At 39.7% G+C, this 548237-nt stretch overlaps 14 protein-coding genes and 2 long non-coding RNA genes across 41 annotated transcripts; 6 read left to right on the top strand and 10 right to left on the bottom strand.

The window, feature by feature from the left end:
* Positions 1-20047: 20047 nt before the first annotated feature.
* Positions 20048-24636, bottom strand: CHRNA9 (cholinergic receptor nicotinic alpha 9 subunit; the record flags this gene model as incomplete). The annotated part of the gene is made up of 4 exons (XM_061445189.1): positions 20048-20731; positions 22379-22911; positions 23569-23723; positions 24478-24636. Coding segments are annotated over 4 exons (1407 nt in total), but the record flags the coding sequence as incomplete, so codon positions are not given.
* Positions 24637-35810: 11174 nt separating this feature from the next.
* On the bottom strand, positions 35811-37802 carry LOC133275173 (uncharacterized). The gene is made up of 2 exons (XM_061465036.1): positions 37554-37802; positions 35811-36976 (listed from the first exon to the last, which is right to left on the bottom strand). The coding sequence occupies exons 1-2, from the start codon at positions 37774-37776 to the stop codon at positions 36060-36062; spliced, it is 1140 nt and encodes a 379-aa protein (XP_061321020.1). The 5' UTR covers positions 37777-37802; the 3' UTR covers positions 35811-36059.
* Positions 37803-38878: 1076 nt separating this feature from the next.
* Positions 38879-40780, top strand: LOC133275168 (uncharacterized). Its single transcript, XR_009745422.1, has 2 exons — positions 38879-39134; positions 39596-40780. It is a non-coding gene; the product is annotated as an uncharacterized LOC133275168 (long non-coding RNA).
* Positions 40781-59801: 19021 nt separating this feature from the next.
* On the bottom strand, positions 59802-78075 carry RHOH (ras homolog family member H). 4 transcript variants are annotated; one of them, XM_061471366.1, is made up of 2 exons: positions 75643-77198; positions 59802-61134 (listed from the first exon to the last, which is right to left on the bottom strand). In XM_061471366.1, exon 2 carries the CDS (start codon positions 60910-60912, stop codon positions 60337-60339), a length of 576 nt encoding a protein of 191 aa, XP_061327350.1. In that variant the 5' UTR covers positions 60913-61134; positions 75643-77198; the 3' UTR covers positions 59802-60336. The 4 variants fall into 4 exon arrangements, 3 of the variants coding, with proteins under 3 accessions (XP_061327350.1, XP_061327369.1, XP_061327360.1); XM_061471385.1 differs by lacking the exon at positions 75643-77198 and adding an exon at positions 65468-66030; XM_061471376.1 differs by lacking the exon at positions 75643-77198 and adding an exon at positions 62440-62798.
* A 10624-nt stretch (positions 78076-88699) lies between these two features.
* N4BP2 (NEDD4 binding protein 2) lies at positions 88700-129074 on the bottom strand. 2 transcript variants are annotated; one of them, XM_061471347.1, is made up of 18 exons: positions 122151-122744; positions 121678-121850; positions 115727-116063; positions 112744-113854; positions 111787-111911; positions 110509-110597; positions 109162-109238; positions 107213-107368; positions 102544-104864; positions 101052-101137; positions 100295-100337; positions 98860-99104; positions 97260-97378; positions 95777-95915; positions 95463-95648; positions 92893-93061; positions 91127-91250; positions 88700-90313 (listed from the first exon to the last, which is right to left on the bottom strand). In XM_061471347.1, the coding sequence occupies exons 3-18, from the start codon at positions 115938-115940 to the stop codon at positions 90268-90270; spliced, it is 5250 nt and encodes a 1749-aa protein (XP_061327331.1). In that variant the 5' UTR covers positions 115941-116063; positions 121678-121850; positions 122151-122744; the 3' UTR covers positions 88700-90267. The 2 variants fall into 2 exon arrangements, with proteins under 2 accessions (XP_061327331.1, XP_061327340.1); XM_061471356.1 differs by lacking the exons at positions 121678-121850; positions 122151-122744 and adding an exon at positions 128923-129074.
* Positions 129075-130654: 1580 nt separating this feature from the next.
* Positions 130655-141449, bottom strand: LOC133278499 (uncharacterized). The gene is made up of 4 exons (XR_009746574.1): positions 140587-141449; positions 139756-139927; positions 139287-139376; positions 130655-130790 (listed from the first exon to the last, which is right to left on the bottom strand). It is a non-coding gene; the product is annotated as an uncharacterized LOC133278499 (long non-coding RNA).
* A 5507-nt stretch (positions 141450-146956) lies between these two features.
* Positions 146957-227372, top strand: PDS5A (PDS5 cohesin associated factor A). 2 transcript variants are annotated; one of them, XM_061471258.1, is made up of 34 exons: positions 146957-147338; positions 148153-148323; positions 176736-176939; positions 177332-177418; positions 178220-178317; positions 178813-178939; positions 183215-183295; positions 184684-184824; positions 185798-185913; positions 186702-186796; positions 187655-187800; positions 193835-193986; positions 197504-197617; positions 198261-198342; positions 199136-199184; positions 199306-199445; positions 200626-200741; positions 201489-201594; positions 203056-203216; positions 205875-205998; positions 207211-207369; positions 207612-207680; positions 208347-208483; positions 209186-209309; positions 209582-209786; positions 210299-210413; positions 213432-213564; positions 214207-214326; positions 214961-215023; positions 220280-220425; positions 221666-221771; positions 224003-224355; positions 225441-225591; positions 226171-227372. In XM_061471258.1, exons 1-34 carry the CDS (start codon positions 147312-147314, stop codon positions 226204-226206), a joined length of 4254 nt encoding a protein of 1417 aa, XP_061327242.1. In that variant the 5' UTR covers positions 146957-147311; the 3' UTR covers positions 226207-227372. The 2 variants fall into 2 exon arrangements, with proteins under 2 accessions (XP_061327242.1, XP_061327250.1); XM_061471266.1 differs by lacking the exon at positions 225441-225591.
* Positions 227373-235091: 7719 nt separating this feature from the next.
* UBE2K (ubiquitin conjugating enzyme E2 K) lies at positions 235092-278984 on the bottom strand. Of its 4 annotated transcripts, none has more exons than XM_061471278.1 (7): positions 278749-278948; positions 261581-261674; positions 256423-256481; positions 253987-254069; positions 244159-244258; positions 240600-240728; positions 235092-240257 (listed from the first exon to the last, which is right to left on the bottom strand). In XM_061471278.1, the coding sequence occupies exons 1-7, from the start codon at positions 278809-278811 to the stop codon at positions 240183-240185; spliced, it is 603 nt and encodes a 200-aa protein (XP_061327262.1). In that variant the 5' UTR covers positions 278812-278948; the 3' UTR covers positions 235092-240182. The 4 variants fall into 4 exon arrangements, with proteins under 4 accessions (XP_061327262.1, XP_061327279.1, XP_061327288.1 ...); XM_061471295.1 differs by lacking the exons at positions 261581-261674; positions 278749-278948 and adding exons at positions 259665-259771; positions 260259-260498; XM_061471304.1 differs by lacking the exon at positions 261581-261674 and having other exon boundaries at positions 278749-278984.
* Positions 278985-279084: 100 nt separating this feature from the next.
* On the top strand, positions 279085-337526 carry SMIM14 (small integral membrane protein 14). 2 transcript variants are annotated; one of them, XM_061471326.1, is made up of 6 exons: positions 279085-279187; positions 279876-279968; positions 307908-308018; positions 323833-323881; positions 333625-333773; positions 334361-337526. In XM_061471326.1, the coding sequence occupies exons 3-6, from the start codon at positions 307944-307946 to the stop codon at positions 334391-334393; spliced, it is 306 nt and encodes a 101-aa protein (XP_061327310.1). In that variant the 5' UTR covers positions 279085-279187; positions 279876-279968; positions 307908-307943; the 3' UTR covers positions 334394-337526. The 2 variants fall into 2 exon arrangements, with proteins under 2 accessions (XP_061327310.1, XP_061327302.1); XM_061471318.1 differs by lacking the exons at positions 279085-279187; positions 279876-279968 and adding an exon at positions 292827-293009.
* A 7977-nt stretch (positions 337527-345503) lies between these two features.
* Positions 345504-359848, top strand: UGDH (UDP-glucose 6-dehydrogenase). Its single transcript, XM_061471246.1, has 12 exons — positions 345504-345718; positions 346436-346604; positions 348933-349034; positions 350388-350588; positions 350666-350863; positions 351367-351514; positions 352692-352786; positions 354533-354663; positions 355388-355521; positions 356661-356752; positions 356842-356952; positions 359624-359848. Exons 2-12 carry the CDS (start codon positions 346443-346445, stop codon positions 359732-359734), a joined length of 1485 nt encoding a protein of 494 aa, XP_061327230.1. The 5' UTR covers positions 345504-345718; positions 346436-346442; the 3' UTR covers positions 359735-359848.
* Positions 359849-364833: 4985 nt separating this feature from the next.
* LIAS (lipoic acid synthetase) lies at positions 364834-375591 on the bottom strand. Of its 4 annotated transcripts, XM_061471192.1 has the most exons (11): positions 375353-375578; positions 374222-374394; positions 373413-373506; positions 372611-372691; positions 372245-372401; positions 371360-371417; positions 370127-370255; positions 369392-369537; positions 367580-367650; positions 366721-366832; positions 364834-365815 (listed from the first exon to the last, which is right to left on the bottom strand). In XM_061471192.1, the coding sequence occupies exons 1-11, from the start codon at positions 375431-375433 to the stop codon at positions 365763-365765; spliced, it is 1155 nt and encodes a 384-aa protein (XP_061327176.1). In that variant the 5' UTR covers positions 375434-375578; the 3' UTR covers positions 364834-365762. The 4 variants fall into 4 exon arrangements, with proteins under 4 accessions (XP_061327176.1, XP_061327187.1, XP_061327204.1 ...); XM_061471203.1 differs by lacking the exon at positions 366721-366832 and having other exon boundaries at positions 375353-375586; XM_061471220.1 differs by lacking the exon at positions 374222-374394 and having other exon boundaries at positions 375353-375478.
* Positions 375592-375850: 259 nt separating this feature from the next.
* On the top strand, positions 375851-381074 carry RPL9 (ribosomal protein L9). Its single transcript, XM_061471233.1, has 8 exons — positions 375851-375960; positions 376046-376092; positions 376169-376284; positions 377139-377234; positions 377556-377688; positions 379110-379190; positions 379639-379757; positions 380959-381074. Exons 2-7 carry the CDS (start codon positions 376047-376049, stop codon positions 379743-379745), a joined length of 579 nt encoding a protein of 192 aa, XP_061327217.1. The 5' UTR covers positions 375851-375960; position 376046; the 3' UTR covers positions 379746-379757; positions 380959-381074.
* A 2681-nt stretch (positions 381075-383755) lies between these two features.
* Positions 383756-398541, bottom strand: KLB (klotho beta). The gene is made up of 5 exons (XM_061471180.1): positions 397701-398541; positions 391296-391803; positions 388183-388451; positions 385865-387008; positions 383756-384105 (listed from the first exon to the last, which is right to left on the bottom strand). Exons 1-5 carry the CDS (start codon positions 398436-398438, stop codon positions 383756-383758), a joined length of 3009 nt encoding a protein of 1002 aa, XP_061327164.1. The 5' UTR covers positions 398439-398541.
* Positions 398542-407186: 8645 nt separating this feature from the next.
* RFC1 (replication factor C subunit 1) lies at positions 407187-445533 on the top strand. 3 transcript variants are annotated; one of them, XM_061471092.1, is made up of 25 exons: positions 407187-407311; positions 412433-412561; positions 414206-414284; positions 416019-416138; positions 428545-428777; positions 429509-429583; positions 431734-431811; positions 432650-432737; positions 432833-433119; positions 433460-433567; positions 434098-434277; positions 434608-434712; positions 435030-435426; positions 436216-436325; positions 437910-438024; positions 438487-438575; positions 439622-439759; positions 440226-440321; positions 440485-440583; positions 441019-441173; positions 441294-441411; positions 442330-442475; positions 442907-443120; positions 444187-444378; positions 444966-445533. In XM_061471092.1, exons 1-25 carry the CDS (start codon positions 407309-407311, stop codon positions 445062-445064), a joined length of 3453 nt encoding a protein of 1150 aa, XP_061327076.1. In that variant the 5' UTR covers positions 407187-407308; the 3' UTR covers positions 445065-445533. The 3 variants fall into 3 exon arrangements, with proteins under 3 accessions (XP_061327076.1, XP_061327066.1, XP_061327058.1); XM_061471082.1 differs by lacking the exon at positions 407187-407311 and adding an exon at positions 409909-410022; XM_061471074.1 differs by lacking the exon at positions 407187-407311 and adding an exon at positions 411507-411633.
* Positions 445534-445957: 424 nt separating this feature from the next.
* WDR19 (WD repeat domain 19) lies at positions 445958-489721 on the bottom strand. 5 transcript variants are annotated; one of them, XM_061471029.1, is made up of 37 exons: positions 489673-489699; positions 488101-488192; positions 487950-488015; positions 484995-485120; positions 482082-482197; positions 481375-481490; positions 480298-480378; positions 477805-477917; positions 476425-476598; positions 475231-475301; positions 474288-474460; positions 474080-474194; positions 473249-473355; positions 472715-472837; positions 471276-471425; positions 470603-470750; positions 469783-469987; positions 469045-469204; positions 468332-468442; positions 467968-468077; positions 466059-466116; positions 464897-465043; positions 464700-464782; positions 463847-463930; positions 462673-462819; positions 462141-462265; positions 460613-460725; positions 459649-459717; positions 459310-459387; positions 455061-455157; positions 452804-452928; positions 452032-452113; positions 451249-451399; positions 449244-449367; positions 447584-447660; positions 446852-446971; positions 445958-446071 (listed from the first exon to the last, which is right to left on the bottom strand). In XM_061471029.1, exons 1-36 carry the CDS (start codon positions 489676-489678, stop codon positions 446857-446859), a joined length of 4038 nt encoding a protein of 1345 aa, XP_061327013.1. In that variant the 5' UTR covers positions 489679-489699; the 3' UTR covers positions 445958-446071; positions 446852-446856. The 5 variants fall into 5 exon arrangements, 4 of the variants coding, with proteins under 4 accessions (XP_061327013.1, XP_061327021.1, XP_061327030.1 ...); XM_061471037.1 differs by lacking the exon at positions 472715-472837 and having other exon boundaries at positions 489673-489700; XM_061471046.1 differs by lacking the exons at positions 481375-481490; positions 487950-488015; positions 488101-488192; positions 489673-489699.
* Positions 489722-489893: 172 nt separating this feature from the next.
* On the bottom strand, positions 489894-547833 carry KLHL5 (kelch like family member 5). 8 transcript variants are annotated; one of them, XM_061471122.1, is made up of 12 exons: positions 544899-544990; positions 541082-541233; positions 518603-518788; positions 511145-511281; positions 510530-510726; positions 502716-502928; positions 498625-498811; positions 497115-497339; positions 496644-496806; positions 494260-494472; positions 493503-493674; positions 489894-491412 (listed from the first exon to the last, which is right to left on the bottom strand). In XM_061471122.1, exons 2-12 carry the CDS (start codon positions 541159-541161, stop codon positions 491356-491358), a joined length of 1830 nt encoding a protein of 609 aa, XP_061327106.1. In that variant the 5' UTR covers positions 541162-541233; positions 544899-544990; the 3' UTR covers positions 489894-491355. The 8 variants fall into 8 exon arrangements, with proteins under 8 accessions (XP_061327106.1, XP_061327114.1, XP_061327154.1 ...); XM_061471130.1 differs by having other exon boundaries at positions 518603-518785; XM_061471170.1 differs by lacking the exons at positions 541082-541233; positions 544899-544990 and adding an exon at positions 547717-547833.
* Between the last annotated feature and the right edge of the window lie 404 nt (positions 547834-548237).

Raw genomic sequence — 548237 nt, 5'->3', positions numbered from 1 at the left:
TTTTCATCTCAGTTTGCTCCACCCTTCAAGCATACAGAAAGCTAAGTGCATCTCTTGGCAGTAGCTGCAGTCCTCCAGAACCCTGGCTGTCTGTTTCCTAGGAGTAAATCCACCCAGAGAAAATCTGCTGCGAATAGCAAGTCTGGAGAGAAGAGCAGTGTGAGGAAGCACAGGTAAACTGAGGCAGAGCAGAGAGATCAGGCAGGTGCTGGCCACCGATGCAGGGACTAGCACTAGTGAATATCCAAAGAGAAGGAGATCAGTGCAAATATTGTATGAGCTTCTACATCCCTTATAAGAAAGTGTCTGCAACTTCCTACGTCTAGTATAATTTCTCATGTTGCGATTAGGACCACGGACTTTATGCCAACAGGGCTTGGGTTTCCCAAAGGACTCTAATCATGAGAGATTTCCCTAGCCCTTTTTTTTAGTGCAACAGAATGGAAAGAAAATACATTTTCAATTGTTTTTTGGTAGGAATTGCGGGTAGGGATAGAGAATAATTTTACCTGTTTTCCCTGTATAAACATTGCAGGTTTGCTTTAGGAGTCTGCGTGTCCCAAAAATCATCTCCACTACCAGGCCAATCTGTCTTATTCAGGGAATGGATCACCAACATGACGCCAAAAACAGCCTTGAAAGAGATGTAACCCCATTAGGACTTCACCTGTCAAATAAATCATCAAGTCGCACAAGAAGACTAACTCCCCTGCAATTCATTGCTGACCTTTCCACTCACTTGAGGTCTGCCTGTGTCCACTTGGATGAGACAGAAACCATCAGCAAACCATGGCTCTTTACAGGTGTTCAGACATGAGACATGCCATTCACAAAAACAGCATTTTCCGTTTGAGGTGAAGAACTGTGGCACACTGAAACTGTTTCTGGCTCTTTCCTCTTTCCCTTTATCCCAGCTACCCAAGATTAAAATGAAGCCATGCAGCTTTTTCTAGACACTTTACAAGATAATTCCTCTATTTTCCTAGATGGCTGGTTTCTGACTTCAGTTGTGTAAGAAAGATCTTAATTAATGATTAACCCATCATAAGGTAGAAATATGCAAGTCATTCTCAGGATATTAACATAAACAATGCCAGAGAAACGCAATTGTGCTTTCAAGATGACCTTGCTGCCTTGGGAATGTCAGGAGCTCTGCTGAGGCCTTGGGCACTGTGACAACTCAAAACGCTGCCAAGTCAATCCCATTCCCTTTCTGAAAGTCTTTCATGATGATCATGAGGAGCAGACATGCATTTCCCTGGCTGTTATGGACCTAAATCTCTAAAAATCAGCTTTAACTTTCTTCAGGAAACACCACCCATTAACACAACTATGATACAGCTACTATATAAACAGATTAACAAGAAATTCAAGTGGATTATCACCACTCTGATATTGTGTCACCTCATTTATATAACCACTAATGCTCAAAGTATATGCAAATGCATATTTGATATATCTGAAGAGTTATATGCGATACCCCATGTACTTCTCTGGGGCTGGTGTTACACCCCTAATGTCTCTCCTCTGGTTGGGCCCTGAGCACCTACTGAGCTCTTTGCTCCCTGCACGCCTATCAGCCACAAAACTGGCACATCATGCTGACCTGTAAAATAAATAAATCCCAGATCTGCCTTGTAACAAGAGAAACTACCTCTACTCTGCATCTGAAAGTGAGCAAAGGCAGGTTTTATGCTCCAGTGTGTCAATTAAATGATTAATCACACTTGACTGAGTTTCAGGGCCAGGTCCTGCCTGGCAACAAAATGGTCGGAGGGGTGTTGCAGGGAGAAGCTGCAAGTGAGGGAATAAATAAAGGCAGTTTTGTGACATCAAGTCCTTCCCTCCTGACACAAAGGCAGGCTGTGCCATGCAATGATGATTGTTCAAGATGCTAAACAGCAAAGAGACCATGGAAATATTTACAAGTTTGGTACTGTAGAAGTATTTCCATACCAAGTATTTCCTGTCAAGCTGATGAATTGGGTCAGATATTTTTTTCATCCAGCCAGAAGACCAGGACTGGGGTTCCCTGGTTTCCTAATCAAAGAGGACAGAAGCTCTGCCTCACATTGCTTGCTTGGGCAAAACTGTAGATCTTGCACGTGGGAGGTGAGAAGTCAAGGACCAAGTCTTCACCAGAAAACTGCATGGGGAAAAACGTTCTGGTGTGCTCACATTTGCCCCAGACATCCGTGTCTGCCCAGCATGGTGACAGATGTCACCATCTTAAACAGGCTAGGAGGGTCGATGCTCTGCCCCAGTGACAGGCCCTGAGGCTTTGCCTCCATCTGCCCAGGGCTCCCCATAACCACCTTTCCCTAAGGCATTTGGAGAGGCAAGACCACAAACTAGGGCTGTGGATTTGTGCCCACCCTGTGCAGGTCTGTTCTGCACTTCTGTGTGCAGTGAGTTTGCAGGGTGCTCGTCACGCTGAAGGAAGCTGTATTGCTTTTCATTGTCTGCTTGCCCATAATTGTACTTTTACTTTGAAGCAAGGTATGGTTTTGTTTATTGTTCATTACACACTGAAGCAAGGTATGGTTTTGTTTATTGTTCATTACACACACGTGTAATTTTTGCCAGCCAGGTTGCATTTTGAGCCTGGCCTTGTGCATTTTTACAGCGTCACCGAAGCTCAGTGTTAGCCTGTGACATGTGCATTGGTGGGAAGCAGGAAGCCACAGGTAAACCAGAAAATCTTCCTGAAGCATGAAAACACCCCTCTCCAAACAGCCTACACAAGCCACAGGACTGACCTCAAGCTAACCAGCAGAGAGAGAGATTCATCTAAATCGGGCAGAGGTAAACCAGCCTACACTTAGAGGAGTTCCTTTGTTCCACAGCTTTGAAGCAATAACTACAAAGAGCAATTCTCACTCCTGAAACAAACCTGTAGGATATGGATCAGGGTTTCTCGCAGTCACTCAACAGAGCATGTAATGACAAGGGACTACTTATTAAACTTGTTATTCATGCCCTGGCTCTACAAGGGGCATCCATAGTTTCTCTAGTCTTTGACTTTTCAGCTGCTATACCTCACAGGAAAGTCCATGTGGATAAGCTAAGGATTCCCTCAAGGCTTGGCTTTGCTCCAGGCAGACAGATCATTTGGCTCACCAGCCTTTGTGCAGGATGCAGAGGGGCTCATCCTAGTCAGCATCTGCAAGCTGGCATCCAAGCAGCACGGTGGAAGGCTCTTGTTGTCCTGCAGTCCTCCAAACAGCAATGGTGCAGCCGCCAAGAGCTTGGCAGAGCACTCAGGAGGGCCCTGGCAGGCAGAATGTTGGGGAGCACCAGCACCTTATCAATGTTCAGGTCACCGAGGATATATCCAAGCAAGAAAATGCTGGGTAAGTTCTTGCTACCACCCAAAACATTGCAGTACACTCTTTCAAAAGAAAGACTGTGCATCCACTGTGGAGTGCTACTGTCTGAGAGGGCTGTGGCACACACCATGCTCCTTGCAGACCCACCAGCTCCTGTGATGTGCTGACAATGCTTTTGGATACCCCCTGACCCCACAGTGCTGCATCAGGCCCTGGAGCACACCCAAGGTTCTCAAGTTACAGATGAGCCCCAGGAAGCATGAGGTGAAGTACATCAGGCTTGGCATGAATGTCAAAAATGAGAGGTGGGGAAGGGCACTATGTCTGACTCAGACTTTCAGCCTGAGTCATGGGGGGTTTGATGATTTATTGGTGGAGATGTACCTGGAGAAAGCACTGCAGGCATCATCCATACAGACTGGGAAATGGCAATGATGGGGTGGCATCCTGAGGCCCTGGCCTGTCAGAAATCTGGTCAGAGAGAACAGGCATCAGCCTGTGGCAAGGAAGAAGAGATTGGTTTGTGTCCCTGATTTGGACACGCACACACTGGCAACAACGACTTCAGCTGAGCAAGGTGTCAGCATGCCTTCAGCATTCACAAGCACTGCCACCGTCCAGAAGCTATGGAAAAGAACTCACTAGCTGCCAGGGCTCCTCCAGGCAGAGCTCAGAAGCAGTGAATTCTCAGGAGCTACTGCAAGCACGGCCAAGATGAGCTGGGCACACGTGAAAAACAGAAATCACGGAAATCTGCTGCAATTTGTATAAGTCCTGTTCAGCACTGTGCTGTGTGAGTCCCAGACTTCTTTATACCCATCAGCCCTCACTTGGAAGCCAAACTCACCAGCCTCCTCATTGCTCTGGTGGGCTTTTGCCAGGTTCAGCCACCTTACCTTTCCCTGAGCTCCCAGGCTATTTCCAAGGGGCACACTGATGTCCTAAAACCACAGGGAACTGCATTGCTACTTGCACTAGAGGTGACATACTGCACAAGGGCCTCCTTCCGAACTCACCCAGCATTAATTTCATTAGTGTGACTGAGATCCGTCCCCTGTCCCTGCAGCATGTGTGGGGGTTTGAGACTCTGTTTTAAGTGACTTTGTTCCACTTTTTGGTGTTTGCATGAGTTCTTCTCATCCCTTTTTGGGACTGGGACTAGGACAGCACTGAGGTTTTAAAGGATTAGATTAAAGAATAATAAATGCTGCTTTAATTTGATTTACAAAAATATCCACTCCCTGAGAAAGCAAACTTCCTTGTCTCTCTGTGGCATCTCTGTGAGCGACAAGAGGGCAGGGAGAATACGGAAATGTACAGCACTTGGCACCGGGTACACCTCAAACTCGTTTTTCAGCATTTTACAGCCAGCCCTGGCCATGTGACCTATGTGGAAAGATAAACTGAGACATTTAATCCCTTTTTTTTTTCTTACCACAAGGAAGTGAATTTTATGTGGTTGTGATCATTAAATTACAGTAAATGATTAGCCCACAGAGAAAAAAAAGAACACAACAGAGTGGTTTAATGTAGGAAAGGCTGGGACAGGGCAGCTGCTCATGACCAAATACCCTTCCCTAGCTTGAAAACTCTCAGTGAGCTTCACTTTCCGGCTCTAGCTGTGGCATTTAGGGATATGTCAACTCTTTGCAGGTGAGGATTGCCCACCATTTTGCTTTTGCACCCTGAGCATGAATAACACCTTTCCAAAAGCCAATTGTTTCCTGAGCTAAAGCAGCAATAATTGCCCACATACAAGTCGTTAAGAAGTTATTTAACACCAGGCTGGAAAGCAGCAAGCTTTACACCTTTTGCTTCACCCCCAGAATGCCATCAACTTTTGAAGTGGAAGCTGGGTGCTTGTTGAGCTGGGCACTCCAGTGTATTGGGATAGAGAAAGCCGGTTCAGCCTAAACAGTGGCACAGGTCTGCTGCCACCACCCTGGACCAGAACCATCCTCCCACCATTTTACAGGCAGCGTGAATCACATCCTTGGCATGGAGAGGCCAGGTGAACCTGGCACCTCCCTTCTGCCGGAGCATCCCTGGGGACCAGCCTGCATCCCCACAGTGACAAGGCCAGCCCACTCCTCTGAGCCTCTTTGGGCTAGGCTACGGGTGGGGGAGCATTCTTGGTGAGGTAACAGTTCGTCAGCATTGTCAGCCAAGATGAGGGCACAGGCTGGGAAAACATTAAAGGAAACAGAAAACGTGCAGGACACTATGCAGAGTGGGCCCATGGGTCACCCCTGGCATGGCCAGTCCTGCCCACGAGGGCATATACACTGCCATTCTCCTGTTAGCACAGAGAACCGCCCTGCGAACCACTGACGGGTGTGACAGGGGTTGTCAAGGTGCCAGCCACTGGAGATTGCTCTCTGCAGCACAGGGTGGCATGCTCACTGACTCCTGAGAACTGTGGGGTTTTGCTTTTGCTGTTTCTGCTTGGCTGCACTCCCACATGTTAACGTATAACAATACCTTCTTTAGCACACATTAGTCTTGACTATTTAAACAGCTTTTTCTTCAGTCTGCTCAATGCATGGAAACTATGCAAGATAACAGCTAAAGCTGAAACATACCTCTGTAAAGGTACTGCTGCTATTCCCCAGGACAGGCTAGCTGTGCAGCCGCACAGGTTAAGCAGGGGTTTTCACCTCAGGTTCTATGAGAGCAGGACATCCAGACTGGAGCTGGCACAGCTTTGAACAGCCCAGAGCAAAAAGCAAGCAAGCCACCCATCCCAAGCACCCACAGCAATGCCCGGAAAATCACTGCTGCCAGTCAGGATGGGCTGAAGTGGAGGAACAAGGATTTGTGTTTTACCAGGCTCAGATTCCTGGTACAGTCTGCCATGTCCCCACATGAACCATTGCACTGGCACAAGCAGGTGGCAGAGGGGAGAGCCCCTGCAGCCCAAGGGAGCTCCCCAGGAGCAGCCTGGCATCTGCACCAGTCTCAGCTTGCCCCCATCCACGGGGCAATGGCGAGGGCACAGTGGCAGGAGCAAATGAAAACACACGACTAGCAATGCCCTGGGCTGGTGAGTGTGGCTGAGCAATGTGAAAGCCCCACCCTTGGCACAGAAAACATCTTGTAGATGAAATTGGGCAATAGCACTTCTTAAAACTGTACTGTGAATCTTCCCATGGGGCTGCTCAGACCCAGTTTTCCTACTGCGAGTCATTTTTAACAACTGGCAGCTCTCCTACTCCTATTTATTCCTGTGAGTAGGTTTCTTCCAAAGCTAATTCCTGGCCACAGCATGGCCCCATGGTCCCTGCCAGCAGCCCAGCTGCGTTTCCCCTGGGGGCTGCTCCACCAGCCTCTGCTCAGCTGGTCTCCTGACTCTACCCTGCTGCTTGGCTAATGGCATTACACCGCTTAAGAGGTGCCATAGGGCCAGCAGCAAGCACCATCAGTGAGAGGAGGATTAAGCCATGGTTTTGGGATCCTACTGATGGCAGCGCTCCCACAGACACCACAGTAACCCCCTCACCTTTAAGAGGTTTGACTCCAGTTCGCTTGAGAAAGGGGTTTTCACACTGCAAACAGGGAAAGCTGCAGGGAGAGCTGCCCTGGCTGCTCTGATCCACAGAGTTTATATTGCCTTTGAATAAAGAACAGACACCAAAAAGAAAAGAAAACTGAAAGCTGAACAGGTTTCCTGTAGCATCACCTTTCTGCATGTCTGATCTGACTCAGACTGTGCAGTGTTTTCTTCTTTATTTTACCACAACCACAGAAAATTCCTACCAAGAAGCACTTCAAAATTTGACTTTGACAAAACTTAGGAACACCCTGAACTGGCCTGTATAAGGTGAGCATATAATAACTTTAAATACTGATGATCAATGACTGATAATCAATGACTTTGGATATTTCAAGGTAAGACTTCAAGAAGAAATTACTGAAACATCCTGACACCACACATTACGCTGCGGGGGAAAGGGAGGGGGAAAGAGAACATACCTGCCACAATGATATTTCAGAATAGCCTTCTGATAGTTCATTACAAACTTAAAAGCATTATTATAAATCATTCTTATCAAGCTTTCCCCGAGTCTGTCTGTATTCTCCTATCATTGATTCCAGTCTTACCAGAACAGTCTTTTTTCTTTTTCTATTTTTTAAAGTAAGTGTCTACTTATTAGTTAGGTCAATCCATAATCCCCGAGAGGTTTAAATCCCATTGTGAGTAGAAAGAGTGGGAGTATACTCATTATCTGACAAAATTGTATCTACGTGCACTTCCAGAATGTTTTTCCTTGGAGTCTGACGTTACAACCCTGGTGTGATGGGCAGGACAATGCCATGGGGTTGGATGGGGTTTAGAGGTCTCAAGTCTTGTTCCCTGTAAGTTTTCCACTTCTGTTGGGTTTGACATGAAAGCAGTACAAAAGGGTCAGCACATAAATGTGCAGGGGAATACACACCTCCTGAAACAGAGATGAAAGATACTCTTTGAATGAAACCAGAAGGGGGACAGAAAAAAAGTGGAAGTCAATGGGGGAAACAAAGGGCAGCTTTATGCAAGCAACTATTTCACTCCAAAAATGGCAGGGCTGGCTAAGGCACTGCTGCCCAGTGTTCTTAGTACAGAATTTCAGTGTAGTTAGGGCTTTGCTTGTACCAAGAAGATAATGGCACCCCAAAAGATAAGATTTAATAGCAGATGGGAGGATGGAGAGAGAGAACAGACAAGGAACAGGGCTCTCCTTCTCAAAAAGCAAAGGACTGGTAAGGAAAATGGAGGGGATTCTTTTAATTTTATCTTATCTTTCTGCTTTAATCATATAGAACAAAAGTTTTTGATGACTGTTCTAAGATCTATTGATCAAAACTGAGAGCCAGGTCCAAACGAGCCAATGTCCCTAATGGGAGGGTAAATAAAGCAGATTACAGATTTCCAGGAAGAAAGCAGCTTTTGGACAACTGGGGACTGGCATAAGAAAGCACTTTTCTTTTTTCCTTTTCCAAAACATGAAGCTCAAACTGATGAAAGCCAGAAATAGACATGTTGAAATAGACATAAAAGGATCGGTGTCAAGGATGAACTGATGCAGGAACAAGCAAATGATAAAGCTGGGCAGACCGTTAAGAGATTTCTGCCAAAAAGCTGTTCAGAGGCATCCATTTGAGCTGCTTCCCAAGCAGGACAAACACACACACATTGAGCGAGCAGCAGAGCACAGCACAGCTGCAGCGTCAGCCCCTGTACTGCAGCCCTGGCCCCTCACTCACTTCTGCTACTGCAGGATGGGACATGTGAGTTCACGCTGACAACACCTCCCCACTTGGTAGCAGACTTACCCTGGCAGTTGCTGGATGACAGCTTGCTTTCAGTCTGTTACCAAAGCAGCTGCTCACGTGAGATTCTGATTTTTGGTTGGACATTGCCACTCTAAGGAGCCTCATGTGATGGCTGTTCTGGTCTGACATAGGGGGGGGGGGGTGCCAGAAGACAGACAACTGTGCTTACTTTAAATTCTTTCATTTCCATGCTTGTACGGCCCAAGCTGCAAAGTAGCTTGAACTTATCAATTTTGCTTGCTACTACAAGGGATGCTAAGAGAGACAATAGTGTTTCAAATCAGCCCAAGATGAATGGTGTAGAAGCAGCAGAGAGACAACTTCTGTTTGCTTGCACACCATTTACAACCTAGCAGAGAATTCATTAATTCCCCAGGAAGATCTTTCCATCTTTTTTAACAGCTGCACAGTCAAAACTTACGGGCAGCTGTGTAGAGTCTGATGCAGGATCTATTCAGCCCAAGATTTAGTCTCCAGCAATGGCAGAAGTGAATAGCCTGGGAAGAAAAAGAACTGGGTAAGTTCATCTACTGCACCCAAGCACTTCTCCAGGCACTTCCAGCTCAAGGAATTTCTGCAGGTGAACATGTTTTCTGTTTATTTAGTAACTGTGAATGGACATCTGCAGCAAATACTCTCTCTCGCATCAAACTGAAGACAGCCCAGTCAGCCATCCTTCCTTTTCATTTTGCTTAGGTACTTTGCATATTCTCCTAATGTCACACAATTGCTTCCATTTAAACTATGCATTACTTTCCTGGGCCTGAAACGTAGGAGAATAATGTCTCATTGTGGGGAAGGTATGAAGGAGCATTCACCTTTGGGGACAGTGTGGCGGATGACCAGTGCTTCACTCCCAACATGCTGACCTGTCCAGCAGCACCTGCTCTGCAGTTCTAGAGATTTTAGAGCAATGAGACCCTGAAAACCTCATCTTGATCACTTTTGAAAATGTCAGGTTTTGTTGCCACTGATTTTAAGGAAGGAGTTATAAATGAAAGAGCTACTATCCACAGGGCAATTTGAGATTCACATATGGAGAAATAGCAGCCACGCTTAGCCCAAATGAACAATTAAAGCTTCCAACATACCCAATATTGCAGAAAGCTATTTGTATTGGCAGGTAGATAGTATCTTCAGTGCCAGGGGTTGCCATAGGTGTCCAGGCTTTTCAGATCATTCCTGAACACTAGTCCTGGTTTGGAATATAGCCTGACAGCTGGCAGAAATGGAGCAGATGCGATGGACATATTTGCCATAGTATTGCTCACGTATCCAGTATGTCCTGTGCACAAGGTGAAATGAAGGCTGGCTTCAACTGAGAGCCTTATCTATTTGAGATCAAATACTGCAGACATGCTGCAGAGGATTTCCAAGTCAGGAAATGATGAAGCAGAGCAGTTATGAAGTTGAGCTTTGGAAAATGATGTGCAGTAAGTGAATTAAAAAGGAGAACAGATGAAGATTGGATGCTCTGTAAATGGAAGGTAGGCAAATGCATTTTTTCTTAAGAATAATTTTGAATGTTGCCTTTAGATCTTGTCTGGAGACCCTTTTTTTTTTTTCTCCCTAAAGCTGCTCTAGTTTCCACCACATGCTGCCTAAAAAGCTACTTCAAGGCCCATTTGTCACTGCATTCATACTCTGTGTTAAAACAATCCAGCCAAGGGGCTGGAGAGAGCTGAAATCAGCTTTTCTGCAATACAACAGGACACAGGGTTACAACATATGTTCCTTCTCTGATACCTGCAGGCCTGGACTTGCAAAAGGAGAGCTGCCAGGGGCGTTCAGCCCTGGGCTTGAACACAAAGGGGAAGTAACTGACCCTTGTGCCTGGGCTGACTGCTGGTAGTGGTCTTCTCTGCTATAACTGCTCTGGAGAGCTTCCTAAACTCCAGTAAGCCTCCAGCACACTGCCACAGGCAGCAGTGCTGTAAGAGCTCCAGAAAAGCTGCAATGCCACCTTTGTGGTGCTGTCCAGTGGAGGGGTCACAGGGATGATCATGGGTCAGAAGCACCTCCCTTCTGAGGAGAGATTGCAGGAGCTGGGCCTGTTTAAAGTGGTAAAACACAGTAGGACCACCTCTGCAAAGAAGGGGACAGCATGCAGAAAAGACAGGGGCATCTGCTTCTGTACATCCTCCCGTAACACTGCTTGTAGCATCTCATACAAAGAGCCGATCTGCAGGATTTGGAATTAACTCAGCTCTACTTGCCATGCTGAACTCTGCCAGTGTGACTTCCAGAAAGAGCAGAGGAAATGGGCCCTACATTTCAGTGCAAGCGAGCAAATGATAACCAGCAATTCCTGATGGAAGGAGCAGGGCAATCCCCGGTTTCTAGGAAGATACCCTGGTGCCAGCTTGCTCCTCGTTCTCTCAAACTGGAACAGGTTGGTTTGGGGCACTGGACCCCTTACTTGTACACACGTGGGGCTTTGGAAAGTGAATCTGACTCTCTGAAACACACACCTTCATGAGCAAGTTGTCTGCAGGGACTAGCTACAGTGAACACTGAGTGCTGGCTGGTGCCACTTTGGCCACCAAAACATGGTTGTCTTATTCTCAGACTTTGTTCTGCTTTCATCAGCTTAGAGATGATGCAGAGTCAAAGACAGAAAGTTTAGAGGGAAAACAAAAGCAAAAGCATGTTTCCCAGTATCATGAGTTAGGGGAAGGCACCTATGCAACAGACAGCTCAGTATAAGGTTGGTCTGACAAAGCTGGTTCTACCATGATTGCACTCCAGTAAAATTAGAGGTTCCTAACCCAATTCTGAGATATCATGTAAAAATTGTGTGGAAGTGAACTACAAAGGCAAAACAGTCTTTCTTCATGATGAAACCTCAGAAGAGTAATTAATTTAATCAACAGACTTCAACACCGCCTTTCATAACCTGAGGTGTACCAAGAGGTTAAGCTACAGGGGCCGAGTTATCTTTGTGACCTTTATCACCAGGAAAATTTACAAACAGCAATTAGCAGATTCAGAGGCCGAAAAAATTAACCCAGATAGAAAGCATGTAATAAATCTCTGGCATTTAACTCTGTGAGGTTGTAGCAGAAAAGCCAAGACAGAAGCTAGGCTGTGCAACAGCCACTGACTGCAGTGAAAGGAATTAGCGTTGCTCTTCTCATGTGACATTTTGCAAACCTCCTCCCATAGTTGTTATATACTCAGGTCATAAAAGTAAAAACCCACTTATTTCATGCAGGATCTAGAGTTGTTGGACAGTATTTAAGGGAACAAGAGCAAATTACAAGTGACTGCATAGATCACTGATAAGATGCTTTTTCAACCCAGTTTTGCTGTGAACCTTGGAACTTCTAGCTTGGTACAACAGTGAAACCCTTTTCTCTCAATAGCATGCAATAAGGTTAATTATATGTTATAGATAAAGTTGCTCTTTGGAGGGATAATACTTACAGTGAGACAGCACAATCCATAGGAGTGATAAAAAGAGGGCAGGCTCACGTACCAGGTGAAGAGTAATGAAATTCTAACAGAGCTGGGTTTTTGTGGGCACACCCTCCCCCCCCCTCCACAGCTCTTCCTGGATTAAAGTAATTCTCCAGTCCCCTTCCCTGCGGATTTAATCCATTGTAAGAGAAATCTTTATCTCTGTAATACAAATTGCCTGTGTTTATTCAGCAGTAATGCTGAGTGCACCTGAAGGTTCAACATATGAGAACTGCAGAGCTGTAGGTAAGCCCAATACACCTTTGGGACAACTCCAAAGCAGTGGTCCTGCTCCCAGGGCACAAAACACCCACAGGTGCCAGCAGCCTAGGCGGGATCCAGAGCAGCTATTCTAGCACTATGCTTTATTTCTACAAATGCCATCTCTAAACTTGTCAAGGAATGCTTCATTTGGCGCAGAAAACAAAACCCAGCTGTAGTTGTTAAGTAGAATAGAGAAATCACTAGTGATATACACTGTCCTACCTAAGCACCCCCACTAACCATATCAGGCAATGAAAAAAAAGGGAGAATCGCTGTGTTCTGTCTTGTATTCACCTCCCTCTAGAGCAACTTATTCACATCACCTGCAAGAATGCCATAGGGTGCCTGCTGCTAGGCAAGCCACTACAAGGCCGCAGTCCCAGCAAGACCATGGCCCAGAGCTATAACAATATTCTGGTGCTTTACTTTTAACACATTAAAGCATCTCATTGAAACCAGATGTCAAACCACTGCAAGTCTGTCCCTTGGCTCTTTAAAGACTGTGATAAAGCCACATCATCCAGGTGCAAAACCTGCAATTTTAGGTCCCACTGTATCCCCGCAAGGCTTCTTTCTTTTACGTCACCACTTCCAGCTTTTCAGATGTTCTGTATGGACAGGAATTTCTGAAATGAGTAATAGTCCCATGCTCCTGTATGATAGGATGCATTAAATGCATTTAAACCAACAGTCATACAAATTTGGTTCATAATTACCTTCTTGTTCTGGCTGGTTTTTGTGTTTGTTGGTTTTTTTTAAGGAAAATACATGCTACAAAACAGCAATGTAAGAGTCACAGCTGCAGCACAGCAAGCAATGTTCACAGTGGAGCTCTAACATGTCTGGTACAGCAGGACTCAGTGGTGGTATCACTTTGTTCAGGCCACACTAATCTACTGTTAACCTCCACCCTCCATCAGACTTCTGTACTGGCCACATGGAACTATTAAAAGTAAGTCTTGCTGATCACTCCTTGGCTCTCCAGTTAATGAATCAGCTCATGGATGAGAGCCAGCAAGTCTTGGTTTGTGCAATATTGCCACTGGTGGACCATTTTGGTAGCAACTGGCACCTGCTGTTCTTCAACTCGCAGCAATCCCACAAGGAAGGGATCTTCCAAGAGGCCAGGCAAGGTAGACAGCTATTTGATCTTCTGTGTTCACAGTGGCTACACCAAAAACCCATCAGGACCCCTCTGGGTCTTTGAATTACCCTCCCCTGGAGTAGTCTATGCCAAGGATACAAGGGGCCTCCAGGCCAGTAACAATGGAGTGCTTTTCCCACTTGGCCCCCACTAAGCTCACCTCAGCCTCCAGACAATTCTTCTTCAGAAGCGTTACAAATTGCAGCTACCAATGTGTCCATCTTTTGAAGTGAAGGCCATCTGTGGAACTGCCTCAATGATTTCCCCTTCCTCAGTCTGGCTGGTAGTAGAGAGTCTCAGAGAGAGAGAGGACCCTCTTTCACTGTTGCAGTGAGCAGGTTATGATATTAGTTGTAAAGTCATAGTGAGAGCAAATATTCCTTCTTTCTTCCATGTCAGGGATGTTGCTCTATCCAGTCAATATCCATGGCTAGTGAACTCAAAGAGACATTTGTCAGGCACTGGGAGCAGTACCATCATGCTGAAGTTATTACTTATAGTGGGTATGGTCATAATCTAGGGCACAACACAAGTCTTCTACTCTCAGAAAAGAATATAAGGATTAGAGGAGTAAAGGGGACAAAGAACTCAGAAGAACAAGATCAATGGAAAAAAGAAGGTCTACACAAACCCTCTTTTTTCCAAATTACTTGAAGTTAGAACCTAAATAGCCGCATCTCTGCTGACCTGGCCTAGGGCTTAAGTTCCTCCTGCCATAGCACCAAATGCCTTCAGCAGGCATTTTCTCCTGTTCTCAGCAATATGCCAGACTGTTCTGATCAGATGGTAGGGCCAATCTCCACTGCTTATGAAGCCTTCAGTCTGCAGTAGTTGGAGGACTAACAGACTACCTCGATCAGTTGTGTTCATAAGACTGTTAGCCCCTGCATCACACTAAATTAAAGCATGGCTTCTAAATAAACCAGGAAACGACATTTCAGAACAGCAGTCTTTGCACTTGTTTGTAGGATGCCATTCTTCATTTACTTACACCTTAATAAAAGGTTAGCAGGAACAGCTCTGCTAACAGGCTACATGACTTGTTGCATCTTGGAGAAAACAGAGCATTGGGGGTTAAGTGCCGCGTTCTGGGGTTTGGATCGTTAAAAGTTGCATACAAGGAGGGCCCTGAAGCACCCCAGCAACCAGAGCAGCACTTGTATGACCCCTAGAGGCCTCAGGGTTCAGGTGAGGAGCGATCCCACAGGAGGAGCTTTGCAGAGTGCCGACTTTCACAGCAGAGACACCGCGGCCATGTACTCGCTCTCCCCACCCCTCCTCACCCTCTCCACCGCTGGGGGCAGAACCTCCAGGCTGGTTTGCTGCTGATGCCTCAGGAATCCAGGGTCCCAGTGAAATGCTCCCGGGGACACAGCACTTGCTGGCTGGAAGCACTCCTGAGAATTCATGCAGCTCAAGGGTGCTGTGCCAAACAAGCACTTGTCCAGCCCGCTCCACTTTGAACCATGGTGTTGAGAAACCCTCTTTGTTATGGCTCAAAAAACCTCTGCCGGGCAGTGAATGTGGCAATCAAACACAGAACTAAGGCAGCTCACCTGAAGGTGACTCAGTTTTGCCCATATCTGAACATAGCCCAGAGCTCACTTGCAGTACACTACTGGTTCAATGCAAGGGGGTGAGAAGCCAGTTTACCCTTGGCTTTGTGATCTCAGTATCAAGCTTTTATGAATAGCTCCCATCCTTAAGCTATGAGGAAAGAGTCTTATGATCATTATTCTGTTTCCAGTTTGCTGAAAACACTAGATAAAAGCAACACATTCACCTCAGATATCAGCAGTCACCTAGAATGCTGACATGCTAAACAAAAGTGCAGGACACAGGATACATTGAAATGCCTCTGAATCATGCCAGGCCTCCTGTGGAGGAAGCACATTTACCAACTTTGTGAGAAATCAGGTGAGCTGGACAGAAAATGAGTTGGATATGCATGGCTGCCAGAAGGAGCCTCAAGCTATGAAGTAGTCAGGAGGAAACATAAGAGTTCTGTGCAAAAACTGCATCTGAATTAGACCACATTCTCCACCCTACTACACTCCCCATCAACTGACATCCTCCCTCTGTTACTGTATTTTATTTCATCCCATTGCAAAGGTATCCCTGGCTTCCCCTTCGAAAACACAATGGCTAGAACTATGTTTGGAGGTGCAGCAGTGTCACAGCCAGCCAAAGCAACTCAGGACCCCACATGACCAAGAACAGGCATGACAGGTAACAAGGAGGCAGGCTGCAGCACCTAACCTTTGTGGCAAAGAGACCTGGGAGCACCTTGTGCTCCTGACAGCTCCCAGGAGCTAATACAGCTTGCAAGATTCAAAGGAGTACTAGCACAATAAACACTTTAATAAATTCATTGCCCCTCTTGCCCACCCGAGTGGCTGAACTGGACAGCTTGTGAGGTTGGTTGAGCTCCAAATATAGCTACATGGAGGATGGGTTAAACCAGTACAGCTTGACAGAACAATTGCAGCATATTCCTGGTAGCCCTTGCAGACCTTCAGTAGTCTGTGGCCTACAGAGTAGCAATTGAATGCACAAAAATATTTACAGAGGTAAGAATGAACCTGAGCTGGGTACTTGAAATTTCAGTTATTCCTTATGGCCAGTAATGTACAAACAGTATTGTTCACTGCCCCCTTACAGAATAGGGGTCTTAAAAGCTGTCTGGAGAATATAAAGCTCTAATTTGCACAGCACAAGCTAGATACAAACTCCTCTGCTCCCTTCCTGTCCCTTCCACTCAGCTGGACTTGTCTCTAACACAGATTTCTCTTTATTAGTGGACTTCAGAAACAGTGAAAACAGAGAAAAGACATTCATCTTGTTCTCTTCGTTTAATTGAGCTCTAGGTAACTCTGCCTGCAAGTACAAAGGAGGTTGTTGCATACAAACTTCATAGGCCACCTTTGAAACTTTATCCTGTCACTAATGAAAAAGATTTTAAGAAGAATCAATGTATTTTCTTCAACAAGTAACAAAAGTTTGTAAGACAAAATGGATTCTTCCCAGTTTTATAAACAGAATGAAAGGAATCCCCTCTCACCTCACACTCCTTTTCCCATCTCCTAAACAATTGCACTACAGTGGGGACACAGACACACCATCAGGAATTCTTGCCACACTCCTGAGCTGCTTGAGAAACAACTCTCAGACACTTGCCGTACTTCTGGCAGAGTCAGAGAACAAAGGTTTGTTAACCAGAGGATGAAACATGCAGATAGATTATCATGTAACATCTGAACTTCTGAAACATTGTGAAACCCGCTTCTCTATTTGAAGACATTATTTACTGTCCAAGATGATCCTTTTGGGTTTAGCTGGAATCTTCAGGCTGCAATTTCCAAAAGCAGGAACAGATTTCCTGTGATAGCTAAGGACATCTCCTACCTTTCTGCACCACTGGAAACTCAACACCCCAACATCTCATCACACCTCAGTTCTGTAATTCTGCTCATGAAAGAGAGCACAGTGAAGGCACCGCAGGAGGTAACTTATTATTTCTTCTAATTTTAAACACTGCAATGACTCAATACAAGAGGAGAGAGGTGGTACAACACCAAAAATAAATAAATCTGCCAGCTCATTCTTCACAGGCCTCTGCAGCACACAGATCTCAAACAGTATTTTTATAGCATTGTCGTCCTCAGTAAATCTGAAGTCATCCTATTGCCTTCATGTTAAGCCTGCAGAGTTATTTAGACAAGCTTATAAACAATTTTCTGTTACTGTAAGTATAGTCATTCATCATCTCTTGATTTAATCTTCACCAAAGATTACTGGATCTAAGCATGAGACGCCCAAAGAAAAGAGGAAGAGACCAGGACAGACAGAATTAAACATCCCTGTCTCTACCCAGCACCAGAGCTGTCATGTATAGCTCTGACTGGTAACACACTTGGTTGATCTAGAGCAGTTTTCTTACTGCTCTAAATACAGAGACATACAAACTGAACATCAAGACTTTGGGAAGAACACTTTAAAACTACAGCCCCTAAAGTTTAGTTAGAAACTCCTGAGTTAGCTTTAAACTAGGTACCTGATGGATGGCTGAAGGAGCATGGACCTTGGGTCAACTTTGTCACCAGAAGCATTACCATGCAGCATTACATTTTTTTTTACCCTGGAAAACTATCAAGTCGAAAGGTGTGATTCTGAGGATCCTAGCATGAGGGTTCACAATAACAGCTCAGGTACCAGCTTCTACTGACTCTCATCACCTACTGCTTGCATTCTTTATTGTAATTACATCTTTGTAAGGAAGAGAACTCTTCAGAACTAATCACATCTTTACATAAAACATGCTAAGGAAGTGCAAAGTGTGATTTCAACACCATTGAAGCATGCAGCACGCTGAAGAGCACCAGCATGACAGATGCCTGCGATGCACCTATGATTGCAAGCTTACATATGGGAAGCCTGCAGTTGCAGCAGTTTGTTTTGAACAGAATGGCATGGGCACAATCTGAACTGCTTAGAAAAATATTCTGAGTCAGACTAAAGGTCTGTCTAAACCTGGAAGCTGTCTCCAATGGGTGCCACTAGTGGGATGAAGAACACTGAAGAATACAGAGTCACGAATCCCTGACATATTGCTCCACCTTTCAACACTTCATGACTAGCTGGTAGTATGCTGACAGATTTGGCTTTCATGTTTATCTGCCAGCTGTTTAAATCCATACAACCTTTCATCATTCACAAATCCCAGTGCAAGGAGTTCCTCAGCCTTTGAACATTCGTAGACTCCGCCACTGATACACACTGTACATTTAATGTACCTAGATCCTATACTGGAAGAGGCAGTGAACAGTAACTCTGCTTTATGCCGCCCATAAAGTAGAAACAAGCCTTTGGTCGTCAATTCTCCATGCTAAAGACTCATGCTGAATATTTTACTCCCTTTCTGAATACTTTGCTCTCTCAACTTTTGGAACAGTATTTTTTTCCACAACAAAGAACAAATCAGTTTCCCCAAAAAGGCAGTATAAATGCCAGATCCTGAACTCCATTGTAAATGGGTGCAACCATTTTTCTGCACAGTGAAAGTGAACAGCTTGTATTCTAAAGGAGTTATTCAATTCAAAGTTACCCTGGTTGACTAGGAACTGATAATATACAGGGAACACATGAGACTTTCCACATGCTGAGTTTATTCTTGGCTAGCCACCCAGTTTAGCTTTACATTAAAACCCAGACTTTAAGGCTTGCATTATGTATGAGAATCCAGATAAGTTTACAGCATTAATTATTCCACACAAAAGAAAACCTGGTATTAACAATTCAATGCATCATTTACATAATAATTAGAAACACCTTACTTCCAAAGAATTTGGGCATAACTGCACCACTTTGCCATTTTGATTCCTTACTCATAAGTTACACCTTCACAGGCATGCTTCTATTAGTTGCAACAATTATGAAAGTGAATTTTATCACATGAACTTTTGACTGTGATCCATTACAGTGTCATTCTGCCCCTCCTACTGCATCTAGAATATCGTGGTTTCAAAGTTCAGGGTGCTTTGTAAAAGCAATTTATCTGCCATGGGCACACCTAGGGTACTAGCTTCTCACTTTACTAGATGAGGTATCTTCCAGAGTTCCAGTCTGAGGGGTTAACAGGAAAAAAAAACACAGGAGATGGAGTTTTGGCGTTGTCAGCAAACAAGTTCACATAAGTATTGAGGTGTTGAGCAAGAAGTGTTGATTACTACTTTAATGAGACTGTAAGATCATGCTTTTGTGCTAAGCAATGCACAGAACCTTTGCATTCCTGTAAGCACTTTAAAATTTAAGTATTAAAGAGGATGTAAGAGTGGACAAGGGACACATGGGGTGAACATTGATGAAGGTCAACAAAATGAGCAGAGACAAAAGTCACCACCTGATATTTAAGCAATCTCAAATAGCATTTAAAAGCCTATCTTGACAAATCTCATAGGGAATGAGACATTCAGGAAGGACAGAAGTCCCTCCTGCTTGGTGAGCAAGTTATCCTGGGAATCTGGCTTTCTGGAGCCCTAGTGACAATAGGGTAATATTCAGTAGCAGGAGGTGACAAAGACAATCAATTTATCTTTCATACTCAGTAAACTCAGTGGTATTAGAAGTGAAAGACACAGCAGATAGACATGTAGAGCCTATGAAACGATAGGACAATGATTAGAGAGCCATAAAAAAAGATGTTAGGAAGACAAGGTAAAAAGGAAAGAGGGAATGAAGACAGGATTTTCAAGAACTGCCACCATGTCATAAATTCACTTTGGCGGGGGAAGGGCTGGTGAAATTATAAGCTGCAGAAATGCAGACCTGTGAATGTAGTGCTCCCTGCAAAGCTGTCTGCTCCACCACTGCAATGCTCCACCCCATTTAGTTTGAAGTCATGGCTGACACCCATCAAGATGGAATGCAGAGTGCTTGCCCAGCAGCCTCAATCAGGGTTGCACTCCCCCACTAAAAGGCAGACAGTCAATAACAAAGCCCTCACTGAGCAATGGCTCAACACACCATCACAGCCTACAAAATCAATTTGTTTACTGTTACAGAATGCAAGACAAAGATTTCAAAATCAGCCCTGTCCCAGAGCTTCACCAAAACAAGCCAACCCAGTATATTCAGGTTTACAAAAGGAGTATGTTCATCTTCAGTTAAGCTGCTTTTCCAATGATCAGCACACTCATAAAAAACACCATAATAAAGAAAATCCACATGAAAAACCTGTCCATCACTTTTGCAACTTTTCTCCACTCAATTCCTTTGGCCCGGTTTGCTTTATGGTCTCGAATACAATTAGCAATATACTCAATATTTTTAATCAGCATTTTGTAACAGGAACAGCAATTAACAGTCTCCCTAACATTAATGTCACCATGAGCTCCATAGCTTTTATCAAAATTTCCATTGGGCTTCTCCTTGATATCGCAGTCATCATTCCTGCTGGGAAGGTGACTCCTTACCTCTGTGTGCCTAGTCTGACACCCTTCATCTCCCTCTAACTTCTGTTCTTCTTCTTTCTCTCTTCTTGGACTTGTGCAGTTTTCACCCACATCATAAACAAAAAAGATTTTTGACATGTAGTCCAAAATAACCACCCTGGCCCATTGTGGAACAGGCTTTGCTTCTGAACCACAGTGATGGAGATTCATTATAATGATTGTCAGCGCAGTGGAAGCTGTTATCATGGTCATAGTTGCTATGTAATACTTTCCTGGAACACAAAACAAAATCATATTGGAAATGCTACCCTAATAATTAAAAAAAAATATGCAGAAATAACAATATAACACAGTGCTAAGCAAATGCAAGTGAAACTAGTTTTAATCATCTTGATTCTCTCTACATAGATCACACTTAATTTACCATTTAAGAACAAAGATTAAAGTCATTAAAGCAGAACCTTATATGCCTCTCAGATAATTAAGTTTTTAGCATGGTAAATATTTGTAAGTCAAAACCTTCTGTTTTCTCAAGATAAACATTAAGCTGCTTTCTGAATGGGTGCATCAGGAGCCCTCCTCTTTCCCTGGTGTCTGCAAAATCCCAATGTCAATGGCTTCAGGTGGCACATAAGAAATCCCACTTCCCACTATTAACGAAAGTGATGATGCATTGTTGGAGCTACTGGCGCACCCCATACAAGCGGATGGATGCCTTCACACTCACACAGGCCAGGGAATATCCAGACCTTGCTGGTATCCATAACTAGCATAGTGACAGTTGAGAGGCCAGGCACAGAGCTAAAAGGTGGCTCCATTGCCTGTTGATATTTGCTAGCTGTATGTGCAAATTTTAGCATGGCTAGTCCAAATAAAAGCAAGGTTCACTCTGTCCAGGAATAGATAATAAACACAGCGAGTACGAACTGTGCCACTCAGCCACTGCTTTTCACAACTGCAGTACACAGCTCTCCAGATAACCTACTGTGGCTTCTGTTCTGTGCAAAGAGGCAGCTCCCAGTCCTGCTCAACTGTTGCACAGCCTCTGCAGGAAAAGCAAAGGCTAGCCACAGACAAGCATGATGTGATCCCAGTTTTCAAAGGGGTTGGAAAGGATGTTGAGTGAGAGTCAGGTAATGGAGAAAGCAAACTAAAGCTAGGTCTGCTATTCTAGGCAGGAATAGTTGCTGCTGGTGTGGGAAATGCATTCATTGACCAGTGTTTTGTCTCAGTTAAGCCATGTAGTTTTCTGTATACACATTAATAATGAAACTAAAAGTAATAGATCTGAATTCTGTTAATGAAGCTGGAAGCCAGTGGGGAGGCAACTGTGTTCCGAGGCAGACAGCCTCATTTCTGAGAGGGCAGATCAGCCCAGGGCAGGAGAAAGGTCCTGGCAAAAGGTTAACAGACAGTGCTGAACACCACCCTTCCACTACACATCAGCTCTTCTGAATTCTCAGACAAAAGTTAAAATCCAGCATAATGGATTGCAGGAATTACAATTCAATGTAATGATTGACAGATATTAAGTCAACTCTGAGCATCCCAGCCAGGCCATCCAACCATCTAGATTTGACAGAAACATGTCTTGAAGCAGTATGACCTTGTACTTATTTCTTGCTTACACTTCATACACTGATTCTAAAACTGATGTTTCCATCATTAGCTTTACTACAAGACATGATAAAATAACCCTAAATATCTAACTACATTTAATACAAAATAGATTATACATAATTTAAAATGAACACAAAAACTTAAAGAGCTGCAGCATATTTGTACAAATTCCACATGCATTGTAAGTATTTCACTGTGTTTTAAGAGTGTAGCATCTTTATCTTCCCAAAAGCCACAAATTACACATACAACTCTACTACTAATAAGCCATATTAAAAGACAAAGTGTATAAAGCTCACCTATCAAGGGTACATTTTCAGAGGGAGGCATGATCTCTGCAACCATCAGCTGGAACACAGTCAGAGCAAGAAGAACTGTAACACCCAGAGACACTTTTTCCCCAGAGTCTGCAGGGAGATAGAATCCCAGTGGAGCCAGGAAAGAGATCAAAATGCAAGGAAGCAACAAATTAAATATGTAGAAAGAAGACTTCCTTTTCAAAATCAGTGTGAAGGTCACATCTGGATAAGGCTCAGAGCAGCAGCCATAAGTGATGACATTCTTAACTGCTGGCATACCATGAATTTCCCATTCCACATCTTCTACAAAGTCAGAGAGGTCACCGCTATCAAGAGAATTGATGATGTCTACCTGATTACCATTATAGGTCCAGGACCCAAATGTAAGGTTGCACTGTTGGCTATCAAAAGGAAAATAAGATACATCCACTACACATGAGCTCTTTGTGATAGCAGGTGCGTCCCAAGTGATTTTTCCATCATATCTCAACACAACATTAGTGTTCACAGGCTCTGAAAAGTCATCATCAGCTCTAAAAGACAGAAAAATGACAGTCAGGATTGACAGGCAACAACTTCAAGTGTGGGATAGGGAAGAGGGGGCAAAGCAGAAGACCCTCACTTCACACCATTAAAACCACACTTGTGAAAACATATTTCTATTTCTACTGAACTTCAGTACAAACTTGTTATTAACTATTTTTTAACAGGTGCTAATGCCTGTTAATGCCAAACAACAGTGCTGCTAAATTTTGTTCTCTTTGTTGGCCACAGTGCCTTCAAACTTGACCTCAAACAGGATACAGTAGGATAAGAATCCATCCAAAGATGAAAATAATCTACTGGTCACTAGTGGCCTGGAAGAGCAGACAAGGAGTGCAGCCTTTTTGTGGACAACCTTCCAGAGCTCTTCAGCAGTCTCAGCAGATAGCACTCAGGCTGCCAGGGTATTCAAATCCCAGTGCAGAGAAACAGAGAACAGCTTTGCTGTGTACCATAATCAACTACCAAACCTTGCCTATGGTTTTATTGAAAAATATTTAAATTATCAGAAACAAACGTTAAGACAACACACACACACCTTGCAAAGGTCAGATACAGTTACAGAAGTTCAGACTCTGTGCCAGTTCCTCCCCCAAACCCCTCCCTCCCTCAGACATATTCAGCTGATTTTCAACAGCCACACTCACTTGTTATATAGGACAATATCTGGTCTCCAAACCAAACTGCTTGGAATCCTGATAGAATCCAGCCCATCATATTTATCTTTGTCCCATTTGAGGTATGCATCATACCAGCTTTGTCGAATCCATAAGTAAGCTGACAAAATTTGGTTCCTTTCATCCTGCATAAAAATGTAAAAGTATATCTAGCTGAAGGTGACAAAAATCACATCTTAGAAGCAGACAGCATTTGTTCTATAGCTTTAAAGTAGTGCTCGAAACAGGCCAGAACACTAACAGGCCACAAGAGTACTTCCCAGCCATATGCCCATACACTATACTGAGCTCACTTGTTGACTTTCTTTTGCCCAACTTTCTCCCCCCTGCATCCTCCCTAGCTTCAATCACAGTTGTCTAAAGCTCCTAGTATCTTAAGAATTTCCTTTTAAGAATACCAAGCAGCTGACAGATTCAGTCTAACAAGTTCTTAAAGCTTGGTGAGGCCTTGAAGTTGTAATTCAGAAGTCACAAGAGTGATTTTCCATTCTCCTTTCAGACACATTTTCTTTTGCCTTAAAAGTGTATCTGGCTCAACCAAATTTATAGAAAAGTTACTGAAGGCTAAAATAGGGCATTTATGTAGGAATTAACTGCAACTTAGAAAAAGCATTTGCTCTGTTTATTTAAAACTCAGCAAAAGTTGCCTGGAGGGTGTGACACCAACATCTAACTACAAGTTAACAATTCAGCAGCTTGAAGTTTGCAGACTTACAATGGAAGTCAGGTAGGAATCTACAAAGTACTGGGAGAACCGGACCCTCCTGAGGAAGCATTACTGAAGTTGTCACAAAAAAATACAAGTTGCTTTTCCTACTCCAAGCAAAAGGTTTACTGCTAGTACCTTTCTTGCAGATCTTTAGAAAACCTATTACTCACCATGTCTTTAATTTGGGATAATGTGATCTGAAGAGTGACATTCAGTACTTTATCTGTGTCTTCCACTGGTCTTAGAGCATTTGAGTAGTCTTCAAAGAGTTCATTAAACAGCATGTGAGCATATTTTCCTTTGGCTGATTCTACAGCTAGATAACAGATTTGTTCAGTATATCAGATTAAGCACTGGGTAGTATAACAAGACACCTTCATCCTACAGCTTTAAGTAGTATTCTCTACCTTAAAGTAGGAAAGTGGTATTTCCTATATTTGTCATTCATATACTGTAGAATATCATTTAGTTCAGAAACAGAAGTATACCTGATGAAGCTATTCAATACCTGATGACAGCATTCACCTGTAGTAAATGAATAGCTAACTTTAGTTTTTCACACTCAAAAAAAAAAGCTGCATATGGATATTCCTGCCTTTTTAAAGGTAAATATCATTACCATTATTTTACTGTTGTCTTTCATAGGTATATTTTTACAGATTACATATGTATATATATACACACTGATTATATAGATTATTTTCTTAAGTCACACATCTGCCAAGCTAAAATTAGAATCAAAGTCTGAAGTCAGACTTACTCCCAGGCTAATGACTTGCGATATCTCCCTGAATACAGCACTAATAGATTCATGCTACTTTCAGAAATATTTATGTATTTATTAGCTACCTGGAAAAACTCTGAGCTGCTTTTCTTCACAAATTGGCAATTGTACAATGTATAAACACATCCTTGCACTAACATGTATTTGGAGATCCTTCTTGCTAACCAGACTTGATCACTAAGAAAATGTCACTGAAACTTCAGGTTTTAAACAGCAGTTGTGCTGTTTCACAGTTCTGTACGTCATAGTTTCTCTAGGCAGTCTCTGTATTACCTTTAGACAGATTCACGCATTTCTGCAAGCAAAGGGTGAGGACAGTAACACTTGCACAAACGCCAGATGACACTACAGAGTAACCAAGTGCTTTGAAGTATATCACTCTGGTGACTCATAGTGACTTCCTGAACTAACCAGAGTTCAAAGCAAACCTTCCTGACTAAGAAGAAATCCTGACAAATAAAAGCTTCCCAGAAAGCATTTAAATTCTGGCTGTACATGGTCATTCATTTTGTCTGTATCATCAGTGAGACAAAGTAAAACAAAGCAGCTGAAAGCCTTCTGGAGTTCAACCACACAAGACACATCAAGACACCATCTCCCGAGTTAAGTAAACCTCAATGCAACATTTAGCTATCAAGCAGTATTCTCACCTTGAAGTATCACTGTTGTGAACAGCAACCACAGAGACACATTAAAGGAGGACAGGCTATTTCTCTTCATTTTTGGTTAATAAATAAAACCAATCTCCCAAGAACAAAAATGTTTATCACCATCCAAAACTAACAAAAAAAAAAAAATCAAATTTCACAGCACAAAGATGCTGAGGCACTGGTGAGCTGCTAGAAGCAGCTCAGTCCCCCCTCAGCCGCTGTCAGAGTCCTACAGCGATGGATGGTCTTTGTCTCTGCCCCTGCCTGAGGCCCAGTTGAGCCCTCCCTCTCTCCGTAACCTGAGCTGAGCTGCCTGTTCTCAAGCTAATGCTGGAGACGATGACAAACGGATTGGATATCAGCAGGAAAATCGTATTCCATTGCAATTTTTAGTACAAATGTAGTAGTTTTGTCCACTTTATGAAGAACCCCCTTACAGTTCTTTGTTCGGCCACATTTTCTTGCCCATGTGTTGAGCAATAGCCTGCTCAGAACCAGTTGTGCAGAACCTGTGGACCCTCACAAAAAAAAAGTTGCCTGCCTTAGTGCTTTATTTGATATAGTCACAGTGTACACCACACATCCAATATGTCACACGACAGAAAAAAAAGCCACAGCCTACATACTGCCATGCTAACAAAACAGGGTTTCACCACATGGAAGAGAAGGCAGCTACACCAAAGTCAAACAACGCAGGCAACATTTGCAGTAGCCCGGTATCACTGTGCAAACAAGAACTTCCACAGGTGTAGACAACTCCGACCAGAATTCAGTACAGTAAATCAGAAATAAAATTGGACTCCACAGATAAAATGTCATTTCCCAATACAGTACACTTTTTCCCAAGTGAACTTGACAAAACTTTACTAAGAATTACAGACTTACTGGAGAGCTCCTGCATTTAGCCAAAAGACTTACAGGAGAGAGAGATAAATATGAAACAACAGCACACCTGGCCTCCCATCTACCCCAATCGTCAGACCTTCATTAGCTCTCTCCATATTACTCATGTGGCCAAGTTATTTTCCAATACTGCGGGAATCTTCTTACAAATTTCTCAGAGACTAGGGAAGATTATTTCCTCCTTTCCATAGTCCAATCCATCCTTCCTGATATACTGAAATGTATTTTGCCATTCTTATAGAGCACATAACGAAACAGTCACTGAAATAGAAAGGTGAGAACATAGAATGAACTACCAGCAAAAAGAATTGGTCCAGAATAGCTCTAATCCACACAAAATATAAAAAACACTTTGCTTTACTCTTGTGTAGTCTTTTGGCTAAAAGGAATCTCACCCATCTGTACACAGTTTCTATATAGTAGCACTCCTGGTGCTCACTGGCTAACGGTTGTGCTTTCATGGTGTCTATATATCAGTGACATTTACAGCCAGGTTTAATAAGTAAGCAATAAAGAATTTCAATCAAAGCACCTGTAATGAAATTCATCTCCATCACTTCATTTGCTGAATTGTCAAAGGAAGTAAAAAAGGAATTGTTTAGAAGTCAAAAAGGTCAGAGCAGCCCATAGTCAGTATGTTGTAACATCCTTTTTCTGTGGGAGGAATGTATATGCTGCTAGAGACAACAAAAACCAGAGATGGACGATGAAAGATTTTTTGATAGAGTCAGATCAGTGCATCCTCAGAGGGTGCCTTTAGCCTGTAGTTCCTTGCCATTATGTCAGCAAGTAACTACTGCTTTGCTGTAGTCACCCGAGTGACCAGGGATACTGCTTTAAGTGTCCTGCTCTAAACACTACTGGAAACAAGACTAACCTTGCTTTGCCACTGGCTAGAGACAATCTTGTGATCTGTTACACCAGCACTGCCAAGCAGTGTAGACTGATGCACATTAAAAAACCTTTCACCTTTCCTGTAATGAAATCTTCTGGAAAGGAAACTGCAGGTTCTCAAAAGACAAATCCAAGAAGCATGCTTACATGTGTTGTTTACTCAGTTCAATCTTATACACACATATATTCCATGTTACTCACTGTAAACTTGCAAAGAGAGAGAGATCATAGCCTCAGTTATGATTTATCATATTGCTAGTCACCAAACATGGGACATACAGGCAAGCAAACATGAGCACACATACACAAATACAAATTTGTCGTTTAAGATGCAACATTGATTACACAGTGCTTGTGAAAATAAACCTAAAACATGTTCAAAAGGCTTTTCAGTGTTAAAGACAAGAAATGTAATGATATTAGTATGTCAGACCATTTGGCTTCTTCGTTTGCTCACAAGAAATCTGATCTGTAATTGTAATCAAAATGTCCCTAACACAGACATTTTGTGTGAAGAGTGAAGAGTAGCATTAATCGTTGTTCATTGATACTAAAGATTCATCTACAGAGCCATATGTCCTCAGAATAGCTTTAAATTATGGCATAACCTATGGCAATACTACTCACAGATCAAACATCCCATTTAACATGTGAATGGAGCTTAAATTTATAGTTAAGCAGCTCTCTTTCTACAATAATAAGTTCTGCTATGAAGCCAGAAATTAATATGAAGTAAGAAGCCGCTTACAAAGATAACTTAAAAAGAATCACGGGTGTTTGGAAGATAGAATCAAGCCATTAACCAGTCCCAGACTCTTTCCCATCAAAATTCAAAGTTATCTTGTCAGAGTACACCTGCCAGCAGATGGCCCTATTAGCCAGCCTACTGATGTACCCAGCTATTCAAGACGATTTTGTTTATCGCACAAAAATCACACTGCATTTTGATCTACTTCGATTAATTTCGCTGATTTTTGCCTTACACTTGATATAAAACAAGTAGAGGAAAGATGTTCTTTCAGAGAAAAGCTGATAAGCAGAAGGAACAAAACCATCAAGTGGCTGAATCCGGCTCCTCTGCCTGCTTACCATACATCAGACCAGTCATGAGAGGATTTCAGGGCAGGCAAATATAAATCATTGTCAACAACTGTACGATACAAAATCATATATAGAGCACAGGCCACTTCTTATGCAGAGAGCAGTTAAGGCCCATGGCACAATAACCAATCCTGCTTCCATATTTTGTTCTAACATTTATTTGACTTTGTGAGAATGCAAATGGGCTATTAATGGAGCAGAACATTGCTTCCATGCTTACACTCAGCAGGATAAAAATCTACGATGCATTGGTGTGCTGAGCTTGTATGACACTCACATGAGACATGTAACTTTTTGTTGTTCTAGACAACCACATGCTGTTAACGATATCAAAAAAACTGAATTCAGTGTACTGCCATGTAAGGGAAGTTTGAATTTGCATGCACTTTAAGGGCAGACTGAAGGGGAGATGACAGGGAAGGGATCTCTTCTCTATTAATACTTCCAACTTCAGACATTTATCTTAGCCAAATTATAAGCAAAGCAGGAAAGAAATGTAAATACGTTTAAAATTTTGTTCTTTCAAATAAACAAATCTGTCTTTCTGCCTGGAATAATTATTTGCTCCTATGGCTGAAGTTTTGACATGTAAGTTGGGAATGTTTTTTAATGGATTCCTACTCTTTTTCACATAAAAAGCATTCAGGTTTTAAGCCTCCAACTGGAAAAGCTAGACACTGTATTATCGCAGGCCTCAAGGCTGTCTGTACCATTTATAATCCATCCCTTCATCAGAGAACAATAAAGAAGAACAGATTGGTTTCTAAGCACAGTTTGTAAGAAGTGTCTCACAGTCTGCTTCTACTTGCCTGCTTGCCAATTTTTTTCTCAAGAAGCTGTTATATTCACATTCTTCACAGCATTTGCTACAGAATATTATCTTGTGATGAGGTCAAGCAGCATACTAACTCTTCAGAGTCAGACTTCTCTCCTTAGACCAACTGAAGTCTTAACAGCATGATAACAACCGCCCTTCTTGCCAGTAGAATAGCCTCAATGTGCCTGCTCTGGAGAAGAATACAGCACTTCGTTTAGATGCAGTATGTTTCTCTCCACCTCATTTCTTCTCACCCAACTACTGTCTCCTCTTTCTTTCTCTTTAAAAATCCCCTACCACCTGAAACCAGCATACTCATTCATATTTTCTTCCACCCTGTTGTACACATAGAAGACACGAAGCACATTAGGAAGCATTCACGATGTCAGGTAATGAGATAATGTAGAATGCTAGCCACATTTTCCGGATTAACACTAACATGTTGCATTTGTGAGTTTTGCTGAATATAAATTTTATTTGGGTCCACTCACGCAGGCAGCTCTGCTGACCAACTCCCAGCACCTTCCCAGTAGAAAAACCTTTTGCCCTTAGTAACCTTGTATTATTAAATTGATAAAAGTCAGCATGTTCAACCTTTTCACCAGGATGCTTGCAAGCTGACTAGTATAGACAGTGTAGATACTAACTCAAACCTCAAATTTGACTCCTCCAAAATTCGAAATGGGGTGGGAACATACCTTTAAAACATTACGAAAACTCATCATGAGCACAAGGGTATCTGCATAGAGGGTCTAGCATCCTCTGAGGATGTATGCTTTCCTGATAAGCTCACATCTACCTTGCAACACAGAATATGGTACATCTGAGCTTCCGTGTTCTTGTCAGAGTTCCCCAGAGCCTAAGAGCTCTCTATAAAGAGCCAAGACTAATGCTGTGCAGCTGGCTGAAAAGGCAGGATGCCAAAAGATGATGAAGACTAAAAAAAGAAAAATGCAGACCATAATGTCTCAACCTAAACTTTAACTGTGTTTTAAGTAATTCACAGAACTCCAATTGCAAGATGAATGCTGAAACAGTATTCAGACATGCTACTTTGTACAATGTTGTATACAATTGTTCTTGTAATACAAATCTCTTTGAAAAAAGACACAAAGCAAACATTTATACTGCAAAATTTGGCATTATCCAATTGTTCCTGCTCCATCACAATCACAAGCTACACAGGTGATTTCTCCATGCTCCCAGAATTAAGAGAAAGAAAACAAAACCACTTCTTTACGCAGAGCAAAATACCCACCTTGGCAAAACATTTCAAGAGTAAGGGCTTTTTTTCCTAAAGCAAATAAACTAGTTTCCCAAGTTCATGAACACTGCAGAGCTTCCCACTTTAAAAATATCAGAGCAACTACATGGGGGAGGATACAAATTACACAATGCATTTATGCCTGAACAAGCCTCCCTGTAGGATAAGGCAGGCAGCAGTTACTCATCTCTTTGAAGGAAAAGAACTTTCCATAAATCATGGGTTTAGCTACTGAAACATCTTATGGTACGTGGGTACTGACAGTCTTTAGAATATCCTAGCAAGAGCACAGCTACACTGTGCTATGGACTGAGCAGGAAAAAAAACTCCACTTGAGCAAAATATGATAGTAAACCTGCAGTTTTATTCACTCTGCAACTATGCTTGTTGTGGCACAACAGAATCATTTAGTTCTTGGGGATAAAGCACCACCACCATGTCAGCAAAGACAGCATCCCTTGTTTTAAGCATTTCTGAGCACAGTGGCTGCAGTAGGGAGGCAGTATTCATACCATAGGCTTTCATCTGCAAAATTTAAGCAGTTGCTCAACACCAAGATATTGGTTCCTTCTTTTCTGCCCACAACAAATACACTGAAATAAAAGCTTAGTACTTCCAAGGAAAAATATTCAAGTCTTAATACAGGGAGTCACTACTGAAGAACATCCTTTTCTTTGGTTAGCTGGGCTGAAAAAGCTTATTTTGCCCACAGAGGATTTGCCGTCTAAATGTGCTAGCCTACAATACTGAACTGAGTCTTCCAGGGTTAATAACTGCTGTTTTTCAGATTCTGTGGAAGGCGATATGAAGTATAAAAGCTCTTAAGACATTCTGAAACGGAACCAAGATGTTGGGGAAAAGGCAAGAGGGATTAATGCACAACTTATATCTACGGCAGAACTATGAAAAGACAAACTGTCATACAACCATTCTACAGTTACAGCTTTTGGGAAGCCAGTTCCTCAAACTAGTATAAAAGAGATAGTATTAAAACATTGTTAGAACTTGGAACAATTTTAGCATCAAATTTCGTATTGCCTTTACCCTGGGCTCTAACAAAAGCAGAATATTACATTGCCATTTCAAAGAGCTACTCCTAATCCAGCGGTCTCAATGACTCAGGAATGGTAAGGTCTGGACTCTTGACAGATATTTGGTGGGAAGCTATACATAAGGGAAAAAAGCACAGGATATGCGGTACATGTTGTTCTCTTTCCCTTCTGTCAGTACTTGAAGACAATGTAAGTAGCAAACTGGTGTGGTTAAGCAACATGTTACAGTGAATACACAGCCAGCCTCACAGAATGAGATGGCAACATTATGACATCTCACTGGAGGAGATGATTCAATGAGCCAGTAGCAATTGGTGCATTCTGCAATATACTAATGCTTCTAGCTAAACTTGCATCACAACACAAATCAGAATGTTCCTCACCTATCTCGACTGAAAAGCATTGCCTTTTCTTGAAATATCTAAAAAAAAAATGTACTTTCAATGCCTACACAGCTTCCAAGTTTGCAACATTAGCAATTACAAACTTCGTGATGGGGTATGACTTAAGAATATGAAATGAAACATCTTCAACAGAAATCCAGAGCAGGGTAAACAGAGCATGCTGCTATTATAGCTGCTACAGAATGTCAGTATTCTCCTTGCTATAGAGCAATCAAGTCTCTTCAATGTACAAGTAAACGTCACAACTGATACACGTATCTCTAAGCAGAAGGAAGAGGCCAAGGTGACAAAAAAGAAATTATACTTGTAGGTACCCAAGAGGTACTCGAAGGGGACGTTTAAGTAACAAATCAATGGAACCCCTCGATCTTTAAAGTCTACTTTTGCAGGTGCTGGTTGCAAACAAGAAACACAAGTATGCTATATGCACTTGCTTGCTCTTGCAGGTTTTCTCAAAGAAACTCCTCAGCACTGTTTATAGCACAAATAATTCTCTATTTAACCACTGGAAAAAAAAAAAAAAAACAAGAAGTTTAAAGGCAAAAGCTAATTTATTCTTAGCTTTTTGGATTTGGGCTTTTGTTATCAAAGGACACCGGATGCTGCTTAGTCAGAGTAGCAAGGGATGCTTTCATTCTACAAGCAAGAAGTACTCCTGGATCCTGTTGTAGAACCTGACAAGTATGTGATTTAGTTACCTACTTCATTTTCAGTAGATATGGAAGTCATTTCTTGCAAATTTCATCCATTTCAGGAACACACACTCTGAGGTATCATCTCAACAGTGAAAGTTTTAGCTGTGTAAGGACATATGCTTTATATTTGATTAATTAGTACTGTAGTAATTAATGGGCAATATTATTTCTGTCATTCTAAAGACTATGTATTTGACATAAGCATCACAATCAGAATAGAGTCAAAAGCATACCAGCCAGTTGTACAAAGAAAGTTTGGTGGTTTAAAAAAAACTAATCACTTTCTGTTTATTCTTGAAAATAGTCTAATGAGTTAAATTTAACAATTATATATTGTAGAAATTGTAAGCTTCCACATGAATAACAATTCGGCAAATTCACCATTCTCTTTACATAATACAGTGAATTCCCATAGCAGACAGTGATCAGTAATACAAGAGTAATTTAGCTCTTCCTGAAGTCAGTATGCTCAGCCTTTCACTTTAACATGATAAAAATGTGTGAAATAATTAACATTATAAGAAAGAATTGTGAGTTGAAGTAATTCCCCATTTTGCTTCTTAAAGTAAATACCTTATATCCTCTTCTGCTTCTATTCAGGATCATTGAAACAGCTAAATAGAAAGACTCTGCAAATATAAATTTGTTAAAGAGAACTATTTTACGATTCTGAGCTGATGAGACACTAAACTTCTAACATGCAGAAGACAGGTTTTATTTACTTACCAGCTGTCTCAGTTTAGTTTGCCATGTAAAAGGTGACCTATAGCTCCAACAAGAAATTACAGATTGAGCACTGCATCTATAACCCTGTTATCAAAAAATATGCCAGCCAGCCTATCAAAATAACGATTTTAAAAAAGCTGCTAACTTCAGTAATGGCTGTTCCTTAAAAACACATTTCTCTTCTTCCCAATGCTGAGATCAAAACTCAGTAAAGTTGATAACTATAGTTGATTCTTCATCCTCAATCCCTCCAGCTGCTTCCTAGACTGTACTTTCATTTAAATGGATACAAGACCAGAATCTCTAGCTACACCCACAGAATGCAGGTATAAATAAGAACAAAGGTTATTCTCTCTTGCTTCATATATCACAAAAACATAGAAATTACAGATAAGACAGACACACATTTTCCCAGTATTGTAGAACAATCATCACAGCATTTATTTGCCAAATACCAGGGTCCCCAGAAAGCAGACTTAAAGCATACCTCTAAGCTTTAAAAATAGCATGTATATTACACAATACAGCTGTTTTTGTCTTACTAGAACACCCATTTACACTATAAAAAATATTTGCAAGACTTTCTTGTGTCCCCATTTGGGAAGCACAGTTTATGGCTGAAAACAATTAAAAAATCCTAGCAAGAAGTTAAATGGTCAGGCACATCCACTGATCTGGTTTTGTACCCAGTTCATTTTGATACCTCCCAGGTCTGCCACAATGGTGCACCTACTTTGATCTACTTATATGAGGGCTAAAGATGGGGAGATCACTCAATTACTGTCACAAGCAAGACAGACTGAACCTGGGAAAAACTAATTTATTGCCAGTTAAAACAAAGCAAAACCATGCTACATATAGGCAATACATAGGTCTTTTCACAGCAAGGCAAAAGACGGTACTAGAAGTTGGCACGCCTGGGTACAAGCCCAAGCTAATGAGCAGACACATCGCACCCAAGGACAGCAAAAATCCATCAAGACTTCTGCAGAGCACAAAGCAATTCCTTACGCAGGTATGTTCCAAGTGTCTGTTCAGTCTAACCAACAGCTGGTGGGCACTTCAGGATAAGCCCCTGAGCAGATGCTACATTTGTACCACCTTAGCTCTAGCTACACGCAGATTTCATGCACAGAAGCAGAAGTGACTGTACAAACAAGCATATATAGTGAACAAAGCCACAAAAAGAAAAAAAGCTTTTAGCTGAAATGCAGTTAGAACAAAGATTTCAAATACAGTCATAGCCACAAGTCTTACTGCACCATAGTCAATTCCCCCATGGAACACAATGCCACTCTCAGCACAGAACAGCAGATTGGCACTGCCCTACATAGATAACGTTAATTTTTTCTAATCAAAAGTCTCAGAAATCACAGCTAATTAGCCACGTGGAGATCAAGCCAGTATTAGATTTCAGCTAGCTCCCACAATTCTGTGGTCCATAGCTTTGTTGGAAAAAGGGTATAGGTCAGAGCAAGACACAAAGTCAGCCCACTTAGCAACAATCATGGTCCAGGTTTGGATCAGTGATAGTAATAAGGGTGATAAAAATCTTGATCACCATAGTTCTCAGCTAGGTACTGTGATCCACCAACTCTCTCCCCAGCCCAGCCATATGGTGAAAAATATATTCCACCACATGCTATAAAAATATTACAAATGTTATAATTGCAAAATTGTAGAGTACTCAAAACATTGTACTTTATGATTGTGGTTAACAACTCCTCAATCTTAAGTAGCTTAAAATTTAAGAAAAAGAACAGGTTGAATTAGGAACAGTATCACATCCTAAGGAAATCATTAAGTGAACCATGTGCTATTTTGTTATTTAAAATGCTGATTAGGCTAATTATGCTCAGAGGGAATTTACCTAGAGGATTAAATGAAATATTTTTGGAGGCAGAGTTTGCTGAATATAAAGGCTGCTGTCCCCCATTTAAACAGTACCAGATATCACTTTGAACATCTTATGATTATCAATGTTTTAAAAAACTTATCCTTTGCTGTCTGCTATTGGGCTAATAATATAGCTTATATTTCTCTTTTAACCTCGGTGACATGTTAGCGTTAAAAAGTGCACAGCTACACAAAAACATACTGCAATTTAATTCCCTCCCATTTTAGAGTTTCTCTTCAGAGCCTGCTCATCATTCATTGCTCTCAAAGCAAATTTCTTCTGGGCAAAAAGCAATAATATTAGCAGGCAAAGACTATTTTTAAAAAGGTAACATTTATTAATTCACATTATACAAGATAAAACTGCCTGAAGACTTGTTCTGTCAAGACAGAGACAAGGTCCACGCACAGCACAAGCAGCCACTGTGAGCAAACTTCAGAGATCATCCTCCTGTGAGGTAGATGAGTTTGTTACAGGTGTTAATGCCAAAGACTAGAAACCATGCAGTTAACTCTAGAGAAAGAAGGTAATTCATTAGCTTCTGTTTTCTTGTCCATCTCCAAAGCTATGGTCTGTCTAGGACCATACAGGGCCATCTTGCCAGGCGAGTTACATCTTCCCATGGATACCCGCAGCATGCAGCAGTGACAGCAGTCCCCAGCCAGAAGGAATGCACACCATACTGCTCTGGGCACAGCCCCAGCAGCTGCAGGGCCCCTCGAAGGACAGTCAGGAAGTCTCTCTTTGTTACAGTTGTATTATCCAAGTGGATAAAGAGTGGCCCTTCCAGCTGTGAACGAACTATCATATAGTTCCGGACAGCCAGAACAGGGCACACCCACGGCTCTTCAGACAGCCCAAGGCTGATGACATGTCTCTCCTGACCCACAGGAGAGTTACGCAAATGAAACGCCACTCTCCTCTCCATCAGCTGGAGGTCACTCAGGTGCAGTAGCTCAGGCTGCAGTACACCACGGTGCTTTGCAACCATCTCTCCTATTCGAAGTGCCCCAAAAAAAGCTACAGTAAATAATGCACGAAACAGTAAACATTCATAATGAGTTATGCATACAGACTCCAGAGCACCCAAGAGAGATCGCAACACCTCAATTGTTACAGGCAAGTATTTATCTCTCAGGATGCCTGCTTGACGTTTCAGGCCTATCACCATGAAACGTATGATAGGATCTCCCAGAGGATCAGAGTTACCAGTCAATTTTGATAAATAAGCCAGTCCTGCCACATACACCAATGCCTTTGAGGGTGAATAAAGAGACTCCACAGTTAAAAATCCTCTAACTTGCTCCTTTGGAATTGGCCAGGCTGCAGGCATTCCCATACTTCTCCTATAGACAAGGAATTTCTTCAGTCCTTCGAGGCAGGCTTGCCAAAACCTACCATCCCCTGAACACTCCAACAATGACAAAGTCTTCAGAGGCCAAGGTCCCAACGAATGTTTCTGAGAGCAGCTGAATTCCCTCCCTGCAAGAGAGGGTCCACATTAGCACATGCTGACAAGCACGAGCATGACATTTAAAGCAGCAATAAACACAGTGTTCCTTAGACAATGCTCCCCTTGTTCATCTGATTAAAAACAATCCACACACAGCTACATCCAGAGCCGAGACATTTTGCAAACTGGAAACTAAAAACAACATACCAGGTCCATTCAGGCACTAGATCTGGTAACACTCTGGGAATTTACAACTTTGTAGAGCAGCAATAGAGAAGACAAGCAAAACACAAGTTTAAAACCAAGGCTTCTCAGTATGGCTTATAGAAGTCAACTGCAAAGGGAGCATACCACACTCCCGCCAAAAAGTGGCATGTCCCTCAGCCCAGGAAGGGAACTCCCTCGAAGCCTCCTTCTAAAAGCTCCAGCCCCGCACAAGAACTGTAGTAAACCCAAGGAAATGCAGCCTGGCGGAAGCCTCGGCCACCCCTCACTCCTCATCCAGAGCCACAAGCCAGCCCCTGGCTACAGGGGATGCGGCAGACACTGAGCGCCACCACTGCCACACATGCTGGCAGCCCCACGCTGAGGACAGCGCACACCTACCGATCCCCGCACTGCCGCGCTCCCCGTACTGCCGGGAGCCGCCTGGACGCACCACCGCCACTGTCCTGCGTGCTGCTCCTTGGCTGCCACGCGAGAAGGGGTCTGCTTGCCCAGCAAGGGCCCGCTCCAGCCATTCTATGCCCGGTTCCTGGGCCAGCAGCGCCAACATCTCCCAGAAAGGCCCAACAAGAGGCCCAGCAGCAGCGCCGCCGCTGTAGGACATCACAGGATGAGACGAAGCACCACAACCACACCGCTCACAGCTACACGAAGACTGCTACAGCCGCCGTCACGGGCCGTTTTATAGCCGCGGAGCCGCTCCAGTGCCCTCCTCCAGCCGGAGCGCTGCCATTGGCTGCCCGCCCCATGCAGTCCCTACCGGGCAGCAGGCGCGGAGCGGAGCGGGGCGGGTGTGAAGAGGCCGCTAACGACGGGTGGAACTGTGAGGAGCCGGGCTCGGCCAGCGAATTGAAAGGCTTGAAGCACAGGTATTTGTTGCATTATTCCTTATTAGAGTCTGAAATACGGATAGAATTACTGATAAGGTTAAAAGAAGAGAGAAGTACTTGTGTTTCTCGCCCATTGTTCTCCTGGGCTCTCCAAGATGTGGTTTTCTGCAGCTTCTTGTAGAACAGCTCAGGGCAGCTGATTGCTCTGAACTACTCATTCCTCGCTGTTAATTACAGATAGCATACCTAGATGTTTGTGCTCAGCTTAATGAGATAGCTACCCTCCCGTGGCAGCTATCCCTGATGATATCCAAGACAGAAAACAAAGTGAGCAGGCTCCACAGCCGACATCTTGAGCTTTTGACTTGGTATTCCCCTGTGCGTCCTCATCTACTTTAGGATGTTTTCATAGAGCCTTGCTCTGGTAGGCAGCCAGGAGGGTGGACCGGACACTGGCCCTGTCTCTCACCCGTTGAACACAGCAGGGCAGGGACCCCAGCAACCTCTGTCCCTGGGGGACCCCCTCCCTTAAGCTTTGAGCATTATTCCTGTCCCCCATCCAGTCCTGTACCGCGTTTGTACCTTCGCAGGTTGTCATTTCTGCAACAAATTGGCACAGAAGAACACAACCAGAGCTACGGAGGCTCAGACACACAGCGGAGACGCGCCGCGGGCGCGCGCTGTTACCTCTGCCTCCTTCCTTAGGCCCCGGATACGGCACAATGAAGGCAATAACGGGCCGGTGAAATACCACCCTCGCCGTGGCAGCCCCGGCGGCGGGGGAAGATAGTGACTGCGCCGCACCGTCCCTTAGGCACAGGCTGCTCCGCCATTGCTTAAGAAAGAGGCGAGGGCACACGGGGTCGTTCCGATCGGTTAGAAGTAAGGGCCAGACTGTAAAAGGGCAGCACGGCTGAGGGTTTGCTGCTTCGTGCTTGCTGCTGCGCCGGTGCCGTTTTGTTGGCGATGCAGAGAGCTGGGATCGAGCCGCGCGCTGCCCCTTCGCCCTTCTGGTCGCTGGTGGCACTATTGTGGTAGGAGCCCGGCATGAGCTGGCTGCCGCGGGGGCTGGGGGGCCGCGCTGGGCCGCAGGGTCCCGGTGGAGTGGAGGCGGGTAGCAGGGAAGGAGCTGGTGAGTGTGAGTGTGGCCTTGGGGTCAGCCGGCTGTGTGGTGGGAGGGATGATAGAGGCTTCCACCTGCTTCCATGGGGCCTGAATCTTGTGCTCGAAGACTTCTGGGATCAATGTGTGCTGCTGGGTTCATTGCTGGTTTGTGGTGGTTTTCTCACTTTCAGCCTATTTTGCCTATCGATGGAGATGTGAGGTTGCAGAAATCTTGCAGTACTGTGCTGGATCTGTCATCAGACTCGAGGTGTTGCTTTAGAGAGAAATTTCACAGTGGTTTTTGAGAGCTTAATCCTTCTGTGCTCTGGCTGTTGGAAGCTGTGCAGATGAAAGTCATAAGAATGCATGGGATAGTTTTTATTCCAGAGAAGTTCAAGAATAAAGTTGAAGCATGTTGAAGGGGAGGAAACTTTTACCATCTGTGAGGCCACCTTGTTTGCCCTTGCTAATGTGGTTTCCTTTCAACAGCTGAACTCAGCTGGGCTCATTGGAAGCATCCCTTGGGCCCTTGGCCCCTGGAAGCTCTGCTGTTACTGGAGGACTCGGGAGATAGCCACTTACGGCACATGTACTATAAGGGCCTGAAGAATTTCCTTACCTTTAGAGAAAGCATGCCTCTGTCTGGCCAATTCCAGTGGATCAAGTGAAAGAGTTCTTGATCAACATGGAGTCCCAGAATCTGCCTCCTGCAAAAATAATAATGTATATGGAAGGATTGTCCTTCATCTTCAGAATGGTAGATCATCCTGATCCTCTTCAAGATCCTGCTATCTGTCACAGGATATCGGGGTTAAAACATAGGACTGGCCCTTCAAATGATCAGTACTCTCCTGTAACTATTGAAGTGTTAAGGTCTCTGCTGGGGACTCTGGAATCTGTGTGTAGCTCTCCTTATGAGTGTATATTGTTCTGTGCCATGTTTACTGTGGCTTTTTTTGGGTGCACTCTGTATAGAAGAGATGATGCCAAATCACTGACATAGAGTGCAGCCAGAGCTCCTGTACTTGAGTGACCTCCAGCTGACTGCAGGCAATGCAAACCTTAGTTTGCATACATCCTATATGGGCCGACAGAGGAATTTGATCCAACTGAGATTCTATAAAGAGATGTGGGTATGTCCTGTTGAAGCTCTCCACATCTATGTGGCAGCACAGCCACAAGGAGAGGGCCCCCTCTTTGTGCACTTGGATAGTACGGCTGTGACAAAGAGGGAGTTCCTAACTGTCTTCCACTGTGCTCTTGACCTTGCTGGACTCCCTCCAAACCATTATGGTGTGCATTCCTTCCAGCTGGGGAACCGTGAGAGTGGTCTCTCATGGGTATTCTGATGAAGCTGTTAACAGCATGTTGGTGGTGAAGATCCTGAAGATGACATAGTTCCATCTGTCTGTTGGGCTTCCATAGTAAGGGGTATCTTCTGCAATGCAGAAATCATGTATCTTACACAGACTGAACTTCAAGTGCTCTGCAAAGTTACAGAGAAGGGAAGTAACTAGTACAAGGTGACTTTTCCCACCTGGAATTCTTTGAGAGTGGACCATCACAGTTTTAAAGCTGCTGTGACTTGTGGGTTAGTGTGCATGTTACTCAGCACGTCTGTTCTCATTGTAGTTTGATTTTTGTGTAATCTTCTATTAAACTGTTTTCTTTCAAGACCTTCTCTAGAATCTTTATGTTAGACCCTGCTCAAAGGCTACTCATTGCAGTGGTGACAAGATAACTCGATACAAGTATGCATCTTTTTTCATTGTCTAATGTAATGAGAAGTAAAGCTAGCTGACAGTAATTGGAAGCTGTGAGTGTGGAGGGAATTTAGCTGCTATGCGAGTGTGACACTAGCAGGAAAATTGACCCTGTTGTCCTAACTGCAGTTCTGTAGCAGCTGCATCAAACCTCAGATGCTGCTGCTGCAGTCTGTCTCGTTACCTATAGAAGCTTTCCCCTTGACAATTCTTAGATTCTTCACGGATCCCTCTTTAAAGCATGTACTTAAGTCTGATACAGACCAGAAGTAGCCTTTAACTGAAATGTGGCTAATACATCAAAGATGACCCTGCTTGGTTCAAAGGATCCACTGTAGCAGAGAACATAGAAGATGGCTTATTCTGTAACTGGAGCATTTATTAAAGAAAGATTCTTAATTGAATAACAAGTATCTGAGAAGCAGGATCATAAGAAGGTTGTCACTTTTCATAACAAGGGTGTGCAAAGTCATGACATGCCCCATAGTGCATCACATCAGTGTGTTCAGGAGCTGCCTAGGTGACAACTAGGCATACAGAATATGGCCGGCATGGTACTGCGCTTCTCAGTACCCAGTCTAATTTCCAAGAGGGTCTTTAGTTACAGAAAGCCCATGCTCTGCTCTCCATGCAGAGCGCACTGCAAAGACAGAGCTGTAATAGTAGACAGCAATCTGTTAATTCCCTAGCATGCAACACTTGGTAGCTCTCCTTCTACAGCTTTACTACAAGTTGTTGCAGAACTAGCACACTGTGATGTTGACATTAAGCCCCAGTCTTGCTTGTGTTCACAAAGCCGTGTGTCAGAGTGGCAAGCAGGGAAGAGCAGTGTGAGGAAGGAAAAAGCCACGCACCACAAAAATCAGCTGAATGCCACTGATGGTTCTTTATCAGCTCTGTAAGCATTTCCAAATGGCTATGGTCACTTTTCTCCCAACAGGGAAAAGAGGTCCTAAACTAATGCTTAAGGCTGTGCTGCACCTACAGGTTGGCAAGTGTTTTTTCAACAGCTGTACCAGCTTGCCCCAAGCCACCACTATAATTTCCCTCTCTGTGCTGGTACACTTTGCTTGACTAAACCTGAAGCAAATATAGACACAAATGTAGATTAAAAATAACCAGATTAACTTTATTGTGTATATCTACAAAAAGTTGTACTAACCCCACTGAAGTCAAGTAAAAAAATGGCATAGGTTGGTTCTCCTGCCAAAAAGTTCTCATCAAATTGTATCCTAAAAACACCTCTGTGAAGCAGTCTTCCTGGGGCATTATCTTCCTGCAGTGCAACCACCCATAGTTTTAATTGCTATATATCCTGAGGCCAAGTTACTGCAGCAACAACTCCCAGGTAACAAACCCAGGGAAGGGAAAGGAAATGACATTAATTTAACTGATGTACTGTTAAAACTTGCAAGGAGCTTTCCCTGCCAGGTTGCTAAGCGTTGTGCACATCACAGGCACGAAAATCCTGTAAACCATTGGGTACAACAGCGCTGAAATGCAGACACTTTCTAATGAAGGGGAATCAACTGACAAATTAGAGAGACAAATTTAACCTCACCTTACCCTAGCAATGTGAGCAGATAGATGCAGATAGGTATTATACTGAGAGATTCTTGTTCCTTTCTTTTACAGGCTCAAACTGTAGTGGAGTGGGGTGAAAGGACAGGTAAACAGGTCCTCAAAAAGCCAAGGTAAACCAATGTAAAGCCTGGATGCAGCACACAAATTCCTTAGGCACTATAATCTACAATGTTTGTATTTGGAGAGCTCAGATGTCAAAATTATTGAAGCTTTTTGTTTTATTTATAAGGAAAATCTGATACTCTTTAGCCACAAATTCCAGCAGTTTGCATAGGCTGAACCCCAATATCCAGTACAAACCACTCGTTTAGATTTACTCAGCTCTTTACTTCCTGTCATGTTGCCCTCATTCCTTCAGAAACCCAAATTTACTGTCAGAGTAGGTCAGGAACCACATCTTACATCTCAGCTTGGCTTTCATGACAGCACGCTGTAGCATTCGTTGCCTGGTCGCTTCATGGCACACCCTATCCTCTCATCTGCAGTTGCTGGACAACATGACCTCTCACACCCTCACACTACAGGCCCTTTGTACAGTTTGTTTACTACTAACGTTTGGAATGAAAGCATTTAGGGGGTTAAACAATAAAAATCACAGAACATTTTATTGAAAATGTACTGTTGTTGTTATACCTCATGTACAATGTCTTAGGGTTAATACATGAACTTCCACAAGTATGGGAAGAACAGAGATGATGTGTGCTGTCTGTGGAGCATCTTGTTCCTGTTGCAATATCTCCTCTAACTCTGAATATCTGGATGTGGCCATCTTTCTGCCACTGAGGTCCGCATTAGTGTCAGGGTATTTTCGGCTGGCTTTTTATTTTTAATAAAGATATTATTTATTCAATGGATATTTAAGCCTTCACCGTCAGGTGTTCCCTGGTCTTTTCATGCCTGGACATGAGATGATTGCCAAAGGCTAGTTCTTTCACAGGCGTTTCTGGCCCTCACCACATAGTTCACAAAGTGGGTTCTGCAAGTGCTGGGACTGCACCCTTTCGGCTCACTTGGGCAGCTTCACGGAAGCCCACTTACTGCAAGTCAAAATGCTAACAATGTTTAGGAGAAACATCCACCATGTCCCGAGAGCTGCTCTGCACTGCATGGTGCTCACAACAAGCAGCAGTGTGGGCTGTTTAGGTTACTGTAGCTCGGAAGCCGATGCCACTCTCCTGCCTCAAGTGCGCTCAGCACTCAGAGCCATCACTTAGGAAGTGATCACTCAGCAAGAGGTGCTAATTGCAGACACCCATACAGACACATGAAGAGAACCATTCTATGATTCATAATTCTATGATTCTATGTAAATGTACCAGATGCCGGCAGCTTGCCAAAGCTGTCCAGATCTTTGACATTTAAGTGTGCCCCAGCTTGGCAAGCCTCCGTTTTGTTGGAGAAGAAATGCTGACGAGGGGAGCACAAGCAATGAATCACGTACAGTGGATATCTGCAAAAGGAGGAAGAGGCAAAAAACGGTTAACTGCTTGTCCAATCACACTACAGGCTGCCCCTCTCTGCGGGATGCACTTCCCTAGGCAAGGGTTTGCCTGTCCCTGCTCTCTGGCTGTGACTTGCCCTGGGCTTTTGTCATGCAAACCACATGTGAAAGAGGTCAGAGGCGACAAAAGCCACCAACTGCTCCTCCTCATGTAGCACCACCAAGATTGCAGAAACACAAGGTCACCATTGTGGCCGAGGCTGTGGTACCCCTTTTCGGGACACAGAGGGTCCAGGCCACCCCAGGGCAGTGCTGCAGCAACTCTGCTCCTGGATGATGAGGGTGGGTGCAGACCCAGCACACACAATCCCCTCCACGGTGCTCAGGGAAGAGCTGCTCACCACATTGCACTGGTGTGGGCCAGTTGGACCACATGGTATAGCTCCATGCCGGAGCCAGCAGCTCCACAGCCAGTGCCTTGCAGTATAAATTGCAACAGTTGTTGTGTGGTTATTTCTTTTTGGCATTTTTTTTCCAGCCAGTAGGCAAAATGCACCTCCCAGTGAGCTGGCCATTGTGAGAACTGCCTTTCCCAGGAGCTTGCTGCCCGGTGCCCCTCTCTTTGCCATGCAGCTGGTGAAATGGCACAGTAAGCTGCCTTCAGTTCAAACCTGTGTGCTGATCATCACCCCCTGACCCACTGCTCTAGGGCTGGAAGTCTCATGTGGGGCTTTTCTTCGTACAGCCTGGGTGAGCACAGCCTTTCTGGCAGGTGTTTCCGGTGCAGAGAGAAAACAGGTTCCTGTGGTTAAGCCATGTAGTTTGCTTTAGCTCCCACACCAATCGGCTCTGAGCACAGGCAGCTCCCCCACCTTATCTGAGCCCTGAGAAAAAACTCCAGAATCAGGACAGTTTTTTAACACCCAGCGCCAACCTCAGTTCTTATTGCTACTGGGGGGCTAACCCAGAACCCTTTACTTGGTTTTCTGTGACAGTGGCTGCAAAAGCTGGGCTAGGGCAACGGTGGAGGTGGCGCTGCCAGCAGTTCCCATGCCCAGGAGAAGCTTCCCAGCTTCCCCTGGCCCCTTGCGCACATCCCCATCACTGGGACTTGGGGAACAAGTCCCAAGTGCACATCCCCTGCACTTGGGACTTGCTCATCCCAACCTGAATGGAAGTGTGGCTACCTGCCTCCTTTCGTCCAGGGAGACAGAGGAAAAGTAAAGCTCTGAAGAATCCTGAAGGAAAAATAAGCAGCAAAATTAAGCTGCAAAATTCAATGTTAGGATATCTGGTAATACTGCCATGGGGAGAACATGATTAAGCCCAGTGTTAGTGCAGGAAGCAAAGAAAGGCTTCCTGGGTCAAAGATTCAGGGGCATGCCCATCTCTACAACTCCAACCATACAATAAACACTGAAGCAAGTTCAGCTTTTTTTTTTTCTTCCACAAAATTTCTCCTCCTGGCCCTGCAGAAGCAATCTATGACCTTTTTTTTTTCTTGTTTTTCTTTTTGTGTCTACAGAACCTTGAAGAAAGGCTTTAGGTGCCTACCAACTCCAATTGGGATGTTGGCATCTGAGTTGGAGATGACACCTTGACCACTCCATCTTCTGTTTCTGCTAATGGTCCTTTCCCCAGTTCTCCAGGCAGACCCAGTGTGCTGCCTGTGAGTCATCCTGAGGTGGCCAAAACCACAGGGAAGACTGCAGGCACACAGTTTGTCGCCATAAGGTTTCTCAGCCACTTCATTTTCCTACTACATATGCACAGAAGCAGCTTTGTTTTGACAGAGCCCTCACACCTCTCCTCACCCACCATCCAGAAACAGGGTGTTCCTCTGTCTAAGAGCATGGGCACATGAAGGAATTAATTGATGGTGTGAATTTACAGCATGTCATTTATTCCTTGGTAACTACCCATGAGTACACACACCCACTCAGCAAAGCACAAGGTAAAGAGATGTAAATGACTTCACATTCATGCTTCATCAAAGAGCAAGAGCATTCACCCAGGGGTATTTTAACCAAGCAACTTACTCCACAGTAAGCTTTGCCTTACTTCTGGCTCATTCCAGTCCAGAGCGCTTCTCTTTGTTTCAGGCAATTAGCTCCTTGGCAAGGGAGTCCAGTAGCTAGGGCCCTGGGATTGTCATTAGTTGCTTCTTGGTATGGTTAACAAAGATGTCTAAATTAATATCATTTGTAGCTGCATACTGGACATACTTCACAATTAAAAGCATTCCCAAATCATAGCAGTGGCACAGCACAGTGACCTACATATGTGCACAGTAAGGGAGAGGGAGGTTTGTCTGATAGCTGAGAGCTTCTCCTTATTACATTGTTAAAAAAAAACACAGGAGTGTGCCCTAATCCCACCAAATGTTTTATATAACAAACGTTGTCAGGCACACAGGCAGCAGATGCCTCCTTATTTCACTGCGGTCTCCTTCAACTGTTTCTTATGTGTGTGGACCTCAGAGGATAAGCCATGGTCCTTTCTGCATGCACCTCCCTTTTCTCCTTCACGAAGTGGATGAAGAGAGTGGGTGGGAGAGCTCAGCTCATCCCTGAAGGCACTGACTGAATTATTGCTTGAACTGTGGGTTAGACACCCACTGAAGCAGCTTCAGCTCTCCTCCCCCAGAACCTCAAGTCAAATTACCAAGTGCTTCGCCAGGTGGAAGGAGTAACATTTCATCATGATAACTGAGCTGGCATACACTTCTGTAAGGAGACCACATCAAAAAGTGAAACTGCAGTCTCATGCAGTCGTTTGCAGAGCAGATGAGTCAGAGCCTCTCTCTTTCCGTACTGCAGCTCACTAAACCTGTGTTAAGTTTAATAATTTCCATTCCCTTCAAGAGAGAGGGCCACATTTGTGCTAAGTGATCCCCCCAAAACTCTGCACCATTTAGTGAAACATTTTAAGGTCTTAACACTAGTGTGTAATTGATGAACCATACCTCGTTTTAATTGTTAGATTTGACACACATCTGCTTTGGCAGACAACCTCATGGCTGAAAGTCCAAGGACAGAAACGATGCAGACCACATCCTTTTTGCTGTTAATCCACTGTTAAAATGAATTCTGCATTTCTCTCTGGATTTAATTCCAGCTGCAGAGTTGACAGCAAGCATGTTATGACTGAGGATAGCTGAAGAGGGAGGGCTTCACCCATTGCTTTAGCACCAGGCCATGCATTCAAGCTGCGCATCCCTCACACCCCATCAGTGTCCAACTCTGTCTCAGCAAATGCTGAGTCTTATCACATTAGATTGTCACAGCTGACTTTATACCCTGTCCAAGGAGAAGCCTCTGAAGTGGCTGCCATGAAATTAAATGCCTTAGATCCACAGGATAGAGTAAGTCTGTCTTGATCTTGATGCAGAGGTTGAACCTCAAACATTTAGGTCCATAAGGTTACTTTTTTCTCTAATTCCTCTGTGTTTTATTTGATTCCACGCCAAATATAGATGTTCATACCTTCATGAAGCTTTGCTCCACAAAGTCATTCCTGGAAGTTTCTACTTCAGCCTCTGGTGTGACAGGTAAGGGAAAAAACACCTTTAAAGTGCAATTAACTTTAGAAAGACAAACAATAGCTGTGACAAGTGCCTCTATCCTTCTTAATGGTGTTCTAATATAGAATAAGGTTTAAACACAAGTAGAAATCTCTTTTATTACATCTCTGCCCACAGTTTCAATAGCAGCATCTCGATCATGCACATGATGTAGCTGAATATGCTGTTTGTTTGGAAAGCTTTTTCCATAGGAATCAGACTAACCACAGAAATAAAGTGATCACTCTAGTCACTTGAATGCCTAAGAAAACATGGATTATGTGATTGCTCTCTGCTTGTCTCTTTTCTCTCCAACAACTTTTTCGTGCATTGGCAAATTTCAATTAAATTCAATGGGAGAGCAAAAACCTCAGAGATACTCAGTTCTTAAAAGTGTCATGGAAATATGCAAACAACTGGTGTGAAAATGCTGTGATCTGAGCTGAACTCATCCACCTCTGAGGCACAGATCCCTGGGAAAGACAGCTTCACTACTTTTGCTGCCACGAGCAGGCACCACAGGTGGTGACAACTGTGGCAGGACTCAGCAGGCCAGTAACAGAAAGGGTGCAGAAGCTGTGCTAACTGTGGTCTGTGCACGGGTGTCCAAGGCAAGGATGGAATCTATCTCCACATCTTCAGATGTCAGAGTATGGACACCTACAGCTGACTTGTCTAGACTTCCTTGACAGCTGAGAGTAAGAACCATACTTTTGTGGGGCTTGGTTCACCTTACCAATGCCTGGAACTAACCAAATGAGTTGGTTAACTCAGAAGTACTGATTTATCTCTGCTGTGTTTCTGGGCTTGCTTTTTGGGAGAGTGGGTGGGAGACAGAAGCAGACCCCTGCTCACTCCATTGCACATCTGCAAACAGCTGACGCCAATGGGGCCTGTGAGCACACTGTTGCAAGGTGAGGAGGGAAGAATACAGCTCATGACTGTTAACCTACAGGTGCCCATTACTAATCTGTTCAATTTTGTAGATACTTTTTTCCTAACAGTTCTTCTTCAGTGACATGCAGATGGGCACATGGACCTGAAACACTTAGAAATACCAGCTGTTGGGCCAGCAGCTCTGCTCTAAGCTGTGCTCAAAGTAGTTTCATTGCTCCAAAAGCAAACCCTGCCAAAACCCATGTGTATGTAGAGCTCACATACCAAGGGGACCATGTGTCATTGCGAGCCCCCGTGTCTCTCTAGCATCTGCAGGACTTTACAGTGGAGTGCTGGTCCCACAGCACATGATGTGAAGGCTTTCTGCGTCACTTCATCAAAGGCACAACATGATTTGTACCCTGACCTGGCAAATGAGGACGTTAGTGCAAAGTGCTGCATGCTTGGCCGGCTGTCTCACAGTGGTCTGCAGTAAAGCTGGGCCGGATCAGTGCCACAGCTTGAGTCCCAGTAGCAAAAAGCTCCCACCTCAGATGCAAAACCTGTTCAGAGTGAGGCTGTATCTTGGAAACCTTTGCTTTGGCAACTATGTCACCAAGCCTCGGACTTCCCTACCAGTTTCATAACGTTTGTGCTAAGTGTGCAGGCTCCAGAGCACAGAGGAAAATACCAGCAATTTCACTGCCACAGACACTACTGCACCCTGGCAGCTACCGCTTGGTGTCACTGGGTGTCATAGATCTGGTGCCTTCCCACGCCCCAGGCATTCACAGATGCTCTGTCCTCTCTCCTCAGACCTCCTGAAACAGCACCTCTGAAATAGCCACCCCACTCGCTTCTGAGCTCAGACTTTTTCCCATGGGCTCAGAACCAAGCTCTTGGCCCTGGACAGAGCAGGACTAGCCAATGGGCAGCTTCCCCATCTTCTGTGCCACAGTCACCGGAACCAGGGACATGCACCCTGAGCCCTGGGCAAGGTCTGTGAGAGGAGCAGGTGCAGGGAGGCAAGTGCAAGGCCATGCACGGTGTCATAGCCTGCTGCAGCGCAGGTAGAAAGCAGGTTTGCTTTTTGAAGGCAGCATATTACACTTTGCTTTTAACTCTGCCTGAGAGTGCTGGGTTGGGGGTGGCCCTGAAGACCCTCCTGTGCCTTCCTGCACCTTCCTGCATGGGAGAGACTGAACTCACAAGTGAGCCCTTTAATTTGACCACCAAATGCAGGTCACGTCTCATGTTGCACTTTGATCAATGAATTCCTGGTTTGGGATATCCCATTTGTTGCAGAAAAATCAGATTAAATTGTCCAAATACCCACTTGTGCTGCAAACCACACCGAGTGAACAGCTTTTGAAAACAGGAGAAGCTCCCTTCAGCCCTTGTCTCCTCTCAGACTTCTTCAGTTCTCAGTAACCTTTTTCACTCTTTATCTGTATCTGCTTTCACTACGCTTTAGCTCCTACAGCTTAAAGCAGCCCACCTCTCTCTACTCCTTCCCCCTCCTACCTACTTTCTTGAGAGTAAACCACATCCTTAAGTTCCTCTCATTGTTAGAGCCTCCACCACTGCTGCTGTTACTGCTCTTCACTACTTTTTGATCGAGTGGTCTAGCGCAGCTATGAACCTAAACTAAACTGCTCTTCAGACGTTCCCATCTGCAGGTGTGCAGACCATCCCCATAAGCTGTGTTTTAGATATGTTTGAACCAAGTTCTCCTTAATTACACCATATACAGCTCAAAACGGTAAATTATTCCTTGCAGTAAGTGCGAGTGCTCTGTCAGTGCATGTTTGTGATCCTGTAGAAACAGTTTCCTGAACAAACTTCAGGACACTTCAGGGACAGAAAGAAAGAAAAATTTATTCCTGTCTGTGCCATTTACAGTGGCTTAATTTTGTGGCTGTTAATGCTAGATCTGTGCCTTGCTGGCAAAACCTGTAGACAAGGCCCTTAGTGACATGGTTTGGTGATGGTCTTGGCAGTCCTGGGGTAATGCTTGGACTTGATGACCTTAAAGCTCTTTTGCAACTTAATTGAGTCTATGATTCTACAGTTCAGTAACTGACTCAGACTTGAGCTAAGTGAAGCACGGTACGTGACTGAATTCTCATTGCATCGCTGGCAGCATTCACACTTACCTGCAAAGAGCATGGAGCAGTGATCACAAAATCCACTTGGTGACAGCTCTTGCAGACTGCATCACCTCTATCCTTTGGCTTGCCAATATTTGTCATTCTATGACGGCAGCCCTCTTTGCACTGTAGAAATGTTTGGGTTTATATCTGTCTTAGGAGAGTTGTCTTGTTATGCGCTAGCAGCATCTCTGTCACATTCAAGTAGACTTCCAGCTTGGTGAACATTTGCTACATCAAGAGGGAGCTTTCTCATTGACCCTGGGACCATGCTGGAGGGAGGCAGACATTGTAGACCTGCTTCTTAATGATCTGTTCCATGTATGAACTCAGCCTGAGAAAGCAAAATGATTTTGTGGCGGTTGTACTGCCCACGTGGAAAGTCAACAGTGGAGGCTTCTGGACTGACAATACGGGAATCTGCCATGCTAAACTGGCCAGATGAAGAGCAATAAGAGAAATGTGGGCTATGGGTGTCCCTCAGAGGCCTGTCTTCTACATCTCTCATCCCCGTCCCAGCCAAGCCAGGGAATGATAAGAATTAGACTCAGCCTTGTCATCAGACATGGTCCTTCTACAGCCCCCAGGACACCCATGTGGCCTTGCAGACCCATCACTGCCTCCCTGGGTATCAACACAGCTCCTCTCTCTTGTTTCAGTTGTGGGTGAGCTTTCTCAGGTTTCTGCTTCTTGGAGTCCTTTTCAGCAAAATGGCTGATTCATCACCTCCTTCCCTCTGGGCTTCAGAGAAAGTGTGCCCATGAGGGCAACACCAGCACGGGGCCATGCTGTAGAGTCCCCATTGTCCAGGTTTCCCACGGGAAAAGCACAGCATCACTTCCAGTAAGCGGTAGCAGTTCTGTGAGCCCCGGGTCCAGTTAAAGGCTTTTATTTCCCCATCTTCTTGCACACCTGCAAGTCCTCAGAGGCCCTGCACAGCTTTCTTTCCACAGCCCAGAGATACTTTAAGTGTAACGCAGTTATCTGTATCACCACAGTTGCTGATATACCTCTGCCCTGTAAAGAAATGGATGTAATTTGCATTCAGGTTCATGCTAATTCTGCTCATCTGCTGCTGCAGCTTAGCCACTGCTCATGTGAAGAGCACCTCTGAGCTCCCAGGCCTTTGTCTTTTCCTCTTCTCACCTCAGGTGTCCTCCCCCTGTGCTTGCAGACTCCTGTGACACAATGCGCTCTGCCGCTGTTTCTGCATCTCACTCCTCATGCCTGGCATACTCTTAGCTTCTCCTGTTCACCACAGCACATGCAGCTCAGCACACTGATTGTGTGGAGTTATATGTAGGGTGTTTTCATGCCACTGTGCCTCAGGTTTCAGTTTTCTCACTGTTTTAGTTCTTCTGTCACATGCACAACATCAGAGCACTACCCTGCAGATATCTAAGCACTTCTGCTCAGTAAATGCGTTGTTAATTCTGGATAGTTCAATAGCATCCCTGAGTGATTTGTCCCAGATCCCAATCACAACTTAGCCTTTTCTTTTTTTCAGGAACCCAGTTAACCAACCCTTTCCGTCTTAGACCTTTCCAGAATACATCTCTGTTTCCATATGCTATTTTTACTCTCTGCTTAAAGCTGTGTCATTCATGTATTTAATACACAATACAGTGATATCCCTCCAGTATCTGCTGTGCGGTTTCACAGAGAATTAACTCTACCAGCACCGGCTGACACCTATTGCAAACACTGAGTCCACCAGAACTAGCTACTGGGGAAGAAGGCAACTTCCCAACCCATCTTCCTTTTGCTAAACAAGGCTCATAGGATTTCTTTCACTATAAATTAAAAGTTACATTCTGACATCTTTGTAGTGGGAGTCAAAAGCATGTGTCAGCTATGAAAGCAAGAGAGGAATTTCTTAGATAAAGATGCCTCATTTTCTTTAAATTAATCTGGATAGCCAGGGGAAAACAGCAAAGCTATGGTCCTGCATATTAGAGAGCCAAAAACTTGAGGATGCTCCAGAGCAAGGGCAGTACATCACTTTTCTTGGCAGTCAGATGGAAAGTTGTGGAAAATGTGGAGCAGAGTCAGAAGCTCCTCTGCTTGAGTTAATCTCCTTGAGTTATGTATTGTACTGTACTGGGAGCCTGAGACTCCATGTGGATACCTCTGACTGTTCCCAGTGCAGGAAAAGAATATCTTTCCCTTCACAAAGGAACAGTCTGGGAAGCATTGGTAATTTCTGCCCGGTATCTTATCATGGAAAGGTGAAATTGTAAGGGTGAAAAGACCATCGCTGCTTACTATGGGGGAGGGCTAAGTATGGAGGGACCTTCCCTCTGCTGTACCCTCCTGGCGTTCAGCGTAACTCCCTGATGCATCAGATGTTAGCTCAGCCCATACCCATGTGTTGTACAATTAAAAAGGGCATTACATTGATAGTTGTGATTACAATCTGATAAAATAGTAATTAACACATCATTATGTATTGTCCCTTCTTTTTCTGTCACTTATGCTTACCTACTCCCTGTGCCTTCAGTGGGTTGAAACGCTGGAAAGCTCCAGTCCCACAACACTGTGTTACAAATCCACTGAGAGCAAATTCTGCAGGCCAAGCCCATCAGCAGGAGCATTCCTCTAGGGCCTGGCAAACACAAAAGCTCTCACCAGCACCAAGATCTTTCATGACTGATCAAAAAGTACTTGAGACAAAGGTCCCTGCCATCTCCTCACTCCATGTGGGGGACAAGCAGAGCTGTGGCTCGTCTGGTGTCACCCAGCTGCTGCAGCAGGGCTGGGGGCAGCCAGGGTGTCTGTGCAGTTTCATATCTGCAGCTCATCCTTCTGCCATTCAGCAGCCAGCCACAGACAGCAAGCTCAGGCCAGGTGAATCCATTTGGGTCAAGCTGATACTGAGCAGGCTGATTACATCAGCACTCAGTTTAGAGTTGTTTATCCAAAAGCTACTGGTGCAGGCTTACAGTGGCCTGGTCCAGAGCATCGTTAAACTTAAAAGCTCCCCATTGACCTGACATGGCTTTGGTCAAGCTCTGCAGGATGGGGAAGGGGTTGAACAACAATGTTCATTGTCTAAGCCAATGCCCTGGTCATGAGCCAAGGCTGGTTTAGTTGGTCAATAATTCTATGATGGATCAGATACCAGCACAAATTCCGCATATCCGCATACTGTATAATAATTTAAAATACATGTATATGTGTCATGGTTTAGACCCAGCTGGTAACTATGCACCACACAGCCTCCCCAGGGTGAGATGGGGAGAACTGGAAGAATGTAAACCCCACACACTGAGATAAGAATAGTTTAATAACCAAAATACAGTAAAATATAGTGGTGATAGAAAGAATACCAATAATAATAATAATAGGAAACAATAAGAAAAGAAGTGAAAGCTCAGAAAAGACAAGTGATGCACAATACAATTTTTGATTACCCACTGACTGATACCCAGACTGCCCCTGAGCAGCAATTGGTCCCTTCCAGGAAACTACCACCAGTTTATACACTGAGCATGATGCTTTATGGTCTGGAACATCCTTTGGTTAGTTCAGGTCAGGTCTCTTGTCTCTGCTCCCTCATGGTTTCTCGTGCTCCTCCTCGCTGACAGAGCATGAGAGACTGAAAAGTTCTTGATTGGGGTGAGCATTACTTAGCAACAACTAAAACACTGGTGTGTTATCAGCATTGCTCTCAAGACTAAAGCCAAAACACAGCACTGCACCAGCTACTATGAAGAAAAATAACAGTTACAGCTGAACCCAGGACAGTGTGTCTTAATGCCCAAGATCCATTAGAAGTCCTAAACCAGTCTCTTACAAAATCCTGTGACCTTTAACCCTCACTCAGTTGCATACTGTTTTGAGCACAGCATCCTTCACAGCAGGATGGTGTTGGCACTAGCTTTTTGTCAGCAGATCAGGTGTTAGGGTGGCAGATAAATGCAATCATTTAGTCAAGGTAATATCCAGAAAGTCACTTAACATTTGATATATTAAAACCCCAAAGTTCTCTGAAAAAGAAAATTCAGCAGTTGCTTATGCGTTACAAGAGGTTTGGCACATAAGACACGTTAACTCTCCCTCCAGTTGCTTCGATGTACTTAAGAGTCGAGGAGTATGAGCCTCGGGTTCCTCTCCTTGTGCCCAGGGGCTGGCTGTGTGCCTTCAGGCACCACAGCCCTGCCTGTGGCTAGCAGACACACTCAGCCACATCCAGGGCAGCCGGCTTTCGCAAGGGATCTTGATTTCCAAAGCAAAGCCTGCTATGTTGAGAACCTCACCCTTTTGTGGTGCAATGGAGCATTTCCAGAGGGCAGCCCAGGTCTTGGGGTCAGAGCTGCCCTGGCTTAGCTTGAGTCCTCCAAGGCACTGCCAGGAGCTGCCTGGGCACCCACAGGAGTCAGTGCCCGTCAGGCTTCTTGGAAATGCCGTAGATGCGGGCGAACACCTCACACCATGTGGAGGCACCAGTTGTTACTTCCTTCCTCTTTTCCAGGGACAGAAACAGCCACCGTCACACAGGCCTGTGCCCTTCTGCTCCACCCCTGCATGAATCACACCAGCAGCTGCCCAAGGTGAGAGGAGTAATGACAGAAATCCCCCCATCCAGCCCTGTGTAGGGCGGTTATGAAGATCTCAGGCCGGCATGTCACTCATTCACTTCTCCATAACCAGAAAGGCAGTAATAGCTATTATTTTGTTTGCTAATAACTAATTCTTGGCTCATGCAAGGCTGGAGACCAGCTTCTTGCTCTCAGGAAGGGAAGGGATGTGCCACAGGGTTTCACTTGGTGCTTTGAGACTTCTCCCCACAGACACTGGAGCGTTGCAAAACTGAGACGAGCCCTCCAGCCCATGCTACCAGCAGGACAGCACCTGCAGACACCATCTCTCAGTGATGGCTGAGAGAGACGGCACACAAAATAAACCTGTCACTGCAAGGGCATCTGCGAGTGACAGCAACCTGACTGAGGAAGGGCCAGCCCTGTCTGCAGAGCGGGGCAGCTGCCTGTAATGTGTGTGCCTGTAATGGAAGGGGAGTCCTGAGGAGCATCTCCTCAATGCTCCTCCTCTGCTTCCTGAGCCACGCAGATCATGCAGGCACACAGCAGCTGCATGGTTATGCCACAATGGAGCAGGAGGTGCAGGGCAGTGGAAAGGCCACCATAGCTATAGTTAAGCAGTTGCAGCAATGCAAACATATGCACAAAGGTGGTTTTCTCCCTGAATTTTGTTTTGAACAGCTGGCCACTCACAGCACACCACGGAGGGCACACAGGTCAGCCGGGACAGGCACGCACTGATACCCAGTCAGGAGGTTTTGTGCTTACAGCTGTGAAGGAAATCTCTGAGACATAAAAGTTGTTTCCTCGCATCCAGAGATGAAAGTTCATTGCTGTTGTTTCGGAGCCAGGGAGTTTGGCTAACACAACTGTGCTCCTAGCTGGCTTCTTTTCAGGGGCTGAACTGACTTTTAGTGAAGTCAAGGTAGTTAACTTGCTCACAAAGGCAAGAGCACAGGCAAGCCGTTCTGATGTTCTGAAGTGAAGCCATTTATTCTTTGTATATTAACCTGAGCCCTGTGTAGCAGAGGCATTAGGAGAAAGTGCTAAAAGACTTGAATTGCCGCATTGATTTGAAATTGTTTAGTGGCTGTACTCATTTGAACGCAACAATAATACAGGAAAGGCTGAGATGTCAGAGTGCAGCAGGGGTTTTCAATTCATGTCTGACCCCTGTGGTGATTTATTGCATAGTGGTGCCACTTACAGAAAGGCTGTTTTAAATGCATTTTCTTTATCAAGACAAGCATTAGCTAATATGTGTTCACACACCTGAGCAATTGCAGAGTGCCCACAAAAACTGCATAAATATTTGTGAACTCTTAATTGCAAATATCAGGCAAAACAGTATCAATTATATCTAACAAGCTTGAATAAGGTCTCATATGAAAAACTGGGGGAGGGGGGGAGAAGATCTGAAACATTTCTTTGTTATTTATTCTTAGAAAATATTTATATTTTATGCTGCAGAACAAGGAAGTATAAAAAGGCTGGAAATCTGTATTTAATAATGTAATGTACTCATTACATTTTGCGGCTTAGTAGGGGAAAATACTTCTTTTCTCCTGCTAGAAGAATAATTCCCAATTTTAATCACAATTGCATATTTATTCAACTTTTAATCAGATTTGCAGAGTTCAGTAAAACGATTAGTGATCCAGAATTACTTTTGTTGTCGAAATGAGAAGTCGGATGCTGACAAAAAGAGCAGTGCTATTGCTGCCACTGCTGCTCTCTTTCTGAGTTCCATGTATTTTCTCTCTTATTTTTTTCTTTTTGTTTTTTAACCTATTTTACCAGCAAGCGAAAGTAAAATTAGCAGTGGAATAACAAACTGAAAGAGATTGGTTTGAGAAGACAGAAAAGGAACATTTGGGCAACAGCTTGACCCGACTGAGGCGAGGCTGCACGTTGTTTCTCTCTCCCCCAACCTGCTGTTTTTCAGAGCAAGACAAGTTGAAAATAACACGTGTGCCCAGCTGTCGTTTGAATGTGTTTTGAATATTAGAGCCCGATCTTTACCCCTGAGCCATACCTGGTGACCCTGTTGCTCAAGCAACATTAGCAACATCACCCTGGTAGGGCTCTGTGGCAGACCTCAGCAGTCCCGCGCAGCTGCAGTTGTGCGAGCCTCACCCCAATCAGCCATGTGGCCAAAATCTTGGGCCAAGTTCTGATCTATCCAGGTTCCACTCTCTGCGTCTGAGTTGCCACACTTTGTGCACACACTTTTTGTGCACACGTTTGTGCACTCACTTTTCCCCAAGTTCTACAGCTCAGGGAAACCTGCATAATTACAGACACTAAAATACTGCTCTTCACAGTTTGTTCCCAGTGAGAAGTGCCTCTTAGCTCTGAGAATCTGAAAATAACCAGGCTGTGAAAACTGATAGCCCTTTTTTCCACAGAGCACCAAACTAAAATCCCCTTATTACTTTATCCTCTCTCCAATTTGATTTTAAAAGTCAGCTGGCTTTCAGTGCCCTCATACTTTGCACTGGCTCTAGGATGCACAGTATCAAGCCACCCCTAAATTCCCTGTGCATCCCATGTCATCAGCTCAGGTGTCTCAGGGAATTATGTCCACTTTTCTTCACTGTATTGCAAGCAGACCTTGAGCTCTTCATTTTGTAAAACACCGTAAGAAGCCTTGTGAAGCAAACGCAGATAAAATGGGATTGTCAGTTATGGCGTGATTCTGGAATGCATCTTCATCTGTTTTAATCTGATACAAAAACCCTCTGGAGCTTCCTGGTTCCCAAACCTGGCAATACTGCGCCAAACGCCACAACACAGCATCCAGGCCTAGCAGTTACTGCTCTTCAACGCATAAAAACAGCAGCACGAACTGTTGTAGGCAAAGCTTAACTCACAGAGAAAAAAGACCATTTAACAAAACATGCTGGCAAAAATGTGTCTTGAAAAAGAGTTGAAACAAGGTATTAAATCCATTAGAGCAGTGGTGACTGTAACAAAAATGTCCACAATTGTAACAGATTTGAACACGCACAAGGTGACATTTTGCATGTGATCTTTAATGTTTAAACAGTAACAGTGGCTACTTTTAAATTAGGTTACAAAGAGCAAACCTTTCAGTGAAGAGGCACTGCAAGAGTTGAGATGTAGAAACATTTCTTCCAAAAGCCAAGGACAGCAAACACCTAGCCCCTCGTGTAACTCTGCAGTAGTACACCATTCAGGTTCTTTTACAAACATGTCAGTTTTAGTGTTTCAGGGGGCAAAGGATTTGCAATCAACAGTTGAACAGAAAGTAGGAAAGAGTACAGGAAAGATGGGTGGTGACGGGAACCCTCATGTTCTCAGGTGCAGAAGCTTGTAAAGATTTACAGCTGATATGAAAACCTCACATGAGACCAGTATGTTTTTGTGACCACAAGCCTCTCTTCCAATCAGGTTGATGACTGGTAAATGTTTACCAGCCTGGGAGCTGGCAGGACGATCACATCAAGCGTCCTGTGCATCACTGCCATTCAAGGTGCTTGTGATGCAGATATTTGCTCACCAACATCACAGGTGAGGTCATCTCTGGGATTCATAGGAGGGGAATGATTTCTTTCAGAATGTCTATAGAGAAGCTCAGAGGTAGAATAGAGTAGGAGAACACCCAACCAGATTTTCAGGGACAGACTATAGATAGATGAGATCTGAGCTATAGCTTATTTGCTTAGTAGGGTGACTCCTGAAGTCCCATCTTGGATTTGAATCAGACAAGCCACTTTATCCATTCCTGTTGGAACACATGAGTAAGGGCTCAGTCAAAACAGGCACAGGTCATTCTTCCTGAATCTGTACATGCCATCTTTTATGGTGCCATGTTATAAGCCCTTCAAAGGTCAGTTCTGAGCTAGCTGAAGGACAGGGAAAGGGAGAAAAAACTACGCTGCACTAAGAAATCCCCCAGGGGATTTCCTCTATAGAAACTTCTGGATGAGACAGATCTGCAAGACCTGACAGGTGCTGTGGGGCAGAGGGGACGGATAACCTTAGGAGGAGGGAACACTGCAACTCACGAGGAATGCACAGCATTGCATGTTGACCCCACTCCATCTTGTAGCAGAGTGCTCTTACACACCTGGAATTTCCAACTCCTTAGCCTATCTTTCTGTGCAGGAGGGTAAGTTGGCCTGAGCAGGTATGTCAGGATTTGAATCTTAGACTTGTCAGGCTCCCCAGGATGCAAAGCCTGTTTCAGTCTCAGTTTGATACAACCCAGGCAGCTATACTTAGTATAAAAATTTATTTAGCCATTCTAAATACTCACATTCAACATTGCCCTGTACTTAATTTTTTACTATGGTTGGTGACAGGTTTCATTGTTTCAGATGAAAGGTACTAAAAACACAGGAGAATTTTGGTGCTTATGAAAAAAACAAAACCCAACAAAACCCAAAACTGACCTTTCATCTCTGGAGACTGAAATCTTTTGCCTTCAGAATTATAGCAGGGACAACAGAGGAGATGATAGCACATATTCATCTCAGTCACCCCAACAATATGTCTAAACCAGTTCTGACTGCAAGCCAGCCCTTTTGGGGTTGTAACCAGATGAGGTCTAGGAAGAATCAGGTTAGTTTCCTCCTGGTTCACCCCATCTAAAACTCACGAAGCCACAGGACAGCTGTCAAATGTCACTAAGTTTTGATCACTCCTATGCTAGATGTACTTGATTTCATTACTGTTATGCAGTGACTTGGAGATGTCTGAGAAGTGCTAGGCTTGTCTGCAGGCCATTTGTTATACGGATAAGATGATTTACGTCTGTGGTTAGCTAAAGGAAGAACCTCCAAAACATGAGAACAGTCAGGATTTTACAACAATGTCTTTTAAATAGAATACAAAGTGGTCAGATTTTATAACACAAAGTTTTTAAAGTAAAAAAAAAACAAACAACAAAATAACTCCACATGGACTGACATGTCAAGAGGTAGGGGTTGATACAAGCAGATGTTTGTCATTAAACAAATGTAGACAAACCAGCAAGTGAGGAACATCAACAGAAACAACAACAAAATCAGCATAGCTAATACCTGTAGCTCTCCAGGCTAGGTCTGTTCCAGTCCAAGCTAGGGAAGTCCAAACAAAGGCTTGTGAATAAGGGTAAGTACCTGCACCTTCATTTTTTCAAGATAGTGCCCATGCATGGTCAGATAGAGTGCACATCTGTCTCAGTGGGGGCACCTGCACTGTGGTCCTGCCAGGAGTCCTCCTTTGATTCACCTCCCATGCTCTCTAGCGCAGTACCTTTGTGTGAAAACAGAAGGAATGAACGGGAGAACCCACTGCTGACGGTCCTCAAAAGATCTTGCACTCATTAACGGAGAAGAGCTTCCGCCTGTTCTGCCTTTTGGCCTGATTGACTGCTGTCCGCACGGCGTACTCAAACACCTGCTGCACCCCACGGTTGCTGAGGGCAGAGCACTCCAGATAGCCTTTGGCTCGTACTTCCTGGGCAAGCCGCTTCCCATCTATGGCGCTGATGCAGGAGGAACGGTAGGGCCCCACGTCCCGCTGGTCAGTCTGAGTGGCCACTACCAAAACAGGGATGCGGGGCAGATGGCTGCGGATCTCACCGATCCACTTGTTCCTCAGGTTCAGAAAGGAATTGTGGTTTGCCACCGAGTAGCACATTAATACCACGTCTGCCTGTTGGTATGAGAGGGGGCGAATGCTTTTGAAGGTGTCACTGCCAGATGTGTCCCAGAGACCTAGGCTGATCTGTACACCATCCATGAAGACATCTACTCCAGTATTTTCATACACAGTAGGTCTGTAGTCATCTGGAAAAGTCTCAGAGGTGAAACGTACCAACAGAGATGTTTTCCCCACTGCAGAGTCTCCCACTAGGACACACTTGACTGAATCCAGCATTTTATTAATGTTCAGGACCAAGAGAACTGTCTCCACACAGCAGAAGTGGAATGAAGAGATGCAGGGGTCTCAGAGGCTTTCTAGATAACTTCCATTTGGTGAGAAACCATCCAAGTCTCTTCTCAAAACCTGACTGTGTCACTTGAGTCTAAAAACCCCTTTTCTCCCACACAGACCTGTGGTGCTGTCAGCTTTAATTCTTCAGTGAGTCAAATGACATTTCTGGAAGAAGAAAAATAAAATGTAATGGTTATAACCCATAGAGAACAGAACATTCTTTATCAAGATAAAGATGCCTGGACATGTCTTTGGACAGCCATGGGGAGTACCCCACATTGAGGACGCTGAACCTTGCCATTCCCTCCCAGGTGGCTGCTTCTGAAACAGCCATTCACATAAATAACCCTCTTGGTGCTCCACAGGAGCTAACAGTCCTATCACCTCTGCCATTCTCCACTGACACCAATGATTTCTTTCCCTCCAATTGTCTAAAAAAAAATCAATAAAATCAACTTAACTTCAGTATAACTGGTACTAACCTGCTTTTAGTGAGACATTGACTGCCTTTGACTTTCACCAAGAGTGGCAGAATCCCGAGTCCCTCTTAACTGATCAGTTCAGGTTCCCTTTAATATGCACCCATGCTCTCTAAAGGTAGTCAAGAAAAAAAATCCTTTGCTAGCCAGTTTGGCTATTTAAGCAATCCTATAATGAGCAGAAATACAGAGCCATTTGTGACAATGAGGAAGCAAGGACTTGAGGTGTGAATCAAGATGAGCCTTAACGGATTTCAAAAGCAATGAAGGATCCACAGCAAAAATATCAAAAAGTTCAACATATTTTTTACAAATCACTTTCAACAAGCAAGAAGCACAAACCAAAGAAAGCCACACCAGCACTGCTTGCCCCGTCAAACCATTTCATTGGAAAGGGATACAGCTCCCCTGACATTTACTCTGTTGTAAAACTGAACTGAGAGTACCTCTTCAGAGTAGGTAATTACTTTTGAGCTCTTGCCAGCATTCAGTCAAATTTTCCTATTTTGAGAGTGTTTTTCTCTTCCCCACTAGCCGTGTGCAAGATTCAGTGCTCATCCACGGCGACAAACAAGATACTACAAAAAAATCACTCACTGCAAACTGAGGGGAAACTAGTTCTGCTCAACAGAAGTAATTTTGAAAAGTATCACACGTAACTTCAAAATGTCCTGTGTATGTTACACAAATAATGCATTTCTGTTTCCATACATGAAGATGGAAGTAACAGCTTCAGATTTTTTCATTTGCACAGAAATGAATAATGACCACAAAAGCATATACTTTACATTACCATTATACTCCCCAGTTTCACTACCCTAACACCCACCCCCACCCACCCACATTTCTAACACACTCAAAGCTTTGGCTTTACTCCACAAAGAGGAAAACAAAGGAAAAGTGCTAGATGAGCTTAGAGAGAACATTTTACAGGCACTGACAATTGCTACTGCCAACTCCCCTGCTTTTCTTCTGTAGTGCAGCACCCTACCTCCTCTCGTGCTCCCAGCACACCTGTATCTCTCCCAGTCTACTGGCCAAAAGATGTATCAGCAGCTTGGCCAGAGAATTGCGTTTTACAGAGGCAGCACCAAGCCTGCAGGGCAGTCCTCACGCGTACTTGAGTTACCGGTATCTAGAGGAGTCATTGCAACAGACAGTGCTTCCTGGTCTGCCAGCGCTCTCACCATCTCAGCTTGCTTCTAGGAAGTGGGATGGAGGCTGATGCCACTTCACGGCATTCCTGGCTGCTGGGAAACAAGGTGCTCCATGAAGTTAAGTTTTGGTGGCAGCCACTGGAAATTTGCTTGTAAAACTTCAATAGGTCTAACTCCACTGTCCCACCTTCCCCATTCCCCAGACAAGCTCTCAGCAGAATTGAACAAGACATTTACAAACTATGTCTATGAAAAATTTGAAAAGTATATGCAGGATACACAGTCCAATTACTTAAATGCATAATCATGTTTCCTTCAGGGTATTCTACTTCAAAATTGTGTGAGCAGTACAGTTTGAGAACACCACAATTCACCACAAGCCAGTAGCATATGATTCAGACAAGGCTGCATGCTCCCAGGGGAAGTCATCCTGTAGAATCATAGAATCATACAACAGCTAGGGTTGGAAAGGATCTGAAGATCATCAGGTTCCAGTCCCCTGTCACAGACAGGGACACACTAAACCATGTCACCCAAGGTTCTGTCCAACCTGGCCTTGAACACCACCAGGGATGGAGCATTTATCACTTCTCTGGGCAACCCATCCCAGTGCCTCACCACCCTCGCAGTAAAGAACTTCTTCCTTACATCTAACCTGAACTTCCCCTGTTTAAGTTTAAACCCATCACCCCTTGTCCTATCACTACAGTCCCTGATGAAGAGCTCCTCTCTGACATCCTTTCAGAACAAACCTTTCTTTGGTGCAAGTAGTTCTTAAAACTTTCAGGCTCATTATTTTATGTGTGTTTGGATGTGGGGGAAAATAAGGATGTTCAGAGCATGATTTTTGCTATTTCATAAATGCCAGAATGGAGAAAGACAGGTAAAAGGATTGTTCTGGTACACAGCTTGTTGATTGCCAGGTCTGATTATGCTGGCTATTTTGAAAGAAAGTGTACAAATGATTAGAGCCTGAAATAGATACTAAAGACTAATGAACGTGGCTACTCTACACACAAATAACAAAAGCTGCAATATTCACCATGGCAGTGCAAAATTGTTTTCACAGCAAATTATATTGTTCTACAATCTATTGATGATTAAAAATGTACAAGTATATAACAAGGTCCATACTCTGATCCTGGGGACAGCCCGCTGTCAGTGGCCCTGATCCTCCTTTTGTTCACAGCCATTTGGAGTTCATGTGCCTGTGTATATAGTTGGGACTACATATGTGCATACTGAAGGTATCTTTTTAATTATGCACATAGCTTGTCCTTGACAAGCCTCAGGGTAAGAGCAGTATTAGTGTATTAAACCAATTACACAAGTTCAGCCCAATTGATGGAAAACTCTTCAGATTAAACATCAGCAGAAACCAATGTACTTTAAAACACAGGCCAGTACTGGGCACTTCTGTACTCCAGTATACATCCACTTGTGTAAATACTTGCAAAAGCTTGGGTTTTTTTTTGTACATTTTTGATTATGGTCTTGGTCTGACACTACAGTATGACATAGCCACTAAAAGACTGTACAAAATCTTCTGATCACATCTGGTTGAGTCTAGGCTGCTGATGGATTATTTCTTTTTTTCCCCAACAATTTACTTTTCCAAATTTCACTAACTTTATCAAGTCCATTTTAGATCTGGAATTCCAGATATAAACCTGTATCTTCTTTTACACTACTTTGATTTATGCTTTCATCACTCGTAACAATAGAAGATTTTATTTTAATAATAAAATGAGAGCTTTTAAAATATTATTAAAAATATATGTTTAATTCTAATGTAGTCATTCTAAGTAGTGACCTTTAATAAAATTCAAGATTAACCTCAAAGAAAACTCTTGCACAGTTTTAGATAGAGCACTGTTTTTTCAACTGTATTATACTATCTATGCAACTAATGCGACTTTTTTGTTTTGCTTTCCTATTTTTGTTCCCTCTGTCTTTGGAATGTAGAACCATGGCACTGGTGTGTGCTCACAGAGCCCTCAGACTTCACTGATGACATGCACGCGAGAAGGCATACAAGAGCTGCTCTCTGGTCACTGCTTGTCCTGCTCCTCAGCAATCTCATCCAAGTAAATTCCTCACACTTGATCATGGCTGAATATGATATGGAGAAGGTGAATTGTGTTATCAGCCTGTAATACGACAGGATGGGAAGAAGATCACAGCAGCACCAAGCTCTTTGTAGGTGGAGGATTCACATGAATATACATCCCATGAAAAGATAATCTCATATTTGTTGAAACAATTCTACCAGCAAAGGAAAGCAAGGACTTCTTTTATCAGAAGTGGTGAGTTTATAAACTGAACCAAATGTGATTTTCATTCTCTGGCATCTACTGTAAGATCATTGTGAGCATGTCCTGCATCTTTTTAGATCAGGCAGTCATAAAATTCTTCAGAGAGTTAAAGCAATTAACATGCTAACCATTATTGTCATTATCCGGTCTCTACCACAATTAGGTCTCAGCGCAGTTTCTGCTGATATCAGGATAAGAGTAGGCTAATTTTTCGGTTTGAGCACTGTGTATACTAGCTGTTGAAGAGACCTGACATTGTGAGGAAATAAAAATATTTATACGACTAAAAAAAGCTGAAAAACACTGAAGAGACTTCCACTTGCCATGTGATGCTTGAATGCAGGTATTCTCTTTGCCTGCCTACATTACTCCTGCAAATCTCACCTCATGCAGAAGGGGGTCTGCAAAACTGCCAACAATTCCCCTCTATTATGTTGATTGTAATTGCTGCTCTTTCTAACTGCAATGCAGGTACCTAAAAACTCTCCTTGCATATCTTAGAGGCTTTCAAGGAAAGGAAAGTGATATAGAGAGTAACTTCACCAACCAGAAATAACAGTGTGCAGCTTTACACCTTCACTTCTGTGGGTGCAGTGGGCACTGCAGGGCAAGGACAGTGCCTCAGAAAATTCCTGCAAAGCAGAAGGACAGAGAGAGAGGAGGAGGAAGGCTGGCAGGAAATCGAGACAGGGCAGAAATGCTGTTTCCTGGTTAGGGCAGCACTCAGAAGATGCAGTAGGGAGACAACTGGCCACTGTGACAGAGACACCGCATCTGCTGTAGATCCAATCTGGATGCTCAGATAGATGACCAAGTTGCCCAGGTCATGCTACCTTGTTTTCAACTCTGTGCATAAGTTGTACTTGCTCTATTCAGATACAAACCTGCAGACTGCTGCACAGACCTTTGCTGCCACAGCACAGGGCTACTAAAAACTAATACATCAGCTGCACAAAGTCTGGAGACTGCAGCTGGTCTGCAAGCAAATGGCCCCATACTGTGAAGTTTCCTGTCATGCATTAAGCTGATGCTCTAACGTTTGCTTTAGCTGCCTCCTGGTTTTTAAACTCATTTTAAGACAATTTTGATCTATAGCACAAAGTGGCCCTGTCTTGACAGTTTACTGAACAGCCTCCCGTCGCCTCAGACAGGGTCAGAGTTTCAGTCCATAGTGGCATTCAGTGGTGGTACCACTGCCATGAAGGAGAACTTCTCACAGCCTGTACCTTTGCAAGGTGCTACATCTTTGCCCCAAACTACTCCAACCAAAGAATCTGTATTCAACTCTTTCTCTTTACAAGCAAGTGTATTAATAATACTGATGGATTAGTGGCCAGACTATCTCTCAATCTGTTTTGATATTCTGAAGAATGGAGAGGATGCCTAGAAGCTTGGATGAAAGCTTTTATACAGCTACTTTATCCTCAAGTACAATCATACCTGCAATGCCTTTCTAAAGTTAGAAGAGCAAGCAATGTATAGTGAACCCATATTTTCAAAGCCAGCATGCCTTGTCATCTCAAAAACAATCTTCTTCCAGCATTTAAAAAATATTGCAGACATAAAAATTTAGACATTTTTCTTTCACTCCTTTATTCACAAAACTGGAATTCTGTTCCAGTTTTCAAATTTCAGTGCTTTGTTTAAAAAAAAAAAAACAACAAACCTTTTTTTATGTATATGTAATTTCTAATTTATGAAATTTGAAGAAAATGGACAACCACTTTCTTAGGACCCTTTACTAAAAATCACCTCTGGATCAAGACAACACCTGAAAATTTAAACCTCAGTTTCTTTCTTCGGAAGTTTTAACAACTGAAACTGAAGAAAAGGATTTATGATGAAATATTCAGTCATCTTGACAACTTTATTATTAGCAAGGGAACGCAAGTCATTAGATTTAAAAGAAACTCTCTCATATAAGACTGGGGAATCTTGCTATAAAATAGTGACAAATACAGACCAATGTTATTTACAAGATTAAATAAGAGGTGAAGTCTTAATGAAAGGACAACAGCTTCCCTTATGGGAAAATGTACATATTTACACACACGCTTACACACTGCACATACATAAAGAACTGTATAATGAGATATTTTATATTAAAAAATCATCTTTCGTTTCTTTAGTAATAGTACCTATAATGAATATATATAAAAGAAATGGATAATGCCTGTCTAAAGATCTATTCAATTTACCATAGTCCCTGAGAAAAACTATTTAGCTCTCCTTTTAATTACCCAATTAGACCAAAGAAAGATTTATTTTATCTCAGGAGCCCTTTAACTGTGATAATCACACCTTGATTCAGCTACTTAAAAAATAAACATGAAAACAAATGATTGCACTTGAAAAATTAACAAAAAACTCGAAAAATTAACAAAAAGCCTGTAAGACTCTCATGTATTAATCCAAGATCTGAAATTCAATAGAAATCAAGCAGATCTGGCCGTGCTAAATTCCTGCTCCAAAATTCAAGGCATGAGTCTGAAGTAATTTCTTTCCACATGTTTATGGCATGATGTGGTAAGTTACAGACTCTGTGGTATTCATGGCATTACACAGCATTCAGTAGTGACCCAGTTTCAGCAGAAGTGTTCCATCCTCTCCAAATTAAAATATGGGTAAATGGAGTGCAGGAAAGTAACCCCTTCACAGAGAACCACCAGTTCATGTGCCATTTTCAGTCTGCTGCCTTCCAAAGTCAGCAGAAATGGAGCACTTGTCGTGCCCAAAGCATGGCACATGCCCTTGCATTTACTGACTGTTTCTCTTCCTCAAGAACATGGGTATATCACCTTTTTTTCCCACCCTTCCCTATGATTATTTTTCTCCTCTGCTCTTAAACAGAGAAGAAATTCTTCTTGAGCCTCACCACAGATAAAGTTGTACATGGAGCAGCTGGTGTGCAAATGTCACATGTGTGTACGTTCAAACACAGAAGTTCACCAACCATCTGTCTATCAGCGTTCCCTCATAGTCTGTTTTTGTACACACACACATACATATATATGTGTGTGTGTGTATGTATACGTATTCCTTACTGACATAGAACTGCTTTTGGGTCCAGATGGGGATACAGATACACTTGCAGATGAACATGGATAAAGTGCTGTGCATCGACTGTAGCACTATCACACGTACCTATGAAAAGCTACTCTATCAGAATGGACTCACATAAAATTTCCACTCAAGTCTAAGTGCACTGTAGTCAAACTGAAGGACTGATTATATAAAATGCATAATATTTGAGTAATTTACTTCAATGAGACTACTGTGTGTACAGAATTACTCGCATGTGGAAATGTTTGCAGCTTTGGGCCTCAAACCACTTCAAATTTTTCATGCCACATCCTTTTTTAACACAGTTCACCTTTCTTGAAGTTTAAGACAAATCAAAAAGGCACAACTTATTTTTGTAAATTTTTTTTTACAAGTTTAACTCTTCAAAATTTCCCCAGTTTGTTTTTGTTTTTATTTACTGACAAAATGTGAAATACTCTTTTATTTACAACCTTCAACAATAATTGTGTTTTATTTCCAGAAAGCCTAGCCCTTTCCCTATTTCTATTTTTGGTTTGGGGGCATTTTTTTACCATCTAGAGATACAAGCAATATCATCATGAAGTATCCATTTCCCTTTCACGCACAACTAATAGGTTTTAGTTTTAAATAACCATTTGTCATTTCTTGCAGAATGATGCATCATTTGCTAGACTGATTGCATAGAAGAGTATATGCATATATATACATACACAAAAATGTTGGAAATAAAGCAGTGTATATTTAAAAACATAACTGTTTCAATAATGAATCTATACATCCATGTACAAAAATATGACATCCATATGTGCAAGCATGTGTGTTTATATGTCTATATATATGTATATAGACATGTATATAGATATGCACACATTGATATTCATCCATTTGAAAAGACTACATGACAGATTGCTGTACAATACAGATGCATATTCAAGGCAAGATATTTTACTGTCGTTTGAAAACCTGCATATATATTTTCCATGAAAGAATGGAAGCATTATTGAAACGACCATGGTCTTTACATTACGCCGTTTCTACGTATAGGTACACATTTGCACACATTGACAGAAATGACTGCTGTGATAAATCTGGATTTGCAGTAACCTAGGTTTGTAACTAACAGATAATAGTCATACACTTACACACAGATTACATGGTCACACATTGTAAACAATTAGATTTTTACTGTGTATGCAGCCATTAAATTTTCTAGACACATCTTTACAATATGCTACAATTATTTATTGTTAAAGAGATGTATGGATTTATATTAAATCATGCAGATATGTAACATGGCAAAATGTTAAATCTAACAGCCTAGCAACTCCGTGTATGTACTTGCATTTGCAGGCAGAAAGGCTTCCTCACTTTCAGAGCCTGTGTTAAGTGCAGCGGTGAGGGCTGGCTCCTGCATGTTTTGACTCTAACCTGGAGAGGACTTTCCCTTGTTTGCACTGTACCTGATCTTCTTGACTGGGTCTTTTAAACACTACCAAGTAATCAATATTAACAGTATAGCTAAAAGTTAATATATGAATGATACAGGTGATGTAACACCCTCCTTAATGTTAAGAAGTATTTTAAGAAGTATTTCCCCACAGCCCTCCATGTGATCCCTCACCAGATCTCCAAGGTTACTTTCAGAGGTCTGTTCAGGTTTAACTTTGATCTGGTTTTATAAAATGCCTGCCACAAAATGAGGAGGCTCTCAAGCCCAGATCTTTTGCTCCTAACCTCAGGGGGAGGAGCAGGAGGTTCTCCATGTTCATTAAATTATACATATGCATAGGTTTGATTTCATTGTGAGATAAAGGTGAAGGAGGGAAATGATAGTTAGAACTGAATTAGCCAATTTGATGGAAGATTATTTTTTGCACATTTTGTGATAAGAATAAAATGTGTTGAACACATAGGTGTTTTGAGCAGCAAATAACGATGCTTCAGTTGATCAAACAATTCACAATAATGACTCCTTGCTAAAACATATTGTTTTCTTTTTTTTTATTTGGGAAGAACACATATTTGCTGCATATCATTTCAGTTTTACTGTGATGAATGTTAAATTTCTAGAGTTAATGAGCAAAGCTAGTAAAGTAAGCAACAATAATTCGGTTGGTTGTTTATTTTAAACCACTGAGAAACTGGCTGACAATTTTAGCTTTTCCCCTTAGAACTGCCAGCAACGAAAAGCTTTTTCTTGTTTCTTTATATATAAGACTGTTTACATTTTTAGTGTAGATTTCAGCTGTAGGAAACTGCCATCATTTCAAGTTAAACCAAAAATTTTGTGTGTGCACGCATGTACATGAAAATGTTAAAAATTTGAAGGGTTTGCTTGGAAATAATTTCGATTGCTTCACAGGCAGAAGGTGCGATACAAACCATGCAATTATCATGACTTTGCCTGCGTTTGTTGACTTAAGCTCTCCACCCTTTCGATTTGTTTTATAAATTAAAAAAGGAATTGCCTTCCACAATCTATCCCACAACTCGGCATTCATGCTCTGAACCCACACAAGGAGAAGAGTTAATATGTATTTACAGGACAGACAGGAAAATAATTCTCACTATGTAGGCTCCCTAGAATCCCTTAATTGTAGTAAATTGAACTAAACACAATAAATGGGCATGTATACTTGCCTACATTAAATTGCCTATGTCCCATGCACAGTTATCATTAAAGCTCAATTTCAAACAAACATACCATCAAGTTTTCTTATTTTTTCCCCTGTATTTAGCCCAAATTATACCTGGTAGTTCAGATTTTACTTTGATCTGTATCTTACACCAACCTTATGCCATAGCAGAATATATATTTCAGGACCTATTTTCCTTTACTTCAACAACAGTATAACCTTAATCTCTTGTCACTTTCATATAAAACATAGAATACTGTGGACAGCACTGGGTCATATGGAATAGGTTAAGAAGAGAAAAGCCTCTACTCTTTACCACCAAAAGTAATATATAAATCCTTTCACTCATTCTTCAGCTCAGTATTTTGAGAAGCCATTTGAGGTACTTAAAGCTGACATCTATTTGGCTTTCAGTTGGTTTAAAGATCATGCAAATCCCCACACTATGGTAAATCTGAATGCAGAGTTTCTGGTTTTCAGTGGGAAGCATAGAAAGTTTTCCTTGATTTTCTTGATTTTTACATATTTTGCATGAAAATGATCACACATATGGAAAGAGAGATATTTTTGGAGAGCTACATTTGAACATTATGAGAACATTTCCCATGCTTTATTTCTGAATCCTGATGGACTTGATTCAAATTCAAAGATATTTTACCCAATGGCTTTTCATCTAGAATTAAAACTCCACTGAAGGATAAGTGAATTTTAAAACCTGCATTTAAATTTATGGAAATAAAGGAATTTACATGAGGGACTTTTAAGGCAGATGTTTTGTAATACATTTTTGTAATGAGGAAAACACAAGCACATAGATGATGAGAGGAAGTTAACAGATAATTCAGTATGTCATTAATTCAATAACTTTGAACCTTAAAGACTTTACAAGTTCTTATACACAATCATTTAATGAAAAAAGAAAACAAAGGCAAGCTGCAAGCTGTGTCCACTGGCATGGCAGTCAGCAGAAGAAAAGAATTGTTTTCTTGTGAGAGTGACAGGTTTTGTATTCTCTCAATGACCATATGCACAGGAGACAACCAAACCAGATACCATCCCAAACTATGCAGGAGTGTTGGTCTCACACTTTTATATTAGGACAGCCAGTCTCATAGTTTGACATAAACCAGGATAACCTTCAAAAAAACTTACTGCTACTCATAAGGAAGAGGTTGTCACTCATAAGGAAGAGGAATCACCAGATGGTACAACAACCTCACATGGGTCAAGTGTCAGTTATTGAGACTGGTACACCATGCTCACAGTTGCGTGTGACAAGTTTCATTGTGCATGGTACATAACCACAGCCCTCCATGACAGCTCCTGCCAGGAGAAGTATGTGTTACCTTCCCAGCACATTCTTAGTCTTTTGTATGTGATAGGTCACCACTGACCCCCCAGATCACAGCAGAATCCTCATGTGGTTTCCAGTGAGTTCATACATTTCATCAGGTAGAGACAAGCATGCCAAGTTCAGTGCCACCCTCATTCCTTAGGAATTAACACTTCTCCTTGGCTTCTGCAACCAAAGACCAAACAATTCCTTGTGCAAAAGAAATACAATGCAGACACAGCAGCAAGTGATTGGGCAGGGTGGGAAAGATCAAGGAATCTTTAACAAATGCCAGGCACAGCCACAGGCAGGACCAGGCACGAGCAAATGCTCCTGCAGCCTCTCTGTGAGGAGCACACACTTGTGGTCAGTGTTCAGAGTGTGTTCCCAGCTATCCTCCAGCTGCCATGCCAGCAGTGGTGGCGATCCTCCAGCACAGCCTCCAGCAAGAACATGACTGCTGGCACTACTGCTCCCTGCTACTCTGGCAGCTGCCCATCTTAGATATGATACACCAAGGTTTTGTACCCATGACTGCAAGTGCTCTTGCTCACTGCTGCATTACAGAGGTTTTGCTTGCTACAAAAGTCTCCCCTTCTACTGCAGACCAATGCTTTTGGTGGATTACGAAGTTTTTCCCATTCTTCACTGATGTAAAAATTCAAGCACAACTAAATTATGACAAGCACATATGAAACTGTATTTGGTTTTGGGAAGGAGAGCTAAAGGTAGGCTGCAGGCTACAAATTTTGTTGTTACATCACTTAATTTTATCTGTGTGATTCTGACCAGTATTTTAAAGCTGCAATGCTTTAACAGTGGGCTTGAGACAGCTGCAGCCAACTTCCTTTCTTAATTACTATGTTGGGGTCATCCCAAGACATTTTTTAGCTGTAAGCTCTGCTCATGGCATGGAAACGTTTGAAAACTGTTGATTTAATAAAACCACACACCACTGGCCAAAAAGTGAGAACCTGATTTGGAAATGATATTAAGCTGCATAGTATGATGCCTGGAATATCAAGTTTCATAGTTATGTCTCTTATTTCTTTTCAAACAATTATCAAAAGCATTATTAGAAAATCAGCAATTTTTCACTGTATGATCAATGCCAAATCAAATTAAGCACTTAAACAGTGCATTCAGTGACATTCAGCTGTTACTTAATGAAAACTATAGAATAACAGCATTTTATAAAGAAAAAGGGGTTGGTGTGTTTGCTTTAGAGACAAGAGGTATTTTTCTTTGAAAATCTTTTTCATTTAAAGCTTCTCAGCCAGCTGCGCTATGCATCTAGAGCTACACAGCAAAGGCAAAAAGAGAAACAGCAGAATTTCGTCGCCTTGCCTGGGTGTCCTCCCAGTTATTTATCAGAAAGAGTCACCAAGAAAAGCTTCTCAGGAGCTGCAGCTGGTGCAGACCTGCTGTTCTCCAAGACAGGCCAGTGCCGCAGCCTGCAAGACCGCCACCACGATTTCTGCTCATTTCCTGTGTGCTCTGCGTATCCTGCAAAGCATCCACCGACATCTTTAAAGATTTATATGACTGCCCCGTGTTGTACAACAGATTTCCTCCCTGATATCACTGGCACCAGCAGTTGTTACCAGCTGATGCAACTTCAGCATCAGTCTCTTGGTTGCTGGGTTTATGAAGAAGAGAAAGTGCTCTCATTTCATTCCCAAATTCACACTCCCAATGGAGCAGCTGAGCCAGGATCTAGTAAACTTCTACATATAAACATTTTATTGAGAAAGCTGGTCACCAGGCTGGAAGAGTATTTTTAGTAACTTTCCGGAAATGTAGTTCCAGCTTCATGGTTTTACTGTGATGCGTGTGGATATAGGGACTGCCCTCTGATACAAGCAATCACATAAGGCTTGATGCTCCTCTGACATGAGACCATCTCAAGCTGCTTGGCACAGTAAAATTCCCTTGAAGTGGGATTGAATGACACGAATATACAGCCACTTTGCCCTGCTGATGGACTGTGAATTTATGTCTTGCTATACATGAAAATCAAGCCCATTTTTAAAATGTTAATTTGCTCTGGAACTTAGTAAGTACAGGTTACTTACAAAACTACAGATTCACCATAAATACAAAACTATTATTTTTCCTGCTTTGCAACACCTAATCTAGTCAATAAAAAACTTGGTATTGCGCCCCATCAAGGCCTACTCTCTCAACTTAGCAGGAAGCAAGCACATGTGGGGTTTTTCTATCCTGTAGCTGCTGCCCAAGTCTCAAACATGGTATTCACATCAAGTCTGTACCTCACTTTCTCTGGTAAACTTGACTTCTCTTGTATGACTACATCATCAGATCTCTCTCTGAAAAATTAGATTAAACCCCGTTCTAAAGTTAAGTAAGTATATGTGCATGGTCTTTTCTACTGGAACATCTGTAAACACCCACTGGTCTAAATGGTGGGTTTGGGAAACCTTAAATAGCAAGTAGCACAGTGCAATGCACAATCCCACCTTATTCTGACAGCAGCACCAGATGGGCATGTACACAAAAAAAATGCTGGCAGATGTGCCTCCTAACAACTAAATCTCATTTATCCTACCTTTTTCCTCTTCAGGGTAAATCCCGGGTTAGAGCTAGCCTCCTGCAGATGCCACAGCCACACTCTTGCCCCATTCACAGGTGAAAACACATCTGGAAGGAGAAATTACAAAATCTTAAAGCCACATTCAGATTTTTTTTGTGGGGACTGCATCAGAGCGATGGTTCCCGCCTCTGTGTGCTTCCTTCTCATTCACCTTTTAGATTAACTGCCACTCATTGGCAATGTGACAAGACATTCCACCACCACTAAAGCATCATAATATGCAGTTTTGGAGGAAAATCTGGAAATGGATGTGCACACATCTGTGCATGCGTGCACAAATACATACCGCTCTCCAAGGGGTACCACACCAAGAGCATGCCATGGATGGCCCAGAATGCAGAGGAGAAGAAGCCGTGGGGTGAGATGAAAGCAAAGAGTTACAGCCGCAGCCATTTAGACAGCAAACAAAACCCTTTCATCTTAGAAGGTGGTAGATGAACTTGTTAGAGTCAGCAGGGCCAAGCAGCTGCTAGAACCAGAGCCAGTGACAGATATGCTGGCAAATTAAAAATACCTTCAATCTCACTTCAGCCCTTAAGAACCTAAATTTCACCTTTCTCAAATTCCTACAATAAAATCTTCACCCAAATTTGCTTGGGGACATTTAAGATGAAGCAAAACAATTATAGCTATGATGTGCCTCACAAATGGGGAAGAAAGCATCCTTTGAGGTGTTGCAGGTTTACACAGACTTATCTCTTATGGGTTTGTAATTCATATAACAACAAAGGGGGTCAGAATCAGACCACCATCTTTCAAGCAATTCTCATCTTCTCTGTTTTTTCTTACATTAGTTAACATGGGAAATACTAGCATGGCACGGCCCATCACACCCCTCTTTCTACTTTTATACAAGGCCTTTTTACACTCAAGTGGAAACAAACTCTGCAACATATTGTAGGCAGGATTCGACCACTGTCTAACAGGTTATCACAATACTGAGTAATTAAAAAATGGTATTAAAAATAAAACTGATTAGGTGAACCAATTTCACAATCTTATTAGTAAAACTAAAGATACTGAATTTGATTAAGAACATCAATTCACATTAAGACTTTTAAGAAGAAAAAAAAAAGAAAATGCAAAGAACTCACCAGATGCAGGAAGCTGAAGTGGCTGTTGGAAATAAACATTATGGAAATCAACTCTTCTAGACGAGATAGGGGAAATAAAAAAAGGAGAGTGGTGTTCTGTGCTCTTGGCTGTTTTGGTTGGACTTCTTTTCCATCAGATTAGAACAATTGCGTTATTGAGAGGGAAAACAAAACAAAACCTCAAGAGGTGACCAGAGACCACTGCACATCCAGGCCAAACTAGTCCTGGCAACTGGGTCTAGCTCATCCGGACGCAGCAGTGACAGCAGACCCAGATGTAGTGTGATGAGAAATAGCAGAGTAGTTTAGGGTAAGTCAGCTTCCGGGTGACAGCTCCTCAGCTCTGCTGTGTGGGTTTTGTTGTGGGTTGGCATATGAGTGTGTGTATCTTTCTCTCTGGTGGCTATGGGACAGATGCAAAAACCTTGAAGATGGAGGAGGGCAAAACCTCCAGGCTGCAGAAAGCTTTCGCTTTGAACTCGGCTGCTCCTATAGTTGCCTCCTCTCTGCTGCAGTGCCTAACAGCATAGCACAGCCCATGCTATGCTATCCTATACACGCTAGGAGAAAAGGAGCAGATCAACAACTGCCCTGCAGTACTATGTATGTGCAATTCACACTACAGTAGCATGAATGAGATGGCATATTTTCATGTAAGCTGGAATATGGCCCCGACTTTAAAAAAACATGTTTAGTTGACCTTGTGCAAAACTCAAGGCAGGCACTTTTGGGCTGTTTCAACACTGGTTTATAGGGATTGTCATAATTCAGTGAGGATTCCCCAGTAGCACTGTTTAGGACTGACCAGGATCATTTCACTAGCACACTTGTCCTCTCTTCCACCAGCATAAAGATTCTGAGCAGGAGAAAGCACTACAGGTGTGGAGATTCCTTCCTTTCCCAGCAAAGACAACTGGAGCAAGCCAGACTCTCATCACTTCCAGCTTTTTACCACAACACTGAAAGCAAAGCTCTGATGACAGTTTCAGGATTTCAAGCGCTAGGTCTATGGTCTGTGCTCCAGGAACTGGGAGCACAAGAGGCTGTCTTTTTTGGATGATCAGGTAATTGGACTGCAGAGAGGGCATTCCTGTCCCATACTCCTGAAGCAGCCCAAGACTGCTGGCACAGCAGGAGAGCTGCCCCAGAGCTCCATGAGGAGCACCTATGACAAGCACAGAGGGCTGTCTGCTGCTCAGTCAGAGGCATCAGCAGTGGGTTTCCCAGCAGCCTTGAAACCAGATTCGGAGGCAGAGAAATGGAACCCAAGTCCTTTTCAGAAAATATTTTGGGCTCAGTGAAGCTGTTTCACCATTTTTAGACCATCTCTAGCCATGAAACAGTAGGAACAGGCTGCCTGATCCATATCTAAAGCCATGCATTTTGTGTTCCTTGCAGGATGGGAGCTCTTTGAAGACAGCTAGCAAATTTGTCCACATTAACATTATGATAGTACAATGCATTCCAAGAAAAAGTCATACCGCTTCCAAAAATGATTAAAAATCAACAGAATAAATTACAAGATAAAGCAAAAAGGAAACAAAAAGATAATTTATGTGTAGATGAAAGACAGTTTGTGCCAAAAATACAACTAGCTGCTGACTATAACCTGTGTAAACACGCTGTAAACCTGCTGATACGAAGCTTGCAGAACAGTGCTGCACAGTTAGGCTGAGGAATCAATTTGTTTCTTTTCCCTATGACATGAAATTAATTAAGTTAATTATCAACAGGGGTTAGGGTAAGGAAGGCTGGCTCACAGAAGGCATTTCTGGAATACTATCTTCCTAAAAGCTTCAATCTTCCTTTTAGTTTGAGACAAGATTTTGGATAAGGGGCTTTGGTATATTAGCAGTTTATGTGAGAACTTGTGTTACTTAATTTTCACATTAAACACCTATTCTTCTGTTTTTAACCAGGTTTGGTTTTCCCAATACCAGTGCATGCAACCAGGCAATAAGTTTCAACTGTGGTAGTGATAAAGAAAATCAGACACCCAAACATTCTGAAATGTTTCCACCAGAACACTGTGGCTTGTCAGAAATAGAGAAATAAATTTCATTTGCAAATTGTATTGATATAAATGTCTTCAGTGATCATCACTCCTATTATGTCTGCTACAGATAGCAGCCGCTTAAAAACGCAACTACTGTTTTCTGTTTTGATCTGCAGACTAATCCAGATGTGAGGCCCCTTGGCTAAGCAGTTTGCATTTTGGATAAAGAGCGCATCCATCTGTAAAATACTTCATAAACAACTTTTGAATCGAGTGAGCTCAGTGTAACAAGACTGCAGAATAAGAAATGTGTTTGGACAATATCTTGATTTCCACCCATTTCCCTCCACTGGGCTTCCCAGAGCATCTTGACCCAATAACTTCCCAAAAATAGTTGAATGTCAGATTTATTTTTGCTTCTTCCATTTTTTTTTGTTTTTTTTTTTAAATAAAAATCTGGGACCTTTCTTAGGGATGCACATGCTTCATGCACTTGCTCCATGACTTCACTTCCTCATGACCTGGAACTCCACAAAGAGACCCTCAACTCCTCAACTCCACACTGTCTGCACAACATGTAGGAAATTCCAAAGTTAGGTGTAATATTGCAGCCTCACAAGTTTCTGTTGATCTTTGCATTTTTTCCCCCTTTCTTACTGCAGTTTTTCTGCTCCTTTTCCCCTCTTCATGCTGTGCAGTGAAGGGGAACATCTGCCTGTGAGAGAATATTGTTAATACTTTTAAAAAGATGTTGCTTCTCCTTTTTTTTAACTCAGTATGAGTCATTATCTGGGACTTTCAGAAACAAATACTTTGTTGGGGAAATATTCATGGGGTGGAATGGAGGGCTGCAAATTATTTTTGCATTGAAAATAAAGTCGACAGCAAAAAATAAGTATTAAACCTCAAGTAACTAAGGGTTTATGACCAATTATGTAAAATAACATTATCCATTGCTCTGTCATGTAAAGTCATATCCCAGTTTACAATTAAAGGTCAATTTGTCTCTTAATCCACTGATTTCTGTCTCATTCAGAGAAACCAGCAGGCTGCTGACGTTAGGAAGGGATTAAGATCAAGGAAGGAAGCTATTCCTGTCCCCCCTGCCTGATTTCCTTTTTATTCCCAGGTTCACTCAGCTCTGATTTTGGTCTGGCCCAAATAGTATGGTATGCACACTGCTCAGGAAGTAAATCATGACATTCTTGATATCCATTGTATTTAGCCGTACAAGCCTTTCTCCTGTACTAGATAATCATTATATTAAGACAAAATAAAGCTAATTGTTGCTAATGTCTAGACCATGCAGCAGAAATATGAACATCACACAAGAAGTGTGTTTATTTTGTAGAAGAATGAGCCTAATTCTTTTTTGCTAATATTTTCAAAGGGAGGCAGGAAAAATGTGGTTAAGATGCCAGCTGTGTGTTGGGAAAACCGGGATGTGGCTGTTTGCTTTCCCTCTGCTGAGGGAGATCCTCAAAAGACTTTACTGGACAGGGAAAATCAGGTAGGTTGCCAGGACACATTTCAACTTGGGGCTGAAAGCACTCCCTTCCCAGGAACAGTTACCTCAGAGGAAGGAAGGCTTCCTCGTAACGCAACAAAGAACATTGCTAAAGTCTCTCAAGTAGAGTGGGCACAGCAACTTGTGCATCATTAGTCATTGCCAGAGAACTAATCTGAAAGTGGAAATGAAAATGCCATTTCACAAGCAGTTCCTACATGGATAAAACTCTCACACTATTAATTACATTGCCTGGATGAATTTAGGCTCTGGTTCTTCAGCAGGCTAATGCAGTGGCAGTACCCTCAGTTTTGGTACTGCAGTGGCACAAAGTGAAGCATGTGGTGATGAAACAGAATTCAAAACCTAGCACGAGGTGGGTTCCCAGCCCATTGTGTGGGCAGGAATAGGATCTTCAGAGGGTGGCGAGTCAAATATCTCCAGCAAGGCCATGCAAGGGCCATTGGGAGGCAGAGGGGCAGCATGGGACAGCCACAGCCTGGGCATCACCAGCATACTTAGCAGGTAGAGCTGGTCAAGGACCTGCCCTGCAAAAGCAGATCTGACCCCCTGCAACACAGAAATGGAGCTGCCTTCAGTGACAGGCTGGCCCTATGCTTCAAGTGGCCACAGAGCAGCCCTTCAACTACCCCTGCTCTGTGGGATTTGGCCCTGAGCCACCCAGTTTCTGGGCACGCCTGAGAAGCACAGACCTCTCAGGCCCAAAAGAGAATCCCGGGTTGTGCAAATTATTGGTTTGGTGCTAAGATTTGGGTGTGACCTTTATCCAGCTTCTTTTCAAGACTGATATAGCTCTGCTATTTACATGAAACCCATGCACTTGTGCAGACAAGCCAGGCTGAGATTTCCCCACTTTCTGAAACCACAGCTTTCTGCAGTCTAAACTCCAGAATGATTCTTCACTACCTTTTTTTAATTCTCCTGCTGTGTATGTGTTACTGGTTTGCTATTTCTCTGGGGTACTCCTCTTGAGATCAGGCCAGTGCTTGGACCACTGGCTTGGATTGATTTGGAGAAAGCCAGCAGTGTATGCTGTTTGACAACATTTACATGTATTTCTTTCTTGATACTGATAAGCAGAAACCGGTGTGCTCACTTCCTAGAGCTATTCCTCCTGTGACGCCAGTGCAGAGCTGGCGGTCAGGACATTGTATGGGAAGTATTTTCTTCCAGAGCAATACAAAAACCTACTTCCCTTTTCTTGAAAGGGAAGCATGCTTAGTGACCGCGCTGAGGGTTACTTAACATCCCTGTCTGTCGTTCTGAGACAATCTAGCATCACACCACTGAGAATAAAGTCAATCGTTTTCCCCCAAAGCAGGTACCAGTTCTCAAAATGCCCATCCACCCTACTGAGGGAACAAGGCTCCTTCTGCTTTTGCTCACCGTTGTTTGCTGGAGCTCTTAGGAGATACTTTCCCCGAGGAGGTCAGAGCGGCCATGCAGCCCCGGGGCTGGCAGGGAGAGGGCAGGAGCCACAGGCAGGCTGCCTGCGGTGGGGATGCGGTGACAGGGCTGCGGGGCAGCTGAAGAGGGGTCCAGGCAGGGGTGGGCAGGCCCCACGCAGCAGCCCCGGGCTTTGAGGGCAACCGTGTCCCGGTGGCAAACACTTCCACACACACAGCGTGCAAGAACACATCTTTTTCTGTAGATTGTCTGAGTTTTGCAATGCTCTCTGTCCCCGGGGCCGTTCACACTTCCTTCCCCATCTGGATTTAATGCAGAAATAATCCCAGCGGCTTTGCTGAGACTGTGCAGAAGGCTGCGGTGGTTTTCTCTGTGAACTCACATCCAACACGAGGCTACTCCATGGCTTCAGGGCCGGGTCAGCTTCCCGCACTCACCCAGGCCTTGCCCAGGGTGCTCCGGACACTGCTGTCCCCGTCAGGAAGAGCTGACAGAGACCGGCCAGAAGCGCTGAGGAATCTCTGGTTCCTCCTCTCGTCCTGCCCGAGAGGGCAGAGCTGAGCTCTGTCACAGCAGGGGAGCGCTGGAGGAAGCAGCTTTTCTTACCAGCCCCGGCCAGCGGCTCCCCCTTCCCTGACACCAGCCCCCCCAGGTGCCGCCACGGCGGTGGCGCTGCGCCCCAGCACACCGCGCTTGGGGCAGCTTAACAAGAGCAAGGTCAGCAGCCAGCACACAGCTCCCGGTCACCCCCTGCACCTCCAGTCCCACGGCGCTGCCCTGCCGCAGGGTTCCCTTGCTAGGAAACACACGCCAGCATAGACCGGGCCTCCTGCCCCAGCAGGAGCCGTCGGAGCTCCTCCGGGGAAAACCAGCAAGGTGGAGGCAGCAGGGGGTTTTATTTCGAATGTGTTTTTCCCACTTCCTCCCACTCTGAAGATGGGGGTAGTCACACCACGCAGTCTCAGGCTCCCCGCTTCACCAGCCAGATGATCATTTCTGCTCCACGAACATGGAAATGTTTCCCCAGAAGAAGGCTCAGAGCTGGAGCCTTGCGTAGATGCCCTGAATTGCTCCCAAAGCACTCTCTGGGGAAAGCCCCCCTGCCAGCCAGGGTACATCATCCCTCCCGGGACATTCTGTTCCCCCTGAAGTGTATCAAGATAGATACAAACTTTACATCGCTATCTTGATAAACACTGAAAAGCTGAAACTTCCGGTCACCCATGGCTTGCCTGTGTGGCACTGCAAGACAGTAAAAGGGGATAACGTGGAAAGGCAAGAAGGACGCACAGGTGAAGAAGACTGTTTTTACCCTGACTTAGAGGTGGGAATCCAAGGCAACACCTTGTGAGTTAGCTACCAGAGCAAACACTGTTACACAGAGCTCCCACAGCATGGCTTGGCAAGACTACCATTCCTCCATTTACAGGCCAAGTCAATCAAATGTGTGGGGCAGGCAGAGGATTTCCATTGCTTGCCCTCCAGTCCCCTGTGAATAACCAGCCATAGGTGTGTAAGAAGGAGGGTCCTGTTTCTCAGTGTAACACAAAAATAATAATGATCCATACAGCTGCTTACCAAGCTTGTAGAAAGAGCAGTTCTCATAGCAGCATGTCACAGTGCAATGTCCTACTGCCCAAAGTTACAGATACCACAACCTGATCACATATAAGAATTTACTATGTATACTATTATTTTACTATTTATATTTTTATTTACTATTTTATTATTTTACTATTTATATTATTTTACTATTTATGCTATTACTTATACTATTTACACTATTATTTTAGCGCTCCCCAAGTCATGTATGATGTCTCCTGTGCTACATGATAAAGCATTTCCTACTCACAGGGAGTACACAAATCTAGTTTTAAACCCAGCGCCATGACAGAGGGCACAAACCAGCTTAGAGTAAGTGGGAGGAAAGCAAGATGGTGGCTTTCATCCTGTGCTCCCCCTCAGCCCTTTCTGTTTCCACAGCTTGAGTTGAAGATCACACAGCATGACAGCACAGTGGGCTCAGGCCATGGAGAATGCTGATGGCACTGGGGATACATAGCTGATTTTTCAAACCATGAAGCAGTAGGGATTGCCTAAAAGTCCATCATAGAATGGGTGTCAAAAGCCACAGTTTTTTGCCAAAAAGCTACCAAACCTGCAAGTCCTCCCATCCCACCCCCAAAGTCTGCAACACAGTTTTTGTCTCTATCAAGACAAAGATCTGTAGCATTCTTAAAATATGAAAGCTACATAAAGCTAAAAGAAACCCCAAAACCTGAACACGGTACAAAACAAGTCGCTCACAGGATGTTGAGCCCTACCAGAGCAAGACCTCTGAATGGCACATCCCAGTGACAGTCAGCTTGGAGATGCTGGTTTAGATGTACCAGCACTGCTCTGCTGGAGCTGATGGAATAGGCTACCCCAGCAATAGTGCCCCATCTGTGCGTGTTACCTTACGACACGGTCCTGCAGCGCCTCAGGGTCCCCAGATACCTATGCACTGCCCATGCGCCACACCACACCCTCCCCTGCCAGCTTTTGCAGATCCCTTCTGGTGTTTGCCATCCTCTCCATTCACTGGCATGCCCCTACTCCATGCCACCACCCACCCTCCAGCATAAAGCTCATTACAGTCATGGTGTAATAGGCCTTTCTTCATCACAGCACTTCCCTGGTACTGATCTGGATCCATTAGCCAGCTCTCCCCACAGCTCGTTCAGGGCCTGTGCCTGTGCCTGGCATTGTGCCCCTCAGATGTGGCCCATCCACATGCTTCCATAGAGCTTCCCTCTAAGATTCTTACAGCTTACAGAGTACCTCTGTGCCTCATTGGTTTCCTCACCATCTTCCTGATGTGTTTTTCACTGAGAGAGAAAGGCTGCAGACCTCATTCAGCTCTCCAGCACTCAGGGACACAGGGTAGACTGGCCCAGGGGTAGTAAAGACTTGCGGATCCTCCAAAGCTCCTAACTGTCATTCAGGACAAACATGGGCCCCGTTTATGGGAATAGCTCTTTGAGCTAATCCTCAAAAGATGGCATGTCCCACATCTGTGTAGAAGCCTCCCAGGCTATTGGAAGAAGGGAAATTTATCTCCTGACCTATCCTGCAAAATGAATGATGGCAACTACTGTGAAGCCATTGCTAGCCCAGCCAGGTCCTGTGATGCATAAAGTCAAGCAACATCAAGAGGGTCCTTCTCCACGAGGGTTTTCAAGAAGACACTGTGCCACCACCAACACCCACAGTGGGACAGGACTTCATCAAACAGCACATCTTTGTGTCAGTCTCCAAACAGACTGATTCATCCATGCATCCAGACAACTAAATTGCAAAAAGCAAACCAGCTTAGCTAAACAAGAAACCCCAACGTTATCGTCTTCAAATCCGAGTGCAAAAACAAGCTTGTCTTCCCCGTCTTTAGCACACAGAAGTAAGTAGATTTTGAAAACAAACTCTACCACACCCATCTGTAAAGAACAAAAAAGAAGTCACCAGAACAATACTCCAAATACAGTATTCTCCCTACGCGGAAGAAACGAACAGCACGTGATGTGTAATAACATCCTTCAGTACATGTCATACAGAGAAACAACAGCTGTGATACTGGCAGGCTGAAAGCTGTTGCCACCATCACTCGATGCCATTGGCAAGGGCACCACCTATTGTTGAGCTACCCAATGCATTCCACCAATGGACACACTGTTTAATTATAGTTTAATGATCTGGGCTGAAATTTTCTGTTTGCCTCAGGCCATATTTTTATTTTACCACACTTCAACTTTCAGCCTTAAAGTTCAAATCATTTTGCTAAGTAAGGACAGACTAAAACACTCCATTTCCCACTTTTAAATAGGGAGAAGGGCTCTCAGAAATCCTCAGTGCCAGAGCAAGCTCCCAGCTGCAAGCAGAAAGAACCTCAGAGCTAGCTCAGCACAGAAGAGAAGTAAGGGCATAGACTGCAACAGAAGCTGGTGACTCAGGATGAACAGTGATAGCAAGGACAGGAGCAAAGCTGGGTCTCCACGATGAACAGCTGTCCTGCCTCCACAAAGAAAGCAACTCCATTAGCAGTACCTCCATTTTAAAACATGACAATTTGAGAGACTGAACCCCAAGATGGACCTTGAGCCATGCTGACAGAGCAGGGAGTCCTAAGGAGTAAGTAAGGAGCACACAACCAACCAGACATTTGCCAATTCTGTGGTCTAGTAGCTGTAGCTCAGAATCAGCCACCTCAGATTTAGGCCAGCATCTGCTAAACTTTCACATGTTCCCCAAACCTGCTTTCCCTGCTCTCTTGAACAGCTTATCAGTTAGGGCTTTGCTGTGCAAATGCAGTCTATTCAAGCTACAAGGCAGTGAAGCCATAGGAATGACCCTGCAGGAGTTAACTCAGGTCCAAGCCAGCTGTCCTCAACCTCAGCTAATAAAACAGGCTTGAGTATAGCCAGCACTTTGCTCTCGTATGCCTTTCCACACACTTCCAGGAACATGACACACAAAAAGCTCACTTGATCTGTACAGAGCAGGCTTGTGAAAAAAGCCAGGCTTACTAGCTCTGAATCCACAATGATACAGCAATGGTGCTTCCTAAGGAGCTACCTATCACTGCCCCTGACCTATAGGGTCTAGCTAAATGAGGTCTATCCAGAACACTTCCTTCCCGCAAACTCTCCTCTTAGACAGTGGCCATACCTCCCCCTCCCCTTGACACATACCCCTCCCTCACTCTCCCACAAGATAAGCTAGACCTGAACAGCATCTCTTCAGCATCTTCAGGCCAAAAAAATCTGAAACCATGACCCTCATTTTCAGTAATGTGAGCATTCAGCACCCACTCACAACACTTAAAATCAGGCCACAAATCTGTTCCTCTTTACGCCCGCAGATGGTTGCTTCATCTCCCTACAGATGGTAAACTGAAGTCACGGCAAGTGGCTTTCATGCAGAACTCCAAGACTACTATCTGACAAAATTTGTCACAAGCTGAAATGTAGTCTTCCAAGGAAAGACAGAAGGCTATACTTGTGGCAAAAATCCTTTATTAAACTAGATTTTGTAAATCCTTTTCACATTAGAAATTTTAAATGCAAATTACAAAACTGTATTTCAGTAAAAAATGAAAGTTACAGTTAACAGCAAAATTACAACTTTATACAAATAAAAAAAGCATTTTTAAATTTTAATTTAAAAATAGACATTTGTATCTTTCCAAGGTACTGGTCCTAAGAGCTTTTACAACTGGTAGCTGCAATACTAGGTGTTTTCACATGCATATTCACATATAGTCATTTAATCTTCTGCAGAGTTTATTTAGCCGAAATAGCAAGAACACTGGGCTTTGTGTGAGCTTTTCTAAGAGAACATGGTACTTCGGAATTGTGGTAAGTCAACCAACTCTTCTTTGTTACAGTGCTCATACTCTGTCCTCTCCCTGGCTTCACAAAGAGCACAATATTGTTCTAGAAATGTGAATTGCATTTGAAGGCATAAGCATCAGTAACATACAGTCTACGTATAATTTCTCATATTACATTTATGATGATCCCTCTTTGCCATTATCAGCAACTAAATTCTTTTCTTGTCTACCCACCACATTTTGTGGCAAGATTAAGTAACGATGTGGTTATTTTTCACCTCCTCAAGTAAAACCTTAAGAGTACATGTTCTGCTAAGCCTGCAAGATTTTCACTGACATTCCACATACCCACAATGGTAATGTTCCAGATGTTCTAGTTCTAGTGATGTTCTAGGTTTTGACTAGAGCATCTGGACATTGTTTAAATGGGAATTCCCAGGTCACAATGGTTTCCAACAGCCACCAAAAAATGCCTGTTAAACTTTGCCTGAGGTGTCCTTCAACAGGCCTACAAAAACATGAAGTTTAAATACAATTGTATCACATACCTTTAAAAGCAGAAGTCATTAAAGTATTGTCAAGGTATCTTGAAATATATTTTTTTTTAAACAATTTTTGCCCCACTACTTTCACAGTCAACGTATTTTTAAACACATTACTCAGGAGAACAACTTTCTTCATTGCACCTCTGGGTCTTTGTTTTTTAATTCACTGTAAGATGATTCATCAATGCTAGCACAATATTAAAAATTTTGTGTGTTTATATATATATATATATATATATACACAAAAAGATACATTTCCTAAATGAAAAATTGGGATAAAGGTCAAAATGTTTTGCAAAAAAGAATCCAAAATCATGTATTAAAAGCTACCAGTCATCACGACCACATGCTGTTGAAGAACAGGATAAAAAGTGGTACACAAAATAGGTATTTTAACAGTCACACGTTATTTCAGAGTGCTGGTGGCAATACTGTTAAGTGCTATTTCAATTAAAAGTATAAGATGATACAGAATTTACACAATACCTCAGGATTCTCACTGATGTAATTGCAAAAGACATCAGAAAGGCTGAAAGTTCTAAAACGTAACCTACTTTGAAATACCATTTTGAAACAATTATATTTGATATAATTAATCCACTGTACATTATAAAACAGTCAAACACAAGGAGTCCAGTGGTTTTTTTTTCTGGACAGTTTGGCTGAAGGCATGGAGATCCTTACTAATAAAAGTCTTTCTTTCTTTCTCTCTGTGCACTGATCTTCTGCTCCATTGTGTATCCAGCTCAGCACAGCTTCTAAGCACATGCTCAAGATCATATGGAAGAAAAAGGCTGAGCTTATTATATTTACTCCGAGCTGGAACTGCAATGACACTCTGAGTTGCCGAAGCTGATAAAGCCTCTGTCACTAATTTCAATAGTTGATCACTTCAGTCAGTGCCCATGTTAATGAATTTAAATCATCATATTCCATTAAAGTTCAGCCTGTGATCACACAACTTTTAACAGGTGAATAATCAATCTATAACCACACAGGGTATTCAGAGTACCTTAGCGAACCCCAACCTGTATTCAAAAGGACAATGGAGAGAAGGAGAGCAAGAAGCACTCCAAATTGCTCTTAAACTATGTACTCCTCTGCTGACTTTGACAGACTGGAGAAAAACCCTCCTAGTAATTGGTGTAGCTGAGGTTTTGCCCCGAACATTTTTATGCATTTATCCAAATAGGTCTAAAAGACGAAAAAGTAATATGGAAGTACACTGAACCTCCTTTTCTGGAGAGTTCTAATCCTCTTCCAGACTACAAGTTTATACAATTTTTAGTCTTTACTCTCTTTTGTCCCCTTGATTTTTATCTTGCAGTAATGACTTTGGAAGAGGCTCAGGAAGTGGTGACTCTTCCGGGAAAGTGAGAGTCAAACTCAATCACGTCCCTTTGCTAAACCAGAAGCAGGTAAAAAGCTGTTTCTCACCTTTGGTAAACTTGTCAACAACTAGATTATGAACAGATGGGCAAGACAACAACTCTTTCTGCTTGTCCTTTGAACTGCAATCTAAGCTGTCTTTGCCCATGTCAGGAAAGGTGTGAATATGCTGAGTGAACCAGAGCCACTCTCAAACCAGACGGAAGTGTTGCCACTTCCCTGTTTACAACCACATCACTGTAGGGCTTGGGCATCCAGCAGCTCAACACACAACACTTCTGAGCACACACTGGCTGGGCAACTCAGCCACCCAAGCCAAACAGTAGGGACTCCACTTTAAAGACTTGCCCCAGAAAGCTGAATCTCCATTCGGTATAAACAGCAGCACCAAGGAAAACCTGTTCAGGAGCAGAAGGAAGTTCCTTGGTCCAAAAGAAAGATCCTAAGTTCGCTGAGGCAATTCTAGCAACTGAACCCCTGGATTTGCTTGTAGTCTGAACTGCTGTCTCAAGTCCAAGTGCCTGACACCTCAGTCCATTTAGGCACTGTCACAGAGGGTGGAGCATGGGCTTCAATACACAGGAGTTCGTGCCATGGGAGAAATGGCTCTGCTAATGCTGTTTGTGGAGCACAGACTTTTTTTGTATTTTACCTACCAGTTACATGATCAGCCCAGAGAGAAAGAAAAAAGAGAAAGGACATGATTCAGACGGACTAAGTACCTCAAAAAATATTATGACTATTATTCCAGTAAAAGTCCCTTTGATTAAATATTATTCAACCAATTCTTCCACTTGAAGTCACCATGAAAAGATTATTGTATTGTGTATGTTGCATTCACTGTGTATATATTACAGTAAATACAGATATTTAGGAAACATATGTTTCAGTTTGTCAGCAACTTACACAGACACATTTTCAAGTGAAACCTATTTCCGTGCACAGAAGCTCCTTGCTTATTACTCCTCATGCACACAAATGGCAGAACTTGCACACATACATGGATTTATACACAAATTCTGTATGCATGTAGTTCCTGGATAAAGATTATTGCAAAAGTGGTTTTAAATGAATAAACCCTCCCCTTAATCCTTAACCTATTAATACTGCTTCTAATACACAACCCATACCTGTTTCTGAAAAAGCCTTACAACAATAATCTGTATGCCTTTCAAGAGGCAAAGACAAATAAAAACAGTAATGCATGCTAGAAGATATTTCTACTTAAAAAGTTTTTGATTGCTTACTGGAAACACTTGCCACAATACTGATGTTTATATTTAAATGGGGGGGAGTGTTTGGGGTTTTCTGTTGTTTTGCTTTTTTACACAGGTATTTCTAGATGCTGATGCAACACCACCACCAATAGAATAACTTTTGTATTCCCAGACTTTCTGGTTAGGCAATTACTACTGTAGTATTAGCATTCACTTTGATGTTAAAAATACATTTAAAATGTCTCACAGACAATCATATTTTCTACAAGGAAATCACCAAATTAAATACACACAGAATGAAGACACGTCACTATTAGACACCTGTAAAGTGAAACAGTACTCAATTTGCTCCACTTAAAAAACCATAAAGGAAAATATGGTTTTAGTCCAGTAGATGTTGAAAAAAGTTAAGGACATCTCCTGCATAAATACTGTAAAATTACAGTATTAGCTATGGGTAAGTAGAGATTGAACTACAGTGTTGTACTTTTCCATTTAATAGATCACAGTAAGTCTGCAAAATTACCAAACTCCCAGCTGGTCTTAATGCACAGTTCTTTATATGCAACATCCATCAGTATCTGGAGAAGTTTAAAATGGAAAAAGGACAACAGAACTGGTCAACCCATCACTAAAAAGTCATGAGACTTTTGAATAAACCTGGAAATATTTAGCACTCAGCTGTAACTGGATTTGAAATATCAGTAGTTGCCCTGTTCCCATCTCCCCCGTGCTCTTCTCAAGGGTTTAGCACAAAGCTCTGAATCACAAAATAACTTCATGTAAAGTACTATGTTGTAAAAGTATAGAATCTACAGCAGTTAAAATGTGTGAGGGTCAGACGACACAGCCTGGGTATACTGAGAAGACAGTTATATTTAAAAATTGTACCTTAACTTCCCTTTAAAACATCATATACTGCTCAGGAGAATTCTTAATCTGCATTTCTGAGACTCCAAATCCTGTGTCTTCTTTTTGCAGGTTCAAAAAAGCACCCATTCCACACAAAAAATTTCTTGGAAACACGCTGACAAAAACACTTGCTGTAAATTGAGACCATTTCTAATAAAATATCATCCTTTAAAACAGATTACAAAATACTATTGCGGTTGTTCAAAAAGTTTTTAGCTGTGATCCAGCACCTCAGTTTCTGTATTCCTCTTCTCGACAATCCTTCAATTCAGCATGACTTTCAGGCAGCCTGGTTTTATTTCAGTGAACCTGTAAACAAGAAAAGATGAAGCTTCAACATGAAAGCTATGTGCAATGCCACCTCCTTCAGCCCTCATCAAACATATGGGAAGTGGTAAAGTTCTCTTGGTCAAGTATGCATGCAGGTGAGAGTCAAGAAATCAGAATCATGTCCTCTGGATGTGACAGTCAAGGATTTTACAGGAGCTGGAGAGGTGAAAAGCTGGGAATAGCAGGAACTAAGAAGAAGATTTAAGGAAAAAAATTGGCTGGCCAATATTCTTGGTTACATTAATTCTGCTCCTCTTTTCCCGCTTCCCTTAGATTCCCTAATTCAAAACAGATTTTCTCCCTTGTCTTCCATAGAAAGCAAGAAGGAAATCAGAAGGGAAGTCTTTGCTGTTTCTGAGTCCCAGCATTAGTCACCTTCACACATTCCTATCAAGAAAAAGCAGCAAGCACACTGCTGCCAACCCAGACTTGTTAAATTGCTGTCCCACATAAGAAGCTAAGCACTAAAGCAGGTATTGGAGACCAATAAAAATCAGGATTAACAACTGAATGGAAATATATAATTAAACTATGTTAGATAAATTTAATTCACAGTGTTTTCATCTATCTCAGAGGAAAGGATCTAACATTTCACAGGTGAAGTGTATAAAATGGCATTATGTCACACATTTGGACTGGATTAATGAACAGCAGACCTACTTTAATCTGAAACAGCAGACCTACCTTGATCTGTTTAGTAGTTTATCAGTATTCTAAAATTAACTTCAATTTTCAGTTAGTTAAACGTGGGCTAAGAAAAAAAATATATCAGTAACACAAATCTAAACTCACCTGAAGTTGTGGCTCGTGAGGTATCTCATAGCTGCTGGTCTGATGCGAGCAACTCCTCCCTGACTATGGCTTCCTCTTCCCGTGATAACACAGAGATACGGTTTACCACCAGTCTGCTGGTACTCTGTTACAGCAGGGATTGTAACGGTTAAGATTTTCCCTGAGCAGAGACTTGGCATTCAGTACGATCTTTCCATCCACTCTTCTGAAAACTCTCACTGGTGATTTAGAACCTTGCTTTCCCATGCTGGCTGTGTCTCTTTTACATAAACATAGCCATTTTCCCCCTCTTCTGAAAAAGATACTCTGAAAAAGCATAGTCAAGCTTTTTAAGTCTAGGTTGCTTGCAATATACATGTTGTGATAATCACAAAATCCTTCTAATTTCATAGCAGCTTTACTCTTTCTGTCATCTGATCCTCACTTGGAATTTATATCCTGTGATCTAAATTAAAATTGCAAAATTAAAAGAAGTGGATGTAACTTAGTTACTTTTTAAGTGACACTTCTCCCTACTGTTTCATGTTTTATCTAAAAATAATGTGAGTAAAGAAATAACATTTTGTTGGATAAAGGAAGGAGGAGGAAAATATAAATCCACCCATTTAAGTCACATTTATTTGGACTAACTTCTGCTATGCTGTGACACGTGGATCAATATATCAACATATCACATGAGATTTATTAGGGCATCTAGCCCTGATAGAAAAGAAACTGCTCCTTTCTCAGAGATCACAGCAGTCTAGATTAACACTTTGAAAAAGAGGAAAAACAGAAATTAAACTGAATTCTCACAAGCCAAGATTTGACAGCTCAAGATTACCAGTTCACATGAAGTCTTTCCCCAAATGCCCTCTCTCAACATTATTTGGGTTTTACATTAGCTTACTGTTAATTCTGCTGACCTGGCATTGATCCCTTTCCCATGTATTCACACTGAACTTTTTTTAAATTGAAGTGACTTAAGTTCAGTTGACTGAACAGAGAGCCCCTACTATTATTTCAGGACTCCTGATGCAAGTGCAGCTCAAGAAATTTAGCTCTAAAAAGCATTAGGTTACAACTTAAAAGTATACAAACGTACAAACGTCATTTTAGGAACAGCACAAGATAATGCAATTTAAGTCTCTGATGTATACTGGAAGAAAAGGATTATCAAAGGCCCTACTGAACACTTTTGCTCCTGCTGTGTGGAGTAGCTGTTTCCAAAAAATTAAGTTTGTGCAGTGGTACCTTGCGTAAGAAATATTTCTTATAGAAGCATTTCCAGTGTGCTTAAATTTATAGGGTAAAGTAATAATGCAGAAAACATATCTCTCTACAGCAAGAACACTCATGAAGTACTTGAACACTCCACCAGGAGAAAAGGCAAGCCCTCAATCAAAACTGCAGAAAATGGCATTTATGGGAGCAGTAGGATTCTGATCTCAAGAGATCCTGCTGGCAAACTGAGAGGGAAGTTACTGACAAATAGCTCAAATCAGACACTTTCATGAAAAAGCTGAAGACAATGTAATCATTGTGGTTGGAATTCCAACATAATGATTTTTCTTTAAAGATTAAAAAAGCAACATAGTTCTGATAAAGCAATGTGAAGTTGGGGAAGGTGGTGCAAAGCAAGACAGAGAGGAAAATGCATCATTGCCATGTCAAAAGAAAAACCAACCAAACCAGCCAACAATTCCATGCCATATATCATAATTTCTTAGCAGAAAATGAGGAGAATAACAACTTGTAGGGGGCAAGAAATATTAGCTTAATCCTACCTTCACTTTTTTCCTGCAGCACTCTGGACAACTGATTCACTGCTTCATCCACATGGAGACCATGCAGATCCAACACATTCATAGGCAGCAAGGAAGTATTTACTTTCTCAAAGATTTGCACAGCAGCTGCATGGTTGGCTTCTTTCATCTTCTGCTCATGAAGGCGACCCTTTATTCATAAGCACAGCAACTATTACATGCCGAGACATAATCTAAGCTCCACACTGCTGGTTTGTTTCAAAATGATAGTACTGGCAGGGTGCTTTTAGCTCACAGTTTGAAGCAGCAAAATTTACAATCCCAACAGAACTTGTAGAAGAGGCTCAGTGAGACCTACTCACAAGGAGATTTCATGAAATCTGTCCTTAAGAAACTAGTCAAAGCTGGCACAACAAAAGCCTTACAAGGAGAAAAACAAGCCAGAAAAGGCACAAAACTGTAAAGTCTTTACAAAAGCTAAAAAGTTACATTCCATGCTGATTTTCAGATTTATTATCTTAACCACAGACTTTTTCTTTCTGTGAATATTTTGCTAAAAATTTAGTGAAGCAATGTCAGAGAAAATGTCCAACAACTCAGGAAAAAACTGCTGAGCGTAGTAGTTGAGGTTAATTCTTCTCAAAGCATTCCCTAAAAAAAAAAAAGTCAAACAAGCCAAAGGCAAACACTCTGAGGTTGATTTTCTTTCTTTCTTTTTAAAGAGTTGCTTATTACCTATCCGTACATTTTTGACAAATCTTTTATGACTGACAAGGTCAATACAGTCCCTGTTGGAATTAGTGGCAAGGAGCAGTACAGGGCTATTCACATTACACAGTGAAGTAACAAATATTTCCTCTGAACCTTACACTGGTAATATCTGAGAGACTGAAGCACCAAATTATGTCTTCAAAGATCTGTAAGCACAATCTGAAAAGGAATGGAAGACTTGACTCCAGGTATTGGACTGAAAAGGACCCAAGAGAATGGAAGTGACAGCCTGTTCTTAAAATGGATCATCTGACATGTATTACATTACAGACATCAGCCCCATAACTCATGCTTGCAGAGGATTCCCAAGATAGGCTAACACCACCAAGCATCAAGTATCATTCATTAATAAAGGTAGCTTAGTGTGCCTTTCTATTACCTGAAAGAAAACATGTAATACATTTCCCCACTGTACTTGTTATGCCTAAGAACAAAAGACAGGACATAGATGTCTATTTAAAATTATGAAGACCTTCATTTAAAATATTTCCAAACTTCAAGAATTTATGAACCAAGAGCATAAAGTGTTCTTTATAAAGACCAATAATCAGTATTTCCTACATACATAGTGACAATCTAAACATTTAGAGTGATGGTATACCAATTGCATGAAAGCTTTTTTAAGATAATAAGCAAATTGAAGTGATTCCATTATTCCATTTTTGTTCTATCATAATGCAACTCCTAGTTAAATTCTTCTATAATGTGACTTCTTAACGATTTCTTATATGCTATTACATCAGAGAAAAGATATTTGTAACAGATTTTTTTAAAGAGTGGTGTGAATCAATGGTCTCACGTGAAGGCACCAAGAAACCAATGTAGGGAACACATTTTGATGTCCCAAGCCTGTCAGTGTTTAAAAGCAGAGATTCCCCAGTGTTGGATAAAGATTTGGCTCGACAGGGTGCCTGAACATCTAGTCTAGGTCATGCTTTGTCTAGAAAGGTAGGACCGGATGATCCTTGAGGTCCCCTCCAACCTGGTATGCTATGATTCTATGATTTATAAGAACAGTTGATACTTACAATAAATGTGATCAACAACGACTAACGGTAATCAAAGTGGTATATACCAAGAAATCTGCTTGAATCAATACCAGAGAGCCTGTGCTCCAAGGCCAGAGCACATAAGACTGATCAGCAGTAGATCTACATTCTAAAACTAGATGGATGGCCAAATCCATGGCATACCACACCTTGTTTATCCCGACCCAAGACAGACTGTAGCTGTAAAGATTGAATGAAGAAGCAAAGACAGCAGGCCCAATCTTGACCAGGATCTACAAAGGATGAAGTAAGCAAGATTCTGAGGCAAAAGATCACATCTTAATACCTGTCTTACTTTTAATACCTGTCCTTTTAATACTCCTAAAAAGTACATAAGACTTCTAAAATAGTTCATCACCAATAAAGAGGAACCCAAGGGACATACGAAGGATTTGAAAACTGCTTTTAGTTGCAGTCCATGTCACAAGTGAATGAACATGGCCAGACCACATGGACAAAATCTTGGTGCTTGCAAGTATTTGGATGTGGGAATGCGATCTATGAGCAAACAAGTACGTATGACTAAGCATTAAATACCATCTTTCAAAAGATCTTGCACTGAATTTGCTTACATCAGCTTCCTGTATTAGTATCATTACTAGTGAAAGACAGTTTACTTGTACGGTGATTCTCAATACAACAATTACATAGGAAACAGTAATTGAGCAAATTTATCAACTCTAGTAGGCACAATGCTTTTCTTGTAACTTCCAATTCAGTATTTAAGTACCTCCACAAATTCAGGAAAAAAAGCACAATGTTTACATTTACCTGATGAGCGTAAAATGCTGCCACAGACTTCATACCAATGCAATGGGCCTCCCCAGCCTTTTTCAAACACTCCTGTCTCTTTTGCTGGTGACAAAAAGCTTCTGCTCTTAAATCATCATATTGTGGATACTCAATTTTTTGAAGTATTTCACTCAAAGGTTCATCCTCTTCCTTACTTTTTTTTGCCTGTAGGAATTCACAATGTCAAAGCTAAGTATGCACTGTAGGGTGTTTTCAATAACACAGATTTGGGTATGTCTGTAACTACTATTTAAAAAAAAAAACAAACAAAACCAACAAACAAACAAAAATACCTTCTTCTCCCAGTTCTTTGCAGCACTGCAGGATGAAACCATTTCACTTTGCTGAACACTTTCTTGAGCTATAACTGTTTTTACAGGATCTGCCTCCAGAACACAGTTCAGAAACTGTTCGGTTTGGTCTAAAGAGTAGCTGTGAAGGATAAGTAAAATCTGTGACTTTACAAATCTATGAATAACTTCTACATTTATTAAAATACATATTACAAACCTTGATATTGTTACAGAAATAGATTACAATGGAAATAAAGCATTGGAATGGAATTTTCCACCTTACTACAAAAAGACTTGAAGGCTCACTGTACTGTACTACTGGCACCAACACACATGCAGCCTTGGTTGACTGAACTGTAATTATGGGGCACTTGAGTATCTAAAGAACAATGAAATACTAAAGTAAATTGCACCCTACCTTAATCAAACAGACATTAGTTTAGAAGTAAACACTGCTTTTGGCCCAGGTAAGTTACTTCATCTTAAATCTTCTCTGGTCAGGGACAGTAAGTACAAAGTAGTTTAAAACTAGTTCAGTTTTCTGAAACCATTAAAGCAGGGAAATCCTTGTATTTCCAGTCAAGCTTTGTTATTAATGAAATGAGAACAGGACATTAGTAGCCACCAGATTTCTAATAAGCCCTCATTCTTCTTCATTCTTCCTGCTGTTTATTAAGCAGACAAAAAGACTGATCAAAAGTAAAGACAGATTTTTGGAAGGTCAACATTATGAAGGGAATTTAGAATGTGAAAAAGAAGAGATGGTGAAATGTTTGAGCTACAGAAATGTATGAAGGGCATACTTTAAACATTCCACGAGGAAAGGTTTTGGTAACAACATGAAGAAGCAGAAAGACTGACAAGTGTGCATGCAAACCCATATGTAAAGACATTCAATTGGCCAAGGATGAAAAAAAGAAGTCCCTCTTGAAAAAAATTCAGTCCTCATGAATTTGGATTTAAGAAGGTACCCACATACCCCAGAAATATAATGCAGAAGAGAGAATGTCGTCAGAGAGAGATTGAGAAATGGTTCATTTCTTCAGAGCTGCTGTAGCAACCAGAAGAGTATTTACAGCTAACATCAGGTGATGGTAGTTTTTCCTTGGGCAGATGCCATTTCCTGTGAACCCACTATTACCACCTCCACTAATTCCTCGCACTTGATTTAAACCTCAGCTCCACAGCAAATATGCAGTTCCACTGACATTCAGTCAGAGGTCAACCCCCAGAGACATTCTTCTCCCAAGGAAAGAAACTGTTTACTCTCCCATAAAAGAAACAAGCCTAGACATAGAGTTTTTATGTGCTTTTTGCTTTTTACAAAAGCTAGTTTTGCTCTTATGTGGATCCACAAAAGTCTGCTAGTTTGGAAAAAGCCATTCTCTAACAATATCTTAACTCCTAATATTTAAGACAGTAACTGTGCAATACAGAGCGTTACCAAATACCATTTTTACAAAGAACTTAAAAGATTTCTTACTTATTGTCCTTGAAGATATCCATTAAAAAATCTTGACTAATAGTTGGAAACATCTCAAAAAGTTGCTTCTCCTTTAGTTTAGCAGCACAGTCTTTTCTAGCCATACAAGGAACACGATTCTACCCAGAAGACAAAGAAAAAATATTAAAAGTTCTTGATTAGAACAAAATACAGTAATAGAGGAGCCAATCTAATTTCACTGTTATTTGTTAAGATTTCAAAAAGTATCTACTCAGTATGCACCCACAGCAAAGACAACACACCAATACCAGCTGTCACACTGACTTGATGAGATTAAAGCAGGGACAGGTGAGTTGTATTATACTGTACAGTATATGTATTACACTGTACTGTATGTTGTATTATATTGTGTTATATTGTACAGTACTCTGCAGTCATTTGAAGTGGAGCTCCCTCATAATGGACAAAGCAAAAGGAGGACTTTTTAGGAGGAATTTAAATTTTGGAATGCTTTCCCTGCTAGTCTATTTAGTGCAATGCTAAGCTTGCACAAAGTCCACTTCTCTACGCTATACTGAAAGCCTGAGGTTGAAACAACATCTTATTATTAAACAGCGTAAACAAATTTGTTGGTGTATCTGAGGCTGTATTGTAATAAATGCTCATATTGTGAAGTCATGCTGAGAAGAAAACCATAATTACAGCCCAGAATAAATGAGACTGATCATTCCAGCACTCAGATTAAAAAAATAAATAAATAAAAAAATACAAACAGAACAAAGCCAAGCTCCACGAATTCAAATTGTAAACAAAGCTGTGAGCATCACAGTTGTTATTATCAGTAACCCACAGTTGCTATTATCAGTAAGCAGTTCAAAGAAAGAATCCACAAACCATTCTTTCAAGTGACAGGCTAATCTATCCAACTTCCTATAACAGTAGAAACAAAGCTCCTCTTTTTTAAGGACAGCTACTTATCAGACAGTAACAAACTAGAAGGCCTGTTCCAAGCAGCTGCCGGCAGTAGAGGGCATATTACAGACAGGGCAACCAGCCAGGGTATGGAAACTGTGTGTAAGATACAGAATTACCAAAAATCTTTTACAAATTACTTTCTTCTGACAAGTGGCTATAGAAACCTGTTTGAGGTTAACCTCAGGTACTTCTTTTAATGTCTCATCTGTTAGGAATGTTGTGGGTTCTCCTTTTAAAAAATATTAAAATCAATCCAATCCACTTCTAAGCAAACAAGGCAGAGAGCCAATTAAGAACAATTAAGAACTGGTTTTGATATTGCTTTACCAGTAAATGTGAGAATTCACACTGATCTTTGGTTTTAGGTGAGTAATCAGAAAAAGAATTCAACCAAACCCAAATGCTAACCTGGAGAGTGAAACACGCCATGATCTGTTTGTGAAACAGCCAAAATGTTACATTTTAAAATGAGAATTTTTAAAAGGGAAACATCTACCACAAGCAAACTCCTGTATCAGGGTAATCAACAATCCCAGTTGGCATGCATTTGTCTCAGACACTTAGGCTGGAATCAGCAGCACAAAGATGAGTCACCAGATAAGACATACTCTGGTTCATTAACAGTAATAAACTTAAATTGTATTAAAAATGGTGCTATTCATACCAGATCCTGTTTCTCCTGAATAGCTATTTCTTCGGAAATTATTTGTCTGAGAGAAACTTTCTGAATCTGAGTATTCCAGTGATCCATAAAAGGGAAAACGTCTGATGTTGCTGGGTTTTTAGTCTGTATGTTGTTAGATGAGCCAGATACCCAGCTCATTTTTTTTTTCTGTATTTTACTGTCTGCAGTCTGAGATAACAGCATTTCTGAGTCATCTGTATCTATCTGCTGAATCACAGTAGGACCTTCACAGGAATAAAAATGAGGAGACAAATAAAGCAGTTATTAGCTTAGTTATACACACAAAGCCAAAATAATTAAGTTTTTCAACCTAGAGGGTTTGGGTTTTTGTTAAAACATTATTATTAATGCTAAAACAGAAAGCAACACATTATTTTCACCTTCCTCATTCTATTTTCTGAAGACTGATCATCTTAATCTATTTTGTAAAACAAAAGCAAAACCATCAGACTACCCCACCAAATTTTCAAGTGCCAAGATGTATCTTACAGCTGTTAACTACTCTGCACACACACTAAAGTGAGGAGGTTTGATTACTTTTATAGGTGAATTATTGACTCATGTGTTTACATGTTTAACTGCCTTTCCTCTACAATTTAAGGACAGATGCTTAACAACCTGTTAATTTACACTTCTAGAAGTTAATGCAAACAGCACTGTTTGGTCATTCCAAACAGCACAGAGTTTGCACCCACACTGCAATCTGTCCTGGGTTCAGTTGCAGCAGTCATTTTTCTCCTTCTTTATCTGACTTGGCTTGTTGGCACTGCACCAGCTACTACAGAGAAGAAAAATGACTGCTACAGCTGAACCCAGGACACAATCCAAGTCTCCACCCAGGTCTCATGCAAAAGTAGTGGGATCGACTGTAGGGGACATTTCTTCTGGGAACTGAATGAAAACTGGACTGCCAGAGATCTCAATACTTTTTGAACAAGGCATACATCTTCATGCTACAATCAATTCCCCTGACAAAGACAACAACATGAGAATGATGTTGTAGTCCTGACCTTCCTTCCCTCACCTACAGAAATCTCACTCTGCTAGTAATTCTCTGGCTGCACCTTTCCTTGCTATAGAGATTACAGAAGTCAGACCTAACAGCTATGTGATCCAGGCAGAGCTTCTTTATAAGTTCACTGAAGTATACAAAATGATAAGCTTTTTGCTTGCAGCTACCTAGGTCTAGTGATTCTGCTTATAATTAACTTCCTTTTCCCCACACTCCTCTGTAAAAGAATGGTAAATGGAACTCGGAGCAATAAATAAAAGCTTAGCTTAATAAATGAACTCATCATTTTTGCAACAGACAAAATGTTTGCAAACTCACTGAAGTTTCAAAGAATACTTTTATAATGAGCATTAAGTATCTTTACAAGATATTAATCTTGTAGATAAGAAATACATAACTTACCTTCTGCAGACAACTTACATGATTCATCTCTCCTCCGACGCTTCTAAATAAAAACAGTAAAACCATGAATGTTGTAAGAAAGCTATAAATTTTGCAGTGCAACTTTGCAAGTGTTAGCTTCTAAGTAAGCCAGCTTCGAAAGAATGCCTCACAGTATTTCTCAAAGATTGGCTATCTTAGAAGTACATTTAAGAAAAATGATTATTAAGTTTAAAAGACAGAACTATCTTTCCAAAAACATCAAGCTAGAGGAACATGCCCTGCTGCTAAAATTTCATAACCTTAATTAAATAAACGAAACAAAAAATTTGCCAAAAGCATTCAGTTTCATAAGGCTATGAAGGAAGGGAGGTTAGAGAACTCTTCTCAACTAATGTACACAGAGATGTTTTGTATATACATCTATTCATAAAGCAACTCTTCTTACATGTCAAAAAGCCAGCAATTATTTTTGGCCAGTGGAATTTTTGATCAATCTTGTAGTGAAATTGTGCATTATGGTCCTTCTCTTTTAAGAACCCTGGCTTCATGCTGAGGCACTCATGACATGCAGTTTCTTCATCCCTTCAACTGTCTTACACAGCTCTGACGATTACGACAGGATGAGCTGATATACTCCACATATTTTACGAACTACCACTGTATGTTATCATTGTTTTTACAAGGATACTTGTATCTTACACATTTAAACCAACACAAATGATCTGACTCAAGCACAAGCATGCAACACCATATTATAAGCAAGAAATCTACTAACCAGAACAGATTCTTTCCATTTCTCATGAATCACTTTGGCCAAATTCAGATCAATATGAACCACACAATCCTCAAGAGTTAGTGATCCTTATGGAACAAAGAAAATACATTTGTTAAAGCTATAAAAATCTATAAAAACTTATCTAAGCAATTAAAATGCAGCAGCCTACACTTTTAATTTGAATTCTGTAGATTCTGCACAAACTGTCATACCTGAAAAAAACCTCAGCAACTGCCAAGATAAACAGATAAATAAATACATTAGCATTTCACACAGAATCCATTATCTGTGTTCAAAAACTCTAACAGGGTAGAAAAAAGCCAAGTTAACATGAATTGTATGTTACTACATTTTCCTTTTTTACATTTTTGCTACCAGAACCTTCTTTTACAAACCCACTGGTAATTTATAACCACAGTTTCATTCGTGAAACTGTGATTTCCTCTGTTCTATTGTAATCCACATGCAACTGCTTTTATGGAACACAACATACTTGCCACTGCCCAACAGCAGTCACAAGCCTCCCTTCAAATACATAAGCTCAGAGAAGCAAACTCCAAGTCAGCCCTCTAACTCTAAATGAAACAGCAGGAATTATCATGGTATCATACTTTTTTCCCCCTAAAAGATCTTTCTGATAACGTTTCTCACCCTTTCAAAACTAAAAAGTCAGTAAGTACGTATGTATCAAGCAGAAAGGCGTAATTCTATGAATTCAGACACAACACCTTTCTGCTACCAAGTTGGTACTTTTTTGGAGGAGGTAGGCATGGAAGGCAAAGAGGCCAGCAGTCAAACCACCAATCACAAATTCACATCACATAATCTTCAGGAGAAAAAGATAAATAAAAAAGGGACGAGGGAGCAGAAGAGAGAGGGAGGGAGAACAAACAAGCTACATACTCCCTGTGTTTTCTTCCTTTTTCTATCAGTCTAACTTCTGTGATGCATGCTCAAGCTGCTTACAGCTTCCTTCATCATAGTCTCTCAGCAGACTAGTCTCTTTTAATCTTTTACATCTTTTAAATATAGTTGCCCTTTATCTTCTCTCTAAACAATTCATCTTGTCCTTCCCCACTTTAACTGATGCCTAAAGCTTTTTCCTAGCCAGTCACTGTTTGCATCTTCCTCATCATATTAATATCCCTTCAGAATATGAATATAGGCTCAAAGCCTATTGCTCAAAAGGCAAATAAGCCAATATATTTTCTTATGCTTTTAAAGTATGTGCATGTACAAAAAGACAAAGGCAGAAGGTAGCACTACTGCATCTGTATTTTATGCCACACTTAGTTCAGGTCCAATTTTGGATTAACAGCAACAAAAAACAGTATCATAATGCATTGTGCAAATCCATTCCCTAAAAACCAAGCATGAAGGAAAAAAAGCAGAGGCAAAAGAAGAAAGGTTTTCTCACCCAAACTGAGGGGTTTTGCTGTTTGGAGTTGTTTGTTTTTTTGATATAAAAATATGGATACGATTATGCCCATACCTGCATCAATGCCAACAGGCCCAAATATTTCTTTCAATTGGAGTGCCAGTTCAGGAGGTAATGTTAGTTCTAGGCAATCTATATTGAAGGCTGCATGTGATGCTGGTATAGGACTTTGTATCTTGGCTTTGGCTTCATCCCTGCTTGGAGTTTCAATTTCTTCTCTACCATGTATCTCTCTGAAACTCCCGTGGGTTTCCAGTTCTTCATCATTCTTAGGACCAAACAGAGGTGCATGATCCACTTCTAGTAACGAAGTCATCACTTTGGAATTTTCTGCATTGCATTCCGAAGGGTTACTGTCACTCTCGTTATTTAGTTCAAATTTCAAATTGGTAGAAGCTGTGTTAGGACCATGAGGCAGAGTCATGGGTACACTGAAACCTGCATCAGGTTGTGAGACTAATGGCTCTAATGGCTTATTTATAGGTTCTTCAACAGGACTCTCAGCTTCTACCTTCTGCTTTCCTGAAACGAACGGCTCAAAGATACCTGCTGCTGAGCTGCCTACATCAGTTCCAGGGGCTGCATCTCCACAGTTCTTCAGTTCTGATGAATCCTTCAGTGAGGTAGCAGTCAATGCATCAGACACATCAACATCCGTCACAGTTGCCTTGGCAGCCTGACTTTCTGCAATGCTGAGTGATGAGTTCTTATCTTCTGAGGGGTTAGAGATATCACCAGCCCCAATTATTTGTGACATTTGTTCACAGTCCTTGAGATTCTCACCGTAGTTTGTACTTGCCTTGAAATCAAGGTCTGCAACAACTGGCTCAGCTTCTCTTACTTGAAAGCATTCAGTGCCAACATCTTTGCATAACTTTTCATCAGAGTCTAAGAGCAGACCTGTGGCCCAGTCTATGTCTTTGTTACATCTTTCATACAGATCTTTCACAGCTTCAAATGAAACAGAATCAAAGAGCTTACACAGCATATTCAGCTTTTCAGACTCATCAATACTGATAAGTTCACTTTCTTCCACAAACGTACTTTTATCATACATAACTCGATAGGGAATTTTTTCCTGAGAATCTGAAACATTACCTACATCTTTGGGTTTGAAGCCATCTAGTCTGCCATGCAATACTCTGGTAGTCTCTGGAAAAAGCATTTTCTTTTCTAACCTCCACAGGAGAGCAAAGTCCTGTGATTCAGTCTGTGAATGGCTACTTTTTTGCCTACACAAGCATGCATCCTGTTTCTCTTCTTCTACATTAAGTGTTGACAAACATTCCTCTTCTCTTGGATGGGGCAAACTGTTATTTGTAAAAGTGAGGGCCAATTTGTGGTGTTTCCTCATTCTCTTATTTTGCTGTGGTTTTCTCTCACCCACTGTTTCACTAGCCTCTGTTTCAGGTTGGTGCGCTTGCAGAGTCTCTGTATCCGGTTGCTCTGTGGCGTTCACAGGTGTCCCATGAAGCACATCTACAGTCTCAAGAGCGTTTCTGTTAATGTCACCTTCAGCATTTCTGTGTTCATCGGACTGATTTAGATTTGTCTTTCTCATTCTCCTTGACCTTTGTTGTCTCTGTTCTAATGAGCCCGTGACAGGCCAATGTCCTATCATTTGCAATTGAGGTGTAACTTTATCTGAATTAACAGAGAAACAGCTAGAGGCTAGGTTTTCTTCCTCATGTCCTTTTTCAACAGTATGGGTCCCAGGCAGGCCTGCTTGCTCTTCACCTAACTCAGGATTCTGTTGACTGGGAGTTTTAACTTCTTTATCACTCTTTAGAAAAGATTTTTCTAGTCTTCTAGCTCTTTTGACTCTCTGTCCCATTGTTTGTTCTACAGGCCAGTCACCCAGAAAGTTCAGTAGTTCTGGTTTTCCTGACATGTCAAAAGCCGAACTGCTTGGTTCTGTTGTGTTACTACTTTCTGTTGATTTTGGTTCTGTACATATTTGGCCAGATTGTTCAACTTCAGTTTGAACTTTGAGAATGTTGTTATCGCTGTGCTCCTCAACTCCTTCTGTATGCAAGCACAGAGTAACTTCAGTTGTGGTCACATCAATCTCATTCTTTTCTGTTTCAGCATTTTTTCCTAGTTTTTCTCCCTTTTCCTCTTTCTTCTCCAAGGGCAGTTCTTTTTCTACATGATCTGACAAACAAACATCCAAGTCATCTTGAACAGTGCTGTCCCCACGATTGCGTTCCACTGAGCTATTTTCAATTTCTTTTTCCTCTTTCTGAAGATGCTCAGGATCATGGTTACTTTCTAATGTTAGAGAAGTACTGGGAAAAGTTCTATCATCTTCAGCTAATTCAAGAGGCCCCAGATCAGAAGCGAAAGGTTCTTCCTTTACATCAGAATGTAATGTCCTGAAAGACAAATTCAAATGAAAGATAAACCCATTTCAAACCTTCTTGTCCACATTTTTATTTTGCCTTGATTATTTAATATTTTCAAATTACAGACCAGAAACCACCTTTTAGGACACTAATCATCCAGCTGGAGATCTCTAATGAGAGAAAGCAAATTTAAGATGACTTAGCCCTAACCTCAACACTTCTTCATAAAAACAGAGCTAAGCAATGCGGAACTTCCCTTGCTAAGTATCTGTTTCTTACTTCAGCGTGGGGTTAAGAATACTTTCTTAAAAGCCTATTTTCCCCCATTCCCAGCATTCAGTTATGTAATGAAGCACAGTGGCTCATGTTCAGCAGCTGCCAGTCAGCACCCCAGGTCCTTTTCCACCAAGCAGCTTTCCAGCCGCTCTTCCCCAAGCCCCTTAGTGTTGCATGAGGTTATTGTGTCCCAAATGCAGGACTCAGCACTTTGCCTTGCTGAACCTCATACCACTGGCCACAGTTCATTGATCCAGCCTGTCCAGGCCCCTCTGCAGAGCCTCCCTATCCTTCAGCAGATCAACACTCCTGCCCAACCTGGTGTTGCCTACAAATTTACTGAGGGCGCACTCAATCCCCTCATCCAGATCCATCAATGAAGATGTTAAACAACACTAGCCCTAACACTGAGCCCTGAGGGACACCACTAGTGACCGGTCGCCAACTAGATGTGACACCATTTATCACCACTCTTTGGGCTCTGTCATCCAGCCAGTTTCCTACCCAGGGAAGAACACACCCATCCAGACCATAAACCATGACCAGCCTGTGTCTCCACGAGAACGCTTTGGGAGACCTGTAGTTCCCAGGGTCTTCATTCCTGCCCTTTCTGTAGAAAGGCATCATGTTGACAAACCTCCAATTCTCTGGGACCTGCCCACTAGACCAGGACTGCTGGTAGATGATGGAGTCTCAGCAAGCTCTTCTGCCATCTCCTTCAGCATTCTTGGGTGTAACCTATCCAGCCCCATAGACTTGTGTACATCTAAGCAGAACAGGAGGTTGCTAAACATTTCTTCCTGAATTACGGGGACTTCAATCAGCTCCTCATCGCTGACACCCAGCTCAGGGAACTCAGTACCCTGAGGATGGCTGGTGTAGCTATTAAAGACTGAGGGCAAAGGCAGCATTAAGTATTTCAGCCTTTTCCTCATCCTCAGTCACTAGATTATCCCCATTATCCAGTACAGGATGGAGGTTCTTGTTGGCCCTCTTTTTATTGCTGACATATTTGTAAAAGTACTTTTTGTTATCTTTTATAGCAGTGGCCAGATTTAGTTCCAGCTGTGTCTTTGCCTTTCTAATTTTCTCCCTGCATAACCTAACAACATCCTTGTACTCCTCATGGGGCAACAGGCCCCGTGTTCCTCTGAGGGTGAAGTAACCAATCACAATCCCTTTTCTTCTTTTTCCTGGTAGAGCTGGTCATGATACAAGGTGTTCTCTGACTCTTCCATGACGACTCTTCTAACCTGGATGATCCCATATCTGCTTCATCATCTTTCTCATTTTCCTCATCCTCACATACCTCTAATCAGTTGTAGAGGGGTATTTGGGAAGGTGACATAAACTGGGGGGTAATACATTGTGTACTCTGAGGAGTAAACTGTTTCCAACCTCCCCTGTCTCCTAGGTCCCCTCCATCTGCCTGGTGTCAAGAGGGTAGGGGATCTTTAATTTGTTTTGGGTGGCTGGCTTGCTTCTCTCAGGGATGGTAAGAGCACAGTTCCACCAGTTTCAAATACATTAAGCATGCAAAACCCAAATGAAATAATAACTATAAATAATCTGATTTCCTACACATTATTATAGGGCATATACACCACTATTCAGATTAGCCACTATGAAACAGTCGTGCATACAACCAACATAAATCTAGACAAGTCTGAACTAAATATACTCAAAAGCAAGTAGATAACTTTCTAATGAACAAAGAATTCACATTCTACCAGAAAAACATAATCTAATAACAACACACAGCCTCAGAAATTGTAATTTGGGACTACATTATTCTGAAAAGCATTTTAGAGATTTTAAGTGGGTTGTATCTACAACATACATCCTATAGCATGTTTCTGATAAGAGAAAGTCAATCAAACACACAGTCACATGGGGAAGTTTTCAAAAAGCAGTGGAAAGTTGCCTAAGGCCCTTGACTGCTCATTTCTAGAAATCCTCAAATTCTTAGAAATTAAGAAAACTATGCAGTGCATTTCTTTTTATTATTTAATTGTTCAACAGCATTATCCAGCTTCCACTGCTACGAAGTTTGAATTTTTACCCTTTTATGCAAGACTACAAAGCTAGTATAAGAATCTAACCTATGGCTTTCCTCCTGACAAGGATCTTCACTCCAGCCAGCAGCTTCTGCTTTGTCTGGGACTGAAGAATCCAATACTGAACTAACAGTAAGGCAGTGTTCATATCGCTCCAACATTCTTTTGATCTTTTCTTTAGAGACACCATGAATGTTTCGCCTATACGTAAAAAAAAAAACAAACCATTTCAGATTTGTATATTAAAATAAGAGAATAATTCAACAATAATTTCATTATAAGTTTACAGCAAAACTAACCAGAGATTTCAGCGGGACGGAGCAAAAGGTGTGAAAGAGCTGTTCTTCTGTATCAGTGCACTAAGGTACTCCACATAGAGTGTGACTCAAACTGCTGCTCCACTTCTCCACCCCACCTGGTGGCCCTGTTCTGCAACTGGGTGATTTGCTTCATACTAAAACTTAAAACTGTACCAATAATGCATCTTCTTCAAACTGGTATCAGAAACACACCATAACAGATCCTGACAGTGATGCAGGATATCAGACTGGGTATGGAAGATTTCTGAATTAACTATTCCTTCTTTGGTTTTGCTAAGAACTCCTTGAGCCTTGAGGAAAACCTATTCACTTATTATTTTGGACACACTTTGGCTGGAGATTTTCAGTGACTCTGTTGAACACCAACTAGGAATATGCTCTGCAGTTGTTCTACCTAGAAGAAGTGGATCCTGACAAGGATGGCAAAACAGAAATTGAAGGTACAGGAGAAAAAGTTTAAGTTCTATATTAGGAGAGAAAATAATCTTCCTTACCACAGTTGAAAAGTGGTCAACCTTAAGCTAGGCATGCCAACTCAGATGACAACAGATACTACGAAATCACAAAACAATTTATGTTGAAAGGGACCCCTGGTGGTCACACAGTCCAACCTCCAACTCAGAGGAGGTACAGCTAGATTATGGTGCCCAGAGCTTTGTCTTGTCAAATTTTGAATATCCTCAGTGACTGAAAGTCTCCAAACTCTCTGGGCAAACTCTTTCAGTGTGTGACCACCCTCAAAACTAAAAATAAAACAAAACAATCAAAGAAAAAACAAACACCCACTTACTTTATGTAATAAAAATTTCCAAAGTTCCACCTTACTTATGTTTGTTTTGCCCTATCCCTGCACCATTCTCAGAAGAGATCTTTTTAGTGTTTTCTGTGACCCCTCAAAAGATAGCTGAAGACAACAACATGGCTCTTCCTTAATGTCCTCTTCTTAAGGCTGAACAAAGTATTCTTGCTCAATTCAGTATCATCTGCCAATCTGCTGAGAGTGCACTATGTTCCAGTATCCAAGTCATAAATAGGAGATTAAATCATGGCCGCCCTAGCATTCATCCTAGAGGTACATCAGCCTCCTCTTGGACTTCAGACCCTTTGAACCTGGCACCCAGCCAATTTTCTAGGTACATATTATTCACTAAGTTTACATCTTGCCTATTTTGGCTCTAAGTAATGGCTCTATGACTGTGTAGAAGGTCCTGCTAAAGACGAGGTAAACAATAATGACAATGCACAGGGGTCTGTCCCTCTCATGAGGTACTGACTGCTTTAAACTCAGTGACAGCAGAAACATTTCAAGTAAGGCAACAGACCAGCCAGATGCAAAACCAGTCTCAACCTGACACCATTTTTGTAACCTCAGGAACCCAAAGGAGCAGTCACTGTACCTTAAATGCAAAAGAACTGCGATCATGAAAACATTACATAATATCTATTGGTTTTGTATACAGTTAGAATAAAGTGACAGTGAAAAAAAAAATCTCATAATGCATATAAAATACCACAAAAGTTAATATTGCGGAAAAAATAATTATTAAAAAGACACTTAATACCACAAAAATCTTTGACTACTTCACCAGCCACTGCACTAAGTGGTACCTTTTTAAAAATCATAGCCTGTGAAAGATATACAATCTAATATGAAATTCTCCTTTACAATCTTACCTTTCAAGTTCTTTGGGTTTAAACTTCCACCATGTGCCTGGTTCTCGGAACACAACTTTGTATTTGAACTGCTGAGCCTGAATAAAACAGATCAAAAAACAGAACAAGCCACATCACCCACCTCTTTTTCCTGTGAACAAGCACACAATACGTACAGCCTGGTTTTTGTGCTAAACATTTGGAATAACATACTTCTGTTCAGTGTTGCACTTCTGCTTATATAAACAGAGATTTTTAAAAATATGTATTTGCTTCTCTTACTGTAAAACTGTGTGCCATGATCACAAAACCAAACAAACAAAAGCATCATTTTATACCCCCCCTTTGAATGTTCTACCTCCTCTGAGTCAAGACTGCAGAACTTCTCCTCTTTCCAGGGATAGTATGCACATCACCAAGAGAGAAAAGCTCTCTGCTTACATTCAGAGCTGACCAGATGCAAGCCAGTTCCAAAACAACCAATTCAGTCACATTAACACAGTTACTGTGGACAGCATCCTGCCATATGGGAAACTTGAGTGGACTGCATGTAAACGGTCCTTACACGGCCTAGTCTCACCATGACAGAAAACAAGCCCAAAGTCTAATCAGGAGAAACACTGAGAGTACTGTGCCACTTCTCTCTGTTACTGTTTTCAGAAATAAATCTTGTTACCTCACCAAACCCTGCACCTCCTGGAAGAACTTTTGTTATATCTTTATTTCAGTATACAGCAAAATCAAGGACTTAATTTATGAAAGAACTATTAATCTGAAAATTGTTAATAAATGCAAGTATAATAAAATAAAAATTCTATTAATAAAATTATCTGCGTTAAGTCCCACTGTATTATCAAAGATAATCCATTACCACATGCAGCATACATACAGTATCCGCTCAAAACCTGGCAGTTCTACATACTACACTCCCTAATGTGTTTACATACCATGGTAGGAGAAATCTGCCTCTATGTCATACTTAGGATGAAACTAAGACTGCGTTTTCAAGTTTCATGGAGCATCAAACATCATTCATTAATTAGTGCTGATCATATTTTAAAAGTAGCTCATAAGTTCACTGATCATATATGAGAGGAACAGAATTCAGTTTCCACAACATTTATTTTTGACCCCAAGCACAAAGCACTTGGTTTTGTCACTTGGAAAATAGGCCACGTCAATACTCTGACACGCACAGAATATGACACTGGGTAATATGATTCCATGTAACACTTTTTTTTTTTTTTGATTCCAGACTTCCTTGTGGAGCAACAGCTAGACTGAGAAAGACAATCTCATTCTAAAACATATGTTGTTGCCATGCTGGTCAATAATCCCTTTTCACGTTGATCAAACTGTAATACTAACCAAAGTAACATAAGGCTTCATCTCCCATGCTTGTATGTTTGTGTTGTCTATTATTATGGGAGAGATTCTCATTTCAAATGCTTCTTTGGCTGAAAGACACATATGCACAAAAGAATGAAATATAGTTAATTTCACTATAAAAGGGTGGACACATAACATTTATACTAATGCTCTAAATTTGTTGTATTTTATAAAGTAGATAATCCATAATGATTAACCACTGTGTAAAGAACTCTCATCACAGCTTATCTGTTTCAAGGCCCTCTTTTTTTTTTCCTTTCAGAAATGCCCCCCTCACATGTAAAGCTACTGGTACAGCATTATTCTTCTGAATTAATGTATGTATGATAATCAAGGAATGAGAACGCAGATGTAAAATGCACCAAGATGACTAATTGATTAGTAAATTCAACTAAAAAACCTACATGATCACATTAAAGTGGACTTTTGTTGCATACAAAATCGTTGACTTTATAGCAGTCTTAAGAATAGTCCACTCTGTAAAACTATATAAAATATGAAAAAGTGAAAGAATTATTGTAGCTTAAATACACAGCAATGAAATGTTTAGAATCAGTAGCTTTGAGATACAGCACGATGTTTCTGTACCTTTGTTACAGTATGTCTGAACAACTGATGTTATCACTGAATCATACATTTCTTACTAACCCATTTCTCCACTGGTTAGAAATTTGATAGTAGAAAACTAATCATGGCTCAAATATAGCAACTAGAAGCTTAAAAATATTGTTCTGTGATACACTTAGTGGGAGCCAATATAAAAACAATAAACCAATTAAGGAAAGGAGAAAAAAAGATTATTTCTTCTGTCTTGTTCTTGTCATTTTAAATTTGTTTTAAATTTGCCAATGATTTAGTGCTTAAAAGAAAAAAATAATCAAGAGCAGGAAATTATCTGTGTAAATGTTATTTGTATCTACATCCTCATTACTTATTGTATATGCATATATAATGGCTCATCTCAGAAGAAGTATTGCTGGGAGATGGTACAGATTAGCACTCCAGAAACAGGACATAACCATGATGAAATCTGAAGCAAAACAATCTTTTGACACAAACACTGGCATTTTTAATTCCAAAATGGACAGATGACTTCTGAGTTTGTGCTCATATTCTTTTTCCACACACATATTAAAAAATACTTCTACAATGGCATAAATGCTTGACCTGTGAGACAGGCATTACAAGACAGGCAGCTTTTAAAACAGCACACAAGCATTGAACTGTAAAGGAGCAAGCTAATCCCTTATTTCTCACCTCGTTTCCTGTTCCAGTCATGTGCTTCCCCTAAGCAATTGGGATCAAATTGGTATTGTCCGTGTTTATAAAAGTAATCATCAGTACTAAGAATGATTCCACCTGGGTTATCCTCAAGCAAAGTCCTGTGAAAGATCAAGAAGTAAATAGGTTTTCCTGCTTCTCCTCCCCAGGCATGTTATCTTCTACCATACATACATGTATTTAGTATCTTGCACTAAACCAAAATTATTTGGAATGGAAGCAGTAAAGGGGGGGAGGGGGGAACGGGACATCCTCCAAAGATGATATATAATAATTTCCTTTCTTTTCCAAAGGCTGGGGGTATCTAGGCAAGAGCTGGCAGAGGTTCCCTGCAAGTCTCATTTCAAAACAATGAGGGAGGTATTTTTCCATCTGCATCTGATGACATACTTTCACACTGACAAATACACACACAGTGTTAATTGCACCCAGTATTTCAGGTGCCAGCCAGAGGAGTCGAAGTTCAAGTTAGGCTTTTGGAGCATTAGAAAAGAAATCAAGAATTCAACCCATGAAGCTCCACACATAGTACTTACACAAAAGAATTCCAACAGTAGAAAGGGAATTTCTGCCTACAAAGAGCTGGCATGTTTTCATTCATGTGATTGGAAGGAAACACCTGAAATGAGCAGGGACCGGAAGAACACAGCAGACCTAATATAATGCAGTGATCCTCTGGTGACACAAACTCCTTTGGCCAGTGACAGCAGTTAAAGCTAACCCTTCATATTTCAATTTCCTTTAGCAGTCAAGGAGCTGCGAGCAACTCAGCTCTCCACAATTATTATTACTCATCATGCTGCATGTACCATGGAGCTGAGATTAGGGTATAAGCATAACTATTTACAAATGTCAGAAAACTGTCTCTGCCTGCACTAATCCTGCTCACAATTAAACAGTTCCTTTTAGAAGCTCACAATATAGATGGTCTACCTTGCCAAATATGATTTTCCTGATCCTGGAACACCTCTGAGAAGAACAAGTACTTGACCTATAAGGTGCATCCTTTTTCTCATCATGTGACAAACAGGTGACTGCTGTGCTTGTGAGAGGTTCAATTTGGAGTTTCTATCTTGATTGTCCTGTAGCTTCAGAGAAGGGCTGCTATCCCAGGCATTTGAAACCACTGGAGAAGAAAAATAATGTTCTTTTTCTGAAGTCCTATAATCTGAAACAGGTCTCCACTGCCCTGGACTGACAGCCACAGGAGTTACAAAGCTGTGACTTCCACTGGATGGATAAAACACAGGAGCCATGAGATTCCAGTGTTGTTGAGGTTGACATGACAGTGGGGAAAAGTTTAAGTTATAACCCTGCTGTTCCAGGCATCTTGAATTAGGATTTCCAGTGACAGCTACTTCAAGTTCCAGAGGTCTTTGGGAGGACTCACCAGAAGCAGCAGTCACACTTTTCTGATCCAAAACAGTATCTTGTGTCTGATCAGAATTTCCACAAGGTACTTCTCCATTGGGTTGTTTATAGACTTCTGAAGCCACATCATGCTGAGCATGTATTTCTGACAAATCGGAATCTCCCTGTATTTGTGCAGAAGCGTCAGATGCAGCTGGTAAGCCCGTATGGACACTTAGCTGACTCACTGGCGGCTGAGAACAGCAGAAGTTTTCTAAAACTTCATTATTTGTCCCTGTTTGCTGTGGAAAAAGTAGAAGACTGCAACCTGAAAAAGATTTTTCCCACTCAGGAAATTCGTTAAAGCCATCGCGTTCCACAGAACGCTTATGTACTATTTGGTCCTTTGCAGAATTGGGCAATTCATCACTCAAGCTGTATCTCTGAAAAGCATTTTCTATTAAGGAATCCAGTTCTTCAGTGAGCCGCACATCATTCGATAGGACCTCTTCCATCCCTTCTTCAGAATTAATTCGTTCTGCAGTACTTTCCCACCTTCTTTCATTTGCAACAGATCTTTGCTGATTAACAAGAGCTAGCGATGGTGCTACTGTATCAAAACCCAATGTTTTTGAAGATCCTACTCCTTCAGCATGAGTGGACAGCTCTAGCAGATAATCCATAGCATTCTCTACTGTTGAATAAGGTAAAGAGAATAAAGCATGGTCAACAGAACAAACATAAACTGATGTGAATGCAGTTTTTTTACTACAAGGAGTATTTATCACAACTAAAGAGACAACCAAAAAACACCAATTCATCTTTTAACACACCTTCTGCAACTCTCTTCATCTGTTTCTCACTAGAGGTAAAGACAGAACTCAATACTGACATACTGCAAAACAATAACCTAATAAGCATATAAATTACTAAGGAAATAATGTCTAAAAATTATTCAGCTTAACTGGAAAAAATATCAGAACTGGATGTTTAAATGGGTACTTACTTTTAACCTATGTTATATAGGATAAACAGTGTAAAATGAACTGAAAAACACTTCTGAGGACAAAAGAGATAAAAGCACACAAAATACATTCATTATGGCTAGGACCAACAGAAAATGTCATATCTAACACAGCCTGAAAAAAAACAGTATCTGCATTAATTCTCTGTAAAGCCACCAAATGGAGTATAGGTTGCCCATGAGCAACATGAATAAGATCAAAACCTGGCACAAGTATCACCTGGGCCCTAAAGCTAAGCTCCTGTTTTCCTGAAAGACAGTGTTGCAAAAAGTCTAATTCCATTAAAATCCAACACTTTCTGCACATGTTAAACAAAATCTTCCTTGTCCTTCCATCTTCTCTACCTTATGAAACTTATTATTACTTATATGAAAATATGCTAATCTTTCCATTTTCAAACTATTGTTAATAACACAATAATTAACTCGGTGTGCTTACTGAATTGTCCAATAAGACTCTAGATAAATCTGTTATTTTGATAAAGGTAAATCTTATTAAGAGTTCAAAGCATGACTCAGTAATTCCATTAATTTTCATTTTAAAAGAAACAACAATCATAGCAACAACTATGAGAGTGGTATTAAGATATAAACTCTGTGCAATTTAGGTAAAGTAAAAATGGCAATAAAAGCAGTCCTTTTAATAGCTACCCAGCTTTCATACATATACAAAATAAATATCCCTGCCTTCTTTGCAAAATACTCTTAAACTCAGCTAATCACATCTGATAACATGAATACAGATTGATTAAAATGCTCCATATATGACTTACTCCCCTTCTGAGTAACTCCTCAGATGTTATAACTCCTCCTGCATCTTATCCATTACTTTTATTATTAAGCTAATGAGCTTACGCACAGAATTTAAAAACTACGCAAGCATGGGAAGGACTAGGCACAGACATGAAAACAGTCTGCCAGGAGAAGTGGGTATGTAGCTTGGCAGAATACAGAGGAAGAAACACAGTCCAAGCTAGGCTGCAGAGAATTCAACATGACAAACAGAATTTATCCTGCAAAAACTAATCCTCAGTGGAGATGACAAGATGACAGTGCAAACCAGAAAGTGAAACAAAACCTCAAGTATTTAAGGAAAAGCAAACGCTGCCTGGACCACATACAGTGTACCACTGTCTTAAAAAAAATGTGGTCTAGAACACAAAATATGTCTCTTGCAGAGACAGTTTGTGCACCTACCAGGTATGGCATAGAAACTAAATGGGAAAAAAAAAAAAAAAAAGATTCTCCTCACAAGCCTGTAACTGCCTGTTCTGTCATGGAACAAACCACTTAAACTGCACCTCCATTTATACCGAGCACACTGCTACAACAAGTTACCAGCCTCACAGAAACACTGTCAAACTTAGGAGAATCCTGCAAGGAAGAAGCTGTAACATTTCAAAATATTATGAGTCACCTGCTCATTAAAAGCTAAACTCACAAATACGCTTGCAACACCTACACCAACTTTTCTGGAGTCACCCTAGTTAAGAGCTGTCTGCACATGCAACAAAACTGTAATGATAACTGCACATTATTTACCTTTAAAATCACATTCAGACAGAACCATATAAACCACAGTAGGATCTAGGTCAGAAAACATCTCTGACATGCTGTTCAGGAGCTTTTCCTTATTGACACTATGCACAGCTTGTGACAGTGAAAAGCTTGGGTCCCCTTGGTATACAGCAACAGTTCTGTCATAACTGCCATTCTTCAGAGAAGGGCTCCCACCAGTTTTCCTTTTCCGCGGCATTTTGTTTTCCAAAAATCAGCTTGGTTTTTGTTTTAGTTTGTTCACATGAGGCTGACAGCACCAAGCTCAGAAATCACAAAAAAAAACCTCGTAACAGGGATACACATAACAGAAACAGCAGACCTGGAAAAAAGAGAACAGAGAAATTTCAATAAAATATAAAATACACAGTCACATTTCCATGTCTCCTGTTTAAAAGGTAAAAAAAACCAAAAAACAAACCAAAAAAAAAAAAACAACCCATAAGGATCCCGGAAAGCATTTTCTAGAAGCCTGCCTTTCTTCTTTTCAAATGGCTGACAGCTAAACAGCAGCCTTATTTCCCAGCTAACTAGGTATTTAATCTGTGTCTGGAAGAAAAAACAAATGCAATGGGAGTTTAAAAGAAAAATCCGGAACAGCAGAAGCAGCAGTGCAGGGCAGCCAGTTCACAAATATTCCTCTGCTAACACCTACTGATGACCAGTTAACATTATGGAACACTTACATTCTGTTAACATGTAGAATCTTTGCCCCTCTTACACAAGTGCTGGAAAACATAACAGGCATCTCCAAATCTTCCAGAAGTCCTTCATTATTTCCCACCACCCCACTGCGATTTATCAAGAGTAACCAGGTGAGGGTCTTCAATGTTCAAACACCGGCACAGATTGCCCAGAGAGACTGTGAACTCTCCAAGCATGCAGATTCTCAAATCCTGACTGAACACAGCCCTGAGCAACCTGCTGCAGGTGACCCTGCTTGAGCAGTGGGTTGTGCAGGGTAACATCCACAAGTACTTTCCAGCCTCATCCTGTGGGAGATTTTTAAACTTTTTTAACAGCTTTATAAGCCATAAAGCCAGAAGAAGCTTCTGTCCACCACCACCCCCCACACACTTCTGCCATAAAGCCTTTGAATAAATTAGTTATTACATTATGGCATCTATAATAACTGCAATCACTGCATTAATCTTGTATAGAAAAGTGATTATTAATTGAAGTACAAGCACAGAGTATGGCGTAGTCTCACTGTTTTCTATATATCAAATAACATCAAAGCTCTGCTGTGTCCTAGTGATGCTCATAATAAACTTATTTATAATTTTTACAAGAAGACTAGCAAACTTTAGTAAGGCTCAGAATCTCAAGTTAATTACAGCAAAGAGTCGCTATTTAGTGATAACAGTTACTGAGTAGGCCATAAAATACCTGTTTCTATATAAAGATGTATCATTTTGCCAGTGGTGACCATTCAACATGATTCAACATGTGCAGATAAATCAATGGCAGCATTTCTAAGTCCACTTAGTCCTTCCCTCCATGGATCATTGGCAATCAAATGACAATGCCAGATCAGTGCCAGATTTGGACAGCACTTCTCCCAGCAATCTCTTCCAACTACCAAGAGAAGTTTTAGAATGTGTGGATGTTCCATTCCCAAGTCATAGAATCTTACATAAAAAAAACTGACAACTCAAGGATCCCAGGAGTTTTTACCATATGTGTATGGACCTTAGAGAAATGAGACAGATGAACCTGAAACAATAAAGAGGTCAGGGAAGTCTGAAATGCATGACAAGGAAAACAATACACAGGAAAAGGAAGAGGCGGACTTCCAAAACTAAAGGAGAAATGACAATGGAAGATGCTAGTTAGCCAGACTAAGCTAGGACAACTGCAGCTGCTTTTTTTCATTATACTTTTTTTTGGTTCAGCTCTCTGATTAGCCACCCACCCTTACACCATTCTCTACTGTCACAAAAAAGTAGTCAAGCAAAACTATTTAAAAAAAAGTTACAGCAAGTCCTGTTTCTCAAACTTGTATTTCTAATTGATTCATCCTCCAGCCAGTAAAGAAGTGGAGATCTAACTTCACACAATGTGTCAGTGCTAAAAAATTGTGATTGTTCCTCACTAAAACAGGTTCAGTGACAAAGAAAAGATCCTGCAAGGGAGAAAAGTATTCATACACCCTGACGTTACTGAGCAACAGAGGCTTTAAGAAGAACATTTCAGGTGTTGCCAGTGTTTTAATCCAACTCTCTTATAACAATCAAACCTGTAAGGATGTGCTGCTGAAAAACACACTCTGAAGCTAGGACTTTTAACAATCGATTGCCTTATATTGGGTAGGGAATATCCTATAGGGAAGTATTTCCTGAATTAGGCTGTGTATTCCACTATCTATTAGGATGCCTTACTCTAATGACCTAATGAAGTCACACATTTCAGTCCGCATCAATTTCAGCCAGTGAATTTACAGTGCATTACTTCAGGGTTATTGAGGTATAAACTGTTTATTGCAATAAATCACAGAAGGGAAAAATTCAGAAGGCAAAAAGACATCAGTCACCTCAGAACTTACACACAAGTCAAAACCTTGGTGACCCACTACATTCACAGACGCTAAGGCAATGCACAGATCCACATTTTGTCCCATCTCTCCATCTAAAGTCTTAATAGAATTGTAGAAATAGTTAAACCTATCAAAAGTATAGATCAGCATTGCCAAGGATTTCATTTAAATAAGCTATTTACCATGGCCAGTATTGCACTGGTATTTTGACAGAATCTCTTTTGTTTACCACAATATTTTCAATTAAATTCCTGGACAGATTTCTGGGGAATATCTTCTCTTGATATTACCAAACACAATAGAAGTATATAAAAATAGATGCCTGAGCACATACAAAAAACACTGTACTGTGAGAGATAGTACTAACACACTCAAATGAAAGGACTGATTTCTGCTTGCTTTTAAGAGCATGCCCTGAACTTTACAGACGATTTTATCTAGAGACTTGCCTTTTCAGAGATTCAAGTTTCTCTGAAAATTAGTTCATATGAAAGAGGAAACAATTTTAAGTAACTCAACAGCCAGTCTTGGTTCAGCTACATTCATTGGTTCTGGATAACATAATATGAATCAGTTAATCTGCTGTGTATGAGGGTTGTTTGTTTGGTTTCTTTTTTTTTTAAATTTCCCCAAGAAGGAAATGGAGTTGTAACAACATAATGATTTAGAAGAACAGAGCTGTGCTGAACACACTGAAGGGGAATTCTAGACAATTAGCCAGAGGCTGCAATATACTCAGAGGTTTGCTTGTCAGTTCTGGGCACCATCATTCGACACACATGCAATTAGAGCAAACAGCTGTTTCATTTCAGCACCGACGAAAAACAGTACTCCTGTGGCAGTCTCAACTTTATCTCTAAAACCAAAGCAAACCAAAATCAACGAGCACCTCCTCACTTATAGTTCTTCAGAAATACACATCTCCTGATATTAAAGATCTCCTCCTATTTGTCTCCAATGTAATTCAACTACCACAAACAAGCATACAATCAAGAATCTGGCTGTATGAAAATTACCTTACAAATTAGGCAATTTTACAAATAAAAGAGGTATTAAGATACCAGCATTCTCTACAAAGTAAGATAACTTTCAAATTACTTAGAAGAGAAAAAGTAGACTTGTCAGGTCAGGGCACTTTAATCCTTCTGGCTGGCCAGAGTTTATTTCTGACAGTAGATTATGAGCCTCATGTGTTGCCTGTTCCAGTACTCCTATCCCTCAGGAGCTGGATGGATTCATCACAGACATTCTGTAGGCACAGACACACATAGCCAGAGATCAGATTCCATTGCTGGCAATCCAGTCACTACAGAAATAGGCAGGCACTGATGTAATCAACCTAACACAACACACTTTTCTGTTTGATGGACAGAACAACAAAGTGTAGAGAAGTGGCCAACCCGGCAAGAGGATGGACCAAGATCCCAAGTCTCAATCACAGCATCTTACTAACAACATTCAACCTTCCAGTGAAAGGAAAACCAATTGTTTCATAAACTAGTTCTAAGAATGTGTTTATAATTACCTAGGGGAAAGAAAGAAAGAAAGATGTTTACAATAAATACAAAATGTATGTCAGTTATACAGAAGAGGGAAAAATATACAAGCTTTCTTTCACCTTCCCTCTCCATTTTTTTCACTCTCTTACCTAAATTCATAAACTAATTGATGAAGCATCACAGTCTTATGAAAACAAGTAAGAAAATTCTTCCATAAAACATGGAGTAAATTTAAATCACTGTACTTAGTGCACAGAAATTCCTTTGTAGAGTCATGTTCTAAAAGGTCCCATTTTATTTTCATTAATACAATTGTTCATTGAATAAATTAATCTGAAATAATAGTATAATAGTATAACAGTCATCCTGGTCTGGTTCCTCACACTAAGGGGAAAAAATGAAAAAGATAAAAAACCAAAATCAAAAAGGTTCCAACACAGGTAATGCAAATTTTAACTTTAACTTAATTTTAAGTTGTCCTTAGAAAAATTCAAAGTGCACTCTTCCTTATGATACATAATCTAAACCTTGCAAAAATCTAAGCGCAGAGAGGGAATCCCCAATAACCCTCTGTTATTTTTAAAAGATGTAAGATTTCATTTATTCTAGGAAGTAACTGCTAACATACACTTGCCATACACAAGCCATCCCACTGCTAACCAGTAGTGTTATATCAGCAAACTTGCTGAGAATTCTCCTAGAACTCTGAAGAAATTAAAAAAAATAAGGGTACAAATGCCCTTTCTAAAACGAAGCTAAAAGGCATGAGTCATGTTTACACTGAGGCTACATTAAGTTCATCCAGCTAAACATATTTTGTCTTCTACAGCAAATGCCCTCTGCTTTCTAAGAACTGCTATATATTCTTGGAGAACTGCATTTTTACAAAATCAGACAAAAGCTACTATAAAGCAACATTAGGCATCATCTGACTTCTGAAATGTCTGGGAAAACAATGTAAGTCTCGAGCTTAAGACAGGCATTACCATTTCATTTCAGTGTAACATGAAAATGTATATGTCGTTGCTGAATTACAATCTGATGAAGGCCTGACACATCCCATACATCTTTTACACTGGGATGTCTTCTTCAGAACCACACATGGTACCTTGCATTTCCAAGATGCCTTACAATTCTCAAGTAAAATGGACTGACTGCAAGTCCTATTATACATATCATCTCAAGTAAAGGAAGAGAAAGAAACAGTACTCAAGAAGATACAGGACATACAGAATAAAGAGAGACTAAACTACTTTATAGTGCCTTAGTAGATACCAAAAGTATTCACCATGCTCTTCAAATCAGAGATACTTCACTGCAAAACAATCAGCAGTAAACATAATTTTTCAAAGTCATTAACGAGAACTTATTTTCAAGCAAACAGACCAGAAAAAAACATTCTAACCTCTATTCAAGGTTTACTAAAAGCATCCAGCAGCACAGTATGTTTCTGGTTTAACTGTGATCAAGTTCAAATGACAAACACGTTGTCAGTATTACTTTTGTTCCTTTTTTAAAGACAAAGGAAGTCTCTGACCTTGACACAATGTAACATTTCACCAATATGACCAAAGCTGCTGGATTTGTATCCATTTTTAAATTTCTGCTATCAATTTAAAGAAGTTTAACTTCATGCATATAACCCACGTTGATTCTGGGGTTGGGGCTTTCCCGTTGATTTTGGTTTTTTGTGGGGTTTTTGTTTGTTTGTTTAAAATTCTGGGTTGCTTTTGCTTTGTTTTTTTTTTAAACAATTTTTTATTTCAAACTACATAAAACATCGCGTCATTTGCATTTCCTGGCTTTCAAAAAACACACACATGTATATACTGACATACTGGAGACTGAAAACAACCCAACCAATGGTAATTCAAAAACCATAGTAACAGCATAGAACTTACATTTTCACCTTCATTGAGCTGCCCTGCAGTGGGTCCATTCTCATCTTTCCAAAACCACCACTGACGGCACATTTAACAAAGATCTGCTGTAAAAAAAATATAACGCACTCTTCTGTCAGGAAACCATAGTTTCAAACATACAGATCAGATGCCAGCAGAAGTGGATGTCCCTCCTGACAAAAGAACGGTCAGAACACAAATTAAAATTGATGTTTTGCTCACAGATCATACAACTTTAAGCAAAGCTTTAATACCGGGCAATATATAGAATTGTTTTAGTAGATTAAGCACAGCTAACATTTTACTGACAAAGTACCCAACAAGCTGAGTTGAGCTCAAATGTAAGTTTTCTTAAGTGTAAGAATACCTTCTTGATTTCAACTACTGATTTCTCATCTAAAAAAGCTGACTAACATTAGGTAAATAATGTAACAGCAGCAGAATTAATTAGAAACAAAAGTAAGTTTCCTCACTTGTCTTTCCACTTGGTTCTTCACCACAATTCTTAACCATCTTGAAAAGGTCTACATATCCGTGCAGGTCAAGAAAAGATTTGTTCCATCATGTGGGGAATTAGGCAAGTAAACCTGGTACATCAAAATCAGAATATGTTACTTACACCGCTAACTTGCAGTGCCCCATCAATGCTAAAAACCCGCACTTCTGTTCATCAAAGTGGCCGCAAACTCTTAATCCACTGTGCACACACCAAAGATGTCAGATCTACACAAAGACCGACTTAATTCCAGTGCACATATTAGCCTAGAGCTCATTTTCCTGACAAGTCTTCCAATCAAAAAAAAATAAATTAAAACAAAGAAAAAACCCAAACTAAACAATCTATGAGCATAGACGCTTAAGTCAGGTAAAAAATTCGGCACAAATACTCTGTAGCATTTCTACCACAGCACATTGATGGCTCAATTACCTTATAGCAGTCTTCACAGGAGTCAGAGAAACCTGTCTCCCTTTTTGAATCTACCCTTCATCCACTATGCCAGCCATTAAGAACTGTCATCAAAACATATAGAGCACTTCAGGTAAGAAAGAACTTTATGATGAGGTCCAAATTTACAAAATAAAGGACCAGTTGTAGGCAGAAAATGCTATTCATCGACTCCCAAACAAGAGCTTTACAAAAACCACACCAAGAAAGGCTGAAACGCCATTCAGCAATTTTACAGAACATTCCACCTGTGAATATAAATCCAGCCTAGAACAGAGTGAAAAAGCTAAAGTATACCTGCTAACAGTGTAATGCTACTGGATTTCCACTACTCAGACTTCTGCTGTCTGAATCAGGTTCTAACACACACATTCAAATACAAAGGTCATTTCCGCATTTGTTTTCTTGCACTTTGAAGTCTCATAAATGGAGCAAAACAAGCATTTAAATACAAGCACAAGAGGAAAAAAAGCAGCCAATGAAATCAAAGTGGACCAAATCATTGTACCCTGTAGCTGTATTTATAAAAGCTTTTCTTTGCGGACAATGTTTGAGTTTATTCCCTAAAAAACAAAAGGCAAAATAGGGAAGAAAAAAATGAAATGCTTTCCAGCAGATTCTTCTCAGTAAGTGTAACAGTAGCAAAAGAGGCAGTTTGGGAGCTTTTTGTGCTCCTCCATTTCTGCCAGCAGTCAGCAACAGAACAGGCCACCTAGGCATTGCTAGAGACAATGCACTTTTAAAAACACCTCCAACATCTTTGCTGCGCTTTTCCTTCTCCCACTCAGTGTTATTCCCACCAGTCATTCCAAGGGCTTTGGCTATTTCAACACTTTTAACTAAGGTCCTCTTTTTCGCATCACATTCTGTCCAAGTGCAATACACTAACATACACATCTCAAAACACTTGTTTTATGCAACCTGCTCTGCTAGGGTTTTTTTCCCACTGTTGTGATTTTTAAGCCTTGTGCATGGCCTGGACCAGAGAGATTCTTTTGAAGCAACTGCAAAAAATAAGACTTAAGAGTATGAAACAAAAATTTCTCCAATTACACACAGTTCAACCAAACCAGCACAAACTCATCTGAAGTAAATGCTTAGGAAGTAAATACACCCTTCAGGAAGAGCAGAGCCATGTTTCCTAGGAAGGACTCAAAGGCTCTTCTTCACATGCCACATCAGAAGGCTGGCTGAGTTGGTCAGCTGGTGTTTGAGAGGTGACAGAAGGTGCCAAACCCCACACCACATGGTTTCCTTTTATGCCAGAAAGCTGCTCCTGATACAGGCCTCCAAGGTCCCAAATACAGACAGATCAGCTGGGTGCACATGGTTAAAGCAGTGAGATAGCAAGAGAGCCACCAGCACGTGCATTCTTCAGCACCAGGTCTGCTTGGCAACAACTACTTTTGTACTGGCTTTCTTTTGCTGTGTGCTAACAGTCAAAGCTTGGGACACGGCAAAATAAGTAGCCTTGGATTATGGAGCGCGCAGAAAACGGAGCCTGACAAGCCAGAAAAATCAGCAAGTAGTTGTTTTCCTTGTTTAAGTGGAAAAGGTTGTTGCTTGAGTTTTGGGATGATTTTGGAGTTGGTTCCATTTGGGGTTTGTACGTTTAGTTGTTTGGTTGGGATTTTTTTTGGGGGAGAGGGAGGGAGGTTGGGTTTGGGGTTTTTTTGGTGGGTGTGGGAGTTTTCTGTTGTTATTGTTTTGGGCTTTTTTTTGGGGCGTTCAGAAAATCATAAAGAGTACCTGCAAAATGCCCTTCCAGCCCCAGGAGAGCTTAGAGATAGGAGATCCTTTTATAGCTTCCCTCCTATATTCTTTTATAGCCTCCCATGCTCATGCACGCTCTCAGTTTTGAGGGGAGATCTTCCAGGAGGCAGAGCTCTCAGGCTACCTGGGCTGTCCCCAGTGAAGACTTCACATAGCTCAGCTGCTTTGCAGTGACCTATGCCCAGCCCCTAGAGCAATGTAACAGGCTGCACAAAGGAGACCAGACTTCTGGTAATGGTGGTGCTTCTGCAGTTCAACACCTGCAATTGGAACTGCTGCTTAAGACTGCATTCCTGCTCCACATGATAAAACAGCACGAGGGAGAGAAGTATTTGGAATGAGAAAAGAAAATTCCTGTCAGATGGAGCTGATACTTCCCCACACCATGTTTCCAGAGACTCCATCCAGAAGTGACGCTGAAGGGCAGTGAATAAAAGTAAAGCATCTGTGGAATTACAGCTCCTCAGCACAATAGGATTTCTTTTCACACCCTCTCCAGATGAATTTTCATACACACGTCTCTGAAAAACCTTCACACAGACAGCAATGCCTGGACCTGCAATTCAAGACTAGGAAGCCCTACCGAATGCCTCTTTGTCAAGATCAGAGGGATCATCTTCAAGAGGGATCTTACAGCAGGCATCTGCTACTAACCTCCAAACTAACATGAGAAGGCCAAGAAAGCAGTATTCAGGTCATGTGAGGATCTTAGCTGCAGTGATCACAGTAGCATGGAGTTTGGGGCCATATTGTCTGGACCCTGCTTTTGCAGAGAAAGGTTGGACCAGATGATCCTTGAGGTCCCTTCCAACCTGGTATTCTACAATTATGGGTACATACATGCAGGTGGCATTACGAAGGAAGGGAAAATGGAACATTAAAAGAACACTTTCGTTTTCTGCACTGGCAACACTCAAGGCTGGCAATAAATGCAAATGCTACTTCCCCAATTCTTGGCTTGCTTCAGCTGTTGATGCAAATGAAGACAGGTTACTTTCTTCTTATAGATGGTGCTGCAACTTTAACTTGGCTGGGAACAAAGGGAAGTGGCTGTCAAAGACTCGGGCTCCAGAGTGTGAATCTTCAGACCTGCACAGACACCTAATAGGGCTTCTGCAATATGACCAGGTCTTGATTCTGGTACTTCCACATACAAGGGCTTCTCAGGTCCACACGTTTCCCTTGAATGAGATACACAGAATAATTCAAAGGCAGCACTGTCTGGCCAACTTTCTGCAGTATAATCACTTCCTACCTGAAGGTCTGCTTAAGGCCTTCAAGTCCATGATGCATACAGTGCTGCACTCCAGTGATTCCCAGCTGCCACTTCCCTCTTAACCACCTCACACACTTTTCAGTTCTGTGACCCTAAATGAAGGTTTACTGCATACTAAGACAAAGCTGAAGCACAAACAATTTCTGAACTTCAGCATGGGCTCAAATTCAGAAACAAAATGAAGATGCATGCAGGTCTGCAGAAAGCACTTCCAAGGACAGGAGACTAATGAGCTCATGATTACTAGAGTATAAGAGCACAAGGTACACTGGAACAGAAACCAAGTTTTTCACCTGTTATCTATTAACCTATTCATCTATAAGGTGTTAGGTATCAACCAGTGATTTTAGAACAATAGCAGCCACATAGAGAAGCTGAGGAGTCAGGCTGGAAAGAGACATAAAGCAGTTTGTGAACTTTGCTGGTTGTCCACGTACAACAGCAACATAACAGCCAGTCCAGAATTTCTTAAACAGGAACACACTACAGTGACGCATACTCCACTTAGCCAACTCACACTGATTCAACTCACATCACACAATTTCAACTTTAAAAAGAAAGCAAGAAAAACCAAATCACAGAAAGAAAGCAAGACAGGAGTGCAAACAGCTTATTCCTGTAGACATCCTAAATATATTCTGGGGAAAAAAATAAAATCACTTATCTGGTCCCAGGCCGGAACTACATTACACAGACCTATCAGGGCAATTATATCTACTTCATATGTTCAAATGTACTTCCCTTACTGAAGCCACTATGTCAGTTGAACACAGCACACACACAGCATTGTACAGCTATTAGCTTCATGCAAATCAAGACAGACAACCTCATCCTAAGCTAGGCACATCAACAGAAAGCTTGCTCTCATTAATTACTTGATAGAGGCTTAAACCTGTCATTTACATTCAAAAAGTAGTTCACATGAGTTCACGTTATATGACTGTAAAAAAACATCAGCCAAATCTGTTTAGTTTTAAATGGTGGTTTGAGTTAACACAGGCAATTTTTGAGATAGAACACAGATCAATTACATAAAATAACTCGGGGCAGATCAAAAATCCCCAGTGAGAGGAAACAGGTGGAAAATTTAACCTCTTCCATAACCACAGCTGGATTCAGAAGAAAAAAACAATGTATGGCTTTACTTAATTCTGAGAGGCAGTGTAACTGACAGCTAATTAACACCCTGCTGACATTTTCACAGTGGCAGAGCCTCTGTAAGAAAAACAGCAGCAACTTCCTAAACCCCAATGATTAGTAATTCAGGAACTTTTATCAGAGCTAAATTCACATGCAGAAAACTCTATTTAAAACAATATTTAGACTGATTATGTCAGCTATTTAGCATGGACTACAGATCAGTACACAGGCAGGAGTGAAAGACAAGACACCATGCAATTCCTCAAAACTACAAACCCTCAGAGTATTGCAATGTATTCATTAACCAATTCACGACAACATAATTATCTTCTGTAAAACAGACAATGCCACAAGTAGCAATCCACCTACACCATAAACAGCTGTAAGTGTACCATGGATGTTTCCCAATACCCTGTCAAGGCTAACATATTTGTCAGGTAAATGCACTTCCATGTTGGTAACACTAAGAATCTCGTTTCCCTCTATGTCAGTGCCCTCCTAAAATATATTAATGCCAACACAATAGAGGGAGAGCTCTTTAAAAAAATAAAATGAGACCACAAAAAGTACAGGGCAGCCGCAGAGTTAAAAACAAACCTAAAACATGATAGGAAAAAGTCTATAAAGAATGAAGGAATTCTTAAGATGTGCTTTGATGCTGTTAAATTCCCTTCTTCATTAATCTACAGAACACAAACTACTTCAACTTGAAAGTCCTGTGAACACATGACACAAGCAAGCCTTGCCCTAGTCATGGTGACTGTACCTGGATGAATCACGGCTAAATCTGTCATACTTACAAACGTATACCATACTTAAATTTTTCTGCCCTTCTGTAATTCGCTTCAGGCTTGTATTTCAACCTTCAACCACAGCTCAAGACATACCATCTAAAGCTTTTATTTCAGTGATGCTGAAATGGATGAAGAGCAACCTGATTATCTTCTCTGTTCTTCTGCTTTACCTTAAGCACCCCAAATACTTTCAGTGTTTCTTTGCTTAAGTTCTACATGAATTACTCTCGTCCTACTGGAAGACTCAGTTCACACTAAACACCGTCAAAACACTGTATAAAAACATTTTACATATCTCTCGAGAGTATTTTTTTCCCTATCCCATTAAATCAGGCTCTTACGAAGGCCCAGTGACCTTAAGACTGTGTCTAAAGCACGTGGGAATACTAGGCTACAAAGAATACAAATAATTACACAATAAACAACGTTTCAGCTCTTCAGAACGAACGAGCTCTTGAAGTACTAAAAATCTTTTGATTTCATCTCGGACGGGGTGAATTTATCTCGCAGGGCTCTGTTCTCTGCGAGGTGCTTTCAGGATTCACGGGCACTCCACATCATTTTCTGGGGACAAACGTGCGAGGCGTTTCACCGATCCTTCCTGCATCGGTCAGGGTCGCCACACAGGCCCCAGCTGCCGGCAGAGCAGGCCGGACCGCAGCCCTCTCCGGGGCTGCCGGGAGCAGAAGTCACTACCGTTGAGCGGAAGTCTGGGCACCGCTTAAGCGGCCAACCGGCGAGGGAGAGCCATCGACAGAGAGAGGCAGGCAGCCGGCACCTCACGCCGAGGACTGCCCAGAGTGCTCATCGCGACGGCGACCCAGCGGTAGCTCCGGGGGCAAGGCCCACAGGAAGGCCTCCGTGGAGGGCAGGCCTCAGCCCGGCAGCGGAGTGGCTCACCCCCCGCTAACTACAACGCTCCCCCAGCCACGGCCTCTTCATCGCGCAGTAGCATCTATCGCGGCCCGTGGCCCACGGCCGAGCCCCAGTTGGCGGGCGGACCCGCCGCGCAACACCCACCCCGCTGCCTCGCCTCCCACCCGCAGGCAACTCCCCTCCAGTGACGCCTGGGGACGGGCCCCCGGCGTCCCCGGGCCCGCCGTGCTACGGGGACGCTGTGAGGAGGACCCCGCACGCCAGGTGGCCAGTGGTGTAGAGCTGTAGCAAAAGCCGCCGCATGGTCCGGCCGCCTCCCCGCCCCCGAGATGGCGGAGGCCCCGGCGAACAGCTCGGGGCCCGCACCCTATGGGAGCAGGGGGGGAGGCAAGGCTCCTCCCCGGTCCCTCTGCTTCGCTCCAGACCCCGCCGGCCTTTACCTCCCGCTGCTCGACTCACCGAGTTCCGCCGGTGGCGGACGCAGGGACTGGGGAGCTGCTCGGTGGTGGCCCGGCAGAAAGGAAGACTCCGGTGGAGCGCGCGCCACGGGAACACAGTGCCGCTCTCCGTCCGGCAGGGGAAGAACAGCCCGGGAGGAGGCTCTGCGCCGTGCCGTGCCGCCCTCCTGGGGCCCACAGCGCCGCCCGGGCCTCTCTATCGTGAAACCCGGCCGCGCCGGGCACCGCGTAGCGACCGGACGCTTCGGTGGCTGGGCCCGAGGTGGGCGGGAGTAGACAGTGGGTGCTGCAGCGGCTGGGGCGGGGGCAGCGGCTGTGGAGTGGAGGGCCCTGCCTCTGGCGTCCTGCGGGGCTCACCGGCACCGACACCCCTGTAAGGGGTCATTCCGCATAAGAAACTCAAACTGGGGGAGCAGGAGCCGCTGCCGCCGGTTGAGGCCCGGCCCGGCTGAGGGCAGCCCTCCTCCCCAAGAAGCGGCTCTCGCCACTTTGTCTAGTGGTTACCGGTAAAACTTGACTGTCAAAGCAGCTTCACGAGTTCACCGTCGAAAAGGGTGACTATGTGCTCTTAGCCGGCATGGGAAAACCGGCGTGGACAGACCTTGCTTGTAAAGGGCATGTTACTGGTTACAGGACGTTCAGCAAACAGTTGTTGATAACGGAGGTCTGGAAGAGCACTGAAACCTCATAGCCATGTAGTGACAGGTTTCAAATCCATAACAGAAAATGGGTGGATGTTTAACTTCTGGTGCTACTGCAGCTTCCAAAGTCGTAGCAGAAGAGAAAGCTGCTGCGGTGCAGAATGATGCAGTGGCTCTGGGGGCTGATGCTGGAGGAGAAATGGCATGAGTTTTTAAGGAATCTGAGGAAAGTGGTGGGAGCTGGCATCAGTCATTGCAGTGGATGTTATGAGCTGCTAAAGGAGGATAGAGGAGAAACTGATTAGGAGAGGGCTTCACTGTCTGCAGCAAGCAATGGACATTTGTTGAACAACGGGAGATTATGGAAAGATGAAAGAGAGACATGCTCCTGAGATGATGATAAGCAGCTCTTTAATTAGAACTCCTGTGAAACCACCATGAAGAGAACTAGACACCTGAACAAGTTTTGAATTTATCGATACAAGGGGCAAAGCTCTTAAAAATCACAATTTACAAACAACACCACTCCTCGAGGTAATTCCACTGGGAAATTTTTCTGTAGTTACATAGAAACTTGTCGATCTGAAGAAATTTCATGCTCAAAAAATGGGCATTCAAATATAATTGGAAAATTACTGATGACGTTTACCCGTTACTGAATTCTAAGAATAGGGCTTCATTACATTGCTGTAGGCATCCTTGTCAGCTCACACTGCCGGCCCGATCAAGATTATAGGCGAGGTCTCCACTTCTTCCTGCTCGGTCGTCGAATTCCAGAAGGAGATGGGTGCCTTCCTACGCCCATTGTTTTGAGATACCTCCCCGCCATCTCATTCAACCGCCTCCCATTAGGGCACAATGCTTCAGGAGGCCGTTGTCTGGAGGTGTCCCACTGTGAGCTTCCCGGGAATAGAAGCAATGAGAAGGGAGAAACGTTTCCCCGAGGGGAGTAAGGTTTTCCTGCCCGAAGGTGGCTCTCATTGTGATTCATCCCATTCCTGAACCAGTGGCATCCCCAGCCTCATTTGTCCTTCATTTTGTTTCAAAGAGGGGAGGGAGAACTAGCCTTCAGCAGATTACTGCAGTGCTTATTAAACACCTAATCTTACATGCTTCGCAAGAAAGAGCAAAAAGTCAGGGCCAGTTTTGTATCTCAGTCACTCCTAATTCCACTGCTGCTTCCTTCTGGGGCCTGCAGAGTCTTTCCCTCTGCACCAAAACCAACCTGTTTGCATTAGAGCTGTAACTTTAGTTTTAATGCCAACAAAGAACAAGCAAATGCAAAAGAAATAGCTAGTTTTAAGGTGAACTAATTATGCATTGGGTAGCTCACTAGAGTTGCCTTGTGAAAACTGCAGAAAGGTGCTCACAGTAATTCCTTTTGGAATTATTAGTTTGTAGGGATAACAGTCCTATTTGGCAGCACAGCAACATAAAGGCAAATATGTTTTATATGTAGGATTGTATGTATTTTACAATAAAAGTAATGCTATAAATTTTCAAATTAGTACTCAAAGCATTTAATGTTTTAGGACTTAAATTGATTCAGGCATTAATAGTTTGCCAATTACTTTGCTATTTCAGTGCTTAGCTTGTAGTTTTATAGTGTGCAATATTTAAATAAACGAGAACAAACGTTCAAATTTCTAATACAATACGTAAAGTGTATACATATTTATCCACAGGATGTGCTGGCAAATTTCGAAAAAGCTGTCTCTTACCATGACTCACTAAAGGAAAATAAATAATTATTCAATACACTGATACTGTACATGTCCAAAAATCAGGAGGAAAAGCTTTGATCTGAATTTGTGTGTGCAACTGATGGCTTCATGCATGTACCAGGAACTGTTTACTTACTTCATGCATTCAGTGTTTGGACAAGTTTCAGAAACAAAATAATTTTTCTTTAAGGGTGTGATGTGTTAATCATACGTTTGGAAAAATAGGTCATGTAAATTCCAGTCTAATGACTATGTCTTTATATTTTTAAAGTTGCCAAAAAAGAGGAAGAGAGAGGTTTCCAGTATGCTGGAGTCTGATAGCCTTCATTAAACTGCACTGCTAGTGGGGTTGCTGCTGGCACTTGATGCATGAAACTATGTTGTTCTTTGCCAGTTGTACATATTACAGTATTTGACACCATGAAAATGCCAGACTAATTTAGGTACTGGCAGATTTCTTGCTACCACAGTTAACACTTTAAACAGGAGGGATTTTGATGTCTACATAATTACAAGCACTGTATTAAAATTTCTTTTAAGTATGTGTGTGTCTTTTTTTTTTCGAATTTCCACAGAAACTTTTTCAAACTTAGCACAATAATCACCTATTTGCTATTGGGGGGAGGTATTCGTTGGTTTTGTTTGGTTGGTGTTTTTTTTTCACTCCTCTGTCGCTCCTTATGTCTACAGTTGGCGTGTTTTTACTTGGAGTGGCTTGAACATACCGCATGTAATCTGTGCTGTTTGGCTCAAGTGGTTAGTCTGGTCTTCACTGAATGCTTTAACAACAGATTTTCCATTTTAGTTTCTACACTGTTGCCTTCTCAAAGTAAAAATACTTTACTACGATCTTGCTTATGTTATAAATCACGTTAAAATAGTATTATTACCAGAGTTGGGCCATAAAAACAAGGAAATGTCATTCCTTTTTAATGTTTCTGATTATATACAGCCTAAGTCTACTCAGCAAATTGTGATTTCCTTTCTTCTGCACTCAAATTGGCTTTGAGGGTCTATAGTTAAAAACAATTAGACTTTGATTTGCAAGAACAATTTGCAGCAAAATTTTTGGTTTGAAGAACATTCTGGTGTGGCAAGAAAGACATGTTTAACTTTGTCAGTTTTAAAGACTTATTTTTACTTACAGTAACATATTGAACATACAATAATAAATACTGTAGAAAAATGCCTGAGAAATAAGAGTGCATTAAAAATTCATGCCTGCCTGCAGCAAATGTGAAATAAGTTATCTTTCCAGGAACTTAAGATGTAGTTTTTATCCTTATTCAGAATTTTACTTTGGACCATTAATATATACAATCACAGCCCTAAAATATCATGGTTTCTTCCTGAGATGAAAAAAAAGCCCTCATCTAGTTCCTGCAGAAACCATTTTCACAAACATTGATTCAGTCCCTCCATGCTATAACCCTTCCTCTTCCAGAGGAGCCTTCCACAGCCTGAGCCAGCTTTAGGTTTCATTTACCACTGGGGGAAATAAAAAGTGTCAGCTTCTACTGCCCTCCCTTTTTTTCTTTCTTTTTTTTTTTTTAATTGATTTACCTTAATGCTGATTTAAGATGTTTAACTTGGCTTCTTGGAATGTCTGTGTCTCCAGTTAATATTACTTTGCCCATAAGCTTGGAAGTTTGTGTTCCTACAAAAGATAACTATTCCCTCAGCCAGCATGTGATTTCCAAAGTAGAACTTTAATTCCTTAAGTAAAAAAAAAAAGGGGGGAAGGGAAGCATAGAAGTTTTATAAAACTAAACAAATCAGTACTTTGATTCACCTACCTGTCAGTAAACCATCAAAGGCGTTTGTTTATAAGGTTATTGCTGAACATTAATAGTTGTAGATTTTCAAATTCCTGTTTAAAGGCATTCTAAAGCAGTATATTACTAGTCTGCATTTAACATACTTGTACTTTAATGAGATACTCCAGACATATTGCAGAACAGAAATCAAATTTGCTTATTATACTAAATATTGACAGAATATATGGACTACAAAAGTGCTTGGGTTTTTGGAAAGGAGATGCAGAGAGATTATGACAATAAATGCTGTAATCCAAGAAGTAAAGAATTACACTTAATTGTATCTTCTCTGCAGGCAAAGAATGAGGTCATACTTACATAGCTGACAGCAGCCTCACTGCTGTAAGGATCTTCTGAATTTGAAATAAACTCACACTTCAGTTTTGATTTGTGGTAAATCTGATTCTGTATTGGATGTTCTCTGCTGTGCTATTTTTATCAATCTGATATGTCAAATTTTGTGGATATCAAAAATCCATCCTGATCTGTTTAAAAAGCAGAAAGGAAAAAACCAAATGATGCTTAGTATGCCTCCTTGGCGCATATAAAAAGCAGTTAGTTGACTCTCATTGTAACTACCATGGTTTTATCTTTTGAATATCACTGCCTTTATTTTTAAAAACTGCACTGATCCCATCCCATGGCAAATTTAGTATCAGAGATTTTAGAGATCAGTGTATTTAAGACAGGATTGAAGAATAAGGCTAATGGTAAAACTGCGTAGTTGTATTTCTGTATTATTTTTAAAAATCAGATTTAATTTATGTCACCGCAGTAATTAGACTCAGCGTAATGGAAAATAATAATAATTAAAAAAAAAAGGTAAAAAAACAGTTTGATACTTCTGTAACTTTACCATAGCCAAAATACGTTGTAAAAATGAAAGAAAACCCAAAACATCATGGGGGGAGGGGGAGGGTCCACTTTATACATTAATTAGCTGAGACCACCTCTCAAACAAAATGCAACAGCTATTTTAACTACACCATGCAATACTACGGAGTAGCTTAACAGACAATTAACTATCCGTTTGAAACTGCAGGAACTCTGTAAGTAGGGTGCTGTTACCTGAACTGGAATTTAACCAGGATGTGGAAGTTTATTTACTGGTTTTTACAGAACAACTGCTGTATGCTGATCAAGAAATAGGACGTTTCCAAGGAACAGTATTATTAATGGCCTCCATTCACAGGTAAAGATAGAGCCTTAAGAACAAAACTGCCCCAGGACAGAAAATCTCCAGGTTTCCAATGTGCAAGGTAACTGCCTTCAGGCAGTTGTTGAGAGGGCAGCCACAGCTGGAAGAAGTTGCACTGATTTTGAAGAAGCTATCTAAGAAGTGATAGCTACTGATGAAGAAGCTATCTATCTAAGAAATGCTAAGATAGCTACTGAATCGAATCATACTATGTTGGACTTCGTCTTTATTAAGGAAACAACAGGGCAGACAGAAAGGGAAAGAAGTGTGGTGGTTCTGTTGTTTTGTTTTTGTTTGAACAATATCATATGTATTAGGACTAAAATTATCTTATGTTCCTACCTGTTTAGTTTCACTGTGACAGCATGTAAAAACTACAAGATACCTTGTATTAGGATTTTATCTCATTAAGGTGTTCTGTATCACCTAAAGTAACTGTTTTCCTTAGAGCAGAACAGATGCTTTTCCTCAAATATATTAATTTGCAAGTATACTTAATGTGACTAAGTCATATTGAGATAGAGAATGAAACACTTGATACCAAACCACTTATTGAAAAAGTCAATTTGATATTAGTCAATTTGTATCAGTTTTTTTTTGACTATGTAATATTATATATGTATATATATGTAATATTACTTCAAGTGAAATTTTGGCTTCTTGTTACTTTATATCTTTTCATATTTTATGGGGTTTGTGATGTTAAAGGTTATCAGTCCACTTCACCTTACTAAAATACTGGGGGAAAAAAAAACATTAAAATTTTCAGTGATTCAGCATAAACCCTTTCTTTCTACTGGAAGTCTGCGGATGTCTAATGTTTGCTCTTATTCAGAAATTTTTAAAAACACTGGACCTTGCTGCAGAATGGAATTTCTAAGTAGATCCAATGTTATGTACTTGTAGGCAAGTTTCATTTCATCTATTAGTGTCACCTGAATGAACAAATACTTTTACCTGTCAAGACAGACTCTACTCCACTGTCTGTACAATTAATTTACCAGAAGTTAATTGCTTGCCAATCATAAGTGATACATGAACCCATTTACCTCACACTGCCTGACCTTCAATTAATAGACTATTAAAACAATATAAAAATCTATTTCATTTCTTTCCCCAAAGGGTTTCATAGAGGCTTTATTTCCAAGTACAGATCCTATACAAACCTGCATATTTTACAGAATTTTCTGATACCACAACTCAACAACTTCAAAAGTCTACGATATACAAGTACCTTGAGGTATCCTGCTTAGTGTCAATTTTCCTCACTCATCATTTGTTACACAAAAGCTGGCTAGCTTACAGCAACCCTTGCACTTGACTTCTGTCACAAACATCTGCAAATTACTCCAACTGCTTATAAAAATAAATTAGGGAACTTCTTAAAGTCTAAACCCACTAGCACTCACTTATGAATTAAATTTCACTAACTAGTTTCCAAACTTGAATAATGTGCCACGCTGCACGTCTTATGCTGAAAAAAAAGACAAGGAGATAAGGGGAGCAGGGAGTAATGTGCATTTAAAAACACCTGTATAAACTGGTTTTTTTTTGAAGGAAATCCTTTGTTCAGTATGTGATTCTTTGTAACTGTCACATGATAGAACTTAATTATTTAGATAGGAAGCTGACTCCATGGCTATTTAGTTGCTGCTGAATAGGGAACAAGGCTGCCTTTTGCTTTCCTGTAAATTCTGACCTTTTTGTTTGGTTGGTTTTGTCCCTTTAAAATCCACCTATCCTTTCTACTTTTTAACATTTCACACCCTCTGTCACTGGAAATGGGGCCACATTCTTTCCCAGTGAATAACACCAGCAACAAAAGAAACTCAAATTTAGAAAGCCACAGGCAGCTAAGGACCATCTTGAAGTTTCAGAGACACAAAACTACAGTCACTCCTTGTAACAAGACAGTCTACAGTTTCTGATTTATTTGAGGACTAGGTAAAAATCAGTTAGCTCAGACCTGCCAAATTCACAGCAATTTCAAGTCCAGAGAAGAAGGGAGTCAGATCCTAAGACAAGCTCCACTCCACCCTGCTCATGACATTCAGACTCGTATCTGTAACCAGATTTAGCTCACATACAGAATTCAGGATGGAGCAGAGGTGGTGTAATTTGGATCTGGGCTTATCTGTAATAGATAACTTATTAAAAAAAAACAAAACAAAACAAAAAAAAAAACCACAACCCCAAAACAGTTGATGTATCATGAAAAGATGTTTAAGCCTTTTTCAAATAGATGATTGAAAACTGAACTCTTTCAATTACTTTATTCCTCTGTTTACATTCACCAAAACTTGGAAGAATCATACAATTGTCTGAATCACAGAACAGTTAGCTTTGGAAAGGACCTTAAAGCTCATCCAGTTCCTACCCCCCTGCCATGGGCAAGGTCACCTTCTGCTAGACAAGTTTGCTCAAAGCCCCATCCAACCTGGCCTTGAACACTGCCAGTGATGGGGCAGCCACAGCTTCTCTGGACAACCTGTGCCAATACCTCACCACACTCATAGTGAAGAATTTTTTCCTAATATCTAATCTAAATATTTCATCTTAAAGCCATTCCCCCTGCTCCTATCACTACATTCCCTTGTAAAAAGTCCCTCTCCAGGTTTCTTGTAGGCTCCTTTTAGGTAAAAACACACTAACCTGGGCATAGTTCATATTTTCTATGTAGTTCTGCAATTTTCGAGCTATGACTTCTGGTTTTGTGCAGTGGTGATGGTTAGGAGAGAACAATGCATACTCCAAAACCAAGTAAGAATTTTATCTGTACACCAGTGTTTGTTATAAATTCGCCCATTTTCCACATGCAAAAATAAACTATACACAGTAATAAGAGTAGAAAATTAAAAAGGTAAGTACTCAGCAGAACAAATTTTCCCCTCATTCATACACACGTTGGTAATTATTTTCCTCAGCAGCATTACACAGTTTGTGACTGATGACTCTTAAAGGCAAATGTTTTGGACTCTCCTAATTGTTGGTGGTTACACATCTTCTTTTTGAATTCAGCAGCGATCAAAGGCACATACAAATTAATCCCTATCTGGATTATGTTTAAACCTATTAGGATTGAAATAGAAAACAAGCAACACTTTCATAATTTAAGCTTGTTTCATTTACCTTTCAACACTCTATGCTGTCAGGTTCACCCCTTTGAGGATGGCAGGTTATGTCACTCCCAAGTGTGACTGCAGCCACTGTCAGATGTATGTTCTTCTGCGGGCTCAGCAACAAGACATTACCAACCATGGCAGCACATACCCATAAACTAAAGCTCCCAATGTATTTTCACATAGCTCTTCACTGGATCTGGAACTCCCACTCATATGTAAACGGAGGGGGGGGGGGGAGCAAAAGAAATCCACAACAATCTCCTTTTTATCTCTGAATTTTAATAGTATGCCATGCTTTTTAAAAATCTTCTTGCAAGTTTGTCCAGCTAGTTTCAAAAAGTATTTTTTTTTTATCTTCCAAATATGCAAAACCAAAATCAAATTCAAAAGGAGCCTTTTACTTACTGATCACAAATAATGACACTTAAAATATACTTATGCTTTACTCAGGTCTATTTATTTCACCTCCTAGCTCTGCATCTTTCGTTTGTTAATGTGAAACTTCCTAATGCACAGCCAGCTGCAGACTGTCTACCACACACGTTCATCTTTGCTCCTTTGATTTCTTTTGCTCATTCATACCTTTTCTTGTGTTCCCATTTCTCATATCCAGCAATGGGCCAAGGGACAAACCTTTTAGAAAGGAGCAGAGAGAAACACCAAAATAAGGTTTTGGTAAGGCAGAATATTACCACAAATATGCTTAAATTCTGGAAAATATAAAGCACTTGGTTAATAAAAATAACAGATTATGTCAGCATTTGTGTACTTCCTTTAGAGTTACTTCTTGCTTGTTAAATGAAGCTGCTTCTTCAGGGAGATTAAGGCTCTATTGCTAGTTAACATTCTTCTCCCCTAAAAGTAACATTGCTCTGTTCTCTCTTACTATATTCGGAATTTGATAGACTTCTCAACATATTTTATCATTTAAATCTTTTTTACTATGAGGCTGGTGAGAGAACATATTGTTACAGGTCTTGAAGCAAGGATACATGCCTAACAGAGTGCATCCAGGCAGTGTCAAGCTAAAGGATACTGAAAATGGATGAAAAAATGGTTCACTCAAGTTTTCTTCTCATTGTGCTGGATGGTGGCTGCTGAGCAAATCTCAAAGGAAGTTTAAAAAATATTGATGAAGTATAGATCAATGGCATTCCATAAGCAAAAACTGACTAAAATCCCCCTGATAAAGTAGTGACTTAAATGTTCACATGCTGGCTAAAAGTCTGTGCCTTTTTAATGGTATCAGATAAAGAAAGTTCATGATTTTAGCATGCACTTCCCTGAAACTATAAATGATTAGGTATAATTATGCAGTGTCTGGAAGATAAAAAGAACAGTACAGAGGCATACTTAAGAAAGCAAGTGTTTATGTGCTTGATACAGTGTAGTTATACTACACTGTGTACACAGAGTACACATGAGCTGCCTTGACAAATTCAGATAGGATATAAATAGTGGTATTAGATGTTGGTGAAATTGTAAGTGGATACGTATCAGGCTACTTTACAAGCAGTAATCCCTCTGCTGGCATTTAATATCATCACTTCCAGCAATCACTCTACGATCATGAGCATTTTTATGTTCTGTCATGGAGAATTTTTGGTTAGAAATCTGACTACTGCGAACACAGCTTTTATATTACTAAGCATCTATGTTTGTCAGGAATATGCTTTTCCCAGTTCTATATTTGCTCATGCTTTGTCTAGCCTACTTCTGGCTTTATCTACTCAATACCTGATATTCTGTCTTCTCTTTAGTCACAAATTCATTGTCTGCTCTGTTAAATATCCATTCAAGTATTGGCTCAAATAACCTTAGATACCTTCTCTGCTGCCACATACCCTGAATTTAGGAAAATCTTCTTCCACTGATACTCAGTATTCTCTGCTGCTGAATCACCATATTGTCAGTGTGCTCCTCTGTCATACTGTCTGATGACCTGTGTTGATGTAAACACCCAGCGCATTATTTGTAAGGATGAAGTGACCGGAGCTGTACAATCCAAAGAAGTAATTTTATTTTGTAAATTCAAATGTAAATTGTTCTTTACAAGGGTTTGAAATTCCAACTTTCATATCCAAGTTCCCAAATGGTATAATGGTATAATGTTTTAATGATTATCCCCTCAAGCCATTCACAGAACTCATAGACTGAATGCTTTCCTAGCAGCATAAACCTATATGATCAATATACTTCCTTTGTTCAAAGGCAAACTGTAATGATTCTATTGCTCACAGTCATACCCAAACACTTTGATGCTTCCCCAAGTTTGATAAATGCAACCCCTTTTTAAGCCTCTGAATAGTATACCACATACCTATCCATTCACCATGAAATGACCCCATCATTACAGTACAGCTCTGAGACTGTTCATCCATTCATCAGACATCTTTCTTTGACCATAATGGTAAATTCCAAGTTCATATTAATTTGTAAAGTTTCATATGATTCTTTTCTGTACTGCAAGCAGCAGACATTGTATCTGTGAAAGAATTAGGAAGAGAAGCATCACAAATACAATCCATACTTTCCACAAAGGAACCTCTTAATCGGAGGCTCTTAACTCTAACATGTGTTAGTTCCACACGTTCTGATTTTTTAACAGGTCATAGGACAGTTCTCATCTAATGGGGCAGAGGGAGAGATTCTGCTCATACTGATTTCCCACCAGTAGGTAGCTGCCATGAGCTAAATGCATTGCCAAACTCCCAGTTTCCTCAGTGTTACTTCCTCTAAGCAGACCCATACACTCAGAAATTCCCCAGATCCGCCCTGTTATTTGAAAAAAAATACAGCAAACATAGAAAGCCATACACTACTACTACAACTATAGGTAATTGCAGCTTTCCTTGCAACCTTGCTGGGGAAAAAAAATCTGGGAAGGACTTTGCAGAATCGAAAAGATGAATTTGAAACAGACTCTTTTTAAGCAACCTTTGGCTGATGATATAACACTCTTTGTCATAACTGCTTCTACTGTGCAGCAAGTATTAGAGAGCCAATAAAAGGCTAATGAAAAAATACAGGCTATTCTTGAGTGTGCCATAAATAAAATAACTTCACTTAATTAACAAAAATAGAATATAAGCTAACATCATGCTTAATGATCTAACTACAGAGACTGTTCATAAATTCAGTTACCTGGGATCAAATTTACCCAATCAGAACCTGTCCAATAGAAACTGGAAAAATTTGAAGAATAGTCGATCCATCCACGGCTTCACTTATAAAAGCCTGGGGGAAAAAATCACCCCAAAAGTAGAAGACATGACTACTGAAATGCTTAATTTTTTGCTGTAGCTACTCATGAATGTGACTTTTGATAAATTATTGATAGTGACACAAAGCAAATTGAAGCTTTTGAGATGCGGTGCAAGAGAAGATTCTTGCCTGTCTCCTGGACAGAAAAGATGATAAATGCTCCTATTAAATATATTATTGGAGAAAAGTAGACTTGGTTGTCAGAAATGAATAGGTGTAAATGTGTGTGCTTTGGACACATCAGGAGTGGAGATGGAAATAACCTTGAGAACGTAATTATGTAGGGAATGGTGACAAGTCATCATAACAGAGAGCAGCTAGAAAGGAGGTGGACAGATGACATGCAGCAGGCTGCTGTGACTTCAGTTTCTGAATGCTCAAAACTAGCACTGGATCAAAGAGGCTTCTAAAATTCTCCTATGAAATCACCAATATGCAGATGCCAATAAATTGATTTTACTTCACTTGCAAGCAAAGGAAGCAAGTGCAATTGTTCTGTCAATACAGTATTTGTAAATTACAAGTGTATTTTCCAGTATACACTTTTCCATAATGGCTTAAATATACTGACAATGACCATCTCTGTCATTTCTGAATGTGTCTTGATACCAGAGGTTCGGTGACAATTCTGTATCATCTGGGAAGTATAGCTGTCTCTTGAGAATAGCCATGAGCAGGTTGATTAGAGACCAAGACAACAAAGGGAACCTTGTGGCTGGAGTCTACTAGAAGCCAGCAGATCAAGGGGACCTCTTATGGTTATCCTCATTATGCTATTACCAGGTAATAGACAGCCCTACCACAGGGGATGTGATACTGCACAAGTGAGCTACTCAGCAACATCAAGAGTGGAGGTAGCCTGCACTGCAGTGATCATGCACTGGTGGAGTTGCAGTCCTGAGGGATATGGGTCAGGCAAAGTCGGGACCCTGAATTTTAGGAAATCAAACCTCCAGCTGTTCAACGAGTTAGTCAACAGGTCACATCCAGAGGGTAGTTGGAACTAGATGATCTTAAAGATCCCTCCCTTTCAACCAAGACTATTCTAAGATTTTGTTATAACTGTCCTATCTCCAAGCGTGACTCAGAATAAGGACATTTTCAGACAGCACAGGAGAAAGCCCTCCTTATCAAACCCAAAACAAAATAACATGTAGACAGACTGTGGCTAGGGATCAGTTTCAAACGAGTTTCATCATACAGTTTCATCATACACTATTTGGTTCTTCCCTTTATTCAGAACTGGTGCTATTACATGAAAAGTCAGTTGAGTTGCGGGACCCTTCTCTTTTTCAAGGAAGCACTTTGTGTGTCCAACTGATTATCTTCATAAGATAATACACACAAGTCCTCCTCCACCCTTTCAATGATTTTGCTTTGTCTATGTAGAACATGGGAGATAAATGTAAATCCCTGTTTTTGGGATGAAACATGCTTCCTGGTCTATTCTAATATGAAAACAGTTTCACTGAAAATACCCTCCGGAATGGGACACCTTTTGGAGGTCTTCCATTATGGCAACCCACATTGTGAAGAAATCCACCTCTGACCCACCTCAATTTACAACAGATGTAAAATACATCAATTCTTTAGTAAAAATAGGTAGTTAAAACAATTAGGTGCTATTATCAAAGATATGTTACGCTTCAGAGTTTAGTTAGAAACCTCAGGAATATCTCTGAAGATCCAGGGCAGCAAACTTAAAGGCTGTAATTTTAACTGGAGGAGCTGCATGCAACTGCAGGTGGGAGAGAAGCAACAGACATGCAAAAAGAAAAGACAACCAGAAATAAGGACTAATACCAAAGAAAAGAAAAACTAACAGAAAAAGCTTCTACGTGAAACTGAAGACAAAAACTTATTTCCCAAGGTTTGATTTTTACTGAGTTCAGAGAAACTGGTGTATTGCAGGAAAAAAAAAAAAAAAGCATAACACTGAAAAAGTAAATAGGTTTTCATGAAGGTGAAAAAAACCCCTTCATGATTAGGAAGCAACTCACCAGAAATCAACCTGCTAGATATAAAAAACTGGCTAAATGCTAGACTTGAAAACAAGTAATTAAGCTTTTTTCCTCCCCCTCTTGACCTATTTGACTGTGACTTAAAAAATCTAATCGTGAAGGACCACGCTCTACAGCCTGGTTCTGCAAAGCAGGAGCTTTCAAGAGCACAGTTATTATTAGGAAGACAAGTGCTTTCTTAACCTACCAGATAGGATTTCTTACTTGTCTGCCCAGCAGACTGACAGATATGGCTTATTCTGCAATTCATGACATGCTGTTCTTAAAATTTAGTTCTTGGTCATTATTACTATCCATGCTTACTGCTCTAACAAAGACCTGAGGACAACCATTAAGCTGTTCTGGAAACGTGTGCATAGCTTAATTTAATCAACATGAATGAAAGGATTTTCTGTCTTAAAGTAATCACTCCATACTCTCTTCTGCTTCACCTGAAAGCTGTTTTGTTCTAAAAACCTTGTGCTACATTATTTCCCCTACCAGTAAAATCACCACATTCTTCTTTTCTTGGTACTTTCCTTTAACATCTCCTGACCATAACAGAGAATCAAGAGTGTTCAGCACCTTGTATTCCAGTCTGCTTATAAATTACACTTGCAGTGGTAGTCTAAAATAAGTTAATAAACAAACAACAAACATCCTGGAGTAAGTACATTCCAATAAAAATAATGGGAGTAAAAGTAAATAAACTCCAACAGAAATTTGTCCAGGTAGGAACTCAACAAAAAGACTGAAGGACTGGGTCTTATTATTAGACACAGCCATCCATTAAAATGCAAGGGATCATGTGAACCTGGAAGCAGAGTCCAAGTCAGATCTCAAATGCTTGCTGAAATTAGAAGGGTGAAGGTCAAACAAGCAAAGGCAACAAACCAGACACTAGCAGCTGTAATCATATCTGTGAGCAGACTTCAGGACTATTCAGATTAAGAGTTCCATAGGTCAGATTATCTGAAGCTTTTATGTTTGCACATTCTGAAAATGCCATGCGTATATTCAAGCTAATTGGCAGTTAAGTGTTCATTCATACCTCCCTTAATGGAGTGTGCTGTCAGAACCACACACTTTATTTTAGCCCTTTAGAACTTCAAATAGTGCAGAAGTACCTATCTTGCTGCTTCTCTTCCTGAGAAAAGATGTGACCGTTGCCTAATCATCCCAGAATTTGCACCTACTCCTCTCAACCACTTTTCTGATCATGATTCCACCAAGATTGATACAAAACACCATGTACCTGACTAGCAGCTTCTAAATTAAAGCCGATCCTCAGAGTGCTCTGATAGTTGTACAATACTGGGCTGGCAAAATACTCCCACCGTGGACCTAGGGTATGTCAGGAAGGTTGTGTTAATACCAGAACCTACAGTCAGACATTGAATTATACCAGAGTGGTGCAGTCTGCCACTAGAAACTGCATCTGTATCTAACGGCTGATTCCAACACTGATGCTGAGGGGTGATCCAGGTTTTCATACTTCTGATTAATCATTACCTATGAAAGCAGAAATCTAGTGTGAACCTCTCCTAGATACTCAACTTTCTACTTATGTATTTCAGGACTTTTTGTGTGATACTGCAGACACAAACCCCTGAGAATTAAAATTATTTTAATAATCTACAGTAATTGCTAGCTTCATTATTTATCTGAACTCTGCAAAAAGAGAGTTCTTGGTCCACAATCAAGAGTACTTCAGCGTAGGGCTTCACAAACAACTTCCTTGAGATTAAATAAAATTGTAATTAATTGAGCAAAATTTGACTTTTCAAGTGAAATCTTTCATATGCCACATCTAACTACATTAGTTTTAGTGTACATATGCCTTAGAATGCAAGATTTTATCTTAATTCTACAGTGGAAAATAAAAGTGACTACAAGTGCATGCATACTAGAGGCTCTGCACTGTTTGTCCTTCACTTACTAAAAGAAAGTTGTAGAAGTGTAGCCCCTCTACCTTCTCGTTCTCACTCCTACTTCATGAGCTGTTGTATAAAAATTTCTAGGTAAAGATGGCATCAGTTCATGAAAAACTTGTAACTACACACTGCGGATCACATTAATGATATACACAAACCACTGCTTTTTAATAATAAAAGAATATTTGAAAATCATATAATACTTTGGGTTGGAAGGAACCCACAAATAAACATTAAAACCCAGAAGTTCTGAGTCTTGAGTGACATTTTTGGGCTATAACACCCATAACACTTCAATTCTGCCCAAAGAGAGGCCTGCCTCACACCTTCCTAGCTTTATGCTTTGGTCAAGAAAAAAACTTTAACAAAGGTCACTTCAAATTTATTTCTTGCATTATTTTTACTAATTTATATTCTCTCCTTTTCTATTTAAACTGAAGACAGCTCATACAGGTTCTTGATACATACTTTTTTAGTTACAATCTTCTAGGATCTGTTTTTGACTTATTCACACAAGTGTATTAAAATAAGGAATCTGCACCACATTGATGTGGGATGCAAAGTACCTAAATTAACAACTGTAAGAATGAAAACAAATAATTTGTTAGCAGTGTAATAGTTCTGACAGTACACATTATTTTACTGACATCAAATAACAGCTGATAGCTAGTCTGAGTACTTCAGCTCTAAGGCAAATGTAAATGGACACTTAAATTGGGATTAGGAAAAAGATTAATCACTTGGTGTTGGCTTTATTTGTTTATTAAATCAGTACAACCTTGTTAAAAGTTATTCATGTATCCCACTCTTAAGGTCATCTGTCCATTGTCAATGCTCCAATCCATTGATCCTTAAGCCTCGAGAGAATCCTTTTATTTAACTTGGACTCACAGCTACATTTAAATGCTATGTGTGGTGGCACCCTTCTAGATTTCAAGATGAGAGTCTGAGACCACCTAAGTGTTCCTTCCAACTCCCAGTTATTTTCACGACAAAGAATCCTTCTGAGGCAGTTTCATAGAGGCTATGGACACTCAAGGCTTTAACTCCCTAGGACAAAACAAGGAACACAGGTATAGGAGAGCAATTTCCTACCCACATGCTATTGCACCAGAAACACTTGGGAGCGCTTCAGTCTTTGCACATTTCCTCCCACACCTTGTAAATCTGGAATTTGGCATACTTCACCATAATATTACTTACCTAGCCCTTTCCTATCATCTCGTCCTCCTGCATCTTTCCTGCATGACTGGCAGGCCATGTCAGCCCCTTTGCTGTGTCCAGCAAGGCCTCTGAGGAGCCATCTCTCGAAAGAGATCAGTGGTTCCAGCCTTCTACTTTTAATGTGCTCTAGCAAAAACTTTTTAGAGATTTTACAAACTGAGGAAAATGATACTTTTAACTGGTTCAAGTAACTGAGAGTAGTCAGCTGAAGACCCTAAATTAGTCTTAAAAGTCATCTTTCAGCTGTCATGCACCTTCCCTGAACAGGGTGGGCATATGGCAAACACTTTATAGCCACCTATGCTTCAGACATGCACATAATACAGACTGAAACCAGACAGATACATCCATCCCCTTTGCTACTGAGTTTCCAAACATACCCCATCTCTTGAAAATACTGAAGAATATTAAATTACAAAGACATTTTGCATGGAAGGATTTCCTGAGGTGGCTGGCAAGGGCTCCTCTGGAATGCATATTCAGGTTTCTCCTAGAGATTTATAACTAAATTCATGTTTGAGAAACTCATCTGCCAACAAGGAAGATTTTGGCATCAATGCGTGGATGCTGCTCTTCCCCCCAGCTTCCTGAAGAAGGCCTATTTGCTCCTTTGTGCCACAGCACGCTCTGTGCCACCCCACACACCACTCCCCCCATTTGCTGATGTACCAAGCCGACCAGGGCTCACTACCGACCCCCGATGCCTGAGAACCGGCCAGACGAGACCGCACGGCCATGAGCACGGCTCCATGAAGAAACACAAACATGTCTCTTCCCCTCTCGCACTCTCCGCTGCCGCCCTGCAGCCGGGCACCCGCCGGCCCCCTCCCCGGCAGTCGCGGCAGCCGGCCCCTCGGCGCCCCGGCATCACCCTCGAAGCCAGCCGTTGCCCCCCGCCGCCCGGGAGTAGAGCCCCGCAGAGTCAGGGCCTGAGCCTCACTCAGGCCGCGGCCCGCCCGGCCCGGCTGCTCCGGAGGTTTTGGCGCCAAGCGAGAGGCAGCGCTGCGGCGGCCGCGCCCGGTACTACCCGCCGCCTCCGCCGCCGCCTTACGCAGGGCTCGGCGAGAAGCAAGACTTACTGGCCGGCCTCGCCCAGGCCCCGGGCCTGGGGCTGAGGGGTCCTGGCTGGGCGGCGCTTCGGGCCCAGCCCCAGGCCCGAGGGCGGGCGAGCAGGCGGGCAGGGGGGCGGTGCGGAGCCTCCTCCCGGGCTGTTCTTCCCCGGCCGGACGGAGAGCGGCACTGTGTCCCCGCGGCGCACGCTCCGCCGGAGCCTCCCCCTCTCCCCAGCCGCCGCTGCCGCCACCGAGCAGCTTCCCCCAACCCCCACCCCTCCCCGAGCAGGAGCCGCCGCCGCACCGCGGAGCAGAGAGGTGGCGGAGCAGTCAGGGCAGCGGTCGGCGGGGGTGGCAGCGGAGCGGCGAGGACCACCCGGCACGGAGGCTACTCAATGCTGCACCTTCCGGAGCTGCATGAGGTAAAGGCGGCTCCGGGTCCCGCTTCCCTCTGTGGCCGCTCCCCCCCTCCGCGCTGCCTGCGGCCGGCGGGGGTGTGTGCGCGGAGTCGGGTGTTGGGGTGGCTCTTTGTGGGTCCGGCTGGGCGCGAGGTGGCGAGGCGAGGAGGGGTGGCGGGGCGAGGGGCTGAGGGGACATGAAGTTGCGGGAACAAATGGAAAGTGGAGAGTGGCCTGGTCCCCTCCCCGGGGGGGCTCCCGGGGCCGCGGGAGGGGGCGGGTGGGGGTCTCGGCGCCGGGCGAGCGGGCCGGCAGGGCTGTTTTGTTTGTGCTCGCCGCCGCCTCCCTCCCTCCCTCCCTCCCCCTCTCCTGTTGGTTTCTCTGCCTCCTGATAGTTTTGAGGCCTAACTGTTTAGGCCTCGTCTCCCGGCTCCGGGGCCGGTGTGCCGGCGCCGGAGCACCCCCCTCGGGGCCGGGAATTGCACCCCCTCCCCTCTCCTTTGGCCGTAACGGGCCCTCGGACCCGAGGCATCCTTCGATCGACCCCGAAATTTCATTGTAAACCCGTCGGCTCCGAACTAACAGTGTTGGGCTGGAGCAGCCCCGCAATGAAAGGAGGCGCCCGGAGGGGAATGGAGGGGCCGGAGCTGTGAGGAGCGGCGGCGGCAGCGGCGGGCCGGGCCTCGCTGCGGCACCGCCTGGGGTAGGGGAGGCGGCGGAGGGGGAGGCGGCCGGCGGGGTGATAACCGGGGCCTTCTGCGAATTGAGGGTGAGAAATGGAAAAAGAGGGTTAGAAAGTCGTTTCCATTCTGCTGAACTTTTGTTTTCTGACCGATAGAGGCCGGTAGAGGACTGTGGAGAAGGAAAGTTTATAACCAGCAGCACCAGGATGGACTTCCCTGCTACCCAACCAAAACCTGCTGCCGATGGTAAAATCATCTACTATCCTCCTGGAGTGAAAGAGATTACGGACAAAATTACCAACGATGAGGTGGTTAAACGGTTAAAGGTGAGCAGTCCTGATCATCACCCCTTTTCCTGCAACTTTTGCTTGTTCAGGTAAACATTTCATAACTGGAAAGGAGAACAGCTAGAGTTTCCTCGGCACAGTTGAAATATCTCCTTCTTGCCTGCAGACCGTTGTGGGAATACCACCTCTTTACTTTTCCTTAAAAGAGGAAGAGTCATTTTTGTGATTCGTGACCATAGCCTTGCAAGTAATTGTAAAGCCAGAGTTAATACATTCAGCTGCTATTTTGTGTGTGAAATATGTCCAGTTTTGGAGAGAGGTCTGAAGTGGAATCATGAGTAATAATGTAGGATATGTTACTGAAAACTTTGGTAAGCTAGAAGAAGGTTTTTGTGGGTTTCAGCACTTTGAGCAAGCGTAGTTGAGCAAGGGAAACAAGTAGATCTAGTTAAGGGTATTCTTTACTGAAAAGATAGCACTGGTAGCAAACAGCAAAGTAATTTCTAGAGTTGGTAGATCGAACATTGAAGTTGTTTCATAGGTAAATCCTGTCTCAGATTTTAGAATTTGATATAATACTTCATATTTCTTTCCTGTTCAGTACAACTGGTACTTGGCAAAGTTGCAAAATTTTCATAAGCCAAAGTGACTGTTACAAAAGCATCTTCTCTGCTTGCTTGACAGCATCTTGGGGAGACTGAAGCTTATCTCTGTTTTTTTATTTTTTTAATCCCTTTTTCGACTGGAAACATGATATGCTACTGTGATGCAGTAGTATTATTACTTAACACTGTGCTGAAAATAGAGAATAAAGTTGAGCATCGATCAAATATTGACACAACTTGCTAGTTAACTCTGTGGTCTTCAGATCAGAAAGTTGTTGTAACGTGGGATTTGGTCCTATGCCTAGGGTGAAGAGATAATCATAATTTTTTTAGAGATTGAAAATACTGCCTCTGCTGATGATCTGTTTCCCATCACAGCAGTGACCACACAAAGATTAAAAACCAGAAATCATGGTCTTGCCTAATCACTTAGTACACTGAAAAATCTCTTTGCCTATAAATGTGAAGAGAATGTGGGCTTTGTGCTTAGCTTTTAAAGCAGCAAGACACACGTCAGTTGTTTCTTTGAAAATGAGCCTTGTTGTCCAATTACATTTATGCAAAGTGTGAATGGACAAGTCCAGCCTAGTATTTTCAGAACTGTGGTGGAATATTGCCAGTTACAGGAGAAGATCCTAGAGCTTTGATTGTTTGGACAGAGACCTCGTATGAAAGTCTGTGTTGAAAGGAGTGCAATTTTGAGGTGCTTATTGAAATGAGTATTTTATTTTGTCCTGGCTGGAGAACTTGCAATGGTGAGCTGTGCCATTCCTAGGTAATAGGAATAATAGAATTTCAAAGTCATGCATATGTTGTGCTAAATTAATGTGTATGTATTGGACATAATTTTCAGGCTAAGAGCAGATCTTTTCTTGGTTGTGTTTTTTTTTGTGTTTTTTTTTGTTTGTTTGTTTCTGTCATTTCTTTTAATGAAATAGTGTTAAGGAATAAGGATGACTTCAAGACTGTAGACTGAATGGAACAAACACTTTGTTAGTGGACCTACCATCACTGAAACAACAGAGGAAGATTTTTCTTATCTTATTGGTATAGTTTCACCTGCATTTGAGGTTTGGTTGTTTTTTTTTTTTGTCAGATACTGGCTTTACTGAAGCATCAAGAAAATTAGAAGTTCTGTGCACTTTAGAACTAAACAAGAAGTCTTTTTTTTTTCCTTTATGTCTTTGTATAGACATATATAATCTTTAGTCATGAAATCCATGTTCCTTTGTATCAGCTTGATTTATAAAAACATTCATTTGGCATGCAGAATATTATGATGATGCAGTGCTTGGGATGGAAATGCTTAAAAAAGTGGGCTTTTGTTTTTTTTATTTATAAGACAACTTTCCATAACTTAAATATGATCTAATGATAAACGCTGGCTTTAACAGAATGTACAAATTCAGGCATGAGCCAGTCCTTGGAAATTGTAGGGGTTTTGCTGCTGCCTTGGCCATGCATGATCTGAAGATGCTCTGTGTGTCTCTTAGAAAAGGTGTGTGTGTAACTTTTTGTTTTGGCCACCAGGCTTTGGGTCAGTTCCTGCAAATTTTTGTTCTTTTAGCTTATTGAAGTCATGGCCAACTTAATTGGTTACAAATTTGTGTCTTCATTAGCAAGTTTTCTGATACTGCATCTGTATTTTTGTGTCCAGATAGCTTCTCGTAATGAAGGCTTTTCTTATTATTGGAACTTGAGACATTCTGGGCACCTGTCCCAGAGTGCCTGAGCAGCAGCTTTTGTGCCAAGGACTTCTAAAAAGAATGTTTTTCTATCCTTTCCTTCCTTCTGCTTGGGGTTGTGGGTAATAAAATGTAGGCCAGATTATTTTACAGTGTTTTGATATATCTGTTTGATAACATTAGCACAGTCCTGGAAGTACTGAGAATTTTAAAATCAACATGCACCTCTGAAGTGATGTAGAAAGGAAAAGCCTCTGGATTGCATATGTATGATGAGTGAAACACTAGTTCAGGTGCTTAATGGAGTCAAAAAGGTGTTTTCTGGCATTAAATTACACTGATGGGTCAGTGCCTTTTTAGAGTGAGGTGGTTATGTGATGTATAATTCCAGCTATTGAAGAGGTGATTTTTAACTGGTGTGGCTGGGGACAAGTGTTCATTTCATAGATCAAATAATATTTAATCAAACTAGGCAGCTAGCATGTAGTGGAGAGCTCACTGTACTTTGGCTACAGAACAACTTTTTTTTTTTTAGGTTAATGTTCCTCTTTAAAATGCATCTGTTCAAGTTATATGGTGATTGGTTTCATGGCTGTAAGTCAGGTGCTTGTCAATTTAGTAAGGCTTGTGGGGAAGGTGGTAACTTATTCAACCAAGTGACAAAGGTGGAGAAAACCAAACTATTACAAGGTAACCAAGTACTCCTCCTTTAGTTCCAAAATTGGGCCAGCAACTACATGCAAGTTGAGAAAAATTGTACTAGCAGTGTTATATTTCTTTCCAAAAGATAGTTGAAGGTTGAAAGAACTTTTAGAAACTCAGCATCTGCTTTGCTGCAGTGCTTCTCTCTGACTATTGGAATTGTTTCAAAATTGACTGTATTTTACTGCTTTGTCAAACTCCAGACTTGTATATTGCTGTCAGTAAACTTAAATCTCAGATACAACTTTCTTTGGTCACAAGAGACTATCTTGATCTCATTTATATAAAACCTTGTAATCACTATGAATAAGATCAATAGTAGTGTACTTAATTGTCAGATACAGTAAAAATAGCCCCATTGATCCAAAATGCCTGGAGACGTTCTCAGAGACTGACTTAAACACCCAACAGAAGTGGCTCACTCTGCTGCTTGTCCCAGGCTCTCTTCTGTACCTCTCTATAAGCATTTTGTTTTGCTGCATGCCAAAACGGATGGGTGAACAGATCTGGGTTAAATCTTCAGAGAAAAGAAAACAAAAAAAAAAAAAAACCAAAACAAAAAAAACCCAACTAAACAAAACAAATCTGTGTTAATTTTAGCCTGAATAATTTCCTTGCCTGATTTATCCTGAGAGCTCATAAATACTTGTGCTAGCATAGGGGAAAAAGCAGCTTCTTTCTGTGGCAGTCCTGCCCTAGAGTGCTGACAGAACTTCAGAGTTGATTCAGATGTTTACAGATGTTATCTTCTGAGATGGAGATGGGGACTTTTGTATTTTTTCTGCAAAACTATCTTGCCTGCTAAATATTTTTAAGTAAAAGAAATAATGCATGATGATGAGTTCAGATACAGCTTTGTACCAGCAACTATAGTTTAGTAAAGCATATGATGAGGCTGTAGAAAGAAAGGAAAACATTTGTAGTCCAGTGTTTGTTTTTACCCATAAATACCAGTGTAAGCAACACAAATTCATAAAATCTGTAAAAAGCACATTTAGTCAGACACTAAAGATACAAAATTACCCGCACCCCTCAAAAAAAGGAGGAAATTTCTGAAACCTTCCAAAGAAAAAGGACTGATAAATTAGTTTCAGTACAGGGATTTTTTGACAAAGGTTTAAGGCACTGTAAGAAATATGTTTTTGTGAAATTGAGAGTTTATAAGTTAGAATTTAGTGAGGGCAATGAAGTTCTTTACCATCGCTGGTGTTGTTTACCATGCTGTGTTTTGTTGTTGTTGTTGCTGGGGAGTACTTTTCCTTTTTTCAACCAGTCCAGTAGTCTTTTTTGGCATTTTCTGTGAAAGTTTCTTTTGATTTCCATACTACCACTCCCCCCTTCACTGTCTTTCCCAATTCTTCCCTGCCACCCCACCCCAAGGCCTAGCTTCTGATCACCTGGAAAAGTTAGTGCATGTGTCTTGAAGTCTTCATTATCTTGTCCCATGGCATTTCTTAGTTATCTGATATGTGTTTGTGCCAGAGTGAAACAAACACTTTCCTTCTTCCCATTGTCTTTCTGCATGTTCCTCTTGTTATTGGATGTTGGCCTCTTTGCAGTTGGGCCTGTCATGTCTTTATCTTTGAAAGGTTATCCTTATATCACTAAAAGTAGTTAATGCTAATAATCTATCACGTTACCCATAGGTGGTTTTAGGCATCTGTTACATAATGTGAAATTTGAGAAAGGTTGCTTGTTTGCTGCTTAAATGTTCTGGAGTATGCTGGAGGTATGTGAAAAGAAAAAAAAGTTGCTCTTCACTCACCTGATGTTTCTGCATAAATTAATGGCTCCTCTCTGAGACTGTTTAGCTAGATGGACCTTTAATCTGACATGGTTGTGCCTAGGTAGTTGCTTTGAATGAAACCAAAAAAATACAAGTTAAAGTATCATCTGGGAGAAGAAAATCTTTTCTATTGTAATAGACTAAAATTTGGTACCCTTGAGGGGAAAAAGGTAAACATTAAGTATGCTGGATTATATTAGTTAATAAATACGGTTTGCTGTCAAGACTTAGACAGTATGGCTAAGTCCTCTGACTTTTCATGGCTAAGACCTCTGACTTGCATGTACTTACATGCTTATATTTAAGAATTAGAAGTAGCTTTGTGGAGGTCATATAGCCAGGTTACAGAAACGATCCACAATTAATTATTCTAACAATTAGAAAACTTACATTAATTGTATTTAACTGCAGACTGCAGTTTGCAATGTTCTTGAGCTATTGCTAGCCACATAAGCCTGAAGCCAAATTTCTAATTTGATTTTGCTCATAGTTTAATCTTTTTAATTAGTTTGACTCTTGTAACAATCAAGTTTTTCATTAACTAGGACAGGCCACTAGTCAGACACAGAGAAATCTTGTTCTGATTTTCTTTTTTTTTTTCCTTCTTTTTTTCTTTTCCATTTTTTTTATTCCAGTGGAATATTAGCTGTTTGCTTTGTAAATGTCCCAGTTTTCTCCATCCTTAGAGAAATAGACCATATGTAGGCTCACCCAGTTCCCCCAGATGCTCCTGAATTTCAGATTGATTGATGACGACACCCCTTTGGTTTTGTATCTGATAATTTTCTTTTGTTACAAGTGCATCAGTAATTAATGGCAATTTCACATGTACAATATTATTGTAATGGTTTCCTGGCAACAATAAGATAAATATATTGTGAAAGAAAAGAAGCCCCAATTTAAAAGGGGGAAGAAACAGAGGCTGCTAAATTAGGAATGATGACTTATGATGACAGACCACCAAAATGCACAGGCTAGTTCAGAAGTCCTTATGTCTGGTCACCAATCTGTGTTAAAGATTCTTCATACAAGATTTTTTTCCAGACTGCAGTATCTTTTTAATCATCATTGTTACCTAGAAATCTAAAATGCATGCTTATTGCTGGTGTCACTCAAAGCAATGTGTATTCTATTAGAAAGCTCCAAAAAGTACTAATTTTATTCTTGCACTAGTACTTTTTTTTGTGGGATGGGTACATCATGTTAATCACAGTTTAAAAGATGGGGAACTGAAGAGCTACTGAAAAGGGAAAATCCAAATACAAGAAAGACAAGCTGGCTTCATATGCCTGAGTTGGCATTTCTAAAATGTGACTTCTGAAGTGACTATGCATTCTGTTGCACTTTGTGTTCAGACCACAAGTTCCTTTGATTTCAGTTACATTTCTGAGTGCCTAGCACTAATGTAAACCAGACCTCATTTTCTCTACTTAAGAACCCAGAAAATGACAAATGTTTTCTGTGAGAACTTTGTTATAGGCTGTTTAACAAGCATTGTATAGAAACTTTGTGATAGGTGGCTTAACATCAGGCTTAACTGTTTTTAAAGATAGCATAGGATTCCTTTCTTGCAGTGTTTTCCTTCAGTTACAGCCTTCCAGCTTCATTTAATAAGAAAGATGGCCTTTGGGCAGTATGCTTCTCTACCAGACAACCTTGATTAACTCCAGATCAAGTCCTTTCTGTGGACTAAAGGAAGTAATGGCTTCAAGTTTTCATGGTGGGGTGGGTATTTTGTGTGTGTGCATTGTTGGTTTTGTTTGTGTGTTTTGTGTGTTTTTTGTTGTTGTTGGTTTGGGTTTTTTTGTTTGTTTGTTTGGTTTTATTTTTTTTTCTAAGGGGAAAAACCCAACAAAACCCTGAAGATACATAATCACTTACCAAAGAGTGCATAAACATTAGGATTGAGGAGGCTGACTGGAGGTTTTAGAAGCATAAGATTGTTTACTGTGGAAAAGAGATGAAAGGAATTATTGTGATAAAAGCATACAAAATAATGAATGACAGATAGCAAATTAGGAATTTCTGGTTTTGACCCCTTCCTGAAGAAAGAGCACTCGTTAAAATAGAAACTGGAATAATTGTTGAAGGTTAAGTATTTCTTAGGGTTATACTGGAAGGTTGCGGCTGAGTAGAGCTGAACTGGTGTTGTCTTTCATATAAGTGACATGCTTTAATCATATAAATCACTTACTTTGGGTGCCTGTCAGTATGTATTTTTATGGTATAATGTGGGAGACTTTTTTGTGTATTCACATAATTTAAATAAAGTTTGGATACAAGATCCTTGACATGTAGCTGTATTTTCATGAGGAGTTTGTACACAAAGGTCTTCAAAACAGCAGGAGCCTTAACTGTGCTCAAAGACTCATAAATGAAGTGTTAATCTCACACCAGTGAAGTGAAAGAAAAATTATCCCTTGGTTTGCAGACAGTAATATGGAGATGATTGGTAGGAAGGGAAATTAAACGTTATCTGAGGTTACTTTTCTTCCTTGTCTACTTGAATAAATTCATATTATTTTGTCTGCTTAATGCATATGTGCATCTTTGCAACCAGAAAGAAAAATGACAAAATAATTAGCAGATCATTCGTTCATGGTATATATTATAGCCATTCTGGTAGTTAAAGAAACCAGACTTTTGCCTGGTCACCAATCTGTGTTAAAGATTCTTCATACAAGATTTTTTTCCAGACTGCAGTATCTTTTTAATCATTATTGTTACCTACAAATCTAAAACACATGCTTATTGCTGGTGTCACTCAAAGCAATGTGTGTTTGCTGGCTCTGCAGCTGCAGTAAACTAATGAGCTGTATTCCCTCTGCTGTGCTGACATCAGGATTTGGCTGTTGCAAAGATGTCTTAAGCATGATGACGTACTGTTAAAGGTAAACAAAGATAAAATTGGCACTGAGTATGTTCCTGCTTAGAAATTAATGTTGAAAACTCCGTGGTACCTAGATAGCATGGGATATTCTAAACATATGTTTTATTTATGTGAAACAGAAGATACATACTTATCTGATGAAGATGTCAAGAGCTGCATTGTTAGGATCAGCTTTGCAGCCATGGCAGGGGAAAAATCCATTAAAATTTACTGTGAAGACACTGGTCAGCCTTTTTAATTTCTTGGCTATTTTCAAGTGAGCTCCCACTTGTTTCTAGTTGTTCAGTCATATTACCTAATCTTAATGGTACTCTGTTGTCATGTATGAATAGAGCCTGTCACCTTTTGCTGCCACACAATTTGATGGTCATTAGCACTTTTAGGCCTTGCATTTTTAGTGTTGTATTTTAATATCTCATGGCAGAAATTACATCATTTATTCTCCAGGAGATTTATCAAAACTTTCCAAACTGTTGAAGCAGAGAAAAAGTTTTGTGCTAGCAAAACACATCATAAGCATTAAGGAGACATTGGTCTCTTCTATTTACAAATATTTTTTTTTAACAGATACAGACACTGTAGATGGAAGAGAAGGAGAAAGACTATTTTAAAAGGAGTTTGGAGAAATCGGGTATTTCTGGAGTCTTCCCCCAAACCCTTCCTTGCTGGCTATAGCACCTGAAAAATGCACCCGATTTTTTTTTTTAAAAGTAGTCATGTTAATGTGTAGTAGTGTTAGCATTTGCTTGGAGTCACTAAAGGATTCCCTTTCCTCTGTGATTGTAGTCTCTGTCCATCTGACAGCTTTCTGTGAAAATAACCTGATTGGCCATCAAGGAATAGCTTTAGATCTGCAGGTGTACAGGTGTGTTTTGTTTTGTTTTACTACTCTGTAACTTACTGATCTGTTTACTTTAATTGTTGCATCTAGCATGAGGGACCATCAAAAGGCCAACTTAAAACTTTTACTCATTATGAAAATCTTACTACTGCAGTTTTAGTGTCTGAGAATTAGTCTCATAAATGGAAAGAAAACATATTTGTGTCTTTCAGTTTATTTTGGGTATGTGATAGAGCTTTGTCTGGACAAATGTTTTTAGCTTGCTTTTCTAATGAATCCAATCAGCCAGTCTAATTTCTTTGTTCCTGATCTTCCCTGAAGTTACATTAGTTCAAAGTTTGCTGGCAGTTGGGCAAAGGTTTCAGAGATGAAAGATTTGTCTAATTGGTGCTGAGCAGAATAGAGACATCCTAATTCTGTTGATAAAAGGAAACTGGACCAGCACTGTTAAACATTTCAAAAGGCAGCAGCCCTTGTGGTAGCTGGAATAAATTCAACTAATGTCCACATGGGCGTTTCAGACATAGAGGGTATGCTGCCCCTTCCCCAGCCCTCCAGGCAGGGCACCCGGGGGAAGTGGGCAGGCAGTGCGAGAGGATGAGAGTGAGGGATACAGAAGGGGGAGTGAGTTGGCAGCTCTTCTGGGGGAGAGTGATGGAAAACAGATCTTTTGGAAACCAGCCATCCTTAATACTGTTGCGCATGATAAAACTCATTCATATAGCAGCAATAAAGGAGATAAAACACTAAAATGAAGCACAAAAACTTTTTAGTACTCTCTTAAACCACAGACTGGTAGAGGGCTGTGTATGGTATTTGAAAACATTACTAGTTTTTTAACTTAAAGCCAGTGGCTCTTTAGTTAATGTTTTCTATAGTATTTTTCTCACATAATTTGAGAGGGTCCTGGTGGTTTTTTTTGGCTGCTTAGAATCATGGTGATATTATAAATGCTGAGGCAAAATGTGTCCGGTGAAACTAGAATTGACCTTAGGAAGTGCTTAATATGTAGAAAATTTGCAATTCGAGCTTTATGATACAGTGTGGATGTAAAGTTTGTTAAGTTTTTCCTTGAAAAAAACTGATTTACTTTACTTGTGTTACTAATTTAATGAAAGTGCTGTTGGATATTTGCCCTTAAAATTTTTACTCTTCCTTCAGAGAGAGTATTCAAAGTAGGGTAAATCTTGTTGGTTTAGTACCATTTTGTGTTTTAACTGTGGTGTTCTGTTACTGTTTGAAAATACATGCATGTACTTAATTATCCAAAATGCAGTAATGGTTCTCCATAATAAACTCATTATTGAAATTTAATCAAACCATATGAATAATTTACTAGGGAAATATTGGAAATTAAATTTTGAGGACTATGAAACCTGTTATTTTCTTGTGATTTAGGAGTAAAACCTGGTAGTTATTTAACTGTTACTGACTGCAGTGCTTTTCTGTGGGCTTTAGTCCTGATGTACTAGTCAGAAAGGATATAATTTTTCTTTTAAAACATTGTTTACATGAAACAGTAAAGAAGAATCATTGAGAAATTATGCCCCTTTGTACAATAGCACAATGTATTGTAGAATAAGTGAAGTTCAGTTCTTAAGCTGTTGAAGTAGTAAGAATGAGATGAAGTAAACTCAGTACTCTTTTGATAGTAGAAATAGAATTCAGCAATCTGGGGGGAGATGGAAAAGGCTACCCTATATGTTTGGTTTTCTTAACAGGGTGGTTCTTTCTCAGCACTGAACTGCTATACTAACAAAGCAAACCAAAGAACTGCTAGGCAACTTTAAAGCTTTTTTTGCTGAAAATACATGTTTATTCAAATACCTTATTCATCCTTTGTAAATGTAGTTGGCATGTGTTATTATTTCTGAAAAACTTCTAATCCATCTCTTCTATAAAGCTCCCGCTTCTGCTATCACCAGTAAAATTCCAGTGGCAAGAAAAGCAGAACTATTTTTGCTTGTGTGAAGTCAGTAAATTAAGGTCTAGGAGTTGCATTTGTGAGCTGTTAGCGACATTTTTTCTTCGAAAATGTAGAATATGAAAGAAGGCATAACTCTGCAGCCTAAGGGAAATTGGGAAATCTGGAAGTAAGATTGCAGCTTTGTTCCAGTTGGAACCAGTAGTCTAGACTGCTGTAAAATCACGAAAATTTTGCTTTAGGAAATGGGAGGGTTCACCCAGTACAAAATCTGTATCTTTGAAATGGAGTGAAAACCAAGTTAAAGCCTGTGTTTCTAAACCTCAGCGAGGGTGGCGTGTAATATTTTTCAGTTGCTCTCTTTTAGTCCTAGCCTTTGTTTTGCTTTAAAGGTTAAAACTCCTTCAGTTGGATTACAAAGTAAAAATACTGCCATTTAATTTTGTTTCATTTTGACATATTTGCCTGTTGTTCTTGGTTTAGGTACTTGTGCAAATTCGGAGCTTTCTGGTGAATTGGATTTGTTGTGTAGATTAAAGCGCATTAATCCTAGAGTTGCAGTGCTCTGTGCTGTTTCTGATACTAAAATTGGTTTGTCATGCCCATATAGAGCTGAGAGGATGGAGTTGTTCACTGCATTATATCTAGCAGTGACGCTGGTTTCAGAGACATCTTCAGGGACTGTCACACTGGCTCTGTCTGCCTCCTGAGAAATTGTACTGTTGAACTGTGCCCTAATTCACGCTGTCCTGAGACTCTTTAGAGTCAGTCTGACTCCAGTCTGTACGTGGGCTGTGATGAGTTTCTGTATACTATCTGATTTAACACCTGTCAACACTTTGGTTAGAAGCCTGGCATCATGCAACATCCCCATAAAATTAACCTTAAAACCAGTCTTGGAATTTCAGAAATGAGGAAAATATTAATTGCTAGTATTTTTAGAGGGATTGTTGAGATTTTTCCCACTGCTTTTCATAATTTTTATCAATCTGCTTGAAAACAAAACTGTGGGCAAAATAGGAAGGTGGAAAAGTGGAGGGGTAAGTAATGATAGGTTAGTTCCACAAGTCAGGTTAGTAATCTGAGCTGATGTGCACAGTGGGTATTTCAACACAGTCAAAAGCACGTTAGTTTATCTAAAAATAAAAAAGTGCAGGTCCCCTTTACAAACTGCCATAATTCTGTTTTGGAAGTCATCCTGATATTGTTGTACCTTGGTATTCGACTACTTTGAGTACTCTGTAAATTGACGCTGCTACTGAAGGAAACAGTTACTCATCTCCACTCCTGTTCAGGGAGAATAACGATTCAAAGTCATTTGCCTTATTGAGTCATAGAAACAAATCAAGTTGGTGAAGAGTAAGAAGGGGGAAAAAAAAAAGTTAAAAATAGAGGCACGCAGTGGTTGTAGGCAAGGAGGGGGAAAGTAGTGTAGTTGGAAATGCTGGAGTTGCTACACCAGTAGCTGGAGGAGTGCCCCAAATCAAGCCCTGGTATACTTCACTCTACTGGAATGCTTGGAAGCACAAACACCAAAGCCAGTGCTTTGAGTTAGTAAAGTACTCTGGCTTGCTTGTGGGCCATGCTTTTCCACATGCCAATCCAGGTGTGTCTCTGGCCTGCAGACTAGTGGATTGCAGAAGTGATCCTATTCAAAACCGCTTTTTTTTTTTTTTTTTCCAGGTTAGTTTTCACTTGGGTCAATGTGACTTAATGCAGTCACTTACTACCCCCTCCTTGTGTTGGCCAAAGCTATCTGACAGTCTTGGGTTGGCAGAACTGTATTTGCAGTGACAGCTTAATTTTAGAATACTGTGTTCATTGGGTTTGACCTTATTAAATCAACCTAAAGATTCATTAAACTGTACCCTAAGACTGGACTGAAGCAATCCTACTCTCCCCTATGCGTTTTTTACAGCTATGCAGCGAGCTGCTTCAGGAAGCAGAGCTATTTGGAAAGTAACCTGACCAACAAAACGGATGTTTCAGTGGTGTCACTCATCAGCTGGAGTAATGGAGGGACAGGTCTGACACATTTGGATTGACTCACACTGCAGTAAAACTGCACCTTAAGAAATTCTACAAACATCCCTCACCTCCCCCCCCTCCCGCTTGATGAGGCAGTATCTGTCTACAAAATGGTGTCCCTTGTTTCAGAGAACTGCAAATATAACTGCAGTGAATGATGTGCTACCCTTCCACATCTGAAAAAGAAACTATGATACAGAAGAGACTGTTTTCTGGTTAGGAATAATTGAAATCAGTGCTGTATTTAATCACAAATGTGTGGATTGTGGTGGTGCTGGTAATTATGAGCGAACGTGAATGTTGTGGAATCCACGATGAATTTTCTAATGTTTTAGCTGACTGGCTGCTATAATAGATCATACTATTCATTCTAGTACATGATTGCTTTCAAAATAAATGGATTTTATATTGGAATTTAGATTTGGTGTGGTAATAGTGAGAGGTACTGACATACGCTTCTATATCTAGGGATGTTTGGTTTGCTCTTTTTTTGTCTTGTTGTCTTTCCCATTTGAACAAAAGAAAGATTTGAGGTTTCAGTGTTTTTCAGGCTTCCCTAAGCCCAATGGCTCACAGTTCTGTACCAGTATTATGATTATGAGAGGTGGTCTTTGATGTTTAGACTGGTCTTTTCCTGTTCTGCAGTCCAAACTACTAAGTTTTGTGCTGTGACTTGAACTGCAGTAGGTGGTACAGGCCAGTGCTTGCAAACAGATTTGTCTTCATGTCAGCTCTCATTCTCATTTTTTTTCCCCCTACCTCTTAATGCCTGTAGTAGTTGCTTGTCCTTTAAATAAGGACTTAAACTAACCTACAGGATGTATAACTGTTTGTAGGGGAATATGTATGTGCATATGTACACATATATAAAAATCAGTCTTTTATTTCCATATAATCACACATTCAAAAAATACTGTACTACCCAGCAGACGGGCACCATAAATAGCTCTCACCCCCCAGGCATGAACTTATAAAATGCAAATAGTAGAATCTTGTGTGTCATCCCAAAGCCAGCATTGACACTCCACAGAGCTCATAGCAGAACAGATCATGAGTTTACTGTTGCACATGAAGCTTTTCCAGATTTATTCATAGAAAGTGAAAATGAGTCTTCTTTAACTGTTGCTCATTTAACTCTTATTTCTTACACTTAAGGGCCTGAGAGTTGTGCAGAATATATTGTTAAGGACTTTTTGATAGGCCAGAAATCTGTCTGCTGATGAAAAATGTTTAAATATAATTTTGTTTATTCTTTGAAGAGACAGTGTTTACAGGGAGCTTGCACTTTTGTGGTGGTGTATGTATTGAAATTCTGCAGTTGCCAAACTTCAGCCAACCTTAGAACTGCATTTCACCCATATTTCTAGTAGTAAGTTGTTTGGAAACTTCTATGAAAATAACTGCACGGGAGTGTTGCCAGACGCTGTTGGATGAATGTTTTTAGATAAGAAAAGTTAAATTTTGTGCTTATGTCTCATGTATGCTTAAGAGCAAGTGTTTTATTTTGACAGTCACCTGGTCAACTAGTTGTCATTCTCCTGCAGTTTGAGAGAGATCTGTTTGTCCTTTATAGGTAACGCTTCCCCTCCATTTTTCATTTTCCCCAATTATTCATTGTTTTTTTATAATTCTTTCTAGTGTTTTAGTTGCTTTTTAAATCTCCAGCATATGAATGTGCTGAGCCTCTTCAATTTTCAAGTCAGAGAAACAAAAATAGAGAGTAAACAAATTCTTAAACAATGACTTGGTTGTGGCTTCAGGCACTTCAATCCAGTACTCTAAAGTGTGCGCTTTCTTATGTATTCTGGGCAACCATAAATTTTTAGGCTGAGGCTTGCTGCCTTCTCTGTAAACTTCTTGGATTTCCCCTTGGTACTGTCTCTGGCACAGATGCAGACACTTTTGAAGTGACCAAAGCCTCTCCCAGTGGTTATCAAATTTATGCTTGAGTGTACAGGTTAGTATTTTCTCAGGTGTCTGATTTTATAGAAGGAATCAGCAACATGTTCCAACTATTTCAAGTAAGGCAGAACTTACTGCTGCAGTGTATACACTGTCTTGAGACAGTGTTACTGTTGGATTGGTAGAATTTATTGAATAAGTTTAAACTACTGTGAGACTCTTAGAAACTAATATTTAGTGGGTAACAAAATATTTCTAATAAGCTATTAAAGTGTTAAAGTAATTTTTGGAGCTTAACCTCGAGTGGATTGACTTTTATGGTTTGTGCTTTTGGTGTTGAAATTTCTCAAATTTTGTCATAGAGGGGATAAGTGATTTTCTGGATGAACATGACAAAGCGTTTTGTAAGTACAGAGCTACTGTGCTTCAAGTGTTGTAAGTACACTGGACCTGTAAAATTTTTCTGTGATTCCTGTTTTTGCATTTTTTATGAGAATATTGCTGGCAGCTGTTTGAATGGTATTTAGTACTTGCAGGTTGCTGATTTCAGCAATGTAGTTTAGTGAAGTGCTATTTTAATCTAAATTCAGCATGGTTCATTCTGAGACCCCCCCTTTTTTTTTCTTAGATAATGAAATTGTTATACTAAGCAGAGAGCTTCAAAATAAAGCAGAAGTGAATGTAGAGGTTAAAATGGGCCAATGTTGCACAATGCAGGTGATGTGAGTAACCAACAACTGTCTGGGAAATCTGCCTAATGGTGGGTAACGGATGTGCATAGTGGGTATGGTTATATCATGAAGTCTTTATCTGAAGTCAGTTTCTACCATGATTTCAGATGCTTTCTATGGTTTGGGGAACATCTGTGATCTTTAAATATTTCACAAATAAAGTCTTAGCACAAGAAGAACTTCTTACTGGAACTTCTTAAAAAAAATATGTCAGACATGTATTAACAACAGAAGTCTTACATTAATGTTTTATATCCGATATATTGCATGCTTCTTATCCTGGCAAAATCTGTAGCTGTAAAACTGTGTGATTACATATAAGGAATGTTGAGAGACAGGTACAGTAGTTACAGGCATATTCTAGCCATCCACAAGGCAATAATTTGATGAAACTGATAGGCAAAATAGTTACAGAACTCTGATGGAGGAGATCAGGAGTTACTTAAAGTTCTCAAACTATTAGAGAAGAATTCCCAGAGAGGAATTTTATTAGCCTGAAATTCAGAAAATCAGTAAAGCCACCACAACTCTGGGAGATGACACATAATTCTTTAAAAGAGTATTGCTAGTCCAGAAAGGTAGAGTTCTGTAAGAGTAGTTAGTTTGATTATTTTGTTTTTCCCCTTTAGTTAGGCAAAAGAGAGACTTAGCTTTGAAAATACATGTTTTAGATGAGCGATAATTTTTGACCAGCTGAATGTAGCTATGTGGCTTGAAGATACTATTAAAATGTTTTGCCAAAGTTAGCACCAACTGAAAATACCTGTGATTGGGTGTAAACATCAAGGTTCAGCGAATAAAAACATATATGAGCTAGAGGCATGAATGGGAGTATCTGTTTCTTTCCAGTCTTCCTGTCTTCCTCAGTCTCCTGCTTTTGCCTTTTCCTTTGTCATACAAATGCACCTCCCATACTGAAAATGGAAAAGTCTACATTCTTGTGTGAGATACTGTAGCATGAAATGAAGAGTAAATACCTTAAAAATAACTTTTTAAATACTGTCATATAAAGTCTCCCAAAATGCTTTCTGAAAGTTATATATTCAATTTGAAATATTTCCACATTTTAATATTGGCAATTATGATATTACAGGTTTAATTTATTGAGATTTTTTTATGTTATTCTGTGCTGTCTACATTACAATAAATTACATAGGCTTGTTGTATTCATTTTCCAGGCTTATTTCTCAGAAACTGAATATCCTACACATAACCATTATGTCTTCAGCATCATCATATTGCTGAGCACTGTGGTTTTGATTTTCATATCCTTTTATCAGCAACATTGATGCCTTTTATTTTTCCTGTAGTCTCCCCATTTTAAAGAAAATTAAAATGGAAAAATTCTTAAAAATACTTCTTTATTCTTTTAAAATACATTAGAAGTCAGTCTGTTACTAGGGTTACTTGCCATTGTTCAGAGTAAAATAAATTATATTTATTAAAATAGTTAATAAATAGTTTTAAATAAGTTATCAAGCTTATTAAATGGGCTAAGTTGTACCTGGCTTTTAGTAACATGGTCGAGTGGAAAGTGTCCTGGCATCTGGCAGGGGGTTGGAACTAGATGAGCTTTAAGGTCCCTTCCAGTCCAAACCATTCTATGATTCTAATAGATGAATTCCACCAATAGAATACTTTTCCATACACTAATTATAGATGATTTTCTTACTCCTTATTTAAGAGTTAAATAAACTTATAGCCAGGAAGCCACTCCACATATGTTTTGGATTCAGTTTTTCACATACCAGTTCTTTTTCTGTCATTTAAGAATTTCCTGCAATGTTGTTTTTAATGGGACTACTTAAAAATAAAATGAAGCCACCAGCCACAAGGAGAGTAAGAAGATTTTGCTTTCAGTCCGTTCTAGAGTGCTCTGGTTTTGAGCTTGGTAGCTGCTTAATGAGAACTTTTTTTTTTTGGTTAATAGTACAGATAATAGTCCTCAACAGGTAGCAACATTTTCTGATAAAGTAGTGCTTCACTGGAGAAAGCTAGTTTATTTGAATAGGAGTTCTTTGTCGCTTTATATGCCACCTGCTTTTGGATGGTCTGAGTCAGGAAGACTGTGATGTACCACGGGGTGTACTGCACTGTAGTGTAGAAATAGACATGGATATAGCCTTTAAAACATTAGTATTGTGGAAAGCATAGCCTTTAGTTGTGTTTTAATGTGGAACTCTTAACATGTGGTTTTGTTGTGAGAACTGAGCCTAAATACTCACCTCAGAATTAATTCTTACAGTCAATTTACAGTAGAAATGAAAATGCTGTTGTTGTTCTTGTCCAGCACCACCTTCTCTTTGGAAGAGGATATGAATTATCACACAGCAGTGAGCTGGTTCTAAAGAATCCTCTCTCTCACATCTGGAGGCTATTACCAAAGTACTTAGGAAACTTTGTACGGAAATGGAAACTCCTTCACCTGGGGAGTACACTTTTAAGTTTTGGGGTTTTATTTTTTTTTTTGTTTTGCCCCAGCCGTCTGTAACACTTGCTACTATACCTAGGGGAAAAGGACTATTTAATTAAATGCTTCTAACTAATGGTGTCTTGAATTATCATTAGAACATTTAAAGACTAGGTTCTTCTTAGTCCCTCTGCAAATACCCTTTTGTTACGTATCTATCCATGGGGAAGCAAAGTTTCTGAGAACTTAGAACACTTTCAGTGTTTTTAATTTATCAACCTTCTTTAGAGTACTTAAACAATTTTCAGACTTTGGCAGGAATATTGGCAAGAATCCCATTGCAGATCTTCCCAGTAATAGAGACTAGGTACTGCTGAGGACTCAATTGCTTTAAAAAATAAAACAAAAATGGGAAAATGGGTGCTGTGGCACCACACTGAAATCATGGATGTGTAAGAGATGGTGAGTGGCATGAGTATGAAAAGATAATGATCTGATAAATATGTTCACTGCTGTGTACTTTTCATTATTTGAGAATACATATCCATACATTGTTAAAATGTGTGATTTGATCCACAGTATTATAGCTGCGTAATAGAAAAATAGTGTGAAACCGCTTAAAACTAGGATAACAAAATACTGACAGGATTTCAATACGTATGGCGAGCTAACGATATTTCTTAATGTTTCTTGCATTAATATGACTTTAAAAGGTCTTGGGTTGAGTAGCCAAGTGTCATGCATCAAAAGCTGACTGCTGTCAAAAAGTAGATTTAAAGAGATAATTTCTGCTAATGACAAACCATCCAGTGACCTAAGGTTAGATAATACTCTTCATGCTTGGAAAGCTTTTAGCTGTTTGGGGAACAGAAAGCATGATGAGGTAGGTGAATTAGTTTGGTTGATCGTAACCAAGGAGGATTTCACAGAATTCCTATTAAGTCAGATAATTTAAGTGAGTAGAGTGAATCCAGTGGAAGCTCTTAGGTTGAATGTCAAAAGTAAGGTGAGGAATAGAGAGAAAACAAAACTACTTGCTGACTTTATGAAGTTGAAAAGGACTAAGGGGAGACTGATGTGTCAGTCTAGACCATTCGGTGAAATCTTTCACTGAACAAAAATACGATAGAACTTAATGCTGGGTAAGGAGCCAAATGATAAATACTGTGGGTATTATGTTCTTATATAAATTAGGCATGTGTGCTTTTTTGACTAGTGTGTGCATGTGCTCTGTACAATACTGCAGTCCAGTGAACCTTTGCCTCCAAAGGTATGAGATGACGATGTGATGAGAATAATAAGAACCTGGAAGCAAAATAAAAGTGATGGCCTAGAAAGGTAAATGGGAGATCTCTGGAAATAATAATTCAATTAAAAGTAATAAATGAATTGATTCTTGGGATACAAGTTTTGGAAATTACTGTAACAACATGTTTCTGAGACCTTGAATTTAAAATGATGCGTGCTTACATCTTATGCCAGTTTCTAATGCATAGAGATGAAGGTAGAAGGGGGACTAGTAGGATTTGGATATAGCTGCCTATTTCAGGCTTCGTGTGCTTGCCACTATTAAGGTTAAGAAGTTGTGTGACAATTAGGTTGTTAAGAGTTTATGTACCAGAAAGCTAAGTTATTCTTCCCACTGTAGTCTTGGCCATTGAATTCTAACTGCCTGCCCTTCTACTGGCTCTGGAACCTATCAGATCTCTCTGTGATCTAATTATACCTGTCAGAAAACTGAGAGTTGTTCTGAGGAGGTTTTTGGGCAGGTTAGTGGATTAAATTGACTGATACTGAACATGTGTTGGGGCCAGTGCAAAATAAACAGTGGCCCTGCATAACTAGAAGTAGGACAGGATAAGTAATGGAAAAGGGAGAAGGAGGTAGTGGCAGCAAGTGGCTAAATTAGATCTCCATGGAACCAAAACCATAGATGCTGGGAGAGGGGATTTAAACTGTGTGCTGCTGTGACTCCTTGTTGGCAGACAGGTCTGAATTTCCATTTGTGCTTTGCTTCCTTCAGTGTTTTTTTTACCTTGTCAGTGTGTACAGAGCTGTAAGAAAGTTACTACTCCAACCAGTCAGTTACAAGGGAAGTTGTGTTAAATTCCAGGGCATTTAAGCTGATTATAATCCACTTTATCCTTAATGAGGAATTTTCACATCACACGAAAGCACAGCCTGTTTTGATGGAGTGTTTTTTTTGTGGGGGGAGTACTTTTGGTCTGGTTTGGGTTATTTTATTTTTTTTTTGTTTGTTTGTTTGTGGGTTGGTTTGGTTTTTTGTGGGTGGGTGGGTGGGTGATGGTGGGGATTTTTGTTAACTGCAGTGGATATAAATGAACTTGCAGGATGTTTTTATGTGAAGCATAGTGGTACCTGCTTAAAGACAAAAGGAATAGACTTGCCTTTGAAGTATCCTTTGGCTTGGAGAAAAAAAATGCACTTCACTATCACAGATAGTAGTGAAGGAACTGAGGTTGCTCAAAAATTATTTAAAATCTTACTACAATAAAAACTTAGTCAAAGATACTAAAGTAGGCAGTTCTGAACAAGGTGTTTTGTCAAACTTGTAGTGATAAGGAAGGGCAGTGTAGTATTGTCCTTGCACATCACGAGTCTCATTTTTCCCATGGACTTGTTCATGGCCAGAGTACAAGATTTATTAAGTGAAGTGATAACCCTATTATGATTATCTTCTGCTGGGCAGGAAGGACACCTTTTATTTCGTTTTGTGCTGTTGTAATCTTGGGAAGCATGATTTTTTTTTTTTTTCAGCCTTTCCTTGCAGTAGTCCATACAAGTTACTGTAATTAAGTCAATGTTATGTAACTGATTTTGCAGGGCAGAATATTCCACGACTGTTTAAATTGCATGTTCTAACATGTACCATGAAAGACATTTTGGTTTAAGGCATTTGATTTTTTTTTTCTCCCATTTTCCTTGCCATTTTGCCCCACCTGTTGCATTTATGTTACTTGAGGAATCTTCTAGATTTACAGCAGAATCGAAATTCTGCTTTGTGCTAATTGTGGAGATACAACATGTGGCTAATTGTACAACCTCTCTCCCAAATTGGTAACAATGCTTGTCCCGTTTTGATTATGGTGCTGTACATGTGTGATGCTTATTCATTATGTAGTTACTTAAAAACACACATCGAGGAAGTTACTTCAAATAATTAATGAATGGCTTGGTATACTGTTTTTATTACAAGTAATAGTCTTTATGCTTTTTAGTATGTCTGATTAATTTAACATCTGGGCTCTTGGGAAATAGTCCGAGTTGCTCAATGAAAGTAAAACAATACAGAATATGCTGTTCTACCCATGTGGAGGCAGTGGTAAATTTACTAATTACAGCAGCAAAACTTCACAAAAAATGCATAGCAACAATGAACTGGAGACAAATTCACATTATCATAGAATGGTTTGGGCTGGAAGCGACCTAAAGGATCATCAAGTTCCAGCCCCCCTGCTGTGGGCAGGGACACCTTCCACTAGACCAAGTTGCTCAAAGCCCCATCCAACCTGGCCTTGAACACTGCCAGGGATGGGGCAGCCACAGGTTTTCAGGACAACCTGTTCCACTGTCTCACCAGCCTCATATGAGTGAAGAATTTCTTCCAAGTGTCTAATCTAGATCCGTCCTCTTTCAGTTTAAAGCCATCCTCCCTTGTCTTGTCGCTGCATGCAATGTTAGTAGCTCTTCCCTTGTCCACCAATACTAACCCTATCATAGAAGGCTGCCAGATTTAAGGGGCATCGTGATTTATTGTTAGTGTAGCCATGTTGGCTGTCACCAATTATCCCCTTATTGTCCATGTGCCTTAACATAGTTTCCAGGGGGATCTGCTCAGTGATCTTGCCAGGCACCAAGGTGAGGCTGACCACCCATTAGTTTCCCAGGTGTTCCTTTTTCCCCCCCCTTTTAAAAATGGGGGTTATGTTTTCCCTTTTCCAGTCAGCAGGAACTTCACCTCACTGCCACAGCTTCTCAAATAGGATTGATAGTGGCTTAGTCATTTCATCTGCCATTTCCCTCAGGACCTGTGGGTGCAGCTCATCAGGTCCCATGGACTTGTGTGCCTTCAGGTTCCTTAGATGTTCTTGAACCTGGTCTTCTACAGCAGGCAGTTATTCATTTTCCCAGTCCCTGCCTTTGCCTTCTGTGACTTTTCATTGCCTCCACCTTCTGTAAGATTCCTTTTTGTGTTGGATTGTGTCCAGGACCTCCTTGTTCATCCATGCAGGCCTCCTGATGTTTTTGCCTGACCTTCCCTTTGCTGGGAGCATCACTCCGAAGGAGATCCTCCTGAGCTTGGAGGAGGTAATCCTTGAACATGGACCAGCTTTCTTGTGCCCCTCTTCCCTCCATGGTTTTGTTCCATGGTACTCTACCAAGCAGATCCCTGAAGAGGCCAGTGTGCTCTGCTGAAGTCTAGGGTAGAGAGCTTGCTGCACACCCTCTTTGCTGCTCTAAGGATCTTGAACTCCACCATTTCACAGTCACTGCAGCCAAGACTGTTCTGGAGCTTAACATTCCCCACCAGCTTTTCCTTGTTGGTGAGAACAAGGTCCAGCATAGCACCTGTCCTCATTGGCTTTTCAGTCAATTGGAGAAAGAATTTATCATCTATTCTTGGAACCTCCTGGATTGCTTATACCCTGCTGTGTTGTCTCTCCAATAGATATTGGGGTGGTTGAAGTCCCCCACGAGGAGCAGGGCTTGTGAACATGAGGCTGTTCCTATCTGTCTCTAGAGGGCCTTGTCCACTTGGTCTTCCTGGTTGGGTGGCCTGTAGCATATACCCACTGTAACACAGCCTGACCAGAGCTTATGTATCAGGATTAAAGGGAGGGCAGTCCTGAGCAGCTTCAGTCGGCTGCTCATCCATCCCCAGATTAAGGTCTGTGCACTCCATCTGATCATTGACACAGACAACACCCTCTCCTTGTCTTCCCTGTCTTCCCTAAAGAGCCTGTCTCCTTCCATTCCAGCACTCCAGTCACAGAAACCATCCCACCACATCTCTGAGATGCCAGTAAGATCACAGCACTGCAGGCATACACAGGTCTCTTAACTCCTCTTGATTATTGTCCTTGCTAGGTAGGTTTGTCTAGAGGCATTTAAGATGGGTCCCTGATGAAGCCAACTTACTGGCTGGAGTGGCTGGAATTCCGTTGTGCTATTCTTCTGGTGCTCTCCTGTTGACCTGCTATCCTTCTCCAGGCTGTGGGCATCTCTTGCTGGCACTAGCATCAAACTGGTTGGAGTGGGATGGATGGAGGTTCTTCTCCCATGGCAACTTTAGTTCAGGCGTGGTCTGTGCATTTCTCTGCGTTGGGTGAAAGGGTAGTGCAGAGTGACTGGTTGAGCAGTGTGTGTTCTTAACGCTTGGATGAATGCCTTCCTGAAAGCTTTAAATTCTTTAATTTTCAGTATGTTCATAATGTGCTAAGAGTGACCTGTGGTGGTCTTCACTTAACTATTGTGGGATTTTTTTTGCTAGTTTGAGTGACATGTTTGCATTTATCTATCTCTAATGTAATAATCGAAGCATTTCACTTATATGTTTGCAGAGCCTGGGAGAGTAAAATCTTGGTCTAATAATTAGAATTTGAAGGTACTATGGTAAAAATGGCAATAATGAAAATTTATAGAATAGTTTTAACACTTTTATTTCTCCAGTCTAACTAAAGTACCTTCACCATACTTTCATCAGTATGTGACAACTTAATGGAGATACAGAATGAATTTAATAGTAAAAGTGAATAACTGGATTTTGTTTATGTTTGCTAGTAATTAGTGTTTGTTTTGAGTGCTTAACTTTTTGGAAAAGAATGGATTATGTTACATTAATATTTTTAAATAATACTCTTCTGTCTCCTGCTTTTTGCAGAGGGCAGTAACAGTGTTCGGTGGTGGGAGCTACAAAGTCTGTAGGGAATTATACAAATGAATAGTAGTGCTCTAGCTAGGGTTGTTTCAACTGTACAACAAAACTTCAGTTAGACAATAATACTGGAATTTGAAAAGTAGTGAGTTCATGTTACGGGGTGTTGGTTTAGGCTGGGATAGAGTTAATTTTCTTCCTAGTAGCTGGTGCAGTGCTGTGTTTTGGCTTTAGTCTGAAGAAGTGCTGATAACACACCAATGTTTTAGTTGCTGCTAAGTAGCACTTACCCTCATCAAGGGCTCTTCAGTCTCATGCTCTGCCAGTAAGGAGGGGCATGGGAAGCTGGGAGGAAGCAGAGACAGGACACCTGACTCAAACTAACCAAAGGGGTATTCCATACCACAGCATGTAATGCCCAGTATATAAACTGGGGGGAGTTACCCAGAGGCCCAGATCACTGCTCAGGAACAGGCTGGACATGGGTTAGCGGGTGGTGAGCAATTGTATTGTGTATTACTTGGTTGTTTTTGTTGTGTTTTTTTTTTTTTAATTCTCTCTCTCTTTCCTGTTATTACTACTCCTGCTCCTACTAGTATATTTCACTTTCTCTCAGTTACTGAACTGTTCCCATCTTAACCTGTGGGTTTTACCTTTTTCCAATGCTCCTCCCCATCCCACTGAGGGTGCGGGGAGTGAGTGAGCAGCTGCATCCTATTTAGTTGCTAACTGGGGCTAAACCATGCCGTATGGTTTAATCACTATTTCCTGGACTAAAACCTGGCTTAATATGATAATAATTAGTATGTAACTCTGAAGTAGCTACTTCATTCTGCTAGAGAAATATTTATGTAATGGTAGATTCAAAACTTTGGGAAATTAAAACTTCCTTCTAGATCTAAAATGAAAACCTTAATGCAGAGAGCAATTGAGTGTGTGTGTGTGTGTGTGTTTGGCTTGGGCTTTTTTTTGTTTTTTTCAATTAGAGCAAGGGTGATTAGGGTGGCTCAGATGACATCTTGAATATAATTTGCTTTAATAGAGTACCTGTAGTATGAATAACTTCAGTAAAGATTTTTCTGAACATGCAGATTCTTGGAAAAAATAATTGTTCTAAAACCTGTCTGGTAGTAGCAATTCCTATCTTCTCTCTTCAGTTGTATTTTTACTTCCTTCTGGTTCAATGAAACATTAACCACAACTTGAATTTTTTGGAGCTTATTTACTTTGTCACTTTCCTGCATTGTTGCATTTGTGTATACTAGTAGCCATATGAGTGGCTTTCAGATCAGGTTTAAAATTTAAAAACTTTAATTATTTGAACCTTTTCTTTGTCTCTATAGAGTGTGCTTCAGGTTTCTAGGTTCATTAGCAGATTAATTTAACAGGTCAGTTTCTGACTGTCACAATTAATACTGGTGTTGCAGTGATGTGGCTAAAAATTTAACTATGAAAATCTTTCTAAACCCATTCTGAGCAGTTCTTCCTAAGATGTTATCAATATTTACTAGGTATCATGCAACTTGCATACTGCTGCTGGGTGTTTTAAGTTCCTATGACAAAACTCATAATTTGCAACAGGACATGGAATGGAGTTGTAGGAAATATAGAAAGACTTGCAACTCTGGCTAGCACAGAATTTATGTAAGATTTTCGGGAAGTATGCTTAATTTTACATGTTTATATTTCTAATGGTTCTGTGTATCTCAAGTAATACCGATCCCAGGCGATTAGAAGGAACTTTTCTTTGTCAGATGTTATCACAGAAAATAATTTGCAGTATGTTGTCATTTAACTTCTTTGGGTTATTGGGCGTATTTGTGAACTACGATCCTAGACCAGTTGCATTAAACAACATAATCGTGAAGGGAGGAAGGGAAGGTAGTTCTTGTCATAGAGAAAACAAGACAAAGGATAGCTGTAGAGAGAAATGCGAGTACCCCAGGGAATCATGGATCTATTGTTGGTCAGTGCGTTGTAGTTGAGGATATGTGGTTCTAGTATGAATAACTGATTTCATTAAACATGGACTGTCTTGTACTTTTACAGACTTAAGTTGCTTTCTTAATTGTTACTTGATAACTACTTTTTCAGTTTTGCTAGAGGGCAAGAGTACCTGTCCTGTAACTGATGAAATTTTGAGCAAGTTCTTGGCTGTCTGGTGAGTGTGAAGAGCCAAGCATGGTTTGTATTTAGTGTCTGGACTTTTTCTTTTTTAACCTTTTCTTCTATTTTAACAGTTAATTTCAAATATAGATTAGCAAGCATTTGGAAATAATTGTTGTGTGATACTGTAATCATTGTCAGTGTTTGCTTGGCTATAGCGACTACTCCCAGGCTGTAGGATTTTAGTTGATTGTATATATTCAAGAAATATGTAGAATTATTGTATTGAAGTATGATGACATTCCAACAAATTAATGGCTTTATTAATTCCATTTTTCCCAAATCTTGCATGTGCCCTGGTACTAGCAAGGATTTACATCATGATTTTAACTGTGGTCCAGCCCTGTGTAGTTTGTTTATATGTTACTTTCATTTTTTATTTATATATATATTTTCATTTTTTTGTGTGTGTGTACCCCACGTGTATTATGTATATTGCTTTGGTGCCTGGGATCCTAGATATAGACCAAGATACTATCCTGTTATCTGTTTGTGTGTGTCATAAACAGAGCATCATGCACCAAAGACTTGTTATAAAACAAAAGACAACACTCAAGAGCAAGCAGATATGTGTCTATAAAGAAACCATGGAAGAGAAGCATAGATCAGTATGTTAAATAGCAGTTGCAGCATGCCAATGGCCCAGTTACTGCCCAAGTGTTGTTTTGTAATAGAAAAGAAGTATCAAGGACTGCTTTACTGAGAAACAGAATGAGGTTTTGTGGATGTTTGTTGGCATTTCCTTCTGAAAACAAGAGCAGTACAGGAAAATCTGTAAGGCTGGTGTGTTTTCAAAGAAGCAAGACAGTGCCAAATACTAGTTTCATTACTTTAATCCCAGAATATCCTAGTGTTTTGTTACAGAGTAAGAAAGTTGTGTGTTTTCACAGCATCATGCTGACTTCCATGTCTGGTCTTGACATAATAGAGCAGGGATATATGCAAGATTTTATGCATATTGACATATGAACATGAGAACTTGTAGGGAGATCTGAATCTAAGTTTATGATATGCATAGGGAGAAAGGAGATCTGGCTTATGGGAAAGATCAGATGATTGCTTATATAGGTTATCTAAAAAATATTAAAATGACTGGTGTGGTGGTTTGGGAGGTTTTTTCCCCTTATTTTGTTTTGGGTGTGTGTTTTTTTTTTTGTTTATTTGTTTTTGTTTTAAACCTTCCTTATTGAAAGAATCTGGTAGGGTTTGAAGCCTGCCTTATCTGTGGCTTTGATTCTGGTATATAGGAAGCACAGGTGATGGTGTGACACTCTGACAGACCTGTGCTGTAGATAAGAAGATGGTTTTGTCCTTTTAGCTAGTGTTTCAAAATGTATCTTTAGAATATTTTTAGGGAAACAGGCCAATGCAGGTATAATTTGGAATTTTACAGGCTGTGGTTGTAAACTTCTCTTTTATTCTATTATGTCCTCCCCGCTCCGTTCCTTTCATTTTTAGTTCTGCTTAGGTTGCTTCATGAAAGAATGTACTTGCACATTTTATAGAAATTGCGGAGGGTTTTAAGTAACGTACTGTGGGGAAGATTGTTGCCAAACATTTATTTTAATGTACAACATCTACTGTGTTTAAAACTGGGCTCCAAAACGCAGGGAGGAGGTAAAGCTGAAAGACAGTGTTTTCACGTTGGAAGTGGGGGCATGTTTAATAACGGAAGAACAACCTTGGTATGATTTGAATGACCCAATAACAAGAGAATTGTGGTAAGAGTAGGAGATGTGTTTATTAGCAGGTAAGCTCAATCTCTTCTTGTGTTTTACTGTGTTTTAGTATTCTAGAGGCAAATTTGACCTGTCAAGATTTATCATTCTGTGTTTTCTCTTGCATCTCTCTAATGGGTATATTAAATCCAACTGGTATGCAATATGGCTGTTCTTCACAATTTTAACTCTTAAGGATGCTCAAGCAACGTGGAGGACACAAAGAGCAATCTGATTAAGGTCATAGTAAGAATCTGTGGCACATCTCTCAGTTCTGTGCTGATGTCTTAGAAGTGATCCTCATTCTTTAACAAACCCTATTCCAGAAGCTGAACCTGCAGCTTTTTATTTGTTCAAACTAAATTTTCACTTTTAGTTCAGGTGACTCAATTAACTGGGGTTGTATAATAACTCAAAATAAACAAGTTTGGTGGCATTTCATAGGAATTGGTACTTAGTTGTGCTAGAAGAAACAAGGAAACCACATAGTTTATTTTTTTCATTATATAGATAAGGCTGTTGATGCAGGTTTCAGTATATAGCAGGAATAGATATACAGCATTAGAGATGCTTTCCGTGGGGGATTAAATTCTTACCTGGTATCTAGTTTGACTAAACTAGATTAAAGGATTGTGCATCTGTAAAATAGTTCTTCAGCTCTGTGCCTTGATACAGGCAGAGTGTAAGACTGGCCTCTTAGGCTCTTCTCAAGTCATGGCGTAGTGGTTAGAACAACTGCATTGTACTGTGATGTCTGCACTAGACCAGATGGCTTGCAGCCCCTCATGTTGTATACTGAGGCAAGTCGTCCCTTTGAAGAGGTCTGGGGCTGCTTTGGTGAAGAGGTGCTGCCATCTCCAACCTCACTGGTATACAGCAGTTTCCGTGCTGCAGCTCAGGTTAAGATTAACGAAAAAAGGAGAGCTGCAAAGCTTTTTTTTTTTTTTTTTTTTTTAGTGTCTCAACTGTAAATACCAACTTGAGTAAGCCTTTAAGTATCAGATTAACGTTTCTCTTTTCCTGATGTTTGTCCTAACAACAACATTTTAGTACTGGCTTGTGCAATCGAAAATGTGTTGATGGTATTGCATCCTTTTAGAAAGTACTGTTTAGTAACAAGGAATAAAAGCAGAAAGCGCTCGAATGGGGTTTTTCCTGTGTTTTCAGATGGTGGTTAAAACCTTCATGGATATGGACCAGGACTCGGAGGACGAGAAGCAGCAGTATCTCCCATTAGCCTTGCACCTTGCGTCTGAATTCTTCCTCAGGAATCCCAATAAAGATGTGCGCCTCCTTGTAGCGTGTTGCTTGGCTGATATCTTTCGTATCTATGCTCCTGAAGCTCCATATACTTCCCATGACAAACTTAAGGTAAAAATGCTTTAAAAAAATAAAGGCTTTCTTCCTACCTCTTTCTCCTTCTGTGGGAAAAAAAACCAAACCCACAACACCACCCCCAAAAACATCCCCAAACTGCTACCCGTAACTTTTATTTATTGCATTTATATTCACATTTAGTTTTACTAAAGAGATTTTGCTTTAGTCCTGCGAGTCAGTATAGTACTTTAAGGGCCATAGGTGTGTAAAGGAATGCTAAGTAACTGGTGTCTGAGTTGGTGATAGCTTTCTGTTAGTGCCTGAAAAAGACAATTTAATGTTCCCATGTCATGAGTTTGTAAATATGGGTAGATGTCATTACTGCAGGGTTGTATTTTTATTCTGTACTGAATCAAGCTTTAAACACTTTATTGTTTTTTTGACAGGACATTTTCTTGTTTATTACAAGACAATTAAAAGGCTTGGAGGACACGAAGAGCCCCCAGTTTAACAGATACTTTTACTTGTTAGAGGTAACACAATAATTACCATTTTCAGTAGATGATATTTGCTCTGTAAGCCTATGAAAAGTAATCAGTCTTTCTACAGATGTGCCAGTATGCTTGGGAAATTTCTTTTATTCTGTAAATTGTACCAGGCTCATTAAAGTTTGATGAATCACTTCTTCTGGGAGTTACAATTCTGTTTGTGTTTAGTAAGTTTATGCAGTCTGTAGTTGAGAACATTAAGCTGATTGGTTTTTATTAACATTTAGCTTTATTTTACAATTCTATACATTGTTTTTTGTATCATGCATCCTTGAATTTATATTACCTCATCAAAAGAGAATTTGTGATTAAAATGGTGATTAAAATGCAAATCTGCTTATATTATTGATGGGAGAAGGAATACAAGATTTTGGTTTAAAAACGCTAGAAAAATCTACTCTTGACAAGAAGTGTGGGGGTTTTAATCAGTGTGCATTTAGAGACAGTGTTGTTTGTAAACCTTTTATTGATGTTTAAAACTATTGTTTCATGGCATGAAGAAAAAAGTTGAGCAAGATGGATTTCTTACACTAACAGTTTCTGTCAATCAGCTTTTATACATAAGAAATAGGATTATTCTGTAGTTATTTTTTTCTGGATGCATATTGCAAAGCCCTTTTGTGTTAAGAGCTCTTTATATGCAAAGCAAATACCATCTCTTTCCCCAGAAGGTTTACAATCTATTGTATGTTTTTCCTTAAATAGAAAAAAATGTAACTAACATGATTATATTTATGTGACTTAATATGAAGTTTTAATGTCATTAATATCCTATTTTTGTTTTAGAATTTAGCGTGGGTTAAATCTTACAACATCTGCTTTGAGTTAGAAGATTGCAATGAAATTTTTATTCAGCTTTTTAGGACTCTTTTTTCAGTTATAAAGTAAGTGGAATTGCTTCAGTTATAATAAACTGTCAAACTAGCATTATTTTTGGGGGTAGACTGAATCCTTGCATAGCCTACAAATAAATATGACTGAATAGAGCAAGTCCTCATTCCTTCAAGCAAGGAGATACAGGGAAAGCGAATGAGTGTGAATTACTGACAATATGGAGGGGTGTCTGTTTAAAAGTAGGCACGTTTTAAAATTTCTGGCCCGTGTTTTTACAGTATGCTTAATTTTGACTCATTTATCTACATTTATGTTTCCATGTTTGTTATTTTCTTCTTTTGTCTTGTTTTTCTTAAAGCAAAGCTGGGGTGTTACAGGTTTTCGAAGCTTTCTGTAAGAGAGGAAAGGCACATAAAATAGTTTCAAGATGTGGAGAGTGTAAGGGAGGGCAAGCTGGATATCATTAGGCATTGTTTCTTAACAGTGCTGTTAGTATTTGTTAGGGTCTGAAAATTCAGTATTGATAATATTCTTTATCATCTCAGTAATAGCCACAACCAGAAGGTACAAATGCATATGCTGGATTTGATGAGTTCTATCATCATGGAAGGCGATGGAGTAACTCAGGAGCTGCTGGACTCGATTTTGATAAACCTCATTCCTGCACACAAGGTCTGCAAAGTAAAATATTGTAGTAGTATACTATTATAACAGTATTTTTTATTGCCTTTTGCTTATTGTGTATCTCTGCACACACTTTGGCCATCACAGCTACTGTTTGATTGTTTAGTTTTTTTTTTTCAAAGCCTTGGGGAAGCAGTGGATTGAACATTTCCTTTGTTCATTAGCTGTGGCCAGATTATTCGGTATCAAGAGATTCTGCCTACTTGGCACTTCCAGAACTCTGTACTGAAACAGTAATAAAGTATTTTCAAGCAAATGTAATATATATAATAGGAAAATGTATCTTAAGGCTTCTTGGTTGTTTTGATTTTTAGTTTTTTTTAGTTTGGGTTGGTTTTGTTTTAAATTGAAAAGATGTGAAGTATTAATTTTTTATTAAAAAAGAAAAAACAGAAGAAAGATAATTCCCTAAGACCTCTATGGTGACTTGCTGCTTGCCTCAGCTTGCCGATCAGACTCCCTTCCACCTCCCCCATTGGTTTGTTGATTTTCTTTTTTTTTTTTTTTTTTTCCCCAGTGTCGTCCCCCTTAGATTTTTCTCTTAGTAAAACCTAATTATTACCTGAAGTACAGTACTTTTTAAGTTAGTTGGTTGCTTTTAGTATCACAGTATCACAGTATGCTAGAGATTGGAAGGGACCTCGAAAGATCATCTAGTCCAATCCCCCTGCCGGAGCAGGAACACCTAGATAGTGTTACACAGGAATGTGTCCAGGCGGGTTTTGAATGTCTCCAGGGAAGGAGACTCCACAACCTCCCTGGGCAGCCTGTTCCAGTGTTCTGTCACCCTCACTGAGAAGAAGTTTCTTCTCAAGTTTAAGTGGGACCTCTTGTGTTCCAGTTTGTACCCATTACCCCTTGTCCATTCTTTATGAGCTCCATAATCATTCTGCCTTTTGTGAAGTTCAGTGTATCTTTAACTCACTTATAGGTGATCCCCCTCTCTTCCTAGAGGAGTCTTATTTGAGCTCCTCCCAGCAGATTGCTGCTGTCATGCAGGTGTTGTCTTAGCCCATCTACACAGCTACTTGGACAGGTTTTTTAGAGATGCCCGCTGTACAGTCAGCTCCATGAACTGTCACCGATTTCATTGTGTGAAACAACTTGCCTGGTCACTGTGTCTGCAGTTGAGCTTTTGAAGTAACTTTACTGTAATGGGCAAATGAAGTTGAAAGGAGAATGAACACAACTCCCTTAGCGGTCAAATCAGGGAAAGTGAGGTGCAGGCTGGGGTTGCCCTGCATTGAACAAGAAAATTCCCTTGCTGTAACTCTTGTGCCTCTTACTGAATGTTGTGTGAAGAACAGTAAGTTTTAGTTATGAGCTACAGTAAATGAACTGTACTCTGATTTAAAATAATGACAAAATTAAGGCAGCTCCATCTGTGACTACATAATTAAAGTTAAATTAGCATATAAAAAATCAGGGATAATTCCTTTGGTTACCTAAAGAGGAAAAATTCCTGGAAACATGTATCACAGGAGTAACTAAGCCATGGCCATTGTGATTTACTTGCAAAATCTCAGCAATGGATGTATGAAGATGTCTATCTTCTCAGTTTGCATTTGTTTTGTTGTGACCATGAGGTAGGAATATCATTCTCTCAGCTCATTTTTACTGACAGCAACAAGGTGATTGATGCCTTATTAAAACTGTTAACAGGAAGGGAGGCATCTTATTCATAACAGTAGAAAAAGAGCACTTTTGAAAATGCACTGTCTTTGTAAGTTGCTTATAATCAACTATAGACAGTAGAGATCAGGAATGGGGATGTGTGTGTCAGGTGCCAGGCATTGCTCTGAGGATGCAAAGACCTGGTAAACTTTTTACAACTGAACAGTGTATTGTGACTACTTGGTATAAGCAAAGTAAAAGTGAGTATAATCCTTTAGCATTAACATTGTTAGCTTAATCATAGAATTTTGCCTAATTAAGGAAATTTTTAAAAAAGGCTCTGAGAAAGAGGGAGGAAAACTTGGTGTAAATGTTGGGTTGTACTGCATTTTTAGTATTTCTTACAAGACTGGTGGGCAGTCTTTACTGGCTCTTGGCCATCAGGAATGATCAAATAATAAGCTGTAGTCAGTGCTCAGTATCATACTTAGGGGAGTGTTTTGGTCTGTTCTGACTTGTTTGTTTCCTGTAACAGCAGAACTTAAAATACTGCTTTGCCATGGTAGTTTAAAAAAAAACAACAAACAACCCAAACAACCCGAAAGTCCTTTTGTTTGCACTGCCAAACAGAGTTTGACTGCAGTAATTATGTTCTCCTTTCATGAACAGATCTCCTAGGAAATTCTGTGTTTATATTGTTTGTCTGTAGGTATGTAAATCAGAAGCACCATAGCTTGAAAAGCAGTTGTTTTCTTGTGGAGAACATATAATAAATGTACTTTTATGTCTGTGCAAAGCAATTGAATACTAGTCATTCTTTGGTATGACATAATAAAATTATCTGTGTGATTTAATGGAAGTTCATCTTTGTAAAGGAGCTGAAATAATGTGGTTTGGATATAATGTATTCCACTTTTTTGGTGGGTTTGTTTTTTAAAAAACTCTTGCATTGTGTAAGGCAGTCCTGCAGTAAAAAGAAATATACCAGTACGTAGATGTGAAGTAAATTCTACTTCAGCCTGTAAATTATATTCACTTGTACCTCCATTATCAGTAAAGTGGTTTTACTGTACATTGTTCTCTCTGTATGTGCTAATCTGGCTCTCCTCCAGTAAATCCAGGTTTTCAATAGCAGAATAGTATGTCACATTTTGCTCAGACCACCTATGGCATGAAACTGTAGTTCTTTTTATGAACTTTAAAATCAGTGCTATTTAGTGAATATTTTTCTTGCCACTCTTATGATCAAGGCTATTCCTTAAAAACGTGTATTTCATGTAATGAAAATCAGTATTTTCTTCTTCATCCTCTGTAGCATGGCCAATCCAGACCTTTAAGGATTTATTTTGTTTTATTCTCCAAACAGATTAATTATTTGTATATTACTTATTAATAGATACATTTTTTATTTTATATATATATGTATTTTAAAAAAAAAACAACACAAACAACTTCAGTGCAAGAAATCTTTGAAGCTTTATTGAAGATCCAAACAAAATGTATTTTTTGTATGAGGTTGACAGTGCTTTAGTTTAATACAGACATCTGCCAACAAGATTTTAATCATGGTCTGGTATGGAGAGAAACTTCTGGTTTGAATTTGAGAAGAGCTTGAACATATCTTGTCTGTCTGCTATAATGAGACCATCAGCTTAGTGCTGTGATGACTGAGAAGATATTTGTTGGAGCCTTTGACATTTATTTCTCATTGCTATCAGTTGATGAACTGTCTTTCAGTTTGTCATGTCATTAGCTAAAAGAACACGAGGGAGTCATTCTCAGTGTAGACTTGCCAAATACTGGCTTTCCAAGAATCAGTCATCCTTAGGCTTTACCTGTATTTTGTCTGCAGTCATTTATAATTTTCAGGGCAATCGCCTAATCCACCTTTCTCCTCCACCCTTCCCCCTTCTCCTCCAAGCTGCAATTATCCCTAGATGAGATAGATGCTGGACATTGGATTTTGTGCAGATTTGGACAGTCACATTTTTCAGATATGCAGTTACATGCTTTATCTTGCTCAAGAGTAATAAAAACAATGTTCAGATTTGTTATGTTGTAATCAAATATTTATTTGGAAAGTTTGCAGCTAACTTTGCCCAAGTTTAGATGCTTTCTTTGGGCTATCTCAGACCATACAGTACAGTCTATGGGGAAGTTAGTGCACAGTTACCCTGTAGACAGTGCCGAATTTTGCTACAGATTGTGCCTTTCATGAGTATGTGAAGGGGAAAAAATCTCACATTTAAATAGTAAGTTAGACTTAGTTAATTTTTCAGTTAATTACTGAAGTGTGCGTGGTAATGTTCCTTCACAATTTTTAATGTGATTGCATGTGGAAACTTTTTATAGATATGAATGCAATGCTAAAGGTAACAACTGGAATGATGGAAGTCTTAAAATAATGTGCAGAAGTGATGGTTTTGGGATAGATTTAAGTGTGTGGAAAAAATAGTTTTAAGATATTTTTTTTTTAAGTCTATAGTTGTGGAATTAACATAACTGAACTTTGACAGCTTTGAAAACAAATAGATTGGTGGTAAAACATACCTTCCTATGGTCATGGTCTTTCAAGGTTGGGAGAGAAAAGTACAGTCACCTGAAATAGTTTGTCTTTAAAATTTTATTGTTATATTTTCTTTATTTCAGAACCTTAATAAACAAGCATTTGATCTTGCAAAAGTCCTGTTGAAAAGGACGGTCCAGACCATTGAACCGTGTATTGCCAATGTATGTAAATTATTTAATTCATGTTACCTACAGTTAACAAGTGTTCTTGTTACTTTCTTTATTGGAGATTTGTTTGCTTGTTTAAAAATGACTGTTTATAAAAGATACATTTTGCAATACAGCTACAAGAGTACCATTTCCAAATAGGATATTACTACCTTGGGTGTTAAAGAAGTATGTGAGGTGTTTCAAATAAGTAAAAAGGAAATTAATTTTTACTTATCTCAGCCTAAGTAAGGCAAAGCCTAAATCCTAGGCTGTGAAAGTGTGACCATCAAAAAAATCCTGTCGGAACAAAAAGGAATTGGTAGTACTTCATGTATCCAGTAACCAGACAGCCTCATTTCGTACCAAGCTGTAGAATGAAACATTTCAAACTACCAGCACTTCACTGGGTTTTTTTTTTTTCCATCCTAAACTTGTTTTAGTCATAAACAGTAAGGGGTTTCTTACAAATCTTCCTTCTACTGTAATGCCTTTTGTTGTATTTCAGTGTTGTATGTTCTACTTACTAAAGCAGCAACTGCTGTCTTGTGGGGATGTCTGTTGCATTCCTTGAGTGCTGAAGCCAGTAGATTTCTTAGAAGTCAGAGTAGTTTAAAAAGGGAATTAGGCAAATTCATAAAAGATTAATCAGTAAGTATTTAAGAGTTCAAGAAGTCTCACTAACAAGTAACACTTTCAAATTCCCCTGTTTCTTTAAGCTTTTGTGATTAGTCATAGCTGGGAGGAGGATGGTGCTTAAAGTGACCTTTGGGTTGATTTAATATTATTCTTCTTACTTTCTTATTCAAGTGTATAATAGCTTCATAGCATTTGCACTGCTCAAATACTATTAAATCACAGTATGTAGTAAGTTCATATCCAAGCATATTAAAATCTAGCAAACGCAAAATAAATTATTCATATTTTAGTCTACCTTGTTTTTTTTTCTGTAAGATCACTGATAGCATTGATACATTATTGTCAGTATCGCAAGACGTCTCATAAAGTCATCTGACAGTCTTTAAAATGGATTAAAAGTAGAGAAGCTTCTCTTTAAATGAATATACGTTTTAAATTAACAGTTCTTTCATTTGCTGTTAATTTTGCTGTTAATTTTGCTGGGGAGATAATTACTGATATTTTGAATTATCAAATTACCATGGATTAATCCTGATGGAAGTAACAGAACTGAACTATGAACTATGAAGGATGTTTGTAGTTTGCTTGAGCCATAACTGCAAGGGTGAAATGCTTTCATGTGATGAAAAAATGTGCATTGAGTACCTTCCATTAGAAGGTATGTATGAGGAATGAAAGTATGATACTACATTAAAATATTTTTTTAAAAATAGTGTTTGCATTAGTGAAGGAAAACATGCTAAATAATATTGTTTGAATTCTAGTTTTTTAACCAGGTTCTGGTACTGGGAAAGTCTTCAGTAAGTGACTTATCAGAACATGTGTTCGACTTGATACAAGAGCTTTTTGCCATAGATCCTCACTTACTGCTGTCTGTCATGCCACAGCTTGAATTCAAGCTGAAGGTAGGTTACAATATGGCTTTCAACAAGTGATAGAATTTGTGTGGATATTATAGAGTGCAGATTTAGTTAAGTGTCCTATTGGAGGGATAGAATTTTGTATTTATCACTTAATGTTACGTTTATCCTTAAAATAAAAGGGAGGACATTTGAAAGTTGTATACTTTTGTGAGCTTTGCTATTATGCGCATAAAATAGATGATCATTGTATGGCTTAACTCAAAAGTTACATGTACTTAATCTTTGGGCTTCACCTCAAATGTATAAAGTAATAAGGCTTTGGCTGGCTTATCTCATGAAATGCAAGTGTGTCATCTTCAGTTTTGATTTACAGATTTTTCTTTTGTGAAATTAATATTTAATAGTAGAGGAAGTATTTCCAAATATTTTCTCAGATCTGCATGATCAGCTAATAAGGCTTTTTTTGAATCCTTGAAAAGTGAATTTATCCGGATTTGGGGTTTTGTCTTTTGTATGATTGTACATTGACGAGAGAAATAACTGCGTGTGCGTGTACATACAGGGTATGGTGGCAACAAACAACAAAGAAATACGTATTTAGTGAAATGACATGTATATTTTATTAGTACACATCTCTTTATAACAGCTTAGTTGGTGTCTTTTCCACATGCATGAAATAGTCTGAAAGTATGTTTTAAAACAAAAGTAAGATCAGCCATTGTTGAAATTAAGGATGTATATTATTCAAACTATAGTATGTGGGGGTTTATTCCATAAAGAGAACAAATTTGAAAGCACACCTATCTATTTAATATGTTAACTTAATAGGTGTTTGTGTATTTTTATTCATATTCATCTAATAATCTAATTAGGGACACTATGAATTATCAGAAATTATTTTAAACTCGCTTTTTTAGTCTAATTTACAAAAGCTGAAGGAAAAGGAACCCAGAAATTATCATTAAGATATTACAGGTAATGATTTACAGTTTTATTTTCATGTTTTGACTTTTAGAGCAATGATGGAGAAGAACGCTTAGCTGTTGTTCGACTTCTGGCTAAACTCTTTGGCTCCAAAGATTCTGATCTGGCCACACAAAACCGTCCTCTTTGGCAGTGTTTTCTTGGGCGGTAAGGGAAACTGAGATAGAATTCTGAATTTTATTTTTTTGGTTGGTTTTGGTTTTTGTTTTTTTTTCCCTGAATTTTGTGATAGTATTGCATTTTCATTGTGTTCTTAAAGGATGTAGTTATTTGTATTTGAACAAGTTCTTTTATTAAATCTTTGAAGCAGAGACTTGCAAATAGTAGTATTTTAGAATGGAGAAGCCTGAAGGACTGCACCTATACTGCTGTCAGCTATGGGAGTATAGGTTAGATGTATAGCACATTACATACATAACAGCAATCACATAATAGCTATACCAGCATTATCTGAAATATCATACTATTCCAGCTATGTCTGCAACTGTATCTGGTTTATTTGACGTTTAACTTACTGAGTGAAGAGAAATTTCATTTTAAGTAAATACAGGAATTTATCTTTAAAAAAAAGTGAATGTTTTCAAATGGTACATGTTATGGCAATTTATATTTTTATAATTTCATTTGTGTATATAAACATATACACACATACATGATTAACAGTGTATGGAGAATGAACAAAAAAACCTGTTTCATCCATATGTAGCATATCCATCCCTTAATTTTAGTCCTGATGTAATGTCACAAGAAATAACATAAGAATTTGTACGAGGTACATTATGGAGGTAAATACAAAACATTTATATTGTATTATTTAGCCATATAAAAGTATTCTAATAGTACAGCATGCTATCAGCACATGTCACTACATAGAGAATAATCTTGATTTGCAAGGCTAATTAAAAGTTAACATTCATCGTCTTCTGTCCCTCTAGGTTCAATGATATCCATGTCCCCGTGAGATTAGAGAGTGTGAAATTCGCCAGTCATTGTTTAATGAACCATCCAGACTTAGCAAAAGACCTCACTGGTGAGATGCTTATGCAGGGGTTTAGAATAATTTTAAGAAATGAGCAAGGAAGAATGTAATTATCTCTGTACACAGCTGTAGAGTTCTAAAATGTATCAAGTCCAATGCTTAATGCTGGATGGAAGAGCTGACTACCGAGTAATTGCTTTCTGCTGAAGGCAAACGGTAGCTAATAGAAAAAGGAGTGTGACATTGTGCGAACTTTTCTAGAGTGAGTCTTTAAGAAGCTACCCATTGCAGGATGAGTTTTAAAGTATTTTCAGATCTAATGAAACCTTTGGCAAGCCAAAGCAAATATTGGTGCAACATTTTGCTTCACTGTTCAAAAAATTGAGTGTGTTCCCCAGTACTCTCTTCCAGAGAGTTTAGAAAATGCCATTGTGCTAATCTAAACTATGAAGTTTCTTCATTCACTTCAGCATCATTTTTTCACTATAAGCAGAATTTCAGGCTTAACTGAAAATACTGTTCTTCTGATGCAAGCTAACCTACAGCAATTGTCAGTATTTTTCAGTTATTTGCCTTCTTTGCTCTTTGGGAATAAGAGTGTCTGCTCTTCTTGTTCTCACTCTCCCACCTCCTTTTATTTTTTGTATATTCTAATCGGCTTTATTTCACTTGCCGCAAATGAGGTTATTGTAAAAGCTGTGCACTTTTATATTATTCTGATACACTTATATAATTGCTCTATATTTAACATAGCGCTGGAGCAGATGTTTCCTGTAGGCAGTTATGCGTCTAATACATTATATGCTTGTGATATGTGGCTGTCATTTAATGTTTTAACATGATTAATAAATTGGAATACGTTGTATCTACATAAAAAGCCAAGTTTTTCATTGTTTCTGATCGCAACAGAATATTTGAAGGTTAGATCACATGACCCAGAAGAAGCCATTCGACATGATGTTATTGTTACAATTATTACTGCGGGCAAGAGAGATCTTTCTTTAGTCAATGACCAGCTGCTGGGCTTTGTAAGGGAAAGAACGCTAGACAAACGGGTAAGTGTTAATATTTCATCTTCAGGAATGTCTGCTGCTAATGTAATTTGGTAAAAGTAAAACAAAAGCCACCATAGAAATGGAGTTGGCTATTAACCCGAATGCTGTGGAGGAAAACCAGTTCTCTTATAGAACATCTTAATGTAGATTCCAAATTACGGAATAAAAAAGTGTTGTCAAGCAAATCGGATCATTTGACTTGTGAGGAACACAATCATGTTATAAGAACCTAAGACTTACTACGTATGTTCAGGCCAAAGGTCCCTATAGCCGAGTAGAATTCTCACAGCAGTCAGTCTTGGCTTCCAGCAATTTGTGATTTAAGGATTTCTTAAATCTTGCTTGATCACATTCATCATAACTTTTCATGGAGCTTTATTCCATAAACTTAACCAGGTTCGTTCTTTAAGTTACTTGGACTTTATAAAAATCCATGGCATTTGCATTGGTAAATTCAAGTATAATGCATTATAGAAAAAGTAACTTCACTTGTTTATTTTAAACACGTCCAGTAATTTCTCAGGGTATCTTGTTCTTGCATTATGTAAAATAATAAATATTATGACCTGCTTATGATTAACAAATATATATATCTCATCTTCTCCACTCCTTTGCTTTCTAAGCTAGAGTCACCTGATTAACTTCCACACAAATTGATAATTGCATGCTTCTGATCGTTGTTGTGTGGTTGTTCTATATCCTGTTGAAACCAAGGTGACCAGACTAGGCCATGGTATTTAAGGTGTGCACTGTGTTGTGTACATGCTTATGATAATTTTTGTGTTCTTACCCTTTAACATTCTGCATTTATGTTATTTTTGAGCATTGAGCAGACAGTTTTGGAAGATATCCATGTTGACTTCAATATTTTTCCGGAATAATTTTAGATGATGCATTTGCCTAATACTATACATGCAGAGTTAATGCAGGTGGCCTTGAAATGAATTTCTTTCATTTCATACTGTAACAATTCAGTAGCATGACATTTTTCTGCAGTTCTTCATTACAGTGTTGGATTTGACTACCTCAGTAAACTTTATGCACACTCTTCAGTTAATTTTCTAGTATTTTTTCATATGTTAAGTGTCACAGGTTCCCTGCTGACTCCATCAATAGGTCCCTTTGTTCCCATCATTGTGAAAACCAGTCATTTATTTCCACCCATTGACATTGTCCCCTGTGTTTTAGTTAATAATTAATTCACAACAACATTTTTATTTTAAGATCCTCTGATGTGAGACTTTGATGGAAGGGTTTTGGGATTCTAGTGCATTTTACTGATATACTTTGTGGTTCTGCTAAAATTAAATTTTTCTTGGGCAAAACTTCCCCTTTTGTAGTCATTCCCATAACTTCATTTTTCAGCAGTGTCTGCTCTTTGTTGTTACTGTTTTGTTTCAACCTGTTTGCCCATTCAAAATCAAATGCTCTGGTGAGTGGTGCTCTGTTCTTCTTGGGACCCTTTAGTTTCTTTCATATTTGCTGTATCCAGTCTGTTTATTGATAGATTGCAATAGCAGGGTAAGTTACTATTTGGCATATCATTTCTAATGCCTGTAGAAGTTATGGATGGGATACTACCTGGTCTCACTGCTCATTTTATTAATTTGTTTTAAAATGTCTTCTGATGACACCATAAGAAAGCTCTTCAGACCTCCTGGAATAGATCTTGTTTGTCTTGCAGCCCTCTGGAAGGCTTCCTGCTTCTGGAGGCTTTAGTGAAGATGTTTTACTAATATGCCGTGAATAATTTGTTTCTGAAACTTTTGCCATACTTTATCAAGGTTTTATCTCCAACTTGCCAGAGCTTATACTCTTTGCTGTTTACACTCTTTCGGATGTGGCTCCATGCTCTTTAGAGGGTGATGTTTTAAGAGCAGATTTCTCTGTGCAACGTTGATTTTGGGTTGGTTTTTTTTTTTTCCTTTGTTCCTTTTTCATAAGGGGCATCTTTCCTAGAACTTACGTCATTCTAGAGAGTTAATTTAATTATTTTAAAATTATTTTCTATTTTTTTATGTTTGCCTTTCAAGATGAGAATGTTACTGTAATGGATTTTGAGAAGAGGATGTCTGTTGTCTTTGCACAGAATGAAATTGTGATTTTGAGTATGTTTGTTATTATAAAGAAATTGTACCTGCAGCTTGACCTTGCATGTTTCTCATGAGGGATTAAGACCACCTTACTTCCTTCTTTTTAAGCCATTAAACAGACATATCCAAAACATCATGTGTGGGATATAAAACTTTTAGTGTGACCACCACTTCGCACTGGGCCTCTCAGGATGGGAAGATTGTTACTGTGTCTTCCACGTGGTGTTTCTGTTCTACTTTAGCGTGTTGCCATCAGTAAGAGGCAGCGAGTTGTACCACTGTAATACTTATTTCTATGGAGCTAAGGATTTTTGGTTCATGTAGCCTTAAACCCAGTATGGTACTACGTAATGTTCTAGCATGTTTGATGTAGTGATTTCACACCAGGCACAGGTTTGGTAATACATTAAATTTCAAGGTTAGGTGCCTTTTCAGGCACTCACCAGTGAAAAATAATTTCACCTTTAGTTGATGTTTCTCTTACAAAAATCTCTGGAGAGAGCTTTAATGAAAATACATCCTGAGGAGAAATGAAAACTCGATGGCTGACTAGGAATTAATACACAAATATTAGCATTTGAAGTAAACCTAACAAAATAGCCTGTCTTTATGCATATCATTAGTGTTATAAAGTGTGTGTGGAGGCTGTGTGAACTTTCAGAGGGTGTTTTTTTTTCTTTAGGATTTTTCTGCAGTTTGGTAGGAGGGTATTGATTTGTCCATATAACTGTTTTTATATTTTCTATATAGGATTTTTGGAGTTCCAGGCAGAATGCATTACACCTATTTTAATTATTCTTTTGATTTAAAGAACTCAATTACATTATGTATTCACCCCATGTAGCCAGGTTTCTGCTGGGTGAATCTACTGCAAATTACTAAGTGATCATTTGTCAATTTGACTGCATCTAATTCTTTTCAGGCCTGCAGTCATCTGTCAAATGAGTATAGGTATTACTATAAGAAGAACATTTGTCCAATAAGCTGAAGTAAAATGATGATTATTTAAACACACTAATCTGTTATTTCAGTTCTGCCTTTTTTCTTTATAAAATAATGTGAAAATTTAAATTTAAATAATGCTGTTATACCATTTATTTAATCTGTTTTTTTTCTCCTGACCATATTCTAATTGGCACAGTATTAGTAAAGATAGACTAATAACTTTTTTTAGAGTAAAAGTTTTTGGCTAAAAGACAGTGCTTTGTTTTTTAGAAAATATCCTTACTAATTTGATCTGTATGGGCATTTGCACAATGATTACAGCTATTAAAAAAACAACAACAAACCCAAACAAACACACAACCCCCTTAACATCTGTAGTTTTCAAATCAATTTTTACTGGTCCTCCAGTTGGAAAAATAACTCTGGGAACAGATGCTTTCCAAAAGCTGAAATCCAGTGTTTGGTAAGAATGGTGAGGAATTTTTCCTTTGGAACATTGTCTCTAGGGTCTTTCCAGCGATTTCACTTTTCAGAACAGTCAGTTTTAGGAGACATTTAAAAATTTTATTTTATTTTTTTAATAAGCTTCTAAAAATTTTTCAGGTACTTTTTCCTTTATACTGGAGTAACTTTAAGAACCTGAAAACTTAGGGAAGAGTTTTGACAGTTGACTTCTGTTCCCATTTCTCTCAGCAGCCTTTGTGGCGTAGGGAGTCTCTTTGTGAGAACAGGCTTTTTACCTCGTCAGCTTGAAGTCAGAAGCTATAGAATGAGACCCCATAAGAACAGACTCCCATCTTCTATTTCTCTGTGCACACTTTTTTCTGCATGTGTTAGTTTTGATGGCTGCTCCTCTGTGAGTGTTAAAAACCATCGTGGCTTTTTCCAGGTGAAGGAGAAAGATTTCCAGATGTTAATATTCTTAACTCTATGTAAGGAACAGGTTAGCTATTCCAGGAGGTATAGGATTGTCCTGAAATTGAATAACAGGTTTATTTTTTTAATAACTCAGCCCACCATTCTTCAGTGAGGGAGTTTAATTATGCTGGTTAACCAAGGAAGCTAAGACTGTCAAAAGTAGTTTGTTAATTAAATCATGGTAATACTTCTCTTACCTGAGTCTCCCTTTTAAGCTGATCATCATGTTCCCCTTTATTTTCAGTTGCCTTCGTCTTTTACCCTCTTGTATGCTATTTGAGCTTTAATTCCCAGTAGCACCTGACTCTTATCCACCCCTCCAAACTGTATCTGCTCTTCAGTGACTTGCTTCCATTGTGTCTCAAAGCGTTCTCTGAAGGATTCTGTCCAGTGCCTTCCATCTTCTCATCTTCTGCCTGAAACTGGCTTTCTGCCTGCTCTGACTTATACTCTCTACAGTAGTTTCAATGATGAGGAATCTATTGATACTCCAAACCTTCTTTCCATACAACTCTTTGTTAAGTATTCTGCTTTCATTTTAGGCTTATTTTTTCTAGAATCATTCATTGCAATCCTTAATCCATTGTCTTCTGGTAATAGTTTTGTCATCCTTCTTGTCTTGCATAGGAAATCTGATTGCATTGTAAGGGCATATCTGAACACATTAAAATATTAATACTTTTCTGAAAATGTTTCCTCTTTCAGACCTTTATTTTCTTTAAAATGTGCTTTAGATCACAGTGGGTGAGAAGTTGAACAATTACATCTATGTATATCTAAATGTTTTCTCTTTTCTGAAAACAGTGTTATACTTTATGCTGTCAAAGTCATTGCCTGTTACTTGTGGTTTTAATATTTAAGAAATCTGTAGCAAAACACAATTCTATTTTTCCATCTTCTTGATATAACCTACTCCAGCAGCTAGTGGTGTGTAAGACTGTTGTGCTAACATATTATCTTCAAGATTTTTACTTTCTTTGCCCTTTAAGAAAAGGAAGTCAATCAGTAAAACTGTTAAGAAATTAAACCTGCAGTATCACTTAGTATTATTAAAACAAACCCTCAGTGTAAAAAAAAAAAAAAAAAAAGTAAAAAATGATGCGCTGTGTGAATAGTAGTATCTACGTTTATGCTTGACAGGGTGAAATGATTTGAGTGTTGGTAGTCATTGGAGGTCAAGACCAAACCTGATATCTGGTGTGTTCTGGAAGAAATCCTCTTCAGTTTGAATTTCATGCATTTCTTTTAAATGGTGAGGGAAACAAATTTCTGCTGGAGTTGTCTCTATAAATAATTCAGTGGGAGGCGCTATTCTCTCTAGATTAATCCTCAGTCTGTTTTGGTATGATTCCTTGCGCAAATCAGCATAGGGGCGGTTATGGATCTTGTCTGTTAAAGTGGTTAATAACGAGAGATTTCCTGTTTACATGAGGGAATAAAGTAGTGACCACCAAAAACAAGGATGAAAACCCAGGAATTCCAGCTGTGGAAGTTGTAGTCTGACTTTTTCCTGGATCCCTGGAGTCTTGCTGTGGTTAGTTTGATGCTTCAGCAAAAAGTGCCTTTCCCGCTGTCCTGAAAGTGGCCTGAGTTCAAGCTCTGTCAGGTTTAGCTAGGCCTAAGCTCCGGATCTCCCATTTCTAGACAAGTGTGCTGTAAGACAGTGTAAGGCTTTGTGGGGAGAAAGAAGTCTGCCACCTTTGCTTGGTGCCCGTTTCTGAATAGGTAAGTCTTCCTTTTTCAGCCAGTATTTGGAACTTATTCAGGCATACGTGTTAAGCTGTATTTTAAAAAATAAACTAGTTCCCAGATTTTCTTTTCTCAGCACAGAGGTTTACCGGATTCCTCTGTATAGGCAATACTTCATTTGCATAGTACAGGAAGGAAACCCCTTGTGTAGTCTTTACAAATTCTCATTTAGAGGCTCTAAACAGCACTTTTCAGCTTTTGAAGTGTCTTAAGTGTAGGAGATCAGAATATGTTTTCATGCTTCTGTATCTTTACTGTGTTTTATGTATGTTTGGTACTTATTTACCAAAACCACTTCCTCACCTCCTTTTTATTTCTTCCTCCACAAGTGGCGAGTAAGAAAAGAAGCTATGATGGGGCTTGCGCAGCTATACAAGAAGTATTGTCTTCATGCAGAGGCTGGAAAAGATGCTGCAGAGAAAGTGAGCTGGATAAAGGATAAACTTTTGCACATATATTATCAAAATAGCATTGATGACAAGTGAGTCAACCTAAGCCTCCATAATTCTAGTTTTTTTATAGTGATAAAAAATACTCTGCAAATAATTGCTTATCCTGAAAAGCTGTTATATCTCATCCTGTATTTTTAGTTTCAAGTATGATGTATTTCATTATCATATCATATCATTAAGATATTCAGGATGGTTGCATTACTTGGTCATGTGTTCATTCTGTTTACTGTGATGATAGTAAATGGTCATTAACTAACTACTGCATGGAAAAAAAACTGTCAAATTTCTTGTTTACTGTACCCAGTTCTTGTTTGTATTGCTACTTCCCAGAAACTACAGTGTTAAAATGCATGATCTGTAAATATTGTGCATTTATGTACCACAGTATATGCACAGACATCTCCTTTTGGTATGCTGTGTAGAAATGGACCCTTCAGTTAGATCAAAAGCTGAAGAAATATCAAGGTGCTTCTGGTGTTGTCTAGTCTTACCAGTTTTGTCAGTCAGTCCCTTAATTTTTTTGAAATAATATTTTGGCTTAAAGCATTTTGAAGATAGTTTTCAACTCTCACTATTAATTCTTTGCTTTCATAAGGAGAGCCAAACTCTGCAATCATACAAAGGATTTCAGACTAGATTTTTAATACTGCAGACTCAGAAATTTCTTCATAGTGTTCTTTAGCATCTCAGTTATACAGTCTGCTACCTCAGTATGTTTCATAATCTTGGTGACTAGTCTTAGTGACTAGTGAATAGGCTAATAGCCTCCTTCAGTTGCCAGTTATGATAGTGAATTCTTACCACTGCAGTGGTGAAGGCTCTTATTTTGTTCATCTGGCTGATCATAATTACACTGCAAGTCTGCTGAGGTAGAAGTATCAAATAGTGAAAAATGAGGGAATCTTTACATAGTTTAAACAAAGCTAATTCTGCATATGTATCGGCATCAAATATACTTTAATTTGCATATTTGATAGATTCATTCGTGGGGTTTTTTTCTATCATGTTCATGACTTGCTGTCAGTACACAGGTTTGATGGTGAGCAGAGAATGAATCAGAAGTTCCATACTGAATGGTGCAGATGTTTTCAATGTTCCTGCTCATGAGAAATGTGGAAAACTGTCAGGGAAGTGAGGCAAGGAGTTTAAACAAAGATTATGTCATCAAAACTGAGTTTCTTTGACGGGATTTCTTCTGAAAGTCTGATTAAGCCATTGAATCTGGTCTTTTCATTAGTAGGTATGGATTGTATACTGTTTCTTCTGTGGGTATCCAGTGGAAGATTGGCAGCCTGACTTTCAGTGTTTCTCTAGTTCAGTTTGGTACCGTGAGGGTGGTGAGGTACTGAAACAGGTTGCCCAGAGAAGTTGTGGATGCCCCATCGCTGGAAGTGATCAAGGCCAGGTTGAATGGGGGTTTGAACTAGTGGAAGGTGTTCCTGCCTATGGCAGGGGACTTGGAACTAGATAATCTTGAAGGTCCCTTCCAATCCAAACTATTCTATGATTCTATGAATTTTCCGTCAAATTAGACTGACAATGAAGTTCTTGCTCAGTCACAGCATTGGGTTGTTTTCTCCATCTCAGGGGATAATAATGTATTTCAATGTCATGATTTTCAGAATTAGAAAGTTAGTACTTTTAGCACCTGAAGAGCTGTAGATATGCTATGATCTTTTAAAAGAGAATCCATCCAGTCTTTTAAATATGCAGGCATAGGTCATAATTAGCCAACTCTAGCCTGTGTTCCTTCCATAATGAGGGAGGAGTATAAAGAGTAACAATGAACACCTGTCTGAGCCTTGGAATATTTTCTGTTGTGTGCAGAGGACAGCACAAGTTCTCTCAAAAATAATAGTACAGTATCACACACTATTCAGGCATGAAGTAGAACAGAACAAATTTTCTCCACACATCCTTAACTCTTTCACTTTATAATGATGTTACTTGACTATTGATATGCATGTCTACTCAAACAGTTCTTATGGTTAGAAGTTCTCAATCTTATCAGCTGTGTGCTCTGGGCTTCTTTGTCTTACAATAAATGCACAGAGAAAGAAGTAAGATAACCACATCTTAAATACTGCCCTGTTACCCACTCTTGATACACTAGCCAGTGTGACCCAGAGGTATTCCCTATTTGTAAATCTTTACCCTAACGAACGTGGACCAGGAAAGGCATGATACAGTCTCCCCATGTGGATTGACAGTTTCTAGAGCATATAGAATAGAATGACAGAATGAACTAGGTTGGAAGAGAACTTTAAGATAGTCACATCCAACTTTTACCCTGGACTGCCAAGTCCACCACTAAACCATGTCAACTAAGGGAAATGTTTCTACATGTCTGTAGAAACATGGGCTAGAGCCATGTTCATAAATTAAGGTAACTCCGATGCCACCAATCGCCTAGCATGTTAAATAAGAGATGGAGTCCCCTGAGATCTGAAGATCCCCAAGAGATTTAGTTCTTGGGGTCATCAGTAGTAAAATGTATATTTATGTATGTTTAAAGGCAGAAAGCCAGGTTTTCTTTAATATGTACAGGGTACCTTGAAATAGTTGTATCCATATTCATGGTCATACTTTTATTCTTCTGCCTTGCCATTCCTCTTGGAATTTTCTTTGAGCAGAAACAAAGTGTGTTTGAAACCTGTGCTGCCTTGTATGATCTTTGTATAAGACACTCCCAAAGTACTTACTGCTTGTGAATCATGGTGAAATAGTTTGTAAAATTAACTACACAAGGTGTTTGTCCATAAATATATCGTATAGTTTGAACATCGTGCACAGGTCTCATTGCTGTGGATTAAATGAATGCGTGAATTATTTCTTCATTTGGGGGATGGTTATTAATGAACTGTACAGTCATATTTTGTAGTTCAAGTTTTGTATTTTATGTAAAACTTTAAATATGTGTTATCCTTTTTTTAAAAGGGGACAGTTGGAGACCATTTTTGCTGGTTTGGTTTGCTCTCACTTAGTTTTCCTTTTGGTGCTTTTGTTGTACACCTTCTGGTGCTCCTTTGTCTCCGCCTTTTTAATGCTGATTTTTAGCTCCTCTAGTAGAATACACAAATATAACTCCGGGGGGGGGAGGAAGTAAAAATCTGAAGTATCCTTGCGGGAAGCGTTAAGATAAAACTGAGGAAAAAAAGCAAAACATTTGAAACTACTTATTTTTCTTCTCTATTTGGGCTCTTTATTCTCTGTATCCCTCTGTCTTTTTTATGAGAGTGAACAAAGAATGGTTCTCAGAGCCTAGAGAAAAAAAGAGAATTTGGATGGTGACAAATAAAGCAGTTACTCCCTCTTAAAGGTAAATATGAAAGAACATGGACAAGCTCTCAAGAAGCAGTTCTTGCTAATCTTTCTATCAACAGTGGAAAAGATCTTTACAGATGAGAAAAAGACCACTACTTTTTTTTCTTCTCTGATGAAAAATCTAATTTCAGTGACTTCCGATATTTCTTAGGTTTTTCAGCTGTCTAAAAGTTAGTTATCACCACTTTTGGAAATGTACAGTTTTTATCTCTTTTCCTGCAGATTATTAGTAGAAAAAATCTTTGCTCAGTATCTTGTTCCACACAATTTGGAAACGGAAGAGCGAATGAAGTGCTTGTACTATTTGTATGCTAGTTTGGATCCAAATGCTGTCAAGTGAGTATAGTTTCTATTGAGAAAATGCTTGCTTTCTCAGCTTTTTCCAACATCTATATAATCATCCTTGTAGTATCAGCATTTAGATAAAAATATAAGTAATTGATGCTTAGTATTATTTGCAAGAGTATTTCAAAACATTTCTCTTTTATATAGAAAATCCACATGTCCATTAGACAAAACAATACCTTGATATTTGAAGACTGATTTTATCCATTTGTTTTCATCCAGTGACCATAATGCAGAGTTAAAAATGTCCAACTAGTAAATTCTAGATTGGCTCTATATTAGGGTCCATAATGAAGGTATCTGTAACTGAATTCTTATTTATACTGGCCTGTGTTTTATGTTGGGAAATGTTATTTTCAAGATGATTTGTGTGTTTGTGAGACATACTGTGGCTGTCCCACATATGTGAAATTGTTCCAAGCAGAATAATAAGAGAGGGGATGTTCTGTAAAAAGAGAAAATCAGTTCCACCTTGTTTGGAACAGGTTTGTTTACTACTTGGTAGGTTTTGATTGTACCTAGCAGATGTTGCACTTGTATTAGTAAACAGGATTGGTTATTTATGTTGCATCTAGCATGTTCTTGTCATGGATAAATGGGTAAGCTTTTCTTTTCTGGTTTTGCACTTTTGCAGAGCACTGAATGAGATGTGGAAGTGCCAGAACATGCTAAGGAGTCACGTACGAGAATTACTAGACTTGCATAAGCAACCCACTGTACGGTTTTGAAAATATTAACACTTTATACAGTGGACCTGCTAGACTAATTTATCGGGGGGTGTTTAATACTATATTATTGTTTCTGCAGTGTGAATTTGTTATTCTGCTGATTTCTATATGTAGAAAATGTTCTGTTCTCATGAAGTAAAGTTGATTTCAGTAATGCTTAAATGTATATGGTCTCCTAAAGTTTACTGTTATTTTATATTACTGGTCAGTAACTTTGGGAAAAGTAAAAAAAAAAAAAAATCATCGGCATGTTTTTGTCTGCTTTTGACAGACCTTTTTTTGTTTTCATTTTACAGTGTACTTTGAGAGCGGAATATGTTGTGATGTAAAGCAATGATTTAGTTGTTTGCTCGAAAACAAAAGTTTTTTAGTATTTATACTGAAATTTTATTTATAAGCATATTTTCTTCAAACTACCACAAACTTTAAGTAGAAGGGCATTGCTTTGGGGGTGTGGTGTGTTTTGGAGTTGGATATGGAGGAATTGTTTGGGGGTTTTTATTGAGGTTTTTTACCCAACAGCTTATTTTAATCTGTTATATGAATTAGTGAAATTTTTTAGCTTTTTGATATTGCAAGGTTTTTTCCCCCCTTATTCTGTGTGTAGTAGCTGCTAATGATGCTGCTATACTATTCTAGTGCTCATTCTTAAAATAGAAACATAAACCATAAGATTCCAGAGTAGACTGTAGTGCTGGAGAGCTAACAGATCAGCTTAAAGGTGTATTTGTGTAAGGGACATATCACTGATTTGTTCGTTTGTTTTTGCTGTTGTCCTCAGTCAGAAGCAAACAGTGCTGCCATGTTTGGAAAGCTGATGACCATAGCAAGTAAGTGCTAATGAGTTCTGTAAACTGTTATTGCAGCATTCCTGGAAATTTTATTTCTGTGAATATTGGCATACTGAAGTGGCACACTTTATCTTATGATGAATCGTGTTTAATCATACAGAAAACCTTCCAGATCCTGGAAAAGCACAAGATTTTGTGAAGAAATTCAATCAGGTTCTGGGAGACGATGAGAAACTTCGGTCCCAGCTTGAGCTGCTAATTAGCCCTACGTGTTCTTGCAAACAGGCAGATGTCTGTGTGGTAAGGAAATGGAAAAGCAAGCTTTCACACTTCAAATGTTTGTGCTTAAACCGATTCTTTGGAGTTCATGGTCTCCTTTGGTACTTTAACATGATTTTTATTTTATGAAAATCAGAAAAATATACCTTTTTGGTTAACCTGTAGAGATTATGGAAAATACAGTTTATGATCATAATCTTGCTTCCTGTTGAAAACATTAGCTTTATTCCTTCCTGGAAATATGAGCATCAAGAATGAAATCTAAAAGACTAACATAGTCTTCTGTGGTTCCTAAATTGTCTTCTGACACTGGTGAAATTTCTGAGTACCAACAAGCCAGATATTATACTCTGAAATTTGTACAGGGAAGGGAACAGAATGACCTTAAGAACTATGTCCACATCACTTGATATAGAAAGTATGCCTCCTTCTAAGCTAGTAAACTTTGTTCATTGGGAATGCAGTGATGCAGTTTCAAAAGGAAGGTTTCTTCCCTCTTCCTGAAAATAATTTAGCATAACAGAACAATTTCCTGGTTTGTAGGGTCTGCAGCATTCAGCCATTTAGGAGAAGGAATGTCAAGAAGTCATCTCTTTTGAGAGATTTTTAGACTCGCACTCAAAACAGAAAATAACTTCTTGTTCACCTTCTGCTGGGTTTGCAGCTGAATTTAGTGCTCTTGACATCTGGGGCATTCAGAGGGGAAAACCAGGTTTTTGGATCCAGAGCAAGTACATAGGATCTGAACATCTGTTGTAGCAAAGGTAGTGTGCTTCTGCACATCTGCAAGTAGTGCTGTTTTTTTCATTGTTTCTTATGAAACCTCACATATACAACAGGGCTACCTACAGATTTATGCGTTACTCGTCAGTGTAGATATTTAAATTGCATCTACATTGCACTTAGGTGTCCCTTGACTCTGTTTTGGTTCTGGCTTGCAATTCCTTAAGAAACTATGAAGAGCTCTTCTAAATGAAGAACATTTAGAAACCTAAATGCATCTTGCATTCAAGTAGTTTGTAAAGCATGTATGCTTTCAATATAATGTGATAAAGATCTGGAGCTAACAGCCCCCCTTAGAATATGTTTCACTGTATAGACAATCTGTGGTTAGAAGAAGTGGCTATACTTAGCTTATTCAACATGCTTAAGAAGTAAGTAAAATGAGTACAATTCTTGTTTGTATCTAACATTCTTGTAGAGAGAGATAGCCCGGAAACTCGCAAATCCTAAGCAGCCAACAAATCCTTTTCTGGAAATGGTCAAATTTCTCTTGGAAAGAATTGCCCCTGTACATATTGACTCGGAAGCCATTAGGTAAGTTTCAAAGATCATACTAACTCATAATGATTGTAAAGATGATCTGAATGACGAGGGATAGGGGTTTTAAAAAGGGGGTATTTTCTTGGGATTTAGATTAATCTGTTGTAGAAGTAAAAAATAATACTTTTTAAAAATAAATATTTTATGTAGATGTCTTAGTTTCCAGCAGCCTGGGTGGCTGGGCTTGCAGAGGATGCAGTTTTACAGGGTTTTTAATACTTCTTTGCAGTGTTGTCTGCAAATGATTTTTAAAAAATCAGTAGTTGTTCCTGGTGAAACTGCTATTTGTGGAACTTCTGGTGAAAATTACGATCATAATTTTCACATAATTAACTGCAACAGTCCTGCATATAGCAGGTGAAGTAATTAGCTTTTGTGGGATTGTGTAAGAGTGTTTGGATTTCTTTTGAGACTGTCTGGCAAGCTAATTGCATTCGGAAACTCATGCAACTGTGTGTTGAGCTGAATGCTGCCAACATGATGAGTTTTATTTGGGGGTTTTTGTTTGTTTTATTCCTTCACCCTTTCTCCCCAGAAAAATTAAGTCTGTATAAAGCTTAACTCGGAAGAAAAAGGAATGGTTGAATACCTTGATTACAAAACAAAACCAAAAAATCAAACTCCACACAACCTTCCCCCATAACGAACTATTGTGTTCCCTTTATTTATTGTCAAAACCAAGTAATCTTTGTACATTGTCACACTCATTTGCTTTTTTTCTTTTTGTGTCTGTTATTTCAGTGCACTAGTAAAACTAATGAACAAATCCATAGAGGGGACAGCTGATGATGAAGAGGAGGGTGTAAGTCCTGACACTGCTATTCGTGCAGGACTTGAACTTCTCAAGGTAATCTACATTAATGCACCTATAGTTTGTAATGGAAGGGACAAAAGTGGTATGACTAATGAATTAATGTTAGCATGGTTTTAATAGTTATTATTTAGATAATTACTTTTTCAATGTATGAATGTGTTTAGTTATTTAATACTTGAGAAAAGAATAATGTAAGGAATGGTTGTGTTTTTTTTTAAAGAAGTATGGTTTGAAAAGGGTGCCTAGGCTTTAAATACGCACATTAAAGCAGAAATTGGTTTCTACTTAGGGGAGTCATTTAGAAGAAAGTGCAGAGGTAAAGTGAGAGGAACAGAAATGGGGAAATTAGGAGGGGTACATTCTTTGGGGCCTGTGTGATCCTGGAAGGAGGGCAAGCAATAAACTGAAGAGCCAAGTTATGTAGAGGGGAAAAAAGGAGGATGGAGGAACTTGTGTTCCCCGTGGTGATGAGAGATGGCTGGAGTAGAAAGAAGGATTTGAAATATTTGAAAAACATCTGTGATGGATTTGGCAGCTCACTGATGAGACATTACTTTTAACATGTTACAAAGGGAAGTATGAAAGCATAAGAGAGAGAGAAGGGCAAGGTTACATAATTTTCTTTTCAGAAGTGTGAGTGAATGAGGTGGAGTTTATGGAGACACATCACACCAAATTTGGTAATGGCAACCATGGTAGAAATAGTTATATGGAAGCATGCAAAGAAGTAATGGAACTTGGAAATCTGCCAGGGTTGAAGATTCTGTTGCTGTGACATGGATATTTTTGAGAATGTTATTTCATTCACTGATACTTGTGCAAGTGGGCAACTCTGATCAAAGAAACCAAGACAAATCCAAAGATTTCACAAAATACATGCAACTTTTCATTCTTCTCCCTACCTTACATTATCTGAAATTTAGTTAATATAGTTTTGCTTTGGGAGAAGCTCTTGTTCTCTCCTATGTTACCTTGAATGTCTGCATGCTTAGTTTTTTTGATGTTTATTCTATTTAACGGGGTGTGTTATATTTCATTAGCTTTAGATTAAAAGGCTAGTAATCCATTTTGTTTGTAGGTACCTTACCTTCCTCGATGTCTTTTCTGCTCAGAGACTATAGGTTCTGAAGAAGTTAAGATTTCAGTTCAGTTAAATTAAGTTGAAAAAAAAACCATTCTTAAGTATATTGTAATATAGATGAATACTTTTGAATAAGTGTTCATTTTAATAAATACATTTACATATTCAAGTAATGTAGCATCTTACAAAATATTTGGAGGATGGGAGGCCCTGAAGAACAAAGCATAGATTAGTTTATTTGAAAATGTTTATATCACATTCCCCAAAATGGACTTACTGAACGTAATAATCTCATGTGAGCATGTAATAGCTATTGATGATGATGGTAATGCTCATAAACAGCCATAATTTTGTTTTTCTGATGATTCAGTAACCGTAAATAAATACACCTTTGTTTTAATGTCTATCTGCAGGTTCTGTCCTTTACACATCCTACCTCGTTCCACTCTGCAGAGACCTATGAGTCTCTGCTTCAGTGCCTCAGGATGGAAGATGATAAGGTAGCTGAGGCAGCCATACAGATTTTCAGAAACACGGGTCACAAAATAGAAACAGATTTGCCACAGATAAGATCGTGAGTGTATTTCTTTACATGCTGCTTTTCATACCTAGATTTCTTCCTCTTGATCGTTTATTCAGTATGTTGCCCCTAAAATTAACTTTATAGTCTTGTAAATGTGAACAGCTTCTCTTCCATTATTTTGTATTCCTTTACTACCTTTCTGTCTCTTCATTTTTCGTGTTCTGGGAATGTTTGTGTATTTATTGAAGATGATAGGTGGTACTTAAAACTCTTCTTATAGTAGGCATATTAAAAGCAGTGTGTAGTATGTTTCCCAGGTTACAAAATAAGCAACAGCAAGAATATGCTGAAGATATAATTCTTTGGCATCGTTTCTACTCCTGTCTGCCCTTCATGCAGTTTTTCTATCTTTGTAAGGAAGAAAAGTATAATCTGTGATGGCTCACAGCTCTGTTTGTTATGAAACAAGTTGGGAAACGAGATCCAAAAGCAGGCATGAATTTCTAACAAAGAATAATTGGCTCTCTGTAAGTCATCATTATACAATTCATGCTTTAACTGCTGATTAAAGTGGCATAATCTACTAGGTATTCACAAGCTATTGAAAACCTTGTGGGTAACATCTAAGACCTTAAAATTAGCCTCTTAGTAACTAACCGAGATTATACAGCACAGGTTTCAAATTCTTCTTTGTTGAAATAGCATCTGGAATATTACCATGCTGAATTGCATACCAGCGTACACATGAAGTTTTCAGGGAACTGAAAAGGCAACCTGAGCAATTTTTGTGGATTTGAGTCAGATTTTGGGCAAAAGAAAAATGTTGGAAGTTCACATACAAGACTCCTTTGAAGACACTTGTAGGAGTGAAGAAAAAGCACAGCAATCCCCATTGCCAGTATAGTTCCCAGTATAGTTGTCTGTACTTCCAGTTGTCTGTACTTCCATACTAGAGTTTAGTCAAAACTGCACATTGCTGGGGTATGCCATCTTCTGTCAAAGGAGCTCATATTGCTGACGTTTGTTTTGTCTTCATGCCTTAGCAAGGTATTGCTGAAGTATAGTCTGGGCAGTCTCAAATAACTTAAAAATATAACTGTCAAAACGGAGGTTTAGCCTTTGGGATGGTTTACAAGCAAGTCAGGTTAATGTTCTGAAAGCCAAAACCACCAGGTCAGTGTGTTTACAGTGACACAAAAAGAAGTCTGAGGACAAGTAGATGTTCCAGATTTTATATTCAGAAATCTTTAACATAAATGGAAGATTTTATATAATCAGCAAGATAGTTTGTTTCAAGTGACCTGTGTTTTGTTGTTATGTTGGGTGTTTTTAAAGCACTTGTTTAAAGCAAGCAGGCTGCTTCCTGTCCTTTGAAGTAGTTTTCACCAGCAGTAGCCCAAGTTCTTCCTCATGTGGACTGCCATATGACTCTAGAGTGATGGAAGCATTGGGCATGCTCAGATAGAGCCTGTGCACTATGTGTAAACTTGTAGATGTAAACATTTAAAGGTGCATGTCAACATGTCAGGTTTCACCTTTTGTAGATCTATGTCAGTTGTGGTGTGAGGAGGTATATGGTGTGTAAATGGGGCATCAGTGCTTGACAAAGTCCCTTTAATGTGCCCATATTTACACTATGAAAACTGTAGGTTAAGCATTGAAGCTTATTTTAACTAGCTTTTACTGAATTCTTTGCTATTTTGGTTCTTAATGCAATTTGTGGAGTCTTGGCAGGTTTGAGAAGAGACATTTTTCGTACTTCAGGATACTCTTAACATTTTTCTAGGAAATCTTCTGTTTGTTTTGGGGTTTTGTATGTTTTTTGATGAAATTGCATGAGAATTCATTCTTTCAACCCTTCAAGCTGTTCTTCCACCTCGTTGCTCATCTCAGTTATGTAGATTGTGTCAGTGAAGGCTGGACACTAAATAATCCATGTACTAAATGCTGTATTGTTACTCTACCTCTCAAGAGCACAAGGAATTTTCTTTTAGGTGATTCTCTCCCTCAGACTCTTTCTAGGTAATTTTGTTTTCTCCTGTCAGTTGCTGGATGAGTTGTGTGGTAAACCTCATGAGTAGTGTCTCAGATGGTGACCTCTTGCTTTCCAGTGCTCTCATAAGTGGAACCAACCAGTCTCACCAACCTTGACCTGGGCTCTAGAGTGGCTTCTGCCCTGCTCTTGCCTTCCATGGCCTCTTAGCAGTAGATAGATTTCATGGAATTCAAATGCAAAAGCTCAAAACCAAGCAGTTGTTTACATGAGTATATGTTGCAGTTAAAGACCAAAGGTTAAGCAGTAAAGGCATATAAATATACTGCTGTTTAATGGTTACTCCTAGCTTTCATAGATTTCCTTCAGCCCTGTCACTTCAAAGCTTGGGTAATAACCCCAGGTGTTTACCTTAGCTGAACCTGTCAGTTCCCCCCACCTTCTATTTGGCTTCCTAAACTGCATTATTATGATCAGTATTTTCTTTTGTGCTTGATTTTTCCCTGTGGGCTTTTTTCTGCTTAAATGTGAACAGTCATATGTTCAACAAGTATTACTTAATACAGTTCCATCCTGCTTTTCACTTATGATCATGATCTTTCCTGAACAGACGTCAAAGGATGGTGAATTTTGAGGATAGATTTGTGTAGATGAAGAGCTTTATTTTTTTGTGGATTGCAAATTGCATTTCGAAATATTTTGTTTAACGTTCACAGAACACTAATTCCCATTTTGCATCAGAAAGCAAAAAGAGGCACTCCTCATCAGGCAAAACAAGCTGTTCACTGTATACATGCCATATTTTCAAATAAAGAAGTGCAACTTGCACAGATCTTTGAGGTATGTCTTTCTTTTTTGTTTTTACAATCTGTTTCTGTTGTTCTTAATTGATACTACTAATTAACATTAATTCAGACCGTTTATTAACATAATTTATGAGGTTGGGAAACCTACAGGTGCATGATAGTCAAGATAAGCTGTTAATATTACATAGCAAATGATTAATGTTTCTCTCTTATAGTCAAGATTTTGTAGTATTCTGATGCCTGATAGATTGGGTATTCCTTTTTTGTCTACACAGGAAGAGTTTGGGGAAAGTAAGCTAAATATGCTGGAATGATGTACACTAAATTCCATGAGGACATTTAGCAGATACTCAATGAGAGATAACATCCTCTACTTTCAAACTTCTATTAAATTGCTTTGCTTTAAGGTCTTTGCAGGTACAGCGCTTTCTGACAAAGGAAGCTAGTGCAGAATAACTACTTGACTCTTAGGCTCAGACATTAGCTTACTGCTTGCTTAGACAAGTTGTAAAGCAGAAAGTCGCCTTCTCCATACCAGAGGGTTTATTACTTTTCACTGTAATCTCTCAAATAATAACATTATTAATCTGCACTTGTCGAATATTTTAGGTCCTTAATCATGGCTATCTCTGAACCTGGTCATAATTCACAAGTGTGAAAAGCTTTGACTTTTAAGAGTTTGGTCTCTGCTTAGACTTCTCTGAGAGTGCATGTTCCTTCCATAACACCAAAATATGATGTGAGGATGCTGGGTGATACAGTAGCACAGAATTATCCTGGTGATTGTTTCCTAGCAAAGAAATACTGATTGCTAATAGCAATGTCCCTAGTTGTTTCCAAGTGTTTTTTATTTTCTGCCAGTTGCAGTTACAATTTAGGTTTTCACAGCTCCTGAACAGAATTGAGTCAGAGTTTTTCCCATGTCTCCCAGGTCTGAATCTATTTCTCCATTAAAATGGGAAGAGATTGTAAAATTTGTTTTGCCCGTATCTCGTGAGATTTTTGGTTACTCTCTTAAATAGGAAATTCTTTCTCCATTTTTATTTGCTAATGTTATTAATTCTTATAGAAAAACTGTGAAACTCAGTAGCAATCCAGCAGGAAAATAAATTATTTTTAGGCATGCTAATTTACTTATTTATATATAGCTGAATATATAGCTTTTATATATATATATATATATATATATATATATATATATATATATATATTTGAATTTTTTTTCCCCCCCCCCCCCTTTCCTCAGCCTCTTAGTAGAAGTTTGAATGCTGATGTACCAGAGCAACTTATAACTCCATTAGTCTCATTGGGTCATATTTCTATGTTGGCCCCAGACCAGTTTGCTTCTCCAATGAAATCTGTTGTTGCAAACTTCATTGTGAAAGATCTTCTAATGAATGACAGGGTAAGATTTTTTTTTTTTTTAAAGTCCTTATTATTCTATTTGCTTGTTGTCAGCTCTGTGGGGAGTAGAGCTTTTTCTGTTAAAGAAGTAAATAATGTTCTGTAAATGGCTAGCACAGTGATAATTGCATTATAAAAGATCTTTGTGTGAAAGACTGCTTAGTCCTTGACTTTTTTCCATTTTTACTTCTGCATTTTCTGTATGAGTTGAACCAGTTCTTAAACTTACATGAATGTCTGTAGTCAACAGGTGAGAAAAATGGAAAATTGTGGTCTCCAGATGAAGAAGTTTCTCCAGAAGTACTAGCAAAGGTGAGTGATCTGCTGTCAGTAATAATGCCTATATTTGAGGTTAAAAATCTACTTTTTTTTCCAAGTTGTGAAACAGTATTAAAATAAATCCATTTGAGTACTTTTGCATTAGTCTTCTTAGAATATGCGGTGTTGTGGAGTTTTTGTGGATTATACACACAGTTGTAGAGCTGTTGAAAGTTATGCATTTTGGTGTCGTCACTTACCAATATTAATTATGCTGAATGTTGAGAAAATTGAGGTTCAAAAGTTTGTTTTCCTTCCAAGAAAATAGATTTGACTTTACTGACTGTAAACAAAATTGAAATAAATTGACACGCTAATAAACTGTATTCATTCAGCTTTATAGGCTATTTACTGTGAACCTTATGGCCATTTCTAGAAATGTTTGTCTAGTTGCTCTTACCTTTAATCATGTAGCAAGTATCTGGCATCATCTAGATGCACATGGTGAGGACACTGAACCATATTTGAAATGTCCTTATGTCACAGACTGCTACTTCCTCCTTCACCCTGTAAATAGGTACTGCTTAGTTCTGTTCCTTAAAAATAAATAGGCTCAAAAAAAATAGGATTCTGTGGAAATGTCAGTTTGACAGCAGCAGGTTTTAGTGACTTACCAACTCTAGGAGGTAATTTCATTGTTGATTTGTTTGTGTTTGATAGGTGCAAGCAATTAAACTTTTGGTACGCTGGCTGTTGGGTATGAAAAACAACCAGTCAAAATCTGCAAATTCCACACTCCGGTTATTATCAGCTATGCTCGTCAGCGAAGGAGACTTGACAGAACAGAAACGGATCAGGTCAGATTTTGTTCCTTTCAGGCTACCATCAGTTTTGTTGTAGAATTTCAAAGAATATTAATTATTTTGGAGTTTCTTTAGAATTTTAAGGTGAGAGAAGTATTGGCTAATGGGTTGTTAGAAAATAGATCTGATTGGAATTCAGTATTAGAAGTGAAATGGCAGAACAAAAATAGGCTTGATACTCCTTTATTGTAATTTACTAATAATCTAACTCTGTAGATATCTTGACAGTAAAAGACATACTAGGAGTAAAAGACCGGCAGGAGTGTCTTTGAAAACAACTGAGTGATGAGATTTAACACACTTGGGAGTTGGGTGATTTTGGGTGGAGCTTTTTTATTCCAGCAGTGAGGTAACTTTGCACCTCATCTTCATTCTGAGGGTGAAGGAAGCAAAGATAAAACCTGTGGCAGAAACATTACTTTCAGTTAGACAGTGATGTGAAAACAAGAGACTTTACTCATTTCAGTGTTTTACTAGAATCAGTTATTTTGTGGGGAAAGCAAGCACCTTATTTTCACAGGTTTGGTTGGATTAATTTAGCTCAATCTGAAGTTATAGAACTGTGATCTAATCTGACAAAGGAAAGCCTTAATTGCTCATTGATCTTAAAAAAAGAAGAAATCGTGACATGCAAGTAATTTAAGAATCATTGGGTGAGTTTTGTTTTGTTGTTTTTTTCCTCTCCTGTTTGTATAGTAAATCAGATATGTCTCGACTGCGGTTAGCTGCTGGTAGTGCAATAATGAAGCTTGCGCAGGAACCCTGTTACCATGAAATAATTACTCCAGAACAGTTCCAGCTCTGTGCACTTGTCATTAATGTAAGTAACTGCATCTGAATTGAAGTGACTTTTAATTAATTGAGTTCAGAGTCCTTACATCTGAACTTCTGTTGCTGCTACACTGAGTATTTTCTATTTCTCATTGCAGCTTTTAAAAGTTCTCGAAATTTCAAGATACTTACTGTGCTGCACCTGTTGATATTTTAAAAAGTCTCCTCATAATTCCCCCAAGAATGCCTCTTTTATTTTTGTGTGGTTTTCTGTTTTAAACCCAAGATTTTTATAGTTGCGGTCTTCGTGTTTTGCTGTAGGATGAGTGCTACCAAGTGAGGCAGATATTTGCCCAGAAACTGCATAAGGCACTTGTGAAGTTACTGCTCCCTTTGGAATATATGGCAATCTTTGCTTTGTGTGCCAAAGACCCTGTGAAGGAGAGAAGAGCACATGCCAGACAGTGCTTGCTCAAAAACATCAGTATACGAAGAGAATATATTAAGCAGAATCCTATGGCTAATGGTTAGTATATCAGTAAAATTGTTAAGAATAGTCAAATAGTAAACTGAAAGGAATAATGGTTAAAACTAAAGCAAATTGCTTCTGTAAAGAAATACTGAATAAGTTTAATTTGTTTCCTCATCTTTATATTGGACACATTCAAACCTTAATTTACTTGGTTTAGCATAGCATAAACCATAAAATACTTTTCTGTACATTGCTAAGAATTACACTTGTCAAATATAGTGTTGTTACTGTGGTAGTTGTATTGCTCAAAAAATAAAATGGTGGTATTTGATATTTGAGGCTTTATCACAGTGTTCCTGACGTAAGATTAAGTAGTTTCTTAGTAGTAAAACTCACTCATTTCTTTTTAATGATTTGTTAAGAGTAAAATTTGTAGGAAGAAAATGCAAGTTGAAATTTTTACATTCCACATTTGAAAAAATAATACTTTGAAAAAGTGTTTCTTGTGATGTGCATGTGGGGGTATTATAGATGATATTTATGATTATTTTCTTTTGTTATTGTAGAAAAATTGCTATCCTTGCTGCCTGAATATGTGGTACCGTATATGATTCACTTACTGGCACATGATCCAGATTTCACAAAACCTCAGGATATTGATCAACTTCGTGATGTCAAAGAGTAAGTGCCAAATGATTCTAGAATTGTTATGCTGAGAATTTTTCCATGCTTGGAGAAAACTGATTAGGAAGAGAGGTACTCTTCACTTTGTCAATGACATTTTGCAAAACAGTAATCATGAAAGTGTGTAACACTTTAACCAAGGGAAGAAGGCATCAACAATTGCTTAGCAGTATTTGTGAAAGCCCAAATGGTAGCCTGTAGATCACACCATAGTATACCAAATAAGTGGAGTTGTCTTCTCATAAAGTGAAGTAATGATTTTAGATTCTTGTATTTGTCTAGGAATACCTGTAGAATTTCCCACCGCACTTACAGGATGCCAAGCGGTGTCAGTTCAGATATTATCAGATACAGAGATTTTCCAAGACTTGAAATCCAATTTTTTTTCTTTTTTCCCCCTTATGCGAATCTGCGGGAATTCATGTTAAGTTTGCTGCTGACTTATCATTTGGACTGTATGCCTGCAGTGCAGCTTAGTGCCTCTTGATCTATTCAGCACAGATCAGTGTACACAAGCCTGTCATAAAGAAGCATGTTCTGTACTGCTTCTACTTTGAGACCTTCTTGTATGCCTCAAATAATCTTTAATACCTTAAGTATAACTTTTGTATTCCTTTGTGTCTTGTAATGAATTTTAAAAAATAGTTAAGTTTTGACACTTTCTAAAAGTTGTTAAAGCACACAGACACACACACAGATGCACAGATCTTTGGGTTCAGTGTTCTGGGGTTTATTTTTGGTGGAACTGTGAGCACTGTTGCTCTTACAAAGACATGTATAAGCACATACTACAACATACATCATCAGAAAAGCAGTTCATTCTTGGTACAGATAGGTGAGTTCACATCTTAATTCTTTTTGCACCTTCACCTGTGAGGGTCCAAGCCTGATTCTTTCTTTAAATGAAAAAATTTGTTTCGATTTCTGAGTTACTTGTCTCACACCTAGTCAGAATCTGAAGTCAGTGGAGACTTCTTACCTAATTATCAAGTCTGCATTTTGTCCCAGGACCCTCTGTTCCTTCCAACATCTGGAAGCATCCTCTAGCATGTGCTCTATCCAAAATACATTGAACAAATTCTGATTCACAGTTCTTGACTTAATACTTATCTGAGAAGTGCTTTCTGTAGTGCACTAGAAGTTTTTTTTGACCCCCTTTGTATAGCTTTTCGTTGTTGTCAGATTTCCTCCCTCATGTTTGTCACAGGCTGGCTAAACTAGCCAGAGAGGACTGCTCCAAACAAAGAAATACTCTGTACAGGAATTTTGGCAGCAGTACTTCTCTGAGTAGTCTCCTGAGATAAATGCAAAACATTTTTCTCATGTAATGTAATACAGTTTCTTGCAAGAGTTCTGAGGCTCATAGTGTTCACTTTAAAGTGTTAACATAGCCACTTGCAAACTTGGAAAAGCAAACTTGGCAGTGTGTTTTGCAGTTGTCTCCCTAGTTTGTCTTGGTTTTACATGGCCTAAATTCAGTCACGTAAAGTAAATACAATGCTTAGCGAGTTCCTTAGCTATAATCTGTGGTGCTTATCTTTAGGAAGTTTAAGATTGTTCTGCAGAGGTGTGTTTGAGGTTGTTTCTTAGGTTGAGACAATGTCTTTTTCTTCCAAATTCATATTCCAAAAATACTGAAATAGATACAGAGAATGAACTTCCTTCATGTGACTGTGTTCCTCTAGGTGCCTGTTTTTTCTATGTGAAATCCCACTGTTCTGGAAAGGTCTTGTTGGGGGTTGATAATGATTTGATTTGTTGACTTAGTGAGGAAGTTAAACTATTGAAGTTGATACATGTTAACTGGAATTACCAGAGTAAAATTTGTCCTCAGTAGTAATATTCGGTTTTGTAGGAGTGGGATCAGTATGGTATTGGTACTGTAATCATCCCATTTAAGTTCTTGAGAATAGTGAATAGATGGATGTAAAGGTATCCAAGAGATTTATTTACTAAAGCCTTTATAGCTCTTTGATGCGTCAGAATATAGATGTCTTATTTTATTTCAACACCAGATAACTGTTGAAGTGTTTTGACAGAGCACAACCCTCTTTTACTTCGAGATCTTGAGAGAAATGTTCCTTCATCTCTTGTGTTACAATCTTTAATTTGTATCAGTTAAGAAGATTGGGGCTTTTGTGGACAGGGAATTCTGATGTTCAGCCATCCTGTTTTTCTAGTTTTTTATTAGCAGCTTTCTGCAAGATAATCTCTCTTCCAGAGCTTTAGAATTAAATTAGCTACTGGTGAAGCCTGCATTTCTCATACCCTCCCATATGTCTTTCTCAACTAAGCACAATTTTACCATATTATGACTGTTGACCTCGTAGCCACGTGCAGCTGTAAATAGCAAATGATTGCGTGGATGAACCAGTTGTGCTTTATATCATAATTGAAATATTCTTAAAGCAAACTTTTTAGTCAAAATATAATGGGTTCTCCCAATCAATAAATAAGATTTAAAGAAAGAAAATTAGAAAAGCTAATTCCATTACGTCTATCTGTAAGGATTTCTTTTCCTCCCATATGGACCATTAGCAAAAATCTGACCTGCTCAGTTTTGGATCTCCTCTCCTATTTGGATTCCTGTATTAAACCACATAGTCTATCAGCAGTATGACTTGTTTAAGCCTGTTTTGAGTATGGTTATGGTTCATTGTTGATAGGAACCCCAAGGTAGTGATTACAGAATTTCATCTGTATGATGGTAGCACCAAGATTCTTGCTTCATATTTGGAAGAGGAAAACCTTGTTTGGTTGGGCGGCATCTATAGATAAAATAGGAAGCACACTAATTTGGCAGATTTATTCTGAAAAGAATAATTAAGACTCTGTGCGTTTAAAGTCTAGATTCTGTTTCCACCTTCAGATGATGTTACCTGTTTATATCTTCAAATTGATTGTGGTTTCTTAAGAAAAGCTAGTACAGCTGACAAATTTTTAAGACATTGTTATGTTGGGGCGCTACAGTATAAAAGCTGGAATGTAATTGCTTGTGGTTTTATGGCTTTTTAGGTGCCTGTGGTTTATGCTTGAAGTTTTAATGACAAAGAATGAGAACAATAGCCATGCCTTCATGAAAAAGATGGCAGAAAGCATCAAGCTTACCCGAGATGCTCAGTCTCCTGATGAGCCAAAGGCAAATGAAGTAAGAAAAGCAATTCAGATAAGTGTTGTGAAACCATCAGCCCATCACCCAACACTTGATGAACAGGATTTGCAGGAAATCTGAAAGCACTAGTTCAGACATTTTTAGGATCTTTTAGAGAGAGTGTTAATTGCAAGCATTGTCTGTATGTTGCCAATCTTATTCTTTCAGAACCTTGTTGACCTTGTCCGGCACACAATACCTAATGAAGTTAATAAACAAAATCTGTTAAATATTACTGTTTCTACCTGCCTGCCTGCCTTACTGTAACTCCTGCTGCCTAGTTTCCCAACATAAATGTCTTCTGTGGTTTGGGGGAGGAAATGCTGCATTATACTGCTGCTGTTAAACCTCTTAGTTTCTAGCAGAGATTAGAAACCATTTATGGTGATTTGATTGAGCCAGCGATTCTATTTTACAGCATAGGCATTACTAGTTTTTTAAAAGTAAAGTCATATGACAAACAGGGACTTCTGTATGTGGTTGAAAAGACAACAGTATGGTTAATGACGTAATTACAAAATACGTCCTTTGTGGTGGTTATTTCAACACAGATGAAATTTTTTTGAAGAATTCTGTTTTATGTACCCTTTAAAACAGTAATTCCTAAAGCATGCTTGTCTTTTTTTTTTTTTTCTTCAGAAACTGTATACAGTGTGTGATGTAGCACTATGTGTCATCAACAGCAAAAGTGCTTTGTGCAATGCAGATTCACCGAAGGACCCTGTATTGCCAACCAAATTTTTTACGCAACCTGAGAAGGTATATTTGTTAATTTCCAAAGTAACAAGGGGAAATACTTTTTATTTTTATGTTTGAAAGCTGGTTATCTCCATAACTTAACATCATGAGTAGGAAAATGCATATATTTTATCCTCAGCTATTAATTTTTTTGAACATCAGTTGTAAGCTGTGCTGTCTCTTTATTATGAACATATGCCAGAAATGTTTGTAGCCAGGTGAGAGCTATGAGAATGTATGTATAAGCTGACTGTATATCTGCATTGGAATGCAAAGCAGACAGAAAAGAAAAAGGGAATGTTTTTGTCTTACCAGTGGTATGTTTATATCTGTCAGTAGCGGTTTGGCTGTTTTGCTTGCTGTACAATTTGGTCCTTTTGTTGTCTAGTAATAGTCTTAGTGAGTACAACTCAACTGTCAGCAATAGCAGTATGTGCTTTAAGAGGCATACTTCTAAAATGTGTAAGCAGAACCAAAGTAATTCCTTGGCCCAGACTTGATGTGTTGGCTGTACTGAAGAATATAATTCACATTTTTCAGTGTCTTAGACTGTTAGGTAACAGCCTTTCCAGAGTTTGTTTAAAAAAAAAGTTTAGAATGAAAAAGGTTAATCCCGACTTCAGGTACGACATGCTGATTTTTATTTTCTATACAGGATTTTTGCAATGACAGGAATTACATTTCAGAAGAGACAAGGGTTCTTCTTTTGACAGGAAAGGTACTGTATTTTGACATGTTACATCCTTTGAATATCACTTGGGATTTATTTTAAGTGTTATGGACTGCTGTAGTTTAAAAATGGTGTTAAGGTTTTGAGTACAATAATTTTTTTTAATGGCATATTTAGCACCTTTACCATTATGCCAGGTGAGTAGACACCAGGATTGCTACCTGTGCACTGAGGCATAGATTCTTTCTTAACTATGTTTTTTACATAACCATAGGTTTTTCCATTATTCAGATAAGAGTGGCATAAAGCTATGATACAGATACTGAATTGTGACGCCATTAGCATAGGAGATCTGAAATTTTCAATCTCAGTATTTTTAATACAGCGGTTAATGCTGTTAAATTCAGCTGCAAATGTCTACACCTGTTTGCATGTCTTATTTTATTTCAGACATAATTTGGCTGATAACTTTCACAGGGGAGAGAAATTACAAAGTCTTGGTGGGGGGAATAACAGGAAAAAATACCAAAAAACCCAGAACCTATTCTTACACCTTTTACCATGAGCTGCCCTTTCTTGGGGTTCAGAAACTTTCTAGGTTTTCCTTTCCTATCTTCTGGTTAAATTACGTCAGAATCCTTTTTAGTCTAGCCCAATAAATTACCTCTTTTGTTTTTTCTTGAGCTTAGTGAAAGAATGCTGGATAACGTGTAAAGTGTAAGAATCCTTAGAACAGTATAAATCATGGTTTTAATATAAATTTCATGTGCATTTATTAGTTTTCATGTCCTGTGTTTCATGAACTGTTACTGCATTGGTTCCTGAAGTCTTCAGTTAGAGCAAAACTATGTGGTAATTGTTCATTGTAAGAGTAGAGACAGATGATCACTGTACATAGCTATATCATTTGAAATTGCTTGTTCTCACACCAATTTTTCATTTACACAAAAGGTTTCTGCTGTCAGAGCAGTTCATGTGAGTGAGGTTTGCTGGTGAGGTTTGCTCAGTGTCAGAATCCTGCCTTTTCCTTGTTCACCCTACGACACAAGCCTGTACACTACTCAGCTGGGTTGGAGTTACAAGTAGGAATGGAGGAGGCAAGCAGAAAACAACCTTCCTTAGCAGCAGCTGTTACCAGGCTGGTGCTTTAAATATCTTCAGAAGAACATATATATCTACTGCTGTAATTGTTTCACCTTTGGCAGTGTTCAAATGTAATGAACTAAGCATCTGAAGCAGGTTTAGTTGGCTGTGTAAACTTACCACATTTCTCATTTGATAAGGCATTCTGCAATGTAGGCGAAAGCTGTTTAATGTTCTGGGAAAACAAACATTTATTTAATGCCTAATAGAATACACAAGCATGTGCTTCTTTTTTTTCATACGTCCATTACAGAAAATGAAGATGTGTAAGGATACCCCCACTGACTGAGACCAGTGGTCCTTTTTGGCCTGGTATTGTTTTTCCAGAGGGACCAATACAGCGTGATTAGGTGCAAGTCTGGTCACTTTCTGCAATACATTCTCCTTCTTACTCGCTGAGCATTCATAATTTTGATGATGGGATGCTAGCCTCTGCATCTGTGCATGTTGGTTTTGAGATTTGCTTATGGAGTTGTTACCAAAATTATCTGCTCTGATTTTAAACCTCTGGATGCTCTGACTTCAGAACCTCTTATGGCAGTAGGTGCCAGAAATTTGCAACATGGTTGCAAAATTCTGCACAACCTGGTTGTGCAGAAGCACTTCCTCTCGAACTTTTTTTTCTCTCTTCTATTAGCTGTGCAGAATGCTGCATACTTTTTATAAAGTACTTACAAAACCATAGAATCATTTAGGTTGGAAAAGACCCTTAAGATCGTGTCCAACGGTTAATGTGGTACTGTCAAGTCCACCACTAAACTATGTCCCTGTGCACCATATCTATAGGTCTTTTAAATATCTCCAGGGACAGTGACTCTACCACTTCCCTGAGCAGCCTGTTTCAACCCTCTTGGTGAAGAAATTATTTCTAATATCCAAACTAAACCTCCCCTCAACAACTTGAGGCCATTTCCTCTTGTCCTGTTACATGGGAGAAGAGACTGACACCCACATCACTACAACTTCTTTTTAGACAGTGATAAGTTCTCCCCTGAGCCTCCTTTTCTCCAATTTAAACAACCCCAGTTCCCTCTTACCCTGGTAAGAGTTGTGCTCCAGATCCTTCACCAGCTTCCTTGCCCTTCTTTGGACATGCAGTAAATTGAGTTATTCAGTAAATAGAACAAATAAAATACAAGAATAATATGTTTAAGTAGATGTTGTGCAGTATTAGTAGCATGATGTAGCTACTGAACATGTGCTCAGTAACAGGCTGTTTCTGCAGAGATCATAGCTTTTTCTTTTTACTAGCCAAATGTTTCCTGTCATCTGTGGTATCTCTCTCCTGCCTGCTCCCTCATAACTTCCACACATAGGAATTATATTTTCTTGTGGGAATGTTAATAAATTAACTTGGTCTCTGAGGAAATGTAAAGTTACATGAAGAATGTGACATGCCAGTTATGAAAACTTTTTTGACTACTCTCCAGAGGCAGAATAAAAACTTCAGGCTGCCTAGCCAGCCTGACCAGGTTGATTGGTCAACAGACACCAGCCGTATCAAGATCTAAAATACCATCGCTGTATCAGAACACAGGAGTAGATAGTGTTAAATATTTTTATGCTAGCTTTCTGTATAGTAGAAGTATACAAACTTCCTACTGTCGTAATGAACCTAATTCTGTATTACCTTTTGGAAAGCATTTCCCTGAGGTGCTTTGCTTTGCAAATACAAGGTGTTAGAATCACAGAATATCTCAAATTGGAAGGGACTCATAAGGGTCATCTAGTCTGACTCCCTGCTCTTCACATGACTGCCTACGGCTAGGCTGTATGACTTTGGAGTGCTATCCAGGTGCTCCTTGAAATCTGACGGACTTTGTGCATTACCACTTCCCTTCATTCTCGGTGAAGAACCTTTTCCTAATGTCCAGTCTGAACTTCCCCTGACACAGCTTCAGTCCATTTCCTTGTGTTCTGTTGCTGGTCACGGGAGAGGAGATAAGCACTTCCCCACTCCTGCCCTCCGTGAGGAAGTTGTAGACTGTGATGAGGTCACCCCTTGGCCTTCTCCACTGACCAAACCAAGTGATCTCAGCCACTTCTCGAAAGTTTTGCCCTCAAGGCCTTTCACCATCTTGATCGCCATCCTCTGGACAAACTGTAATAGTTTAATGTCCTTCTTATACTGAGGTACCAAAAGCCGCACACAGTACTCAAGCTGGGGCTGCACCAGCGCAGTGTAGAGTGGGACAGTCACCTCCTTCAACCATGGAGGAAGTGCATGGAACCTTGATGCAGCTCAGGACGTGGTTGGTCTTCCTGGCTGCCAAGGGCACACTGTTGACTCATGTTCAACTTGCCATCAACACAAACCCCCAGCTCTCTTTCTGCAAGGCTGCTCTCCAGCCTCTCATCCCTCCCATTTGTATGTATAACCAGCAGTACCCCATTCCAGGTGGAGAATCAGGCACTTGCTTTTGTTAAATTTCATACTCTTGGTGATTGTTCAGCTCTCTAGTCTGTCCAGATCTCTCTGTAAGGCTTCTCTACCCTCAAGGGAGTCCACAGCTCCTAGTTTAGTATCATCAGCAAACTTAATGTACATGCAACTCCTGTGTCTAGATAATTTATAAAAACACTTAAGAGCTCTGGCCCTAAAATTGAGCCTTGGGGAACCACACTGGTGACTGCCACTGGCCTGATGTAACCCCATTTACTATGACTCTTTAAGCCTGACCCATCAGCCAGTTGCACACCTGACATATTAAATGGACTTACCTAGCTGTGTGCTGGACAGTTTATCCAGAAGGATTCTGTGAGACAGTATCAAAAGCTTTTCTAAAGTCCAAACCCACCACATGTACTGGCTTCCCTTGGTGACCTAGAAGGGTGACCTTATCATAAAAGGAAATTATGTTGGTTAAGCAGGATTTTCCCCTCATGAATCCGTGCTGGTTATGACCAGTGACTGTGTTGTCTCTCAAGTGTTTTTCACTAACTCCCAGAATAACCTTCTCCATAATTATACCGGCACTGAAGTGAGACTGATAAGCCTGTAATTACCAGCATCTTCCTTCTTACCCTTCTTGAAAACTGGGAAAGCATTTGTCAGCTTCCAGTTGACTGGGACCTCTCTGGTTTCCCAAGACCATTGAAAAATGATGGAGGGAGGTCCTGCACTAACAACAGCCAGCTTTTTTAGTACCCTGGGATGAATCCCATTGGGCCACATGTATTTATGTGCATCCAGCTGAAGCAGCAAATCTCAAATAATTTCAGGGTCTCCTGGAAGTTAATCATCCTCCCCAAGTCATAGTCATCTAATAAAGGACATTCCAGGGGCCATCACTGGTGTTGAAGACAGAGGCAAAGAAAGCATTAAACATCTTTGCTTTATCACCTCCTGTTTGTGAGGTGACCAACCTTGTCGAGCAGCGTCCCAGAGTTCTTTCTGATAACTGGCTCCTTCAGCAGCCTGAAGTCTGCTCTAGCCACAAGGATCAAAGTTTTGGTGGCAGTTTTTCTCCTGGTGCCAATGATTTGAAACTCAGCTACTTTGTCATCAGTTTAAGACAACCACCAGTCACCACTTTGCTCACAAGTCCCTCTCTGTTTACAAGCCACAGATCTAGGAAGGCCCCTTTCATAGTCGCCTCCTGTAGTACCTGCACAAAGGAGTTACCTTCAGTGTGCTTCAGGAATTTTCTGGATCTGTTTGACTCCACTGTATGATATTCACAGTTGATGTCTGGAAAGTTAAAATTGCCCATAAAGGCAAGGGCTGTTGATCTAGATTTATCCTTTATTTCCTTGTAGAACAAGTTATCAGTGGTGTCATCCTGCCTGGATGGGTTGTAGTAGATTCTCTCAACATCATCTGCTTTATTTGCTTCCCCATTCGTCCTTAGCCAGAGGCTCTCAGCCATGTTGAGACTAGTATTACCTAACATTCTGGCTTTTGTTGAGACTTCTCCAGCTGCTGTCCCTTCATGAGAAAGAGCAAGGCAATTCAGGAAGTGCTGTTAAATTATAAGAAATAAAAGTAGGACAGACAGTGTTTTTTAAAGTAAAGATGAGGTCTGTACCTCTGAGCTGGTGGCATTGGGATTGAGACTGTTAATTCAGAAAAAAGTACCTTAAAATACTCAAGTAAATATTTTAAAAATTAAGTATCTATGTGAAGTTGCTATTTCTTAATATTTAAACATATTCTTCCAGCCAAAGCCAACTGGTGTATTAGGTACAGTAAACAAACCATTGTCTGCAACTGGAAGAAGGCCATACATCAGAACTACAGGATCAGAGACTGGAAGCAATATCAGCGTAAACTCTGAGCTGAGCTCTTCTGCAGGAAACAGATCGAGGTAAAGGGGTTTGAAATTTCTTTCAGTAACTCTCTACTTCATCTTCTACAGTGTGCTTGCATGTTTTAAGACAGGAGATGATTCAGTTTGTGCCAGTGTGTTTGAAGAGCACTTCTATTTTGTTCAATTTTAAGAAATATAATAGTAGTCTGTAGGCAAAATTTCCATCTCTGCTTTTTGTTTTGGGATTTTGGTTTTTTTTTGTTGTTGTTTTTTTCTTTTTTTCAGCAGACAAAAATTTAGCCCAGTCTTTAGGTGTAATTACATGTAATAGAACATAAGATAATGTAAGAGATGCTATACTGCTACAGTCTGAAATGGTGGTGGTTAATATTCATATTTTTGTGTCAGAACTGAAGAGACCAGCCATACAGTTTTTGCAGCCCACACATCTTTTTTTTAATGTATAAATTAGCATTAATCCTGATTGGTAACAACAGACATTTTTGATGTAGCCTAAATGTTTAAGATTAAGAACAATTAAAAGGAACTTGCTGAAGAGGACCAGGATCTCAGTGGAAAGATGCAACATATCACTGTAATATTCGGTCTTTCTTCTACTAAGTGTTATTTTATGTGAATCCAGTGGTTTTAAATTTGTCATAAATCTGGAGAAACAGTTTACACTTTCAGGTTTTAAGATGGATTAATTTGGTTTTGAATTGGTTAACTGGCTAAGAGTTAAAGAAAGTAGAGAAAGTCAACTCTAGTTGCTGCATTTCATAAGGCCAAAAAGAAGTACAACTGCGTTCAGAATTTGTTCTGTAAGAGTGCATGATATGTGCTGTAATAATTGTATATTTTTAAACTGTATTTGTTTTAAAACTATTGTATGTTTGTGTAAATTAACTTGAAGTTGGTGGTGAATTGCTGGTCTTTATTTTGGTTCACTACTTTTGCCAGTATTGGCTTTTTCTATCTGGAAAAAGAACACAGCCTCATGTAGAGCACTGGTCTTAAGTTTGCAAAAAGCATTATAAAGCATTGTGTCGGTGATAAGGGATATGGCTCGGTAGCTAATCCCTTCTAGATCTTTCCTGGTTCTCAGAAAGAAAATCTGTGTGATCTTGGGCAAATTCATTTCTCTTTTTTTTTTTTAATTAATTTAGCCTGTCTGCATTAATTTAGCCTGTCTGCATTAATTTTTTAAAATTTTTTTATTATTATTTTTAACTAATTGCAAACGTCTTTTCTCTTTTGTTCTGTGTATTTTATTTTTTTCCTTCAATTATGCTACCAGGGAACAAAGTTCGGATATATCAGAAACTGGGGTCAGTGAAAATGATGAAAATCCTGTGAGGATTATTTCAGTCACACCAGCAAAGACGGAACCTGTGAAAAACAAGGTATGTCTGGGTATTTTTATGAACTGTACCTGTATAATAAGCTTGGCACTGGGGGTCTATTTAGTACATCTCACTGCAGTTTTAACTTATAAAACATACAATTGCATGAAGTTTAACAAAGGTAAATGTGAAGTCCCTGTGCCTGCATACAGCAGTACAGCAGTACAATTCAGGCAGCAGTACAATTCAGGCAGCAGTACAACATTCTGGGATCTGCATGTCTGGGGTGTAACTTGCCTAAGAAGAGCTTGAGGGACCATCCCAGTAGACAACCAATGGAGCATGAGTTGACGGTGTGCCTTAGCAGCACTGAAGGCAAGCTGGGTCCTGGGCTGCATCAGCAGGAGTATAGCCAGCAGATTGAGGGATGTCTTTATTCCATCCTATTTGGCATTCACTAGGCTACAGCTGGAATACTGTGTCCAGAATACTGTGTCCTTGCCAGTTCAGCACATACTGAAAAACTGGAGAGAGCTTAACAGAGAAAGGCTTGGAGGAGTTGCTATATGAAGAAAGGTTGAAAGTGTTGGATTTTTTCAGCCTAGAGTAGAAAATCCTTGAGGGGATTTAATCAATCTTTCAATATCTAAAAGATAAATGGAGAAGATGGAAGCACTTTCTTCTCAGGGCTGCATGGTGACAGGACAAAAGGCTACAGGCAGAAGTTGCTTCAGAGGAAATTGTGAGGAAAATTAATCACTGGAATAGGTTGCCCAGAAAAGTGGTGGGATGTTGCTGTTCATGGCTTGGCTTGTCAAGGGCTCTTGATAACCCTGCTTTCAACAAGAAGGCTTAACCAGAGGATATCCAGAGGTCACTTCCAACCTAGATGGTTCTGTGAGTCTAAAATCAAAATAGACATTTTGTAATAATGTAAGAACACATAGATGGTTCATGCTGCATGCACTTTAAGTCATATTCCTACTCAGTCTTTTTTTGATTAGATGAAATCAGAGTAATAAGCAGGTGACTTGGGTTTGTATCATCATTTAGAAAAGTCAGGGGTTTTATTAATCTTTTAAAATAACATCCACATAATGCTCACACCTCTGAGCTAATGAAGAAAAAGTCTCAGATTTCAACATATGGTTCCTTTTTTGGTTCTTTCCCCAAAATAGGGTTCTTCTGAAAAGTTAAGAGAAGTTAGGTAAAGCCTTTATGAAATCAGTCTTCAAAAATGCTTTCTGCCTTCTTGAAACTTGGCTTTGGTTGAAATTATCGAAGAGTGGTTGTCTGTAAAGTTTTTGGGAATAGCAGTTGTAAATGTCTGCCATGAAGCTGCTGGAACGCTAATAAAGAATAGATACTGCCTGACTTATTTAAACATTTAAGAAATACTGGTGGAATGTTCAGCACAGAAGGTCTGTGGTTCAGATGCAGCACTTACATTAGTGAGTGGCCTCAGCTAGTTTGTTTGAAACTGCAGAGTCATCCCAGCCATACTTCTTCAGTGCCCTTTTCTCTGCCCCTCCTCCTAACTGTTCTGGAAGCCAACGTTCAAATGAAGGTCTAGCATCCAGTGGCTTCCTTTTTGTTTTCCTGTGAATACTTTTCTGTGTAGAGACCTACATTGCCACCACCCTTTCTGTTTCTCATACGCAGACACTGCTTCATGAAATTTTATCAGTTCCATTACCTTGTTCGGTATATTGAGGAAAACATGCATGTAGGCTGTACCTATTCAGACATGACAAAGAAATGGCAAAGGCAGCCAAGTTTAATTTGAGACTAGGTCTTGCTCCCTTTGTTATTTGCAAACCTTGGTGGTTTTTTTTTGCTTTACTGGCATTTAGGGCTTTAATAATCTGCATTTTACTGAAGGTTGGTCTCAGACTTTGCATGTATTGAAGTAAATATCATTTGCTGTACCAGCATCATTATTCTTGCTCCTCAGTTCTCTCCTGTCAGTTGGGAAAGAGGCAGTAAAAGGAACTTGTCCAGAAGCCTCATGGGAGGATCTGAGGTTATTAATCTTGCTGTAATCTCACTTTCAAGCAGCAAAAAGATACATTGGGAACAGATATTAACATTACACACAGTGGAAAAAGCCTTTTTGCAAGGTTAATGCCTGAAATCCCATTTAGTGAAAGTAGGCCTAAGATGATGTGATGTGTTTTTTGTAAGAACAGTTATTGTTTTATAAACTTGTGTTTCTGCTGGAGGGAGGTAACAGTTGCAGTTCACCTTTGGGAATCTTTTTTTTCTTCACATTCATGATTTTTACTTTATAGGAGATTAATTCTGATCAGGCTACACAAGGAAACAGCACTGAACGTGGGAAAAAACGAACAGCAACAGCATCTGGAACTGAAAATATTCATCAAAAACCAGAAGAAAAAAATGTAGATGAAACAGGACCATCACTTGCAGCAAAAACCAGGAGAGGGCGTCCACCCAAACCTGAACCTCAGGGCACCACTGCAAAAAATGAGGAAACAAACAAACCACCTGTCCGAGGAAGGAAAAGGGCAGCAGTCAGTCAAGAAAGTCCAGGGAGTTTAGAGGCAGGTAATGCCAAAGCACCAAAACAGCAAGACACAGCAAAAAAGCCAGCAGCAGCACAGAGACAAATTGATCTACAAAGGTAAAAATAAACAAATTATAAAACACATGGGTGGGGTGGGCTTTTCTTGTCCCAAGATATACCCTGAATGTCCAATTATAACAGATCCAGCATAGTTAAAGGGCGCAATTAAAACATGATGATTTTATGAACACTGTGGCGCAACATACATTATGTTGCGTTCTGGTTTTTAAAGGTACCAGGCAACTAGAATTGGAAAAACTGAGTTTATTTGGTCAGGACAGGGTAAACTAACCTGTTTTCACCAAATTTTACTTCTTTGTTTGTTACTTCATGGTTCCCCTTACTAGTCTTGCTTTGTAAAAGGACTAAGAATTGAGGGTATTTCAGTGTGTTCATTAATGCCAAGTACACAGGAATTTAGGTGCTCTGTTCTGCTTCAGTTCATTGATAAAAAAAAGGCTTGAAAACTGTCCTTAGTAAACACAACAAATTGTGATTCTGACTAATTCTTTTATGATATTTTGTGTCTGTGCTTGTTTAATATTAACAGTATTTCCATATATATATATTTTAAGTAAATCAAAAGCAGAATTTGGTACTGTGTAAACTACAAAACAGCTCTTGGATGATGATTTGTTTTTCTGTACTTCAGTGTTTAAGTGTGTTGATTTGATTTCCAATATAAACAAACCACAAATGCACATAAACACTGAGAAATTTGTTTAGCTGATACAATGAGAATGTTAATGCAAAATTGTCCAAAGTTATGATGCAGTAAGAGATCAGCAAACCAGTATGCTGGAAGAAATCACGAATGAATCTAAAGGAAGAAAGAATCATTGGAGTGTTTTCTTTCTAGAGATCTTGTAAATTAAAGAGAATCTTGCAGAGAAACTCAAAAAGAATTACCTTTTCCTCTCACAGCAAGGTTCATACACTAGTAAATTGTTCAGTCATTCAAGAGAGTAGTATCTGTGTACTCCCTTGCAATACTTGTTTTATATGTCAGGTTCGTTAAGTCTTCATATCAGACTGCACTATCCATAGCCTGTAATAAGCCATCTGTATCAGAGAACTTCTTTAAATGTGTAATACCTCAGTGTTCTTGGAAAAAATATCAAAACATTGTTAACGTTTTTCAGAAGCCAGGTGCTTGGAAGTGATGGAGATTCACTGTTGGAGATAGACTCAAGTCCCGAATGTTCCCAAAATGCAATGGATCTTTTTAAGGCCTGTGGGAGCAGCCAGGAAGATACTGAGGATACAGAGATAGCAGAGGGAGGCTTCCTTAAGGTGTAGCAGGCATCTTATATAGGACAATTCCGTGTTTTTTTTAATTGTAGCTTATACAGTAAGATATCAAAACAAATCTGTCTGTCTGCTAGGAAAACATGTGAAAATAGTGTGTCTGATAGATTTTATTACTGCTTTTAAGTAGATGCACAACTTACTGTAAATATTTGAAAAACATCTGAAGTAATGCTTGTTCTTAAGAAAGGCTATTTTTACAAACCTGGGTAATTAAATACAGTTAATTCTAACAAGTTATCATTCTTATTCTCCGATTCCAGTGAAAGCTATGGATAAGTTATGTTTCTGTTTATGCTGAAAAAACATGACTCGGTTATGGAATAATTATTATTCAACTTGCATATTTTCAAGTTTCTCAGGAAGTTGTGCTATAAAATAAGGAAGTGAAGTTCTATTCAATTAACTGTAATCGCTGAGAAGGTGAAAGATGGAGTTGGAAAAAGTCACATTATAAAGAGTGTAAAAGCTAAAATGTAAACAATATAGGTAGGGTTTTGCTGCAGAATTGTAATTTGCATGTCGTTAAAATTAACTTTTATTTTCTCTTCTCCCCTAAAAAAGGTAAAAAGAAAACTTGCTCGAAAAGGGAGGAAATGAAGGCCAAATAAAGGCATGCTCCAAGCTTCTGCAAAAACTAGGATTCAGAAATTTCCTGTACAGGAACTGAAATTATTTCAAAACACACAGCTTTCAGCTCTGAAACCAGAAGGAAAACTATGCTTCCCTTTCACATGAAATTAATCCTTCTCAATGGAAATGTAAAGCAGAAACTCTTGAGAAAGAGGCTAAAAGCATCTGTACTTATTTCCCCAGAGACTTTTTTTATGAAAAGTCAATAATTAAGCAAATTGCTTAACACTTGGTTCCAGTTGCTGCATTCTGGAGTTAAAAAGTGTATTTACACCATTAATTTTCATGCTGCATTTTTTTTTTTTTTAAAGGAAGTCAGAGGAGGTCCTTACACTGACGTTGAAAATTCATGATTCTAGAGCCAGGTATTCCCATGTTTCACAGCAAAAGTCTACTGAATGGATTTGAAACAAGACTAGAGGAAAAAGAAATCACAAAAAGTTTTTTTGCTTTACTTTTGGAGACTGTTTTATGTATAATTCTTTCTGCCTGCCTACTTTTCTGCAAGAATAGGATGTACAGATTTCAGTTCCCTGCTATGAAAAGTCATGTGGTGGCAATTTTATAAATGTTGCTTTCTGATTTTTATCAGAGTGGGAAAGTAATCACTTAAAATTATTATAAATTCGCAAGTAGACATTTCATTTTTTAATTTCCCTCCATTTTAGTTTAATATAATTTGCAATAAATGTACATATTGATGTTTGTTTTATAAAAACATATATCACTTTTAAGTGTTTTTACTCCTACGGTTCTGTTGGAATATTCTAAATTTTAAAGGAGTAAAGGCAGTCCAGCATTTGATTTTATAATGTTTGTCACCAGATTTTTATTATTGATGTAAAGAAAACAAAAAAAATCAATTTTTAAAAATAGTTGGACTTTGGCAGCTTTGTAAGGAAAGTTGGAAATGTTTAGGATTGCTCTCAATTTTAAGCATTGTGCTGATTGGAAGTAAGTCTGTTTTGCATTTTGTCTTCCTGTCCAGGCTCATTTTTTTAATGTTTATTTTAGAAGATTGTTGCATCAATATTATGTTTCCTGGCATTGTTCAGCATAGATACAGTGTACACTTTTATGTACACATGATCATATTTAAGTTTGTTGCATAAAATAAACGCTTCTAGGTGTCATGTGGCAGTCTTTTAATTCCTTTTTTTTATCTTTTTTTTTTTGCAGAAAAAGATACTTGCTGTATCTGTGCATGGTCTTGGATGTTCCTAGAAATACTGAATTGAGCAGAGACGTTGTAATGCAGACGGTTACTAGTTGAAAAGGGGGTTTAGGTGAAGTTACGCTGGGTTTATCTTGTAAAGTTTTATGGGCAGAAGGGGGCTGGTCTGCAGAGTGACAGTGAGCAAGCCCTAATGGCTTCCCCTGCCTCCACATTTTTCCTCTGCAGATTGGTTTGAAATCTCTTGATTCGTTGTGGAAGAGCTAGATACTGCTGACATTAGTTAGGATTACTTGCCCTTCTAAAATGGGTAGGGTGTGGTTCTGTGCTTTTAAGCAATGACTAAGTTTCTTAAATGAGTTTTCAACTGGTGCTACAGTTATTTTTCCTCAGTAACAGAGAAAATCAGACTCTCTTCATAAAGCAGCGCATGCTGCATTCTCAGAAGCAGCCTGCATCGTTTTGACTTGAAGGATCTGAAATGGCTTTGACAGAGGGGAGACTGGGATATTTAAAAAGCATTTAATGACATGTCCGTCAGGGCTTGGATTCCCAAAACTGAAATAATTTCACGAGATGCATTTAGTTATCATAGCGCAGTTTTCTTTTTTAGTGCCCTGGTCACATACTTCCCTCACGGAAAGTTACGGTATTTTGGTTTAAACTCAGTTTTAAAGTGTTTTTTCTAGATGTTTTTAGCTGCTATGTAAAAAAGAAACTCTTTTAGAAATGAGCTCTGGTAGCTACTGGTGTGCCTCGAACAGTGATTTGAAACTGGGGCTTGACACATGTTGCAGATATGCAGAATTTTCTCCAAAAGCTTTGATTTTTGTGAAGTGGGGAGTTGCTGGGGTTTGGATTTTGGTTTGTGGGGAGGGTGTCCCTGGTTTTGGTCAGTTTTTAATCAGCTTAAGTGTTAAGTAACTCAAGGAATCATCATAGAATAGTTGAGGTTAGACAGTGTTCTAGAGGTTCAGTGCCATGCTCAGGGCAGGCAGTTGTTTTTGCACAGTTACGCAGTTTTTTTTCTGCTGTTTTGTGGGTTTGTTTGTGGGGTGTTTTGGGAGGGGAATATTTTTGGGGGTTTTGTTGGGTTTTCTTATTTTCTTAATAAGGAGACGTTTGCGTTATTCCCTTATGTTGATTATCAGTATAATTAAAGGTTGATTATCAGTAAAGTTAAAGGAAATCAGTCCATTCATGCAGCAAATTAGGCTGGGCAGAATTGGCTGAGCAGAATGCAGCATGCAAAGTACAGGAAAGGTCTGCTGGTGGCCCACTGGTTTCTTGTCAGAACGTGCCCCAGAAAAGGCCCCCCACTGCTCCCTCTCCGAAGCCCTGAGAGGGCAGACACCACGGCACAGTTCAGAGTTGCCTCAGCAATGGACATTTCCTGTAAGCAGTGTCCTTTAAGGCCAGGGGTCCTTACAGCAGTCTCACTTGCAATAAATAGCAGGTCGTTGGAACCATCAGCCTCTATCAGATATGGGGAATACAGGCATAGTTTTTATAGATGTGTAATTGACGTGTTGCTAGCACGTCTGATGCTTTGAAACTATAATCTGTTACAGAGAAATCAGCATAAAACTGTGGAATTAAAGGCAAGTTATTCCAGAGACAGAGGTGGGGGTTTTGTACTTCAAGATTTTACATAAGAATGGGGATTCTCTCACTGTAATGAGAAGACTGATGCTCAGAGTTTTTCACTTGTTAATGTGTGATAAAGAATAAAGGGAAGCAGATAAAACCCAGTCTTTACGGCTTCTATCCAGTGTAGGATTTAAAGGTGCTGAGGTTTCACATTCAGTTACATAGATCTAAGTTCTCATCATCTTTAAGTTCCCATCTTCATAGAAGTCTGGCTTTGTTTCTTAGCAGACATACATTTATTTCTGTGTCTTTGTGTCCTCTGATGCCTGGACTGCACGCTTTTTGTAACAGTAAGACAGGAAGGCTGCTCTGAGAGTGTACTTTGTAATACACCAAATTAAACCTGAAGCACTCCACAAAATTAAATGTGAATAGTTGTTTTAGACAAAATAATGTTTTCTAGAGCAATCTTAAACAGAAAAAATAATACACATTACAGATCTTTTCTGCACATGCTGAGAAGCCCCTAAGCTTCATAACTGATAAATAACAAATCCTTATCTAAAATGTACTTCCAGCCATCAATTAGGTACTTGGCGCATGTTGGACCAAGTCTGGCATCATACTAAGGCCTGAGTTTCAAGTTAATCAGTGGGGCTGTCACAGCTGAACTGTCTCCTCTAAAGATGGAAAAAGATTTGGGATCACCAAATGTTTACAATACACAGGAAATGCTCTTCTTTAAGAAATCATCCATGTGGATCCTAGCTGGCTTCCATGTGTGCTCCATTATTACGTATATTGGCAGTAAGAGGTTGGCTTGTGCAGGGAAATCAAGTCCCAGATCAGTGCTCGGGGAAATAGCCAACACTGCAGAAGCTGGACTGTGAAGTCAACTTGCCAGCCAGGCTGCAGGCGTGCACAGTGATAACCAAGCATTAGTCATAAAGTAGCTGGTCTCAGCCCAAGGAATTGCACCTTGTGCAGGAACAGGTTTGCATAGGGAATAGCGAGGTGTTAAACAGGAATTGGCACAGTCATTCTGTGCAGCAGCACTTTATATGTCCCTTGAAGTCTTCCCCTGCTTAGCTTCCTGATGAGGAAGTCGTCCTGCCAGTGGGTATCCCAGGTACTCAGATGGTCAGAGGGAAGCTCAAATAGTAAAATAAAATACTACCCAAGTTCAACAGCAGCTTCCACTCCTGAAAGAGGTTTTTAAGCACAACATTCCCTGGATCCATTTGCCTTAGTTCCTGGAAGGCAGCAAATGCAATCAAACTTCTTCAGGAGCAGAACATGGAAGTCCTGGTACAGAAGCAGAGGCTTGTCCGTTCCCTGCCGCACAGCCCAGGTCAGGAGAGTGCATCCAAAATGTCTCGCTCCTGTAGTTCTACATGTGAGAGACAAAAGAGGGTGAGCAACCCAGTTTCTCTATTTGAGCTCCCCCTCTGTGGTCTGTTTCTGACTGAAGGTGGCCCAGTCCGATGGCTCCCACTGGACATTCCTTAGACCCAGCTCACTGTGATGACCCACAGGATGACTGCTGTCACAAATCTGACTCACCACAAAACCTTAAGTTCAAAGCAGGAACATCTCTCACTCAAGGCAAGTTTCCAGCCTTATTTCCTGTGGTCTGAAAGGAAATGAGCAAGTGTTTGGGATTTGCAGCTATTTGTAAAGACATGAGTGGGACCACAGCAAAAGGTTGGTTCAGGTTGGTTCAGATAAACCTGCCCCTCACCCAGCTACAAAAGCTGCAGCAGCAGCCACACGTACTGCAGTAATTGGCAGGAACAGCGTTGTACCTGGACTCAGCTTAATGATGATGTGAGCGCATTCCTGGGGGCCTTGGTGTCGCTCTCCAAACTGCACATGAAGAGTTACTGGAACCATCACAACAGGCAGCATGCAGTCACCGTGCCATTGCCATGGAAGACGTCTTCCACCTGACCTGATGGAAAGACCTTTGTGACTTGCATCAGAGCATCTTCTCTGTTCCTGCCTAGCAAAAGACATGACGAACTGTGATCAGGGAACTGTGCCATGGCTGGGTGTGTGAGCCAGGACGAGGAAGAGTCAGGGCTCATGGTGACTCCTTCAGCTTTGGCAGGAAATAATTCTATGATTCTAAGGCGCTGTTCAACTTTGAACATCACCAACTGCACAGCTAGATCCAAGGTCAGCAGAGCTGACATCACAGGCGACATGGAAGATCAACACAGGCAAGTCCTGTGTTGCCTGATGAGGAGGGATGACCATCAGGAGACAGGTCTGCTGCTCGCTGGGGGCACAGAGGTTATCCAAGCTCATTTTTAACACATGCTGGCAGCAGTGTAGCTCAGCAGCACATCAGCTGAGGCCAGAAGTGTGACCAAATAACCTCAGGTACAGCGAGCGTCCTTCCATGACAAGGCTGTGATTTCAACAGCCACAAGAGCTTAGATGTGTGTTCACAACGCCGTGAGGCAGGTGTGCTCCAGAACAAGAAATACATGTTTTGCTCCATCAGTTTGGGCATCTAAATCTCCTCTCACTGCCCTGGAAGCAGAGGTTGATGTGTGTTGACCCTGATGTGCCAAAGCTGATGCAAGACATGGAAGGTGATGGTGGCTGAGTTGCTTTGATGTTTGGTCCAATTGCCATAAAGCAGGTGGGCTGTCACTGCATGCTCCAGAAACTTGATGCGTGATACTCTGGTTTCTTACCTTGGCATGCCGTAGCTGCACCAGCAGCAGCTGTGTGGGCAGCAAGGCACAATACGTAGCTTGGGACCCTACCCTGAGGAAAGCTGGGACATCTTGTGAAAACTCAAATACCATTTGCTGTGCTATGTATTGAGGTACCTCTGCATCATCCATCTCAGTACTGCCCCAAGACCAGAAATGGAGTGGGCTTAGGCTAGTGGCAGAGGTCCAAACCATCAAAATCGGGAGATTTACATGCTGTCTCCAGAGCACATGTGGGGTGCCCTGCATGGACGCAGCTGCCCGCTGCCCACAGATAAGCTTTTCTCCACTTTTCCTGTGAAATGAGGAGAGATTGTCCCTGCCCAGGTAATTCATGTGATCCCTCTGTGGCTGCTTCCATCCCCGAGTGCTCCAGGAGAGAAGAGAGCAAGCTGCAGCCTGGATATAAATTATTCTGGAGTCCTCTAAAATGATGATGATTGATTGTTTCCATCGCGCACTACTTGAGCTCGGTCTTACATACACAGGGTTGTGTCAGGAGCTTCACCTTATGATTTTCTCTTCCTGCTCATCCAGGGTTTTTTTGCCAGGCCATTGATTCATGACCCCAAGTTCAACGTGTCAGAGTGGAGCCCAGATCCAGGAAGGCCGCCATGTGGGAATAACGCAAGGGCTGTCTTGTATAATCTCCTGCAACCTTCAGGCACCAGCCCTGCCAAAGCACTGACGCAGCAGCTGTTACTGAAATCCTCCTAAGCAGGATTATGAAGGGAGTGCTGACCTGCTGCAAACCCAGTAATTAAACCAATGCATTTATTCTATTGCAGCCGAGGCTGACAGCAGCTTCCTCAGTGCCCGGGCGGTTGTGTGCGCAGCGGAGGCTTTGGGAGCAGCAGAGCTGTGATGGTGGCACTCTGCTGTGGAGCAGCAGGAGCAGTGCTGCAGGAGGTACAGCGTGGAGGTGCAAGCACATTAAAGCTAGTAAGACACTTGCCATCACGGTCAGATCTCAAGTCTATTTGTTATTTGGTCGCTCTTCACCGTTGCAATCCCGTAACAGCTCTGGTAAGGTGTTCCTTGTTTCTCCTGAGGATGGCTGTGGAAGCTGCTCAAAGCAGTTGGCCAAGCTGATACTGGAATGTCATTTGACTCAGCATCTCTGAGCTGTTTTCTTTCCAAAACATCATACCTTTTAACCAAAATGTCTTGTCTTCAATCTCTTTGCTATCAAGAGGGCTTTGTCATTTCACATCTATGCAAAGGATGTGGCCCTTTTGTGTCTATTTGCTATTTTGGCAGAAGCATGTCTACTTCCAAACAGCTCTCTCTTGTGACAGGTATGGCCTAGAGCAATTTACTCCTGGAATTTTTGATGTGGTTCAGACCACTGAAGGAGTTGAACACGGCAGATGTTGCAGTGGGGATTGTGCACGCTAGGCAAAAGAGGAAGAACATCCCTGCCCCATCTCAGTGGGTCGTTCACCTCTAGGTATTTTGCACACATAATTCCTCTTGAACAGCAAAAGCCGTAAGCGTGAGGTGTTTTAATTCCACTTGAACCGACAGTTTCAGTTCCTTTAAGCCACTTTCTGTGCACCTGACATCCGACAGCTTCCCACAGCAATATGAAGATGTGTCGGCCACCACTTCCAGGAACACCAGGACCTGGTGTTCTTCAAGCTTTGTGTTCAGGGAAGTTTAAACCTATGGAGATGCCAGGACCAGCCCATTCTCTGAAACTTGCTGAACCAAAATCCACTTTGAAGCATACCTGTCTCATCTGTAACCAGCGAGGGTTACTGCTTCAAGGAAGCCTCATACATGCTGTGCACCCAGGCATGGAGTAGGTGTTTAGCATGGGGACAGAGCCCTTGTCCTGACACGGGCAAGAGCTGCTCCCACAACATAGAAATGGGACAGCTGTGTGGAACTTCCCCAATCTCTCCAACAGGACCAGCAGTCCACCAGCTGTGAGAAGAGTCACTGGAAAGGTGGAGGAAGGGAAGAGGTCAGGGCAGGGAACCCAAGGTGCTGGCTGTGCACAGTCCTTGTCCTGCCTGCTGTGAGAGCACAGGGGTGTGGACTTGGGTTGCTCAAGGGTCTGGTGTCTCAGGTACCATCAGCACTAAACAGTTTCTCTCCCACCTTCTCCCTAGAACCACCAGGCTCATTTTCCCCTCCCCATCCCAGGCAATTACCCTTTATTTTACACCAGGCTGTCACAAACCCACCTAAAGGCTTAACGTATTTCAACACAAAGTAGCCACTAAGTGAAGCAATGTAATTTATTTGACATTATACCAGACACGGGTGCTCCAGATCCAGACTTGACCTTAAAACAATTTAAAATCCTGGATATGCTGCATTGGCAGTGTCAGAGTTACCTGCCCGAGAGCTAAACGTGTCCATGCCAGCTACTGAAACAGAGAATTAAGTACAGGAGAAGTTGAGCTAGTAAAGCACTGTCAGTCCATGACAACTGTGAACTCGCTTCCAGTGCTGGGGTGCTGGAAGAGATGGCAAAGCTGCAAGCGTTTCAGTATAAAGCAGCTCTCAGTTACTTATGTTACAGCAGTGTCTAATTACAACAATTAGGGATATGGATTTAAGCAATGTTTTTCTCAATTAATGGGCAGCCCCAGCCGAGGGGCTGGGGAGTGCTCCCCCTCCCTCTTAATGAACAAGGCACCACAATACAACATAGCTCCTGATGGCAGCAAGTGTAAAGAAACAAACAACAACCGCCCCACACCACTGTTTGAACATCATAAATTGGGCAGCACTGTCCCAACTGGCAGAACCTGCCCAGACACCTGCAGAACCCACCCAGAGCCACACACACCTGAGCCCTGTAACAACGCGCTACAGCCAGTGTTACTCCCCGCTCATGGCTTCAGCTGCGCAGACTCCATCTTTCAAACCACTTTACTCCATTGAACAAATGTTGACAAATGCCAGAAGCAGTGGATAGTATGTACTGGTGGCAAATACATCCATAGTCATCATCCCTACCACGTTCTGCTACAGCTGGGAGACAGTGCTGTCACCCCCCGCATGCAAGCACTGTAGTTTAGATGAAGTCCGCAGTTTTAAATGCAGAAAGATGAGATGAACACGAGCAGTGCTGGAAAATCCAAAGAAAACTTTCTCCTCTGAGCTGTCTCCCCAGAAACAGCTTTTGAAAGGAGACAGAGGTGCTGCATCTGTACATGTTAGGCTATCACGAGGCAGTCAAGTTGAAGTAACGCGCATCATTACACACCTTATATTTACATCATCATCTCCACAACTTTTTCATATGCATCACAAAAACAATCACCCCTTACTCTCTCATAACAGACATGGAGGCAGTAGACCCTGTAACCTCAGAACAACTGGAATTATCAGAAACCAAATGAAAGCTGTTTTCAGGGAAACATGCATTTATTGTGAAGCATTCCCAGTGAAAATCAACATCTTTTAAAATGTGTGTTTATTGAAAAAACCATTTGTGTACAAAAGTGTTGGTGTAGCTTTTATTTTCAAGACAAACCCCACTGACGCTGCATTCCAGCCCACCCGCTCCTCCTGTACAGGAAGTCTGTGCCTTGGGACCCAACCTCCTGCCATGGGTTGTATTGGTCTTTATCTCATATTTTCAATTAGAAAAGTCAGAGGTGCGGATGGAAGAGGTAAGTGAAAGCAGGGCGCTTCAGCAGTTGACATCAGCGTTTGTATGATGGCAGCCTCCTTCAGACACCACAACAGAGCACCAGCAGCTGCCGTAAAACGGACAAGTACAGCATTTTCACAGTACATTTCCTCATCTGTTGAGTCATTATCTTAACTCACATTACCAAAGGATGGCTCAGCACCGTAAGCGACCAGCTAGCTATTTAGATGCCTACAAAGCAGGAAACAGCAGAGAAGGAACATCACATCACAGTACAGTGCAGTGCAAATGATTTGCAAGAGTCTGCCCAGTGAGAACAAATCTGAAGTCAAGTTGCTACCTACAGAGCAGTGGAGCTGGAACACCCAAGCAAGAAGCAAACTGCAACCAGGACAGTTGGTCTTGTAAGTAAGTCTAATGATGAGTCTGCTGATGACACTACCACCACAAACGGGAAGAGCAAGCTACATGACTTACTGATGGGTTTGGAATAGACCAGGAAACTGTCAAGAAAGAAGCAACTGCCCCTTTGTCTAGCCATATGGGAAAGCTGTGCCTGGAAAATGAGGACAGGAACAGCAAAACCAGCTGTATGGTCTTCCCAGAACAAGCTTTAGGCACCCAAGGAGCATCTTTACTTTTACACTTTAGCTCTGCAATGCAACAGAGTCCATGATGAAACTCGCTTTTGCTACCTGTTGTTGGGCTGATTGCCCATCAAAGCCACAGGAACCCAATCCCAACCCAGCAGCCACGCTCACTGAGGTGCCCCTCATCAACACAACACAGCAGGAGCTGACACCTCATCTTCTCATTGCATCTGCTCATCAGCAGACGTGATGTTAAACTATCTTTCACCGCTAAAGTATTTAACAGCTCCCCCTCTGGGCAAGCCTCCAAGGCCAAGCTGGCTTGTGTTGGTCTTCAGGAAGGAAGTGAGGGACATGCACACCACAAGCTTTCCCTGTGCACTGAAAACGGAACACTCCACCTTCACAGCGCAGGACCAATGCAATAAATAAGAACTCCTACTGGAAACTGTGTGTTGATCCCCCCCTCCGACTCCCTTTCCCTATAAAATAAGCAATCCATATGCTCCGGAGTGCCTATTCTGATTCACAGCTGCTAAGCTTCAATTTGCATAGTTTAAATGTTTCTGTTACCCACCGCATAAAACACAGACTTGACAAGGTAGACCTTCTGTCTGGCTATTTAACTCGGCCTTTCAGACAACAAAACAGATCCTCTATTCCTTGTCAGTGTTCCAACACTAATTCACTTGGAAAACAGTTAAGTACAATGATAATTAAAAAAAACCAAGACATACTCCTACACCATTAGTACCCAATTGCTCAGATAAATAACACCGAACCAATTATAGTCAAGGCCCCATGTACTCTGTGGCAAGATAACGACAAGAAAAAACAAGTTAAAAGCCTGGGATATGCAGAATGAACAGCGCATGTGCCACAGCTTTCAGAAGGATATGTTCCTAAGTTCGTGTCTCCAAAACGTACCCATTTGTCACACTGAGAACACAGCTTGTTCACAGAAGCAACAGGAGGGAGCCGTGAATCGGCAGCTGGGGGTGGGATGCAGTCAGGGCTTTTGGCACTCACGGGAAGATGAGGCTTTTGGCAAGAGGAAAGGGCATTTCTCTGCCTTTGAACAAAGCTGTACTGCACTCTGAGGAACAGGACGAGGTGAGAGTTTCTCGTTCCCCACCAACAAAACAAAACGGGGATAAACCAACTTTCCTGGATGCACATTAGAACGCTCATCAGTGAAATACGACTGATGCTCTGGTAATCAGTAACCACCATTGCCAATACCTGGTTTAGAAAAATGGGGCCATTTAGACTTCAAAATTAGTTTCAAGCCATCTTGTTACATGATAGAGGAAGACAATGCAGGATTTATTTGTACTTTGAAACCAACTGCACCCATGTGTTATGTTCTTGTTGTAAGAAAGCAGTAAATGTGCAGCCCAAGTCCACAGCTGGAGTGGACTCCGTGGCAACTCCACATCTCAGAGAGCACAGGGCACTGAATATAGTTTAGTCATACAGAAAACAGAACTACCATTTTGTATGTACAAACTCATAATGATAAACTGAACATTAACAGCAAAATTCCCAGGGCTCAGCCCCAGCTGCAGTTAAACTAACCTCAAACAACATTATCCCTATATTCAACTCTGACTGATAGTTACCAGTACAAAAACATTCCTTATAAAGGACCCGCATGTCAAATTCAGAGGGACTTCAGACTGCAGATGTCTCCTTAATACTGGGTCGTGTTGCCTTCCCCACTCACTTCTGGAGAAGCTTCTCTTCTGCCAGCACCTGAGCTAGCATTAAAGTATCTTTGCTATCAAGTGCAAGGATGGAGGGCAAAACCCAGTAGCCATCATCTATACATAAGGGGGAAAGGAAAGATGAGTGTTTTGCAGTAGAGAATGAGGTAACTTCATGACAGAAGTAAAACCTAACAGCATTATTTCAGAGGTGACCGTGCTCACCTAAGAACCATTTCCTCTTCCCCCCCTTACCCTGGCTTCCTTTATCCCTTTACATACTGTTGGAAAAACCCGCTGTCCTTCAGAGACTAATCTTATCAAAAGACACATTCAGAACTGGTAAGTTTTATGTCCCCAGGAATGACTTTCAAGTTCCTTCTTTTGATAAACAGCAGTGAAGAACAAGGGAAAGTAGTCAGCAATTTACAATTACCACTAGGGTAAAAAAACCCGGTGTTGATGTAATCAAGAAGTTCTTAGCCTGTATAACAGAAAAGACAGCAACTTGAGATTAACACAAGTGGCATTCTGCCACAGTTTCCTACAGTCCCTGGTTTTCATCTACCAAACCAGCTGAACAGTAGCAGTTCTTGTTAAAAAAATAAATAAATATAAGATGAAAACAACTCACTTCCTTTGGCATCATTGCAAATGATTTACACTAACTCAAGAAAACCGATCACTGACTACATCTTAAAAAGTAATATGTATAAAGACTAAGCAAATGCATTTAGTATTGCACTGATATGAGTTCAAAGTATTTACTGTCTGTGCCCTGAAATATTTTAGGTTTGGACACACTGGACAGAGCAGTACAGGGAACATCCCTTAACTAGCTACGCCTCTACAGCTCTATTTTCTAGTTCTGTTCCCCTACCACTATGCTCTAGATATTTAACAGGTACAATAATGTTCCTATTTCCTCTAGTATGATTTATAAACAGTGTGTCTATGAAGCGTGAAACTATTTCAACTTGTACTTCATAGCTCCAGAAACCCCCCAGACATGTATTTCCCCACCCCATTAATCCACAGTTTAGGAGAAAAATAAAACAAGTGTGGAAAAGATGACTTATACAGTACTCCATCACGCACAAGCCCCACTCTCTAGTTTCAGGATTTCTCTGAACTTCCTTGTCAGATATATTCTTAAAACTTAGCATCATATTCACAAAGACATTACAGCTCTCTTTAAATAAATGTACTAGTGTTTGAAGTTGCAAAACTAATAATTTTCAAGCTTTTGCACTCAGGATGAAATGTCATTTTAATACGAATAAAAAGACTGACTGTATGTACAAGTCAAGGTAAGACTTCAGTTCTCATTTATCAGAAACATCAATCCAAAAGAAAGCTAAACCAAGAACACACTTCTACTTCTATGTGCATTTGAAGTATGTACAGAAAAACACCAACACAGCCTCCATGTGTCAAGTAGAGAAAAACGCAAGCAATGATGAATTTTAAAGTACCTGGTAAGCAATCCTTAAATCGAAGCCCAAAATAAAGCTAGAGAACTGCTGCACAAAACAGCTGATTGCATCATATCAAGTACTCAAAGAAAATATTCTTTAATTCTTGGTACACTAGAGAACCAGAGTTTTCCTCCTTCAGACCCACTGAAATCATTTTATCCAGAATGTACTGAAGAACATTTTACATCTATTTCAGAATAAAAAAAAAAGAAAAGAAAGAAAACCAGCTCCATCTTTTTGTGCTATATTGAGGCATACTCCTTGTGAGAGCGTGTGGAAAACATGATGGATGGAAATCATTACTGATAATTCAAAATGTGTTTTTTAAACGGGAGCCTAGACTACTGTAAATGGCACACATAATAACCAGAGATGATGAAACATGATCTAGTGAGGATTTTCAGCTATATGATGTAAGGGAGAGGAGAATTGAGTTTCCCAATTAATCAGCTAGAAAGAAACCAGTTCTGAATAGGTCACCATTTGGAACTTTGGGTAAGTCTTCAAAGTCTTTCAGGAAAAAAATAGTTACAAGAACAATCAAGTATTTCAATGGTGCTCTCTTCAGCAACCCTACCTAATATGTCTATTAAGTACAAGCATGCAAATATAGGTCAATCCACAGGCACATAGGATCCATGTTAAAAACAGTAAGATAGCTGTGATGAGTGGCACCAACAATTTTGATGACTAACACTCAAAAATGTTGCTTTCTGAATTACTAAATTGAAATCCTGAAGCAAGTTCCTGCTAGTCTTCCTCACACTGCTAAACACTAAAGTAGGCATGGGTTTTTTTTCCCATTATCTTAGCTGAGCTCAAAGAATTTTTACAATATTTAGTAAGAAAAAAAATTAAAGTATTTCCCCTTTTTAAATTTACACAGACGTTTAATTAGCTTTATTTACAGAGCGTTTTTTTCAGTCTCCAATAGTGCCTAGATAGCATCATCAGGTAAGAGTGCCAGTTTTAAAAGAGAATCTATATAGAATCCTAAAAATAACAGATGGTGATGCTCCTCCAGAAGGGGCAAGCTGGACTACTGAAGCAGCTCTCTCTACATGGCTCAGTTACTCAGGAGTAATTCTGTTGCAGTCTCTACATCCCATGATTTTGAAGACAAGGCCACTATTACTGCATTCTGCAATGAGAAAGAAAAAAAAGGCAATATTTTCAGTGTGTGAACCTGCAGCTCTGAAAAGTGGAAAAGTTCACAGATTAATCACAACACATTAGTTCACCATGTGTTAAATCCTAAGAGGTTACAGAAAAACTGCTTCAAAAGGCAGGTGTAGCTCACAAGATTATTAATAATGTTGTATTTTAAAATTTTGATTCTTACAAATAATTAGCAAAGCAAAGATTAGACCGACAAAGGGTCACGGATATGGCAAGACCACTTCAGTATACTAATGACTCCCTCTATTTAAATACATGTAATTGCTCTGCCCTACTGAAAAATACGTAAGTTATATATACTTACCCTATCAAAGCCCATAGCACAAAGGTTTTCTATTTTTTTGGTGTATTCTGGACTAGAAACTGGTGCTCCAGCATACACATGTGCCCAAAGTCGAGCTGTCTGTTTAAACATTTCTGGATTTTGTTTGTACTACACAAGAGAGAGAAGGGAGGAGAAGGGGAAAGTTAAAACAACTCAGCAATCCAACCAAAAAGCAAGATGATATGGCAGATTCCAATCCATCGTTCTTTCTACAACATCATCAGCAGTGCTTCACACTGATCATACTGCTAGTTCAGAGATGAAATCTGGAGGTGAGGTTTACACACAGAGTAAACCTAGGCAAACACTTCATTTAATGCGTTTGGCTTTAGGTTAAATTACACGCTATGGGTGTTCTAGTATGTATAAGCACATACTGCTCTCAACTGCACTGATGAAAAGTAGCTATGTTTAGCACAGCAACTGAAAATTTGTATTCAGTGTGGTAGAGCAAAAATTATCCCTATGTTAATATCTCCTGAATGTACATATGCATACTACTCTAAAGTATTTCTGTAATCATTTCAAATATGCCTGGTTTTATACACTTCAAGTAGGTCTGCCGGTTTTCCATCAGGGCTGACGTTTTACTACCAAGCCTCCTCCTGAAAGTAAGTATATTGTATGTGCAAAAGAAGGGCGGAAAAACAGGTGAGTATGTGCAAAAAAGCCAGGAAGCTGTAACTCTTTTCATGTAAGCTATTAATTATTGGAAAAAAAAATCATGCAGGGGATGTAAATCTATTTTACAACAATCTCATCACAAGTTTTCTAATGAACAACTTTACCACACAGTTTTCAGAACTTGAAAGCCAAGAAAGTGGGTTATCTGTCATAAACTGTACTCAGAAAAGCAATGCGTTTTCTATTTTAGCAAATTCTGCATGTAATGTCAAGTTCAAGGGGGTTTTATATTAAAAAAAAAAAAAACACAACAAAACTCTTTCCCTTATTCATTAAAATGCAGGTATTCCCATCTTTGGAGAAATAAATTCTAGCTCTAAATAATAAACCAAGGTATTAAGAATTACATTATTTAAATATATAGATGCATTTTGAAGACAGAAATGTGGCTGATTATCATTGTAAGCATTTTATTCATACATGAAAACAATCATTTAATCTATAAAGCACTGTCAAAGTGAATATAATACTTTTACTGCTGTACTTTTTAACCTTACCTCTCCTAAGCAACACACATCAACTACACTGCTTTGTGTGCTTTGTCCACTTCCCACTCGTTCTGCTCCACATAATTTGTATATTTACTATCTGACTATTAGCATTGAAACAAACATGGGAGACAATCTATTGTTGGAAATAACTCACTGTGTTGCAAGTACAGTGGTCTGTAATACATGTCTTTGGATGTAATGAGTAGAAAAGAGGAAAGATTAAGTTATGCATTAGTAGCATCCTCAAGTACTATGTTCTGCTCTTAAGAGATCTTCCCCCAATCATTTTTTTTATATGTATTTCAGAACACTGCCAAGCCTAGAAAGCAACTAACTGAAGTGTGAAGGATTAGTCATAACTGCATAACTGCATCTTATTCAGAACCAGCTTTCAGTGGCCTACAAATAAAATTCCTTTACTTAGGTATCCGTAAATACTCTAGCTTCTCACTGAATTGAGAAAAGCCTAAAGGCACCTCTTACTGATGTCTCTATGTCAGGAATCTGAGGCAGTCAATGCTGCTGTACTTAAAAAGAAACAGCAACCAGCTGAAGTAGTTCTGACAACTGATAGCTGGTGTCTGAAAATACTGCCGTTATTCCAACAGGATTTCTCCCTGGGATTCAGCTCAAGACCTTGTAGAACACTGCCATTTACCTGGACAGCCTCGCAGTCTAACACATAGTTTAATAAACAAACATAATGAAAAATAAGCGTGGAGGATAACAAGAATAATCTTGTGAATTTCTGGTTTTGGAGAAAAAAACCCCAACCCACGAAACCTCCAAACAAACTAGACCCCAGCACCAAATAAAACACACGAAGGAACTGGGTGTTTAGCACCAAATCTCTCAAAGATGTTATAATCACTTTTTATCTACACAGACATGCTTGTAACTCAAGGCCAAGCCCCAGTAGAGTTTCCATGCAGGTAACTGTAGGGAACAGGAGAAACTGAATCCTCCCCGTAAGCCAGGCCACAGTCCCACTGGACACATCCCCACAAGCACCTGAAAGGCAGCCTGGAAAATTGCTCTTCTGAATCTAGGAAGTTTCATGAAGTTTTCTGCCTGAGAAAACACTCCAGCCCAAAAGCTTCTACAAGTCTGTTAGGATTCCCACACAAAATTCTACCACTCGGCCAGAATGGGAAACGCTATTCTTGTTCTTTGAGAGAAGGAAAAAGTGGGTTTGTTTAATAAAGAGAGGCTGACAGCCTAGGCACACATCTGGCAAGAAAAAACAGTGCAGGGACATGCCTGGTGGCCTCAATAGCCTCTGCAACAATCCTCCCTGCGCAGAGGAATTCAGTCTGACAGAACTGTTCAGGGACATTTGTTCAGAGCAGCCTTAGAAGTACTGCAGAATCCCACAAGCAAACCATTTGTACTACTGAGTACAGTAGTAGCAAACAACTCTCCACACCCAGTAGTGCAAAGGGCAACCTCTAAGTTTCCCTCCAAATCCTGCCAGGTTTGATAAACTGCTAATTTATCATCCTACACAGATTTTACAGGGAAGGAGTGCACACTGCCTCCCTATCTTGGAAGGTCCTGACTTACAGGAGATACAGATGAGACTGATGCTGGAAGAACCTTGTAACTGCTTTGTTCTTTCATTACTGAAATACACCCTACTACCAGTTGCTGGGGAAGCCAAGCCTTCTCTCTCTTTTTCCCCCAGAGTAGAAAGGAAAAACAACACACATACTTGGGACTTTGTTGAAAACTGTCAGACTATTAAGTTATGGAATGACTGTTCCCATCTTTCAACAACACTTCAAACATTCCTGGTATGGCATCAGACCCAAATGATATTTTGTTGGCATTTATGAGTTATTGCTACTGTCTGAAAAGTAACAAACCCTGTCGATTATAGAATTCTGCTAATACAAATTCAACCAGCGACAGTCATCCCAAGTACTTGCAAAGGCAAAAATACACAGAATGCTTCATTCAGATAAATCGCTCCTCGGGATTAAATGCAACAGTAATTCATCTGAAGTCACTATTCATAAAATTGTCATCAAATAAAAGGCTCAACAACATTTATATTCATAGGAAGAGGAGCTACATACCAAGCCATTTTCAAGGAACCCTGTCAAGTCAAAACTTTAAACCAATACAAATTGCTTTTCTTATAATAGAAGCCTTAGATTTTAAAAGCCAGATTATAGTGGAAGTCATTTTACTATGCTGTTACCTTCCGACATTCCTGGCAAGCTAAATAACTCACACTTACTGCAAGGGAACTTTTCAATAAATTCTTTAAAAATCTTCATCTCCCCCAGGGTTTGGGACCTAATCCGAGTTAGCAATGGTTACAGAAGTGTTACAAATTCACAGTCAACTGAGTATCTTACCTGGTTTGCCACTACTGCATCTTGTGGATCATCTGGTTCTGCAGCTGCCAACAATGCTTGCAGCGATAACAACACCGTTCTTAGAGTCATTGCTGCTGCCCTAAAATTAAACATTTGAAAATGACTTCATCAAATCCCATGCTCGTACTCACCTTTGCTGCTATACTAGTATCATAGAAGATATGAGGACATGTACACATTTGATATCTAAGAATCGTAATTTTAAACTGTTGCAGCTTATAGTTATTAGAATACCATTCTATATATTTCAATAAGGTTTTAAATGTGGACTTTCTTTTTAATATTGCTTTCTTCAGATTTTGGAAAATAAAGTCCTTGACCTGCAGATTTGACCATGCCCACTTAACAGAATTCAATTTATCTGAAAAATAAAAATGCCACTTTGAAGTTTGTGTTATCCTTCGTTACTACCAGTAACAGCACCCTGTGTAAGGTACATACAGAGCTGCTAGCCCCTGCGTGCTCCCTCTGCTGGCACTCTGCATAGCAAACCACCATATACAGAACTAGGGACCTGTATTTTAAATACTTGTAACATATTAGGAATTTTATACGTTAGGTATCTTTAGCATTACACCGGTTTTAATACGACATTTTGCAGTAAAATGTGAACAATTCAGTGAATTAATACTATAGTAATAAAAAGGTCTGGGTATTACAGAATATGCAATTGAAAATACTAATCTCAGCTTCCTCTCATTTCAACTTCACATGACTGTCAGAAGCAGGAAAACATTCTGTAGTCATGACAGTGCTGTAAAGTCACTCTTTTGCCCCTGTGAAAGAACACTGTCGAAGGTAGCACAGGTCTAGAGTCAGAGCTTCTACGGTTCCAAGTTCTGATAATTAATCTTGATCTCAAAGCATAGTTAGACAGAGACCTCAATAATTTAGTAAGGGAAAACCAAGTATGTTCATTAAAAAAAAATATCAATAAACACTCAGAAAAGTATGAAATGGTTACACACTGTATATTTGGAAAGTTGTAACTTTTTAAATACACAGTTAAGTTTTGATCATGAATACCACCTCTGATCTACCATTTCACCATGGCACATACTGGAAGCCAAACAAGGACCCCACAGAATCTGTGGAAGTTTAGTATTTCAGCTGATTTGAAGTGTTAAGCAGACTCTTAATTGCTGTGGCAAAGACAGATGCTCAAACCAATACACAAAACTGCTTACTTTCCATAAGAACTAGTAGAAAGGTAAGTGGGGGAAAAGGTGCCATCTTGGATTTGAGTGAAATGTCAGAGGCAAGTTGTGAAACAGGCATCCAATTTCTTACAAACTGCTCCATTTTCAATCAACGGAAAATAGTTTCTTCTTTTCAAAAGACTGAAAGTAAACGCAGTCTGTTAGAAGAGTCTGACCTGACAGTCCAGATACTTAGGAAACAGTCTGCAAATCTATTTCCAGTCCCAGACTTCAGAAATGTATGTATTTTCCACTACTTGGGCACCAGTATTGAAGTATTCCAGCAGAGTACACTGATGAACAGAGAACAGATGCTGGTAAAATGCTTGATGTACGTTTGTGACACCCACATATTATATTCCTAGATCACAGAATCATAGAATAGGCGAGTTGGAAGGGACCTTTCATGATCATGTAGTTCCCACCCCCCTATAATGGGCAGGGACACCTTCCACTAGACCAGGTTGCTTAAAGCCCCATCCAACCTGGCCTAGAACACTGCCAGGGATGGGGCACCCACAGCTTCTCTGGGCAACCTCTGTCAGTGCCTCACCACCCTCACATTAAACAATCTTTCCTAGTATCTCATCTACATCTACCCTCTTTCAGTTTAAAGCTACTACCCCATGTCCCACAGCTACATGTCCCCGTAAAAAGTCTCTCTCCAGATTTCTGGAGGTACTGGAAGCTGCTCTAAGATCTCCCCTAAGCTTTCTCTTCTCCAAACTAAACAATCGCAACTCTCTCAGCCTGTTTTCATGGAGAGGTGCTCCAGCCCTTTGGTTATCTTTGTTGCTTACATCTACAGCTCTCCTGCTATGTCACAAGCCATTTAAATACAGCATTCTTCCCTTATTGTTTCTAATTCTAGATGATTTTTCCTAGAAACTCTTTTTGTTTTCAGCTTGATAATCATCACTGAACTTTCACAGTACAGTGTTCTACATGAGAACGCAAGTGAGAAACATCCCAAGTGACTGAGATTTTAATTAGCACATATTGTCCCATTCCAACTGCTGCATCAGCTTGAAGTCCCTCAAGCTGAACTTTGCAGACTTAAATCATAAAAAAACCTTTGTGCTTTTAGATCCGGATTCTGACAAATCACAACCCCCTAACAACATATCATTATCTTTTTCCAATGCTACTTTTTAGTAACTAAACTTTAATTTTCTTCCCAGAATTTCAGATTCTCTTCCAGTTAAATTTAAGTACTTCAGGTTCCAAGTCGAATGCTTCTTCCAAGCCCAAGAACATTTCTTTAAATTATAAAGCTGGGGATTAACTAGTAAGACTGTATTTAATCTGATAACACCTGGTTACTGAAACATGTCCTCAGTAGCATTACACGAGCCCAGCTAACATAGTAAACTGAAGAGTACAGAGTATCTTGGTTGAATTGGAAACACACCCCCAAAAAACCTCAGTGAAAGAGCACAGAAATATTTTTGCTTTACCTATGCTATTATACTGTTTTAATTTCCTGATCTTTGTGATGCCTACTTGTTTATATGCTTGAAATTAATTTATTCAATGTACACATTGATTACTTCATTCACAGTGCTGCTAGAAATAAATCAATGTAATGCAACAGGTTGACTATTCCAGCATTCAGATGTTACTGAATGCTGAGTCTTTCAGACCTTCCTATGCTTGAATGGATGCAACTACTTTTATTTTTATGCAGTGACTTTCAGGAACTACCACATCCACACACTATAAAACCTAAAGTCTTCTTTTCCCAGTTAAAGATTTTAATTACACTATCTACTGCAGTTAAAAAAAAAAAAGACTCAACATGAAGTATCTATCAACTGTAACCGATACTAAAGTTACTTTCATCAAATAAAAGCTGTTCTGCATTTGCCTGTATAGAAATCCTTCTATTTTAGAGAGACCTGAAAATATTCCCATTATTTCAAGTAGAGAAGACACAGAAGGGGTCACAGCCAGTTCTGCCACTTTTGCATGCAATTTACTTCCATTCACACTGTACCTTCTAGGAGTAGAAAGTATACCTTGATGAGCAGGAAGCATTACTAAGGACCAAAGGTGCCATGGATGCCCAGAACAAGGGTATCTCTGTTCTGCTATGCCTGTGCCAGCTACCTCTGGCTTTCAAGACTGCTAGGCCCCTGCAGTCTTTCCTCATTTGTTATGTTTGTAGATTTTTACATAAAGCATACTGAGACTTGAACTTCTGTTCTGACATTCCAATTTCAAAGTACGCAATAAAAATAAATACCTCATCCATTTGGATATACAGATGAACGCACGCTCAGAGAACTCAAACTCTGAAGTAATAACTTCACAGACAAGACTAGCTACATGTGAAAAAAGGTTCAAAAATGTAGCTTACAACTTATTTTCAAGTTTCATGTCTCAAAACGACTTTCATATCTCACACATATGAAAGTCTTCATTAGACATAAATGTTTAAAGAAGTATTCTTAAAAGAAAACCTGTTTTTTACAGATTTTTTACATTTACAGAAAACCTGTTACTGCTTCAGCTGCTGTTTGTATTAAAAAGAAGAAATTAAAGCTTGTGATTAATGGTACAGGAAATCCAATGTATTTTGTGTAATTATTGTATACTCATGTAACATTTTCTACATTTAGGACACCAATTAGCTTTCCTGATCAAAGTAAGAAAGAAAGGCTTGTTCCTTTCTATGGAGCTTAGTCTTAATTTTTCAGACATAAATTAAAATTCTCAGAAGAAATCAGAAAATAGATTCTCACTTCCCAAGTACCTGAAGAAGCTCTTCTTCCTTCCCATTACCTTCTTTTGACAGAATAAAGTGAATGGAGATGACTGTCCAGAACTACATTTGCAGACACTCATAAGGTAGTACCTGTTCCTCATCAGCAAAGAGCACAACCAATTCTCATCATCAGTTCCAGAGGAAAATCTATGCCAACAGTGGCACAAAACTAGAAAACCAAACACACATCACACAGCATCCCCACAAGCTAGAGAAGAACGTGCTGCAAAGAAAGTTGCATTTTCCTTAAAACAAACTTCCAGTGGAAAAATAGAGGTCTTCTGCATTTGCCAGTGCTTGTCAAGGGTTTATTTTTCCAGAATAGAATCCTGAAAAAAACAGAAAGATTTCCAACCCTTCTTACATTTGAAGTTTACATCTAGGTGTAGGTTTATGAGCAAAATCTCATGGAGTTCAAGCAATTCCCTTTGCTAACTCAAGCTAGCTGCGGACTTGGATCTTAGTTTTTTTTCTCCCCTCTGTCCCAAAGGCAAGGTCTTGTATCATTCCTGACAGACTTCTGTCTAATCTGTTCTTAACTGGAGCCTCACAGGTTTCTTGGAAAATATATTTTAATGCTTCACCATTGGTATTCTTGGTATTCTGCATGCTAAAACGGCTTCCCAATCTTTCATTATAGATCATACTTGCTTAGATCATATTTGCTTTTTATTTTATTCTGGATTTTTTCCTATGGTTCCCATCATTCTTGGAATACAATGCTTAAAGTGGTTACACTGCTACAATGGAAGCCTAACCAATAGTAAATAAAAAACGAGGCAACTTGTATCATGAGTTTTGCAGGCAGAACTGCCTACATCCTGGCATCCTATTTGCCTTGCATGTTACATTATATTGCCTTTGTCCCATGACATTACTGGTTCCTGCTTTCTCCTAAAGTTTCCAATAACCCTTGACTTCTGCTCCCATCCCAAAAAGCTGCTTAGCTATTGTGCAGGCTTGCAAGTTCGGCATCTCCAAAATGGGAGGAAAGGCCAGCAACATCTACCAGTGAGAAGCAGAGCTCACTACAGGGAAGCACTGTCCCTACGAGAACATACGTATTTTGCTCACTTACCATTTTTTATTTATTTATTTTTAGGTAATATCTTGGGGCATTTCCATTAAAAAAGAGCACCACTAGCTTGGGTGAATATAGTGATATTAAAAAGCACAGCAAGCCAGCTGTGCCCAGCATGCCTGAGGTAAGAAATCTCTTACCTTTTGATGAGCTGAAAGAGTCCTAAGAGGATTATGAAACACAGCCAGTTTGAGTTCTTCATTTTTAAAGGTAAGTAATTTTCCATTTAGGAAGTTTTTACTTATGCTCTGTACATTCCCCCCTGGACACAATCTCTCAGTTACTCCGAGAGGTAACCCAGCAGAACACAGGAACAGCTGCAGCCAGCAGACTGCTGCCCTGCTCTGTCAATCAAACACGGATACTGGTTTATTTTTATTATTATTTTAAAAAATAATCTGCTATATTTACTCCATTTGTGAAATAATAAGTTGTTTAATCCAAGAAAAAAAGCTCTGAGAACTTGTACCAGTAGCTTTTGGAATCTGGAAGGAGGGAGGAAATGAAAAAGGCCTTTGAGTGGAAACCCCTTGCATAGTCACTACAGGAGAAATACAAGACTGGGAACCCGTCAGGGAAAGAAAAAAAAAAAAAGAAAAATAGAACAGCTTTGACATAATGCAAGGGGGAAGAGCCTGCCCGCTTGCTGAACAGTTCCCTCAAACAATGTTAATATTCTCTGCAATTTTCTCAGAGCTGTAAGGAGGCTCAATGCTCCTCAAACACCCTGAACAAAGCACAGCAGTTCTAGGTGTCACAATACATAAATGAGTCCAAGATAATGATTCCTGTGAGCTGGCTCTTGCTTATGTATCTATTAAAACTCCAGTAGAGCCACTATGAAAAAGAAATATTCTGATTATTCACTTTTATTTCAACTGTCAAACCCACAACAGCCAAGAAGTTTTTGTAGCCCTACAGCCAGCCACAACACATTCACTTGATAATCACTGCTTAAAGGATTTAGGAAGAGCAGCTTTCAAGTAATTTAGCTATCGGGTTTCAGTGAACAGTATTAGATACATTTTGTATTTGAGAATAAAACACTGAGATAGAATACTAGCCTGGAAGACAAATGGAGGCCACAGTAGGTGAAACCACATAACAAAACTTGCATCAGACCAGAACAGTATTCCTTTTACAAAAGGATACACCTATTTTAATTCTACCAGCAAATGGTAGCTGCTTTGCAAAGAAACTGGCATAACAAGTATTTACAAATCTAAACATGATCAAAATCCACAGCTGCAAAGAATTTCAGCATCAAGCATATACTGTGGAGAAAAGATTTCATTAAACTCATTAAAAATCATTTAAAGATAATACTTCACAAACTGATTAACACCTCCTGCCAACATGCAGACTACCTCAACTATGCTCAACAGAAAATCGTTATCATGGGATAGGTGAGTAGCAAACGGCCTTCTTTTACTATACAAACACATTAAAGTCTTTGTATTCACCGTACATAAATGAGTATTTTATCAGTTTATTGACTCTAAGAAATCCTACTAAGTCCCATAGGCCCCAATTCTGTCCTCCAACTCCCACTGACCTCACTGAAAAACACAGCTATGCACTGGAATTTGAGACTTACATTTCAACACTGTAACAGAGCAGCATTATTCAGTTAAGAGCATTACAAGTCAACGAAGTAGCACTTCAGAAACAGAGCTTGTTACTAACAGATTTGGCAAGACAGACTGTGGAACTAAATATATTTTCTAGAACACAGCCATCAGAGTATTTTGGAATTTCATTTGTCCCATTTACCTTTGAATGCCTGTGAAATCAATTAAATATGAAATTATCAAGGTTAGGCAGATGTTCCTTGAATTTGTTTACTTTCTAATTAATCTATCATTTTATTCAAACCATCGTTCTACTTATGCATGCAGGAATCTTAAACATGGTGACATGGCGATTTCTCAGTTCAAATAACTAAACCAGCATATACTGAAGAACACTGAGCAATTAATTTTAACAATACTAACCATTTATATGGCTTAGGAAGTTTTAGGAAGCTACTCAGAATAAAGTCTTCTCTATCACAATACTGAAATCCTTCAAACAAGAAAGGATGGAGGTAGCCACAATTTTGCTCTATTCCAAAGGACCAGAGGCCTTGACAAGCACTTTAACAATGCTCAAGTAATTTTCATTTACCATTCCATGATTAAGAATCAAAACTCAGAAAAAGCACCATTAGAAAATGAAGGGATCACTACATTAAGAATTACAGAATTAAGCCTTCTCCTATAATACATTAAGAATTAAGAAATATGCCTCCTCTTTGCCAAGTTCAGTGACATTCTTTTCTTAGTGCTTCCAAGTGAAGAAAGTGCTTCAAAGGAAGAGTTTAAAAATACATACATGGCATAATATTGGTGCTCCCTGTGCTAGCCAGTTCAAATATACAGAAGGCAAGTTCTTGCTCCATTACTCCTATTTTGTCTACATCTCAGTGAAAGAAGATTAATGTCTTTTGTGGTTTAGTTTCCCTTCCCCTTGCACCCATCAGGCAGAACTGAAACACAGATTAAGTTTTCTGTGCAAGACCTAGCTTTCAAAGACTACAAGAACACAAGTCAAATCCTCTCACCTGTTCTTCCTTTCCAAATCCCAATACTTTTGACAAGAAAAAAAAAAAAAAAAGAAAAATCAGGTGAAGCTCATGATTTTAGGTCTTTGTTGCGTTTTGGTATTTTGAGCTTGATCAGCCACTGAAAAGGCCAGAAACTTTCCTCTTAAAAGCTATTAACTGCTTCATTCTTAAAGCAGCAGTTTTGGTTTAAGACTGAATTTTGTGAGACTGTTTCAAGTCACAATGTTTGGCAATTCTGAAAAGACAACAGAAGACCTGCTCCAGGGCTGGAAATCAAAATGTCTCCTGAATTCCAATCCTTTGCTACGTAAGCAAGGTAATCCATTCTTCTCCACAGAAAACACTAATTAGGGAATGTATTAAAGTAACATGAAGATAATAAGAAAATGTGAAAGAAAAAAAAAGTCATTACTTCAGTTTTAATTCAGAATCTGATAAATAAGCTAAATAAGCGTGACTTCTGCTACAGACTGCCGTTCTCAAAACTTCTAGGGAAAAAATGTTAGATAAGTGTTGGTTTTGAGAAATGTGATGTTTAGGGGCTTCAATATGGAAAGATTAGCCTTGGTGGTACATGCTAAAAGTCACAAACCTTGATACTATGAGTAAATCATATAGACAGTGCATAAAGGAGTACCAAAAGATGGGAGAAAAAAACCCCAAACCAAACTCTGAGCTTAAAAACTTTGAATAAATTCTTCCTAGGAGAGTATTAATGACAGTGAGAGGGAGTTCCATGTTAACCACCTCTGCTTCCAGAAATAAAGGATTTTGCCTCACCATATGCAATAAAAATAAAAAAATCCCAGCACACAACCCAACCAGACAACTTCATGCCCATTCACCCTCAGCTCATTCATGCCCATCTCGTTTAGAGTTCAGTCTCTCAGGAAACTTGCACAGCTAATGAGTCGTTAATCTCCAGTATAATTGCAGGTTGGTATGAATAACTAGGTGCAGGCACTGGCTTTACTGATAGGAAAATTATACCATGTACCACAGCACTTATGTTGAAAGATTCTACTGCCTCAAAGAATATCAAGTGCTCCGAGACTGTAAGAAAAGATACGCTGTTCCAGAAATGAAAAATACAACATGATCATTATTTCATTTTAGTAATTTACACTACCCTGTGCCACATGATTCACATAATCTTCTCACTCTGTAGAAGATGAATACATCAGATGTGTAACCTGCACGACCTCAACTCAAGCTTTCTGCTCTTTCAAACCCAACTGACTTCTGCTTGGCCAATAGCAGTCTTGATGAAATTGTTGACTTTACAAACATTTGAACATTAGGTATTATCTGTATTAGGTATTATTTGAACATCAGGTATTATCTGTTGAGGAATTACAGTCCTATTCTTTTACAGCAGACATGGAGGAAAATAACAAAGCTTATTCCATTCATGTCAGGCATCATGTCTATGATACAACTGGTGCATATAATCTTCAAACCAGACAAAATGTATTACTGGAAAAACAAATGAACAATGAGTTCAGCTGTTACAGGTTGGACACTTACAGGTCTACTCCACAGATGTGGGCCATTAACACTCTTTCAGTAATATTAATCAAAAGTCAGCAACTAAAAAGCAAATAGTTTACAGAGGTGCAAATCATCAATATTATCAACAATGAGACAGATGAGCACAGTTTTTTTCTCCCTTTCCAACTGCTGACCTGTTACCTTTTACACTCCCAGACTTACTTCATGCATTGTTTTAGCTCTATCAGAACTAATTTTTATTTGGAAGTAGAAGTCAAGAGTGAAGATAAGCACTTGGGGTTTTTTTCTGCATACACTTCGGGAGGCTGAAAGGACAAAATTTAGGAGGCAACAGATAGATCTTTCCCATAGCCAAAAATTTTAAGACCTACAAACCCACCCAAAACAATGAAACATTCACCATAATCCTCGTATAGAATTTTTTGGAAGAGCTCTCTATGCTTATAATATCTACTTGGTGCTTTCCAAATTACCAATCTTTTCATTTGTATCTTTTCAACTTACACTACTGTACTGAAATATTGTAAGCTTTAAGGACATCTCAAATTACAAATGCAAAGCGAAAAGCAACATGATCTGTTGCTGCCCATCTAGGACACCAGTGTATCTGATTCTGCACATTTGAATCCGTATGGAATCTTACCATTGATCTTTCAGAATATCCAAACAAATGGCCCCAGTGACTGAGCTAATGTTAGGATGCCATATTTTGGTGATAAACCGCACCTAGAAGATAATTTTTAAAAACAAAACCAGTTATTAAATGGCATATATTAAATAAACATTTTAAACAATATGAAGAAATACTAATTTAGGAAATATCAAGCTAAAACCAGAACTTAAGACGTGATACCACTTATTTCAGGAGGATTCAAGTCTGCAAAGCCATTTGTTAGACAGAACCCTGCTTTACTCAAAACCAGAACTCAACTGAGGACACCAAACTCATCCCTAACTGCCTTCCCATATGCTGTCATGTGTGCATACCCCTGCATCACACAAAGCCCAATTCCTTGGTGGGTGCTACTACTTCTACAACCATCCAGTCTCATTACCTATAGAGAAAGCTCTTCAAGAAACCAGAATTTAACTAGATTACAATTATTTTTAACTGTTGACAGAATCTAGTCCCAGCATGCATTCACTGATCCTGTCCATGTTTGTACACTAAAATAAAGTGCATTCATGCTCACAAAGCACTAATAAAATCAGTTTGGGCTGGGTTTTTTTTTCATTTATTTGGGGGTCTATTTGTTTGTTTGGGTTATGGTAGTTTATTTTTTAAAGATGCTAGGAAAGTTAAAAGCAACATTTACTTCTGAAAGTCTCAACACCCAAAGCTGTCCTCTGAAAAGATTATATATACGCCTTTAGAAATTTCTCCTTCATTTTCTTCAAACCCCTTATTTCAGGTTGCACTTTAACTATCGTCTTCTAGTGACTCTGACCTGTCTCTTTCTCATCTCTACCTCCTCACTCCAAATTCTTTTTATATGTACCTTTCAACTTTTGCCCCTGACCTGCAAGCAAATCAGTGCAGAGAACACGTTATTTTTCAGACACTACAGCAAAAGACTATACATACAGGACTACAGAAATATCAGTACAATCATGGTGTATAAATAGGTAAGACCATAACAGTTTTGCTTTCTAGGACAGAAAATAAGAGATCATGTCAGCTGAGCCACTTATTCACTAGCTCAACTCTCTAAACCACTTTGAAAATGTAAAAAGCCATGTAAATACCAGGTAATTTCCCACAATGAATGACTGCAAACAGTGGCTGTCAAAGCACATTCTGAACAAGATAAAAAAATCTTTTAGATGAAAGGCAGGGCCAGACCCAAGCAAAAAGGCCTCCCATTCAAGACTACAGATTCCAGAATAAGCCCTACTATGCTACAGTGTGCTGAGCTTCTAACAGCTCCCTATAAACTTTGGAAATGGAAGCCAGCAAGCCCTAAAGCAGCAATTTAAAACCATGGTACATAGACCCATCTTTCAGTGTCTACGACCCATTTCAGCTCTCCTTTAGCTCTCTACAGAACACATGCAGATGAAAAGAACTGAAACCAACACACATTTCATTAAGATTTTCTGTGTCCTTCACTCCAGCCTCAAGGAAATCATTCAAAGGACAAAAGCCAAGGAGCTACAGGCACCTCTCCCTTCCTCCTTTATCCCCAGTTCCCTCCCAGTATTACACATCAAGGTGAAAAATTATCAAGATCTAGGACACATTCTTAGTTCAAAGACACCTTTCAGGCAAACAGAAAACCAATCAAGAAGCTGAGTCAGACAACTCAGGAGTCTGCCAATGTATCAGAAGCCACTGAAAAAAGGACTAAATCAGGGCACAGAAATGCACAGTTACAGCTGCACATGCGCTTATTCAGATTGATCCATTTAGGAGGGAAGTGGAATCACAAATTTAAAGTACTAGAAAGATATAGTAAAGTTGAAAGGGCAGGAAGTCGCAAAAAAATATGAGTTACTTTACCACACTTATCTCTGTCTCTCATCCATGTGCATGTTTTATGCACTCCCTCAGTAAAGTTGCAGTAAGACCACTGTATTTCTCTATTGGGTCTTCAAGTCACACAACCGCACACCTCACTATTTAATTATTACTAGAAAATGGATAGGTTAGATCCAAGACTCTACTAAATATACCTTATGGAGTCCAAGAAATTAAAAGAACCAATAATTATTTATTACAGCATTTCTTCGATGATGGGAGTGACAGGAGAGAGGGGGAGAAGGAGGGATAGCCATACTCTCTACATCAAGTAAAACTATATGAAAACTAACAAATTACACGAGGGTCAATAAGGCACAAGTTCCTCCCCAGAATTTGCCAGTTTGTACTTTAAGGAATAACTAGAGCATATTTCTGATTGGATATAGTTATGCATCCTGAATTATTTCTACCTAAATATAGCAGGTCCAGTGGCTGTCTAGAGAGAATTAAAAAAAGAGATGGGTAATACAAAGAGACTACATACACAAGCAAAGAAATAAGAATGCTCAAAACCAACTTGTTAGCTGAATTACATAACCAAAAAACTGTTTACAGTACCTTAGGAGGATTAAATGGATACGTTTCTGGAATTTTTATCTCTAATTGATACCTTCCACCTGCAAAAGAACAAGTTGGAAATCAAAACAAAAGAACATGACAATAAAGCTTACATTTCTAAATGGACAGGTTTTCAACAGATACGTTAGCTATAAGATAGTTCTAAATTCCACATATTTTATTAAAAAATGCATTTAAGTCAATATAAGAAATATTTGCTTATGCAAATCAGAATCTGTATTTCCTATGTATGTTTAATGTGTATATTCTCCTGTAGCTTCTAATCTCCAATGTTGTAATTTCCATGCTCTATTTTAGTAATATACCAAAATATCAACCAAGTATCCCCCAAACAGATACAACAATAGGCCACAGGAACATGCAGCCTGAACATGAGATTACATTATTTTGCCTGTTTTCTGATACCTTATGCCAATAAATCTTCTTCAAATTACACCTGCAATCACAGTTGAAAATAACTATTTCATTTTAAGCTTTCTGGAACTCTAGAATGTTTAACTAAGTCAGTTAAGAAAAGATCCCACAATGTGGGAGGAAAAAAGCAACAACAATAAAACCAACCAAACAGAGCTACCAATATTACTTCCACTATGTTCTATTATTATTGTCTGAACTAGCTACTTCTGTTCCAATTCTGTAAACGCTTTGATACACTAGTACTAACAATACAGCTTGCAGGGTTATAGCATTCAATAAAGGATAGCATGAGCTTGGCAGACAGAACCATGCTCTACTACCCTTCCCTGAACATTTCTGTTTTCTCTCCATTATCATATTATTACCTTTGTCTATTTCAATCATAATTTTGTTAACGTTCAAGTTTACTATCAATACCTCCATTTTACACAGTAATCTCAGTCTGTCTGCCCACTGAAGATCATTTGCCAGGCAGCAGTTTAATGACAAAAAGAACACAGGGTAACAAAACATACACACCAATTTAGACATTTATTTTTTATAAAAACTGAAAGTATTTCTCCTCATTTGCTATTCTTTCAGAAAGAAACCTTTTAATATGCTTTGTTACAATCCATAAATTTCCTTGAATGAAAATTGAAGTATCTGCAAACTATTTCCTCTGGGATTTCAAGAGTGATTTATTCTTTTGCAAATCACTGTATTCAAAACCAGCTCTCAAGCAGTCTCAATACAGGCTGCAAGATTCGCATGCAAGGAAAAGAAACCCTCAAAGGAATACTCTGAACAGTTATAGTCTATTTCACCTTTTTATCCATGCCAAAATACAGTTCAGCAGCTAACACCACCTCTCACTTTTAAGACGTAATTCAGTCTAATATATTACACCTGAAACTGATTAATATCACTTTGGTATTTTTACACTACATTCTACAGCTGGTTTTCCTCAATACTACAGCATCTTGAGATTATGTAACAAAATACAACAGAAGAAATCCCAATAAATACAAAATTATCATAGTTAAGATCCAAGTTGATCACTTTTCTGCTTAGAGGACAGCACAGGTGAAATATTTTTGTAGGCCTATATATCAACAATGGACCTTGAGTAAGTTTGCTTTTCTTTTTGCCTATATTGAAGCATAATTCACCAACAATTTTTCCTAAGAAACAGAGCTATTACACTGTTCCTGAATTGAAAAAATCTCCAGTCCCTGTATGATTTTACTGCTAACACCGTTCTGTAACGTATTATAAAACCTACATTTAGGTATTACCATTTCTTCTGCTTTCCATTAAAACTCGCCTTTAAAGGACAGACAGTTACAACTTTCTGCACAACAGGCTATTCAGCCACCAAATTTTTTCCACCTGCAATGTACAAGTCCAAAAGATTTTAAAATTGCAGGGACTAATGAGTTAGTAGTATTATTTTTACAATACTGTTGCCATCCAGTGAAGTTTACAGTTAAAAATACAGGCTTGAAGATTTAGACTGAACAAATCTGGATATTAATTTCCTTAATACATTCAGAAACCAACTGAGTTACATGCTACCTTCTGCATGCCAATATTTCTGCAGAATTTTTTTAAAAAGGAGTATGCATACGTGTGGCTCTTCCATACCTATTCAATACTTGAGATTGAATTAAACAGTAACGGCAGAACACTCCTTCTGTAATTCTACTGGAGCATACATCTCACAATAGAGTTAGGGTATTTCTTCAAGAAAAACAGTTAAAACTTGCTCTATTATAAATTTTGCAGTTCCTGTGGCTCACATGCAAGCTTGGCTTGACATTAATACCGTGGTTATACAGGGTTCAAAAAGCAAATCATAAAAATCTATCTATTGAAAAGCTCCTGAATCACGTAAAGCCCAGCAGCCATTAATCTAGACTTTCAAAGGTCCTCACTCCAAACATATATATTTTAATGTGGGATGCAAACATGTTTCAATTGAAGTTGTCTTGCAATATTCTGATAATTGATCAATGAGTTGACACAAATGACAGAAAAATAAAAGCTGCGCTATCTGTCAACAACTGATGGCATTCTTTTACTCAGTCATATTTAGCCAATGTCCAGACACCACCTATAAAAGAACTTTTTAACAGCAGCTTGCTTTCAGATACCTTACTAACTGTGGTTAGTAATGGTCCTAGAGTTCCCTCCCGTATCGCAGAATTGTCTGACCTGTACTACCACATTAATTAGCTTTCCTTCATAAAGCACTTCTTGCTGTGTCATTGTTTAGACTCCAGATGACAGGGATCAGCCAGTAATATGCAGCATGTATTACTGCTTTAGTTATAAAATTTAAACTGCACACACTGGCAAGCCCTTCATAATTACATCAGGGAATAAAGGCATAAAGTTATGTTAGAGAAATATTAATGTTCCAATGTAAATTATTCAAGTATCAGGAAACACCAGAGACTGGGCTGCCAGTAACTTCCAGTTTGCTCCTTGGTGCATACACCCTCCATATTAAAGTAAGAATACGATCACATTATTTTTCCATGAGATCCCTGACATAATCAGAATACATGATAGTTTTAGCCCCCCAAAAGGGCTATTTACTATATCCTCATCATGAAATGTCCTCACATGTAGGCAAGTATGCATGCCTGCATTTCAAGTCAACAAATTCCGCACTGAATGTATAATGCTGATTTTCATTAGCAGGATATGCTGAATACGTGCATACACAGTGCTTGGCTTTTGAAATTTTGGTCTAGCTGAATTATCCAGCATCACACAGAACCCAGTTCTGCAGACAGGCATTCACATCTTTTTTTTACCCTCTTCATGAACTTTTGTGACACATGAATATATCTGTCATTTCAAATAACTCTCAATACATGCTCCAAAAATAAAAATCCATTTTATTATCTGACGTAATGCTGACCTGGAAGGGAAAAAAAACTGGCAAGCCATGACAAACCAACTCATCCAAGGAGGATTAACTCTGAATGGAAAAAAACTGAACACCAAACCCCCCAAAACAACACCCTCCCCACACCATTCAGATGTTTCCTAGTATCCAAGTACTTAATTTTGCAACATCTTAACATGTAAAACTAAGTCTTATATATGCAAGACCAACTATATCTGCAACAGAACCATAACACTAATACAGAATAGTCCACTTTCAAATAGGTCACAAGCACGACCACGTATTTTAGGTACACAGCATACTTTTACATTGATGGCACATGTTATAACCAGAATAAATTATCATCTTTCAGGACAACATTTTCAGTCAACTAAATACTAGCAGCTGATAAGATGAGGATAGAGAGAGTAGAAAGATGGGGGGGAGGGAGGGAACTGCCATTGTACATTAGAGAGCAGAGGAACACTGGGACATAAGTTCTGGAGGGGAGCATCCTTACCACTACAGATGCTCCTGCTTTTCTGTTCTCTCCCTTCCAGGCTCATTTCCTTTCTCCACAACTTCTAACACCTACCCCAACCCCACTCGCTCAGCCTCTGTTAGGCTGTTCCTCATCCTTTATCTGCTGTAGGTCTCAGCAGGGAAGACTGGGTAGCAAGCACTGGAGAGACTCTCTCTGCTCCCAAGTCCAATGCTAGTGCATCAGCAACTAGCCTGGAGAAGAACTCACAAGGGCTGTCCTCCTGAGTGAAGATGCAACAAGCAGACTTTGATCAGTAGCCACCCAACACATATACACACCTATAGGCACAGGTCTGGTTTCTGGACAATACTCAAGTCCCACTCTTAACTCCAAGGCATGGAGAAACGAGAGGCAATGAAAACTTGGCAAACTGTTTCAATTTCCAAGAAAACAATCTATTTGCCTGTAACATTCCTTGAGACTTTTTTTTTTTAACAGGAAGTTCAAATTCAGGTTGAAATATATACCTCGCATGGAAATTCTCAATAAAACATCATTTAAAGTAAACAAAAAAAAAAACCAACAAAAAAAAAAAGAGAGAAAATTTAAAGTCAAGGATTCTCATTAAGGACCCTGAATAAAAGGTGTGCCTGCCAGCTCCATTATATATTATATACAAACAGAAAGTTTACAGGTACCAGCATTACTGAGTAATTTGGTACCTCTAACGAAGTATACTATATTAGCTACTGGTTAAAACTTTTTGTTATTTTGCTTTTTTTCAGACTGAAGAGATGCATCATACCAGCTTTAATAAACAAGAAAGTCAGTAAAGTGCAATTTTTGAAAACATGAAGTTCTACTTTAGAGTCCCGACTCCAGTATAAATTACATATTGGGACCCATGGATGTACGAGATAAATCCCAAATGCAACTTGCAGTGGCATCTCTCCTTGAGATAGAAAAATGCAGCATGTTTTTGAACAACCACTACATTAGATCACAGAAATACATGTACAATTACATTACATTCTGAAGCTCAGTTTCTTGATGCTTCATGGCTAAGAATAGTTACATCAAGACGGTAAACAAAGAACTAAAAGTCAGAATTATACCAGTGACACTGCACAACTTATACCTGTAAATTAACCTTTGATATAGGATAGTCTATCCTCCTGTAGAACAGATCTGTCCTCAGGCAAGACAGAAGTTGAAGCTTAAAAATCTTTTTTTTAATCAGACTATGTTAAAACACGCACCTCTACATTTTTATGTCATAAATTAATTTTAAAAATAAAGCATCTCAAGACACAGGATTTGAAGTGTACAATGATTGCATACACAAAAACATTACTTGCCTTCATATGGTGTGTCCGGAGGTCCTGCTATTTCTCCTCTTAATTCTGTAAAATTCTCATCTACAAGATCTACTTTAATTTGATTTTTGCTCGTCTTAAAAATAAACAGAGAAACAAAGAATCATAAGTAAGCATTTTACATACAGATTTCCCCCAAAATATGGTATTTAAAATTTTCAGAATAGTATTTTTTAAAAAATATGTAAAAAATTTAAATTTTAAAAATATAGTAACCTAAATGGCTATCTTCCAGTTCAAAATTTACTTCATTAAAAATAGACTATTTGTGGAGCAGTAGAAATTTCAGTATTATTTATACTATCACTACAGTAAGCAAAGCAACCTAATGATACAGTATCTACAATCATAGTTTTAAATCCATTGCATTTTAAGACAACTGTGATCTTTCCAATCAGATATTAATTCTACACATCTTAAACTGTAACATTAAACTGACCAAGTTACACATGGGCTTTTTTTGTTTAGAGCAATTTTATTAATAATTGACATGATTGTCACTTTCACTGGAATACAGAAAGATTTCCCCAAATGGAGTGTTGATATTTTTAAACAATACAATGATCTAAACAGAATACTGCAGTCTTGCTCAAGATCATGTTTATCTTTAATATTTCGGGGTAAGGTACAATTTATTTATACACTTGCATTTCATTGTCACCTCCTCAACATTTTCACACCCCTTGCCTACAAAATAAAAACACTGTGTTTTGATACTGAAAAAAACCATATGCTTTCCAGAAACTGACTCTCAGAAGTGTTTAGCCAGAGCTACTCATTCCATTGAATCTGCTTTCCAGATCCAGTGAGCAGCATTTGTGGAATTCATACAAATCTTCCAGCCAGTAACATTTTTGCAGGGATGCAAAGCAGAATCACCTTTCATAAAGATATACCATGAAGTTTTTAGAGATAAGTAATTACTGATTTGTCCATTCTGTTGCTTCTGTGTAACACGCTGACTCCAATGCAGATTTCCTGAATCCACTGTTATTTTTTCCAAGAACTCAAGGCATCTTCCCAGATCCTTTAAAATTGTTCCAACTAGGTCTGCATCAAAAAAAACCATGCAGTTGTGCTTCTCTCAGAGTAAACCCCATTGCTGACAGCTATGAGAAATCAGATAAAGCTGATGGCTGCCATCAACTGGTTCTTGGAGCTACCAACTATGTGAACCATCAAGGATGCAGAATTCACTGAACAGCTGTGAGATTACTTCTATTTCCTTCCTGTAAATATTCTATAGATTAAGTCCTCCCAGCCAAAGAGGGGGCTCCTCTGACAAGAGATGCTCACAGATACAAAGAAGAATAAAAATTTAAGTTTCACCATGTAAAAGATCCTAGTTAAAAGTTTCACTACATTAATCCAATGGCAATTTGGGGGCTTTTTACATCTGTAGTTACACACACTTTTTTTTTAAACTTGGGTAAAAAGCCTTCAACCCCCACAAAAGAGGCAGCACTTGCAACTGCACAGCTGAGTCTTAAGTACTGCACGTCAAAAAACAGATTCCAACCATGCTGCAAATGAAGAATGCACCATGCACCTCCAAAATCAAAAGCCAGTTAAATATTAAATGTAATAGTCGTTTTACCAATTTGTATCTATAAACTATTTTTTTTGTTTTAAGCTCAGCATCAGATCTTGTGTTGTCTTTCATGAGATTAGGTAAGACATCAGAGAAAGGAAGTTAAAGGAAATGATGAAATTATGTCTCTAAACATATTCTAGATTCATTTTCTTTCCTGCTACTGTTCATGTAAGTTGCCTGACCAGAAAGTAACTGAACAGTTTTCTTTCAAAGCTTTGTTTCTATAATACTGAGCAGCAGAAGGACAGACTGTCCCAGCAAGACAGCCCTCTCCAAGAGCCAGGCACTATAAGAAACTCCCTCTCTGAATTCAAACTCAATCACAGGCACTCACATTCCTCTTGCAAGCTTTCCAACCACTCTAAGTTTTTTGCTCTCACTATTCCAACTGGCAGCTCATTCCATAGCCTCACAATTGTTAAACCTATTCAGGTTCTCTTGCTCTCTGCCTGTCAACATCACCTGGCAAGCTTCAAGTTGAGAGCAGTCCTTGTTCTTTGCAAGAAAGCCTGTAACTTTCCATCTAGAGGACTGAAGCAATCGCAAAAGGGATAAATTTCAAAGATACAATTTATGGTTAACACACGCTGCAGCTTGCTTAATTTTCTACTTAGCATTTTACTTTTTCTCAGTGCCCTGCACACTGCTGTAACAGCTTGGATAGTTAATATTCAACCTTCATATTCAATTTCAATTAGTACCACACTCACTGTTTTCCACAACAAATCCTTTGTGACTTCATAAATCTGGTGAAAAACAAACAAACAAAACCCCTATTGCTACGCTCAGTTTCTTGCAAGAGTCAATGATCCTGGTTCTACTATTTGAGACAACTGATTTTATTACTGCAGCTATAGCTATCGCCCATACCCTTATTTGCTTTACCTTTAGGAAAAATGGCAGGCTGTATTACACTGTTTCAGTATAAGGACTAACTTAAATTCTACCATGCCTTCTATATAGCAAATGCAGTTTTTCATTTACATAACTCAAGAACCTTTTTCATGCTTTTCTGATTGACTTTTTGAGGTGCAACTCAGCTTGACCTTGCCAATTCCTGCATTTTCCCTCATCCCTGGAGCAGTAACTAATATTTAACTGTACTGAAGTGAGTATTCATCCAATTAAACCTGGAGTATTTTCCTACAATATTTTCCCTTAATAAGGATCACATAGGATACAATTACTTAATTTTAGCAGCTCAAACAGATTAAATCCCTGGCCTTCACCATAATCATCTGATCTTTCTCTAAAATGTTATTATCAACACAGTTTTCCAGAAGTGTGTCTGACACCAATGATCTCGGCACAGAATTTATGAATCAACTTGTGATCTCACACAACAAGTTGATTTGCCAGAAGCAGCTCTTCCACAAAGACCTCATTATGCTTCCATACGAAGTCTAAAACAGCATCACCTCCTGTTGATTCATCAACAATTTGGTGACTAGATCACTGGGCTAGCAATTCCTGAAATATGAGCCATGCCATCAATAGCAGCATTTCTTTCCATAATCTCAGTTTAAATTCTCTAACAATATAATTTCTACCGGCATTTCTTTCCAACACGAAAACACTCCACCAACACCACAATCCTTTTCTAGGAAAGGCCCAACACTACACCAGCAGAACTTCCCATCATCACACCTGAAAATTATTTTGATCAAGAGTGGAAAAAAAAGAGAAAGTAGTTTTAATGTAGCATATTACATAATGCATGATACCACTCCCTCATCTTTTTTCATTCGTATTCTAGTCAGCTCATGCAAAGCTGTTTTTTCCTTTTAAATGCACCCCTGCTTCACACTAGGGCTCTAGTCAAAAGATTCGTTGTCTTGTAGACCACCCCAGCTGCTGAGACTCTATGCATTGCTATAGTCATGCTTACCTGATTTTAGTCTGCCTTGTGGATATTAAACTAAAAGCATGAGACAGAAAAGTTGTGAAAGATTCATATAAGGCATTCTCATGCATTACAAAAGCTTTATGTCTAAAAAGACACCTAAAGGAATCAATCCTTCAAGAATCATCCTATGAGCATCTCCCAAAGACTGGACACTCAATCACATTTATTACAGTATTTATTACTGCTATTGAAGGATAATACATGCCTGCCTCCTCTTTAAAAAAGATAACCCAGAATTAGATTGTCTGGTGTTATGTCTGAGTATCTTCCTTGTACAGAACAATCTGGTCAAGCAGAAACTTTGAAGAGTAAATTCTGCCACTGTGAAGATTTCATCACATACATCTCCATTTCTACTAAAACACTTTTAGAGAGCAGCTCTGGTCCTTGTAATATTATTCTCAGTTGACAACAAGCTCTTCTTTTTATTCACCATAGTCTACAGGCCTTAACAAGGAGTTCTTCATTAGAGGGGCCTGCTTCTTTCAGCAGTTAATCTACCCCTCTTCCTGAGCCTTCCACACCACCTCTTCCTCTCTTCTCTAATCTGCCTTTTAAAAACTCTTTAATTTATGTGTTATTCATGGCCCATTATCCTCTTCATGAGGCCAGCAACTCCACTCTTAAAAATCAAAGTTTTCCTTCTGAAGATAAAAGAGCTAGAAGAAAGCCAGGACAAAACTACAACACATAGACATCACAGAAGCACATTAAGACAAGGTGATAAAAACTGCACTGTTCTAAACGTTTTTCCCACATACAAAATACTATTTATTACACTTACAAAAAAAAATAAAAAAATAAAAAATAAAGAAAAATATATATTCCAAGTTCTTCTAGAACCAACTAGCTCTACTTCCCACTGACATTACCTTAACATTAGACCTTTGATCCCTGCATAACACAATTACTCCAAAGAAATGTTAACAGGCCAGATTCTCCACTATGCAACCATTAGCATACATACTACGTTTTAAACTGCTGTGATTAGAACAAATAAGGAAAAGAAATTACATTTATTAGCAGTATTAATAGCTTCAATTCTGCACATTACTTTCTTAAAATAGTGTCAAAATTAATTACTGCTTGTATGTTCTATGTAGATGGTAAATAAAGATTTCTAAAAACAAAAAAACATGCAAACAAAAAAAACCCACACTACTTTTACCAGGATTAGATTTGGAGTTTAAAACTCAATGGTTACTTCTGAATAACTGTGCATTAAAAAATAAAAAAGATTAACCACGAAATCCCACTATTCCATGCAGCAATTCACTATCTCCTATCTGTGATTTCATAGGTCCTGCAACATGATTTTCTTCCGTTAGGAAGTGGAACATACTTTATACTGGATAAAGTACTACTATTTTCTGTTAACTTCCTTTTTTTTTTTACAGAAAATAATTAATAGAGAAGTCTAGAAAAGTAGGTATATTAAATCCCTCCCACAAACAAACAGAAAAACCCTAACCTGAAAAGACACACATATAAATGATCAATGATGTCTGTAAACAAACAAGTCTAGTCACAATAAAAGCAGCTAAGTATTAAAACTCTGTAACCATTTAGCACTTTAAGACCAGAAGCTCACACATTAAGGAAAAGTATTACAGAACACACATGCCAAGATTTCAACAAAGATTAAGGAATAACTTTGAAAAATTTCTCCAGAATTTCCTCAACCAAGGACAAAGCCCACCAGCTTGCGAGGGCATCCACTGAAAACAAACTGTTTTCTACAACTACTTGTATCCCAATTGTGCCGACAAAAAAAAAAGTCCCTTTTAATTTATCTTTCAGACAGTTTTTTCAAATTATTTTTTGATTCCTCTATGCAGTAAATGGGCAATAAAGACTTCCTAATCTATCTAAAATCTAATAATTTAGATGCTTCTTTAACACAGCTATGATTTACAAATGCAAAGTAGGTACTTCTGAACATCCAAACATTTTATACTGATGCTATAAGGATCAGTATTTGATAAGCCAAATTAAGAAAGAAATACTTTACCCTACTCTGAAGCCATGCTAGCAAAATTGATCTATGGTACTATAAAGTTACTAGTTCCTCATAAAACTCCTCTTACCCTACCCCCCCATTTTATATTCAACCACAACCATTCTACTCTACACAAAAGTCTGGCATGAATATCTCTAAACAGAGTTATAGAAAAAGATCATCTGATTACTATCATAATGAAATCCATGCAACACTAGTTTTTGACAAAAGCCATGAGTATTCCAAGTCAACATAAATGTTGAGCAGAAAAGTGCAATCTTTCAGTAGCAGTTTATGCCACTAAAATTATCTAGATTAATAACCTAAAAACCAAACCCAAGTTCATTCTTATTCTACTTACCAACCCCTTGCAAATCTGTAGATTAATATTCAAAGTAGTGTTTTGCCATAATTGACATTTCTTATACACTTTTGCAACAATACCACTAACTCTTTCAACGTAGTCCAAATGATTGGGTTCTCCCCCCTTCACTGGTATACCAGAAAGAGGATCCCAAGAAAAGCTCACTTCTTAGGCTGCTGTCAACTACCAGCCTCTCCCTCTCATCTCCTTGGCCTTACAAACCAACACTCTACCGTCTTAATCTTCTGTTACTCCAGAGTAGTTCAAGTTAAGTATGTTGCATCTGCTTAGCTCACTCCTTTGCAAGAAATGGGCAAACAGCACAAAAGCTGGACATATCATCCTACTAGGAAGCAAAGTGAAGGATGCTGTCCTGCAGCAAAATGGGAATTTGGTAGTCACAAAGAGCTACAAAAGCAAGAGGGAATAGTTCAATACTTCCTGTTCCTTCAGACTCACTCAAGCTTAAAAGACAGAATCAAGTGCATTTCCAGAGGCCGAGCTTGTTGTTATTAAGAAGACAAGTAGAAATGTCACGTAATTACACCAGTCATGGCTATGAAGTATAGTATGTGCTGCACTACCAGTTGAGATCAGAAGATCACATCTGCATTCTCAGAAATCGCTCTTGCTGACCTACAAAGGACAGAGTAACTCTCATCTGTGAAACAATCAAATATTTGGGGCAGGGAAGCAGAAGAGAGAAAACAAGTCTGTCTGAAGCACATTAAAGAGCAGTTTTCCTAGATAAGAAATGGCCAATGTAAAGAAATGCATTTTCTCAAAACGCTCCTGTGTTCTTTGACCCTACTATCAATTTCAGTCTTGAAGTTCCTCCACATTTCACGTTCCATTTTGTATCGCTGTATTCACATCTATTTTCTGCAGTTATGCCCCTTTTAGTAAAAAATACACGAGATTATTTCTGTATACTACTTTTTTTTTCATGTGCTGAATAATATACTATGTTACTAACACGTAACTTGTACTTTAATGTATCTAAAGAGCTAAAATCATGGATAATGTGTGAATTCTGCAGTACTGGTAACAGACAAGCTAGAATTTATGTATTTATCACAGTTTTACTAATTAAATGCATCTTAATCAGATTCTTTAATAAAATGTTTTAACAAAAGACTAAACCTGTGTCAACCTTAAAATTCTGTATTATTACACGTGTTTACAAACAAGAACAAAGAGGGACTGGGCTTTTTCTTCCAGTCAGCACACAACACATCTCAAATATTAAAAACATCTTCATTTTGCAAGAGTTGGTCCTGGAGCATCACCAAGTTTTAGTGCAATTTCTTTAAGGTTTCTAAATACCTACTCTCGCTAACATCCAGCTGTTAGAACATAGCTCTACAAAAAGAACGTACGAGACTGTACTCCCATGGTAAGTCAAACCAGTCTAACAGCTGCCATGGTCCTACTTTCCTCCCGGTCCTGGTAGAACTGATGTTGAGGAGGAGGCAGGATTTTGTGCAAGTGTTCACACAACTGAACAGCAAACATCTGAATTAAAACTATCTTTCATTTTAACCCAACTCCCTTATCTGATTCACCACAAGCATTGCCAGTAAGAGAAGGAGAACAAAAGCGGGAAGAGAAGACCAGGTTGCAGCAGGAACGTGACACTGCTTCTTGGTACTGCTTTAAGGCAACTAAAAAGAATTCTGAAACTTCAGCTCTAGGTGGCTGTCTAAACTATTTCTAACAAAACTGTTGCATCAGCCAGGGATACACAGAGGTATAACTGACACAGCTATGCTGGCATAAATCCTGAGCACAGTTATATAATAATGGCTTGTCTCACCAAGAGACAGTGTGGCTAAACTGGTAAAGCTATGCTATAAAAGCTGCATACATACCAGCATGCACTCCCGTACTAGATAAGGACCCTTACACACTCATAAGCTACATCTAATTATGCAAGATTCTTACAGTGCCTAGGAGCATAAAGCATGGGCAGGACATGCAAGAACCTAATGAGTGCCACTGAGATACTCAGCATCAGAATAGGCACAGTGCAAGGGACTCCTTCTGGATAACTCCATCCAGGAAAGCCCCAGTGAACAAGCAATTCTGCAGGAATGCAAGATGCATTTTTCTTATCTTTTATGCACAGTTCTGTCTTTGATGCAAAACAACTGAAAACCCTGCAGATAACAGTATGCTTTAATAATCAGTTTGAACTATACTTTGAATTAGTCATTCTATAAACACACAAACACAGCAGACTCTGCAGTCAATTCTGTAAGGCAACCCTACTGAGGTTGCTAGTAATCCTACATATAAAGGAATCACAAGATTCATCTCATTTTAAATTGATTATGCTAATTCACTCACAGTCCCAGAGCTTGAAGACTTGCAGAAATAGCTCAGAACAGTTTTTCTGTACTAGCTTCCCATATGGACACCCTTATTCCAAAGTGGAAGGGCTTACCTAAACACCATGAAGGCCTATGAGTTTCCAGAAAGGGAGTAAATACAACACAGCTACCATGATTTCCATTTGCACATGCTACCTTATTTCACAATAACCTCCTGTACTTAAATACATCCTAACACAGAAAAAACTTGAGAAGACTTTCTCACAGTTAACTTTCAACTAAAAATAAAAAGCGATACATATTTTGCTTGAACTAAACTACCTATTTAGGTAAAGCACAGACTACTGCATTTGTGGGCTTGGGATTTACACACACACACACACACTTCATAAAACACTGCACAAACATATTCCAGAATCTGTTGACCTTACTGGCTAATAATGAATAGAAATATTGAAATAATGAACACAAATTAGTTTTCTAGTGTTTTGTGACAACAAAGGTAGACAGGATAGCCCGTACTAGCATGCCAACAGAAGAACGATACAGTACTAGCTCAGCTCTCTTATATCTAAGCATAGCCAAATTGGAGTTGTACCATATGACTGACTGTGGTTTAGTGGGTCCAATAACGCACATACACTAAATGAAGCTCCTTTTGTAGCCAGGGATATTCACATCACTCTCCTGTGCAGACTCTTAGAATTCTGACTAAAGAGGAACAATCCATGGCCTGTTGTCTGACAACAGAGTACAATTCTGTTACAACATGTTAGATAACAAGACACAGATCTGGTCCTCAAACAAGGTTACTTTTGATCCTTACAGATGTACTCAATTTATTATACAGATGCTATTTTACTAAGTACTCATGGCAAGCATACTCAAGTACTCCCAATTCAAATATTAAAAGCATTAACACTGATACAATCTGAAGGGAAAACGCTAGATAAATCAAGAGCACAAAAGTGGACTACATCCCTAGAGTGCCTTATAGAATACTGTTTCTCAAAATTCACACTCTTTTCCATAAAAGAACTAAATTGCTTATTTTCCTTATCTAAATTGCAGCAAAGTTTTACCTAGTTTGTTAGAGACAAAAAAATAATCTGCAATTATTAAGTTTAACCAAAAAGTGTTTTCTCAATTTAATACCTGCACCAATTACTAGTGTAAAAGTGATGAAGTACAGTAATGACAACTATCCTTACCAGGATTATGAAACAAGCTAGAAACCATTTAACAGCTGAATAATTCAAGAACTACCCTAAGTATCTGCACTATCTTAAGAAAAACATTAGACAACTCAGACTGTTAACCAGCACCTTCTTGCAATTTATAGTTAACACAAATTTAGTATGCTAAAACATTAACTCTATTTAAAGTTCATACTGAGTAAAATGAACTAACCTTAGGACTCGTACACTTCTTTCTATTAAAGCCAAACTCCTGGAAACAAATACAGAAGAATGAATGCAAGACTGGGAAGATGAAAGGACTGGCTCATTTCTACTATTCCTTAGGTCCACAAAGAGTTGTGGTCAGGGAGTACCATCTGGCAGCTGCATCCTAGCCTCTAATCCTAATCTGAGTAACCCAGTCCTGTCACCAGACACTACTCTCTTCCCTCAGGTTTTTAAGAGATTACCAGAGACAACCAGATGACCCTGACTTAAATGGAGACCAAGTCTTTTTTGTTTTCCACTTACTCCCAAAATCTTTCAGATTCTGTCAACTGGTATGTAGACCACTTACTATATTCCAGTCTCAAATGGACACATGTTAACACGAAAAAATGTCACTAATGGGATACAAGGATGAGCAACAGATATTGCAATCTGTTAATGAATATCCCCACTACCAATACTTGGCCAGCTCATAGGTCTGGTCAAATGATTACTAACATTATAAGTTAAGTATTTTGAATCACACATTTAAGTAGTAGTATGAATACTAGTGCTTATTAGCATCTACATGATACTGATCCTAAAAGTGCAATGGTATTATATTCATAGAACTTGAAAAACTGATACATGGTTCAGCTAAACAGGTGTAAAACTACAAGTAAAATAACAGAAGTGAAAATAATAAGCAGTTTTCTTAAAAACTTCCTAGCAAATACATTTTGTTTTGAGCCAACTATTCTTTAGTTACCAAAAAAGTGACTTATAGACAAATTCATTTGAAAGCAAAGATCTACAGATCCTTTCTGCATATTTTCCAGTACAAACTGGAAGATACAACCAAACATCATAGATGGAATTATAAAAACCAAAGATGCATAGTAATGGTAGTTCGGTATCCTTTTTATATAATTATAGAAAGCAGGCCTAAATGTCTTGCCTAAAATCATAGCCACGGCTTAAAATACACAGTAGACAAAACTCTTTTTGGCAATGTACAAAGGATCTCACAAACAACTATTTCAAAGTTGAGATGATCTTAACATTTCAGAGAAATGCAGCTTAAAGAGGTTATTACAGATCTCTCATCTGTACCTTCAGGCTCCAACCCAGAACTTGCCTAAAGACCCTGACAACTTCGCATCTACCTGAAAAATTCAGCCTCTAATTTGAAAAGAAAGATGTCTTACAATAGAGGAAACTATTCTGAACTAAAAGGAACAAGCCAACTTTAAAAGTCTTCAATTTGTTTACAGGGGAAAGTTTTACCAGGTGTGGCCACAGTCTTGGAGCCTCTCTATGTTTTATTTAACAAACAGAAAAAACATTAAAAAAGAAACATACTGGAAATATATAATCATGTAGGAAGAAACCTGCATGGCCTCTAGTCTACCTCCTGCTCAAAGCAGGTCCAATGAGAGGCTGCTCAAGAACTTGTTGAATTTTGAGTATCTCCAAGAACAGATGCCACAAACTTGCTGGTCAATTAAAAGTTTGACTACTATCATTTTAATTTTTCCCAGTGTCTAATCAGAATTTCTCATGTTTCAGCTTGTGTCTATTACCCCTCATCCCATCCCTGTGCACTTCACCCACAAGCTTGGCCTCTTCTCCAGAGCCTCTCCACAGGTATTTGTGGGTGACAGGAAGATATCCCTTCCAACAGTTCCTTCAACATCAGTTCTCTCATCCTCTCTTCACACATGTGCTCCAGCCCCTTAAACACCTTGGTGTTCTGCTGGGCTCACTCCAGCATACCAATGTCCTACACTGGAAAGTCCCAAACTGGACAGAGAACACCACACATGGCCTCATAAGAACAGAAGAGAGGTGAAGAATCACTTCTGGCAACCCACTGCCTACATTCTTGATAATGCAACCTAGTATGTGGTAGGACTTCTTTGCCACAAAAGCACTGCTGAACCATGTTCAACTTGCTCTTCACTAGGTCATGCAAGCAGTCTTCTGCTAGCCTGCTTTGTTTCCAGTCAGTCACCAGTCTGTATGTACTGATGCATAGTGCTTTTTCCTCCCAGAAGCAGGACTTGGTTCCTACTTCTGAACTTTGAAAGGTTCCCATCAGCCCATTCATTTCTCCAGGCTACTAAGATCCCTTTGCATAGCAACCCTGCACTGCACTCCAATGCACTGACACTCCCCCCACTTTTGTATGATATGCAAGTCTTCCGAAAGGCTGAACAGAGATTGGTGCCGACATAATGACAGTTTGAAAGTTCTCATCTTTACACTTTTTTTAACTTTATACTTTTTAATTAACTACGCACACTTCAGCTTTATTCACACAAACAAACAGTTGTCCTGCTTTCAGCTGGGATAGAGAGAATTTTATTCCTAGTAGCTGGCGCAGTGCTGTGTTTTGGCTTTAGTTTGAGAACAATGCTGATAACACACTAATGTTCTAGTTGTTGCTAAGTAGCATCCTGACCAAGGACTTTTCAGCCTCTCATGCTCTGCCAGTTGAGAAGGGGCACAAAAAGCCGTGAGGGAGCAGAGACAGCACAGCTGACCCAAATTAGCCAAAGGGATATTCCGGACCATAAAGCATCATGCTCAGTGTATAAATCAGGGGCAGCTGGCTGGGAGGCACTGATCCCTGCTTGGGGACAGTCTAGGTATCAGTCACTGGATAGTGAGCAATTGTATTGTGTATTAGTTGGTTTTCTTGGGTTTTATTCTTCACTCTTTCTTTTTGTTACCTCCCTTCTCATTACTATTGTTGTAATTATTATTTTATTTTACTTTATTTCAATTATTAAATTGTTCTTAACCCAGTTCTCTTCCCTGTCCCGTACAGGGAGTGAGGGAGCAGCTGCGTGGTACTTCCAAGTTGTTGGCTGGGGTTAAACCACAACAGTCCCACTGCACTCACAAAACTTCTACTAATTTCAGCATTACTCTTCTTACAGACCAAAAGTTAACCATACACATTGGCAGAAAATTGATACTGTTTAATAAAATATCACTGATTCAGGAGCCATAACAGAAGACATCTCATTCTTGTACATCTGCATTGGCTCTATATGATAAATGGGAAGAAAAACAAGCATCTGCAATTTCCAACAGGCCCTTCTAGCAATATTAAAGCACAAGTATTACTAAAAGTTTCCACCTTGGTGAATTCAGCTTCTAGTACCCAAGACTGCCCAAATATAAACAAGAAAGTATGTTTTTCTGAGCCTGGAATAAATGCTTATAGTTTCTCCAAATAGCAAGAAAATTGCAGAGATGCCCCTTAGTATCTTCCTGTAGAGTGACACAAATGACAAGACCACTACACACAATGATAATAGCAAACACCAGAGCTACTCACTAGAACTTTAAAAGCCTAAGGAACACAGTATGGCAGACTACTGTTACCTTTTCCTTCTCCCTTCCTCCTCTAAATTACAAAAGCTCAGAGCGGACCTCAAAACAAATACCCACTTCCTTCAACTTTGCCATTAACCTACTGTCTCCACTTGGAATGCTGTTCTGGATTCAAGCAAGTTACAAATTTTAACTGCCAATTCAGATATCTGTTCATGCAGATATTCGTATTCCACAACTGCAGTCAAGTTTCATTTACTCTCACTTCTACCTGGGTTTACCTCCCATGCAGATAAACCCGTCTCTTCATATTTGTAAGAAAAGAACATTCTGTGGTAGAGATACCAACTCTCTTCTTGCTAGGAGGAAGCTATGTTTCCCAATGCGTTACCTTCAGTACCAGAGTAGTGGTTTCACTGTAAGGAATCTATTAGCCTCTTACTTACAGATGGCCAGAGAACACCTTACATTCCTACATGATAAAAGAAACTGGATAGCCAATTAAATAATGAGTCCTTCGATGCTAGCATAATATAAGTTCCTTAAAGCATAACACTGATGCTCTATTAAAACACGAAAACAAGTCACGCATTGTTTAATACCTGGTAAATTTCAACCACTTCTCAGCATCAGTGTTTAAGTGACCACAAGACGTTTCAAAACATTTCTATTCATTGTTAAACACCAGACTCCTCCTCTCATAAGATAGCTGCTTATAAACAGACAGCAGGTAACTGGCTACCCACTGCAGCATTCCAGTAACTCTGTTTTGAAATAGTATCAGTTAATCTTCACCAAAGCATTCTCCCACTTATCAGAAGAAGGATACTATTCTCCCTCCACCGATTTATGGTTTCTCCATCACACTGTAGCCTCATACTTTTGTTCAAAATATGTTCTGCAGCTTTAGAATTTCAGCCCATAAAATCAACAAGATAACAGATGAATGAAATGACAGAGCAAGAGAATAAATCTGACCAATTGATGCCTTGCCTAGACTAGGATTTGAAGTATGATCTAATGTACTGCCTAGTCATTTTAGACTTTTAATACAAGCACAGTACAGTAGCCTTAACACATATTTAACCAGTCAAGTTATTACCTAGACTAACTTAACAGCTTCATCTTTGTTAAAGACACAGGACCTCATCTACCTTCAAATTTTAAAGCTTTTTCCACACACAAAGGTAAAGAGTTTCATTTTATTATAATAGTTTGGAGAGCACTCCTGACAAAAAAAATAGTTGTACTTTGATCTATTTAATTCAAGTATTAAAGAGATGCAAAGTTACAAGGAACTCTCTTAAATACACAGTATCCCACTCCATAAGTTAATGCGTAGGGCTTATAATAAAACTAAGAGACAATAAAGTAAGCAGAGCAAATACATTTCTCTTAAGTGTGAAAAGAATGCTTTTCCAAAACATGAAGAAGCCCCAGATTCAACTTAAAAAAAAAAAAAAATCCTTCATAGCTTATCTGTAAGGGAAAGAAAAAGACAGTCTAAAATACACATTTTGGCAATTTCCCAGAAATGCCATTTAAGTCAAGGAAATAGAAAGAGCTAACTAACATGAAAAGTACACTCAGCCAGATGAAAAGCAAGGATCCACCGCATCCTTGACCAAGAATACATAGATCCTTATCCACAGCAAAGATAAACACACTTTTCAGAACTCTTTCTTCACTGATATTTAGAACAGAAATTTGGTGCTTCCAATATGTACTTCAAATGCAGGAGGAATTAACTGCCATCCAGCTGCTCCCTTTTAAATACACTTCTGGTTCCACCATTGTATTTCAGTCCAAAAGTGAGCACTAGAAGAAGCTGAATGATAAACTTCTTATGTATTATTTCCAAGTGTGCCTGCCCCCTTCGCAGGTATTAGTGCTCATACTGCACATACAAGGAAAAAGGGGTGGTTGCTCTTCAGACATAGCTCAAAGCATCAAATCAAGAATAACTTAAGTGCAGACACTGTGAGCCACCTTGCCTTTGGTAGAGGTTCTCAGAACTTCCAAATAACAGATTCAGCATCAACATTCATGAAAAAGTTGTCTTTAATTCTTTTTTTAAGAAAAAAAAAGTTTAATAATCATTTAAGTATACAAAACACACAGAAAAACACATTTTTCTCCTCTGCGATTTGTAGTATTTAGTTACACACCTATTCACCACCTTACTCCATATGCTTTCATGCTCAGTGATACTAACACCATAGTTTGACTGCCTCTGAATGTATAAACATTCACTAAAACTTTGCTTGCAACTTGGACAACCATTGAGTAACACTGAAATTTTGCATTCAAGACAGGGAAATTTGTGTAGTCTGTAAACATCAATTTTATACATACTGCTGTATCAGTAAAACACTCATATTTAGCTTCCTAATGGTACAAAGAGAAGTATCAAACTCTTCAGCATTGTAATTTTGAAATTCCACCATTTTCATTTCATAAGAATTGTGGCCTTATTTTTGGGAAGCTCTGGGCAGCTTAAAGGCTACTTCACAATATTATTTATTTCCAACAGTCTGTACCAAGCCCTTCAATGCACAGACTAAACAAATGGTTTAGTCTATGCACTGAAGCTCACTAGATCTAAGAAAATCTAGCATAAATTCAAGAAAATCTAGCATAAATCTCCCCAAAACCTTTGCCAATCACAGTTTCTTCTTCTACATAAAGCAAAGGGAAAGGGTCTTGAAGCCTTTAGACAGCACTTTCAAATAAAGACTCCTTTGTTCCCATAATACCAGCCTGTCATATGAGGTACAAGATCTAGATTTTCTAGCTTTGGTATAAAGGTGTCCACCTAGAAATTTCTCCTAGTTTACAGGCAATTCTGTATTCACTGTGGAACAGCTTAGCTCAATCAGCCTAGGCTCTGAAGGCATCTGTAAAACAAGGCCCTTACATTTTTCTAGGGGCTCGTTCAAGCTGCATAGCAACAATGCTGTTAGCACACTCAATTTAAAAGCACATCAACTACTGTTGCCCTGAACATGTTTTCCTTAGATCATTAGTATCCTTCAGAAATTACCCTCTTGACTTCCCCTCTGTGAATATGTCTAGATTTCTAAAACACTAGCTTTAGGAGTTGCATATTCCCATTAAAATTTCACAAGCATCTAACCTGCAACATCATCCCAAGTAGGACGACAATGACGACACAACCATTAAAACCTATCTGGCTGACGTCCACCAACTCAGACACCGACACAGCAGAATCTGTACTAATGTAACCCTGCAAACGCCGATATATAACCCCCCAAACTGACCAGAACTTCTTTCATGTCCCCCTGGAAGTAGCCAGCTCCTCTTACTAACCACCTCAGAACATACTATTCAGGAAACGAGGTAACATGACTGAAATGAGGGAGGCATTAAAAGCATCCATCTGAAGGTGAGTAAGCCTGCAGTGGGATAAAGGAAGTTCTATATTAAAGTAACCTAAATAAATAGGGATCTCCTTGCAACCCTGTAAGAGAAACTAATTAAAGCCACGCTCTGCAGCCTCCGGACCTGAGCGGAGGGATGAGCTACAGGGAATGTGTGAGACCACCAACCCCTTCAATTCGCTTCATCACCCCCCGACTTGCACGGAGGTCTCACACCATCCCCCTTCCCGCGGCCCTTCCCCCCACCCCACTCCACCCCCTGACCGAGGGGCGCGTGGGCCCGACCGCGCGCGGGCGGCGACACTCGCACGCGCGGAGGGACGCAGGAGAGCTCGGTCCGGGGGCGCCCCGAGCCGGGCAGGCCCCGCCCCGCAGCCTCCGGCCTGGCAGCGCGCTCCCGGGTGGCGGGGACCCTCGCCGGGGGCCTGCCTGCCTGGCCGGCCTCCTGAGCCGTGCCCCCTGAGCCGTGACCCCCGCAGCCGCCTCCGCCACAGCCACCACCACACTTCCTGGGCCCGGCCCGCCGGCCCCGCTTCCCCCTTGGACGGCCGGCAGCTCCCGCTGCCCGCTGGGGGAGGGGCTCCGCGGCCCCCTCCTCCCCCCCCCAGGCGGCTGGCGGGTCCTGTCTCCCCGGGAATCGCCATACCCCTCCCCGAGGCCGTGGGACGGGCCCACCCCCATCGCGGGTAGGTGGGGCTGAGGGGGAAGCGGGGTCCCCACACAGGCCGGAGGGGCACCCGCACCTTCCCTCGCTGCCCACACTCATGCACATACACGGGGAAGGGTGGTGGCGGCGCGCAGGGGTAAGGGGAGAGGTTCTGACCTCCTCGCTCTTGAGCACCTCCTTGAACTCCCGCTTGATTCTCTGCACCGCAATGTTGGCCATCTCCGCAGCGGGCACCCACTCGCCGCCTCCGAGCCGGGCCCAGCGAGCTCCGCCGCCGCTCCCGCTGGATAACTCCCGGCCCCAACCAAAATGGCGCCCGCCCCGAGCATGCGCGCTGAAGCAGGCGGCTCTGCCGCCGTTGCTCAGGAGGGGCTGCCGGGTGCGCGGAGCGGGCACCGGGGTTCCCCGACGGTGGGGGCCGAGCGTTGGCTAGTGGAGCGGCTGCAGGCGCGCTTGGCCTGCCACCCTCTGCTGCCCCCGAGGGTAGAATGCTGCCGCCGCCTCCTCCTTAGGAGGTGTGGGGGTTTCGCGGCGCTCGCTGCCTGCCCCGGGAGACGCCCGCCTTCCTGCCGCCGCTCGCCGTGTTCTGGTCCGGGTGGGTTCCCTGGCGGCGCCCGGCAAAACCGTGAGGAGAAAAGTCTGCAGGTAGAGCCCTGCCGCCGCTGGCGGCGGCGAGCCCCGGAGCAGAGCTAAGGCTGTTGCGTTGTCATGGCTCCCGCCGCGGGCAGCGCCGCCCGCCCGGCATTGTGGCCCAAGGCGTAGCAGCGGGGAGCCCTGAGGCACCGGACAGGGGAAAGGGGTGAAACGGTGCCTTCGGGAGGGCTGAGCTGGCCACTGGGCTGGACCAGGGGGGTCCTGAGGTAGCAGGGGAGAAGTCTGAGGTGTCCCTCAGGAAACAGTTGGCTCAGGGAACAACTGTCAAGTCTTCTGCTCAAGTCCTGAGCAAAAATAACCACGGGGGGTTTTACATGCCTTGAGACCGCGCAACCTGCCCAGGCAGCAGTACTCATCCATTTTTTTCTGCTCACTGGAGAAAACTGCAGCTTCTTACACGTTTCTTCTGAACAGGTTCCTTGCTTTCCTCCCACCCTCGCCATTCCCGTGGAGACGCAGCTGCCTCCTCACACGGCACAGGGGGAGCATACAGGCCCGGCAGGCCCAGAAGCATCAGCCTCTGAGGAGGCAGCCTAAGGAAGTTTTTATGGATTCCGTTACAAGATTTTAGAAGTAGAGTAAAAAGTGAATGTCAGTCCTGTCTATTTGACTGTTACGTTTTATTGCAGAAATAAGCAGCAGCCCACAGATACTGCTCTGTTTAGAAAACTGAAATAGGGGACCAGTAACCATCCCTGCTAGCCTGAGGTGCACAAAATACGGTGTGGTATGGAAAACCGTAGGCAGATTTTCAGAGGGGACCATGAGATTGCATTTACAACTGTTGTTTATTCAGGAAGTAGAGGCTTTCAAGACATTAAGGTCTATAGAAAGATTTTATAGTGCCTTAATGGTGCAGTGCAGGAGGACAACGTACAACATGGACGTTTATCTCAACAAACATCTGCTTCTGGTATGACTGTCAGCTGCAAATGCTGTTTATTTATCTCCATTAGTATACACAACATTTTGACTATTATGTACACAGCAAAGAAAGGCCCAACTGATAAAAATAAAATACCTGTCAATATAATATATACAAATGTATATATTCCTTTTACTGTGTGCTTGTTCTTCCTCTGTGGTTTGGGTGGAAAAAGTCCATTTTCCTTCAAAGTTGTTGTACCATGGGCATCTGTTCATCGAATTAGGCCACCTTCAGACCAATACTTGGTTTTAATGCAATACACAGTGCAGTTTTTCAGCTGCAGTTTTCAGTACTTTTTTGAGACGGCCCATTTTGCATTAGGCCTGATTTTTTTTTTTTAATGTCTTATAGTGCGAGCTTGGGCCTTCATCTTTAGAATAATTTAGATGTCTAAATCCCACTGATAAATCTTAAGTTCCTTTTGAGGAGGTAGGCCTTGGATTCTCTGTGCCTTCTCTGGGCCTTAGGCTCTTATTTGTAAAGTGAAGGTAGTAACTTCTCTTCTTCTTAGAGCTCATAGATGGAAGTTAGGTTCATGGTCTGATGAGCTCCTATTGAGAACTATAGACAAAAATTATAAAGGTATTGCATAAAATCTCTGGGTTAAATGCCTCTTGTCTTTTCAGACAGCTCATAGAAAGAAGCTGAGCTTCTAATATTTAGATTATGCTCTGAATGGAGTGGAAAACATGACCTTTATCAAGCATCAGAATCCTTTGTGTTCCTGTTTAGTACACTTGTATGTTTTAGGTAGTAGACATCCAGTAACTGCCACAGTAAAGGGCAGTGATTTTGCCTGGTTTGTATCTAGGTTCATTTTCATGTGCTCATTTGGATTACAAATGTCAGAGTCTGTTACTGCAAAAAGCAAATCAAATTAATATGAATTACTGTATCTCTTTACCTTAGTGCACCACACTCCTTTCCCTTGTCCTTAAATAGGCATCTTTCAGTTATCTCACAGATGTGTCATATTCACTATGTATTGTGTTAATTTTATCTTTGGTAAAAGCTACAGATAGGCTTTTGGGGGATAGAACAGAGTAGTGGTGAGTTTTGCCAGGATGAAAACCCTGCATAAACATCAATACCTTATGTAATCATCATGCTAGGGCTATCCCTGTATATCTCCTATGCTATTTTGTGCTTTACTAGAGTTTATTATTTTACAGAAGACTCTACAGGGTTTTAGGCCAGTACTGGGCCATAGTCTAGCTGTCTTTGAATAGGTGTTGAGGGGTTTGGGTTTTATTGTAGTCCTGTGTCTATTCTCTGAATTAAGTTCTCATTAGTCTTTCACCCTTAGAAAAATCCGAACACAAAATGTAAAGCTGTAGTCCTTTGAAGAGAGTCAGCTCACTTTTTGAATTACAGAATTTTATAGTATATTTTAGTTCAGGAGATAGTTCTTTCATTGATCCCATCATCAATTTAGCCTTCTAACAAGCAGTTCTTTCCATAGCAGCTTTCAAAAACTGGCTGCAAATTGTTCTATACTTTTGCCTGTTGGTATTCATCATAACTAGTAGAGTGGGAGATACAGTTCTGGTTATACACGCATTGTTTAGTGTGTTTGGCATGCTGCTTTGAAATACTTTGGGAAGTGGGAGCAGGAAATATGGTGCCTGTTACTGCAAAAAGCAAATCAAATTAATAATGTTCAAACTATATAAGATTACTGCAGGAGGAAAGTTAAAAGGATCAGTGCCTATAAAGTAAGATCAGTGACTGTAGGACTTCAGCCCAAGCTCTCAATATAGAAAGGCTGTAAATATTCATTATCTGAAGCTAGGATAGCCAAAAATCCTAAATAATGTATCATCTCCCATGTAATATGGGATATATTATCTATCCTGCAACCTGTATGTAGGAAAGTTCTCCTTATTCTAATGGAAAAGTGGCTCTTGTTCATGCACAAATTGTACATGTTGGACTCACTGTCCATACAGAACAGTCACTATGTGCATGGTTTATCTGTCTGAGACTAGAGATGCCCCCCAACCCCAGTACACTGCTTGGGGCCCCCAAGATGCTTATGACAGTACAAAGTATGATTATATTTCTGTCAAGATTCTTCATGATCTTTTTCTCATTTACGCATTTTTCCAATTTTATCCTGTTCATATCAATAGGATATGTTTCCATTAGAATTACTCATAGGGAATTTGGAATTGTTGAGATTGCTTCCTGTGATTAGGAGAAAATGCCATTTTTGAAACTATAACTTTCCAGCATGCAACATTCTGATCCTCTTTAGCTGCTTTGTCCGTTGCATAACAAGACTCATCCTCTCCTCATCTTGGCCTCTTTCATTTAGAAAAATCAAAAATATCAGGCTTGATCTTCTTTCATTGTTGCTGGAGCATTTCATATTGGAGAGGAGAGCTGTCTCAGGAGGTATGTATACTGATTTCAGGGGGTTAACCTGTAACATATTTTTGATTCTGATTTTGTTTATTTCATGAGGCATCTATATGAGGATTTACTTTTAAATGCAAAGTGCATTTAAATGTTCATATGCTTATTTATAATAATGCTTTATTAAAAAAATTAGCAACAAATAATATTCATAAACCAGGTTATTTTTAAACTTAACCCTCTTTTTCAACCAAAGGTACACCTCTTTCTATCATTCCAGCATTTAACAGAGGGGCCTACATGCGAGAAGTTGTCTTTTTTATCTGAGTATCCTTTAGCACATTTCAGAGACTACAAAAAAAATTTAGGCTGCACGTTTATTGTCTGTCATCTTGTGTTTCTGTTATGGCAGCGTCTGGATGACTCAACTCATGCCGAAGATTAGCTTTATCATAAAAATAACCAACTGGTTGTGCAAGTTGACCGAGTATGAATTGTCACCTTTCCTGTTCTTCCTATACGCGTCCACGTCCGGTTGTGCGGCCAGGTGTAAGAGTGCCCTCTCCTGGGCGAAACAGGGCGCACTGGCTTGCTCCCATGAGACGGATCTTGCTGCTGGGAGCTCTTTGCCTTACGAAGAGTTCAGGGCGCGGCTGCTGCCTTGTCCCGCGTTCCCTGTAAAGGTGTTGAGGAAGAACCTGGAGGAGGAGCAGGCAGAAAGTTGAAACAGTAGGACAGAAATTGTTCGGTGTTCCTGGCAGGGAGAGGAGGTATTCACTCATGATGTCTGCACTTTCCAAATTGTATTTTTCATGTCATTAGCAGCTTATTGATATGCTTAAAAGGGCAGTAAGTATACCAACTAAACATCAGTCATCTGAAGTCATTCAGTTTGAATTCACATGATGCAATTCATCTGACTTAGCAGAGTTAGATCACAAATTAAGTCAGCTATTGATTTTACATCAATCAGTCTATGGCTTAAACCAGATTTGGCAAAGTTTTCATTAAATAATGCATGTGCAGAAGTTTGTTGGTAGTTTAAGAGTAATACCCTGTTGTTCTTCACTTGTTAAGGGCTTTTATTAGAAATTGACAGGACACCCTGGACTTTTCATTGATTTGGTGGCCTGGCAATATCTCATAAATTCATGCTATATCAGAACCTGGTGTTTTTGGTAGGAAAACCTAGATACAAACAGCCCCAATGCTTCTAAGTCTGTTAGCAAAACAGACTTAAACTTCCTCTTCTTTGTGGAGGGGTGGTTTTCAACTGATGCTACGTACACCTGAGGGCCTAGGGGCTGTGTTGTGGTTCATGAAAGGCAAAAAAAAGGCAGTAAAAAAAAGTGCAGGTTCAGCTGTGAGATAGTTCTTATAATTCTGCAGGAGGCCCCGAGTTTATTAATATTCTTAATAAGCATCTACCTTGCAAAATCTGGCATCAGCAGACTGATAAGTTGACTAAAGGAAACTAAACACATTTCTTACAAAGGAAAAGGTGCAAAGCTATGCTCCTTTCTTCTTACAAATAGAAAATAGTGATCTTTTTGAGGGTCCTTTCAAAATAAAAGGAAGATGGGAATATAGAAATAGTTTTCACAATCTAACATGGCTATTATTATCAGAGTTATATATTATTATTAGAATTATAATGAGTATTAGAGTTCTAAGGGAAGAGAGGATTTAGCCAATAATATAAAGCATATAGTCACTGTGCTATATTGCTGGTAGATTGTTTTCTACTCAGAAACATTTTCTGCCCTGAGTGAAGTATTTGTACCATTTTAAGCATTTTGTATTACCACCTCTTAATGTAATAACTTACAGTACAGTATCAAACCTATGTAACTTTGTTTAGTTAAATACTGCAGTCTTCATAAACCGTTCCAAAGGGACTTAAAGGTCCCCTAAAAGGGCAGCTGGACAGCTTTTCCTGGCCAGCTGGATGACATCTTCTCGTCATGTCTGTAGGATCTGTGAGTGAATAACAATCCCTGTTATTTTAATGAGTGTAGGGGCTGAAATAAGATTCATGATGATGCTCAGAAAACCTCGATTTCATAAATGTCATTAGGATTGAAGTACATAGGACCCCGAAGCTGGAAGCTTAAATTGGTTGTTCACTGAAGTGGTAGCCAGGGAAGTACCTACATGCCGCAAGTAAGTAAGACAGAAGATAAGGTGGCAGTAATATTTTGGAATGATTGCTCTGGGTGGAGTTAGTCTCTCATTAAGACAGTTGAGTTTAGAATTAAAACTGGAACAACAAATAACTATGAAGCATTAATTGAATGAATATGGAAATCCAGAATAAATAAAAAATTAAACCAGCTTCCTTTCAAGAAAGAGCAAACTCGGTCACAGCCTAATTGCACAGCATTGCTAGTGGTCTTTAATTGCTAAAATATTTTCATATTCCTGACAGTGTAGTTAAGCTAACTGCTGGAAAGCTCATTGTGTACAGAGTTGTCCAACTGACAGCATGTAGATAAAATTTGCATCTCCAAGATGCTTCCATCTGGCTTCCTGCCTTTTCCTTTGAGAGACAGACAACACTTATTTAGGGAGTGTATGTTGCAAACTGTCCTTCTACATCATTGCCAGGCCTTCTCAGGAGAAAAGGGTGAGACTAGGCACTTTGTCCTCTTCATATATGCAACCTCAGACCTTGAGCCATCAATGCAGGCTGCAGAGAGGTATATGCAGGATCAGGCTCCTGCAGGCATTAGTGTTGTATGGTATATGGGCTCCCAACTCAAAAAAGGTTTCCAGCTGTAAAAGAATATGGATTGAAGATGTATTAATAACCACAGTATAATACAAGAATATATGCAGCAAAATTGGAAACCTACTAGAAGCCAAACCACAGAGAGAACATACTCCAGTATACTTTGCATCAAATGTTATGAATCCCTTCAATATTATTTGTTTTGTTAAGCACAAGACTTTTTAGGGATCCTGAAAGGTAGGAAAATACAATTTTTTTTAATAAAAAATAAATCTGGAGCTCTTGAATTCAGCTATTATTGCTCGATATAGCAATTTTGGGATTCTGAGGCTTTTTGAAAATTCTAACTAGAATTTGAACTTATTTCTATCAATGGCTGTCTTGCTAAACTACAGTATGATCTGTCATGCTAAACTACAGTATAATTTGTCATGATGGGCACCAAGTCTGCAACTGATGGAAGTCTTTTGGAACTGTCTACAACAAAAATTTACAAAATAGTGAAGTTTGTTAGAGATCATCCAGAAAGAACTCAACCATGACAGACTGGTAATTTATCAAGCTGTACTGCCATTGATACCATCCTAAAATATCTGCATTTTGGAGACTAGAACAATTTTGTTTTAGGAAAAAAATCAAAACTTTTCTATTGATCTTACTACAGTAGAATAATAATTTAGGGCTAGATCGTTAGATCTAAATCACGAGGCACTGTTTCAACCACAGTTAATTGAACTACATTCGAAATCATAGAAACCAGTGAGGACCAATTCAAAGAATACAAATTAAGACAAGCTGCTTTTGTTGTTTTCCTAACCTCGTCTCCAGTTTGGCCATGTGGCTAGGAAGAACATAGGATGTGGCAAGTTATTAGAGGAGAACATTGAGGATAAAGTCAGGTTAAACAAACAAGGCTCAAATAGTGTTTTGTTAATGTATTAATATATAGTTTCCCTGAACACAGCAGAACTAAGCAATTTCTCGGGTCTTTGCATCTCTATCAGGTGCACAGTGTTTCACAGAACAGTATCTAGAAAATCCCTACTATTCTTTGTGCCTGTCTTTTCACTAATAGCATGTGCCTTTGTTTAGGTGAAAAATCTAGTTTAGATGTAAAGAGTTTCTTGTCTTGTACATTTTTATAAAATAAGGGGTAGCAATTTTAGCAGTTTCAGTGCAATATAAGCCGTCTCATAAAATTCCCTGTAACAACTTTCCCATCTTCCTGACAGGTGCAAAAACATAATACTGTAAATTGGAAGTTGTCACTTATTAAAGGCAGTATTCTAGACTGTATCTATCTTTCCCCAGTTAGAGGTTAGTCGTGCAGGGAGATATTCAGTCATGCTCTGTGACTGTCTCAGAGGATTTTGCAGATCCTATCTCTTAGTCCCAGGAATCATGTAGTGTTGCATTGTTGGTCCCCTCTCCAAACATTCAGCAGACAAAAGATATCAACACCACATAGCGTGTGTATATATAGTGTCTTCCTGCACAGATATTTCTAGGTGTCTTAATGTCTCTTTTTCTATTTTAATATCACCCATCCCAAATAATTTTACTCCCACTGAAGTTACAGAGAAAGTGCTCTGCAGATGTACCTACTCCTGGGTTCCCTCTGGAGTAGCACAGTACCATAGAACCACAGCATGGTTGAAGTTGGAAGGGACCTCTCAAGATCATCTAGTCCACTCTTGTTAAAGCAGGGTCAGCCAGAGCAGGTTGTCCAGCAAGACCATGTCCATTTGGGTTCTGAATATCTCTAAGGATGGAGACACCACAGCCTTTCTGGACAACCTCTACCAGTATTTAACCACCATCACAGCAAAGAAATGTTTTCTTATGTTCAGCTGGAATGTCATGTATTTCAGTTTGTGCGCAGTGCTCTTCCCTGTCACTGAGTGCCACTGAGAAGAGCCTGGCTCCCTCAGTAGTTTCCCTTGGGAGGAGTTGGACTTCTGCTGTAATATGGCACTGTTTTTTTCAGTAATTACCTCCAGTTTTAGAGACATGTATGTCCAATTTTGACCTTAGTAGCTTAACACAAAGTAACCACAAGAACCCATTTAAATGCTGAAAATGTAAATTCACACACTTGAACACTGAATCTGTGCAGTGTTTTTGCACATGAATTTTGCATTACAAAATTTATAAGCTGTGAAGTGTGAGCTGAGTACTACAGACAGTAGTACTGACAGTGTTATCAAGTTCTGTAAATCCTAATATTTTTCTTATACCAAACCACTTGTAGTGTTTACAGCTCCTGTTCAATAGGTTTGACATACTGCAGCAAACAGCCAGCTGACGTGCACAAGCTCAAACCCTAGCATTACGTTCGCACAGATCTTGACCAGCTGAAAGAGCAGTCATTTCTAGTTCATTTGTCAATACTCATGCCCTAAGATCCAAAATGAAAAGCATGACTGAACGTGCTACAGAAACCAGAGTATCACTTAAAGTGATAACAGATCAGATTCTTTTCCAGCAATTTGATTTAATTCTCTGTAGTCCATACAGAGATGCTGTCACATTTTATGTGATGAAATAGTGATATCCAGGGACTGACTGGCAGAGTTATGCTTTTTGATACACCTCCTCAGTGATGCATGAAATATCTTCTCTCTTTGTTCTCTTTTTTTCTTGGTAAATAATGCCGTGCCTTTTAAATGGATGGTTACTCTTAAATTTCAGTCATTTACTGAGTACTGCAAAACTGCATATATCCATTTCAGATCAGAGTAATTCCCAGCTCCTGACCAGGAAATTTTAATTCCTTGCTGCTTCTTAGTTAGATGTAGTAGTGTCTGTGTGTCATTCGTGTGTCCGTCCCCCCCCCCGAAAAAAATCCATTGGGGCCTTATTTTCATTTTGTTCTCTCGCATTTTCTTCTGCTCTAACATTCATCAGATCTACTGGCTTGCATTTTGTGCCTGGTTTGTCTGTTAGATATGGTGGCTTTTATCAGATGTTCACTTGGAAAATGAACAGGGATTCATTTTTATTTCAAGTCTGTGAGGACCATAACAGTTGAGGGTTCTGACTCATATTCAGAGGCAGTTTCAGACTGAATGCTGAAATGGCTCTGAACATAGAGAGAGGGTGACATGAGATGTGTTTTTCCCGAGTGGCAGCAATTTTCAGATTAATATAGCAGTGTTAGTTGCTCTTAAGTTTATCGCTGCGGATATCTTATGACTATGAATTGCAGTTGCTTAAGAAGCAGTTCACACTATTTCTCATCTTTTCTTTGCAAGAAAGCCACCACAATCATGCAGCTGTTATTATGGTTTCTGCCCCAAAGGAAAAACAATCTCTTAAGGTTATACAATTTTGGTTCACATAGACCATATTTTTAGAGGGGATATCCCAAAGTATTGCAAAATATGTTCCTGACACTGATTGCATAATTACTAATCACAATGAAATTTAGTGGACCTTTGTCTCATTAACTTGCGTGGTTACTGAGAACTTATTGTTCAAATTCTACAGACCCATTTCAGCCTAGTTCAGAGGGTATATCTTAACCAGCGAGTGTTATCATTAACACTTTGGTGGTTCACATCTTTATCCTCTATTTTGAAATGTTTTTTGCAAGCCTGATCTTTTAAGCATCCCAGTTGGCCTGCTTGCATTTCATAGTTACTCTAAGTTGCTAGTTGATATTCTAGTTAAGTGTAAAATAATCCTTGTAATTCCCTCGACTTCAGATTTCCTTCCTCCATTTCCTAGTTTGGAAAACTTCATTGGCAGCTGTGATCTGGCAACATTACAACAATCCTTTGTGATCATTTCCCCCAGACCGTGGCTAATTTATCTCAAAGTCTGTGTTGGTGTATTGCTGCTTCTGGGGCACAAAAGACCTCCATAGAGCCTATGACAATTTCAGTAGAGTTTCTTCTTTCCACCAAGCCATATTTTTGCTGTGAGTTGTGACAGCTAAGATTGTGGTTGGATGTTCATTAAGCTTGTGTCTGTACATTCACAAAAGATCTGACAGTATAAATTTGGTTCCCTGGTGATCACATGGCTAAATTTCTGTTAAATTACCCTAAGTACACAATATAGCATTTGTGCCAGCTAATTCACCCACTTGCTGCCTAGTATCCTAAAGTGCTGCCTAGTATCCTGAAGTGCTTTACAGTTCTCCCGTGCTTCATGAGATGCCAGCCCAGCTGAATTCTAGGAATGTTTGGGAGCAATATTTCTAAGGAGTTGGCTTCTTTTCCCCAAATTAGATCCCTCTTTCCAAAAAAACGGTGTTGCTGCCAAAAGGACACTCCTAACTTGCTATTGCCAGGGTACTTCATAATCTTTTCCTTTTCACTTCCTGGATGCCACTTTCAGACCATGCTGCAGACGTCTTCCAAGTGGCTCTTCAGTACTAAAATTTGCAGTAGAGTTTCATGTAGATTCCTTCTGGAAATAGCATTGTCTACTCATTATAGACTGCATACAAGAAAAGAGGGAGCATACAGGAAAGCAGTTACATTAGAGGATTTGCCTAATTTCTAAGTAAGTTTTCAGATTTCGTGAAACTGCATGAATTGCAGATGAAGAGTTCCCACTCCACAAAGTATCTGGATGTGAGTGATACAATGCCTAGTGGCATGAAGTACGCAGCAAAGATGAGAAGAATGTCAGCAGAAAGAACTTCAGAATGGTAGAAGTGATGTTCTTGGGTATCTGTAAACAAGCTCATCCACTATCTGGCAAGTTAGATCACCGCATAACTCCTGCTTTTCCATTGCCTGTCAGGGCAGAAAAGCTGAAAGCTAGCACTGTGATGTGGAATGTGTCACCTGCCTGTTGCTTTACAAAGTGCCCAATGCACACTGCTTTCAGATGGTGGATGTAGAGAATGTCATAGTAAATTTTGCTCAGCTCTCACCCTCCTCCATTTCACAGGGTTATTGGTGGAACATTACCATCTTCAGCCCTTCAAGCAGAGTTGTTTTCATAGTTTTAGCTTGGAGGTGGTCAGCACAATTCTTTTAGTGTGACAAAATCAATGGATTTACTATTCTGTCCTTGTTACTAGCTGATCTTCAGTGCGTTTCATACCTTTGTTCATGAAGTAGCCTAAGTCATCACTGCTTTCATCATAGTTTGACTGCCAGAAAGGAGGCTTCATAAAGTGAGTCTGGAAACAGCCTCTGTATCAGGATCTCATTTTACTGCTGTATTGTGCACTAAATTTGTGAGTGTAAGGGCGAGCAGATGGCTGAAGCCTGGGAGTAGGAAGATGAGATGGAATCAGTGCCTGCTATGGCTTGTTCATTTGCCCGTGGAAACCAGAAGGGCCAAAATATGAGGGATTCTCTGGCAGAATGTTTTATGCAAAATAGCTAGCTACTTTCTGCTTATATATATGCACTTGCTGATTTGAAAGCAATAAGCTTATGCATTATTTGATTCAAAGCAAGAGGAAGAGGTCACAGCTGTAGCTGTAAGTGCCATCATTGCATACTTGCTTTCTTGTAGGTCTCTCAGTCATTATCCCAATCAGCTCCTGCCTCTCCTTTACAGACTTTTTGCACATTCATATTATTTCTGAGAAGGCATCTGAGTCTTCCTGTCCAGCTCATAGTCTTGCCCTTCTAGTTCTAGAATTGTCCAGTCAATCACAATCAGACTCCCTACTCAATCCCAAGTATGCTTGCCACCCTTTTATCAATAGCAGGCTGTTTGGCCTTACCCACAGGCAAGAAAATAGAAGTGACCAGTGCTCCTGCATCAGCGTGACAGGAGGAACCTTCCTCTCTTCTACTGTGTAGTTGCTGTTGCTCTCCTCTCTTGTTTTAGCTGGGACTAGTGGTAAGCTGTGCCTGTTTTGGAGATTTCAGGATCTCAGATCAGTTTTCTAGAACAATGACTAGCCCCATGTGCTAGGTGTAGGAGACAGGTAGGCAAGGCTGCTTTATAGTGTCGGGAAGCTGTCTCTGCTTGCTTCTAGGATGGCTTGTTCCCTGATGAAGGGTTAGGATGGTTGAGGGAAAAGCGGGAGGAAGGATGCAGCAAACAGTTGATCATTCAACTGCTTATGACCACCCTCTGACGCCATTGTCTTGCATAGCTTTGTGCTTGGCCAGGACAGCCAAAGTGTACTTCAAGCCAAATGTACCTTGGTGTCGCTGATGTTCATGGGTACTGTTGCATTATAAACTTCTAGACAGACTGTCAAGAAACCTGTTCTCCCAGGAAATATTGTAGAGATGTAGTTTCATATTTCCAAATTAAAGGTAAATTGTAGTGTCCTTTGTGCCTTACCGGGGGTTCAGTTCACTGGATTGAGGAAGACAAGAAGACACAAACTCTGCATAATTTAGATTATCTGTGTGATGGCCTGGCTTTGTGTCAGTGCTTTGATTCACTTGTCAGTATTGCCACTGTTCAGTTGGGAACTAACACAAGAGAAAGGGCTGAAACATGAGAGATGAGAGGCTGAGAGGCAAGATCCACAGCAAGTCAGGACTACGTGGCATGGCTAGGCTAAGGCAGCCTGCCTGCTGTCTCTCAGAAAGTGGAATGGTTATGTCCAGGCCAGCCCTAAATGAGCAGAGTTAGCCTACCCATGTCTTACAGCAAGAGGTGTCTCTGCACACCAACGATGGATGGCTGGATGTGCAAGGCTGCCAACTGGCAATGCACCTAGGACTTGGCAGAGTAATGTAGGCTTGATGCCCAAGGCTAGAAAAAACTTCCAGGGAAAAACTAGCCATGAAAGGAGCCTCAAAAGCCCCATGACAATAGGAAAGAGGGATGAGAACAGCCAAGCTTGTTCCCCTAGATGGGCCACATCAGACTGTAGGAGGCACTGGTGCCATGAGGAGGTACTGACTGGTGAGAACTCAACTTCCATCCAGTCTTCCTTTCTCACCATAATTGTAGCATCGTCCTTGTTTTCTGGCTTGAAGGAGGTAAGCTACCCTTGGAAACACTACAGGACAAGATTTTCTTCCCTATGCAATCCCCACTTCATTATGACATGGTATCACGGTCCCCAGGCCAGGATGTGGTCCATCTTTCCATATGGGAGCATGACACCCCAGGTCCTTGGCTTGGCAAAGGTAAACCCTGACATGAGAAGTCATGATCTGAAATCTTCCTTTCTAACTTCATGCCACAACAGCTAACTGCATATTCTGGAGGATGTTTTAATTGCTGAGAAGCCTTGTGAGTCATGAGATCCTGAACAGGCTTTAGACTTCTAGGTGAGAAACCACACTGTAAATTCCCTCATACGGTGAAGGTGATGGCTAGTGGGCCAAGCCACCAAAGTGACAGAGCACGAAGCCCTGACCGCGGGACTGTGGCAGACCCGCAAGCACACCAGGCCCCCCAGGAGCTACTTTTCCTGCACCTCCTCAGCTCTCACTTATTGGGGCTTTATTTTAGGGCCCACGCGTTGCGCCCCGGCACGCTGCGCTGCCGCGGAGCGCCCCAGCCTGCCCCGGCCGTGCCGCGGCCGCTCTTGTCTGGCAGCCGTGCCGGAGGCGCCGCCGGCGGCCCCGGGCTCCCGTGCGGGTGGCAGCCGCGCCGCGCAGGGGCGGGCGTGGGGGGCGGGAGCCGCGCGGCACCGCCCCGGCCCCGCCGCTGCCGCCGGGAGCCGGCAGATCCGGGTCTCGTGGCGCGGGCTGACGTGTGAGCCGGCCCGAAGCACGGGGCCGAGCCGCGGGGCCGCCTCTGCCAGCCCGACCGCGCTGCTCCCGTCCCCGCCCGAGCCCCCGCAGCGGCGGCCAGAGCACGGTGAGCGGGGGCACCGCGGCGGGGAGCGGGAGGGCAGGGCCGGGCAGAGCCGGGCGGGTGTCCGCGGACCCCCCCGCCCGTCGCTGCCTCCGCCGAGCGCGGAGCGGCGCGGCCCCAGGGGGTGTCCGAGGAGGGGGGCGGGGGTAACAGCAAACCTGATGAAGTACGGGAACGTACCCGCTGCCGGGCGGCTGCCTCGCCTGGAGCCCGGGAAGGTAAACACCGGGAGAGCCGGAGCCATTCCGCTCTCTTATTGGAACCGGTGAACAGCCGCTAGGCTTCTTTACAGCTGGTCTGACTCGGGGTTTTAGTGCAAAGTGGCACCCTTCTGTCGGATTGGTTTTTTAAGGGATCTCAGTGCGATACTTTGAGCCAAAGGGTTTTAGCTTTATGTCTGTAAAGAAGCTGGCAGTGGCATGCTGACACTGGGGTATGTGCTCCCAGGCTGCTCCCCGCTTTTTGAGAAGTGGGAAAAATTGGACAGTATCTCGTGAAAGATAATCTCGGGAAAAGGACCACGTCACACTGCCATTAATTGATTAAAGATAGGATTCCTGCCAGGAACTCTTCATACGTGTGCTCCTAGATGTGATTTGTAGCAGATTACAGTGTCTGCCTTGAACACCACAAAATACCGTCCGCGGTCACTCCTCCGCAGTTGTCAGCCCTCCAGGTTCCTCAGGTGTCCTGCCCAGCAGCTCAGCCGCTCCGTCCATGTCAGCTCCGAGGCCTCAGCTAACCACCACTTCTATGTGAACGTGGTGCGTGACCTGCATCCAAAACTAGTTTCCTGGCAAACACCTGTTTGTCCAGTCAGTCTTCAGGACTAGGTGATAGATGTAGGTGATAGTCCCTAGGTGTAGGGACTGTGTCGTACGGTGGCTGAACATCCATGTCTGTGCATGTAAATAAATATCCAGTTTTTAGAGGTGAGGACAACTAACTTTTTTGGTTTTAACAGCTTATTAAATTAACGTTATTAGTGTGCCTGCTGGGGAAGGTGCGTATCTGCAGTGAGCATTAATGGATTATGTTTTAGAAGTCTTTACATGCCTAGCTATTAGAATACTATTCACCTTTACCAATTTCTGTTACTTTCCAAAAGCAGATAGCAGCTCAGAAAAATCAAAGTGAGAAGAAAAAAAAAAAAGTCAATCTTACTTTTGATTTTTTCCTATACAGAGTGAGAGAGAATAAATCCTTGATAATTCCATCTAATTTGTGTGACCTGTTGAAGTGAAAGAAAGCAAGCTATTGTCGTCAGTCACTGATTTAAAAATGTGACCCTGTCACTGACAACGTAGGTTGAAATTGTAGAAACACTTGGCAAAACAGAAGTGGGTGTAGTGTTGGCAGTGCATTAGTTGGTTCAGTTCTGAGGACTGTTCCTTCCCGTGCCACTGAGGTGGCTGAGCCCAGCCTCTTTGGTTCTTTTTACCCCATTTTTATAAAATACAAGATTTACAACCCGTGCCTAACTCTAGAGTGGTATAAAGTCCTGTATTTTAAGTAGTTTAAGATCATTTTGTATAAGGAGCTAAATGAGTGCAAAGCCCTGCTGGATGTTATTGGTCATTCCATGAAGTACTGTTGCGTGTGCTTCTCTGGCTGGCAGGGACGTCCCTGACCCACTCAAGACCACAAGCCAGGAAGGTCTGCTTTAGAACTGAGGTGGTAGTAGAAGCTGTTCTGGAGCTCTGGGATGATTTTATTTTAGCCTTGTACCATGCACATTGTGATAGTTTTTCATAAGGCGCAAAATAAGCTTCAAGTCCAGTAAGGCTCAAGTGCACAGCCTGGTTACATGGGCAACATTCTGCAGTCCATGTTCTTCTCTCATTCTAAGGGAAAAATGAAAGTAACAGACTTGTTAAAGAAGTAGTCAACATAAAAGCAGTTTCAAAATGCAGTATGGTTTTAATCACTCTGTAACTATAGTACTTGCTTTCAAAAGGTCAGGTTTTGGTTTTAGAGAAAGTTAGTTTCTAACTGACTTCTTGTTTTGTTATTAACTTCTCATTTTTACTTTCATATATTCAGACTTAAGAATTAGTGATATGTGAATGTTATTTGCTTAACAGATATGTAATAAAACAAAGTCTGTATTAGTGTTTCAGAATTTTCCTTCCTAGATATTTTGAGTACTTGAAATACAATATTGAAGAACAAATTTTATCTCTGCTGAAGTTCATCATAGCATTATTGAGCCTAACAACATCATGAGTCTTCACAGAACCAGTACAATGAAAGTAGCAAGATCTTTCCTTTCTTACAAGCATGTATGAATGGAGAAGGTGTACATTGCCCTGACAAAACCAAGTATCAGACTCTCACTCTGTATGTTTTGAACATTTATCAGATTACTTATCATAACAAATGGAAAATATTTTGGCAGGTACATTTATATATAGAAAAATGGGTAATATCTGCCCATATTCTGCTTGGGAAGCAAATCAGAGAGCCTGTGAGCCTGCTTTGTATACATGTTATTATGTATGTGCTTTGCATACACACTATTACACTTGATGTTAAGCATGTTTTCCATTTAACTACTAAGGCTATAGATTCAGTTTATTAATATGTAAAGATCTATCTAGTTCATGAGGTACCTGATACTGCAAGATGCTGAGTGCTTCTTGGAAGAAGAAGCTCCCAAATCCTCCATAAATAAGTACAGTGGAAGCTAGGAAAGCTTTGTAAGATTATACCACAGAGCCATGTCCTGCAGTCCTGGTTAAAGTGAAAAAAAAAAAAAAAAAGAAGAAGAAGAAAACAGGAAAAGTAATTATTTTTCCAAAATAGCTTCTGCTTCTATGCAGGTAGCTTCCCCAGTTCCCAAGGAGCCTCATTTGAAGAAAGACCCCCTAGGTCCTTATTGTGAAGGAATAGAGTTAGGGATATGAGATGGATCAGCCTGTGTTAGCTGTCTTAGTCTTACTTCTGCTGGACTTCAGTACAGTGAAGGAGAGTAGTCCTGTCCTCCTCTTTCCATCCTGTCACCTATGCCACAGTATTGATGGGGGCAAGAAAAAAGTCCTTTAGTAATGATCAATACAGCTTTACATGGAAGGTTTGAAGGTGCTTGGGGAGCAGCCTCTGGCGTGATTGAGTGGTTGTACATTTGCATGGTTATTAATTGAACAAATATGCTTCAGAGGCTTTAGTCGAAGTGTTTAGCTGGTATTTTTACAGATAATGGAACAAATTAGACCCATTTGGGTGGGAACAGATAGAATTACAGTTGATAAAAGTTTCCCTCATTAAGATTAGTTCTGATTCTTCTGCAGTTTTGCATGCATTAAACCCATGGCTTTCCGGATCTAAATATAGTTTTATTCTTAGTTTATAAAATTGCTAGACAGAGGTCAGATTCAGAGCAATGAGCTTTTCTACAAAAGAGAAGATTTTTATCAGAAAGAACAGAAAAGCTGTACAAAAATGTAGCACCAGCCATTTGTATGATACAAGCAGCTGCGATGCTTTATTTGTTGAATCTTTGTTAAATAGATTCAACAAATTTGTTAAATAAAGACCTCTAATAATAGAGCTTTGGTCTTTTTTGTTCATATACTCACATGTATGTATTCATATATTTCCTGTTGGTTAATCATAAAAGCTTTATTTTTAGCAAGGCAATATTTTTAGAGAACTTGATAAAACAGTTTATGTCAGTTTTCATACACTAAAAAGTTAGTTTAGGAAAAAACTCTCCAAATGAAATTACATGAAGATGTAAAGAAAAGTTGGGGGTTAGATCTTCAAATAGTTGGACTAAATCAAGTGTGAAACAAAGCTTTCTGGTGTGAGTGGCCTTAGTTTAACAAGAATTCTTGAACAAGTGGTTACAGTGTCCTTAGGGGCTCATCACTTTCATATCTAGAGTCATTAAATGGTGCCTGTCATTAAGCACCCCTGTTAGAAATACTACATAAAGCTTTTGTCAGAGAGCTCCATGAACTACAGGAGTATTCTTATACATAGACTTTTCTTGAGCCATGAAGATTGTACATTCTATGTACATTAGTACATAGAACAAAAGTGTCTCAAGATGAAAAATACCTTCTTTCCTGTGGGATAAATGTGGAGCTGAAGGTGAGATACATGTTACAAACTAATCCTGATCTTGTGAAGTAGTGCCATAGATTTTCCTTATGGAAATTAATGCAACAGATTTAAAAATCTGTTGCTAGTAGATGCAGGGGAGATTTGTATAATTTGCATAGCACTTTCCTTTTGATAATCTACCCTGTGAGTCTGCTGAATGAGATGGATGTTATTTGCTGGCAAAAACTGGGTCATCTTTTAGCTAAACATATGTAAATAAGCAAGCCCAGAAATCCTGTTAATTGCTACAAATTCCCTCTGGTATAAGTACCGATTAGAAATATCCTAATTGATAAGCTTCAAATTGTTTACTGCAGGTATGTAGAAAACCTAATTCAACTTCCATTGAAGTTGAAGACAGGCACCCGCTAGCTTCAGATAAAATTTGCTCTGGCCTAAAGGGGTTGGGAGTAGGGCTGCCAGGGAATAGAGCTGCCTTCATCCGAAAATTGAAAATCCTGCTATCTTTCTCAGCATGCTGCTACCCTGCTAAATCTGTTAGCTTGGTGGCAAGTTATTAGAAACATATGTCGTCCCTGGAGAAAAAATAATGAAAATATCCCCAAGAATTTCAGTATAGTTTTGTGTTTTTATGTTATTGGAGTAACATTAACTAACATTAATTGTATTTTTACAGTTTTAAGGATTTAGGAAGGTATTTTGTAACCTAAACAATTGTACTCTTGATAAACAAGTCTCAAAGAGCTTCATAGCTCATGGTTTAGGGCTCCACTTGCTAGCTCAATATGGTGGAAAAGCTTTCATTTTTATTTCTTTTGAAACTGTACGTTTTGTGAAGGAGTTAATAATAGAATTTTTTTAATCTTTATTTTTGCAAAGAGATGAAATGTTTGAAAACTTCTGAATGATTGACACCACCACCCCACCCCCAAAAAAATACTGCAAAATAATGAGTTATTGCAGGTCACCTGAGCTGTGGCAGCTGCCTTAGTGCTCATGACTAGCTCACGGCAGCTCTGGAGTGTCTTAGCTTAAACCTTTTTCTCTTACACGCTAAGCAAAGTTGTGTTGGCTCACTGTTCCCATGGGTTAAGAGCATGTTTGTGGACCATTGCCACATATTAATCTCAATCTCAATTTGTAAATCTTGGAACAAGGACAGAGCTGTTTTATGGATAGGTTGCATAGTTTGTTATAGGAACATATTCTCTTTCCATACTTAAGTCTTTTAAGGTAAATTATTGGGTTTGTGTTACGAAGCTGAAAAGTCAAGTGCAAAACATTTCTTGGCCAGGGTAACCAACAGCAAGTTGGTTTCTCTGTTCTACTTCCATGGGGAGGCTTGTGCGAGATGCTCATCTCTGCTGTTTTCCATCTGCAAGGGAGTACACTTTATCCTTGTTTCCTTGCTAAAGTCTGTCTCCTGAAAGGCCAGTTCCTCTTTAATGTGTAGCCACTTGCTCAGAATCAGGCCTGCCAAGCCATGCCTGGTCAGCATGGCACAGCATGGAAGTCCTCTCAGTGCTCGTGCAGGAGTGCCCATATTCCGCATGTGTTCCTTCCAGCAGCAGTGTATCACTTGTATGGCTGCAGGGGTGCTGAATGTAGGAGATTGGTAACTGTGACTGGCGAATGGGAAGAGGAGTGTCAAAACAAGCAGTGGGGCAGTCTGTAGTACCAGACACACTAACCAAGGGCAGGAGAGTAAGCACATTTGCCTAGGAGCTGGCTCTTATACTTGCCACTTCAGTGGAAAATCCTGTTAATGAGAGTTCTTGCCTTACTGAAAACCACAGGAGAGGGTTCCTGGCTTGTTTGGTAAACTGGTTAAAATACAGTGTGTTAGTAATTTTACAGAGGATAGCCTACCCTTTTGCATTAACGTGTGTCAAGTGAAGTGATTGAATTGCCATTAGACATTCAGTGCAACAGAAATAACTCTGTTGTCCTAGACCATTACCACAGTCTCCTACACTACAAATAAATGTTAAGGTGAAGCTGAAGCATTTACTTAGCAGAAATAAGGTATTATTCTTGGACAATGTTCTGTGTCATTGACATCTTCTCTTTATTAGCTTTCATATTCCAAAAGATTTCTTCCATAAAAATATCATCATTTTAATGAAAGGATGACCAAACGCTGACATCTGGAGTTTGGCAATAATATTCTGTATCAAATACCAGTAAATGAGTTCTAAAATAGCTGGACTGCTTTTTTGGTCCATGACTGGATGTGCATAATTAGCTCCTTTTCAAGTGTGTTGCCCAGAAAAAATGTTAAGCCACCTGCATGGGAATAAGTAAAAAAGCTTTTTTTTTAGCCTTGGTGGGTCTTATTTAGCTCCCCTGGGGAGTTCAGTTTGGATCACTGACATCAGCCTTACAGCCGTAAAACCTGAAATCTCTCTTCACATATTGGCAACTGGCTATGAAAAGGAAGGTGGGAAACAGTACTGGTACCGTACAGGGTTTTAATGTGTGTATTCTTGTCCTTTGAGAGTTACACTTGACACTGACAAGCCTTAATTAAACTGAAAGAAGCATCTGTGTAATCTTCTATATTTGCCTGATACCCCATTCTGCATTGAATTGATGTACCTCAGCATACCTGTAACCTTGGTTAGCCTTGCCCACAATGTTAAGTTTCCTACCAGGTTCCTACTAGATCCTTCCACCCTTTAAAGCAGTGTCAACATTTCATACGCTTCAGTGAAAGAAGAGTTGTGAAAGGGCTTTGACCATAGTTGTAAGTCTTTTAAGTTTTCATGCTCTGGCTCCTGCTTCACTGCTCAAGGTGCTAGTGCTGGTGGCAGAGCTGGCAGTAGAATTTTCTGACCGGCTCAGAGCAAGTCTGAATGTCCACATTGGGGTGAAAGTGCTAGTGGTCCAGTAGTGCTCAGTGCTGTGGTGGTCACACGGGGTGGACCTGTACTGTGGATATAAGGGATGTAGTCTTGTGAGACCATTAAAAAAAAAAAACCGAACAAGGAAAATTCCTTAGCCCATACTTCTCAGTTCTGAGCCTGTCTCTGCTCAAAAACTCCTTCCCTGATTTTTGGCATGTCACTGTAGTTTCCTTCAGTGACTGGCTCAGCATTTCTTTGGCTTTGCTCCTATTTTTAAGGAGTTGTTTTGTATTAAATTAGCATTTGTAAGAAGCACCAGATGGGTGACACTGGAAAATTAATTCATAATTTAACAAATGGTTTGTGAGGCAGCAGCAAAGTTATCCAGTAGCATGCCTTGAGCACAGTTTGGCTGGGTGAGCAGTCCTCTTGTGGAGCTCCTACTGGTCTTGACGTCTTTGTTGAAACCAACATGAACATCACCAGTTGCATACATCTGTGTGCATGGTTAAGCACTGACTTTTCCATGAGGAAAGGAACTGGCTTAGCTTAATCTGCACTGAAAAGTTCATTTTAGATCTTGTTAATTATCCTGAGAAAACTCGTAGTGCAAAAATGCACTTGCCAACTCATTAGGCTACAGCTGGAAGTCTAGGGAGACGTGCTGATGCTTTCAAGTACAAAATCAGCTGTACAAAATTCCTCCCCCCACCCCCTGGAATTATAATGTGAGCAGAGAGGATTGTTTTATACTCTGAAAGTGTTGCTATGTCTGAGAACCCTCTTTGGGTATTGTATCAGCCATCAAAATCATTGTGGCTCTTTTTCCTAGAAAAGCCAAATGGATGATCTGAACTGGGACAATTAGTTGAAGAAAGCTGTAATTGGAGCCACACTTTACTGTGACAGTGCTCCTCCTGGCAGGACCCACATTTGTATCCTGCTGTTTTGCTTTTGCTGTGCAGTCAGTCAGTTGGTTTTCTTTTGTCCTGAAAACTCAGTTTTATGCCCAGGAGGAGGCTGGGTGGAAAAGGGTCATCATTAGTCCCCTAGAGATCCGTGACCTTGCAGAACTACTGACCAGATCCTGGTCTGCTGATGCCAGTGTGAGTGCTGGTATTTGTTTCAGCAAAAGTAGAATGGAGCTGTAAGTGTGAAAGAAATGATGGGAGAGATGCTTTTCTTGCATTGTGAATAAAAGGGATTAAAAATTACCATTGTAAAAAAGCCAAGTATAATGTTGCAGTGTTTCAGACTTCAGTTCCATGAGGGAATATTTACTTAACTATCTAAATTACTACAATAGAAGATGACTGATCCTTGGAATGTTTTAATTTATATACAAAGTTTTTCTTTTTTTTCAGAACCTATTTTTAGCCTTGTCTGAATAGTGGAAGTTGCTTTGTAAAGGAAGCTTCCTTAGAAATCTTCAAGCTTATTTTTCCCAGCCCTATAACCCCTGTGGTTTAAAACGCTTGCATTAAAAATGCAGACTACCTCCACTGGTTGCTTAGGCCATTGGCTTCTGGATTAATTTTCATTTAATGAAATATCCTTCCCTATTGCCTTAGAATCCATTAACTTCAGGCAGAATAACATTTACTTATTTTGAAGTACTGCTTATTCTTCTCTTTATATTCTCCCTATTTCTGTTGTTCCTTTTGTGATGTTTCTTCCCTACTCAACTACAAAAACTTTTGTTTTCTCACGCTGTCCTGTAGTTTTATCGTGTGTTTAGTTTTTCCCTTCCTTTGCTCTTTTTAATGGCTCAGTTACTATTTCTGCCTTGTTCCTCCTTTGTATTGGCTCAGGTGAGATGAAATGTGCTGCATTTCTGTAAGTAGCAACTGAAAAAAAATAGATGTTTCACAAAGATCTTTGCAGGTAAAATAAGCCAGTCCTGTCTCCTCAACTCTCTGGTTTGTTTTTTTTAGGAGAGAAACCCCAAATCCATGCATATTATCTTTCCTCTCTGTGCTGTAACCCAGTCTGAAGAGAAACTTGATGCTGAAATCAATGGATAAAATTCACTGGCCTGTCTTACAAAGTTTAGCTGTGCAACTGAAACAATAGGAAGGGAAAGAATAGGCTAGTGAGTTGGATGTGGGTAGTTTAGCAAAAGACTAACAAAACACTTGGGATTCCATGGGAGGGTGGATGTGCATGAAGCGCAAATATTGTAGAAGATGGAAATCAACAGGAAAAGGCATTACATAACACAGAAAATTCTGAGTTTGGCTGGGATTCACTGGATTTGAATGTTTATGCTCCTCTTGGTTGGCAGGGCACTAGTAAGCAATATTGCTCTACTGCAGATACCTGTGATTTTTTTTGCTGTATACCTAATTGATACTGAATTGGATTTTGTGTGGCCAGGCAGGGTTCAGTGAATCCAGTCTCTAGAAGAGACAGGATTAGATGAGATGTCTAGAAGAGATGGGGTTACTGTCTCTTTTTTGGACTATCCACTGGTACCAGAAGTATTTTGAAGTAAAGAGTCAACTGAGGTAACAGTTGCCCCTGGAGCACTAATGGTAGCAAGGGAACAGAGTGGCCAAGGAGGAGAAGAAAGACTCCTATAAAATCAGTGATCAAGAGCTTTATGAGGAGCTGATTGCAGCAGTCTCTTCTTGCTTTAACTGAAGCAAATTTCCAGCCCCAGAGTTAGTGGATTCTACAATCACACAGCCCTGGTTCCTGGTAGTTTCTTTGGAATAGGACTTCATGTGCAGGATTGCAAGGGTGTTATGTTATGCGAGGCCAGTATACAGGACATTTTAAATGTTAGAAGAGAGTACTTGGAGATCATTTTGAGATGGGTAAGATTTTGCGGAAGAGCCAAACTTGGGGCATGCTGTGAAGAAAATAATTACAGAAAGGGTCAGGTATTGTAAGAAACATGCATACTAAGATGGTTTAGGTGCAGGTAAAAAGGCAAGAGAGCAAATCCTTTTTATGGAAACCTGGATCCTTCAGGAGATCTTGGAAGAGTATCACAGAGAGGGTTTCTGCCTCTGACAGTAAGATAAAAACAAATATTTTGTCTTTGGGTCAGTGGATTGTTCATACTTTGTCTATGGCTTTTGCTACCTTAGTCCTTTAACATTTTCCCAAATGCCTACAGAGGCATAACAAGTCATTTGCTTTCTTCCTACATTTTAATTTTAATTTTTATACATATTTTCATTTGTTCTCCCACACTTCTCTCAAACTGAACTCAGAAACAAAATTAACTTAATGGCTTGTTCGAAATATTTAATGATTGTGCTTTGAGTTATCACAGTTGGCTGAAAAACAGTAATGAGGAGCTGAAGAGGGTTTTGTTTTTCGTGAAAGTGATGTGGAAACTGTTACTTGTCTGCTGTACCAAAAGGTGTATTTTGCTCCCAAGGATTTATCTTCAATCTTCAACAGCAACACAGCAGAAATAGTTCTTAGCAGAGGAAATCTTCCGCCATTCTATGTATCGTGAGCATGATAGTCTACATGTCAAAAGTGCCTGTATCCAGGAAAGATAAGACTCAATGGACTTAAAGTTGTGATTCTGAAGATGCCAGGTTTAGTCCATAATAAATCTTCATTGACTCTCATTTATGTATCATATAGAGTGTTTCTTTGAATACTGGAATTATAAATATTTGTACACGCTGCTTTATTCCAAGGAGTAGAGATCGCCAGTATATATACTTTAAGAAGCTTGCTAATCAGCATCATATTGGAGTCCCAGTGGAGAGCATCCAGCACATGGAAAATTGACAAAACTTCTTGTTTGCCTTTGTGCTAGAAAGGAATTCAGTTTTGTAATGATGAGGGTGGAGAGAGGCAGAGTATAATTTCTGTCTCCCAAAGCTCACCAGCTGCATACTATTTACTCAGGAGAAGTGTTACTGAATTGGGAAATAATATATAGTCATTGCAATCATTTAAAATAGAAGAGTCTCCAGGTACACAAATACAATCAGATTGTAGCCATAAAGATTGCTTTTTTGATAGTAGAGTGTGTATAATACACAGTTGTAGGGCTGGGATTGGGGAAGATAATAAAAGAAGAAACAATTTGCAATAATTACTATAACTGAGAATCCTATTTTTTAAATCACGAGAGACTAGAAATATTTTTCAATATGGTTTCATTGCCTGCAATTTCAAATAGATGCTCAAGTCAAAAGGTAATGGTGGCCTTTTATTTCTTTCTTAAATTATCAGAGACCATCCTCCAGTTTGCTCCCAAATTACAGTAATTCTGGCTCTGATTGCATTATTTTAATTTCAGTAGTCCTGTTTGTGATTGCCTCTGTGGGCCTCTTTACACTGGAAAGGTCATATTGACTCCTCTTTGGTACATCATATTTGTTCACATTTTCTAATTCTCTCCTTTATTATGCTTTTCATCAGTTTACTTAGTCTAGAGGCCATAATATTTACCTTCTCAGCTGTTATCAGTGAGAGCTTTGTCATATTTGTAGAACATATCTTCCAGCTGTTTTTAAACCCTGTGAATTAAATACTGTGCTAGCAGTAATATGGCCAAACCAAAATACTGTAATTTAAAGTAGAGTAAAACCAGCTCTCTCAGTCAGAGTACTTGCAGGTATTTGACATCATAGCCTCGCCAATTGCCGTGGTCTTACAGTTCTCTATGATAAAATCCAAGAAAAACAAGGTAACAACAGGAAAACACACAGAAAAAGAAGTAAAATAAAACTACAGGTTGGTTTTTCTCTTTCTCTGGGTCACGAGGAAAAGACTGGAGCATTTTCTGTGATAGATTGCATGTAGAACAACTGTATTTGCAAAAGGTGGAGAGCTGCTGTGACTCACAGCAAAGAGGTCAGAGCTGGGCAGAACAAGTTAAGAGCTGACGTGAGATTGCAAGTACTGGGAGGCATGCAGGAAGTGCACTGCAGTTCTGGAACAGGATTTTGATACAAACAGGCTGCCTAAGAGCACGCAGTGGAGCCAAGGAATCCTGCTTCATGATATATAAAAATACTAGTCTGTTATTACCAAATCATATGCACAGTCACAAAACATTATAAACTTAAGGATTTTATTACAGAGTTTAGTTGATATTTTGTACTTCACGCATTCAACATGTGTTAAAAATGAAACAATTATTAAGCCAAGATGTTTTAATGAGGAATACAGACATGATAGTGTCACTTTAGAAGTGAAAATCATCACGGTACAGAGCAGTTCTCTCTGTAACTGGTCAACCATATGTGAAATCTCCGCTTCTGCTAGTTCTCAGAAAAAAAACAATTGCATAAGGAGGATCAGTTACCTCGTGGGTTTTTTGTTTGTTTTTTGTTTGTTTTATTTTTTGTTCTTTTGTTTTGGTTTTGATTCTTTTTTTTTGTTTGGGATTTTTGGGTGTGTGTTTTTTTTTTTTTTTTTTTGCTTGTTTAAGTAATAAAGCAACCCAGGTTTAGTGTCTGTATCAGGGGAAAACCTAGTGCTGTTCCCAAAATAGATGGTCTCTCTTTGTTTCTTTCCTGATGAAGTGAAGCTTGTTGTAGGCTTGTTATAGGCTTGTTACAGCTTGGAGGAAGGAAAGATAAATGATGATTCCTTTCAGCATCATTTGAGAAAACTTGTAAGGGATCTTTTGTTGAAAGCTTGGATAACATTTTACTTGATGTCATGTGTTCTGCTTTATTTTAGCTCATTAAGGTAATTTGTCATGGAAAATTCAAATGCTTCGGGGTATATTCCTTCTTGAGCACCTCCACTTCAATTTATGATGTTGTATGAGAGATTAATTTTCCCCATTTATTGTCTAATCTTTTTTAGTTGTCTGTTCTACAGAGAATGTTAGTCTGGTGTCATTGGTGATGACTCTTATCTGATGTTTCGATTTCTTGTAGTCATATATAAATAAGCCTATTGTTTTGCAACTTTACTGGTTCAGATACCTTCTTTTGGCTGTCAGCGTTATGTCTAGAGAAACCATTTTGCACTATTTAGTAATCAGAGCTTTTACCTGTTCCTCATGCTAACAGTCTGGTTGATGTGGCATATCATCCAGCAAGCTTGTGTAGTTAAAAACTTTCTTCTACTGCTACATGCAGTTCTAGTGGTTCTGAGATGCATTCACAAAAGTTAGTGTAGTACCTTTATAACTAACTCTCAAAAAGAATCATTAGATCATCTGCTGTGATCTGTATGTTGGAGAACATTATATCTGAAGTTGCGTGCTTCTGTACTTTGCTCAATAACCTGTACTTGACTGAAGCACATCAGAATGCACTGGGAGACAGGAAATCCACCCCTTCTTTTGCGGTTTGTTGCACCAGTAAGTTACTGTGATAGTAAAAATATATTCCTTGCTTCTCTTTTGAATTTAATTGATTACAGCTTCCAGTCATTGGTTCTTGATCACCTCTTCATTGAAGAACTTCTCAAAACTCAGGTTTCTTTTTCTATGCAGAGGTACTTGTATTCTACATAATCAACTCGTCTCTCAGTTGTCTTCTTGTTACATTGCCAGATTACTCTTTCTTAGTGCCTAGGCAAAAAGCCTTCCCTTCATCCCATCAATGTTATTCTTTTTTGCTCTTTTTCAGTTTTCAGTATTCTTTTTAAAAAGTGGAGACTGTAGCAGATAAAGGGCACTGATGTTCATACTCTATAATGAGATACGGTTGTCTCTTAACCTTCTTTCACTACCTGTCTCTCTCCACAGTGGCAGAGGGTAATACAGAAGAATAGTGGACATTGGAAGGACAGAAGTGCATTTCCTTTTTTCCATCTCTTTCTTCCTCCAGAACGAAAGAACTATGTGATACATTCTGTTGAATGAAGATATCTTACATCCATATGGGTCATTCCTCTTTCTCCTAGTAAGGTTAAAACATGCTTATGTGTGATCAGGGCTGTGAGTTTTTATAGGTGATGACTGCAGAATGCATCTGTTGGTTCAGCACACCCTTAGCAAATGGCTTGCACCTTCATAAAATACTTGTTTAAAGAAATTGAGAGGTTATATCTGCTGTTTTGTACTGCTGCGTTTGTTAAGCTTGCCAGTTATCTCACATTAGGGCCCCAGTGCATGCAACACAAACAAAATCTGAATCCAGCTTTATGGATGCCAAATTAACAAAAATATTTTGAAAGTATCGTTACACAAAACTGATCTAATACATTTTAAGAGTCCTTTGAGAGAAATAAATCTCTGATTTGACTACAAGGGTAGAACTGTCTTGCAATTTGCTACCCATTTTGACCATCAATTAAGTCACTAAGGAAGCTATTGGGAAATAGTAAAGATATGTTTGTATATGCTTGACATGTTTGGTATAAGTGGTTTTAGCAGGTTAGTAACCTAGAATTTATTCCCTACCATGTCCATTACAGCTTTGAACTTTCTGTATTGCTAAGTGAATAACCTACTTCTTCGATCTAAAATTAGTGTGTGAAGCTCCATTTTTGAAGTGTATCCAAGTACATCCACTTTTGCACCCCTGCTACTTGCTTTCATTATACAACAAGGGTAATTGTTTCTCCATTTAGAAGAGAACTTACTGGGGTTTAAATTATTTTCCTGTACATTCATCCAGAGGGAGAACGTAAGCAGTTTGTTAGGGTTTAGGAATACAAGTTCACCTGACTTTTCAAGTAGTATTCATACACTTAAGAGTCCCACTATGCAGATGAGAGACCAGAATTTAATCTTTGTGTTCGTTGCTCATTAGGATGTAATTCATTGTGGTATGTGGGAAAACCCAGGGGAGACACAAATTCTTGCCAAAAAAATTATTTGGCTCTCTAAGGAAGCCCATGTGAGACACTGCTTTCAGCAACATCAAAATGTTACTGCACATACCAGACTTCTTCATTCATGCTGCCAAAGGAATAATAGGATTACCCTGATTTGTTTTTCTTTTTTATCCTGGCATTAAGTAAACTGAAACTTGAGGTGAGAGTCTCTGGAAAATAAGGGCAGTTGAAAAAGAGTTCATTGTCCTTTTATTTTTATTCTTTTTAGGTGTTCACTGACAAGTTCAGGTTTATCCAGAGAACCATGGCAGAAGGTGGATTTGATCCTTGTGAATGCATTTGCTCGCATGAACATGCAATGAGAAGACTGATTAATCTGGTAAGGATAACATGAGGATATTTGGAAAGGTGGTTATTCAGACATTACTTCAGCTCTTGCAGATTTGCAGTGACTGATGTTTTTGATTCTGCTTATTCAGTTGTGTGTACAGTTAGAATCTGTGTATCTGACTTTCTGATGAGCTTTTGATTAGTTAATACAAATGACAGCTTTCTGTTTATTTCCCAAGGCTGCATTTTGACACTGTTGACAGTGTTTCTATGGAAATGTTTCTTTGTAACCCTTTTTTAGTCTGCATGAAACCAAAGCTACCTTGCAAACTCTTTGAATTCAAGGTAATATCTATCACACATAGAGTGCCATTACTTATAGGTCAAGATAACAATGTCTAAATTTTTAAAACTAACCTTGAAAAATTTCTGAAGTTGAGAATACAATGATTTTTGAGTTTTGAGTTCTGTTTCTTGCTGTGCTGTTGATATGGTTGAGCAACTTCAAGCAAGTCATTACATTGCTGTAACTGTGACCTGTAAAATAGTAATGGTTCTTTGCTTCCATATGGAAGTTAGTTCATTGTCCATTGAAGAAAAAGCTACAAAGCACTGTTTTTTTTCCTAAGTATATATGTTAAAAAAATACCTTTAACAATTGTGAACTGCGAGCAATTAGGTGGACTTGATTACAACTCTAATTTGGGTAAACTGTTTTTTAAGATCACATTTTACATCAGCTTCAGTTGATGTACTTCCTTGTGTTAATTTTAATAAATTTGATTTTATACCATTTTCTTTCTTAAGGCCTAAATTAATATCCTTTTAAGTTACTGAGGACATCAACTGCTCAAGGCAATATATGTGAAGAGCATCCTTTCTAGGAGCAGGCCCTTTTCCAAGAGGTTTCTTATTAGTATTTTAGGGAGGTTATTATAGGAAAATGTGGCATCCACTGGCTGATGCTAACAGTAGTGGTAATGTTCAAGTCCCCAGTGTATGTATGTCTGGGAGTAAGGAATCAATTTGCGTGCTTGACCTTAAAATAAAACCACTTCTATGTGCATATATCCACAAAAGAGCAAACTTGTTTTAAGCAGCACTTGAACTTGTGCCATAGTGGTCTCACACTGCACCCCTGGGACTGTGCATACAGAATGCCTCCCGAGAAACACACAGGCCACACTGGGAGCCAAAATACCCCAGACCAGGTTCTCATGGTGGGAGGGCTACGTTAGTGGCTGCAGCAGAAGGCAAAATGATCCCCCACAAGGGTAAGAGAAGTGACCAATGCTTGTTACCTCACAGACTGTGAGACCCTTGGGCTAAGCATCAAAGCTGGAGCTGCCAAGCAGCAGACATCATGTAGTGGCCACCTGCACCTAAGTCCAAAATGACACCAGACAAATAGAGCATGTTTGCATAGGCAATTGCATGTGCTTTATGAGCCTAATACTATTTCCCTTTGGTAGTTCCCAAGTGTGGCACAGCCAGTGCTCTCCTGGTACTCACAAGTAGAAATAGATACTGCTGGACAAGCAATAGGCTTGGGATATGGAGGTGCAAGAAGTGAAAGGGATGTGTGCCCACTTGCTGGTATTACCAGTATTGTTCAGGGTGGAAGGGGCTTCAGGAAGTCATCTAGGCCAACCTCTTGCTCAAAGCAGGTTCAACAGTGAATTCATACCAGGTCATTCAGGACTTTTATTCCAGCTGAGTCTTGAAAACCTTCAAGGATAGCAATTCCATGGCCTCTTGGGGCAACCTGCTCCAATATTTGACAATCCTTGTGGTAGAGAATTTTTTCCATCCACTGTTTTAGTTGAATGCCTCATACCTTCTGCCATACAGTGCTGTGAAGAGACTGTCTCCATCCTCTCAGTAACCTTGTAAGTAGTGGGGGGCTTCTGCTAGATCTCTTCTCTGAGCTGAGTGCTGCAGCCCCTAGTAACCCCTACTGAATTCACTTCAATATGTCAGTATGTCTTGTGCAGGAGAGTTTGAGACTGGATGCAGTATTCCAGATATGGGTTTCAAGTGCTGAGTACAGGGGTGTAATCACATCCTTCAGTCTACTTATGCACTGTTTAAAGGTCAGTGCTGTTGGCACAAGGGCGTAAAAAATTGAGGCTTCTGTGGAGCCTTTACATCAGGGCCCAGCCATCCTAGCTCATGCTTCCCAGTTCGAGGCACAATTTCAAAATAATCTGAGCTCTCCCTGCTACCCCCATATGGATGCTCATATGCATGTTCTTTCACAGTGTTTCCCTCTTGTCTTCAATGTGACATCTGTGCTGTATCCCACAGCCGTGTTGATTCTGGACTGTGAGGCTTCTGGGCACATGCTGAACTGGTGACAAAGGAAACCCCAGGACCAAGTTCCAGGAATTTAGGAGGGGAAAAAAGCGGGGTGTGATGCCTACCCTTTCCTCTGAGGCTTGTCAGATACAAATCTGGACCAGTATGGTTCAGACTTTTGACCCCCATCCAGCATTTTTTAATCTTTTCCCTTTTCTGATAGAGGATACTGACAGGCAATGGAAGCAGTCAGACAGTTCTTTTCATGTTGTGGCTGGAGGATTCTAGGTATGAATGATGCAAGCTGTGTCCAAAGTCGGAAGTGCCACAAAGGTCTCTGAGATTTTGTTCCCAGGCTGCTCCATAAAGTATAAGGTGGGTGCAGACAGGTCACCTGGAGCCACACTAGTTCCTGCACTGTGAATGTAAATAGAGCACATCATAGGTGCATGCTCTTGGGTATCACCAAGACCAGTCTAATAGTGTTTCTGTGTAGTTCCAGGAATGGAATTTATTGCTCAGTGTCCAGCTTCCTAAAAGATCATACCAATTAGCACTGGAAGTTGTTAGGAGTAAGGGGAAATGACAAATTTCATCTCTTCTAAAAAGCAAAACGATGCTTCTAAATATTTATAAGAGCAGATCACTAGCTGCAATAATTCAGCAGAATCTAGAAAGGAGAAGTCTCAAAAGTCTCAGTCAGCATCCAGATTATCCTCAAGTAACCTGTTATATGATTTTAGCAGGAAGCTTCACTATTCCATCTGTAATTTCCATTCTTCAGTAAGAGTTTGCTTTCTAAGTTGCTGTTTTCACTCAGTCTTACACAACAGGGATTTTACTATTTGTTTTAAAAGGAACCCTTTAACATCAGTTCTCAAAGTTGCTGAACCCTACAGATCTCAATGGAGACTGAGAGCCCACTACCTCTAAAAGCTGGATCCTCAAAACCTCTACTCCAAAACCATTGTGATACAAGAAAAGCAATCCATAGTTGTTCAGCCTGTGGGGGTGGGATGTGTATGTGGAAATCCAAACATGCTGTATACACAGAATGGTTCCCTATACCTACTTAATTGTTGTTTTGTTGTGGTTTTTTTTTTCTTCTTAATTCATAATACCATGAAGATTTTACAGAAGCGGACTGTATATCTAGAATGGCATGGTATTTTTTAAAGATTTTTTTGCTGCTTATGAGGTTAATTGGGAGATATTGTTCATACTCACAGTTCTTAGAACTTATATATACATACTTAAGTAGCATTAAATTCTCTTATGCTGAATGTTCTATCATTTTACTGAAGTGGATTTTTCAGGGTTCTCCTTGATGTCAAAACATGAAAATTTCACCCATGTAAACTTCTGCAGTATGGCCACTGTGAATAATGAGCAAATATTGTGATTTCCAAATATTCCTGGGAAACAATAGAAATCTGAAGTCTTTGGCTGTAACTTCATAAGTATAATTTTAAGTGTGTAATACCCGTGGAAACATCTGTTAGGATTTGTTGCTGTTGTGTAACAATTTGCCTATTGTATGTTGGGCTTACTATTTACTCTATGGGATAGCAGATAATTGGTAACTTCCATAAGAGGAAGTAAGCATAAAAGAAAAATATCACAAGAGTTTCCATCCTCTGCAGATACACAAGAGTTGACAAAAGCCAGTGACAGGTCTGTTAGCTTGTATGACTTTATCTCCTTTTCAGTCTCTTCTATCTGCAAAACTTATTTTGACAAGAACAGCCAGAGTTCAAGAATGAAGAACAACAAGCAACATAAAGGACGTTAATGGGGGGCTTTGTCAGACAAGAGGACAGCTGTTCGAAAGAGTCACAGTGAAAGACATTCCGTGGTATCCACAGGAAATAGTTCCTTTTTTAATTGTGGCAGAAAATAGTAAATCTCCAGATAAGAATGATGGTATATTTAAACCTTTTTATTTCCCTTTTGTTTCACTTCTGTAAAATAAAAATCTTTATTTTACTCCTCTGGACTTCCATGTTTTCTGAGTAAGCATGGCTGATCCGTGGAGTGTCTTAGTTCAAGGCTCAGCTCAAGTCTGAAAACTAAACTTAAAACTCTCTGTATCTGGTGGAGGGGGATAATCAAACATAGAGCACCTTCCATGAAGCTTGAGACTATTTCTGTGACCACTTAGGGTGGCCAGAAATATCAAAGCAAGCCAGTAGCACACATAGCTTTGTATGATGTAAACGTCCTTTTTTTCCCCTGCTTTGATACAGTATTATTTGCTTTACAGAAATGATGACTTCAGAATTCTCTCACAGCAGTTTCTCTGAAAATGTGCAGTATGTTCTTAAACCAAAGCATTTCTAATTGTGTAATACAAAAGGACCCATTTTGATGAACTGCCAGCAGTTCTACTGTAGAGATTTAATGGCCTTACAGACCTCTGTGGGAATTACAATCTTGTGTTTTGTTCTTCTGTAGCTAATTGCAAAGTAATGGCCCATGTCTAGTTGTGTTTCTGTATCAGAAGTCTTGAATGTCTCAGAAACTCTGGGGGATACAAAACCAAGCATTGTTTATTTCAATCTCTCTTGTCTTTTGAGGTGTTACTAGATCTTTTATAGCAAAAGTTGCAAATTCTCAAGCTATTTCAATGCAATTGCTTCAAACACTCTTTTGTCAACCAAGTTTCCACATAATTCTCCTGGCCAGGTCATTATCGAGTCTTACTGTTATAAACTGGCATAGTCTGAAATAGAATCCAGCACAGCCATGGATCTTGGCTGAGGGCGACTTTGTGCAAACAGCACAGAATAAACACAGATGACTAAAATAGATCAGCTTGTGTGCCACAAATGGTTGAAAAGCTCTCAAGATGCCAGCACAGCTAAGCCCAACTTAAATAGTCCTTCAGGCAATCAGCAAAAGTGAGTCAAGCTCACTTTTGGCCTTCTACTGAAAGCACAGCAGAGCTATACTGAATGCATTTGTGATAAATTAAAGTGACCTTCTGAATATGTTTCTCAAGACTTCTTACGTGTTTCATTTGCCTTCTATTTTTTTTTTTTTTAATAGCAGTTGCTATTGCTTCTCTAGCCCTTCTTAGCAAACCACCCCAAAAGCAGGAAGTTGCATTTTGCTCTCATTTGCCCCTTTATTTTCCTTGGTGTTCAAGCTGGTTCAAAAAGGACCTTTCCGAACAGCTGAGCTTTAGGTTGGTTGCTCATTAGGGCAAAGTAGCTATCATCCCTCTGAGATGCAGTGGGAAAGACTTGGTGCACCTCCTAAGGCACTGGGCCAAAAGAATAAAACATAAGGTCGGAGTGGCAAGGCATGAGCCTGCTCCTGAGTAATTCGTGCTCCATTGACTTCCATTTCCCTTCCTTCACCTGGTGTTCAAGGTGCTGGTGTTGCTCAGGTTAAGTCCCCAAAACTCTATCACAGAATTCATGCACTGCTAGTGGTTTTTAATCTAGGAACTAGTTCTAGATCAAGCAGTGTAAGTAGAGACTATTTTCTAGAGAGTTAAAGTGAATGTTTTTTAAAAGTAGAAAAAAGCCATGAAAAGTGGTGTCCACTCGGGTCCATGTCCCCTGGAGACCATTTTTACCAATAAGGGGTTGGGTATCAGGGCTTAACAGAAAGTTGAAGGTGCTTGTCATTCTTTGCATTTCCCATTCCTGAGCTTTGTAGTATGCTGGAAGTGGCTGCTTCTTAACCAGTGTATGTATACATATATATATGTATTTAAAAATACTAATATATATATATATTAAACTGTCAGTCACACCTGACCTGAGCATCGTAAAGCATGCATATTGTCACAGTATTGCAAGCAGTGGGAAAAATAATGCATTGAAAATTCTATCAGCTTGATATTCCAGAAGTAACTAATAGCTATAACCTGTATTATGAATGGCTGAACTCTAATGGTCAGAGCTGTGTTGTAGCCATCTCATTTGAGGAAAGGGGAGAAAATTGTCCTTTTTCTCTCAGGCCACATCAGGATATAGTCAACACTTAGAGTGACCTGTACTTTTGTGTTGGAACTGCTAGTTCTAAGACTTTTCCTCAAGACTGTCTATGTGGGAGTACCCTTTTCATTTGCTAAAATACATCATTTAGCAGAATATACTCTCTCTTTGGCCAAAACCCCCACATGTATTCTGGTTTTATATTTTAGATATAAATTTGTTAATGAACTCCTGGGAGTTAGAGATGCCTCTGTAATAATACTGTGTAATATTCTATCCCGTCCATTTGTTGTCTAGTATTTCATGCAGTCAGAGGTGCTGCAAGTTCCTTATAATGATCCTGACTATCACACTGCTTCATTTTCTTTTCCTTGGCTCTCTCTGTTCTGCTTTGCGTTCACTAAAAGTAGGACGTCAGTGATATGCCAGGTCCTCAAGGCCAAATTATAAAACAGTCATGCACCTGTAGAGCGTGCAGCAAGCTCACTGCCCTGGACTTCAAAAGAGAAGACTTTGGCCTCTTCAGGAACCTACTTAGGAAGGTTCCATGGGATATAGCCTTAGAGGGCAGAGGGGCCCAAGACTGTTGGTTGATATTCAAGGATCACCTGCTGCAAGCTCAGGAGTGTTGCATCCCAGCCAGAAGGAAGTGCAGCAGGAGGGCCAGGAGACCTCCTTGGATGGATAAGGAGCTCCTGAGGAAAATTCAATTAAAAAAAGAGGCTTATAATAAGTGGAAGCAAGGACAGGTGGCATGGGAAGAGTACAGGGATGTTGTCTGGGAAGCTAGGGACCGGGTTAGGAAAGCTAAGGCCCAGTTAGAATTAAACTGGCTAGGGATGTGAAAGATAACAGGAAGGGATTCTATAGGTACATTGTGAATAAAAAACAGACTAGGGACAACGTAGGCCCCCTCAGGAAGCTATCGGGAGAACTGGCTACACAGGATTTGGAGAAGGCTGAGGTTCTGAATGACTTCTTTGCCTCGGTTTTCACTGGCAAAGGCTCTGACTGCACCACCCAAGTCTTGGAAGGCAGACGCAGGGACTGTGAGAATGAAGACCTTGCGCCCACTGTAGTAGAGGATCTGGTTCGAGACCATCTTAAAAATCTGAACGTGCACAAGTCCATGGGTCCTGATGAAATCCATCCGCGGGTCCTGAAGGAGCTGGTGAATGAAGTTGTGAAGCTGCTGGCCATCATATTTAAAAGATCATGGCAGTCAGGTGATGTTCCCGATGACTGGAAAAAGGGAAATATAACCCCCATTTTCAAGAAGGGGAAAATGGATGACCCGGGGAATTACAGACCAGTCAGTCTCACCTCTGTGCCTGGCAAAATCTTGGAGCAGATTCTCCTGGAAGGCATGCTAATGCACATGAAAATCAACAAGGTGCTTGGTGACAGCCAGCATGGCTTCACTAAGGGGAAATCCTGCCTGACCAATTTGGTGGCCTTCTATGATGGGGCTACAGAACTGATGGACAGGGGTAGAGCAGTTGATGTCATCTACCTGGACTTCTGCAAAGCGTTCAACACTGTCCCACACGACATCCTTGTCTCTAAATTGGAGAGACATCAATTGGATGGATGGACCACTCAGTGGATAAAGAACTGGCTGGATGGCTGCATGCAAAGAGTTGTGGTCAATGGCTCAATGTCCGGCTGGAGACCAGTAAGGAGTGGTGTCCCTCAGGGATCGGTGTTGGGACCGGTCTTGTTCAACATCTTTATCTCTGACATGGACAGTGGGATTGAGTGCACCCTCAGCAAGTTTGCCGATGACACCAAGCTGTGTGGTTCAGTTGATACGCTGGAGGGAAGGAATGCCATCCAGAGGGACCTTGACAAACATGTGAGATGGGCTGATGCCAGCCTCATGAAGTTTAACCATGACAAGTGCAAGGTCCTACACCTGGGTCGGAGCAATCCCAGGCACAGCTACAGGTTGGGCAGAGAAGAGATTCAGAGCAGCCCTCTGGAGAAGGACTTGAGGGTGTTGGTTGATGAGAAAATGAACATGAGCTGGTAGTGTGTGCTTGCAGTCCAGAAAGCCAGCCGTATCCTGGGCTGCATCAAAAGGAGCGTGACCAGCAGGTCAAAGGAGGTGATCCTGCCCCTCTACTCTGCTCTTGTGAGACCTCACCTGGAGTACTGTGTGCAGTTCTGGTGTCCTCAACATAAAAAGGACATGGAACTGTTGGAACAAGTCCAGAGGAGGGCCATGAGGATGATCAGGGACTGGAGCACCTCTTGTATGAAGACAGGCTGAGGAAGTTGGGGCTGTTCAGCCTGGAGAAGAGAAGGCTGCGTGGAGACCTCATAGCAGCCTTCCAGTATCTGAAGGGGGCCTATAGGGATGCTGGAGAGGGACTCTTCATTAGAGACTGTAGTGATAGGACAAGGGGTAACGGGTTAAAACTTACACAGGGGAAGTTTAGATTGGATATAAGAAGGAAATTCTTTCCTGTTAGGGTGGTGAGGCACTGGAATGGGTTGCCCAGGGAAGTTGTGAATGCTCCATCCCTGGCAGTGTTCAAGACCAGGTTGGACAAGGCCTTGGGTGACATGGTTTAGTGTGAGGTGTCCCTGCCCACGGCAGGGGGTTGGAACTAAATGATCTTAAGGTCCTTTCCAACCCTAACTATTCTATGATTCTATGATTCCATTATAATATGAATCTAAAGTGAGGGAAGTGTGGAAAAGTGGAATCTGTATGATACTGAGGTGAAACAGGAGAAATGAGAAAATAAAGGGAAGAATGTTTTCTTGCCCAAATCAGGGCTGCTGTTTGCACAGTGGTCTGACTTGTGTATCTGCTGCATAAAATTTCGTGTCTTTCAGTATGAAAGTTAATGGTCTCCCTCTGTCATAATTGGCTGATGGTTATGTTTCTTAAGAGTTGGTTTGTAATCTAGTAATATTATTCTGAAAGGTACCAACCATCCTTCTTTCTCATATGCCATGAGAAAAAATGACGTTTCACCTCACAAGACCAAACTCCAGATTTTTATCGCAGACTGTTATTGTGTCATTGTATGAACAATCATTTATTTTATTGTAATTCTGCATATGATGATAAAAAATGTAGGAGTGGGGAAGGCAGTGTTCACTTTTTTCTTGTTTGTTCCTCTAAGAGAAACTAATGTTGTTTAAGACACAATTCAATTCCATCAGTATGTTCCTCTTTCTCCCTTATTTTTCTTGTATTTCTCTTGGCCAGCTTGTAGCAGAGTAATGCATGTAGGTGTCATTTTTTGCATCTTTAAATCTGAACTGTACAGATAATGCTACAATTCAGTTTGCAACCTGGCTTGTATTCAGGACTGGCCTGACTAACACAGCAATTTATTTATGTTGTTTGCTAAATCGTTTGTATACTTTGGACAGAACAGACATGATTGCCAGCAAGGCTTAAACAATGATTTCATTACCCAGAAGCATGAGAACACAGTCGGGAGTGTGCCATGGTGGTGTCATCTTCTGGCATCATTCAAGAGAAAAAGCAGAGCATACAATTGGTCTAAAGTGAAAAAAAAATATTTTCACAAGTGGTGATATTTTGCCCTTGTTTATCACGTAACATTTTCTATCGACAGTCTTTGATTCCATTTTAAATTTACTTTTAGGTATTTAGGTACTTTTAGGTATTTATCCTTGCTTCCTACTTATCTATCCTTTTATTTTCATTGCCACCATTATCCATTTCTGCTCTCTTATCTCTATACCTAACTTACCTGTTTCTTTCACGCATTTCTCTGGGCTTTCTTCCATCACAATTTCTTGTATGGAGGTCTTTCCCTGACCTGGCTCATGAACGCATTAATTTTTCATTCATGTCTTTTCTGAGGACTTACTTCTGCATTGAGCTGTCTCAAAAGTTACTCAAAAGGGCAATTATTTTAATTATCCCTATATAAATAATTTACTTTCATCTTATCTGCCATTCACACAAGACTTCACTGATTATTGCACTGTGTTCCTGCCACTAGTCCTGTTCTTCTTGTTTTGCTACCTCCTTATTGCACCATTTCTGGTGCTGGAAAGCGCTTTTGTGATTATGCCATTATTTCTTCTCAAAGATGACAAACCGGTGACCTGGCTGATCATTGGTATCTTTCTGGTATTTGTATGCTTTGTCTTTTTTTATTTTTAACTCTTAAATAATACATTTAAGTCTTAAAAAGAAAAAGTGTTCATACCGGACAGAACTCTTAATCTGGTTTTAGACAGGATGCCATTTACTTGAATTGAAAAAATAAAAAAGAAGTCTGAGCAGAGACTGGGACCAGCCCAAGGATTTGTGAGACTGTTGGACTTTGAGGTAGCAAATCCTGAAAACTCCTCTGAAGTGGAAGCAAGGGAATTGACACAAGAACGAGTTACTGTGAAGGTAGGCAGAAGTCTGAATTTCCTTCTCCACAGTAGCTATCTGTGATGAGCAGTAAATGCAAAGTAGCTTAACTTCTTTCATGGGAAGACTGAAACGATCCCAGTGGCTGAGGTCACTGTATTGGAAAAACAAGTTCTCTGTTTAGCTAGAGGAAGCTGTTTCACAGGACTTACTATTTCACTTGGACCTCAGTGATTTTGTGGAGCAGCTAATATGCAGTTAAAGTTCACGCCCTGTTTTCACCACACAGTGGTACGTTTGTGTGCCCACAGTGGGTTTGCACATGAAAAAATAGAGGCTTTGCTGAATATAGTGACTTCACAAAGAAAGTTTCCAGAGGGCAATAGCAGCCTCCCTTTACTGTGACTGTTCGCATTTTGTCCACAGCTGGGATTGTGAAAAGTGGTGGCTGTCATTGCTAAAAACTGCAGGCTTCTGTCAGAACATGGCATTTGTTCTAAGGGTAGCAGCAGAACACGGTCAGGTTTCAGGTATGCTTGATGGGTCGATAGTGTTGATCCACAAGATGGCATGTTAAAACTGTACTTTATATAAAGTGTCAAAGGAGCAGGATCTCAACACTGTTTGTTAGCGTGAACTGGGGCTAAAAGCTTTGTCTATTGGAACTAGCAGCCATTTGAAATATTCTATTTTTATTTTTGCAGTGCAAAGTGTGAGCATTGTGGGGAAAGAGTGAAGAAACCCCCTTTTCTCTTCCCGCTGGAAGTAACTCAGTTTCTTTTTTTCTTACCATTGTGTTGGGTTTACATTCAAAATACGCCAGTAAGTGGACACTGATTTGCTCTAATTCAGGCACTGGTGCTTCCTGGTTCCAAGAACTTATGAAGGGCTTCATAGAAACCGAGTACTCATATTGACCATGAGTTCTTGTGGTTTCGGGATTATTAATTTAAATTATTTTAACTTAAGCTGTTCAAGGGTTTAAATGTACTTGGAGGGAATTAAAAGATCATGGTTGTATTTTAAATTATGTGCATTTATAATTAATATTTTTACTTGTATTGCCTGTAAGTTTGCACTGTATTAAAACTGAACATTTTTGAGCCTTCTTAGCTCTCTTTTAGCTTTCATGATGTTTGCAATTTGTGTTTGCTTCATTTTGGACAATAAAAGATAAATTAGTTAATTTTTTGGCTCCCATGCACTAAGCCGTTTACTGTATTTGGATGACAAGCTGCACAGAGAATGTTAAAATTCAAATATAATCCTCTTCATTTAAATGGAAGAAAATAATAATTTCTATAAATATTTAGTTTTGCAACATTTTTCACTCTCTTTTGTTGAATAAACCCCAATGTTTCATGCACCGAATTTCTGTGTTCTTCTTAAGGGCCTGTTCCAGAATATATTGAAAAACATGAAAAGGCTGTTGCTTTTAGTAGGTCAACTATACAGGCAGTCAACTATAAATCTTCCACTAAATTCACATTTTTGACAGCACAAGGATCTCAGAAAAATTAATAAACCCAAATTCACAATTAATAATGTGGCCTTTAAGTATGTAAGAGCCAACATACTCTAATCTCTGTTGAGATTTTTCTCATCAGCTCTGTCCCCATTTTGAAAAATGTTGAGTGTATTTGAACAAGTCTTTCTGAGGGTTTCATTGGGAAGAAGGCAGGTCTCGTTCAACTTTTTGCTATTATTTCACAGACTTTCAGACAAACTCCCCCTTCACATTGGAATAGAAAATCTGAAAACAAAGGTCTGTTTATTTCAAGTCCCTGATAATTGCTCCTTTTTCCGTTACCTGACAATTGAAATGCCTCACATCCAGGGTTTTTCCAACAGTTGCCATGTCCCTTAAGGGTGTAGTTATCAAGAAAGAGCTAATTGGTAGAAGCAGCATTCTTGTTTCAGCAAAAGGCAGTACCTTTCCCAACCATTCAACTTAGGTGAGCACTTCATACATGTGCCAGGATCATTTCTCATCTTTTGACTAACTGAGTGACCGCAAGGGATCAGATTTCTATTGGGTATCAGAGTTATGAACTAGCTCATCTGTGTGAATTGAGGAAAACCTGATTCTACTGCTGGTCATTTTCCACCAGCTGTCATGTTTCATCCCGAGAGAACAATATGTAGCCTGTCACTGAGGTGTTAAAAAGAGATTTGTTACATGGCTCCATGGCTTACAGAGCTGTCCTAGGGCTTCTCTGCTCATGGACTACTGAGATGTTGCATGTGCCTGTAGTCAGGAGGTGAAGTGAGCATGAGGAGATACTTGAGTGTCATTTTTATCACGCGATCTATGTCATCTTAAAACCTATTTGAGTCTTTGAGTGGCCCTGCTCTGACCAAATCTTCTCCAGCACAAGTAGTTTTTATAAAAAAAAAAAAAATATTGCCTGGAATAGTTGAGAAATGTTTCTGATAAATATTTCTAAGTAATACTTGTCTTTCTGGATATGAATATAGGAGAGAATATGAAATGTAATATTTTTAGGTGGGATCTTTCAATCTGCATGATCACATTATTATGTATTGTTTTCAATTTAGAGGAATTTTATACAAATTATAAAATATGCAGGGTTTATACTGTTCTCTTGTAACTGTTTCACATCATTTGATGTTTCTAAACCTACCTTGTACAGTGAATTTCTAAATCCCCATTAACAAAGTGGCATATTTGTTGTCCAAGCCCTTTGGAAAGCACAGCCCCATTATCAGACAAAGTACAGATGGTTACCAATTTTGTAAAGGTTCCTCTGTACATGGTTCCTCCATACATAAGCAGACTTCTTTCCATATTGGCAGAATATAATCTAATACAAGCATTTTTTTTCAGCGGAGGTTTGTAGATCAGCCCGTAATGGTATTTTTCTTAAGACTGCTTGCTTACTGGAAGATTTCTGTCATTGGTGTTTCCAGCAATACTTTTCATTCTAAGGTCTTGGAGCCTGTCCTGTCCTTTGGGAAGTAACGATGGATGCCTGTAGGATAAAACTCAGTATCTGAGCGTACCCTCTGGGCACACAATCTTTAGGAGTTGATACATACAGTGTCTTAATTCAGGTGGCTTCCTACAGTGTGTAGGCTCTTCATGAAGAAATGGTCAAGGTAGTGGTAACTGATAAAGCACAGTGTGATCATGGTCATGGCCGAGACCACTCTTCAAGAAAGGCATAGCTGTAGCCAGAATACCTTTCTGGTTTTGCTAAACAAGCTTCTCTGGTGGTTAACATAACCATGTCAATCAAAGCTGAAGCTCTGCAATTTTTTTTGCTGTGGTAGCAGTGGAAGCCCATCTGGTAGGCAGGTGAATGTTAACAGCAACAAAAAGTACATGCACCGTGTTTTGAGTTGGCTTTTAGAGAAATAGCATGGTTTTGAAAAGTTGTATTTGGACAGAGAGTAACACGTAGAATGGGAGATAGCTGATATTGTGGGTAGAACACCCCACGGCAGTGTTGCCTGTCTTGAGCAAACTAGATAAGCTGTGTGAGTAGAAGCCATCCTAGGGACAGAGGGATAACACAATGTTTGTATGTTTCTGATCATGCATATTGCCCATTTTAATTTTGGGCATCGTTCTGTGTTGAAGAATACCTGTAAATTGTGTTACACAAAGTAAGGATTATAAACTAAGCCCTTTCCAGAATTAAACCTTTATACAAACAGAAGATAATTATGTTGCTGATCTCTTCAAAATGTGAGTATAGTGATATCCAGTTTCCCCAGTTAAGGTATCTCTCAGTGTCAGATATTCTAAATTGGTACTATTGCTAACATAAAACTTCCTCGTTGAGAATTACTTCCGAAGTTTGAAAATAAAATGAGCTTTTACTTTTATACAAGGAGGGCAAAAATATGCATAGTGTGATAGATTTTTTTATTCTTTTTTAATAAGGTAAGTATAAGTCTTCTGTTTAAATTTTGCCTGCTGATGATTTTAACTATAGAAATAGCTGAAAGGTTAAATCCAGCCTTCCTAGTACTTCCTAAGGAACTTCTTTGTAGTCTCAGTAAATTTGCTAGCATATTAACAAAAATTAATGTGATCAATCTCCAATTAAGTATTTTTTTCTTTCTTGAATGTGTGAGTCATTGAAAATCATGTATCATTACATGATAAAGGTAGGGACTTAGACTTTTCCAAATGTCTTCCTCATTTGATCACTGCTCTGTTTCCTTGATGTGCTTTGCATAACACTATGATTAGATACAGCAAATCAGTTATGCCAATACAAAGGGAAATTTGGTTTGTAGAAATTGCTCATGTATTTCTTTCATAAGAAACACCATCTTTCCTTCTTTTTCACATTTGTATATTTACAGTAATAATAAACAGATTAGCCTGCTGTCACAAAAAATGTTGGGATTTGTGACGCTACTGTGACATAAAACCTGTCAAAACGCAAATATCATTTCTATCTGAGGCATTGTAACAATTCTGTACTTTAATTGTTAAGCTGCATGGTTTACCTACCTAGGCAGAGGATAGAACCTATTTCCATAATGCAGCAGATTAGATTCCATCCATTTACCTCTCTGTGCCTGATAAAGAATGTGATGTTTGTCTTTCTTTTTTGATTCTGTCATCTGTAAAATACTGATTTGCAGGTTGCAGTGTTGACTTTTCTTGCCGTTAGCAAGCTTACCTAGCCTGTAAATGCAAATAGTCATTACAGTTGTTAAAATCATTTTAAATTTTACCCATCAGTAGAGAGAAAAGAAACCAGTAAAATACATATTAAAATCTGCTTTTTAAAAAGAGATCTTCAGTGGGAAAAATAATAAGTGCTAAGTTTAAGTATGAAATTTTAATTCAGCCTCTCTGTGCATGACCGTTATCACAGTCTGATCATTTATTGTTACGTAATTACAGAGTATTTTAATGTTACTTGATCTAGGTAATAGTAGTAATGCCTACCCATTATAAATCCCAGAATGTGTGTAGAGGCTATACCTGTATATAACAATGTCTGTATCACTATAGAGTTTTAACTTGAATTTTAAAAGGCATTCAGTGGTTGCAACCTGTGTGGAAGCAATAACACTTTGGTCAGGTGACTTAAGGGTTATGTAAACAGCATTCAGAAACTGACTTTGCACACCATAAACTAAGTGCGATGCAGTAAAGGATCAGTTAGAATCTTCCTTGTCTTGACCTTGTGCTCTGACATAATACTAAATCATGGCTTTGGTGAAAGCTGACTGAGTCTCATTGCTAACTGTCATGCCTTTCTTTTACTCTCTTTCAGCTGAGACAATCCCAGTCATACTGCACAGACACAGAATGCCTTCAGGAATGTGAGTAACTATTGAGATCAGGAGCACGGAAGTAAAATAAATAGTAATTAAAATACAGTCTGGCCGGTATTTAAAATGCAGCAGTTGATTTAATGTTATAGGAACATACTAGTTATATCAAATACTACAATACTAAAATTGCTTCATGGGGGAGGTAATTTCTGAGAATCTGTGATACAGGTGAATATTGTACATTAGAAGCATTGTATGGAAGCAGCAATAGTGATGAGGCTGGAGGTGTCAATACACCAGCATGACCATTGATCAGGCCCCAAGCGCTACTGAATCTTACCATTAGCCTCCAAATAGGATGATTTCATTTTTTCCTAAGGAGAAAATTTGGAGGGGGCTGTATTTGCCCTCCTTACAGTCATAGCAGCCTAACCACAGGAGACTGGATATTCAGCACAAACCCTGACACGTACCATGTTCACAACTGGGGCTGGGTGACCTGCCATCGATACTGTGAGCCCTCTACTCCACTGTGAGGGAGAGGAGATTCCCCACCAGTGACTGGCAAGTTTACATACAGCATGCCAGCATTTCTATTGACTTGGTGGCTGTGTAGCTAATGAAGCAGAGCACTGAGGTGTACATTTCTTGTAGTTTGCCATGAAATACATCAAAAAAACTCTCCTGAAGGGTGAGCATTTACTAGGACAAACGTTAGCAGCATCTGCAGGGAAGCGTAGCTGTGAAGAGCTTATGCAGTAATGTAAGCTTGCCCTGGAGTGCTCTGTTTACACTTTTCATGGTCTAGGGGGAATGTTGCCAAATGCTTATAAATAAAAATGAAGTGGCTCTGTTTTTCCTATATTGCTTTACCAATTGAGCATATGAACTCACTCAATTAGCCTGCATTAGGACTACTGTAATGCTCAGAGGGAGGAGGGAGCACCTGAGCAGTGTTTGGGAAAGCAACAGCTGCTGGTGCTTGTGTCTTCTACAGCTCTAGGAGCAGTGCAGTCAAGGTTTCTAGGATCTGTGATAGAGAGCATGCCTTTGTTCACTCTCATGTTCCTCCGTCTTCACTCCCCAGTAAAACCTGTTTAAGGTTAGGCATCTAGGTTGGACTTGCAGTAAGACTTCCCAGAGTGAAACAGTCCTAGATTCATTGCCACACTGGGTTGAAGGGGAAAAGCTATGAGCTTTCCCACATAAACCCTGAAAAAAAGAGAGTGGTGCACACATATGCCGTACAGTGCTGCTGGCTTTACTCTTTGTATGTGGGCTTTCCAAGTTATGCTGTGTGTCTGTGACTTCTAGCACCCCTCCTCTCCCAGATGCACCTGTCCTGGGGCAGACTTCGGGACTCCAAGCATTAGACTTCTGTGTCCGGGCTGTTCTTTTTTTTTTTGGTGGTGTTTTTGTGGAGGGTTTGTTTATTTGTTTGTTTACTCACAGGCATGTAGAAGAGGCAAAGAGGCAGGTAACAGGAGGCAGAATATTTTCTGTGTTAGAAATAGGCACAGACTGGCTGTGCAGCTTTCTGAGCTTTAGTCCGCAGTCAAAATCAAGTGATGGTAGGTCATTCTGCTCAAGCCTTGGGAGTCTTCATTTAGGGATGCGACAGCGGCAAATGAAGTTGTTGGAGGGTGAGGGCTGGTTACGCCCCAGAAAGAAACCATTTCCTCCCTTCCTGGGAAGTTTCCATTTCCAGCGTGCCGGCTTTGGCTGCCTGATCCCCCATCTCCGGTCCGGGGCAGCCCGGACGACTGTATAAATGAGTGAGTTCTGTTATGTATAAATGAGTGAGTTCTGTTATGTATGGACACAAAGCTTACGGGATAGCTTTCATGCTACCAAGCTATAGTACAGTGGGGATGTCAATGCTTTGTGGCAAATAGCTTTCCATCCTGACAGGGATGCTTGTGATAACTGTGCAGATGCAAGCAATTTGGCAGCAATTGTTCCAAACCAGTGGTTTGTTTCAAAAACCAAAGCAAAAATTGTAGAGTAAATCCTCTCCTATGCTATTATATTGCCTTAAATTTAGTTCCAGCAAAGGTATTTTTCTGCTGATGCAATGACACTGGCTGCATATTTGTCAGATTATTTTGTGATGCTTCTGTGATTCTGTGCTTGGGCAAACATGAACTCTGTAAGACTGTCAGGAGTCAAAGGCAAAAATAAACAGGCTGAGCCTGGAGAAGCTTCTAGAGGTGTTTTCAGAGGCAGATTGAAACAATTCTGGGCCAGTCTTCTGTCCATTGCTTCATCCTGTTCTGATGAGCTTATGTTTGAGGTGGGTCTCCTCTTCCTTAGGTCCCACAGCTTCATTTCCTGTTACTCGCTGACTTTGATTCCGTATTTCAGGACCTAAATATGAAGAAGCTTGTTTTACTACCACCCATTTGCTCATTCCCAGGATTTCATCTTCCATCTGGAAGCACAGCTGGGAATGTTGTCGTACACAAATTCTTAAGTTGCAGGGCTGTGGAATAACTGATGAGATGTATGTGGTTTTGCTTTGGGAGGCGTCAGGGCTGTGGTTCAACCAGTGTCACAGCAGCGTCATGTGTTACGCTGTTCCTACCAGCTGGAAGTTCTCAGAAACACCCTGCTTTGAGTCTTCCTGAGCACAGTTTGTTTTTTCAACCCTTCATTTCAGATCTCTCGATTTTTACAGCCAGATCAAAGCAGTAACTTCAAGGCTCCCCCATTCCCATTTTCGTGTTATTAGCTCTAAATTCTTATTTATCGTTGCTGGCACCATTATATTGCAGTGACTACCCTGCAGAGAGTTTCCTGCTATGGTCAGAACCAGTGCTTTTGGATTTGTACTCCAAGATCCAGGAGGATATTAGCAGCACTTCAGAGAGCATTTGGGCACTCTGCTTGATGGCTTTTTCTCTCCTGATTTTCTGCTGTCCGAATATCTGCTGTGATGATAAAGCATCAATCAGAATCTGATGACTGTTTCCTCCATTCCAGTGGGTGCCTTGGAGAAAACAGGCCTCAAGTTTTGAATATGCAACACATTTAATATTCTGTTGGGATTGTTTATGCTCAGCAAATCAGAAGATCTTACATTTTCCCCTGAAATGAGGAATAAGAGTGATAATTCTTTTCTGAATTCTGTCTAATGCAGGTGGGGCAGGGAAGATTTCTCTGAAGCATGTGGCAGTTGCAATATCAGCAGTTCATCCAGCTCAGTTGGTACTGAGCTGCTCTGATGGCTCATGGCCCTTCGCAGACAGCCTTCCATGTCAAAGGAAATGAGGACTACCGCCTTGGTTTTTACTCTGTTTTACTAGTAAAATCTGGAATTTACTAGTAATTCCCAGATGTTGTGACCTGGGTTTACCACATTCGTATTTTCAACATTATTCTCATGCTCTGCTAGCTCATAATATGGTCATAGATGACTGTCTCAAATGTTGTCTACTCTACTTCCAAATTTTTATGTATTTTAAAATGAATACATATCTGTGATTCATCTTGAGCTGTACTCACGTAGGGGAGTCACAGCAGCCTGAAATGTCTGCCAGCTCTTCCCTCCCTTTTCTGGTAATTCCCTTCTCCCTTCTGCTCAAGTCCTTTTTGGCTTTCTTCAGTTTCCTTATCCCTGCCTTTGAGAGTGTCAGCTTTCAGGGAAGGTCCCACATGCCCTTTGTCTTCCCTCATGACTCATCTGTTAGATACTTCTCTTTGTACGTTTTCTCTGCCTTTCTTCAGAGAGCAGGCAAGGCTAAAAACACTGTAAAAAACAGGCGGCACAAGTCAGAGAGCATGCTCTTGCCTTTTCACATGCAAGTGTTAAACAGTAAAAAGCTGACGATCCGAAAGGAGGTATTTGTACCCTGAGAGGGCAGACAAAGAGCACCACACAGAATATACTTTTACAGTAAAAGAAATGCAATCTTTCCTCTCTTTCTTTAGAGTACAACCTCACTCTGAATGAAAAATAGCACTTCAAGAGAAGAGCTAGGTTTAGGTGAGGAGTATTTAACAAGGACATTTATTAATTTTAATATTGTATTCTTGAGATTTCAGTCACGATGTGATTGGCCTTTAATCTTTAGAAATTATTTTTACCAAACTCCTCATTTTAACAGCTTTGACTGCCTTCGAGTAGAACATTAAATGAGGTGGCAAACATCTGTCACAGGAGATTCCCACCACCACCCCCCTTCCCATTTGTCTCCAAGAGAAGACTAATTTATGTGATCTTGTCTATGTTTCTATGGGAAAAAGCAAGTCAAAGAACTGTGTCTTGTACATGAGGCAACAGATAGGATTCACCAGTCGTTAGCTCCCGTGGGAGTTCATGCCACAATCTCAGACCAGGTCCTCATAATGCTTTTTTCTGCCTGAAGGTAATTCAGCTATAGTGTAAAATAATTCCCAGTAACCAGAGAGGCAGAACTGTTCAGTGGCTTCATTCAGAAGTCTGTGGATATATAGGTGTACTGAGCCCAGGGGACCAGATGCTCTGAAAATAAAGACCTTGGGCTGGATGCAGTGTTGTGTGGGAAAGCGGGTTAGAGACTAAGTTTAATGCTACTTAGTGACTCAGGAATATGTATTGCTACATTCTGTACTAGTTGGTGTCTCCCAGGCACTGGAGATTAATAACCAGATCCACCCATCAAAATGGGTGGTGGTAGGAACATTTATCTGTGAGGTCAGAACAGAACAATTTTAAATCCATCTGGAAATATTAGAAAATATCACCCACAGGTTCTCTGAAAGGATAGCCTTTATTCTTCAAGGAATCAAAACCCCACTTCTAAATTACCTGCAAAATACCAATTCTAGGTAAAAGCACTGTGGCTTTGAACTCTCAAAATAAGATTTTTTTTGTTCTGCCTATCAGCACAGATTCCATTCTGTGTGCTTTCAGCTTCACTCAACTGTTCTTTATCCGCAAGATGGTCTTAGCTGATTGTTTTCTAAGCTTAGTGATGGAGGTCTTTGCAGCAAAAGATTGTTGTCTTCTACATATTATTGCTCCCAGTAGCTGAAACAGCTTCTTTTCTGTTCTCTTGATTTGTGGTGCAAAGCTTTGAAAAGTGTGATTCTCCTTATTTATGTGATATTTTGCTTATGCTCATCTCCTTCTGTTAAGAGATTAAAGTAACAGATTCTGAAATATCTCACATCCTTATTAAAACACATGGTCATTTGTGAGAAGTGTGGGCTTAGCGGTTCTTGAATAGTGTAAACAGTGTTGTGGCTGTTTAGTATCTGGCATGCTTTGAGTAGGTAGTACAGAGTCAAACTGATCCAGTGATCAGCTGTTGTCTTGCTTAACTTAGTTTAGAACATGTTTCAGCTCACTTGGTTACGTCTAAACTGTATTACAGCGCAGGCTGGAAGAAATTGTCTTGCACAAATGTGTGTGGTTTCCTTCTGTGGTTCCTTCTGCTCCCTTCCTTGGCCTGCAGCATGAGCTCACCTAGCAACATTTACTTATCCCAACTTCTGTTTAACCACAGACCCTAAGTGCCCTGTCCTTCAGCAAAAATTCCAGAAGGCAGTCCTACTAGTCCCTGTTTCTCTTTATTGTATGGGGGATCCAGCAGAACAGGTGATTGGAATTTTCCATGTGCTACTGAGCATACGCACCAAAGCTGTCTTATGTGCTGCTGAAGGTAGTTTTAGACAGCTGTTAATGTTGTCTGGAAGCCCCAGAATAAAGCAGTTCTTTTCATGCCAAATTATATTTTAGTTCACTGGATTGCATATATAAAGGTCATTCAAGATTTAAAATATGATGGTGATAACAGTGATATTTTCCCTCAACACAGCTGCAGGTCTAAACTCTTAGCTGCCCAATTCCATATTCTTTCTGAGTCAATTACATGTTAGTGTAATGAATTAAAAGACGAGCATTCCTATTTATTTTCTTTGCACTATACCTTCTCCTCAAAACCAGCACACTTTATTCACTCATATCCCCAAAAGAACTGTCACTTGTAATTGTATAAACTCCTAGTCATATAATTCCTCTACATTAGCAACTTCTCAAGTTTTGAGATGTCTGTATTTTGAACATTTGAAAGGCAAAAGCTGTATGGCAGTTTTCTTTGCTTATACATGTGAATGGTGGTTGTGCTGTCAGAAACATGAGCTTCTGTAATGTTTTTTGATGTTTTTGGGTGCATGTGATGTCAGTAAAGGACATCAGTCGAACAGCCCCAATTCATGAAGAGTTCTCATGAGCTCATGCTAGTCACAGAACAGCAGTATTGCGAATGTCATCTCCACAAGCTTTCACACAGCGCCCCTTTGCTGTGTTGAGAACAAACCATTTTCATGTGTTAAAAATGCTACCCGGTATGACAGTGGGGAGGGTGGTTCTTTGGTATCAGCACTGACCTTCAAGGAGATTACTCCAGCAGTTCGCTGTGTGTATGTTACCTAGTGAACGTTACGTAAGAACAACTTCCAGCTGATACTGAATCCAGACCTGACTCCGTGATGAGATGATCCAAATGAGTTGGGACAACTGAAAAATCTGAATGATATGAGTGTCGCCAGAGTTTTACTAGATGTTAAAGTTTTCATCTTGCATCATAAAATAGAACAGCTCTTCTGTTTCTGGAATTATTCAGTATAGCTTGGTATTAATTGCTTTGTATTAATTGATCATCTATATCATTAATGAAGATGTTAGGTCTTTAGATACTATTGTGAATGGAGCCATGGAAGTACCTGTTGTGGTTTAAGCCCAGCTGTAACTCAGAACCACGCAGGCGCTGTCTCACTTCTCCCCTTTCCTCCCCCCGGCTCCCGGGGGGATGGGGAGGAGAACTGAAAGAATGTAACTGCCATGGGTTGAGATAAGAACAGTCCAGTAACTAAGGTATAACACAAACCACTGCTGCTACCACCAATAAGAATAACGATAAAGGAAATAACAAGGGAAGAGAATACAGCTGCTCACCACGTGCTGACCGATACCCAGCCTGACCCGAGCAGCTATCTAGCCCTTCCAGGTAACTGCCCCCAGTTTTACATCCTGGGCATGACGTGCTGTGGTATGGGATACTCCTTTGGTCAGTTTGGGTCAGGTGTCCTGTCTCTGCTTCCTCCCAGCTTCCCCTCCTCCCTGGCAGAGCATGAGGCTCAGAAAGTCCTTGGTCAGAGTAAACATTACTGAGCAGCAACTAAGAACATCGGTGTTACCAGTGCTGCTCCCAGGCTGAAAGTCAAAAACACAGCAATGCACCAGCTACTAAGAAGGAGGAAAAAATGACTGCTACTGCTGAACCCCTTATTCCATACCATGCACATCATGCTCAGATCCCACATTTTCAATATACCATCACTCTTATATATATACATATATATATATATCCATCCACAGAGAGAGAGAGATCGATCATTCTTTAGTGCATGGACCAATCCCTGTAAAGCTGCTGAGTCCATCTGGTCCATGATGTCAGGCTCCATCTCTTGTAACAGTCTTTCAGAGCAGGAGAGAGAGCGTGATATAGTCAATCTGCCAGGCCTCCCCATATTTGTACTTCAGCCATCATCCTCCACACCAGAGAGGCTTTAACTTCTTGGTTTGTTTAATTGCAGCACGTTTCAAACTCGTGAATAACCTGGGCAACAGTGTCCCTTGCTAAGTCCATCCCTTGATCATGAGTCCATCTATATGCCACATCTCTGCCCTGATGGCCTGAAGTGTCATGGGACCATCAGGCTCAAAATAATTCACCGTCCCCTTCAGCAGCTTCTGCAACTTGTCGCTGGGGACTCCATACAGCTGCCTTGCACCTCCAATGCTTCCAAAGCACAGGAGGGGCCCACTGGCCTAGATACTTGCCCATGCTGTCCCACACACCCTGCCACTCATGACTGTCCAGCCTCAGGGAAAATCTCTTGCTCCTCCTATATCGTCATCTAACCTAGACAAGGCCCAAACGTGACTCCGCTTAACTTTCGAGATCAGACAGAACGGTCGTGGGTAAAACACACTCTGTATGTGTGCCAACGTGGTTATCCCCATTACAATCAGCAGGCAGGTCTCAAGGGTACCCAAAGGCCATCCAAAACTTGCAGAACTCTCAAATGATGCTGCTGTACTTGTCACCCTCATAGGCTGACCACCCAAGGAGGGGAAAAAGATGCGTAATTGCTATACACTTCTACTATATACCTCCCAAAGTATAGAGGTGATGAACACACTGGGAACTCAAGCCAGATCAGTTTCATGATCAATGATTCTATTGTGTTACAAGTCATTACCATAAAGTACAATGAAACAAGAACCTTAGCCCAAGGCCCCCAGCCGATAAACACTAACACAGCAAATACTGGCTGTAAGTAAGGTACAACATGCTGAAACTGTGAGATCAAGAGCAACAACTTTGAGAGCCAATAAATCAGCGTTGTGACGCGTGATAATTAATCCAAAACAATAAATGCTTATCATAAATATGATTAGACACACTCTGGTCAGATCTGTCGTTATCTCAACCCTTTGTGCCCCATGTTGGGCACCAAAAGGAACTGTTGTGGTTTAAACACAGCCATAAATCAGAACCACGCAGCCACTCTTTCACTTCCCCCCCTTCCTCCCCCCAGCTCCCAAAGTGATGGGGAGGAGAATCAAAAGAATGTAATTCCCTTTCCCTAGAAACCAAACAAATGCACAGCCCAAGTGGCTCCAAGTGGCTCAGGTTGGTCATATTATTGAGAAAAGAAAATATACATAAGGGAAAGAGAATACAACCGCTCACCACCCACCGACCCATACCCAGCTCAACCTGATAGATACTGTTGTCAGTGGAGCCATGGAAGTACCGTAGATAATTAACTACACATTGGCTTACACTTCAGCTTACATTAGTTACAGTTTGATTATTTGGAGTTATTCTTCAGAGGAGAAAAGTTGTTTTCAGATCTGCAGGTATTGGCAAGAGGTTCTGGATCCAAAAAGACCAACCAGCTATGTCCAGTCCGAGGGGGTTTTCTCATTTTTATTTCAATGTTTTGATGTCTCAGCCATTCTGCATGGAAATTAGGTGTAAAAGTTTTATGTTGTATTCCTTGGCTTCACTTTTTCATTTATCTCATCATCATTTTTTCCCCTCCTGACAGATAGGTTTTCTTTGATGCTATCAGAAATACCACATGACCTGGATAATCAGTCATGGACATCTGGCGTATTGACACTGTCACTTGTTCAAATAAACTCTCAAGAAATAACTTACTGTAGCCAACAAAATTATAACAATTAGCTTGCTCCCTTCTTGCTAGAATTAGTATGTTCTCTGTGGGGGGCCTAAAAATGGAGCCTAAACTTTCATCTCTTTAGTCTTGTTCTCCGTTTCAAACAAACAAAAGGTTTTGAGGTTTTTGCCTCGAACGGGCAAAAATCAAACATACAAATGGGGGTTTTCCCACATAAATATATTTTGCATCGGTTTTGATTTCTTAAAAATCAAGTTTGATTTCTTAAACACAAAATATGTGTTTATCATCTCCAGTTCATTAGGAGTGTGAACTAAGAAATATTTATGGTATTTCTGAGTATTCCAGTGAAATCTTATGAAATAGATTCTTTTTTCAAAGGGATAAGAAATGTGATAAAAACCTGATGTAATACTAACCAAGAATTACTTGTCTCAAAGCCAAAAGGAAGCACTAATCAGAAAACTCAGCTGAAAAATACTTCCGGGCTTTTTTTGTGACCCATATGTGCGGTTTTGTTTTAATTTTTTTCATTCTGGGGGAAGAACTCTGCTGTCACTCTGTGTTATAACTTGGGTTTTCTTTGTCTGTAGTGCCAGGACCAAATTCCACCAGTGACAATGGCATCAGCTTTGCCATGATAATAATGGCCTGGGTGGTGATTGCACTTGTCTTGTTCTTACTGAGACCTAGTAATCTGAGAGGACCCAACACAGCCGGAAAGCCAACCAGCCCACAGAATGTAAGTGCATCTCCAAATGCCCTGCACAGAGACTCTACAATAGCTTAACTGTATCTTGTTTTATCACAGACTATTTTAAAGTCAAGTTTTCCTTACTTTTTTTTCCCCCCCTGTATTTTCTTGGAACCCCATTAACAATGAAAATGAGTAAAACCAAACTGAAAGTAGTAGAATCATGAAGGCCAAGTGAGGCCTGCCATGGGATAGAGCAGGTACAGGTGACTAAGTGTGGGTCATAATGTCCTCTGGACACTGGCTGTCCCTGGCTGGAACTGCCTTCTGCTTTCTTATGTACAAGGGGAAAATCACAACCTTAAGAGAAGTCAGTAAACAGAATTACAGCATGAGACTGGGAAGGTTGTCTTTGTCCTAGGTGTGGGATCATGGGAAAACCCCTGTTAATGCAGGAAACAATATTTTTTTTTTATGATCATTTACTCAGAATATCAAAAGGGATATTGAAAGGTCTTAAAGGAAAGTGTAATATAACTCTTCCAAGTTCTTTTATTGCTGAATTATTTTGGGTGAAGCACTGTTTCTAATCCTGTACATGTTTTGTTTCTTTCTTCTCCTCCTTCCTTCCCTAGGGACAAGAACCACCAGCCCCACCAGTGGACTAGAGCATTCAATATTGGAAAAGTTCAGTAGCTAAAACCTTGCACGACCAAATGGACAAAGTGACCAGATTACTCCTAAACCCCATTCAATACTGTTTTCTTTTCTCATTTATATAGAGCAGAATTACCATTCAGCAGTTATCTTAATGAACTGCTTTTAGCAACTTCAATTTTAAGTTTATGTTATTACAATTCCTAGTAGATTGTAATTTGAATAATGGTAAGGCATTGCAGAGGTTTTTTGGTTGTTGCTGTTACTGTGGACATTCCGCTGAGTCTCTTTCTGTTACAATGATCTTAATTTCTTTGCAGTGATTTCTGATATGCATTGAAAGAAAAGAAAAAAAAAATCCCTGTGCATCTATGATAATGGAAGGTTACTGACCTTTCTTCAGATTAACCCATATTTTTTCTCCAGTATGCTTTTGAGAGTTCTACTATGGTTGCAACTATGAGCTTAGTTATGTGGTGAAAAATTGAAATGATTTTATATTTGCCCTGGGTTCAGAGCAGCTTTTAGTCTGGTCTTTGGACCACTAACATAGTTTTCAGGGTTGTTGGCAGAAGCATGGATTGTCCACTAGAATTATACTCTGTGTGTGTGTGTGTGTGTGTGTGTGCACACACAGAAGTGAATGTGATAATTGCCACTGTCAAAGCTTTGACACATATATTGGAAACTTTACACAAAAGATTTTACCACCAAAAAAGAAATTAATTTAATCTTGTTCATTAATAAATGATATATGTTATTCAATATGTTGTCAAAAAAAATAATACATATATTCCAAAAAGAGATTTGTTTACTTATAGACTTTATGAAAGAAAATGTAGTGAGAAGAACTTAGTAGAATTTTCTGTCCTGGTATAGTCTTTTAATAATAATTGGTATCTTAACAAGTTTTTATCCATGATGTAAGGTGTATTGGACAGAATGAAATAATACCAAGAGGTTACCAAGTTTACCAACTTCTGGTATACAGCACATACTGGATATTCAGGTTTTTTCACTTGTATGTTATCAGCAATTCTTAACATTTCATCCTTATCTGCTGGTTGTACTTGTAGAATAACAAACTTGCAGGTGACTAGATATGGCATGTCTTTTCCCTATTTGTGTGTATGTGTGGGGTGTTTATGTGTGCGTATGTGTGGCTGTGCACGTACCTGTGCACATCTCCCATTGTGGCAAATGGGAATGACTTTTTTATGTACATTAACTTAAGAATATTTTAAAGATGTACAGAAAACCAAGACTGTATATTTTTCTTGATCAATTTGAAAAATTGATGAGAATAATTGTAAAGAACATTTTTATGTTACCAACATGAAGCTTCTTTCCATAAAGGTCAGTAGAACAAACATATGGGAATTCAAAGCCTTACCCTACAAACCTTTATTTCATGAGGACTTTAGTTATGGAGCTGAAGGGACTCACTGTTCAGATGCACAAAGGTTTGTATGAGTGGGCTCTAACAAAAATCTCACATCAGATCCCATGGTTGACAGGCGCAGGGTTTTCCTCCTCAGGGTAAATGGCAGGCAAGCCTCCTTGTAAAGGTACAGCATAGACCTGAAGAAAGGCTTCTGTAATTTGACGGAACTGCCCTTTGAATCTCTGTGGAATAGTGTGCTCCTGAGCACAGGGGCACATGTAAAAAAAAACAAAGTTAAGCAAAGAAGATTGGGCAGATGCTCTCAGTGAAATCAGTGCAGTGCCATGTACAGCAGTGGGGCTGCAGCAGAGACACTGAGAGAATTTGTTCTGTTATGTCTAATGGTGTACAGGCCACAGACACTGTGTAAAGATGTCACTGGGACAAGCAGTCTGACTGTGCTTGCTTTTTGCCTTCTGTGTGTGTTTATGTTTGGGATACTGTTTGGAACAGAACAAGTAATACAGCATCATTTTATTGACCCAGCAAGGAAATATATATAATCTCCTACACTGACCTTTTCTCCAAGGATTTTTGGCCAGAATTCTTCAGTATCAGACGCATAAAACAGGCTTCCAGTTGATTAAAAAGTCAACTGAAACGGGCTTTATTTCAGACAGTGTCACTCCTCATCCTATTGGAAGTTGGTGAGATTCATGGCAGATCAGTCTCACTTTACTTAACTGTCTGTGTATGTATCTATAAAACTCACCATGTACACCCGGCAGAAACAGTCTTTGATAAATGAACTTTTTGTTCAGAGCAGTGTTGTGTTTTACATCTAAATGAACTGTCTTTGCTTGAAATTCCTCAAAGTTATTGTCCCAGTGATTTTATACATATATGCTTTCCTCATGTAAATTCCTATTTTAAATTTTCTATGTAAAAGAAAAAACATTGGAAATATTTTATTGTAAAATGTTTTACTAAAGAGCCAGGCCACTATCCCACGTCAAAATGAATGCCTTTTAAATTCAGATACTCTCCCCAACGTATAACCTTCGGATCACCACTCTTAATTAAAACAAAAGTAACTAATTGTAGGACTGTATTTTGCCACTCTTATTTGTGTTAAATAGTGCCTTACTCATCAAGTAGTTGCACTGAAGTTTGTGCGACTACTCTGAGATAATGTACTAGTAGCAGCTTTAATAAGGGTGGCAGAAATCTGGCCTCTAGTGATGTAGTTTGCAGTTAAATAATTGTATCATGGTTACAGATGTTAATGGTAAATTTTGAGAAGTGTGGAAGAGATTAGTGGTATATGAAGCTTCGGGATATGATTAATTCTGTAATGAGGGTTTTAAGTTTGCTTAGTAAGAGATGCAAGTTGTAGCAACTTGGGAAATATGGAGGGAAGTTTACAATTATACCTTAGCTTAGAACTCTGTTAGAACAATAGTATTTTTAGAGTCTGCTTAACACAATTATTATACTCTGAAATGAAAAATCGTATGTATCCATGTCTTGTCTGCAGATCACTTAGCCTTGTAATGCTCATGATTGAAAAAGGAAGAGTGATGATGTGATGTACCTAATGTAAATCGGTGGTTTAAAATGTCTGAATCATGCCAAACAAAAAATCATCTGTGCCATTTGCGGTTTCCTAGTAATCTTTTACCGAGTACTTGGATTGGGATAAAGGGCTTGTACTATGCACTTTTTATTGACCTAACAAAATAAATAGCAATCATTAGTAACCTTTTGTCTTTGTCTCTAAGTCTTTGTGTAAGATGCTGCTTCCTCACTGTTCCCACTCTTCCTTCAGCAGCAGAGCATGAAATGCTGAGCACTGCCCCAGCAGCAGCTCAGATCACACATTAGGGATTCCTGTGTTAATCCAAGGAAAAGGAGGAAAGCACAAGGGAAACTTTAGGGTTTAAAATAATATACACCTGTTTAAAGATAGCAGTAATAAATACCAGAGAATCAGGAACAAAATCTGAATTTATTTTTAGTAATAATAATAAAGCATAATAACAAATGAGTCAACTTAGAAACTGTATTATCTTAATCAGAGATCATGAATGTCTGCTCATCAAGATTTACCCTTTTACTCAAATATTAACCCCTAAAGCTAAACTTTACTTACAAGCACACTTGTTAAAATGTTTGTCAAGAATACACACGCCTATTCTGAAAAGTGATGCAGAAAGGAAATTGCCACAAGTCCAAATTAACTATATTGACTGGATCTGCAAGAGGCCTAGCAGTTCAAGATCACCAGATCAGGTAGGTAGTGATTACTGTGCCCCAAAACCTGAAAAACAAAAAAAAGTATTTTATCTAAGATGTTTGGGAAAAATACATCAAATCATTGCAGCAAAACATTCCATGAACATTAAGTGGGTTCCCTGTGAAAATGGACAACTTGAATTCTTTTCTCCTGTTAACCCTTACTTGTTCAGTACCAGCCACCAGCCTACAGTGCAATTCACTGCAAAGAGGTGGGCCTTGGAGTGGGGAAAGAGGTGGGATGAACCACATCCTCCCTTGTACAACAGCATGACTCTTACTGGCTTCCAGGGATTTACACTCATCAACATCAACTGAAAATTTGTTTCTTCTCATACAAGAAAAGCAACTGACCCCGTGTTACTTGATCTTGTATCAAAATTATTGCCAACTCCCATAGCAGGCACTTTGAAGTTAAATATAATAACTAGAAGAAACTGGCTTCTGCATTACCTTTTTAATATCCATGGATAAGAGTGTTGGTGAAAGGCGGTATCTGAAACAAACCCATTTCAGTACATGACAATAAATATTAATTCACCATATACATACAGCTTTTTAAAAGTTTCACTTGTTTGCATGGAAAGTGATATTATAAATATTTTACACCATGGTAATTGAAAATACAGCAGTAATTTCTAATCAAAGGTCACAAGTAACAAGCTTTAAAATAAAAAGTTTTGCATTTATGTGTTTTGTTATTATGTCCTCTAGGCTATAAATGATGAAACAGAAGAATAATTTCTGTGACTATGTAGTTTCCAGATTTACACCTGTTTAAAAATTGTTGAAGATTATTAATTTCTTCTGGTTCAAATAATACTCTTAAAATGGAAGAGAAGCTATTAGAGCCGAGAAAACACGTTTCCTAAGCTGACCAACAAAAACTCTCACAACTGTACCACATTTGGAAGGTCACAGCCATTGCTTCAATATAAAAAGCAAACCTCAGAAAAGGTGTAGGAGGTCAGTTTGGAGCAAAACTTGTAGATGAAATAAATGATAATATGATTAGCAAGAAAATGATCCATAGAAGCCCTCACAGGACTGGACACTACATCAAGCACTGCATGGAACACATCAAAATCTGCTTTGTTGTTGTGGTGAGGGTGAGTAAAATCTGGTTCCTTCACTTCTCCTAGTGATTTTCCACAGCCTTGTTTTCCATCCTCAGTTTTATATGGGTGAAATCGAAAATCCAAATAATAATTTTCCCCCTGCATCAAATATTAGCTTGCTATTTGAATCGCAAATCTATCTTGTCTCTGACACCCCTTCTGGCTCTACGCTTCTGTTGGGTTTCAGTATGTAGGGGGGAAGAGATTACGCCAAATTTGCTTTATAACAGTGGATCAAATCCTCACCTTATTTTACGTGAGCAACTGTGAAGGCAATGAGACAGCTCAGCTGAGTGAAACCCTTCAAAGAAGTCATGCTGCAAGGCGATTTCTCTCCAGTAGGGCTGTGATAAAAAGCAGTGTCTTATCTGGCTGTTCTTCCTTCCATTCCATGAGTTTTAGTATTTAAGGCTTCCTTATTGTTTTATTGAAATGGCTGTTATGCCTGAAATGGCTCTCCTGTTGGGAAATTTAGCATGCTCTTTGTTCAGAAAAGCAATGCTGTTGCCCACAGCCCTGCTTCTGAAGGAACAGCTTTGATGTCTGGTGTGATGTGTGTGGTTTCCAGAAGAACGTCGGAACAGGAGGAAAAAAATGAAAAAAATAAAAAAGTATTTACTAAACAATAGATAAGGCTGTCAAATGCAATCATGCCTGGGGGGGGGAGTGTGAATAATTTCTGTGTATTCTGAGAGATTTAAATAATCTAATTAGAGGAAGGTCATATACCAGAAAACAAAACATTGATGTTCAGGAACTGAAAGAATGGACAATCTCCTCAGAGTTTCAGGGTGGCCTTCCTCTGATTTTTAAACATTGTTTTAATCCTGTGTGGCTTTTGGTTTTTATTTATATTGCAGTATTGTCCACAAGTTCAGCTGAAATTATTGTCCAGATGTTCTGGGCCCTATAAAAACAGGCACATTGACCCTGAGCAAAAACCACTGTGACTGGGACAAATTTAGCCAATAATTGCAGTTTGGGGTGCTGATTGTCAGTTAACAAAATATTGTATCAGATTAATCACAAGTTGTTTGGGCAAACTGTCAGATCAAACAGCAAAGTCAGAGTTCTGGTGAGCTGGAGATGTGGAGGTAAGTAGGAACACACCAGGTGGAAAATGCCTCTTGTAACAACTCGTAATGTTGGCTCTGCGCAGTTAACTGTTATGGTTGGCTCTGAGCTCAGCCACTTGGCTGCCTGTGTCCAAGCCTGGTGCACAACCTGCTTTTTGCAGCTGTTGGAGCCTTTTCCAGAGGAACACGCATGCCCAGTCCCACATGTCCCTGTGTACTCTCTTTAGCTGGGTCTCCTTCCTTCCTCTTAGCACTGTAAAAAAAAAAACCACAAACAAAGCATGGATTCAAATACTGATCTAACTGGTCTGTGGGCAAGTCTTCTGGACGCTTTTCTGCCTCAGCCTGGGCCTGTTGCCAAGTAGCTCAGATTTCCCTGTTACACATGGGGTTGCCTCTTGGTTGTGCTGTGTCTAACGTTAGAGGGCTTAACAACAGTGGTTGTTGAATCTGTGTGAGATATCAGTGTCACAAACTGATTAGACAAATACGGCCACCTTTAGTTAATGATCAGCTAAACCTGGTGGGGGATTAGTCTGACGTTAAACACTCCCCAGACATGATACAAAACTTCTTTCATATCCAGTTCTTGCTGGCTTCTCCTCTCATCTCCAACATCAGGCTGCCAGCCAGGAGATTACACAACCATGCACTCACTTGCTCTTTCTTTTCTTCCCTCACATTCCCCTCATCCCCCAAATCCTTCATAAATGATTTCTCTCTTGCATAATAGAACAGCTTGCACACAGGAGGTGAAGAGTGCCCCCTCCACCCAACTGTGGCATTCAGATTGCCCTTTGCTCTGTGGTTTCTTTAAAGGCAGAGATGTGGCCTTGAGCCCACTCCTCTATTTGCCACAGAGAGGAGAACACAGGATCCAATCTCACACTTGTACATGCTCTAGGCCTTTGAGACATGATATTAAAAAGACACTACCACTTCCCTTGACCAAGATTTTTGAATGAAGCAGCCTTAAATGTTTTGACTGCATGCTGCTTGATCCTGCGGGTGTTAGCCCTTGCCTGAGCACACACTAAAGGCCAGGTTGAGTGACAGCATATAACAAAGGAATTGCTCTTTTTCAGGGTCAGATCAAATTTAGATATGAGGCAGACAATGGAACTGCTCAGATTAGACCTCAGTACCTTTAGGTACCTAAGGAAACGTATTGTCAAACTAACACTCCTTTTGGAGTCTGTTCCCTAACACTAGCGTATTGACTAGCTTATTGTCTCTGTCCTATGTGTATCTGTAGCCAAAAATTTACAAATATCTCTAAAATGCCTGTTCTCCTCAAGCAGGTCTGTACAAATTATGATAATCACCTTTCTTGGACATGGATGCTTCCATGAATTACAGTTCAGGCTATTTAATATAAGGGTCTGGAAAGATGATCTCCTAGTAGGATGCATAGTTAAGCAGCAGTCTAGGAAGTATAGGTTACTTACAGTTAAGTCATTATGCAAATTACAATCTTGAAAATGTAAAAATCCAGATGAATGGAGCAGTGACTCATCAGTCAGCCCTAGCAGCAGCTCTGGCAATTTTCATTCCAAAATAACACCCATAAGAACTCACCTGAGAATAAATGAACACGGAGGTGAACTCTCTGTGGAAAGGAGAAAAGGCTTCTGACACAGTCTGCAATACACAAGACTTGGAGAGTGGCAATCCTTCATTGGTACAGTTCTTTAGCGGAATGGGCACCCTGCTAAGATACCTTTCAGCAACCAGTTAAGGGGGTATTTAGTAAAAATCTTTCATAAATACACAATAAGATCACAAATTATAAAGCCAAACTGGATTATTCTGAACATCTCCTTTGACATCCATAGGATTTGCATCAATTATTTAATTTTTGTGCTAGAAAATATGTTAGAAAAACTTTCCAGAGATGGACCATCTCTAAATCATTTCAGTGGTTACTTACCTGCACTTTGAGAAAACAACTCTCTTGAATCTGAAAATGTCAAGCTTCGGTTTTTATACATTATGTTTTGCTAATGTGAAGGATTATTAATTTTCTGTTATTGCAAGAAATGAGCATTATAAAACTTCATTTTATGCACCCGATGTTTAGGCATTGCTTCCCAGCAAGGAATTTATAGCCCCAAGTTAGATACACAGTGGGAAGGAAAGGCTGCCTCCAAGTGAGGTCCAGGCTACCTGGAAGGGGGATCCATCTGACCTAGTGAACAAGCAGCGCTAAAGAAAAGCATACACCTGAAATCCCATTCCTGTTGTTATTGAAGTTACTGATCCTGCACTGCAAAAGGATGAACAGCCTACACTGAGCCTTCAGAAAATGGAGCATAACTCTCACTTTTATTTATAAATGTGGCCAGCAGTGGACTGGCTTCATCTGCCTTGTAGCAGCCCATAGCTGTGCTTCCCAAGCAGCATGCTTTAGGAGGTTCAATACCATGCCCTGAAGCCTTACATAGGCTCTATAGTATTTGCAACGTGTTGTAAAAATTCTGCATACTGAGAAACAATGGGTCTGCCTGAACAGGCAAATAAATAAACTCCCACCCAGTAATTCTGATTTTATTCTGAAATAAGAGAGGACACCCAAGCTCCCTGCCTTTCTCACTGCAGCAACTTTGAGCTGTGCATTTTTCCCCTGCCAGCACTGCCCTCGCAACCAGGGTGTAGGTTTTTACTAAAAGAAGCCCTCATCATTCTTTCTGGGGAAGTTGTGCCATTCTGCAGGATGGAATTTGAGATTCACTTCCTAGGCAGGAAGTGTGATAATTGCATTCTACCAGTGAAGGCCCTGTGCTAACAGAAAAGAGACTGAGGTATGTTCCCACCTCCAAGGGCTCTTCAGGCATTTGTAACAGCTCTCAAACCATAGACCGCAACTCAGACCCTTCTCCTCCCAGGAAAGGGCCATGATAAGCACACCCAAAAAGTATTCCCTTTCAGGCTCCTTGGCAAGCTAGCATGGTTGCAGGTGGAGAATTAGATCTCCATGTTTCCTTATAACCCACCAGCTGCAGCACTTTAGACACACATAGAGAATAACAGAATAGTTAGGGTTGGAAAGGACCTTAAGATCATCTAGTTCCAAACCCCCTGCCATGGGCAGGGACACCTCACACTAAAATATATGCCTGAACTCTCTGAGCCAAGGAAGACTCTGAAGCTGCTGCCCTCATTCTTAGCAAAGGCAGTAACTAGGAGGTATTGGTGCACTCCAATGAACTACTAACTACCCACACAACCAGCAATATGCAAAGGGAACTCTTCCTCACAAACGTGCCTTTGCACACAGCCACCACCATTTCCTTTAGAAAATCCACTTCTTGTTTGTCAGGCACACACACCATTATCAACACCCTTAGGGGACCACATAACGAATCTGAGGTGGATTTGGCCTTACCAAGATAGGAACAGGCACGTACAGAGGGACTGGAGAAGTTCTCAGGAGTACCTGTGTATGCATTTATGGCTACTCTGAGTCCTAAGGAGATAGACAGGGGTTTGAGGATGACGGCATATGATGATGATGGCCATCAAGACTGACTTGGTAGTGACAGCTCACCGAGCTTCCATCTGCTTTGCCTAGGCTTCCCTGGAAAAAAAGTGATGTGCTCAAAACTGAGACATCTGTGCAAATTAGCAGTGAAACAAGGAGCTACTTGTTTTTACTTCAGGATAAACATGGTGAACCCTGCACTTTGGCCAGGCAGCTCTTTGGCTAACCACACTGACTCTGCTGGGATCCTGCACTGGGACTGCAAACCTCAGTAGGCTCTTTCAGTATAAACACACATATTTTACAGTACCATTTCTAAAGGGCCAGTGAGTTATACCATGTACTCACTTAAATAGGCACTGATTAGGGAATGGGCAGATCCTCTGGAGTAAAATGATAACAAAGCAAAATATAAAACAGAAATAATGACTCCTTTTTCTATATTCATATATATGTACCCTTTTATATATATATATATATATATATATATATATACATATACATATACCCTTTAACATCTATGGACAAAAATGCCCTGCCAGAACAAGGCAATACTTTATTCACATTATTAACAAGGACATACATATATTACTCACCTAATTTGGCAACATTTAACATTTCTATTCAACATAGAAATTCTAATCTGTTTAAAGCATAAATGACTACGGTATTGCAGATGCTGGAAAACCCTCTCCAGCTTCTAGGAGATGATGCACTGTAAGTGAACTTGAATACACTGGAAAAGACAAGATGGCAGATTTTTCACAATCTTTCTGCTACTAAAGTCAACTAAGTATACCAATAACAGAGAACATTGATACCAAAGACAACAGTAGTATCTTAGAACTTTAACACAATTAGGCAAGAGATCCTGGGCAGTGCCCAGCTCAGAAGGGCAAAAGAATGCAAGCTCATTCTATTTCCTTACTCTAGCAATGTTTGCTATCTGGACTTTAAACACTGTTTTACTGCTGCCTACCCATGTTTTCTGTTCACTTCTCTTTGCTAAGATGGCTCTACCCTACAGAAGAATGAACACCGAGTTTTGTGTTTCACAGTAAGCACAGCTGAAGGACTAACACTTCCTCTCATGCACATTCTACCACCAGAAGTCATTTCCCCATCAGAAGAGGGGAGCCATTCAGCCCAGCAGTCCCTCACCCCAAGGGTGCCACTCGACCTCCCCTGGGAGCCCAGGCCATGCTAGAGCTGCCCGAGGCCACTGGCAATGTTTCCACTGGGGCTCGGACTTGCTCCCCAACACTGCACCAACCCCACCACCACCAACCACTAGGGACAAGGGCAGCTGGGGACCCTTCCAGTGGCTCTTGGTGGCCTCTCCCACTAAGAAGCAGCAAGACCAGCCACCTCTCCAGCCCTCAGGACACAAAAAAGCCCAAAGCGAGGGTAATGTGGCATAAAACCCCCAAAGTGACATATGGGGAAAGCGTGCACCGGGACACAGTCCACCCCGAGAGCGGCGAGCACCCAAGAAGCGCTCCCTTCCCTTCCCTTCCCTTCGTCTGAGGGAAGCCTCCTCGGCGCGGCCGCCCCAGTCCCAGCCCCGAAGCTAGGCCGCGCAGACCCCAGTCGGGCCCGGGGACCCTGCGGCCCCTCAACAGCCCGTGAGGTGGCGGGGCAGGGCCGGGCCTGCGCGGCCAGCGGCAGCGCCTGAGGTGTCCCGCGCCCATTGGCCGGCATTGCGGCGGGGCGGGGCGGGCCGGGCCGGGGAGGGGAGGCGGTGGGGCGGGTGGGCTCCGCGCCAACCTCCTCCGCCCCCGGGGAAAGAGTGGGGCGGAACCGGTCTTGCTCGGCGTCCCCGGGATGAAACAGCTGCCTCGGCCCCGCGGGGGCCCTTTAAATAGCTGCTGCTGCCGCTGCTGCTCCACTCGTAGCGGACCGTTGTCCTGAGCTCGCTGAGCATCCTCACCGCAGTCTCCCGCCAGATCCGCGGTGGCGGGGCAGAACCGCTCCCGCCCACTGTAAGTGTCTGGGCTGCAGCTCCGGTGCCGCCCGCGGGTCCCCGCTCTGCCTTCACCGGGGGTTCCCGGGGCGGTGGCGGCCTTTTCCTCCAGTGGCCGCCTCCTCCTCAGCGCGGGACCGGGTTGCGGCCGGCTGGAGCCTTTTGCTGGGTTCCCGAGATGGAGCCGGCGGGGGTCGGCCCCCGCCCGAGCCGCCTGGGAAGAGAGTGGGGTCGGCTGCTGCCTGTTTCTTTCACGAAGGAGGAGGCCGGAGCTGCGGTCTCCGCGCTGGCGGCGCCTCTCTCAGCTGAGGGGCTCCGGGGACGGACCGGGATCTAGGCCTGGTCCGGGGGTCCCGGCTTGGCGCGGCTCTGCCCGCAACGGGGCACGCCGCTCCCCCACCCTGCGGCCTCGGCTTGTGCCTGGAGCTATCGCGGCATCGGTAACTGCCCGGCCCGAGGGGCGGTATTTGTGTTAGCAGGCTTCACAGCGACCGCAGAAAACGCTTCCTCAACGGTTTGTGTGTGCCAGCCCCCCTGGAGCGGGGCAGGCTCTGAAGCCTTCCCGGGTGGGAGAGAGTAACTGCAGCCCATATCAAGAGATCAGCTGCGAGGAAGTGTTTCTCCCCGTGCCAGCACAATAAAATCGCCAATCATTAATTACCTGTTAATTCCTTGAATTTTTGGCCAGTATTTTCAAATCCTGATTCTCTTTTTTTTCCCCTCCTTCTCTTAATAGAGTAATCATGTTCGACATTAAGAAGATTTGCTGCATTGGGGCTGGCTATGTTGGTGGCCCAACCTGTAGTGTGATTGCACAGATGTGCCCCAATATCAAAGTTACTGTTGTGGATGTCAATGAGGCCAGAATCAATGCCTGGAATTCGGATACGCTCCCCATCTATGAGGTAAACTTCCCTCACTGTTATCTCTTCTTCCATCCAGTGTTGCATTTGCTTCCCTCTTCCCACCGCATGGCATTTCTACATGGCCCACCTCTGAATCTTTATAAGTATAGCACAGTGATGTCCTTCAAAAAGATTATTCTGGAACATTTGCTTGTTGCTACTGCTCACTAAATCAGATTTTGAAAATATCTTAATATGTCTGGTGCAGGCAGGTATTTAAGGATTATATATGAGGAGCCTACTAAGGAAAAATGTGTATACAGTGAACTGTGCTAAATCACACTGACTTTCTTTCAGAACCCAGTTTAGTCATAGCCTAGTTCTCTTACTTAGTTTCAGATGTTATTTGCTGTGTTGTAGCACTATATGAATGTGTAATGCTGAGTGGTGAGCTTTATTCCAATCCTGAATACTGCCAAAAGCCAATTGGTGCTGCCCATCTTAACCCTATTATAAGATGGGAACAGTCATGTTCCTGATTCACTTGTGCTGTAAAACCTTCCATCTGGTCCTGGAAGACTAGGCCAGGTAAAGATTACTTTAAGTTTATCACAGTGTCACTCCTTCATTACAGAATTACGTCAATAAAGCATTTAAAATAGATTTTCCTTCTTCAGAACTTGGTTTTTTACTCCTTTTCACACCTAAAGAATAGGTCTCTTTCTTTCCTTAAATCTTTCATGAGATGCACAAAAGATTTCATTTATACATTTGAGCTCTTTTCTTTAACAGGAGGGAAAGCTTACCTTCACTTGGCTCCAAAAGACAAGGCATATTGCCTTGTACTTGGTTACTTTTTTGCTATAAGAAGTCTTTTAATTCCTGTCTGTGCTGTAACTCTAATGCAGTCTTTCTCTCTTCAAATAAAACCTGTGACTCTTTAAGTGAAGATGAATAGGCCTCCTTTGTCATTCATATTCAAAAGAAAATGTGTATAATGCTCAGATTAGCAGATGAGACATCAATAAAGATCATGAAAGCAAGTACATTGTTTTCTATAAATACTTAGACTGAATGAGTTAAGGTAGAGCTAGTCTTGGCATGTAAAAAAAAAAAGGCCAACAAGAAAAACCCACCTCACAACATCTGCTTCCTGGAATAGTGTCCTTTGCTTGCAAAGAATGTACAAAAACTGCCAAGAATTAGTTCAGGCAGTTATAAAATTGAGTCATTGCACAGTGAGGTTTGGGGAGGGGGGGGGGGGGGATATTTGTATTTTCTTTTTTTCTTTCCAGTGTTAGAAATTGTCTAATGGACTGCTTTTCTATTTACATCCCAGTAACACAATGGTTGTTACAACCCATCAAATGTTATGTGTTATTCTGCCTGTGCTGACCTTTATTTTCCTTTTAAGTAGGCATTTGATATAAATGAGACAGCAAAAATTACTTGCACAAAAAAGCTTCTGCTTTGTTTTCCTCTTTCCAGTGAACCTTTGCCTTTCTGGCACTCGCTCAGATCTCTCATGTCATGATAAGCTACTCTCAAGGTGGAGATTTGATTGCCATGTTAGAGTGTATGACTTCATTTTTCAAACAAAACTAAAGGCTTCTTTTATCTATGACAACTATATCTTCATTAAATAATGTTGTAGACGATTCTAACACAGAGGATTGATCATGTACACATGGACTCCTGCTCCTCTTGTCTGAGTGGTGGCCTTAAGAGAAGGGGAATTGTTATAGTACAGCATGTGTCACTGCAAAGAATCTCATCAAATCGTACCTGTGATTCTTCCACACTGCGGGTGTGGTATCATGATAAGTTCAATTTGGTTCAAAGATATGTGGCTGCCAGGGGTGGTCATTTCCTATGTGTCTCCACTGCCTGCCTTTCAGTGGATCTGGGCTTGCTAATTTGGTGGCAGACCTCTTTATGGGTTTTTCATTAAATCAGTTTTAGATCTGATGTTGGGAAGATCATGGAATGTGTAGCTGAGAGAAAAAGAGTGTTGGAACCATCAATTTTCTTTGCAGCCTAAGGAATATTGTAAGACTTCTTGAGTTTAAACATTACAGGTATTTCTTTAATTGCTGCTCATGCTAATAGAATTGAGCATGGGAATAACTGAAGTCTAAAATCTAGTTGTGCAAGTAAAAATTCAGTGTGATGGAAAGCTTTTCAAGATGGTGTTTTGAGTATTTTGAATACGAAAGGGTTTTATCTATTTCACTGTGCAAATCTACAGAAACTTTACATCTGGCAGGCTGAAAACATGCCATTCTGAGGGGAAGTAAAAAGTCCTTCTGTATCGGAAATGTCAGTTTGGGCATGTGGTTTACTGTTCTTCTACCTGCATTAATCTTGACTGCCTTTTTTTTTTTCCAGCCAGGGTTAAAAGAAGTGGTAGAATCCTGTCGAGGAAGAAACCTCTTCTTTTCCACCAGTATTGATGATGCCATTAGAGAAGCTGATCTTGTATTTATTTCTGTAAGTTGAGGGGGAGAAGGTGGTTGTGTGTGGTGTGGTTGTCTTTTTTGTTCGGTGATTGTTTTTTTTTGTTTGTTTTTCTCTTATCAAATCATTGTTTCTATTACATTAGGAAGAGGCCTTTGTTTCGTCATGTAGATTCAGTTAGAAATGTATTGTGTCGCAGTTTTCTCCTTGTCTTTTTGGGTACTGTGGGAAAAGTGTTAAGTAAGCTTATTTTCTTTTTGTGTTTTTTATAGCCAGTAGAACATCTAACAAAGAAACAGGCTCTAAATCAAAATGAAAATGTCGATAACTAGTTTGGTTAGATGTCTGGGGTCTTAGGGTAGAATATAGTGCGTATCTGTCTTTGCAGTGTACTACTGAAATCTATGGGACTTTCGTAATGATGTGGTTCCCAGATAGGGATGTAAAGTCATCCTGATTATTTGGTTACAAAGACAACTTATTTCTAGAAGCTTTAAAGAAAAAAAAAGGGGGGGGGGGGCTGGCTGGCTTTATAATATTTTCTAGCTTTAATATTTCTAAGCTGCTGATACCACTTAGAGGATCCAGTCAAACATAAATAGTGTAATGTTTTGTAATCTAGACAGCTGTTCCTAATGCAGAATGCAAAAGGACTGCTTGCTATTCATCTTGGTAGGCCACAGTTCATTTTTTTTTTTGTTACTTCAGTCATCTTATCTTGAGAGCCCCTCTTTGTTAGGGCACCTCAGTACAGAGCTCTTTCTGATAGTAATTTTCTCCATTCATTAAGTCTAAAATGAATGCTACTTTTCTGGAGGATTGCCACTAATACAGCCCATATATTGCCACCTGTCCTTGGCTTAAAGCATGCTGTTGTGTTTTGCATGTTGTTGCCATTTCTTTCAGTTTGTAATAAAAAGGACCCTCTGTCTTAATTTAAGTGATGTGTTTTCCCTCATGTTGCCTTTTCTGTTTACCTCAGCATAGCAATTTTCAGCAGCTCTACACTTAGTTTAAACCCACTTAGCAATGAAACCTATAACTACTTCACTAGCTGCAAGATTGTGTATCATACTCCTAACATGGGACAGGAAACAAAAGGTGTCTGGCACTAATCATGAAAAAATTACTGGTGTTTCTAGAATAAGTTTCACTGAAGCCTATGAAGCTTCTATGAATTGCTCTTGTTTAAACTCTATTTGAATAGAGGCCAGTGAGCTTGCTTTACATGACAAAATGGGTGATGGAGAAAGCCAATAGCTGTTCATCTGGATAAAGATTATGGGCTCGAAGCAAGCTGGACTCAGGGAAGGAAAATGTCTTTTTCATTATAACAATTGCACCTATTGTGTAAAATTTCTTCCCTCTCCATGTATTTGTAATTAGGTTAACACTCCAACAAAGACCTATGGCATGGGAAAAGGCCGAGCAGCTGATCTGAAATACATTGAAGCTTGTGCTAGACGAATTGTGCAAAATTCAAATGGCTATAAAATTGTCACTGAGAAAAGCACAGTTCCAGTACGTGCTGCAGAGAGCATTCGTAGAATATTTGATGCTAATACTAAGCCTAACTTAGATTTGCAGGTAAGTGTAATCTTTGAGTTTTATATTTAAAGGCTGGTTGTTGCTTTTGGCTGTTACCTGTTCTTTCTGTGCTCTAGGTGCTGTCTAACCCAGAGTTCCTTGCAGAAGGAACAGCCATCAAGGACCTGAAGAACCCAGATAGAGTGCTTATCGGTGGAGATGATTCTCCAGAGGGACAGAAAGCTGTCCGTGCTCTTTGTGCTGTTTATGAGCACTGGGTGCCCAAAGAAAAAATTCTCACAACCAATACGTGGTCATCGGAGCTTTCTAAACTGGTTAGTGTTACTTACCACTGCTGTCTGCAATGAGCAATGGGTGTAAGTGAGACAAAGAAGACTCAGAGTGAGACTTAAGTTCACTGATGCTGAGTGATGCAGCTAGAAAAGACAAACATAGTTGGGAGGACCCAGTATGTATGTCAAAGGATATTCATCTTTTCCAGTTGTTTCAGCTGAGCTAACAGATGATATAAACTTTCCCTGAAATCCTTTTCTCACTTTTATTGCTATGTTATTTATTACTAAGAGTAAACTTTCAGTGCTCTGGAAACAGGTTACCATCATGAAAACAGGTTGAACTCTGCAAGTTAAAAACTACGTTATTTTGCTTGGGTGCCATTAACTGGCATTTATGTATCAAAGTGCTTATGTTACCATTTTTGTATCTCAGCAGAGTTACAGAGTTAAAGTAATTCTTCCAGTAGTAACTCGCTTAGGTCCGTGGGCATCTTGATTTCTCAAAAAACCTAAGTTCTCCTCGTTATGTGTTTTATCTACAGGCAGCTAATGCTTTCCTTGCCCAAAGAATCAGCAGCATTAACTCAATCAGTGCTCTGTGTGAAGCAACAGGAGCAGATGTTGAAGAAGTAGCAAGAGCTATTGGAACAGACCAAAGAATTGGAAATAAGTTTCTCAAAGCCAGTGTTGGTAAATGAAAAATCTGGGGGTTGGGATTTTTTCCCTTCTGGACTTCTGTTTAACAGTGTAATAAGTCTACTAGAAGTGTTTTGAAGCAAGTGATCTGATACTCTAAAATCTTCTACAGAATGAAACTATTGCTGCAGAGTACTAGCATAAATCAGTTTTGCTGGTAGTATGTCTAGGACTGAGGTTGCTCTAGAAGCTGGCAGTCTGAAAGCTGAGAGTTCAGAGTGTATGGTTTATCCTGCCTGAGACTCTGGAAAAAAAAGCCACAATTTTATTTTTCTTGAGCATCGCTGATGATAGTGCTCTCCAAAATGTCTTCCTGATTGTAACTGCTGCAGTCTTGTTCAGGAGTTGATGCCAGTGGCCTGAGGAAGAGGGTGCCTCTAGGTCAGAGTGTGTGATGGCAACTCCTAATTTGTAGAATGAATTCAATTGTTCAAATATACTAGAGGGTAAGATGTGATGAAGTTGTGATACATCAAACTTGCAAACTTATAGAATAAGACTAAAGCATGTCTATATGGCTACAGTCTACATGTTAAAAAGAATGTATGACTTTAACCTTATTAAATATAACCTCTCATAGAGCCTATGCAAGAGTGAAAAGCAGATAACAAAAAATTACCAAAATTCCTATTAGGTTAGTATAATTTCTTTTACAACATGTTGCATCTGAGACTCTGCTGAGCAAAGTAAGGGGTCAAAGATCCCACTGTTAATTGTCTCAGTTCTCCCCTGGCTATAGTGATCTTTGTTTCTTGCCAGTGATTAGCTATCCATTTGGTGATGAGGGAGGAAAGAACTCTGATTAACATACTTGTTCTGAGAAATGTTAATCTAAATCTCTAAGTGGAGGGAGAGCAAAAACTTAGGAGCTTGTCTACCCACTTGTAATAACAAAAAACCTAGGGGCTACCGTATGTTTCCATGAGACTGGGTTAAAACTTCCATTGATCTCAGTGCGTCCTGAAACAGATTTTAAGGCTTCTGTAACTGACTACATAAGTCTGGGAGCTGGATTTTGAGAGATACATAAGTTTTCATTTGCTAGAAGCAAAATACTTGGGGGAAAAACATAATGGTGACTATTTCTGACTGCAAAAAAAATTACTTGATTCCAGTGGCTGGTTTACAGTAGTACCTTAGTCACCTGTCAAATAACCATTTTCTCTTTCAGGGTTTGGAGGTAGCTGTTTTCAGAAGGACGTCTTGAATTTAGTATACCTCTGTGAGGCACTGAACTTACCTGAAGTAGCCCGCTACTGGCAACAGGTACAAGTTCTTCACCAATTTTTTGAGGGAGTTGTATTTCTTAAGCTTTCAGGTATCAAGCATTGAGCTTTTGAGCGTTGTTCACATGTAATCTGTGTTTCAGCTTTAAGGAATAGATATTGATCATCTCTACATTTTAGGGCCCTCAGCCTAACACTAGCATTTGATACTTGTTTGTGGGTTTTTGTTTATGAATTAAATTATCTGTATCAAATGGATTGGGAAGTTGTCTAGAAGTAGCAGTAGAAAATGTGAACCACAGGTATGCCTGGAGTCCAGTATTTCTCTTGTGCTTGGTTATTTCCATCTACTTTGAGTTCAAAGCTTCTCTTTTCCTCAGGGTCTACTTTTACAATGCCTTTTCTGAAACAGCTTGGCAGTATTTTATAAATGAACATGGTTGCTGCTGCTCCCTGGTTAATGTTAAGAATGGTTGGGAAGATGGGGATGGTCTCAGGCCTAGCACCAATGCAGCAATTCCAGGATGACCAGCCTGTACTAGCAAGTGCTTCCCTACTAACTGGTGAAAGGACCTCACCCCTCTCCCCAGTACTGACTGAAGAGGCAGCTTTGACATGTGTGGCATGGTCAAAAGAACAGCTTTATTTTCCCGATTTAGGCTATGGTGATTAAGGCTGCCTAGCAGATGCCCCCAAAATACCCAGCACATGATTTGCCTACCTTATTAGCAGCTTTTCCTTTTTTTTTTTAATATTCCTTTTGACTAGCATTTCCCCCTTACCTTTTCTCCATCCCAGTCTGGTGTCAAATAAATAACCTGCCAATATTAATTACTACTTCATCTTTGGTTCAGTTGTGCCACATCAATGCTTAAATCTAGTATTTCTTATACTATTACCTGGGTCATCATGGCCATGTGGTACTGTTGAAGGGGTTACTTAAGCTCTGTTGGCTTTGCAAAGTTCTATTTCCCAGAAGGTCTTTAATATTCCCTTCCAATTGTCTGAAGCTTGGTTTGATCTCACTCGTAATTTCCCTTAACTGCTTGTAGAACTCTGAGAGTTCTATCTGTGACTTGTCAGCTTCTTGCATTATCTGTGATGTAGAAAGCCACTGGGCATCCTGTTCAGATAGTTTGACCTCCAGCCAGGGGCTAGTCAGCAGTTTAGTTACTTGCTTGCAACAATTAATTCTTTCATGAATTGCTTGGAACAAGAAAGACATGTTTTATGCTGTCTGCCTTTAAAGAGGTGCAGGTTGACATCTTAAAAACATACCTCATTAAGACATCTACTCCATGGGGGAGAGGCTTTCAATCCTGTCAGGAAAGAGGCTAATGTACTTTGTGGACCTTGTGTGGATTAAAAAGGCTAAAAACATTTTCACAGTCACTATGTGTGACACATAAGGAAGTCTACGTCTGGCAATGGGATATCCATGTGACACCAAGTACTCTTAACACTGAAATTGCTTTCCATGATTCTGCCTGGAATACAGTAACATATAGATTTAAAAAACAAGCAATCTGAAAAAATCCCTAGCCTTTGCACTACATTATGCACACATGCTATCATGCATTAGCATATATAGTCACTGATTAAAATAGGATTTGGTAAATTAACTGTAGATTTATCTTTGGCTTACTTATGACACTGAGTAAATACTTAGCTTTCTCTTTTAAGCCTATATTAAACTTGTGTAGGTAGCTTGGCTTGATTGTTAATAGAATCTGTCTATAGTTTGAAATTGCTTCCTTCTATACTATCATGTTTGATGTAATTTCAGGTAATAGACATGAATGACTATCAGAGAAGAAGATTTGCTTCCCGCATTATTGACAGCTTGTTCAATACTGTTGCTGATAAGAAGATAGCTATTTTAGGGTTTGCATTCAAAAAGGATACTGGGGACACAAGGTAAGAAAGCAAATTTTGTTCATTAATGTGGTTTCCCTCCACTTGTCACTAGCTACACAGTTAACTCCCCCAGCTGAATTGCATTAATAAAACCAGATCAGATATGGGACCCTTAAACTGTTGTGACCGAGTTGATTTGTAGTAAGTATTAGTGTTTCTCAGCTGGGTGAGACAATTGATTCTTGACCTCTAGAGCATACTTGAATGGCTCAGAATCTAGAGCAGATAACTGTAGTCCTTATTAACCTGTGTAAGCAAAGATAGATTTTTTTTTTTTTCCTGACAGAGCCCTTCCATGCTCCACAGAAAAGAATGCAAATGTTTTTGCAAGCTGTTCTAAATTACTGTATGAAGCCAAAGTTTCAGCTTTGTTTCCCAAAGGTGGTTACTTCTGTTTTCCCGCAAAGCTCAAACTTGATACAGCTGTCCAACTGCAGTTTGTGGGGAATGCTTATAAGCTTGGGGCCTTGTTAATTATGGTCAAAAGGTGTCCTGAAGCTTAGTATCTCCCTGGCATGATTCAGCAAGATAGATGTAAACTTGTTTTTTGTATTGCTCTCCTTGATGTCCCTCAAGACATCAAGTTTACTGCTGGCATGGATTACCACTATGATTTTTAATATAAAACTGGTATAAAAGCTCTGGCATTGAATAATATATCATGATACTTGAAGACTTTAATTGCTTACAACATGCCACCTGGTTCTTTGATTCACTTCCCTAGGGAGTCATCCAGTATCTATATTAGCAAGTATTTAATGGATGAAGGAGCAAAGCTCCATATCTATGATCCTAAAGTACCTAAGGAACAAATAATCTTGGATCTCTCACATCTGGGTGTCTCAGAAGATAACCAAGGTAAGAATGCTCATGTAAAGCTTATTTTCTTCCTTCCCACCCTACTCTCCAAACACACAAGTCAGGTTAAATACTGTAAACTTATCTTCAGATTTTCACCATGATGATGGTTACACTTACTAAAGATTGTTATAGGTCAGAGGGTTACTGTAACTCTTCCTCCTTTCCCCATAGCTTCTATAGCTAAATACTAATTATGTACTATTGTGATTTTTTTTTTTCTTTCGATAGCCACTTGAACACATGCAAAGAATTTTCTTTGCCTAATTGAAAGGAAGAGAGAGAATGTCCATAAGTAGAAGAGAATAATGTTGTTCTGTCAGCTCCTTTTGTGTCCCGAGTCCTACCTGCTACTGCTGTCCTGGGTTCAGCAGTACCAGTAACTTGCCATAGTTCTTGCTTTCATATATAAAGTACAAATAAAGAAATAATTCTGGAATTCACTGTAGAGCATTCTTCCCCTGTATTGCTTCCAAATTTGTTTCCTTAAATTCAAGAAGACTTTAAGGTAATCATCTGTAACTAGAAATTTCTTGGAGAGACGTAGGGGGTATTTGAGATTTTTTTGTTCCATTTTCATATTGGAGAGGGGGAGAATAGAGATGATGAATGGGGGAGAAGGATGGATCAGATGTGAAGAGAATGGTGGAAAATGAACTGTGATGGAGTGAAAGGTGTTATGTTTTTTGACATGCCTTTGAGTTAGAGGGGGAACTGCTGAGGCAGTCAGGATGAAGGCAGCTGCTAGTAAGCCATGTGTATCTTTTGTAGCGTGAATGGAGTTAAATACAAACTGTTATGTGCTGTGTTGTAGAGGCAGTGACCTTTGTGAGAGTTGGTATGTGAACACTCCATAGTAACTTCTAATTCTAGAGATGCTCTTGACTGTTTAAAACAAATTTGAATGCTTAACTTCAAACACTTAAGTGCTCTGACTGTTCAGATGCTGGGTACAAGCTGCTTTCACTCAAGTAAGGGAAATCAAAGTGATAAAGATCTTGATAGTAAACATCTCTAGGTAAGTGACTTGAAAGTTGGGGTTTGTGTAGGGCAGGAAGAAGACTTGTTTGCCAGTAGTGCAGCAGATTGATGGTAAGTATGTGTGCAGAACAGGACTTTTATTTTTCCTTCTGTTACAGTGTCTCGGTTGGTCACTATCAGTAAAGACCCCTACGAAGCCTGTGATGGAGCTCATGCCCTTGTAATTTGCACTGAATGGGACATGTTTAAGGTAAATCTTATCTTCAATTTAAACTTAAGAAAAAAAGAGGGAGTGTTATGCTCCTGCTTTATTCTACCTGCTTTAATTGCCTTTTACAGGAGTTGGATTATGAACGTATTCATAAGAAGATGCTGAAGCCTGCATTTATCTTTGATGGTAGGAGACTTCTAGATGATCTTCACAATGAGCTACAAGTCATTGGCTTCCAGGTAATCAGCTGCATGATGCTGCTTACATTTCTGTCTGTCTGCTTTCTTCCTTCTTTTCTCTCCTTCTGCAGTGACTGAGTAGCAACTGAAAAAATCCTCTTCTAGACCTATCTATCTGTACTTCAGTCTCCTCATTAGCACTGTCTTCCTCCATTACCTTACTGTTTTCATAGATTACTGTGTTAAAATCCAAGCTGCATCAGACTAGGATGCTTATTCAGTAGTATAAGCATGCCTTAGAATCATAGAATCTGGATTTTTAGGTTGGAAAAGAGCATTAAGATTGAGTTGAACCAACATCTGAATGCTGTTCTGCCCTTTGGACTGTGGAAATCATGCAGATTGAGATAGATGTAAAAACCTGCTAAATACCATTCTTAAGTTCTAGATAACCAGCAGGATAATTGCTTCCAAAACTAACCCCTTCACTGTTTCCTCAAGTCCTGCAGTCTTTGCTGCTACCACCCATCAGAAGGGCTGAGCTTAGCATTTGCTGTGTGTTATAACCTGTGCCACACCCTGTACCTGGAAACTTATTTGAACCTCACCAGATGAAAAAGGCAACATCTAAAATTGACAGTAACAGAATAGCAGAGTATGCTTCCTTCAGAAGTAAATGGAAGCTGTAAGCACCTTTTCATTCGTCAGAAATGACATAAAGCAGGTTTACCTACAGTTGCAAGGTGTAGTGCAGGTAACATGCTTACCAGCCAGTGAGATCCTCCACTTGGACAGATTATTAAAAGAAGCTTTGGACTTTCCCTGAGTTCTGCACAAGCTGGCTGCCACTGGACTTGAAAGCCTTGTACGTGAAGATGCTTCAGCATTTCACTGACTTATCTTCAGAAGTGTTACATGGGAAGCTAGAGAGGACTGATTTAATGTCAGCCAGAAGATCAAAGCAATGGTCTGTGTTTACATCCAAGAAAGGGCCCAAAGCTTCTTAACTAAGCATTTTGCTAAGGTAATAGCAAATTATGTATCAAATTATAACCCATGTGATGTTTTTGTGAGGAGCTTTTGTGGGTCTGTGTCTTCAAAGACTTCCCAAATAAGAAGCTCTGTTTCATAGCTCTTGGGTAACTTTTATTTGAAATTCTAGTTGAATTTTTAACCAATTTGTGAGTTTGCTTTCCAGAATCGAGTTTGTCATCCAGGTTTATTATCTGGATTTTTCATCCAGAATGGCATTATGAAGACGTTCAACAATTGACCTATATTTTCTGTGTGAAATAATAAGGATTTTGTCTTAAAAGGGCAGCCCCAAAATCTAATATTCTAGGTCCCAAGTCTTTTTAACTGCCCTTGTTTAAAAACTATTGTATATACAGCCTGATGCCAATAGCAATTCCATTACATACACTCCAAATTCATGGATTTGAGCTGTTATGTTGTGGGGTTTCTTTTATTCAACCTAGAGTTTAAAAAAACTTTAAACACGCCTACCATTTCAATTATAACCTGTTTCCACAGTGAAGCTCAGTTTAGGGAATATGAATGTGAAGCTCTGTAATTATAGGTGAAGTAATTTCTGGTTTGGGAAAATCTGCTCAGATTTCAAGTAGAGAATGCAGAGTGAGCCTTGATTGCAGGGCTTGAAGCACTTCTAGCATAGACGGAATGTGACTAATACTAAAATCACCAAATCTGTGAATAACCTGCATCTCACCTAGACACAATTGGAACAAAATCTACAAGCCAGATCAGATGCGTGTTGTTTTATTCTGTGTACTCCTGAGTATTGTGATTACTTGCATAATGGCTACAGGATCCTTTATTGATGGATTCTTTATTGATGTTTTTTCTCCTGCTTAAACTATTCACTTATTTACACTGTTCATGAACAGGCTTGTATAAACTGATTTAACCAGCCAATTAAAGCTGTTATGGGCAAATACAGTACTTACACCTCACATGACTGTTTGAACAACTCTTTTCTAGAGTTAACTCAGATGTCTCTAAAATATATTCATCAAAATTCAGTGAAACTTAAAATAGCTGAAGTACTTCTTTTGGTGTTTTGCATCTGACCTGTCCTCCTTGAGAGGAAAGCCACAGATCTCCTTGCTTGCTGGGTGTCTGAACTGTTTTGTTACTTGGTGTTTTGTCCTCCACAAGCTCTGTCCATGGTGATTTACATTAGTCTGACCTAGAAATTAGGAGAACCTGTCTTGCTCTTTGAATATTGCAGTGCCTGGCTTGTGTGTGTTGGCTTTGTTACATGCTTTCTCTTGTACAGAGTTGACTGCCTTTAGCCTTTTAGAGTTGTGTTATTTCAAACACAACCCACTACATTAAGGGGGGGTTGGGAATCTATCTGAATTTACTGGATATAATTTTTTAGACAAAGGAGGCTGAACTCGCATCCTGTGAACACTCAGAAGCATTTTATGATTTCTGTTCTGATAGTCCTATGGAAGATGAGGCACATGAATTTTCAAATTAGCAAGATGCATGCAGCTTTAAATAGGCAAAGCAGGCACCTGTGGAAGGCTGTGTTTAACAAAAACCTTTTTGCAACTTCAATCCCAGAAAAACTGTCCCTGGGCACACTTTGCTTTGTGGCTTGTATTATTCTAGTGTCATGGTCCTGAATGTGATTTATAGTTTTCCTCATAGGCCAACATGCTCAGCTTAGCTTGCCACTTATGAAATGTGTTTTCCCTTTCAGATCGAAACAATCGGGAAGAAGGTGTCAGCCAAAAGAATTCCTTTTGCATCCTCATGTGAAATTCCTAAATTCAGCCTGCAGGATCCACCTGTCAAAAAGCCAAGAGTATAATGTTTGATAGGTGCTGAAGGAATTCTGTGGACCTTCTTAGTGGTAATAACTGTAAGCCTATCCTTTTTTTAAGGAAAGATATTTTCATAAATGAAACCAATTTTACACTAGAAATGGTACCTGGTACATGTGAATTCAGTCTAATTTCAAATCTCTATTTTTATAGCTTTTTTGTTACTGAAGGATGGTACAAATCTGTTTTTAATAATTAATCATCTTTTAAATGGAAAAGTTACCTTCAAACTGCAGATTTCTGCTTCCGGAAGTGTTCCTAAACTGCACTTTGAATGTTTCAAATTATATGAAAACAAAAGAAATGGTATCTTTTTACTTCAGTCTCCTTATGGAGAGTGATCAGGTAATTCTTCACCCAGTTAAATGCTTGCTCTTAACTGGCATTGAAGTAAAAAGTGCTAAATGAATCTGGCAGGATTTGGGTTGAGCCCTAAAATAGAGCTGACTGCAACAATAATACCCCTATGCAGGTTCACTTTTTTCTTAACTTTTGATTCTCTAGTTGTCTTGCCTACATTCCATGTGCAGCTACATAAATTGTTGATGTAATCAGATTCCTGGGGCAAGTCTTTCCAATACAACCCCTCTTCAGTAGAGGAGCGTTCTGCTTGTTCGAACATTCAGTTTAAGCAGGATTACCTAATTTGGTGTCAGCCCAAGCAGAAAGCAAATACTGGCTTTGAAGCTACCTGATGGCTCTTTTTTGTTCCTTTCTGCTTACATACTTCATCTGAAAGCAGCTTTCTTAATGAATTTGCAAAAACTATTCCCTGCTGTTAAATTATGAAAAATAAAAATTCAGCCCCATAAATTAGTCAGCTTGCTACCTCATTTAATTAGCAGGAATGAATACTTCCTATCTTATCTTGTTTGGGTTTTTTTTGCGTTTACTTATTATTTTATTTCTACTTGTTTTTATTATTCTCAATTGGCCAGTGAGATTAAAATACTTAAGATGACAGAGTTTGTGTTTGGCTTGTTGCATGGGGTTGTGAAATGGAGGGGAGGATGGAAGAGGATGACCATGAACAGGTTTCAGACTAGAAAGTGTAGATGTCTTAGCTGAATAATCATAGTGTTGAGATGTTGGAGAATTATCCTTTAGCTAGTCATGTAATACCTTCTGAATTTATTCAATAGATGTGCCTTCAGTTATGCTGTATCAATGGTTAAACAGAGCACAAGATCAGTGTTGTCTTCATAATGAGTACTATTAAATTATTTACCCACAGAAATGTAGTTACAATTTAAGCTTTAGGACAGATATTTGAAGATTTAAGGAGCTTGTATTATCTACTGAAATTGTTACTCAAAACAGTGTTATCTGACTGAAATTGCTGTATCTTTGAACCAGGTGCTTTCAGATTCTGCATGTTAATGGCTTCCACACAGGGACTTGCTATGCAGTGATCACTCAGCACTTTGAGCAAATATGCCTCAGGCTTTTTGTCCCATCTTTCTATGAGCACATGAGAAGCCACTCAAAGTGAGTGGGAATTGCGGGGGCTTAAAATCAAAGATGTCATCTTTCATCATGCATATCTTCCTGATTCATAAGCTGCTTTCATACAACACCTGCAGAGCAGGGACAACTCTGTGATACAGTTGTAGTATTTGTAAGCATTGCAATCCAACTGGTAGATCACCCTGTCCTTGCAGGTGGGCATCCTCCTGAACTACCTCTGCCCCTGCAGCACCTGAGAGGGGAGGCTTGTCACCTGTCCTTGCGGTACTGCCAGGTTCTGCTCAAAGGATCTCTTCTCCTGAATTGTGTTCAGGGTAGCACAGCACTGCTTCAGGGCTCATCTTAAGAGGGAGGGTGAGTAGAGGCTCCAGAAAATTGGGATGTATTTCAGAAATGCACACAGCTGCAATAGTGGTGCTTCTGAATGGGAGCTGTCCTCATGGTTTTGAAGTAGATGGATGAGCTGCTAAGCTCTTGTTTGAAACATTGCTCTTATTAGGAATGTGCAAGGCTGGTCAGTTTTCCTGAGGCATCAGGAGATGGAGGAGCTAGGCGCTATACTCCTATTCCTGCCCTGTTTCTCCTGCAGACTTAGTCAAAGCCCAGATAGTAACTCGTGGCTTAAGTTAGAAACACTCGGCAAGTTCGTGCTAGTGGGATCACTCTAACCCTTTTAGGAAAGGGGGGAGCAGCAGATCCTTTCTGAAGGGCAACTGGTACTGGCCCTTCCCTTACCTTCTCAGAGTCAGCTTATTTAGTTTCTTGGTGACTGCATTCTTTCAGTTCACCACTGGGTTTGTGGAATGAATTCAGTCTGAACAGTTGAACAGTAGAGCATGCCTTTGGGATACAGCAGTACTTACCTTGCATATGCAAGAGAACCTTACCACAGGCCGAAAGAGTGAGCTCCAGAAACTTTTGTAGCACTATAAATCATAAGCCATCCTCTTCAGGGTACAGTTGCCAGGGAAGTAAGTGGAGGTGACTTTTATGCCTGCTTTGAAGGCTTGAGTAGTGCACATAGAGATGGGGTCTAATGCTATTGAGCCTTTGTCTATAGGATCTCACAGCAGGTAATTCTTGATGAGAATTGTGTAATGGGCTCCTGTGCTCTGAAATTATTTTTTATGGGGTTCTTAATAAAATGCAATCCCACAGCAGCACTAATTTTTTTTTTCACTGTAAAAATGGGAATACAAAGCAAATCCAGCTTTAATACAAGCCTATAAATAGTATGATACAGACTGTGTTAATTAAGTCCTATCAAAGTCTTGCCAAATTGACTAATTGTAAATGCCAGGCAAGATGTACTGTTTTACTTGTGTGTCTGTGAAAGTAAAACTAGTCTGGGGCCAGGTACATGTTGCCAAGAATATTGCACATGAATAGAAGACATGCATTTTTGACCAACACTAGTATAGGAGTGGTCAGTGGTGAGATTTTTGTACTGGCCAACAAGTTTACACTTCTCTCTGTCAGCTGAAGTTCTTGTAGTGCTATAGTCTTGCCCAACAGGTAAAGTTTAAAATGAACTGTAAAATAATGCATGGAAATGAAACAGATTATCTGTCTGATTTAGGAATACTGGAGTTGGTTCTCATTACTTTTTCCATTAAAAGCTAAGAATTTCCATTACAAACTGAATTTCCATTACAAGCTGCACATCTGCAGTAGGTTGCTGCATGTTGTAGTGAGGCATAAGTACTTGACATCCTTTTAAATGAAGGGGACACCAATATTACTGATCAAGCAGGAAAAAAATTAAAACTATTCTTAAATGAACCCTGGCTTTTGATTTGACCTGAAGACTTGAAGCCACTGAAGATGCGGTTCTTTAGTTGCGTAACATTTAATTAAGCTTCATATGGTGTATTGGATTGATGCAGTGATGCTAAAAAAGGCTGTTCCTTCTTTTAAAGCACTGTGTCAAATTGAAATCATATTCCCAGAACTCAATTTGATGTTTTTCTGATTGCAAGGAAGATTAATGTTTCTTAAAATATTTTATGGCTGCTTTGTTAAACAAACTGACAGAATAATGTGATTGACGTTTTCTTTTTGTATGCCACTAAACATGAAACTTAATCGGAAACAAAAATGAGATAGTCATGAAACCTGTGCTGAATTTATAACCAGGAGTTCTGTGAGACGTTGGTGCTTTAACATGGAGTTACGGAAAAACTGAAGGGGCGATAGCAAAGGAAGATGGTTGTAAAAGCAGGATTTCTTAACTAGGAGAAGAACTTCAGGGCTTGTCCTCAAATGTTCTTTTAAACAAAGCACCCCTCTAGTTTATGAAGTCAAAATGTGGCTGCTTTCCTTAGAAACCACAGCAAAACATGCAGTTAGAAAAATAGCTTATGTAGCTTCTGAAACTTGGTACCAGCTGGCAGTTGTGTAAAAGCCTAAGATCAATGTATAAGAGAATTCTAACATGAAGTAACACTGGACTATATTTCCAGAAGCATTGTTTCTCTCACTGTAAAGAAATCATGGATAATTATTGTGTTATGTTTGATAATAGCTGTATGGCTCAGAACTCCTTTTATTTTTCCTGTATTTCTGGTGTTGATATGCTGAAAGAGCAGTAACTTGGCAAAAGCTACACTAATACTGTGTTAAATCTGCTCTGTAAGCAAGCCAAAGCAAGCATTTATAGTAGGACCTGTAATAAAGGCTGGCAGATGTTAAAACGTGGGTACCCTGGGATTATTGTTGCACCTACCCCTCCCTCCCTGCCTGCTGTGGTGGAGGGAGCAGTGAAAAGTGGAGGGAGCAGTGAAAAGTGGAGGGAGAGCTCTGTTATTCAGGTTACTTCAGTTGAAGCAGGGCATTTTTTACTCAAAATGGTTCCAAGATTAGTGGTCAAACTTTTACTTATTTATTAAAAAAGCAGCCTTGCCTTTCTCTCTGCCTTTACAAAGTACAGCTAGTGAGACTTGTTTCTCCCCCCCCCCCCCCATTCCTCATGGCTCAGGTTTCTCTTCCCATAATTTACGCTGTTTAATTAGTACACTTCTTCTAGCTCAAGGCTACTTTTCTTCATAATGCTTTACTATTGCTGTAATTCATTTTGTGAAGTCAGTTGTACATCACTGGCCCAGTCCTATCATCTGGTTTTTGTTGTTCATGACAATATTGAGTCTCTTTTCTATACTAAAAGCCGATAAGCCATTTTCCTTCTAACATTTTGCTGAGCAGGGGGTGGGTGGAAGGTTCACTCACTTTCCTTCATACAGGCTACAGTTAGTTTTGTTACAGTAACTTACCACAGCCAGCCCTAGGATTACCTGCATGATGAGAGTTTGGGGCCAGACAGTAAATTGCTGGCATGTTTCCCAAATAACTTCATGAAGATAGAGCTGAAGCCAGTTCAAAATGGTATCTTGTGGCCACTGCAAACAGCTGAGAATTATTAGGCAGAGATGCACTTTGAACTATCATGAATGTGTAGAGAAGAGTTTACAGTTGCTACTGTACCATAAGCCATGGTTTTATTTCTGCTTGAGCTTCATAGGTTTCACATTTCATCCATGACACAGTTCAGTTTTAACAGCCAGACTCTGTCTCAAGGGGGCAGGTCACCAGACCCATCAAACACAACACCATACCCTCAGACTGGGTTTTTAACTCTCCTTTAATGACGGACAATACCTATGGCACAGAAGCATGGTACAGAATAGCAGCAGTCCTACAGACCCATACCAAAGCAGCACCTGTGCAACTCGGTGGAGTCTGTTACGGTCACACACCCAAGCCAGGGGTGGCTATATTTATGCTGTTATGGCAACTCAGTTTCCACGTGGTTTCAATTCTATGGTATCTACACAAGGTTAGTTGTCTTGCCACAGAGGGCTGTTGCTTTCTTTCAACTTGATGCCTTGTGTTTACCAAGGCTCATGCTTTTAAGACATGCAAGCACCTGAAAAGTGCTTTTCTTATGAGCTATGAGAATGGTACATCTCATTTTCTTAAGATGGGGATAAGAGATACCATCTCTTTAAGGTCTATTACACATCTTCTCAGGGTAGCTCAAACAGCCCTAATCTGGTCCTTTGTCATGCACACAAGCTTTCTTTAGAACTCCTCTAGTTCCCAGAGCCCTTACAAGCTCATGTTACCCAACAGTAAGATACACCAAAATACCAGTACCTTTCACATTACTATTAGCACCTTCACAAGTATAAACAGCAGCAATTCTGATGGTGGTATCAAACCTGTTTACTTAAAGCAGTATTATTTTTTTTCAACTTACATTTCTTCCACCTCATTTCCATCACTCTTGCAAAATCAGTCACAGTCCTATCACACAGTTCTATCTTCTGACCTTCTGCTGAACACTACACGTACTATGTAGTTGTAGCCTTGCCAGAAGGAATGAGGTAAAATAATGTGGAGCGCTTTGGTGAGAGAAGTGTGTTCTGGAAAGATAGTAAGTTTATTCATGCATCCACCATCTGGTCTTCTGCATTTCTGGAACAGAGCGTAATTATGGGCTGAAAAGAGGATCCTCTAAACTGGCTGCTTTAAATAGGTTCATTCGTATTTTCAAATGGCTTTTGTCTTTCTTTTTTCTACCAAGTTCTTCAAGAAGAATTCACCTATTAAAAGGCAAAAAAGCACCAAAATGATTTGTAGGTATTTCAATGAAATAAAACAATACACATTTTTTTGTAATGTGAGTATTCTATTCTACAAGGTAATTGTTCTTACCAATATTTTATAGTAACTCAGTTCTGTACAACAGCACTTTCAATACATATAGCAGGGATGTAAAAAAAAAACCACCAAAACCTGTAACCCAACAACCAACCCCTCCACCTCTAAATGCTGGTTTTCCTTGTGTTCAATTTGATGAAGTATCTCTGCTGTATTGTGTTTCCCAACAGGCAGTGGCAATTGAATCCATTAAAAATTAATTCCAATTTCATAAAGTATCAGCAACTTATAGTGAAACCTGCTATAAGCTCATGTTTGAGCTGGCATTAAAGCTGTCTGAGAAGTAAAGGTGCCCCAGATGAGTCTTCTCTACTCTCTTCTTAAGGAAAAGCAGGATGTTGGACCTACATAGCAGTTCCATTAGTATCAGCTGTTACTTAACACCCAGTGCTTTGTCAGAAAGATACTCCCATAAGCATGTCTAATTATTTCTAAGCACTGTAAATAAATTCTGCCTAGAGCAACACATCACAAACAGCAAAGGGCCCCATTAAAGCCTGAAGCATCCAAGAGGCAGAATATAAAGGAAAACTTGCAAACTGGTACTCTTTATCCTGCCTCACACATCAATTATAGCACAAACTAGTTTGCAAAAAACTAACTTAAGCAGCAGCAATTGTACAACTACCAGTCAGTGTCATACTGATGCATGCAGGTGACCTATGGAAGACAGGAAACATAAATAATTAAAAAAAAAAAAGTGAGCTTTGCACATAGTACTTCACCATTTCAACTTCATAGAATAAAACGTTATGTGCTAAAGAATCTCATGCTTGTCAGTAATTACCTGCTTTGTAGGAGGAGCGCACTAACGGCCCACTAGCAGTGTAATGGAATCCAAGATCATTTCCTATTTTTTCCCAGTACTTAAATTTTTCAGGAGTTATGTACTCCTCAACCTGATTGAAAAGAATTAATTTTGATCAGGTATGAATGCAAGGACATGGCTACAGCTAGCATGTAGTGAAATTAAACACAGTTACATGGCAAGTTCAAAATCTCCAGAACTTTGGCAGGCAAGCCACAAACTGAATTTTCTCTGCTTTCTACCAGCAGAATGCATTTTATTTGCTTTTCAAATTTAGCTGAAAAGTTTATGAAGTTTAATTTCTAGTCGTTGCTTTATCATTTTCTTCACTCTGTTTTTGAGCAGTCCTTTTGAGCAAACCTTTTTCTGTCCAAGTAAAAGAAGCGCAATAGTCCTACAAATCTCTTCACTGACAGACGTTTCAGTGAAACACAGTACCTGAACAGAGACACAAGCTCCAGACAGAGGACAGAAGGAGAAAATGGTTTATTTCCCTAGCTCAAGCAGGACCACTAAGGGAGAGCCTATGAGGTTGTGAAGGGGAGCCTGCCTGAACCATTACATTTGAGACATACACTGATACTCTTGTTTTCCAGAATCATGCCTCAGCTCCAGCTATCTCCCCAGCTAAGAGCAGAAAGTAGCAGTGGGCAGTCTGCAGAAGATGGAAAAGATTAGATGGCTGAGGTAATTTTTAGTGAGGAGTCCATAATAAATGAAGATCAGGTTAAACAAGGAAGGGCAGTTAAGGTAAGAATGCATACCAACCCTCAGTTTAGAAGGAGGAGTGTGCACGGTGCAGGCCATAACACTGTCTGGAAATTAAAGGCATTTTTACCTTTAAGTGACGTTTTGTTGGTTGCATGTACTGTCCTAGGGTCAAACAATCCACATCTGCTTCCCGCAACACTGGAAAAAGAGAATTCCCTGTTAGTGGCAGAAGGATCACAAGGGCCTGTCAGCAATTAGAAAACAGCCTCCTTCCAAGTGTGAACAAAGGTCAGGCTGCAGCAGCCTGCAGGGGTTACATTCTGCTCTGCAGTGAAGGGAACCTGCAGCCTTGATGAGCAGCAGCCACACACCTCACCCTGATGTTGCTGCAAGACCGGAGCTTCCCAGTCAAAAGCCAGAGAGAATAGTGTTGTGCTGCACTCACTGCAGTCATGTGCCTCACTGCAGAGGTGACATGTTCTCATCTTTTTTTATCTTACTGATTCGCATTGTGTCTTTAGGTCACAGCCTTCATTTCACAAAAGAATGGATGCATGCACATACAGTTGGCACTTCTACACTGTTTCAAGAGACCTGATGGCGCAAAGATATGGACAGTTCTAAAGAGCTATACATCAGGGGACATCACAAACATCTTTAGCCAGTTTTACACACTTGGGATGTACACTAGTTTGATGCCTGCAGAATCTCAAACTTTGTCTGCTAAAATGTCAGTATATACTACTGCACATGTCTTCAGGTAGTTGCTTACAGAGGGAAACCCAGCCTCTTTATAGTCAGCTTGCCCAAACAACCATGTTCACTGCAGCTAGAGGGGTATTCTGAACAAAGGGATAGCTGAGGAGTCACATTTTGCACAAACATCTCCATTTATTTTCTGGCTACTTGGAGTGGTTGCCCCACATCAAACAGGAAGAAAAAGACAGTGTTTTGACCACAGCATTATACTCACTGTTGCCCTAGCACCTCTGTTTAGATTGATACAGTTCTGTAAAGCAAGTGGTTCAGTCTCAGCACATTTACATGTTCTTTAACCCATACCCAGGGGATGGAGGGGGAACAAAATCAGAGTAACTGAATGAATGGTGCAGATACGAGTTTGTCTCCAAATACAGCCATAAATGTGGCCTGAAAACAAATGGCACTGAATCTGAAATTTCATATTCTTGTGGCTAGGAAATACTAGGCAGGAAGAAAGGAAAAATCAGGAACTATAATTTTATGGTCTGTATTTTGGGACAGCTGCAGAAAAACTAGATGCTATCACTGCATTCCAAGTATGGGTTGTTGTACACAAAGTACTGGATAGACATTCTTCCAGGATAGGGGAGAAATACCAGAGGATTTATAAACTGCTTCTTCTTACAAGCACATTGCATTCAGTTACTGCTGTGAAATTTTCTCCTCTTAAAAATACATTTACATGGAAACATAACAACATGCTACAGCTCCAAGGATAATAACTGGTTTTGTGCTAAGTAAGATGAAACAAATTATTTTAAACAATCAGGCCTGCTGTTTCTAAAAACAATGCACAATAAGGCAACTATGTTGCAAGCCCATTATTTAAGTATTGCAAAGATAAGAATGTCAATATAGTCACACAAAATGAGTTATAATTTCCACTGAAATCAAGTCAAGCTGGATCTACCTGTTAAATTGCATCTGAAAGCCATATGAAGGCAAAACATTTCAGAAGTTCCATTTTTCTTAACAAAAGTCACTGAACATGAAACTTCAATATTGAGATAGTCATGAAACTTGTGGTTTTTTTTTGCCTAGTAAAGCTTAGAACATGTCTCCTGCACCAGCAGGAGCAAGCTGCTTTTCATGTTGAGGCAAAGATGCTTACAATTGTTTTCCAGGACAATAAAATTCATACTTGTGAATTCTGGCACGTGTTTCAACACCAACTTACATTTCATCGTGGAATATACTTGTTCATCTGCCTCACCTAGCCCCAGCATAATGGAGGTTTTAGTGATGACGCGGGGCTGGACCTCTTTGGCGTGCTTCAGCACACGTAGGGACTGCTCAAAGTTGGCTCGGGGATCACGGACCTTCCTTTTCGCAGCGTCAGCGCGAGCGGGGAAAAGGGTCAAAGAAGTTAGAGATGCCGAGAGGAGCGTCCTGCTACCTTCTACCAACTGAAAACGGCAACTTGCAGGGTGCCGCTGTGCGGTTTGACCCCCCGTGCAAGTACCCACACCGAGCCCCCGGAGGGGCGGCGGGGAGGACGCGGGGAGCCGAGGCGCGGCTCCCCCCGGCAGCGCGGCGCCGGAACACACACGACACCACACGACACGACACGACACGACACGACACCGCCCGAGGACCACCCCGGGGCCGGGCCGCGAGCGCCCTCTGCCGGCGGGCGGCGGGCACGGCGGCGGCGCGGCGCGCGGGGCAGCCTGGGAGCGGGCACGGCTGGCGGCGCCCCCCGCGCCATTTCACCCCGCGCCTCAGGGCTCGGGCCGCGGCCTGTGCTGTCGTGTCCCGTCTTGTCCTGGCCCGGCCCGGCCGGGAACGGCAGCCGCAGCTCAGTGCGGCCTTAACGCCGCTATGGATACATGGCCCCGACTGCCCCCTTCACACACGGGTCTGCCACAAAGCACCGCGTCTGCTCGCGCTTTTAGACACTGCCGCTGCTCACCTCTGTAACGCCGGCACTGTCTCCACGTTGTGAGCGTACACGTCCAGCCCCGACAGCGCTACCTTCTCTACAGCCTGCAGATCCCCCCGAAAATCGGGAGTGAGGCATTCTACCAGGATCTTTGAATTCCTGGAAAGCAGAGGAAAAAAGAGCACACACCTGGGGGGTCTGCATCACTGTTGTTAAAAATCTCAACACAGCAAAAACCCAAATGTAAATGATGCTCTGATCAGCACAGGTACTAAGGGAAGTTAATTCAGGATACAATTCTAAACCAAAATATTTCTGCAAATACTTCTACTACAATTCAAACAAAACAAAACAAGACAATTCCTGATTTTACTGTGTCAGCTGAAATAGAAAGTAAGCCAAATAATGAGCATAAAAGCGATTCCGAGTCTCTTAAATGAGCACATTCACTAATTATACGTGTTTTTTCATGTGCATTTGTTGTGGGTTAACTTGAGCTTAAATATCAGAGCTCTAAAACACGGAAAAGCTATAAGCCTGCCTACTGGGGCAAGAGACAGCGTTATTGCCCTGGCGTCTCATCTGTGTCCAGGAACCAGATGTCAGCTCAAAAAGACAGGTGGGAAGACTGCAGGAGCCTTTCGGCTCCCAGGATATACTGGAAAAGGACTGAAATGAGCTCATATGAATTAAATCTGCTGGTAGACAAGCGTGCTATGAACTGGGGTACAGGGCGCCCATGGATGCAGAGTGAAGGCTGAAAAGCAAGGAGAGCAGGGAGGTACAATCACAGAAACAGTTACTGTGAGGAAATACAAAGCACTGACCACTGCTGGCAGAGAAACCTGACTTCTTCTGTCATGTGTGTCACTGTTACCTAAATCCACTCTGAGCCCCAAGCTTCAAGAGTGAACACACCCCGAAAGTATGTGCTCATTTCCTGGTAAACCAGCTGCCTCTTCAAACAATCCAGTGCTTAGCTTTAAACAAGCCTGGGCTAAATTGGAATTGTATCTAAATTCAAAATACTCTGTGGGCATTATATGAGAAAGACGAAAAACAGGAAAAAAAAACCAAACCAAAAAACCAAAACAAAACCAAAAAAACCCAACCACCAAACAAAAAAAGGGGTCACAGACAGACTAAAGGCAGACTTCTGTATTTGCATGGCCCCTGGAATAATCCAGCTAAAGGCATTTCTGGCCTATATGCAATACCACACTCTAACGTTTTAACAATAACAGTAAGAGATTAATGATATACCTTTCTTTCAGATGAGAGACAGTCTTTGCAAAGTGTTCTGCTCCACCGTCAGGCATATCTAGAAGCATTTCAATTATTCAGTTAACCTTCCTGTTCAAAGTATTTACTTATTAGCAAAACCACCAAAACTGTAAAGATTCACATTTAAATGCAGAATAACGAAGAATTCAAACCCCAGTCTTCTCTCACCTCTTTTGCCAAAGGCTTACAATGGATATTCTACGAAATCTTGCTCTGCACAAAGTCAAACTGTGCTCATCTAGGGCAGCAGTTAAATGTTTACTCCCAGTGAACCTGTCTTTAGGTTTCACTGGGCACAGAATGGCTTTATCTATTTATGGTTTTGGTCTGAGAAACAGTTCTACAAAAAATTAAATATATATACGTATATTATTGTTTTTCTGTCATAAGCCACTTAGAAGCTGTTAGACACACCACCACCCTCAACAGTCTTTATAATGGTTTTGCATTCTTATATAGCTACTACAATGTTAGAAAAAGACAACTGTCAGATTTGTTTTGTGTAATGTATTCTGGGTTTAGTTTTTAGAAGGAAGTTCTGGAATGGTATTGTATGTGGGTCGTTTTTTTTTTTTGCTAATCAAGTAACAGAACACAGTGTATAGGTATGTATTTTGGAAAAAAAATATTTAGTATATTCTAAATATTCTTGATGTTTAATAACAGTATAACTTCTGTTATATTTTTCCAGACATAAAGAAATGCTAAGAATATGTAGAAACTTTCCAAAGTTTCAGCACTGTTGACTCCTTTACAACAGCAATCCTTAACAATAGTGCTGAATGATGTTTAGCGAGGTCTGTGTTTACCCCATGTAATGCATATGCGAGCTTAGACTGAAGAGATGAGAGACAAGATACTAACCATCCCTGTCCACAGACGTCAAGACAACGTAGTCCAAGCCCCACTCAGCTATGGCCTTTGCTGTGTTGTAAGGCTCCTCCGGATCCAGGGGAGGTGGATTTTTTGCTGTCTTCACTGAACAAAATCTGCAACCTCTAGTGCATGTGTCACCCATCAGCTGAAATGGGAAAGACGTTCCTACCTTTATATTGTACACATCACTACTGTTCAGCTGAGGAACAGAAACCAGTACTAAGCAAAACAACTAGGTTGGTGCTTTACTCTAAATTTCTTGTTAGAACCCTGCTCCACTACAGTAGAGATCCAACAATATGCTACAACAGCCCAAACATTAATAGAATACTTAAGAAATGGTTAATGACTTACCATAATAGTAGCTGTAGCTGTAGCGTATTCACCACCTCCCCAGCATTCACCAATGTTGGGACAACGTGCTTCTTCACATACCTAAAGGTAAAAGACAGTAAAGTACCTGTCTTTTTTCTGTATTATTATTGAAAATTATTATTATATTATCAACCAATTTCAACAGTAGCTTACAAAGAAAACATAATTCCTTCTGTGATAAATGTGAAGATTAAGAGAGTTACATGCTGTTCTTTAAAAAGTTAGTAAAAGAGACGGGAAGAGTTTCATGACATCCATTATCATTCTTTTCCTCTACTTCACAACCCCAAAAACTCCTCCACCGTGTAACTGCCTTATTAATTATCACAGATTGTCATTAACATTGATCTTACTCTGAAAAAAAAAGGAAAAAAGCTCTCCATGCATTTTATACCCACCATTTTTTAGCATCTAGAAGGTATATTGAATGAAACAAATCTCCAGAATTTCTTTTTATACAAAGCATGTCTGTAACTCTGAAACTGTATGTGTTTCCACTAAAACCAGTCAACACATAGAATCATGTGATCCCTCTGGTGATGCAAATAGTAAACAATAGTATTTAAAACCATAGGAGGAAAACCACTAAATACTCTATGGATCTGTCTTCATCCTTTATGGGTAAAATTCACAGCCAGAAAAAAGGATCAGCACTGGGCTTGGTTTCAGTCTTGAAGATCATGCAAAACATCATTTCTACCTGTCCTCCACATGGAAATAATTTTGTATCTGTAAAAAATTCCTTATTTCTACATGAAAACTTGGTTGGCACTAGATTTACCGTATGGAGATTTAAACTTCTCAAGGTATTCTTTAGTTTATTGTAGTTCTTTCCCATGGGAATCTCTGTTTTCAGCCATGGAGGCAGTCGCAGCCTGAATAACATCAAGGAAACATAAAGATTAATAAAGTATTTACATGGTAAGCTTCCTTTAATTTCATAGATCCACTTTAATTTGTTACAGATCCCAACTAGGAAAGGTTCCTTAAACACTGACGCACCTCAAACCCCAATATTAACATCATTCATGGTCATAACAGCTTTCTCTCTTCTGTATTGATCATCATCCCAACATTCAAGAGTAGGAGTTTGTCGTCATTGGAAGGTTTAAAACTGTCACCTGTACTGGTGGAATTTAACAGTACCACACTGGAGACTAAAATAATTAATGCAGCCGTCAAAGTCTACCTGGTCTAGTGGAAGGTGTCCCTGCCCATGGCAAGGGGGGTGGAACTAGGTGATCTTTAAGGTTCCTTTCAACACAAACCATTCTGTGATTCTATGATTTTTCAATTTAGTCTTTTACTGCATCAATAATATTTTTTCAACACCAAGTAGGGTACACATACCTACTGATGTATATTTGTAATTTAATACAGGCCACAGCACAGGCACTCAAGTGAGAAAATACCACCCTGTCTTCATGTTTTGTTATGCATTTGAAGTTAATAACATGTTTGTTCTTTCTTGAAAAATCATGACATTTGCAAGCCACTGTGACAATATTTAGTGACGCACATTTTGCAGCAAATAGTAAACATGCAAGACAACGCATGGAAGCAACTACACTTGTTTAAAATCACGGTTACCTTTCTCCTTTCTGACGCTTTAAGTTGCCTTTATACTCGGCCCATGCACTCTTGTCTGACAGATCTCCAGATACAAAGTCTTGCAAGTCTGGTCCACTTTGCAGAAACTCTCTTTTTTGCTCTGTCAAAGAACCCGATGTTGTGTACTGGTTACACACATGGCTCCCAGACACCTAAAAGAAGCAACACTGTGATTTATTAAATTACAAATGTACTGGAAATATATACTAAGTAGCCAGTTGTGCTTCTGGTGGTAATGTACACAGCATTTTCCCAATTGACTTTAAGTTAAACATATAATTCTCTTCTTAATTTTAAGTCATGTGCAACAGATGCTGAGCATGATCTCTTCCAAAATAGAGAATCATAGAACAGTTTGGTTTGGAAGGGACCCTCAAAGCTCATGTGGTCCAACCCTCCTGCAATGAACAGGGGCATCTTCAACGAGACCAGGTTGTCCAGCACCACATCCAGCCTGGCCTTGCATGCCTCCAGGGATGGTGCATCCACCACTTCTTTGGGCAACCCGTGACAGTGCCTCACCACCCTCATTGTAAAGATCTTTTTCCTCACATCCAGCCCCTCTCCCCTCTTTCAGTTTAAAACCATCACCCCTCATCCTGTCAACATCAAACTAAGTTACATAGGTTTCGGATATAACACCGTTTGGACTAATCTGCGATTTCAGAGCTCAAAAACAAGACGTCGAGATGATTATCTGTGCGCTGCCCAATCAGTAACTGATTTTGACGGAACCATAGCAGAAGTCGGTTCTCAGAAGCTGAATTAGAAGCAGACGGGATCATGGCTCAGTTTCCCGAGTGCCTCTGTGTGTGCTCTGAGCGTCTTGGTGTATGCCCGGGCCCAACCGCTCTCTGGCCTCCTCACGTCCCTGCAGCGCCGGAGCGGTGTGGTGACAGCGCTGCCTGCGGCTCTGCCCGCGGAGAAGCTCCGCTGCCACGGCCCAGCCGGGCATCCCGCACGCCTCAAGAGATAAGGTATTAGCACCATGCTTTGCCACCGGGACGCCGTCCCGGGTGCTGCTCCTCTCCCCGCCCCGGAGGCTGGCTCGTCGTCGCTCCGTGCAGCAGTCCCCCCGGAGCGCACGGCCCTGGCGCGCCGCTGACTCACCCGTGCCCGGGTCCCCACCAGCAGCCGCCGGGCGACCGTGGCGGCAGCCTCGCAGCAGCGGCCCCGCGGCAGCAGCGACATGGCGGAGACCGCGAAGATACCAGTTCGATCGATCCTCTCGGCGCTCCGCCACGCCGCCTGCCAGCCTCGGTCGGCTCATCGAGCTTCGGCTACTCTTGCCTCTTGGACGACAACCTTAACGTGATGGCGTCAGGAGGCCGGGAGCGCCTACAAGAACGTGATGACGTCAAGCGCTGCCTCTTTCCGCGCTGCCAGCTGCGAGGTGAGGAGGGGTCGGCGGCACTATCCGACGCCATCCGGGGCCACCGGCCGCGGGCAGCCCCAGGGCGTCCCACCACAGCACGGGCAGCTTCCCGGCGCGTCTTGTCCCCAGCCCTGCGGGAGGGAGGCCCCTGGAACGCGCCATCCTCTGTTCTCCACTGGCGGTTCCGGAGCTGAGCTAGCCCCCGCCGTTCAGCTGAATGCTGAGGCCGCCGCTCCTCTGGGGCCTGGGCGGGATGTGCCCGTGTTGGGAGCGGAGCTCGGCCCCGTGGCGGCTGAGAGCGGGTGGGGCCGGGGCTGGGCGCTTCGTAGTTGAGCGTTCCCGGGTACGTGCGGCGGAGAAGCGGGAAGGGCGCGGAGGGGGGGGCCTTGTCCTGAGGGTGTGCAGCACCTTACGGTTGTCCTTTGCAGAATGAAGACCATTCTCAGCAACCAGACCGTTGACATCCCCGATCAAGGTACGTGTGCGGTCGAAAGGCGTGTTGTGGTGCTGGCCCCACAGCCGGGTAACGCGTGTCTGCCTGTGCTTTCCAGTCAGTGTGTCGCTGAAGGGCCGGACAGTCATTGTCAAGGGCCCCAGAGGAACCCTGAAGAGGGATTTTAACCACATCAATGTGGAGCTGTCTCTCCTGGGAAAGAAGCACAAGAAGGTGAGTGCTGCATAGGTCGTTTTCCTGCTCACAGAGGGAGGGCAGTTTTACACTTACCTTAACTCAGTCGTGTAGGAGGTTGAACTGAAATGTTAAGTTGCAAAGTATGGCTTGTAATTTTTCCCTTATTTCACTGTTTTCTGAAAGAGACTCATCTCATGGGACCCCCTTGGGCACCATGGGAGTCTGGCAGTTCTGTGGTGTTGGAGTCAATTTATTGTTTGATTTCCTTTCTAGTTACAGACAGTTATTTGGAAAGGGGTTGATCATTATATGTATTGTTTTATAAATGGGTTAGTTTTAGCTAGATTAAATGTGCACATTTAACTTCCAGAATTGTCAGGTTTCATCAGAATGTTTTCTGAATAACTGCATGATATTTTTGTGTGGTCTTAAAAACTACACAAAAAGAGGAGAAGTGGCTGATTTCAGCTACTTTTTCGCAAGCATCTAGTATGTCATTAAAACACTGAGCCCACACACAGTGTTTCGTTTAAATGTTGATACACATAGGAGACTGATTTTTGGAATTTAGCATTCGTTAATACATCCCTCAGCTGAAGATGTCAGATTGCCCCAGCTGCTTTGAAGATTTTTTTTTTTTCCTTGTGTTTCATTAATAAGAAATGTTTCTCTTGCATCTGGGGGTTAGAATTTGGAAGACCTGAGCTAGGTGAGCCTTCAGTGATCTGTCAAACAAATCCTTTTGTGCTTTTGTTAGGTGTGTTTGTAAGTAGTTTATCTGAACTTTTCACTCTTGGTTTGTCACATAAACGTTTTGGGCGTAGTTCTGAAGTGCAGCTGAAAGCTTTGTTAATGCTTGCTTTATTTTTATTTTTTTTTTTTTAACCCAGCTACGTGTGGACAAGTGGTGGGGTAACAGAAAGGAACTGGCAACAGTTCGCACAATTTGCAGTCACGTACAAAACATGATAAAGGGTGTCACGCTGGTAAGTTTTCTTTTGAAACGGTGTAACTCCTGTCACTTTTGTTACTCACAACAATAAACAGCTTCTCGCTTTAGTGAGAGCTTTTCCAAGCATCCAGGATGGAGCTTTCTCTCATTTTTACTTTTGTTGTCTTGCACTTGCTGTCAGACAAGTTCTGTGGGTGGAAGAAGGCAGGAATGTCTCTTGGGCTCCATGTCTTGCCCTTGTTTGGAAACTATTTTCCTTATACCTTGGGGTTGGATTTCTCCAGTAACCTCGATGCATCTGTGTTACCTTTTGGTCATGTACTGTTTCAATATCTGCTAATGTCTCTTACCACAGGGCTTTCGTTACAAGATGAGATCGGTGTACGCTCACTTTCCCATCAACGTGGTTATACAGGATAACGGCTCCCTTGTGGAAATCCGGAACTTCCTGGGAGAGAAGTACATCCGCAGAGTGCGCATGAGGCCAGGTGAGCAGAGCTGCAGGTGCACATTCTTGTTTGTAACTGGGGTTTCTCAGTTATATGGGTATATATATATATGGGTACTGCTGCTGGTAACAGGTGATGTGAGTGACTATTGAAACAGTGTTTGCCTGTCTGAATTTATGTAATCTTGTGATGATACTTTTACCACTGTTAAGATACATTATTAATGTTTTAGTAATTTATTTTTAGTAATGAGAGTTACTTAGTAGCTAATAACTAATTCAGAGCTAGTTACTCTCATATGAGTTGCAGGGAGCACAGTGTTTACTTTCATTTTTGTGAGATCTCTTTAGCGTTTATAGTTGGTGCTTAATTTTAGATGTGTTTCTGTTTTAAATATTGCGCATGAATTAGTTTCACACCACATGATGTTTTTGGTCTTTCAAGTGATGATGTACTTTGAATTTCCTGATTGCCTGGGAGCATGTATGCAAAACTGTTATCTCACCTGTTGGTTTTGTGTCTTGCATACTAGCAGTTTTAGCAAAATACCTGACAGAGTAGGTGTGTGATGGAACTTGTTAAACTTCTGAAAGGGGAAGACAAAACATGTCACAAACATGGTTACCTTAAGGCTGTAGGGAAGACTTCCCATAACCTTTTTTTTTTTAGTAGTTCCACTTCTGGTGAAGGCATGGTTAAGGATGTTTAATGTGTTTTGGGGTGGCTTTAGGTGAAAGCATCAGACTTGTCCAGAAACACTGGTAGATACAGTGTGGAGTTACAGGGGCTTTGATTTACTGTGGGGTATTGAGGTGGGTTGGCTATTGTAGTTGATCTTTTTTAAGTCAGCTTTTACTTCAAAGGCAGTAAAATCCTAGCAAATCCTGGTGTAAAAGCTAACATCTATTGACCAAATAGATTAAACTATAAAAACTTGTATTGTTTTCCTCACAAATGAAAGTTTCCTGTTAGGTGCTTGAATGTCCGAGTGTTTACTTCTTGTGAGTATTTGTAGTGTTGCTGGTATAAATGTGATGCTTGACATGTCAGAGGCAGGGTTTTTTTTAAACGACTTTTGATGGGATTACTCCAGTTCTGTCTTCCTGACCATGAGCATGTGGCAGATGGCACCACCTAGCTGGTGAGGCCGTGCTGGCAGGGTCTCTGGCCTCTATGCAGTGTTGGTGATTAATGCTGGGTTGTGGTAACATTTAAGTAGGGATACCAAGTAGTTGATTTCAATCCTGAGCATGAATTGCACTGATCTTTTGAGTTCTGAAACTGTGAGGGAGGGCAACCCTGGAAGGGATTTGGGGAACTCTTAACAAAATCACAGAAGCTAATTATTGCCTAGCATACTGCTTTCTAGAGCTCCAAGCTGGGACAGGACACAAATATTGTTTCTTTAGTACACTAATGCCCTTACCAATAATACGGATTGTGCATTTTCCTTTCTGTAGGTGTTTCCTGTGCAGTATCTCAAGCCCAAAAAGATGAGCTGATCCTTGAAGGGAATGACATTGAATTGGTCTCCAATTCAGGTTTGTGAAAGTAAATGGGATGGGAAGATACAATGATGTGGCTGCTTTTATCTGAAGATGTCAGCTTAGCAAAATATCTTTCTTAAACCTTGAGGTAAACGACAGCTCAGAACTGTATTCATTGTAATTGCTTCAAGTCCACAGAAACTTGTGGGATTTTTTGAGTCAATCTTGATGGCTTTTTTGGTACCAAACTCTTCAGCTTTTCAGTTGTACAGGTGTGCAGTAGTAAACTGTCACTGCCCTCAGTTACAGCTGAGACAGGCTGAGTGCAATGTGTCATGTTGTCATTAGACTTGACAGGATTTCAGGTTGGTAATTCCTTTCTCCAGATGACAGTTTCATACATTAGTTGAAATACTGGAGAGCAAACAAATGAGTTGACGTTGACCTCTTTGTTTTGTGCACGTGCTCTTGCTTTGTGCACATGCTCTTGCTTTGTCTGCAGCTGCCCTGATCCAGCAAGCCACTACAGTCAAGAACAAGGATATCAGGAAATTCTTGGATGGTATCTATGTCTCCGAGAAAGGAACAGTACAGCAGGCAGATGAGTAAAACTCTTAATAGGTTGGTATCATTTTGACACAGTTTGTACATCTTTGTAGAAATAGTTACTTGACCTGGGGACTTGACAAGGTTTATCTGCTTCACAAAGCTGGGGTTAAGTGGGTTCCCAAGAGGGGTGTTGTTGTGCTTGTAAAGGGCATCAGCAGCAGTTTTATCGACGTAAATTTTGCTAGGTCTTCTGTTGGCAGCTTTCCATCTCTTGTCATGGGGTGCTTTTTACTGTGAGGTTGGTGAGGCACTGGCACGGGCTGCCCGGAGAAGCTGTGGCTGCCCTGTTCCTGGCAGTGTTCATGGCCAGGCTGGATGAGGCTTTGAGCAGCCTGGTCTAGTGGAAGATACCGCTTCCTGTGGCAGGGAGTGGGGTGATCTTTAAGGTCCCTTCCAACTCAAACCATTCGGTAATCTGATTTTATGATCAACTTGGCATTATGCTACTGGATGGAGAAATACCTGGCTCCAGACGGCTGTATTCTATGCTGTAAATGCCCGTTATGATGGGGCCTGAGAATTTAAACTCAGCATGACAAATGGGTTTACAGCTGTTTACAGAGCAGACTTTCTTAGGCTCGTATTCCTCCTGGTTGGATACTGCCTTCACTAAAAACAGTGTTCAGTGAGTAATTTACTTGTAAAGGTCTTCTGTGTAGTTTGTGTATAAATCCTTGTAAACAAAGGTCAGTTCAGAAAGGATTATTTATGCTGTGGGTGTACATTTGTTACTGAAGATGAGTACAAGGGGTTAGGGATGGCTTAAGAATTTCAACTGCTAAAGGAGTTTGATACATTTCAGCTATCTGTGGTTTCGTACATGGTGCAGAACACTTGTGTAGGATGAGACAGGCTGACTTTCAAATCAGTGTGTGCCTGTGTGCCTTCTGAACCTGAGCTTGTGACAGAGGATGCAGAGGAAGGGCATTGCATAAACTTTTTTAACACTTGCAAGCTACTAAAAAGATTATTTTTAGTGCTGTTCTGAGTTCCTCAAATGATAGAACAGCTTGTTACCTGCTTGCTAAACAGTCAGGAGCTGTTGTGTTTGAAGGCATCTTTAAGTAATCTCTGAATAAACTTCAGCAAATGCTTTGAGCCGTTAGTGTCTGTCTCGCATTAAAATGTATCAGGTAAATTGTCATATCTATAAACTTTCACATTTGCAGTGCTAAAACCTAAAGCTAAAATCTCTGAACTTTTTTGTTTGCAGTTACCTGGATCCTGAAACAAACCACCATGAGACATTGTATCAGGAAGTGCCAGCTTGAAGAATCTGATCCAAAACTCAAGCACCATGAGAGGTTTAATAAAATATAACGTATTTCATATCCTGGCCTCTCTCTTTTTCTTCTTTTTCTTTTCTGCCAAGAACTACAAGTGTGGACCCACAGTGTAAAATCAGGAAGGGGTAGTTTTAAATCGAAGCTTTAAGAAATAACGAAAGCTTTGTTCTCACAGAAGGGAACTAGAGTTCTTTCATATCCTTTCAGAGCCTCAGCCTGCAAAAATGATTTCCCTGTACAATTTCTGGAGGGGAGTTCAGCCTTGAGATGACAATCTGAAGTAGATAAAAACGAAAGCTGGGGTCAGTAGAACAAGGTTTATAAGGCCGTTTAAATTGATACAGAATACAAGAAGTAGTATGAAAATACGATGCCTTAGCATTTTGCTCAGCTAAGGAAACCAAGTGCTTGACATCAGAGTGCAGGCAGAGCTTAGTGCTGAGTTTCGCCACCTGGGTCATCTTGGGGATAGAGCTCTGTTTATTTCTTGGTTACTGATCTTGTGTAGCAACATGTAATTGGAGTGTTGTGTGATTTTTGTGCCACAGTAGAATCTACGTTGTTACTTGTTGAATTCCATTTTGAAAAAAAGGGTCACACAAAATGCTGGGATGGTGCAGAAACCTACTTGGCAACAAGTAGCTAAAGCTTACTATTGAGGAAAGCACCTAGGTGTGCCTAAAATTCACACAATTTCCCAAAGCACCCACTTGTGTGATTCTGCAGAGTTTGATAAATGGAAATGCTAAAGGAGTCTTCTAAAATTCTGTGGGCTCCCACAGCACACTTGGAATTGAAGAGTTTTCCTGTCAATGTAGTATGCTGAGAAGGGGACAAAAACCAAACCCAAATGTTAATAAAACATTGTATCACCTGCAGACTTTCTGGTAGTAGGTTCAGATTTCAAATTATTAATCTGTCAAAAAGTGTAATTGCATCTAAAATTCTTACGTTTACTGCTTTTAATAATTCCCAGCTTCAGGCTGATCTAGTCAGTGTCTTTGGGTGATGTCTTCTGACAACTGTGCTGTTCTGTGCCAGTAGAGTGCCTCATTGTTATATTAGTACTTACCTTTTGAATTAGTGAACGTTCTGTGATGTTGACAAGCATCTGAAATATAGTGGAGAAATAATCTCCTACATTTATGAACTGAAACTCAAGATTGAGGCAAGTATTGGGAGTTTGGGGGTCAGTCAATTCAGTCATCTGTCCTCAAAGTAGCACTTCCACAAAGCCCCTAGTAGCCTGTTACGAAGTGGCTGTAATACTATCATTTACATCATTGTTTACTTTATCATCATAGCCATTTACCTTCCGTTTGATGCTATCTTGCATGTTCAGATGCAGTTGCAAGAGGCAGTGTGTTTACGTGCCTTATCTCTTCAGAGGTGCTGGGGTACAGCATGAAGTATGTCCATGTGTTCTGGGAACCATAAGACTGAGGTAACTAGCTTCTAGTGGGAGCTGGTTGGGGGTTGCATTGTGTCTTGAAAATGGTACTAGCCACTGGAAAAGAAGGTTATGAGGCAGAGGAGGGCAGTGGGAATTCAACTGATAACCAATTCTTGCGTCTCTTTGAGTTTCTGGCGCAGCTTCACTACCCCTCTCCAGAGGTGTGTGGTACCTGCCTGGGAAGTGGTCTGAAAAGGCCAATGTGAATTTTGAATTATGGTGCAGTTCACAGGGAAAAATGGGTTGGGCTCATTTTGAGATAACCAAAACCAGACCTAGGGAAACCTCTGGGTTTCATCCCTGAAAAGTCTTATGTGAGAGAGGTTCATTTACCCTTTAAGAACATTATGCTTAGGTTGGTAGCTTTTGCTTAATGCAGCCATAGCAATAAACTCATGGTTTTAGCCCACCTATGGCTTGCACTGGCAGTTGACCAGATCTAAAGTGAGAATATATATTTATTTCTCTGAAAAAGTCAAATTTAGAAGTACATTAATCATTCCCATGAGTAGATTAATAGTTACTATTCATCTTCATTGTCTCTGCTAGTAAAAAATTTTATGGCTGCCTCATTTTGGAGATGAAAAATAGTGATTGGATTATTTCGACTTGTCCCCTGTGGATCCAATTACGTTTGCTTAAAATGTTAGTATCTGATCTCTAGTTCACCCAGTATGTCAGAGATACAGGTATGGTGGTTGATAATGGAGCTAACTTGATTTTGTTCTTTTAGAGGTGTTGTCAGAAGCTGGCCCAGGACATTTCGCTCTTGCTGCTGCAGTTAGCTGAACATTTGTGAGCTTTAATAACGCTTTTATTTGTAAACCTGAACAACTGCAGTTTCATGCTCAACAACATTTATCACATGAATACACATCACAGTGCACTTTAGTCCAGAGGCTCATAGAAAGGTGCGTATCAGTTCTCACAGCTTAGTATCTCTTTTCAAGTCAAACTGTTTGACTTGTTATTCTAAGGTACAGGCAATCATAAAATGCTCTTCTTCCCTCTTTCACATAGAAAAAATTATCTTCTGTGTAGAGTAGGTGGGTAAAGGGAATTTCACCAGAAACAAATGTCATCACAGGACTTCCTCCTGTGTGCACAGTTACTTTCTGGTTTTGAACAAAATGCTTGGTGTGTATGACTGGAGTGACTCATGAGGTGTTTTTCCATAATTGTCTGATCTGCATTGTCCTCTGTAGAATGCAAACAGTGACAGATCTCACTGACGGGGGGCTTGTGTCCTCTTTTTATAATGAAACACAGATTCACCAGATGGTTTTTGCTTTAAAACGCTTTCTTCTTTTTCTTTTGTGAAAAAAAATAATGGTTAAAAGCAAGATAAGGGTAGAGAAAAGGCAGCAGGTAAAGAATATTAATGGCTTCTTCTGAGAGATGAACAAGCAGAAGCTACACTGCTTTTCTTGTCTGGAAGGGTCACAGGCTGAAAACCGCAGGTCAGCAGGAAAGCCATTGTTGCTTATAAGGTTATTGTAGAATTTTATTGAAGGCTTCCCCTTTGAATCTGAAGTGAAGAATCCAAATCTGGGTTTAGATTTTTCTTCAGTCATCTTAAATGCATAGTAGCCTTTAATCTTGACTTTATCGATGTAGTATGCTGAGAAGGGGAACAAAAAACCAAACCCAAATGTTAATAAAACATTGTATCACCTACAAACTTTCTGGTAGTAGGGTCAGATTTCAAATTATTAATCTATTGATTAAAGAAGTGTAATTGCATCTAAAATTACTTACGTTTACTGCTTTTAATAATTCCCAGCTGTCTTAAGTAGAAACAGTGCATCACTGTTTTGGGGAATTTTCTGGACCTACTCTGTGAAAGCTGGATTTGAACAGGGCAAGAGCCTGGGAGCTTGCTTGCCTGGGGAAAGCCGGATGCTGTTCTTTGTGGAATCCAGCAGAATCTGCAGTGACTCAAGGGGAGCAGGTCCTCATCTGTGCCATGAGAGGAGCTTTCTGAAAATTCCCACCCTGCTCCAAACTCAGTACACAGCTGCATGTTAGACTGCTGCACCTGAGTGTTGGGTGAAAATAATGACATCAAATAGCAGTCCTTGGTGAGTAAACATCTCTCCAGTTCATGGGTAAGCAGAGAGCACTGTCAGGGATGTGACCCAGATTAAGCAAGAGCATTGTAAACTGGGGGATCATTTTGTGAGTGCTGTGAAGTGTCAGTATTAAATGAGAGTACTGTGATGAAGAGCCCTTTAAACAACCTTTAATAACTTACTTCCTCTAATAACCTACTGTTCCTTAGTTTGCAATGTGAAATTAGCATGGAAAATAAATCAGTAGATGCTCATTAGTCCTACACTAATTGAGAAAGAGCTAAGCACTGGAGGAACAAGAAGAAATGCTGTTTCTTCTTGGTGTCAGAAGGTAATCTGAAGCCATGTTTAGCTATGAGTATGACCTGTCTCATTTTTTACACAGCTAGCTCCTAGACAGGAGAAACCAGGATACATAGACTATGTATGTCTAGGGACAGGTGACACAGAAGAGCTTTTAGAGGCCCCATGTTCTGATCAGGGAAGTTGCTAGTGCTTACCAATAGGGAATAGTGAGTGCAGGGATATACTGTGTGTCTCATTTTGGCTGTGTGGTTCAGGTACCAAGGCCTTTCTGTATCCTGTGGCTCACTGCTTTCCTTTTAATGTTTGGTTGGAGGAAGTGGGATGGGAGGGGTGAGGTCCCTGCAGCATTCCTCATACAATGAGCAATTGCTGAAGATTATTGCCTTGAAAATTTTGTCCTCTATCTCCACAACTGTTACCAATTTTTCTCTAAAGCAAAGAACTGGATTTCTGTAGGTGCCCAGGGGAAAGCAAGCAGTGGAACAGGAGAGTTTGACTCTCCCCTCAACAGCAGCTCCTTCAAAATCTGGTGACCTCCTGTATTTATTCTGTATGTCCCTTCAGGTCTCTTTGGACTTGCTTGTGCTTCCCTGTCCAACAACTCTAGTTCAGCAAGCAATTAAGGAGACTTCCACCTTTCTTTGTAGAGTAGAAATCAGAATTATCTCTTAGGAATTATTGGTCTGATGTGCCACCTTACTAACTTCTGAGTAACTACCCTGCTCTATGTGCAAGTCCACGTGGATTCTCACATGATTTAAAGAGGATACAGCTGTGGCTGTATTTCACATAAGGAGCTTGATTCCATTGCTTTGTGTTGTATCTGCCCTGAGTGTGACTGTGGAATCGGGCCCCTCAGGGCTGAATGCCAGTGGCCAGTTTCTACATGTCAACCAGAGCTGCTTGCTCTGTCTGGGGCAAGTCTTAGGCGCTTGCTTAAGGAATGTCTGGGTCTGTGCCACAGAAATGGCTCTGGGGAACTTGAAGTTATCATATCCTCACCTTTTAAAACCTCTTGTACGTATTTTCCCAAGTAATAATTTCGCAGTTCATCATTGTCTAAGGACTGGTCATCTATTCCATTTGCTGTGATGTAAATATCGATGTTGCCATAGGTGTTTTTAATCCACCTGAGAACTTTGCGTAGTCCCCAAGGCACCACTGCCAGACGAGAAGGGGAGCTCAGGCAGGTGATATCCTGCAGAAATTGAATGTCACGATCAAATTCATACCGGCTCCCATTCTGAGGTTCGTGAACCACAAACCTGGTGGTGAAATGATTCAGGGCGTAGAAGTCCGCTGCACCTTTGATGAGCTGCTTTTCCTTGCTTGTGAAGGATGGCAACAAAGAGTATGAGAGGCCATTTCTGTTTTTAGAGCTGATGTATTCCCTCATAGTAGCTGGATAGTCCCCAGTTTTAAATATGGGGTTGGCAAACCAGCCTATTTCGAACTGAAGAAACCTGTTGGCAGCTTCTGAATGGGATTCAGAGTAGGGGTTGGCAGGCTCAGCCCAGTCCGAATGCAGGGACAGAGACACTTTGCCATACTGAAAGGACCGGTACTGCTCATCGTATATTCTCCAGGCCATGGCATGTGCTATTAGTAAATTGTGTGCTGCCCGGTATGTGTCATTGCTGCTCCTGTTGTAGACATCACTTAGCCGGTTAGGCTCATTTATTGTAATCCAGAGTTTAACCAAATCACCAAGTTCCTGAAAACACAGAGCTGCATAGTCTTGAAAAGCATAGGCAGTAGACTGGTTCAACCATCCTCCTGTCTGCAGCAATGGAGCTGGCAGGCCTAGGTAGGCATGAGTTGGATAATACAAGGTGACCATGGATTGAATGTTGAGTTTCAGTACTTCGCTAATCACGCATCTGTAATACCTAAGAACTTGCCTGTTGACCACTGACAAATCTCCATTGGGTAAAATGAGCGACCAGTCAAGTGCAAATCTGTAATGGGTGACTTTCATTTTTTCCAGGAGGTCAAGTTGCTTTTTAATACTGACAAAATCTGTGCACTGTGCTGGTCGTGTTTTTAGCTTCACCCCTTTAACTTTGTGTAGGAGCCCGTCTCCTGTGACGTTCCAGAGGTACAGGCTGGAATCACAGAACTGCGGTGAGGAAGCCACAGACTCTGCCTGTGAAAACAGCAATATGTTACAGCAGGGTTTAATTAAATAAATGCTTGCTTGTAATCTGCATTTCTGCCTGTGTTTGGCTATGGGATTAGTGCTGGATGTCAGAAGGTCCTGCTCAGATGCTCAGAGGGAATGAGGATAACCAACTTGCCTATATCAGCTTTGTCTGTGCTATTGGTTGTCTTACTTGTTCTGTTCCTTCATCTCCTGAAAATGTCACAATTGCACTCTTTTTTCAACTCCTTGCCACCAGCCTACATGACATGTATTTTCACACAGGTATATCTCCCTGATCGAGCTTACTCTGTGGTCATGCAAACAGCAGCTGGCAGGAGAGCAGGGTCGTAAGAACAAGTACCAGGGGTTATACAAGGCAGGCATGGATTATTTTGGCACTACTGGTGAGATCAACCTTGTGAAACTGTGGCATAGTGTTCCCTGGTCTTACTGGTAGTCTGTCTGCCTATGCAAATATCTGACATAAACAGCTTGTAGCATTTAGTCATATCTTTATTGTCTCCTAGTAGTTAACAAGGTTCTATGTAGCACATGATTTTTTTTTTATTCCAATGTGCTGATGTTGGTTATCTTTGTGGTATAAATCATTTTAAAGAATGGCTGTTACCCACTTGTGTAAGCAGCACCCAGAGCCAGGCTCAACCCAGGAATTTGTTTCTGCCTTGTCCATTAGCTTTAGACAGGACCTTGAGCCTGCAGGTATCTCTGCTGCCACCAGCATAACCGCCTTGTCCCTCCTCTATGCCACCCTCTCCATCACGCTGTCGTAGGCATTCCTATGGCCATGCTGCAACTGGATTGGGAAACTCCCCTGGTTGAAAAATAACCCAGGAACAATTGCTTGGGGTCATCTTCTTGATCTGATCTGATCTGCCGCATGGAGATGCAAACAGAGGGAAGGTGAGGGAGAGCCAGCCTTGGGAGGGCTCCTGCAGAGGTATTCTGCTGCAGGAGCATGCAGCACTCTGTGCCTAGCTCACCCCAAAGCCTGTGAAATACATAAAATTGAATCTATGCAATTATGGCTGGGCTTAACTCGTGTTTGCAGTGTGCACTGAGATTCCTGAACACCAGGGGCCATGCACAGTCATTCGTTCACACAGTAAAGCTGTTGATCATTCTGCCTCCAGCAGTCTTCCCAATATTTTACACTTACCTTGAGAACAGACTCGGTGATACCCCAGGAGAAGTCACATGAGAATTGAGCTTGCAAGCTTGGGGTAGACTCCCTTGGGAAGAAGCCATTTTCTTGTATGATTTGTTTATAATGAAGTGCAGATGACTTGGGAATCCTTTCCTTTTTTTCACTTTTGAAATCCACATAAAACAATCCGCGCCTGATGTTGTAAGCATGTTGCCATTCAAAGCCATCAAGGAGTGACCAGGCTGTGTAACCAAACACGTCTATGTTATCATATTTAATAGCTGTGTAAGAGAAAGTAACATTCATGAGTCATGTTTAATAACACACATAAGGGATATTTATGAGTTAGGCCTATTCACTTTGAAAATCTTGAGGGTTTTCTCAATGCTCATAGGATTATTGGTCCATTGTAACTCATTGCAAAACTGTGACAGACATTATCTATCTTAGTCTTTCTTAATTAAAAAAAAAACATGTGCATCTCTCGTTCCTTAAGAAATTAAATTACTATGGGATGCTGTATTTCTGCTCTGAGTAAACAGGAAACATTACACCGCATCCAGATTTTAAGATGTATTTAATGATTTGCAAGTAATATGTACCAATGACATTAGAGAATCATGATTAAAAGTGAGGGGTGCAAAAATTGATGTAGTTTATGGCTTTGAAGCTAAAACTCTCTACTTTTATTTGAAAGATATCTGCTGCTCTAACATCTCGGAGTGTCTATTCAGCTTCTAAATTGAAAAATTAAATGTGTCAGCAGGGACATGTAATGACTTTAGAAGAAGCTGGGCTCATCAACCCAGAGACTGCAGTGCTTGATTTATTCACAGATGGGTGCAGCACATGCATGTTTTTTCAGGCAATTTTAATGTCCTTCCACCTTCAAACGAGTATAAATACAACCTTTCACATACAATATATGAGAAACATAAGAAATGACTGTTTTCTTGGATGTGGAACCCAATTCTCCAGGAAGGACAACAGAACTTCCAAAGCAGCTTCTTGCTGGACACCAACTAACAACAACATTCATTACCCACTTACAGCGTGTGCCAGCTGGCAGCCTGGAAGAAAAAGTCCAAACTCCATGGTCAGTCATGTTAGCTGCCTGTCGCCAGCTTTAATCTAGGAAATAACACAGTGTAACTCCTCATGTTAACCTTATAAGGGCTGAAATACCAAGGGCAAAGCAATGACCAAGTGGGGTTACTGAGGATTTTGATGCAGACAGCACTATTTCACCTGTAGTCCACTGAGAGCAAGCCAAGGAATAAAGATGAAGTACTCTGATTTCAAGCTCTATTCTCGACCAGCATTGTTTTGCCTTATTTTCTCAGGACACTTAACAAGGAGCTGAAGGTAGTAGAGGTCAGGATTTAATTAAACTCCTGTGTCACCAGGGGTGAAATCCACAGAAGGATATCTCAAGGCATTTCTGCCTCTGCTTTAGGGGAAGCCTTGAAGTCCTTTTGCAAAAGTAATAGTTGCAGTATTGACAGGCATGTACATGCCACTAAGAACCTATAGTTTCAATTGCATTCCTATATCATAACTGAGGTGAGTTCATTGCAGTGGTGATGTTATACATCACACATTTTAATGACTCGCAATGCTGTGAGTTAAAGACATACAGAGCACAATTTACAGCATCTTCCTTGAACACAAACACAGAATACAGCTCCTTATAGCCTGTTACATGGTATCTTAACAGCCAAACCGTCCCATTGCAATTTAGCCTATATAAATGATGTTTTGAGGTTAACGTGATCTAATTGATTTGTTGCAAACAGCAAATTTATAACTGACTTCTCTATAAGAAAAAAAATGAAAATACATTGCAAATATTATTTCTGATCAGACAAATTGAAGTTTGCTTCATAAAAAAGTGGCGAAAGTTAAGAGAGAATCCTGTAGTCCATGGCAGACGTTGAAGTATCTGCATATGTAAAAATGTAGATAACAATTCTTGAGAAGCAGTTAAGGGTTGAACATAGACCAAGTATTTCAGAAGTGTGAATCCACAGATGGTTATTACAGCCAGGTCTGCTGTGGAGGATTCAAAAAGAACACACTATGGATTTTCTTACGTATGTGTCCGGACATCTACCTGTTCCACACCTCCAACCAGGCCTGCATCTAGACTTTGCTGCTGGGTCACTGCACTATCTAAAATATCATAAACCAAACACTGGAATGTAACCTCCTCAAAATCTGGAAAAGGCAGGGCATATCATGCAGTTGCACTATGTGAAGCTTACAATTTGAACCAACTTTTGGATAATCTTCATTTGGGGCTTAACTACATTTGTTGGTGATACAGTACTTCCTGACTTGGTGTCAAAGTAAGCCGTTACTTGTGTTTTTTCCTTTCTGAGCGTAAGAAAGGTTTCTGCAAAGGGATCTGAGCCACCTCATCCCAGCAGTGTGGCATCAAAGTGGGGCAGCCTGCTGGGAGGATGCTGATAGGGACCAGCACCCGTCCCTCTCCCATAACCACCAAACTGAGGGAGGGAAAGGAATACTGGTTTTGCAGAAGCTTTAGGCACCAACAGCATTTATATTTAATACAAAATTAAACCTTTTGCCTTCAGAGGGCACCCCTCTAGATGGCTGTATGAAGGGCAAATACCAAGATTAAAAGTGTGTTGCTAGAACTCCAGAAGAGTGGTTACCCTTCTCCTGCTGATTTCCCTCATGCATTTTACATTGGAGTAGTACCCCAGCGTGGCAATGACTGTCTGTAGTCACAGTCTCATTTCCCTGCTGTCAGTGTTTGCACATGCACAAAGGCTTTACGGTTGGGCTGCCAACACTGAAAACTGATATCCAATAGATTTGTTTTCATTAATTCCTTTCATTCTGACTCAGTTTTGTAGTTATTAGTTTTAAAATCCAACACAGATGTTGGACTTTAGCTTTCTGGGACAGAGAGTATGTTTTTTTTCTGTGTTTGTACATCTTGCACCAGGAGATCCTGATCCATGATTTGTACTCCTGCAGTATAAGTAATTAATAATTAACTTAATTGCCATTATCTATTAAAAAATAAATAATTACATTATCAAATGATCTTTAAGAGCTCTCCAAAAATCCAACAACTAACTAACTTGTGTACAAACCTTGTAAAACCTTATTAATGAAGTTTTTCATCATGTAGATGGCTGTGGTGTCATCTGTTTTCACATGGCTGTCAGTGAACCAGCCATTCTCTGCAATCAGGATTCGAGGGCTGTTGTATTCCAGTTTAATCCAGTTCAGTACTTCCCTCAAATTGAGTGACAAATGTTGTCCCATTTTTGGTAGAGTGTTTGGAGGTTTAAAGTTATTAGGACCGAAGGAAAATGCAAAGAAGTCAGCTGTTCCCTTTATGTAGTTCTTTTCATCCTCAGTAAAGTGTGGCAAAAATGAGAATTCACTTTTCAGTTCTTCTGGATAATCACCATCCCCATGGATGGGTTTAGCAAACCATCCGAGAACTCTGTCCATGGATTGCTGACATTTAGCAATGTCCAAAGCATCTTCTGATTTGTTAGGTTCAATCCAGTGGGATCCTAGTACTATGGACATCATCCCCTTCTGGTATGGTTGAAAGTGGGTTTTGTAGTTGTGCCAAACTTTTGCATGAGCCTGATGAGAGAAAAAACCAGCATTAAATCGTAACTCTCTGATAGACGTCTGTGTATGTTGGCAGCCAGACAGGCAGGGAGCTGCATCTGATTCACTGCGGACTGCTGTGGAAATATTAACAGCTAAGGCATGCTAGTTACCCTGCTCAGCTGTAATGGGCAATTACTGTGACACTGCAAGATATGTCAAGATGATGCAATGCTCAGTATCTCATGTGTGCTGTTCCTATGACACACGAGGGCTCTGGCTTTTTCCCTGTTAGCATGGGTCTAAATTTCATGAGATGTCCCAGCAGGGCTGTGAACAGCTGTTACACAGACACTTTGGGAATAAACAGCTGTTAATGGTGGGATTTGAACTCCATGATCCAGACATTCCCATCTAGGTCTTTGTCAGACAGTGATTGCTGATACAGTTAAAACCTTAAACCATTTTTACAACTGTTCCATAAATTATGCGTCTCAAATGATGTTTCCTTTGTCAGTGTTGGCTCTGCTCTATTCACTGCTCTGTGCTATGGGCATTACATGGATTTACTCTGATCAAACCACGTCCAGCCCATCCCTCTTCTTGGGATAATCACATGAGTACGTGTTCAATTTTTGATATTTGCACAGTCTCTAAACATAAAAATTTGCAGAAAGGACCCAACTGTGAAGTTTGAACCTAAATGTCAAGTTTCACAGTTCTGTGTGAGAATTTTGATCCAGGATTTTAGTTCATTTCTTCTCTGAAGCTGCTATAATAATTCTGACAGTACATGTAACAGCACAGAATGAAGCTTATTAAGTAGAGACCAACAACATTTTGGTTTTAAAAGGAAATTTGGCAGCAGTATCTCATAAGATCTATTTGGTATGGCCTATTTTAGTACTCAGAGTTAGCCAAATATTGACTGCACTAGGGCAGACAGAAGTTTTGCTATTGATGTTAGTGACAATGAAAGTATACCTTGTATCACATCTCACTTCCATGTTTCTGATTATCATCATGTTTTAGAAAGTTTAACGTTGTCACACACCAGAATTACCTTCAAATGTCATGTTGTTAATTACTTAAATACAAGACTACAACAGTCAAAATTTACACATAAAAAGGAATACCTGGGAAACTGAGGAACCACTAGCATTGTCAAAGTCCCACTGGAAAAGGGGAGAGCTATGGTGTCAGAGGAGGGTGATTCTGGATTACAGCATGAATCCTGCCAGGGGTCTGACACATGGGAGAGGGGCTGACCTCTCCTGTTCAAGGAGTTGTCAAGTAACTCAGGGTTTACCTTATTCCTGAAGTGTGGCTTTATACTCTTCAGCTGGACAGAAAATAACTGTTTGCACCCAGAAGAAACATTGAGAAGCATTGTGAAATACTCAGAGTGCCGAGTTAGGCTGCCATCATTACCAAACCAAACAGCATTGCTTACCTTTGACAATAATTTGAGTTAATTTATCTAGAAACACACAGCCTTGACAGTTTAAAACAACAGAAGACCTGATGTCAGGTAGATATTTGGCTAACCTGGCGAGTACCAAAGAATTACAGTTTGTGAAATTTTGTGTATCTGTTGTTTATGGTTTCTAAGGTCATGCTCGTAACATTTGTTCAAGGTCTGTCTTTGAAAATACTGATAAAGCAACATTAACCTTTGAAATGCAGGTTCTGCAGCTGAAAAGGGAAGTCAGCAAAATTGTACTCATGAGGCAAACTGCAAGATACAGTCAAAATATTACAAAATTGATTTATTTCTTATCAGGCTCATCAGAAAATTTCAGTGGCCAGTGCCATCTCTTCTTACCCTCACTGCCCTCTCCCAGAGGTCCTCCAGCCTGGGGTGGCTGCTGGAGCCAGGCTTGCTTTGTTCTCTGCCCCTAGTGATTTCCTAACTAGTTTGTATTTCATACCCTTCAGACACAGTCTACTAACAGCACTGTTGAATCACAGGTACGTGGCTGCATTGGCTTAACAAGAAAAAACCTGCTGAAGGCAGCTATATCATGTACAGTGCCAAGCAGCATGACAATAGCACCAGGTAAATCTTAGTAATTGTACATTTCTAGGCAAAGCGGAGAAAGAGGACTTTGCCAAAATCCAACTAATTAGAATGCAACACTGACATGTAAAAGACAATCAGGGACAACTCACTGTATTTGTAGGCATCTTTGGGAGGTAGATAAGGAGAAAGTAAACTTACTATTAAAAATATTGTCTACAGTACAGAATACCGCCACAAGTATAATTCTACAGGAGTAGATATCAAGTACAAATAAATACATGTAATATGAGTCAAGATAGGATCCCCATACACAAACTCACCTGCGTCACTAATGTCTCTTAGTACTGAGGGTTAACTCTACTGGAAAAAACTTGCTCTATAGTAAGGGTTTTTACAGACATAGTAGAGACAAAAGCATGTGCTTGACTAGAATTCTGTTTTGAGATTTAGACTCTGTAAAGCAGCTTAACATCCTCAGATGGAAAGTGTTTGCTAAGTGCAAACTATTGTTGATAGAACCAACTGATTAATATAACTTGTTTTGTAAGACCACATACGAAACAAACATCAATTTAAAGGCTGTATCATACATCAAATTGGCTATTTTAAGTAAATCTTGACTAATCTTTTTTCAGTTAGAGTTTAATCCCTAATCTTTCACTTTCATTGTTAGATCAAGGACAAATGTCAAGGCTAAGTACACAGTGAAAGCAGGATCAATATTGTGTGTTTATTCTAGATACATATGACATTAATTTCAGCATATTTTCCTGGTATCAATATAGAAATTATTGTATAGACTTGAAAGTCAGAGAGTGGTAAGTTGGTTACTATTAACCCAGTAAAAAGGTTAGATAAGTAAATTTAATAAGATTAGGGCAACAGTATTGTTCTCTTCTTGAAATATTCTTATGCTCCTTCAAACTCTGATCCTGTAATTTATCATGTATGTACACAAAGAGCTTACTACTGAAAAGACCAATATTTTCCAATTCTTAAGATGTGTTAAAGTCAAGCAATTTTCCTTGAATATCTCAGCAATGAGCCCACCAAACAATGTCAGGGGTATGTGGAGTTGTTTGAGTGTGCAGGAGAGCAAGACATTTAGGAAAACTAGAATTATGAAAATGCTCATAAAATGATTCTGGCTTTGTGTTTAATTGTTTTGTTCTTTAAACCATGAAGAGCCAGAACACAGAGTCTGAACAGGCGGTGTTAAACACTTTAAAAGGCAGGCAGGTGTGTGTGGCTTATTTGGAAAGCATATTTCAGTTCAAGGCCCTGTTGATCTGTGGTAAAGATGACATGTAGTTGGTAAAGCTGAAGCCCTTATTTTGGAAACTGACTTTGAATCTCAATCCTTGTGAAGGAAGAAAGGGCTGTTGCAATGTAGGCAACTAAATTTCTAAGAGGGTGCTTTGAAAGTCTGCCTTTACTTAGGATTTACTAAGAAACTTTTTGTGTGCTGTCTTGATTTGGGTTATGTTTTAAATGATAATTTCCAAGAAGTGTAAAAAAGATAATCTGCAAACAACAAATCATATAAAAAAAAGTACGAATCAGTGCTGAATTTTACACCTCTGATGGCTACTACTGCTTTCTGAAAAATCTCCCAGCAAAGACTTTTACAGGCATAGACAATTCTGCCTAGGAATTTGATGGAGATAGATTTCCCTCTTCCTGTAAGAAATACAGGCATTGGTGTAGCTTCATCTAAATCCTGAGGAAAGGAGGCCCCTTTGGAGGATGGGAAGAAAGTGTCTGGTTGGATGTAGAGATTAAAATTACTCCACAGTCATTCAGCAGAAACTGTTTTTTAACAAGAATCAATCATAGGACTTCTATGGGACATGCTCATCCAAAGATCCCAAAGGCAGCAGTGTCCACAAAGAGATCCTGGCATAGTGAGAGCTACTGAAGAGCTGGGAGTAATGCAGCTGGGCACAGAGGTGAACCTGATCTGTGACAGATCTATGTAGAGGCATCGTGTTTGAAAGGGAATTTATCACCTTTTCCCAGTATTTGATATGAAAGCGTGTCCACGTGGAAAACTGTTAGGGAGATCTTATTCTGTCAGTTTTCCTTTGGGCTTTTCTGACAGGTGGAAAGGAGTGTGAATGACCTTTAACAGGGGTCAGGGGAGAAGCCCCATTCTGCCTGTTTTGTAGCAAAGGAAGAACTGCCTGGAAGGTACTGATACAGAGGATGAAAAGAAGACACCTTGGTGTGCAGTTTGTGATCTTTACAAACCTCAACCTAAGTATAAAAGAACATAACTAGATTGAGAGAAAATGGCAATAATGTATCAGGCATGTATCTCATTTAGTTCCAGCCACAGTGATTTATCTGCTTTATATTTTCTTGCTTCTTGTCCGTTTTATTTACTGTTAAATCAAAGAACTCAATCTAACTTTCCTGCGTGCAGTTTTTTCTTCTCTGCCTCAGGAGCAAGTTCATAGTTTTTGTATCTTCTTTGATGTGTCCTTCAAATGTTGCACAGAAAGTTACATGTTATCATTGTTTTCCCATGTTGCTTTCACGAAGTACAGCCTCCTTTAATGGAGAAAGGAGATGATACACTTTTGATGGCCACTCTCCATCTGGTCTGAGGTTTCACATGCTCCCCATGTTAGTGGTAATGATCGCACAGGTAAACAGAGATTTGTCTAGGTGAACCCCTTAGCAATTTATAATTGATAAGCATCAGGCTTCAGAATTCATTTCCATGGAAGCAGTGTAAGGTCCTTCAAAACGATCAGTAGCAACTATTACCCTCTGTGTATGGCCAGCATATAGAGTAACGGGCAAATGAGTTTTTTTAATTGAAATGTTGAGTTCTTCTTCTGTGGATTGTTTCCTCTGCATGGATCTCCCGAGCACACTGCTTAGCAGCCTTTGCTTCTGTATTCACTAGCTGCTCGGTCAAACAGACACCAGATAGTGACTGCTCTGTAAAGTACTTTTTAGTGCTACAGATGGAAAAATATGGTGTGGTGCCATTGTTAATTCTTACCTTAAACTGCTCTTATTGGAAATTGTTTTAAATTATAGCAGGAGAAAATAGGAATATAAGCTCCTATGCCTAGGAACTAGCTACTCTGTAGAACGAAATCTATAATCTATCAGAGAAGATGCTGTAATGCTGCAATAACACTGTTGAGAATACCAGGAACAAAATCTGTGCTTTTCCCTTAAAAAATAAGACTCACTTCAGGTTTCTTTTTTTGTCCTCAAAGAAATAGTACCATGAGTTTAGGACCCAGTGCTGCAGCTGTTGAAGCTACTGATCATGGGATTAAGCCTTCAGGTTGTGTAATTCTGTAGAAGACAGCTGATCAATAAGACTTAAAAATTAAAATGCTAAAACCATCATGTAAATAATATAATTTTGCAACTCTCAAATACAGAAGAGAACATCTGTGTACCCAACTACAGACCTTGCTAGTTTAGCAATGAACATTTTGCAATAGGATCTTACTAAACTAGGATTAGTCATATTTATATATACATACTCTGTTGCAAGTAGAATGGATCCAATATGCAATAAATTTCATTTTAAACTAATAGAATAGTCATTTCAGTGTAGCCAAATGAGTGGTCATGTCAGTGTGTTTCAGTAAGTGGAAAGAATAAAGTAGGAGTATCATGCTCTTTAACAGCCAGATTGTGTAGGCAAAACTTAATGAAATAATAAATAGGCATTTTAAAGCAAGTAATTGCTGAGTCAGCTGTTATGACAACAACGAAATCAACATGAAGATTAAAAAAGACTGCCATAGCCAAGGGTTATTTCTTGTTGTTTTCACAGACCTTGATACTTATTTTAAACACTGACCACATGATTGATTGCTCCCATCATTTCCCATGGTGGTGCACGATCACTTTGTAAAATTTTACTATACTGTACCTTGATCAAATTGTGTCCTACAGAGTAGACGGTGGCTATTTTCCCTTTCTCTCCAGGAGCATGAATACCTGTGCCGTACCCATGCCAAGCAACTAAATATGGATTGTGGATTGTAATCCAATACTTAACACGATCCCCAAAGGTCTGGAAGCAAAAGGTGGCATAGTCATTGAAGATATCAATTAGTGATTCATTTTTCCATCCCCCGTATTTTTCCTGCAGCGTTAAGGGCAGGTCCCAGTGGTACAGCGTAACCACAGGGTCAATGTTTCTGTAGAGTAGAGAGTCAATAAGGGTGTTATAATACCGGAGTCCTTTTTCATTGGGAGCTGCTACCACTCCAGTGGGAAAAAGCCTTGACCATGAAATTGAAAACTGGTAAAAAGTAACACCCAAAAAATCCAGAGCAGACAAGTCTTTGTCCAACAAGGTGTAACTGTCACCGGAGGCATCTGTGCTGTTAGCAGCCCTGAACTCTGAGTAGATGAAGTGGTCCCAGATGGAGGAGCCTTTCCCGTCCTTCCTCCAGCTGCCTTCAACCTGGAAAGACCCCGTCCCTACACCCCAGAGAAACTCTTTGGGGAAAGTGTCATACAAAAACATCTGTGTTTCACTCACAGGGCTGAAGTTGGGGTCCTTTTTCCACACAGATCTTCCCTCTCCAGAAAGCCCAGTAACTATCCTTATGAAAACTAACGTCCAAAAACCAATGAATCTCTCCAGTCGCTGACTGCTCATTATGCTGGTTTATAGAGCCAGTGTTAAAAGTGAGATTTCTTGTACTGCTGCTGAAAAAATCCCATTCATTCGCTGGAGTCCCCAGTGTGCAGACTGTCTTCATTTGCCATGAACTGCCAGAGTGTCTTATCAAAGCTTCACTAAAAGCCTGTGATTGTAACAGCCCTGTCAATGATTAGCCTGAACTGTGAGACCTAGAATAGGTCAGAGAACGGCGTAATTTTTAGGGAGGTGGCCTCTGTATGCCCACTGAGACACCTATCTGTCTTCTTACTGCAGGAAAATATGTTGCCAGAACAATATAAATGCTAGTAACTAATTTAGCATTATTTAAAGCTCATTTATTCAGGTGGGAGAATATAGGTGATAGAGGCTGCTGACAAGCTATTATATCTTTATTCATCATACAGCTGTATTTTGAGGAAACACAGCACAAATACAATTCAGACAACGTAGTCTCCCATTAAGAGGTGATTTATCCCAGGTGTGTAACTGGGTGGGTGTCTGGAAGGGAAGTACATCATTCCTCAGTCCTGCTTTGCTCGAACGTCCTATTTCTGCTGAAAAATTCTCCCTGGACACATGGGAAATTTTGCTGTGGACAAGAGATACATGTACATCCCACTAACTACATGAAACCACAAAGCAAGTCAATATTTCTTTCAAACACATGCAACTGTTCTTCCATCCTGTATAAAAGTCTACTGTTCAGCTCTATGTACAGCAGCAGTACACCATTAAAGGTGTCTGCTCCAGTCCTTAAGCAATTTCCCTAGATTTCTTTAAATAAACACAGTTAGCAAAAATAATGAGCCCTGAAAGATGCTATTTCAGTATTGATCAATTTAACAATCCTGGTATACACAGCTGGGCCATCAGTACAGCAAGTATCTTACAGAGCAATATAATTTAATGCAATATAATTTAATCTTTTAACATATTTCAAATTACAGCAAAACTACCTGTACTGAGATATAGTCAATTCACTCAGTACAGTAAGACTGATGCCTCCTATTTTTGCTTTTCTTGAGGTACACTAACATAAGGTGTATCCACAGGTAGACCACAGCTGCTGAAGAGATTTGTGGAACAAGACAGCAGTGTGAAGTAACTTTGTGTTCAAGAAAGATATGCATGTAAATCTGAAATTTGAACATGGGAACAACTTAGAATAGAATCATAGAATCACAGAATAGTTAGGGTTGGAAATGACCTTAAGATCATCTAGTTCCAACCCCCCTGCCGTGGGCAGGGACACCTCACACTAAACCATCTCACCCAAGGCTCTGTCCAACCTGGCCTTGAACACTGCCAGGGATGGAGCATTCACAACCTCCCTGGGCAACCCATTCCAGTGCCTCACCACCCTAACAGGAAAGAATTTCCTCCCTATATCCAATATAAACTTCCCCTGTTTAAGTTTTAACCCGTTACCCCTTGTCCTGTCACTACAGCCCCTAATGAAGAGTCCCTCCCCAGCATCTCTGTCGGCCCCCTTCAGATACTGAAAGGCTGCTATGAGGTCTCCACGCAGCCTTCTCTTCTCCAGGCTGAACAGCTCCAACTTCCTCAGCCTGTCTTCATACAAGAGGTGCTCCAGTCCCCTGATCATCCTCGTGGCCCTCCTCTGGACTTGTTCCAACAGTTCCATGTCCTGTTTATGTTGAGGACACCAGAACTGCACACAATACTCCAAGTGAGGTCTCACAGGAGCAGAGTAGCGGGGCAGGATCACCTCCTTTGACCTGCTGGTCACGCTCCTTTTGATGCAGCCCAGGATACAGTTGGCTTTCTGGGCTGCAAGCACACACTGCTGGCCCATGTTCATTTTCTCATCAACCAACACCCGCAAGTCCTTCTCCAGAGGGCTGCTCTGAATCTCTTCTCTGCCCAACCTGTAGCTGTGCCTGGGATTGCTCTGACCCAGGTGTAGGACCTTGCACTTGTCATGGTTAAACTTCATGAGTTTGGCATCAGCCCACCTCACAAGCGTGTCAAGGTCCCTCTGGATGGCATTCCTTCCCTCCAGGTATCAACTGAACCACACAGCTTGGTGTCATCGGCAAACTTGCTGAGGGTGCACTCAATCCCACTGTCCATGTCAGCGAGAAGATGTTGAATGAGACCACTCCCAACACCGATCCCTGAGGGACACCACTTGTTACTGGTCTCCAGCTGGACATTGAGCCATTGACCACAACTCTTTGCATGCAGCTATCCAGCCAGTTCTTTATCCATCGAGTGGTCCATCCATCCAATTGATGTCTCTCCAATTTAGAGACAAGGATGTCGTGTGGGACAGGGTCGAACGCTTTGCACAAGTCCATGTAGATGACATCAACTGCTCTACCCCTGTCCATCAGTTCTGTAGCCCCATCATAGAAGGCCACCAAATTGGTCAGGCAGGATTTCCCCTTAGTGAAGCCATGCTGGCTGTCACCAAGCACCTTGTTGATTTTCATGTGCCTTAGCATGCCTTTCAGGAGAATCTGCTCCAAGATTTTGCCAGGCACAGAGGTGAGACTGACTGGTCTGTAATTCCCCGGGTCATCCATTTTCCACTTCCAGAAAATGGGGGTTATATTTCCCTTTTTCCAGTCATTGGGAACTTCACCTGACTGCCATGATTTCTCAAATATGATGGCCAGCGGCTTCGCAACTTCATTCGCCAGCTCCTTCAGGACCCGCGGATGGATCTCATCAGGATCCATGGACTTGTGCACGTTCAGATTTTTAAGATGGTCTCGAACCAGTTCCTCTACTACAGTGGGCCCAAGGTCTTCATTCTCACAGTCCCTGCGTCTGCCTTCCAAGACTTGGGTGGTGCGGTCAGAGCCTTTGCCAGTGAAGACCGAGGCAAAGAAGTCATTCAGAACCTCAGCCTTCTCCAAATCCTGTGTAGCCAGGTCTTCCGAGAGCTTCTTGAGGGGGCCTACATTCTCCCTAGTCTGTTTTTTATTCAGTACATACCTATAGAATCCCTTCCTGTTATCCTTAACATCCCTAGCCAAGTTTAATTCTAACCGGGCCTTAGCTTTCCTAACCTGGTCCCTGGTTTCCCAGACAACATCCCTGTACTCTTCCCAGGCCGCCTGTCCTTGCTTCCACCTTTTATAAGCCTCTTTTTTCCTTTGAATTTTCCTCAGCAGTTCCTTATCCACCCAAGGAGGTCTCCTGGCCCTCCTGCTGCACTTCCTTCTGGTTGGGATGCAACACTCCTGAGCTTGTAGCAGGTGATCCTTGAATATCAGCCAAGAGTCTTGGGGCCCCCTGCCCTCTAAGGCTATATCCCATGGAACCTTACTAAGCAGGTTCCTGAAGAGGCCAAAGTCTGCTCTTTTGAAGTCCAGGGCAGTGAGCTTGCTGCACGCTCTTCTCACTGTCACTTATCTAAGTATCACCCTCTGCTTTGATGAATTAGCCCTGCTGGCATGTAAGACATGGAAGTCCAGATGGACGGCTGGGCTACTGCCACTTTACTGCTCTTTCTACCTGTGAGAGCATGCCTGCAGCATTTCATAATGTAATAGAGACATACTTTAGTTTAACAACAAAGCTGATTAATCAGTTGAAGACAGAAGACATTTTGTTTTTATAATAAACAACAAAACCACAATGCATGTGCATAACCATTTCTCTGCAGCACCTTTACAAGAAACAGTTTAACCATAGAGGAATGCTCCCACTGATGTCTTCTGCACTGCAAGATTCCTGCTGGTGGGGTAGCCGTGCATCTAACCTGAGTCTCTCTCACATAACAAACACAGCATTCCCTCAACTACCTGAAGTAACCGGTCCACACTTCTCAGCCAAGATCCCACCAAAGGCAGCTTGGGAAAGAGAGGAGTAGATAGGGACTGTACCAAGTTGGTCTGCAGTATATACTGACATGCTCCTTTTCTATTCTGTGGAATAGCATTTGAAATGCTAATCTGGATAGTTATTGCATGAAGATAATCTATTTTAACACTTAAAAGCTTTGATTGTATGTATGGTACTTTATGAAAGAAAACTCAAATACAAGTCATTATGGATGTCACTGTACTTCTAAAGCAGTTAGTTACCATGATTATCAGATGCTTATATTCAAAACGCTCATGACAGCTCTGTAATACCATGCAATGCCTTGGCAAGGTAAAGTGAACAGGCTTCTCCCCACTAACTATGGCAGAGTTAGTACCACTGGCATCTTACTGCAGACAATGTATTGCATCTGCATGAGATGTGAAAGGTGCAGCAGTGACTTGTGCTCCCAGACACTTGATATGGACAATGTTATGAACTGTATTTCTTCCCTTATTATTTATAAGAGTGGGAGCATATTATAATCAAGGTTCAAAAACGTTTCAGTTTTTCAGGCCTCTGAATCCAGTTTCTTACTGCCTTGTCATACTTAAGTGTTTGGGCTATGTTACTTGATAAAGTTAAAGAGGAAGCAATTTAACTGAGTCATGTAGTGACTTAAATTCAGAAGGAGGTTTTGATTAGCTGAGCTGAGTTGGGGAAAGGAAAGACTCTGACTCCTAATCTAGAAAACAATTATCACAGATGAGGGAGATGTGACCAAGGACTGTTGAAAAGTGAGTGTGCAGAGAGAGGGGGAAGAGGAAGGAATTAATTATTCCACTAGCTCAAAGGGCAGTCAGCAGAGGCTCCATCCAATGCTGTATGTGGCTGTCAGTACAGTGATGCACAGTGCAATTTCCTGTCTCTGGCCATGCACTTAATGAATCTGGTTTCAGAATGCCTCAAATGTGGGAGAGGCTGAGGTCTCTAGGCAACCGCCATTACTGCTACTGCAGTTGGGAAGTCTAATGACTATTCAGTTTGATTCTCAGCTATCAAATTTCCTTTTCTTTGTCTCTGCCAAGGCAAGCGATTCAAATTTTAAACACAACTCTTAACACTGAATATGTATTCTCCTTGGTTTAGGGGCTCAGCCTGAAAGCCTGGGGTTTGATCTGCAGAAATGCTGAACACATTAGTCAACAGGAGTTTTGAATGGATGCAATGTCAGGCCAAGTAGACAAGTTAAGCCACATTCATTCTGCCTCGATATGTAAATGAAGAGAGAGAAAAGACCTAAAGACAAAGTTCACTTAGAAAATTGTAATGTTTACATTAACATCAGCTGCTAGGGGATAAAAAAAGCACAACTTATGTAATGGCCCTCAACACTGTGTTGCAAATCAAACACTTATTTTGCCTTATACCTTTACCTTATACAGCAAAAACTGTTTGAGACGGGCTCAAGTCTTTTCTAAAGACACATAATTGTGACGGATTCTACAGAAAGCCTAATGTAAATAGAAACTAGACCACAGATTTACAAAGAATTTTTGGAATTTTTGGTCTGCAACAAAATGCTAATGACTGTTTCTACAAAGTGAGAGAAATTTGGCGTCCTTTACTAGAGACTCTAGTAAGCAAAATATCCCCTATAGGAGGCCTCCAAAACAGAGCCTACCATCTAGTAAATGACTGCTTTAATGCCTATTAATGTTATGAAAAAATACAAAATTCAAACTGAAATTTTGATCTCAGGAAATGTAGTTTTGTTGTGTTTTCCTAATCATCTTCGCATTACCATACCGTATTTCTCCAGGGCAATTTCTAACCTTAGAGGTCCTTTGGACACATACAAAGCTCAGAACATCTCTGTTCCATTATAAAGATTTCTTAAATGATCAATGTGTGTTGTCCCCTAAAACACGTAAGATACAAAGCCTTATGGATTTCAGAAGTATCTCAGTGTTAAGTTACAAGTATCTGCCTCATATTTCTATTGAGTTTCAAGCAATTCAAAGTACAGATTTTGTAGAGCAGTAAATAATACACTGCTTCAAAAGCTGCAGTAAAAGTTGCTTTAAATTTCAAAATTGAATCAACATATCAATACAGAAAAAAAATAATCAAGAAAATATTAACAGAAATACTTTTTTAAAAATTTGTCAATGTAAGAAAATGTATTTTTTTAATAGCAACCTCATATTAATAAGAAAGACAAAGCCTTCACTAATAATAACTGGGCCTGGTTTTGTTTAACAGAGGAAAAACCCTCAAGCTCAAGAATTAGTATTTCAACTTTTTCACATACTCTGGAAAAAAACCTGCCACCATAAAAAGCCAAACAATCTGTAATTTTCAGAAAGGTAGAAAACGAGTCTAATTTTTTGAATTACTTGTCTTAGCTGTAAATAGAGTGATGATGTTAAGTATACTTTATAGCTACTTTTTAAAAAGCTGTACTTTTAGTCATGTAATATGCCTTTAAAACATGACCCATGGTCACTTAGAGACTCAGAAAGCTTACTGCCTTCATTTTATCTTGCAAAGGGCATCATAATATGAGCATTCAGGTTTTGTTCCCTGTGTCAGAGTGAGGTTTTTCCCACTTCAGTGGTTTCGTAGCCATCCACATAGGAACAGAGGTATTCTGTCTCTTGACCATGCCCAGGAGTGAATAACAGTCATTCCAGGTATTCAGTTTGATCTCTTAGTAAAGGGTTAAACTCTTGCCTTCCAAGAAACATGAATATGTCACAATTCCAAATGCAGATAGTGCTCTGCTGGATGTTATTCTAGGCAACTTTATCAACTACAAATAGAGATAACCACCTGCAATAATTCTTTTAGCATTATTTAAACAGTCATTCTGGCTCTTACCAATGTCAGCCATTTTAACTACTCTTTAGTTCTGGTATCAGGAATTCACACAGCTTTAAAAAATACATAATGAGAATTAAATACTTAAATACAAACAGATCATTGGAAATGTTTTTCTAAAGTGATACCGGTTTTGTTTGCATACCCATTATAGTTGAGTTCATATGGAATAACTTGCAAAACAGGCTGAAAAACACAGCCTGTGCTGTGGGTCTGCACTTACTTCCTTGCGCTGTCATGTCTTTCTTATGCAGAAATCCAAACTCACAAGCTATGCTAATGCTGAAACTGTAAGAGTTGCCTGACCACGTGTGTTCATAAATGAATAATTTTTACACAAACAGGGTTTTACAATTACTTAAAATCCAATTTAAAGAATTAAACAGGAATGGTAATAGGTATCACCTGCATTCATATTTTTTCAGAATATGATCTGACTTTTATCTCTGTATCTCTATGTAAGTATCTTCGCTGGAGTCTGACCAGACCACCAAGTAGACAGTCACTTGTTCTTCAAGGCAAACACAGAAAAAGGAAAGAAAATGAAGTGAATACAGAAGATATACAAATGACAATACTAGAAACTGCACTTTGAGACAAGTACAAATCTTCACCTTTTTCATGAGTAGTTTTAACGTCACAAATTCTGTTTGGCCTCCCCATTCTTTTCCAAGACTCACAATAATTAGCAATTCAGTTGGCAGGATCTAAACATCATATGAGTGATTATTGAGAGGGAAATGGGTTTTATTCGGTTTGCCCAAGTTTATTTCCTCCCAGTGTTCAGCAAGCACAGGGAAAAAATGGAAGAAAACATGTAAGATTTCATTAGACATTTATTAGAAATTAAAAGAACTGTTGGAACAAGTCCAGAGGAGGGCCACGAGGATGATCAGGGGACTGGAGCACCTCCCATATGAAGACAGGCTGAGGAAGTTGGGGCTGTTCAGCGTGGAGAAGAGAAGGCTGTGTGGAGACCTCATAGCAGCCTTCCAGTATCTGAAGGGGGCTGACAGGGATGCTGGGGAGGGACTCTTCATTAGGGACTATAGTGATAGGACAAGGGGTAATGGGTTAAAACTTAAACAGGGGAAGTTTAGGTTGGATATAAGAAGGAAATTCTTTCCTGTTAGGGTGGTGAGGCACTGGAATGGGTTGCCCAGGGTGGTTGTGAATGCTCCATCCCTGGCAGTGTTCAAGGCCAGGTTGGACGAGGCCTTGGGTGATATGATTTAGCGTAAGGTGTCCCTGCTCATGGCAGGGGGGTTGGAACTAGATGATCTTAAGGTCCTTTCCAACCCTAATGATTCTATGATTCTATGAAATAATGGGTGAAGACAGAGTATAGCTTTCTAGTTTCTCTTTTGACTCCTCAGATGTAGGCTCTGAGCTCTACTAAGCCTTAATGCATAGGAGAAAATACCACAGAAGAATCAAGACAGAAAATATGTCAAAGGAATTAAATCCTAACACTTCCTGCACAAACAGGAAAGAAGAATGAAGGGACCAACAAGCAATTCAGCACAGGGCAATGACTGTTTATTGTGCACTGACACAGATCTGACTTTACAGTGACTGTACTAAAATACTATTTTTAGTTACAAAATACTATGGTGGTACAGCAGCTGCATATTCCGAAACTGCCTCTAAACTTTAGCACAACTTGTTCTATTCTCCTGATGTAAACTGCACTTCGGCCCTCCAGAAACGGCTGTTCACGTACTTGGGATGCTTCGTTTGTCTCAATGCATTAAACCCCGGTGCACCTCACCGAGCCTGGCGCCGTTCACTTGTTTGCTGTAACGGTTAAGGCTGCCAACTTCCCTTCTCTGTCAGAGGTGTCCCAGGGCGCAGCGATTCCTTGTGGCGCTGCAGCCCCACATTTTGACTCGCGCTGCTGGACCCGTTCCCGTTACTGCAGGCCAGACCCACAGCAGCTGCCCGGTCTCAGCGGCAGGGTACCGGCTGGTGACGCCCGCGCCGGTCTCAGGAGGGCGGAAACAGGCAGGCTGCCGGGCAACGGTGCCGCGCAGGCCCCGGGCGCAGGGCTAGGCCGCCGCGTACCTCCCGACACTACCGAGGCCCGCCGCCCCTCCCGTCGCAGCTGTGACGACAGTGCCGCGCGCCGGGTTGCGAGAGTTGGCGCGAAGGTGGGAGGTATGGGCCCGGAGCTGTGCCGCTAGAGATCCACCGCCGCCAGCAGCATGGTGAGCGCGGCGCCGCGCACCCCGGCCCCCTCCACCTCTTCTCCCTCCGCGGCTCCTTCCGAGCGGGAGAGGGAGGGAGCGAGCGTTGCGCAGCGTCCCGCCAGCGGCGGGGCCGGATGGGCGCCTGTCCCGGTGCGTGACTGCAGCCCCGGGGCAGCTGGGGCCGTTGGAACCCGGCGTATGCTGAGCCGAGCCTGTGTCCGGTCCCCAGCGGGCGGCCCCGGGTGGTGAGGCCGTCTGCTGTGGCCGAGCGGTTGTGAGGCTGCACAGCAGAGGCCCCCCGCCCGCCCTGCCGCGTTCGCCCTCCACGCGTGCTGGGAAACAACCTCCTGACCAAGGAGATGCGGCTGTTTGTGCCCTTGTCCCAAGGGGGAAGCGGCTGCGCCCCTACAGTTTCCCTCCCGAAACCGGGTGGCGAAGCAGGCGCGGACTGTGGGCTCGCTCGGGGGGAAAGGCGGCCACGCCAACCTCTCGCTGAACGCAGCCTGCTCAAGTTCTAACTCTTCCTTTAATTTCAGTAACGGTATATACGAAGACGTTTCTGCTGCCGAATTGGACGGTATGCAGTATTTGCAAAAAGCAGTTCAGGTGGGGAAAAACGAATGTAAAAGTCTGGAAGGAAAGACTTGTTTATAAGCAATGAAGGACGCAACTCTCAGTAGGGTGTAAGGAGTTTGTAAATGTGCACGTGTTTGTCTGCTTTCCTCAGCACTGCTCACGTACTCAGCCATCGTAAGATGGTATCCCCTGTTAATTTCTGGCTCAGGCAAGTTTCCTTCTACTGAGGTGGAGTTTCTGTGCAGGTGTTTACTGGCTTAATTGCAAATGCTGTTCGAAGCCAGTGAAGTTCAAGTTTGATTTTGGGCTCTACGGTGTTTAACTTTGTTTATATCTTACACTTGATGCTCAGCAATGGTGGGCAATAAACTCTTGAGTGTTTCGCAGTACTGACAAAAGTCTGCCAGCACCAAGAATCACGAGGCTGTTAAGCTGTGATGTGTTCATGGTTTGTTAGGGGTGGCTGATGACATTAAAATTATGTACAAGGACAAGTCTGCCTCTCCTGCCATCACCTTTTTAGAAAATGACCTTACTGGAAGACTTGCTTCCTCCTTTCCCACCTTCCTGGGAAAAAGGATTTCTCCCTTTATGTAGCGTTCTGAATGTCACGTGTCTCGCAATATCTGGCACTTTCTTAGAAGGGAGGAAGACAGCCATGGTTTGGGGGAGAGGATGGGTTCTTCAGCCCATTCCATTTTCAGCGTTGAAGAGAAAAGGCTGTAAAACCATCACTGGTGCAGCTGCGGAGATAGAAGCAGAAATACAGTGATGTTAGTAACCATGTAAGGTTTTCATGTAGTGCTAAACATAAGTAGCCTGGGTTGGGTTGGTTCTGCAGCATCTTCTCAGCTGTGCTGAACTGATGTGTGGAGTTACGCAATGAGCCAGTCTGTCTTAGAAGGGATTTATTTTTTTACCCAGATTAGTGACCTGACCCAGTTCCCAAGCAGAATGCTATACTGAGGGAATGGATGACTAGGAGTGGGGACTACTTGAGTTGCCTTTAGCTGAGGGAGACACTCATATGGCTGGAGCTGTAGCATCAGCTGCTGTGTACTTAGAACTGTGGTACTGCTCAAAAAATACTGTGTAATACCTGTGCTGCAGAGCCACCATTAGTGACTGTTAAGTGTAGTTATCCAAGCAAGTATTACTGAAGTGAAACTATAAATTTGATTTCAGTTAGTTCAGATTTTTTGGACACACCACATGACAGAGCTGATGATTGCACAAAACTTACACTCAAGTAAGCATCTGTAAATAAATACTAGTCTTTTGATGCGAGGTTGTCATGGACACACTTAAGAATACCTAAATAAGTTGCATTACTTTCTGTTGCAGTCACTGAGCTAGATTGGTGAAATTCAGGTGTCTATCTCATGTTGTAATTTGTCTTGCAAACTGAGTTATATGATGTTATTTTGGAAAGTATTCTACCTTACTGAGCACTACCCTTCTGAAACACTGCCTATTACTGTTAGGTTGAGGTGGTTCTAACATCAAAGTAGTTGATTGTTGGTGTAGGGGGCTTTTGAAATGCAGGAAAAAACCCAGTATGGAAGGTTTATGGCTTTTATAACTGACTTTTTTTGAGCTGGGTATTTACTAAAGTCTTAAAAGTCACCCTGATAAACTCTTTGAGTAACCAGTCTTTGTGCTACCTGACAAAGGAGTTTCAGTTTCTGTCCATGTTATTCTTAGTAAAACAGACAGACACAAGTCTTTCAAGGGTAAACCTGCAACTTGGCATGATGAATTGCTGTGGTCTCCTATTATTGCGTAAGGTGGAAGATTTAAAGCAGTAGTCAAAACTGGCAAGAACTGGACAGCACAGTCATTGCTGGGATCATACAATTACTAAGATAGTTCAGCAGGAACCAGTGCACCTGAACACAGCATTTCAGGCTGTGCATGTACACCTGAACACAGCTTTTAGGCTGTTCAGATGCTATGCATCAATTACCTCCCTAATTTAGTGAGAATGATCAGAAATTCTTACTTAGTTCCACCTCTTCCTTGGGTAGAGCTGCTCAAAGTTACATGTCCTGGTGCTGCTGCTGAAGCACCCATGGGCGAGACCACAGTAATAGAGCCTCGCCTCTTTAATTTTAGCCTTCTGGGCAAGGGGACCACCTGGGATAGCCATGCTGGTGAATGTATTTCCAGGATACATAAGACTGATGACTTCTGTAGGTTTTGGGGGAAAGTTCTAGAAAGAAACTTGTTAGTTACATTGGCACACACCTTTCCTTATTGGAATGGATAAAAGCTAAGCATACACAGTTTTTCCACGTGGTGCACTTGTATATGCATAGCATTGTATACCAATAAGATGATCAGTCAAAATATGTTAAATAGATAAACGCAGAATGGACACAAGTGATCCTGTCTAGGATCTAAGCTCATATAGTATTTTATAAATAAATTCTGCAATGAATTAAGGATTTTTCTGGCATCTCTTAGTAAAGGGCATGAAAATTCTGTTTCTCATGATTCTTGGATAAAAGTTTTACTGAAAGATAACTTTATTGTTGCTCTGTGGCATTTTGTGAATTAAAGGCACTTATGAAGAGCTAACTTGATAACTTATGAGAACTGCTGAGGAAGAAAATAATAATTTACATGTTATAATTTAGGCCTTAGCAGTTCAGGAGCTGTGGTATGAAAATAGTGGAAGAAGCTGGGGCAGGCAGGTCAATTTAATATATTTTTCTTTCTTAAGTCTGCATTTTAGAAACCAGATTATGATGATATTTTCTTGTGTAAGGCTATTAAAAAAGTATTCTAATATTATTGCATATAGTGTTTGCAGAGCAGCTCACTTACTAGCTGTTTTTAGTTAAAATACTAAAATGAATATTACTATTGATCTAAAATTTAGTCTCCAAATATTTTAAGCCAAAAAGTACAAACTATAAAAGAAATGAAAACTTAAAAGTAACTTTATTTTGCAGTGTTGTAGTAAATATTTAAACTATTTTACTGCATAAAAGATCTAATGAGACTTTGAATACATTTTTATGTTGCCTATGTTACCTTAAGCCTAAAAAGAAGTCAGTAATAATGATTATCGAGTCCACGCGTCTACATTTAGACTTTTTAAATAGCTGCTTTCTTCAGGCCTGTTAGCTGTAGGTATTGGCAGTCAAAATGTCAGAGCTTATATAGTACTGCATTTATATTGTAGGAGTATATGTAAAATAGCAGTGTTGAAAATTTATGCCTCAAGGTATAAATTCCATAGATGGAAATGTATGAAGTCTCATTGAGAAAGAATGCTTCCCAGTCTACCATTGCTTTTTTTGCTGAATCCGTATTATTATGTGCAGGTAAAACACGAGAAGTCTAAATTTTTATAGAAAACAGCATTTCTGGTTCTGCAAAATTATTTTAAGCTAAATACACTAAATAAATCTTTACATGTCCTATATTTTGTGTGTGCTTTCAAATTACGTATTGCATTGATTTTAAGTCCTATAGGCTCTCATAATTCAAACCACCAGGGAAATGTTGAAAAGCAACCTGAAACACTCCTGGTCAGTCAGACTTTTATGGAGTTTTCTTAAGAGTTTACTGCTTTGCTTATGGTTCCCTGTAAGAATAAACAAACTACCCAGATGAACTCAATGATGGGGAATAGCTATCAGCTGGATAGAATATAGTCCTAATCCACATCCTTTACCTGATATATATTTAGGCCATAGGATGCATTTTCTTCCTCTAAAATGGCTGCTACCCCTGAAGTTAGTGATAACAACCAGGTATGCCTTTTCTCAGTTTTAATTTTAATAGCATTGAAATACTAGTATTTTCAATGGAAGTCAGATTTGGCTTTGTGTGTATAATAGCACTTTTTTAAAATCAAAGCTTCAGCTGCTGATCTGTATAGCTTAAAAGAAGCTTCTTGTGGTTGTACTGTGGTCAGATAATGAAATAAGATTACAAATAGGCTTTTTTGAGCTCTTTGTATGAAGTTCTTTGTTCAGATTTTAATCTGTTTCTTGCTGGCTATTGTTTTTAATGATTGAAATTGAGTTTACTCAGTTATTGTCCTAAACTTATGAGAAGGTGGAGGATGTGGTATGTCCCATTACTTGGCTGTTCCTAGCTCTTGGTGCTTTTATGTCTTTCTAGATTGGACACTACCTCATTGCTGAGTTGATGGTTTTGACTATAGGAATGCTTTGGGCTAGGCTGGTGGTGATTAGTTATCAAAAAAAGAATTCTAACTGTATCTGTCATAGGTCACTGTATTTCACTGCTAGTGGAAGTTTGTTTCCACTGCTAGTGGAAGCATGTATCGGTGAAGGTGTCCAGCTAAGGGAGAAATGAACTCTTTTTTTCATGATTCAAAACAAGAGAAAAATGGTTGGTGTCTGAGCAGCTATGTTTAACTAGCTGGGCTTTGTTTGCTTAATTGGGAACAAAATTTCAAGATCATCAAATATTATAATGGAGTTGCTGACAAAGTAACTGAAGTGCGTTGCTGTTTTGTAGTGTAAAATTTCTGAGAGCTGTCTGTATTTAAAAAAATTATAAATAAATTTTCCCTTTACCTAGGATATCCGGAAATTCTTTGATGTTGTAACTCCTGGAAGGCGACAAGAATGTGAGACAGTGAAAAAGAGTGCAAACATTAAAAATGGTGAAGGACCCTCACGGGGGAAGAAGAGGGAAAAGGAGACCAAGGTTAGTTTTGCTTTTCTTACCTGTGAAGTGGTTGGTTTCTTGGACATAGGATTGCTTGTGTATCTAGCATTTTTAAAGTCATAGTTCTTATATGTTGAAAAAAACGCCGTATGTCAGTTGTTGTCGTAGGCATGGGAGGAAGCTACCACTTAATATTAACTTCTTGCAGCAAAACTATAGGTGGTGAAGAAAATTGCTAATTTAAAAAAAATATTTGGGTTGTAGGGCATGGGAGAGATAGGTAGAAGTTCTTAGGTTTAGGTGCTAATGTAGGAATAATCTGATCTCTTTGAAGTTGTTTTAGCTGTAGTCAAAAGTTCTCTAAGTAGCTCAGCTTATTTGAATTTTAATTAAGGTCGAGGCTTATGCATAGAAGATGTAGGTGTATCAGGAAGACCTCATGGCAGCCTTTCAGTACCTGAAGGGGGCCTACAGGGATGCCAAAGAGGGATTCTTCATCAGGGACTGTAGCAATAGGACGAAGGGTAGTGGGTTTAAACTTAAACAGGGCAAGTTCAGGTTAGATATAAGGAAGAAGTTATTTACTGTGAGAGCGGTGAGGCACTGGAATGGGTTGCCTAAAGAAGTCTTAAATGCTCCATCCCTGGCAGCGTTCAAGGGCAGGCTGGACAGAGCATTGGGTGACATGGTCTAGCTTGAGATGTCACTGCCTCACACAATTATCTAAACTGTATAAAAAAGAAAGGGGTGGCAAAAGAGGACTTTAAAATCACCTGCAGAATGGAAGGATTTCTAATGGGATGGAAATTTAATGTGAAGCGTCACAGTCATGAAGTAAGATGTTACTTAAAAATTGGCCGTGTAATTTCACGTGTTTCAGTGTGAAAATAAAGGACCATTCAGTGCAGATGAAAGACACAGCAGTTATGCCATGTGATCTTTTATTTCTACTTTGCAATTCTCCAGTTATATCAAAGGTTTCAGAATTGAATGTAGATTATAAAATGTGTAGCTATGCTTATCTAGAATTATATTTTTAGAAGCATTTACAGCTGTGCATGACTACAAAACAAGCACAGTTTGGTAGCCCCAAGGAACTTCCTATCTATGCAGCTTGTGATTTTTATTTTTTTTTAAATATCCAAAACTTGTAAATGTTTCTGGTTTTGTTTTTTTTTAAAGAAAAAACTGTGGTGTATGCTTTTTCCCTTTTTCAGTGGGCTGTATTCTACTCCAAAATTATGTTGAATTCTGGTGGTTACAGTGAAACCATAAACAATAGAACCAAAAGTGAAAGCTGAATTCCATACAAGCAGCTTGTTGATCTGTATGATCTCTGTTTCTGGTGGGATTGTGCAATATCTTTTTATAAATAATAAGTTGGAAGTGCTTGAAAATCTATTTCATTTACTTTAATTTGTATTAAACTTTGATATTTATTCTCAACATAATCATCTATGATTTGCTTGGAGCATGTTTAGTTTCACTGCTGCAGTTTCTTATTCTCTGCCCTGCACCTTTTCCTCTCCCACCCATGGCTAAGCAAGACTGTTCATAAGTGGAATATTGGCAAATAAATAATTTCTGTTAGAATTTGTTTGAAACTCATAAATTTGAATGTGTAACTGAGTAAAAGCTGGAAGGACCTGTTTACTAGTTGAACTAATGGACTGTTACTCTTAGGTGAATAATTCACCCAGTGAAGATGATGATTCCAAACAAAAGAGGGCAAAAAAGAAAAAAAGAATAATCTACGATTCAGGTAGTGTTCATGGTTGTTTCTGAATGCTCCTTTGCATCTTTTGCACCAGCATTCAAGGTTGATTTAGGTAAATGCTACATCTGAAAGCTGTGTTTAGTTTGGTGGGGTTTTTTTGGGTGATTTTTTTTTTTTTTTTTTTTTTTTAGTAAATGGAGTTAAAAACATTTTTGACAGGAATTACTGCTGGATAGCAAAATATGTTTGTTAATAGTAAAAGTGCAGCTGCAGCGTCTGCCATGCATGAAATATGCATTGCAAAGTAACTTTTAAGAAAATATCTGTTAACCTGAAATCCCAAACCAAAAAAGAAACCCACCAAAACCCATTCAGATAGTGAATTCAATCAAAACTGCTAACTTTTTTTGTTATGAAAATGTATATAAATTGTGCTGAGTTTTTGGTTTCCTGTTGTTTTAGGGATAAATAATATCCTATGCTGGGTACAGGAGGCTGATCATATACTACAATTTCACATTTCTGTGCCTGTGTGAACAGGGAGATTGTTCTAAAAGGCAAACTTGCATTTCATGTCTATTAAAAAAGTCTAATAAATGTTCATTCCATAGTTTTATATTTAAATTGATCACAAACATCTGTAAGAATAATGCTATTATATATAGAAATGTGTTCTAATCTTCAGATAAATTGTTCTATAAACAGTTCCTCTTTAGCATAAGGAATGGCAGTAGAAATATTTCTGCATTAAAAGTTGGAGTACAAAAGTAATATATAACTTAACAGCTATTTGTAAAGCGCTGATACTGTCTGGAGATCTTGCAAATTCTAGCTCATTATTAGTAGGGGAAAAGAAAAACAGGGTTCTAAGTTCTTGAAGAGAGAAAAGCGTGTGTGCTTTTTGGGGAGATGGTGAGGCAATGATGAGATGGGACTGAATTGACTCAAGTCAATGGACCATAGCTGCCTTTAATAGATATTATAATTATTAATATGTAGTGTTTATCATGGATAGAGGTAGGCCTTGAAGAGCAGCCCTCTCTTATGCTTGTTAGTTGTCCCGACTTCTTCAGTTTGTCCCGTTTACTCATTTGGCTGCTGGGATACATAATCCACCGTGCTGTAAGTTTGTCACCTTAACAACTTGCGGGATATGGAGAGTGGTTGGTGAGGTGAGTCACAAGTCTACCAGTGTTCTGCTGAATCAGAGTACAACCTTAGTGCTCTCTTTTTACCCTGTTGTTAGCTTGTTGTCTTTTGGAATAGGTCCCATAGAGTACACCAGCATAATATATGATACCATAAACATTTCATCAGTCTTGCGAATCTAAGTTGAACGTTTGTTGTGGTGTGTATGTTGTTTGGCTTGGGTGGGTTTTGGGTGGAGTGGATTGTTTTTTTTACTTATTGAGTGTGTATTTCTTGTTTAGTAATCTGCTGTGGTACTCTTGAGATTCACATTCCTTTTCAGAAAGGTTTTTATATGAGCGTAGCAATTCTTGGAGTAAGTAACTAAATATTTCTTCGTATGTAAACAAAACCCAGTTTCTAGACTGAGTTCTGACCAAATTTTCATTTAGTCATTTGTGTGCTGGACTGAATGGTGGCTAGGCTATTAGGTGATGGAGAAGAGTAAAGCTGTGCTCTGACCTTCCATATATCTTTCTCTTATTCAGTTGATTATACGTGAATATGTGTTAATTGATGTTATGTGATCTATTAGTTAAAGCTTGTATGTATGTAGCAGAAATCTAAATTTATGTTGTGTTCAAAATACAGATTCAGAAGAGGAGGTGCAATCAGTGAAAAAGTCCAAGAAGGAATCTGAGAAAAAAGCAGCTATTTCAAAACGTGATAAAGTTCTAAGGCAGAATCCTGTTGTTTATATTTCAGAGACAGGTAATGGAAGAAATACATCATTATATGTTTAGCTATAGTGGGGTGGATTATGTTACCAATGGGATGGATTGTTTGACTGATACACTCTTAAATATGACCGTAAAGCCTAATATTGAGGAAGACACATTATCCTTAAGCTGACCAAAAGCTCTTCAGATGTTTAACCTCAAGTACTGTAAAGTCAGTAGCAGGGTAAAAGTGAGATGATGTTGGTAGTGGCTTAGGGTCATTTAAATATGCGTATAATTTCATGAGCTAACACTCCCTGCGTAAGAGTATCGCATAGATTTAGGGGATATTTTAAGGAAATATTTTTAATGTAGTTAGACTGCTCACTAGCACATGTTATGAAATGACTGTTGGTTACCATAAACATGTTTGAAAACCTGGGTTTTTTTTACTTTATGTGATATATGATGTTCCATGTCTTAAATCTCTGCATAATATGTTGGTGACTGCAAAAGTTCTTGGGTTTTGTGTTTTACTTACCAACTTTTTTTTTTTTTTTTTTTTTGGTAAAAGCATTATTTCTGTTAGACTTCTGGGAAGAACTGGAGTTGGAAAAAAGATGGTGACAAAGGCTTGCATTATACCTTGTATATACCATACTTCTCAGTCTTGGATTTCTGCTTTCTAAATCCTGGAGCTGTTTTGGCTCTTGGGTAAAGTAGTCTGTGTAATTAACCATTCTTGATCATTTTCAGGTCTCCTTCTGGAAAAGTTGTGACAGTAATTTACTGCTAAGTTCACAGCTGAGTTTTGTTTAGTTTAGATTTAGTCTCTTCAGAAGCTGCGCAGTTGAACTAAAAACAGTTCCTCTCTCCCCCTGCATGTTCTCAATTCTGTCATGAAGCAGTTTTGTTTCCAGATGCTTACTTCTTGTGCATTGTCCTCTACTAAACTGGGGATGTTATGGAAAAGTTTCAGTGTCATTAGATACTACTGTTTGATAGGTGACCAATTTATGTACACTCAGCCTTATTTATGAGTCAAGTATGCTTAAAGGTGTGCCACCAGCATAGGGGAAAATGATCAGGTTCTGTGAATTCTCTAAAAATGCGTCTGTGGAAGAAAATTAATGGAGCTTCTAGTATTTAGCTTACTGTTTTCAGTGCTTCTTGAAGATGGACCTTAACGCTTATTTTCGCATCTGAGAAGAGTTGGCTGAATGTGTATGCATATGCATTTTTCATTATGTAGGGTTTTTTGGGGTTTTCTAAACACAATTGAAATACATGTGAGTGCTTGCAACTTCAGAGCTGCTCTTACTACTGATTGTTCTCTTATTCCCACTTAACTGAGAGATGTGTTAGTGGCACTTAAGCAAAGATTAAGACTACATGTGGGCAGAATTTACTTACTAAGATTCTGACAGTAAGATAAATCTGATCCCTGACTTACTGGCTGACGTAGATTGGAAGCATCTTAAATTTGACTCAGTTAATTTGGTAAGTTAGAGCCTTTTGAATGGTTTGCACTCCAGGTAGCTGTTAAATCTCTTGTCATGTTAGGTTCATTTTCTGATTTGCCTTTAAAACATAAAGTTCTCTTACTGCACTGGATCTATTGTTTCACAGTGGTTTCTTATAATGCAGATAATGTGTTTTGATATTGGATACTGGTTACCGTACTCAGATCCCCTGTGTAACACAAGCTGTACAATTTCCTGAGAGTTGCAGCACTAGGTGAACACATTTTGGTTGCAAAGGTGTATCTTACAGTGTTTGATACATCTCTCTCTGCCTACTGTAATTTTGTCTTGAAGTGAGAGAGACGTTTTACCAGTTGCCGCTGTGGTTTGATGTACTAACGACATCAGCTCTGAGTTCAGCTGAAGCTGTAACTATTGGGTCTTCTATAGCTGCCTGCTAGAGTAGAGTTCTTTACTAGCTGCCATACTTCTCTGTATGGATTCTTAGAAACTGATAGTATTAACAGACTTGAGCCCAGATCTATTTTGATAAAACATGTTTTTAAAGTGTTAAAATTCTGAGAGTAGTTGTGTGATCCCTCTTTGAGTTTGGAAAAGTGGACCCCGTCCTTGGGTATAGTATTTTCTTGGTAAGATCACTGCTGACTGTAAACATTGCTTCCCTTTAATCATACCAAGTATTTTCAAAACCAAAAAGAATTGTTTGCTGTGATACCCCATTAGAAGTGTGGCTCAGCTGATTTTTTTTTTTTTTTTATTTATTTTATTTTATTTCTTTTTTTCTGTACCACCTTCCTCCTCTGGCTCTTTTTAGGATCACTGTTTCTAAGATGGATTGTGATGATTTTACTTGTCCTAGATATTTGACCCAGTACTTAGCTGTATTATGCCATGTATTCAAATGGGCTCAATTTTCCAAAGTATCCCAGATGCTTTTTTTTGTCTTATTTGGCCTATTATTTGAAACTTTGTTTACCTTGACAGTTTTGCCAACAGTTCTTTCTTAACTAAAAGGCTCTTTAATAGCATTGATCCTGGAGGAGATAAAAGATCAGATTCCTGGGGAATAAACAATACATGTTAAGGTTTATTATGCAATTCAAGGTGGTATAATCAAGTTTTTCTGTATAGTCAAGATTATTAATAAAATCCCTGAAAACCATGGCTCAAGGTTACTCTTATCTAAAGAGTCGTAAGTACACACAGGTTGATTTAGTAGTTTGACTTAATCAATGCCTTTGTAACGTTGAGACTCAACACTTGAATTTTATTTACATTTAATCTGTATAAATTGTTTCTTCAGCTTAATAGAGCTGTCAAGCTGAGTGTATTTTAGAGGTACTGGTACAGCTATTGGCTTGAAATAAACAGGTTTTACAAGAACAGGAATATACAATCAGTAGATACAAAAGAATCCTAGTGAAATTTGTAGGCATTTATCCTTTTCTTGTTTTTAGTTATGCAGCTGAAAATCTAAATCCAGAATCAGCTTGTTGGACTCACTGAAAATTCAGGATTTCATTTCAAGGGCTCTGTCTGTGGCAGTGTGTCTGGAAGAGCCTTTTGGCATCAAGTAGTCAGTAGAAGCTTGGTGGTTAATTGTCTCAACTGAATTTCAGTTTAACTTGAAACTTTCATCCTGTAGTTGATTGAACTTCTTTTCATCTCTTCTATATAATTATGTGGAATACAGTTTTCTTGAAAAGTGCTGGGGGATTAACTTTTTTGGTTTGTATAAGTGGATTGATTGAGATTATTGGGTTGCTTTGTTCTTAACTATCTTGTGAAGTTGCCCTTTTTTTTTTTAAGGCAAAAGAAAAATAAAACGAGAACAGTTTCTGTTTGTAATTCTATTAAAAATACCTTGTTATGGCAGGGGGGGTGGAACTAGATGATTTTGAAGTTATCTTCCAATCCAAATCATTCAGTGTTTATGGAAACAATTTAAATTAAGTATTTAGTTAAATGATGGCCAAAGATAATGTAAAGTTACTCTAGCAGGTAACAAAGGAAAAAAAAGCCTTTTTTTTTTGTGTTGATGGAATGGTCTTAGGGAACTGGGGAAAAAAATCCAAATGTTTGTTGTACTTGCTAAAATACACTTTAACTGTTTAATGAATTATGGAACCTTGAGCTTTGTTTGTAGAAGATGACCTGTTATTGTGATGTGTTGAACCCCATCTGGTTTCATCACAGGTGGTTATTTGGCAAGAATGGTGACCTCGCTTTTAGTGACTACTTAATCTTTTATATACCTCCTGTGGAGGTAATTATAAATATGTAGCAAATGTAGCAATTGCATTGTTTGCTTGAATATAGCTTTAAAAAAAGCTTTGTGCTAATGGTAGGCTGAATTATTTATAAAGCTAGAAACTGAGTAGGTTTGTAAGTTACTGGAAAACTGTTCCTTGTGACAGCTTAGAAGACAGGACAAGAATAACTTCTGAATGTTCCTGCTGAATATAATTTCTCTCTGTTAGACTTTTATATATATTAGACTTTTTTAATACAGAGAATGTTGGGCTGGTGGGGAAACAGAACTGTTAGTGCTTGAGTTGCTTAATGTGTATTGATTTTAAATAGGAAATATAATGGCATAAAATACTCCTTATATAAAAGATAAAAACTAGGCATGTAGCAGACCGAGTGTATGAGCCTGACAGGTCCATGTGCTGTTGCTGTACACTATCATTGCAGATTAAATGTATAATTTTTCCATTTAATTTGGATGCTGGATTTAAAGCTTTCTAATCCCTTTTTTCCCCTGGAAAGCAGTATGAAGTGAACTCTTTTTTCTGGTAGCTGAATGTAGGCATTATCTTGGGTAAGTGTAGTAAAGCTATTTTAAATTAAGGAACTCGGATGGTACCCCTTAATCCAGTGTTAATTTGGTTGTCTGATAGTTCTGTGAAGGTTTCTGTTCTAATCATCATAGTCCTCCATTACTGGAACAAGGGTTTTTTTGTTAGGTTTTCTTTCCTGTGCTGTTTTTTATTACAGAAAAATATGGAGAAATATGCATATGTTGTAAATATATGAATTACTTTTAGTGTATACATTTTGCGTTTCTTTGTGCTTAATTGCATGTCTTCAGTGTTGCCTCCGTAATCTTTGATGTTATGCATCTGTGTTAGTTTTCAATTGAGCCCTGGCTTTATTTTTCTGACGCCGATACTTTGGCTCCTTGGGCTGTCAGAGTGGTGAAACACAAGGTATGTTTTACTGGGTATTTATGTGCCCATAAGAACAAGGTGACATTAATGGTGATGACCCTGTAGGTAGTATGGGGAAGTAGAAACTGAGATCTCGTAAGGAGAGCATTTAGAATAGTACCATTGAAATCATGGTGTAGGAAGCAGCCTTTTTCTTTTCAATCATTTATGTCAGTTTTCCTTTTTATCTCCAGCATGGTTTATGAAACCTGTTAAAGATCAGGTAGATTAAATTTTGTAATACTTAATCAGATTTTAATGTTTTCAGGCTTTTAAGTGCAAATGAATCTTATTTCTGTGCTGAGTCCTACGCAAGACGGCACATTTTTAAGGTAGGGCGTAAGATCATAACATAGAGGTAGTACTTAGTAATGTTTGGAGTAAAACTTTATAAAAATACTGACTCACACAGATTATTTGTTTACAAGGTTGCTATGCCACTGAAACAAAGCAATGCATTGTTCTTTACTACATCAGTAATTCATATACTGTTATTGTAGGTATTTAAGTGATATGGATACAAGTAACTTATTTGCAGGTAGCTTTGGTTTTGGTTTTGGTTTGGGTTTGTTTTGTCGTTCCCCCCCCCCCCCCCCCCCCCCCAGTTATGGTTCAGAGTTCACAATAATTTATTGTGGGCTCTTTTCATGGCACAGGTATTATGTGGTGCACCTACAGTGTTCAGAGTTAATTTGCAATTTTTTAGTAAGTCAAAAATTGAAGATGTAGGAGACTTTTTTTTTTTAGCTTTTTAATTATTTTCACAAAGCATGTGAAAACACATGGCAGATCTTTGTGTTGAAGTATGTAGTGTTTTCAGAAGAGATAAAGTAGAATTCCTGAAGTTCTTGAGGTTCAAGCTGTTTTCTGTATAGTTTCTCCACTGATTGGTTTGTGTTTTTTTTCCTCAGTACTTGCACAGAAGACCTTTGCTTAGAAATACCATAAACTGAAGTTAACCATTCAGTACATTGCATTTAAATGACAAAATTAGACGGGTGAAGTTCCCAAGTTCCCACCATCCTGTATGAACTTTCTGTGACTGTAATGATTAGTTTCTATTTATTTTAAATTTTTGTGAGACCAGAAAATGAAGCATAGCACTTGCTGAAAATGTTCTCTCCTTTGGACTTTTTTGATATAGCAATTAAAATGATCCTTTTGTAGTGATTATTACTGTGTTGAGCGCTAATGAAGTCTTCTGGAATTACACTACTAGGTGTTAAGGTTGCAAGTTTTTCTATTATATAAACCTATTTTTAAGGCTCATTGTTAAAAATATAGCTAACTAGCAAAATCCCGTTTAGAATTCCCACTATCTCTTAGAATGAGTGTGCAGTTCTCTGCTTTGCCTAGTCCCTTTAATGTGGAATAAAGCTATGTTTAACCTGAAAGCGGTGTGTTAAGGAAACCACAGAATCTGTTTTATGTAGACCATAGTACTAAAAATGACCTTGACTTCAAATGTAGATCTTTTAATGAATCTACTCAGTTTAAAAAATATAGTTAAAACTATATTTTTAGTTTTTGTTTAGTGTGGAGTTTAGTGTGGAGTTATAATTTGGAATAGAAAAATGTTTTTTCAGTGCTTATGCAATGGCTTCTTACCTCTCCTAAGTTGTGGTCTCACATGCAGGATGATTTGAAATAAAATTTTAGTAAGTGTGTCAGTTTTTTTTAAGAAGCTTTCTGGTGAAGACTTAGTTTTGCATTTAATCAGTAATACTACAGTGCAATTTTATTGTATTGTTGCTGTAAAAATCTTGGTATGAAAGTTTCTGATCACTTATTCATCTTTTTCATTAAAAGCTCCAAGATTTCTTTTGAAAAAAATCTTTTAAACCCCTCAAATATCCTATATGTGGTGTTGCTTCTTTGATAAGCCTCAGTGCATTTTTTTTAGAGATCTGCTTGACAGTGTTGTGACTTAAATCTCTGAAATAGTGCAGCATTAACCTGTTAACTGCAGCAAGCTGCTTTTTTTAAAGGCAAAATAAAATGATCTCCCTCCAAGCAACCCTGAATCAAAATAGGAAAGTTCAGTGCTGTTATGAAAACATAAAGCTTACCAGAGCCATTTCAGTTTTACTATTTTGAAATAAATTTACGCCTATTTGGCTTTTTCAGTTCTCAGAGATAGTTTATGTTTTCTGTTGAATCTGGTATTGGAATGTCTTGTCTTAAACTATCATTCTTTAGTTTTCTCTGAAACTTTTATCGTAGTTGGCACAGATTGTCATGCACTAAATCAGCTTAAATGTGAGTGTAGTGTTTTGATGTCACTTGGCAGGTTCATTCTTTTGAATAGTGTCTCTTTAAGCTGCAGCTGTATTAGTTCAAGATGTTGCTGCTTTCCTCTGCCTATTTCTGCTTGCTTGGAGATCTTTTTTCTTCCTTTACTTCCTGCACATCTCCTTACTGATCTGCTTGAGTAACTGATCTTCATTCAGTTCATCTGCTGGATTAGTTGAAAATGTAAAAGAGGCCTTTTTGTTTTGGCTAGACTAGTTCATTTTGCGTGAAACAGAACATTGTGTCCTGAGTGGCTCAGTACATTGAGCTACAGCTGCAAAAAAGAAATGTTTTCATACTTGCTTGGATATTTTTCAAGTATTTTTTTTCCCCCGTTTCCTTATTCATTTAGCATTGCTGACTATTGCTGTCATGTAGGTAACTTTAGGCAACTAAGCTGCAACGTGAAATTTCATTGCAATGTGGGGATTTGGATCTCCTTCCGTGAAATGATAAAGCTGCTCTTATGGTAAAAGTAACCAGTTTCCGTGACTAAAACTCTCTTTAATAAACTGGGAAAAGTTAATGGACCAATAACTTCCAATTGCATGCCAAGGTAATATACACAGCAGTTTGTATGGCAAGTGTATTACATTTAGAAGGAGTTGCTGTAAGCGGTGGTTTTGCAGATAAAGATAACTTACTTCAGTTGAAATATATTCAGCCTCCTCAGATATTTTAATGCTCCCAAAACATCTTTCTAAAGATGTTAGTGGAAGATAAGTATACATATTTGAATTATGATTTTATTTTGTATATATATTGAACAAAAGGGTATCAGAGCCTATGTAGTTTGGCATTAAATCGTATAATGACAGTTAGATGTGGCGGTTACTGCATTGAAGTCTTAGATCCCGCAACCTTTTAAAGCGAAAAATGTGAGAGAGGCAACTTGAAATAACCTTTGATAATTGGCAAATCCAAATATGAAGTCATTTCAGGGGAGTGAAGCTGGAATGGTTCAGGTAAGCTTTATATTTTTATAACAGCATGAAACCTTGACATGTTGATACAGGCAAAGTGCTAACACTTTGCTGAACAGTAGTTTTAAGTGCATGTTTGTAGTACATCTAAAATTACTTAGCTTGTTGAGAAATGACATAAAAAAAATCCCAGTTACTGTACAAACCAGGCTTTTTAAATGTAAAAGCTACTATGTTTTTCAATGATAAGGAAGCTTAAAAAAAACCTGCCACCAACTTTACATACATTTATCATAACAACTACGAGTTATTTGTAACCTGTAGATGACCTGCTTATATTTGGAGTTGTTTTTGTAACATCGTAGTAAGAGGTTGTCTTGGCTTTAAAAAAATTGTATTCTAAACAGCGTAGGAACCAGGGAGTTGTATTCTGTACCGATGAGGAGTTCAACTGTACAGAAATAAGAAATGAATAAAATACATTGTTCCGAAGGCCATCTGAGGATCTGCCCTGTGCTGCTTGTCACCATTGTGACTGCAGTAGATTGCTCCCTTTTTAGATTGGCTGAGGTAATTCCCTAGTTTCAGCCTTTTAAAGTGATGTGAATTTAAACAAATGTTTAAAACAGCCTAGATAATTTTGAGAGAGCTCAATTAGGAAGCAACCACAGATGTTGCTCTGTGATCAATAGGTGAAACTCGAGAAAGGGCGAGAGTAGGAAAGAGGCAGAGGAATAACAAACAGTTACAGGTGGGTTGCAGACATTAGTTGAGTAACTGAATTGTGCTACTGCTAGAGCAGTATAAAATGAAAGCTGGATGTGCTTTAATGTCGTAGAATAAAAGAATAAAGCCTCCAGGGTTTAACAGTTGTTATTTGTTGCTAGGGAAGTTTGTCCTTATACTTTGCCTGGCATAATAGGTCCCTGCTTCAGTGTAGTGTTTGCATCTAAAATAATTAAAAGCAGTCTCCTGGTTGTCATGCCTGTCTGTTCCATTAATCACATGATTAGCTTTCTCTTTGTCACACCTACTTAATTTCCAGAAAAGTTGACTAGAATACATGGTCTTGACTTGTATTTTTAATTCAGAGCAAATCCCGGAACAAACCAAATGTGTATGGTCAGGGTATTTTTTCAGGATACAACACACAAGTAATGTGTCAGTGTATACAGGAAGTACCGTTCTTGGAATAGTCTTGCTCTGCTTTATACAAATCTTTATACAAAGATTTATACAAAAAGATTTATTTTTATTTGTACAAAAGATTTATACAAAGATTATAGGATCTTTATACAAAGATTTTGCACATAAAAGTAATCTAGTTGATAAAATTGATATCTCATTTTGATTTTGTGAAGTCCTTGCCTCCATGTGAGGCGTCTCAACTGTTTACCTAGCATTTGCTGTAAGAATGCAATTAATCTACTATTTTTATAAGCTGAAATCTGAATTTTCACTTTTATTTTTCCACAGATTATTGGCTTGCTTGTGTGAGTGAGAATTCCTCTCTCCTTTTACAGGTCATGTGTTGAAAAGTGTTGACCTGAATAGTGCAGCAGCAATAGTAGGCCTCTCAATATTTTCCAAATTGTAAATGTGCAACAGTTCAATGGTTGTGATGTCACCTTCATGCTTGTAAGGAAACTGAAAGTGTACAACTGATTAATTTTGCTGTTCAATTCTGTGGCAGTAGGCATGGGTGAGCAGTTCAAGGAAGGAATGTGAAGGTCTCAATGAAAAAGTTGGTGTATTTGAAGTAAAGGGGGAGCCTGGAGATAGACAAATTTGTGATGTGCTTATGAATTTCCTGAGCCCGAGTACCTGTCCCCTTTTAAAATCCACTTAATAGCATTGGGGTGCTTTTGTCTCTCAGCGACCACTTTCATGTTCTCATTCTGCCTTTTCTGTAGACTGCTGTTCATAAGTGCTGTGAGTCTCTTGTCCTTTTTCAGCCACTGCTTGCAGTCAATAAATGCTTCTAATCCTGTCGTTTCTAGGAAGGGTATAATTAAAGCAGAGCTCTATTGTTGGTAATACTTAGTACTGGTATCATAAATGACTTAAATCCACATTCTTTTTAATTAAAACCTAATTATATTTACTCTGCTTCTCTCTACTTGAGAGAAAGCAATATCCTGTTGTTTGTTTTTGTCATTATTTAAATGACTGAGTGAAGATTGAGGTCTTCTGATAACGGTAGTGATGGGTAAAGATTTGACTTTAGCATGAAACAGTCCTTAGCGTAAGAAAATCTGGGGGTCGGGGAGGGAGAATAGGATTTGTATCTTCTTTCCAAGACAAATAAATGTAATTCTATCTACATTAATTGTTGATTTCTACTAACAGATACGTTTTACTCCTGCAAATGTATTTTCTTGTTAAACTGAAAAATTTAAAAGAAGCAGAAATATTTCTAAAAGTTAAGTTTGAGATAAGCAGTCTCCTATACAGAGCTCAAACTATTGTAAATTAGGAGTCTAAAGCATCTAGTGTCTAAATCTCCCACATATGCAATGGTTTGTTAAATTGAGCCAAGTGGCAGTAAGATTTGCGGCTGCCTAGGGAAAGTAAAGGATGTTGAGAATGTAAAGCTTTTAGCTTTGTGGTAAAACCCACTCCTCTCAACTGAGGGCATGGGCTTGAATGTTCTCTTCCATATATTCCGTTGTAAATTGGCAAAAATGTCACTTTGGTGTAGATAAATTTTTGTCTTTAGGCATTATTGATGTGACTGCTGAACCTATTTTTTTCCCTTCCAGACAGATCTTTATTTTTCTTAGAACTTTTTTTTCTCTTGGGAATAATGAGGATTCCCCTTAATACTTGTTATATTCTGCTTAGTATTAAGTGTTCAGTAGCAGAAAATTCCAGCTGATGGCTAAAACACTCTTGTTACTGCCATCCATTGAGAAAAGGTGAAATTAAGAAAAAAACTTGTTTTCCTCTATCTCTGTCTAGTATATAACAAATTATAGATAACACACATATAACATAATCTAAATTTAGGGATTAAGAAAACAAATTTTTGTATGCAAAGAAATATGGGGGCTTATTAGAGGTGACTGGAGAATGAATGTATTTCTGTGATAATGCTGTCAAATTAAAGTTCAGTTATAAAACAGGTGTTTAAGAACATTCAGTGTTTATGAAATGTTGATGGCAATGTCTGAAATACCTCTATTTTGAGAGAAGTAAAACCAGACTTCAGTTACAGGCATGTAAATGAGATAGCCTGTGTTTCTGTTCCTCTCAAGTCTTTGTGCTTTGTTCTTTGTGTCTAATGTTCATTTTGGGGATTTTCTTGCAGTTTGCTTCTTAACCCTTGCACACTTCGAGTTTTTAGAGGAGTTCACGAAGAAAGTGCTTTTATCACTAATCTAGTAGTTTGCTCAGTGATGTTTGTCTTCTGTGCTGTCATATTGGTCTGATTATTTGGCAATGACTCTGTATGCCTTGGTGATAAGAGTTTCATTTGTATAACTGTCAGTAAGACTTCACAACCTGACACAGAACTCTTTGAAGTTCTTGGTAATCTTTTTTTGTTGATTGATGGGCTGGGTGAAGAGTTTGGGTCCAGAATGAATGAATGGCCATCAAACCCTCCTTCTCTTTTTCATTGCTGGGAAGATCACATCCTGGCTGCTATAGAAAAGAGTCTGTCTTTTCTTCAGTGGTTTGTGGGCTAATTCTTAATGAGACTGTGTGTGCCACTTTTCCTCCTTTTAAGTTGAAAAACCTGTTTTGTATGCTGTTTGTATTTGTATTGTTTGATTTTTGTCTTCTGTGAAATGGCTGTATTTCTCTGAGATGGTTTTGACTGCATTGGAAGGAGAGTATGCTTAAGTGCAGGAATATAGAGAATATAGAATAGCTGATGGAATTTCAGACTGAAAGGGAAAAAATAAAAAGGTGTTGAAGTGTTTCTTCTAAAACATTCATAAGCTATGAGCAGTACTTTAAAAATAACTAGTAAGATTATACAAGAAGATTTCATAAGTACATTGTAAATGCATAGTATTTTCCCTGGTTTATAGCGTAGTATTGATTGTTTCTTTAGAATATACATGTCTACAAAGCCTATATTAGCTGCTCTGTTAATGCGTACTATAAAGTAATAAAATCAGTGTAGCTTTGTACTTCACATTTTGTGTGAAGGAACAGTTGTGCTGTTCAGTGTGATGTGCTAATTAAGGGGAGGGTTCAAGTTTCAGTGACCTGGATTTTGTTTATAGTCTTCCCTATGTAAGAAGGTAAGGCATTCTTTGCAAGCTTCTCTAAGTGAGAGGTAATGTATGAACACAAGTAACAAATTTTATGTGTTTTTATTTCAGTACTAAATCTATTTAGAATTGAGCTATGTTATTAAAGATGCTAAATACTGTGTGTTATACAAGTCAGCCTTTTTTTCACGTAACTTCTAAACACCTGTAATATTTTCTTAGTATCCGAGTTGATGTAGTCTGCCAAAATAGTTCTCTTGATAGTTCCATTATAAGAATATCAGTTCTGTGTACCAGAAGTAATAGAATACTCTTCATGTTTAGATGAAGAAGATGACTTTGTCAATAAAAGAATTTCTCTGAAACCAAAGGAGAATGGGACGTCAGGAATCAATTGTCCAGGAACAGCTACAGTGAAAAAGGAAGATGTAAAACCACGAGCTAAAAGCAAACCATTATCTCCGGTAAAACAGACTCCCACCTCAGCACTTGATTACTTTGGGACAAGTAGTGTCCAGCGATCAGAAAGGAAACTGGTAGCAAGTAAAAGGAAAGAAGTGAGTACTGATGATGTTGCTGTAGGCTGCTCGTGTCTGATAGCAGATAGGATGGCCAATTTAATGACTGCAAGGAGGTACTTAATTGCTTGTCCTACTTAATGTTACTTTTTAATGACCACTCAAGTATAAGTTCTATTTTGATGATATGTGCAGGCATATTAAGGCCTCAAATGCAATTTTAGAGTTGTGTTTCTGTGTTTGAGAAGATAGCACAAACCTGAAAGGAGTATTTTTCCCTGTTGCTGCTTCTTAAGTGACTTATGTATTTTTCTGAGATTAGTGAGTGGACGGGGTAGCTTACAGTTGGCAGTGGAGGGCAGGAGGTTGTTTTCTCAAGCTTTATGGCACATATATTCATGGAATAAAAAAGTACCAAACAAAGTATGGAGGAAGTTAACAATGCACAATGTAGTTACTGATTTCTCTTTCAAGCAGGCCAACTGTGATAGCTTCAGAGATGTTCAGCATTGTTAGAAGAAATTAGGTATTTATATTATAGCTTGGTTTTGTTTTGAATAATAAAAATCTCTTGAAAACAGCCTTGTTTAATAATGTTTAGGTTAGAGAGCTAGGAATAAAATGCTGCATGTCTCATTCCCAGTCCCTTTCTAGAAGTATACAGAATGAATTTATAGATTAAATTATTATAATTTACGCAATATTGGGGAAACTGAACTGTTGGTCTCTTTTTTTCTTTTTTCTTTTTTTTTTTCCTCTCTTAAATATAGCCTTCACAAAGCAGAGACAGTACACTAAATGATGAGGCCATTGCTAGGCAACTGCAGCTTGAAGAAGACTCGGAGGTAAAAGCTCTCTAAATCTGCTTCTCTCTATGAAGTGAAGTTTGTTTAATTTAAAATTGGTTTTATTAAGAAATTAGTATGGACTTTCCATATATGATATAAGTAAGTGTTACAAAATTAATCTGTATACTTAACTTGAGCACAGCACCTATGTGTAAATGTAGTCACACAGTTATTTTTATGGTCATTAAGTTACATAATAACGTTTTACTTAATCTGTCTTCTGTCTGTTCAGACTTTCTCTTACCTGTGCAGACGATGAATTGATGTGTCTATAATAATGCTTCTTTTGACACAGAATTCACATTCTGTATCCTTTTTCATCCCCTCCCAGTCCCACCTTTCTCATTACTTGGAGTGAAAATTAAGCCTTTGCCATCCATGATTTGTTTCATTGGTCATCATTCTTGCACTTAAGAAAAGCTTTCCTGTTTGATTTAATGCTAGTATGAGGAAAAGGTATGCTTGCCATACATATTTACTGGCTTTTGGGAAAAAGTTTGTTTCCCATATGTTGATAATATTATCAACATATTCTTATTATTATCAATAATATTATTGAGTATCACTTGAAATAAATATACACACAAAACTTAATCTCACTCTTGACACCCCCCCACCCCTTTCCCCCCGAGGTATAATGAATCTAGCTTTAATTAATTAGAATGTAAACACTGTGTCAGGAAAAATAAGGTATTGCCTTTCATTTGAAATGAACATGGAATCAGAGAATGGTTAGGGTTGGAAAGGCCCTTAAGATTATCTGGTTCCAACCTCCCTGCCGTGGACAGGGAAGCCTTACATTAGACCATGTTGCCCAAGGCTCTGTCCAGCCTGGCCTTGAACACTGCCAGGGATGGAGCATTCACAGCTTCTTGGGCAACCCATTCCAGTGCCTCACCACTCTCACAGTAAATAACTTCTTTCTTATATCTAACCTGAAGTTCCCCTCGTTATGCTTAAACCCATTACCCCTTTTCATGTCTATAACAGTCTTATCTTCTGTATGTATCATCAAATTAATATATTTTATTTCAGATGTATCTCTGCCTCAGTCTGGTTTGCATTTGGTAGTTTCTGCTCTTCCTCTTTCTGACTGTACACACGGAGGATAGATGCATTTCATCGTTATAGGCACATAAAACTAATGCCTGTAAAAGTAGTCTGTTTGATTGTCCTGAACCCAGGTCTATCTTCTAGTGCAGCACGTTGATCTTCAAAACAGTTATGAAAGAATTTTTGTTGTTGTTTTGTTAAAACAGTAGTCAATATTTATTGGCATCAATATAAACTATTCAGCAACAGGAGACGTTTTCCCTAAGGGACAGTATTGGATAGGAAAGGTGACTTGATGATCACTGCAGAGGTAACATTTATTTTCTTAGGTGAAATAAAAATGAAACTAACCTGGCTTTGTTTTTAACAAGTAATAAACTTTCTCATATTCCATGTGCACTATTTGTTCGTACTGGTTTTTCTGTCAAAGTTAATCACTTGTGTACATAGATACATTAAAAAGTAAAAGTACTTGTTTCCATAAAGTAAATAGAACTAGTGCCAAGAGCTGGGCCCAGGGCAGTAGCTGAATTCTCCAAAACTGCCGGAATTTTTTCATGTGTGTTGCTAGCGGTAAATAAGAACGAAACATTCATTATTGAGGTATCGAAATATTTAGCAGGCATTATTTCTGCTTGCCTCTTGGGACTGCTTTTGGAAGTTTTCTAAAGTCAGCAGGTTGCATCTCAGTGCACACTGGTTGTTGTCACATCCTGCCTTCAAGTTTTGATATCCTTTTTTTAAATGAAAAGGATACACAACAATAAAAAATATGAAAGAACAGAAAACCTCTTTGAAAACAGATGATACAAGCTTATTAATGTTTCTTGTGCAAAAAATCCAAACCATACTTTTCTTGCTAGACTTCAGGCTCTTTTTGGGAAATCAAGTAATTCTTCAGTGCCGTTTTCAGAAATTTGTCTCTGGTAGGATGCACTTTTTCCAGCTATGTGCTGCCTCACTTTAGATGAAGTTTTTGTCTTTAACAGCAAATAGAGTTTTAAAAAATTGTAGTAGAATTAAAAGTTGTCAGACATGAGCCTAAAAATGTTTTGTTTTTTTTGTTTGTTTTTTTTTTTGTTTTTTTTTTTTAGCTCGAGAGGCAGCTGCATGAGGATGAAGAATTTGCCAGAACTTTGGCCATGTTGGATGAAGCACCGCAGAAGAGAAAGGTTGTATTCTTAATTCTTTTTAATTTTTATTTTTTAGTATTTGGATTACAGGGAGTATTCTTACTTAGACACCTAACCTTTGGGTTAAGATGTCTATGCAAATGCATTCAAAACATTAAAAAAGCATTTGTTATTTGTACTTTCCTCCTGGATTTTCGTCACTCAGTAAATAGCGTCCTTCCTAATCAGACAACAGGCATTATTGTACCTTTGTGCTGTCTGCTTCTGTTGAAATGGAATTTTAATGCCAAGTTCTAATGGAATGAAGTGTGTTGCTGAGGATGTGCTTTAGATCCACCATAGCTCTGTTTGTTCAGAACAACTAGGTTGAGTAAAATAAGTCAGTGGCACAAGTTGAAGAGTGATAAAAGGAAGGAGAATACTCCCCTTGCTTTGAAAGAAGGGGAAGGGTGGAATCTTGAGAGTTTTGAGACTAACCCTAGTGTTGGGAATCTTCCCAGTTCTCATAGCTTGTGGTGTAAGGCGCAGTAAGATATTTGCTGGGTTGTACCGCAAGGCTGTTAGAATTTAGGGTTGCTAATACGAATTTAGACAGTATTTGTACTTCTAGGGTAATCAGTAACTGGTTAGGATTCAAATTTATTGTAACCTGGAAGTCTGTCTGGTCTTTGACTTAAGGAATTTATGTGCATGGCTGAGTTCAGAATTTCCTTATCTGCCTGCCTTTGATAGAGATTGCATTCTGAATTGTCCTAGTGGTCAGCTTTGTTAGATGTCATTCAGTCTGTTGTACTTAACAGTAGGAAAACTCGAGGATCTGTACTTAATAGTATCTTGGGACATGCATCTCTGATTTTGGCATTGTGTGTTTATTCAGGCTCGGAAAGATTCAGGAGGAGAGCAAACAGTGTTGAGTATCAAGAGCAGTCCTAATGTGAAAGAAAAATATAAGCAATCAGACAGAGGTAGGATGCAGAATATAGAAAATATTTCACCGATTTATAATATTAACTAGATACGTTCTTATATATGTGCTCTCTTGCCTCTGCCTCTTTTCAAGTGAAAGCAACAACCTCGATGGGTGAAGCAGAAAATTACGCTGTGAAGTGTAATTCAGAAGGCTCTCATTTATCCCCACAATCATCTGATGGTAGAACAGCAAGAGAACTGACAGATAAGGCCTTGTCTTTGAAACCTAGCTCTAGGCTTGCGTCTCTGAAACAAAAAGAAGAGATGGCTGAAAAGGAAAGAGGTGCTCAAAGTTTAATATCAAAAGAAAAAACTGCTTCCAGGAAAGAAGAGAAGACAACACCAAAGAAGGAGAAAATTTCTCCGAAGAAGGCTGAGGTAGGAGCTGTCAAAGTGAATTTAGTTGCCAGGAAATGTCAGCATTTTTTTTGCAGGAAAATACTTTTCATTTATTACTGTTTATGTGTCACTCTTGTAACTTGGTACTTTGATTCTTCTGGGCAGTTTTTAAGAATATGAATTCTGGTAAGTTCCTAACAATTGTAAAACTACAGGAAAAAAGTTAGCTGGAAAAGTGTTGCATGCTAATGAATTAAAAACAAGTCTTAGATCTTTTTCCTTAGGTGCATAAAAATGTCTTAAACTGTGATGCTTGAGTTTGTTTTGTTGGTTTTAAATACGTGATATGTGTCGTAATTTTTTTTGTCTCCTGCCCAAGTCTGTAAGTCCTGAGGACTCTGAAAGGAAGCGAATCAATTACCAAGCCTACCGAAGCTTCCTTAATCGTGAGGGTCCAAGAGCACTGGGTTCCAAAGAGATACCCCAGGTAAGTCTGGCTACACCAGAATTCTGTATGTGGAACTGGAGTGGATCATATACATAGTTAGAAGTGTTCTAACAAGTATCAGCTAAACTGTTTAAAAACATCTGTCTTTTTCAAATAGGAAGTATGTGTTGGAAGAAGCTAAATTGTAATCCAGAGCAGTGACTAAATGTAAGGAAATATACTAAGAAATTAAATCCAGTACTTGGTTTATGAAGTCATGATAACGAATAATAGTTACTGGTCTTAAAGTTGGAAGACTGCTGTTGCTCATTTGACTGACATTCTGTGCTTCAAGCGCAGAGTGTTAAGAGTAGGGTTGGTCAGGTAAGCAATGTGTGTTCTGTTGGTTAGCTGTTCCTTTTAATGGCTTTTGAACTTCCAGAACTAGTACCTAGCTAGGTATGACAAGCTTATTTTTGATGTTTCATGGGGTACTTGACAGAGTAGGGGATTAAAGAAGCTCATGGTGAAGAGGTATTTGGTGGAATTGCATCGGGTAATGGCATTTTCTGCAATGTTCTGGTTCTCAGGGAGCTGAAAACTGCTTGGAAGGCCTGACATTCGTAATTACAGGTGTTCTGGAGTGTATTGAGAGAGATGAGGCCAAGTCTCTGATTGAGCGTTACGGTGGAAAAGTCACTGGAAATGTCAGCAAGAAGACAAACTATCTGGTTATGGGGCGAGACTGTGGCCAATCTAAATGCGAAAAGGTGAGTGTTCCTGTGCCTGAGCAAAAGAGAAATGAAACTCTGAATTGTTCACATCTGACTGATTTTCAGTATCTGTCAAAACAAGGCAGTACTACAAATAAAGTGCATGTTAAAAGAAAAAGTTGTCTAATGCTTTAGGGCTTGGTTTTGTTTTTTATTTATATACATATACATTTATTTATATGCATAAACACATGGGGGGGGTTGTGGGTGTATAGACACATTTTTCTTTGTTCAGTTCCTAAACACAGCCTTTTCTGGAAAGCACTTTTGAATTGAATTATGTAACTCCTACCTTGACTTCCCTTCTAATTCTTACTTTTGCTTCAGGCATCAGCTTTAGGGACAAAAATTGTTGATGAGGACGGCCTGTTTGATCTCATTCGAACTATGCCAGGCAAAAAGTCCAAATATGAGCTGGCAGCTGAAACAGAGGTTTGTTTATTATAAATTTTGGTTTTGGTTGGTTGGGTGTTTTTTTTTCCCTTTGGTTTGCCTTTAAGTGAAAGGCATTTTGGTCTTCTGTCCCAGTAACACGTGTGCTTGTCTGTTTGACCTTCTGGGTTAAAAGTACTGAAAGTGAAAATTTTCTATTTGTGTTTAAGACTTCTTGGGAGCCATAGGGGTTTTGTTACTTTCTTAACCACTCCTGTACAGAGCTGTTTAAAGACAGCCCATTTATCTACTGTGTGCTTTTTTGCCTTTTCTTTTCTTTAATTTCCCTTTAATTTTGTTACCTTTATTTTCCTAAGGCAAAGAAGGCGGAGTCAAGACTTAAAAAGACACCACAGAAAGCTGATGCTAGAAAAAGGAATTTTAGCCCCATCAAAAGGGAAGCTGATAATAAAAAATACAAGTCTACTCCTGAAAAAGGAGATACTGTCAAATCTGCCAGGAGAGAAACCACTGCTGTGCGAAAACTTACAGACTTTAAAAGGCAGACTGAAGAGAAGAAAGAAGCCTCCTGTCTGAAGGGGAACTTGGCCTCTGAGGTTAATGAAGATGGAACAGAGAGATTGCTATGGGTGGATAAATACAAGCCTGTATCTCTTAAGGCAGTAATTGGACAGCAGGGTGAACAAAGCTGTGCCAATAAACTGCTCCGATGGCTCAGAAACTGGCACACGGATACCTTGGAGGATGGACAAGGTGACCAGCATGGTTAACTTTTATCTGTATTCCTCCATGCCAATCGCACTGAGCAATATGGGCCTTTGAGATAGCAGAGCAGCTCTAGAAATCAGGAGTTGAGGGTTCAGTTGGATGAATTTTTAGCAGCAGTTGAACCTGAGGTTTATTTTGGTGAAGCAGTTGTTACCTTACCACTCCCCATCCCCCAAAACAGAACAGAAAGCCATGGTTTAAAATGGCCTGTTGAATTATTTCTCACCAAGAGAATGTTGGCCAGTGCTAACCTGTCCGTACGCATGGTGAAAATACAGGATGGCATCATGTCTAAACTGTTGCTGTCATGTATGAGGAAGAGATGAATTCTTAAAGTCCTGGTTCTGCCTGACACGTATGACAACTCCATGTCATGTGTAGTGAGTCATCCTATAGACGTTTTTTTTAATGTGTTTAAAATAGTGTTTAAAGTTTCACTTCAACCATAGTGGGTAGTGGAATTTTTCTGTGGTGTGTTTGGGGTTTGGTTTAGTTTGTTTGGGTGCATGGTTTCTTTTGCTGTTCTGTGTTTGTGAGGAAATCGCTGAAATAGTTGTGTTACAAACACAGCAATTTTCCTATTTTCATTTTAGAATCACTGCAGGTCTTAAATTAAGATGGTTTAAACTGCTTTTCCTCAAATAGTTAGGATGCTGATATGTATGCATTTTTTGATGTTAATATGAGGCCCTAATTACAGAAAACCATCCAGTGATGTTTGATACCTTTAGAAGTATGCCATTTGTAATACATACCTGGAATCTTCTTTTATAGCAAAGAACAGTAAAACTGGAGGCAAAGATGATGGTACTGGTTTTAAAGCAGCATTACTTTCTGGTCCACCTGGAGTTGGTAAAACTACTACAGCTTCTTTGGTTTGTAAGGTGAGTTCATATTGACACAAGTTCCCAACATGTTTTGTTCCTTATTGCTTCCATATCTGAATATGGATACAGACACAGTGTGCAGATGGGTATCGCTTGAATGGCCAGTGTCTCCCCTAGCCTAGTTCTGCCTGCTCAGAACAGGGTTACAGATGAAAATATGTGGAAGTTTATAGATACCTTTATGTCAAGTCTGGGGTGAGAGTATAGCAGTGGGTGTCTGGGTTTCTGTTATATTGAGAGGAAGCATGCCACAGTGTGCTGAACAACTAAAGATGGTTTACAAAAACTGAGCATTCAGCACTAGCTCTACAAGTTGGAGAGTATTTGAGCTGAATTTAGTGGGAGTCAAATTCTGGCAACCTTTTTGAAAGACTTGGCCATGGCTTTTATATTGTAACAAAGATCAGTTTCCCAGACTCATTCTAAATTCAAATAGTACTTTGGAATGAGAGAAGCTGACAGTACTCTGTGATCATTTCTAAATCTGAATTTAGAAATCAGTTTTCCCTAACGTACTTGAACACTGTGTTCCACTAACTGTGTCATGAGAATCAGCTGAGACCTCCAGATTGTAGAAATGGCGTTAAAGCTGACTTGTTAATAGAGCTGTTGTAACACTTCACAGAGTATTTTTGTTCTTTGAATTACAAGAACTTGTTTAGAATATGGTATTACCAGCTTGGAAGGGTTCCAAAGAACTATTGTCAGCTACCTGATCTATGTGCTGGGAAGGAGTGATTACTTAGTGCAATATTTGAGTTGTATAGGGTAACTCCCAGTCTTCTGCCTTCGCCTTAAAGGTGCGGGCCAGCAAACTGGTGCCGCACCCAAAGCTAGACCTGCAGAAAAGCTGGATGTGCTTGCATGGGGTCATTTCTGCACTAGTGTGGTCTTCTCTGCTTCTAGTTTCTGGCCTAGCTTGCTTGCAGTTGCTTCAGGTCTTTGCAAAGCATTTCACTGTTCCCCACAGGAACATCCAACAAAACAGGGTTGTTTAAGCTGAGAGACCAAGGCTGTGTGTAGCTCACTGGAGTGCTGGGGCATGGCCCTGGCAGGGGAGTTTGTGGATAAAGGAGTGGCTGGGTTAAGCTCTTTCAGGGACTTTCATGCAGCCCAGCCCAGTTCTGAAGTGTTCAGACTGCTCGGGGAGCCATGCATTTCCTAGCTGTTAAATAGTTAAAAGCTTCTCTTTTCTTCAGCTTCTCTGCTCATAAGACTTTGATATGCAGCTGGAAATACCACAGAGCTTAGGCAGCCCTGGCTTATAGTTCTGTTTCTGTCCCTGGTGGCAGTTCTGTTCATCTTCCGGAACTAAAACTGTGCTGACTTCTTCCCTTTCCCCCAGCCCCCAGATTCTCATTTGGGCATATCTGTGATTATGTGTGATTGTAAATATTTTTGGAGTGCAAGAGAGAAAGAGTAAAGGGGTAAAAAGGAATCAAAGCCAGAAATTAGGTGTGAAAGTAGCGTTGTAAGAGCTTTCTTCTGGGACACTGAAATACTGATACTACCTCTGAGTACACATACGTTCTTTCACTGATCTGTGTTCTCATTTTTTGTGTGGTTTTGTGTTTGGACTAGGAACTGGGGTATAGCTATGTGGAGCTGAATGCCAGTGACACTCGCAGTAAGAACAGTCTGAAGGAAGTAGTTTCTGAATCACTTAACAACACCAGCATCAAAGACTTCTGTTCTGGTATGTCTGTTGTTTGAAGGAGGATTTTTGTTGTGTTAAGAATTCGGTTACAGGAGGGACAGAACTTCCTTATTGCACAAGTGTTAGGAACTCAACTTACTCCTCACGTGGAGAGATCTGGCTCTAATAAGGATGGCTTCATTTAATAAGCTGTTTTATTTCATCTTCAGTTGTAGAATTAAATCCTGCTATTAGTACCATAAGTTAATCTGCACGAACTGCTTAAGAATCTGCAGTTGCTTTTCTGTTGCATGGGACTTGTTTCTTGGAAGATGACACAACGTTATAGTCAGTTCTGTTCTCTGAACATAGATTCATGTGATCAAGTGGTAGAGCAAGAGTTTCACCACCACATCAGTTGTCTTAAGATGGGGTTACCTAACCTATAAAGCATTATGTAAAACTCTGAGCAAGTCCATATTTTATTTCCATCTCATTTTTTTTGTCCATATTCATTTTCAGGCACATCCTCATCAGTTAGCGGGAAACATGTATTGATCATGGATGAAGTGGATGGTATGGCAGGCAATGAAGACAGAGGAGGGATTCAGGTGAAACTCCTATAGTTATTAGCTAATGCCATTGCTGAGAGTGCATACCATATATAACACTAAATATTTCAAGCCACTCTGCTGTTCTCAGCCCATGGTCCATAGAAAGTCTCTGTAGAGTAGCTTATCTGTTAGAAGCCTGTCTTTGTAAGAAGGATTACCCACTGGTAGAGGGGGAAAAAATGATACCTCTGTAAAATTGACACCTGTCGTGATGAACTGGGGTGTGTGTGCTTTTGATGTTTATTCTTGTACAGGTTAATTGATCCTAAAGTCTCTGTAGCTGACACCTACCTGCAGTGGGAGGTTTGTAATCTGGTTGGGACGGTTGCTCTCTTCGGGAGGCAGTAACACTGAATTAGTAATGTGGCATAGGCAGTATTATCCTTTGTTCTCCTTAGCAGCTCCAGTTTTAGTGTCTGAAAAATTCCTGTGATCACATGCAGTACTTTGACAAAAACCAGATCTTTAGTTCAGATGGAGACATTTACATTGCAGGAACATGAAATTGAACTGAATTTCACCTTCATTAGAGCAGGCAAAATTTGTTCTGGTAAGCCTAGTGATCCTGAAGCCTCAGGGCTGAGCTCTTTGGACAGGGAAGTGCTGATCTTTTTACTTCCTGCTTCTTCACTGTTTATGGCAGGGTGCAGTCAGAAAGACTGCACTGTCCTCCCTCTGGGCATGGGCCAGGTCAGACTGGGCTTTAGACAAATGAACCTAGCTCTGCAGGTGAACAGCTCTACTCTGGGCTATTGATCTTCATACGTTGCATGAAGAACAGGCCAAACATGGTTGCTGGGAGTAGATAGTGGAAGTGAGTATACAGCAGATTTATTGCAGCTAAATAGAATAGCAAGCAGAAGTAGGAGAGGGGCTGTGTTTTCATTATGTAGAAGCATGATTGTAATAGGAAAAGTTCTATAGATTTGCACCTCTCAAGGGTCTGATTTAAGGCAGGGATAAATGCTGCTTGGTATTACATTTCAACCATTCTTGTTTTCCGAGTTATCTGAAGTAATTGTTGTAACGTGTTTAAATCGCAGGAGTTGATCGGTTTGATTAGACACACAAAGGTCCCCATCATCTGTATGTGTAACGATCGCAATCATCCTAAAATGCGTTCCTTGGTCCACTACTGCTTTGATATTCGTTTTCAGAGACCTCGTCTAGAACAGATAAAGGTAAGAAGGCTGTGGCTGTGTGGGCTGCACTGGATTGCCATCAGTAACTTTTGTCTTCGCGTGGTGGAACTTGAACAAAATTGGAAACACCACCTAAAACTTAATGGCTTTTCAAAGTGGGTTGTTTGAGTTTTTCTTCCCAAGAATGAAATATCACAAAGCCTTTCACATTTTAGAAGTCTATCTTAAGTACATCCAAAGATAATTTTTTTTTTTTTTTTTAATGACCATGTGCTTTTTTACACCAAAAAAGGTGTAAAGGTTTTACACTTAAAAAAGGGATGGCTTATATTTGGGATGACTCACGGGATGACTTGTGTTTAAGAGAAAGTTTAAATTATATGTGCTTTAGAAACCTAGATATGATTATGGATATGATAATCCTCTTTCATAGAGGTGTCAGTGTGTTCTGTAGGGGGAAGAACTCACAGGAATTCTCTGATGACAATTGATGTGTGTATTGCAGGGTGCCATGATGTCTATAGCGTTTAAAGAAGGCTTAAAAATTCCACCACCTGCTATGCAAGAGATAATCCTGGCAGCAAATCAGGACATCAGACAGGTCAGTGCCAATTAAACATCAGTGTCCATTCAGATAGCACATAATACACACGTCCTTGACTTCAGCATAGTATTTGAACAGTATCGTTATGTATAGAGATGAGACTTCTTTTCTGCTTGAGTCTTCCATTTAATGCTACCAAATTGTAAATTTTGTTCTTTAGGTTTTACATAACCTTAATATGTGGTGTGCAAAAGATAAATCATTGACTTACGATGAGGCTAAAACTGATGCCAGCAGAGCCAAGAAGGATATCAAACTGGTAAGTGTAAAATACTGGATTGGCTTTTACTGTCATATATTCTAATATAGTGACTAAGCTTTATAAGCATCTTCTAAAGCACTGACAGCCTAGATGCAGGGAGCTGTAAAATTGGCGAAGACAGGTAAAAAAACAGTAAATCCAGGAGTGAGTATATATTTTGATGTTGGTTGCTTACATAAGATGCAACTATGAAGCTCGTTTTGCTCATCCTAAGTCCTCTATTTAATAGATAATTCTCTTAATATCAGAAGTAAACCAGAATTCTCAAAACTCCTGAAGTGCTAGGAAGGAAATACTGAGCATTGAATTTGTATTGATGAGTCCAGGTGTTGTTGGGTACCATCACTGAAGTACTTTTATTGATATTGAGCTGTGTCTTATGGTTTGTGTTGACCTGCAACCCACTGACGTTGTGAAATACCATTTACTTAGGGCCCTTTTGACGTTGTCCGTAAGGTTTTTGCTGCTGGAGGCGAGCCTTCTCGTATGTCTCTCATAGACAAATTGGATCTTTTCTTCCACGATTATTCCCTAGCACCTCTCTTTGTCCAAGAGAACTACGTACACGTGAAACCGGCTGCTGCTGGGTGAGTTATTCCGTACCCAGATTGACATAGGCTTTTGTGTCGGGGCGTAAAACTAGGCTAAAACCTGTCTGGGTATTTTTGGTTTGTAATACAGTCAACTTGTTCTTTTTTTTTTTCCAGAGGAAATCTGAAAAAGCACTTGGTGCTCTTGAGTAGAGCAGCTGATAGTATCTGTGATGGTGATATAGTGGACAGACAGATTCGTAGCAAGCAAAACTGGAATCTTCTACCAATACAAGTGAGCACAGCACTCATGTCCTTTTATTGGTGTCCAGTATAAAAGAGCGATCTGTTGAAACTGGTGTTTCAGTATAATTTTTATGACCTGCAAAGTTCATGCTTCATGCAGTGTTTGTGTTGCTGGTGAGAGCAGTTTCCCATATTCATATTGTTGAACCCACACTCTATCTTGAGGTGAAGTCTTCTGAGACTTCAGAAACCTTGTCCCATCATTCTGAAGCATAGGAGCACATGGCACACACCACTTCTGATGTGTAGCTATGAGCCTACTCTGTTTTACATGCTTCCTATCCCAGCCTCTCACCGGGCTGGTATCTCTCAAAGCACAGAGGATTGAAGCTTTGTCACTGTACTCTTCACTGATCACTGAAACATTGACAAGACTTGTGCTTGAAAGATTATCACTGGCATCAGAGAATGTACCACGGATTAAGTCGGAAGGGATCTCCAGAGTGCATCTAGTTCATCCCATGCTTAGCACAGGTGCAGACTGATAAGTTGCTTAGGAACCTGCCTGGCTGAGTTTGTGTAGATTCGTGGTGTTCTTCAGAAATATCTCCTTCACCACACCTGTCTGTTGGAGATGACAGCAGTTATTTGCATGGTCAGCTGTTTGTCTGACTGCACTCCATACTGGATGTAAGAAACAAGGGTGGTCTTTTTTTTCTTTAAACGGCTTTTAAAAGAGAGATCATTTCACAGATATTTTAGAACATGGTAACAGACGGGGTGGTACAAGAGATGAAGTTGTACCTTAAGAATGGTTGAAGAGAAACAAGCAACCAAGCAAGAGTTCTCTTAAAACAAGCTGGAACTGTACTACTCCCTTTCATGCAGACAAGCGGGGTTGTACGTCATTGTGTCAGTGAGACTAATTCAGTGTGGTTTGAGCTGGGCATCTGTGTTACTTTTTCAGGCTATTTATGCCAGTGTTCTCCCAGGGGAGCTGATGAGAGGTTCCATGTCCCAGTTTCCTGTCTTTCCCAGCTGGCTGGGGAAATTTTCATCCACGGGTAAACATGATCGTATCATTCAAGAACTGGGAATGCACATGAGTCTCAGGTACTACTGACCTTCTTCTGGTTTATATCAAATGTTACACATTTAGTTCTTGTCTAGTTCATTACCTGCCATTAATTCCTTGCTGTGCTTGGCACAGACTTACTGTACAATCTGTGAAAATGCTCCTGCGTTGCTGATGACACTTTTTTAATGTTTAATCTGGTCAATAGTCATACTGCAAATATTTCTAGTTAAGTCAGCAGCACTGTGACTTCCCTCCGCCCTGAAACTATTGTTTCCCCAGACTGATGTTTGAATACCTCATGTCATCCCTAGTGCAGGTATGGCAGGAGTGGCACAGTACCACTTGCAGTTAGCTCTCAAGGCAGCTGATTGTCTATTTGCTGAGGGCCTTACCTACAGCTAGCTTGTGTTTAGAATTGAGTAGTGGCGGTGTACACATCCACTTACTACTTTTAATTTGACAAAAGAACCCAGACATGCAAGAGGACAGTAAACATGGAGTATTTGTCGTATTTGCGGGATGCGCTTGTCCAGCCCTTGAAAGACTTTGGAGCAGATGGTGTACAGCAAGCTATAAACTTCATGGACTCTTACTGCTTGGTGAAAGAAGATGTTGACAATATCATGGAAATAAGCATGTGGGGAGGCAAACCCAGTGCTTTCTCAAAGCTGGATCCCAAGGTAAAACTGACTAGTAATTTTTTTTCTTTGGTATCTTTAAAAAGAAATCATAGAATAATAGCTGCGGTATGGATGTGCTGCTGAAAGGCTGAAGTAGGTGCAGCTGCTTAGTAACTGTAACCTAATTAATAGTAGTCTTTGTAAATCAGCTGTCAAACATATTACTAAAGTTTCAGGGGTAGGTCCTAAAAGATGGTGAGGCCTGCTTCATTAGGGAATCTTATGCCTGCTGTCCCTGGTGTAAAATTGTGCTGGGAGTCAGCCGTGTCTGGGGCATGGAAGTGGAACGCAAGGAACAGGGAATGCTTTGCCTTTCTACAAGGGAGCCCCTGGCTATAAGCTGTATCAGCCGTTCACGTACAGCACAGCGCTGCCTTACTCACCAGTGTGCAAAGGAGGATGGAGGCACATTTGTTATGGTGTGGGCACTGAATTAGGAGCCTGCTTGCAGCTTGCATCTCTCACAGTCCAGTTAGACTGAACTGCCCAACCGGGGGGAATTGTGTGGTGCCCCTCCAGTATCCACCTAGTCCACTCCAGTAGCTGAGACCCTCATGCCGTATAAGGTGAGCTTAAGCTGAGGTCCCTACTACAGATTAGGCAGGTGTGACAGCTCAACCATGGTCTCCCCATCCCAGATTAAGTGCTTATGGAAAGAGAAGGATTTTCCCTGTGATAACTAAAGCAGTGCTACTGTTGGGTGCTTGGACCTTGTCTACATATGCTGCTCCAGCGTGACAGGTGTCCAGTGCTGCTGAGAGTGCTTTGGTGTGTGTGACTTGGGTTGGGAGCAGCAGAACAACAGTGCTGAAATTATTGGAGGACTAAGCAAGAATCATCTGAAGATGCATGCTCTAGCTGAGGATTATGTGGGACTCAAAATGAGCCTTAACCATACAGCTCTTAGATGTTACATCCTTTCGAGATAGCGTCTTCTTTTACGTATGTTTCTTTGGCCACACCTTCCCAAAGGAAAGACAATGTGGAATCTCTAGCCAGGAGTTGGTTAGCCAACAATCTGCAGTTCCTAAGCTGGTGTTCATAGTGTTTCCTTCCAACCTCACAGGTCAAAGCAGCTTTTACACGTGGTTACAACAGAGAGGCACATCTGACTCCATATTCACTTAATTTTGTCAAGACATCTAGAAGGCAGTCAGGATCTGTGTCCACCTTAGAAATGAATGAAGACTTTAATGTGGAAGAGATCCAGTCTGATGAGGATGAGCAAGATACAGTCGACAGTGATGCAATGATTAAGGTGACTTAGTTTGTACAGTGTAAAATGACCCCACTGAACTGTGGGTTTTTTCTCTTAATTACATTTCTAGGACTTGGAACATCATCTGAATGAAGGGGGGGGGAACGACATGACAGGGGATGGGACAGGCCGGAACATTACAGTAGATGCTGAATGCATCATCGCTCAACTTTTAAATTCTTTAGTAACTTTGACTTTTTCACACTGTCACTAGTTATTTCCATCCATTGCTTTCTGCCCGAGCGTTGGTTCAGAGTGAGGTGTCACTGAGAAGTTGTGATTACTGCATCCAATTCCAAAACTTAGTAGTATTTTATGTGTTGGTGGGGATGGTGCCATTGGTAAGGAGCAGCCACAGGTCTCTGCATGTGGTTATCCCAGATGACAGTTCCAGTAATGCCCTTTGTATGTATTGCCAAATCAGGGAGCTGTGGTCAGCCCTCAGGACTCAATATTGTAGAGTCTGTATGCCCCATGGCATTTAAACTTCATACCTCAAAGGGGAGAAGAACCCTGACAGCATTTTGACTTGTGCTTTTGACGGGTTGCAGTTGAATTTAAAACTGTCTGCACATTCTGTTTTACAGCAAAAAAAGGTGAAGTCTTCTTCCAAGCTGCCAAAAAGAGAGAAAAAAGAAGAAACGACAAAAAAAGAGGGGAAAAGAAAAGAGAAAACAAGACATTAAACAGTAAAAAAATCTTGCTCTGGATGCAGTTTTGTTGATCTGACTTGTGGCAGGACCGTGACATGTATCCAGTGCTGGAGCTGGGAAGGTATAACTGGTGTGTTGAAAATGCTCCTCTTGTAGGGGTGATGTAACTACCGTACTCTGGCACTGCGCTGTGTGGTACTTACTCTTAACATGCTACAACATTACAAGCTATTAACTAGCCTTGTGCAGCAGACACCGAGGTGCATGAACAGAACAAAAGTGTGGCCCTTAGTTACCTGCTGAGTCTTCATAGGACTTCTCTACCTTTGTTTGGTTCTGTTTCTTCTTTTTTATAACAAATCCCGTGATGTTATGTGGAGAACTCTTGTAAATGATGCACCACCCCAACACCACCCCCCAAACCTAAGTGATGTCTTTGTACATTATAGAAATTAAGCAGAGTATAAAATGGCAATAAAATGTTTCACAGAAGTCTTTTAAAGCTTTGGTTAAGTTCGTGGAGTGTTGTCTTGCCCTCTCTTTGCTTCAGGGTTTTGGCTTTCCTTCACGTACAGGACGTGGTGTTATTCTTTTCCTACAACTTCCCTTTGTTCAGTCAGAAGCACAGAAAAGCAGTGAGGGGTTTAGTTCCAAAACACGAGGAGCTTGTGCTTGTATGAGTTGCATCTTTAATCAAAACCAGAAAAGAATACTTAAAGTAAGAAATGTTTAATAGAAAACAGTCATAAAAATTCAGATCTGATGTTGAAGAGAGAGATGCCTTGGGGGGTTTGCCACTCCTATAACACAGAATGCCCCTTGGTTTGTCTCTGGTGCAGATAAAATACACATCTGGCTTGGTAAGAAGAATTATCAATCAATTTTATTACTATAACAATCAAAGTCAAGATTTATCAAAAGCCAAATACAGGCTATCATAAAATAAAGTGACATGTGGTTGCTACTAAATCCTAGAGGGAAGAGATGTGTGATGCAGTGATGGAGCTTTCCTTGTTGCTTACCAGACAACACATGCCTTTCTGAAAGAAAACAGCGGTGGTCAGTCAGCCTGTGACAGCAAATGCGCTTTCTGAGACTAGGAGTAAAAAGTTTATTTCATAGTATCATTTGTGCATTATTTTGACCTGTAGCATTACTCTGACCTGTAGGTAAGTATTCACAGACTGTGTTTGCCTTCAAATGTTAAAATTAATGAGGAATTTCTTTAACTCCTTTTCAGTTACCATTTCTTTAACTAAAAGTGCAGTCTTGGATCAAAGTGTGTGGTACAGACAGAGCAGTGGTGTCATTTTTCACTTTGAAATACAAGTATGTCCAGCCAATACTATGTTGCTGTTACCCTGTGATTAGATTCTGTTAAACACAAACTAAAATCATGTAACCTGCATTTTAGATTTGCTCCTTCCAGTTAGCATCTCTCTCTTCCTCCACTTAAACACTTGTTGGTAGCTCTGCGGAAACCTTTGATGCTGCTGTGATCTCCAGCCTGTTCTCGCTGCTGCTAAAGCCCAGCTAGTGTTCAGGACAAACATGCCACAGATGATATCAAAGAGGTAAAGTGGTTTAAAGCCTCACTATCGAAATGATTTAACAACCAGGTTAGCTGCAGCAGCAAAACCTGCTGGTGTCTGCATGCCTGAGGGCAAGGAGGCTATAAAGCTGGGTCTCCCGTATCTGAGGCACAGACCCAGGCTTTAAGTTAGATCCCTGAACATTGCACTTCCCTTGCTGGGAAACACTCTACAATCCCCCCTAGAATGGGCCCCATTAAGTATAAAAGTACAGGCTCTAGAACATACCTGCATTATTGGTCCCCATTTTCTGGTGTGAGATACTGTGTGCAATCATTTATTTTCTTAAGATGAGCAATGTCAATCCTTTCAGAACACATTGGACATGTGTTTTCAGTCTCTAACATGCTGTTTCAAAAAGAAGGGTGATGAATCAGATGGGAATTCTAATGTTTTCCTAAGGAAGAGCCAGGCCTGAAGCAGAAAGCACAGCAAAGTTCTGACCTGTGCTATGTAACAAATACAGGCCAGAGCAATAGCACTTACAACATATACAGAGGAGCCTGGACTAGAACATGAAGTTTCTGCAGCTTCACAGTTCTGACATCTGAAGAAGAGCTATCCTGTCCCATTCCCACATGGATGATTATCAGGGATGAGAGGCTGTTGCTGCCTTAGTCTGCCCTAGTATTGTGTGTGTTTGGTTTTGGTGACTGCTGCTGTGCCCATGTTTCCCCTGCCCCACATCAGGTTGTCTTCCTGGAAGGAGCTGAGAACTTGCACAAGTCTGGCCATCTCTGGTCATGGTGCTGCAGCCCTGCATTCTGGTAGAGTTTCTTATTGCAGTTTCTGGTCCACTTTGAAGCGATGTTCTTTATGTTAGGTGAAACTACCACGTAAAGGGATTCCTCTTCCACCCCAACCCAGCTGTTACCTGGTTTTAGTATCAAATGAAGCAATTTGCTGCTAAAATATGATCAAGCATTGAAATCCTGCAGTAGAAAAAAGATCTCAACTTACTTTTTGAATTCTGAATAGAGGGCAGGGAAGTCACAGTGCGGGCAGACTGTCCAGTCATCTTGGACCATGTGGCGACCCTGCAGGCAAAAGCCTCAAGTAATTAAAAGGCACTGGCTGGCCTACTACTTGGGCATTTAGTTTTGTACCTGTTACTGTGTAAAAGTCTCAGCAACTGAGTTCTAAATATCTTGAGGAACTTAAACCCCAAATGATGTTACTTGTGTTGGATTCCTGTGTAAAGTCTGTCATGAGAAAGCAGCTCTTGGCGAGACAGTGTTCTCATTGTAATCTGCATTCCTCTCAAAAAAAAAATAATCTTAAGAGTGTAGTGAATCACAACTTTTAAAATGATTTGTTTAGCAATTCTAGAATGTCACCTGTGCATATGTCTAGAGCTGCACAGAAAGTACTGGGATTCCTGGTGTTACACATGATGAAAGCCCTGAAGCCGTGTCACCTGAGCCCAGGAGGTCATTTTTAGTCCTGTCACAAATGTGAGCATAGTGAGTGCCTGGTAATTGCCTCTTTAAACAGACATGATTCCTCATTTAGGGTAGGGTTTATTAATTTGCTTTTGATAGCAAGAATTCGTATGTACCTTTTCAATACTAAAACCACACAACAGCACTTTGAACTATGCATAGAGATTTATGCTCTAGTACAATACACAATGTAGACTGTTGATGCTGACTCTTATAAGGTTTTTGAAAATGCTGCGTTCCTAATGATGCTACCAGTACCTGTGATGTTAATGAGCTATAACCAAGCTGGAGCCTAAATAAATTGTGTGAAATACAGATGAATATGTACATCATTTGGCTCATAAAGCTGTGTTTAAAAGCCTTGTTTTATTTCGTGAAGAAATAAATACTTCTAAAATACACTGGTTATCTTACTCTGTTAAAACAAGAGTAACTAAAAATAGATAATTGCTCCTACTCTTTCTTTTTGTAAGATTTAATTCCTTTGTTTTAATAAAGAATGTTAACTCCAACACTGGATTCCTGCTCAAGTAAATTCTCAGTTTTTTTTCTTGTGATTCTAGCATGACACTTGAACCCAATGGAAATAGTATTAACTATATAGTAGCTAACCTCAGCCTAGAGATTTTATACTCATGCTGGTACCAGTAGGATGCATGGCTCTTCCACGGGGAAAGGTACCCCACCCATACCTTTCCAGTATGCTTTAAAGTATCCTGAAACAAAAATACCTCATTTCTGTACGGACCAGTAGTAGGTCAGTAGCTGAACGACTTCTTAATCTTGGAAGTGCCAAAAATTCTGCTCCACTCTGGGTATTCCCCCAAACAGGTTTTGCAGTGGTTTAGTTATGGGTGTGTTTAGTTATGGGTGTGTTTTATTTATCTGAAGTCTTGGCAGCCTTGAGTTCAGGGGAGGAGAGCTGTGAGCCCTCTGCAAGCATCCTGCACATGGAAGAAGAAAGGGGAGATTCTGTCCTTGCTGTTACTGCTCTGAGCACTGGAACACGTGAGCAGAGGGCTGAGCTGGGCAGGCACCAGCAGCACAATTCTGTTTAATCACAAAACCATTATCTAGCTTGAATTTACCAGCAAGCTTTGTTCAGATGACCTTATTTTTAGAAGGAGAGAGCAGGTCTGCATTCCTGCTCACACTGCGGAGATGCAGCAGGTACTCACAGTTGCAATACAGTATGGGAGATTGTTCTTGCAGCTGGGACACAGAAGTTCACACTCTGGGAGCTGGAATGCACAGTAGGGACAGGCTGTTGTTGGCTCTTCTATCGCTGTTGTGCTTGGATGTCTAGAAGAAACATACAAAAGTGGATAAAAACGTCAAGTGCTTTGAACTTGACCAAAGATGTCTTACAATGCCTTTAAGATTTAGCAAGTGTTTTCCCTTTGAGTTAGTTGCGGAGCTGCCAGTTGCTATGTTGTATTCTACCAGGTAATTTCTTTTAACTGTCACCCAAGCTTCATTGCAGTTATGTAAATTCAAAAAATGTAACTTTCCATCTAATCTGAAACTATACAACTTTTTTTAAAGCTGTAATGGGTCACAATACTTTGAAAGTTTTTGAAACTCATGTATAAAGCTACAGTTTCTCTAAGTGTTTTTCTGTGGCAGAAATGACCACAGAGAATTGAAGTAACAAGAAATAAACAGGCATCTGGGTAGGACTAAACAGGTTGTAACACTGCCTTTTCCAGGCTTGTGTTCATCCCGTGTCTCTCAGAGTGATGGTCCTGACATGACAGCACCTGGGTTAAGGAGTTGGACCTTTATTCGGATTTCATATGCGACCTTAACTTTCAGTCATTTATGTAACTTTTATAGACAAAGAGCTTGGATTCACTTTTAGCATATTTTCCAGTGAAGAGGATACTTCCTAATGTTTAGCCTAGTAACCCTGGAGAGCATTAGGTGGCTGCCTACATTGATTCTTTGTAGAAAGCCTAATTTCTCATTTTATAAGCCTGGACATGCATGTTTCCCTTGCAATCTAAGGTATGAATAAACCTGTTTCATTGATTCAGAATGAGTCAACACAGCTTTTAGCACTGATGTTATTTTAGCAGCTTAACGGAATGTTCTGGAAGTCTTAACAAGGTACAAGGGAAGAACTTTGCATTAATTAAGTAGTTCAAGAGTATTAAAAGTAATAGGGTAAAGGGTTCTCACAGTACACAGCTGTGGTAACCTACTGCTGTTCTGTATACTCATAACATGCAAGTGAAAATAATGACACCACAGCTTGCAGGTAATATTCAGGCTGATGCCAGAACAACTTTGTGACAAGAATGTACAAGGGTGGGGGGAAGCCAAAGCAAGACCTGTTGGAATAAAGTTTTCATGTATAAGATGATGGGGCTCCGAACTGCTGTGGCTTAGGAAAAGGATCTTCCACTACAATATATGCTACAAAACAAAGCAAATCAAGTAGGACAAACCTAGTCATTCTGCTACTATGTAAATCCACTGGTTGTCCGCATCTTAAATACAAGGTATACTGTTAGTCCTGCCTCTTACATTTTTGGAGAAGAGTTTCAGAGAAAGGCTGTAGGGATCAGTATCCATAAAGTAACAGCTGTGCAAGCTGGGACTCTTTAGGTCCTGCAAACACATGACTGATGCTAGAGGAGGAATAAGCAAAAACAGAGGTCTATAAAATCCCAAGTGACACAGAGAAGGCTAGACCTCTCCCAAGAGGAAAAGTACATGGCATTGCATTAAACTAGTCTGGGACCAGTCTTGACACAATGGAACTTCTTGTCAGGGGAGTCACCTGTTGCTGAAAATGTACATGGTTTCAAGCAGGGACCAGATAAGCTCATGGAGAGCTTAGAGAATTAATAAAAACACCCATATGGGCTCAGCATGTCCCTGACCCTCAGAAAGGTTACAGGCTAGCAGAATAAATAAGGAAAATATTACACATACTTTTACATGCTCACCTACATTTCCTTCTCTGGCAGAAAATACTGGCTAGGATCTATCAAAACAGAACTTCAGAGGAGGAAGAAAACGTCAAGAATTCATCTATTTTATTTGCCTTTCCATTCATTTTTATTTTACTCGGCAGTCTAACAGAAGAGCACATACTGCTGATGCTGCAGCAGCCAAAGCTGATAAAGCCTTGATATTGTGTATGTACGTTTGAAAGTACAGCTGAACAATGCTCACCTGACCACTGCTTCAATTTTCTTTTTGTATTTAAGGTCTATTTTATTGCGATACTCAGGTCTCATCAACATAGCAGCAAAACTGAAGGCTGAGTTCTTCAGTCCTGCTCTGTGACACTCGATTACAACTGAAGTCAAAATTTGCACTACATCTGTAACAGAAACAATTATATCAAATATTTATTTACCAATATTAACACTGACAGCCTTTGAGCTAATGCAGCGAAAAAGGTGCTAATGAAAACTGACAGTATTTTTCTTCCTCATGGTATACAGTTGCACAATTTGTGCAATTCCTGTAACTATATACAAGAAAATTGTGGCTTCACCTCTCTTTGCATTCCTGAAGCTCAGCAGGGCAGCAGGCATGTTTTGATGATAACCATTTCTCCCAGATCTGTCTGCGCCATTTAAAGTCTACATTTTAGCCTACTATTTCCATGTACCCAAAAAGTATTTTCAAAAGAACACTGATTCAAATTTTGTGATGATGTCCCAAAACCAATCAGTTGGTTACATACGATCCTGACACCCTGTGTGTGTGTTTGGGTTAGGCAGCTAAGGACCACAGTTATGGCAAGGACAGATGAAACTGTTCATGAGGCAACCATCTTGGGGGCCCTCTGCCAAAGAGCTGTCCTGGGAAGGACGGCAGAGCACACTGTGCATTTGTGCTGTTGTGTGCCTTACAGGATCACAAGAGGAGAATGCCTCTTCCAATGCCATAGTTAATGAATTCTCCTGCAGAGTACGCAGCATGCCCAGCTACACTGATGGCACTTACGTGATGGGAACTTGCTGATGTTGTTGGCTACACGTATAAGCATACGTGCTCCCTTCATGTGATCACCACGTTTGATGTGGGTCTGGAATACAATAAACAGCAAATTAACTGTGGCTGTTACCGAGTCATTCCCACAGCCCACTCCTGCCATTCATCTTTCTGGGAGCTGCAAGCCCACAGCTCTTTCAAGAAACTGAGCAGAGGTGTACCATGCACTGCAGAAAGGACCAGACACACAGCAGAGAGGAAAGACACTCTTTCCTAGAACAGTCTTTCTGGCCTTCAGCCTGCCATGTGCCTGCTCTTGCCTCACTGCTGGCAGAGAGGGAGGCCAGGAGCTGGCTGCCAGCCGAACAGATATTTTGGTGGGCTACCAGAACAGATATTCAGGTTAGCTACCAGCAATACTCTGAGCACCCCCTGTTCAATTTCATTTACAGAAGAGCAATGATCTGCTTATGGATAATAATAAATAACGATAATAATATTGCACTACTAGCATGACATTTGTAAGTACAAATGCAAAAGAAATACAGGAAGTCATATGTAGTTTTTTAATTATTCAGTATTTAAGAAAAGAATATGCCAAAGAGGCAAACCCAACCATGGATTGTCCTGAAGCTTGCTGTTAACCTTCACTTGGATTCTGTGATATGCGACATTGTGATATGACAATGTGATTTACGTATACAGAGCGTCTGGAGGTACAGCTCAACAAATCAGAAACTATTTAACTTAACTTACACATAAATACAGTTTCTCAATTCTTTACCTTTGCTAACATATAGCTGTGTAGAATCATAAGGTTTGTAGCCATCTCGGAAGGGATTTTTATCTTCTGGGTCTTTAACTCTGAATACATGCTGAAAAGAACATCGTGTGCATTTCGGTAGTTTCCTTACAAAAAAACAACAATGAACAGGAAATTCAATTTTTCATAACAATTTCTTTACCAATGACACACATGGAAGCTGAACAGGAAGTTAAGTTGATTCTTTGTGCAAAACCTTTGCATAACAATTTCTTTGGAAAGCAGTTGCTTGTCACAGTATCCTGAACGGTATCAGCCAGGGAGTTAAATAAGAAAAACAATTACGCTTAGAGAATTCAGCTAAACAGTAGGAAAATACACATGTGGATGACCATTTCATATAATGAAACTTTAAAAATAGAAAAATGCATTGTTTCCACTATAAAGAGGAGAAAAGATATTTTTTGAGCATTTAGAGCTGTTACATCTTTTTGTTCTTCAGTGTCAGCTATTGAAAAGCTGTTGTTTAAATATTACTTTATTGGCTTTGGCAACTGTTTGCCTCTGCAACCAAACCAACCTAAAATCTGTCAGAGAGAGAACTAAAATGTGAATATTCATAGAACAGAATCATAGAATGGTTTGGGTTGGAAAGGATGTTAAGACGATCTAGCTCCACCTTCTCTGCCATGGTGAGTATGAATTCACAAGATTAAACTGCTTCAAGGATACTATCAAGGATTGTCCAGAAACCACACACCATCTTACTAAATTATCAGTGTTGCTGAAAACAATCTGTGATTAGTATGGTTAGGCTACTCCTGGCTCCTTGCTTGTTCTTGCTTTGTTTTGGCTTATTTTTGTTTGGGGTTTTTGTTTTCATTATTAGCCTATAAGGAGTCATACTCCTTGCAGCTGGAGGCATTCAAAGGAAATTTCAGATGCAGTTATTTCAGCAAACATTTTTCCTCTACTGGCAAACGGTTTTATTCTACAGAGTAGTTGGTTATGTGTCATTATATACAACAACTGAATCAACCTGCATGGAATCTGTGTGTAGCAGCTGACTATCAGTCCAGAATTAGTTGCTGGAAAACAACATTAATTTTGCATGCTCTGTTCCAGACTCTCAGTATAATATGAGGTCTTAAAATTGTGTGATTACATAAATCCAACTTAAACTGCACATAAAGTGTCATACTCAAAGGAAAATACCAAACAGTATGAGTTAAATATTATTTTTAAAGTGGACTTTTAAGGAAAGAACAAACTATATTGGTGTAAACTTCAGAATCAAACTCATTGACATCTCCTGAAGGAAGAGAGCAACAATTCAAAACTCTGAAACAGCTACTGCAAGACTGGTGATTTCAATGAAAAAAATATTGTGCTTATTAATTCTGGGTTGCAGAACACGTCTGTACTTAGGGAAGATGAAATACAGTGTGGGATACTCCATTTTAGATAAAATTTTTCAGATTCAGAGAAGCTGGTAAATATTTAAACCCTTGAGCATTTACATTTCCTGCTTACATAATCAGCACAAATGCATTATTCACTGCTATGAGGAATTGGAAGACCATGCCTGCCAAAGGGTTAAGAGATTCTCCATTCCCTAGCCCACTGCTGAGAAGCATTCCATAGAAGTTAATTTGCCTGGCTGCTCCCGAGGCTGCTATTTTCCCTTTACAGTTATTTTTCATAAGTTACTTGGAATGAAAAGCAAGCAGTGTTATGGCAGAGCTGTTGCCATGGCTGCAGAGGAGCACAACTAATGGAGGCAATAGCTATTTTGCTTCTAGCCCTGTCTTCTCTTATTACTTTTTTCTATTTCTAACTTCAGCTACCTATTACAGGGGAAAGCAAGGCTTAAGTAAGCGGGTATCTGATCCTTCAACAGAAACCATCTCCTGTGCACCTCTCCCACTAGAAAAAAATCACATGCAGAGACTAAAGGATCAGTATCCAAGTTGGAAATTGCATGTAGAAACTGCAGTTATAAGACCTGTGATATATAGAAAAGTGAAATTGCAAGCAATCTTAATGACTACATTTACTTGAATGTAATAAGGAATGCAGGTATTTTCAACAATTTTTTTTTCTTCTAATATTTAACATACAGGTACGACTCCCAAACTTTTCACAAAGACTACTTCAAATTAAGCTTGAATATAAGTAAAACATCATTTCTAAGTATAATCCTATTTAAATAGCAGTACCTCAAGTACTGCAAGGTGTAGTGTCAGAGATGCTGCCACATCAGAGGAAACGGACTTACCTGAACACTGCTCCTCCCTGGCAATTATTATAGCAGTTCTGGCAGCTTCCTTGTATTGCTTCAGTGCCATGTATAAGTGGAATAGGTACTTGGCATCCTTAATTAAATCATACAAAAGCAATTAATACTGATTGAATACATACTTCTTGTTCCCTTTCTTTAATTACCCCACCACCACATTCTTTAAGAAAGCAGACGGACAAGAGCTGCCTTGTTTTTTGAAGAGCTCTTTGTATGGACATGCTTTAGCTATGCTGCCTTCACCTGCAAGTCTTGGCTCTTGGTACAGTCAAACACTCATGCTGGGGACCCTGAGCGAGCTGTGGCAGTTAGTTGCCAAACTGCCAATATGGATACAAAAAGCTGCAGACCATTAGCATGTAGAGAGTTGCACAGGCAGAATCCCAACAACTTCAGACATGTAGGCATTCATGGTGTCAGAAAAGAACCAAAGGACTGTTTTTAGAACTCAAAATTTTGCTAGAAAAGTTTAAATTGTGTTCCAGATCTAGGTGCAAACACTGCGTAGTGTGAATAAGGATGACAAAATCTGGTCATTAAAAAGTATATTGTTCTGAGACCAGATGGTTAAAACATCCAAAGCAGCTAAAAATCTGAAAATTAAGGGGACAACTGGCTGATTTTAGATAATTTCTAAAGATACAGCAAAAATACAGAATTAAATCACCCTGCTTATGAGGAAGAGGAACTATTAAAAAAAGAAAAACAACCAAACCCAAAACTGGGCTAGTGTCACTAGTGTCACTATTGTATATCTTTAGCAGTGATGTCTAAAATGGGATCAATAAAAAAAGTAAAGTCTGTAGGTGATAATAATTGAATTAGTAAATCCAGGTGAAATTAAGCTGAAATACTGTATATAATGGTATGGTTCTAACTTAAAAATATAAATCAGGAAACAAAAAAAAAAAAAAAAGGCATGGGTAGCTTTATGGACAGCTTAGCAAAAACCAAAACCAACTAATTCTGCAATATTAGTAGCAAACGCAATCATTTACCACGTGTATTCTTTGTTAAAACAGTAGAAAAATATCTTTAAAGATTTGTATTAAATGATATTGTCCTGTTTTCTGGAACACTTTGTGGATTTTGTATGCAAGTCTCAAACGTGCAGCAAAAGCAGAAATATAGAAGAACAGAAATATGGAAGCTATAAAGACATTTCCGTATAAAGACAACAACTGCTAAGATTAAGACTCTACTTGAGAGTCAAGGGAAAAAAGGATGAAAAAGCCACAGAAATAAAAGCAAGAGAGAAAGACTAGCATACAGAAAGAAAAAAGGCCAATCATATTGTTCTTTTTAACTCACAATATAAAGGAAAATATTAAGTGACAAAAAAAAAAAAATAAATCACTTTTAAACTGATGATGGAGCAGAATTTTAAGCAACGCATGATAAACCAAGCCAAGTGCAAGGTCCTACGCCTGGGTCAGAGCAATACCAGGCACATCTACAGGTTGTGCAGAGAAGAGATTCAGAGCAGCCCTGTGGAGAGGGACTTGGGGGTGTTGGTTGATGAGAAAATGAACATGAGTTGGCTTCAGTGTGTGCTCGCAAGCTAGAAAGCCAACTGTATCCTGGGCTGCATCAAAAGGAGCATGACCAGCAGGTCGAAGGAGGCGATCCTGCCCCTCTACTCTGCTCTTGTGAGACCTCACTTGGAGTATTGTGTGCAGTTCTGGTGTCCTCAGCATAAAAAGGACATGGAACTGTTGGAACAAGTCCAGAGGAGGGCCATGAGGATGATCAGGGGACTGGAGCACCTCCCGTATGAAGACAGGCTGAGGAAGTTGGGGCTGTTCAGTGTGGAGAAGAGAAGGCTGCGTGGAGACCTCATAGCAGCCTTCCAGTATCTGAAGGGGGCCTATAGGGATGCTGGAGAGGGACTCTTCATTAGAGACTGTAGTGACAGGACAAGGGGTAACGGGTTAAAACTTAAACAGGGGAAGTTTAGATTGGATATTAGGAAGAAGTTCTTTACTGTAAGTGTGGTGAGGCACTGGAATGGGTTGCCCAAGGAAATTGTGAATGCTCCATCCCTGGTGGTGTTCAAGGCCGGGCTGGACAGAGCCTTTGGTGGCATGGTTTAGTGTGAGGTATCCCTGCCCTTGGCAGGGGGGTTACAACTTGACAATCTTCAGGTCCTTTCCAATCCTAACTATTATATGATTCTATGATCAAAAAGTCAAACGTCCTGAGAACCATAACTGAACAACAGTAAAAGTTATCTGGATAATAAAGTAACCACAACTACTTACTAGTGGATATTATCTATTCACTGAAAACTGCCTTAAAAAGGAAAACTGCTATTTCTTGAGTGGGGTAAAACAAAAATTATTATGAATGGTAGGTTAGGATGTAATTCTTCATAACTTCTGACACCTGCTAATGCCCACAGCTAGCCGTTCTACTGATGACCACTTGTCCCCTTTTCTCCTGCTGCAGCAGGCTAAGGATGTTGTGCCAGCATGGACCAGTAGTCTTATATGGTATTTACCATGTCTCTAATGATATTTGACTCAGGTAATATATTTAAATGACTTACATGGCAGCCATATGTGGAAAAAATATAAAAGTAGGAGGCATTTAAGAAAATTTAGCCTCATGTTTTACTTTCATGTTCTAACATTTAAAGTCAGTTATTTTAAAAGCAAAAGTTACAGGAAGGAATTTTCAACTGACAACACATTTCCTATGGTCTTTGTATCAAGTTATTATTGCAATCTGATTGATCTTAGTATTAGACAGCCATGATTTAATTTAGTTTTGCTTTTTAAAACACCTGTACTTAGAAAATACACACACAGAAAACAGCAGAACCTTGCCAGTTAACTCCCTGACAAATTACGTTAAGACCACATGTGGCAAATTAATATTCTTTACATGTTAAATTTAATAGTTGATATAATAACATATTTAAGAAAGAGTTTGTAATTAGACAACAAAATCTTGATAAGCATAATAATTTTTGATTATGTGATACTTCATTAAATGCCACCTTATCAGATTTAAAGCAACCAGGGCGCTGTGAGCAATGGTCTGGTTTGAAGATCAGTGCTTGAAAGGACTAGCAAGTTTCTGCTGCGTGGCTATTTTAAGTTTAGTCTTACTTTCAGCTTTACAAAAATACCACCACATAAAAGCTGCTATTCTCTACAACTAACCCCATTTATTTGGTATTTTCAAAACCATCCTCCATAGCATAACAGGGATAAAGATAGATTGTTTCTTAAATAGATTTTTAAAACAACTATGTATGATTTGATAAAGTAAAATTTTGTTACTCACTGAGAGAGACTATGGCAGATTGGGTTAAAGCATTCAGAAGAACAAGAGAGAGCTTTTAAACAAGGAAAGGAAAGCTCTACATTGAAGTTCAAAACAATGTTAAATATGGCAATTACAGCATTCACAAAATTCCCGTTTTCTAAAATCTTTAGAGCCTCTTCACTATGGGCATCAACCTGTAGCTCACTTTCCATATCCAGTCTTATGCACTTCTTTCAACTAAATGGTGAGGCTGCTGCTCTTAGAAATGAGATCGGATGCTACAGTTTTGGTTCACCCAACTTTCAGCATAAGTGAGAAATTGCTTTAGCTTACACAGATTTTTCATTCAATGCCTCCAACAGCTGCATTCTCTACTGGTCTCTTGCACTTGAATTTTATTTGTTCCACTACCTTCTGCTTCCCTTATAATTTTATTAATGTTTGCATTTCAAATTACAGGTAAATAATAAGAGGTAAGTAATAGAGTTGTTTCAGGTTTTTTAATTGTATAAAAGCAAAGCCGGCTTGGCCATCAGCTGTCCAAATGTCTGTAAAAGTCTAAAATATCAAACCCTCAATCTCTAGGCACCATGTGAAGAGGAAAGAGCCTGAATTTCTAATCTCCCAAGAGAATCATAGCCAACAGTTATACTAGGGGTGAAATAAACTTACTGCACCAAGACCGTATCATCTTCATCATTACCAAATCTCACTCACCTCAGTAAGGCAGAACTTCCTCTTCCATACATAACATTTTGTACCGGACTGCATTTACTGTGAGTCTGTATGAGACCTTAGATTCGTTGACTAAAGAATTGTAGACTGCAATGTCTGCACCCAAGGTCTGGCTTTCACAGCAGAAAACCATGGGTGCAGCGCCACTTAGCTCACATTCAAGCTCTGCTGAAAGAAGCAGTAAAATGTTGACACAATAGCAGTGATAAAAATACAATACCTTGGGCATGCCATCACTCTCTCCCATAAGATAGTCTATCAGCTGACTTGTTAGGGCTTCATCTTTTGCCAGTCCCACCTATTAAATAAAGATAGAAGAAATTATGATATGAAAGAGAAAGGAAAAATATGGAGGTTTCCATAAAAACATTGTTATTTTTTTTTAGTTCTGTGCGTTAAAATCAGATGATTACTTGGTTCATCACCTTTGACAGGCAGTAGTTCACATTTATTTTCTAACATGTTATGTCAGGGAATTTTAGATGCCTGGGAACTGTCACATACTGAAGGTAAACTTCCTGAGAAAATAAAGAAATTTTTGTTTATCCAAATTACTTACTGTTTCAATTGCCATTTCTATAGCCAAGTTATCTTCTGTGCCTGGACTTTTCATAAAGTGTTTTAATGCCTAAAACAATACAGAAGAAAAGTTAAAACTCAAACACATGAGATGAACATTTTCCTATTTTTTTATCAAGTTATTTCTCTCTGCATTTTGACATTCAAATCACATGCTGAATGCTTGTCTTAACGGTATTTTACAGCCATATAGATAACCGTACACATTATAGAGGTAGGAGCTGCTCTTCCAGATACTCCTGCAAGAAATAAGAGTTGAGTCTTTGCCAAATTCTGGTGTATACCTTCATCTAACTGTGAAAGATGTTTGCAGCAATAGGGTGAGAAAAATGAATGACTAATCTGCTACTGGATCCTCCCCTACCTCCCAGCTGAAGGAGTGGTCAACTACAATGGCTGCAATTTGCAAAAATCAGTAATATTTTTTTGGTATGTGTTCAGTATACAGAAGTCAAAATTATAATAAGCATCAGCTCACCAATGTATAACTGACCAAAAAGGAGCGTGTCAACTGACATACTTCAGCTAATGTATTTTCTGTCTTGAAAAATTAAAAAAGCTTTAAGTTAGGGTATGCTACAGTATTAAATCAATAAGCCAGACACCAAGTCATCATCACTGATCAAGCTAGCACGATACAAATAAGTTCTTCTTCTGTGTTTATGACATTTAGAGATTCATTGAGAAGAGTATATCACTGATCCACATGGAGCCTCTGCTGCAGTTAAAAAGTGACCCGTATGCAGTGTGTAATTCACAGCACATAAATGTAGATAGCTGTAAACATAAGTAGTTTAATTATGTTTTTTACACTTTTAAATACCAGTATTTCATCAGTTAAGGCAGCTGAAGTCTACTATGAACTTCCCTGATTTTGAAGCACTGTATTTTGAAGAGTTTCTATGAACATTTAACTATCACTGGTTTACCCTTTAAGTACTGACCCTTCCATATTGACCACACAGCAAGAAAAACTTTCCCGCCTGAAAATGTTTCTTTTCTTCTTCAAAATAGAGTGCGATGCTCTGATAATCTTCATTGGTAGCGCTTTCCGAACCTGCAACAGATAGACAGCAATGACAGCAGTGTTCTCAGTAAGATAAAAGCCCTACTGAAGAAGCAAGATCTTAGTCTAAATTTTGTTTTCCTACTGATATTCAAAGAAAACCAAAGCCAGCTAGACTCAAATTATGTCTACATTTTTTCCCTATTTAATCAGATTAAATGTCAGACATTAGGAGCTAATAGTGGAGTGAAATACTTGTTTCCATAGGTTTTCTGTTTTTTTAACAGACACAGTAAAATTACATTACTATAGCCTACTAACGAATTTTTCCATCATGTCTTGGCAAAAATAAAACAGCGCAAGTGATTATGAGATTATCACCTAATTATTTCTCAGAGTTTAAGAATATGCAAGTATGTATTGCACAAAGCAAGCCTATGAGGATCAGTGTGACCATGTGGTAGCAGGGAACACAACATCTTCTAACCAAAGCTTGATTTTACTGTGTGAATCTAAACCAAAGACAGCCACCAGTCCAAAGTAAGTTTTCAGCTATTTTTCCATCCACTTAGATTACAATTAGAGACACTGTATTTTGGATAGGAGAAAAGGAAAAAAGCATAAGGAGCAGCAGAACAATAGTGGCTACCTTGACAAGCAGCTGCCACAATGCATCACTAAGCTAGCTGCTGCCAAGTTTTCAAAACCTTTGTAACAAGTATGTTTTTTAAAGGAAGAGATTACTTGAAAATATGAGAGAATTTGGTAGATATGCATGTGGAACTCTTTGCAAAGAATGGTGCCTGACACAGGTGAAAAATTACTACATTTATTGCAAGTCGAGAAGCTGGCCACTGACTCAGACTAAAGTCAAAAACAGAACTGCACTAGCTACTAACAAGGAGAAAAATAACTGTTACAGCTGAACCCAGGACATGGGCTGACATGTAAGTCAGCTTCTCAGTCAGGTCTCCTTTTTGTCTCCCACTGAGACAAGAGGGGGTTACAAAGGGCCTTAAAGAAAAAAAAAAAAAAAAGAAAAAAATGCAAGTGCTATACATATTTAAGGAAAGAGCTGGAAGTATGGGAAAAAGGATAAAAATCAAGAACTGTCCCAGTAAAAGTGTTAGTTTTGGAAAAGCGGTACTACATATATCAAGGTCAAAGAAAGGGATCCCTCAATGAACACAAGCAGCACAGTCTAGACAAATACTTTATGGATAAACAGAAAAATCTTCAGCACAGACAAAATCTGAAAACAACCTAGACTGAAGACCAAGGGAGATACCTCAGCTGAAAGCAAAGCCTAGCTTGTAGGCCTGAATCAGACACAGATTTGCCAAAAATGTCCATGGTGACTGGAAATGGAAAGCCTGGGAAACAAAACGTCACACCCCTTGTCTTATGATTTGAAATCAGTTTAAACCAATTAAAAGAACAGCAAACTATTAACTTGAAATACTCACTGATGATATCAGCATAAATCTCCATCTTATTGTGCTGTTGAGCTAATGTGAAAGCTTCATTATTGCACTTGGACATGACTAGGAACTGGATGGCAGAACCATAGTCACCAAGCTGGAGGAAGAATCTAAGAAGAATGAACAAATTAATGCCTTAATACTAATGAGCATAATGACTACATTAAATGTTTTAGAAATATAGTATATTTTGTGGCACACCAATATGATATTTATATCTTGATTATTTTAAACAGATTACTAAAATTAACAGCATAAATAATACAGTATGACAACTTTCATTATCGTTTAAACTTCAGGTTAATACAGTTTTAATCAGAAAGTTAAAAAGAAGGAAAAAAAAATAATCAGCACCTGCTCAGCTGTCCAGATTTTACAGAACTCAAATCAATAAACTGAAATATAGTCATTGGCCAAGTACCAATAACTAGAGTCTGGTATGTCAGCAAGCCTCAGCAGCTTCCAATAGGTATGGTCTCTTCCACCATTTTTTTAGCCTGCAGTGTATGACTGTTACCTGGCCACCATCTTTGCTCCATCAAGAGACTGTGTTTCTCTCACAATATTAACAGCCTTCTCAGGATTATTGAGGTGATCCAAATATAGTCGAATTACACTATCCCATTGTTTTGCATGCTCATAAGCTATCACAGCTTCGTTGTACCTGTAAAATGATGGTTCCACATCAGTTTTTCTAACTTTTAAATAACTCCTTACAATAAGGTGTGAAAGAAAGTATTTTGCTGCTGAGAGGTTATTCTGTGACACCTTCCTTTCAGTTTGCATATAATAACCTTGTTCTGCAATTACTATGCTTTTTTTTGGCTCTATTTAATTTTTTCTTGGAAGAATGAAATCAGAGAAATCTCTACCACGATACTATTTTTGACCTACTTTGCTAGCATCTCTTTTGGTATATCTTAAAAGCAGTTCATCTGTTCCATTAGTTCTGTATGAAATCACTTCGGAGTGAGAAAATTATAAAAAACAGACGATAGCTAGTTGTACAATGTAAAAAACGAGATTTCTGTTCTGTAAACAAGATCAAGAGATTTCTCATTCTCACACTACACAACTGACACAAATAGTATTTTCTAGTCTCATCAATGCAGACATTTAGCTTTGGTCCTGTTTATAAAGTATCATTATTCTGAAGCACATTTACTGATGGGTAAAGACAAGTAGAACCTACATTCTGTGATTACATATAACCTATTTTGGGCTTTCATTTCAGCCAATAATTTCACATTATTCAATATTTTGCAAGTGCAGACATTAAGTAATTTGGTTCTAGAATGAAAAAAATTCTTTCACAACTATTCCCTTTGAATGTCATTTAAAAATCACAGGTGAGGAGTCATTAGAAACAAAGCAAACTCTTCAATACTTTGCTAAGTGGAATTCAATACACAGTGTATTTTAATGATTTTGGTAAAAAATATTAATACTTAGACAGGAAAACAGTAAATTAGAAACACATCTTTGATACTAATGAAAGGTCCTTAGATTACATTTAAAATCCTTACATGACACCTTAAGTTTATGTATTTCAGAATGCATTTTCACAAGGCTGTTTTATGCAAAATTTAAAGCCTGTCTTTAAGTTTGTTTTTTAAAAGGGTAATATCTAATAACATCGATAATGACAACAAACAATAACTTTCATAAAAAACATAAGGATTAAAACTCACCTGCCATCTGCTTCCTTGGCCTTTGCATATTGTAGGTGAATCTTTGGAGATGAAACATGAGGAAGAAGTTCACCAACCTTTGCCCTAGAAAGACAATTGTTATTTAATAAATATATCTGGTTTCAAATTTTTTCCAGTAAAACAGGCATATTTATACCAACACTAAAAGAAGGCTAAAAAAGAACTAAGTGCATGTAATGTATAAGCTTTGAAGGCACTTTAATAGTCTCAAAAAGCTGCACTTTATAGATAAAAGAACTGGAAACTACAGACTGCTTTATGAAGGTACAGGCTTAACGAAGGACAGTATCTTCTCATTAAATTTGAGATGTATAAGTGCCAGACCAACCATTTTTACATCCAATATTCTCTACTTAATCTACAGTAGAACAAGCAGCACTGTATTAAAACTGTAATCTGAAAGAATGTGAAGAGAACAGAATGCCAACAGTACAGGTGCAGCTGTGAATACTTCTTGATTGTGTACTTAAGGCAATGTATTTTATAACTGAAGGAATTTGATGAACTAAATAGTAACTACACAAATAAAATTACTGAATTCAGTGCACGTGTGTGCATGTGCACACGCACATTAAGTATTTGAAATTGCAGGTAACTAAACATAACGGAAAAAAGAAAAAAGGAAGACTATCTCCCATTTACAATAAGACTATTTAAAACAACAGAAGCTTCTGAGAGAACACTGTTCTTGTTTCAGCTTGGGTGAAGGAACAATAAAAATCAATGAAACATACTCAATGAGACAGTTGTGCTATTCAGAGAATCCTTCCTTTCCAAAAAGTACCATAGCAAGTTCTTTGAAATACACCACTTCCCTGAAAACAGCACTTACCAGTTTTTACATCGGATGTACACTGATGCTGCCTTGTCATAATACTGTCCCTTTTCATAGAGCTGAGCAGCTTCTGAAAATTGCTACAATATTGGAAATCATTAAAACATCATTTCTAAATTAAAATAAAAAAAATTCAACAAATAGCTTAATGATTTCACTTATTCAGGTTTAGCTTTATTAACTCTTTTGAATACCTTCATATTCTCCAGAATAGCTCCACAGTCTCTCTTTAGCAACCTACTGGGATGTTTAATGGCCTGGTTTACCCCTCGACGGATATCTCCGACTCGAATAGACATTTGAGCCACCCCAGCAAGGCAAGCTTCATCATGATCCTGGTACTGGCAATCAAATGAAAAGCAGTAACTATACATTATACATTAGAAATACCAGGTCACAAAAGCCACAGTAACCAAGCACTGAAGCAAATTATCAAAACATTACACAGACTTCACAAAGTCAATTTTTGTCTCAAAATTCTTGCCTAGCTACAGCTGTCACTTAGAACTCAGCTTAGTTCTTTTCTTAAGCTTTAATTTTTACATTTTACTTACAAGATCTGTCCAGACCAAGCACACATACGCTTTACAGACAGCTCAGTACTACTCTCATTTTTCCTCTAAAACCAACAGGAGAGAAAAAAGAAACTACAAGCAGGATATTTCCTTTAATCTTTTTTTGTAAGTGGTAAGGCCACTGATGCTTCTTAAGGCCAAATGGCTTGATTTCAGAAATGTTGCTATTTCTCTGATTATGTTCCCTAATTATCATTTAAGTCGCTGAATAGACATTATGCAAATATTATCATAGAATTATAGAATGGTATGGGTTGGAAGGGACCTTAAAGCTCATCTAGTTCCTGCCCCTCTGCCATGGGCAGGGACACCTTCCACTAGACTAGGTTGCACAAAGCCCTATCCATATTATTATGTTAGGGGAAATAATGCCCGAATAAGGAAGGATCTACTGAATACGTTAATCTTCTAACACAATCCTTGCTTGTCTTTATACAGATAACAATTCAATAAAGAATAACAGAAAGAATTATTAGGACCTTTGTTATAACAATGAAAACCCAAGCAGTATTTTCTGACATTTGCATGTCTATTATGAAACTGCTCAAATTATAAAACCTAAATCTAGTTATGCCATGTTAATATAATGTCAATAATGCTTTACACCTAGAGAAAGCATCATTCTGTGTATTAAAAATAAGTGTGAAGACTACTATCCCAAATGAAACACTCATACAGACTTAGAGTGGAATAAAAAAGCCCACCTGAATTCAAGTGAGTCTGAAACATGACAATGTGTAGTATGATAATACAAATGCTATCATTAGTAAAATGGAATTACCTTATTATTTCCTGTGATTCCCTTCTCATAGTGTGACAGAGCATTACTATAATCACCCCTAAAAGAAAACTGGAAGTTATACAGAGAATAGTTTTACTAGAAAGAGATGGTTACCTTCCTACCATACAGATTATACATGTATCTGTCCTGCTTTAGACATAATGACCGTACAAGAATGTGAAGTATGCAAAAGATGGACAGTTACTCATGGCACTTTCTTAGCACTTTATCAAGCTATTAGCCAAAGATGTAGTCTGTCTCTTAGTCTGTCTCTCAATTTCATTATAGTGAGACCAATAAATCTCCCTTGAAAGACAGGAAAATAACCTATCTGCACAATACACCTCAGTAATCTCATCCCTACTTCCTTATTTTTCTGTGAGATAAATGAAACTAACCTTCTAGAATTATTCTTGAATTTTTACAACATAAAAATGAAGGCAGTTTTTTTCCTCAAATACATTCAGAACTCAAGTTACAGATGGTTGCATTGCTTCATATGCCTCTGTTCCTTCCTTTCTGTGACCAACAACTGTCCTCTCTCAGTGCCAGGGAGACAGAGTTGTCTAACAACTCTATTAACAGATGAGTTTTTCCTCTTGGTTTAGACATTTAAACCAGATTTCATCTGGGAAGAATTGCCTAGAAAATCTTTCTAAAATCATGGCAACTGGTTAAAACCTTCTCTCTTTCAGGGACTGACAGCCTTGAAATCTGACACTCACCTACCTATAATATGTAAGAAAATGAAGGCTAATGGGTATTTAATGAAAGAAAGGCAAAAGGCAAGGCTTTTGTCCAATGTAAGAAGTGTTAAATGGTGTGAATTTTATTTTCCACCAACTTGCTTGCAAGAAAGTATTTAGTCAGTAGATGATCATATTATATAGTGCATCTTCCAGCTGCAAAGAAGCCAGGTATAGTGAAATTAATCAAAAGTAACTATTATTTGCTAGCATATGTCTCTAGCATGAGGTATTCCTTATAAAACTACTCTTCTTTATACTATAGCTGCAAGACCTCACAGAATCCTCTCTCAGCAATGTAGTTAGCTGATGTATCTGACAATCACAGATTCACAGAATCTCACAGAATCACAGAATAATTAGGGTTGGAAAGAACCTTAAGATCGTCAGGGATACCTCACACTAAACCATCTCACCCAAGGCTCTGTCCAACCTGGCCTTCAACACAGGGATGGAGCATTCACAATTTCCTTGGGCAACCCATTCCAGTGCCTCACCACACTTACAGTAAAGAACTTCTTCCTAATATCCAATCTAAACTTCCCCTGTTTAAGTTTTAACCCGTTACCCCTTGTCCTATCACTACAGCCCCTAATGAAGAGTCCATCCCCAGCATCCTTATAGGCCCCCTTCAGATACTGGAAGGCTGCTATGAGGTCTCCACGCAGCCTTCTCTTCTCCACACTGAACAGCCCCAACTTTCTCAGCCTGGCTTCATACGGGAGGTGCTCCAGCCCCCTGATCATCCTCATGGTCCTCCTCTGGACTTGTTCCAAAAGTTCCATGTCCTTTTTATGTTGAGAACACCAGAACTGCACACAATACTCCAAGTGAGGTCTCACGAGAGCAGAGCAGAGGGGCAGGATCGCCTCCTTCAACCTGCTGGTCATGCTCCTTTTGATGCAGCCCAGGATACAGTTGGCTTTCTGGCCTGCGAGCACACACTGAAGTTGGCTCATGTTAAGTTTCTCATTGACCAACGCCCCCAAGTCCTCCACAGGGCTGCTCTGAATCTCTTCTCTGCCCAGCCTGTAGCTGTGCCTGGGATTGCTCTGACCCAGGTATAGGACCTTGCACCTCAATTGTATCTCAATTTATATTCTTCTAGTGAGCATGAGTATTGGTTTAATCTTCTTACACTGCAACTTTACAGGAGAACTTACGTGAATTCAAGCTGCATTGCATATTCCTTTGATAGGAAAGGGACCTGGTCTGGAGCCAAACGCTTAGCCAGCTGAAGTGCACTGTCCCAGTGTTGCAAGTCTTTTCGCATCTATTAACAAAGAACAGTAAAATTTTCTGATGCAAGTATTAAATTCTGAACCTTATGTTATTCTAAATACAAATGTAGAGCTAGTGTTCTAGAAAGATTCAGGTAATTTGAATTCATCCTAAAAGAGTATCTGACAGTCACAAAATGGCAAGAACAAAACCACAAGAGGGCAGAATTATCAGAAGGTGAAACAGTCCAACATTAAGGTGGAGATGAAAGCATCTGCAAAACATTTACACATCTTAAATGAATACCTCAAGTGCAGCAACAGGACAGGAGGATGCCAGATACAAATCCTGAGCCAGATTAAAATCGCCAGTAAACATGGCAAGATGTCCTGCTAAAAGGTTGTGTTCTTCTATTCCCTGTAAAATGATGTAATAGGTGCAAAAGTAGTCCAAGAGAAAAAAAAAATATTGTTGTAAGTAAAATAATTTAGTAAGCACATCAAAACAAAACAGTTTTGTATTCTACAACCATGTGCGTTGAATGGATTCTACAAACCAAGGAAAAGCCCTCACTTTCTTACTGGAAGTCAAAGTCACTACAGCTAACACTGTCCAAACTGCAGTTTGTGGAACTATATTCTTAGGGTACTATTTCATACACTTTTAGATATATGACTTTTTTTTTAATTAATAATAGTGGCCTTAAACATTTTCTTAAAAATGACAAAGGAAAACAGAGCTTCCAAATGCCCGAGACATGAATATTTTCAAGCAAATGCAGAAAGGCATGTTGTGCATTCCAGTAGAGACTGCAACCACTTAAAGAAAAAAACAAGCAAGAGTTACATGGTTTGGACATTTTCTCCTCAGTAACTATTAACTCCCTTGAAAATAATTCACCTTCTACTTTAAAAAACAACAAACCAAACACCAAAATCCCCAGAAAATAAGAACTCAGCAATTCTTAAAGAAGAATTAAATCACCATATTTCCTATTTAAAGGGGACTTTACATTTTACCTTTATTTGTTCTAGTGACATCACCATCCCAGCATTACCAAATGTCCGATAAACACGTATTGCAAAATCCACCTCCATATGATATAAGCAAGCTTTGCCCAGCTCATTCCACCCAGACTGGTCATTCAGAAGTCTGCACAACTCCCATGCTTCAGAAAACCTTTACAAGGTAAAACAACATTATTAAAACTATTTTAATTTTAGGTATTAGTCAAACATAAAATTCCCTCTCGACTCTTTTTTTTCCTAATATTATGGTAGGGAACAGATGAAAAGCATTTAATTCTAAGCCACAGAGAGAGAGAGGTGTCAGGAAGAAAGGAGAAATACAAACACATAACTTAACAGTTCTGTTTCTCCTGTTTCTACCTCACTTCTTCAGGAAATCATCTGCTTTCCCTACTCTGGCATTGCTTCCATTATAACGATTTTACATTGCTTCATTACAGTGGGGAGTATGTACAAGCACCTTTGGCCAGTTTTGGAAGAGACACTGTCATAGAACTCTGAAGCAGTCCTGAAAAAAACTATGTCAGCTTTTACTTGACAGTGGAAAACAAATAAAGCACCACTAGGCCAATTATTCAGCTTGGTCTGTATAGACAGCTACATGGACTCATGGATCAATCTGATTTATCAATATTCATAATCACATTTTTAAATCACCAGGATATGCTATACTGAGCTATAAGCACAGAAGAAAACAATTTACACAATATAATTAAAACACAGATGTACCTTTTCAACGTTAAAGTCTGAGTAAGCATTTGTGTCAGCTCATTAGGTCCCAAGTCTTTCAAATTGCCAAGGAACCTGTGAGTGCTCAGATACATATTGTTTGTTTTCCCACTCGGAGTCTGACAAGTTAATTCTCCATTATACAGCAACAAAGGCTTGTGGGAAAAGGGGACTTCTGTGCCACCTGCCAAAATAATCTTTGACCCTAGATTCAAAGATCAGGAGGAAAAGAAGACATCATTTAAAATATCCCTACGTGGTAAGAAGTGTAGCAAACAGTCACAGCTGAAATAATGTAGACTTGCAGGGCATTAATTCAAGGTGTCCAATTCTGGTAGTCGCCATCAACTGCACAGCACATATTTTTCAGTAAAGTAAATATACATAAATAACATAAATCTTCTAAACTAGTACCATCATTTGCCAAGTATTTGTAGGTATATTTCTTAATGTTTCTCTGCAAAAAAGACAGAAATTTCTATGATTTTGGTTAACTGTAAGTGAATGCAAGTTTTGTCACCCTGCTCCTAAAATCTTCTCATTAACATTCCAAAATACAATTTTGAAGCACAAAGTGCAAATTTCAGATAAAAGACTGTAACAGCAAGAAACTTAGGGAGTTAGGACCAAAATGCTTTGCTAGAGCTTTACAGAGAAACCCACAAAGCAACTAGTTTCCTACCAGTTGTACTACAAAGCTTCTGTACTACTGTTTATTTGTACATGCATTATAAAAATATTTAAGACAAATGAAGACTCAGAACATGTTTTACTTTATCAACTGAAAGAGTGAATAAGTTTTTAAAAGCATTTACATTACCTTGAATGGCATCCTTATAAAAAACGTAGGTGTATGCTTTATCATCATCAAAAGCAACAAAAACACCTTTATCCATTGGCCAGTGTTCCCACAGGATTCCTTTAATAGTTGGTGAGAAGTCTGGAATCTCATATAATCTATCATTTACCTACAAACAATGCAGTAATAAAATTACTAGCAAATGGCTAAGGAGACAAACCAAATATTCATCTCTGTTATGATTAAAAAGAAAGAATATAAATAGTGCAGAAATATGAAAAATTAAGAAAAAGTTTTCTTATAAGCAGCAACTCTAAATAACATAATAGTTCAAATCAGAAGGGAAGTAAATGAAGAAAATGCACACTATGTAAATGTTGATTACTTTTCTTAGAGAAAAGGTAGGGGGACAGGCAGTGAAACTGGCAGAACTTGTTAATGGGCTAAAATATCTGTATTTGAATGCACACACACATACAGTTCTGAAACTACTCATCAGGAACTTAGTATAATGAAATTGTCCTGATCTCACATGATGGATTTAACTTTTTTACATTATCATTATCTTCAAGCCTTCTTGCCAATTTCTCCTACCAGCATACACATTGGATTTGACAAAAAGTTTATTGAAACACCATCTAGTTGAAGAGCCTGCTTGTAAATATAATTGTATGGGTATCCCACACTAACTTACTGGGCAGTAGACAAAGCCATCACTTTTGTCATCTATAAAAGCCAATCTGGTTCCATTGGGATCTGGAAAAACTTTTCTCACGCTGACAGAATGCCGATATTCATTCACATATTGCCAGTCTTCGATGTAGAAATAATTAATAACTCCAGTCTAACGAGAAATAACAGAAAAAAGCTAATAATGATATCAGTAAGTGGCATGCAGATAACTAACTTAGCTGTAGTTTCTCTGATTTTTAAGAGTGCTGAGCACAAAGAGTTAGCTTTAAAGAAAAATACTTCCAGGGGGGTTTTTTTGGCTTCCTTCTTCATTTACAGCTGGTTTTGGGCAGGACAGGAAAATTGAGGTTTTCTGGGGGGGAGGGGGAGTAAGGAGTTGGAGGTTTGAGGTTTCTATTGTATTTGTTGTTTATCTCACATGTTATGCTGTATTTCCTGTACAGTTCTCCAAAGAGGAAATGCCTGCCTCGCCACTGGGAGAAGCTTAACCTTCACACAAACCTGGAAAATCTGCCTCCAAGGGAGAAACATTATGAGAACAAATGTACATAATTCAGGGGGGAAAAGCAATCAAACTGATTTGTGATTAATGCTTATTTCAATCTGTTGCACAAAGAAGAAAAGTAAAAGGAATCTTTTGATGTCAATTGTAAAATCTGCATCATCAAATTGATCAGTTGTGAATTTAGTACTTTCAATTTATTAGTACCAGTTCAGGTACTGAGGAAGTAGGAAAGCCCTCAGCTGCTGCAAAACCACTCAAGTTACCAAAAGAGTGATAACACCAGAGATAGTGAGTCTGCCTTTCCTCTAAGGACAATACATCAGCCTATGTCACAAAAAGCTGTGTCACAAAGAGCACAGTACTACAATGCTAAATGTGCCCTGTATTTCCAGTACCAGAAAATACTCCTCATGCACAGGAAAATCTCCAGAAAAATCCATAAGCATGTTCACATCCTTCTTCAGTGCCCTCCTAATTCCCATCTTTGTTGAATTGCCTAAAAAAAATTCTCTTCAGGCAAAGGCTTCTATAATAAGTAATGACTTCCATTTATGCTATCACACTTGTTTACCCCAGTACCTTTTTGTCCACACCTATCACATCACCACCTAAATAAACAAATTTGCAAAGCAAAGTGACGTTTTTTCTTTTATCTGGAAGACATTTTGATTGCAACCCTTTCACTAATGCAATAGAATTAAATTCTGCTATTAAAATCAGTGCTTTGCAACAAACACTAGTAAAAGCAAGAGTTGATCTTCATGACAATGCATCTTATATAAATGCAATAGTAAAGGAACTTGAATGTAAATTTGACTATATTTGCATAAAGTTCTTGCATAGAAAATAATCCATTGTAAACTTCTCAGAACCTTTTTTTTCTTCCTAAAAGTATAGGTAATAATCCAAATAATTCAGACAGAAGCAATACTCACATCTGTACCATATATGAGGAAGTCACTAGTTAAAGCATGGCACAAAATCTGGTATTTATCACCATCTGCTGGGAAGAGTCGAGTTTCTCGTTCTTCTTGAGCATCCAAACCTTCACCTTCTACCTAATTATAAAGAACAGAATGACTTGAAAAACCCTACTGTTAACAATGAAGTATCATACTTTTGCCTGTACCAAACTGTAAGGAAAGGAGATTAATACAAACCTGCACATCCCTCAGAACCCCAGCACCTGCTTCTGTCACATTCCCCCAGAGATTTTTTAATTAAAACTTGTTAAACAGTTCATAAGGAAACACTTTTTCTTCACCTGTTTCAGACTAGGTTGTATTTCTAAAGCCTACAGGAAGTCACCTTTGTATTTTATTAGCCAGTAAAAAATTCTATGGAATTTTTATTTTTTTTACCTCCATTAACAGAAGTTCAATTTTACCTCATTTTTTAAATTAAAACATTAACTTGTTCAGCTTAGATCAACTCATTACTTCAGCACTCAAAATTGCCAGAGCTCTTACCATATGCAACTGGACTTTACCCTCGAAGAGAGCAGCCGCATAATCGGAATTAAGGTGCATACTTGCTACAGTTCCCAAGTACTCCACATCTTTAAGCTTTTTTACATCTAAAAAATTAAAACAGAAAATAAAAAGGTAAAAATATTTTATTTTGTATAAGTCTTCGCTTGTCTAAATCCGCAGCCCAGTAGCCAGGTGTGAAAAACTCACAACTAAGCAGAGAGGGGATGGGTCACATGTAAACAGACTTTCTTCTTAGCAGTCAGAAAACTGGTTAGAAAGTACAAAAAGCTCTCTTCCTATGCAACTCTGACTAGTATTTTTACAGTTTTGATTAATGGAATATTAGTCAAAAAAGTTGATGCATAAAGAGGCAAGAAAACTTTAAATCCACTGTCTAAAATTTGGACATAGCATAGCCATTCTACTTTGCCCCGTGCAAGCAACATGAACATCTACCAATTTACAAGCTTAAACCCTCTGATCATATAGTCCCCAGGTACTTTGCCAAACTTCATATTTAAAGACACTGTCCAATAATGTCTCAAAAGCCTAAAAGTCTTGCATTGGTTAACATGACCTGAAAAAAGAAACAAGAAACATTCTACATTTTGTTACCACTACCTTGAACCTAAAGTTTTATTTCTATTATTTACAATGTGTTGTCATAACTGCTTCAGCCTGTGAAGATCATTATCTGGTCCTAACAAGACCATATGGCAATTCAAGTTGTTACTGTACAATGTGTAATGTTCAGAACTCCTAAACACAACACTGAATTCATAAAACACAATGATGCAGTAATTTTTAAAGAACTGAATTTATGCTTACTATTCTCTCCAAGTGCATAAAACCAAGCCCGATTGTTCATTCCTACAGCCAAATGATAAACACCAATAGCCACAAAACTTGGCTCTACTTCAACAGAGACTGCGACTGGTAGCTCCTGTAAGAAAACAAAACAAAACCATTTTCATCCACTACTAATACTTACTTTACTTGTATCTAAATGAAGTTTAAAAGGAAAAAGTTATCATACTCTCTCCACATGATTTGCTATAGTAACTTCAAGAAGGGAAGTGAGGTATGCAATCCGTGTATTGCAAGCATCTCCAAGGATTGGAAGTTTTGTCAAGAAAACATGGAGGGATCCTATTCGTGAAGATACTGCCAACAACTGTCCATCATCTGTCCAAGCCAGCTTGTCTACACCTAAATCATTCACAAGGTTTTGGGAGGAAAAAAAATGAAAATAAAAATAAATCTTCTACTACTAAACCCAAGAAACAATTATTTTGCTTTAAAATGTGAAAACGGTAGGAATTCATATCTAGGAATATGAATGAGTACTAATGTACTCAAACATAACCAATTAACAGAACTCCAAGACCAACTGGAATCACTCAAACTAAACCCATAACATACTAATTTAGAATCTTCCTAGGAGTGAAGAGTTGGCAATAACTGAAGCATTTATGGATACTACAGGAAGAGATAATAGTGGTATCTTATTACCCAAGAACAGAATCTTGTAAGAAAGTTCTGGAAGCCACAGGTACAAATCATGTGTATCAGGATGAGAACAGATTAAGTGTCTATATGCCAGTACAAGTGATACTGAAAAGCACAAAAAAAAACCCTAACCACCAAAAAACCCCGTAAAGAAGCAGAAGCCAGTTAAGGAATTATTTTAGTAATCTAAATATACTGTATTACAGATTCGAAAAATGAAAACATTAAAGAATTGAATATTCTGAGAGCTGTACTTCTCTATACTTTGAACAGACAAACCAAAATACATCCCCATTTATCTGTGTGTCACCTAATAAATACAAGCTGTGAAAGAAAGAATTTATGGTAAGTGCTATATTTACAGTTTTTTCCTACAACAGTACTTTCATCCATGTAAACAGAGTCACCATCAAAATTCTGTTTTACCTGATTTATAATAATTTCTGTCCTCACGGAGACTTTTGACATACCTTTGTTTTCATCATCCAAGTTTATTATGGCATACATTTCTCTCAGGTCTGACAGGTCATGAATTTTAATGCTACAACAAAATAAACAGTCATTCTCACCAATTTAAATTTCAGTAATCATGAACTGGAAGAAACCCAACCCAATCAAGACAGCCTAAACAGAGAGAAATTCAAAATGCCTTCTGTTTCTTGAAAAGCAACAGACACTCATTATTCTCCATCACCCTAAATAGTATATCACTATCACTGTACATAATGATTTGCTCAGAGAACCAAAATTTGAGGAAAAAGGCACAAATCCAATTCAAGAGAGCTTGGGAGCAGGAAACACAACACACTTAGTCCCTTTTGACCTGTTACAATACAGGTTAGGTTAGAAACACAATCCTGATGGACAAACATTGCTTGAAACACAGACTTAAAACACTAGCTTTCAATCCTGTCTCACATAAAAAGGGACAGAATAAGAGTTCACTTACGCTACCATACTACTCAATATGCTAAAGAACTCCTTAAAGAAATAACACTTATTGTACAACAGCTGAAGTGCTTGAAGTTGCACCATGTTTTGCTCGTAGTTGTACCACTCTTGATGTGCAAGTGTCATAAGACAAGTGCAAGAACTGAGGACAGACAGAACAGTCTGACTCCTACTACCATTCAGCTCTGTTTTTGCTAAAGAATTCGGGTATCACAGGAGCAGGGAATAGCAGACAAGGAGCTAAAGGAGCTACTCCATCATAAGTACAACCTATTTTTGGAAAACTCCACACTATTTTTTTTCCTTAAGTGCTTACACATTTATATGTTTGTCTAGACTGCAGGTAAGACCAAACACCAGGGAGGAGGATATCAACATACTCAGTACAGTTTTAAATGTTCTCCTATCGCTAAGCTGATGTTTATGTCCAATCAACTTTGTAGCCAAGTATCATAACAGAAAAAGAAAGAATCAAAAGGAATAACCTTTACTGTTGTGGTTAATTATAGTTGCAGAAATTCTGGCCAAAAATTAGCTTCTCCTAACTTCAGGCAGAGAAGTAGTTCCATGGAGCAGCTCCTCTCACCTCCTCTGTCTTGACTTCTTCAGGAGCCTTGAAGCCTTTGGAGGCCTTGGGGAGCCTAGCTTTAATGCCTAACAGCTACAGTTAAGTGAGATTAATTCCATTCTTCATGTATAAATCTACCACTTACCAATTGTCTCCACACGATGCAGCTTTGTTTAATGACTGTGATATAGCAATGCTGCTTAGATTATCCTTATGATTATGAGCTTGAAAGATTTCTTGACCTATCTCACGAATGTGTGTAGAGATTACTACCAAACACCCTCGTGAGAAACCAATCATAATGTAGCCATCACCATACCTGTTGCAAAAAAAAACAACAATTAGGAAAAGAGATCTATTTATGCAATGTGCAAAATGCATTTTCTTTCAGACTACTGAGATAAGGAAAATAGGAAGATAGGAAAAATAATAAAATTATTTATATATATATATATAATGTAGAACACCACAGTATAAAACAGATTAAGGAAAAAATAACCAAAGATTCTTAAGGGACAAAATCATGCTTGCACCCAGAGTTCACTTTTCTACATCCTATAATGCCACTTCACTTTCATCAAGCTGCATACATGGCAGGAGAAAGATCTCTAGTACCTTTGCTGGAATAAGCATACCATAAGACAGAAACTTTCATTTCAATGTTCTGGCTGACTTAGTCCCATCAAAGCTATGCTAAAAATAGTAATACCAGTCACTGTGCACTTAAGGCATACTACTGCAAAAAAAGTGGACAAACCAAAGCTACAATCTGTGTTTGTGAATACATGGTCTGTTTACTTTTCATAGTGTCAAGTAGAAATAATGAGGTTAAGGCAGAAATAGTTACAGCATGCAAGGATGAATTCAAACAATATTTCATCAGCTTAGTAGCAAAGAAATCACCGCCTGGGAAACAGCCCAAGTATGCCTTGTTAGACATGCGGCCATAAATTAAGATGCATATAGCTAGAGGTTTTCTTACACAGTTGTAGTGTAAAAGAATAAACAAACTGGCGTTAAAAGACATGGTGTCAGGATTCAAAGATACAGAAAAAGCACAGCTGATTTTTCAGTTCAGAGTTGGAACTTCTAGCTTGGGATTTCTTCAAAGGACAATTATCAACTGGATTACATAGCAGGAAGGCTACAAGAACTTTGCACAACTTGTAAACCAACAAGCTGGCTGAAGGATACAACTCCACCCCTAGATCTTTTGTTAGTTACAAAACAACCTATAACCCCCTCAGTTTAAGCTACTGTCAAGATAGCAATAGGATCAGTGTTCTAAAGCTGAGCATACCAACAGCAATTATATTTGAAAATACTGCTTTTATATAGCCATTGAATTGTCAGGTAAAATAATTACAAAATGTAGACTTGTGTTTTGAAAAGAATTATTAAAAAGGCAACAATACATCCAAGAAAAATCCAGTGTATACGATTTGATATCCAGCATTTATCAGAACTACAGGGAAAGTCTTCAGCTTGTTAACACCAGAATGCCTCATTAAGTTATTCTGCTCACCATCTGTAGGATACAATACTGCCATAAGCCTGCTGAAATGTCAGATCAATCGGGTTATCAGGATCATTCAAATTAAAAAGAAAGAGTGTCTTCTTGCCGACCACTACACTTACCTGCCAATGAAGGAAAAGAAAAATTAACTTGATAAGAATGACATCACTTTAAAATAAAGCCCTACATCTTCACTAAAAGACAAAATGTAGGACTTTTAATAATCCCTAAGAGTCTGAGGGATCTTAATTCTGAATCTTTATCAACAGTGGATGAGATTTTCAGGATAGTGTCTTTGTAAGCCAGTGGTTCACAGACCTAAATGCAAGCCCAGCAGAACACATCTCAAATTCAAGACTTTTCCCTACCGAAGTATTAAGTCAACTCCATTTCTTCAGAGGAAAAGGCAGCAGTTGATACGGAGTTACCCTGCTGGACTACTCTCTCTTGAACTACAATGTGGTTTTCGATCCACAGAATTTTTATCTGTGAGGTTGAAAGGAAGACTATCACAACACTGGTATCTCAAGTAATTTGATTAGATTTCAGAGACAGAAAGACAATTCCAAAAGAAACAGCCTGCTCAGTGTGTATTAAACATGCAGTATTTACAGTCTGATATAATTCTAAGTGACTGCATTTTATTTAAAGAATTCCAGAGATGTTTGACGTAACAGTGGAAGACAGAGTGACCTTTGGTTTTTTTTTTAAGATTATTTTAGAAATTATTTTAGAGCAAGAAGGAGCAGCTTGTTTCACCTTATTCTTTGACAAAGATGCTCTGAAAGACTATTTAGAAATTTACTTTACATTACCTGCTGTTCCAACTTTCCTTGTCTGAAAAACAGACAATGGTTTATTCCTAAAATAAGAGCTGGAAGAATGAAATACAACACTGGTATTTTTAAACTGAGAATAAAGGCATGTGTTAACCTAAAATTCATTAATCCAGAATTACAAACTCAAATTCTGACCTATAATTCCCAATGTTACCTCAAATATAAAAAGTGTATTTCCTGCCTTTTGAAACAATTTGTTTATAATTCTATTGCAGCTTAATGGGTATTCAAGAAATATTATTTCTTAAATTATTCTATGAAATTACAAGAATTATGTTCTGTTGCAGGGCAAGATTTTAAGCCTAGTACTACTTATTTTGATACAACTTGTTATTTTGTGTTTGGGTTTTTTGGTTTTAAGTCATAAGTAACTGCCTGGAAGTAACTGTTACTAAGCCAAGCCCTTCTCCATTGAATAACAGATACCTATATATAGGCAATACCTAGATCAACAATAAATGCCATGTGGTTTAGAGCTGTTGACAGACCATCCAAGCACAAACACCAAGAACTACAGAATCACAGAATGCTCCCTAACATTGTAGAGCAAACTTGGGAGCTGTAATAAAAAACCCTGGGAAGTCTACACTACTGTGTACTCCAGAATGCAGCAGAAGAAATCAAGACTGAAGTCCTCGGTGCCTGCATTTTCAAAATACCTGTTAATTAAATTTCGCTAGGAAACAAAAAACATTTCACTCCATGCAAAGAGGCAAAAACCTCCTACAGGTCTGTCAAAGTAAACATGGGAAAAAAATTGGGGTTTTGACACCTATACTCCATGGATTCTGCGAGAATTTAATACGTTGCATAAGTACACAGATCTGGACAAATTCTAACACAGTACCACCTTTCTATCCATGGATTTTCTGTTTTGTCTTGGTACTTCACTGTTTCATTTAATAACATGCTCTGCTAACAGTTATCATGACCCCATTTTTCTGTACTTCACCACTGACCAACCTGATGGACTTTGAATCATCCAAGAAGGATGATGGAGACAATAAAACTAGCCATTTAGGCATAGGCAGGAAAACACTCACACTAGAAGACTGCCATCGAGGCTTCTAGTCTAATTGATGATGAGATGAAACACTAGAAAGCAGTGTTCTGTTTCCAAAACTGGCAGCTGAAAATCAGCCCTCTGAAAGGCATCTCTGCAATTTTGACAGTCCTGCTCCATTTTCACCTGCCACGTTTCATATACTGTTCTGTATTTATATTGTATGTATTTATTTAAGTCCCTGCACACATCTCCATCTATTATGTTAACTACCTGTCCTGGGTTCAGCTGTAGTAACTATTTTTCTCCTTCTTAGTAGCTGGTGCAGTGCTGTGTTTTCAACTTTAGTCTGAGAACAATGCTGATAACACACCCATGTTTTTAGTTGCTGCTAAGTAATGTTTACTCTGATCAAGGACTACAAAACTGCCTTGTTACCTGTCATATTGCTAACCACTGCACTTTTCATGAACATACCTTAATGAACAAAGGTGTATGGCTTTACTTTAAAGGAAAGCTTTTGGGTAAAAAAAAAAATCTTCCAACACCAGATTTTAAATAAAGGAGGCACAAACTACTTCCTGGCTCATACTGGTTGTCAGCAGAAACCCTGAAACATCAGACGAACACTTTTAGCAGTATTTTGTATTGACTTCTTACTGTGCTTTCCCTGGTTGATACTCTTTCATCAGTCTTCATAACTGAGAACTGCATATCACTGGGATCTGAGCTCACTGAGGTCTGCAAGAAAGAAGTTCAGGTTGAGAAATCAACAGTTAAAGTAGCAAATATTCATGACAAATACCTGCATTATTTCTGCATTCTGTTCATTCTAGTGTTAAGGATAGAGCATTTAGTATCAAAACTAAGAAAAAAGTTGGAGAAAATACAACTTCCATTTGGATCATAATGACACGCTATTATGAGTTCTGGGCCCCTCACTGCAAGAAAGACACTGAGGTGCTGGAGTGGGTCCAGAGAAGGGCAACGGAGCCAGTGAAGGGCCTGGAGCGCAAGTCTTATGAGGAACAGATGAGGGACCTGGCAGATTTTGATCTGGAGAAGGCTCAGGGGGGACTTCATCGTTCTCTACAACTGCCTGAAAGGAGGATGAAGCCAGGAGACGGCTGGTCTCTTCTCCCAGGTAGTAAGTGTTAGGACAAGAGGAAACAGCCTCAAGCTGTGCCAGGGGAGGTTTAGACTGGAGATTAAGACCAGTTTCTTCTGAAAAGGGTGGTCAAGCACTGGAACAGGTGGAGTCACCAGCCCTGGAAGTGTTCACAAACTTTACAGACGAGGCCATAAGTGGCATGATTTAGTTGCAGCCTTGGCAGTGCTGGGGAATGGTTAGACTTGATGATCTTGAAGGTCTTATACAACCTAGCTGATTCTATGCTAAGTCATGTGAGAGCTGTCCAGCGCTGCTACTGCAGTAGTCAACTTAAGACTGCATTCATAGGATCCTCTTGTAAAACAGAACAACATCGGGGATGAGAGAAGTGTGGTTAGGCAAGACCACAGTAGAATTGCAGAGATGCTAATATCATAAATCAAGCTGCATAATACAGAGGCTCAGATGTTTAGGTATGCCTTCATCCTGCATGAGGTTTCCCAAAGGCTTCTTGTCCTTGAAAGTAGGAGTATTGAAAAGGCATAAGCTCCCATTGGTCCCAGCTTTCTCAGTAACCATGAGTATTAATGTATGCCTTAAAATCAAATGGGTTTTATAAATATTACCTGTCTTATAGTATCCCCTTCCTGATTGCTTATAGTAATTATTTTGTCTTCACCGCCTAAAGCCAGAAGGTTTTCAGTACTCCAGCAACCACAAGTAATCCGCTTAGTATGCTTACCTGGAAAAGAAAGAAACCTATGCAACACAAATGAACACAACCATAAAGAAAAGCTGGGATGGAAATATCCTCTATTTGGCCACCCAAACACAGATTGTCTGAATGCAAAACAACTTATAGGAGCAATTCCAAATTTGAGAGGGTTGTTTTTGGTTTTTTGGTTGTTTTTGGTTTTTTTTTAAATCCTCTACTCCCAGATGTAAGTCTTTTGACCTTATAGGAACTTGCACAGCCCTTGTTCTTCCATTTTCTTGCAGTAAATTTGGGGACTGTGCTATATCCTTAATCTTTCTGTCCAGAGGTACTCTAAGCAGGTAAGGAAAACTAATTTGGCAACAAGAACAGCCAAGCAAATTCTTTCAAAGAAAGATAACACAGGTTTCCTATGAGGCAGTATCAGGTGCATGTAATATATTTTTACCTTACTACACTATAAAAATATTCAGGTAATTACAACAGAACAGAAGGTGCAAGTTGAATATGAATACATTTGTGACTTGCATGTTCATACACAGAACTAAAAAGGAATCTAAGTATATTAGTAAAATTTCACTTTCGCATACATAAGCTTGATTTCAAGCCAGCACATACCAAGAACAGAAATCTTGCGAGAAGTCTGTCTGTTATATATAAGTAAGTTTCCCTTTGAGGTTCCAACAGCAAGTAAAGTTCCAACTCGAGACCATAGTAAGAAAGACATTGCATCCCTAAAAGAAAGAAAAAAATTACTTTCTATAGTAAAGAGTCCTTTCATGTACCTGCGTATAAAAACATCTGCATATTTGGCTTGATGTTTATGAAATCACACAGAGTAAGAGAAATTTTAAATTTAGCAAATGTTCTCTACAAGTATTAGAATTATTTAAGTGCACACAAAATAGTGAAAGTAGCAACAAGTTATATGAAGTAATGTAGTAAGACTTGTACAAATGGAAATGCGCCTGCAAACATTAATAGTCTTGAATGGAATCTCGGGTAATTTGGCCACATATACAGTTCTTATAAACCACACAGAGATACCATGAAGGTACGTGAAATTTTCCACTTTCAGCAGTATTTTTTTTGTACTTCAATAATCCTATGGATTCAGCCAACTCCAAGTGAACAGGTCTAGTTCTAGTCAATGTAATAGAGTCAGAAAGAGGCATTTTAACTTTCAGAACTTTGAGTTTCAGATACAGCAAGGCCTATCTGCAGTATACTTAAGGGTATACTTAAGGATACTATACATCATGTTTTTAAAAAAAGCCTCTTGAGGAAAACAATTTTATTCAGAATTTTCTAATTAGTGCAGTTATTTCCACTGATGACTCTCCCATCTTTTTAAACTTACTGTAAGCATGCAATAGCAATTTGAAACAAATTTCAGATATTAACTGACACGTGAAAAGACCTCCAGTATATATTAGGTTTGTGGGTGAGGGGTTTTGTTTGTGCTTTTCTAATTTTAAAAAGAAGAGGACACCTGATTATCACACCATTTATGTATCTTAGTGCTTATGCTTACTCTGCTTCAGCAATAACACTGTGACAAAAGGATTAGACACTTCAGTTGATATATACTCCTGTTTTAGGAGGATTATATTTTATATATAATCCTGTATTAGCAGGATTGCCTCCAATAAACAATTTACAGAAAGATCATGAAGGAACTGCAGTAGCTGCATACTCCATTCTGGTAAGTACCTTCTATGCTCTTTTTTGCTTGCATACTTGCAAGTTACTCTTCCCCACGAAATATTTGTTCACACATGAAGAGATGTGTTCCTTCACACAATAAAACTGATATATACATCTTCATAAATTGCTTTCATTATATTAATAGCTGTAGTTTAAAACTGATTTATTAAAAAAATACCCCCAACCCCCTACTTGGGAAAACAAAAAATTGCCAAAGTTGATGTATTTCACCACAAAATTATCAACAATAATCATTACATCTGTGCTAATAAAGAGCGTTGTTGATAATGTAGTAACTAATAAACATTAACAAATATGTAATGACTAATGAATAATCCACAAATACCTGAACAAGATATACATATAATGCTACATAAAATTCATTAGACAGTAGAAAGAAATAATCACTTTAAATACCTCATTTGTATGTGCACTCATTTGCTCGTTTTGAAACTGTTTTCTAACATGCGACTCAAAATTCTACCAACAATCTTCAAAACAGCTCAATTAAATCATGTATAGGCTGGTAAGTCCCTGTATTTTGTGCAAAGTGTCAATTCTTTTACTTTTTCAGGAGTGGAATAACTTGTATAGAAGTTATTTTTTGTTTCAGTACAGTTCAAATTCAGTTTCAACATACACATACAGGATACCAAGCTGTAACATACAGAAATATCCCATAATCAAATACCCAGTATTTCAAATAAACTTTAAAAAGCACACGTGTAACTGTTAATGGAAATATGGAATAGTTCCATATTCCAGACATGGAGTTTTCAACCTAAAACCAGAAAAAAAACCCCAAACCCACCCTCATAGAAATCATCATACATCCCTCCACCCCCCAAAATTTCCCATCTGCAATTAGGGTTTTTCTTTATCTAATACATAAAACACTGCAATTTTAGTATCTTTGACTACCACCCCTCAAAAACCCAACAACAACAAAACAAAAAAAGCAAACAAAAAACCCAGCACCAAAACTCTGCCAAAAATACACGCAAAGGAAATTTCAAAATGAAGGGTTAAATCAGAAGGAATGCTTGTTTCGACTCATGTAAATAAAATAGAAGCAGCATTCAAAATTAGCTGTTTCCCTACTCAGGTGAGTGTCCTAACAAACACAAGACATTAATTTCCTACAGGCAGAATGTTAACGTGGAATGCAATAGTTTAGTGGAATAGATTCAAAGAAATGAAAAGTTTAATTAATTGTTAAACCCAGCTTATTTCTTAACCCAGTGCTTGATTGTTATGTAAGTTTTGGAACAGTTTTAAGCCTGGGGCCAAATTCAGAAAGGTAGGGATTTGAACCTTACAGTAAGACCACCTACGGTATTTCCTCCCATCCTAAATCAGTCTATTTTTTGAATATCATTTTAGCCACCTCATAAATCCAAGGGCAAAAAAAACCTAGCACTGCTAAAATCACTTCCCTTACTTTAAAGCTCCATTTTACTTGTGTGAATACTTTGGAGAAAATGTAACCAGTGCAAATATACAAAAAATATACCCATCCTTGTTGCTTCCACATTGAAAGAACAGTGGAAACAGTGAAGAGAAGCTCCCTCAGTACTTCAGCACTGCTGATGATTAAAAAAGAAACAAAACCTCTACCAGACCCAAACCCCTATCCACCACAAACACTGCAAAACCAGCAAATCATATGAGAAAGAATTCAGCAATGAACTGTAGCATATTAGTTTAACAATATATGTGTTACGAGGACTCCAATAAGAAGATGATTTCTACAATACATCCTCCACTTCAACAAGCCTCAGTGATCCAAGTCTTCAAATACATACCTTAAAAATAAAATCTTACCTCATTCCACTGTCTACTTGGCTTGTTTTGTTTGTGTTTGCATCCCACAGAAATATGGCACTAGATTTGTCTGCGATTATTGCTAAAGTATCTCCATCTTTGTCCCAGTCCATAGCAACACAGTTACTGAAGAAAAAACAAATAACTTTCACTAATGATGTTAAAATATGTTTGTAAGTTCATAGAAATAGCTAGAATTATTCAGCTGAAGTGCCTGTCCTTCCATTTGCCTCCCAAGCAAACCCATGACAGATTGCAGATTTATCTGCAAAGTGTACTTTTATAGCAACCACATCCTTACTCAAATGCCATTGAAATGACAGGGGCCAAAAGGAAGGCCACAGAAAAGACACTGCTGCCCACAGTCTAGTACTTGAAATACTGCCACCTTGGTTTTCAAGAAACAGTGAAAATCTCTTGTAAGGTTCTATTTTGTTAGAGGCTATTCAGTTGTTGGGATTATTTCTGTCACAGTTCAAAAAGCACAATGAACTTGGACAAGAAACTCATGCAGAAATAGGAAAAACCTCTACTTGCAAATAGTTACCAGAATAAAGAGGAGGGCAGACTTATCCACAAGTCTCTAGTTAATTGGAAACAGTGCTGTTTACAACAAATATTAAAAGCACCATACACAGCAGTATAAGAACCTATGCCATCTGACACCACTCCTCTCTAGATAACTTTTTAACCTATTAACTTGCTTATCTCTGTGAAAAATGTCACTCTCATTACCACTCAAATGAAAACCCCTAATGAAAGCAACTTCAGAAGAGTCCTACTGAAACATACATTGCTGTAAACTAATCCAGTACGCCTTCAGTTCCAGTTTCTCCTATCTTTTCAAAATCTCAGCGGTACTCTAGAGACTTAGTATGGTGTATTTCCAAAATGAATACTGCACAGGCAATCAGAACATCAAGAGCAGGAATAACAAGGACAAAAATACAAAAAAAAAAAAAAAAAGAAGAATAAAAGAATAGGGAAAACCAGATTGCTAAACAGTAAAGAAAACAAATTCTATCAACATGACAGTAAGAAGATGCTTATAATATCAACTAGTATAGCAGAGAATATTTGACATTCTGAACTCCATTCTTACATAAGGAGAGACCCAGCAGTTAAAAACTGCAGTTGGTTAACAGTTAACCAACAAATAAAGAAGCAAAGTTTGGCCTGAGGGGAAAAACCATATAAGCACATCTATTTCTTTAAACTGTATATTGCAAAAATTGAATTTTATTCTAATAGTAATAATTAGAGAATGAGAGAGGCTGGAAATAAGAATACAAAAGAATGACCTAATCTAGGCAGAAGATTTGCTGGTGGGCCTCAAAAAGTCAGTGTTATTCAAATTACCATAAGCAGATGTTAATTAGTTCAATAAGCTTTTGTATATGTGTTTATTATACAAGTTCTCTGCCTTGCCATGAGAATGCAACATTATTGTAAAACTGGTTTAGATGTTATATGTTTCCCTGAAGGCAAGGGTCATCCTGTCCATCAATAAGGTAGTGCCATAAGGGTCTAGCAGTAAGGTAGACCTCCCCTTCCTCACCAACTCACATGGTAGTAGAGGATCCTCAGTCCAACACAAGCTCTTCTCGGAGTTCACCTACTTACTCTATACAGCTTTGCTCATATCTGTCAGTTTGCTAGAGAGAAACAGCATTTATCATACCTTGTGTAAGATACAGTGAAGAACTAAATGGGCTGTGTTACCAAGCAAAATACACTGACATAGCCAGCCCACATTATGAATAGCTCCTAACCAGAACAGCAAGACGATGCAGGAGCTACAAGCAAGTCTGGTAAAGACAATATTAATAATAACTGTGTCTCTTGGTTTCCTGCAAGGTGGCAACTACCATGAACTGCAAAAACTGGATTTCTAGAGAGGTCTTGGGGAGCTACGCGATTCTGGCTTGTATCTACCAATGATACAGAAATATGTAAGCGACATTCTGGAAACAAAAGTCAGACTTCTAGATTAGAGACTTCAGATTTAAAGCCTTAGTGGGAGTTTTGCCATGAGTAAGGGCTCCACCTTAACCAAAAGGTATCAGGTTGTTTGAAATAAAATAAAATAAAATAAAAAAAAAAAATCAAGAATTTGCACAAAGATTTAATCTAAGAGCAGGTAAAACACTAGAAAGAAATGAGTACACAAATGAAACTATTGCTACATCAGGTAGTAATGGTGCCAATAAAAGTAGATTTATATAGCAAAATGGTATGATGACCGGATGTCACAGTGTTAGCACTCAGGGAGGTTTCCTCCGGGCCATACCTAGCCTGCTTCTATGGACTGATTGGTAGCAGCTAGGCTGCATCTTTCAAAGAACATGACTTTTAAATTTCACCTGAAAGAAATCTAGTTCATACACTCCCAACACCACTCTCTGTTGTGAGCCAAAGTATGATAAACAGGAAGAACAGCTGAGATTCACTTCAGAAGTACAGTCTGGATCTAGAGCAAAATTGCCAATATACAGTATACATTATGCCAGTGACATAAGCAAAAGCACTAAACCAAGAGGATATCTTTCCTCAGTGAGGCTGTCATAACAAATAACTAGAAAACCAACAGCAGCAAGAATGCAGTTGCTATCAGCATGACATGGAGGTATTGTTTACAACCTCATTATGTTCTTTCTTAGTATGATGGATCTTTTTCTCACATTTTAATGAAGTAGACTGAGTTTATTACTAATAAGGAGTGCTTTGGGTATAAGAATATGTTTTTCTGACTATCCTTGATAGCTTACTATAAATTCAGCTTTTCCTGCCTTTGACTCCATACATGCTCATCAATTTGTCTTCTTTTCCAGGGGTGTTCACCACAGATAATAGCTCTTCCAAAAAGTTATTACATTGTACAAACATCTCACCAGAAGAGAAGCATTGTTAAAGAAAACAATAAAGAAAATAATTTAAACCCATCTCAGCACCTACCCTGGTAAGCTGATTTCATTTCTCTTCTGACCATGGCGATCAAAAATTTTCACAGCATTATCACCTCTAAAAAAAGGTAAACATAGAGAATAATTCCCTTTCTTCATCAGTGATTTCTATGGAGAAATGCAATAAATATTTGTAACCTTACCCTGTTAAAGCAAGGAAAGTTCCCAAAGTTTTCTGCCAAGCAAACTGCACAGGGGAACCAGACCAAGCTTTTTCTGATAGGCTGAATACTTGCTGGGAGACAAAAAGAAGAGGGAAATTACACATCTTACAAACGTAAGCCTATAACAGTAGTTCCTAGCGTGTTAGCAACTCTGAGTACTGTGACAGGAAAAAAAAAACACAAACCCACAACAAAAACCCAAACACAACGCAACTTCCAGGTGGCTGTAATGCACCAAAGTAGCAAAATTCCAAGTAAAAATCTTTTGGTTTGTGCTGGAAACCCAAGATTTCTAGTGCTGGGTCTAGTCTGCATTGAGAACTACTGAGACTCTACCACAACTAGTATTTTTTTTTCTTTCTCCTACAGTCATAAAAAAACCTCCAGAAACATCAGACTCTCCCTTCCTGTCCAAAGACCAGAATGTTAAGTTCTCTAAATTTCATGGAAAAGCCTGGGACCAGAAAGCATCCTCAGTGTGCAAACCACTGCAAGCTCAACATGGACTCCTTAAAAGATACATAACTATTCTGTTACACTGAATTCTTGTGTCTTACAAGCTAAGATCTCAAACCCATTCGATCATAAAGATTCTGACTTTCAACCAATAGTTTCTCAACTTTCTTTCATGCTGCCTGCACAGATTTTTCTATAACTTGGGTGTAAGATAGAGCCCACAACTTTGTTTCACTTCACGGCTTGCTATCATGACTTTTTCCCTCTCATGTCACCAGATAAACCCCAACACCTGGTGTCCACCAAACACGCGGCAGGCTTACCTGAGTCTCTGCCAAATGTTCCCATCCTTTTGGGTGCACATAAACAGAGGCATTCTTCGCACTAAATTTGCATTTTACTCACAAGAAGTGTAAAGCTATGAGCACCACACGCACAAGCACAAAGAACATCTGACGATTATGTTTGATTTTGAAAAAAAAAATTAATAAAATCTGTAATAAGCCAACAATAAAGAAAATCATGATAGCAGTGCAGGCAAGCTGCAGCTCTTCATGCTTAGTGGACAGGATCGTATAAACTAACTCCCCCGAGGGGTGTGAGTAAGAAACTCTCCTGCTTGCCTCGTCCTGTTTAACTGCTGCCCAAGGAGGGTTCCTCGCCAGGGCCACCATTAGGGCACAGCAGGAGACCCGACACCCGGCGGTAATGGCTTCGGACACCCGTGGCAGTGAGGGGCAGCCGGGCCGGAGGCTGCCTCTCCCGCGGCCTGTTCCCGGGATCCAGGGGCCGGACGGGCGGTAGGAGTGGCCTTTGCCAGCCCTGAGGAAGCCCGGTCCGCCGCGTTAGTGTCCCGCTGCACAGAGGCCGGCACGAGCGGGCAGGCTCCCGCCGCGCTCCTCCCTATGCAGTCAGCAAGCATCACCCGCCCGCGGCGGGCCGCGCTCGACGCCCCGACCCAGATCGCCCAGTGCGGAGCTAAAACCACGGCCCCGCCCGCCTTCACCTCGCCGCTCTCGGCTCCCCTCTTCCCCCGAGCCGAGGCTCCCCTGCAGCGACCCTACCCCTCGCTTACTAGCGGCCCAAGGGGCTCACCTTCATCGCGCCCACCGCTCGCTGCGCAGCGCCTCCTGCGCATGCGCCAGTCTCCGAGCCAGACCCCACCCACCCGCCCTTAGGCGTCACAGTCGCCCGGAGACGGCCCGCAGCCAATGGGCACTGTCCGCCGCCGTGCGGAGCGGTGCTCGGGCCGTGCGCCGCTGGGCGCTGGCACCCAGGGCAGGCGCAAAGCCAGGCAGGCGCAAAGCCAGGCAGGCCGCCGTTAAGTTCAGCTGTATTCAGTTGCAAACAGTGCAGGGTTCATCACAAAGGTTCACGGCTTAGTAATTTCTTTTAAAACAATAAATAGTTCACCGAGAGCATTAACACATTTAAAATTATAAATGTACAAAGACTTTGGGTATTGGACACTTCAAACTTCTGAAAAACATTCAATGAGCTCACATCCTCCCCTTGTCACACGTATTAACCTACTGCTTCGGAAACGTAAGGGACAAGGCACAGAAAAGCAAATACGAAAAGACTCTCTGAGAACATTCAGACTGTTCAAAGCAATCCTGTGTAACAAATTAGGGCTCAACAAAGGCAAACTATAAAATACCTGAAAAATTAAAAATAGATTACTGTTAACTAAGGTAACTGATCTGATACAATCCTGCGAGGCACGTATAGCTCTCCTGTAAGATGCAGAACATGCTTCAATAGTGGGAGGTAAGCACCTTGCAGGATTGGGCCCTTTACATTTTAAAGTAACCTTACTGGAAAGATAGACAATTCTTTCATCTTACAAAATTATACTTCTCAAATTAGTGCAAAGCCTCATGTAAAAATGTAATTAGTCTGGATGTAACGGAATGCTTCAAAGATACCAAAGTGCAAATATTAAATTGGTTAACTTCTAATCACACTTCAGAATTCTTCCAATAACTCATGGTTATAGATTTTTCCTTAAAAATGGCAAAGTAAATATAAGAATCAAAGTAAAGAAGAAGGTACAATGTTCTGCATCTCACGTAAAACCTCTGAAAAATCAAAAAATACACTGCATGGCAAAAATCTGGCAGAAAGTATTAAATAGCAGATTTCTGTTAGCATAATAAAACAATATTTAAAATAAGGCTTTGGTTAAATAAAAAGTTTGCTAAACTAGGAATGATTACAAAAGTGCAAAAGATTCACCAAATACATAACTTCATCTCCAAGGCAGGCATTATGCCTGTATTTATAATGGTTTGCATTGGTTTGTCAGCCTGCATTGTAATTGCTCACATACCTACAGCCAAACATAACCAAAATACACAAGGTCCAATCCTGTAACTTGTTCCACCCAGAGACAGACTCAATTATATCAGTGGAAGTGTATCCATTTCTAGCATCATTCCTTTGCATGTTTGGGGGATCCAGGCCCTGGATCTGTAACATTTGATTACTATAGTGAGTTCACTAATGAGTTCACTCATTTCTCAGCACTTCCTAAACAGAAGTCTTCTGCTGGCAACTGTCTGGTTGCAGCTGATTTGCTTACAAATAGAATCCTTGTAACATATGGGTAACAAAAACGATTTTTTTAAAAAGTGCTTAATATTGGTCCGTAAGAACAACATGTACATGTTAGCTTGAGATCAAACATTTTGCTGTGGTAGATATCCTGCACCTTTTGTTTGTTTATTGGTGCACTGGTGGTTTGCTTGACGAGAACGTCACCTTCATAGAGAAAATTTACAGTTTTACGGTCACAACACATGCTCCAGCTCTTCCTAAGCACAATGGTGCAACCTGCAAGCAAAAAACCAAATAATCCATGAGATAAATGTAGCAAGCTTTTTTATTCACTACACCTGACAGTATTTTCACAGAATCACAGTAACAGTTAACACAGTAACAGTTGTGTAGCTGCAGCAGTGACAGTATCACCCACACTCTGTTAATGTAACTTAAAAGAATCATGGCAAATTGGTCCAAAACTTGGATAGAAACCCACAGAAAAGGTGAAGATATTTCATGTGATATAGTGCAGCACTTTAAAAGCAATAGCAAATCCCAAAAATATCAAACAATTCTTTTTGATAATTTCGGTTACTTGGTATTACAGGAAAAAGAATCCTTTGTTATGGTACAAACTGGACACCTGAGTTACAGACTGACAACTGAGCAATGGCTGGCAAAACTGCATTTTTCTCTCAATCGGAAAACACCAAACATGACAGGGGCAACCTTGCGTTTGTACTTGAGTATTTGATAAAATCCTGTTATAAGTTCTTGAAATCAGAATAATTTTTCTCAGTCTCTCTTCTTTTGTAAACAGAAGTTACTTCTGATAAGACCTTTTTCTGCTGTGATTCTGTTGGACTTGGAAAGTGCAGCAAGTCACATTAACTTTTCCTTTAAAACTCCATAGTACCCTGCGTGTGTGTGTGTGAATAGCACAAAGTGCTACGGATACTACCCTGAAGGCAAAAAGGGTGTTTATGCCAACTCCTCTATTTCTTCCCCCCCCCCCCCCTCTCAGGAACAACAGATTTATGATGAGCAGTCTGTGGCTCTGACAAACTTCAGCTGAGAAAATTTCACTCTTTTGAGTTGTGTGTGGATGAAGCAGTGGCAGACTGCTAACATAATAAGAGAGAAGGTACACAGGCACTTCCAAATCCCTCTAGGAAGGGTTCAAAACTGTCTTATATACTGGGATCACAGGATTCAGTGAGATAGGGAGGGTCAAGGCTAAGGCTACAAAGGTACATACAAACGGTCACCACCCAGACATCATGTGAGATTCATTTAGATGCAATGGTGAGAAGCACTGTTTCTCTCATCTGGTACACTTTTTTTCCCTTTAGCAGGACAAATAATGCCACGGGTTTTCTTGAGTACTGCTACTGAAGGTCCCAAGCTCAGATGAGCCTCCTAGATGAGTTATGTTTTAAGATCTTGCTGCAGTATGAAGTGAGGGGAAACAGACAACTTTGTTTTCTGTGTTACAAAGATGATGATATAAAACAGTTAAGCTCATTTTTTGAATTTGCAGTTTGGGGCTATTGCAATAGCATATTCAGGATAGAATTCAGCTGCCTACACACTGGTGTCTAATGCTAATCTAGATGAGCTTGGACATTCAGCCTGGCCTGCAACTGAACTGCAAAAGGGCCTTCGTCTCTCATAGACTCTGTGCCCTGTCTGACAGCTTCTTTGGATGTAGATGCTTTAGCATATCTCAAATGGCAGTAGATGACAAAGGATAGCTTGCCCAGGATGTCCATGTGTGCACTCTTCCCGCAGAGCTGCATGTTCCTTGAACGATAAAAAAGTAACCAAGATTTGAATTGACTGTAATGGTTTCTGGTCATGAATTGAAGATTTTTTATTTTTTTTTTTTTGAGCTGAGTAAAGAGAAATGGGAAAAGGCTTCCTGAAAGTTGCCCACATTGTGCATGGCATTCACATCTGGAAGGGACTATTTATGAAAAGATGACCAAAAGCTTGAAGAAATCGATAAACTTGCTGAGAGACACATTAGAGCTAAAACTAATCTATGCTCATAATTTATCTTCAGAATAGGAAATCATGCAAACAGAACTGTTTAAGACAGTTTGGGGAATATGTCAATACATTTTATTAACAGTAGCTGAGATTGTCAAAGAAAATAGCTATACTCTTGCCAAATAAAGAAGAACAGTTTATTAGAAGCTGGCAAATGTCTCTTCAAGATAAACAACTTTGGGATGGTAGACAAAATAAAATAAAAAAAGACTTAAACCAGACTAGTTTAAGAAAATGCTTCTTAGGAGTGTTTGAATTCTCCTTGTAAAAAGAGGCACGCTTGAAAAAACAGGATAAACAGTAGTGTACAGTCTGATCAGAAGCTATACCTGTGTCCATTCATTTGTCTGGGGATCGTAAGACTCCACTGTATTAAGGTATGTTTGACCATCATATCCTCCAACAGCATACAACTTGTCACCAAGGAGACATACTCCCACTGCATCTCTGCTAATGCTCATAGAGGCCACAGCAGTCCATGCATCTGTTTTTGGATCATACCTAAAAGATAGTTTGTGTTATGCTCTAAAACTGTTGCCAAAATTCATTAGAAAAAGCACACTGGAATTGATGCTCTCAAGGTAGTAGAAAGCAGGTATTAGGACAGCACAGATCTGGGTGTTAATTTCAAAAGACTTTTTCCCCAAATACTCTCTTTGAAAATGTTTCTTTAGTCATCTGGTAACACAATCAGTACTAGCCAGGTATCTGCTTCTTGCTGCTTTCCATATAATAATATATATATATATGTACAACTGTTTTTACTATATTTCTTCTTGTATGTCTAAGTGTATCACTCCAGAAACAGCTCTGCTGCTATACCGTAGTAGAGCAAGTGCTTGCTTTGATAACTACTACATGTGAAAGCACAAGCTGTTGAAATTGATTGTGGTACTAAAGCCAATTACTTGCCATTTGAATCATATTATGGCTATACAGTATGTTTTTATGTGTAAGTTTCCTCTGCTTATGCTAAAAATAACACAGCTATTTTATGTTGTTTCTACTTACAGCTCTTCCCATAAATACTTTATAGATGAGCACTATTAGAATTACTAGCAGAATACATCTTCATCAGGATATTACCTTTCTACGCAGTCTGACAGCCTAGATGTTAAGTTTGATGCTGGGGCATCATGACCACCTATTGCATACAAGAACCCATTCCAGGTGGTTACACCTACACCGCCTCTTCTTTTTGACATCTGAGCACAGAGGGTCCATTTGTTTGTATGAGGATCAAAACATTCTACTGACTTAAGACAAGAACTCCCGTCTCGACCACCAACTGCGTAAAGCCTACAAAATAATAATAATAAAAAGTAAGTTAATATTGTCTGAACAAGATAAAGGTTCTACTCATGTATGAAGGACTTTCAAGTTTATTTAAAAAGGAATTAACTTTCAATAGAATGTTCTGTTGCAAAACTTCAGGTAAGATTTTATACTAATTTTCTTCTTATTGTCATGATCAATGCATAGTAACAATAATTTACAGAAAATCGGTATCTCTAAAGCGGCATTTATGTTCCATCCGATGCATGCAGTTACATGTTCAAAATTAATTCTGTGACTTGACAGACAAAGGCCCATTTCTAGGAGGGTCAAAGGGACAAAAGTCAGTAGTGCACCTGTGCATGCAACAACTGCTCTGCCTTATCTTAGGCATTCAAGTATTTTTCTAGACCTGGGCTTTAGCTTATGACAGCACTAACTGAAGTCCCTCACACCCACTAGGTGGCCCGGTTTGCTCAGACCTAACAAAAAGGCTTCTAACACTTGGTATTAACAAAGGATTTTAACTTTTTTGGAAAGGCTAGAAGGAAGAGATTTGCTTTAGGAGCACTCATCACTGATGAATCATTAATCAAATAATCAAACTTGATAAAGAGTTCATGCACAGAGTTTATGAGCAATCTGTGCTTAGCAGCAGAAATGCTCAGCACTGTTATTTGGAAAGGTAGGACCATGGAAGCCCTTCTAAAACAGAAACGATGCTTCAAAAGTAAATTCCAGTTTGAGGGATCACCTGAAATACTAATAAAACCTTTTCATTTTGTACAGCACATTATAGTATTGTTAAATAATTAAATAAACATTAGATACTGCAGATAATGATGATGGTGTGAGCAATCTACAACAGTTTTTATGAAGCACTATTCAAGATGCCCTCATCTTGGGAAACACTATTGTTTGTTTTTTAAATATACTTTGATCAAAAACGTAAATACAAACATCCTGTAAATATGGCTGACCTAGTAGTTCTTAGTAATAATTTTAATACCTTTAAAAACAAACAAAGACATTTCCATGGAAGCTCCCATGTTTAATAATACAACTTGTTCATGGTAAGGAATGTACTGAAGGACACAGAAAAATCCTGTTGCAGTTCCAGGAAGTTCACAACTAAAAATCAATCCTTTATACAACATAGCATTTAAATGAAGTCCCCCACCTTGCCTCTCCCCAAAACACAACAGCATTTGCTCACTTATGCACTTGTAATAGCTTGATTTAAATGCCACTTGTACTTTGGGATGCTATAGAGCAATTACACTTAGTCCAAAGGAAGGCAGTGAAATTACTAGGAACCATGGCCTACAAACAAAGACTGAAGGAGATGGAGTTATTCAGTCCTGATGACAGAATACTGAGGGAACCTGTGTCTTTAGATACAAAAAGCTGTTGCAACTAGGAAAGAAAAGATGCATTTTCCATGGTCACTTTAGATACTACAAATGATGAAAATAAATTTCAGCAAAAGGTTTTTAAGATTTGACATGAGAAGAACTTCACAGATGTATTAACAGTTAAGCAGGTTGCTTGTGGAAGTTATGGCAACTTTATCACTGGAGGTTAACAAAATTGCTCTGGCTATGAGTCTGGCTATGAGTGCTTTAGATATAATTGATTCAGCTTTGGGCTAGTAGAATTGATCAGGGAACTCTTTGCTGCAACTCTGTGCCTGCAACACAAAATGACCTCGTTGTCTGAATGTTCTTTGTATTAGGAATTAGGCAAATTTTCACTGAAAAACAGCTGTAGAAATTTCAGATAACACTCCAGACTAGGTTAGTTCTGCCAAAGCTTACTGTTCTGAGTTAATGCAATACAACAGTAGTAGTCCTCCATGATTTGACAGTAATTTTGGAAATTGATTATTCCAGCTATCACAGTAAGAGGAAATCACTGGAGTCTCTGCGAAAGAGAAGAACCATTTGCTCTTTTCTGTATTAAGACGTTTACTACTTATTAGCCCATACAGCTGTCATAAGCGATACTGAGGGGCACTGTGATGCTGTGGGGAAGCTTGCTTGACCCAATCCGGCACCTTTTCTGTGAATGAAGAAACTTGGTTCTTTAATGCTATCAACAGGTATCTATCAAGAGAAATTATTAATAGTCATTTAGGATGGTCCTGTAACTACATTAAAATAATGAGATAGAAAGTAGAAGTTGCCTTCACATACTTTCCATTTAATATTGCTACACCAACAGTGCTCCTTGGAGTTGACATACTAGCTACAAAGTTCCACTGACGAGCCTGTGGATCCCATCTTTCTACTGTATTCAGGTAGCTCCAGCCATCATGTCCTCCTACAGCATACATGGGACCTTCCAATACAGCTACTCCTGAAAAAAAAAACCAAAAAAACCAGATACAAAACACCAATCACTTCTGGATAAGGGCAAAAAGAGCATATTTTCCTTGTGACAGTCCAGTGTGCACCACGTAATATTTAGAAACAAACAAAAAGAAATTTCCTTCTAGTAGCCAAAGCTGGATATAATCTGAAGAAGAAATGATGTTCAATAAGCAGTTGGCATTAAAATGATGCTTCTGCCCCCCTCAAACTTCATTTCTGAATGTTTTTTTACCAATCTTAAAACAGATAACTTTTTAGAAATAGGCATTTAGCCTTTACAAGAACTTTACATACCAAGCCCATGACGATGAGTGGACATAGGTGGCATTACACTCCAAGTTTTTGTTCTAGGGTTGTAGCACTCGACAGTATTCAATGTTTTCAGGCCATCTCTGCCACCAACAACATACAATTTATCATCTAAGACAGCAACTCCAAACTGTAGCCTTCGTCCATTCATGTTTGCAACAGGAGTCCACATGTTGGTACGAAGTTCATACTTTTCAATGCTTGTAGCTCCTGAATGACAACATATGCAAGTTATTAAAAAGGTCTGAATTATCAGGATAGCTTTTATTTCAGCAATATGCTGATCCCACAAGACACCATGATATCCTACAGTATGTTCTTAAATCTAGGTATGCAAATAGTCTTTTCTGACTTCCTCAGGAATTAACTGCATCATTATAAAGGAGGACTTTCATAGTGCTTTTCAAGACAAAAAGCAGGATTTATAACTGCTTTGCAGAATCAAGCCTATAGAAATACAAACAAAATCTGAAGCTATGTGACATCTACTAAAAGTGCTAATTTTACAACAAGTGAAAGAAAACACTTCCTCTGCCAGAAAAAAAAGCAGTTTTCTAACCTGCCAGATTCCTTCTAGCTATCATTAAATAATACAAAAGTGTGTATAAAGAAGAAAATGTAAGTAGCTGTGACAGAACCATTTAGCAATTGGCAAAAAGCATTTTTCCTTTGTGGTTTGGTTTTTTTTTTTTAATGCATGTGCAGGTCACCTTTGTGCCTTGTTATTCGGAGAAAACTCCAGGAACTCGCCAACAAAGTTTTAAGTTGACAAGCAGGTATTCTTTATTGCGGCGCCAGGAGTCAAGGGGGATAGTTCTTCCTAAGGTGTCTCTCCCAAGCATCAACCAGGCTGTGATTATATTGTCTTTAAACATACATATTCATTAGATTACATACATTACATCATACTTCTTAGACAATGCCTCCTGTATGCATACAAAAATGTGGTAGTGGGCTTTTGGACCCCCGGTGGTTATTTCTTCATCACCTTGTTTTAGGATCATTGTCATACCAGTAACCACCAGGTTGTTCTGGCAGAGCTTATTTTAGTAATTTCCTTCTCTCTATAGTTGCTAACAAAGCCTAACGTTCTTGAGGTTACTTATTTACAACCCTATTCTTCAATCAACCCCATTCTGCAATCCACCCTATTCTTCAATCAACCCCATTCTTCACTTGTCATTTTCTTCCTTTTCCAAATTACTTCTCACTTGAGTAAATACGGATTAGTTTTCACTCGATTCAACATTTCGCTCATCAAATCAAGTGTTCCATTCATGATTCCAAATCAATCATAATCCTAGCTTCCAGAATGTTTACAGTATTGTCAAAGCTGCATAGGTTTTTATAACCTAATAAGCAGTGCACACTTAAGACATTTCATGTCCTATACTACAGAATCTTTGAATTTCAGAATTAACATGTTGTAAAAGTATCTGTTTATTTTAAAAAGAACCAAACCAGCTCATGAAATAATTATTTTACAAGCAAATACCTTTTGTTGCATCCATTCCTCCAACTGCAAACAACACACCCACTGTAGATTTTCTAGGTTTGGTGCGAGGACTTTGCAACATAGGTCGTCTCTCTGGCAACAGATGGTACTTCATTGCTTCCATAATGAGTTTTTGACATTCAATGTCATCCCTAAAGAGTGCATTATTTTCCATATCTGCCAGAAACTGTGAAAAAGAAAGAAAATTAAACAAGCTGTATCACTGTAAACAACATAAATTCACATTTTAAGCTAAGCCATTAAGTACAAAAAAGGAACATCACCTGATCTTAATGGATGATTTAAGCTTAATGGTCCAAAGAAAGAAAACAAAATCTCCTTGTGTTCCAGTGCCACTATAGGTATGTTCAGAAAATGGAATCAGGCTCCAGGTATGCAAGTCAGTTTAACCTCAGGCTTTTACTCCAGAATCCATTTAATCCTGGGGTCCATAAAAGCCACTTCAGGCACAGGTTAAATATTTTAATTTATATTCTATTCCTCACTCTGACAGTGGCCCAGATCACAGTATATCAATTAATACAAGCTTTTGTTAAAAATTTTAACGTGGGCAAGGCTGTGAGCAAATTTGACAACTGTCAAATTTTAAATCTGACAAATAAAATTAAGAGTACTAATGAAAGTTTTTAAGTTTAAAGAGTCTAGAGTCTTCTGTACTCCATGTTTGTCAGCCTGCAGGAAAAATATATTAGTAGGCTGAGGGTCCCAACTGTAATTATTATAAGTCTAGACAACTGGCATTTTTTTTGAGCTGTAAGACATGGCCTGAGTAACAAGAGTTCAAAAAGCAAGTGCCCCACTGGGACTTGGGGCAGTTGTCAGAACAATGAGGAAAAGGCAGATGCCTCTGAACTGCCATCACAAAATCCAAAGAGTTTGAGAACATTTGAAATACACAATCCGCAAAGCAGGATATGAAGTCATTGTTGAGCTGTTGACAACAGGTACACAAGTTCTGTGAAATTAGTAATTGGGAGTAGTAAAGGAACACATTATCAAATAGTTGTGCATAATACAGTGTGTGTATCCCTGGCTTAAAGCTGCCTGAGAACTGCAAGGTGGCAAATATGTCATCCATGACTCCAGAACAGATACAGTAAGTACACACTGCTAGGCCTGAATACCTCTGTAACAGAAACTCTAACAGCAAACATAATTAACATACACAGAGAATAAACAAAACTTTCAAAGCCCTTTACCAGTGACTCTTGAGAAAACTGAGTCTTTTGAGTATTTCTCTAATTGGCTGATGTTATGATTCTATTTAAAATACTAAAAAAAAAAAAATAATGAAGCATTCTCATGTAAATTGGCAGAGGGAACTTGATTTTCATTCTTGACTTTCAATACTTCCCACTGTTTCTTCTCTTGACACAAAGCACCACTGAGCACTTGTGTCACGTCAGAGGGACACTGTGTGATTATAAAATACTAAACTAAAAGTTGTTTTTTAACTGCCAGCATGCAACACAATGGAAGTGCACGTGGTTTGAAAAAAATAACAATACCAAACCCAAATCTCATTGTATTTACTACTTTTTTAAATTGGAGGTTGTCATAGTTACATACATGAAAATTAAGGCTTGTACACAACATGACCAATTCAGACCTCCAGTATATTTTTCTGATAGACAAACAGCATTCAATATTTAAAGCAACGTCATGTGTGTACATGAGGTTTTCAACACTAAAATGCAACCGACATTTTCTCCGGTTTCAAACTCCTCCAACCTATGAAGAAGTTTTCTCATAGCACAGAGTGCTGAAAGCAACTTCATCTCATTTAAAAAGGAATGCAATCTAAGGTTGTCTTGGTACCCCCCAAAAAACCTGTAGACACTTTAAACCTACTCCATTACAATTTTCTGCAAATATTCTTCAAAGAACTTGGAACAGACTTACTCAAACAAAAGGAATTTTTTCTGAAGTTTTACTACTTACATAGCTCCTTGTCTAAATGCATTTCTAACTAAGCATGATGTGTTAGCATGAAATTACAGTAATGGCAAGCTTGATGAAGAGAAAGGTAGTGTAGATACTTAAGTACTAAGAATTTATGTCTAAAAGGAAGCGGAACTATCTTGTAACTCAGAAACTGCTTAATCATCTTTTTAATTAATTTATCACAGATGGAATAATTACAACCTGACAGCTTAAGAAGATGCCAAATATTCATCCTTAACCTTTATAAGAGCAAAAAGACACAAATATTTAGGACACTGCTTGCATTAACCAAAGAAGTAACAGAATGCTATGTACAGAGATGCATAAACCAGCAACCAATAAAACTGACAATTCATTATGACTTTTTGCTTCCAGTGCTACAGTTTCACAGTATTTCCCCAAAGATTTTATGTTTTGAAGTATCAATCTAATATTCTATGCATCTCTGCTTGCAACATTATTGATTTCACCAAGTTGTTCAATTTTCTAATTTAATTTCTTTCAAATAGCTTTAACCCTTCAACCATAAAATTGGAAACCTTTTCATTATATTATGCTTGCTGTCAGATTGCCTAAGATCATGTGATCATGAAGCAAAACATGATTCTGAAAATCTTAAGACTGTTTTGGGCACTTCAATTTACTCAATGTACTAATTGTTGCCATATTAAAACCACAGCTTTAAAGCCTTAATTTTTTAAAGTAATAAAAAGGCAACATAAAAATATTTTTAGAAATACAAGTACATATTTGAAGAAGACATGAAGAATTAAAGATAAAATAAATGAAATATGATATTGCTTTTGTATTTCATTCTGCTGTTTTCCTAATCAGTTACTGAGTGGGCATAATTTGATTTCAGTACACATTTCTGGGATAAATTCTGTACTTTCCATTTCCAAAGATGTTTCAGTTACAATCAACTGAGTAAAAGGAATTCAGCAGTAGTTACTTAGTTATCAGTTAATTAAATGCTTAACAAAAGAATGATTTCCTCCAGGTCAGCTGGCTTAGATTGTATCATGTTTCTAGAAAAAGTGAATTACAAAGCCAAGGTCACAACTGAGAAAATCCTGCCATTGCATATACAATAATCAGTATTAAAATGTTAATACTAAAATGCTTGCTAGTGAATCTTACTATCCGTCAAGAGGATACCACGTCAGAGGTAATAAACAACATGTTGAGTATGTGATTTATCACTATGAATGAATCAAACTCAGTTTTTTTGTTATGTTAATGAATTTTATTTATTATTCAGATTCCATAAAAAATCCTGTTTTCTTAATTTAATAGAGAATTCTAACTAAACAAACTGAAAACAGTAAAGCAAAATGCTTGAACTCTGCAGTAGGAGTTAAATATTACTAGTGAAAGTCCAGCAAAGAAGGTTAGCACAACAGAAGAAAGGGGAAGGGACAAGGGGAGGAAATAAATAATTAAAAATATCGAACTTAGTTTACATCATTCTATCAGGCAACAAATACAATGCTACACATGACACTAATGACAGTAGTCATTCCTAGAGGAATAGGAAAACTGTAATTCACAACTATTTAAACAAACTGAGCTCAAGTCTTCCTCAACATTGTGTATAAATTTCCAAGAAGGAGAAAAAGTATTGACTGGTAAGAACAAAAATACCCAAGGATGGTTTATCAAGAGTTAAGAGCAGAAAAATCACTCCAAGTAATTTATTCAAATTGTATTTCCTAAATCTCAAGGATAGCTTGAGATATCTCAAGGATAGCTTAATTATATGAAGAAAACTCACTGACCCAAGCTGTGCAAGTTCCATAAAGAAATGTAAAAAGGATACACCTTCTAGTGACAAAAATATCCATGATAACCATTTTTCTAGGCAACAGAAGTGATGTTTTCCTAGTAACTCCACCCCCCGTCTTGTGTCCTGACTGACCTCGGGTTAGGATCAGAATATCCTGTACTTCAGACAGACACAAACTATCATGTCTATACAACACGCTAAGCTCTTATATGCAGCTCTAAGGATCCAAAGCATTAAGAATGCTGAAGCATTTATGATTTGTCAGTATCAATATATCGATGCTGTAGACATTATGCCCACTGTAACATGGTATAAACTAGAAAGGAATTGAACAATTTACTTGTGGAGCAAGCAGAGGCAGTCTAATGTAAGCCAAGAGTTTGCTAAGATCTTTCCTTCTCTGTTCCAAATCATGTCGAACCCACGTAAGTAGTGCATTCAGTATGGTTTCTTCATTAGGAATATTCATGTCGTCACTTGCTAAAAGCTTTGCAATTTCAGTGGCTGGCAATAATAGAAACTCCTGGTTTCTAATTACTTCCATGAAGTTTTCCTGAAAAAGAAAAGCATTTTTAAGACAGGTGACATCCTACTTTGACGACATTTTACTGCATTCTTCCCCTGCTTTCCCTCCCTTTATGCCACCTCTCACTTGTGCCAGTAAATATCGCTTGGAAAACTGACCTGGGAGGAGGAAAAGAGTAAAATAAAAATGTTATTTTTTATTTATTTTATTAAAAATAAAAAGTTATGTTGACCCCATATCATTTCCCCAACTCTATCACTGATTCCCAGACATATGAGCTGAAACAGCTGAGGGGGATGTGTATGGACAGAAATGAGCAATGGGTTGTGGGAGTTATTACTACCTTGGCATTGCAAATTGAAGAAATATTTTCTGAAGTTAGTTCCTTTTTATTCAAAAAAAGAAAAAAGGATAAAAAGATGCACTTTGTTCCTCTTGATACATAGAACATAGAATACAAGCAAAGAGCACAACATCCTACAGCTACTGGTCACAACTGTTCTCATTACAGCTAGATTAAACTATGGCCTTAAGTTTTCAGAGTAAATAACACAATTTTATTGGTGATTTAAAATAGTAAATAAAATAATCCATTTTGTAAGTTTTATACAGCTGATCTGATTGAGGAGCAAAACATACAAAGAAACCACAATACTGTACACACCTTGCTTTATTAACAATATTTACTTTTATAAGATTCAATTTTCTAACATTCATCCTGTCATTTCCAGCAACAAATCCTTGCTTCAAAATAGGAAGGTGACAATATGTGTCACTTCCAACACTGATACCCTATTACTTCATAATAATAGGACTTGCAGGATGTTCTATAAAGAGTCTCATGAGCTTGTGCAGAAAGAGCAGAAAAGTGTACAGAAACACAATCAGGACTATGAACTTATAGGGAAAAACCCAATTAAACAAAACAGCGAGAACAGGTCCATCCTCTTTCCCCATACACTTTACAAGCTTCCTTTACAAGGCAGCAAAGGAAAGAACAGTAAAGACAATCTACGAATCACAGTATGTTCTTTTACTTTGGTAACTCAAAACCCAGTTAACCTTGTACTCCAAACTGAGAGTAACTTCATGACAATAGAACAGTATTATAATCAATTTAGTAACACACTACTGATTGCTAGCTAGCTAGTCAATGGAATGCTGGGTTTGCTTTGCCATCGCATGTACCTCCAAAACACTTGGAGGATAAAGTGCATTTGATCCTTGACAGGGAAGTCTAACCAGGCGTAACATCAATATCAGCCTCATTTAGTATGTTGTTAAACAACTTAAAAAGAAAGAATTGCACACTAATGAAAAGAGCTCTGGATAAGAAGCACATACATGTTGGAAAAAAATAGGAATTTTAGGTAAAAAAGCAAGGAGAAACTTGGGAGCAGAAGCTGGACCTGGGCTGCAAAACAGGTATGAATTTAGCATACAAAATGGCTACAAAAGCATACAATATAGTCTGGCATTGCCCATGCAAAAGGCATCATGACAAGAAAGTGAAAACAGTAACACTTCTTCCCTTTTATTGCTTAATCATTTCAAAGCTGTACCTCAGTACCCAAAAGCATTAACTAAAAAATGCTGAGCAAAGAGGAAAAAACTAGTGAAAAGTAAACCAGTCTGCCTTACATGAAAGCCACACATACATAACATGGCTACAAGATTTCTCAGGGGAAAAATGAAAGTCAGTCTAATCCATAGGTAACTCTGGACTTGAAATTAGGAAAAGAATTGGAAGTGTTATCTGTGCACAGACTGTGTTCCTGGATAGAATTTGGAAAGGGAAATTTTACATTTAGTATCTGAAAAGCTTTCCTATTAGAGAGATCCAATGGGCTACACAAAAGTAGTGATTCCAACTGAAAAGTGTAGTAGATTAGAAGGGAGAAATAACTGTCTTTACCTCTTTAATTCATCTAACGCTCTGTATCACAACATGAAAGTTGAGAAAATGAACAAATACAGGAATTGAAACTGGTAAAAGGACTGCACCAGTATGCAGTAGCACACTAGACATGGTCTGTTTTTTATTTTAATGCTTGGGAGTAAAATTGAAGCTGAAAAAGTGATCAAAATTATTTCCAGAGTTTAAACATGCAGTTCGCAGAAATTCAGATACCACCGAGTTCACTTTTTCCACTGCTGTTTTTTGCCGATTCTCTGCCCTAGAGAACATGCAGCTGGAGCTCTGTTTTTAGTTTTGCTGAACAAAAAGGCAGTGAGTCCTGACAAAGAGAAAAGCCAACACTTACTACCTTAAACTTTCCATATGGTCTATCTGCATCTCAGGAAGAGGAAGGGGAAAGCATCTGCATGGAAAGTTTCTTTTGTCTCTGAAGGCAATGACAAGCTGATCTTGAGTAAGTCAGTCAGGCATCCTCTTTGGGAAGCATTTTCCCAACTAGATTGCATCACTTCAACAGCTGCTGTGCATAAAAAGTCTGATTTTCCTTCTTGCTGCTTGCAGACAGTTGCTTTCTGATGGGAACAAGTTCAACTTCCTCTTGCTCCCATTCTATTTTTAAAGCAGACTCTCCTTTTGAGCATAGTATCAAAGCATTCCACTGGGAATACAGCCACTCTTTGGCCTATGTCTGTTTTTTTTTATAATCAGAATCTGACAATTCCTCTTCCTCTACAGACAGAAATTCTGAAGACAGAAAGGAGGAGCCAGTGTTACCTCCTACCCTTCTGAACCTCCTCATTAGCCTTTTCTTTCCTTCTTCTTATGGGAACTCTCTGTGGAAGAACAGGATATTTCAGAGAACAAACGGTCTGCAGTTTCAGTCCCTCGCTTTCTGGTCCTGAAAGGAAAAGTTTCCCACCCCCAAAATTAGCTCCTCAAAGAGCTTGGAAACTTTATCAAATGAGTAGCCTGAGGCTTACGTATTAGCTAAAACAGCGACACACAGTCCCTATGCTCAATGCTGTGAGTTGCTCATTCACATCATAACCTTAAAGTCCCCCTTCATCAGCTGCAAAGTGAATAATAGTGATATTCTTAACCACAGGTCTATCCTTGGACTTGATATAGAGAAAAATATTATGAGCACTAGACAAGGCGTTACGATGCTTATTTCTAAGTGGCACCTAATCCCCATAGTGGGATTTGGTGAGGTGGGATCCCTCTACACTTTGTAAGAAGGTTAGAAGCCCGGAGAGCATGAAGGTTACAACACCTGTAGGCTAAGGATAGTATACTGAAGTGGCCCAATAGGCAGCTGTAATCACAGGACTGTTTGAACCTGGGCAGCTAAAAAACAAGAGGTGCTTGACTAACAGGATATGAATGAGAACAAACAGAGAATGTGATTTTGTCTACGGCTATTTCAGTCAGCTGATCAACAGGTACAAACTCATAAGAACTGAGTTCTCTCATCTCCTGGTAAACTATTAATAGACCAATGTCAGATAGCAGCTACTTTACTTTTAGTCACCTTTGACTGCTGTGTTCAGTGATATATCAACCTAATGCTTTTACTGTGCCCAAGGTTTGTTTAGAGTACACTTATTGTAGCTTGACTCCTTTCTGCATAGTTTCTGGATTCCAAAAGAGGCTGGGCAGCATGCAGAAACCTATTTAGTCTTGCCAAGACAGTACTGATCTATTATGCTAGACAGAACTTAGGGAACTTGAAAAACAGAAGTATCTTGTGTCTTCACAAGTGAAAAGAAGGCAGTATTTTCCAAGTCAAGACTATTATTGAGAAGGATAGTTTGGAACGCATTTCAAATGCAGGAATAAAAAACCTTGTTTTAGGCATTGACACAACCCTTGGTTCTGGTCCTTTGTGTACAACAAAATACTGAAACCTCTCCCCTTTCCATGTTCCCCCCCCTCAAAAGAAGAAACAGTCTGGGCTGTTGCAAGAAAAAACAACAAACTGTCCCCTTTGATTCCTCCTTCCAAATCATAAATTCCATAATGCTATGTTTGTTACACAACTCCTGGCTTTACAGGAGAAAGCAAGTCTAAAAGGTTTAGACTTTAAAGACTGTAAAGGTTGGACTTCATGACCTTAAAGGTCTTTTCCAACCTAATTGATTCAATGATTCTATGGTCTGCAGCATTCCTAGCTTCTATGCTTGTGGCCTCAATCTGTTACTCTGTCCTCTTAAGTTTTTCTTACAAACAGCTAGTGCTCAATTGCGCTCAGAAATCATGCAAACTCCAAAATTAGCTTCATCAGAATCTCATAACGTCATCTCTACTCATGTGCTTCTGAAGAATTCTGATGAAAATCAAAATAGCTTTCACTCTGCTTTAAGCATGGAAAGCTGAGTAACAAAGATCACAAAGCTATCTACGCTGGAATTGACTCAGGCACTATCACATACAATGTTTAGAATGTCTGCTTTTTCTTTTTCAGTTGTTAAAAGAGTTAAAATCTGGCTACTGAAGAAACTACTTCAGAACACCTCACTACTTGCTAAGATATTTCACATTCTGGAAACAACACAAACTAGCTTTTACTCATCTGAAAGTGTTAGCTTCCCTTTAGTTGACCTTTTTGTAGAAGAGGAGCTATTGGTTTTCATTCAAGGTACACTATCAACTGTTCCAAACAAGCAAGATAACAAAAGGGGTGTTTCTTTTGACTTTGTGAAGACAGAAAAAAAAAAAAAAACCACCACAAAAGGCATGTTGTGCAAAAAGACTACAAATTAAAGAAAACAGATACACTACTGGCCAGCCTAATGAAATTCCTAAATTTATCATTGTATGGCCCCAATACAATATATAGACTACAGCAAAACAGGTTAACCTTTGCACAAAAGATACCTTTACCCAGATACATGTCATGTCTGTCAACTGTATTTTAAAACCCTGATGCATAAAAATCAGAATTGCCCTTAATACAGCATTAAATCTACTACTTCTCACTTCAGTTGATTTCATGTTTCACTTAATGCATCCAGAGGATTTTTCAAATTTTAGTTTACAATGTCAAAAATTGACCTGTTTTGATGATAATCTTAAAAATTATTCTCCTCTGAATAAACAAATTATCAACAACTGTCAACACAGTAAGCAGTAATGCAACACTTATGCCCTTTTGGCATAACAGAGATCTGTATCTTTAAAATGAAGTGCAGCATTCAAACACTTATTTTTAATCACACTGTACTATGCAATTAAAATCATGCCATAATATCATGATAATGCTTTCCAATGACACTAATTAACATTATTCAGACCGAGCAGGTCTATTAACAGAGGTAGGCCTATTGGGATAATCCTCTGATTGTCTTTCAGTTGAACCAAATGCTCTTTTAATCTGAATTTCTAGTCTTCAGGTAAAGAACTTTTTTTAAAGAAGCAGGTATGATGATGATCAAATTCTAGCATGGGTCAAACCCCTTTAAAACTGATAAGTTATTTTAAATGCAGAAAAACAGTTATACAGCAATCTGATTTTTTTCTGCCAAACGGGAAAAAACAACTCATAGAAAATAACATCTGAATTAAAATTTTATATTTTATATTATTCATTACCTTCTATTTCAAGTGCTTTAAAAGAACCAAAATTACATGGAAAAGACAGAAATATACACTGTAGTCAGTATAATCCCCCATTGTTCTATGCTGCAGCATAAAAATACTTCATTGTTTCAGCAACCAGAATTTCCAAGTACTACAGGTATGCTTAAGTCTTACACTCTAATACTTCGTAATGGAAAGCACATCAAGTGGCTGGCACTTACTACCGTTGAACTTTTTTTTTCCCCAACAGCTTCTAAACAAATGAAATTACTTGGGAATTTATTTTAATCGAAGATTCAATTGGACTGTACATTTCTATGCAGTTTCCATAGCAACATTCATTGCAAACTAAAGAAGCTGCTTCTCTATTACTCATTATTACTAAAATTCAATTTCGTCTCTCTGTTGGAACTAAACAACATTAAGAGAGGCCTTGGGAAGAATCCATCTACCACAACTAATTAGTTTTGGAAATGGCTTTTAAAATCCACCTCATTTAAATTTCAGCCATGTTGAAGCCTGAAAAGCAACAACTTTGCCACTGAAGTGAACAACAGCCAAAAGGCATACAACTGTTTTCCTGTGGTCTGAGCGAAAGAAAAGACAGGTGCTGTAAAAGAATGACTTTTAGAATGTTCACAGCCCCTTTCTGCCACAAGTCATGAATTGCCAATCAAAATATTAAGACTATAATCCCTAACATTCACCTTCAAAGATGCATTAGTCTGACATGTACTACCTTTCTGATCTTGGTAGTCCACTTATAAGGCACATGACAATAGCACAAACCAAAATATATGCTTATTATTAAAAAGAACAAATGGACCAGACTCTTTGCACACCTTTTGTATCGCTGTCTTGCTCAACATTACTTCTAATATCCTTCCAAGGCATAAGCCACATTTATCTTGACTGTTTCATCTGACTCTCTACCCAATTGCAGTCTCCTTATTTTCGTTTGAGCAATAATGCAGATCAAGAATAAAAACGTAAGTTACAATCGGCACACTATTTATTGACCTGTTTTGGTGAATTTTAGTGTGTACAAGATTTTAAATACAGAGATCCACTCATGGAGGAAGAACACTGTATTATATATATAGTAAGAAGAAAAAAAAGAGCTATTTTAAACCCTTGTACAGACTAAACTAAGTTATTTTAAGCCCAGAAGAAAAAATTTAGAAAGTTTTTAAACCAGCAAAAACTAAGGCACAAGAGGAAAAGCCACAGATTTCTAAAACCAATTACCACACAGAAATTACAGTTTTGGATCTAAGCCAATATCTTAATGGCAATGCAATGCCACACCACACAAGCAAATTAAGTACTATCTTCATTCCCACATCCCTTACGCGGTATCTACATGTCTTCATTCAGTTCTCAAGGGCTTACATAGGAAAAATTTCATCAAGAGGAGAGAAAAATGCCTTGTAAAACTGCAGAGAACAAATGAACTGACTTGCCTCAGAAATAATTCTCCTGCCTTATTCTACTGATAAAATTATTGAAATATGCTTGTGAAAAGGAAAGAAGAACATTTTGCGTGAAAATAAAAGGATGACTATTAAGATGAAGAAGTCAGGTCAGTCTTCCTATAAATTAATTCTGAAAAGATCATTGGCAAATTTGTACTTAGTCACATATTGCCTAGCCTAAGATTAAATTGTTTGATGCCATCCTGACATCCCACTACTAATAAGGATAATGCAGAATCTATATTGATGAATTTAACTTGGAACCTGATTACTCCAGCTTATTACAAAACTAGAATTCTACAGTTTTAGTGATGCGTTATTTTGCACTAAATGATGGTAGCTTGCCCATTGTTAAGTGTGTAGATTTCGACTGACAGAAATACGAACAAGCTTTTGAACGATTTTATTAAATGCATATCATGTGATCCCATTGCTGTTACAGGGAACCATTAATGCTTGCCTATCTCCTTCCAACTCTAAACCAGAAACTTCATAGTTATTTTGTCATTTCTCATTATGGGAACATATGTGCATTATTTCTTGGAAGATGATCAAGAATTAGGGTATTGGGGAAAAAACATTTGTATTTCATTCAGGCAAACATTCTGTATTTTCATTACTAAATAAAGTGGATGATGCTTAAAATAACAACATACCATAGTGTAATTGTGAGCCACCTTGTGCAAGTCAGTGCAACCCTGTGCATCAGCGAAAGATCGGATTCCAAGGCAATTGGACGGGTGAAGCTGCTTCATTAGAAATTTGCAACATGCTTCTACAACCTGAGAGAGCTGAAGAAGGCAAGCTGTAGATAACAGGCACTCAATGTTATCTTCTTTTAATTCAAGGCGACCTAGTAACATTATGAAGGAGATCACATTAGCTTCCTCTTTTTTGTTGTATTCTCTAAAGCTCAGAGGCAATAGAATTATTTACAGATTACATGACAGAATATAAAGTTTAGCAACAGATAACCAGCTTTTAAAATTAGTACATTTGATAATGAAAGCAAAGGAAATCCCAGTAAGATTCCTTTTTTGTCAATCAGGACACATTTAAGATACTCACATAATTTTTAAACTAACTACAGTATTAGCAGAGAAACTATATCCTACCAGGCTGCCTCAGATAACAGCAATGATGATTTCTTTATTTTTAAGGCATTAAATAATGTAAATAATAATTTCTAAAGAGTGCGTGAAATCTAGTAACAGAGTATAATGCTCACAGGATAATTCATTAGATGAAATTCCCATTTCCATTCTAATTACCTGTATATGCATATTGAACCAGAGCCCACAATGCATTTGGCTCCACACCTTCCATCTTGATTTCTTCCTGTCTTGCTTCCCTTACATCATTAGTGAACATTGCCGCAAAATAGTCCGAAACAGAGGAGAGAACCAATCTGAGTACATCATGCAGGAGAAAAAGGAGACAAAGAGAAAAACAAACAAACAACTTAGTCAACCTGATGTTTCTTAATTTATGATTCATTACTTTGCCCTTTGAAGAAACACTGCAGTGAGAAAAATATTTTAAAATTGACAAACTGCTCCATGCTCTAGGTCCCCTCTAGGAATAATGAAGTACATTCTACGTTTGCTGCTGAAGTAAACGAATTACCCTTTCAAAGCTCAACGATTTTTAATAGCCAACACAGAAACAACCCACAAAACACACATTAATTGGAAACTGAATATAAATATACATTTTGGAAATAAAAAGAAAGTTTAATTCCACTTATATTACATCAGTTACTTTTTTTAAACATGAAAGAATGACTAGTCCTTCTCAAAGTGCTTTAAACTGCTTTACACATGCATTCATTTGCTAATACTAGAACAGAACTAGGCGCAGTAAACGTGGAGAAGGTACAGAATAATCTCTTTTGTAAGTATGCATTTAGCCTTTCGCTAATAATTGTCAGTATTTCAAGATACTGAGTAAGTAAACACATTGGTGCAAAACAGACATTTCTCTGGATATCTGAAAGTAAAACACTGAGTACATATAATAATGCCACTCCTCAAAATGTGCAAGAATTTTGATACCTTGGACTAAGGTGAAAGAGAAAGAAAATCAATGTAGGACGGGAATATTCAACCCACAGTTCCATTATATGAAACCTACCATAACTATTCATGAGGTCCCCAGCAGAGCTTCAGAAGAGCTCTTGTGGTTTGGATCAACTTTTGTGCTGCAGGAGTTCGCCGCTGCCTTGCTCACAGGGGACTCTCAAATGTAAACGTACTTCCGTATGTACTAGGCTACGCAAACAGCAAGTCCAAGAATCAAGACTACTGCAAATACCCTACAGAGTCCATTTGCGTACATTCAATGAATCTAATACTTCACAAAATGTCAGTTTATTCTGTACTGAATCATTACATTGGCTTGTTAACATGACAGAGGTCAGGAGCCACAAAACAAATTACTTGAAAAGGTGAGCACCAGTGCTTAGGAGTAAGTTTAACTGTGTAGTAGTGGGGAGGATTTGCTTGTACACAAAGTAATGAGTTACAAAAACCTTCTCTTAGTTAAGCAACTGCAAAGTAATAAATCATGAACTAATTTGAAATACTTCTTTCTTGCTAATTTTCTGACCATTGACCATTTGGTCAGGCCTACAGTAGGGTAATCCTTTTTTTCTAGTTGCCAAGGCAACAGAGTTTGTTTAAGAGCATATGGGGAAGAGATTAATTTTACTTTAACATCTCACATGATTGAAGTTTTGTAATGAGAAATAAAGTTCGGTTCTTTTAAAGACCACACTGTTCTTGAAATACGAGATTTATTCTGCAGCTGGCTTACTCAGAAATATTAGAACACTCTGCCAGTGAAGCACCCAGGCATCACTCGTAGGCATTTTAACCTTGGGTTTAATGACACCTGCAGCTGCATGAAAATGCTACCTCCCAGAGATCTGTACAACTTTAGTGAAATTAGAAAGTGCATTCATGTCATTATCAAGGGACAGTTTCTGCAACTGTTTTTGATGTTTGAGTAAGATAACAAGGTCAGATTTGTATGTACAAAATAGGGCAAGTGCGCCGATGGGCAGATCCAAATAACCCAAATATCTCTGCAGGTCCAGTTCAGAATTTGTTTTTAAAAAACCAAACCAAACAACTTCAAGTCACTATTGCCAGAGGTCAAGATTTTAACTTCTGTGCAGAATCGAGCTTGAAAAAGAAAGGTCTCTGCGATGGGAAACAGAACCTAAGACCTGATCTTACCACAGCTGGGGTTTTTGGTGGTGGTGTTACTTTTTCCTTCCCCCAGCAATGCACCTGGTTCAGGTAGCTGCACTATTATTTAGAAAACAGATGGACTGTACATATCCTAGCAACAACTGTTGAAGAAATGCCAATAACCTGAGGCTCCAAACATCTTTTCCCAACTGTCTGATATCAGCAAATGTCTCTCTGTAATTTACAGTCTCAAAGTCTTCCAAAAGAACTGACTGGAAGTTTAAAATGCAAACCATTTCTATTTTTGGAAGCTTGTGTTTGGGTTCATGAGAAGGAATACATGCTACACAGTATTAACTGCTTTCCAGGGTGATTTCCATACACCAAAACAGGGTGTGCAGCCGAGGAGCAGACTGACACAAGTAATATGCCAAAGCATAAATTATAATGAAAACAACTTTGTAATATTTCAGCCAAGAAGCATGTTCACAATGAAAAGCCTTGAAACAGGTAACCACACTTCTCTCTTAACTCAACTAACTTAGAAAAAAGTTCTCTTGAAGAAAGAAAGGGGATTGAAAGATACAGTGACAATGTATCAAGGTGACACAATTAGCATAAAAGAAAACAAAGGCAGACTTCCAGCAAACTGGCCTTTTCTTGTCCCGTGTTTTTCCCACTAGTCAATAAAAATCAATTACTACTTTACTGCTGTGCTTTAAGCCTAGCTGGTAACAAAATGTCCTAACCCCAGGACATTTACAATAATTGACACCCACTTGTTCATTAATCTTTTAATCTCATACCTAGTAACTAATTTTTCTTTCAAGCTTTTTATGGATTGTCTGAAATTAAACTGTATTCCTACACACAGATTATATAGCATGAAGCAGCCAATACCTTCATGTAACTGAAGAATCCATGGAAGACTTTCCCCATCCATAGTTGACCTTTTTGCTAAAAGAGATCTAAAAGAGCTAAGTGAGAAATATGATTTTTCAAGAGAAAATCTGTGCAATGACTATAAAAGCTACACTTATACTTACATCTCCTTGTTAAATAGAGCCATTGTGGCTCTGTTTGTATTTAACATAAAGATAACCTCTGTGTTATTTATTCATCACAAAAATTAACTTATTCCTCCTTATTAAGAGTTCACTGGGAACTACTGATGCTATAAAATTGTGCTTTTTCTCAGTTTAGAAACTGAAGAGTTTTGTATTCTGAGTTTGCGGTGTCTTTATTTTTTTCACCTATGAGTGATATTTCTTCCATAACTGGCCCAAACCAAAATGCCTTTGAAATCCATATACACTGACATTAGAGAAGCCACTTAACAGTAAAAACCAAACCAGACCAAAACAAAAAGAAAACATGCACCCCAAAAGGCAAGAAAAAACCTTAATGCACTTAGCGTTGTATGACTGTGGATGCTGAATGTAACGATCCTGACTCTCCTTCTTGCTGAACGACCAGCTACTGCCAAGTACTCAGTTCTGCATAGATAAGATTACAGGAATTTGGCTACTGGATTATATGCAGAAGGCTGGCTGCTCTTTTTCAGTGCACAGGAAAAATGAGAGAAAAAAGAACACATGGATACCAGATTTTTTCACCTGGGAGACCATAACACGCCTGAACAATTAGTTTCTCTGGAAGAAACACTCAACAGCTATGGGCTAAACACTGACAAAATCTGGGTGTTTCAGCACGTGCCCCTGTTCTAACATGAGGTTCTATTGCTGCTGCTGTCTTTAATTTCTGTGGTTTGTACTAATCCAAAGCCAGAGAGACTTACCGTAACAGCTTATTTTGAAGAGTTTTCTACTGAAAGCCGGTAAAATATATATAAGCAGGGTGGCATGCCTGAATTATACTGTACTTCTTGTTGGAACTGCCACAAGCTGCATCATCTATACAGCTTTCTAGGTCTTCAAAGCAATTATTAAGTAAAATGCTGATAGCTGTCAAACCTGGCAATTTACAGATTTAGTATCTCTCCACCTGATTCACCCGACAGAATGAAGTGAAACTTCTTAACATCTTAAAGATAAATGGGACAATTCCTAGGCAACGTCTTGTTTGTGGCTGTGTAACACCTGAAAATAGGGAACTCATTAATAGCATTCATTGAAGATGTAAGGTGATGCCGAATAGTTTATGCATCCTATTATGAAGCACCTCATACACTGGTGGCTTCACCTAGTTTCTATTCTTGATAACAAAGCATGCTAGTAATAAAAACAGTATATGCAAGTGGTATTATCCCACACTACTAATGTATATCTATTTATTTAAATTAAATTTGTTTAAAAGCAAGCAACACATAAAAATACATGCAGTATGGTTATGTTAAAATGATTTCCAATTACAGCTCTTCAAGAGAAATCAAATGTTTCAAAATTCATTTGCTGCTTCTATTTGCTGCTGATTACAATAAACCCTTTGTGAATTTTTTCAAAACAGCCACGCTGTTAGCAGCAATAGCACCCTTTTTAACATAAAGTAATCGTACAACTGCTTTTTTATATACTTTGACTTTTTAGGAAGACACTTTGTGTTAAACTTTTAGCTAAAAACAAAACTTGTAGCTAAAAACAAAAAAAAATGTTGTGGTGAAGGATTTACAAACTAAGGCAATATAGACTATAAAAGAAAGGAAGTATTATTAAAACGTGGTAAAGAAGTACAAAGACAAGTAAGCCTCAAGATAAAAAAAGTCTGCAAACCAGGATTTGCACTCTTCCAGACAAGTTTTCTAACCCCTAGAGCACATAAGCTTCCATTTGCCTTCTTTCCTTCATTCCCATAGCTTTTGTACTTCCATCTTTCAGTGTCCACAGGAAGAAAGAAAATGTGTCTGAACAGACTTTCAGATTGCTGGATAGAGGCTACAGAGCAGGCTTTAAATCCTCTCCAGCTAAGAATTTACACAGACCCTTTTCTTACGGTGAATGTTCCGATCAGCAGGTTACAAAATAAAACAAACTTCTGCTATGGATACAGCAGTTAGCTGAACATAGTAAATAGGAATGTAATGACTTAGACATCTGAAATTGCAGTGAACACAGAAAATATCAGGTTCAAAACAGAAAATCTGAAAACTACTCTCTATAAGTAAGCACGATTTATAATAATGAAAACTGTCCCCTCCTAAAACTTCTATGTGACCTCATATTAAGAAAACCCATTTTATCTTAAAAAAAAAAAAAAAAGAAAAAAGCTGTTCAGTGTAAATTAACTTTCTATTTTGTTAGACATCTTAGATCACCAAGCTATTAAGCTAATAGGTATTTAATACATCTTTCATTATTATATTTTAAGATAAATAATCAGTAGTGTTCTGAAATACACTGACTGCTCCAGCCTGCAGTCAATACTGAAGAAGTCAGAACTTGGATGTGGCAATGAAAAAAAGCCTACAGAATTTTTTTCTTATAACATCAGCTACAAATACATAAAGTCATTCTTCTTACTGAATTCCTAGAATTGCTGAACCGAATTTAGGATTTTCATCTTTCTCTTTCCCACTAAGGAAAAGTTCAGCTTTCAGTGAGGTACTCTGGACATACTCAGGTGAAGACTGTAGTTATTGCTACGTTTCCCTGCAAAAGTAGAACAGTGAGAGAAAGAACTTGCTGTGCAAAAGGCAAAGCTTATTTCCAAGTTTCTCCAACCTTATGGAGTGAGCTAAGGACAATCATAAGCCTCCCACCTCCTGCTACAAGCACGAGGTGTTCTTCTTTGGCCTTCAATTTCATGCATATTTAAAACACAAAACACCAACTACAGCAAGATGTTTTTCCTTCTAAGACCATAGCAAACAACAGGTGGTAGCGTATGCCTACAGCATTACAGAAATAGATACAACCATGGAGCAAAGCCAGTTCTCTAAGTAAACAAGAAACAGGTATGAAGCCCATTATAGAACTTTTCAGCATTTAGTCTTTCAGTTTCTCTAGTTAAAAAATAAGTATCTTGCAGACATTCGCAGCTGTCCCCTGCACCCTTTCCGCACTTTTTAACTGTTACATAATCCATACTCCAGAACTGTATGCTGCAAAGGTGCTACCACAGCCACATAAAGTAAAATTATTTCCTTATTTCATAACAAATTGATAATATTAATTAATAATATATTATATTCTTTATCACTATTTTTCATGTTTATAGCACTCCAAAACTCTTTGACTTCCAAATTACTTCTGCGGGTGCAAATCCACGAGGGGTGTTTGCATTCCCTGTTTTCATCTGATTCACTCTCCACAGGGACAATGTAGTTTTGCAACTAATTTGAACAAACTGAAGACCAATCTTTAGCAACTCTGTAGCCACAGGGAAAAACAAATCGTCTTGCTCACCATAGTGTCTCTCCAAAAAAGATTCAACATCATCCACAACTATGTGGCTCTAAGTGTTTACAAAGGAATTCAGGCTAGGGGTTGAAGGGAGGAGAGCAGGACCACACGTTTTAGCAGTAACTGCAGTAAGATTTACTTAAATCACCTTGAAAAAATCAGGGATAGTCTCGATGGTTTGAAAATGAAGTTTTATAAAACGAAGTCTTAGAGAGCAATACCAAGTTACAGTATAACTGCCTCTATGCTCAAGTCAGTTCCCATCCCCATGTATTATCAATCCCTCAGTTGTATCAGCACAACAGTGTGGATTATACCTGAATAAAAGCAGTGATATGGCTTTTCAAGAAAAATACCAAACCCAAACGAGCAACCTCTTCCCATCTTTTTACTCTTGCAGCATTAACCTGTAGTTTCACTGTTGGGGTAGGAATGAGCAATGGAAAACAGGAAAGCTTTAGGTTGTTATTTCTGTTGTGGACCTCTTGTGAAAAGACAGCTTACTTAAACCTAGGGTCCTATTAGAGCTATTAACACTGTGCATTAAATATGGTAATGTGCTTCACTTACTCATACTTTTGTTTCACTATTTTTGGAATTTTCCTAGCTTTTAAGAGACATGCTATATGATCTGCTCATTACACAGACAGGCAAGGCAATGTTTGGTCTAATTTAGCCATCTAACATTTACTGTCACTGTTCAGTATTATACTATCAAAGGACTCTTCTTACTACAGGAGCAAATAAACTTTACGTGGACAGGCGACTGTCCTTATTGCTAATTATGACTCCAACAACTTCATTGGTTAATACAAAGAAAAAATTAAATCTAAAATTTTTTTTTACATCATTCTATGATATAGAAACCACTACTACTTAGAATATTCTGGAGATGCATTTGGGACTTTTGGGGGTTTTATTTTGTTACACAAATATATTACTATATGCTTGAAGAGAAAAAGGAGAACATGAAAACATCACAATTGTTTTGATGCTGTATCACATATAAAAAAACCATTAACTCTTAGTTTCCAAAAAATCCATTAAACATAAGTGTATTTGAAGTATTCTAAACTGTTCAGGATGTTCTGACATTCCTTAAACAAAACACAGGACACACCTTGAAGGTGCATTTGTAAACAAATATGAATTTTATTTCAGATTATAATAAGCTTACCTGTGAGCTGGAATTCTACGATCACCAGCAACTAACACCACATCACACAGCTGTTTGTGTCTAAGATAATTCTCCATCTTTTTAAAAGTCTGTTCAGCGTGGTTGAGAGCCTGGAAAAATTCATCTGAGGTACAGGGCTCCATAGTTTGACAAGATGATAAGGTATGGCTGCTGTTGGAGGTTCTGCTGAAAACAATAACAGAAATCCTAGTTCACACGATACTGAGGTACAGTGATTCTGTCTACAGATGATAAAAATCACATGTGATTTAAAAAATGATATACATGATTTAATATACATTCCCTTGCTATTTTATTCCTCTTAATTTTCATACTTTCTCTCTTCAAACCTAATCTAAACCCTTGTGAAACAGGTACGATCATTTAATATTGTACTCTTCGACCAACAGACACAGAAAGATCAGTCCAGTGGTGGTATCTATAGCATTGTCAAGTGGTTAAGAAAGAACAGACATCTACCAAGATCCTGCAAACTAAAAAAGCAACAGAAGGATGCAATAAGGAATCAAACATCTCACTGCCACATGTTGAAGTCTTACTTCACACGTATGTTAAAGTCTTGTTTCACACTTAGGCTAAAGTGGCTAGAACAAAACTCAGCATATATGGTGCTAGTAAGAGCGTGTGGGCATGCAGCGGGGGGAAAAAGAAGTAATCAAGAAACACATCAATATACCACCACTCCTACTGCATGAAGCCTCGTGTCTGAAGTTAGAAGCCAACACAGGAAAAACAAGGGTGGATGGGAAATAAAATTATTCTGAGCCATTCCCGCAGCACCTTGGGAGAAAAGGAACAGAGAAAATGCAAAGGGAATGCACCGGCATAGGACATAAAGGAAATGAATCCTAATAATGTGCACTGTAGGAAGCACTTCCTCTTGCTCACAGCTCTTTAACTCATTACTACTTACTTTTCCACAATGCAAGCACATTTTTCACAATGTCATGAACTCAGGTAGCACATTCAGGGCTAAATCTACCAAGAGACTTAGCTCAGGCCTCAGTCTAAGATACTAATTTCAAGACAGCTCCTCAAAAACAAAGTCTGAATTTTCAGCAGAAAATGTCCTGTACTGGATTTAAACCGGTATCTAGTGAGGGATCAGAAATGAGCCTACTTCCCTTGGAGGACTTTATCTTGCATGCGCACTCTGAAGTTGCGGTCAGCCATTTATTTAAGCTGCGTCAATTTCTTCTCAGCCCACGTGAGTCACTTGCTCTGCTTCACCACTGGCCCTCTGACAAACTGAAACAAGTATTCTCTGTGGCCATTTTGGAAAGTGAGTCAATGAACTCATATACATGAAAAATGTAACCATGTAACCACAAAAAAACATTACACTGGCAAAACCCGATGGCATTCTCACAGTGAATGAGCAACAAGTACTCAGAGAAAGCAACTCGTAAACCACCAGGCCTGCAAAAGAAAAACAAGTGGAAAGAACTGGTCAACAAGAAAATGCTCAGGAAATTCATGTTCCCTATCACAATCCATTACATCCTCAATTGTGTTGGCAAAGGTTGGGGTTTTGGTGGTTTTTTTTTTTTTGTTGAACCATATTTTAACCCAGATTCCTCAAATTAACCCTATTCTTGGTCATAGAAAGAATTTTACATGGTATCAGGGATTGATCTACATCACAATCTAACCAAGAGTTGTGCAGATAGAGCTGATGTAGCAACAAACTAGCACGCAGAAGGAAAAACCCGAGCCAGCAGTTTGCTGGACTGCACCCTCACTAGAGCATTGCCAGACTGCACACATGTGCGGTTTGCAGAGAACTCAGCAGCAGTCACCAGTCTTGTTCAGTAAGGAAAAATAAGTGCAGCGGCGTCTATTTTCTACTACTCACCATAAAGCACTTAAGATATAGAAAAGAGTTAGGTCTCGCCTGAAGAAGTCCGACCCTATATACCTGTCCTCCAGCCATTAACTTACAAACCATTTTCCACAAGGAAGGAAAAAGGAAAGAAACATGAAGCTTCAGTGGTCCATAAAGAGAACATGAATGAGTCCAATAGTTGAGATACTTGCAAAAAAGGGAAGATAGAGCTTCAAAGGCTATTTATACCTATTACAAACTGTTTTACAAATCTGTTTCACAGTTCCATTTAGCCACAGCCATGACAGCTCTGGCAAATACACAGCAAGGAAAGAACAGAGAAAGGGGAGGACCTTTTTTTCTCTCTCCCAGTAGTAGTACTGAAATGGCTTCCAAAATTCTTGGCCTACATCCCTTCCAATCAGAGAGAGGAAACCTGGGTATCTAGCACTGACCTGTGAATCCTATGCTCTAAGAAAACAGTCAGCCATGAGGTCCTGCAGCACTGAGTATCAAGGCAGCTCTGCTCCTTTTGGATCTGCCTCTCAACTCAAATTTAAGCGTAGTATGAATTTCCCCTATACACTGGCTAGAGGGGAACATCACACATACTACTAAAAAAATTACATTAAAGACTGAGGCTCTCAGCACACAAGATAAATGTACCAAAGAACCCTTTCTGCAGATTCCTTTAAGAGAGTATTTTTAAAACGTTCAGTGGAAATACTGTTAAGAATATCTTAGACTGTCAGTTGGTAGGGTTTCCTTTCTGCAGTCTTAAACTTCAGTCACACTTTTCTTAAGTCCTTTTTTTCTTTCCCTATTTATGTCAAAAAGATCCCATCTAGCACTGACCAATTTTTATTAAGTATGGTACAATTTCATGGTGATTATAAAAATAAAGTTACCCTAAGGACAAGATCTTTCCCATGCTAGCTACACATTTTACTACCCTGGTGATTCATATAGTAAAGATGCTAGCTTTCTTCAACTGCTTTGGCTAATTAAGAATTTATGTAAGAGTATGCCTTTTGAAACCAAAATTATAAGCCATGCTGTAAAACCATTCATTTCTAAAGGATTTTATTTCTTGGAATAGAATGTTTGGAATAAAGAGCTCTGCCTAATCTAATAGTTCATTGCAGAGAAATGGAGCAACTAACTGGGCTAGTAAAGTGGCCAGAAATGAGTTTCAAAAGTTAAAGCACTTATGATGACAACCATTGAAGAGCTCAATACACACCTCTCTTCCTGCTGCTGTTTCAGGGTTCATTGTTGTAGCTTAAAGCCACAGCACAGTTTTCAATATAAAAATAAACGAAATTACAACACATACAAGCCTTCCTTCCTCCCACTTTTAATAAACTTACTCTCTCAAGAGAGGCACCAGTGTTCTTCCAGTTTTACTGGGGAGAAACACTATCTGTTCCTGTTAACAGGATTTGTTATTTTACTTATTTTAAAGCATTGATATTCATTCTAAAGGGGAGTTACAAAGGTTATTTTACAGCAATTACTTATTAGCTAACAACCTATAAATTCCAGTAAGTATTAACTTGGCTATAACAAAGGTTGCTAATGTGTTTTTCATGATTTTTATGCATTTAAAATTATTTTTAGGATGGCATCTTCTAGGCTAAAAGTCTCCATGCTTGTTTTTGAAATAAAAATGAAGCCATGAAGACTTCATTATGAGTAAGAAAAAAAAAAAATCAAATACACATTTCAAGCTATTCATTTTGGAACAAAGAGAGAGGAACAAAATCCTAAATTTGAAATTAATTCTATTTTTTTTAAATAACTGTAAAATTGTCTAAAAAAGTTCTCTGAAAATTTTGTGTAAATTCACTTGTATTTAACACTGTTCTACTGTCGCAATCAGTTCACCTAATTCAGATGTGACTTCAGCTGTATTTCTAAAAAAGGTCAACTTCTCCGCAAGGTAATTTGAAAGCCTATGAATCTGCAAAAACGTAATTTTACTGCATGATAAGAGTGATGCAGTTAGATCAAGGCTATGCAGTACAGATGCTGGCCTTCTATACAATACCACTTTGTCTTTTCTAACCTCTTGCAGCACATAAAAGCTTATTTCCTTTCATTAAAAAGCCAGGTTTTGTTTGACAGAAGCAACATAGAATCATAGAATGGTTTGGGTTGGAAGGGACCTTAAAGCTCACCTACTTCCAACCTCCTTGGCCAGGGGCAGAGACACCTTTCACTAGACCAGACTAGACATGCTGAAGTGCAGCTGGTTACTAGAGCTTTGACTGGACAAAGCAGACAGGAAGCGTTACAACGGCATTTCTATGTGCAAAATTTTGATGGAGAGAATACCCCAAATATACTGCTACTATGTCTACTCAAGTGGCTGGTTCACAGTATCAACAAATGAAGTCTGTTTTTCAAAAGATTTATATGCTCTGTCTCTTTTTCCCCACTCCATCTACCAAAAGTGCAGCTCTTCTCCTTTCTCCTTAGTTCCTTAAGTCATTGTCTCACTAAAAAGGGACAGCAAATAAGATGTGCTTTGCAGCCAGCTCCGCAGCAGAGCTTTTGCTCTTTCTCAGCAAAGGCGATGAGCTGGGTTTTAATCCATTAACTTAGATGCCATTTGCAAAGAGTGATGTTATCTTTGAGACTTCTGCATACCCTCACAAAAAGATGAAAACAGCCCATAGGTTTTGGGGGGGAAATGGCAAAGGTGATGCAGAACATAACTGCATAAACATGGTACCTTTTAGTTTGGTTTCTAAAGCAAATGCTCTATCTACACTGTTGAAATCTGTGGGCAGCACTACACACCAACCCAAATGGCTTTCACAGATGCATGAAAGCAGTGCAAAATAGGAACTGAGCAAGAATAACTTATGCATAGAACTGACTTAAATTCTGTTTTGCATATGTTTCTCTAACACAAACTGAGTGTGGATGAAAGCATTAGAAGTAGCAAACACTGGGAAAACTGTAGAGATGGGAAAAAAACCCAAACACATGGTTTTCTCCTCACTGCCATGGTTCCACTGAACACCACTTTGTTTCTCAGAAAATGAAGTAACTGACACCAACATTTTAAACCTGAATGCATGCATAAAGAATATTAACTTTATAAATATGACAATAACCAGAAAAATCAATAAAGCAATTCAAACTTCTCAATAGATAGATAGTAAAAAAGTAAGTATCCCAAAATTTCAATGAAGAAAAATAGCAGAAGTACTAATTTTTTTTCATTATTTCACACCTCAAAAAGGTTCAAAATAATAGAAGCAATCTAGATGTAAGCGATGAAAATAAATATGTGTGTGCAGGAAAATAGGTGCAACTGCCTTGTGTTTAGAGAAGACAATAAAAGGAAGAGAAATAAGGCAAGTGCTCTCCATCCACCTGCTCACATTCTTGTAATGCAAACACAAGTATAATGCCAATGAAATCAAAAGCCAGCGTTTGACTGATCAAATCAAAACTCTGCAATCATAAATGAAGCATATGGAATTTACTCCAGTGAATCACCAGTAAGCTGTAAATTTCACTATTACTAAAAAACAGTAAAAGCATTTGTTCTTTGACTAGAACAGATGAATCTTCAGTACCTGGACTTCCTAATTAAAACCAAAAAAGTCCTATGCAGCCAAAAGATAAGCTAATTGCCTACTTTGAGACAGGACACTGTATTTGCTAGACAGCATAATAAGCACAAGATCTGAAGGTATTTTTCTTTTTTTTTTTTTTTTTTTTGGTTAATAACATAATTAGAAGATCTGTTGCAATTTCAAATCTTTAGGCTAGGGTAGTCAATAGCTTAGGTCACACACATCAGAGAAGATAGAGCGTATCTCCCCTTGAACAAATTACATATCAAGATAAATTGCATTTTTACAACTTCCTTGCCACATTAAGATGGCTTCCTGCATTGCAGTTCTTACATACAATGTTTCCAAATAATTTAAAATCTATTTTTTTAACAATCTGGTTGTTCACGCTGCTGTCTTCAAGCTAGCCGATGTTTTATTGCCCACCAAGACCAGAACAAAACTTGCTAAAATAATAATACACCAGGTTCCACGATTTCATGTATTTTGTAAGGAGTAAAATATTTCCTTCTTCAAAGTTAATAAGACAAGAACCTCAGCTACAGAGAATGAGGTTTGTTGAAAAGAAGGATGCTGAAAGGATTCTTGGAAAAAGTAAGCAAGAGTAAAAATCAGGACACTATTCCAAAGGCTGGGAAGAGTATAAATGAAAGGAGGAAGCCACAGAAGGTGACAACAGAGACTGCTAAAAATCCAATGTGTATCATAATCCACAAAAAGGGAAGACAATAGCAAGAGGAAAAAAGTGACTCTGCAGAGACAGAAGAGCACAGAAAGGGTATACAGGCATGTGAATTTGAGGGCTAGTGATTTACTCTATGCCAAAAAGAATTTTAGCAACTGCCAGAACTACAATCTTGCAATCAAAAGGCATAGGTTCAAGTAAACACAAATATATCTGCATTAGCCTTAATCTAACTAGCATGAGAAACAAGAGACACGAGAAGCTGGAGCACAGACTTCAGTGTCACCTATGCTAGCCCAAAGACATGTACAGCCTGCTATACAAATACTACCGCATCTTTACTTGTTAATATGAAACAACATAGGCATGTTTCACCACAGCTAGATCTCTGATTATAGCACTGATGTTCCCTGACTTACTTTTAAGATGTCTTGGATTTAGTGCAATGAATTTGTTTACCCATACAAATGTCACCACTAATGCGCATTTTGTCTGGGGAACATCTATTCCAAACAAATAGATGGAATCCCCTGTGACTTTGTAAAGTCCATGCCGAAGCCTCTTCATTACAACATCTACTGTTCAAGCTTACCACATTAAATCTGCCTCATCTATGCCAAGTAACTGTGTTGCGCTAACCCTTTTCAAATGCGTACAGACAGCCCAAGCAAAGGTGTAACAGGCATCAAGGAAAATGAAAGAATTTTAGCAGCGGCATGGAAGAAAACAAGAGGCTAGAGATTTTCCCCTGTAAAATAACTATTCTTTCAATAACAAAGTTTTTTATTTTCATCGAATTCGTGCCTGTATCTAGCAAAAATGACCTTTTTACAGTTTTTCAGCTAATCTCAAGTATCATACTACTATCATGCCACTACTAGGGAATCTATGAGCTGTCCTTATTTACAGTTTGCATTATGTTGTGATAGGAGATACACAGAAAATACACAGCACAGTTGGGGGTCCTAAGGAACTTACAGCCCCAGAGGTCAGTAAGACTGAGGTGAAAGTTAAAAAGACATAATCAAAGTTTTCTGTAGATTGAAAATTGGTGGGGAGGGTTAGGCTTAGACTGGAATTTACAGTGTACTACTCCAAGGCTGTTCATACAGAGCAGTAGAGTAGCTACCACATGGTACATTCAGACCTTGTCTTAAAATCAATTACAGATATCGTATTAAGCTATTCAAGCTTAGGACACAACTGATGAATTCTGACATATTCTTTGTATTTAACATTCAATATAAATATACATTTTATATTTGAATAAATTTCCATACTTAAATCTGCAGTAAACTAATTGAAATATTTTAATGCATGCCTGGATGAAATGAACCAGATGCAATATTCTGCACGCTAGGTATGCTCAAGGTATTTTTTAGCCTGATATCCACTGTGCCTTCAAGGTCTGTGGACTGCTACGAAGGCACTCACAAAAAGTCAAGAAAAACAAAGCTGTTGCTAATAGACTTAAATTTGCTATACCAGAGTCTGCACAGCTGTTGGGAAATTTTAAAGAGTGTACCAATCCAAAGTGATGACCATCACCTCAGGAATGCAGGAAAGTTAAACAGCAGCAGTACAGAAAATCAAAGAGACGAAAACCAGCAAAAGAATTCAAACCTCACCAGCCCAGTAAACAATCATTCAAGCTAATGCTGATTACAAACACCACACAGGAGTATGATGTCAACAGCATCATAGCCGACTAGCTCTGATCCCTGAATCCAGATAATCTATTTGCATCTCAGATGCAGCCTTTGGTGAAAGATCTGGTACTAAGGTTGGAACCTGTGTACTCCTTATGCCACCAAGCTCTATACTAATAGATTAATTCTACAGTGGCTCTCCTCTAAATGAATCACATAATGATCTAAAGCTTTTGTAATGACAAAAGACCTGATCAAAATGCTTTTCTACCTGTGTTATTTGATATGGAAAAGAAGAAGGATGATTGATACACACAAAATAGTAGAGCTGTTTCTATCGCTTTGTGCTTTTAGGGCTTGTAACTGGGTAGTAAGTTACAGAGGAACGAAGAAGTAAGGTAACTCCACAGCTTCTACAAGAAGTTTATAAAAAGGATTTTTTTGATACACATTATTTGTTTCTAGTGGGTATTAACAGGGTTTTCACATGGGAGGAGAAAACCCCTTTGAAAACTACATAGATGAAAGTAGTTTTATCCCCCCTCTCCCACAGTCCATAAGAAGTTATATTTTACACTAATAAAAAAACCTGTTTAATTAACTTCTTAACATCAGAAATATACCAGCTGTCAGGCAGACTTACACAGTCTGCCCGACAGCTTATCCATTCTTAACAAAGGGAGTGAACAAAACAGGTTTTGAGTACAGCTCCCCCCATGAGATTAGAGATACAGGTAAAAATATAAAGCAAATTTTTCATTACCATTACTCACATCTTAAACTGCACGAACACTGAACTCAAAATTCATCTAAAATACTTAAAGCACAAAACTAACGCACTAGGAAGAATTACAAGACAATAAAGGAATTACAAATAACTATATATGCTATATATGATTAAGCACATAATTAAAAAGATGTTTTAAATTTACGAAATTCAAATCCTATACTCACTTCCTGTAGTATACAGCTCTGCTGCAAAAAAAACCCAAACACCACCAATGCTATAGAGACCTCTCTCTTTGTTACACAAAGTAACAAATTAGTTCTGTCATGTGTAAATTCTTCTCCCCAACTGAGAAAAAATTCATAATTTCAATCTACATATTTCTCTCTTAAAATTACATGTTTTTTCTAAACTGATTGATTGCCTTGCTATGGTGAGAATATCTTATCTGTGGTAAGGTTATATATAAGAATTTCCCAAGCAGACTTGCTGAAATGGAAAGTAATGTTATGCCTATATCATATATATTATCCAGTGAAACAATTATTTGAAATTTCATACCTGAATATCACTTAAAAAGTTATTTATAGCTACATAGTTGTTACAACATGGCAAGACTGCTGTTATGAAGCATCAGTATGCAGGATTTCCTTTCCCTGTAATTCTAGTACTTTTGCCATTCAATGATAAAAGGAAATACACTGTGTTGACTACTAAGGATTTTTACTCTTCCCTCCCTTCCCTGAATCTTTAAAGGTTATATAAACTATAAATACTTAGTGTTTATATTATGGACTATTTTGCCCTTATACTAAATCAATTTTCCTCTTAGGGAATGCAAAACACTAAACTGCTGTAACTATATTGATCTGTCCTTAACTGGCTTTATGAAACAGCATACCCTTTAAAATAGCCATACTTTCTGAAATGCGTATCACTGCAGAGTTATCTTAAATATGAGAAAGCAAACAATAAAATTTACTTGAAATGGTAAGCTAACTATTGTGCACTACCTGCACTATGAAAGAGGAAAAATACTTCTAGTGATGAATGAATGGCTGACTTATGCAATAAAAGGAAATAAAAGAATTAAACTGATACTTAACAAGAAAGATTATTCACTTGCCTAATTTACAACTGGTAAACACCATTCATTTAAGAATGAATTTCACAGTTTCATCTTTAGTACTGATATGTAAGAACACCACTAAAACAGCTTTATAGACACAGTAAAACCAATTTTTTCTTTTTGAGCTAGGTACACAGTTTAAGACACCTGGACAGATAACTGCAATCACTTTAAAGCACAAATTAGTTGGCTTTCAATAGATTAAATATTATTCTTCCTTCAGGTTGCATATACACAACGAAAATGCAATCTTTGGTTTATAGTCTAAATAATTTTTTACAGTTTCATCTCCCTCATCTATAGAAATATGTGGGAGCACCACATAAGAGACAAGAAGCTTACATTTTCATAGTTTTCACTGGCATAGGACTAATTCTCAGCATAACTACATAATTAGTGTCGCTTCAAAACAATTTAGAAAGAAATCCATAACATTACCACGTAATGAACAGTACCTTGTCCATAGCAGCAGGTACTTGGTATACTATTTAAAACACAAGTGAGTGCATCCACATTTGTGCTTTATTTATTCACATTAACTAAAGCTGCCTTTTAAAAAGGTCCTAGTAAACACTCAGAAGCCTGATAATAAATCATTTTCTGTTTCTGATGCACAGCAGCTGCTAGGTTTCTGAGGCATTTTAACCTAGAAAAAGGTTAGCCCTACATATGCATGCGATCTGTAAACATGAAATGAAACCACATTTCTCATAATAGGAAAGTAATAATTAACCTGCATGAACTGCTGTCCGATTCATTTTCTTCTTCACTTGCTCTATCATCTGTCTCTTGTCTGTCAAGCCAACGCGCACCTCCACAGTCGTCTGCTGAGAATTCAAATGTAGAGATTTCTGAGGTGGATGCCATTGGCCAAGGAGGTGAATTCTGGAAATCCTGTTGGCTGGACCTTCTGTAACCAACTGATGTTAAAGGAAGGTTACCTGAATCTAAAAACTTTGTGCCACCAGTTGTTACATTTTGTCCTCTATTCCAGAAGTCTCCCTGGTGGTTTTCAATTGCGGAGTTAGGGGCTGACGCCTGATGACCAAACCACCTCCATCTGATTTTTAAAATCTGCTTCACATCAAACTCTTTACGAGAGCCAGACATCCTTAGTGAAAGCCAGTGATCGCTAGGCAACAGGGTAAGAAGCAGCACACATAAAAGATCTGTGCACCCAACCAAGACAAGAGAAACACATGCTCTGCCTGTCTGTGGCAAGCAGATTTTCTACAGGAGGGGAGAAAGCATTGCATTCAGACAAAAAAGGCTTCTTTAACGGCATATAATTTGAATATCAACAAAAGGCAATAGTGAAAAATCCTCAGATAAAAAGAGGACGTAAAACAATCACCTCAATCAAGAAAAATGCTAATCGGTTTACCCTAAAAGCTCCAAGGCTGTTTCTGTTGCTCTCCTCTGACCATTAGCTTTCAAACCCACAAACAGTATTCATTAAAGCCCTTTCAAGAGCTGAATACCACCCCCTTTTCTTAAACCACAAATGACAGAGAAGTAATTCCTGTACTGCATCTTAGAATCACTGCTTCTTATGCTGTTAACTCTTGCTACTCAGAGGGAAAAAAATCCCACAAAAAGCAAAATAACTTCTTCCTGCACTGCAGCAGAATAAATTTACAGGAAAGACTTAAAACCGGTCCAAAGATAACTGATTATGCTGGGGAGAAACTCAACTGTAAATAATTTTTTTTTTTCCCATTACAGGACATGCACTAACTTAAAAAGGACAAGAACAGCCTGGAAGGCTCAAGGGACTAGTACTGGGGGTTATAAAGCCTTTCATCTTGATGTGCTTTGATTCAAATCTAGGTCTGCAGTAACTGAAAATTTTATCTTAAATGAGCTAATGGTTTCCATTCACTTATATATCACTAAAAGTGAAAAGAAAAAGCTAACTGGTCATTTTCCAAGACATCAGAAACACCCCCTGCAAAACAGACAACAAAAGACGACTTCTCAAACGGCTTCTTTCTAATCATACACAATCAGCTGTTCCAGATCAGTATAAAAGTACTGTGATGGAACAGTGAAAAAGAGAGATGCATACTTTTGAGACAGAACTCCCTCTAGACAGATAATGTAATGTATTAAAATAGCCGACAAAAGTTTTTATTTGAATGAAGAAGAAAAGCCCAAAAGGACAAAAGAGACAATGACCTATTTACATTTCCTATGAAAACCAGCTTATTTTTCTCTATGACATATGGAGCTAGTTAGGTATAAAATGCTGAGACTCATTCCAATCACATGCAAATAGTAATAAGAATTTCAGAACAACAAAGACGCACTGGATTTGATCAGTCTTTCATAAACAGATCCACGTTTCAGTCTTCACAGTTGTGTTACTCTGTTCAACTCTCCAGGATATACAGGCAACAAATTTATAAAGAAATGCTTCTTTTCTACCTACAGTTTTCATCAAAAGTGAAAGTCACTATCCCTCAGATGAACATTATGAGCTATAGTATATGTGATCTTGTGATCACGTGTAGTATTCCTTGAAAGAGGTTCTATACAGAGTACAAAAACTTAAGCAGCGCACAATTTTACCACCAAAACCCACAAACACTCTTTCATACCCAGTGCCAGGAGTAAATCATGCTATTATCTTGGGAACCATGATGCTCAAAAGGCTACTTTTAACCCGGAAATCTCACTCATCACTGCTGAGAACACAGTTATTGTGCTTCTCACAAATGCTAGCAAAGCTAATTTCTACAGAAACAGCATTCCAGTTGTTCTCTACAGAGATGCTGTGTTGCAGAACACACACCTTGCCAGCATCCTGGCATACCATAAACTGTACATGAAGGGCTTTGCAGCAAAATGGTATAACATGCAGACCTTACTCATCTTGTACACATACAGCTAATTGTTAAAAGCTTAACTGCAGTGTTTAAACACCATAATTTGTCTAACTGCAAGTTGGGTGAAATGACAGTATAGCTTAAAAAGTAATAATAAACCAGCAACTTTTTATTTATCCTCTCCTTACATTTCGCATTGGTGTCAGGTGGTCATCAAGGGTGGAGAAGCAGGATGAGTGATTGCATTTGTTAACATTCATCACAGCAGCAATATATTAATTACCCATTTAACTATAAAAGTAAACTTTAAATATGTTTATTTCTGCTGGTACAGTAAATCCATTATACAGAAGGACTGACCTGGATTCCCTTTCTTGTATAACAGACTCATTTAAAATTCAAACTGTCCCAGAACAAGTCTAGTGGCAGATTTGCAAATTCTAGCGCTTTTACAGCACTTTCTCATTATTTATTGAGAACTGCAGCCTAATTACTGCTTTTCTTCAGCTGTAAAGCTATGGGCTCCAAGAGCAGTTAGAAAACAAAATGTGCTGTAGTTTTAAGAGTCCATAACACAAAACCGTTTTCTATTTTCTATAATTTTTCTAGATGTCTCAAACTCTTTCTCCTCCATACACTCTCCCAAATTACAGCTCTAAGACAGATTGCATAAATATCTAAAGTACTTCTTTTTCATATAAATTAGATACAAGCTTGTATTACAAATGACAAGATGAGACAAGCGCCACTTAACTTTTCAGTTTAAATTGACAGCATTGCTCGGAAATACTTGAGGGCCTCTTCTTATGTGGACAATCTTTATTACTATGAATAATGCGATAGCTTTTATCAGGTCCCCTGCTGGGAATTAACAGACTTTTGAAATCTCAAATTATGAACTATGAAGACTTCCACTTACTAAGACCACTCAAACCTCATCTTGTCTGGTGACTGGTGCTCAGAAATCCAAATACCTACCCATGTCTATGGCCCTCCAGTCATATGTCTAACGCACCAACATATTGCTGAAAAAACTGTGAAAAAGATAAGCTGAACAGCACCATCTTAGTCAAATGCAGCCCACACAGACTTTGCAAGGATTCCGAAATATTTTTTTTCATTTATTAAGGCAAAAGTTTTCATTACATGAAAAAACACGAGTGTTTATACCCATTTTTTCTGACTTTTATCATAGTTGCAGCTGAGTAACAATTTCTACTTTGTGGTGAATCATAACATTTTGAATACAGGTACAGTGTCCTCGGTGGGCACATCATCCTGTTCACAAACTTACTCTGAAGACAATTTTGAGCACTCTGGTTTTGACTGATCAGATTGATATTACCTAAGAGTGGAGCACCTGAACATGTAAGTACAAACCTTCTCTCATACAAGCAGCCCAACAAAGTAATAAATCCCTGCAGTTAGCAGTGGGGCACGGTTTCCCAAATTCTGCTTTATGAACAAAAGGAAAGCCTTTAAATGCACACCTTACGTTAAATCTGCGATTGTGTAAATAGCTAACACCAAGAACGTAAGATGACAGCTTTGTAAATTACTCTCTTCAAGATCTTCAGAACAACTTATCTCCACAGAGATATAAAAATCTTTTTTCCACTAGCCAAAACTTTACTCCACTGACATTTTTTAATATTACATATAATATTTATTCACACAAGTGTTAAAGGAAGATTGCAAACCAGAATAACTAGTTAAAATTTTGGTAACATTTTTACTCCTAAGATACTTCTACTGTTTATTTTAGGGGAAGATACACACTAAATATTATTGGGTACATCACTGGGAAATATAGAAAATAATTTAAATAATCAGATCTAAAGAGTTTTATTCATGATGACTTTTCCACTGGGAAGTTACGTAAATTTTCAAATAAACAAAAATTTATGGATTACTTTTCTGAGGCACTTAGAGATTTCAAACTCAACACCACTTTTCACGGTAACATTTTTACTGTCACTGCCGTGTTTTGGCTTCAAAAAACTATCACCACTCAATTTCAAGCAAACTCAGATACAGTGTTTTCAAGATATTCGTTCTGTCAAATGGATTTTAAACTACCAATTTTTAAATTGAAGATCTAGGGGCATAAAGGATCAGTCCTTAATATTAATGATCCTTTAAATGCAAATTAACAATGAAAATATCAAAATAACTAGATGAAGTCTGTGTCTGGACAGCAAGAGTTGTTTCTCCCTTGAGAAAATACTGCTTAGCAAAAAAATGAAATGCAAAAAGATGTATTTTAGACATTACTAGACTCATTAAGATGTGATAAAAGTAATATATTATTGTCAATGTTCAGTGATCCTAGATATGTATTCTAAAGCATAAGAAAAGTTCATTGACCACAAGATGTTTATCAATTAATCAAATGCATACTTACAGCATTAAAAGGCATTCAATATTTAACACTTTTAAAAAAACAGATTTTTAAAATATTAACTTGAGGCATTAAAATAACTGTTCAAAGAAAAATGCTATCACCAAAACCCAACTGCAATTCTGCTTATAACTATTCCTATGTTAAAAGAAATGCTAAATATTTACTTTCTTTTTGCTTCCCTATTCCTTTGTTCCAGCCTCAAGATTACAGAAATAACCTCAACAAAGACTTCAGGAAGATATCTACCTTCATGCTCTATGATTCTATAAAACAATAATCATTTCCTATTCCAAAGTTTTTTGTAAGTGCAAACATTTCTGGTTCACAGTTACACAAATAGTCCCTTACAGCAGAAACAGCATAGTTCATCCAGGCGGAAAAAATGAAAACACCCTACAGTTACTAACTGTATGAACTTAAATTCATTGTTCTGACCAGCAGAAATGAGCTGCAGCAAAATTACTGGCACTACATTACAACTTTCTGCCACTTTGCATTGCACATTTCTCTTGAGAGGTGCAAGCCATATGTTTAGAAACACAGACTTCAGAGCAGTCAGCTTAACAGTAGCATGAAAAGAGCAGTATGAAGCAACAGCATGGTTTGCTGTTTATTCAGATAAGGAGGGAGAAGGGGAGAAATATTTCCATTTACAATAGAAGACTACACTGTCAGATCCTAGGCTCAAGCATCATACTGGTTCACCCAGAACAACAGTTGTGATCCAACACATTTATGCTTCTTTAACATTAAAACATTAACACTGAATTTCTATCTATCCAAGTTAATACCCAAGCATTATCAGGAATTGCACCATCTACAGGTAAAACTGCAATGCAGAGCTATGCCTGAGTAAACAGAACAGTAAATCCTCTGAAGATTATTCACCCTGGAAAATTTTGCATTCCGAGTCCATCAGGTCAGATGTGGTTTTTCCATGAAAACTCATTACAAAATGGACAGCACTGTGAAAAGGCAGTCCCCCAGATCACAAAACCAGTTTTTGGTACCAAAAGGCTGAAGTAGCCACGCAGATTAAGACAAGTAAAAGGTTTCCAGTTCATACACCCAAATACTAGTACTGCTGAGTCTAATGAAAACAACATAAAGTCATACAATCTAGAAATACAGTAATACTCCAGCACAAGTCATCTGCTCTAGAAATGTCACTGTTAAGGAAGAGTGGTAACAAAACCACTGTTCTGCAGATATTTAAGGTAGTCTTGCCAAAAGAAGAGCAAGTTTTAGAACCAGTTTAGGAAGGTATTGACTAATAAAGCTACAAAATGCCACATACCAGAGACAGGACTGCAGCAAATCCAAACAAAATAACATGGAGATAGTTTCCTTCTATCAAGATGATATAAGCACACCTTTGCAGGTAGATTTGCAGGCAAACTGAGTAAGATCTTTTTACAATTTTTCCAAGACAGCAGCAGCTTTATTTCACCATGAGGCATTCAGTTTGTCTCAAAAACCCACAGAAAAATGGGTAAAGGAAAACACTACTAACATTGTCAACAGCAGAGTGGATGCTTGTTTGATAAAAAATTACAGGTACTCAGCTCTGCATAAGGCCCTTACAGAAAACTGTCAGATTACAAAACTGTAGAAGAACAGTGAAGTAGATTTGCAAGCAATTAGGTAATACAAGATAGTGCTCCATGCCAGACTATGCAAACATCGAAGAAAAATATATTGAGTTCCATGGGCAAAAAGTTTACACTGTATTTAAATGTCAAGCTATGTAATGCCACAGCAGCTGAAGCAACGTATTTCAAGATAGAGGCTTGAGCATTCTAAATGAATGATCCAACACCAAAAGACATCTCAAGAGACTCATTATTTCTCTCTCAGTGCGGACCTCTCCTTAATTAGCAGCTTCAGTTAGCACCCCCCACCTCCCAGTTGGGATTTTCAGCTGCGTAAGAGGTAACATATAAGGATATAATTTTATTACTTATTTCTAAAACAAATGGTGTGACCTCATCTGGAATTCCTTGTATGCAATTGATCATTGCATCTCAAAAATAGTGTTGCAGAATACAGGGTTCACAGAAAGGCAACACAAATGATCAAAGTATAAAACCAACAATCATCACACTAAAAGGCAGAATGCTTTAAGAATCATCTCAATGTTATTAAGTATCATATTAATGTTTATAAGAAACATATGTCTCATTACTATGAAAAATAGAACTTTTATTTAGTTTTAAAAATTAATGTTGCATCTATAGATGCCACGCACTTAGAATATTTTAGGAACCCAATTGTGCATAACATCCCAGATGCCAAACAGAACTTCTGCAAATCCTTGCAATATTAATTCTACCACTGTACTCTACCTGGAGTTGAACCTCACAAGGGACATCAAAGGCAACACAAATGACTTTTACAGGTACACTAAAGGAAGACTAGAGAATGTGGGCCTGCTGCTGAACAGGGCAGGGCCCTGGTGGCAAAGGACATAGCAAACGCTGAGATAGCAAACAACGCCCTCTGACTTTGTCTTTCTAGCAAGATCAGCCTGCAGAACTTCAAGTTCAACAAAGGGAAGCACAAAATCCTGCACCTGGGGAGGAGCAATCCCATGTGCCAGTATGTGCTATTGGTCACCCAGCTGGAAAGCAGCTTTGCAGAAAAGGACCTTGGTGACTGCCAAGCATAGTGACTACATACACAGGAGGTGAAGAAATCAATGCACAAGTTCCATGCTACTGAATGGAAATGTTGCTCCATAACAAGTTATTCTCACCCCCCTGCTAAATGAAAATTACTTTTGTTTACATATACAAAAGATGAAAGAAAAAGTGTCTTCCTTTTTAAAGAAATGCATTAGAAGCATTTTGTTACAACATTGTCAAAATGTGTACGTGCACATGTTCTTCCCCCTCCAGTAGGGTATTAAGATTTTCTATATGCCAGCTCTAGGTATGTATTATTTACTTTAATATGTATAGTACAGAAGAGCATTTTTCCAGTTCAGCTTGCCAGTAATGATTGCTCCTTATACAGCTCATTGAACACAGATGAAGCAGCAACTATGCAAGAAATGCCACACAAAGAAATTATTTCAATTACTTATTAAATATATGAATTATAGAAAAGATTTTTTACAAGCTCATTTAAGGGCTCATATTCCAACTAAGGACCTGTGAGATGAATCCTCACCAATCACTACTAAAAATCCTGTTTATAATTAGACACACTAGCAGCTGACAGATATACATTACTAGAAATTACTATCTTGTAGAGTAGGAAACCCAATTTCATCTTATTTCTCCATTACAACTGACATTTACATCACTAACTCTAAATTTGAAATTCAGCACTGAAATCAGAGATCAGTACCAGACAGCAGTATTTATAATCAAATAGTCCCAGCGATGCTTAAATTGGATTATACATATATTTGTTTATAAATACAAAATAAAATGTGTTGTATTACTTGCTTTAATTACAGACGTTGTACCTCAATGTTAGGTTTTTTCATGTTACAATAAAATTCGTGAAGTTTAAACAAAATAAAAGCTCCATTCTGTCAGAACTTCACTGGAATTGGCAAGTAGACAGAAATATTACTAGGGAGGAACTGATAAACCAACAGACATAAAGCCACCTTGTCTGGAAACCTTAGAGACTCACAAGCTGCTGATCTTTTGCTTCTTAGTATGCACAACTGCCTTAGCTTGAGTGGCTGTGTATCACTTAAACTTAGGATTCAGAAACAAAGTAGAACAGAAATCATCACAACATCTGGTTGTTCAAACGCAACTATGAGCTCCTACCCTTCCACAGCTGTGTACAACTGAAATGACCTCGAGAAAGAAGGCAACAATGGTAGAAATCTAGACTACCTATTAAACTTTTAAATCACTAAAGAACTTGCAGAGTTAACTGCTGAACTATCCTAAGAGACATACTAATCCCCACCTTTAGTGCCTCACACCTCGTTTTACAGGGATCCTAAAATGTTTTTTGTTCTGCATAGATAGTGAAGTAGACAACAGCAATAAACTGCCAGAAGGAACACAAGATAGTAATGCAAACTGTTGGCACTCCAAGAGGTATCAGGTTCACTGTACCGTGCTCAAAAAAGAGAAAACTCAGGCGGCTAAACTGACAGAAGGCATAACTGAGAAATAACTTTTATTATTTGATAACCATTATGCTTGTTGTTCTTTTTCCCCTGTGTTTGGTCTTCCTGTTTGTTTGTTGCAGTGGGAATTGCTGTTGTTGGTTTTTATTTTTATTTTTTAATTTCTCTCCTATCTCTCCTCTCTAAATCTTTAGGTAAATACAAAACTAATCTTGTACTACTGCATACGGATCTCACAAGATTCAGACTGTCTACAGTCATTTGCTCACATATCCTCCCCATTCATTCAAAGTTCAAAGAATTCCTAATTTAGCTTTCAATATCTATAAAAAGTATTTATCATCCATTGAGCTTCAATAATGCTTGAATATTTACTGAAACTATCCCTTAATCTGTTTTAAGTACAACTGTTTTTTGGTCAAAACATCAGCCAATTTCCCATGCAACAGTGCAATTTAAATTTGTATTTCTTGAAGAAAAAAAGATTTTATCAACAAGTGAGAGGAGGTGCAAAAAAAGTTAAGCTCTACTACTTACCACCTGATCTGCCCACATGTTTATAAACTTGTACTTTTAGTCAATTAACTTTTATTTCCTCAGGATACACTCCCAAGTTTAAAGTGCTGTGGTTCTTGGTGAAGATCTTGCTAAGCTTCATCAAGTTACAACATCATTAAATGCTCTAGCTTCTTAATGCTTTAATTATAGCTTGAATGAACAAGCTTGTGATTACATTTACATCTAAAATATCATTTCTCTTACTGAATGTAAAAGAGAAAGATTTAAACCCTGATTTCATCTTTGGCAAGGACCAAGTGACCATTAAATATTCAAGAGTACTTCTGTTCAAAGTATTAGAATATTTTAGATTATCTGCAAGACAAATGCATACAGATACAATGAAAAACCAATATAGAATGCTTTACTTATCTGGAAGGCAACTGTCAGGCTAATAGCTTATTTGTGCAAAAGTTAACATAAAACATCTGCTCTGGCAACAAGTAAGAACTTGCTTACAAACAATCCAGTCACCAAAACCACTGACAAAAACCTCATCTTCCTGTGAGCTTCTCCCATGTCTCCTCACCACATACATACTGAATGTAAATATTAAATGAATTTGGTAGTTCAGCCGTATTACTATTTGTATTCTTTACAGTTCAGGTTAGTAAACTCTGGACTTCATTCTTGTCTTATGGTAGACCATACTACATAGCCAGGTGCTGTGAATATTTCATCTGTTCTATGGGTATACTTTAACCTTATTTTGACAAGTTCTGCTGGCTGTGAAATTGAGGCTACAGTAAGCATAAGAATGGTGTGAATTGTGGGGGGTTTTATAATGAAGGATACTATTTCCACCCAAATCAACTCAGATCTGTACTAGACAGATTATATCATCATGCCTACAGAGCATGTGTAATTTTTGATACCTGTATCCTCTTACAGCTTCGTAACATATTGGAGAAAGGGAGGTAGAGGAGATGGAAGACACATCAGAGAAACAACCAGCACTTAAAAAAAAAAACCTAAAAGACATTTGAGATCATGCAGTTCTCTCCTTTTGGTTCTAAATAGCTATGACTGCACAACAGCTTAGCATACTTTGAAAGAAATTTTTGAGAGCAGGAGGGTATAAAGACCCTCTTCTTTCCTCTCTCTTCTTTTATTGCTCTTTCCCTTTTATGAGCAATGTATACTGAAAACAGATTCAAAAGTGCCAGAAAGAAAAAAGGTGCTTAGAAAGTGAAACTGCTTGTAGTTTGACAGGCTGCAAGATCTTCCTATTCAAAGTCAGTGTTCAAAAGTGTTGCATGTAAACAGTTCCTGCAGTTGCAAATAGGGAAACCAATAAGCTACACTGAGCATGAAAGGGTTACAAAACCATAAGCAGATCACACTACGACACTTTCTCACTTGTTCTGAAAAAAAATCTGTGAAACATGGAAGGAAGAATAAGAAATACATTCTGCTCCATCTAAGTCTACCTTTTAAAATATATTGTCTATTAACTAAACTGATTAAAAAAAAAAACAAAGGTGAGAAGAGAGAACTTCTGGGAAACTATTTGGAGGGAGATACAGCAGAAATAGTTTAAAAATAGAAACATTTCACTCAACTGAAAACTTACAACGGCAAAGTCTGTTTCCTATGTTCTGTGTTTAGGTCTTCAAAAGATGGTCTTTTGTGTTTTCTTTTTTAGTAATTGCTATTAATATGGCATTTCAGAATAAAGTTGTACCTTGGGTACTATTTAGTAAAGAAAGCATTTCCTGCAGAGCCGCTTTTCTTACAGGGCTAAATTCTAATCAGAACAGAGATTGGAGGGGAGGGATTCCTTTTTAAACAAACATATAATACTATAATCACAAAACAAAGAGCAATGAAAGAAATAATAATCACTGTTCTGGCCTCATAATACCCAGCCTTTCACAAAATGAATTGCTTTTTCATTTAATATCATCCTTTCCAATGCTACTGGTGTAATGCTTTGCCAAGGTGACAATTGCTTTGTTGTTGGAGACAGCCAGCCTATCTAGCTGAACAAAAAGTCTTCAGTTGCAACCCACAAGAAATAATTAAGGCGAGACTATTAGAAACAGGTCTAAGAACATTACCCACAGCACTCTTGTTAGTTACTTAGGCTTTCATTCTTTTTAGGTAAGACACATTCTGCTCCTCCTCTCCACCATACAAAATCCAGTAAGTGGGGGCATGAGAAACACCTTACATTTTCAAGATGTTTTTCAAAGGCTTAAAAGGCTGTAATTATGCAAAACACTTGGGCAAGCTGTGGCTTTTTGAAACTGTAAAGGGTGACATTTCTCAAAGTTAAAAAGGTCTTTATCCCTTAGGTAAGAAAGGAGCTTACATTCTATATCTAAAAGGATGTCTAGAACAATTGATATAGTCTTTCATGAACTGCTCCCACCACTGAATGTGTAATACAGGGCCATAGGAGTTTTCATAAAATACAGCAGAATGTTGATTTAAATGTCAATTTCTTGAACTGGAAAGCATTGCAAATTTTAAGAAAGTTGGTTAAAGTATTACTAATTTTTAAATGAAGTCCATTCTTTGCAATAGAGTCAATACAACATATATTGACTATAGGGACAAAAGTATCAGCTAAGGCAGTGGGGCAAGTCTATCCAGACACATTTTTGAAGAGATAAAGCCAGTGTTCTACCTTAAATTTTACTGTGTTACAAAAACAGCCTTATACAATTTTATAAACAGTTTTCCATTAATTCTGACAATCTGATGGATGCTCTTGGAAGAATCCAAATTACTAAGACCTATTCTTCCAAGTATATCCTGTTGTTCTGGAAGACATCAGGATTTTTAACATCACTTAGAATTGAGGTAATTAATTGGCAAAGTATTCTTCTGAACAGATTGAAATCAATACCTCTCTCATTTTTACAGAAATTCGTCCTCTGGAAAAATGCCTAACTGCGTAAGTCCACAAGACATAATTACTAATCAGCATCTCTGCTTGGTAATTAGTCATTTTACCTTGCAGTACAACAGGAATAAGGATTTCTCCCATAGTGATAGACCTTTTCAGTTCCTTCTCTCCAGAGTACACTTGACATTTGTTTCAAATTCTTTAACTTCCACGACCACTAGAAGAAAAGGTGCAGGCCCAGCCTAAAAGTTCTGACAATCTGGAAGAGGCTGGCTATTTTGGTGAGTAGAGCTAACGCATTTTGAACTACTACAAAATAATGGAAAATTAACCCCCAAAACCCAAAAGTTTGTTCTCAAAGCAAATTCTGAGGAACCTTAGCAGTTCTAATAATCTTTAAAGCTCAGAAAAGTGTTGATGTTACCTATGGTGGTAGGTACCAACAAGGATATAGGTTGACTGAGGAGAAAAAGAAATGGAAAACAGGCAAAAAGGAAAAAAAAAAAAGCCTGATCGGCGGTCAATCCTTTATGACCAGAAATTAAGGAAAGCCTATTGTTCCCTAAAAAACATGTCAGTCACAAAGGACTGTTTTCCTCAATTACCTGATGCCATACATATGTGACTCAATGATAGTAATTTTCTGATTATCATTGCTGTTGGGCTAACAGGTTGGTTGGGAAAGGCTACTAAACAGACAAGCGAGAGGATAAATAAAATGGTGTTAGCATCTTTGCAGGCAGAGATGAATCTCAGGGAACCTGAAGGAAGACCAAGTGACACTTGTTTGAGTTCCATTCCCATGTTCTAACCCTGTGCTTTTATCAGACTTGAGTAAAGCCAGAAGACAACAACAAGCTTAAGCAGGTACCTCCCAACCTCTATCTAGGCACTGAGCTTGTGGCATCAGGTACCAAATGCATCATTCTGCTATCCAATACTAAAATACCTGGTATTGACGAGAGCAATGCAGGGTGAGAAACAGGTTCTGGTGCCCACACTGAATGAAAACCCACATTAGTGGACTAATGTAACATGAAATATTGTCCTGTTGTCGGTACTGATGATTACTATAGTTAGTGGCAGTGGTTTGACTGCCAAAGTCTGTACCACCTCAGCAACCATAAACTTGGAACAGGCTCCTCAGGTATCCTACAATCATTTTCTTATAGAATGGTTTGGGTTCGAAGGGACCTTAAAAATCAAGTTCCAACCCCCCTGACATGAGCAGGGACACCTTCCACTAGACCAGGTTGCTTTTTGGGACCAGAGAAATAAAAATACCAAAGTGCTATTTTTATATCTGTTTCTAAGTATAAGAAGCTTATAAGGATGAATTTCATTTAGTCCAAATCCTCACTATATTAACTAAAAGCTGGGGGGGTGGGGTTTGGGGTGAGGTGTAGAAATAAATAGCTGAAATATAAAAGAAATGTATAATTAATCTATACAAATAAAATAAGAATACTGAAAATTCTTCCAACAGTTTAATAAGGAGCAACACAAACAAATGAGAGCACAGCAATGGACTAAAACTCTAAACTTCCCAAACTCATGAATGTGATGGCCATGCATCAAAAATGACCACAGAAAAGCAAGACCTTGTAATAACTACACACAGAATTTTCAAGTACTTTGCCATCATCTGTAATGAAAACTATGTCTCAAGGGTTGGGTACTTCCAGGTTAGAACCATCCCAGCAGATAGTTACAAGGACACTGCTGCTGGTACTCAGCTATTACTCTGGGCTAAATTAATTTTAAATAGGCTTCCTGTTATTCCTGCATGTAGAACTACAACATTCCTCTAGACTTGTGCTCCTGGAAAGCTAGTGAAAGGTTACAGCACCCCTGAACATAATTACATAATACACTATGCCAGTAAGTTTAACAAGAACCAGAGACGTAGGAAAAATACAAAACAGAACAAATTATAAAATCACAGAATGGTTTGGGTTAGAAAGGACCTTAAGGTCATTTAGTTCCAACCCCCCCGGCATGGGCAGGGACACCTCACACTAGACCACATCACCCAAGGCTTGGTCCAACCCAGCCTTGAACACCACCAGGGATGGAGCATTTACCACTTCTTTAGGCAACCTGTTCCAGTGCCTCACCACCCTCACAGTAAAGAACTTCTTCCTTATATCCAATCTAAACTTCCCGTTTAAGTTTTAACCCATTACCCTTTGTCCTATCACTACCGTCCCTAATGAAGAGTCCCTCCCCAGCATCCTTATAGGCCCCCTTCAGACACTGGAAGGCTGCTATGAGGTCTCCACGCACCCTTCTCTTCTCCAGGCTGAACAGCCCCAACTTCCTCAGCCTGTCTTCATACAGGAGGTGCTCCAGTCCCCTGATCATCCTCATGGCCCACCTCTGGACTCGTTCCAACAGTTCCATGTCCTTCTTCTATTGAGGACACCAGAACTGTACACAATACTCCAAGTGAGGTCTCATGAGAGGAGTAGTAGAGGTCAGGCTCCTTTTGATGCAGCCCAGGATATGGTTGGCTTTCTGGACTGTGAGCGCACACTGAATGCTCATGTCCATTTTCTCATCAACCAACACCCCCAGGTCCTTCTCCGCAGGGCTGCTCTGAATCTCTTCTCTGCCCAACCTGTAGCTGTGCCTGGGATTGCTCTGACCCAGGTGTGGGACCTTGCACTTGGCATGGTTAAACTTCATAAGGTTGGCATCAGCCCACCTCACAAGCGTGTCAAGGTCCCTCTGGATGGCATTCCTTCCCTCCAGCGTATCAACTGAACCACACAGCTTGGTGTCATCAGCAAACTTGCTAAGGGCGCACTCAATCCCACTGTCCATGTCACCGACAAAGATGTTGAACAAGACCGGTCCCAACACCGATCCCTGAGGGACTCCACTCGTTACTGGTCTTCAGCTGGACACCAAGCTGTTGACTTCAACTCTGCGTGCGGCCAGCCAACCAATTCTTTATCCACCGAGTCGTCCATCCATCAAATTTATGTCCCTCCAGTTTAGAGACAAGGATGTCATGCAGGAAAACAACATCTGCTATTAAAAATGGTATATGGTAACTTTCCAGTGATGTAACAGATGATGATACAGCAAGAAAGACCATCTCTCTTCTATATTTGTATCACAACATGAATAAATTGTAGGCAATAAAGGCATATGTTTATCAATGTTCCCAAAGCAGAGAGATCTTGCAGTTAAGAAAGCAGATTTTTTCATTTTGGTAAAACCTAGTATTCCTAAATTAATTTAATTGCTTTCCTCACCCTCACCTCTGTTTTTTCAGCAGTATTTTACTTTACAAAGAGTTCAGATAAAGCTAGATTTGTGCATGTATTCATGTTTTCAACATTCTTTCACCCCTTTGCTTTGTGTAAATGTCAAAGCTATTCCCTTTGAAAATTACTTTAACTTAGAACAGTCCTACTACTTTCCTCCTAAAAAAAAAAGAAAGAAAGAAAGTGAAAGCCAGTCAGTATTACTGGCAATAAGATTTGACTGTGCAGTTGGTGGGCCTCTATTCATAAGCACTTCTCTAAAGCAATTATTTTCTCTGACAGATTCAGTATCAACTTTTCCTTCTTTTCCTATAATGATTAAAAGGTTCAAACTTAAGAGGTTTCTCATGCATTTTGATAAGATGAAAACTGAACTTTACAGTAATTCTGGCAGTCTTCAATAAAGCATGCTGTGATAAAGAGCAGAAGTGATGAAATCACATAGAAATGTTCCAAACACTAGGATGTGAAACCCACAAATGCAAAACCAAGTCCTGCTTGTTTACCCTTACCAGAAGGAAGCCCTCACAAGGCACGTAATAAAAAAGATGAAATTTTGGGTGTAAGGAAGACCTAGTACCTTTGTGGGCTAAAGTCATGTTCCTTGTAGCATAACTTACTGTTAGAATTGAGTAAATACAATAATTACCTATAAAATCAGAATGATCTCTAGGTGTTCCACGAGTCACGTAGTTCTATTTGTTTTCCTCTTTACAAAAATTTGAGGTAGCAGAAAAAAATCTAGAGGCAGAAAAATAACAGTGCAAAGAAATAAGAACCAGCCATCTGGGGGGTGGGGAATAGATCTTGAAAGCAGATTTACTCTATTCAGACACAACTTCCTTCCACTCATCCTGTGATTCCTAAACTTTCTGAGGCACGCAATACAAGGCATGTCACCACACAACTGTCACCATAGCTCATTCCACAACTTAAGAGGTATTAACAAAGACTCCAAAGAAAGAGGGGAAATTAGTATGAAATTTGAATATATAAGCTCTCAAGAAATATTGGGTTGCAAGGCTTTTGGGTTTTTAAGACTCTCAGTGCGTTTTCACCCCTATCTTCAGCTAGCTGCAGTTCCATGACGGAAGGAGCAGTGATGAACTGCTCTGCCACACCAAGCACTTAAACTGAACACTGTTGCCAAAGAGTAACATTGGCTGAATAAAACTAAGTACCACCACTAAACATGCTTCAATAAATGGAACAGCTCTATAAAAATTACTTATGCTTACTGTTACCATGGTTCTCAACCCTTTCCTGTTTACAGCCCACTATAAACTTTCTAGCCAAAGTAAGACCTCTACTCAAAAACCTCTAGCCTGCTGAAACAGTATGTGTCTACTTTGGACTCAGCACCAAACAAATGGACTACATGCAATGATTATTTTCACTTTAAAGTGAAAGAAAACATAGGACACCTGCAGGCATAACACAATACCTAATATTTGACCTCTTACGGTCTGATCTTTTTTACTAGTTGCAAGAACCTTCTAGCTGTCTGAATAGTGGCATCACCTCATTCTTGCACCTGGAGCACATAGCCTCATCTCTCCCATATGATTGTTTTTTTAAGGCTATACAACCAGTTAACACATGTATTTATGGTCAGCAGTTGCTTTGTTGGTAACTTCGGATAAAAGATATTCTTACGGAAAAAAAAGCAAAACTGGACAGTTAGTTTGTAATTAATGAGTTCTACTTTTTAAGATTGCTATCATAAAAGGCAATTTAATTGAGGCAAGCTTTCCCATTGTAAGAGTTTTGTAAGGGCAATGTAAAATCACACTGCAGTTTCTTCAGAGCTGTAGAAAATTTCATTATGGGTCATGTTATGTCCGATTAGGTAATCTTCTTCACCACATCATGAAAAACTGAATTACACTAAAAAAGCACAAGACATTGATTGACACAACCAAAGAACAAGCTTTTTAAAAGTGCTCGTGATACAAAAGTCCAGAGAGTTGGAATAAGTTCACCAATATACACTCACTGTTCGCACCAGTTTGCAATCACTGTTCGACCATAACGGTCTAATGGAAGATTTTTTTTCATCTTCACACGAATTCTTTTCTATTTTAAATTTGCAGTCACCGCAATTCTGTGAAACACAATGTGTTAAAAACTACTGCCACGGAGCAAACACGCTGGCTCCGGTAGCCGACCTGCCCACCCAGAGGACATGCTCGGGGGATGGGTCAGTGAAGCCGACGCAGGGCAAAGGAAAACACTATCTGACTTAGATGAGGGTTACTGTTATTATCATTTTGGTTATATCCTGCTCCTTACCATTGTTCATCAAGGGGAAAACAGGAAAAACACAAGATGGGAACACAGTCTCCTGCGAAGTCTCAGAACAAGGCTTTTTATTTTTTTTTGTAGATATTCCTCCATATACACTTCTGGAAATTCTCACGCAAAAACACCTTCATGAGAAACGATCAGATATCGTTTCTGGCAAAACCGGTGAACTGCTCGTGAAAATACATCTTGTGATCCGTTTTATTAAAAAGGACCCATCCTCACAATACATAGTTTGTCTAGATACAAAAGCTACACTGACATAACCATGAGTTCAAAGTTTTATTCTTATTCATGCTAGTAAGAAGACTTGAGTGGTATTTTTACTTGAAAACAGGACTGCACTTGGAGTTTAGCTTGTGTAATTGCATTATTGACTTTTAAGTAAAAGCAAAGAACAAGCCCGAGCGTTCCTTTTTTCCCCGCTGTGGCGTTACTGCATACGAACAGGCATTGCTGCTAAACCACTGTGACGATGAGCCGCCGACGGCTCAGCTGCAGCCGGACTGCCACGCTGCATCACTGCTCACACCGCTGAGCCCAGGGAGTTCAAAGCCTAAAGCCACAAAAAGGCTTCAAGGAAAACTATGAGCCAGTAACACGTATAAACAGCGGTTGTTTGATGTTCAACACTTCTTTTTTCTTCCCCGTGTAACGACACCACTCCCCATCATGCCGATTTGGCAGTCGCTGCTCTGCTCTGTCCGACTACTCTTAAAACACAACAAAATGTAGTTTTCCACTGTTTCATACTCTGACCGGGAAGGTTAAGATACAAACACCTGAAGGCTCAGTGTTAACCGCACTTTTACCGGCTCCCCGCTCTGACCCGAGCCGGACAGACCCCGATCCCCAGGCGGAGCCCCCTACGACAGCCAGCCCCCCCCCCCAGCCACCCCGTGCTGCCCGCGCTTCCCCCAGACTCCCACCCCGTCCCCGCCCGGCGGGGCTGCCACAGCGGCGGCCGCTGGCACCGCTCCCCTCCCCCGCCGCGGGGCGCTGCTCGGGGCGGCAGCCGGCAGGAGAGAGCCCGGCGGAACAGAGCAGGGCGGGAGCCCGCCCCTCACGAGCTCCCCCCTCGCCCTCCTCCTCGCTTTCTCCTCCCCCTCCCGGCAGTCCCAGACCCCCTCCTCTGGCTGCCGAGCCCCAACCGCCCTTCTCACCTCTCAAGGTCCGGGAAGGGGGCGAGGTTGGGAGAGGGCGGGGAAAGGGAAAAAAGGCGATGGAGGCCCCGTCACCCCCCGCCCCTCCCGCTCCGCCCCGGCACGGCCCGGCCCGGCAGCAGCCAGCGCTCCCGCTCCGCACCGGGGGGCCACGGGCACTGGGGCGACACCGCCCCGGCGACAACGGGTCCCCTCGGGCCCCGCTCCTGGCCCCTCCCCTGCGCGCGCGGGCACCTCCGGGGAGGGCGGGGCGGGACGCGGGGACACGCCCCCTGACCGCCGACCCCGCCTCCAGTCCCGGGGGCAGGGAAGGAGCGTGGCCGCGCGTGGCAGGGCGGTGGCAGTGGCCGCTACCGCCCCCCCCCCCCCCCCCCCCCCCCAGGCTGTGGCCGCCGCGCCGCGCTCCCTCTGCCGGCGGGGCAGTGGAACGGCGGCCAGGACGATCCCCTCTGGCGGGGGTCTGTGGGTTCCAAGGCCTCGGCCCGGCCCGGGCACCCCTGCGGGCCTTCTAGAACCATAAA

This window comes from Pezoporus flaviventris, unplaced genomic scaffold, assembly GCF_033815535.1.
Source record: "Pezoporus flaviventris isolate CSIRO_AGI_PZ_B2104156 unplaced genomic scaffold, CSIRO_AGI_Pfla_v1 ptg000002l, whole genome shotgun sequence".
In the NCBI taxonomy this organism is placed as follows: Eukaryota; Metazoa; Chordata; class Aves; order Psittaciformes; family Psittacidae; genus Pezoporus; species Pezoporus flaviventris.
This window is presented reverse-complemented; position numbering and strand designations above follow the sequence as displayed.

What these genes read in the sequence shown, in the direction of transcription:
- KLB (XM_061471180.1), bottom strand. Translation starts at nt 398,438, where the DNA reads ATGAGCAGTCAGCGACTGGAGAGATTCATTGGTTTTTGGACGTTAGTT. An exon ending in TCACCGAGTCTGTTCTCAAG is followed by an intron (nt 387,009 to 388,182) that starts GTAAGTGTAAAA and finishes CTGTTTTCACAG; the next exon opens with GCAGAGTCTGTGGCTTCCTC. An exon ending in CGTACAAGAGGTTTTAAAAG is followed by an intron (nt 384,106 to 385,864) that starts GTGAGGATATGA and finishes TCCCCTTCTCAG; the next exon opens with CATACTACATCGATAAAGTC.
- LOC133275173 (XM_061465036.1), bottom strand. Translation starts at nt 37,776, where the DNA reads ATGTCCTACAGCGGCGGCGCTGCTGCTGGGCCTCTTGTTGGGCCTTTC. An exon ending in GCGCGGCAGTGCGGGGATCG is followed by an intron (nt 36,977 to 37,553) that starts GTAGGTGTGCGC and finishes CCTCTCTTGCAG; the next exon opens with GGAGGGAATTCAGCTGCTCT.
- PDS5A (XM_061471258.1), top strand. Translation starts at nt 147,312, where the DNA reads ATGCTGCACCTTCCGGAGCTGCATGAG. An exon ending in TGGCAGTGTTTTCTTGGGCG is followed by an intron (nt 185,914 to 186,701) that starts GTAAGGGAAACT and finishes CTGTCCCTCTAG; the next exon opens with GTTCAATGATATCCATGTCC. An exon ending in ATGAGCCAAAGGCAAATGAA is followed by an intron (nt 213,565 to 214,206) that starts GTAAGAAAAGCA and finishes TTTTTTCTTCAG; the next exon opens with AAACTGTATACAGTGTGTGA.
- UBE2K (XM_061471278.1), bottom strand. Translation starts at nt 278,811, where the DNA reads ATGGCCAACATTGCGGTGCAGAGAATCAAGCGGGAGTTCAAGGAGGTG. An exon ending in AGGTGCTCAAGAGCGAGGAG is followed by an intron (nt 261,675 to 278,748) that starts GTCAGAACCTCT and finishes TTTATTTTTAAG; the next exon opens with ACGAGCAAAAATCAAATTAA. An exon ending in GATATTCTGAAAGATCAATG is followed by an intron (nt 244,259 to 253,986) that starts GTAAGATTCCAT and finishes GTTTAATTTTAG; the next exon opens with GGCAGCAGCAATGACTCTAA.
- RHOH (XM_061471366.1), bottom strand. Translation starts at nt 60,912, where the DNA reads ATGCTGGATTCAGTCAAGTGTGTCCTAGTGGGAGACTCTGCAGTGGGG.
- UGDH (XM_061471246.1), top strand. Translation starts at nt 346,443, where the DNA reads ATGTTCGACATTAAGAAGATTTGCTGCATTGGGGCTGGCTATGTTGGT. An exon ending in TGTCTCAGAAGATAACCAAG is followed by an intron (nt 355,522 to 356,660) that starts GTAAGAATGCTC and finishes CTTCTGTTACAG; the next exon opens with TGTCTCGGTTGGTCACTATC. An exon ending in CTGAATGGGACATGTTTAAG is followed by an intron (nt 356,753 to 356,841) that starts GTAAATCTTATC and finishes TGCCTTTTACAG; the next exon opens with GAGTTGGATTATGAACGTAT.
- KLHL5 (XM_061471104.1), bottom strand. Translation starts at nt 529,341, where the DNA reads ATGTCTGGCTCTCGTAAAGAGTTTGATGTGAAGCAGATTTTAAAAATC. An exon ending in TCGGACAGCAGTTCATGCAG is followed by an intron (nt 518,789 to 528,964) that starts GTTAATTATTAC and finishes TATTGTTTTCAG; the next exon opens with CAGAACCTCCAACAGCAGCC. An exon ending in CGTAGAATTCCAGCTCACAG is followed by an intron (nt 511,282 to 518,602) that starts GTAAGCTTATTA and finishes TGATGTACTCAG; the next exon opens with ATTGGTTCTCTCCTCTGTTT.
- RPL9 (XM_061471233.1), top strand. Translation starts at nt 376,047, where the DNA reads ATGAAGACCATTCTCAGCAACCAGACCGTTGACATCCCCGATCAAG. An exon ending in CGTTGACATCCCCGATCAAG is followed by an intron (nt 376,093 to 376,168) that starts GTACGTGTGCGG and finishes TGTGCTTTCCAG; the next exon opens with TCAGTGTGTCGCTGAAGGGC. An exon ending in TGAATTGGTCTCCAATTCAG is followed by an intron (nt 379,191 to 379,638) that starts GTTTGTGAAAGT and finishes CTTTGTCTGCAG; the next exon opens with CTGCCCTGATCCAGCAAGCC.
- SMIM14 (XM_061471326.1), top strand. Translation starts at nt 307,944, where the DNA reads ATGGCAGAAGGTGGATTTGATCCTTGTGAATGCATTTGCTCGCATGAA. An exon ending in TGAGAAGACTGATTAATCTG is followed by an intron (nt 308,019 to 323,832) that starts GTAAGGATAACA and finishes ACTCTCTTTCAG; the next exon opens with CTGAGACAATCCCAGTCATA. An exon ending in AGCCAACCAGCCCACAGAAT is followed by an intron (nt 333,774 to 334,360) that starts GTAAGTGCATCT and finishes TTCCTTCCCTAG; the next exon opens with GGACAAGAACCACCAGCCCC.
- WDR19 (XM_061471029.1), bottom strand. An exon ending in TAGAAATGGCAATTGAAACA is followed by an intron (nt 459,388 to 459,648) that starts GTAAGTAATTTG and finishes TTTATTTAATAG; the next exon opens with GTGGGACTGGCAAAAGATGA. An exon ending in CAGGGAGGAGCAGTGTTCAG is followed by an intron (nt 452,929 to 455,060) that starts GTAAGTCCGTTT and finishes TTTTTTTGTAAG; the next exon opens with GAAACTACCGAAATGCACAC.
- N4BP2 (XM_061471356.1), bottom strand. Translation starts at nt 115,940, where the DNA reads ATGCCGCGGAAAAGGAAAACTGGTGGGAGCCCTTCTCTGAAGAATGGC. An exon ending in TGACTGGAACAGGAAACGAG is followed by an intron (nt 110,598 to 111,786) that starts GTGAGAAATAAG and finishes TGTGTCTTTCAG; the next exon opens with CCAAAGAAGCATTTGAAATG. An exon ending in TGTCAGGAGGAAAGCCATAG is followed by an intron (nt 104,865 to 107,212) that starts GTTAGATTCTTA and finishes TTTGTCTTTCAG; the next exon opens with GACATTACATTCTGATGTAA.
- RFC1 (XM_061471074.1), top strand. Translation starts at nt 411,598, where the DNA reads ATGGCTGCTACCCCTGAAGTTAGTGATAACAACCAG. An exon ending in AGCTTGAAGAAGACTCGGAG is followed by an intron (nt 429,584 to 431,733) that starts GTAAAAGCTCTC and finishes TTTTTTTTTTAG; the next exon opens with CTCGAGAGGCAGCTGCATGA. An exon ending in CAGCTTCTTTGGTTTGTAAG is followed by an intron (nt 436,326 to 437,909) that starts GTGAGTTCATAT and finishes TGTTTGGACTAG; the next exon opens with GAACTGGGGTATAGCTATGT.
- LIAS (XM_061471192.1), bottom strand. Translation starts at nt 375,433, where the DNA reads ATGTCGCTGCTGCCGCGGGGCCGCTGCTGCGAGGCTGCCGCCACGGTC. An exon ending in AAGCGTCAGAAAGGAGAAAG is followed by an intron (nt 373,507 to 374,221) that starts GTAACCGTGATT and finishes GATGTTATTCAG; the next exon opens with GCTGCGACTGCCTCCATGGC. An exon ending in ACAGTGCCGGCGTTACAGAG is followed by an intron (nt 369,538 to 370,126) that starts GTGAGCAGCGGC and finishes CGCTGCGAAAAG; the next exon opens with GAAGGTCCGTGATCCCCGAG.